Raw genomic sequence first — 576716 nt, forward strand, 5'->3', positions numbered from 1 at the left:
TTTACATTAATTTAAAAAATAAAAGTACAATATTTAGTAGTCACAATGAGTCAGCACATTGTTTTAAACCACTGTCTGTAAGGTCTTTGTCTAGTGATGCCTCCGAAGCTTCCTGACAGCAGAGCCATGGCAGTTTGCTCGCTTCATTCAGCAACAACAATGCAGAGTTTTGCCTCCGATTCTGAATTTGTGCAAAGCCACAGAACCTTCCCCTGTACAGACGGTGAGCAACACTTTTGCCTCCTCAGAACTAAACGCAGTCTCAGCATCACTCTGAGTGAGTAGACACCTTAATAATTACCTTTTCAGTTTACTGAATTCCTTTCTGCTTCCTGCATCTTTTCAGAAATAGGGCAGCTCAAGGGTTATTATTGAGAGAACATTCATTAGAATGTCTACCATGCCCACGTTCCAAATGCCAGCCTCGGGATTCATTACATCCTGTCAATTCACCTATGTTCTTCAACATGTTAACAAAACAGACCTCCTGCTGGAGATAGGAATGTCCTTTGCCTGTCTTTACCCAAGCAGGCCAGCAAGACTTAGGTACCGGCTTCCTTCCTGACTACTGAGAAAGGAGCATTGGTCAACTCAGATCAAGGGTATCACATCCTGACTCCACCAGTGCCTGACAAATACAGAGGTGGATGCTTGCAGCCTACCATTGGACTGAGCACCGGGTCCCCAGTAAAGGAGCTAGAGGAAGGACCCAAGGAGCTGAAGGGGTTTGTGTGCCCATAGGAGGAACAATATGAACTAACCAGTAACTCCAGAGCTCCTAGGGACTAAACCACCAACCAAAGAGTACACATGGTGGGACTCGTGGCACCAGCTGCATATGTAGCAGAGGATGGCCTGGTCGGTCATTAATGGGATGAGAGGCACTTGGTCCTATGAAGGTTCTGTACCCCAGTGTAGGAGAATGCCAGGGCCAGGAACTGGGAGTGGGTGGGTTGGTGAGGGGTGGGGGGAGACATAAGGGATTTTTGGAAGGAAAACCAGGAAAGGTGATAGCATTTGAAATGCTAAATAAAGAAAATATCTAATAAAAAGGAAAAAAAAAGGGTATCCCATCCTGAATTCTATCTTTACATTGCCACATTACCTTACCATCCCATTAAAAAACAAACAAACAAAAGGCAAAGCAAAACCTCTTTCACTCTTAGAATGTCTTTTCTGTTACCATACTCGAGTTCAGCTTCATCTGTGTGTACTGATGAATATGTACAACATCCCCAATGTTTCTCAAGTGTATTCTTGTACCTGGTACATTTTCTCCTCTCCCCTCCCCTCCCCTCCCCTCCCCTCCCCTCCCCTCCCCTCCCCTCCCCTCCCCTCCCCACCACTACCTTCCCTTACTCCTTCCTCTCGACATCTCTCTTCTCCATCTTACTCTTTATTGTATATGAGACACACAAAACTCAAAACTGCCAAGTAGCACATTTACAGGAGAGAATTTCTTGGGAAATTCTGGGATTTGATTTTAGGTTCAATTTCCAAACCCCTGCTCTCTTCTACAGAATCCTGGAGTCTGGTGAGCTGTAGATTTCCCCCATGAGCCGAGGAAATTGAATTTGGCATTGAATAGCGTCATCCAACTCTTACCTCTGAAAATAGTTTTGGCAGCTCCTCAAGTAACTGATTTGTATTTTGTTGCCTAACATTTATTTCTGTTTGATAACATTTCCAATATTTAAGCACACTGAAGATTGCACTGATCTGCTGACATTTAAATTCGTTTTTGCATGCCTTTTCCTGTGACAATTTTAGGTCATTGAATCTCAGAACAGAGTCATTGACAAGAGCTTTCTCCATGTGCAAAGTGAGTGTCAGATCACACACAGCAAAAGGCCAAGGATGAAAGCTCCGAAGCTATATATGTCTCAGAGAGGAGTACAGCTGACTCCTGAATTGGCTTCACTTAGGGAGTTTGTTAAAATGCAGAATTTTGAACCCCATCCCAGAAATACTAATCTTGGATATGGGACTATATCTTCTACTTTGATTTCATCTTTTTTTCCCTGTGTGGATGTATGCTGTGTGGCATATGTGAGGGTACATGTTCTCATAAGTACATATGTGTGTGTGCATGTGTGAGGGTACATGTTCTCATAAGTACATGTGTAGAAGCCAGAGGTCATTGTCAAGTGTCTTCCCCTAACATTCCTCACCATGATGTTTGGCAGAGTCTCTCACTGAGCCTGGAGCTTGCCTTTTAAGCTAGACTGGCTCTTTTTTTTTACCTAGTGTGACAGGTAAGACCATGCAGAGGTTCCTCCATCTTGTACTTTTGCTGAGACCATTTCAGGTTTATGTAGAATTTGCTCTCCTTGATGCAGAATCCTATGGGAAATGACCAAACTCTATTCTAGAAACCCAAGGTCAAGATGGTCCAGCTAACTTGGCTTACGTTAAACTTCTTACTTCTTAAGCTCCACTGAAACCACAGAGTAAGATGCCAGGACATGGTTTCTGCCTTGAAAGATCTCATGCTCTGGACACTCAGGGCTACACCGAGGACACAAATACTTGAGTGTAGTAGTCCCAGCTTGCTAGAATAAAATCTCCAACTGGCTATAACTTAGCCAATTGTGTCTAAGTAGTCCTCTCTGGTGGGTTCTTGAGACACTAGTGGTGGGACTATAGATTCCCACCACCACACCTGACCTTGATGTGAGTTCTGGAGATCTGAATTCAAATCTTCATGCTTGCACTTTTATCCACTGAGGCATCTCCCCAGCCCATCCTCTATATTCTTTAAAGCCCTTTGGAAGAAGTTGTATTGTAAGGACCCAAACTATGGGCGTGTCCTTGCTCTAAGAATTCCAAAGTTACTGAAGTTGTAAATTTGTAAGTAGATATGGTGAAATTCACTAGACTTTCTCTGGGCCAATACACTAAATTCTCTGTGGAAGAAAGTAGCTCCGAGTGGCACGCTGTTGATGTAATGGCTGGCTGGCTGATATGCTACCAGTATCTTTGTACCAGAGCAGCAGTAAGCAACATACATAACCTGGCACGTTCTCTGGCCTAAGGCAGCTGGCCCTCTATCCTAATTTGCCCCTTGCTGTGGTTTTTATCCCTCTTCTCTCAGATGAGTTGTCTGTGCTATCTTTATGTGTTCTATACACAAAGCTTTATATCCCTGTATAAGAGAATTTGGGTTTTATGTAAAAGGCCTGAAATGCTTCAGACCCAGAGAGGATCTAGCCAGACTTGCCTGAAACCACCAAAACCATGAGTCAAATAATTCTTTCCTTTGCACCTGACAAATGTCTGAGTAACACGTTTGCTTTCATAATAATGACTTTCATTTAGTCCCATCCTCACACAATTGACATAATCTCTTAGGATTATCACTCACGCCCACCATTCCCATGTGGATAAAGTGAGATGTTGTTAATTTTAATAAGAACATCACTTAATAAGTACATTAGAATTACTTGAGTAATTTTCTATATATGTACGTACATACACACAGAGCACCTCTAGTTTTCTTGTGGCTATAGCTTACATGTTACTTTTTTTTCCCTATGTTACTTTTAATTTTTCAGTATCTTAGATTCTAATGAGTTTTTTAAAGATAGCATAGAGTTGAGTCTTATTAGCTATTTATTAGCTAGTCATATTTATTTTTGATTTTTACTCCATTCATATTTAATAGAAATTATTGTGGCTAGATGTGTTTTTTCCTCCATTTACTGTGTTGGTTATAGTTGCTCTTTGATTTCATATTTACAATTTTTGATATAGCCATGACTATAGTTGAATTTTCATGTTTTCAACATCCCTCATCATTTCTTATACTTAATTTTCTTCCCTTAATTTTTCTGTATTTTTTTTCTAAATACTATTATTATATAATTTCAACTCCTTGGTTAGATTTTTCTGATATATTTTTATGTAGTTTATCTGTGGTTGTTCTGGAATTTATAATATATAACTCTGATTTACTAGAATCTTGTTTGGGTTAATACTGACTTAATTTAAATTATACGTCGGCTTAGCTTTAAAATAATTCTCTTTTCTCTGTCTTACTTTACTACTGTCAGATAGATAGGTAAGTAAGTAGATATAGATAGATAGATAGATAGATAGATAGATAGATAGATAGATAGATAGATAGAGGTGATAGCAGAACACAGATGGATAGATAGATAGATAGATAGATAGATAGATAGATAGATAGATGATAGGCCAAACATAGGTGGATAAATAGATAAATAAAAATAATAGAGGATGGTAGATTACAAATATGCGCCATGTTCTTTTAACTTTAATGGAAATAAAACTAAGTCATGAGATCTCAGAGCTTTGAATACAATAGACAAAATGTAGAGGTTAGAGACTGTCTTCTAATCCTTTAATGTAAATAATATCCACTACATGGATGAAGATGGAAGCTGAGAGTAAGATATTATATACCTTCCCAATGAAAAGTAGAGTGAGGTCATAAAGGTTTTAGAATTTAACAGGAACCTAGAACTAAGACCAAAATAAATAAATAAATAAATAAATAAATAAATAAATAAATAAATAAATAAATAAAATATTATGATAAATAAATGTGGTATCTTGGGAGAATAACACAGCAAAAGCATAAATCTCAACTTTTTGAAAAATCAGATAAGGGATGGGGAACAGGAGCTGCTGGGATGAACTCAGTTCCCCACAATCGTGAACATTCAAAAATCTAAGTCAGAATGGCTAAGATCAAAAATTCAGGTGACAGCAGATGCTGGCGTGGATGTGGAGAAAGAGGAACACTCCTCCATTGTTGGTGGAATTGCAAGCTTGTACAACCACTCTGGAAATCACTCTGGCAGTTCCTCAGAAAATTGGACATAGTACTACCAGAGGATTCCACAATACCTCTCCTGGGCATATATCCAGAAGATGTCCCAACAGGTAAGAAGGACACATGCTCCACTATGTTCATAGCAGCCTTATTTATAATAGCCAGAAGCTGGAAAGAACCCAGATGCCCCTCAACAGAGGAATGGATACAGAAAATGTGGTACATTTACACAATGGAGTACTACTCAGCTATTAAAAAGAATGAATTTATGAAATTCCTAGGCAAATGGATGGACCTGGAGGGCATCATCCTGAGTGAGGTTACCCAATCACAAAGGAACTCACACAATATGTACTCACTGATAAGTGGATATTACCCCAGAAACTTAGGATACCCAAGATATAAGATACAATTTGCTAAACGCATGAAACTCAAGAAGAACGAAGACCAAAGTGTGGACACTTTGCCCCTTCTTAGAACTGGGAACAAAACACCCATGGAAGGAGTTACAGAGACAAATTTGGAGCTGTGACGAAAGGATGGACCATCTAGAGACTGCCATATCTGGGGATCCATCCCATAATCAGCTTCCAAACGCTGACACCATTGCATACAGTAGAAAGATTTTGCTGAAAGGATCCAGATATAGCTGTCTCTTGTGAGACTATGCCGGGGCCTAGCAAACACAGAAGTGGATGCTCACAGTCAGCTATTGGATAGATCACAGGGCCCCCAATGGAGGAGCTAGAGAAAGTACCCAAGTAGCTAAAGGGATCTGCAACCCTATAGGTGGAACAACAATATGAACTAACCAGTACCCCGGAGCTCTTGACTCTAGCTGCATATGTATCAAAAGATGGCCTAGTCGGCCATCACTGGAAAGAGAGGCCCATTGGACTTGCAAACTTTATATGCCCCAGTACAGGGGAATGCCAGGGCCAAAAAGTGGGAGTGGGTGGGTAGGGGAGTAGATGGGAGGGTATGGGGGAGTTTTGGGATAGCATCGGAAATGTAAATGAGGAAAATACCTAATAAAAATATTTAAAAAAAGAATCTAAGGCAATGGAGGCTTGCTTCACTGTCATCTCTGTGTGACTTCCAAGGCCACTCTGGGAATCAGTATCTGATCAGCAAATGAGAGGAGACACCTCAACTTGGATTCCACTAGAAACAGGACCACATGGTCCCTCTTAGAGTGTGGAATGGAGGAAGAGACCTTATTCAGTCCAGTCTGTAGAGAAGTTGCTGCTTTTCAACCAGAGGTAAGATGAGCTCAGACCACATGGACAGCACTCTGTTCCTGCCACCATCTTAAACAATCAGTAGACTTCCAATGATCAGGGATTAGAGGAAACAATGCAGATCTATATGCTAGTTATTGATTTTTGTCTGTGTTTAAGTCTTACTGCCCTTGGAGAAATGATCTCATCCTTCCCAGTGTATGTAATTTTGTAAGAATGAAATCAAGGACAGACATGGCAACTAGGTTTGCTTAATCCACACATTCCACCCCTCAGCACGTTGCTTGATACCGAGGTGGGCAAGGACCTGATGACCAGCTGTGCACGATGCCAGAGACAAAAACGTTCACTTTTTCTTAAATAAAATTGGGTTGGATTTTCTTTAACTTACAGCGGATACCTTTTATTAATGTGGGTGAAAAATATGAGCTATTTTCAGAGAGCAGCCAAATATTGTGGAATTACAGAACACAGGGGAGACTAGTAAGTGATAAAGCTGAAACCTGGATCAGATTTAGAACTTCGAATTTCATGAGAGCCTATAAGACTAAGGCACAGTGAGGGGAGGTAGCTCGCCTAAGGTCACAAGGCAGTTGATAATGAAATCAGGATTCAACACGATACTTCTGACCCCATAACTACACTGTCTAATGTGGCAACTAGTGGCCATTTATGCTTGATTTAAATTAAATTAAATAAAATAAACTCAGTTCCTCAATAAAATAGACAAAATCAATTTTTCAGTGGCTATATATAGCTACTAGCCACAGTACTGAATACTGAAGATAGTAACAATTTCTGTTATCAAAGCATACTTCATTGGACAGTCTTTCTCAAGACTTCTTATCTTCCTTCCTTCCTTCCTTCCTTTCTTCCTTTCTTCCTTTCTTTCTTTCTTTCTTTCTTTCTTTCTTTCTTTCTTTCTTCTTTCCTTCCTTCCTTCCTTTCTTTCTTTCTTTCTTTCTTTCTTTCTTTCTTCCTTTCTTCCTTTCTCCCTTTCTCCCTTTCTCTCTCTCTCTCTCTCTCTCTCTCTCTCTCTCTCTTTCTTGTAACAAAAGGAGCCTATATGCTATCTAGGTGAGTTACTAAACTAGAGTTAGGCTGGAATCTCTACTTTTAAACCTAACCTCAAATCTGCATATTTGCAGAACAAAGTAACTAACCCCCCAATCTCCCACTTGTATACTTGTAGAAACTGTGTGTATGAGTCTTCAAAGAACTTCTAGTGAGTGTGTGTGTGTGTGTGTGACAGAGACAGAGACAGAGAGAAACAGAGAGACAGAGAGACAGAAAGACAGAGAGACAGAGAGAGACAGAGAGAGACAGAGAGACAGAGAGACAGAGACAGAGACAGAGAGAGAGAGAGACTATATGGACATTGTAGAAGAAAACATAGCAAAAAAAGTAAGAGATTTAGAAATACTTCATTGTCTGTCAATTACAGAATGACTTCATAGCTTCAAAGCATGAAAGATTCAATGATAGCAAAGTGTTTCTTTTCTTCTTACACGTTCTTTGGTAAGTATAACCTATACTTTGCTCTGTGCCTGCTGTCTTCAACTCTGCCTGAAGGTGGATCATTTTTCCCAAAAAATTTTCTCCTAGGGAATTTTCAAACTGTCCTCACACTCATTTAGTCTCATGAGGTAATGAGAGTGCACTTGTCTGATTTCTGTTATTGTAATAGACACCGTGACCAAAAGCAATTTGCAGGGGAAAGGGTTTGTATTAACTCCTATCACTGAGGAAAGTCAGGGCAGGAACTCAAGCCAGGAGCCCAGAAGAAGGAATTGAAGCAGAAATACAGAGGAATGCCACTTACTGGCTCACTCCCTCACTCACATTCCAGCCACCTTTCTCATAAATATCTAAGACCCAGTTGCCTAAGGATGGCACCACCCACAGTGGACTAGGTCCTCCTGTACCAATTAGCAATCAAGGCAATGCCCACAGACATTCTCACAGATCAATCTGATGGAGGCAATTCTTCCCAGAATGTATGTCTTCCAAGGTTTATTAAGTTGAAAATAAATATTAGTCATCACAGAGTTCACTTATGCAAATGGAATAGTGCATAAAATAAAGACAGACAGACAGACATACAGATAAACACACACACACACACACACACACACACACACACACACACACACACACACTCCATCACTCAGAATCCCATACCAAGTGAGATAACACAACATGAAGTGTAGCTCACTGGTTGAAAACTTGCTTAGATTTTCCAGTGCCCGGAGTTCAATCCCCAGCACCATGAAATACCAATATAGAAAATACAAACATGCTCAAAGAAAACTGGCTAATTCTTCCATGCAATCTCACCACTTTGACTTAGATTTCTAGAACCATTGTGTACTCTGACCTCTGAACTTCACTTAGCTCACCAACAATGCCTCCATTTTTTCCCCCTGTGGCCCACATGGCATACTCTGACAGAAAACCTGTAGCCCTATAGGTAAAATCCACATTCAAATTGACACCCAAGACTCCAGACATCCTAATTTTGCCTTTTCTGCCTCCACTGCTAGAAGAATGAGCAAGATTTTCATGATGTTTGCCTATATTACCAAGGATTTTTTTTTAAAAATAATTCAAAGTTTTTATTCAGCTCCAAGTCTTAGCAAGGTCAGATTCTGAGATAATTGGCTGTAAGGTTATGGAGACTATAACATGTTCAGTTTTTATACCCTGAACCCTGCCCCATAACCTTGGTAATCAAGGCAGATAATCATACGTGTTATCCTGCCCCATGTATACACTTGCCCCTGGTAGGCTCAAAAACTTTCTTTTATGCTCTCTTCTCCAATGCAGCTTTTAAGAGATTGGAAATCAAGGTTGCCTCATTTCTGTTAATTATTGCATAGTTGGTTTAATTACTCTCGTAGTCACAAACTGTGGTGGAAGGGGCATTTCTGGCAAAGGAAGGAACTCTGTAAGAATGATATTGTGCTTTGAACTGTCTCCCCCTTCGTCCTCTCTGTAAACAGCTCTGGGGCCCAGCAAGGCCTTCTGACCCATCAACCAGCTACTCCAGAAACCCTGTTCTGCACCAGCTAATGATTCTCATCTCCAGAGCCCAAACCCAGCAGGCAGTTCCACACAACTAAGATGCTCTTGTCATAAAGCAAATGACAAGTGCCTGACCCTAAGAAAAGGGTCCTTCAGCTAAACAGAATCATGTGGCGACCAGCAACTCTAGCCAGTGGACAGAGAATCCCACCTGCTGGTGGTGCCTGCTGCCCCTTGAAAAGCCAGGGATCCCATTGTCTGAAGAATGTAGAATATTTAACCTCTTCTTTGCCATGTGCAGATCCTCTGCTAGGTCCCCATTCTCCTGCATGACAGCCACCTACCCTCTCTAGCAGCCATTCCGGTCCTCACATGGTATAGTTTCTCTCTCTTTGATTTCAAAACTTAATCTGTCCTCCTTCTATCCAGGTCCTGACTGACAGGTTCACTCACTGAGCCAGGATCCTGATGGCTGTTCATCACTCCCCGCAGTCTCCATTTCTAAATGTCTGTCTATTTTTTTTAAGAGGGCTCTGATATCGTTACCAAAAAAAGAAGTAATGTGGAAATTCCAGATGCCCTAGAATGATATGTTTGACAGGGGAGGAAGAAGAATGTCAGTCTGCTCATGTCTCAGATAATAGCCAGGATGCTTCTCAAATGGGTAAGGGATGTCCAGACAATGGGACACTGACTTTTTTTTTTCATATACATCAAGGCCAAATCCATCTGCTTCCAGGGTTGAGATTCTATGAGGCACAGGATAAAGTATGAACTAATCAAGCCATGGGTGGTACCTACGGACATGTTATATATGCCCTGTGAACCTGTGAAGTTCAATTAAATGCTCGCTAGACTTCCTTAGAGACTGTCACACAGCGTCACACACACACACACACACACACACACACACACACACAAAGACAGCCCACAAATATGTGTTGATTAACTAAGTGAATCCTTTAGGACAGTATGGAGCATGATAAACAAACCACAGAAAAGGAAACTCAAAGGATCAGAGAGGGCGTTCAATAAGTAAAGCACTTGCTCCCCAAACAGGAGGAGCACAGCCCAATCCCTAGCAACCACTTAAGAAGCCAGATGCAGTGGTCTGTGCCTGTATTCCCAGTGCTGGAAGTAAGAAGGTAGGGATAAAAGAATCACTAAGGCTTGTTGGCCTCGAAGTCTAACCAAATCAACAAGCTCCAAGTTCACTGAGAAAGACTATCTCAAAAACCAAGCAATGGAGGAAGATTTATGAAGTTCATGTCTGGCCTCTACTTGCCAGAAAGTATATACAAGCATATGCACATACATCCAGACCTTTCACAACAAGTTGAGCAGAACTCCATCCACATGCTCAGAGGCTAGAATAAATAGACTCATAAGTAGAAATCAAGAAGGTTGAATTTCCCGACATGCAAGATCTTTTCCAAGAATGATGATGATGGATGATGATGATGATGATGATACTGAAAACAGGAAGGCTATAAGGTAAAGGTTAGACTTGCCACCACGGGAAGCAGTGAATACCTTGAGCAAAGAAAGAAAAAAATTGAAAGCATGGACTATTAGAAAGGCTGGTCTATCAAAGTGAAGTAGTTGCATGTAGAAAAAGCCAAGTGTGAAGTTAGATGAGAGTGAATGTGAGTGTGCCAAATGGCTGAGCTAGAAGCAAGAATCACAGGAACAAAGCACCAAGAGAGAAAACCTACTGTTGCCTGTGCTAGTGCCAAGGGCTAAGATAGAATCCTGGGTAAGCATCAAGGAGATGAAGAGAGAGCCAAGCACTCTGCCGGGGGTGGCACACAGACATTAGACTCAGACTACAGTCACCCCAGCCCCAAGATCTGTAGGGGTTTCAATTAATGTAGATGTTTAAATAAACAGGGACATTGTGTTGGGATGAAGTGACAGAGGTCCAGGCCAAGATGTGTGCTTAAGAGGTCATACCACACATCAGATCTAGTGCAATAAGTTTATTTGGGGTGGCTGGAGCCAAAGGCTGTCTTGACATGAGTGGGGACACGAGAGAGAGATGGAGACAGAAAGGGCGAGAGAGAGGATGAGGATGCCATGATGTTGAGAGGAAACTTTTAAAGGGTGCATGTGTATCATAATAAATATGAAGCTCATTGTGAATGCAGTGCACCTGGCCACAATGGGCAATGGCTTAAATGGCTGGCCCTGAGTTGCTGAAAGGCAGGCTGGCAGAGTACCTGATTTATATAACACACTGACCACATTTTTTTCCTAGTCTCTCCATAGGAATTTATCTGTTTGGCGATACTTTGATCTCTACTGATGGACCCATCATAACCATTTTTCAAGAGAACTAGGAATGTCAGAACTAAATCCTTGGCTGACTCTCTATAATAAGGTAATGAAATATCATTATATCCAAAAGAAACGTCAACAGACGATGTTATTGGGATGCACACAGCCTCTTTTGATTCCTTCATTATCAATTCACTGCTCCTCCCTCCTTTTCTCGATTCCTTCACAATTACCTCTACTCCTGACAGAGATGTGCTGCCTGCTGCTCTGACCATCTGGCTCACTGTTTTTGAGAGTCAGAGACTATCAATTCTGAAATGCTGGGGAGGGGGCAGGGGTGTTATACTTTCGAAAATTAGCATAAAGAACTGTGCAACAAAGCTGAGAAGAAGTTGGGAAAACACCGTGTGGTAGGTGTTAGGGAAGAATACTATTTTGGTATTGAAGCTTGGAAAAATCTAAAGATACTGATTTTTCTGCCATACGAGCATACATATTCGACTATTTTTTGCTTTTCTTTTTGGCACAACTAAATAGTTGACAAGAAGACACTTAAGGGGGGAAGTGTTTACTTGGTTTATAGTTTGAACGTACAGCCTGTTGCTGTATGGAAAGAACAGCTGTAAGGATCTGAGCTAGCTGGTCACATCATGCCCGAGGTCCTGGCCACAGACAGACATGAATATAGGGACTGAGTCACCGTCTTCCTTTCAGGGATGGAATTCCAGGTCACAGGATGATGCTGCCCACATTCAAGGTGGGTGTTTTAGTTACTATTCTATTGCTGTGATAAAACAGCATGACCCAAGGTAACCAAGTGGGACAAACTCTCAAGAAGAAGTATCCCTGAACCTCAAGAATAGCTTTGAATTCTGCTTCCAGCTCCAGAGGATTAGAGGCCAGGATGGCAGAGCAAAGGCATGGTGATAGGAACAACTGAGGGCTTGTATCTCCAGCCACAAGCAGGATGCAGAGAGCACACTGGAAATGACACAAATCTCTTGACACCTCAAAGTCTGCTCGCCACCCCAATGACATACTTCTTCTGGCAAGGCCACATCTCCTAATCCTCCCTAAACAGTCACCAAATGGGGACCAGGCATTCAAATGCCAGAGGCTTATGACAAGCATCTCATTCAAACCACCACCACAGTGGATCTTTTCTCCTCAGGCAAACTTCTATAGAGGTGTCCTCACAGGAGTGTGTCTCCTAAAGAATTTCAGTTTCAATTAATTAACTATCGCATGTTGTACCTAAGTTATTCCATCTATTGGTGGTCAATACCCGAGTGGGAAAAACTCTCAAAAAGAAGAATTCCTGAGCCTCAACATGGTGTTGGACTAATGAAAACAAAACAAAACAATAAAATAGTGCCTGGGAAGTAACTCTCTAACACACCATTTCATAAGTGGTTATAAGTTCAACACAAGAAAGACTGTTGCTATTAAAAGCAATAAGGTCTAATCAATAATAGTAAATATATACACAATGAAGGATAAGATACAAGTACATTTTAAAAAGCTAATTGGTACATTGTTTCTTACCTTGCCGGCTTCAGAAACAAAAGAAACTGGGTTCAAACAACTCTAGAGGAATGAAAACTGGGTTTCAATTCTGGTGCAAATTCTGACTGATCAAAGCTAACTACCTAGATCCCATTGTTGGGTTCATGGATTTACTGGGAACCCAGGGATGTAAGTTATGGGAGATAGTAGCATAGGGAAGAAGACCATGGTGGTGGGGTCCGTGCAGTTAGCTTGACACTCGCCTTCAAAACCAGCACTAGTGGATTCTTTGCTTTGTTTTACATTATTTAAGTTGAATTTAAGTGTACCCAGTTGGTTATAATTGTCACCATATTTTAATTACTTTTAATTATTTTCAAGGATTTATTTTTATTTCTTGTGTGTGAGTGTTTTACTTGCATATATGTAAGTGCCCTGTGTATATGTATGCCTGGTGGTGTAAACGTCAGAAGAGGGCACTGGATCCTCTGGAACTGAAATTACAGAGGGTTGTCCACTGTTTATGTGGATGCTGGGAACCAAACCCGGGTCCTCTGCAAGAGCAGCAAGTGCTCTTAGCTGCTGAGTCATATCTCCAGCCCCTGAAATTGCTTTTCAATCATACATGTCTTTTTCTCTTCTTAGTTCCACACGTGTGTTTATGCTGAATTTTTTTCTTTTTTCTTTTTTTTTTCTTTTTTTCTATTTTTGGTTTTTTCGAGACAGGGTTTCTCTGTGTAGCCCTGGCTGTCCTGAAACTCACTCTGTAGACCAGGCTGGCTTGGAACTCAGAAATTTGCCTGCCTCTGCCTCCCAAGTGCTGGGACTAAAGACGTGTGCCACCACACCCAGCTATGCTGAATTTTTAATCTTCTCCCCACCCTCTTTTCTCCTGCATACCCCTTTTTTACATCAAGCCCTTCCTTTGATATATTTATTTACTTACTCACCATGTTTATGATGATGCACCATGTTGGATGCATGACTAGTCAGTCATCTACATGAGAAACTTATCAATGGGTACACCCTCCTCCCTCAGCGCCCATTCACTGCTACAGAACCTCATCGTAGAATAGAACCTCCTGAGGTCCTCACTGGCACGAATGGTGTCTAAGGAACGATTTCCGGATGCCATAGAATCTGACTTAAATGTATTTCCTAGATGTCACATGGTATAAAAGGAACCCATGTACTGGATGAGAAAAAGAGTGAAAAACTTTAAAGTCTCTAAGTCACTAACCCTGGGCAAGACAACTGTCATCACTAGACAACCTAGGTTGTTGTTTTCTGACCTCCACCCATGCACTGTGATATGTGTACACCTACAGTCACCCATAATACACATACATTATATATGCACACGATAAACATACACACACAAAAAGAGATTCAAGAGACATGGTATGTTGATGATAATTGATATAATGAGATTGCAGATCTCATTAGAGCAGCCAGGCAAGAAAGGTCAAAATGAGAAAGATGGGTTGCTTCAGATGGAAGGGATTCCTGAGTTTAATGGATAAGCATTAGAGGGTCTCCTGGAGAAAACCAAGAAGGGGTGGTTTGAGAGGTGTCATGGCCACCACAAGAGGAAGTACCAAGGATGTCAAGATGGAGCTCCTGAAGAGATGGTGGTAAGCAGCAGAAATCCTCAGAGGAGTAAACTAAGAAAGGACCATGCTGGGCTGTGCACTGATTAAAAGGCCTGCAGACATGCTAGTAGCGAGATTTAGTGCCCGCGAGTAGAGTGGATAAGTATTAAAGTGAAGAAAATAACTATTTGACTCTAACTAGAGAAGCTCAAGGATTGTGTGGCTAGAGACCAGACAAAGACAAGCTACTAGGAAGCATGACAGATTGTAAGATCGTGGTCTTTTCCATCTCCTGCAACTGGATAAACGTGGTCTAATTTTTATTTGCTGGCACGAGTCTATCAAAGGTTGATTTCTGTAGGCTCACTGCTCTGAGAACTGACAGATGACTCTAAGAAGAAAATAACTCCATCCCAGGAGGTGGAGAGGAGACTGCTAAGCCCAGCTCCCCTGTCTGGGGGGTTACATCAGCCAGGTTTTACAACAGACATTTGGCCTCTTTGTTGATCCATTTCCTTAGCTGTGGAATGGGGAAATAATTCCCTTTTAATTGGATCCTGAAGTGATAAGGGCTTTTCAGACTGCTCAGGACTCTACAGTGCTTCCAGACAATAACCAAGCTCAGAAATTTCCCAGCTACATCCTCCTACTCCCTAGAAAGCTACTTTTCTCTTCTCATAAAAACTGCAACCCAAGTTCTCAAGATGTAAATTTGTGTGTGTGTGTGTGTGTGTGTGTGTGTGTGTGTGTGTGTGTGTGTGTGGTTGGTTGTATTGGACTTTGGATCATGAACTATCTCCTGTCTTTAATATACCAAAACCAAGTAGAAAACAACCGAGAATGAATGGCCCAAGGAATTCCACTGTCCATACCATGGTAGCTCCTACTCACTCATTTGTTCAACTGAAGAACTTTCTAAAGCTAAATTCCTACCTGCCTAGGTCACAGACTCCAGTTTTATTGGATGTGTGCAAGCTCATTTGCATTCTGTTTCTTTCCTTTTAAATTTCAGCTTCTACCAACTCAGTATCCCCCAGGAGCTGCCAGTAGCAGCCATACATCGTCGTTTGGAAATAAACCCCAAATGTCTGATGGAAATTTCCACTCGCATATCCAGCCATCTCTCCCATGCATCACATCTATAGTCAGATTCATCAAGCACTGGCTGCTGCCCAGGGGCTCCTGTTTCTACCAGTTGATGTCATTCTCCCCGACACCCTGGCTCAGGTCCTCAGCATCACCCCTGTGCCCTCTCTCTCCTTGATCTTTTGTCTCTGTTACTCAAGTCTAAAATTTTTCCACTGAAATGCCTGGCTCAGTGTCTCATAGCTTCCAGGTTTTACACACTTCAAATGTGTCTGCCACCACGATTTGTGAACCTCCCCTCCCTTGATTCCCCCATAGCCCTTCCAGGTCAGTGATGGTCCTCTACTTTTTCAGATGAAAAGTCCATAGTTGAATATGTAGACTGCAATGGACTGAGGCTCAATAGCCTCCAAATTCACAGTCTGAAACCCTCCCCCTCCACATTGTGAGTATATGGGGAACTGGGCCTGTGATGCAGTGACAACAGTTGAATCCCGATTTAACTGTTATCAGGACAGGGTCCTTACCTAATAGAGCTGGTCTACTCATACACGGAACAAAAGCAAAGTCATTGTGGTGGCACATGCCTATCACCTCAGTACTTGGGAGACTGAAGTGGAAGGATTACAAGGTCAAAGTTCAGCCTGGGTTACATAGCAAGACCTTGACTCAAAAAATTTTCATAAGAGGAGCAAAAAGACACCAAGTGTGACAGAAGGTCTTCAGGGAGTCAGCTTCAGTGAGATAGCTCTCCTTAATTGTTCCAGGGGTACATAAGGGCTCTTAGGTGTATGGGTCAAAAGGGCTGATTGGTCATACCACAACACCTCATTATCACATGGGTAGAAGGAAAGAACACACTTAAAAGCTGAGTCATACAGTCTTCAGGAAGCTCTGCACAGGTCATCCTCCAAATAAGATCAGGCATCTATGCTCAGACAGTCTCCAAACAAGGTCAGGCAGAAAGCAGGCAGCCCCACTGAGAAAGGGAGTCCTCATCTTGCGCCAAGCTCAGGGAGCTATCTGGACATAGTGCACTACAAGCTTAACTGTCCAGGATTCATCCTTTTCCAACCATGTAAAGGAGAAGGAAGAGGAAGTGCAAGACAGCATAAGTTCCTCACCAAGAAACAAGTCAGCAGGAACCCTGATTTTGAATCTCTCAGCCTCTAGATCTGAGGCTGTTAGTAAGCAACCCAGATTTATGGCGTCTTGTGATGACAATTGAAGCGTTTGAGCATAAAGAATATGCCTAACACACCACTAAGGGTTGGAGCTAGGATTTCAATTTAAACTGAGTCAACACTTCAGTTCAAGTCTTCTTAGCTCCCTCAAACACCACTCAGGTCAGGTGAGCCCTTTGACCAAATCTTTCTGTGACTCTTCATTGTCTACAAGACCAGGTTTCATTTCCACAGTCATCCAAGGTTTCATTTAGTAATCCAGACCCACTTCCACTAATGGACCATCCTAAAGTCCTGCCATGCTGCTCATCAGAGTTTGTCTGTGAGTTCCAGTTGGGTAAGGTGGAGTGCAGAGAGACTTTCTCTGCAAGGCCAGAATCTGGAAACTGACAATCAGTAGCTCTTGAATGAATGCCTAAAGGAACTGGTGTGACATTTCACCTATGGAACTGTACTACCAAACCATCCTCCCACCTATGGTGCTCAGGGATCTGAACTAAGATAAAAACTACAGGGGTCTTTCCAAACAACTCACCCTCTATGATCTTAACCTTACTCCAGGCTTCTCCTCCAGGTTTTTTTTTTTTAATCCATCTAATGACTTGACACATATCACTTATCTTCAGGAATCAGCATAGTTACCATGTTCAGGAATGGCCTATGCTGTTCTACCACATCTAAGACAGAGAATGCTAGCTGCCTCTCCAAATCTCCTACCATGCCCCCACCCTATCTTTCAGTGTTATCAACTGAACTCAAGGCTTAGGCAAGGGTTCAACTTATACCATCAGATTCCTTGCTTATTATAAAAAACATAACCCTTTAGCTAGAAATACTACTGCCAAGCTAAAACCAGCAAACTTTTGTCCCAACCTCCTTGGCAGCTAGTTATGACCAAAGGTCTAAATTTTGACTGATGAAGGTAGAAGTGTGTGTCTGATATCTGGCAAGCATCCTTATGGCCATATCTTTTCTCTCTACTCCCTCAGTTAAGGACTCTAGAAAGCACACTGGGCTATGAAGATTTGGATATGATAAGGCAGAGAGCTATAAAAAGTCTAATTATCTGGAGTATCATAGCATGCCCATCACTGCCTTATGCTGTCTCTGACTTCACGGCAGAAGAACAAACTGCTATCTTGTTTGAACCATGGCTATTTAGGTGTCTCTAATACAGTCAAACTCACATATACTTGAAATTCTATCAACAGAGATTGTGCAAGACAGATGTATTGATATAACTGTGTTTATGTACTTATTTGCAAGTGTGTGTGTGGGGGGGGGGAGGTTATGAGTGTGTACACCATTCTCCCAACATATAATAGGTCCTAGTATCTGACTTGCTACAATCTATAGAAATTTGTTGAACAATTTGTACAATATTATCTGGCATAAAGAATGGAGAGGGCGTACCCTAAGAAATAAGATCCTTTATTCTCAATGACATCACAATATATTGTAGTTCCCATGATTTTTCATGTTCCTTATTCTCAATTAAATACCAGCATGTTTGGCTTCTCTTGCAGCCCACTGCTCCCTACCATCCACCACCCTTAAATTATTTTGTCTTAAAAAAATAACTATCTTATAATTTAAAAGATGTTGCTGGTAAAGCTCAACACAGGAAGACAGAGGGGGGGGGAAGACATCAAAAGGAATAAAATGGCGCTTTTCTTCAATACCTGTTTAAAAGAAATCAATACTCAGCCATAGGTTTATTGGGTTCAAACTTACTCCTTCCCTATGTATTTAGTAGCTATGTTTGAGAAGACAAGAATATTCTTCTAGTAACCTGGGAGAAAAATCCATGCAAAGCCCGTGGTCTCTGCTGAGACACAGTGCTGAGGGCCATGGAGAAGTGTCACACATGTCACTGAGCTTCTCAGGAAAGGCCAGCTCTGGTTTACTTAATAATCGTGCCCTTGACATTTGGAAGCTCATGTTTGTTACTAACTGCTTAATTGGGCACCCCAAAGTTCATAAAAAATCCTGGGTTTTGCTTCAACTTAAGAGATTCATGTAATGACTCTTGCTCTGAAATCTGATCCCCTCTCAGCCACCCTACAGGCAACTACAGCCCTGCCCGCTGCTGGAGCTAACAGACCTCGTGTAAACGAGACATCTGAACATGGAATGACCTGGTTTTTATCTTATTTTATTAATGTGTGTATCCACAGAAAGAATCATGGAACGGATAAATCAATAAGGAGAAAAGGCTAATCACTCAGTAAATCATTAAAAGGGGTGTGCATGAGTGGAGGGTGACATAGGGTGAGTGCAGATGTCCTTCAGGAGAATGGCTCCCCAAAGGCCTTTGCATATTTCTCCCAAGATGCTCGAGGAGGGGGACGCCCAGCCCTATGTCTTTATCGTTACCAGCTTCATGGAAATCAGCCAGCATTTTTCTGAACCATACACAACTCTTAGCTAAAGCCAACAGTAAATTTGATGAATTTTGGCAGTTTGCAAACATGCATACACAAAACACCCAAAACAATTATGTCTAGGAGTGAAAACTGGAAAAGCATTATTTTTTCTTTTACTGAGCAGTCTGCAATATTCGAACAAATAACCAAATGGTTTGAACAGAAGGTAACAGAACGCGCCATGTAAAGACAGAATATGACTCTAAATTCAGGAGGTTGACCCTTCAACAACTGTACTTGTTAAAGTGCTCTCATTAAAATAATTCTTTGGTCAAAAGCATTATGAAATATGACACTGAGCACATCTTTTCTGAGACATTCTCCTTAGTATACCATGCAGTTAGCATATTAAAGGTTCTATGTAAATGTAACCAGATTGTTTTTCGCCCACAATAACTGTGCCTTTGCTCCCTTTTGGACACTTTAAGTAGTATGAAGTTGGTCTTTCTCTGTAGATTGTAATCTTCAACCTAATGTTATTTTTGTCTTGTTTTTTGATTGTTTGCTTGTTTGCTTGCTTGCATGTTTGCTAGAGAGTCATGTAGTCTAGACTGGCCTGAAATTCATGATGAAAATTGGGACCTTAACATCCTTTTCCTCCTGTCTCTACTTCCCAAGTGCTTAATTACATGTGTGTGCCACCACACTTGGACTGAATGCTATTTACTATGAAAGTGTTGTCTAGCCATAATCTCTGAAAGCAGAAGTTTCTTAAAACCCATGAGGTTCTAAAGGAGGTCTACAAAGGCTCAGGAACTAAACAACTCAGGGGTCTCAGGGTGTACCTGAAACTAGCCAGATTCACAGATCTCATCAACCCCAAGGTTATATAAGCAGTAAGGATTTCTGCTGTGACAAAGACCAACCAAACTGCCGAAAAACAGACCAATTGAGTTGCATAAAAGATAATCTCTAACTTTTTAAGTCCCCTGGAAGTTATACAATGATATGGAGCTTGTACCAATATGGAGATGTGGTTTGGTGACAAAACTGTATTTCAGATATTTCCTGATCTTGTAAGTAAGCCTGCAGAGACCTGCACAACTTTGAAATTGACCTGATAGGGAAGGAAGAAACAACAGGCATACATGTAGAAAAGGTGGGTTCCGGTGAGCTGTGAGCTCTGATAGGAGCATATCAGCAGCCCAGAGTATAGATTATACTCAACTGAATGAAGAAGGGGCAGGTTAGTTCATCTCCATAGGAGATCTCTGTAGGAGACCAGTCTCAAGCTGCTGGCATCAGGAAGGAGGAAGCTGTGGTTGATATTTTATGTACCCATTGTCAACATCCATGTGTAGATGGGGAAAGACCTTGCCATTCCCTTAAACCTGACCCAGGGAAGGCCTTGTGATTCCCATGGGTCTGAGGCACTAGCATCTTTGGTGTGGCCATGTTCTTGTCCATAGAGTACATTCACACAGGACTTTATCCACCTCCCATATAAATTCTCATCCACACACCTATAAATAACACTCAAAAAGTCATTCATTCACCTAAGGAGTTTGGTAGTTGTCTTAGTCACCGTTCTATTGCTGTGAAGAGACAACATGACCCGGGCAACTCCTGTAAAAGAAAGCATTTAATTAAAGGCTTGTTTACAGTTTCAGAGGTTTAGCATTATCATCATTGCAGGGAGCATAGTTGTGTACAGGCTGGTGCTGAAGCACAGGATGAGAAGTGCACCCTGTTCTGTAGGCAGAGAGAGAGAGAGAGAGAGAGAGAGAAAGAAAGAAAGAAAGACTAGGCCTAGAATGGGTTTTGAAGCCTCAAAGCCTACTCCCCAGTGATGCACTACAAGACCACTCCTAATCCTTCTCAGATAGTGCTACTTCTTGGTAACTAAGCATTGACATAAATGATTCTATGGGGGTCCATTTCTATTCAAACCACCACATGTCACTCAGTCCCCGGCCCCTATAGACTTGTAGCCACATCATAATACAAAATGTAAAATGGTTGTAAATCCAACTTCAAATGTATCCATAGTCTTTTCACAGTCTCAACACAGTTTAAAAGTACAAAGTTCAAAGTCGCTTCTGAGACTCATGACACTCTCTTAACTATATCCCCCTTAAAATCAAAATCAAAAAGCAGATTACATACTTCCAACATACAATGGCACAGAATATACATTTCCACTCCAGAAGGGAGGATCGGGAGCACAGTGAGGAAATGCCGGACTAAGTCAAGTACAAAACCCAGCAGGGTAAACACTAAATTCTCCATCTCCATGGCTGCTGTCAAAAGGCTGTTTAGATCTTCAACTCCTTTCAGCTTTGTTCACTAGAACTCACTTCTTTCTCTTCGGTTGGTTATTCTACAGTGGATAGCCCATGGCTCTGACATCTCCAGCATCTTGGGGCTTCACCTTCACAGTTGACCAAAGTAGCTTCTCTGGGCCTCCATGCAGGGACACTCTGCCACATGTCTGGCCTTGAGAGGATCTGATTCACCTCGTTTTAGAAAAGGCAGCCATGTTAGGCTGTAAACTTCAGTTTCCCAGAAGGACAGCCTAGGCTTCTCTGAAAAAACACAGAAAAAGGACAGCCAATCAGCTACTCCTCTCAACATCCGACCAGGGACTTACAACATACAAAAATGTCTCTATAAGGTAACCCTCTCTCCCTTGAGGTATGAACCAATCAGAAGTGTACAAATATCCCATACCATAAGCTCAACCAATCCTGATGAAGGTGATCCAACCACAACTGGTAAGCTCCTAACTGGCTCTCCAAGGGGTCTGTGAGCTTCTCTTGGGTCATCATCTTGCTTGGATGAAGGGAGATTTCACAAGCCTTTTCTTGTATCCTTGACTCTAAATCAAGAACCACAGAGCTGAACCTGCCAAGTTCTGCTGTTTGATGGAGCTGAAACTCGACTGACCATCTTGTTAAACTGCATCTGCCTCAGCTTTCTGATGTTGATGGTGTCCTTCAGTGCTTAAGCTTTTCTTTAATTCCTTTTCACAAGTGAAGCTCAGCTGGGTGGGTCTTATCCTGAGGTTACCACTCCCTTTATTTCCATTTAGCATCAGATTCCCTTTAAACCTTTTAGCTCCTTGAGCACTGGACTCAGTGCCATGACACTTCCTGGTGCTTTTTTTCTCCTCAGGCTATACATTTTATATTTCTCTTTGTCCACCTTGCACCTTCTCCTTATAGACCTGCATAAGAGTGAGCATTAATAACCACACAATGCAGCCAATACTAGGTGCTCTTGAAATCCTTTCTGCTATTGGCCATTAGTCCAAAAACGCTTGAATTTATTAGCCTCAGATAGAATTTTTTTGGACAGGGGAAGGAAGCAACCACATTTTTCACCAAAACATCACAGGAAATGTTTTTAGGCCATTTACTGATATCCTTCCCTGCCAAAGACCATCATCTGTCTTGGGGAGGGGTTCAGAGAGAAGGTGTGTCTAGGAGCAGCAAAACAAACAACTTGAAAACAAATCATGGGTCCAAGGTGGCAGCAATACAGAGGCTGAAAGCCTCTAGACAGCTCTCTCTTTCTCTCTCTCTCTCTCTCTCTCTCTCTCTCTCTCTCTCTCTCTCTGTGCGTGTGTGTGTGTGTGTGTGTGTGTGTATGTGTGTGTATGTATGTGTGTGTGTGTGTTCTGCTTGAGACAACTTTTCAGTTTGCTCTCTGTGTTCTGCTCTGCTTGAGAGACAGCTTTCTCTTGATACTCTAAAATCTCTCTGGATAGCTCATCTCTTGCAGATCAAAAGCCCAGTTTTGTATTGACATATCAATTCAGTCATTACCCCAGGTTCCCTTTTGATTATCTCATGAATCAGAATCCTGTAACCTGAACCCCTTGAATCTTAGAAAGAGACACCAAGCACAAACACAAACAATAAGATAGCTGGGTGGGATCCTGGCTGGAAATTACCATTCTGACCTGAATCTAAATTAGCTCTGTCCCAGTCTGACCTTGAACTTGAGAATTCATCTGCCTGTGGAAGCTGAAACAAAAAAAACTGAGCTGGCTGGGATGTTGCCTTGGGATCACCACTTCCTAAATCTCTTTATCACCTTTCTTTGTATCTTTCTGACAAACTGGCTCATAGTACAGATGCCTCTGTTTCTTTAGATCTGTGATACTCCTTATACAATTTATATTGCATCCTTATAGTTTGCATAGTTGAGAAATTATATATTTTGGACTCATGCTTTCAGCATTCTTTCCCACAGCCTTAAGGGCTGTCCTGAAGGTCTTAGCATTTGCCATTTGACTAGACATAGACATGCCCTCCCCTCCCAGATTCATGCTGTCTCTGATTATTGTCAAGTTATTAACCTTAGCACAAAGGGCATTCCTCAAAGGCGGAATGTGAAAATATATACCCTATTATACAAATAAGCCTTATGGACACATCAACACTCGGGAAGGCCCACATCCTGCTGGCTATGTTTCAGGGACAGGAAACAATGTCATACTGTGCCTTACATTTCCAAGCCAGACTTAGCACTTCCCCTCTGAAAACTCTTAAGCCAGTCCATAAAAATCTATATCACTTTAAGCACTACTACCTTCCATTCTTCTACTAATATGGCCCATTGAACCCCACTTAAAGAGGTCAACTCCCTCACTAATCCAAAGTCCACATTTTTCCAATAACAAGTCTGTCACAGCAATATTCACTCCCTGATACCAACTTCAACTTCTGTATTAGTCAGGGTTCTCAAGAGGAATAGAACTGATAAAATATCTATACCTATACCTATACCTATACCTAATCTATATCTATCTATCTATCTACACACACACACACACACACACACACACACACACATATATACATATATATATATATATATATATAATTGTTTAATAGTATGACTTGCAGGCTGTGGTCCAGCTAGCCCAACAATGGCTGTCCAAAAATCCAATAGTTCTTTGGTCCCTTCCTAAAGAAATAGGCCTTAATGCCAGTAAAGAAATGGACTTGCTAGTGAAAGGAAATGGGCAGGGTCAGCAAGCTTTCTTCTTTCATGTCATTTCTGTAGGTTGTCAGCAAAAAGCATGGGCCAGATTAAAGATAGATCTTCCTACCTCAAAAGATCTGTATTAAGGGTATATATCCTCACCTCAAAAAATCCAGATAAAAAGTTACTCTTCCTGATTCAAATGATTTAATTAAGAGAATAGCTCTGACAAGTCAACCCTGATGCTTTGGGTTTAGTTAATTCCTTATGTAGTCAAGGTGACACCCAAGAATAGCTATCACAGTGATGTTTTTACTTGGTCTTTTACTGGTTCTCTATCTGGAGTGAAGAGATAATTGTGTTGCACCTCCCCAGGAATGGTGCCACACATCAAATGGTCATTTACTGAAATGTTGCTGTGGTTGAAACATTATAACAAATGAAATCCGAGGAGACAAGATGTGAATGAAGTAGGATCTTCGATCTTTAGAAGCTTACACTGAAATAGAAAATCTACCATGCATATATCTCAAACTAGAATGCATTCAGCAAGTGGGAATTTCAGCAATTGCCCGGGCTAAATGAAAGACACAAGGTTTCAGTGTCGGTAATAATCGATGCTGAAGCTTAAAGGATGGATTGGAGATCATTTGGGAAGAGATGGGGTTCAGAATACAAAGCACAGAACACTCAAGATTTCCCAAAGAAATGATGAATTGTCTAAGAGGGTAGGGTATAGAATTAGAGAGAGAGGAGCCCAGGATGGACGCTAGAAAGATCACCAGTAGTTTCAAAGAAGAGGTGACCTTGTCAGAGTGCTTGACTGCATGATTGAGGAAGGCAGAGACTCAGGGCACAGGAGGATCTTGAAGGTGATGTGGTTAAAGCTCTATGTGGGATGATTTGCAATGCTGCCCTTACTTCAGTCAGAACTGCAGCCACCGGAGGCTTCTCATCCTCCTCTTGGATCATGGCAATATATAATTTAAGATCTTAAACAAATCCCTGATATGAAGGTTCAGAGAGCTGCACATTTTATCAGAAATGTTTGCAGGCAGCCAAGAGACTAGAAAATTATGGTTCTGGAGTAACAGCGATGGGCAATAAATCCCGGCAGCCTTTCATAAATTCAGTGTGATGGCAACACAAACGAGCAGACCTGAAAATCACCTCTGCACATCTACTCTCGCTGGGGCTGGCAACCAGGATGGTCCTGAAAACAGATGAGACCAATTTTAACACTGCAACTTTTATTGGTCACCAGGCATGACCTTTATCCCTCACAAAGCCACACACTATTAAACGTCTACATGGGGCTTATGTCATGAAGGGGCAGTGAAATGAAAACAAGCAAGCAAAATGGAAATGCCATAAAGCTAAAGACCAAATACAAGCAGAAACTGTTTTTACTCTTACAACTGCGCCCATACTTTATACTGCCAGCAATCTATAATTGTGCTTGACAGAGGAGGCAAAAACGTTGTACTGAAGCTTCAGAGAATTTTAAAATAATTATTAAAAAATATAAGTAGTCAGTGTTCACTGTACTAGGAAGGCTCTCCTATTGTACCACTGAAAGGGAGAGTTGTTCAGCTGAGGAACCCTAAAGGTTTACAAAACAATAGAAGACAGATTATAGGCAAAGCCTTGATTAATTAAAATGAATGTTGTACACAGAGGTTTGGGTTCCTTTGATAAGTAACTAAAGATCAACTGCCCTCCCCTCTTTTTTTTTCTTCTGGTTCCTTTTGCTAAAAAATATTCATGAAATCAGTAAACCCATATCCATATCTCATCAGATCGACTGTCTCCATTGGTTATTTCTAGGCATCAACACAGCCCTGGACTAGCTGTTTATGAGTCACATAGACAGCTTCTGAGGAACGCAGATTCCTGGCCTGCCACCACCCCATTCTGTCATTCCCATTTTGATTCTATATGGGTCTATAGAAAATTTCAGAGGTCTTAACTGTCTAGGTTTTTTTTTAATTAGGTATTTTCCTCATTTACATTTCCGATGCTATCCCAAAAGTCCCCCATACCCTCCCCCCCCCACTCCCCTACCCACCCACTCCCACTTTTTGGCCCTGGCATTCCCCTATACTGGGGCATATAAAGTTTGCATGTCCAATGGGCCTCTCTTTCCAGTGATGGCCGACTAGGCCATCTTTTGATACATATGCAGCTAGAGTCAAGAGCTCCGGGGTACTGGTTAGTTCATAATGTTGTTGTACCTACAGGGTTGCAGATCTCTTTAGCTCCTTGGGTACTTTCTCTAGCTCCTCCATTGGAGGCCCAGTGATCCATCCAATAGCTGACTGTGAGCATCCACTTCTGTGTTTGCTAGGTCCCGGCATAGTCTCACAAGAGACAGCTGTATCAGGGTCCTTTCAGCAAAATCTTGCTAGTGTATGCAATGGTGTCAGTGTTTGGAGGCTGATTATGGGATGGATCCCTGGATATGGCAGTCTCTAGATGGTCCATCCTTTTGTCTCAGCTCCAAACTTTGTCTCTGTAACTCCTTCCATGGGTGTTTTGTTCCCAATTCTAAGAAGGAACTGCCTAGGTTTTAAGCACCATAAATTTCCACGATAACTGGATGTTTCCTAATGCTAAAACCTCATGAAGAACTATAGCAATATGCTGTGGCAGAGTCAGGACTACTCTATTGGCTTCCTGGGTAGACCCAGACTACATTTCCCAGCCTCCCTTGCAGCTAGGTGGAGAGCACATGACTGGGTCTTGGCCTTATTTACTGTCATCTCTGCTTTCCTTTGTGTCCTTACATTGATGGGAGAACTGTGAGATTCTAGTACACCAGGGCCATTGGGATTGAGAGTCTAAGTACATGAAGGGTTATATAGATTAGAGAGGGAACTCCCACTGCCCCCTACTGGGCTGTAGGGAATGAGAGAAACAGGTTTTGATTGTCTTGAGGTACTGACTGAGATGCAGATATTTTTTTGCAAGCTGTGAACTTATAACTAACTTACACTGAAACAATTTTAAGGTATTTTGCAGTTAAATGTTTTAGAAATCATAGAGGGGTATACTCACATTTTAGCATGTAATTAAAATGCATAAGACCATAGGCCATACTTAACCTTTAAAACAATTTCTGATATGAGCTTGTTGATTTTTTACTGTGATTTTTCTCCTTCTAAAAGTAGAACACAGGATGGAGAGAGAAAATCTGGCAAACTGAGAGTTCCAGGTAATAAGGCTTCCATTTAGTACACTTTTGTAACAGTTGGAGGAATAAAAATGAATGATAGCTGCTAATGAACGCGAATTTTCCAAGTCCAAATGGATACGAACATTTAAAAAAGCATGAAAATTTAAGACTTAACAGAACCACACACCCCAAAGACTATGCAAAAGGTCACAATGTTTCCTTACTTTTGAACAGATCTGTGGGAAGGGATTCTACCACTGAGCTCATTGCTGTTGTGATTCACAGCAGTGTAACAAAGAGGCCAGGGTTAGGAGTCAGATGGAGTTTGAGCTAAACTGCAAACAAACTCAAACTCTCACATTCCCCCTGCATGATAGTAATGGTTTGCTGGAACCCACTGGACTTTTTAGGTTTCCATGGCTTTTAGGCGGTACACAGGAAATTATAAACATTTAATGCTTTGTTAGATCAATTTGATATAAAAGTTAGTTGAACCAAATCTGTTTAGGTTTTTTTTGTTTGGTTGGTTGGTTTGGTTTGGTTTTTTTGTTTGTTGGTTGGTTTTGGGGTTTTTTGTTGTTGTGTTTTTAGAATAGCTAGTCACTGTCTACATTTATAAGGAAGATATAAGATCTATAGAATTTAGAAGACATAAATAGCTCTGATTTTTGTTTCAGAATGATGATTGGAGGAGAGATGGCTCAGTCAGTGTTTGCTGCCAAGTGTGGGGACCTGATTTCAGATTCTTAACACGTATTTAAAAATCTGGGTGAGGCAGGCTGGGGTAACATTTTTGCACACTGTTTAAAGGTTGACTTTGTATTATTCAAATATTGATTTCTATACAGGCAGGGGCTTTGGTATTGTCATTGTTACAGATCATCCCCTGCCTCAGTATTTTGTAAACATACACCTCCCTCACTTTCTGATTGGTTTAATAAAGAGTTGACTGCCAATAGCTAAGAAGGAGAAGGAAGGTGGGACTTCTGGAAAGAGATAGGAATTATGGGAAGAATCAGGCTCGGGAAGATTCACCAGCAGGCTGTGAAGGTTGAAGGAAGTAGTACCAGGACTTAGTGAGGAATAAATGGGTTAATTAAGTTAGAATAAATGTAGCCTTGCTATAGTGTCTAAGCTTGAGTCTCGGTGCCATTATTCTGGAGCTGGTGGTCCAAGACAATCCGGTGATAGTGGCAAGATTTACCTATAATCCCAGCGCTGGGAGAGCAGAGACAGGGGGATCCCTGGAGCTTGCTATGAACATACAATTTGGTAGAACCAAAGGCTTCTCAAAACAGAAGGGGACAGTCAGTCATTGAGGAAGAGACGTGACTTCAGGCTAGAGGTTTTATAGTCAGTCACATTGTAACATAAGAGTACACACCCAGAGGAGTATAGTACACACACACACACACACACACACACACACACACACACACACACACAGGTGCTGGTTAAGTCTGGGTTTTGTACATGTCAGCATTGCACCTATAAAGCAAGTGTGTGCTAATGTCTATGCACTTTGATCCGTTCTCTGCCAACCATGAAGAACCTTGATTCTGGGCAAGGATCACCAGTGTTCAGCATCATTTGTGTTCTCAGGAAGAAGAGCTAGGCTACCTGTCATGGTCATTACATCTCAGCTAGTTCAAGCTGCTAGAGCTCTTCGTATCATCCATCCTGTCTCCCAAATACAGCACAAGCCAGAGCAAGTTAGGAGGAACGAACAGCATCTGCCCCCCACCCCTCACCGCCCACCCCACCCTACCCGACCTGGTCTGGCCTGTCGCCTCTTCTTTTGAAAAGAACCAAGGAGACTGTGCTGTCTTCCCCAGTTTTCTAAGTTTTAGTTTGAAAATTGAATTCGGGAGCTTGTCAAGTCTGACAGCTGAGCTTTAAAATTCAGTTCAAAGACAATCTGCTTGTACTTTATAAAATCCGTCCTCTGACTTCAGAGCAGTGGGATTTTTTTCAAAATCTTCACTGTGGGGAAAGGAAAACTTAAGTTTTCCTTCTTTCCAATTAAGCTTGATTCTGTATAAAGACCATCACATTTTTTCCGGACTTAGTACACCAACTCTTTTCCCCTGAACTACTGTTTTCAGCAAACAGGACTGGGCCCTTCATTTCAGAAACCGAGGGCTGAGGCTTTTGTGTAATGAACCCCCATTTCATCAGCCAATGCCGAGAATGAAAATAGAGACACACAAGATTAATCACAAAGCGACACTGTTCAGGTGACAGGATTTGTGACACTTCATGTCTTAAAAATAATAATAAGCAAAACCTATGAAAGAAGAAGTCACGCCTGGCAACAGAGCCCTCCACTTCCGGTGTATTGAGAGGTAGGATCATCAATGCTCAAAGGGATAGGTCAAAACCCTAAACATGGCAGGAGACCAAGGGTAAAACCCCTGATTCGATGACAGACGCCAAAGGCCCGCTGCTGCCCGGGAAATTACACGGTGAAATTCATTTCTGACATTTCATTCACACAAGAATAACAGGACCCTCAAGTTAAACAGTGACATTCAGAAAGGAAACACCTCCGCGGGTGACACTTCTTGCATAGTTCAGCCTCCAGGGCATACACTCCAACTTGAATTTCATACCACAGCTCAGGTGTGTGTGGGAGAAGGGCTGCGCAGGGGAGGGGGGAGCGCAGGGAGAGGGCAGAGGGACTTTGAGCCAGAGAGAGGGAGAGAGCTGAGAGCTAAGCAGAGGGAGGAGGGGGTAAGGGTGACAGTTCCTTCATCCCAAAGGACTTGAGTCTTCACTTCAGAGAATTTTTTTTTAGTGACATTTGAACGATGCTGCAGTCTCCCATTCATTTGGTTTCTGGTTGCCCTTTAAATGTAATATTCCAACTGAGAGGTCAAGCTGGTGTGTGGGGTGGGGTTTCATGAAAAGGATCCAAGCCAGACAGTTCTGAGCGTCAAGAAGCTCCTGTCTAAAGCTGGAAGCCTGCAAAAATTAACCATTTACCACCCAGGCCCCGGAACCTGAGCACCACTGTGACTTTCTAACTGTTCCATTCTGAGGGTTTGCTGAAGAAAACCTCAAAAGGAAACAGTGCTATGTTTTCAGAAATTCCCTCCCCCTCCCCCTCTCCCTCCCCCTTCCCTCTCTGTGTGTGTCCTACAAACCCATTTCTACACCAATAGGGAGATGTTGTTTTCCGTGGTGGCCAGAATTGAGAATCAGACCCCCTGGAATTGGAGTTACCCCTGGTTGAGGGCCACCCTGTGGGAACTAGGAATTGAACCCTTATCCTCTGAAAGAGCAGCCAGTGCTCTTAACTGCTTAGCCATTGCTCCGGCCCCTAGAAATAATCTTGTGGCCAGGTGTGGTGGAGCACACCTTTAATCCCAGAGGCAGATGGATTTCTGAGTTCGAGGCCAGCCTGGTCTACAGAGTGAGTTCCAGGACAGGCCAGGAAGAAAGAAAGAAAGAAAGAAAGAAAGAAAGAAAGAAAGAAAGAAAGAAAGAAAGAAAGAAAGAAAGAAAGAAAGGGGAGGGGAGGGGAGGGGAGGGGAGGGGAGGGGAGGGGAGGGGAGGGAAGGGAAGGGAAGGGAAGAAAGAAAGAAAGAAAGAAAGAAAGAAAGAAAGAAAGAAAGAAAGAAAGAAAGAAAGAAAGAAAGAAAGAATCTTGTTTGATGATTGGGAATCAAAGAACAATAGGGTCCCCGTTCATTCTCCTAGACAGCTCTTACGAGTCACCTGCTAATTTCCATTACTTTGCCTTCATTTCATCATGACCTTTAATTATTACTTTTTATTAAGACAAACTTCTAAATTTGTTTCAAAATGCTCTCAATGTGTTTTTTTAATTAAGGATCACTAATATACTATATAGGAAATCATGTCCTAAGAGCTAGGGATATTGCTATACTTCCCAGCATAGGCCCTAAGTTCTGCCTTAACACTGAAGACAGTAAGACATAAAGGAAGAGAGGAAGGAAAGGACAGAGGAGGAAGGGGGCAATGAAAGAAGGAAATTAGTTCCTAAATGTCAAAAGCAACAGGACAGAATTTTTACACACACTCACACACACTCACACACACACACATACACACACACACACACACACACACACTCTCTCACACACACACTCACACACATACACACTCACACACACACACATACTCACACACACATACACTCACACACACACACACTCACACACACACACATACTCTCACACACACACACACACACACTCACACACACACACATACTCTCACACACACACACACACACACCTCCAAAAACCTTCCTACTATTTTGTTCTTCCTTAGACAGCACAGCTGCCTGCCATTCCAGGTGATTCTGAACACCCCAGCCTTCCCTTAACTGAACACATCCGTAACGATTTCACAAAAGTGATTAAAAACTGTATCTTATGAGCTGCTGTTCTTCTCCCAAGCCATCAGACTACAGAGATTGAATTTCCTCCAGTGAGTCTCAGCAACACAAGAACAGGATATTTAATTTGTTTAAGTTTCTAGAGCAATTTACCAGAGACAAAAATAAAATACCACGGCTTTTTGCTGGCATCTTAAATGAAAAAAAAAAGGAAAGGAAAGGAAAGACAAGCAAACCAGTCTTGGAAAGACAGTGAGCCCCATGAGATCCCAGACATGAATCCTTGTCTGTGTGCTCACATATTTTTATGACTTTGTTCACTAAAGAAGAGCTTAACATATTCCAAGCCATGCACTTCGTGAAGAAGCTTCCAACAAAACAGGTCTTTTTATGAGGCAGACCCCCTGGTCTCCCAACAGCTAAACTCACTCAAGCAACAGTCTGGAGTCTGACCTCAGTAATGAAATGACTCTGCTGACCGGTTCATGTTAATTTGAGCAACATTTCTCCTGCTTAAATGAATGAAGTTCCAAGCTCAGAACCAGTCCTGAGATTAAGAATTCATAAAGAAGACTTATGGAGACTTCGTGTAAATCTTGAAATGCAAAGAGTTTTGTTGGGGGGAAAGAAGCTATCTCTAGTTGTTGGCTTAGACATTGTACACGTTCAAAACACTGAGGTAGTCAAGAGACAGGTTTCAAATATGGGAAGTCACTGTCTGTTGTTGTTTTGTTTTTCTCTTTTAAATTACATTTGGAAACCCTATCATTTTAAGAAACTTTCAATTTCTCTACTTTACAGAGAGAACATAGGTGATCCATTGGCCTATTGATTGACTTTGGCAGTAGAGCCCAGCAAATGTCCACACAGTTGGGAAAAGAGTTTCGAACAGAAAGCTCTCTTGTCTAGGGATTCTGCCTCCTTAGTTTGACCTCCAGCACAACTGACTGCTTAATAGTTAATAAGCACAAAAATCTTCCAGAAGACACTATCCATTTATAAAGTACCATCTGACAAAGACTGGAAAACAAGCCACCATCTATACCAAACCAATTTAGAATCCTTGGCAACAGAAAACTACCCTGGCTAACTTAAGTGGTGAAAGGCTTTGTCCAAGAGGCAAAGGAGAAGGTAAATAAAAGGCTGGAGATCTGACACAGAGAGGGTGGGGGACCAAGGAAACCTTAAGAAGATGAAGTTGACAGGAACAACTTGACCATTCATAGAGGCATTACTGCTGAAGGGAACAAGGCCGTTGTTTACATCTCAGCACAGAAATCTCAGAGGAGATAATGGAGTAGATTTAGATTAGGGTTTCCCAACCTAGAAAGAACTGAGCAACAGTAAGTACCACGTAATAGTCTGGAGGGCTATCTTTTGCAAAATAGAGGCTAGAGGCCAGAAGCACCCTCTCTAGTCAAGACAGTTCAGCACCGGGAAGCACTGGCTTATATTAAATAATAAAACCACCATGTCTTTGCTCAGTAGGGGCCAGGGAAGGTGATATAGAATCCGTGAGACAAAAGGAAATGGGCAAGTCTCCAAAGCAATGAAACTAAGTTATCATTGGCAAAAGGCAGGGAGAGCGATCTTCACTGTTCACCTCTACAAGGATAAGTGGAAACCAAAGAAGGCTGATTTCCAGTTCACAGGCTCAAGAGACAATAGGGGAAGGAAATTGTAAAGTGTTTGAAAACAGAATACAGAAAAAGTAGCCCAGGAAGATATCAGCCCTTCACCAAGCTGTGCTGATTGTCACCAGTGGGCTGGAAAAGCACAAGTCTAGTCAACTGGGTGTTTTCCTCCATATAGATTTATTTTTTAAATTCCAGCTCTCCATATTTCCCTATCTGGTTCTAAAACCTGCCAGAGCTTTTTGCAACTCTTAGTATCTATGGACTTGTGGTAATTGACATGGCTAATTTAAGGGAAACTGATTCCAAATCCCAGAGAACACCCAGTACAACTCTGTATTAATTAGCTGGCTAACTCTGTTGATTCCAACATGGTGCTAATGAGTCTAAAGGCATGAATTCCATTCACATGCCATATGGGCTGGTTCAACAGCCAACCTAGAGCCCCACTCCAACCGAACAACTGTATATGGCTTCTGATGAGAGAGATGGGACAGGGAGAATCGAGTGTAGACATGCAGATAGGTCCACCCTTATACCCACATCTCTCTGACACACCCTGCTTGATGCCCGAGGTCTGCAGAGCCCAACTCACACCCATCCAAGCACTTTCCAAACACTTAAAAATACAGTCCTATGTCTTCCCCCCTCCTTCCTATAGCTCATGCCTACTCCTAGGACCCTCCTGTACTGCAATTCCTTTTCCTCCTTCTCATTAATATTTCTTTAAAAATTGGAGTGCAGAAATTCATCTTCAATCTGCCTGACTCTAAATTCCCTGATCCTGTCATCAGCGGCAAGACTGGGCCTGACTCTTCTCCCATGATTATTTCTGACAGCTCCAGAGAAATCACTTAATATTCATTTCAGCCTCCCTTTACAGACAGTCTTAAAAATCAATTTCAAAATTTTTCTTCTTGATCCTGTCATTTAGCACAGAAATCATCCAAACTGATTACTTGGGACATCCTCGCCTCTCTCCCTTCTCCCTCTGGGATATCAGCTTCACTTTGGGTCTCTGGTCTGGTAGGCTTTTCGCTGGTTTTCATTTTTCAGGGTGGTTGTTTGTTTGTTTGTTTGTTTTGACTAAGAAACACAATGTAAAATGAAAGATGAATTTGTCGAACAACTTTCAGTTATTCCTTTGAAAAAGCGATTTAAAAAAAAATAAGCAAAACGCTTGGGCTAAGAGAAAAGTCAGATTCAAAGGAGGAGGAAAAAGATGTAAAACAGCAACTGCACTGTGTCTTCAAGGAGTGACTGTGAAGCCACCAGTTTCAGCCCTAAAATGTAGCCACAGCATTGCTGTTGTGTTTGGTAATAGGAAGGAGAAGTTAGAATAGCCATTCGCCATAAGATGCTGTAAGCTGTTTGGGAGGGGGAGGCAGGGAAGAAATGTCTGAAGGATGTAGAGGGAAGAGCAGCCAGTACATGGGAAACTCTTTGTCTGTAAAGCCAGTGGTGAACTGTCTGCAGAGCCCGGCTCACTGGGATGGTCCCCGACTCTCTCCCTCACTATTGTTTTTCTTTTTGCAGTTGTCTGTTTTAAATTCTCCTAAGTATCATTATTGTAATTAAGGTACCAGGGAGATCAAAATCCACCTGGGGCAACCAAGAGGGGCGGGCAGAGAACATAACCCCATGGGATGCATCCAAAGCGCTTCATCCTCCTGTCCCTGTTTTTTTCTCGATAGTGAGCAGAGGATGTCTTTGAAAGGTTACTACAAACATGACCCCGGAGGGCTCTGGACCATGCAAGACAGCCTTCCAGCTTGATGACTGGAACCGTTGTTTGCTGTAAGAATCACGTTGTCAGACACGCAGCTTGTCATTTATGTGACCACAGCATCCTGATGGGCCTCCTTCCATCGTGACCAGTTTACTTAAGAAAGAAAACACTACTAAGAGGACAAGAGACAAGGCCATTGGCATAAACTACAAAGTAGAAACAACTGGGTCTTTCCTTAGAGAATCGGAATGTAAAATCTCATTCTTTCCAGGACCATGGAACCTCAAACTTCAGCGCTTCACAGTACGACCTCAGGAATTAAACATCAAAATGTGAGCCTGGACCTTAAATCACTCTGAGGAGAATACAAACTATAGAGACCTATCCAGACCACAGCAAATGTCACCAAGAGGACTTTGAAATGGTACAATACAACTTGGGATAACATGACCTGTTTCTTTTCTGCCTGCCATACGTGTGGCCTTCCTGTGCAGAGCAATTGTCCTCCTAGTGTCACCAGGAGACTACTTACACTAACCACAGTGGTATGATGCCACGTTTCAGAGCCCACTTGCAGAAAATGAACCCATAACTACATTGGACTAAAATGACATCATTGGTAAACAAGAGATGAGATACTGTTGATTATTTTGATGACTCTGGTATGGCTCTTTGTTGGGTATCAATAATGCATTGTGCTCCATCTGCAACACAGAGTTAGATACTGCTCCTAGCAGGGTATTTAGTCTACATGGACATGCAGGCAACCAAGAGATGCTGTGAGAGCAAAAAGCAAAACCAGGAGCTGTTCAGTTGTTTAGCCTATCAGCCTTTGCACTCTCCTCCTTGGAAACGGTGCTGGCAGCTAGAAGAATCTACATCACAGTTCTCCAGAAAGTTCTGCAAGACTTTCAGCAAGGGTGATAGAAGAACACCCAGACTTCAAAATCAGGTTGTGTCTCACTATACCAAAGCTCCATCTATTACAGGAAGGAATTTACTTGTAAATTCTTACAAATAGCATTAGCATTCTTAATGCATTCCTAATTGGATTAGAATTATAAACACAGTAAACAGCCAGGGACAGAAATCTGAGCTACCTATATAATTAACACTTGTCCCTAGGCTAATAGACTGCACTGACCAAGAAACAGGACCCCCAAATTAGATGCTGTACCCTTAATCTAATGAGGACACACTCCCAGCTTGGAGGTCTTCAGCTCAGATTTCTTTAGGACACTTGAGTATTTGTACAAAACCATCTTTGATTCTAGGAAATTAGTGTCGTTAGAGCTCAAAATGGATTTAGGCAGCATTTTCATTGGCAGGCAACTTCAGAGATCACCACCTAATAAAATCTCCTTCCATAGTCTGGAGGCACCACACAGACACACCCCATTAGCTCATGTAGCAGATCCTCTATGGGAGGTGGTTGCTTCTGGTGGCTGACTGTGTTGCTCAGTTTGCATGGTGTTGGATCCCTTGCAATGCTTAACATCTACTGGTGAATGCTGGAAGTTCTGTTGTGTAGATGAAATGGGGTAAGAAAAGAGAAGAGAGCAGAACTTTAGTCTAGTCATTCCTGCTCTTTCAAAGGTCTTGGTTCCCAATCCTTCCCATTTTAGATACTTGATCTAACTCTGTCCTTCTCTACCGTACCTCCTCCAGCTTATACTCTGAATTCAGAAGAATGATCATGCAAAAAAACAATCCAAAATGCTTGTAATCAATTCCTTGCAAACTACCTCTTCCTTGCCGGAAAGGTGCCCACACATTGGCCTACACAAAAGCACTCCAGAATGCGTTTGGACTGCACAGTGGCCTCTCCGATTCCCCTCTACCTTATCAACAACTCCAAAGGTAACTCTCTTGAGCTATTTGTGGAAAGCTCTTTTGTTTTAACAGGAGTGATTGTGATGGAACGAAGAGAAGATATTTCATACATCCTCTTTGCCATCCACGGTCTTCTATTGTCTCTACAGGCAGGCAAGACCAAAGGATACAAGGCCAAAGAATATATCAGTAGACTAACATTTAATTTACTGAAGCCCAATAGAAGAGAGAGAAATGCACTGATTTTCTAACTGTTCCATACATATCAGTGCCAAGCGGCTTAGCGGCTTGCCCTGATGTCAGGGATATTTCCTCCTCTTGTACCAAGTGTTCAGCCAACACCAGATCCTGAGCAGGACCCCCTACAGAGAACCCTGTTCTGACAACTGCTCCCTTTGCCCTTTTACAAAACACAAACCTGAAAGTTGACCATCACCTACCCTGTTAGCAACCACAAACATTTTTCATTCCAACAAAGAAATAGCATTCTAAAACCTTAAAGACTTTTACATATGTAGCTAGATGTTGCGTTTTAAATACTCCCATCTCTTTTTCATCTTCTGGTGACTTTCTGTGTGCGTAATGTTACCTGCAGGTGGGGGGTGGGAGGAGACCAAGAAAAGAAAAAAGACTTTCCCCACACTTCCAGTGAACAGCCAGTAAAAGCTTAAAGAAAACACAGGGGAAATTCTATGTAAATTGCCTGCCTGTTCTTAGAATTTAGCCCAACATGATTCAATTTCACACTAAACACACTAAACACAGCAGAGATATAGGAGACAAAAGGGGAGAGATGAATTGTTCGATGTATGTTCTAAAACAAAATAACGTCATTCTTTTCAGAGCAGATTCTTGTCAACTTCTCCTCCTCTGCAGATAAATAAGAAGCATTTTAAAATAACTAGTCACCATAAATTTTGATGTTGCAAAGTAAAGCCCCCCAAATGGTCTGTGCTGCTTCAAGAATGAAAAGCTTCCAGTGCCTTTATTCTGGACACAGCGTTGCACCCTAGAAAACACATAAAGCTTTAAAGCCACACCAGGATCTGGACGCGATTCTATATTTTACTTTAGGAGACCCACTTTAAATGCTCTCTTGGAAATACAATGTCAAACAAGTAACCTTATAAATACATTTTAATAGTAAAAACTTGTTAGTGGACTATGTTTAGAGTCACTTGTGAAAATTATTGGAGTTTTAAGCTAGGGGCAAATTTAAAACACCAGTTTCATGGTGGGGTTTTTTTTTTCCGCTAAAACATAAATACAGTACGCATATTAAATACCTATAAAAAAAAGACAATGGGCTACCATAAAATGTAAATGAATGTTAAAATGTATTGTATTAAATGCTTCATTTTCGGATCCCAGGAATCATAATCAGAGATTGCAGAGCCCCTTTATTCAAGCCTAAAGAAAACTGAAGGAAGTTAAAAAAGAAAAAAAAAATTTTTTTTTTGAGACAGCTGTGCCCTCTGGAGGTGGCATTTGGGAATTAAATAAATCTGTCTTCAACCAGTAACAATGACTTTTCCAAAGAACTGGACATGTATTGGAAACGTACAGAAGGCTTAGAAGGTTTCATTTGTGGTCCTTTCTTTGTATTAAACCAACTTTCAGTGAGTACTCATTTAGAATTTCAATTTAGACCTGTTCACATGGGTGCCCAACATTCTGGGGAGGAATGTTCAGATCTGAAAGACAGTCATCAGGGACTTGGCTGGATGTTATAAAGAGAAAGAGCCGTGCTCCCAAATCCAGTGCCTCCCAGCCTGCCCTGCTGGACTACAGGGAGAAGCTGCCCAGTAGCTTCCTGCTCTCTACCCCACTTCCTGCTTCTCACCCAGCTTCCCACTTCCCATCCCACCTCCTGGCATTTCTAGAGAGAGCTTGACCAGCCAGGCCAGCAAATGAATCTGCATTGTCTTTTCAGAAGAATCCCTACCTCTTATCTTCAGTTTGTCTATACATATTTGCTTTTCAAGTAACAGCAGGTACATGTCTCCACCAGTAGACTACGTTATTCCAGTGGGAAGCATATGAGAAAATAAGTACACCTTTGTTGGAGTTTTTGAGATAGAAATTAATAAAGTTAGCTTTATGTATTTAGAATTTCAATAAGACAGGAGAGGGAAAACTGAAGGAGATAATTGTGGGAGGAGGATCGAAAGAAACAATCCCCCAGAATTGTCCTCACTTGATGCTAGAAAAGAACAAAGCACAGAGAGAGGGATGACATCTTAATTGTGCTTGCTGGGATGTGAGTGAATGCTGTTTGTGGCATCTTGAAATGAAGCAGAGAAAGGAAAAGAATTGAGTAATGCCAGTGTGCGGAGAGGGAGTGTAATTACTATCAGTCGGAGCGGAGGGGAGCAAGCCCAAATACCAGTGGGATGTGGCTCTTGCAGCTGTGTCTGCAGGTGGGACTGAGTAGGAGGAGGTTGTGAGGGAAGGAGGCAGTGTTCTTCTGGCTGCACCTGCATCTTGATTCTGATTCCCAAGGTTGGCCCAAAGGCATCTCCTCCTCCTCCTCCTCCTCCTCCTCCTCCTCCTCCTCCTCCTCCTCCTCCTCCTCCTCCTCTTCCTCCTCTTCCTCCTCCAGGAAACAAACTCCACTGAATAAATAGCAGAGTTACCAGCGTCCTACTACCAGGCTCTAGTTCCAGCTTAGGGAGGTAGCCTGAAGTATGGATTCTTAATTCAAGGTCACTAGCCCTTTGCACCTTTCTCTCAAAGTGCCTCTATCCTGGGCTCCTTAAAGAGGCCCAGAAGCAAAGACATTTCAAAGAAGACTACTTTGAGCCCATGGACATTACAGGTGACCTCCTGTTCCCACCAAGAGGACATGCTCAACTTCCCCAAATATGAAACCAAGCATTTAAGGAACATCGGTGGTCAGGACAGGGACGTAACAAGCTATGTCAGGCTGCCCTTCCTTGCCCAGATCACTTCATCTGTCTTCATCAGAAGCCTACTCATGAGTCTTCTGAGACTGCTGCACCTGTGTTCCAGCACCTCAGAGGGCACTGGCAGAGAGCCTCACTGCCCACCATCACACACTGCCTGGATCTTGGACCCAACCATTTCAGAATGACCAGTCCCCTAGGTAGGACAGAACCAAGGACACAGCTGTGTGATCTTGGATGGGTAATAAGATCTAGGATGCAGCCATGGGATACTAGTTACCTGCTGTGAGCCTTGGGCTTCTCGTTATGGAAACTGATGACACTAATATCAAAGCCAGAGCTACCAGTCATGATCATAGGCTCATCAGCTCGTTCATTCATTCATTCATTCATTCATTCTTCATTCAGCAAACAAGCCTATATATTCCAGGCTCTATGGAGGCACTGGAAGAACTCTACTCAAAGCTGCCCTCTAGGACCTCAGCTCCAGAAGACTTAACTGAAAGGATGACCTAGGCCTTTCATCTGTAAGACTTCCTAGCCCAGCTTCTAGCACATACAGTGCCTTTGGGAAACATTGCTGCTGCTTAAAATTAAAGGTTAGCATCCCCATCTGTTCTGTCTTCTTCTTGCAGATGAGAGATTGCCAAGTCCCAGAGCCAGGCAAAAACCTTGTTTGATGAACAAAGGATGCGACTGAAGCTCCTTAGAGGATGGAAGAGAGGAGGAGGGGGAAGGCTCTGTGCCCCAGTGAGACAAACAACCCTGGGACCGATCACCAGCCTGTGGCTACCTTCACAGAAACTCCTGGTTATCTGGAAGGTAGCCTTCCTTCAGGAAAGGACATCATATATTTGAGAGACTGACCAATCCCAAGAAAAAGGGAGCTTCTTTTAGCCAGAAGGTGTGGATCTGCTCAGGGGTCACCTTTCCCCCATGACTAACCTTCCCACTAACACCTTCTGTAGGCATCCTGGAGTTAGCCACTGTCACCCCATTTGAGGCAGTGTTTTCAGAGGCAATTAAAAAAAAAAACCTTTTCGTCAGAGTTCTCCATCAAAAATCTGATCTGAGATGGTCATTTACACTACTGCTTTGCAAACGGCAGCTCTTGGGCAAATGGAAATGTTCCTCTTGACTAGCTAAATTTTTGCAGTGTTCAGCTCCTCAAAATAAAGATGGGGTCTCTATCATTTTTCTACCTACTACAAACAAGACTTTTTTTAAAATGCATTTTAGAAAGATTCATTGGACTTCCATTGTTACAGAATAAATCATCACCAATTTTGTAGCTAAATCTGTTCATATTTATTATCTCATGGTGTGCATGCTGTAGGCACAGAACCCTGAACTCCTCTTGAGATGCACGACAGGCATCCTTCTCTGGAGGCTCTACTGTGAAGAGATGCTCTTCCAAGCTCCCTCTGGCCATGAGCAGAATTCCCTTCCTGTGGGCACAAGACAGAAGTCCTGCTGTTTTGCTATCTGTTGGTCAAGGATCACACACAGCTCCTGGAGGCCACTCTCTGGTTTACTATACTTCACAATAAGGCCCCTTTCTATTGGTCCTCTCATTCTTCCAAACTTGTCTAAAACTCTTCTGATTACATAATAGTCTTGCTGGTCAGTTCTCAGTCTCTAATGAGGAACAAAGCCATGGGCACAATAGCTTATCATATTCACAGGGAAAGGGATTATAGTCTGAGTTGCTGTAACAAAATGCTGTACACTGGGTGATTTCACAAATATTTCTTCCAGTTCCAGAGGCTGGAAAGCCAACGATTAAGGTGACAAGTGACGCAGGTCCCGCTGATGACCTCTCCTAGGTTGGCAGAGTCACACCCTCATTCCCATCCCTCATTCTCACAAGGCAGCAGGAAAGACCACCATCCACCCTTAACACAGTACCACTGAGGATTAGAGCTTGATCATTTACACTTTGGGAAATTAAGATGTCCATCCCATAGCAACAGAACATACAAGGGAGAGGGAGTCTTGCAAGTCACCTTAGATTTCTGTAGAATTTACTTGTAAAGAAAATAACAAGAACATTTAAAGCTCACATAATATACTCGCTGCGGACATGAGGTTTCTAGCTTACAAACTCATGTTGAAAGGCCACATGGATCCATGACTGGGAGAACCTCTCTCTCCCTATCAGCTCTTTAGACTTTAAAATGGCCCTGTTGCCCCTATTCACCTCTGTGCAAATGGGAATTTAAGTCATCATAGGGATTCAGAGAATTAAAGCCATTACCGAGTGCCCGGGGTACAGAAGGCCACTGTCATCACCCCGTGGAGCCTTTGATGTGGCACTGAGACAGCAATTAAAACGGAGAGGTCAGGAGAACATACCTGTGGCCAGAAAACAGCTCTGACCCCTTACCTTGGACTGCTCATCAGGACCTAGTTTCTGAATATCCATTTTCCATCCTTTCTGCAATTAAAATAACAAGATTTTCTCCAAGATCTTTATAATACTGGGAGATAAAATGGAGCACCCCAGTTAGGCTAGAGAGATGGCCCAACATGTAAAGTGCTGGCCATCCAAGAGCTAAGTTTGATCATGTTAAAAATCTGGGCGCAGTGGTACACGCCTGTAATCCCAATGCTACCCAGCTAGAAACAGAAGAGACTTCCTAGGACTTACTGGCAAGCCAGCCTACCAGAATTGACAATCTCGGAGTTCTATTAAGAAACTGTGTTTCAAAAAGTAAAGTGGAGTGTCACTGAGGGAGACTTCTGATGACAATTTCTAGCTTACACACACACATACACACACACACACACACAGAGATACATACACACACATGCACACACACACTCATGCCCACATGCATACACAGGTGCACACACATGTGTTCACACCACAATCAATGCACTATGCAAATGACAAGAGGAAAGGGATCAGGAAACCTACAGTCAGCTTAGACAAGCTGTTTCTCGTGGTATAGACAACATACCTAGCACAATGTGGGGATCCATGGGGCTTACAGATGCCCATGAAGCACAGCATCTGGACTTAAGCATATACTGTCAAATTAGTAAGACAGTGCTTTCACCCAGTGGACAGTTTAAACCTCTGACAGGACTGTGTCACAAGAGTCCTGTGTTCAAGAGTCCTACTCATAAACTCCTACCCAGAGCCTGGGAGCTTGCGGCCTCATGAGGTGGTCCAGTCAGGCAATTGGAGCCGCTGATTCTGCTAAGGTACCACGCTTCGGGTGCTCGGCCTAAGGTGTTTGCCAAAACAGACCAACATGCAATGGTATGAAGAGGGCCAGAGATAGACAGTCAGAAGCACCAATGGCTCCATTCTCTTCTGCTGGTCAAAGGAAAAATCAGGTCAGATGGTCCTAAGAGGGCCTGTTGGCATAGAAAGGAATAAGATCTGTTGCTGTCACAGACTGCTGAGTTGCTCAAGGCTGAAAGCAACAGACAGGCTGTTCTACAGTTCTAGGGGGCAGAGTTTTACATCAGTTCGCCTGGGCACCAACAAGGTTTCAATGGGGCCATGCAATTTCCATGAACTTGAAAGCAGATCCATTTTTTTTTCTTGCCCTTTCAAACAGCTAAAGAAAACCTGCATCCCTTGGCTCATGGATTCGTGGAGCTCAACCTCTACAGGCACTATCAGGGCTGTTTCTCTGACTTTACACCTCTCTCTTTAAAAATGCTATTTGTGATTGTACTGGGCCCCATCTTGACATCCTAGGGCACTTTTTTTCCCCCACTAAGTTCTACCAATGGCCCTTTTGCCAGTAAGATAAATTCCTAGTGTAAGGGATTAGAATATGAGCATTTCAAGGATCCATTTTTCTTCCTAACAGGAGTGTCTATCTGAGTTAGATACCAGTGAGCAACCCACCCTCCACTGAAAGCCCACTTACTCTACCAACATGTTAAAGATTAGAACTATCTGCATCAACATAGCTTTGTTTATGTTTTCATAAGAAAAAAGATGCTGGGCTGTAGAAATGGTCATCATCAGAAGGAGCTCCTAAATGCCAGTGGTCAGGTACCATTTAATAACATGAGAACAGAACCTATATTTCAATGGTATTCGTACTTCTTTTTTAACCATAGTGTTTGCAAACAGCTGTGATTATTGCTAACACCTATATTCCCCTGACCCACTTTCTAACTAGTCTCTAAATTGACTTGATTCCTCCTATTTTTATTGACAGTTCAGTGACAGGTACAAATTATTCCACTGTTTCCTATGGCAACCAAAGCACCTCGAAAGAAAAAAAAATAAAGATTAAAATGAGAGGAGGAAGGGTTAGGAGGAGAGAAGAAAGAGGAAGAAGAAGAGGAGAAAGAGGAGGAAGGGGAAGGAGGACGTTGGCATCAATAAGTCATTGTACAAGTGAAGTTGAGTGCTAACTGGGTAGGTTTTTAGGAAAGACCCATTTTCAATAAGGACCCTTCAGTCAGCCAGTCAGGAAGGAAGCCTCCTGTGAGAAGTGAGAAGCCCCGTCTCTTGCAGGAAGCAAGGGTTCAAAGTTTTCAGAACCTTCTCCTCGCCCTTCTTCACGCATCTCTCCGATTTGGATCATCTCCTTTGTTTTTCGTCTCCTCCTGCTCTTCCCCGTTCTGAACACATTAGTTACTATGGAAACATTGGTGTGAATGTCAGAAGGCTCAGCTCAGAAATGCTTCATAAAGTCAATTTATAGAATGGTCTGACATTTATATCATGTTTGGGAAATTGAAAGAATTTGTGAGTTTCGTGACTATGGACGGGGGTGAGTGGTAAACATTGTAATATATCTGGTTTTTAAATTTTTGTTTTCTATGCTCTGGGAAAACATCCAGTTTTGTGTTTTAGAGGAAGAATAGAAACAAAAACAGGACTCTCATTTGGGATTTGAGATTAGATTCATTTCCCTCAGTTCAGAAAGAAATTCTACTTATAAGTTTATGAAACACATTAGAATCCCTTGTATCAAAATAAATGCTTTTTGAAAAACTTCTGGCTGGCTTAATTTTTCTATCTTTAGCTAGACATTAAGATAGATGGTATTACCCGTAATAATATTCACAGAGCATCAGAGTCCAAATGCCAATGGCCATGTTATAAAAATCCTTACTTACCAAGATGATTTTGAGTCAGTGTTACTCTCCAGAATAAAGATAGTCACTGAGAATTTTAGCCCCCCACTTACTGTGTACCAGGGCCCTTTCTAAGGACTTTGTATGTATGGATTCATGTGACCCATTCCAAACATGAATCATAGAAGTTATTCTGCCACATTCATTTTATACACATGAGAAGCAGAGGGGACCACAGTAACACATCCACATAAAGTGGAGAAAATAAGATTCACACCAAAGCAGTCTACAGCAGAGCCCATACACTTAACCACAGTATACAGTGAGACAGCCGTATTCTAGACAAAAATAAAATAGCGTTAGTATGAGATCCACATAAAGAGCTTTGAGTTGTCCATGCTGGACTGCAGATACCATAGTCCCAGTATTGTCTCTCTGAAGACAGTCCCAGAAGACTGACCACTCTGCATCTGTGGATGCCGTGGGCTCCCTGGGACTACTGTGGAATTGTGAGAACAGTTTAGAGCAGTGGTTCTCAACTTGTGGGTTGGGAGCCCTTTGGGGGAAGGATCAAATGACCTTTTCATGGAAGTCTCATATCAGATATCTTGCATATCAGATATTTACATTACAATTCATAACAGTAGCAGAATTACAGTTATGAAATAGCAACAAAATAATTTTATGGTTGACGGTCACCATAGCGTGAGGAACTGGATTAAAGGGCCACAGCATTAGGAAGGCTGAGAACCGCTAGTTTGGGGGTTAAATGTGCCTTTAGGTTGAGAGGTTCTTCTTAACTTTTCACCTACAATATAGAAATATGTGTTAGACAATGAACAGGAAACTAGAAGAGCTAAAAGATATTGAATTTTACTGTCATCCACTAGAATTTATGTACAAAGAGAATCTGCAAGGCAGTATTTACCTTTACCATACAGTGTCTCCCATTTCCTCCCAGATTCATCCTTGTTTTGTTCTGTTGCATCGTCACATCCTGCATGTGACCCACTGGGACCCCAAGATCAACCAGACACTCCAGAACCAAAACCAATCAGTGTCTTATCCCGCTGACCTCTGGCTTAAAAATGGGCACGTGACTCCATCAGAGCCAATGAGCCCACCAGATCTTCTGGTGGGAAGGTTCAATCAGGAAGAAGATAGAAAACTTCAAAGTGGTATAAGCACCTATAGCTATCTCAGCCACCACAAAAGAGTACCTGGAGATTGCAGAGGCTGCTGGTCAAGGATGGAGAGCTTAGAGCCAAAAAGCACAGGAAAGATTAAGGGAAAGCCAGGCAAATGTCATCCCAGAAGCATGAACACATGTGCTTAACCCTTCTGCTAAGTTTATAAATTCTTAAGCCAATAAGTCACTCTCCTCCCTCCTCTTTCTTCCCTCCTCCACACTGGCTTACAGTAAAGTAAAAAGGCCAAGTAGACAGGGCATGAAACAAATGGTGCATTTTTTTTTAAGCAGACACTACACTTTGTTCATCTTATTACTAAACAAAAAAGCCCCTATCTGTGGCTGCAAAATCCACACATCTCACAACTGTAACTCATTCAGTAACAAAATGTGACTTAATACTTACCCAAGACTAGCCAAAGTATTGACTTAGCCCATATAATGCCCATGTTACTGTTTTGCTGCAGAACTATCATTATATGTGATTATAAGGTGCTACGCAGACTCGATCATGAACTGATATGCTTTATAATGTAAATAAACTCTTACTAAATAAGAAAATCTAAACTCCAAAGACACATCCAAAAGTTTTAGATAAAACTTTAGACTTCTCTTAACATTTGTGGTGGTTTGAATAAGCTTGGCCCATAGGGAATGGTACAATTAGGAGGTGTAGCCTTATTAGAGGAAGTATGTCAAGTATGTCACCATGGCTGTGCTTTGGAGGTGTCCTCCTATGCTCAGGCTCTACCCATTGTGGAAGAGAGCTTCCTCCAAGCTGCCTGAGGATTCCAGACTCTTCTGGTTGCCTTTGGATCCAGATGTAGAACTCTCGGCTGCTCTGCCAGCATCTTGTGTGCCTGGATGCTGCCATGCTTTCCACCATGATGATAATGGACTGAACCTCTGAAACTGTAAGCCAGCTCCAATTAAATGTTTTCATTTATAAGAGTTGTTCTAGTCATGGTGTCTTTTCATAGTGATGCAAACCCTAACTAAGACAACATAAGCTGAATAATTGAGTTGGTGAATAAAATCGTAGTCTCTCAACTGAATGGATTCTAAGTTAGCTAATGACACTGCTGTAAAGCACGAGATGAAAGCATCTGTCATTCCAAAGGGATACTGAAGGTAACATTCCGCTCTGGTATCAGACAACAGGCATACACTGAATCCAGTATCAGTTTGATAAACATGAAGAGTGAAGATCTGCAAGTCTGGAACAGAAGCAACAGGGACAAAGGGCACTAAAGGAAACATCACAGAAGAGCTTCAGGAACAAAGAATGTAGAAGAAAATTTTCTGCTGCCTTACTCTACAGCCAGACAGTTCACATCCACTGACAAGAGATGTAAAGGATGAAAAATAAGTTCGGGAATTACGACGCTATCTGTCTTGAAACCTGCTTTTTATGTCCACTGTGAATGTATTCTTAAACCTTCCTTCCTGGGTTAGTTCTCATACTTTATACACATGCACACACACACACACACACACACACACACACACACACACACACACACACACACATCTATTTCTATCCTATCTTTATCTCTGTCTCTGTCTCCAAATTTTTAAAACAGCCTATCTCTACCTCTACCTCTACCTCTACCTCTACCTCTACCTCTACCTCTACCTACCTCTATCCAGATACAGATATAGTTATATCTTAGTGATATGAGAACGATTACAGGAAAGAAGTTGAATATTACCCCAAAGTAGCAAATCTTAGGGTCATGAGATCTCTTTTCTTCTTTCTGTCACTGAAACAGTAGTTAGTCCATGACACATACATTTATATGTACTTTATTGATGATTGTATGGACCACCTCATTCTTATATTTATACCACCAGACAATGCTGGCCCACTGCCAGATGAAGGAGAAAAACTAGAGGAATTTAGCTGACCGAGGAGATGGCCCCATTGATACAGAAAGATTCTCTGAAGGTTTCCCAGCAGTCACGGGAAAAATACTTTTAATTCAGTTATCTCTGAAATGCCTTCCAGATCTGTTCTTATATGATTTTTCTTCCTACAAAGGCATGGTGCTGCACGCACTTGATTACAGCACTCAGAAGGCAAAAGCATTTGGGTCTGTACGCATTTTGAAAACAGCCTGTTCTACACGGTGAGTTTTAGGCCTGTTAGGGCTATGTGATGAGATTTTATTTCAAAATAATACTAAGGTGCAAAGGTGCAAGAGAACTGTATGGAAATTAGTCAAGGCACTGGCAGTCAGAGGATGTGCTAACGTCTAAACTAGAAGAGGACTCTAGAAATTTGAAGATTGGGTGTATATGAATGTAATATATATGATCATCATCTCTTTCATATATATGAAAATCACACATCAACTATCCTACTTCAGCTAAGAAATGGGAAAGACTGGAAAAATCACCCAGATCAAAATGGTCCACATTCTAGAGTGAGAAATGTTGTCTCCACACCTCCAGCATCCAAAGTGTTGGCTGTAAGACCCAGCATGCTGCTCAACTGTTCTCTCTCCACATTGCTCAAAGCCAACCCATCTCCCCACAAGAACAGTCAACTCCCTTTCCTGCTTCTTCCATACACTTCTTTGTATGTCGTTGCTAAATTAATTTTCCTTAAGGAAAAGCTTTCAAACCCTCTGTGCCAAAAGCATCAGCATGTCCGAGCAGCCTTCTGCAGCATGTCACTAACTTCAGTGGGGTCACAGGGCACCTTCCTGTTTAGACTCCCCTCTCAAACCTGTCCTGCTCAATGTCTAGAGTACTGAACCTCCATCTCCCCTTTAAAATGCCACAATATCCAAACACTGGTCATAGCCCACTTCCTTCTGTATATGATACCCAGAGGTGACCACAATATATTTTTCACTACTGTATAGAGGCAAAAAACATCTCATTGTGTTTTTTTTAAAGTTTTTAACTTAATTACAATATTTCTTCTTTCCCTTTCATCCCACCAACACCTCCTATACACCCTGCCTGCTCTCTTTCAAATTCATGGTCTCTTTTTTTTTCCACTAATTGCTATAAGAGGTATATATGTATTGTACACACATGAACACACACACACACACACACACACATACACACACGCTTCTAAATTCTCTTTGAAACAGAGACCACTAGAAAAAAAATGCAGAATTGTGGAACCCAGTTCCAATGCATCAAACTATACAACACTCCCATGTCTAAGGTCTGGGAACACTACTGAAGAAGGGGCAGAAAGGTTGTAAGAGCCAGAGAATCACTGAGTTTGCTGTGAGATTGTGTCTCCTAGTGACATTAGAAACTACACCACTAACGTCTCATTATCTTTTTAAGTACAATGTAACATGGAGAAGATAAACATGGCCATTTTAAAGTATAATTCAACATAGTTAAGCATATCCAAGTATGATTCAACCATCACCATTATTGAATCCCAGAACTGTATCATCATCAAAATATAGAAACCCAAACCTGCTATAAACAAGCCATCATTTCTCCAGCCCCCTGTTGCCTGGAGACTGCCAGTATGCTCGGTGTCTGTGAACTCTGCCTGGATAGTTTGTGTAAATGGAAGCGTATGGTTCCAACTCATCTGTGTGTCTTTCTCTTAGCCTGGCACACATCCACGTGGAAACTTCTTTCCTCTGTGTGGTTGGATAAGAGCGCTTTATCTGAAGATGCTCTTTTGCTGATGAGCTTGTCTGCTGAGAGACATTGGGGGGTCAACTCTCAGTCACTGAGAACAGTGCTGCTTGGAGTATGATTTTGCACCGTTTCTCTCGATCCCTGCTTTTAGTTCTTGTGGGTATATGCTAGAAAGTGAATGGCTGGACTCTAAGGGCATTTATGCTTAACATACTGACACACTGACGAACTATTCTCTAAAGTTCTGTACCAGTTTACATCCCCGCTGGCAATGTGTGAGAGGCCATACCTCTTTATATCTTTGTCAATACCTGTTATTTCATTTTTCTGCACCTTCGATTATGGCTGTTTTGAAGTGTCCCCCAAATGGCTCGTTTGTTGAAGTTTGGCTCCCCAACTGGTGATCCTGAGAAGGGGCTGATGTGAGGGTACTGATTTCATCCATGGACTAGTCCACTGATGAAGCTGTGGATAACTGGACCATTAGGAGGTAGGACTAGTTGGAGGAAGTCGGTAAGTGGGGGGTGTATCTCTCAGGAATGGGAAGGATGTCTGATCCTTAGAGCTCCTCCTGCTTGCTGACTGTCCTATGGGGAACAGCTTTCCTGCTCTATGCCTTTTTGCCACGCTCTTCCTATCTTACCACAGTGCAACAATGGAGCCAAACTATTTTTTTTCCTCCTCTAAGGCTGTCTCAATCATGTACTCGATCACAGTTATAAAATGTGACTAGCTCAGTGGCTTCCTAGTGTGACTAGGAAGTGATATTTTATTTACCCAGGCTCTGATTTGCATTTGCCAACTGACTAACCATATGAATATGTTTGTGTGTGCATGTTAGACATTTGTGTATCATCTGGGGCAAAATGTTCTTTTCAGCCCTTTGCCCATTTTAACTGGACTGTTTGTCTCTTGTTGAGTTCTAAGGCTCCTTCATACATTCTGGGTATGAACTCCTCAATTACAAATACCTACCTCTATCTTTAGGTTATCTTTTCTCTCTCTTTGTAACATCTTTTCACATACATTTTTACCTTCGGCAGAGTCCAGATTATCACTTTCCGTTTGTGTCTTCAGTGTTGCATATTAAAAGAGGCGACATTGACAAAACCAAAATCAAGAAAACGTGTTCCTGTGTTTCCTGCTGCTAGAGGGTTGCAATTCAGCTTTAAAATTTTGATCTTTTGAGCTCTCGTTTTGAGCTCATTTTAGTATGACATAAAGCAAAGGTCTTTATTCCTTTGATGAGCATTTCTGCCTGTTTCATCTCTAGACAAAGACCATTCAGTGCTCCAGGAAAACTTGCCACAGATCCCTTGTCAAATGCATAGAAAGCCCCACTCTTTCCTAACATAGATTTCTGTGAACTCCAGACCCCGAGTGTGTCTAGCAGGTTACTCAGTGCCTACATGGCAACCAAAGAAAACATCCTAGTCATATTGCCGTAATTCTGCGAGAATCTGCTCCTCTAGGATTGGAAGCAAGGTGCTCCTTCTGCCTTTGCCCATCCACTTCTTGTCAACCAGATCTCTATATGACGAATCTGTCCTATTGTCTCAAGTTCCCTTTTCAGTCCTGCCCACACGACTGTGGTTTACCACCAACCTGTGCTTCGAAGATGGTTTCCTGAGCAGATTTATCTGCTTGGGACCATCCTTGCATTCTTCCACCATACTTCAGGGACCTCTTTTTAAAAAGACAAATCAAGTCACCTGTCTCTTTCTGCCTCTCTGCCCCCTACCATGCAGTGGTCATGGGGACACACATGGCTTTGCAGAACCTGATTTGGATCTCTCTAGCCTAGGTAAGTTAGAACAACTCAACCTTCAGGTCTTGCCCCAAATGACACATATCCAACTGACCCCAGACCAGCCCACAAATGAGCAAGCCCTGGCAAGCGAGCGAGCACACACACACACACACACACACACACACACACACACACACACACACACACACACACACACGAATGTGCATGTGGACAGAATGATTGCAGTCCAGTATCGCCTCCCATTGTTCTCCACTTTAATTACTGAGGCAGTATCTCTCACTGAGCCCAGAGCCTGCCAATTCAGCTACTCTAGCCAGCTAGCATTTCTCTACCTCCAATGTTGTAGAATTACAAGGGGCGGCCATGCCTGCCTAGCTTTTACATGGGTCCTAGGAGCATCAGTCTTCACACTTGTGTGCAAAGCACTTGATCCAGAAATCCACCTCCTCAGCCCCATGGTGTTTTGTTTTGTTTTATTTGCTTGCTGCTTTGATTTTTTTTAATAATTTCGTTCAAATAGTTAGGTGACAGCATACCCTAGTAAGAACAACTGTACTTCTAGCTGAATCTCCACTGGTGTAAAGTGACATTAACATGCTTCAAGGTGATGGACTCTACTTCCGAGTAGGATATGTAATTTTTTTATTGTTGTTGTTGCCCAGACTCTATTCTCAGCAGGTTGGTGTTGTTGTTTGGGGGGCATGGGGTGGTTGTTTTGGTTTGATTTGTTTGTTTATTTTTGTATTTTTGTTTTTTGTTCTGTTTTTCTTTTAATGAACCATTTGCTCTCAGACGAAGGATGTAAACAGTTGTAGAAATAGATCAGCTTCAAGGATCTAAACACATCCATAAAGAGACAATTGGAAGAGCCTGTTTCTTCACGTGACACAATCACTCATGAACTAGTTAACGGTCTGTTTTCCTTGCTTCAGCTGTTTGACTTGGTACATTCTTAGAAATTACATGGCATTGATAACTCCCTGGCACTGATAACCTGGTACCAAGTAAGCCATTGTTGTAACTGATATGAGCTGTGACATGAAATCCAGAGCCACTGCAATCATTTCTGATGGAAGGATTATGTTTCCAGTAAGACTCTTTATCTTGATTAGACACTAAATTACATGTAGCATGATAAACACATCTGGTACAACTGTAACCTTATAGCTTTGAAAGCAAGATACTCCTTCCACCCTTGCCCATTTATCTCTGGTCAACCAGATCTCTATATAATATCCTGAGTCTGTCTTCTTCTCTCAAGCTCCTTTTCCGTTCCTACTCACGTGGCCATGATCTTCTGTATTTTGTCTAAGTAGACCTGATGAGTATGTATCACTGAAGAAAATTCTACTAGGAAGCTAATATATATCCTTAAAAGAAAAAAAAATAATAGTGGCAAATAAGGATGATGAGAGACTGATATTGTGCTCGAAAACACAATAGAGGACCAAAGAAATGGCTCGGTAATTAAGAGCACTTGCTGGTGTGTTTATAAATAGATAAAGAGATATAAGATATGTTCTATGGGGTGTGGTGAGGTATGGGGGAAGGCAATGTCTCAGCAGGGCCATGCCAAGCCATTCCTTCCCCCTGAGGGAGCAGCCACATAACTGCATAGTATAGAATAGAGTTTATTCAGGGAATGGGGAGGGGAGTTAGGAGGGTAGCAGGGGCAGAGAAAGACAGAGAGAGGGAGAGAGTAGAGAAGTAGAGGCCAGCCATGGCAAGAGAGAAGCAAGCAGGAAGCAAGAATAAGAGAGGGAGGAGGGAACAAGCAGCCCATTTTATAGTGGGTCAGGCCTACCTGGCTGTTGCCAGGTAACTGTGGGGAGGAGCATACCTGGCTGTTGCTAGGTAACTGTGGGGTGTGGTTTAAGCAGAATGCTAACACTTGCTGCTCTTGCAGAGGCCCTGGGTTCAGTTCTCAGCACCCACATGGAAGCTCACAATTGTCTGTGACTACAGTTCCAGGGGATCAGATGCCTTCTGCGGATCCCCGGGAGCACCAGCACGCACAGGGCACACATACATACATGTAGGCACACACAGAATTTAACACTCATCTGAAGAGGGAATTCAATTGAGAAAGTGTCTCTATCCGATTAGTCTATGGTCAAGTCTCTGACACATTTTCTCGACTGGTAATTAATATAGGAGAATCCAGTCCACTGTGGCTTGTATCATCTCTGTGCTGGTGGACCTGAGTTATGTAAGAAAGATAGCTAGGGAAGCCAGAGAGAGCAAGCCCAGAAGCTTGTCTGACTTAGCATCCTTGTGACTATCCCATCAAATCTTTGGGGGATGTAGTAACATACTGTAGTTTGTACCACGCTCAAAGAATGTCATCAGAGCATTGCTATGAGGACATTGTTATGTAATGTTAGAACACGGTATTTAGGGTGATCTAAAGCTGGGCCAGGATGGGGGTCCCCCATATTTAGCCACAGTGCAAACTGTATTTTATTCCCTTTAAGAGGAGAGCTGCTGGTTTGTGCCAATATATCTGTATTTTAGACTTGATGAGCTTATGTTATTCTAGTGCTTATCACAAAGGAATGATTTACTGCTCATCAAATTAATTCATAATTAAAAATTAAGACAAAAGATTAGAAGTGAGCCTTCCAGATGGAGCGCCTCCCCTGAAGTAAGGCTAGGATAGTCTTATGTGCATACCACTAAGCCAGGGACAAGGTCTTAAAATATCTACCACTAATCCTAGGGAAAACCTGTACAAAGCAACTTCCCAGTTCTGGGATATCTTATAGGCATATTAATCATCTTCCCTAGCCAAGGAAACAGTGTTCTCCTTCCCTGGAAAGCCAGACCTGATGGGAAAAAGGAATGCCGGCCATATTTATAGATGGTAGCTTTACATGAAGAGTCTTGATAGCCTCTAACCAGGGGGGTGGACACAGTTCTCCTCATTCTGTAGTATACAGACAAGCACACATCAGCTAAGAGGGTGAAGTGGAACCCCTATTTGGAGCAACTCCTCCATGTGGCCCTCATGCCAGTCCCCAGTATTTCACTCCTGTGACACTTAAGATAAACTTCTTTTATTTTCTTTTTGCATCAATGTCAATAATTATGCTATTGAAAGAGGGCTCAATACCTGTGGCAATATTTAGATATCCAGATATTCTTTGGTATCATCTGGCAGATAAAAATTTGCTGTGCTCTTCATCTTTTTAAAATAAGAAATAAATGTTTTCTCACTTGCCTGCTTTTCAAAGACTAGAGTAGGTGTCTTTTGACATAAGACGTACTTCAAACAAATTTTGAGAATTTCAATTTGTCTGAATACAGAATGAGGCATAATTGATTTTTTGACAGTTTTTTAATATTTAGTGAGCTCATCCTTAGATTCATGTGAATAGGATCCACAATGTCTGTATCAGGGATATGTCAATTATCTTCAATCATATTGTCATTTTACTGTATACATGAACCTACCTCACTATTATGAAAAGCTGTTAGTTGACATGAAGAATGAAGGTTTACAATTAATCAGATTTCAGGCTTATTGTGAGTATGGTGTACACCACACAGGGATTAATATATAATAACCCCTATATGTATCCAGCATTGTTCAATGGCTGTTATATAAAGAGATAGTATTGAGCCTCTAAGGAGAGGTTCACATCACACTGGACATTGTCTAGACCAAGATAATTGAATGGTTGCCTCTGGCTAGTGAGGAGTCAGACTTGGAGTCAAATCATCATCACAACTCTACAAAAATTACTATACAGCTAGAGGACACCTATTTGGATGCCCAGAAGAGAATAGGGTTGCCTTTGGGTCAAGGAAAGTTATCACCAGGAAGGTGAAAGGTAAGTACAGTAAGTAGCGTCCTAGAACTTGATAGTGTTTGAAAGGCAAAAGCAGAGAGCCATGAGAAGGCATAATCCACCCACACATGCACCTCCCCACATGTGCATTGATCTGAAGATTGACCCATTGGATATGGGATATGTGGACAAATAGGAGAAAAGTCTGAAAGGACAAGGACATCATACCAAGGACAATATCTCTTTCTTTTGGACAATCATAATTGCATAGAAGACAACGCGAATGGCTGCATAGGCAGTGGCCATGTAGATAAGTGGGAATCCTAGTTAGAAGGCTATTGAAAACCCAGGTGAGATGCATGGACCATCTGAAGAACAGCAGCTGGGAGAGAGGTGGGGCAAGAAACGTACCTAGCATAGCACGAGACACAACCAAAAGAATCCCAGAGGCACATATTAGTACTTATGGTGCTCATTTCCAGTTCCTCTACACACTAAGCTGTATTTGTGTCAGCAGCTTGGCTAAAGGTCTCTGTCATAATTTGCTTTCTATTACCATGATATACACCATGAACAAAAGCAACTTGGAGAGAAAAGGGTTTATTGGGCTTCCTGACCAAATTATAGTCCATTCTTAGAACTCAAGCAGGGTAGGAACCTAGAGGCAGGACTGAAGCAGAGACCATGGAGTACCTCTCTGCTCACTGCCTTGCTCCCCATGTCTCACTCAGCTTGCTTGTTTTTAAACAATTTAGGACTGCCTACCCAGGGTTGGCAACACCCACAGTTGGTTGTGCCCTCTTATATCAAGAAAATGCCCCCACAAACTTGCCTACAGGTCAATCTGATGGAGATATTTTCCCAGTTGGGATCCCATCTTCCCAGATAAGTCTAGCTTGCATAGAGCTGGCAAACACCAACAATCTCTGTCCCATATTTATTTTTTTCTTGTTTCTTTCAGGATCAACTACTATCTCATGGATATGTGTGGTATGCATATGATGTACAAATGTGTGCTTGTGCATGTGTTTAATGCATGTGTCAAAAGGCAATTGAAATTTACAAGATTTTTTTCTCTTTCTTTTTTCCTTCTTTTTCTTGGCGGTAGGGGTGGCTGGGCTTTTCAAGATGAGAATCTTACTATGTAGCTTCAAATGGCCTCAAACTCAGGATTCTCATGCTATAGTCCTCTGAAGGCTGAAAGCTCAGATGTATGCCATAATACCTTACCTCTTGAAGCCTGGTTTTTGAACCAGAATATCATTTTTAGTCTACAACAACCAATGCTAATAATAAAGTCAGTAAAGCAAATGCCCTCTACTTTTTAGTAGTAGAAACTGTCTTCAAACACCAAAGGGCAGATATACAGTAGGGATGGAAGGCTGGAGACTAGACCATCATATACCACATAGTCTGTAGAGCCACTACTACATCCAAGGTCTACCATATGCTGAGAAACAATATGTGCTGTAAGTGGGCCTGCTTAAAGCATTGTTGGCTCAGTGGTGAAACATGTTGCCAGGAAGCAAGGAAAACAATCCCAGGTAGCCCCAAGACAGAGAGCCTGTGGAGATGGACATGGATGTGCTCCCCAAAACCACTGAGTTCTAGCTCAACAGCCAGTAATGAAAAAAAAAAAAAAAACAGAAGCACATGTCCCCAAGAAAACCACCTATTTCTGAGATGCCCTGTAGATCTCTTCTTCCTCACTATCTTTGTGGAAAGCTTTGGCTCCTTTTCAATCTATGCTAATCTCTGGAAAAAGCAGTTTTGAAGATGTATCTTCCACACTCTGGTCTCACAGTGAAGGTTTCAAATGTTCCCACTCTGCTTCCCTGGTCATTACATATCCTGCCTTTAGATAGGATGCATGGCGCTTCTGAGTCCTACTCTACAGCAGTTCAAATAGTCCAGCCTTGGTGTTTCTTACATGTACTCTGTCAGAAAAATGAAGCTGCCCTTCCAACTGCAGCTTCCTCCAAAACCCAGGGCTTGGACAGGGGTACACGTCTCATGTAATCATGTACCAAAGGTGGTGTGTAGTACAATTTTTAATAGTCATTTCCATTTCTTCTTGAGGCCAGTTTCCCAGTCTCTTTGTCCTCTGAAACATCACCATTAGGAATTACTCCTAATGTTCTGCTTACAGAACTCTAGGCTCTTTCCTGTTTGCTCTTTCCAATTCTCCCAATCTATGACCATAGCTCGTTTCCAACGCCACCCCGAATGTTTTAGTTATAGTAATAACTCCATTGTGGTACCAGTTTTATCTTAGTCCGTTTTCTGTTGCTAGAAACATAATACCAAACTGTCTAAATTATAAGGAAATGGGGTTTAATTAGCTTACCATTCCAGGGATACAAAGGCCCACTTCTTATAGACAAGAGTCCCAAGGTAGCATGAGGCAGGTCATGGCAAGAGATAGGAAACACATGTCCACATGCCTTCTGATCTCTTTCACTCTTCTCATGAAGCCACCAGTGTCCAATCTAGGGTAAAGCTCTGTCTTGATAGCTTTATGTAATCCTAAAGCCTCCTGAAGATTCTATTTCTGAGCCACATAACTAGATTAAATGTCTCTCTCTTCATACCTCACCATGGGGATTACACTCAACATGAGTTCTGGAGATAAACAAACCGCAAACCGTAGCTTCTTCTCTTGAAGAGGTTAATAGCATTCAAAGATAAAGAATTTCTACATCTGCAAAAGGAGCTCAGTTGAAAAAGTGCCAGCCATGCCAGTATAGGGACCTGAGCTCAATTCTCAGAATCCAGTGTGTGCACGCATGTGCGAGTGTGTGTGTGTGTGTGTGTGTGTGTGTGTGCATATATTCCTTCCCCAGGTGCAGCATTAGTGCATGCTTTTAATCCCAGCACTGGGGAACCAGAAACAAGTGCATTCCTGAAGCTCATAGACCACCCAGCTCAGTCTAATTGGAAAGCTCCCAGGGCCTAGTGAGAGACCTTGTGTCAAAAACTAAGGTGTTTGGCAACTGAGCATTTACAAGGGAGGTTGGTCTCTTGCATTTACACACATGCACACACCCTCACATGCATGCATGCACATGTGCCCACATACAAAAACCTGAATGATAAATAAAAATAATTGCTAGTTTCATGTGCATGAGTAGTGAGTACATAGTGATAAACAATCTGAGAAAGCTAAAAAGAGCTATGAAAGAAGAAGAATGTTTTCGGAAAGAAGAAAACAAAAGTGAGAACAGACAGCGTAAGGATCTCTGGTGGATTCTCATGGCTTTGTGCTTTGTCCAAGGTTAAAAGAAATAAAGCATGGTTTGGATGAGAGCAGGGGACTGATCCAGAGCCAGGAAGATATATTCTTCTATATGGAGGAGCATGAAGGATCAACTGAGCACCACGCTACTAGCCTCTGGGAAATGTTCTAAGTCTAACTATGGACAGGAAACAAGAGAAACCAAAAGAGCTTTTGGTTCTCCTCACAGACAGAGACAAAGTCATCCACACTCGGACAGATCTGGGATATTGAAGCTAAAACCTGGAGGGAAAGTTTCTGAAATCTGAAATATTCTACAGTCAACAGAGCCTGAGCAGATACCAGTGTGTGGGTGGCATCCCAGATTGAAGTCCCAGGACTGCGTGGAGTTCTCTGCTGACCTCCCTGGAGGTCTATGTGAACACACGGGAAACCAGAAGCAGAATCCTCTGCACAGCTAGAGCCCATGCATGACCCACAGCACGTCCTGTTAAAGTGATCAAGCTCACACTGTCCCTGTGTGGAACCCAAGGCAAGGTCGGCCACCCCGGAGATAGATGTCCCTAGGAGCATCTAAGTCTGTTGGGCATGTATTTCAACTTTGTTTCCTGTAGTTGCCTAACCTTTCACGCTCAGATACTGAAAGAAGATTCTAACGAAAGGAAAATTAATAACTAACCTTTCTAATAAACTTAGATGAAGTAATCCCAAACACTAGCAAAGTAAATCCAAGATAATGAGCTTTCTTCAGAGTGCCGGGATGATTTAACATTTAAAAATCAATACGAACCTCTATATTCATAGATTTAAAGGGGGAAACCGATCTCAGTGGATTCAGCAAAAGCAATTAGCAGAGCTCAGCACCCATTCACTCCTGATTGAAACAAAGCAAAACTTCTTAGCCAACTAGACAGACAACGGAAGACTCTGTGCCTTTCTCCTGCCAATTATTGAGAGAGGTGCATTCAGGACTTCCACAAAATTATCAGTGCTGACCTTTTCTTTGGCTGTTTATAACATAACATTTGCTTTTTATGGTTCAGATCTCTCTTATGAGGAGCATGAAACACTAGAATAGCTAAATCTTTTTTCTTTGAACAGGGCAGCATTACCAGATGGCTTCTTTCACTCCAGAGGGCCTGCAACCAATCTACTTTTCTAGTTTCATTGTCAACTGGACACGACTTAGAATCATCCAAGGAAGAATTTCAGTGACTCTAGGGTAGGTTGGCCTATGCGAATGTCTGTAGAGATGGTCTTGATCACCTTCACTGATGTAGGAAGACCCAGGCTGAAAGTGGGCCACACCGTTTCCTGGTTTGGCCTCTGGACTATGTAAGAGTAGAGAATGTTAGCTGAATACTAAGCCATGCCTTCGCATGCATTCCTTTCTGCTCCTGGTGGCAATGTGCCATAGCTGCTTCAGGTCCCTCTCTTGCTTTCCAACCTAACTTCAAATCCTGATCCAAATAAACCCTTTCCTGCTTAGTTGCTTCTTGACAAGATGCCCTTACCACATCTTACCACAAGGGCATCTTACAACAGCGTTAGGGATGAGACTAACACGACCATTGAATGTATGTTAGTCTTTCATACCGTCTCCCGTTCCTTTGTTTCCATCCTTTCTGTCACCCAGTACTTCAAAATGTGAATCTTGTAATGAACCCTTAACTCGTGTTTTGTCTGCTGTTTTAATTGGCCCATGAATTCTTTGTATATTAAGCATTGTTATTAATGCATTTTAATTGAAATATACTCTTACTCTTGTTTCCCAGCTGGGCTGCATATTCTTTTGTGTTATCTATTTTTTGTTATTTATCAAAATTAACACTCTCTCACCCCCAGAAAAAGAAGTGAATCAGTCAAAGGTTTGTGGTTTTAGAATAGGTTTTCACAAACAGCATACCTGTATGCCAACACTCAGGTTTGAAAGTAAAGCCCTGGCCTCAGGAATTTCCCTGGAGCTCTTTGGGCCTTGGGGCCCAGAATTTAGATGAGATCTCTATTGCCTCAGATGAAATATTCCAATAGAACCCCTGTGGTGGTTTGAATATGCTTGACCCAGGGAGCAGCATTATTAGGAGGTGTGGCAATGTTGGAGGAAGTGCGTCACTGTGGGGATGGGCTTTGAGAGAGCTTCCTTTTAACTGCCTGGAAGCCAGTCTTCTGTTCCCCTTTGGAATAAGATGTAGAACTCTCAGCTCCTCCTGCACCATGTCTGCCTGAACACTGCCAAGTTCCTACCTTGATGATAACAGACTGAACCTCGGAACCTGTAAACCAGCCTCAATTAAATATTGTCCCTTACAAAAGCTGCCTTGGTCATGGTGTCTCTTCATAGCAATGAAACCCTAACTAAGACATCCCCCAAGGCATGTGTACCTATCAGTGGTATAGTGTATATCAGAGACCCTTTAGTGGCAACTTGCCTGAGGCCACCATGCCTACAGGAAATTGTTAAGTTTCGTGCTAACTTGGAGTATGGGTTATTTCACTCTGCTCTGCAGCCATCAGGTCTATAAGCCTTTGAATCCAGCCAGACTGTTCATTACTGAAACCTGGCTGCTGGCCTTCTAGCGCAGCATGCATATTGTCTGCCAAGTTTGGAGTGCTGCTGTTCCTTAAGAGGAAGGCGATGCAGAGGACAGATGTAGGCTCAACTAACCTGACTTCAATAGGATCCAAGGGCTGAATGGTTTTGTCACAAGAGGACTTTTGGACAAATTCAAAGTGTCTCAGCGGTATTGGCCCATATAGTCAAAGTTAAATATGTCTCACCCTTTCAAAGCTTATGGGGATTTCCCTACATCTTATAAAGTCTAAGACTTGGTAATCTTAGGTCCATTACCTTAATAGTCCATTCTAGAGCTGAAGTTGAACGTGTGTATGCATGCATGCATGCACATGAGCTCATGCATGTACATGTGCATACTCAGGTGCGTACATATATACACGTATACATGCATACACACATATACATACATACACACATAAATATAAAACACATGTAAAATCTGGGTAATTTATTTAGTATTAATGGTTATTATTTCCTATTGCTTACTGAGAGCCTTCCTCAAGTCTATTGTGTATGTGTGTGCTCACTGATTCTCTTCAGAGACTCGCTTGCATGTAATATCAAGTCATCCTCTCATTTTCAGCCTGGGCATCCTGAGATCTAACAGGAGTCTCTTGTACACACATGCATGTGTTGTTCTTAAACCAACCTTTGGGATTGAATTGGCCCATTTAGCACATTTATAATAAAGGTAACTATCTCTAGGTTAGACGTTGCTGCTGACCTTTGGCTCCTCCTTTCTGTATTCCCTGGAGCTTTCTTGCTTTCTCTTCCTTCCCTAGGCTTCTTCCATTGTGTTGTTGAACTTTTCTACAGTTACACTTTTTTCCTTCCTCACTTTGCTATCTATATCCTTGGTTGTTACGAGTGTAATTATATAAATCACCTTAATTACTTAATTATAATAATAATCAACTTTAATACATGGCTTCATTTATAAAAATTCTACACCTTACACCTATCACTTTTTAGATTACTAATGATGCAAATTTCTGTATGTGCATGCACATGTGTATGTGTGTGTGTCTATGTGTGTGTCTGTGTGTGTGTGCATATCTGTGTGTAGATCAGAGGACAAACTCAGTTGTGGAGCCTCACCTTCCACTTCCTTTGAGACAGGGTCTGTTTGTTGTTTTCCTACTGTATACATCAGACTAGCTGATGGCCCCTAAGCTTCTAGGGATTCTCCTATCTCTATCTCCCCTCTAGGAGCCCTGGGGTTACAGATGTTTGTGCTAAATGTCTTTTACCTGGGTTCTAGGGACTGAAACTAAGGACAGCATTCTTGTGTCCAAGCATTTCTACCCACTGAGTCATCTCCTCAGCTGACGAATCTCCCTTCTGGCATTCAAATTCAATCCTACAGATTAGTTGTAGGTGTGTGTGTGTGTGTGTGTGTGTGTGTGTGTGTGTGTGTGTGTGTGTGAGTGAGTGAAGTCCAGGGTCTCACATATGCCAGGTAAATACTCTGACCTATAGCCCCAGCCCAATGTCACAGATTTGTAACTCTTTAATTTAATTTTACCGTGGTAAGAACATTCAGTATGAGACCTACCCTATTAACAAGCTGTGAGTGTATAATATATCACTGTTGACAAGAGATGCAATGTGCAGGTCCCTCAAGCTTATTCATCTTGCTTAACTGGGACACTATAATTACTTCTTATGCTCTTAAAGATCCGACGCCCGATTCAAAAATGAATTACCTTTCAATACTACGTGCCTCTTCTATGCGTCTATGCATTGACTTATATTGGGGATTATTTATGAATAGTTTTGTCTTGCTGTTCACCATGTTTTTACTTGAATTTTGGAAAAGTAACTGCTTTATTCAGGTATGAGAACACCAGAAACCAGTCGGCCACAGAGCCTCTACTAAAAGGCTAAACATTTGATGTGTTTATTATATGTTATAACATTCCCTCTATTCCCAAGGAAAAAAATAGGAGTTAGCCTGTCGCCCCAAACACACAGTTCTGTGTTCAAGGCAGTGGGGGATGGGGGATGGAGGATGGGGGGGAAGACGACATACTCTGGAAAGTATCATCTTATTTCCTCTACTTCATTTTAATGAGATTGGTTCATTTTCTCCTGGAGAATAAGAACCAGTTAGTGGATTTCGCAGAAGGTATTTGATCTCTGTGTTGCTAATGCTTGGTCAATGTGCACTGAGGATGGTTTGTGGCTTTTTCCATCTACTTTGCTGCACTCACTCAACACTTGCTTTCTTAAATCCTCTAACACACTGGTTCTCAACCTGCCTAAGACTGTGAGACCCTTTAATACAGTCCCTCATGTTGTGGTTACTTCCCCCCCACCACCACCACCACCATAAAATTATTTTCATTTCTACTTCATAACTGTAATCTTATGTAACCCAGAACTGCTACAGCTATGAATCAAAAAGTAAATATCTGAGACACAGGGTATCTAACGTGGGAACCCCCATAGGGGTTCCGACCCACATAGAGCCACTGCTATATGTTTCACCAGCATAAGAACAAACCTTATTTGAAAAAACAAACAAACAAGCAAACACCAACATCAAACCAAAACAAAAATTTCTCAGGCCTGAGGAATATCTCATGGATCCAGTGCTTGCCCAGCATGTGTGAGGTCCCAGGTTTGATCCCCAGCCTCCCACTCCCCTACTGAGACATGCCTGTGTGTCCTCACTGTTGTGTGTCTGCTGAAAGTGTTGACTTGCAGGCTTACTCCTGGTGCTCTTTGAAAGGTTTATACAGTCAGGAGGAGATGAACAGAAATATTTTAGGCGGCTGGTTTGGAGCATGAGTCAGTGATTGGATTTATAACAAGCAATGGTTTCTAATTTTTAAAAAGTAATAAAGGGAACACGTTACAAGATCAATAAAATAAGAGGCGCTAAAGGCACTGCTGGTGACAGCTGAAACTGAAGCCATGGAGTAGAGAATGAGACTAGACATGTCTAGCATTTGGGCTAACAAATTATTCTGGCAACATTTAAAAGGAGAAAACAAAGAGTAGGCAGGTGTGAAACTCAACTGAAAAACAGATCTGGTTTAAACCAAGGCAGCAGCTTGTGGAAATAAAGGGCCTTCTTCCCAAATATAGGTGCTCTCAGTTCCTTTTCCTAGCCTGGAGCACAGAATCTGGGCACCTCAATATTACGGTAGTCAGGCCAGAGAGATGGCCCAGTGGTTAAAGTGCTTGCCACCGGAGCATGAACACCTGTGTCACAGCCAGACATGATGTATCTGTAAGCCCCGTGCTAGAGGGTGACAGGTAAAGTCCCTCGAGCTTGGGGGCAAGTTAGGCAAACTGGTGAGTTCCAGGCTCAGTGAGGAAGTTTGTCTCAAGATGAAATAAAACGATGGGGGAGCAAGTGAGGAAGACCCCAGTGTCAGCACCTGGCCTCCACATGCACATGCGCATGGCCACACTCACAGAAGCATATATGTGCAACACACACATATGCATACACACATTAACATGGGACATTTACAAATACTAAATTACCTTTTACAACTAATGCAGTAGCATCCTTAGAGAAAAAGAGAAAGGCGAATTATTCTGTCCATTTTGCCTATGTATTTACACATCTCTATAAATCCTAAGGCACGAGTTTCAATTCTACATCAGCTCTTGATATACAAGTATTTATATACTTGTATAAAAATGACACAAAAAAACCAACATAGCTTATCAACACATTTATACATAAAAAACACTTGTGGTTTTTTTCATTATATCATAATTTGCTTCAAATATAGAAGCATATTATGACTTATGGTTTCATGGTCAAAAACTATGTTGGAATAATGTATCAACTAATACTTTCAATAGAAAATTAAATGTGAGCATTAAATGTAAGTCTAGCAACTTATTTCATAAGGAAGAATAAATATAAAGTTATAGAACAGGAGTAATTTTGAGGTGTTGTAGCTACAGACACAAAGGCATCATTCAAAGGATGTAAGAATGGGAACAACAGTGATCTTTATGTTTTGCATAGTTCTGCAAAGCGTTGTGTTTCGTGCACCAAGGAAGCCTATAAGGCAGGAGTGGACTATAGCTATCCTTTTGTTTATTCCAGCTGATGCAAACACCAGCCCTATTTCACCCCAGGTGATAGATGCTTAGTGGTTTGGGCATCATAAAATATAAACTGAGTTGGGTGACCTTAAAGGACAGGGAGGCACCCACGCACACTCCAGAAAGAGCCAGCCTTTGAAACAAGGACAACAAAACTATCCCTCTACCAAGAGGCTTTGTAATTTCTGAAATTGATCCTATAAACTGCTAGAAAAGATGTTGTATTTTCTGTCTAAAAGCCATAAGTCTAGACAATTTCACATAGTTTCCCCAGCATATTTCTGCTAGAAAATGGGAAAAAAATACTACAATATGAGTAACCCATTTCAATAGTTGGTCAAAATATCATAATTACTCTTTATAGCTGCCATTTTCTCATAGTGTGAAATCATGGTTCAAGATCGGGTCGAGCATATAATGATATATTTCCATTTAAACATTTCTTGAGTGGTAAAAATCACAATTTACCTAGTAACTGAACTAGTATTATTTCCGTGAAATATATAGACTCTTACCACCCTTTAACAAATATCATTATCCATAATGCCAGGCATTCAATAAATGAGGAAGAGAACAAATTTGAAAGCTCAGTGGGTAAAGTGTTGGCTAAGCAAGCATGAGGGCCTGAGTTTGCAATCCTGGCACCCACATAAAAAGCTGAGCATAGCTGTACATGGCTGTAACCTCAGCACTGAGAGGCAGAGACAGGAGGATCGCAGGGGCTCACTGGCCAACCAGTCTAGCCAATCAGAGAGCTCCAAGTTCAGTGAGCAAGTCTATCTGCAAAATAATGTGGCAGAGAGTGATGAAGGAGGATAGCCCAAGTCAACCCTGGCTTCCATGTGCATGTGTGGGTGTACGCAGACACACACACAAATTGAATACAACCTTTATTGTGATTCCTTGCCTGCCTTGTCTGTACTCTCATGACAAGTTCTGCAAACCACACTTAGACTTTGCCTTTGAGCAAATGCTGCACCCTAGCCAGGAAGGTTGCAAATTCAGATTTCAGGAGGCTGAAGTACGAGGGTCCCATGTTCAAGGCCAACGTATCTCAAAAATAAACAGACTAGAATGTACAGATAAAAGAAGGAAATGGAAAACTAGACTTGACAGTTTCATTTTTCTCAGTAATGATTTGTCATTTATCAAAAACCTGTGTGTGTAAATGATAACCATCTGAATCTCCCAGAAAAATAAATCAACCGCAAACAAAATCTCTAATGCTCATTAACAAATAATCATGTATGGATAGATGTTATTAGGTGAGATGAAAAAAGAAAGGTGGTTACAGTTGATCAACTAGGAACTGTCAAACAGCTACGTTAAAATTTTAAATGTGTCGAGGCTGCCACCAAAATGCTACTCAAGTTTTCTTAGAAACCAGAAAAATACATTCTATGCTGAGTAAAGTTCATTATTCCATTGGCTTTATTTACTATAAAGCCAAAAAGGGGTTTTATTTCCTAAAAACCAATCTATGGGTTTACCTAACACTGCACATTCTAACAGTCCCTAATAGTCCCTGTAGCCGTGGTCTGCACATGATACAGATTCGGTACCAACTCTCTCCTCATATGCTGGGATGGTTAGTTCTGCCAGCTTGACCCAATTTATAATCAGCCAAGCAAGGAGTCTCCATGAGGAGCTGTCCAGATGATGCTAGCCTATGGGCGTGTTTACAAAGGATGTTCTAACTTAGGCCAATTGAGGTGCAAAGACTTACACCTGGATGTGGTCAACATCACCTCATGGGCTGGGCCCTAGACTGGATACAAAGGCAGGCAGTTATGCATGCATGGCACTCTTTCTGCACTTGACTGTGGATGTGACTATCTGCTTCTAGTTCCAATCACCTTGCTTCTCCACAATGACAGACTGTGACTGGAATCATGAGCCAAGTAAGCTCTTCCTCCCTTATCACATCTGTCAGTGTATTACTAGCAACAGCCAGAGCAAACTAAGACCTGAGTGCTAAGCTGATGTCAAATGATTCTTTCAGTTTATAGATCCTTCACAGTTTTGAACAATATTAATGGTGTGAGTGGTAGGCAGAAGTCATTTCAACCTACTTATGCCAAACATTAGAAGCGATCACTTTGGGGGGGGGCACATGGGAGGGTAAAGATGATCCAAAGGTCAAGGTCAATCTTGCCTACATAAGGAGTTCGAGGCTGGCTGGGCTGTGAGGACCATCTCAGGTTGAAACAGCTGATATTAAAATAATTATCCATATCAGAAGCATCATCAAAACCCAGACTAGGCAGTCATCAGTGACAAAAACCTTCCCATGACCCTTTGGCATCCTTCTCTGACGCCACTCCCTACTGTCTACAACCACTGACTGGTGCCAGGTTAAGTTTGCATGTTCTAGAACTACACATGGCCACATAGCACTGGTTTCTACCCATATATTTTGTGTCTACTCCACATTAATCTATGTTAATAGTTCTTCCTTTCATATAGCTGGTGGGGTTCCATTCCCCATACTGTGATTTGTTTAGTCATTTACTCATTTTCAAGTGTTTTGGATGGCTTCTAGACTTTGGATAATGCAATAGCTGTTATAACCATTCCTGTGCAACATTTGTTTAAGTGTCTGGAGTAGAACAGCTGAGGCACATGACTGGTGGGTGATGGGAGAAACAGTTAAAAAGTGTTTCCTAGAATGACTGTACCATTCTTTATTCTGAGTATAAAACTCACAGTTGTTCCACTTCCTCGACAAATTTGATTTGAATAGTTATGGCCCCTATAGAATTCTGTGTTTGAATGCTGGCCCATAGAAAGTGGCACTATTAGGAGGTGTAGCCTTCTTGGAGGAAGTATGTCACTGTTGGGGCAAGTTTTGAGGTTTCAATCCTCAAGCTACACCTATTGTGGCACAGTCTCCCTCTGCTGCCTGCGGATCCAGATGTAGAGCTCTCGGCTCCTCCAGAACCATGTCTGCCTACACACTGTGATGTTTCCTGCCATGACGAAAGATAATGAACTAAACCTCTGAAACTGTAAGTCAGCCCCAATTAAATGTTGTCCTTTATAAGAGTTACCATGATCACTGTTGTCTCTTCACAGCAATAGGAGCTTAACTAGGACATAAACCCAGGGTAAAGTCGTATTTCTAGCTCTCAGTAGTTAAATGAACATGCAATGGCATCTCCTGGCTTGGTCTGAACTTCTCTGTGGACTGAGATTACAGTTTTTCCAACTCGCAGTTTTCCCACCATCACTGTCAAAATGCCTATCTGAATCATTTGCCCATTTTAAAACATGTTACTTTTCTACTGAGATACCTTCATATGTCTGGAGTGCAAAATACTAAATGGCATTTTTCCATTATGCCTGTCTTCTGGATCTCTTTTGCACTATTTTTTGAAGATCATTATCAACTGTTTGCCCAAGTCCAAGTTAACAATTTTCCTTTCAAAGTATTATCTGTTGACATTTACAAAACTGCTAAGCTCAATATTTCCACCTGATACTTTTAGAACCTTAAAGTTTGCACATAGTTTGCTCTATTTTCCTTAACTTTTATATAATAAAAAGTATGTCTCACAATCTTTATTCCAGCTATCTACTTATTCCAACAAAAAATATAAACTTTATTGGTTGGTTTATGTCAAAAATCAGTTGATAAATATGTATGATAGGACTAGACAGTGCTGAGGTTCCCGCATCTTGTATACTTGCTGAGATCCATTTTAGGTTTAACTACAGTTTGGTCTCCTTGATGGGAAGCCCACAGAAAATTACCCAACTTTTTTCTAAAAATCCAAGATTCCCCAGCTAACTTATCTTAGCTTCTGATTGTCCGCTTGGGCAAAACCTCCTTCTTCAGCTATCTGCTTACCTTAGCTTCTGTTAAACTGCTTGCTTGTGCAAAACCTCCTCCTATAGCTGCCAAGTGGGATGTTAGGGTGTGGTTTTGGCCTAAAAAAAAACCTTACTCTAAATGCCCAGTACTATACTTGGGTTCGAAATATCTAAGTGTGTTCCCAGCCAATTGGAGCAAAGACTCTCAATTGGCTATAAACTTAGGTCATTTCTGGTGGGCTGCCCATAACATATGTATGAGTGTGTGTGCCAGAATAAGAATCTACTTTTGGGCTTTATTATACCTTATTGATGTGATTATATTTACATTTACCTGTTATCTTGGCTAGTTGTAGCTTTTAATGAGGAATTATGAAATATAAAACCAAAGTGCTATTTTCCCTAGACTCTTTGGTTATTCAAATATTTTCACATATTTGACACATATTTTTATATATCTGGACATTTCACAGTACTGAGGGTTTTAACTCCTGATGTGCATGCCACACTTATAAAGTTTACCTTCTCATTGGAGAGTACAGTGCATGGGTCTTTCTATCAAATCTATTCCTCAATAACTCATGTTTGTATGCTATTCTAAGTGGCATTTAACTTCCTCATTAAATGTTGCTTACACAGAAATGAGGCTTTTGTATACTCACTTGCACCTGGGCTTTAAATCAAGAATGAATGCTGGCTCTGTCAAATACTTCTGCAACTACAAAAAGAACGTTTGCTTTGTGATAGTCTTTTCTTAGATTTCTTCATTATCCCAAGTTTGCACCTTTAAGAAATTGCCTTTAGCAATATCATTTAATGGACTGCTGGATTTGAACTATTAAAATGTGATGTGGGATTGTCCGGATGCTGTCTCCTTTCAGTAGCAGGGTGTTGCTGGCTTTTTTGAGTTGGGTATCACACCCCGGTTTCATAATACTGTAAGCACTTGTTTAGTACTTGCTGTTTTCTTTAAATATTTGAAAGAATTCATTAGTTTTCATACTTGTCTTTGTGTGTGTATGTGCGCATGCGCCTTTGTACAAGATGGAGAAATACTTGTATAATAGATAATTCCTTTCACTTCCAATATTGATCATTTATGTCTGATTTTCTCAGTTGTGTGGCTGGTGGCTTATCAGTTTTATTGCTAAGAACTACTGTACGCTTCACTATTTTCACCAATTGATTTTGTTTTCCACTGCATGCATTCCTTTTTTTTTTTTTTTTTTTTTTAACATTGGGGAATATTCTTCTACTTGCAGGTAAAAACTGAGGTCACTAATTTTAGGGGTCTTTCCTTTTCTAAGATAAGCTTTGATGCTATACATTCATCTACAAATAATACACTGTGTGGTTTCCTCAATTTTAAAGGATTTAATTATTTAAGAGGACGAGAACATGGAGATGACAGAGGAGGAGGAGAAGGGAGAGGGAGGGGAGGAAAGATGGGGGGGGGGAACGGTAGAGGGAATGGTGCTATTTTGTTGCTGTGTATTAGTAACAATCTTGTCTTTTGCTTTCAAATTTCCAGAGGGAAGGTTAAATTGTTACTCCATTTCAGCTAGAGGTGAAAGGTTCAAGCTCAGACTGTCTACATTTTGAATGTGAAAATTTATTGTACTCAGTGCTTAAATCCATGACAAGTGTTTTACCTATATACATGCTCTATCAGACCCTTTTTAATACACAATATATACACCTATAGAAAAAAGGAAATAGGAAAATATTAATAGGTTAAAATGTAGTATATAGACAAAAGACGTCTGCATTTTAACGTTGTTTGAGTGACATGTAAGGGGACTTGTTACAAGTCATAATGCGGCCATAGCTGCCAAGAAAAGGCCACAGAAACTTGACACACAAACAGACTTTCTGAGTCACTTGGAAAAGTCTTACTCCTGTTCCACTTTTGGAGATAATTATTCATAGGTTTATATTTATTAAATACACCCTTACAGATTCTATCTCTTTAGAAACACTTAAAGTTATCAATCTAAGCTACATTTTAGTAAACATCTTGATCCTGGAAAGCAAAAGTGGGGAACAGATGTACATATAAAGTACACAGTTGAGATCTTTGGGCAAGAGGCGACAAGAATATAAACGGTGAGTAGCCCCTAGTCCAGCCCTATCAAAGTGTAGGTTCCAGCAGGCAGATGAACACGGCCAGCTCCGCCAACATGTACATTCTCTGCATGATGAACCTTTATAAATATTATGGTAAGGCTAAGGATAGAAAGTGCTGTTCACAGCACACTGTAATTAGAGAAAGTTAATGATACACAACACAGAAGAAATAATCTATGCCTGTTACTTGTGAGGGAAAAAATGGCAACAATATTCTAATATTTAGTTAGTATAAGAAAATTTCACTGATCCTAAGTTGAGTGATGAAAATCTTATAGTAATGATTTTGCACATAGTAAATTCATTAGACAATCAGCAGATATATAGCCCTTGAATCTTCCAAACCCTTAAAAAAATTATATATATATAAAATTAGGTAACCAGAACAAAGGTACCATGTATCTGTACAATGCAAAGTTTCAAAAATGTATTACATATACACTAAATAAATAAGGCATACCTGATGTCATCATGTTAACAAAATAATTACTAAACTGTGAAAAAATCCAATTGCCACTTTACAATTATTTCTTTATAAAATAGAAGGTATACCGAGGTTTTAAAAGTTGGCTACCTAAAAAAATTTGGAATACAATTTGTCCATCAAAAATATATCTATTTTTAAAAGTCATTTACAAAACATAAACCTATTCTTATGAACATTTTCTTCTTTTAGGAAAAGGGCACTTAGTGTATAGCTAAGGCATTCAGAAAATAAAGATCCTGTTGACTTCCCCACTAGGAAGATTGGTATTCTGTGCAGTTTTAATATAAAAATATAAATGTCTGACAGAGATGGAATAGTGCGTGCTGCAAAATCCACTTTCAAGGCCATGCAAACAATACTGATTCCGTGTATTATAGTTGCCAGAAACATCCTAACTCATAACAAATCAAGGTGCCCAGAGTCTTCAGAAATGGGCCCGCAGCCTTTTGTTTTCTTCTCGCAGCCTTTCGATCTCAGCCACTAAGCCTTCATTCACGGAGTATCTTTCCAGCAAAGAGTGCATTTCATTCTGAAAAAGGCAGACATACATCTTAAATTACGGACTCTTCCCACTACACAGTGAACTGTGTTACACGAGTCGAGCTGCCACTCCACTGCTCAATTAGCTAGCTAAATGGTATTCCTTGGACCTAACCAGGAAGATTGCATGAGAAATTAAATATCGGGGAGATCTACAGTCATACTTTTGGGAATCTTTTTGTTTACTCATCAAAGATCAAACCTGTTCTTTGATAAAAGCCTCAATTTTCACAAGTTAAAAAGCACATGTGTAGATGAGATCTGCTTCACTTGTTAAAACATCCCAAACTCTACTTACTTATATTAGCAACTAGCTATAACAACTAAATAAAAATGGATCATTTTTTTCATGGATTCTTTTTCTCAGATCCTCACCCTGCTACACTCTTTAGGACACTATTTGCTATACATACCAGCTGTATATGAAACTGTTTAATCATTTCCACTTGCAGATTCACAATGTCTCTATGGCAAGCTTCCCTAGAAAGAAAATAATTCCTGTTAGAACTGGAACAATGTTACAGCTTTAGATCATTCACTCATAAAGCATGCTTACTGCTTAAATGATTAGGTAGCAATCACAGGTTTACCAATGCACCAGCGATGTTTGCTGTGTGACTGGCAGTACAGTGATTCCTTTACTTGAAAATTTAGGAACTCATTAATCTCCACAATGTAACAGGCATTTTTCCAATGAAGAAACGGAGACAGAGCAGTTGTAATTCATCTGCTGTTACACAGAGGGCTGAACAGGCTGCCAGCTCTGGCTGTCTTCCTCTGCATTTCTCACTGTGTTACACCCTTTTTAAAGACAGGCTCACTGGGGAGAGGGGCTTCTAGGCAAATCAGGATGCTCACAAATTTCAAGGCCCTCTCACTGCCAATATCTTGGCTACTGAGAGAGGACTGCCAGCAGAAAGGGGCTATTTGATCAGCTCTAAATAGCTAATGCTGAATAAAACTTAGTAACTATAATAATAAAATGACAGTACATATAACACACATGATCAACTTATGGAGGTTTACCATGTGTTCCCATATGATGTTACTGCTTAATGCTTGCAGAAAAGTCTTCTGAATATTATTGTACAAAGCAATGCTTTTCTTTAAAAGTGTATCTGTGTAATGTGCTTGGGATATAGCTCAGTGGTAGAACATGTGCCTAACATACCTAAGTCCCAGTGTTATGTCTGTTTTCCAGTACAAAAATAAATAGAAAAATTTTAAACTGAAAAGAATTAAAATTTATATATTTAAAATAAAAATGAAGGTATTAGAAAGGTTGGAGGCAAACTAGTAGAGTGCTTGCCCACCACACACTGGGCCCTTAGTACAGTTCCCAGGAATACAACAAAAGGCAATAAAAAGAAAAAAAGACATCAGACCAAACTAACACAGCCAGAGTCTCAAAAGTTACTGTCTTACACAAAAGGAAAGTTCTACTTCTAGATCAAGTCCATACTTAGTTCTGCTGTCCCACCCTGCAGGTATATTTATTTCAGTATGGAGAACGAGGCTGAGGACAACAGGGGCCTGGCAGTTGAGATACCCTTCCCTGGTAGGGGATTGCTGAGAGCACGTGACTACCAAGAAAGTCAAGATTAATAGGCTAAATAGACTCAAGATCCTAAAGGGACAGGCCTAAAGAAAAGCAAGCCTAACGTATCGCTGTCTCAAGGAGCCACATGTGTGTTCCTACACTGGGCTCGATGGCAAGCGAGCAAACATAAAGAAGCAGCTGAGAAGAGAGCATTTGGACATCCGTGGGGGGCTGGTAAAATAAAACCCCAAAGATAAAAAGATGGAGTGAATACTCCAGACACTGGGCTGCTGTCCCACTAGGGCAAAGGTTAAGTCAGGGGAATAAGGGGAATCTAGGGAGAAACTAACTCTAAGAAACCCTAAACCCAGAGACTACAGAAACAAAGAGAGATGCCTGACAGATGAAAACTCTGAAAGATCACTATTCATGCCATCTCTCAATGGCAAGAACAAGTCTGTAAACTTTAACTGTTAAAATTATCCTCAGTTGCAAATACAAAGAAATTTAAACTAGAGTAAAAGAAAGAAGGAATTCTTGGGAGAAGAGGCCCAAGATTCTGGACTGAGCATGTGCAGGGGAAATTCCCCGTGATAAGCTAAACTTTCTATAGATTTTGTTTTGTTTTGTTTTGTTTTGTTTTGTTTTGTTTTGTTTTGTTTGAGACAGGGTTTCTCTGTGTAGCCCTGGCTGTCCTGGAGCTCAACTCTGTAGACCAGGCTGGCCTTGAACTCAGAAATCCACCTGCGTCTGCCTCCCATGTACTGGGATTAAAGGCATGTGCCACCACTGCCTGGCTATGGTCAACTGAGACTGGCTACAGAGTTTACAATTCTAAGACCATCTGCTGTCAAGTCTGCCATGACCAACTTTTCCCCCTGAGCCTTCACTAAATGCTTATATTAAAAATAAACAATAAAGACTCATGGTTGAAAGAGACCCGCTAGGGCACAGAGAATGTGATGTCTAGGGGGCAGGGGTGACACACTATGAAAAGCCTTTGCTATGGTTTTCACAAAGAGAATCAGCCATGAGAGCTAAAAGACATGACCAAGTGCCTCCCAACATCTTAATATTCTCTGAGTGAAAAAAATCTATTTTAATTTATGATGACCTAAAATCCTAGCGCCATACCTAAAGGCGACAGGAGGAACAGTCATCAAACACAACTTTATCCTGAAAATTCAAATGGTAGAAAGAACACAGTTAAGTTATAGAAAGATTTATATCTACATATATACATATTTGTAATATCCTGAAGTCATCTATCTAAAAACATTCAGAAGTACATTTAAGAGGTGTCTTTCAGGCTTGGTGAGGTGCAGTCAAGCCTGGAGACTAAACTTTAATCTCCAGAACCCAGACAGCAGAAAAAGAGAACCGATCCCGCAGTCTGACCTATGACCTCCACATAGGTGCAGAGACAAATGTTCCCTACCCTAGCTCCCACAGGAAATATAAAACAAACATAAAATGTCTGTTTCCCACACCACTTGCTATAGAGCACTTAAAGGTGACCTGTAAGTATTGGATGTAAGAACAACATTTGAGTATATAAAAATCTGCCCACATTCTGAAGACAAAGTCTGTGCTGCACACTAGATTCTCCATCAGGTTGGCAAAGTGACTCTCCACACGTAGTACGAAAAGGTCAAAATTCATATTTTCTGTTTTTGTGGTCCTCACAACCTAGACACATATACAAACTATCAAGATGAATTCTGGTTCTGGTTTCACACAGGTAAAGACAAACTCAGGGACTAGGGGCTAGCAGTCTCTCAGTGCTACCTGAAGTCATCCAGTGTTTCTTGTATCATGTTCTGAATGAAGCGGATCTGGACTGAGGTAAGCGGCGCCCCTGGCCGACTGTTCCCAAGGGTATCGACTATTTTCTCTGAGAGTGAACTGGCCACTCCAGCAGTGACGGAGGATGCTGCCTTTGGTACTAAAACAAATGAAGAAAACAATGATAATTAACTTGGACTAAACGACATCAAGCATTTCTAAATAAGATTTGGTAAAGAAAGACTTCGGAAACTGCAGAAGAACAGGGTTCCTATGACATTTAGAAAAACTCGCTGTCTGGAGTACAAATTTTAGAAACTTTCTATGACATTATTTCTAGTAGTCATTTATCTGTATATATAAACTGCCAACTGTCTAATGTAATAACACATGACAGAGGGATTAATCTTGAAGAATCCCTGAACCATTTCCTCTTATAAAAGATGTATGTGACAAGCCATACCACAAACCAGATAAACCAGGACTGTTGAAAACAAACAGGCGGAACACAGGCTTGAAGCAGTTGCCACTGGCAAAGCCTTCGACTTTAACAAATGGAGAAACGCCTCTCTGTGAAGAGATCTTCTGAACAGGCGACTTCTCTTAGAGACCAGCTCAGCTCCCTTAAATGAAACTGGGTCTTATGTGTCTATGGCATAAACTCTAACAATATAACCTAATTCAAAATTTCCACAGATTTCAGGTATTACCCAAGCCTTTCCAAAAAGCTTCTCTTCATTATGCACACTGAGTTAAATCAAGCCCTTATGTATTGGACTGAGAATGAGGCTCATATCAAATGATCAAATCAGGGTTGATGGATTTAACTGCTCATGCCTTCTAATAAGAAGGAGAAGTCATGCTGGTGAGTGTCTACAAATGCATTCCTTTACCATTATCTGGTCTATGGTCAATTCTATTTATCCCTTAAAAGCGAAACAATCAGGAACCTTCCCAACTGCAGATTTCAAACCTAAGGACGCTCGATGCGCTTACCTGTAGTTGAGGAGCCGTTGACTGAGGGTTCATGTATCAACTGGGCTTCAATATCTTTTTCTGGCTTTTCAAATTTTTCAAGATTTCTTGCTTGGTTAGACGATGGACAGGTATTTAGAATTCCAGGTTCAGCACCAGAGGAGATCAACTTTGTAAACTTGTATTTAAAACAAACAGTCACTTTAATATGCATTTCTTATATTATTCTATTACCCACAAACTTTGTATGTAATTTTCACTGCTTTCTTCCAACGGGCAGGGTCAGAAAAATGAAGAACAGAGAGAGACTGAGAAGGAGCTGGTGCTAGCAGCACAGCAAGCACCTTAAACATAACGTGAATTTTCGAAAAGCTAATTTACTAAGCACTTGTTGACAACAGGCGAAAATGCAAATGCCTGGGAAGAGGAAGGAGGGGAGAGAAGAGAACTCTGGACTTTCATGTAGTATCTAGATGGAAATATTGAAAACTAAGACATTTTCGTACGTCTCACTTGATTCTCTTTTACCTTGTAGTTTTAAATGTAAATAAGAAAAATGAACCCTGTGATTTGAATACCTGCAGACGTAACCTCCCTTAACTTGAGACCCCCAGGCGCTAATCCTTTACTCGTTCTTAGCAACCTCAGATTTGCTCTAACACTAAGAACCACTTCATCACCTGCTTGCTTTAGGCTGCAGTAGAAATATATTTTAAAAGAATTTCCCCCCTTTTCTACATATCTCTTTTCTTTTATGTCTCCTTAAGAAATCAGAATTTCACTCAAGCAGACCCTGTGAACTGAAAATATGCATAAACACATCCCCAGTGTTTTAGCTTTGTTTCTCAGAAGTTAGGATTAGCTGGAAATTTCTTTTCTTCAATAAGAATGAAGAATGCACAGATATAGAGTTATAATATACACTATTTTAATTTAACTTTTCTGTTTAAACATGAAGTTGAGTCTTTCCCTTGCCTTCATGAGAATAAAAATTATTTCTCCTCAAAAAAATTCAGTTATGAAGTATTCTTTTGCAGATGTGTGGTTATCTGTAATACAGACAAGATTTGACAGGCTCCAGAAGTGTTCTTCAGTGATTAAAAACTGGCATCAAGATTTAAAACTATTTTCCTGCCTAGTAAGTACAAGGCATTAATAAGACACATATACCAGCGGTCACCCCTTGACTGATAAACTTTAAACTGGGTATTCCTTTCTGGGGGATACCTGCTTCATGGCGTCCTTAGGTTCCTGCTTCCCTAGGTATGCTCTTTTAGACTCAGCTGACGGCTCATGGCTTTCATTCTCTTCTTTCCCTGAAGATCCCATGAGGACATTAAGAGGGCTGGAGTGCAGCACCAGACTGCTGGAGGCACCTGCATTCTTCCTCAGAGGGAACACTGAGTTTAGCTGTGGTAGAAAGTCAAGGCCTGGGAAAGAAAGGAAACGCCATATGCTTAAGATGTCTCCCAACCCTAAACACTGGGTATAAGCACTTTCTTAGAATAATGCCAAAAAAATTGACAAAAAATAGGGGATCAGGACTCAGAAGGCTGGCTTACTTCTCAGCTGAAATGATGTGGACTTGAGGGGATACATCCTTTCAATGGTGTCACTACTTCCTCTCTGGAGTGTGGTAAGCCTTTGAAAAACCATGTACCCAGGAGCATCGATGTGCTCAGGAGCTTTACCCAGGACAGCCTGGGCTACATGACAAGGATGTCTTAAAAAGGCTCTTTCCTGGTAGAAATACTTTGAAAACTGCAAACCACAATCAATGACTGAGGCAGCACTAGTTCTTGAAAACTGAGAGCTGTAACTTGTACGCGTCTGTGGCAGCCTGCAAGATGACCTGAGGATCTCTGCCTTTGTGTGCCTGAGTTAGACGGCTAAAGGGTGTGTTGTCACTTCCAAGTTCAGCTAGTCTGGCTTCTCTCAGTTACCCTTGATCTCACTGTCCACTAGGAGGGAAGCAGCTGCTCTGTTTTCAACTCAGCTGAGAGGATGCCCAAGGGGGCAAGAAACTGGTCTCTACAGTCAAAAGCCACACGAATGAACCTGGAAGCAGAGCTGAATGCAGCTCTAGCCAATTCCTTAACTGAAGCATCAAGAAAGGAGAGATCAGGAGCCAATGAATGGCATCTGGCCAGTGATACTTAACTCCATGAGAGTGAGAAGCCAAGTGTTGGCTATCTAAAGCTAAAGGAGCTGGGTAAGTACTACAGAGCAGCAACAGCAGCTCTACGGTTTGTCTTCATGAAGATACCTCAAGGTTTCTTACCATCTCCTTTGCCTATAGATTCATCACCTCCTTTGCTGACTACAGCATCTATAATAAAAGAAGAAAATCAAAGTAACTTTTTATTGTAACATTTTTTATAATACAGTTTAATATTTTTAAAAATTGAAAAAAAAAAAAGAAGCTGAGGCAACTTGGGCTTGCTGTTCCCTCTCCCAAGAGGGCAGAGACTGACACTCCTGAGCATGAGTGAGGCCAGACATCAACACCAGACTCCGTCGGGAGTCTCGTTCATTCTTTTACTTCCCTCAGAAGCCCATGATCATGTAAGGAGACAGCATTGCATGAACAAGCACAAAAGTAGGTGCTGGCGTCCAACAGCCCAGTTTCCCTGACTCTATTTGGTACCTTTCTGATTTGGGGCAAGCTTCCAATACAGTTAAACTTCAGTTTTGTCTGTTTACACTAGAGATGCCTTCATTGTCTCATAAAGTTGTTTCGGTAATTAAATAAAGTAAGAATATTTTACCAGTATTACAATGTTATAAAAACTTCAATCACAGACTATTGCAATATTATAATTACTCATTTGCCAATACCTAACAAAAACTGTGAACTGAATGTTAACATATTAACAGAAGAGTGGGCAAAGGCCAGTAAAAAATACATCAGAAATACAAATGGCCAATAAGCACATGATTACCTACTCTGTCTCTGTCTCTGTCTCTGTCCCTCCCTCCCTCCCTCCCTCTTCTCCTCCCCCTTTCTCTCTTGAGTGTACCAGATTTCTGTGTTAGGCAACTGCTCAAATGAGCTTAGATGTCAATAACCCTAACACACAAAATTCTTGTGTTCATTATAATTTAAAATTTATTTTTATTTAATAGATGAAGAAACTGAGGCACAAAATTAAGCCTTTTCCTTAGAGAATTTCACCCTTGGAATTAAAACCAATTCCTAGTCAACAAAGTAAGCATTATATTTGTCCACATTTTCCTTAAATTAAGAAGCCTCCTAGCTAGGTGGTGGGCGGCACACAAATTTAATCCCAGCACTCAGGAGGCAGAGGCAGGTGGACCTTTGAGTTCAAGGCCAGCCTAGTCTACAAAAAGAGATATCCTGTCTCAAAAACAAAAACAAAACAAAAACAAAAACAAAAACAAAAACAAAAGAAAGAGTGACGCCTCAATGGATGGAGACATATACCTCAAATTTTACATTTGAAAAATGGTGCAGCAACTAAAGGAAAAGCTAGGTTGCTCATTAATTTATTCTTGCAAAAAAGCCCCTCCTTTAGTCTTAAATATACAAAAGTTGCAAAAGTTATGTGTGAGTTTGTGTGTGTTTAAATCTTCTCCTATGGACATGTTAGAGTCTCTCTGGTTCTTCAATATTACAAAAAAAAAAAACCTGTAAACACACAAATCTTACAGATGTCTGTGAATATTTTCTGAGGTAAATTGGTAGAAATGGAATTAATAGGCCAGAAAACATGAATAATTTATCTGTCAAATTGCTCTCCAGATATTTTCCTGGATCACTGATACTGCTATTAGCACTGAAACCATCCCATTAAGGAATGTGAGCCTCAGTAGAACTAAAAGAGCACAGCGGGACAATGATATACATTGTGTCCATGCATCAAGGTGACAATGGTCTCTTCTCAGTGGTGCCTTTACAGGGTAGTGGCAGAGATTATATAACACACACATGAAACTATCATATACAAGTGCCCAAGAGGAGGTAGTCTATTACCTAGAAAACTAAATAAATACCAAAGAAATACTAATAATCCTTATTTTTGCATACCAAACAACCAAGATTTTAAGGAGATTTATTTGAAGCAGATACAAGTCAAAGATTGTTTATCATGGTAGACTGCCATAAGAGATTCCGTTGGCACCTAAGCTCAGAGGCAGAGCACTTGCTTAACACACAAAAGACCCTAAGTGGCTCCCCTTTTGACAGGGGCGGGGATTGGAACCATGTACAGTGACTAGCATTTGCTTGAACATGGCAACTTCTCACATAGCAAATACAGGAAAGTTCCAGTTCAGGAACTGAGAAAATGAACACACCACTGTATGATTTAGACCCACATCTAAGAGACTAGGCCCTGATCTGAAACACTTACCATCTCTGATTGGTGAGAACATGTCACCTAAACTATTTTTCCCAGTATCATCAAAGCTGGAGAAATCCTGACTTTTTCCAGCATCTGTTTCCTTAGAGAAAATATCTGTACTTTTGCTTCGAGCCAAACCTTGGAAGAATTAGATATAAGAGTCAGTGTTATTACATCAATGTAAATAGCTGCTAACAACAGAAGCCAGACTGTAAAATGGACATTACCCACCCTGGTGCAAGTTTATAATTAAGCATCAAGAAAAGCAGCAGAATATGTCAGTAAAGGGCTTTTCTAAACAGTCATTTGTTCACAGACATCACTTCATTGGAAGGTTTCTAAAATTATTAATATGCTTCTGCTGCCCTCTTAAAGTGTACTAAATACAATCTATGTTTGTTATGCCTGATTGCCTACAAATGACTAAGACAAATCCACAAGGCATACCCATGATGTCTAACATACTACAAGAGACAACAAACATTTGCTCTCCAACTTGTAGACAGCGGGCCTTTATCCCCATCTGAAGTCTTCTTCCGTTAATAGTGGGAGCTTAACTTTCCTTACTCTCATCGTTACCCAACTAAAGGACTCGTAACTCAGTGCATTACTAGCAATAAGGACAGGAGGGTATCAGACTCATAAAGAAGAGTGCAGTAGGCAAGAGAAAAGGGCTAGCTAGCACATAGCTTCAGAGCTAAGGCTCTGTGGGAGAAAGCATGGAATAAGGGCCATCTTGCTGTGTTAACAGCAAGCTCTAGCTTCTGACTGGCAGCATGCTGCTGTACATTATAAAAGGAGTTTGACTTGACATCTCAGTCTCAAACGGAAACTGAGAAGCCAGAGATGACAGTCAACTGAATTTCTAAAGCTGACAAAGCTGGGCTAAGAAAATGAACTTAAAAACAAACTGCTAAAAACCCACGGTCTGAGTATCATAACCCTGAACATTGTCCCAGCAGGGGTTCCAGCCTGGCAGTGACACAGCTGGAAGGGAGGCTGTGAGGCTAAGGACTTCAGGGTTAGCTCTGGCTACACAGGGACTGGGCTGGACGCACATCACGTGGGGAACGAGAGGCTTGCCTCATTTTCCTAGGTTTTTAGTGTATTGGAATGAATAACCAGAGGGTTAGTATCATAAAAACACAGTACTGAAGCCTTTCTTTTCACTTCTAAAACTGCTGTTTCCTACTTAAACCAAGGATCAGCAACAAATTATAGTGGTTCTTTTCAATTACTCAATCAGTTAACTAGAGTAGAAACTAGAATCTTTAAAACTTTAGATTAACTGCAGATTAATCTCAAAATAAGTCAGCATCATGGTTATGACTATGACTACAATATCACTGTTCTGTCACTTACTGTCTCATGTGCCAGACACTTGAGATACATTTTCTCTGATTGCCGTAATTATCTTAAATGTTAAATGCTATCCTAGTATATAAGCAGAAAGCAATGAGACAGCAGTGGCCTGGAGACGGCTCAGTGAGAAAAGTGCTTGTCCTAAAAGCAGTAGAACTGAAAGGTGGCCCGGCAGACCCCACAAGAAAAAAAGCAAGTGCTTGAAGTCCCGGCAATGGTGAGGCAGAGGTGGTAAAGGGATCTCTGTGGCTTGCTAGCCAGCTAGCTTGGCAAGTTCCAACCCCGTGAGAAACCTTGACTCCAAAAATAAGGCAGACAGTCCGCAAGGAATGTGATACCCAAAGCTGTCATCGGGTACCCGTGTACCTGCACACACACACACACACACACACACACACACACACACACACACACACACACACACGTACACACACGTACACACACGTACACAGACACATACAGCACACATGCACCTGCAGACACACACACAGAGATACATATTTACACACAGAGACACACAGCAAGTAGGGCTAAGCAAAGATGTAGCTGTGTATTTAAAACAACAGAGAGTAAGGAAACAACTGGGAATAAGTTTATGAAGTTCTGAGTTTGCCAAAAGGCAGAGTTCAAGAGCTCAGCACTATGAGTAAAACTTCTCTATAAGCTGACAGCTGCTTCAAAACAAACAGAAATCTGTTTGTGGGGATAAAGCAAATACTTCTTTTGGCCAGAAATTTTGAGACTGCTGAGAGCTGTCACTGTAAGTGACCCTGCAAATCCAGGTCTTCATTTGCTATGAATGAATGAGAGTGGTCATCCTTAAAGAAGAGCTGTTTATTAAAAACTGATGCTCTTCTCCCCAGTTTATAAACCATTATTTTAATTTTTTAAAGTCATGAAAAAGGATTACAGAATTAGTTATGAAAATAATGGTGAATTTTCATAATACAGTTAATTAAGCATTTTAGGAGACATTATTCAGTCACATTTCAAAAATAGTTTCTTCTAGGTAAACAACCACAGTGTCTCTAAGATCTTAAAACTGGACCTCGTTATTTTTCTATATGTTGTGACTATTCTATAACAGTGACATAGAACATCACAAGAAACTGATAGTGAGAACGGTTATCCCACACTATCAGAGTCAACACATAGAAGTTCTGCTGTTATTTGGAAGTAGTAAATTCATGCTAAGGATCAAGGCCTTGACTGGCAAAGTCAAGTCAGTATAACTGAGTCACTACTGAGTGCAGTGTTTCTGAGAATTCATAGACTGCGGCTCTTGTTACAGGCGAAGACCAGAGAAGCCACTATTACACTGCACCTTCCTATGACCCAGCAGTCAGTGAGCTCATCATTAGAGATCGCCTAGACACTTCCAGCTACAAAACCATACTTTAGTGAGTGCCAGGCAACTATTCGGCATTTCAAAATACTTATCCTACCTCCTGACTTACTTTTCATTTTGAGATATGAAACATTAAGAACCAAGAGTAGCTCTTCACCTTGTTTTTTGCATTTTACACTCTTGACTAAGGTCAAAGCAAACAGATGGCACTGATGTTCCCACTCTGCTCAGAACATAAGGGAAGATCAGCCAGTCGGAGGGAGTGTTAAAGACAAATGGCTGAAATAATCCACTCTTCTCACAACAGAAATTTAGGTGAAGAGAGTAAGTGCTCTTAAGAGTTCCGTAACAAGGCAGAGTTAATAAGTTTTTCAATGGTATCTACTAATCAGTTTGCCTAAGTACTCAAATGAGTCCTAGGTTCTCAAAAAAAGGCTAATGGTGGGGAAAGACAAAGGCCTCAGATCTCTCTGACATAAGCAACATTACCTGCTTCGTCCTGAGCAGCCCCTGATCCTTTGCCCAGAGCTGTTGTCACGGGCTGTGGGAGAACTGTGGCAATGGAAGGGCTGGGTGCTTCTCTGACAATTCCAGAATTCTGGGCAGCCCCACTGCTGCTGCTCACAGGAACACTCCGTTTGTTCACTGCTGTGGCCTTATTTGAGCTGCCTTTGCTTAAACTTGCCTAAATGGAATAGAATATTTAAAAGCTCAGGTTACTAATGTGTCATTATAAACATTAATATTTTATAAGTGCCGCACAAAATTAAAAACTTAATTTTTCTTCTTATAAATCTGAAGATTGCTGCTATATCTGAACTTTGCTCTAAACAACACATTTTAAAATTCTTACATAGAAGAATTAAATACTAAATAATTTTAAAATCAAATCTCAAAAGGCTCTATATTCAAACGATATATAATGTCACCATATAAAATAACTACAAAGAAATACAATGCTGTGTTTAGTTGACAAGAGATAATTTTCATTTTCTGATTAGCAATCTCTAGGAAAATAGAAAATGTTGAAAAGAGAATATCTCACCTTCGTCAGAGATGTGGAGTACTGAAATGCTATACACTGCACAGATGTCTTGTGGGCACTGATGGTTTTCACGGGAGATTTCAGCATCCTTAAGTCATACTGATATATTTTCCCACGGGAAGATCCAATAGCCAAAGTGGCTCCATCCGGCATAAAATCTACTGCAGTCAGGGGGGTGTCGGCCACTAAAGTTTTCACTAGCCTTTGGAGGAGGAGGAGAATATGCAAATACATTAGTATATGCAGGAGTATAAGCTTAGACGACACATCTACTTATCAAGAATACTTAGAACTGGGCAAACAATGCATATCCCAAATACTTGTTTAAAGCAGTTTGGATACGTCTCACAGACACATCTAACAGCAGGACCTGTAAAGAATGAACATCCCACCGTCTATCTGCTCACATCACACCAGTGCAGCCCACATTTTCCTCGTGGACCTCCTGTCTCCTGGATTAAGTGCTCTCTGGCAGCGTGTGTGACAACAGGCATAGCCTCAGGGCTGAGCGGGCTCGACATATCCAGTTTCCACTGAGTGGCCTGCCCATCTCTGGAGGGACTGTGACCTTTCACAGGAGCAGATGCTACTCTGCTCTGAGTTGTGCATCTCTTGACCAAAAGGCAAAAACAACATAGTTCATGTGGTTGGACCACAGGCAGGCAACTGATATTAACTTGCTCTTTGCTGATTTATCTGGTACTAGAGGAAAACAAATGGCTTACTGACCACATAGGCTGTCAGTGAACTATTTTAAAAAGAGCAGAGAGTGAAACAGGTCACAGTAACTAACTACTGGAGTGTTGCAGCAAGGCCCGATTCTGGTATCTCCCCTCAGTAAGGAACCTTAGCATTCTACAGGATCTATACATTCCTTTTTCTTTTTCTTTTTAAAGTTCTAAATTGAGCAGTTATCACACAAGAAGGGTTGTCCCCTGACAGTAAATGACCTTAGCATAGGATCTATAAATTATTTTTTTTTAATTCTAAATTGAGCATAGTTATCACACAAGAAGGGTTTGAATGGTTCAAAGACCATGTACCCAAGCAGAGGTAACATTTTTAGGGATATCTGGTAATGTTTGCAGACTATCATGACTCAGCAAACTCATTGAACTTACTGGGAGAGATGAAGGCCAGTGCTGAAATACATTACAGTGCTCAGGACAGCACTCCGTGACAGAAGCATCAGGCTAGAATATAACTAGTTTAGAAACTCTGATACAGAAAATAAATCAATTTAAAACAAAACTGATTTTTGTTGGTTTGGTTTGGTTTGGTTTGGTTTGGTTTGGTTTGGTTTGGTTTGGTTTTTTGAGACAGGGTTTCTCTGTATAGCCCTGGCTGCCCTGGAACTCACTCTGTAGACCAGGGTGGCCTCAAACTCAGAAATCTGCCTGCCTCTGCCTCCCAAGTGCTGGGATTAAAGGCATGCACCACCACTGCCCGGCTAACAAAACTGTTTCTAAAAAGTATATTTAGTTTCATTTTACAAAAGAATCTTTAGACTGCTGAAATAAAGATGTATGATGAAGCCTGCCCCCTTCTCTACTTCATTCATGGTCTAAAAGTACCCTAATGTCTATGTTGTATCCATTCTTTTCTGTGTAAGAAAACAAAGAAAATTATCAGATACATCATTAGATGTATGCATGTATGTATGTAAAATATTAGATACATCAAGTGTACAAATATCTGATCCCCTTATAGTGATCAGATGCTTGTGTAAGTCACAAACGTCAGTTAATGAGCCATCTGTCACTAAATTAAAGCATGAACACACTAAGCCTGGAGATGGAGTTCAGGGAATAGTGTTTGCCTTGCACACATAAAACCCTAAGCAGCACATAATGTAGGTGTGGTGACATCCACTGTAATTCCATCATTCAGCAAGACAAGAGCATCAGAAGTTCAAGGTCATCTTTAGCTAACTGGCAAGTTTGAGGCCCGCCTTTGCTAGGTACGGTCCTGTCTCATGACAATGTCACACTTACTTCTTACTTGAAGTATCATAGAGGATGATTCTTTTATCCAGGCCTATGGTTACAAACAGCAGTTCATTGACAGGAGAGAAGCAGATGCCTGAAGCTGGGGCTTTGTGTGTACTGTCAAAGGTGTGGTATGAACTCTGACTGTTCACATCCCAGAGAGTCACTACTCCATTATCCGAAACGCTGCCCAAGAGAGACTTCCTAAACAATGAGTACTTGATGTGCCGGATAGGCTGTGAGATAATAAAGACACATTGACGTGACACAAACATTCATAAACATGACTCAATCCCACCAACTCTGTCTATGCCGGGCTAGGTATTCTCTGATTTAAAGACAGACATGTTAGATCACAACCTCCACCATGTTATTTAGTGTGCTATAAGATGACCCTGCCACATTTCAATATTCTATTAATTGAATATCTGTCACGATTTTATCTTAGATAACACAGCTTCTTCAATCTCCTCCATTTCAGAGGAAAACTTTTAATATAACACATCCACATTGTCTACATTGGTTAGAGCAGTCACCATATATACAGGGCCCAAGCACAGTCGGATCACGAGAGAACCCTGGGAGAGGGTGAAGATATTTTGCACTCACTTCTACTGCCCTACAGCCCTTAGGCTCTGGGATGCATTGTTGTGTGTGGGGCCTGTGGAGCTGACATTCCAACACAGTAAGCAGCACAGTAAGGCATAGGCACAGAAGATGGGTTCCTCCACACTGGAATGGGCTAAACCTCCTGTCAGCCTGAAGGCAGCACAGGACTTGCTCTAAACACTAATCCCCGCCAGAAGATAGGCTTCCTTTCTAGTTTATTTTCTGGACCAGAAAATTCAGGCTGAATAAATACAACTTGATTAAAATTGATTGAATTATACCTACCTTCCCTAAAATACTGTGTCCAGATTTCTATTGGCATCATAATTAACTGTGCTAATAATAAAATAACACGTAAAAATATCAGAACACAACAAAACAAACAGAACGAAGAAAAGGGGTCCAAGAAAAAGACACAAACACTTGATTGTACATTCAAGAACCCCACAAAAAAAACTGTAACTCATAATATACACATGCAAAATCTGTAGGGCAAAAAAAAAAGTCAAACAAAAGTAAAAGTAAAAATTTAAAAATATTTAAAAGCCTCGACATGACATTATGAGACAGGAACCTCAAAAGATGCCACGGAGTTTGCTTTCAGCTGACCATCTACTGTGGAGCATGTAGCCTATGCTTAAGAGTAGTTTGTTTCTCTGGTGAGACTCTCTTGGAGAAAACTCATTTTTCATTCACAAGTGGCTATCAACTGGAGATAATGTCTGGGCTAGAGATGGGGATATGTGGCCATTTCTTTCATCTCTGAGACCTCACTGGTTCAGACTCCTGCAGGCCTCATGCACACCGCCTCTGAGTATATATGTGCATTGGTTCTATGCTTAGAAGGCTATGTTTTTTTGTTGTCCCCACTCCCCACTGGCTCTTAAACTCTTTCCACCTCCTTTTCCACAGGGTTCTCTGAGCCCAGAGGGGGAGGGATTTGATGGAGACCTCCCAATAGGGTGGAGTGTTCCAAGGTCTCTCACTCTTGCTGTGTTTCGTCTGGCCGTGGGTCTCTGTGTTTGTTCCCATCTGCTGCAGGAGGAAGCTTCTCTGATCATGGGTGAGCAAGACAGTGACCTATCAGTCCAGCAGAATGTCATTAGGAGCCATTTTATTGCTACATTCCTTTTGTAGAAAAGTAGTATTTGTTTTTCCCTGTCTCTTGGCTATCTAGTCTTAGCTTCTGCTCACCCAAGCAATGTCAGGTCTGACCCTTTCTCATGGAGTGGGCCTTAACGTCCCCTCAGGTACTGGTTCGTCACTCCCACAGGCTTTGTGTCTCCACTGCACTAGTGTACTGGTACTGGAGCTTCAGCTAGTGACAAAAGACATCCACTTACAGCTGTCACCGTTATTAGAACACTAACACACGCACACACAATTTAGAAAGTTTCTACTGTATTAGGTTTCCATATAACCCCTCAAATTACTCTTAATTTTATTGTCCCTCTCCCCCCATCTTCACTTCCTCATTCCCCTCTTCTCTTTCCCTCCCCATTTATCTTCCTGTTCTAGTCCCTACCCCACCCCTACCCACCCATCTATTCATAACTATCTACTCTATTACCTATTACACAGTCCTAGAGAATGTATTGTTTCCTAGGCACTTACTCTATACCAGTGGTTCTTAATCTCTGGGTCGCCGCAAGCCCTTTGAGAGTCAACAAACCCTTTCACAAGGATTGCCTAAGACCATCCTGGATATCAGATATTTATATTATAATAGATAACACTAGCAAAATTACAGTTATGAAGTAGCAACAAAAATAATTTTATGATTGTGAATCACCTCTGATTCTAAAAGACTGTAGTCTGCTTACCTTTAATTTAACAACTAACATCCACTCACAAGTGAATACATACTGTATTTTTGCTTCTGGTTAACTCACTCAAGATGGTTTTTTTTTTCTAGTTTTACCCATTTACCGGCTAATTTCAAGACTTCATTTTCTTTAATAATGGAGAAAAATTCCATGGTGTAAATGCAGCACGTGTTCTTTATCCATGCATCTAATGACAAGACATCTAGGCTGCTTTTACTTCTGACTTGTGAAAAGACAGCAGTTAGCTGAGCAAGTGTCCCTGTGGGAGGATGAAACGGTTTTTGGGTATGTGCCTGAGAATGGCATAGCTGGATCTTGAGGAAAATCGACTCCCATCTTTCCGAGGAACTACCACACCAATTCTCATAGTGGTTGTGTAAGTTTGCCTTCACACCAGCTATGCAGGAGTGTTTTCTTTGTTCTACATCCACACCAGCATGAGCAGTGGTTTGTTTTATTGATCTTGGTCATTCTGACTAGCATAAGATAATTTGCATTTCCCTGACAACTAAGGATTTTGAACATTTAAGTGTTTTTTAGTCATTTGAGAGTCCCTTTTTCTTTTTGAGAATTCTGTTTATAGCTTTGTACTTCATTTTTTAATTGAGGTATTTGCTTTCTTGATACCCAGTTTTTTCAGTTCTTATATTCTGGACGTTATCCCTCTATTGGATATATAGTTGGTAAAAATCTTTTCCCATTCTCTAGGCTGCCACTTTGTTTGAATAATGGTGTTCTTTGTATCACTAAAACTTTTCAGTTTCATAAGGTTCCATTTATTGTCTATCTTAGTCCTGTGCTAATAATGGTGGTCTGTTTAGAAAGTCTTTTCCTGTGGAATCAGTTCAAGTTATTCCCCATTTCTTTTCTATCAGAATTCAGTGCATCTGGCCTTATGTTGAAGTCTATGATGCACATAGAGTTGAGCTTTGTGCACGGTTATACTTATGGATCGATCTGGATTCTTCTACATGCAGCTATCTAGCTTTACTGCACCATCTGTTGAAGATGCTGTCCGTTTTTCCAGTGTGCATTTCTAGCTTCTTTATAAAAAAATCAGGTGTTCAAAACAGGCATGTAGAACTATGTATGGATCTTCAATTCGATGATTAATGTTTTCCATATATAACATAGTTTAAGACCCATAAATATGTTTATTTAAACATCTACCCTTTAATCTTCTTGATAATATTAATAGAGTATCATTTCTGATCGCTCCACATGAATTAAATCAACATCTCCTTAGAATATCAAGACATCACCATGATACAATATATAAGCAAAGTACTAATCTGCTACACTATGTAAAATAAATATTAATGCACTTTGGTACCAGCAGCACCAAACTTATTAAGCAATTATTTTGTTTAGCACTTTCAGTATCAATGTTCTTTTTTCTTATGACACATTATCACTTTGTAAGAATGTATTTGTTTTTGTTAAGAGGTTGTTTATAAATATGAAACACTATTCATATAAGTAAGGGCCTGGCAAACTTATTCCTAAATAAACTGAAGGTTAACACATATCATTCTGCAAAGGCAGCTGAAGACATCACGTCAATGAATGACAATAACTGTGCAAACTTCATTTGCAAGACTTAGAAAAGTAAGTAAGAAGGCCATGGGCTAAGGAATTCTTACATCCACTACAGGTATTTAGAAAAAAAAATGAAGTAGCAAAGACAGTAAATTCACCTGTCACCTCAGCAACTACAGACAACTGATTTACCATCTTTGGAGGTGCCTCTTAAGTACCTTTCTGTACGTGCATCTGTGCTGAGTGTAATAGAACCCGTACCTGGGATTACATTCCACTGCGACACAGTCACCTCAGCAAAATATCTTCTCTTTCATTTTACAGCTGGATAATATCAATTTATCTCTTCCAGGTTCTAACAAATCTATCATTGCTAATGTTGACTTGAGATAATTTATATTTCTGTTGTCCAGCACTCTTCAGAGATACTAAGATGAGAAGACTAAGTTAGCATTTATCTATCTTTGTTCTTATGAATTGTCTACTAATTTACCTTGCCTATTTTCTATTAAGATACTAAGAATTTGTAAGTGCTAATTTGTAGCTGCTCTAAGTAAGGCCATAGATGCTCATATAGACTGTCAATGCTTTCTCCATTTCTTGCTGTATTGATCTTTTTTCTGACAGAGAGATGGTCCATAGAAACAGTCTCAAGGCTTCTGGACAAGCCCTTCCATTATCAATTCTGTTATTTTAAAAAGAACTGACATCTTAAAGTATTTCATAGTGAAAAATTACAAAACTAAAGAAAGGAATGTTTTAAATCAGTGATTTTTCAACTTTCCTAATGCTGCAACCCTTTAATATAGTTCCTCATGTTATGGTGACCACAAGCCATAAAATTTTGTCATTACTTCATAACTTTAATTTTGCTACTATTATAAATCGTAAATATCTGATATGTGGAGTTGCTACCCACAGGTTAATAACTACTGCTTTAAATGTTAGTCCTTTGCTGATTTTTTTTCCCAGAGTCTATAAAACATCCACTTTTTCTTTGTATTTTACTATTTTTATATCTTTGATGTTTTTTTAATCATTTGCTGGATACATAAGTTTCAAAGATTCCTTTCTTTTTAAAGTGTATTTTCTATTTGCTATTTTCGTGTAACACATTTTTCGGTGTTTAAGTGTTTTCTCTCTGGTGCTCCCTGAGGAATCTAAACAGCTGAACAGGGGCAGCATCCTTAACTTGCTTTCTGGGTGGCCTCTTTAGCTTGTGGGCTTGTGGTTCGGCTGCAGGTTCAACAGCCTCAGAACGGACAGAGCCTAGAGACTCAAGCACTTGCAGCAGCTCTGAGTTACTAATCTCACAGGGATGCGCATGGCTTTGGAGTCACTGACCCAATGGTTGCTTTTTCTTGGATTGGGGGTGGGGGAGGGGGAGTGTCAGGGCAGCACAGAAGCAGTTAAAGGCCCCTGAGCATGTACATGCATGGGCAGGTTGTTTCATGGTGACTTGTGGCTGTCCATTAATATGTTGCTGAGGGCTGTGGGCTCCCACAGCCTGGATATTCACCCCTTACCCTTCAATAGCCAGTGCACTGGCATGCACTGAGCTGGCACTCCTTTCCTCTCGTTAATCTACTGTCAGTTCTTTCTGGCAGAGTCAATTACTAACCTGCACAGAGCACACAGTGAAGCTGTCTGCTGGGTTAATCTGCCCTCTGCAAACTTAACTTCTTTTGTTTTCTTTCCCTTTGCCAGGCATCTTACATCCTAAAGAAAAGATGCACCTAACTGATTAAGATAGGGAGGGATAGGAGAAATATCATTTATTAGACCTCCTACTCCCTAATCTTTATTTAGATTACAGAGCCCAGAACATCTGCTGCCTATGGAACCATTAGAATAAGTAAAAGAAAGACACCTCAGGACTAATGACTGCTCTGGTGCCCACTCAATGTTTATGAATAAAAATATTACCTCAACAGTGAACCTGTTCCTAAATTTTATTGAAAAAAAGCCAAAATCAGAAGTGACTTTCATAACACTATTACAATACAGTGCATGCTGTGATTATAAAACGTTGGGAACTATCTAGAACAGAAGAATCTTTAGGTAAGCAGTGACATTAAATAATAAAATGCATGCAACCACTGAAAATGAGGAGGATTAATGTTGGCATGCCTGGGACACAGCACGATGGCAAAAGGAAGGCAGGAAACAAGTCTAGACAAAGAAAATGATTGCAGAAGAAAGACAAAAATGCATATGGAAACACAGATGGTAATATTCTTCAAATAATTCCATTAATATTAGGAAGAGAAAATCATACAAAAAGTATCTTTGAAAATGGGTATAAAGTATCAATTTATTTTATGCTCACATTAATAAAAATATTTGAGAACATAATACACGGGCTAGGCAAGAACATAACAAATGTTAAAGAAATACTACTACGATTATTAAGGAAATGTTAATCGTGCCAAATATTTTCCCCAATATAAATTATGCTAATGCATAAACTTAAGGATCACTAATCTAAAAATATAGCTCTGTAGTCAAACTTTCTAAATCCATGTAAAACATAAAGCCAATTACATTTTAAACATTTCTGCCATGCCAGAAATAGAACCCAGGCCTTCTTATCAAGTTTCTACAGCTGAGCTATATCCCTGCCCTAAACTCATTGTTTACAAAACAATTATCGTTTTAAAAGGCAATTAAGTTACATACATTTACCAGATTTCTATACTCAAGCAGGCTTATTAATACTTACAAAATCTATATACAAAACAAAATATATTCGCTTAAGGAAAACAAATGTGTTTAAACGTACTGTGGTATGTTTTAAAATCTCACCTGCTTTACCTAAAATTCCCTTCTGAATCTTCTTAATCATCAATGATACAGACCCACATTTTTAGCTGCTTGGGAAAAGGTAACTCTCAGTGAGCCCAGGCTGCTGGACTTGCCCAGTGCTGACACGAGGTTACAGCTCACGAAGCCAGCAGCTCCGCAGGGATAGTACAGTTCCTTTTCTTTGGACAAAGACAAAAACTAATAGCTTCAACTCAGCTCAAAGTAAGACTCAGTATACCCAGGCAACCTCACTTCTGACATGAATCCCAGTTGGATGTAGATTCAGTGAGATGACAAAGGTTTTGTCACTTTGTCTAGGAAGCCAACTTGGTGATTCTAACAACCTCAAATCCTTAATTGTTTAGAAAAACAAAACTAACATTTTCAATTTAATCATGGATAGGTCCTAACTATTACTTTTTATTCAATAACCCCAGGTACAGTAAAATCAACCAACACAAACCTGAGCTCAATCAATGTAAAATTCACACAAATCTGAATTTTACAAGGTCAGTGTCTAACACACTTGAGATCTTATGAACTGCTTACACTTTTCAATGAATATTTAATATATTTGAAATCTTAAATGAATTTTAAGTAAGCTTATAATACAATGTTTTAATGAACACTCAAGTGGCAATTCTGGTAATGACAGGTAAACAGCAGTTAAAATGTAGGAAAGAACTAATGTAAAAATGCCTTCACATATTTCAATTATGTACAGTAAAACGTGAGTGTGCAGAGTCATTACATGGACTTTCTTAAGATCTAGAACGGATCTTTCTAAGAGGCCAACTTCTATTGTCTTGCCTTAATAGTATAGCCTATCAAAGAATATGAAATAATATAGTGTATAAAAATAACCATTTGTTCCAGGCAGAGGGGAAAGTGCACTTAATTTTTTTCTTTATCTTATTATCATATACATGCATGCATTCGCACACACACACACATATACACACACATACACACACACACACATACACGCATAATCACTATGGAGTTCAGTTACTATTGCCTGTGTATGCTTAAGCTTAAGGTTGCGCACTTAAGTACTGAGAAACCTACAAGGAGTCTCCTTCCCGAAGAAAACATTGACAACCTGTAGTTCCGCCTGAGGATTTGGACCCTGTCAGGAAAATAACTGCCGAGGGTAAATTATAACTGGTAAGCTAGCAGGGTGATGGAGGGAGTGCACATACTAAGGATGTTCAAACCAAGTTGAGGAGAAAACCAGGAAAGTAATGTAATGTCTTGATCTAATGAATTGTTAAAAGCTCCCAATAGCAGCTAATACTCATTGATCCCTTAGCCTAATATTCCCAAGTAAATCCAAAGGCTACCAAAGGTCCTACAGAGGTGCGGCTACCCAAGGAGGAGGCAGTATGCCCAGGGAGAGCTCAAGGTCTGGTGGACTGACACTGGAGACAGACTTGCGCATTACTGTTTTCCTAAGCTAGAAGATAAACTTAACTTCATCCGTTTTCTGATGCAAACTAGTCAATTAAAATTCTTTGAATGTCAACATTGCTACAATCCATCACCTAAGATTTTAAGGTTTTTTCTTTTCATTTGAGAAAGAGATATGAATAAACCCCAAGGCATTGATCGAGTGTCTTATCTGCCACTAGTTGTAGCCATACGGAAAGAATGAGGAGCTGGGGGACCCAGAACTTTGGAGAGAGAAAGAGGAAAGGCTAAAGTGGAGAGCTTTAACTGAGGAGGAAGGATAATACAAACGGAGGAGCCCAGGTTAGATAACTGTGAAGATGTTTGAAAAGCAATAGGGAATTGGATTACTTTAAGTTTACCTAAAATTACACACACACACACACACACACACACACACACACACACACACACACACACACACACACACATAAAGTTATACTTGAGGTGATAATGCTTCTGAGAACCACAGACCAGCGGGTCTCAACCTGTGGGTTGCGATCCCTTTAGGGTTCAAATGACCCTTTCATTGGGGTCACCTCAGACTATCGACAACAGCAGATATAACAGTAGCAAAATTACAGTTATGAAGTAGAAATGAAAGAATTCTATGGTTGGGGTCACCACAATATGAGGAACTGTATTAAAGAGTCACGCACTAGGACGGGTGAGAAGCACTGCCACAGACTATCTATCTAAATAAAACCCCAGAACTAAGCATGAGAAACTTCCTTTTGATTATTGGTTGGGGAAGTCCCAAAACTCCCAAACAATACAGCCTATGGCCACTGCCCTTTGGTGCCTTCCAACAACAGGTAAGACTACTGTTGAAGACAGCACCTATTCTGGTCTTGGGACTTGAGATCAAGATAGTGCTGACAGGAACTGAAGGCCCCTCCCTGAGGACCAGCTCACACAGTCCTGCAAGCTGCCAATGGAGAAAAGGTATCCACAGTTCTCCCCTGTGAGCCATAGTAACAGGATACCACACCAGGGCAACAGTGACACGTATCTGGGGAGGAAACCAACAGGGGAGTCATTGGACTTAAGGTCCAGTCAACAGGAGGGAACTCGTGCCAAATTCAGTAAAGCTGGCCAAGACCTCATGGCCGGTGAGATCACAGGCACTAGAGGAGGACCGACTACTGCCATTTCCTTACATTAATACATCTTGCGACTGTATTCAGAAGCTTCAGATAGTCTTACATAGTCACTCACAACTTCCACCAAGGAAAAGCGAGTCAGGAGGAAGCAAGCAAGGCCACCTGAGCAGCTGAGCTTCCAGTCAGTCGGCGCTGGGAACTGAGAACAGCTAACTAGCTATAGCAGAGCCTTAACTAACAACTAACAACTAACTTAACAACTTAACAACTAACTAGCTATAGCAGAGCCTTAACTGAGGAGGATACCACATAAGTCGGGGACCATGGGCTGCAAAACAGACTTTAGCACCACACGGGAGGGCAGACGGGTAAGAAGAGGCTATAACTAATTTGTATGTTACTAATAGGTCACACTAAAGTTTATCAATTTGCTATGGCGTCAACACCAAATACAACATATCCACCTTAAAAGACCTTACTGGAACCACGTCTCTAGACATGTTCAAAGAATGTTAGCCAACGAAGACTCATTAAGGTATTTTTCATTCTTTTAAGAAAAAAAATTTAAACTATTTTTTTAACCAAGGAAAATATCTAATTGACTAATTTTTCTTTTAAAAGGTTTCCATAAAGATTTCCATACTAACCTGAAAATGTATGAGTTGGCTTTGATTATTTTAACTACCACATACTTTAAAAGAAAAAAAAAAAAAAAGCTGTTTGTTTGGTTTTTTTCAAAATTTACTTGCCTCTACCTAAACACAATAATTCCCTGTCCACAAGCACTAAGAATGAATGCACTTATCCATCTTATGGCCAATACAGGTTGAAGGTTGCAATACTTCTGTATCAGAAATGCATTTTAGAATTGTGCTATCTGAAAATATTTTCATTTTGTTAGAAATACAGATATAGTATAGAAAGACTACATAGTTAACTATATAAGTGAATTCATACAAGCACTCTAGTATTACATTACAAATTAGCTAGTTTTCCAGAAAGCTAAATAAAACTTATAAATGTTAAAAAACTTAAACTTACTTTCTTATGTAAAATAATTCAAATTATAAGTTATTAATTTTATTTTTATAAAAACAAAAAACAAACAAAAGACAAAACACCATACCTGCTTACTCCCATGGCCAAAAGGTGTGCTGGATGTATTAGTGGTTACACTGTGTAAGATAATCTCACCACTGAGAGACCCAGAAGCAATGTAACAGTCATTCCAATTGTATGCCACACAAGTTACTTCACATTTATGATCCTGAAAGAAACACAGTGAAGAAGAGCAGCCATTAACCCCCATATTTTGATGAAAAGAGTATGGCTGTTAATCAATACCTGGGCTAAGAGTTTCCTTCAAACACAACAGCACTGAGCTGATTAGGACACCACAGAATCCACAGAGTCTTAAGAGACAATTTTTCAGAACCATCTTACATGTCCACAGAGTCTGAAACATTAACAGTCTAGAACGGTAACTGGCTTAATGCTCACCTTCCAGAACCGCCTGCCTTCCAGTGATGTTGATAACATTTATTTCAAGTTAAACATTTGCTCTTGAGTATTATTGTTCAACTAGAAGACACTAAAATCAGCTCCAAAATGACAGTAAATGAAGAGTGGCATCAAGGGAACACAAGGAGGAAACAGACATCACTGTCAACTGACTTAGAGACATACAACAGAATCCAACCTTAAAGAAAGAAGAAGAGTGGGGACTGGTAGTACACACTTGTAATCCCTACACTAAAGAGGACCGTGAGTTCACTGTACCACATAGAATTCTAGGTTAGCCTGAGCTATATAGTGAGGTCTAGTCGCAAAAGACAAACAAGCAAATAAACAAAAGATCATAGGTGAGTTAGAGATAGGAAAGGAAGAAAAGCAAACATAGCAAAGGAGGAGAAAAAGTAACAGGTCAGCCTGAGACAGCAGATATCAGTGCTCCCACTGGGGCATCACACACTAACTAGCCAATCTTTAAAACTCTTAAGAGGCAATGTCATTTTCCCCATCTACAGATGAGGCACATGAGACATGAAAGCATAAGAGACTGGTGCATCTCACATATGTGCTAAGTGACAGACTAGGATTCAGCTCCAAGACAATCTCCAGGGCCCTTGGCCCTCCCAAAAGAGACTGTCTCCCAAACACGCACAGCATCTACTCTGAGGGATTAAAAAGACTTACAAGACTTTAGTTTACAAGGTTTGCTTCCAAGCATCAAATTGGACATGTAGCAGGACATGTAACCCTGATGTGAGTTACAAGGGTGGCATTTTTGTTTTGTTTTTTTAACAATTTTAGTATTCTGTCATTTACTAAGATAAATATCCTAAACTTGATACAAAACAAGTAATGGACATCACACTGCAGTACAACTTTATCAGGTGATTCCCCACTTCTATCACAGCACAAATGCCTGAGGGGAAAACTGATGGGCAGTGCTGACCTAGGGAATTAAGAGCGTGTCATTCAACAGAATGTCTGTGCCTCTGGAAACAAGCACTGTCTTCCCAATTTCCATTGTGGAAAATACATCGCCAGGAAACACTATGCACTAACCAATGCCAGAGATTGTTTCACATCACCAGGGATAAGAGCGTAGATAAAGAACTCAGGGCGGAAAAAAAAAGTCTCATGGATGGGGAAATACGACTTAAAATAGACAATAAAGCATTCTATGAATTCCAAATGATGTGAAAACAAAAGGTTGTCTGCATTACGAAAATGGAGGAGAGGAAATGAGTAGAAGGTTGCCATATAGGAATCAAGCAAGCGAAAGCCAAAAACTCTGACAATCTGGTCCAAGACTCAGCTCTTTCAGTTTGGTAAGATACTCCCTATACAAAATAGGCATATCCCTCTAAGCAGTGTGAATTCACATAGTGCACAACTGAAAGACTGACCAAAGAGCAAGGTGTGTATTTGCACAGACCGCCACTGTGGAGTGGAGAGAATACATATTCTTTGACATCTAACTCGCATGAGAATGTTTGCTGCTTTGCAGTCACTGAACTAAACAGTAAGCACTCGCAAGCTAGCATAGTAAGGAACGACGAGACAAAAGCTAACTATTTCATTAGTAGCAACTCTTCAGTTTCCTATTTTATTCTAAAAAGAGTTTAAATACACTTCAAAGTTTAGCTAGGCATAAAACTATAAATTTCCAAAGGTGCCACAAAGCTACTACAAGATCCCATCTCAATTTAACTTTAAGAGAGAAGAGGAAGAAAAACAAAAACCAAATGTCTGGTATATCCTACAAACAGTCCAACGACGGGTGAGGACACAGATGAAACATTACTGGCCACAAAATGCCTACTAATATCAGATAATGAGTAACATGGTTAACAAACAGTTAAAGGGAGGTCTTCTCTGTGTATATAGGAGAGTACATAGATACAACTATTTAAATTTTTATATTAACTACTTATAAGTGACAAACTTAGAAATAACTTTGTAATACCTTCTAAATACTTAAAAAAGCTGGATGTCAAGCTACGGAAGTCTTGACCACACTTTCCTGAGATGAATATGTTTATTTTTTGAAACTACAAAGAGCTACCTAAGGGAACACTGATTTTAATTAGTAAATTATTTTAAGAACTATTCCATTTCCAAGTTTAAAAATATGCAAGCAAAAATATCATCAACAGTAGAAGCCAAACCCACTGAAGAACCAAGAAGCTGAACCATCAACTCTGGTTACTGAAGTCCAGAACCACACACATTTTCCCAAAATCCTTAAAAACAAGATCCCTGATGACAAAACCACACTTAAGAAAAAGAAAACCTCGAAGAATACTTCATTCAAAACAATAGAAACACATAAAAAATAAAGAAAAGGCAACATGAATCAACAATTTTTATGAGGAAAACTTTCAGCCAGACAGCACCCGTATCTCCCCAATAAAGCCCACTTTGACGCTAAAGCATCCAATATCGAGGACAAGGTTTGGTAACCATCCAAACAGGGTGTGAGCTACCCATTCCATAAATATTTATGATATATTTGCTTACCTTAAGAGACCGATGAAGTCGTTTGGACTTTAAATCCCAAATATTAACAGTGTTATTTAGGCCTCCACTTGCCAAATACATTGATGTAGAATTTAAATCGACACATGTCTGCTTTTGCTATTTAAACAAACAAACAAACAAAATTAGCCTAACAGAGTGCAGAGATGATCATAAGCAATCTACTTGCACTGCAAATCAAAGTTTCCTAATAGCCATTAAAATAACTTTTAAAATAAGTAGATAAAGATGGTTTCCACCAAAGGTTGATATATTGGATGCCAGCTGTCACAGGTATAATTATTGTTAAGGGTTCAGAATAAAACCCATACTTAAGATTAGCTTACCTTGTTGGTAGAAGACCTTTAATGTATTTTAATGAATCTAATGAACTTAAATAATTAATAGAAATTGTATGGTATTATAGGAATACTGTATCTACAAGATAAAAATATTAAAACGTAGTTTTTAAATCTAAAAACAAGGTGATCAAATTTCAAAGTTATTTTGTAGCCCACAATAGCCATTATAATATCGTTAATACCAATCTGTCCACTTCAAAGAGGAAAACAAGAAATTAAAAACAAAACCAGGAACCTAAATTTTCATTCTAAAAATATTTTAAAATAAGTAGGATGGGAATTTCTTTCCCCAAGTGTAAAGGCACAATAGCTCAAGTAGCATGTGAGTTAACAAAGCTGGGGGCCCACAAAATAATGACTACAGCCCTAACATGGTAAAAGAAGTTCTTAATAAATTCCTTTATTAAAAAAACTGCTTGCAAAAAGCTCTTATAACTGTAGCACATTCAAACTTAGAACTCTAATGAACATTTCTTCACCTGCTTTATAATGTAATGCCTTAAAGTGGGAAGGGCTAAAATTATACAAATGAACAGGAATATTCACCAAGTTCTCAGAATGACTCACATCTGTATCTGTCATCTGCTATAGTATTAAAGCAAAAATAGAATCGGAAGTATCAAAGTACAAAGTATACTACTTTTCTTTAATGGGAGGAATTGGACTTGGTTTAACTCAGGCCTTTGATCCAAACACTAAAGAAGCAGAGGCAGGAGGATCTCGACGACTTCAAGGCCAGCCTGGTCTAAATACCAAGTTCCAGGTACTAAACAGCAGCCAGAACTACACAAGAGACTCTGTCCAAATAAACAAACACATAATCAAATAAGTTAAAAAAAACAAGTGGGCAGAGGCGCTAAACGCTGACTTGAAAACCCAGTGTGACAAAGCCCAGCCAGTTGTGAGAGTTGGAGGAACTGACCTGGCTTTAATATTAAATTCAACAGCAGCTTGCTGGCCACCCTGAAGGGACCCAAAAGTCCCAAGATCGCTATCACTCCCATCTTGAAGAGTTCGGTAGCCCAGTCTGCCTCAAACTCCCCCTGTACCTTTGTCTCTAAGCCTCCACACCTGTGCTGGAAGTGAAATTTAAGTTTACCAAATGAATGAATGAATAAGTAAAAAAGGAAAAAGCAGCAGCAGCAAGGAGCGACAAGGACCTTGTCGTTAGGTGCCACTCTCTTTGAAGAATAGCTTTTTGAATGTGAGACTGGAAATGAGGAAAATGGTGTTATCCTGAATAAACTTTTAAAAACACAGGGATAAAGAAATACCCAGTGAGAGCGAGAGTGTCCCTGTGTGCCGTGGGCCCAGAACTCCCTGAACGCCCTACCCCTCCACTCCAGCCTTAAGGAAGCACATCCTTGAGTGCTGAGTGCTCGTCATCTAAAGCAGAAGGCTACCTGCAGAACCAGACCCTGCTGCTGCTGCTGCACCCACAGGCAACAGGAACACTTACATCATGAGGGTTCACAAGGTCAAGTCAACCTAGTGGCCTAGTCGTGCACTGACAAAAGGGGAAACAGAGAGAGTCCCTTCCTAATGAAATCTAAGGCCTAAACTGCTCTCCTAAATCATTATAATCTCACCTATCAACCTCTCGGTAACCCCACCTGTTACTGTATTATTCAGAGTTTAGATGAAAAATGTTTTTAAACAAAGACGCATAACAAACAAGTCACGGTCACTTAAGCAAAGCGAGATTGTAAGCAGGTTAAAAGCATGTAACTTACCCCTTCCGCAAGCTCCAAAAGTGGAACGGGCTTACATTTGCAACTTGACACCACTATTTTGTCACCACTGGAAGAAGCTGTCACTAGAAAGTTATCTAAATGAAGAGTTAAGCAGCATCAAGCAGTCCATGGGCACCCGGGACACCCAACTACAGTCTCAGGAGCACAGTCATGTAAGCCAGCATAGAGACCAGTACACAAATGCGGCTCATATACCAGCTTTCAAAATGATTCCGGCTACCAACTACTGATTCTCTTTTCCAGGTCTGCAGGGATAACCATCCCTCTGACTACGCTATCATTTGAAAGATACTTAGCCCATGAGAAACACTACTCCCTTCCCAGAGTGGGCCAGGTCTAAGTTTACCCTTTCAGATGTGAGAACATGAGAAATGCAACAAACAGAAATAATAATCAGCTTTTTCATATACAAAATCTGTTGAGGGACTATTCTATCGATCAAGCGCTCAGTATCATCTTCAGCATCCACATCACTTTCCTACTTCTTCCAACTGAAAAATGAAGACTGTTCTTTTCTCAGGATTAGAATCACTGCTGTAGACGCTTCAACTATGAATATATTATTAATGAATATTATAGAGCATATAGTAAACATGATTGGGTATGGTCAAATAAAATCTATGTATGCTATGCAAATTTGAATTATTTTCAGTTAATCTTAAAACTTTTATTTTACTCTATATTAATTATACATGGGTAATAAGTAAGTATAAAACAACATATATTAAACCAAAATGATTAAATAATTTAACCAAGAATAAGAGTCTGGTTTGGAAAGTCACAGCACGTTAAAATATCATAGTGCTTTACATTGATTTGTATGTGTGTGCGCACATCCACACATCACATTCCAAGGGTGAAAGGCAGAGGACAACTCACAGACGTCATTCTCTCCTCCCACCGACTGGGTCAGCTCATCAGGTTCAGCAAAGAGCATAGGAATTTTAGACTTTCTACTTTTAGTAAGCAAAGTCTATGCATGGAAACAACGGAAGCAGCTAGGTAATTCTTATTCCATTATTTTGACATTGTGCAGAGTATCCTGGTATTTTATGACTAGATCACAAGTTTTGGGGGGCTTCTGTAGCCTAGAACAACCTTCAAACTCCGGTCCTCCTGCTTCCACTTTGCAAAGGCTAAGGTTACAGGTGTGTACCACTGTGCCTGACTTAACATCATGCTTCCAATCAGGCTTCACTCCTGCTGGGCAAGCCTCTACCAACTGAGCTACACCCCAGACAGAGCACTACTTTAAAAAGATAAGAAAGTTTATTTAGTTTGAACCAGGTCTGAACTCCACTGGAGTCAAGGCTAAGAGTATCATCTTCTACCCTAAGAATGGAGTCTCCAAGTAGCAGCTAAGCCATCAACAGGTACCAATCTTCATAAGAACCGAGTCCAATTCTCTGGCTTGTGGACTGTCAAATGAATCAGCACAGTGCCGAAATCCAGAGCGAGTCGCCAATGCCCTCTCTCCTAATATAACCACAGGCTTGCTTTTGCAAGTGCTGAGTGGAGCTAGAGGGCAATCCACACACAGCATTTCTAGGGGAAATAAAATAATCTCTACCAACATATCGCCACAGTGGAAAGCCACTGGCTTCTTCTGTTTACCACAGAAAAAGAACCACAGGAAGGAAGGTAAGAGAGGAGAAGGTAGTTTCTACATTTTCTTGTAATTTTAGAAGTCCTAAGAAGTATGGAAACCAAAAGAATAAAGGAAACTAACTTCCCTGGCACCTCATACTAACCTGTTCTTGGAATTTATGCACTGGGGCCCTGACTTGCTGTGTCTGGAACTCTGCTTTTCAGTAGTAACTAAACCATGGCCTCATTAGGAGTACAGATAACATGAAGCTCTCTACACAGACAAGACGAGCTTCTCAAAGTCACACAGCACTGCCTCACTGCCACACTACGGAATGCACTTGTACTGGTCACAATCCCCAAAACAAAGATAAGCAGGAAAAAAAAACAAAAAAACATCCTATTAAGAACTGTTTCTTTTCTTCAAGGGACCCAGAAAAAAAAAAAAAGTGAAGCTGTAAATACAATCAAAACCTAAAAATAGTGAGGCCCAACTTCAGACGCTTGCCACTCTCCTTAAAATAGTTTCCACATGACAGGCTGGAGAGTCCTTCACAATCTGATTAATAGAGTATCCAAGTAATTGGTCTTACTGCTTGCATGCAAAAACTGAGGAATGATCAAGAGGGAAATGTAATTCAATAAGAAAAGTTGTCATTTGTTATGTATGTGTAAGAACAGTCGTTTGAGATTAAAAACACTTAATATGTTTGTTCATAAATCAGTCATATTTCAAAGCCCTGTCAGTTTCCCTTTCATTAGGGAGAGTATTAATACTGTGATACTGGTAAAATCTAGGCAATTCTTAACACTTCATGGTTGTATCAAAACGGTATGTGTTTCACAGAAGACTCATTTCTAGCACACCAATGGCAGAGTATTTCCACATCTAGAGAACTAAAAGCGCTACATCTGCCACTGAGGTCCCCAACTGCAGGAGAGTCTAGCTCAGGAGGCATTTGGATCAGCACAACTAGGAGTTACAGGCTCTCGTGGTTGGGCAGTAGAGGCCAGGGACACTTCCTAGCACCCTACGGTGCCCAGGAGAGACCCCATAACACTGAATCGCCACCCCAAAAAATGTCAATGACATCTGACGAACCCTAACTTTCAGGTTCCCTTCATCCCCCATTCGAACAGCCAACACAGGGAACTTACACCCACGCTGCCTACTGTGAAACGACGCTGTTTTCCTCACAGATGGGAGAGGAGAATCCGAGCACGTCATCAGTAAGATGTGGATGACACACGACGACTTCTGAATCTCCTCTCCACCCCGCTTATACCCCCAAGCTCACGGACTTCCACATCTGACTCACAAATATCCAAATGGAGATGGAAAACAAAACCCTCACTGTAAAGTCTCATAGGTGCTCTGCTAGTCTTACCTAACTCCACACATTCAGTAACTGTAGACAATATAACTAATTCTACCGCCTGCATCTAAAGACTAATTGTATTCAGAAAATTAGAGTGAGGTTGAAGTGGGTTGCAACTACAAATTTAAAAGAAAATCAACAGGGAAAAATAGAATGCACGCATATGGATTATTTTTATCAGTGTTTTTTTGTTTTGTTTTGTTTTGGTTTAGTTTTTTGTTTTGTTTTATTTTAAATCTCAGGTAGCCACACAAATATTTTTTTTATGGGCCAACAGTTTCACAGATCATTGAAAACTAACAAAAAGTGATTACTTTTTTTTTTAAAGGATACTATTGCTGCTCCAACAGATTGAACTGATTCCATGCGGTGACGTGTGAGGGTTGAATTTATCCACCAATGTCAGGAACGAAGCATCCCATATTTTAACGTCATCTCCTGATGAAGCAAATCTGAGGTTTTCCTGCATGACTGGGCCTATAAAAAGTTCAGAACATTATTTAAAACACAACTACGGAAAAGCAAGTTTTCAAAGCTGAAATGCCCCCTGATCTAAGGCAGGGATGTTACTTGTCCATTTCTGTCCACCTTTCTACCAAGCAGCACACACAGAAAGTATGAGTGACTCAAACACCAGCCAATCACATACACTTAGCTCATCCTTCCAAGAATCCCCTCTGCGACTACGAGAAACCCAACCTCCTCCTCCTTACAGGACAGACATGCCAATGTGGCTGCCCTACACATCTTGCCTGAGCCACCAGATCTAAACACCGGCCTTCTTCATGTCTATGAATCAAGCCAAGCCCATCCTCCACTTAGTGTCTCTTCACCTGCTGCCCCCCTCTACCTGGAAAGCTCCCCATGTTCCCCCAAAACCATCTCCTTATCATTTAGGCCTCTGCTCAAAACATCTCTGCTTCTAAAAGGTAAGTTCCCCGCCTACTGTGGCAAAACCCACCCTTTATCAGCAGCTACCCTATATTCTAGCACCCAATTCAATGTTGTTCATGGAACTTCTACTCTCTTCTTTGTTCCCATAACAATGCCCGCCTCCTCACACAGGAATTTTGAAATATTCCTGATCCATACTAAGTACTCCGCAGGGAAATAAACTAAGTAATGTTCTCATATTTTTTTAATGTGCTATAATCTAGCCATCCTGGAAGTCTGAATCCCACTGTGCCAAGTTTTCCAAACTCTAAAATTAACAACAAAGTTAAATAAGTTGCCACTGTATCCTAAAACCAACTCTTGGTCCCAGACCTCTGACTTTTTATTCAGTGTGATGTTCCCAGCACATAAATCTGACAGAATGATGCCACAAGCCAAGGCAGTCTAGACAGAAAGCAGAGAGGCTGCTCCAAGCACTCTGAAGGGCAGCAGTACTGTGAAAGACGGTGTATTTAAACATACAGAGGAGAGAAAAGGCAGAGAAATATGCTCTCACACTCAGTATGGGTGGTACCATGGTACTATTATTACAGGGCCGGCAGTGGTGGTGGTGCACGCCTTTAATCCCAGGCAGAGGCAGGTGGATCTGTGAGTTTGAGGCCAGCCTAGTCTGTGGAGCTAGTTCCAGACAGCCAGGGCTACACAGAAAACCCCTATCTCAGAAACAAAACAAACAAACAAAAACAGCAACAAAAAAGAGTACTATACTACTATCCAATTAACAAACTTGGTAATTCAATTTATCCTATTGCCTGTCTGAAGACATTAGATATATTAACAATGAGTTTGAATGAAGTGGGTTGCAACCGATATTTGTTTAGATAGAAATAAAATCAATGGAGAAAACTAAGGCACAAGCAGATGCTAGTTTTTAATTCCTGTGTGTGTGTGTGTGTGTGTGTGTGTGTGTGTGTGTGTGTGTGTGTTTAATCCATAGTGTTCCTGTGTGTGTGTGTGTGTGTGTGTGTGTGTTTAATCCATGGTAGCCACACAAAATATGTTTCTTTTTATAGGTCAACACAGTTTCATTGATACTTGAAGTCTAATAAAAAGTGGTTACTTTTTTTTTTTTTTTTTTGGTTTTTTGAGACAGGATTTCTCTGTATAGTCCTGCCTGTCCTGGAACTCACTCTGTAGACCAGGCTGGCCTTGAACTCAGAAATCCGCCTGCCTCTGCCTCCCGAGTGCTGGGATTAAAGGTGTGCGCCACCACGCCCTACTTTTTTTTTTTTTTTTTTTTTTTAAGGGATGCTACGGCAGCTACAACACACTGAATTGATTCCATCTGGTGACATAGGGGGCTGAATTTAACCAAGGTTAAAGGCCAACAGTGGTCAAAGACACGCCCCCACATCATCAACAAAAGCATCATACATATCTGGGTTCCAGAGGACAAACTAAAAAGCATAAGGCAGAAATCATTGAGTCTCAAGAGGAAAAATAAATAAATAAATAAAGTTTATGGAAAGGATTAAAACAGTTATTTGTTGTGCATATTTTTGGATACAGTAGTGTGTGGGGTGGTTCTGAGTTAGAAGGGACCCCTAGTAGGTGAGGCTAAAAACTTGCAGAGTCACCTGTTGAATTGTAGACAATGTTTCTATTTGGTGACTAAAACACTTACTCAATGCCCCTTGTTCCCCGGCCCATGGAAAAACACAGGGTAGAAAAGTTGAACTCTGAAGAACAGTAAACAGCTGCAAGCTGCTGCTACCCTAACCCCACACAAGGAGCCTACTGTGCAGTGTGGTGCAATGAGTGGATCAAGGCTCTTCAGAAGAGTTAAGCGACCCACACAGCTTCAGTGAGGCTGACTTCACGGAGACCTCTCACAGTCCCTTCGCTTGGCTTCTGGGCTCTGACATCAGTCCCCGGGAGAGGATCCCGGGAAAGAAGAGCGACAGCGACCAACTGCACTCTCTGCTCAAGAAGAGTTCTCGGGAGTTGCACCCCTAGCCCAGGGCGCCTGCGCTCAGCAGCTACGGGCGAGCCAGACCCGGGAGTCGGGGTGGACGAGCCGCTCGGGGCAGCTTGGCCCTTAAATCCGGGGCCCGCGACCCGGTCCTGTCCTGTCCTGTCCTGCCCGGTCCCCGGCCACTTTCCAGCGCGCGCGCGCGCCCGCTGCCGCCCAACGCAGGACCGAAGAGGCTGACCTCGGGGGTCCCCGGCCCAAGGCCACCGCGCTCACAGAGCCTCCCTGTCAGGCGGAACCTCACCTCTCAAGCGTGGGGCCACAGGGGAGGCCCAGCTCCACCCGTTCCTCGCTGCGCTTCCGGCTCCCGCCTGGACTGTTAAACTTGGGCGGCCGGAAGTCCCGCCTCGCATGACGTCACGGGAAAGGCGGTGCCCCGAGCGCTCAGCCCGCGGGGGTGCTGGGTGGCCTCCCACCCTGGGGCGGTGCAGAGGAAGATATCCTAGCCTGTAGCTACTGCTCCTTTATCACTCATTTGTTTGCTGGCTACTGTGTGCCAGGCGCTGAGTTAGGCTGTGGGTGTGCACTTACTGTGTTTAGCTTGAAGGGACAAGAGGTCAGTCAACACGCAGGTTCCCTAGCCTGCTGGAGATTACAGTCTAGTTAGGAAGTTAATATTAACACTTCTGTAGGGAAAGGGAAGGCAAGAATAAAATGCCAGGCAGTGGCGGTGCACACCTTTAATCCCAGCACTAGGGAGGCAGAAGCAGGCAGACTGCTGAGTTCTAAGCCAGCCTGGTCTACAGAGTGAGTTCCGGGACAGCCAGGGACTACACAGAGAACCTCTGTCTTGAACAAAACAAAACAGAAGAATAAAAGATGGGGAATTCACGGGCAACTCTCAGTTCCCACAAAAAAAGGTGTCACAGTTATCACAAAGAAGAACGCTCATAATAAAGGCAATTAACATGGTTGGTTTAGGAGAGGATTACTTGAGAGGAAGCCAAGAAAAGCTGCAGGTTAAACATCTAACTTCAAAGGGGTGTGGTGGTACAAGCCTTTAATCCTAGCACTCAGGAGGCAAAGGCAATGGGATCTCTGTGAGTTCAAATCCATCCTGGTCTACTGAACGAGTTCCAGGACGGTTATACAAAGAAACTCAGTTTCAAAGAGGGGAGGGAATGGAGAGGAAATTGTGGCAGGAGTGGGAGAAGGAAAGGAGGGGAAGAGAAAGGAAGGGGTGGGAGGGAAAAGGAGGAAAGCAGAGGAGAGGAACATCTAACCCAAAACGAACCCTAACCCTGAGAACAAACCCAGTAGTGACTTCAGCCTCTGAGCTAGCCATCTTCACATCCGCAGCTTCACATGCTGCTGTTCAGGTACATGAACACCAACTCAGTGGTTTTTTGGTTTTTTTGTTTTTGAAGGAAATGTATTTCATGGTAGAAAGGGGCCAATGAACTGAGTTTTCCCAACATTCCTGCTAAAAGATTGCTCTGTTGAGAGTTCTTACTTCCATCACTGATAGCATGTTCCTATGGAAAGTGTTGCTCCTTTGTCCCAGGTGCACACCGGATGTGTTTCTCAACTGGATACATAATGTCCCAGTTATCTGAACCCATATCAAAAACAACTGGAAACCTAAGAAGTGCCAATCCCCACCTCCCCTAGGAGAAAAAGAAGTCTCTCCAGCTTCTGGAAGCTGGTGAGGAACAACCATAAAATGAAGACGGGGAGCAAGCAGTATATGCCTTGTGTAATCTGCAGCTGCTTTTGGTGTTATTAGCTGATTTTTTTTCCTGGAATTTGGCCTAAAATGCTGAGATCTAAGTAGGGAGAACTGGAACACATGAAGAAAAGAATGCTTGAAGCAGAAAACACAACTCTCTAACACTGAAACCAGCAAGAAAGCTTAAGACTGGATTATGTGGTGGGGGGAAAAGGTAGACACTAAGACTATTCCTGCATTAAAAGTGAGATGTTTCATAACAATAAAAGTAAATAAACTGGGCACAATAGCTCACTCTAGTAATCCCAACACCCAGGAAACTGGGGCAGAAGTATTGGTATGAGTTTAATGCAAGACATTAACTGAAAACAAAAGTTGTTTTGTTTTGTTTTGTTTTGTTTTGTTTTTTGTTTTGTTTTGTTTTGTTTTTAGCAAGGGCTCTTACAGGAACAGAACTGACGATATTTATAGAAAATCTTATTTGAGTGGCTTATAGGCTGCACTGGCTAGTTTTGTGTCAACTTGACACAGGCTGGAGTTATCACAGAGAAAGGAGCTTCAGTTGGGGAAGTGCCTCCACGAGATCCAGCTGTAAGGCATTTTCTCAATTAGTGATCAAGGGGGAAAGGCCCCTTTTGGGTGAGACCATCTCTGAGCTGGTAGTTTTGGTTCTATAAGAGAGCAGGTTGAGCAAGCCAGGGGAAGCAAGCCAGTAAGGAACATCCCTCCATGGCCTCTGCATCAGCTCCAGCTTCCTAACCTGCTTGAGTTCCAGTCCTGACTTCCTTGGTGATGAATTAGCAGTATGGAAGTGTAAGCCGAATAAACCCTTTCCTCCCCAACTTGCTTCTTGGTCATGATGTTTATGCAGGAATAGAAACCCTGACTAAGACACAGGCCATAGTCCAGCTAATCTGACAATGGAAAGTCCCAGAATTCAGTAGCTGTTTAGTACATACTGCTTGATGTTTCAGCCAGTCTTGAATATATGTCAGAATCCTGAAGAAGCAGGCTCTACTACTAGTGAAGGAATGAACTTGCCAGTAGAGTGAGGGCAAGCAGGCAAAGAGCAAAAGCATTTGTCTGCTTAAACAACAAGCTTGTTCCTTTCCTGGGCTTCCAGGAGAAGGTGTGGCCCAGATTTAGGGTGTGTCCTCTGAGATCTAGTGATTCTGATTTAAGGTGGTCTTGTGACCTCAAGTGATCTGGATTTAAAGGTGGGTGGGTCTCCCTACTTCAAAAGATCCCTCATAGATGTGCCCCAATGGCTTCAGTTTTTAGTTCATTCCAGATATAGTCAAGTTGACAACCGATAGCCATCACAGGGGCATATCCGCCATTCCTGTTGAAAATTTCAACAGAATTCATTCTTATCTGGGGGAGGGGGAACCACAGGAGTAATGTAGAAAGTTGGGATACTTCCAAATATCTGCATTCACAGAGGACTCTACCCTCCCCCAACTATTGCAAGATTACCATTCTCTTCAGCAACATATCTGTAAACAAAAGGATGAAAAATGAAGCAAGTTGTAATAGGTTTTGAAAAGAATGTGTCTTACAGACCAGGTTTTCTAATCCTAAAAATGCTAAACATAAATAGAATATAATAAAGAAACTAGTGAAAGACCCACAAGTGAGGACTCCCCCATGTTCTGACACAGGAGAGGCAACACCCCAAATCACTCACAAGAAACGGCCTTGATGCAAACCGCAAGAGGACTTTTTATTCCAGGAGCGCTCAGGGGCCCTCAGTCATACACCATGCAGGGGTAGAGGACTGTGGACCCCGAGTAGCTGGGAAAGGGGTTATTTAAAGGAAAAATACACAACCCAAGGGGGTAAGGAGGGCATTATTAGAAAATGCCAAACATACCAGTGAAAAATCACACGGGGGTACTAAAAATCACAAGGAGAAACTCCCTGCTTCTCAAGATTGTTATCAAGATTTTAATCTAACTTTTGTGGTTGTCGAGTTCCTGGAACAGAGTCACTGAACTGGCTAACCTACATTCTCAGTGCAAGGGGGTCTGAATTTTTCCTGGCCTTTCAGCTCCTCACATCTTCTAGTGCCTAGTTCTAATCATAGAACTAGACTAGAGAAGTTCCAAACATCTGAGAATTAAACAACTGTAAGTCCTAGACAATCCTAGATCAAACTAAAAATAAATCACACACACAAAAAAACATTTAACCAAATGACAAATAAAATATAGCCTAAAGATCAATGTAGGTTTGGTGATGTACATCAGCAATTTCAGGCTGAGGCAGGAGGATGGCAAGCAAGAAATCCAAGCTTAAGGCTAGCCTAAGCAGCTCTTGAGTTCTAGCATAAGAAATGATACCAATAAACACAATCATTAGGAAGAAGTCCAGGGAATACCCTAATCTTATTTGTTAAAGACAATATGACTCAGGTTTTAACAATTAGAAAAAAAACATTAAAAGAAACAACTATAAACTCATACCCCTTTATATATAAAACGTGTATGTCTACATGAAAATAAATTCAATATTATATGAAAGGGATTATGCACCATGACCAAATAAGTTTTATTCCTGAAATACAAGATTGATGACAAGGATCAACATAATTGAGGTAAGCTGACCGGTTTTACTCTCTCTGATTCTTCAGACACAATCCACTATATCAACCCTAGCTCTGCAACAAAACAACAAAAGGCTCCTGCCTTTACCTCCTGTCTGTACCTCCTAAGATCCCACAGACCATCCCTAGGCTCACACCACCACCCCCTATCATTGTGTTCCCTGTGAAAACACAGAAAATAAATAATCTTAGACCAGCAAAAACAAAAGGAGAAACACACCCCAACACACACACCACCACTACCAACAACAACAATGACAGTAATTAACAATCCTTGGTCATTAATGGTCATTAATATCTCTCTATATCAATGGTTCTTCAATAAAAAGATACAGATTAATAAATGAATGCAAAAACAGGATCTATCCTTCTGCTGCATCCAAGGAACACACTGCAACATTGGGGCAGACACTACCTTGGGGTAAAGGGTAGGAAAAAGATATTCTAAGCAAATGGACCTAAGAAGTAAGTTGTTGTAGCCATTTTAATACAAAATAGACTTAAGCAAACTTAAGCAAAGTTAATCAAAAGAGATGGAGAAAGACACTTCATACCCATCAAAAGGAAAGTCCACAAAGGTGACATTTCAATTCTTAACATCTATGTCACAGACACAAGGGCACAATTTTTAAAAAGCATGACGATAGCTTTATTCACATATTGACCCTCACACACTGAAAGCAGGAGAATTCAATACTCCTCTCTTGCCAATGGACAGCTCATCCAGACAGAAACTAAACAGAGAAATGTTGGTGCTAACTAACGTGAAAAACCAAATGAACCAAACACAGATCTACAGAATATTTTACCCAAACACCAAAGAATATAACTTCTACTCAGCAGCTCATGGAACATTCTCCAAAACTGACCACATACTCAGACACAAATCAAGTCTCAATAGATACGAGAAGATCAAAATAAATACCTGCATCCTAATCCACGGATTGAAGCTGGATATCAACAACAACAGAAACAACAAAAGGCTCACCAACTCATGGGAACTAATAAACTCTCTACTCAATGAAAAATGGGTCAAGACAGACAGATAGAGACAAACAGAAAGAAAGAAAGAGAGAGAGAGAGAGAGAGAGGAAGGAAGGAAGGAAGGAAGGAAGGAAGGAAGGAAGGAAGGAAGGAAGGAAGGAAGGAAGGAAGATTAAAGACTGTAGAATTCAATGAAAATGACACAACATACCTCAACTGATGAGACACAGTGAATATGGTCCTAAGAGCAAAGATCATATCACTAAGTGCATACATTAAAAAAGAAAGACTGAAAATGGAGAGATCTCATACTACCAAATTAAGAACATACCTGGAAGCTGTAGAGCAAAGAGAAGTAAGGACACCCAAGAGGAGCCAACAGCAAGAAGTAGACAGTAAACTGAGAGATAAGATCAATCAAATAGAAACAAAGAGAGCAATACAGAGAATCAGTGAGACAAAGAGTTGGTTCTTTGAGAGAATCAGCAAGATAGACAACCCCTTATCCAAATGTACTAAAAGACAGACAGACAGACAGACAGACAGACAGACAGACAGAGACAGAGACAGAGACAGAGACAGAGACAGAGAGAATCCAAGTTAAGAAAATCAGAAATGAAAAGAGGGACATAAGAACAGACACAGAAGAAATTCATAGAATCATAAGAGCATATTTTAAAAACCTGTACTCCACCAAGTTGGAAAATCTAAAATAAATGAATAATTTTCTCAATAGTTACCACTTACCAAAATTAAATCAAGATCAGATAAACAATTTAAATAGAACTATAACCCCAAGTGAAATAGAAGCAGTCATTTAAAGATTAAAAGTCTCCCAAACACCCCACCCCACCCCAAAACAATCTTATGACCAGGTGGTTTTAGTACAGAATTCTATCAGACTTTCAAGGACGATTTAACTCCAGTACTACTCAAATTGTTCCACAAAACAGAAACAAAATGAACATTGCCCAATTAATTTTATGAGTTCACAGTTACCCTGATACCTAAACCATATAAAAACTCACCAAAGAATTGCAGAGTAATTTTCCTTGTGGACATAGTTGTAAATTATTCAATAGATTACTTGCAAACTGAACCTAAGAACACATCAAAAAGATCATCCACCATGATCAAGTAGTCTTCATCCCACAGATGCAAAAATTGTTTAACATACAAAAATCAATAAATGTAATCCATAATATAAATAAACTGAAAAAAAAACCTACATGATCATCTCATTAGATGCCAAAAAAAGCCTTTAAGGAAATCCAACACCCCTTCATGATAAAAGTACTGAGAAATTAAAGATATATGAGGCGTGCCTAGACATAATAAAGGCAATTTATAGCAAGCCTATAATCAACATCAAATTAAATAGAGAGAAACTCAAAGCGTTTTCACTAAAATTAGGAACAAGAAAAGGTTATCCACTCTCTCCATATCTATTCAAGATAGTACTTGAACTTTTAGCTCATGCAATAAAACAGCTGTAGGAGATAAAGGGGATACAAATTGGAAAGGAAATGACAAAGTATCGTTATTTTGCAGATGATACGATGGTATACATAAGTGACTCTAAAAATTCCACTAGAGAACTCCTACAGCTGATAAACACTTGCAGCAAAATGGCTGGAAAGAAGATTAACTTAAAAAAAAATAGTAGTACCCATATGACAAACCATGATAAACAAGCCTAGAAATGAATCAGAAAAGCAATACCCTTCACAATGGCCTCAAAATATAAAATATATTGGAGTAACCCTAACCAAGGAGGTGAAAGAGTTGTATGACCAAAACTTTAAACCTTTGAAAAACTAAATTGTGTGATAACTCCAGCTAATACTTGCAGTGCCATGTAAGAACGTTGAGAGACGACATTTCCCATTCTTCCCGGTCTTCAAGAGAGAAAAACTTGTTTCTCATTCTTATGTAAAATATGATCAATATCAAAGTTAGCAAAATATGACTATGTTCTCTATTCAGCTGAGAAAGTATCTCTCTATTCCTGGTTTATTAAAGGTGTGTGGATGATGTAATTAAATTAATTAATTAATTGAAGAATATATCAGAAGATGAAAAAGATCTCCCATACTCATGGACTAGCCTAGTAAAAATGGCCATCCTACCTAAAGCAGATTCAATCCCTATCAAAATTCCAACACAATTCTTTACAGACCTTGAAAGGAGAATTCTTAACTTCATATGGAAAACAAAAACAAAAAAAGAATAACAAAACAAAAACAAACAAACAAGAGTAGCTAAAACAATCCTAAACAATAAAGGACTGTTTTCATTCCCGATTTTACTGAGCAATAAGAAGAACTGCATGGTAATGGCAAAAAAAACCAGACATGCTAATCAATTGATTTAAATTGAGGACTCAGACATAAATTCACACAGGTATGGACACCTGATTTTTGACAAAGAAGCAAGAAATACACACTGATTAAAAAGCATCTTCAACAAATGGTGCCCATCTAACTGTGTGTCTGCATGTAGAAGAATGCAAATAGATACATATTTATTTACTTATCTATTTATTGTTTTTTTTTTGAAACAGGGTTTCTCTGTGTAGCCCTGGCTGTCCTGGAACTCACTCTGTAGACCAGGCTGGCCTTGAACTCAGAAATCCGCCTGCCTCTGCCTCCGGAGTGCTGGGATCAAAGGCGTGCGCCACCACGCCCGATTTAGATATGTATTTATTATCCTGTGTAAATCTCAAGTCCAAGTGGATCTAAGATAGCAACACAAAACCTGATACAGTGAACGTGATAGAAATGAAGGTGGGAGCAGCTTTAAATGCATTTGCACATGAGACAACCTCCTGAACAGAACACCAATAGCACAGGCACTAAAATCAACAATTAACAAGTGGGACCTCATAAAACTGAGAAGCTTCCATAAGGCAAAAGACACTGTCAATCAGACAAAGAGATAGCCTACAGAATGGGAAAGGTTTTTGGTTTTGATTTTGTCTATTTTTCTCAACTCCACATTTAATAGAGCTCTAAAGTCTTGCCTGGTAGTGGTAGTAGACACCTTCAATTCCAGCACTTGGAAGGCAGAAGCAGGCAGATCTCTGAGTTTGAGGCCAGCCTGGTTTACAGAATGAGCTATAGGACAGCCAGGGCTACATAGAGAAACTCTGCCAGCTATCACCTCTTGGACACACCCAACAGATGTTTCCTCCTACCACAAGGACACGTGCTCACCCATATTCAGATTAACTTTATTCATAATATTCAGAAACTGGAAACAACGTAAATGTTATCTCATCTGAATGATGGATAAAGAAAGCATGCTACATTTACAGATTTATTTTTAAAACGCAGCTGTCTAAAAAACTGCATAATGAAATCTGCAAAAAGAATGCAATTTTTAAGAAAAAAAAATCAAGCTGAGCAGTGGTGGCGCACGCCTTTGATCCCAGCACTTGGGAGGCAGAGGCAGGCAGATTTCTGGGTTCGAGGCCAGCCTGGTCTACAGAGTGAGTTCCAGGACAGCCAGGGCTACACAGAGAATCCTTGTCTCGAAAAACCATAAATAAATAAATAAATAAATAAATAAATAAATAAATAAATAAACAAACAAACCATTCTGAGTGAGGTAACCAAACCCTAGAAAGCCACATATGGTAGGTGCTCCCTTAAAAGTGGATGCTAGCTTTTAAGTAGGTGTATGGGGCAAGTGGATCATGCCAGCAGACAGAACTGGTAAGGTTGAGGAGGCTCAAACCCAGGGGAATCTCAGGATTGAGAAAGGCAGGAATGGGGCAGCTCCCTGCCAAGCTCTACTTGTTCAGGAGCATGTGATCATGGCATCCCACAGAGAGGGCCATGACAATCTTGTAGGGACAATGATTGAAGTCCTTCCCCATGCAAACAGAGCATCCCTAACATCTCAGACTGAGCCAATGGGAAGCATTTACCCCTGGATCCCACCCTATTCACAAAATGTTTATAAGGTCCTTATCCACATGGAATAAAGCACAGGAGTTATTTCACCAAGAATCATCTGAAAGTGACTGTTTTATTGAGCTGTAACACTATGTAAAACTTTGGGTACGCATTCATGGCTGGACCTCAGTCTGCCTAGCAGGTCTGGCATGTATGTACCCAGTACCTTCTGCAGTTCACAGTTGTCTGATGTTCGCTGTTGATTCTAGCTACATCGGGATATAGGGAGGGAGAAGGAGAGAGGGAGAGAGAGGAGGAGGAAAGAGGGAGAAGGAAAAGGGGAGGGAGAGAGAAAGGAAAAGGGAAGAGAAAGGGAAGGGAGGGAAGGTGTACTGGCTAGTTTTGTGTCAATTTGACACAGCTGGAGTTATCACAGAGAAAGAAGCTTCAGTTGAGGAAATGCCTCCATGAGTTCCAACTGTAGGGTATTTTCTCAATTAGTGATCAAGGGGGAAAGGCCCCTTGTGGGTGGGACCATCTCTGGGCTGGTAGTCTTGGGTTCTATAAGAGAGCAGGCTGAGCAAGCCAGGGGAAGCAACCCAGTAAAGAACATCCCTCCATGGCCTCTGCATCAGCTCCTGCTCCCTGACCTGCTTGAGTTCCAGTCCTGACTTCTTTCAGTGATGAACAGCAGTATGGAAATGTAAGCTGAATAAACCCTTTCCTCCCCAACTTGCTTCTTGATCATGATGTTTGTGCAGGAATAAAATCCCTGACTAAGACAGAAGGGGAGGGGAAGAGAGAAGAGTGGAGAAGAGGAAGAAAAAGAAAAAGGTAAAAGAAAAAGAAACCATTAAAATTATTCCTAATAGTGTTCTGCTGCATTCATGGATTGGCGCCTCATCAGAAAGGCTTCCACCGGCAGCAGATGAGAGCAGATGCAAAGGCGCACAGAACAGCCAGATGGCATGGGAGGGAAAGTCTAAGCTGGAGGTCTCCATTGGGTCTCTCTCCTCTAAGATTGAAAAACCCCACAGAAGAGGGTGAGGAAAAATTATACAAGTCAGAGTGGATGAAGGAAACCAGAAGAACACGGCCCACAAAATCAACAAAGTAGGTCTCCTATGGGTTCACAGAGGCTGAAGTGGCAAGCACCAGGCCTGCATGGGTCTGTACATACACGTTAGGGCTGTAAGTTTGGTTTTTGTGGGACTCCATATTGCTGACTCTTGTCTGTTCTTGGGACTGTTTGCTCCCTGTTGGGTTGCCTTGTCTAGCCTCAATACCAGGGCAGTTGGCCTTGTCTTAGTGTATCTTGTTTTGTCTTGCTTGGCTGTTGTCTCTTGGAGAACTGCTCTTTTATGAAGTGGAAAAGGAAGGGAGTGGGCTGAGGGAGAGAGGCAGTAGTCGGGGGAGCTAGGAAGACTGGAGGGAAGGGAAACTCTGGTCAAGATGTGTTATGTGAGAGAGGAATCTATTTTCAATTTTAAAAAGAAAAAGAAAAAAACACCAACATAATTAATTGAAAAATTAGAAAATGTTTATAATTTAATAAATACATGTAGCAAAAGCACTTGAAGTGAGCAATATTCCTAAGTGATTAAAAGTACTCAGAAAACTAGCAAAGAAGGGAGAAAAAAATCAGTTGGTTCAAACAGTATGAAAATCCACACAGAGGCTGAAGAGGAAAATCATTCCCTAAAGTGCTCACTGGGTGCCCATGGCCTGGACTTGATCCTCAGAGCTCGTGAAGAAGTCAGGCCTGCTGATGTTAATTCCTGACAGAGCCAAAGCACATTAGACAACTGACCAACTTACTAAGAAACTAAAGGATACTGACTGGAGAGACTGTGCAAGAACATGTGATGGGGGAAATAACTGCAGAAAACCACAGCATACCACATATTCAAGGATTATAGTAACTATAGCATGCATATGAAATTTAACCAAAGTTATAACTCACTGGTATCAGTTTGATACTGGGATGGGAAATAAGTGCGGGTGTACATGCATGTGTGTCACAGTGAGTGCATAAGTATAGGTATGTGTGTGTGTGTGTGTGTGTGTGTGTGTGTATGGGTGTGTGTGTGAACACATGTGTAGTTGGGATTGAAGAGGGAGATGAGAAAATTGATTCCTAATCTTCTGTGGTGGAAAGTTGATGAGTAAAGCCTAAAACTGAAAAGATAAATAGGCAGCTATTCAGAGATCTGGAACTGAGTACTCAAGGAGGGACTTTAAAGGGAAGTGCATATAACCACAGAGCTATACATTATATAATTCAAAGAAAAATGAGTCCCTCCTACCTATGGATCACCATCCACATCCCAGAAGTAAACTGCACCGTTGCTCTGTCATGCTCTCATTGCTTTGTGATCATGCATCTGTGAATATTCTTAAGTTCCTAGCAAACATGGTGGGGACTGCAGCTACCTGGATGCCTAGCCAAGTGCCAGTGTTCTTCCAAGGGTGGGGCTAGAAAGCATCCAGTCCACTGATTCCCCGGGAGGCGGGAAGGGGAAAGGTGATCATTAACATGAATAGCATTCTTAACTTGGAAAAGTTCAGATCATGCACAGGTAACATATAAGTGACACAACCGTCTATGGCGTTCAACAGAACACATGGCAGACAGCAGAGGAAGGGATTAGCATTGCCTCTGGAGTTAAGCAGGGCTTCAAGGGGAAGCAAGGTGACAAGCATTCAAGAGTCACAGTGGCTCCCCCTTATCTGCAGAGAATACAAATGAGACCCCTGTTAGTGTATGACTGTGGTTGCTATCAGGCCTTGTACACTCTGTTTTCTCCTACACACGCAGGCCTATAATTAAAGTTTATAATTAGGCCCCATAAGAGCTCTGTGTTAATGATAACAAAACAGAACAATTACAACAGTAATAAGAGTAATATGAATGTGTTCTCACCTTCTCTCTCCACAAATGACATATTGTACTGTACTTATCCTTCCTCTAATGAGAGGGAGCATGTTGCTTCTCTTCAGCATCTGTGGACTGGTAGCATCACGTCCCTTCTGCATCTGGAACATTTGGAATCACATAAAGGTTACTGAGAGAAAGCCCTCTCATAACCAATATGTCTACCAAGTGGAGTAGCCTATACAATGAGTTTACTCTTGACAAAGGAAAGATCTACCTCCAGGGTGAGATGGGGCAGAACAAAGTAAGGTTCTGTCATGCTACTCCAAAGAATGCACAACTTTAAATGTATGAGTTGTTTGTTTCTGGAATGTTCCATCTAACGTTCCCAGACCAGACTTGACTACAAGCAACAAAACTGTGAAAAATGAAAGCATGCTTCATGAAGGCTACTGCAAGTGTTTTCAGGTACCACTAGAAGCCCTGTTATTTGGGCATCTACATCTCTTTACCCTTTTCCTCTTCCCTACACCTTTTCCTCCCCATTATTTAGGGTGCTGGTTGCCCCACGTGGTACTTCCTTGTGTGCTGTTCCCTGAACTCTCCTCTAGCTCCCTCTGGGACTTGGTCCAGGTATGTGATCATATTTGATTTCTTCAATGATGTTTCTGCCCGGACAATCTTACAGAAAAGTTCCCCACACTCATTCACACTTCTTGCTCTACCTAACTTTGTCTTCAAAGCATATATGTGATTGACCTTCTGCCATTCATTTACTTGTGTGAAATTGCCACAGGGACAGATTCTTTGTCTATTGATTGTCATTGCACCCAAGTACTTACCAGTACTCCCTGCTGTCCAATGGGAACACAATAACTATCTGTTCAATGAGTAAACCCAACCACCCAAATCCCTCAGCTATGAGCCAGCCCAGATACTCAAGTGCTACCACAATCTCTCTGCCAAAACTTCCTCCCTTTTGCCACTGATATCCCATGAGCTCTTCCGATATCTGCATATCAATATCTACATTTCCCTACCCACAAACTTCCAAAGGGACATCAGAACCAATCAAATTCTTTGCTGACTGTCTCCCAACTGTCCACTTTACTCAGTTGCTACCAGGACTATATTGATTTGGATCAACTTCGACTCTTGGTTGGATGGTTGAAATAATCCCCTCCTAGTTTTCTTCCCAGACTCAGGCTTTCGCCCTTCTGCTATCCCCCATAAATCCGAATAATAGTCTTCATAAAAATGCAAGTCTGATCCCATGACTATTCCTCTTAGAACTGAACCTTTGAGTGGATCCTTAGGACCATTTCCACTGCCTCATGGCCATATCTGTGGCCACTGGCCAGCCTCAGGGATGAGATACAACATCACGCTGTGCAGCCACTGCCTTTTCTGCTTGTTCCTATTACAGAAAGAGCATGGTCCCATGACTCTTTCTCTGGCTCTTTCCAACTAGCTCTTGCAGCATGGGATCCTGGAAACTTACCCTCCTTTTGGTTGCTATTAGAACCTCCTGTGTGCATGGCTATGGTACTATGAGTACAAGTCACCCTGTTGGCTGTTTGTTCTAAATCTGAGGCTCTAGGAACATAATTGACAATAAAAAAATAAGTTTTTGTGTCCCCATGTCCTAGCATAATACCCCAAACAAAGGAGATAGGTAATGAATGATTGATGAAGGGATGAACTCATGCACACTTGCATGAATCTGGTTTTAATTCTGTTTTAAGAATTTCAGCAATAAAGAGAAACATGAACTACCAGTGGGGAGTCCAGAAGCATGTGGCTTAGTTAAGAGCTGATCGACATATTGCAGGCAAGATGAAGGGGATCTGGACTCAGACAGAGGCAATGGGAATGGAAATGAATCAGAAACAAGAGACTTTTGTTCAAAAAAAAAAAAAAAGCTATTTTGTGAACAAACACAACTGATTGACACTGGTACGTTTTCTGAAGGACAGCTCTGATATTTTAAATGTAGACAAAGGATTGGAAAGCCAGACAACCAACCCCATAAGAAGCAATCAATCAGCAAACTTCATGAAAGTGAGAGGAAGTGATTGAAGCAGACAAAGAGGTTAGCGAGATGCAGAGACTTCCTGATGGTGAAATGAAGGTGTCTTAACCACTGAAGAGTCAAGAGGCTGACAGGAGAGTGAAGATTTCAGTGCAAAGAAGCTAAGAACTGGAAGAGGTTGCTTCTGCCTTTATTCGTGTAATAAAACCTACAGATAGACCTTCTGTTGGCTAGGAAGTTCGACATTAGACAAGCTTCCATCCATTTGGATAAAGTGGTTTCAATAAAAGTAAACAAGTTTCTGGGATTTATTAAAGGAAAATATCTGACTTCCAGAACATGTCATAGGATCAGTATGTGCTCATCCCGTTTACATTGACATATCTAGGCTCACAGTATGATGATTCATTTTATGATATACCTGAGACATGGAACAATTCCATTATGGCATCTGTGATGTGGCCCAAAGTGGGAGAAAAAGTCAAGGACTTTCCTTAGGAGCCTACTGTATGTTTGGTACCAGAGTCTATGTGTATCTCTACTGTGCCCTCATTTAAACAAAGAAGTGGAAATTACTGTGTTGTCATGACTGACTTTGAAAATTCTCATTTTGAGGAAAAGCTAGCAACAATTTTTTTCCTGTCCAGGACATCACTCCATGATATAAAACTTACATATATTATACCAAAAGGTTAAATTAAAAACAAATCTTTGCATATCCCTGAGAGTGGGCCCCAATTCCTTTGCTTTAAGGAAGTCACTCAGTGTCGTTTCTTGAGCATTCTTCAGGAATATCATATGCACATTCAGTTTTATGTATTACAAAGTCTGTTCCATATCCACAGAACAAAAGCAGGTAGCTTACACCTATTCGGAGCTTCGCTTTTCTCTTGTGTCAAAATATAGTCAGTGGCTAATCGTTTTATAGTTAGGCAGATTGCTCACTGGCTAAAGTGCTTGTCAAGAAAGTGAAAGGATTTCAGACCCTTAGAGTCTAGGTAAAAGCCAGGTGGGCAGGGTGGCCTGACTCAGAAAATGAGATGGTGCCCTCAGAAGGTAGAGACGGTATCCCTAGAATAAAATTACCCATATCAGTAATCTCTGGGTTTGATTGGGATACCCTGCCTCAAGGGATAGAATGGAAGAACAATAAAAAATGTTTTCTGACATCATCTTTGGGCCTCCATGTGCATGTGCATTCATATGCATGCATACACATATGTTCCCATATGCATGCAATGTACACACACATATCTTGTATACACATAAAAAATGGAGAAAAGGAAAGAATGATATTTTAGAACATCCTGGCCTGATTCCTCTTGTCCACATAATGTTCTTCAGATGATTTTTATTTGGCAAGACCTTTATTAATGAATGCTCAACATTGTATCCAGATGCCCTTTGCACATAAGAAATTTCATATATGTAAGATCCATATTGCTTACACTGTCAGTATTACTATGATATAAACAGCATGTGCGGTTTTAAACATTCTAGCAGCTACATGTGAAAAAAAAAAGAAACTGATAAACTGTAATCCAAACATACTTAAACTGTGATGTCTAAATGTTATTATTTCAACATTTATTACTCAATTAAAAATATAATATTGAGCACATCACTATTAGTGTGAAAATCATTCATCTTTTTTTTCACCACATGAAAGCTTATATTGTTTTCAGAATCAAATAGACCCTTAAAAAATGCATAGAAGTTTAGCCTTTCAAGCCTGGAAGCAAATTCAGAAGAAAAAAAGAATCTGTCTTATGTAATAGCATCTCTGCTAGGATAAATGCAAGTCTCTCAAACCTGAGAACCCCAAAACATCCTCCTGTTTGTTCATTAACCTGTTCCCTCCACAGTCCTATCTCCTACCAAAGAATGGTTGCATTGTCATAAAGAAAAGAAAGCTAACCTTATGTGTAACTTAACATACCACCTAAGCCAGAAGCTGGGGAGTTAAGAATGAGCTAGCTGATCAGTATCTGAAGTCCCTGCCTGTAGTTCATCCTATTGAGCAAACTAAAGCTTGGTTTTGTGACTCTCTCTGAGCATCAGAGCTTGGTGTTTAGGTAGCCTAGAATAAATACCCAGAGCACTTGGGTGTGGTAGCACAATTCTGTCCATTGTATTAAAGTTTCCTCAGTTCCTACATATTGCTTGTTCTGTGTTGCTGTCTTCAGTCTTCCTAGTGTCAATGCTAACGGTTGCCCTGTGAGAAAGCCATTAAACCTGGTTTTTGTTTGTTTGTTTGTTTGTTTGTTTGTTTGTTTAATATTCTAAGCCTGACATCCCACAAGCACCTCTGACCCATAAAGGTTTCAATGATGTTTGTTCCTGACATCAAGTCTATTTTTCCTACCGCATCTTTCTGTATTCTGCACCTCAGCCAGCTGGCCCATCAACTACCCATAGGACCAAGCTCTCCTGTTTCCTTTCATATTCTAGCCTTCACTAGATCATACAGGTTTGTTTTCAATATCTAACTTTCCTTCAGTCCATCTGCTACTTATTGCCTTAACACATCTCCCACAGTTGAAGTGATAATGTATGAATCATCTTGCCTTTAGGTCTTTTCTTTTCCACTACATGCTCTGTGCTTCTGCCTGCCTGACCATCCTATGAAACAAGCATATTCACACCCATTCTTGTTTGAACATACTTTGGTGTCCCCCTGTCACTTTTAGTACAAACTTCCACACAGCCATTTATTCAACCGTTAAATATTTACTTCTGGTACTCCACGAGCTTGTAGCAGCTGTCATTGAAGCTGACAACAAAAGAAAAAATGTTTCCAGAGGCAGGCAACAGAGTCAGAGACACCCCTGCGCCCATTCCAATTGTTAGGAGACCCTTGTGGAGACCAAACTGAACATCTGCTACAAATGGGTAAGCCTAGGTCCAGTCCGTGCATGCTCTTTGGTTGGTGGCTTAGTCTCTGTAAGCCTCCATGGTCCAGGTTAGTTGATGTGCCAGGGCAGATTGGTATCCATGGGGAGGGGAGCTTTCCATTCTCTGGAGAGAAGGGGAAGGGGTAAGAGGGAAAAGGGGTGGGACTGGAAGGAGAGGAAGGAAGGGGATCATCAATCAATCATTGGGGGTAAAGTGGATGGATGGAAAGATAGATAGGTAGGTAGATAGATAGATAGATAGATAGATAGATAGATAGATAGATAGATAGATGATAAATTGCTCTTTTCTTTTTTTCCCTAAGGAAGTTCCCAGTTTTTCTTGGGTGAGCATACATTTCAAGTTTCTTGAACAAAATTATGAAACAACTGAATGCACTTTTCAAATCCCATGGCAGAACAGCTCGAATAGATGATCTGAGAGGCTCCAGCCTGGGATTTTGCCTGCTTCAGACTGCTCATTCTTACTTGTGTTTGCTGTGTTTGCACAGAGATGAAACTCTTCAAACGATGAAAGAAAGATTCTACCTGGAAAGTGACATCTTTGCATTTCTTGTAGCTACTGACTGAAGTGAACACTCCAGGAGGTTACTCTTAGTAGCTCTGAACTCCTCCATCTTGATGGAGAAGGCTATGTACTGGGGAGGATCACCTGTGGGTCAGACAGCAGTCCTGTGGCTTCTAAGCACAAAGAAAGGCGTTGTGTGCCACTTACTTCATATAATATCCCGAAGCTTTGAACATGACATTATGAAGTTAGAGTACTTAATTGGTTCCATGCACGCTTCCTCTCCACCCCTGGGTGCATTAGGCATGTTTAATGTGCGCGGCTTGATTTTGTATAGAAACAACTCATTTTAAACTTGAGGAAAAACCCAGGCACTATATCAGAAGACATTATCTTTCGCCTGATGACGGAAAGGCTACTTTCCTTCTAATTTCTATGAATCTAGTCACATCTTCTGTGAAGGACAGAGATGCTTTCTGAGATGTTATTTTGACACCTGGAAGTTTTTTTCTCTAGTTCATCTGGCTTTCATCAAGGATTTCATCTGCAGGGGAAGGGGAGGTGACTGGAACAAAATGTTCTTTAAGCCTGGCTGTACTGGTCCAGGGGTAACTCTCGATGCAGAAAGAGTTATGCTAGCAGATTGTTGAAACAGACAAAAAAGGTTGCTTGATAGTTATTCCCCTGCCCTGCTGAATTACAGGCCATAAAGGGCATCTTGGGCACTATTAAAAATGCTGTTTCGGGCTCGTGAGATGGCTCAGCGGGTAAGAGCACCCGACTGCTCTTCTGAAGGTCTTGAGTTCAAGTCCCAGCAACCACATGGTGGCTCACAACCATCCTTAAGGAGATCTGACTGGTGTGTCTGAAGACAGCTGTGTCTGAAGACAGCTGCAGTGTACTTACATATAATAAATAAATAAATAAATATTTTAAAAAATGTTGTTTCTTGTATGCTAGGAATTTGTTCAGTAGGTGTATTATTTCAATGCATTACAAAATAACAGAATTAGAAACCCTGTCTCCCAGCTTAAATAAATACACAATGCAAGTATGCCTACATTATTCATACAAGTATGACTACACACATGCACAATTTTCCTTCTTGAAAAGGTGTTGGTTTTGTTTTGTTTTTGTTTGTTTGTTTGTTTCTGTTGTTTGTTAGAAATATCTTTCCTATTAAACATTAAAATCTATTTCTTTAATTCAAATTCTTGTTGGCAAGACTGTTAAGTCTTTTTCAGCACTCACTATATCAGAGCTAACACGCAGAAGATACTTCATAGGCATGGACTGAATGAATGAGTGAGCTAGAAGATGAATAAATGATACAACTAAAGAAAACAGGAACAGATGGCTCAAAGTAGGACTATAATAAATCATAACCCTCTATTTTGTACCTAATGGCCAGGTTTTATGGGCAGCTTGTATCTCATAATCATAGTAAGGGCTAAATACAATGTTCGACCAAGCAAACCAGGCTGTTCCTTGGTATTGCCAAGTATGTCCCAGGAAGAGAGAGCAAGGTCTCCTTTACTTGGAGATGGTCTTTGAAGTGTTGGAATTAGAGTACTGTAGAGTAAGACCAGAGCTGTCTTCCCGTTGGGTGTTTGTTTTGTTCTGTGGCGGGTGTTTGTTTTTTGGTTCTTGTTAAAGACTAAATAGTAGATGTTGAATGGCTGTTAGGTTGTAGAAGCATATTTAGCCCTGTGGTTCTGGAGGCTTGAAGGTTATGGTTCATGTGTCTTACAGCATATCTGGGAAGAACCTTCTACACACATCATGATGTGGCAAAAACATCTGTCTCATGGTAAGACAGAACAAATGAGTAAGAGAGCTTAGGACTGAAGTACAAGGTGTAATGAACCATCTGCCCTCCATGATGTAAACCAGTGCTTCTCAACCTATAGTGTAACCCCTAGGGCGGAGGGGTTCCAAAACACTTTCATAGGCCTTGCCTAAGACCATCTGCATATCAGGTATTTACATTATGATTCATAGAGGTAGCAGAATTACAGTTATGAGGTAATAACAAAAATAATTTTATGATTGGAGGTCACCGCAATGTGAGGAACTGTACTAAGGGGTTATAGCATTGTGAAGGTTGAGAACCACTCTTATAAACTTTCACTGTGTTGTGAGAAGAGTCAGAGAAAGCTGAGGCACCCAAGAGAATATGTACAGTTTGGCCTGTTTAAGTTTTCTTCCAGTTTTAATTGTAATAAAACTTTATGCTTAGACTCTTGAAGAATGAATAGAAGAGTATTTCTTATTAGAAAAATGTCTCAAAATAATTCTATCTTAAAACATCACTGTTATTTTTGTTGTTGTTGTCCTATTAGTTTTCAGAAAGTACTAGTAAATTAAAAGAACAATGACTTGGAAAGCAGGGGTATGTGATAAAAATATTAGTTACATTTTTTTGTGTGTGTGTGTGCCAAATGACTCCAAGGTGTAATGGCTTAGTGCACTAACACAATAATAAACACTTATCTTTCATAGCTTCTGTGAGTCAGGAATTTGAAGGCCATTTTTCTGGACACACTGCAGTTCTAAAAGGTTTCATCAGAGTTGCACAGCTAATCAACAGCTGGGTTTGTCTGTGGAGCCAGGTTCTCTGACTTTATGGATGGGCAGTGGTGACTCTGAGGAGCTACCAACTAAGAACCAGCACTGGCTGGAGTGACAAATGAGTTCAAACAATTGCACAGTTTATGAAAGGTTGAAATATTGAGTGATTGTGGAGCCATCCTGGAATCTAGGCACTGCTCAATAATACTTTAAAAGACTACATTCTGGCTATTCCTCGCCACAAAAGAAGGTCTACAGGTCTCAGTAAGCTGCCTTGTCTCACCACACCTTTCTTCCTTGCAGCTCAGATACAAATGAGATTTGGGAGAGAGGTGAAATAGAACCCACTAGAAGACACACTCATCAGGCATAGCAAACATCAAGATTGCTAGAGCACCGTGTATTAGAGAAAATATCACAGAGAAAGAATAGCAAGTATGTTTCTAATAACTAGCATCAAAAAAAAATAATTGCACTCATAAAACAAGAAGCTATGAGGCAAGAACAGAAAGACTTAATAAAAAGCAAACCAAAAAAAAATCTCCAAATGAGAGAAAATGTAGGTTTTGAAATTAAAAGCTTAATGGATAGGTGAAGAGGTTTGATACAGTTAAAAAGAGTATTACCACAATGAAATCACTGTCCAGAAAGTCTTAGGAGAGAGGGACAGATAACAGGGGAAGCATTCAGAAACAGAATGGATACAAGGAGAAATCCAAAGCTTGCTTTATAGGAGTCCTCAAAGAAGAGATGTTATTGTTGAGAATAGTTTTCGATATCCTGGGTTTTTTTAATTCCAAATGAATTTGAGAATTTCTCTTTCTAACTCTATGATGAATTGAGTTGGAATTTTGATGGAGGATTGCATTGAATCTGTGGATTGTTTTCAACGAGATGGCCACTTTTACTATATTAATCCTACCAATCCATGAGCATGGGAGATCTTTCCATCTTCTGAGGTCTTTGATTTCTTTCTTCAGAGATTTGAAGTTCTTGTCATAAAGATCTTTCACTTCTGCGGGAAGCGGGTGCAGTTGCATAGGCCAAGAGGCACTCTGGCCCATTGCCAGGCCCTGTGAACCCCGCATGTTTACTGCCTTGCCTGAACATGGGCAGTGAAACAGCATGCGTATTCCTCGTGATCCGGATCTGTCAGCCTATCTGTGACTGACCTGAGCTAGTGCCTGGAGCGTGAGTTCTGATTGGATGAGGTGGTGTGGCATGAGATAGGAGTATAGTGCTTGCTGCAAGAAGGACAGGGGAAGAAGAAGCTGCTGGGGAGAGAGCGGAAAGAGAAAAAGGGCCAAATAAAGAAGCTGTTGAGTGAACCTGCCTTGGTGACCGTGTTGTTCTTGTCTCTGTGGGTTGGAGATGGCAGCGACAAGTGGTGGCCCGTACGGGGAACTCATTGAGTTGGTCAGCAGCGGTAAGTAAAGAAAGTACAGGCCGTTGAAAATGTTGGTAAGCAGCGGTAAGAAAATTTTAGTAATCAGTGGTAAGGAAATTGTAGTAATCAGCGGTAAGGAAATTTTGATAAGCAGCAGTAAGTAAAGTCAGGTTCCCGGAAAAAAAGGGACGAAGCATTAAGGTTCTCAGGTATAGAGATGAAGGTGAGGTTCCCAGAAAAAAAAAGGGACAAAGCATTAAGGTTCTCAGGTATAAAGATGAAGGGAATTAAAGAAAGCACAGGCCTGTCAGGTGCCCCAGTGTAGGGGAATGCCATGGCAGGAAGATGGGAGCAGGTAGGTGGGGGAGCACCCTCATAGAGACAGGGGGAGGGAGGGTGGGATAGGGGGTTTCCAAAGGGGAGACCTGGAAAGGGGGAAACATTTGAAATGTAAATAAAGAAAATATCCAATCCAAAAAAAAAAGAGAGAGAGATTTGAGTGAGTGGAACTGGAAAGATGTTTGGAGAGCTATTGTGCATATCTTGAACCTAATAGCCATGTCAATCGAGAACAATGAAGAGAGGGAGATGAAAATATCTATTAATTTCCATTTATTGTCTTATAAAAGTAAATATTTCATGTTGAAGAACCCAGTGTGCATGGTATGCATTCGTTCACTGTCAGAGCATACTCTTCAAAACTTGAAAGCATCATACTTACAAAATCCAAAATGAATGTGAGTCAAGAGCTGCTATTCAGCTCATTAAAAAGGATGCTCACTAAGTAAGACAGCAAATGTGCTCCAGATAGGTCGGTTGGTTTCTGATGAAAATATCTATTAATTTCCATTTATTGTCTTATAAAAGTAAATATTTCATGTTGGAGAACCCAGTGTGCATGGTATGCATTCGTTCACTGTCAGAGCATACTCTTCAAAACTTGAAAGCATCATACTTACAAAATCCAAAATGAATGTGAGTCAGGAGCTGCTATTCAGCTCATTAAAAAGGATGCTCACTAAGTAAGACAGCAAATGTGCTCCAGATAGGTCGGTTGGTTTCTGATGGTGAAGGGGCTCAGTGGATGAAGAACTGCTAACAAGCCTGATGACCTGAGTTCAAACCCTGGTGCCCACACACTGCTTGAATCAACTCCTGTAAGTGGTCCTCTGATCTCCACACATGTATCATGGCAGATAGAACCCATGTGCATACACACACATACACACACACACACACACACACACACACACACACACACACACACACACACACACACACGGAGAGAGTCACACAAATGATGATCATGATAAACAAATCCATGTAAAACTTAATAGGATTGTAAGCTGGATACAAAACTGGTTATATCCAACAAGGTGATAAATGACAAAATTTAGGCTATGTCTCAATACTTATAGCCTTTGGAGATAAAATTTATCAACCGAATTACTACCAGTTTTTACATTCTAACCTCTGTATAAAATTTACTAATCAAGAGTAAACACAATGCCGTAGCAGGAGCGGTAGCTGCCTCTATGCCAGGGGCTGGGCGAAGCTACAAAAAGCATCTTCTGCAGGAGGACCTAATTGAGGACTGCATGAGAGACCAAGGATTGCTGGCACAGACAATGCCAGCCAATGGAGAACTGTCATTTAGAAGAGATGCTTTCTTGGGACCAATGGGGTCTGGGTAGAGGATATTAAAGGAGCTTGCAGCAGTGTTCAGATGAGCTTGCTGCGGTGTTTCTCACCTGCTCTCTGAATCCATATCCTTCACTTTGATTACTTTCTGTTGTAGTTCAACCTTGGGCTATCAGTTGTCAGCCTCCAGAGAGGATTTAGAGGGTGAAGAGATGGCTCCGTGCTTCAGGACTCTCTTTCTGCAAGCACGAGGACCAGAATTGGAATCCTGAGAACCCATGTAAATGCCAGGTAGGCATGGCAGCCTGCCTGCAACTCCATCACTCCAGAGGCAGACAAGGATCCAAGAAGCACACTGGCTTTCCAGACTAGCCACGCAGGCGTAAACTGAGAGGCCTGTCTCAATGAATAAGGTGGAGAGTGGTTGGAAAAGACTCATGACATAAACCTCAGGTCACTATATACATGTGCACACACCCCCGCACACATATAAGCAGAGAAGGGGAGGTGTGCAAAGAGAGATGATTAGGGTTCTCAGAGAAAGACAGAACTTTGCCCCAGACTGCCGGTGGCTAAAGCTGCAGCATCAGGTCTTCCTTGCTTCTGCAGAGTTTAAGCTTCACACCCAAGCGAGCTTGTTTATTCACACCCCCATATATCCCATGTGTTCTATTTCTCTGGAGGACTCTGGATAAAACAGCCACGAGGTAGACCAGAGCTTCTGCAAATGGGAGACATAATCAGATTTGGAGTCAGGTAATGGAATGTGGGGCCACTCTGTATTAGATAATAGTAAAAGGTTCTAAGTGTTCAACAAGCAGTATTTAGTTCAGGTGTTTGTGGTGCTGCATTTTACAACCTCCCTGAAACCTTGGTCCTGAACACACAGACGTTGCCCTGGATACGCCATCACACCACATAGCATCAACTGATGCTGCCTGACACATCCCGGCTCATGTTTTGGGCTGCTGCATGTTCTAAAATGCTATGTTTTTATTGTACATACAAAGGTTTCTGCTCTTATGAAACATTATTGTTTAATTATAGAGGACAAAGACAACATTTTCTCCCCATCACTCCTCGGGATGTAAACATGAAATTAGTGTATCTTTGGGTTGTATTGTGTTAGGATGTTTGGTTCTTAAAACGGTTGAGTGTTGGTCTGAACTTCATGGAAAACAATGTTAAATAGATTTTGGCTTGGGATTAGGACAGAATTCCCAGCAATGTCTGAAATGACACTAAACATGTTTCTGCTATCCTATACTACCTCTATAAGGCAAGAGACATTCTCAGGATTCATCATTATAAATTAAAACATCAACCAACTCGGAGAAACGTTAAAAATACACCACATCCTGAGTATCATTCAGCTAGAATTTAATATTTTATGTAGTAATAAAACAAGAACATTTATTTCATTAGTATTCAAATGTTTTTATCTTCAATAAAGGGTACATTTATGTATGTATATGCATATACATATACTGAATAACTATTTAAAAGTAATTATAGAATTTATTATCAGTAAATGTTAGATTTATGCACCTACCACACACACACACACACACACACACACACACACACACACACACACACACAGGGTCTTGTAAAAATGTCTTGGGTAGTAACAAGTTAAAAAGCCTCAGAAGCCTTGAGTTGACACGGCCGATCACTGAACTAAAAACTGGAAGGGCATCTAATAGTTTAATTTGTCTATTTCCAATTTTTCGGTCATTTTTCCCATCACTACCCCATACAGTTAGATACATTTCTAACAAATTCCAGTTAATTATTTATTAACACCTGTCAGAAAACAACAAGTACAAAGTTGTATAGGTGTGAAGCTTTGGTTAGACTCAATCAATACTTCCGTCCATAAAGTAGACGAAGATTTTGGAGAAAACAAGGAGAGCTTGGCTTTAAAGTTAGAAATCAGCTAGAGGGGAAAACAAAAAAACCAAAGCAAAGAACAAAAAGCAGACAGGTCATCTCAGTTATGTCCTCGTAAGGCACAGAGACACAGAGACAAAGAGGAGAGAAGTGACTGGCTGGTTCAGAGACCGCCATTTTTTGCATCAATGTTAAACTCCATAACTCTGCTGAGAGAAACTAGCCCATATGAAGAAGATTCTGGCCTCCTCACTTCATGACATTGACAGATTAAAGAACCAGTGTGATTTGATTTGGTACCATAGAAATTTTAGCATCAGTGAGTCCTCTTGAATTTTGGTCTGTTCTGCTAGGATCCAGTACAAGAGTTGGTCCAAAACAGTGTTCCCCTCTTCTTATCTAACTCTCCAGAGTTACCTCCAATTCTGCTTCCTGGGGCATGCCCAGAGTAACTTCAGAAACAACTAGTATACCTGACTTGGTAGAAGACATTGTGGTTACATTACTTAATTTAAAATGACACACTGAATGTATGAGACTACTTGTATTTTATAATAATAATTAAAAAAACCCACAGGAAAGTCACAGTCTGAGTGAACATTTGCAAAGATTGACTCCATCTTCCCGGTCCACTTGAATCTTAGCCTCCACAAGTGGTAAGTGATCTGAGTGCAAATCTCCCTTCAGCATCCTATTTCAAGTCCTTCTGTAGCCTCCTTACCATAGCCCATTCCCTAACTCGTGAGTAGATGGATCTCTCCATCTGCATCTCTTACAATCCCTGCACTATCATTCCAGTTGACCAGAGCTGTTGGTCTCTGCCTGACACATCTCTTGAAAAGTTCAGGGCAATGAAGGGACTAGATGCTCAGTCAGGCCCTTCCCAAATGCACATGTTGAAATCCTGACCCCAGAGGTTGTGGGACCAGGGAGTGGAGTGGGACTTTGAGGAGTGATTAGATTAGATCAGAATCAGTGTCTTTTAAATATATATAAAACCCAGAAAGGGAAGGAAGTCCCTTCTGGTGTATGCAGACAGAGATAAACATTACCATCCATGAACATGGGTGTGAGCCTTTACCAGGTGCCAATTTTCCTAGCACCTCGATCTTGGGCTTCCCAGCTTCCACAGCTATGAAAGATAAATGCCTGTTATTTCTAAGCCACACAGTCATGGCTTATAACACTCTAGAGTACGATCAAGAAATAAAGGCACACACCAATTTGCCTTGAGACCTCCAAACATGGAATTCCCGAAGCTTAGACTATCATCTTCCATCTCCAGGAGGCCATTTCTTACTTTGGTAAATGGTTTTAGTTTAAAAGTTGTCTTAAGCTAGGTTTCCTTGACAACAGAGCATAAAGAACGAGATCAATGCTGCTTATTTCTGGAGAGGGCAGGCATGTGAAAGCAAGAAACAAAAAAGAAAAAGAAGAAGAAGGAGGAGGAGGAGGAGGAGGGAGGAGGAGGAAGAGGAGAAAGAGGAGGAGGAGGAGGAGGAGGAGGAGGAGGAAAAAAGGAAAACAGGAAAGAACATTAAATGTGTTATAGAGATGACCACACTGCGTCACAATGACCCTCAAAGAGACACGTTTTTCAGAACATTAGATTCCTCAGACTTCCCAGGGAATGACGCTTTAGTGAACCGAGCAGTATCCATTCACGCCCAGTTCTCTCTGACTCTTGTTCCCCACTGGTCGGTATCTGTGAATGTGGTGTGACCCAGGTCTAAGGGTGCCTGAGGACTCCGCATTGGGAAGGGAGAAGCTGCTACTCAGAGGTCACAGGCAAACCACTTGGACAGAGATCACATGTAACATTTTACCCCTTACCTTACCAGCCTTCTGCCAGGGCTCCCCCAACATGAGGTGTCAGAAACATCTAGAAGTGTGGAGATGAAATGATATGAAGAAGTGAGAAAGAAAGATTGACTTCCTCCTCACTGCAGGCCACTGGGCTTCTTACACCGGCATGTAAAGAAAATAAGTTCTTTTAGTTGGATGAAAGGTTGAAAATGTCATGTATCCTGGGCCAGCTCTTATAATAATTAAGAGTAAACCTCGACCTATTCATATGAGATTTGTTCAAATATTCACAATGACAAGGAAACAGTGACCTCCCTAGCCAGAATATATCCATGGAGTGGAAGGAATTGCCAAGGGAGCTTGTCCGAAGGGCGACGTCATAAGACTGGTTATGTCTTTTGGAGGATTTGAGAGACAACAGGATAATGACAAAAATAAAACACATCAATGAAATCACTTTGAGCCTTCCCATCCAAGTTGTCAAAAGATAACGTTGTATTGCACTGAGAAAACACACTTGGAAATTACACATGAGGTGACACCTGCTTCCTATGAGGACTTTTCAGAACAGAGTCTCAAAGCTGTGGTTCGTTTTTTCTGAAGGCAAGACAAGGCATGTGTGCCACAGGATTCAGGTCCCTTTCCAAAATGAGTTGAGAGCAGCATTTTTAAACGACCTAGAGTTGATGCAGCACAGACCGAGCTCAAAACTGAAACATTCGTGCCTCAGAGTAACAGCCAAGCTCAAAATAAAAATCCCATTTCGGGATATTATATTCGATGAGTTACACCATTGATAAGCAGTGAACATGATTGCAGCCATGAAACATGAAACAAGAGTTCCTGCAACTTACTCTCTCCTTCGAATATCTCGGGCCAGCGTCCTAGCTAGCATGTGCTGTAGACTCAGTGCTTGTGTGATGTTGCATGCATCCACCTCCATGCATGCATCTTCACCCCTCATTCAGGATCTGCCCTGCTTCATCCTGATGCCAACCAGACATCTTTTCTTGGCTTGCTCCTGCACGCCTATGTCACGGAGGACATAAATGCCGGCCGGAGGTAGGAGGTGGAGGGGTGGTCTTTATACATCCCTCTTGCTTCTTGCTCTTCCCCTCTCTAGGCTCCTCCTTCTCTCCTTTTCCCTTGCATTGGTTTCTCTTGAGAAATAAGTTTTCCTTTTTCCCTGGTCCTAGAAAACCCATTTGGACCGCCACCTGCTTGCTCAGAGATTCCATTTACCTATGTGTTACACTCTGTCAGAAATGGGCCCTTTTTAAAATTATTATAAAACCTCACCCTTGAGCAGCATTAAGAAATGTCAGAGGCTTTGTAATTTCAATCTGTCTCTCGTTTCTCTGATACCAATATTGAAAATCATTCATCTGAAACAAAAGATTCAGAGATTAAAGAAAATAATCGATAAGCCATCCCCTTTCCCCTCCTCCTTCTCCCACCTTGTACCTTAGAGAGGTTGGTAAAGGGACACAAGACATCACCCTCATCATGGTGAGGATGGGTCCCTAGGCAACCTCTAAGAGGGAAGGAATATGTATTTGCCCTTAGATAACTACCCTGCAACAAACACACACACACAGCCACACGCAAACAGACACACACAGAGGCACATACACAGGCACACACACAGGCACATATACAGGTACACACACATACACTGTATCTTGCACGCTTTCTCACGACCGGCCAGGAAGAACACAACAAACCAGAATCTTCTGCGGCAAAACTTTATTGCTTACATCTTCAGGAGCAAGAGTGCAAAACTCAAACCCAAAAATGAAAACGAAAACCCCATCCCTATTTAGGAGAGTTATCCTTCGCCTAGGACGTATCACTCCCTGATTGGCTGCAGCCCATGGCCGAGTTGTTGCCACGGGGAAGGCAGAGTACATGGGGTGGAGAAATACCCTTGGCACATGCGCAGATTATTTGTTTACCACTTAGAACACAGCTGTCAGCGCCATCTTGTGACGGCGAATGTGAGGGCGGCTCCCAACATCTCCCCCTTTCCTTTTAATAAGAGCAATAGGCCACCCATATTAATGAGAGTGGAGATAGAGGTCAAATCCCCAGTGTGCAGGTAAAGGAGCCATGTACAGGATTAGCTCTTAGGCTCACAGGCTTTTACCCAGAGCAACCCTGACCTGCTCCCGTGTCGTTTTACTTGGGGAGAAGGACACTTGGACACTCAACCTTCTTGAAAGATGACATGTCTCCCTAGAATAGGCTCATATATGCCGCAGAGCCCTTCTACTGCAGTGCTTAGCCGTGCAACTCTCTCGGGCTGCTGAAGCACACTCACTCTATCCCGTGCAATGAGACTAGCCTCGTGGTGTGCAAGAGCTGAGTGGCCAGCGACCTATTGCTTAAGCATAGATATATCAGGGGAAGCACCATGTTCTAGAGCTGCAAGTGCCTGGGCAATAACCACCTTGTCTCTCCTAGTTTGGGCCTTAAGCTTACAGACCAACCAAAGAAGCAACACTAATCCACAGCAAAGTGTATCTCCAAATAATATCAATCCCACCCATTCTTTAAAGAAGGAAAATGCTGAGGAGATCCAATTGGGTAATCCTTTGGTCAGGGACAGGTCCAAGCGCGTGGAGTTGACCTGAAGTCTCAATTCCCGAAGGATCTGTTCAAATTCAGCCGTCCAATTCTGTAACATATACTGAAAAAGACTTTTTGACAAATTAGCTGCCCTAGTAAATTTAACGGACAATCCCAGAAACTTTTGTTCACATCCCAGCTGAGCTATTTGCCATAATACATCTAGTTGTTTCTGGACAAGATCTATGCGTTGATTAACCAGCATGAGACCATCCTGTATCTTGACATTAGCTGAGGCCTGTTTATCTATGACTGTAGTCACTGAGGCTGACAAAGTGTTAATGGTGTCAGTCGTCTGGACCTGTCCAGACAGAGCCAAGGCTGTCTGAATCAAGGCCAAACCCAGTTCCTAGTTAGTGGTAAAAAGCAGGGGAATACTTGAGCATTATACATCACCGGCATTGGGAGTGGAAATGTCGACATTATCTCCCAACGCTGCTCTCTCTTTGTTATTGACGCCCTGGACATCACCAAGACGAGGGACATCAGTATTCCCTTGGTCAGTCTGGATTTTTCGGGTGAGTCTTTCTGGTATCCAAAATGGGTTGTCTTCATTCTGTGGGAAAACACAAATAGCTCCCCTGGATCTTATCAAAATAGGATCTGGGCCATACCATTTATTATCAAGGACATTTTTCCATTTAACCATCTCATTGGGCCTATCTGGCTCTGAACAATGACGTTCAGCCGCAGTATGGCCATGAGCATCAATATTTAAAAAATTGAGTGTAAAGAGTGCCATAGACACAGACACTCTTGGTACTTGGGGTAGAGCCTCCTCGATTCCCCTCTTCTGTTTTAATAGATAGGATTTGAGGGTGTGATGCGCACGCTCAACAATACCCTGTCCTTGAGGGTTGTATGGAAGTCCAGTCAGGTGGGTCACGTCCATCTGACGGCAGAACTGCTGGAATTTTTGAGATGTATAAGCTGGTCCATTATCAGTCTTAAGGAGTTTGGGTTTCCCCCAAGCACTCCATGCCTCAAGACAATGTTGAATCACATGTGAGGCTTTTTCTCCTGTTAAAGGTGTGGCAAACATTACACCAGAGCAGGTGTCAATAGAAACATGTAAATATTGATTTCTCCCAAAGGAGGAAATATGCGTGACATCCATTTGCCAGACCTGTAATGGCCTGACGCCACGAGGGTTTACCCCTACATGAGGAGTAGATAAAATTTGACAACAATCTAAAGGCATTATTAAGTAATCAGAATCATTTTCAGTAGAACCGATCCCTCTGGCGGCTCGAGGAATACCAGAGGAAGGAAAAACAGCCATGTAGGCTTGGCAAAAATTATTAGTTGAGCTATTCTGTCCCCTTGTGATATAGAAAAGACAACTTGAGGACAAGAACAGAGAACCTGAAGTTCCCCTTTATAATCCTGATCTACAACTCCAGGGTGGACAATAAGACCTTGTAGGCTGCAAGAGCCTGCCTCTATCTCTCTGGCCACAAAATCTGAGGACTCCTGAGGTCCCTGGACGATCTTTGTTAGTTGTCCAGTGGCTTCACCTGCTCGGGAGAGCGCCTTCCAGGCCCTAATAGCCTTTTCATCTGATTCAGAACTATTAAGAACTGGCTCCTTGAGCTTACCTAGTGATGAGTATAGGCTCCTTCTCCTAGAAACCTCCGCTAATTGATCTTTTTTCTTTTCTTTTTCCTCCTTCTTTCCAATCTCTCCCCAGGTATTCTTCCCTGACCTAAACTTTTCCTCAGGTTCAAGCCCCGTGGAAAGGCCTGTATACTTATTTTGTGTACCATATTTCCTCTTTGATCCTACTCTCTCTCCCCGCTTTACTTCTGATAGATTGCCCTGAATTTCATCCAGAATTTTCAGCCCTGCCTTAACCGCTTGATAACATGTGAAAAGGAACAAAAAGGCTCCTAACACTAGAAAAAGTTCAAGGCCAAACATACCTTGTAAAGCTATTTCCCACTTTACTTCTGATAGACTGTCTTGAATTTCGTTAGAAAGTTCAAGGCCAGACTTACCTTGTAAAGCTATACTTACGGGTACCCTGTTCCCCAGCTGAAGAGTTCTGAATTCATGCAGTTGAATCCTTCTCAACAGTCTGTGTTGCGGGAACACTTTATTACCACCGTTCCCCAGCTGAAGAGTTCTGAATTCACGCAGTTGAATCCTTCTCAACAGTCTGTTTTACGGGAACCTTCATTACCATAACCCGCAGTTCTGGTTCCGGAATGAGGGATCTTCCTTGCGCCGGTGATGGTTAACTCCCGTCCCGAGTTTTCTTGTCCCGGGTTTTTTCGTCCCGGGTTTTCTCGTCCCGGGTTTTCTCGTCCCGGGTTTCGGCACCAACTCTTGCACGCTTTCTCACGACCGGCCAGGAAGAACACAACAAACCAGAATCTTCTGCGGCAAAACTTTATTGCTTACATCTTCAGGAGCAAGAGTGCAAAACTCAAACCCCCAAAACGAAAGCGAAAACCCCGTCCCTATTTAGGAGAGTTATCCTTCGCCTAGGACGTATCACTCCCTGATTGGCTGCAGCCCATGGCCGAGTTGTTGCCACGGGGAAGGCAGAGTACATGGGGTGGAGAAATACCCTTGGCACATGCGCAGATTATTTGTTTACCACTTAGAACACAGCTGTCAGCGCCATCTTGTGACGGCGAATGTGAGGGCGGCTCCCAACAACTGTACAGACACACATAGGCACACACACTGGCACATGCACATAGGCACATAGGTACATACATAAGCACACAGACAGACATGCACAAAGGCACACATATACACAGGTATACACACATACTACACAGGCACATGCACAAGCACACACACACACACACACACACAAGTACACACACACACACACACACACTATACAAGCACACTCTTAGGCACACAGGTACATATACAGGCACACACACACACACACACACACACACTTTTGTTAGCAGACACTACTAAAGTCCTAAAGTCAGTTTGCATCTTCAGAAACACATTTTCCTCCTCTCCATCCCACATCTGTCAAATGAACTGTGCCAGAATGCATTCAATAAAGAGCCCCGTTTTAATCATTAATTATGATACCAATATACTGGGTGCATTGTGTTATAATGTGACTCGCACTTGCAGACTTCAAAGAGCTTGCCCAGATTTAATTAATCTTTCGCTCTGCTAATGAAAGGCATCTCTTTTGCCCGGCATGGGTTTGGGTTTCTAATCTGTTCCTTAAGGTCACCTCATTTTTCTCAAAAATGTACATTTATAATTTAACACCGCAGATCTTTCACATTCCCTATTAAGCAATTATTTTGATTACTTCATTATCTTTCATTTTTTTCCCCTAGACTATTTAGGTTGGTTTCTGCCTACGACCAGCCAAGTGTAATTTCAACATTCTCCCCCGCTCCCTTTATTAGTGTGATCTGCATTAGCAAGGGATTCATTTTCATTCCGAAGACTGAAAACAATTTCATTATCTGATAAAAATTATCTTCTCATACACGGTAAGAAGCAATTCTCCTCATTTATGGACTCATTAGGCATTTCATCTACCCAATCCATCTTCCCAATATTTCTTTCCGGAAGTAATCATCTTGTGACTCAACTCAGGAGCCTTTGGACCAGGAATTCTTGTTTGTACTTTCTGGCTTCTCCCTGTTTTCTGTTCCCAGTGGAGTCACTCCACCAACTCCTCTGTGGATCTTTACTACGCCCTTCTCCTCTTTTAACATTCTGTTCAGGTTTCATTCTATTGTCTACAAGGTTATGTTGTATATTGTAAATGTATGTATCCGTTGCCCTTCATACATTATGAACATCCTTCGTGCTGGACTGCAGCATACAGATCTTTGTCTCTTCAGGGCCGGGATTGTGTCCGGTGTGGAGTAGTGGGAGGAAAAAAGTGTATGCCTAAAAAAAAGATACGAGAGAAAGAAAGTCTAAACACTCATGCAGACTTATTTTTATAAGAACTAAGCTTTAATTTGCTTGGAAATTTATTCTTTTCAAAACTGGGGAGAGTATTAGGAAGCCAAGCCGTTGCAGGGAGGAAAATAGAGCAGGTGTGTAAACTAAGGCCAAGCAGAAGAGATGTACAGACCTCCAAATACCAGGGAAGGAAGTAGTTAGGCTGCCTCCCTGGAAACTAACACTTGCGAAGATGCACGGGCACAGCTGAATAATAACAGAAACTCGGAGCAGTGCCTGGAGGGTCTAGATGCATGTTTGGATGGGGCAAGATCTAAGTCCGATCTGGAATCTTCTCTGCTACTGAACCATAACTGTGCCTTTCTACCACAGCTCCTAGAACTGGCAGGAGCCTCTGAGAAGCCTCTCAGTCTGATGTCAGATTTTTGGTTGATTTCCATTTTATTCGTCCCACGGATGGATTAAAAAAGGGGCAGAGGAGGCTCAGACTGCATGCTCACTTCACTACAATTGTCAGAAACACAACAATGTAGAAGAAGCACAGCCCTATGGTCTTGATAGTTCCATGGGACAGCTCCAGAGCCTCTTGCCTGATGCATGAGATTAGACCAATGGTTCTCAACTTGGGGGCCATGACCCCCTCTGGGGGGTGTTAAAAGACCCTTTCACAAGGGTTGCATATCAAATATCCATGTTGCAATTCATAACAATCATGTAAGGGTCTGTGATTCACAAAGAATGATACCCCAGACTCAAATAGTATGCAACAGCAAAGAGCATTTATTCAGCAGGCAGCCTGCATGCAGGGGTCCAACATACTTCAGGGTGGAAGACAGAGGTGTGTGGACTTTGCAGGGTTAATTTAATGCCTCTTAGGGTAGGAGTGCGTGGCTTCTAACTTTCTTTCCCTTAATTGGTTAGTTCTATCTCCAGGGGTATAGGTGCTTTTGTGACTGGTTAAGGCACTGGGAGATTTTTGGGGGACTTTTGTTGATTAACTATACTTGGCTGAAGCTAGGTGGTGGGGCAGCTTCCTGATTGGCTACCTATAAAGGGTGGTTTTTCCTGAAATTGACTTGTTTGGTGCTTTTCCAGTTCTGGGGAACAGAAACTTAGGCCCAGTCTCCCAAACTGCCAGTTTGCAGCCTGTCATGAAGTCAGAAATTACAGTTATGAAGTAGCAACAAAAATAATTTTATGGTTGTTGATCACCACAACATGAGGAACTATATTAAAGGGTCAAAGCTTTAGGAAGGTTGAGAACCACTGGATTAGATCCCTCTGAAAGAAATAAAGTTGCTGACAGATGTTGAGCTTAATTTAAGACTCTATTTGTCTTCTACACAGAGACACGGAGCAGGCAGGGGGCCATGGGGGTATGGAGATGTGGGATTTGACTGGATTCAGGATTAAAAGTTTGGAATGTTGTGGTATCTAAGTGGCAATAAACACAATCACCTTGGATGAGAATATGGAACAAAGTACCTATATGCCAGGAAGGAAGGAACGCATGGTCTTTGCTTTAAACTCAGGGACAGCCTATAGGTCAAATCTGGCACACCACCTAGCTTTGTTCCACTTTTAAACTAAGGGAGATTTTATGTTTTTAATTTGAGGACATTTCCAACAGGAAACATTTTATAACACATAGAACTTATGATATTCAAACTAATAAAGTTCTACTGGATTACAGCCGCACTTTGCGTGGATGGATTCTCTGCACCCCCATTGGCTACAAACTGCTGGAGTTGACTAGGTTCAAACCTGATATATTTCCTATCTGGTCTTGTGTGGAAGAAGTTAGCTGATGTGTGGTGTTCTGTGAGCCTGGGAGTCTTGGAGCCACTATGGGCATCATTGTTATCAAGGTACAGTGGGAGAAACCAGCATGCAGGTGAAAGAAAAATTACTACTTTCTCAGAAGTGGGTCAGAGCTCATGTTGGATATTCCAACGTATCAGGAGTATCAGATTGGATACTCCTGCACTGATGAAGCCTGAAGTCCCCTTACCTCTGGACCTCCAAGTCCTGTGAGTAGAAAATACCCTTTAATGTGTGACTTAGGTGGAGGTCTGTTTTCTACCATGCAAACCTCAGAGTCTTTTAATGAATACAGTTACAAAATGCAGATGAAATTTTAGTCTTCTCACTCTTAATAATATTGAGATAGAGCTAATTGTCAACTCGTCAGAATCTTGAATCACCTCAAAGATAGTTTTTTGGGCACATGTGCACAGGATTATATAAATTATATTAATTGATGTGAGATAATCCATCTTTATTATGGAAGGAACCATTTCCTAGATGGTGGATCTTAGGCAATATAAAATAGAGAAAATATACCAAGCATGCATGCACTACCCTCTTTTCATTATTGGGGCCATATACAGTGTAACCAGTTGCTTCAAGCTCATGCCATATTAACATCCCTGCTATGCTGGACTGTGTCCTTGAATGACTGAGATACAACAAGCACTCTCTTCCTAGGGTTGTTTTTGCCAGGGTACTTAATTGAAGCAACCAAAACAAGAAACCATAACCTCGTTCCGGCTTGCTTCTCTTGTCACTGTGACAAAACACTGATCAGAACAACCTTGGGTTTATTTGGCTTACATCAACCAAGGAAGAAAGATTGATTTCTGTGCAAATTGAGATATGTCACCCTCTTCAAGTAGTTTTACCTGCTTCCCTGAAGCATCAAAATTAGCCCTTATCTGTGGCCCAGAGTACACATGGTCTAGTTTGAGTGTCAAAAATGATTTTCTAATCAAGGCAAAGTCCTCCTTTGAGGGAACTACTGAACACATATGTAGGAAACAAACTTGAAATGCTTGAGAAATGGTTCAGCATTTAAGAGTGGTTGCTGTGCAATCATGAGCATCAGATTTTGGGTGCCAGCACTTTTGCAACATGACAGGTTACTCTCCCACCCCACCCCCACCCCACAGAGGATCACTGGAATTTTTGTATTCCAATGGAACTGAGAAAATATGAGTCCCAGATTCAGGGGGAGCCCCTCTCTCAAAGGAATAGCAGAGGGTGACAGAAAACTCTTGATATACTTCTCTGCCCTCTGTGCAGTCATGTGCACTCACACGCACATGCACACACACACACATACACACAGACACACAGACACACACACTTGCACATAAGCACTTATCCATGTACATACCCATACACACACATACATGAACTGACACAGGCGCTGTCTTAGTTAGGGTTTCTATTGCTGTGAAGAGACATCACAGCCATGGAAACTTTTATAAAGGAAAACATTTCATTGGGACTGACAGTTTCGGAGGCTTAGTCCGTTTTTGTCATGGTGGAAAGCATAGCAGCACACAGGCAGACATGATGCTGGAGGAGCCCAACGTTCTGTATCTGGGCCTGTAGGCAGCAGGAAGAGAAAGACATATTGAGTCTGATTTGAGTGGCTGAAATCTATAAGCTCTCTCCCAGTAGCATACATCCTAATAAGACCACACCAACTCCAACCAGGCCATACCTCATAGTAGTGACTCTCTCTGTGGGCCCGTGGGCACTATTTTCATTCAAACCATCACAGATATAAATAAAAATAAGTAAAAAGTACATAAAACCCACCTTATTATTAAGAGAGCCACAGCAGCTTTCTTAGGTTCAGTGACTGCATGGTATCTATCCTTTGTTTTCAACCTGTTAGTGCATACAATTTCTGCTTTTGGGGGGAGTGGAAGGAGAGGTTAAAGAGAGGCTGTATTTCAGGCTACCATGGAATACACTATGTATCTCAGGCTAGCTCTGAATTCACAGTAATACTCTTGCTTCAAATCCCCAACTCTTGGTATATTATTTGGCTATAATAAGGCATCAGAAGCTTTGGTCTATTTACATCTAATATAATTAGTGACATGCTTGAATATTAATCTGGTTTGAGTTATCTAGACTAGTCAGCTGATTTATTGACTTATTGGATATATATCCAATATAAAGTGGGTGCACACATACCATGGTGCATAAGTGAGGTCAGAGGAAAACTTTGTGAAGTCCATTCTCTCTGTTCACCTTGACATAGGCCCATGGGATCCACCTAACTCAGGCTATCAGGCTTGAACAGCAAGTGTTTTTATCCACACTTTTAAGAAAACTCACTATCATTTAGCTTTGAATGTTTCCGATGAGAAGTTGGCTTTCATTCTTATTGTTCTTATTCTTGGAGTTTTGTAATGAGTCCTTTCTTGCTGAGCCCAGCACAGTCATGTAAGGGACAACATGACATAGTTCTTCCCTGTGGAACAGAGCCAGCAGGGAATGTGCCTCTACAAGTATTGATGGTTGCTGTGGGTGCAAGACTTGTGTGTATAATAGTGTACGTATTTTCACATTCACCTTTCAAGGGTTGTTCTCTGTGCCAAGGTTAATCACTCTGTGATAATCAGAGACTGCATGAGTCTGAGAAATGAGGGTGTGTCTATGTCTCAGCCAGATGGCAAATGCTAAGTCCTTCAGGACAGCCCTTAAAGCTGTGGGAAAGAATGCTGAGAACATGAGTTCAAAAATATGTAATTCCTCAACTATGCAAAACATAAGCATACAATATGAATTGAATAAGGAGCTTAACAGATCTAAAGGAACAGAGGCAGCTGCACTATAAGCCAGCTTGTCAGAAAGAGACTATGGAAGGAGATAAAGAAATTTAGGGAGTTGTGATCACAAGGCCAGATCCCACCCTGCTAGTTTTTTTTGTTTATACTTACAAGGCAGGTGGATTCTTGAGTTCAAGGTCAGCCTGGGACAGAGCTAATTTAGAGGTTCAGACATTGTCACAATGGTAATTTCAGTGCAGGATCCCACCCAACTATCTTATTGTCTGTGCTTGTGTTTCCTGTCTCTCTAAGAATCAAGGGGCTTGCTGATTCATGAGATAGTCAAAAGTGAACCTGGGGTAATGACTGAATTGATATATAAATAAAAGACTGGGCTTTTGATCTTCAAGAGATGAGCTATGCAGAGAGATTTTAGAATAGCAACAGAAAGGTGTATTGAGAGAACAGAACACAAAAAGCAATCTAGAAAGCTGTCTTGAGCAGAACATAGACCACCATGATTTGACTTCACATCCTTTGTTTTCACTGCTTCCAGACACCCCTTCTCTCAGAACTCCTCTCCAAGCTGGGGCTGGAACTTGGCACTTTCTTTGGAGTTTAGATATTTTTTCCTTTGTTTTTCAGAAGCTCCGTTGTGACTTAGGTTTTTGGTTTGTTTGCTTGTTTGTTTTGTTTTGTTTTTTGTCTTCTGTGGAATTCATTTAGAATTCCCAAATCCGAGTGTGCTTAATGTTGTAAATCCCACTGAGAAAAGGTTTTATCATTATCATTTATAATTTATGGTTATTGCTGTATATTTTAGGAAATGAGTGTCATTATGGCATTTTTTATATGTCGATAATGTAGCTTGATGATTCACCCTCTGTCACATTCTTGTTTCCTTTGCCTATCCCCAATGATCCCTGCTGCTGTTGAAATAACCTTCCTTCATGTCTTTTTAAAATCTAGATTCCACATGAAGGGAAACACATAATATATGCCTTTCTGAGGTTTTATCATATTTTGAAATAACTTTTTTTTAATCTTCCCTTCTTTCTTTCTAGGGCTTCAATTTCATGTACTTTTGAACATTCTACCATTGTGAAGACATGTGAAGAGTGAAGACAGCCATATCTCTGGGGTTCACTAACCAGCCAGTCTAGTCTTATCAGGACCCAGTGAGAGATTTGTGAAGATGGCTTCTACAGAATGACACTTGAAGCTGACCTTTAGGCTAAGTGTGTGCACATACACAAACACATGTCCACCTGTGAACACACACACATACATACAACCCAAAGCACACTTGATATGGTTATATAAGCTGCCATGGCTTGCAATTTTTTAAAACCTTTGTTTTTGTTTTTGTTTTTTTTGAGACATGGTTTCTCTTGGTAGCCCTGACTATCCTGCCACTTATTCTGTAGATCAGGCTGGCTTTGAACTCAGAGATCCATCTGCCTCTGCCTCTGCCTCTGCCTCTGCCTCTTGAGTGCTGGGCTTAAAGATGTGTACCACCAGACCATGACCTTAATTTAAATATTTTTGTTAGTTTTTTTGTTTTTAAATACTGGGTTTCTCTGTGTAACAGCCTTGGCTATCCTGAAACTTATTTTGTTGACCAGATAAAAACTCACAGATATTCACCTACCCCTGACTGACTCCTGAATGCTGAGATTAAAGGCATGTGTCATGACCGACCTTCCTGCATGGCTTGCAATTATTGAGGATAATTATTTTGTCTCTCTCCTCAAGTAGATAATTGTTTTGGTTACGGTTTCCATTGTGGTGAAGAGACACCATGAGCAAGGCAAGTCTTATAAAGGACAACATTTAATGGCGGCTGGCTTACAGGTTTCGAAGTTTAGCCCATTATCATCAAGGCTAGAGCATGGCAGCATCCAGGAAGACATGGTGTGAAAGGAGCTGAGAGTTCTCCATTTTGTTCCGAAGGGAAACAGGAGAAGATTGGCATCCTCAGGCAGCAAAGAGGCAGCTCTCTTTTCCCACCTGCGCGGTGACACACTTCCTCCAACAAGACCACACCTCCTAATAGTCTCTTTCCCTGGGCCAAGTAATAATTAATTTGTTTTGGTTGGTTTCAAGGACATTGTCCTCTTCCCACAGTGTTTGTTGACTTTTAAAGTTCCATTCAATAAATTTTCACTTTCAGGTGAAGTTTCCAGTCTAGGATTTGCATACTGAGTTCTTTTTCATTTCCAGATCTCCTGTGACAAAACTCTGCTTTTCATCCCTATATCAATCTTTTCCAATAGAGCTTACACATGCATCATTGTGATTTAAAAGACTTACTGTCCTGCTTCTGTTGTCTGGAATTGCTGAGGAACTCTGCCCCGTACCCCCCACTAGCCATGAATAACACTTTCCTTGTTGCTTCTACATACAGTTGTCTTTAATTTGATATCTCACAACAGGAGTACTAAACTGCAGGAGACATATTGCTTTCCTGTGAAGAGCATTGGGTTTGGTTTGAGCACTGAGTTAATTGACTGTCAAATCATGTCCCTCTCGGGGAGGTTTGGTGGTGTTGGCTTAGTTTTGCATTGTCCTTAGTTCTCAGTTGCAGTCCTAGCTCCTAGGTTTCAATGAAGAGCACAAGAAATTCAGTAGAGTTCTTTCACTTGCCTTGCCTTGAAATGGAAACTGATTTTCTAGAACTTTCTTTGCAGCGTCTCCTGAAATCTCTGCTTGTGGGGCAGTGGGCTGTGCACAAACAGCCTGGTCCCCAGTAGATAAAAGGTATGGAACCCTGGTGACTCAGTGGGTGGCGATTCCCAACCTGCATGGGACAGCAGGTGTTTGGCCACACTTCCTGGGTCCCTGGCTCCTGTCGCCAAGCTACAGCCTCCCATACCCCTTCCTCCCCCCACCCCCACAGAGGTATGTGGCCATCAGTCAAGTAAAAGTTTTCCTCTCACATGTAATAAGGTTTCCCCAAAGCTCTCAGACCAAACTAAAGAGAAGTACCTGCTGTCAGACCCTTACCCACCCCAAAACTGTATATAAGAATCCTGTCTGGAAGGATTAGAGGTGTGTGAGAACTACTCAGTCGCTGAGCCTTCTGTCCAAAGAGCTGTAACCCTTGGGAAGAGGTCTGCTTTCCCGAAATGCTGCCTGAAGCTCCTCTGCACTCCTCACCGACTAGTCAGACTTTAGTTGGCCCAGCCCGACCCGACTCAGTGCAAGGCTGCCCAGAGTAGCCAAGTAACCTGGAAGGCACGGCAGAGATGGAAGTGGAGCGAACCACAGAAGCAGAAGCAGCAGAAGTGACCTTCTCTCCCTGCCCACACTCGCTTCCCTTCGCCGGAACTCTCACACCAGGCCAAGCCAGAGATCTCCGCGGAAAGCCTCTGGTACCCAGGCCCACATCTGTCCAGTTCTTACAGCCATCGCCTGTCATTGAGCTCCCTACAGGCTCGTCAGGTGCTGTGCATTGTGGTCATCAAGCAATAATTTGAGTACAATGTGTTCACCAATTTGCATGATTCCAGGTCATCTCTTTCAGCAGGGAGGGTCCTGATTCTGCTCAGCAGGACTGAACCTTCAGTCCAACCACTTTCCCTCTTCCTGATCCTTTGTAGAGCCATATTCCTGATGCCTGTTCAACTATATACCACAACAACCACATAAGACTACGATAACGCTGAGAAATTCCTATTGCTTGGTGATCCAGGAGTCATTGTAAACTGATGACACTATACATGACTCCTATGTGTGTGAGGATCGTTGTCTAGACATACCCATTGCTTGCTGTTATATGAGAATAGAGCAAATTCAATTATATGTCCTGTGTGTGTGGTAGGCTGTAACATCCAGGCTTCTGTAAACTCACCTATAATGACGAGAGCATGATGAAACTGCCTAACAATGCATCGCTCTGCATGCACCTCTGTCATTAAGCAGCACACAACTGCACTTCACGAGACAAGGAGGAAGGTCCTCGGAGAGAGAGTTGATAAATGTGGATCTCACTTAGTTTGTTCCCAGATTTCAAGGATCATGCTTCCTCCAGGCTCTGCCTGTTCAGTCATCCCCTCGGTAGCTCTGAACAATTATTTTAATTCCAATTTTATAATTGCTTGCCCTGTTTTATGGTCAAGAGTTTCGAGGTGTTACTGGCAGATGGGAATTCTATAAAATCGACCCTGGTGTAAGTAGAACTTTATATATATATATGTATATGTATATGTATATATATATATATGCAAAACAAACCCTTTATTGGCATAACTAGGCATCACCGAAAGGTGTACATAAAGAGTGGAGAAAAATGCAGTAAGAGTAAGAGATAACTGTTAGTGAGCATCCAATGTGCCAGACACTGTTTGTCTAGGTGCAATATCCCACACTTAGCAGATGACAAAGCTGGAGTGCAGGAAAGTTGGGGAAAAAGCTTGCCCAACAGCCAGGTGTATGACTCAGCTGATCAAGTGCTTGCTATGGAATCTGACTTCCAATCACTACCACAGAGTCAGGGGGTGTCGTATAGGTCTATATCCCAAGTGAGAGGCAAGCAGAGAAAGGCAGAGCCTTGAAACCCAATGGCCAAGGTTCAGTAAGTGTTTCAAAAAATAAGGTGGAGAGCAACTGAGGAAGACAACCTATTATCTTTCTCTAACCTCTCTATATGCTCACATAAGTATGTGCACGTACACACACACACACACACACACACACACACACACAGCTCATTTGTATGTTAAGTAGGAAATCTGCAAGTCTAATTCCAACCACCTGATGTCAGAGCTGTCTCTCCTACCCACCATGTTCTCCTGTTCAAGTATAGACTGACTATTTCTTCAAAAACTAAACAAGATTTTATTTTTATTTATGTGACTGTGTGAGTGTGGGTGCTTACCAACACAAGAGGGCAGAAGAAGATATGGGATTCTCTGGAACTGGAGTTCAAGGCACTTTTGAGTCCCTGGACATGGATGCTGGGGATCAAACCCCTTCTCTGGACAAGCAACAAGTGATCCTAACTGCTGTGCGGTCTCTCTAGTCCCATGCTAGTTTCCTGAAGACTCAAAGTGGATATAAACATGTAATTTAGAAATGGACTGAATGGCCCACCTGTGTGGTTCTTTTAAACATGTGTTTTTGATATCTTCTTAAAATCAGATCAGCTAAAAATATTTTCTTTTTTTTTTTTAATCTCTTCTGGTCTTTTTTATTTTTTTATTTTATATATTTTTTTATTACGTATTTTTCTCAATTACATTTCCAATGCTATCCCAAAAGTCCCCCATACCTTCTCCCCCACTCCCCTACCCACCCATTCCCACTTTTTGGCCCTGGCGTTCCCCTAAAAATATTTTCATGTCAGAAAAAAAAAAAAACTTTTTCCCAATCAGAAATCCTAACTGAGGAGTTGGCTAGAATCTGCATTCTGCATCTCAGGAGCCGTTTCTTTCTCCACCTCAAATGTTGACATAGTCCCTCTCCCTCAGGCAGAACTCAAGGATTTTTGTATATCTGGGGTTGCTGCCCTGTTACCTGTCTACGCACTTATCCCAATTTCGGGGCTAAGACTAATCCCACGTACACTGAGCTGCTCAAAACATCAGCCTTTGAAGTCTTGCAAAATAGCCATCCCACATGCTTCTCTGGGAGTCAACCCACATACATTTGAAAAGCATTTTAACCAGTGAAACTGCTCTAAATCAAAGACCCCATTGAAGTATTTTCTCTCAAAGGAAACAAAACTTTTTTAAGGATCAATAAGAACATACGCCTTCCCTTGACAGCCCTCCCTTGCTGCATGCTTCCTGTCGTAAACTCTTCAAGAAGCAGCAAATATTATTTTCCAAAATTAAAATACACGCATCCTTTGGAAAGGAGTCTGAAACCCTTGCACTGATCCGGGAAAGATGCTGCATTTTGCTGTAGGCTACGACCGAAGGTGTGTTTCTTTATGGTATGGTGTTGTAAGGACTCATGGGAAATCCTTTGGGGGATTAGTGTTGAGATTCAGAATTCTCATGCATGCTCTAAGGGTGATGTCTGTTTTCCTCTCACAGTGCCATCCATCTTGCTTGTGATGAATTTGCTTGTTAGCATAACCCATATGATCACCTACTACCTAATTAGTGCTAACCGTAGTGAAGGCCAAGTAAATGATGTCATTAAAAAGAAAGAAAACAACAACAAAACCCAACCATCTCACTAACTAAATACACAATAAAGCATGGAGTTCCTAGCTCACTCAGCTTATACTGCTTCCCTACCTGTATTGGTTTTTATGTCTGATTTTTCTTTTCTGAACTAAATTAATCTTATCCTTGTAGTGAATCCAGAAATCTAAGGTCCCTTAGTAGCCCCGTTTAAACAACTCTGACTATAAATAACAAAATGGCCCCCAGATTTCTGTTTAACTGCCATACTGTAAAAAATAAGAAACACTGAACTATATACAAAGGTTGAGAACCTGACAAAAACAAACCCAACCAGCTACTTTTTAGAGGGTTAATAACCTTGGTGTTGAGGGATCTTTGAAGTTAAGAAAAAGATGAACATACAAATTAATCAAAATGAAGAGAGAGGGGCTGGAGAAATGGCTCAGCAGTTAAATGTGTTTACTGCTCTATCAGGTAATCAGAGTTTGGATCCCAGCTCCTATATCAGTGGGCTCAGAAGTACTGACAACTCTTCAACCAAAGAATTTGGCACCCCTTTCTGGTCTCCATGTTTTGTAAGTTTCCTCTAAGATTGATACATTCTATTCTACGGGGTAAATACTTAAGCAGAGAGGTAAACAACTCAAATTAGCTTCAGGAAGTCCCTGAAACCGAACAGACTCATTAGGCCCCTCCCCATCTTAGTAAGTAGAGATAAGCTGTGATGAAGATTCCCCTCTCCAAAGAGCAAAAGCTGCAAGGAAGACTCTGAGACCAGTACAGCTGCCTGGAAGAGGCTTATATCAGAGTCACTTCGAAAGAGATTTAATTAATCAGTTCCTACCTGGTGAGCTGCCTGCAGGCTATGCAATGTGCTCCATATTTCCCAGTTTTTGTGATAAGCTGTCACCCATGCTGGGGTAGACTTTGGTGATGCACTTGTCTGTGAGTCATTTCTGTTCCTGTAAGTAACCCCAATAAAACTCATTGATTCACCAAGCTGGTCCAAGAATCGCTGAAGAAAGACCAAAGACTCAAATAGTATGCAAAGGCAACGTGCATTTATTACCAGTAGGTAGGGGTCAAACATTCATCAAAATGACAATGACTCAAGGAGCTTATAGGACCCCTTTAATTCAGGAGTAGAAGAATTTTCCAGAAGGATTATGTAACCTCTAATATGATTGGTAGGGGCAAAGCAAGGACAGTGGTACAATTTTGATTGACTGCTATGTTAGTTTCATTATATTTAAGAAGACCTTGAAGAATTTTAGAAACCAGCTCTGTTCTGGCCTTGTTATCTCCTCTAGCTAAGTGTTCCAGGTGCTGACTCAGCTCTAGACTTATGCTTCCCGGGCCTCATTGACTAAAGGCCTATTGTCAGTGTCTCCCTCTAAGGAGTCCAGTATGCTTCTCAGGGAATTGAATTTTTTGTTCCTGAGGTTCATCTCACTGTTATCTATATTTTGGTATTGTTGTGGGTTCCCTATCTGGGGTGAACAGATATGCATCTTGTCTTTTCCCAGGAAAAGTTTTGTCACACATCCCATAGCCACCTGATCATACATGTGCACACACATACATAAATAAAATAAGTCTTTTTTTTTTTTTTTAGTGAGCAAACATCCTGAAGAGGTAATGAAGGTAGAAAATAGTGCAATAAAAACAAAAACAAAAACAAAAAAGAAAACTATAAAGCTTTAGTAGTCAAAGAAATGAAAATCTAACACTAAAGAGGGACCTCTTTACAAAGTAGAGATATAACTTACCTTCTTCCCTGAGCTCTGCCTTGCTTGCTCCTTGAGCACAAGTAGATATGATAATCAGCCTAAACAAATCTGAATGTGTCTGACAAGAGCATGTGTGTATGTTTCATGGAAGCATTAGAAAAGAGGCAACAGAGACACTGTGGTATGAGAGATGCCTAGGTCAAGGAATTGGGGCCATTAGATGTAAGCTTTGAAAAAAAAGTAATTAATACATTCAAAAAGATTTCTCTCATATACATGCAGAATCTCTCTCATTTACAAATTTATCTACATTTGTTTGTATCATGCATGAAATATGAATTTCAAATGACTAAGTCAAGCTAATAAACATATATATTCGTGTATATGTTTTGTGGTGAGAAGACTTAAAATCATTCATTTTCAATACTACATATATTGTGGCTAACTGCAGACACTAATTTGTACAATAGATTTCTTAAACTTACTCTTCCTATCTAAATGAAATTTTATATGATTTCAACAACATGTCTCCAACCACCCTTCCCTGGCCCCCAGTTCATGCCACCCAGTGAGTTCATCCAGTGAGCTCAACTCTATAAAAGCCTAGATTGAGGCCCTATGATATTTGTCTTCCTCTGACTGGTTTATTTCATTTAATAGAATATCTTCTAGCTTCAGCCACGAAGTCAGAAGGAACAAGGTTCCTTCTTTTTTTAAGTTTTAGTAGTAGACTATTGTGATTTGGGGGTTCTTTTTACTCATTCAGCAGGTGATGGACGTTTTGTTTTTATATCTGTGAACAACAGTGAAATTAAAATCCGAGTGCAGATGCCTCTTTAATATACTGATTTCTATTTTCTCTGGATATATCTACAGAAGTAGGATTGCTGGATCAGATGTATTACTGAAAGAAGAGATGGCCACTCACTGTGTGCATTGTCCCTGGAATACAGTGAGTGTTTGGGAATATTTTTTCTAATTAAAAAGAGTGAGAAAAATTCACAGAGTGAATTAAATCTATCCAATGATCAATTAGCATTCTTCTACATGATAACTGCCAGTTGTGCCAGCACCATTTGTTGAAGATGCTGTCTTTTTCCCCTGGATGATTTTGGCTCCCTTGTAAAATATCAAGTGATCAGAGGTAGGTGGGTTCATTTCTGGGTCTTCAATTCTATTCCATTGGTCTACTTGTCTGTCGCTATACCAGTACCATACATCTCCTTGTACTAAGGTCAAATCTAAGTGGATTAAGGAACTCCACATAAAACCAGAGACATTGAAACTTATAGAGGAGAAAGTAGGGAAAAGCCTCGAAGATATGGGTACAGGGGAAAAAATTCCTGAATAGAACAGCAATGGCTTGTGCTGTAAGATTGAGAATCGACAAATGGAACCTCATAAAATCGCAAAGCTTCTACAAGGCAAAAGACACCGTCAATAAGACAAAAAGGCCACCAACAGAGTGAGAAAGGATCTTTAGCTATTCTAAATCAGATAGGGGACTAATATCCAATATATATAAAGAACTCAAGAAGGTGGACTCCAGAAAATCAAATAACCCCATTAAAAAATGGTGCTCAGAGCTAAACAAAGAATTCTCACCTGAGGAATACCGAATGGCTGAGAAGCACCTGAAAAAAAAAAGTTCAACATCTTTAATCATCAGGGAAATGCAAATCAAAACAACCCTGAGATTCCACCTCACACCAGTCAGAATGGCTAAGATCAAAAATTCAGGTGACAGCAGATCCTGGTGAGGATGTGGAGAAAGAGGAACACTCCTCCACTGTTGGTGGGATTGCAAGCTTGTACAACCACTCTGGAAATCAGTCTGGTGGTTCCTCAGAAAATTGGACATAGTACTACCAGAGGATCCCGCAATACCTCTCCTGGGCATATATCCAGAAGATGCCCCAACTGGTAAGAAGGACACATGCTCCACTATGTTCATAGCAGCCTTATTTATAATAGCCAGAAGCTGGAAAGAACCCAGATGCCCCTCAACAGAGGAATGGATACAGAAAATGTGGTACATTTTCCCAATGGAGTACTACTCAGCTATTAAAAAGAATGAATTTATGAAATTCCTAGCCAAATGGATGGACCTGGAGGGCATCATCCTGAGTGAGGTAACACATTCATAAAGGAACTCACACAATATGTACTCACTGATAAGTGGATATTAGCCCAAAACCTAGGATACCCAAGATATAAGATACAATTTGCTAAACACATGAAACTCAAGAAGAATGACGACTGAAGTGTGGACACTATGCCCCTCCTTAGAATTGGGAACAAAACACCCATGGAAGGAGTTACAGAGGCACAGTGTGGAGCTGAGACAAAAGGATGGACCATCTAGAGACTGCCATATCCAGGGATCCATCCCATAATCAGCTTCTAAACGCTGACACCATTGCATACACTAGCAAGATTTTGCTGAAAGGACCCAGATAGAGCTGTCTCTTGCTGGGGCTTAGCAAACACAGAAGTGGATGCTCACAGTCAGCTATTGGATGGATCACAGGGCCCCCAATGGAGGAGCTAGAGAAAGTAACCAAGGAGCTAAAGGGATCTGCAACCCTATAGGTGGAACAACAATATGAACTAACCAGTACCCCCCGGAGCTCATGTCTTTAGCTGCATATATATCAGAAGATGGCCTAGTTGGCCATCAGTGGAAAGAGAGGCCCTTTGGTCGTGCAAACTTTATATGGCTCAGTACAGGGGAATGCCAGGGCCAACAAGTGGGAGTGGGAGGGTGGGGGAGTGGGGGGGGGAGCGTGTGGGGGACTTTTGGGATAGCATTGGAAATGTAACTGAAATAAATACCTAATTTTAAAAAATCTATCTCTTACACGCGTTCGCAAACGGCCAGGAAAGACGCAACAAACCGGAATCTTCTGCGGCAAAAGCTTTATTGCTTACATCTTCAGGAGCCAGAGAGCAAGAGCAAGAGAGAGAATGGCGAAACCCCGTCCCTTTTTAAGGAGAATTATCCTCCGCCTAGGACGTGTCACTCCCTGATTGGCTGCAGCCCATCGGCCGAGTTGTCATGGGGAAGGCAGAGCACATGGAGTGGAGAACTACCCTTGGCACATGCGCAGATTATTTGTTTACCACTTAGAACACAGGATGTCAGCGCCATCTTGTAACGGCGAATGTGAGGGCGGCTCCCCACATCTATCCAACGAGTGGAGACAGGGAGCTTTCAAATGAAAAAGTGCATATTTGAATCAATGAGCAAAGTTTGTCAGGGAGACAATAAAGTATGTGAAGAAGAGAGATTGACTGGCCAGCCTCTAAAGGACAAACTTAAGACCTGACTTCTTGTCTTTATGTTGTACCATTCTATTACTAAAGAGAACAATCCTGGACAATTCTTTTGGACCTAATTACATCTTCAATATTTTATGGCATTTCATCCAAACCACCAAATCTAAACAATCCCAACTTGAACATTTTCCTGGCCAATAAGCCCCAGAAAGGCCCATCTATGTTATGCTAAAGGAATACAGATGGTTGTCTCAAATCTTGAGTCTGATCAATGTTTGAACTCTTTATCTTTGTCTATTAGGAGGATAATTAGATAAATTTGGTGGAATATTTTTAAATATTAACATTGGTTATTACAGAATAGTAGACTTTGGCTAACTTTTTTTTCTTTCTACCTTTCTACATTTTACAAATTCTATGAGTTTTGAATTACATTTTATAATGATGAGAAAGAAGTCAGCCCAAAATGTTCCTATGAATCTCGAGGAAGAGAATTGAATTGGGAAAATTAGGAGACTAGAAATCCTGGGATACTCAAGAAATCTCTTGAGTTTACACACTGTGGGTGGTTCAAAAAGGAGGGTTCAAAGCTGTATACGTGTATTGGAGCAGGCTCTGGTTCCAGATCCGCTCACTGAGCTATTGAACACAAAATAGATAAAGGTGAGATCTGAAGCATCCGAGGGCAGCAGAGGGCAGCAAGTGCCATTTGCTCGCAACTGCAATTAATTCTGTCCGTCTCCAAAGTCCCAATGATCTTGGAATGAAGCTCCTGTGCCTCTCAATTGAGTCAGCTTTCCCCTCAAGCATCCCTCTCTAACATGCAGGTGTTTATGACAAGAAACAATGGGTCGTCAGGAGAATTTTTACTGTCAGAATTGCGACTCATGAGCAAGTCATTACTGATGAGAAAGTAACAACTGAAAACAAGGGTTGGAGAGATGGCTAAGTGGTTAAGAGCACTGACTGCCCTTCCTAGAGGTCCTGAGTTCAATTCCCAGCAACCACATTGGGGCTCACAGCCATCTATAATGGAATCTGATGCACTCTTCTAATGTGTGTCTGAAGACAGCTGCAGTGTACTCCTATAAACAAAAAAATAAATAAGTCTTGTTAAAAGAAAACAACTGAAAGCAAGTCTTTGTTAAAGAGAAACTTCTTTATAAGTATTTAAAACATTGAAAGTATGAATGTTAGATTGACTTTACTGATTTTATACAACAGGCAAGTCATGGAAAAGGTTTGACACAATCTAATTCTGGAAAATCACATAATTTAAAATATAACAAGGGGACATAGAACTGATAGGAATTGCACAGGGACTCTGCCTCCACGGAATCAAACGTTTATTAAGGCTCTGCTACTTGATATTAAAAATTAATATTTTCATAGATTGATTTTCTGAAAGTGAGCATATTGATATAGATGAACACGAGTTCTCAAACGATTTTTAGTTGTCGTTAAAATCGAAGATGAATGTAACCAGCTCTGTGAAGCCCTGAGTTGTAGCCGCATGTGAGACCGGAATCACAGCTTGCGTTTAGTTGTTGTTGACAGGTATGGGAGACAGTAACTGCCCAAAGCTTGCCAACCAGAAAGACGAGGGAGGAAAGAGAGGACTGTTTTTATTCATTTGTTTTGTTTTTTTATTTTATGAAACATATGCATGCAAAACCTGAGAGACTTACATAACAAATATTTGGCTCGAAAAAAGAAAATTAAAAACACAAGCAAAACCTCTTAAGAATTCTCCCTAAAGCTTATTTTCTCTCCTTCTCTGTCCAACAAGAGACAACAGCTGGAATTTGCTGCCAACCATTAACTTGTGTTCCAAAAACTTAGTATGTATGCATGCACCAATAAATACTGTGGCACTATACTTAACTTTAAATGCTGTATAATTTGACACCGCTAATATATAGCTATGCCATTTGCAGCCCTTCAATTTCTTTTTGGGGGGGGGTGGCTGTAGGTTGCTGCTCATTTCCATAACTTGGTCACAAATGTTTCACATTCTGTTGCTCAGGCATTTGTGATGTCAACATCACACCCTTGTGTAGGTGCCCTTTGTACATCGAGCCACACAACTGCACTTGAGCATCTGAACGGCTGGCAGACAGACACGTTCAGCATCAGTTCCTTTGAGGAATAAGCCAGGTACAGGAAACTCCTGGCTTCTATTACCAATACCTTAGCTGCAGGCAATGGCTCCCCTTCCTGGGCTCCTTTCCCCTGGTTTTACTTTTTTTCTCCCTCTCTTCCTTTGCTTCCTGCTGTCTCTGTTATCACTAAAACAAGTGGAAACCATTGCAGGTGTGTCTGCAGGCAAGTATTTACCGTAGATGGATTTTAAAAGATAAAAGCAGTTGCAAAAGTTTTAATTTGGTCTTGAAAGAGATCTCGCAAGGCATTTCTGGAAATCAACACATTCTTTATGCTGGTCGAGTTTGAATTTTTGTTTGTTGGTTTGTTTGTGCTTCAACCCAGTTCTTCATTTCCTCCGTGCCTGGCACAGACTGTTCCAACTTTTAACAGGGAGTGCCATTCTTATTTTAGAGGATGTAGAGGGTTTCCAGAATGGTGGCTTAAAATGGAGGAAACTGTACTACAGGGTCTGGCATGCCATAGACAGTGTGTCGCTCAAACAAAACAACACCTGAGAAGAACGGCGTCTGTAAACAACAGAAAGGGAAGGGACAGCTTTTAAAGCACACTGAAATTCAGCATTAGCTGCAGTGATTGGAAGGGACATGTCGTCTTCCTCTCAGGCAGTCACATATCCATGGTTTAACATTCTCTCAGATCATCTCCATATTTCTTAAGAGCCTCCACTCATCTGGGTCTACAGATCACTTAAAAGCTATCTATTCCTAAAGCACATGGTCTGATTTTAACTTGAGGCTCAGCTATGTATCACTTCCTCTTGACTTACAAAGGTCCCAGAGCCTAGGAGCAAGAGTAGGAGCTACCCCCACTTAACCCTAAGAGCTCAGATTCTCCGGGCAGGATTCAAATTCTGGCTGCACGTCTAAATCAGCGACCCTAATCACTGGACAGGTGACCTAACTGCCTCATAATTCTGTTTCATCTTCCGTAATGTGGGGTCAGTAAGACAATGTGCATCATGGTCATTTTGTGATGACAAAGGGATGCAAGTCCTATGCAGTAACAACTAAGCCAGTGTTAGGTATGGCTAATGGTCTAGAAAGGGTAAGCAACGATGGAAGCGTAAATGGTGATGGAGGTTCTGGTGACTTCCTGGACTCCCTCTTTAAGGGAGTCTGTTTCCTTGTGCTTCAGCTGTGTTGGAATATTCAGGTCTTGCTGTCATTGAGTAGTTGGGTTCCAGTGGTGCCATATTGCCCTGGATGTTGTTGACTGTATTCTTACATTGGCATTTAGGGTTTGAGATGATTATAGGTCTAGATAGTGATTGCTGAGTGTCTTTGTAAGGACTCTCTCTTACTTATAGGCCCATGCATCATGTTGCCTGGAACACAAGCATCTTTCCATCTGGCTGCTCACTCAGCAAATGTTAATGGCCTCCACGGAGTGCCAGACATTGTTCTTTGGCTCTTAATTGGTATATGAAGTTATATTTACTAATATTTATAAGAAGAATCAAGTGTCCAACTGGTAAAGGCTTAATAGTAGAGGATGAAAGAAGACCATAGTGCACTGTGGGAAGTTAACAAGAGGTTAACTGAATAGCCCTACTTGCTTGTCATGTTGTATGTTATGTGTGAAAGTGTTGCTAATGTGGTGACTTTTCTTGGCCCTAGGAGGTCCAGCTTTATGTCATGCTAAGCTTCCTGTATTGAGAAGTGGAAACCTGTTCCCTAACACATTCATAAATCACGATTCTCCACCAAAGGACATGGAGTAGCCATTGCCATCCATGTGGCTTCTTTACTGGAGTAAATTTCATATGTGGGTGTTGTCATCTGGTAGGGCCATTCACCCTAAGCCCGATGGTTTTTTTTTTTCTTTCCATTGTGATATGATTTCCTGTTAGTCTTCTCGTCTCTCATGGCCTTCTCTATCCTATGTGTGTATCTTATGATCCAAGTTGTCACTCACCCTGCTGCTTGATTCTTCTCACCCACTGTTGTCTAAGTGTCAGGAATTTGTTTCTCCTCTCCGGATCCACCCTTAACAGTTTTCTATCACTTACCAATGCAGTCTTCACTGTAGTTCATTTTTTAGAGTGAATATCCCTTTGTGTCGAAACTTGACACGTTCTGGATACATAGCAGTCAAGTCCTTCACAAATTCACCAAAGGCGTTCTCGTGCCCCTCTCTGCTCTCCTTGAGTCTTCCTACTGCTAGTAAACTTATGGTAAAGTTTCAGATGCCCAGTGTTTTTCTTCTCTATAACTTCCTTGCTAAAATTTTATCTCTTTTATATAATAGCATAGGAAAACTTGAGTTCAAGTATCCCCAAACATTGGAACTTTGTGGTGGATATGTACTAATTAAAAATTGACTACAGACACAAGGTTGCACATTATTAGTTTTGATTATTTTATTTTTACAAGTATCCATTCATGTGTCAGAGCCTAGGAAGGATTAGCATATGGCATGGTTAGATGCTAGGTGAACAGTCAAAAAGCCTGCTCCCTCTCCAGTTACCAATCAAATGTCACTCCATGCTCTCTTACTTCATCAGGCCTGAGATGCACACCTCATTTTTCTACTTCACTCACTTTAGTACATACCAGCAGTGTTATGAAATAGATACTCATATCCCACTCTATAGATGAAGAAGCAAAAGCATAAGAATTGAAGCTAATTCTTTAAAGATATGGAGCAAGCAGGTGGTGAAGTTCCAACATAGACCCAGATCTACAAGATTCCAAAGCTAGTACAATAATTCTCTGCTGAGAACCCCTCTGAAGCAAGTACCATATAAGGCTAAAATGTTCTTCCCAAGCCAAATAACGAAACTTCTTCAGTTCAACATAACAGGAAATATTAGTATTTCTGAGATTAAAAAATTTAGAAATTTATTTCTAACAAAAAGATGAGTAACAATGAAGTCCCCCTAGACAGTTACCCTGTAAAGGATGTTCACTGAATAATTGACACCATCCAGTTGAAAAGGCTTCCTACTGACACAATGCAACCATTCGCAAGATCAAAAAGTCTCTCGAGGCTGAATATAGCAGGCAGGGAGACATCAAATGGAACCTGAGGAAAAGAACAAAAGTCTATGTGAGATGTGCTGTTTCAGACTACTGACTGAAGTATACTTCATGCAGTAGTGTTATAGCAAAGTCAGTGAACATTCATGTTTATGATGTTGGCTTTCCACATGGTGATATATCACATATGCCACTTTATACTTTACATTCTACTGAAAATTATACATCCACTCATAAAATCTCACATACTCTTAAAGACAAATAAAAACAAGTGACATTATAAACACACACACACACACAAATCCATAGATTAGAGATAGAGAGATAGAGATAGAGATGATAGAGATAATTTCTTGCACATGACTTCTGACTTTGTTCTTCATACTAGATTGATTGGCTCGTTGAAAATCTCTCACTCTTCCTTTGGTCCTAAGTCCTGGCACAGGCACCAAGACAGTGTAAGGACACAAAGGTTGAGATCACTCTGCCTTAAAGAGACTCCAAGTGTCTATGCCCAGAGCTGGTACAGCCAAAGTCACCCTAAACAGACTAAAAGGTAGGAGCACAGACTTCCTCTATGATCACAGCATTGATTATAAGAAAATGAGCAAAAATGATTGACAGGAGAGAAGGTATCCCCGACCCTGTTGCATGTTCATCTATAGTAAATGCTGTCAGGTAGTAACTGCTTGGTAAGATGTTAGAGGACAAGTTTCTTTGACTACTTGTTAAATGAGTCATTCATCAACTTATTCCCAAGCAGGCATAATGAACCTAAAGGTGAGAGATGACTTTTGCTTTTTCTTTACTTCCTGGTTTCTAGAACTTTAAATAATGAAGAGGCATGTATTATATTACTTTGCTTTCTATTATTGTGATACATGCCATAATTAAAATCACCTAGGTAAGGAAGGAGTTTCTTTGGCTTTCACATCCCTGTCACGGTTCATTATGGAAAAAAGCCAAGACAGGAACTCAAGCAAGGCAGGAGCCTGGGGCGAGGAACTGAGACAGAACCATATAGGAACTCTGCTTACTGGTTTGCTGAGCTTTCTTTCTTATATAACCGAGGATCACTGCCCAGGGATGGCACTGCCCACAGTGAGCTCAGCCTTTCCATACTAGCCACTAGTCAAGAAAATGCCCCCACACAGTTGCCTACAGACCAGTATGATGGGGTCATTTTCTCAATTAAGGTTCCCTCTTCTCAGATGACTCTAGTTTGTTTCAAGCTGACAAGAAACTAACACACACACACACAGACACACACACACACTCAGCTTCCTTAATCATTATGTAATCAATATTCTAGCTTGGGAAATGGTTTCTATGTAGATGTGGTAGTTTGAATAGTATTATGTATTTGAATACTCAACCATCAGGGAGTGGCACTACTTGACAGGAATTAGAAGGTGTGGCCTTGTTGGAGAAGTGTGGCCTTGTTGGAGGAAGTGTATCACTTGGGGCAGGCTTTGAGGGCTCAAAATCCCAAGCCAGGCCAAGTGTCTTTCTCTTCTTGCTTCCTTCAGATTAGGATGTAGAACACTCAGCTACTTCTCCAGCATCGTGTCTGCATGAGGACCACCATGCTTCCCTCCATGCTGATAATGGACTAAATCTCTGAAACTATAAGTAAGTCCCACTTAATTGGTTTATTTTTATAAGAGTTGCCATAATCATCATGTCTCTTCATAGCAATAGAACACCGACTAAAGCAATGGATTTTGCTTTTTTTTTAAGTAGGTTAATTGCATTTCTAGTATATGCTTGTTCAATTAGAATGCACATGTGTGTTAATGTATGCACAAGTGCATATGTGAATATATTACATGTGTGAAGACCAGTCTCTAGTGTCATTCCTCTGGAGCCATCCACTTTGGTTTTTGAGACAGATTGTCTTACTGGCTTGGGGCTCATGAATAGGCTAGGCTGGCTGTCAGCAAGTCCAGGGTCTTCCTGTTTCGAGCATCTCGGTTCTGGGATTACAGATGTGTGAATTTCCCCAGTGGGTTCTCAGGACTGAACTCAGATCCTTACGTTTGCTTTTACTGACTGAGCTATCGATCTTCAGTCTTTATGCCCATTTTACTAACCCTTATAGATGACTTTCAAAGTAGAATACAAAGAAATACTAATTAGCATTAAGATAGCTGTTCTGCCTTTTGTAATATCGTTCTTTTACTATCAAATCCTTTCCAGTTTAAATACAGGGATTTTAAAAAACAAAAACAAAAAATAACCTAAGTGGCCACCTAAGTTTATTTCAGTTACAGTTAGCTTGGTGACATAACACATGCTAAGTACAGATACTGCCTTTTGACTTCTGGTCCTTGTCACTGAGACTTCAAGAACAAGGGACCATTTGTCAAAGGATGAAGAATAATTGGTGAACTCCTTTATAGAAGCCACTGGTGACACCTTCACAGCACAAGAGTAGAATAAAGGCAGCTGTCACTCCAGAGTCATGTGTCCTCATTTGTCCTTGAGAGGAACAAATTACTCTAAAATGACACATCCCGTCCCCATCCCCGCTCCCGTGTACCCCCCCCCCTCGTGCTCATGTTGACCATTCTAAACAACAGAGGTATTTAAAGCCTTTTAGAATACAGTCAAGAACTTCAAATTCTGCTTCTTGGTATCATGTTAAAACATTATTCTGTACTTTCCTACTACTGATTAAAATCATTAAGGTAAACTTCTGACTGAGCTATTAATGTACAGTACATAAATTGTGTGTGTGTGTGAATATTTAGATGCAACCATTGCCCAGATCAACAAATAGATATTCACATCAGTCAAATATGCCAATGCACACTTAGAATCACAGAAGTTGGTCCGTGAAAGCAGGAGAATCAGTAGTTCAAGGTCAATCTGAAGTAGTTCAAGGCTACACAGTGAGCTCACGGCCAGCCTGAGTTACAAGATACCCCTCACACAAAAATAATAAGCATTTAAAAGTAGACGTGCCCATGACAGTGAGGTTTGCTGGGCCGTTAGAGATGCACGAGTTTTACTATAAGCTGCTTCTAACAAACTGAGTCCTAATTCTTCCTTCCTACTAGTCCTGTGCGAGCTTTTCAGGCGCTCCATACATTCACACATTTTGAAAATTCCGTTTGAGATTTCAGTCATCGTGAGTTCTGTGGTTGCCCAGCTGCCCCGCTCTGTTCTTTACTGCAACATCCCTGACAGCTATTAACACTCCACCTTGAGCCCCATAGGTCCCCTTGTGAAAGTACAGGGCTTTTCTCTGCTTGTACTGAGTAGCCAGTTTCTCTTTGATTTGTACAGTTCAGTGCTATCTAAAAGCCCATCCTCATCAGGTATGTGTGACTGTTAGCCTCCCCTCCTCGGCTTCTCATCTATCCACTTAATGATTCCCTAAATGCCTGCGGTCCACTTTACATTCTTTGTCTTATGAGCTGTACTTTTTCTTTTTCTTTTTAAAGATTTATTTATTTATTTATTTATTTATTTATTTATTTATTTATTTATTTATTTATTATGTATAAGTACACCATAGCTGTCTTCAGACACACCGGAAGAGGGCATCAGATCTCATTCCAGATGGTTGTGAGCCACCATCTGGTTGCAGGGATTTGAACTCAGGACCTCTGGAAGAGCAGTCAGTGCTCTTAACTACTGAGCCATCTCTCAAGCCCCTGAGCTGTTCGTTTTCAAGTGCGGTCTCTATATAAAATTTTGTACCAAAATCATGTCAACAACTCCCTTTCACCCACATGCCTCACTGAATCCCAGACTAGCCTCAGACTTATTATATAGTTGATGGATGACCTTGAACTTCCGATCCTCCTACCTCTGCCACATCAGAAGTGCTCATACAGGCCTGGAGAAGCACACCTGGTATATATGGTGCTGGCACTACAATCCAGGCCTCACACATGGTAGGCAAGCATTCGACCAATTGAGCTATATCCCCAGCCCAAGATAGCATAGCCAACCCTTGAGAGGCTGAGGTAAGAAGACTGCCCCCAAGTTCAAGGGCAGCATTGGTTACACAATGAGACTGTGTCTTAAAATAAATCAATAATAGCAGGGTATATGATTTTAAAAATATCTACGATTTTTCACAATCTGATTTTTAAATAGCTACTCTGTAACATCTGCTGGTTCCCTCAGGTGCAATGCCAGTCACCCTTTTTGGTTCTTTTTTTTAAATATTTATTTATTTATTATATGTAAGTACACTGTAGCTGTCTTCAGACACTCCAGAAGAGGGCATCAGTTTTCGTTACGGATGGTTGTGAGCCACCATGTGGTTGCTGGGATTTGAACTCAGGACCTTTGGAAGAGCAGTTGGTGCTCTTAACCACTGAGCCATCTCTCCAGCCCCATCTTTGGTTCTAAATGTTAAACAATGAAAGCACGTGGGGGAATTGTCCCCTCATAGGGTTGGCTTGGTTCTTCTGGTACTGTCGTTTTGACTGATTTTAAGTTCAGAGAGATGGGTGAATGTAATTGCTTTCTTTCAAAAATCTTAAAGTACAGTGCAGGATCCACAGGGGGGCGTGATTTAATAGTCCCAAAGTAAGAAAGAAAGCTTACATCTCACATGGAGGTTTTTCTACCATACTTCCTACCTGTTAACACCTCTCTAAAGTTACTGACTGACTGGATTTTTTTCCCAGCTGGGGAAAATAGCCATTTTAGAGGATAGCATGATACTATGCTATTAGCTCACTTAAAAATCAATAATGTTCCTCAGAAAATTGGACATAGTACTACCGGAGGATCCTGCAATACCTCTCCTGGGCATATATCCAGAAGATGTCCCAACCGGTAAGAAGAACACATGCTCCATTATGTTCATAGCAGCCTTATTTATAATAGCCAGAAGCTGGAAAGAACCCAGATGCCCCTCAACAGAGGAATGGATACAGAAAATGTGGTACATTTACACAATGGAATACTACTCAGCTATTTAAAAAAATGAATTTATGAAATTCCTAGGCAAATGGATGGACCTGGAGGGTATCATCCTGAGTGAAGTAACCCAATCACAAAGGAACTCGCACAATATGTACTCACTGATAAGTGGATATTAGCCCAGAAACTTAGGATACCCAAGATATAAGATACAACTTGCCAAACGCATGAAATTCAAGAAGAACGAAGACCAAAGTGTGGACACTTTGCCCCTTCTTAGAAATGGGAACAAAATACCCATGGAAGGAGTTACAGAGACAAAATTTGGAGCTGTGACGAAAGGATGGACCATCTAGTGATTGCCATATGCAGGGATCCATCCCATAATCAGCTTCCAAATGCTGACACCATTGCATACACTAGCAAGATTTTGCTGAAAGGACCCAGATATAGCTCTCTCTTGTGAGACTATGCCAGCACCTAGCAAACACAGAAGTGGATGATCACAGTCAGCAATTGGATGGGTCACAGGGCCCCTAATGGAGGAGCTAGAGAAATTACCCAAGGAGCTAAAGGGAACTGCAACCCTATAGGTGGAGCAACAATATGAACTAACCAGTACCCCGGAGCTCTTGTCTCTAGCTGCATATGCATCAAAAGATGGCCTAGTCGGTCATCACTGCAAAGAGAGGCCCATTGGACTTGCAAACTTTATATGCCCCAGTACAGGGGAACGCCAGGGCCAAAAAGGGGCAGTGGGTTGGTAGGGGATTGGTGGTTGGGTATGGGGGACCTTTGGGATAGCATTGAAAATGTAAACAAGGAAAATACCTAATTAAAAAAAAATCAATAATGTGAATGACAGGTGACCCATCTATTGAGAAAGTTCTAAAGTTCTTTTTAGAACTTAGGTAACAATCTACAGTTCTGGGAGAGAAAGAACTAGATGTGTTTGGTTTTCTTGTACTTGATTCAAGTGCTTCCATCCCCCATGCCAGCAAGAATGGTATCACTCCTCCCGTCCTGACAGAGACAACACACAACTCTTCAGAAGTAGACAGGACCTTTGTATAATTTCTCTCATCTGCGGGAAACCCCACACTTATCAGAGAATGAAATTTATCTTTTTATCACTCTAATTTTTATGTTAATCAAACTTTAACTATGACAGAAAAGTATTTTTTAATATAATAGGGGCTCAAACAGTCATACTGTGAGATGGTAGAAATCTTTTAATAATAAATTTTAATGAAATGATGTTATTGCAAAAGGAAATTTGAATAGAGCAAGAAAACTGGATATTAAAAGTCTAACATGTGGGGGGAAACCATGTGCAGACAGTTGGCATGCTGTCTTAGAAGAGAAGAACAGATTCTCCTTAGCCAGCATCTTCACCCTGATGGTGCCCACACCTTCAGGCCATCAGCAACTAAACAAGCAGGCTTACATAATGGGTCTCCCATAAAACCCTGATTGAGGTTCCTGCCAGTGGACTCATGAGGTAGACTGAAGACAGAACCACCTTTAGAAAGGGCATAGACACACCCCATCCTTTCTCCAAGACCTTGCCTGGGGTGCGCATCTCTCTGCCTCTGTTTCTGGGTCATGGTGTCCTTTCTAACATACCAATAATCATACAAAGTGATTAAATGCGACCGTGGGTGCTCTGAGTACTTTACTAGTTATTGAAGCTGGAAGCCACTTGTAAGTCAGTAGCTTGAAAGACAAGTGAATGGAGTGTACGCTCTGCTTGCAGCTGGCAGGAGTGAATAAATGAATGTTTATGAGCTGAGGCCCTTAGCTTGCTGATTCCCTGCTAACTCTGGGTTACGTTAACTCTTGGATGCTCAGTTGGTGTTGGAGAATTATAGAACCATTTGGTGTTGGGGGACAAAATGTACAAGTTCAGTACTTGGATCACCTCAGATATATACATTACTGGGCCACACTGGATTTCATTAAACTGATTAAAACACAAAAATACAAACAAACCAAACCAAACAAACAAACAAACAAAAAAATCCATGTAACAGTCAAACCTAAGTATTATGCAAACTAAGGCTGTGTGGGGCTGGGTTTTGTCAACTTGAAACAAGCTACAATTACCTGGGAGGAGGGAATCTGCATTGAGGGGCTGCCTCCCTGAGATTGCTGGTAAGCAATCCTGGAGGGGAATTTTCTTGATGTGATTGTTGGTGGAGGGCCCAGCTCACTGTGGGTTGTGTGAGAAATCAATCTGAGAGATCCACAAGGAGAAGGCCAACAGGCAGGACTCCTCCATGGTCTCTACTTCAGTTCCTGTCTCCAGGTTCCTGCCTCAAGTTCCTACTTTGACTTCTCTCAGTAACAAATCATAATCAGGACATTGTAAGCCCTTTACTCTCTCAGACTGCATCATGTTTATCACAGCAATAGGAAAAAAAAACACAAGTGAGTGAGAAAACATACACTCATGAATATCTTTGTGGATATTTCCCTGCATGGCTCCCATTCTGCACACTCTGCCTTTAAACCCACTCTGGACTCAGACAGGACAGTCTGTTTGGTGGAAAGTGGGAGTGTTAACAGTGTCTTATTAGTTACAAGTACATGCTTTTGAGAATTTATTGTTTGTTTGTGTGTTGTGCGTGCATATGTGCATGTATGTGCATGTGCACACAACACAGCATACATACAAGAGATAAGGGGACAACTTTGGGTGTCAGTTCTCTCCTCCCACCATGTGAGTCCCTGGGACTTAACTAGGCTCATCAGACTTACATGGTGAGGGCTTTTACCCACTGAACCATTTCTTTTTATAGAGCATTGTTTAAGAAAACACTCCTTCAAGAGCAAAAGAGATCCTTGAGGAAACAGGGAAAGTTGAAGCTGGGTATCTTAAGGTTCATCCTGATTGCTCAAGATTCCAAGATCTAGAGAAAAATCTCTGAAGTTGCTCTCTTTTGTCAGAAAGGTAGGCTTTTCAATGGGCTCCCAGGACCTCATGCAGGATGCACACGAAAGCACATAGAACATACAGGGCATGCAGGACAGTACAGAGGATACTCAGGACAGCATACAAAACACATAGGATGCTACACAGGACACACAGGACAACATGCAGGGCATACATATTGGATTGAAGGCAAGTTCAAGGGCCTATGGTTCTCATAGTCAGGTGTTGGAAGGGAGACTTAAAGGGAACATATCCTTGGACATAGAATTTAATAAGAAGGCCCCTTTTGTCGTTGTTGTTGAATACTGTGTTACTTTACTACAGGACAAAAGACAATAATAGGGCCAGTAGATCACGGACTAGACTTTCAGAAACATAAAGTCAAAATAATCTTTTACTTTCTATAAATAAACGCTACCCCAGATATTCTTTATACCACTAGAAAGCTGACGGCAACCCTCAGAAAGCATATGCTGAGATGGAATTTAGCTCCTGGAAGCTCACTAACTTTAGCAAATGACAACAAGATTAAGGCACATGGAGAAGATGAAGGAAATGACATTTGGCAGAAGGGGAAGTTGGGTGAAAACATGGGCACCATAGACTGGCCCTTCAGTTTATCTTGAACTGTGGCAGTGGGTGTCAAGGCTCTGTGCTATGATACTGACCAGTACCTGAACTCAGGCTGCCCCAGAAGAAGTCATAAGTGTTGGGGCCTAGGGAGATGACTGGTCAGCAAACTGGCTTGCTGGCTAAGCATGAAGACCTGAGTTCAGATCCCAAGCAACCACATTATTAAAAAAAAAAAAAAAAAAAAAAAAAAAAGAGCAAAACTGTGTACAGAAGTGTAGTCTCCCCTCCCCCAGCCTGAAACCTGCTTGCTCAGGAGTGGAGCTTCCTGCTCATTTGTTCTGCCACGCCCACTGCTGGAACCTTCGGAGCCACACACGTGCTCACCTTTCTACTGGACCAGAGATTATTCGACGGGAATCGGGTCCCCTTCCCCTTCCTTCATAACTAGTGTCGCAACAATAAAATTTGAGCTTTGATCAGAATGAATTTGTCTTAGCTCCATTTCTTCTTTCGCCCCGTCTAGATTCCTCTCTTACAGCTCGAGTAGCCATATCAGTCGAACCGTTCACGTTGCGAGCTGCTGGCGGCCGCAACACAGAAGCACATGTTTGTCACCCCAGTGCAGGGAGCTTGGAACATGTGAACTCCAAGAGCTCACTCACCAGCCAGCCTAGTCAATGAATGAGCTTTGGGTTCAATGAAAGATCCTGTCTCAAATCAGTAAGGTGATGAGAAATCAAGAAAGACACCTAGTGTGACCTCTGGCACCCACACATGTGCACATCTTGCATATGTATATACACACGAGTGCACGCGCACACACACACACACACACACACACACACACACACGCAATGGCAATTTGGTAAAATGCATGCTGGAATGCAACCAATATAAGCTGAGGGGAAATTTAAAATAACTTCACTACTTATGCTAAATTTTTAGAAGCTTCTCTTCAAGATCTTGATAAAATAAGTCTAATGCATCACTTCTATTAATCATTCTATTTGATTACCCTAGGAATATTCCACTCTAGAACATGAGGAGAATTAACAATTAAAGAGTAGGAAGAAGATTTAGAACTAACATCTCCCCTTAAGTAATCTCTTCCTGAAAGCTTAAGTGGGGGAGAAAAAGCAATTTCACTTGAATCCTAACTCTGCCAGCTTTTCCCGGGGAGACATGAACAAACATCTCTTCACTCCAATTAGGGCACTGATGTTAAATCAGAGTAAAAGATTCTACGCAAATACAGTTTGGTGGACTGATGAGGAGTTTGCTAAGCTTATTTATGGAAGCTTGGATAAGGGTTAACGTCCAAGAGTAGGGATGACCCTCAAACACCTGCATCATTACAAAATCCCACCCCAGGATGGCTGGTGATCTCCTGCTAACCTTCCACTTCCTCCACACCCCAGAGTCTCCCAAGATCGTTTTCAGTTGGGAGTGGGGTGAGGTACAGGGAATATTGATTGCCTGGATCTCCAGGTGATGGTCTGGTGACCTCCACTCCTCAATGTATTATGCGATATCAGCAGCTCCATCACCCTTATTGTGACCATATCTATTGATGTTCATTTGGTTGGCTACAGAGCCAAGGTTTCTACTGCTCCGAGATGGTGGTGAGGTGACCATGCTTCACCCAGAGGAAAAAGCCAACCACCACAGTTTAACTGGGAAATTCCCCTTGACTCTTCCACAAATTTTTGAGCCCATGGGAGAGCAGGAGAATGAAATTGTGTGGAACTGGGTGAAGTTGCATAGGCCAAAGGCATTACATAGACATAGGAGAAGGGACACAGGAAAACTGGGTGCTAGGGGAAAAACAAGTTTTGAGCACTGTGCTAAGGAATGTCTTCTGAGAAGCCATCAGCCTGGATATAGAGCCTGACCCTATACCTGTTAACTGAGGGACCTTGGGCAAGTCACACATCTTTGCCCCTCCACTCCTCTCACAGAAGTGATGATGATGATGGTGATGATGGTGGTGGTGGTGATGGTGGTGATGGTGATGATACCTATCTTAAGTACAGACAAAACCTGAAGTCACATGCTTAGAATGTGCTTGTGTATTTGCTCCATGTCACTGAAGCCACACATTCCTGCAAACTTAGTGAGTCATAACAAAATTGGCTGTAAGTCCTGTAGGTCATAGCCTGATATCTATTTAATGGCTGTCAAGTCATGGTATGGTCTGGATTGGTTTCTTCTGGAGGGCCTAAGGGGGAGGTCATTTATACTCCTTGGCTTGTGGCTACTTTTCCCACCACAAAAGCCTTGCTCTTCACCCTGTCTCAGCTTCTGTCTTCACTCTGACCCTGGGTCTCTTCTCTGCTGTCCAATCCCTCTGGGACTCCCTTATACCCAAGCACTGATGACTAACTTTTGAGGTTACCAGCATAAGCTTCTCAGCATGTTGTCCAAAACCCAACCGTGTCCATGCTATTCCTTTGTCATGCAAGGCAACGGGTTCTGGGGATTCCTCTAGAAGACCATGGTTCAACTGGTCACGTGTGTGGTCCAGAGAGATGATTTAAGGACTGTATTCATCAAAGCTGCTGAGGTTGGTACTATCTTATGGTATAGTTTTTACTTCAAAATTCACGATATTTCTACATCAGCCCATTGTGACAAAAGTTATTAGTGTTCACTAAAATACATTGGTGTATCTTCACAGTGTGCCCCTAATAGACCCTTGCAGATTGGGTTGAGGCAGTAGGATATGAGCAAACATTATAACAGCCACCCAGGACACCTTTTGGAATTTATTTTCTAGACTGGGACACATTTCAGAGGAAAAGAAGAGCCTGTGATCAGCCCCTCCCAACGAGTCTGTGCTGTCTGATGACTGCCAGCATATTAGGATCTGTGGTCAACCTTCAAAAAAGGGATGTCTTGTGAAATTCTGAAGTCTTCTCTGGCAGTGCTGACCTTGAAGAACAACCATTGCAGATGCCATAGATCTAAGTCCGAGTACTCCATCTGTACTAGATGTGAGGCAAATAAATCTTATTTGAGATGTGGAGATGGTTCTGTGAAAAGCACTTGCCATTTAAGTGTAACGTCTTGAGTTCCAAACCCCCAAACCCATGTAAAGTTAGATGCAGTAACACAAACCTGTGATCCTGACACTCCTTTTATGTTGAGATAGGAAGCAGAGACAGGAGAGTTCCTGGACGCTGCCTCAGCTAAGACCTGGTGTCTACACGTAGACACAAACGAAGCCATGTGACCCTGTCCCTAAGTTATTTCTGATTGGTAAATAAAGATGCCAACAGCCAATGGCTGGGTGGAAGAGGCATAGGTAGGGTTTAGGTTTCTTGGGGTTGACCAGGAAGAGAAGAAAGTGGAAGAGGAGAAAGGAGAATCCACCAGGGGTTAGAAGTCAAGAAACCGTGGCCCTGGGAACTGGCCAATTGGAGTTAAGAGCAGCCCAGATGAAACCTAGTTAATAACTCGGGGTTATTGGTAGGGCTGAGATTGAATACATTCTACTACAGGAAGCTCACGGAGCACTAGGCCAGCATACCTAATGAACTTAAGAAGGTAGGTGATAAATGGTACCCATGGTGTCCAAGTGAGCCATGCCACGTGTGTGCCTGCACACACATACTCAAACATCTGTGTACACGTATGCAAACATATGCCCACACACATACACAGATGTGCACATGCACAGCCACCGTTACCGCCAGTGAGCATTGGGGTCTGTTAGCACAGCACAGTCTGCCCCATGCTGACTGAAATTTCTCTTCTGGCAAGCTTGCCTTCTTCCCTCTCTACATTTTTACAGCACCACAGCGAGAATTTCACCTCACTTAAAGGTCAGAGCTTTGAATCCCAGCAGCCATGTTAGCTGCTTGGTACCCTCCCAAGGGTCTCAGTGGCGTCTGTCTGTAGGAGACACAGAAGTAAAAACTTCACAGTTATAACGATACTTTTTTTTTTCTTTCTTTCTCCCAAGGGAGCTTCCGAGATTTAACTTCTGGCAACCAGAGAACTAGAAACCAGAGAACTAGAAACCAGAGGTGTTCTCCCCGCCACCCCACCCCTCTCTCTGTCTTTTTTTAAAGCAAAGACTTTGTAAAGAACCAAAGTTCACACTTTCTGTGGGGGACTTTGTTGCCACGAATCAAAGCATGCTGGGTTCCGTTACTTAGCAGCTCCCAGTGCGGAGACAAATGGAAGAGCAGACCTTATGTGGAAGAGCAGACCTTATGTGCACAGTGCAGAAGGAAATCAGCTCACGCTGACTCTGTTCGCATTGGCACACACCATGACCAGCTGCACACCTTTCTCAGACAGCCACCAGCAACGACCGGCAAAAAGTTTAAGAGGCTGCGAATGCTTCAAGCCCATTGTTTATGCTAGTATTTGAATCCCAGCAATCAGCCTTTGTGGATTAACAAGGGGATGTAGAGAAGGAGAGCATGAAAAGAGAACAGGAAGGACAGAAGTAGCAGGGGACAGAGGGAGCAGGTGGTGTGGGGGACCATCTCCAGGCACTGAGCATTTACTATCTGCCTCACATTAGACTCTGAACCCCGAGGGTAAACAAGAGTTCTGTGGCCAAAACACTGAATGTGTACATTTTCAGGGGATCTTGTTTATTGAAAGGATAGGTTTATGACTACCTATGCAATTATGGGAAATAGAGGGAGCCCAGTCCCAAGAGGTCACACTGTGTGTCACTCCTTTTACAGAGCATCCTTGAAATGAAAATGTTACAGAGACTTAAAGAAGACCAGTGGTTGTCAGTGGTTAGGAGCAGACAGACTAGAATGGGAGAGGGGCTACCCAAGGGTGACCGTGATGCTAGTGATGGTAGAAGTGTGTTTTGAGTGTGTCAGTGCCCCCACGCTGGTTGTGATGTCGGACTTTCATTGCAGAATGAAACACATAAAGGTTGTACTGGGACTTTCTGTCCTCTCATCTGTCCCCTTTCCTTTCTTTTAGTTTTTGGGACCTCACAAGGGCTGTGCGAGTGTTCTAACATGGAGGAAGAGACCTGCCTTCTCTGTATGATTTCTTATTTCAAAATCTTACTTGTCCTTGTATGTTTGGAGTGTTTAGCCTGAACTTATGTCCTATCTCTGCACCATGTGTATGCGGTGCCCATGGAGACCAGAAGAGCACCAGATCCCTGGAACTAGAGTTGTAGATGGATATGCGTCACCATGTGGGTGCTGGGAATCGAACCCAGCATCCTCTGGAAGAGAAGCTAGTTCTCTTAATCATTAAGCCATCTCTCCAACCCTTGTGCTGTTTCTTAATATGACTCTATGTAAATCTACAGTTAATTTCAAAGCATGGTTGAAAATAACTAATAATAATGAAAATAATTCAGAACACCCCTATTAATGTTTACTCTTTCACTTACTTTTTGAAATTCAGCAAACAGTCAGATTAGGCTGAAAGCCACTTGTGAAAGGAAGAGGCTAACGGTCCAATACATCAACTTAAGGCTGGGAAAAATAAAGATGACCACAAAGTATTAAATGACACAGGGCTGGCCTGCACAGAGTTAAATACTAGTCCCGGTGTGACTTCAGGTGACAGTAGCTTATTGCCATCAATACTCAAAGGAGAGAGTGAACCCTAGACAAACAATACCTCCTTTTTCACAGTCACACACAAAGCAATCTAGCTAGGAGGCAAACTTTCAGTTTCTTGCATTAGGATGCATTGCTTCTGAGCCCTTCACTAGAACCTAGTCAACCACGGCTCTTTAGTGACTAACTTAATTACAGGGGCAGATCGCAGCATGGGTTAAGGGCTCTTCCCACTGTGCTGTGCCCCCAAAGGAGCTGAGAAGAGATCATGTGGGTACCAGCTGCCTGTAATGTGAGCAGAATAACTTCTAAACCTTGGACTGGCTTTTGGCCAAAAGAAACAAGAAGATGGGTAAATTCACACCTGCTCTTTCTTGGCATATTTACCCTAAATTTACAGAGTATTTGTGAAAAGAATTTTTAAAGTCTTAGCAATGTATTCAGCTGCATGAGGGGAAAAATAAGATATTTACCTATAGTGAAAATACTGTTACACTGTTGGATCTGTGACAAAGAATAAAAGCCTTACTATATATTTCAGGCTGGCCTCACACTCGCTGAACAGCACAGGCTAGCTTCAAACTCCTCACTCCTCTTCTACCTCTCAAACACAAGGATTGTAAGCATGCACCCTTGCACCCTCCTCAAGGGCTACTTATAAAAAGTACTTTAACTTTATGAATTCTTGTGTGTGTGTGTGTGTGTGTGTGTGTGTGTATGTGTGTGTGTGTGTGTGTGTGTGTGTGTGTGTGTGTGTGTGTGTGTGTGTGTTCCAGGAATGGAACTTGAGTCCTCTGAAAGAGCATGCAGCACTCTTAGCCGCTGAGCCATCTCTCCAGCTCCGAGGTCCAGGCAGAATCACTTAGCAAATTTGAATGAAGGAAATGAAACTCAGCGTTTAGCTCTGTATTTTCCAAAACAGAGAGAAATGAGGTTGGCTAATGATTCCCCTGTCTCGTACTTCCCTTGAAGTTGTACAAAGCAACTAACTGTCCCCTGGAGATGGATCCCGAGTTGTTTTGGAAATGAAGCCTGGCTTGATTTGTGGAGGAAAGCACACACACACACACACACACACACACACACACACACACACACACACACACACTTCTGCTACTTTGATGCTACTTTGAACACATAGCATCCGGTTCATGATGATCCTGTGGTTTAAACCACACCCCAGTATCATCTCATCCTCAAACTGCACATTCACAAAGTGGCACTGAACCCTGAACACAGGAGCACAAAGTCTCTCATTTCCTTCAAAAAAAAAAGTGTATTTCACCTTGATGCTATTGCTGGCAAATCTCGGAGAGATGGGCATTTTGAAATGCTCTAAACAGCATAGCCTTTTCTTAGCATTTGAAGAGCACGTTAATAGCCTGGTCTTTTCTTAGGGCCTTTCTTTTTCCCTTATCCAAATTTGACAGTCCGACGCAAATGGAGGGACGATGAAATCAAAGTCAGTGCAGTGTTTTAAAAAGCAGCGTGGAATTGATGCTGTCTGGCATTGTCTCCAAAAGAATGTACGAATATTAAGTGGGTGCCATGTGATCTTACACACAAAGGGCCCTCTTCACTTGAGGATGGAATGATAATGTCTCGGAGAAGGGAGACGTGATTCTAGATGCCCATAAAATCTATTCAGACACTTCGGGGCTGCTCCAACAGAAATCAAGTAAAAGAAAGAAGGAGAGAGAGAGAGAGAGAGAGAGAGAGAGAGAGAGAGAGAGAGAGAGAGAGAGAGAGAGAGAGAGAGAGAGAAAAGGAAAATCCGCAATTGTCAGCCCCGCAGAAATGAGTTAACAGAATTAATCGCTAACACTCAGTAATTACCTGCCGTGGACAGTGCAGAGCTCTGTGCTAGAAGTAGGGTGCACTGTTTATAGTGTGTTTGCTGCTGCACGTCCGGGATTTTGTTAGAGCACCACAGGCAGACATCAAAGAGGGTCCTCTATGCAGAAGACGAAGCACAGAAGCCGGGTGCATTGTTAGTTACAGAGCCCAGTCCGTGTGCTCTCCTTACAAATTGATGGGATATTCTTCCAGCGAAGGGATGAGGGCTGTGTCTGAACTTGAATGCTAGGGATTGCCTAAGTGGCAATAAAGCTTTTCTCTCAGACATCTTTGGAGGCCTAGTCTTGAACACCAGGGCTACCAGGCTGTGAGAAGGCCCAATCAACCCAAGAGAGGCCTGGGGAGTTATGGCCCTCATAAGACGAGGGCAGGACTGGCTTTAGGATAACTGTAGCAGTTAGTAGGATCCTCTATAGTCAGCTCATTTTGAAGGGTGACAGTTGTCAGCCATGTGGCTTTGGGCAGGATCTTTTGTTTTGCCTTGAAACAGGGTCTCGTTCTATAGCCTTGACTGGCTTAGAATTCACTGTGTAGCTCAGGCTAGCCAAGAACTTAACATTCATGGCAATCCTTCTGCCTCAGCCTTCCAAATGCCGACTAGGACTTTGAAACAGTTTCTTTCTTCATTCTCCTGTGTCTTCATGCAAAAATAGTCACCCATTAAAACAAACAAACAACAACAAAAACAACAACAAAAAACCCAACTCAGCCACCATCTTTTCCTTCTGTAAGCATCAGCTCCAGGTATCCTTTCTAGACAGACAGCCTTGTCCTGCCGAGGGCTCCCTGTTTTCCCTAGATGGCCATCCCAGTGTCTTACATGCAGCTGTGTGAAACTTTTAAATGCAGCCCACTTTTACCACCAGAGCTTAATTTCTCTCTGTACCAGGAATTTGAAGAGTTGGTTCATTTTTTTTTCCATCTTCATAGCAAGCCTGCAAATTGTGACCTGACCTGGGCCCACTGCAGAGCTGGCCCTTGTGTTTTGCCTGCTCTTTGCAATCAGAGGAAAGCGTTATGTGAATGACCCATGGCCGTGTTTGTGTTTTGCCAAGGCTAGTCTATTACTGTGCAGTCATTTTTTTGAGCAATAAAAATGGTTAACAATGGAGCACTAAATTTCATGGTGGGAACTAGTAAGCCCTCAGAAAAATAGATGCCCAGAGAAGTTCATCACCTCCAAAGCTGTGGGAGGAGCCGGTTAGAGGAATGGAAACGAGGGTAATGGTGCCCGAGGCCGGTGGCCTCTCCAGCTAAACTGTAGGACTTCCTCAAGGCAGGAACTTGGACTTTTGCTTCTGCATTCTTGTGTCTGGCCCTGCGGCTGCCACAGAAGGATGCCTGCCTAGTAAATCACTAATGTTGATGAACTCAGAGCCCACATTCATGGCAGGAGTAGAGCTGCCCTCTCTGGGCTATCTTTGGAAGATGGATTGTAAACCATCCAATCCTTTAGTATTTGCTAATACCTGCTGGGACCAGACACTGGACAAAGCACTGAGGATTAAAACACAATAGGAAACAATCATATTCTATCAGATCTAGTCAGCATTAAAATACCAGACGAATATAGATGTATGTCCTTCAGACATGTTTTGCTTAAAAACTATCGAATGTCAAGAGATGTAAACCAAGAGATCTGAAGAAGAAGTGAAGAAAGAGCATGTGTCGGGTCTCCTAGCTGGCTCAGTGGGTAAAGGTGCTTGCTACCAAGCCTTGGGACCTGGGTTCAATCCACCAGCATCCACACAGTGGAAAGACAGAACTTTCTCTCAAAAGTTGCCTTCTGTCATTCCATACATGACTTGTGTCATGAACATGTCCCCTCTGTACCAACTCTCTCTCTCTCTCTCTCTCTCTCTCTCTCACACACACACACACACACACACACACACACACACACACACACAATGTAAATAAACATTTTTTTAAGAAAGAAAGAACACAGTCATACTTAAGCTAACATAGGTTGGACGTGTTATTTACCCATTTTACACAATAATCCAGGAAGATACTAGCATGGCACAGCAATCATTTCTGCTGACATGTGAAGGCTCATAAGAGGTTATGAAGGATGATAAGGTACCCATCACCTCATGATGGAATCAATATATTAGAAAAAAAAGAGCAAATGCCAAGATAAACTGAAGGATGCCCGCACAGTGGAGTAAGAACCATTAGTCATCAGCACGTGGTCCATGTCAACGCTCTGTCTAAAACGTGGCATAAGCAGTAACCTTTTTTTGTTGTACTGTGGATTGAGTCTGGGACCTCAGGCGTGCTAGGCAAGACTTCTGCCCCTGAGCCCCTAAACAATTATTTTTAACAATAAGAAACAATCGGCTATATGTGCAGGGAATTCAGCCATGTTAAAAAAATATATCCATCAGTCGAGCACATGGTCACGTTGTATAGTCAGGAGAGTTTTAGTATTGTTAAGGATATATAGTTCAGATGGAAAATATTTTTAAGAAAGCACTTTTTGGGCTTTTTTGTTTGTTTGTTTTGTTTTTTGCTAATTCAGGAGCTTAAGAAATAGAGATGTCAAACAGTAACTATGCTTTCTTGGGGTGCAGGGCAGGCACTTTTTCTGGTTATGGGGTGACATCAGAGCTGCTGTCACTGTCCTCACTGCACTCCCCTTTGGAGTGTCAGCTCCCCTCTCACACCCAATAAATAGCACACTACCAGTGCTGTCCATTCTTCCATCAAGCCAAGATACTCAGAGCCATAGGATCCTAAAACCACAAGAGGTACTCAGTGCTTTCCTTTATGCTGAGCCAACTTCCGCAGCCATTTTTCTTCACTCAGTGACAATGAGTACTGACTGGATCCTCTCTTGTCTTTTAAAGGATGATGTCCCCCGTCTATATGACTCATTGTGGGTGCTTCCATCACCCCACCCGGGGAAATTCAAATCCCTGAGTGAACTGGCCTAAGGTCACCCACTCCCCACATCAGACTTCCTCACATCCCTCCCTGTCTCCATCACTGTAGGGTCCTTGAGCTTTCTGCTCTCTGCTATCTCTCTGTCCTGACCTATAGATGACATCTCCTCCTCCTCCTGTCTCCTTTCCCTTATGCGCATTCCTATCTCAACATCCTCCTTGGTCTCTGTCCCTCCCTTTTAGCATGTTGTCTTCCTTCTCGACCCTTCTTAGTCTATACTAACAACTTCTTGGTACTCACCCCATTCCTCAGCTGCCCATAGCATCCTTTCCCACTGTTTACAAACAACATTTCATGGCTACAAGTAAGTTGCTGGCTTTGGAGTAGAGCAAATTTATACCTGACTCTTACCGCTACCTTGAGCCTGCTGCTTCATTTTCCTGTGCCTGAATTTCCTCACCAATAGAACGGGAGGGCCTGGGGAGAGAGCAAGAACATTGCTGCTCTTGAAGAAGACTGAAGCTTGGTTCCAGCAGCTCCAGGCAATAGCTCCCAAACTACCTGTGATTTCAGCTCCATGGAATCTGATGTCCTTCTCTGTCATCCAAGGAACAACAGCATGCGCACACAACACAAACACACACACACACACACACACACACACAAAATAAAAACAAAACACACAAATTTAAAAAATAAAATGAAATAAATAAAACAAAATAAAATAAAAATGGTGATCAATTTTATAAGATTCTCCTAATATTAAATGAACTTTGCTATGGCTCTACTGATGTGCAGAGATACCACAACCAAAGCAACTTTTTAAAAGGAAGCATTTAATTGGGGCTTGCTTTCAATGTTTTAGTCAAGGCAGAAAACATAGTAGCAGACAGGCAGATGTGGTGCTGGAGAGAGATCTGAGAATTCTGTATCAGCATCAGCAGGCATCAGGAAAAGAGGGAGAGACACTGGGCTTCGCATAAGCATTTGAAATCCCAAAGCCTACACTTAGCAGTACACTTCCTCCAACAAGGCCACACCCACTTCAACAAGACCACACCTCCTAATCCCTGTCAAGTAGTTCCACTCCCTAATGACCAAGCATTCAAATATAGAAGCCCATGGGGGCTATCCTTATTCAAACTGCATGCCAATATATTCAAAACCTTTAATAATATTTGCACACACTATGTTCTCAACAAATATGAGGTAATGTTATTATTACTAGTGGTTTATTGGCATTCCATGAATATCATATACGTAATTGTCTGGAACTTATGCCAAGTCTAGCTGAAGATTCTGAACTGAAAGAAAAGTTCTTTACCTTGAACAATCAATAAAAACTCTTTTTGCAACCTCTCTATGTAGTAAGTCTCATCTTTCCCAACCAGAATCTATGCCTGAGCATCACATCCAGGCAGTGATTCTGTATGATTCCAGCCCACACAAACGTGCTATGTGCTCACAAACTGATCTGTTCAATTCATGTGTGTGCACGCACATATGTGTATAATTTAGAGCAGTTTCTTCCTGTCATGGGGACAAATATGAACACATTAATTTAGCTGGCTGGAGGTGCTCCCACCTATACTGCCTTGCAGCTAGATGTTATATACACGGATGTCCTGCATACAGCTGACAGTCAATTACTAATGATAGACAGGGAGCTGTTTATAAAAGGGCCTCATTCTCCCATGGGCGGTTAGTCATAGCAAGACAGAGAAAATAATTTTAGCATCATCTCTGAATCCTACCTGACAGCTTAGAAACTAATAATTCAAGGCTATGCAGGCAATTAAAAGAGATATTTTTTGTTGTTGTGTGACACGAAATCAAACCTAGTTGTCACTGATATTCTATGATTGTCACCAAGAAGGTCTGCATGGTCTTTGTCCCCTTGCTCTTCTAAGTTTATTTGTGACAGCCTTTGCACAGCAGTATTTATTTTAATTAGGTAGAGGTGAGACAAGCCAAGGTAATTTGTAGTAGGCGTGTTCAGTAAAGACTAAAATTCTTGCATAACAAGATCTCATATCAGTGACAAAAATGTCTCAAAGAGCCAGGCATAGTGGTCTAAACCTTTAATCCTAGCACCAAGGAGGCAGGGTCAGTTGGTTCTCTGTGAGTTCGAGGCCACCCTGGTCTACAAAGGCTAGTCAAGGCTATACAGAGAGATGATGTTTCAAAAAAAAATCTGTTAACACTTATCACTTTGCTTATCCAAGATTTTACTCAGTGGGGATAAGCTTACAAATTTGCATGTCCTATTCTAGCGCTGTTAGTTAAGTCTGCCTCAGTAGAGATCAAGTGTGAGATTCAAGACATGATCTCTTAGGTAGGTAGATCTTATGCCTCCTATACCACTATGATCCCATGGTCCCATCCTGCACACTGGCCTAATTGCTACAGGTTCAACAGTGATTTACATTAACAGGCAGAGAACATGGTTTCCCTCTTCTTCTAGCTTTGAGACCAAAAGACCAAATTTAGATGCTAAAACTTTCATTGAAATTAGTTAACCAGGAGCTGAAGTATCCACACACAGTGAGGACAAGGATAACATCAGTTACACTTAGATACCCCAGTTCTACGATAAGAGTCACCAGATAGCCCAGTGACTGTATTAGTCACTGTAGATATCCCAGTTCTAAGTATTTGCTTGTATCAGGCTCTTCCATACATATTTAATAATCACTGTTTTAATATTCACAAGGACAGGGAAAAGTTGGCATCATTACTTCATTTTATATATGTATCACTGGATCACACCACTATTAACACGTGACACTAGGATTTCAACTTGGGTCCACCAGAAAACAGAACTCATAGACACTGTTCATTATGTATCTCCTGAAACACCTTTTTGTGATCCATTACTGACCACTTGTGGTGGTTAACTTTTAGTGTTACTTCTCATCATCAGCTTCATTCGGCCGCGAGATGGCGAGGAGCTAAGTCAAGCACACTTCTGAGTGACCTGTGAAGGGGTTTCTAGAGATGACTAGCACCTGGGACAGCAAGCTACGGAGAAAGACCGGGTCTCACTGCAGGTCGCACCACTCCATCGGCTGAGCGTGCATGAAGAGAGGTGGAAGGAGGAGGGCAGTCAGCATGGGCAGGAGCCACTTTCCCCACACGGCTGTCTTCAGTGCAGATGCTGGTACCTCTGGACATCTGGCCCCAGATTCTGCAGCCCTTCAGTTTGCTTGCGCTCTGGTGACTGCAGGGAGCTCTCAGCCCTGCAACCTCCGGCTGGGCTGTGTCATTAGTTACCTTGTTTTGAGGCTTCAGGCATCTTCATCTGAGAAGCTGTTGGGGTGTCTGGCTCTCCAGCATACAGCCAGCCACTGTGGGACCATTAAGCTTCCAGTCATGTCAGTCAATAGAATGAAACCCTCCTAAGTCATATGCACATATACATGCATGGGAATACACATGTGCACACCTCAATCATATGTACATAAACATGCATGGGAATACACATGTGCACACCTCAATCATATGTACATAAACATGCATGGGAATACACATGTGCACACCTCAATCATATGTACATAAACATGCATGGGAATACACATGTGCACACCTAAACACCACACATACACAAATACACACATACATATATACATGCACACATGAGCATACCATATACATGCACATATACACACAAACACACATATACACATGTAACATCTATTCATTCTCTTCTTCTAGAGAGCCCAACATACAAATATAATCTACCCAAATTAAATTTAAGCTTGGCTTTTATGCTGTCTACCTCAGTAGAGCTATATATTTACTTAATACAAAATAAGTTCTTTATTTTAAAATGAACAAGGGACACATTGATAGCTGTTTTGTTTTTTAAAGGAAAACACAAACTGTATTCAGGAGTTCAAATCTAAAGGGAATTAAAATTTCGGTTAACAAATTGCTCTGAGAATATAAATAGAGAACCTACAGCGCTGCTGTCTCCAAAGCTAAGGGTCTGATGAGAGGCACGGGAGAGTCTGCCCTCTGGTTCTTCAGACATCACCCACCTCCTCAGGCCTGACCAACCCTAAGAAACCATGACCTTATGACCCTGCCAGAGAAACCAGCAACGATCTCCTGGAAACGTCCAGAGAAGGAAGTGTTTGTGCCTTGGAAGACATACAGCTTTTCATACTCTAGTGGCACAGCCGGGCATCCATAGAGACCACAAGCAAAAAAGGAACATGACTTTTCAATAAATCATTATTTTTAAACTGTCAGCATAGATTTATTCACAGGTTACAGTTGGACATTCCCTATTCTAATGTATGGATTTTTCTTTTTCTTTTTTTTAGTTTTTTAGCAATTAAAAAAATTCAAAATTATCTTTCTGCTTCCACTGCTGGTGGTGATAATGGTGATGAATACTGTCCACTCCCCTACTAAAAGAAAGCTCTGTGAGGGGAGGGTCATATTGCTGGCACAGCTCCCACTCCAGTGCTAATACAAGACTCCCTTACAGGCAGACAGTTCACCTTAAATAGTTGAGGACCGAGTACACAAGTGGCCATGATTTCACAAATGAAAAGCAGAAGTTGCCAACAGAGATCTGAAGTACCTTTGGCCTTATTAGTAATATCTATCAAATAATGGCATATGGTTTTTCACTTGTAAGGCAACTGTCTGGAGTAGTACAATGTGAAGGAGGGACTGCTAATGTTTATGGGAGGGTTGGCAAGCTGATTGCCTCATCTATGACTGACAGGAGAGAAAGCCGGTGTCATTTCCAGATGACCATTGCCATCACCGTTGGAGTGGACATGAACATACCAACTCAAAGGTGGGCAATGGATTGGAGAGCTCTTTTCCAGGGGAAGATACGCAGATGGCTGACAAATACAGGAGAAAATGTTTGAGACTGTGTATCGTTGAAGAAATACACATCGAATAGGCGAATCCCACTTCCCACCCCCAAGCATAGCCCTGAGAAGGGATAAAGGGAAAGTAACGGGTGTCGCTGAGATTGTCGAGAAGTCGGAACCCTGAGTGCTGTCTGCAGGTGCCTAAGGTGGTCCGGCTACTGGGAAAAAGAGAATTGTTTGGGAGATCCTTCAGTAGTTAAACACAGAATTATCATGTGATTCAGTAATCCCACTCACTGAAGCCAGGAGCCGAACACACACACACCCATGTAATACAGTAATCAGAAGGTGAGCACAATCAAATGCCTATTATTGGATGAATGGATAAAAATACTTGGTATACAGACCTGATGCAGATACAAAGGAAAAAAATAAAATACTGACATGCACTACACTGGGAATAACTTTAGAACATCATGCTACTTTAAGTAAGCCACACACAAGGGGACAAGTATGACACAATTCCATTTATATGATGCACCTGGAATAGGCAGACTGGGAAGCTGAAAGTGGAACAGAGGTTACCGGAAGTAGGGGAGGTTGGTCGGGAGGGGCGGGGAGTTAATTGTTCAGGAGTAGCGTTGTTGCCTGAGGTGATGAAGCAGTTTGGGAGGTGGGTGCAGGTAATGTGTGCATGACATTTGGACTTAACAGCTATCCGGCCCATCAAATGACTAAAATTATATAGTATGTTTATTTTACACACACACACACACACACACACACACACACACACACACACCTCAAGACTTGTCATAAGAAGAATTTAGCTATGAGACTATTTTAAGGCATTGAATATGACAAAGAAGACTTTTCACATACAAAAAAAAAAAAAGAAGAAAGAAAAGAAAAGAAAAGAAAATTCCCCCATGGCATTGGTTAATGGCACAGCAAGTCTCACGATGTATGTAAAGTTGATTCCGTTGATGTAAAAATTCTATTGTGTATACATGGAGAAAATTCTAGATATCATCCAAATGCTAACAGAGGATTTTTCACAGAATAGTGGCTATGAAGTGATTCTTTTTAAATTCGCTTTGTAATTTTCCACACCAGTTGAAGTTTTCTAGCAAAAAACCAAAAAACAAACAAACAAAAAACCCCACAAAAAATAAACAAAAAACCCTTTTAACAAAGTAATATGCTATTATAAATTCACATGTAGAACTTTTGCACTCCTCAGATTCAGGGAGTGTATTCTGCTGTACTTGCAGTTGGGTACAAGCTGCGTCTCTGTTTCCATAGCAAAAGGAATGTGGTACAGATAGTCTCAGAGAGGAGGAGCATACCTTGGTCATTGGAGGAGGGGGCTCATTGTCTTTGTCTTTGTTGTTGGAAAACAGAGCTTCTATTTCAGAGCAACATTCGAGGATCATGTTCTAGAAATAAGAAGAAAGCAACAGGGTGATTCTGATGTTTATCGGGAGAGCATTCCATATTAATTAACTATCTTTGTCTTAAGTCACCTGACCCTTATTCCCAGGCTGTGAAAGAGGAAGTTGGAGGACTTTTGAAAGGATACAAAGTAGCCACAAAACATGAGAGCTGAGCTTAATCAGGAATGTCTGCTGCTATAGTAGCATTTTCTCTGGATATTGACTGTTAAGACGCATATTCTGCAGAGGAACGAGTCAATAATTTATACCAAAATAAGGTTTCCATTGAGAAGAAACGGGATGAAATCTCTTTGGGATGAAGAGATTCAGGTCACTGTGGCTGGGGGTAGAAAAGAATGGATGGCCGTGGGGAACCAAAGGGAAAGGGTAATGATGGAAGTGAATGGAAAGAGCCATTAGCATACAGACATCGTCTGCCGAGGGCCTTGCATGGCCTGACTGTAGGGATACAGCTGTCTTCATGTGTGGACATCTGACCTCCCTACAGGCAGAGCTGACACAACCAGACCCTGGCCATGTGAGCTGTGAGGTGAGCTGTTTTGCTGGTGAAGGCAGCGACTGGGTTAGTGATGGGAGCTGAGGAAGAGGAAGACACAGGGGTTGGAGAGTGTCTGTGTCCCTCATGGGTCTGAGTGCGGCTTTGGCTCTTGACTCCCAGCGCTGGTTTCCGAGAGGCTTGCTGTGCTCTATCTGGTTATCAGCTGCACCCAGACTTACTGTGCACGCATCTCTGATGCGTGTCTCTGCCTTTGCCCTCCATGCCCATTTTACTCGAGCAAGTGTTGATTTCCTTTACTTACAACTAAAGGCATTAAGACTGAGAGCTTGAAAGATGAGACTAGGGAGTCTGGGGAGATGGCTCAGTGGTCAAGAGCACTGGCTATTCTTCCAGAGGACCTGGGTTCAATTCCGACAACCTACATGAATGCTCACGGCTGTCTGAAATTCCAGTGTTGGGTGACCCAACATCTTCATATAGACACGTGCTGGGCAAAACACCAATGCACTAAAAACACAATTTTAAAAAGACCTGGATAAAAGAAAAAGGAAATGAAGGACGATGGGCTATGTAGGTGGCTCAGTGGTTGGTGAAGCCCTTGTTCTTCTAGAGGAGCTGGGTTCGGTTCTCAGCATCCTCATGGTGGCTCAGAACCATGTGGACTCCAGTTCCAGAAGATTTGGCACCATTTTCTGATCTCCACAAGCATAGACATGCATGCCAGCAAAGCACACACATTAAAAAAAAAAAATCTTTAAAAATGATGATTAGAACTAAGCTATACCTGCTTCAAAATGTTGTCAGCATAGCCTTGAAGGAAGAATCAATTCATTTTGATAACAGTATCAATATACATATGTACTGGCACACAAAATATTAAAATGAATAAAATACATTAATTTTTAAATCATAGATGAACAGTTGATGGTTAAAACCTTAAGATGAAAAGCAAATGAAGCCGGGCAGTGGTGGCACACGCCTTTAATCCCAGCACTCGGGAGGCAGAGGCAGGTTGATTTCTGAGTTCGAGGCCAGCCTGGTCTACAGAGTGAGTTCCAGGACAGCCAGAGCTACACAAAGAAACCCTGTCTCAGAAAAAAAAAAAAAGAAAAGAAAAGAAAAGAAAAGAAAAGAAAAGAAAAGAAAAGAAAAGAAAAGGAAAGGAAAGGAAAGGAAAGGAAAGGAAAGGAAAGGAAAGGAAATAAGGAAGGAAAGAAAGAAAGAAAGAAAGAAAGAAAGAAAGAAAGAAAGAAAGAAAGAAAGAAAGAAAGAAAGAAAGAAAAGCAAATGGTAACAGACCTTAGAGTTCCCAGCCACGTAATATCTAAATTTTAATACATGCATCTACAAATAAGTGATCCAATCAGAGCTTTAAGAAAGATTATGAAAAAACTACAGCTAATTCTTAAATTTAATATATTCAAGATATTCTGCTGGATGCAGTGGGATACAAAGGTGAAGAAACAGACCCTAGCTAAATTTTTTTTTCTTTCCATTTTTTATTAGGTATTTAGCTCATTTACATTTCCAATGCTATACCAAAAGTCCCCCATACCCACCCACCCCCACTCCCCTACCCGCCCACTCCCCCTTTTTGGCCCTGGCGTTCCCCTGTTCTGGGGCATATAAAGTTTGTGTGTCCAATGGGCCTCTCTTTCCGGTGATGGCCGACTAGGCCATCCTTTGATACATATGCAGCTAGAGTCAAGAGCTCCGGGGTACTGGTTAGTTCATAATGTTGATCCACCTATAGGGTTGCAGATCCCTTTAGCTCCTTGGGTACTTTCTCTAGCTCCTCCATTGGGAGCCCTGTGATCCATCCATTAGCTGACTGTGGGCATCCACTTCTGTGTTTGCTAGGCCCCGGCATAGTCTCACAAGAGACAGCTACATCTGGGTCCTTTCGATAAAATCTTGCTAGTGTATGCAATGGTGTCAGCATTTGGATGCTGATTATGGGGTGGATCCCTGGATAAGGCAGTCTCTACATGGTCCATCCTTTCATCTCAGCTCCAAACTTTGTCTCTGTAACTCCTTCCAAGGGTGTTTTGTTCCCACTTCTAAGGAGGGGTATAGTGTCCACACTTCAGTCTTCATTTTTCTTGAGTTTCATGTGTTTAGGAAATTGTATCTTATATCTTGGGTGTCCTAGGGTTTGGGCTAATATCCACTTATCAGTGAGTACTATTGTGTGAGTTCCTTTGTGAATGTGTTACCTCACTCAGGATGATGCCCTCCAGGTCCATCCATTTGGCTAGGAATTTCATAAATTCATTCTTTTTAATAGCTGAGTAGTACTCCATTGTGTAGATGTACCACATTTTCTGTATCCATTCCTCTGTTGAGGGGCATCTGGGTTCTTTCCAGCTTCTGGCTATTATAAATAAGGCTGCTATGAACATAGTGGAGCATGTGTCCTTCTTACCAGTTGGGGCATCTTCTGGATATATGCCCAGGAGGGGTATTGCTGGATCCTCCGGTAGTACTATGTCCAATTTTCTGAGGAACCGCCAGACGGATTTCCAGAGTGGTTGTACAAGCCTGCAATCCCACCAACAATGGAGGAGTGTTCCTCTTTCTCCACATCCTCGCCAGCATCTGCTGTCACCTGAATTTTTGATCTTAGACATTCTGACTGGTGTGAGGTGGAATCTCAGGGTTGTTTTGATTTGCATTTCCCTGATGATTAAGGATGTTGAACATTTTTTCAGGTGCTTCTCTGCCATTCGGTATTCCTCAGGTGAGAATTCTTTGTTCAGTTCTGAGCCCCATTTTTTAATGGGGTTATTTGATTTTCTGAAGTCCACCTTCTTGAGTTCTTTATATATGTTGGATATTAGTCCCCTATCTGATTTAGGATAGGTAAAGATCCTTTCCCAATCTGTTGGTGGTCTCTTTGTCTTATTGACGGTGTCCTTTGCCTTGCAGAAACTTTGGAGTTTCATTAGGTCCCATTTGCCAATTCTCGATCTTACAGCACAAGCCATTGCTGTTCTGTTCAGGAATTTTTCCCCTGTGCCCATATCTTCAAGGCTTTTCCCCACTTTCTCCTCTATAAGTTTCAGTGTCTCTGGTTTTATGTGAAGTTCTTTGATCCATTTAGATTTGACCTTAGTACAAGGAGATAAGTATGGATCGATTCGCATTCTTCTACATGATAACAGCCAGTTGTGCCAGCACCAATTGTTGAAAATGCTGTCTTTCTTCCACTGGATGGTTTTAGCTCCCTTGTCGAAGATCAAGTGACCATAGGTGTGTGGGTTCATTTCTGGGTCTTCAATTCTATTCCATTGGTCTACTTGTCTGTCTCTATACCAGTACCATGCAGTTTTTACCACAATTGCTCTGTAGTAAAGCTTTAGGTCAGGCATGGTGATTCCACCAGAGGTTCTTTTATCCTTGAGAAGAGTTTTTGCTATCCTAGGTTTTTTGTTATTCCAGATGAATTTGCAAATTGCTCCTTCTAATTCGTTGAAGAATTGAGTTGGAATTTTGATGGGGATTGCATTGAATCTGTAGATTGCTTTTGGCAAGATAGCCATTTTTACAATGTTGATCCTGCCAATCCATGAGCATGGGAGATCTTTCCATCTTCTGAGATCTTCTTTAATTTCTTTCTTCAGAGATTTGAAGTTTTTATCATACAGATCTTTCACTTCCTTAGTTAGAGTCACTCCGAGATATTTTATATTATTTGTGACTATTGAGAAGGGTGTTGTTTCCCTAATTTCTTTCTCAGCCTGTTTATTCTTTGTGTAGAGAAAGGTCATTGACTTGTTTGAGTTAATTTTATATCCAGCTACTTCACCGAAGCTGTTTATCAGTTTAGGAGTTCTCTGGTGGAATTTTTAGGGTCACTTATATATACTATCATATCATCTGCAAAAAGTGATATTTTGACTTCCTCCTTTCCAATTTGTATCCCCTTGATCTCCTTTTGTTGTCGAATTGCTCTGGCTAATACTTCAAGTACTATGTTGAAAAGGTAGGGAGAAAGTGGGCAGCCTTGTCTAGTACCTGATTTTAGTGGGATTGCTTCCAGCTTCTCTCCATTTACTTTGATGTTGGCTCCTGGTTTGCTGTAGATTGCTTTTATCATGTTTAGGTATGGGCCTTGAATTCCTGATCTTTCCAGAACTTTTATCATGAATGGGTGTTGGATCTTGTCAAATGCTTTTTCTGCATCTAACGAGATGATCATGTGGTTTTTGTCTTTGAGTTTGTTTATATAATGGATTACATTGATGGATTTTCGTATATTAAACCATCCCTGCATCCCTGGAATAAAACCTACTTGGTCAGGATGGATGATTGCTTTAATGTGTTCTTGGATTCGGTTAGTGAGAATTTTATTGAGGATTTTTGCATCGATATTCATAAGAGAAATTGGTCTGAAGTTCTCTATCTTTGTTGGATCTTTCTGTGGTTTAGGTATCAGAGTAATAGTGGCTTCATAAAATGAGTTGGGTAGAGTACTTTCTACTTCTATCTTGTGAAAAAGTTTGTGCAGAACTGGAATTAGATCTTCTTTGAAGGTCTGATAGAACTCTGCACTAAACCCGTCTGGTCCTGGGCTTTTTTTGGCTGGGAGACTATTGATAACTGCTTCTATTTCTTTAGGGGATATGGGACTGTTTAGAAGGTCAACTTGATCCTGATTCAACTTTGGTACCTGGTATCTGTCCAGAAATTTGTCCATTTCGTCCAGGTTTTCCAGTTTTGTTGAGTATAGCCTTTTGTAGAAGGATCTGATGGTGTTTTGGATTTTTTCAGGATCTGTTGTTATGTCTCCCTTTTCAGTTCTGATTTTGTTAATTAGGATTTTGTCTCTGTGCCCTCTAGTGAGTCTAGCTAAGGGTTTATCTATCTTGTTGATTTTTTCAAAGAACCAACTCCTCGTTTGGTTAATTCTTTGAATAGTTCTTCTTGTTTCCACTTGGTTGATTTCACCCCTGAGTTTGATTATTTCCTGCCGTCTACTCCTCTTGGGTGAATTTGCTTCCTTTTTTCTAGAGCTTTTAGATGTGTTGTTAAGCTGCTAGTATGTGCTCTCTCCCCTTTCTTCATGGAGGCACTCAGAGCTATGAGTTTCCCTCTTAGAAATGCTTTCATTGTGTCCCAAAGGTTTGGGTACGTTGTGGCTTCATTTTCATTAAACTCTAAAAAGTCTTTAATTTCTTTCTTTATTCCTTCCTTGACCAAGGTATCATTGAGAAGAGTGTTGTTCAGTTTCCACGTGAGTGTTGGCTTTCTGTTATTTTTTTTGTTATTGAAGATCAGCCTTAGTGCATGGTGATCTGATAGGATACATGGGACAATTTCAATATTTTTGAATCTGTTGAGGCCTGTTTTGTGACCTATTATGTGGTCAGTTTTGGAGAAGGTACCATGAGGTGCTGAGAAGAAGGTATATCCTTTTGTTTTAGGATAAAATGTTCTGTAGATATCTGTCAGATCCATTTGTTTCATCACTTCTGTTAGTTTCAGTGTGTCCCTGTTTAGTTTCTGTTTCCATGATCTGTCCATTGGTGAAAGTGGTGTGTTGAAGTCTCCCACTATTATTGTGTGAGGTGCAATGTGTGCTTTGAGCTTTACTAAAGTTTCTTTAATGAATGTGGCTGCCCTTGTATTTGGAGCATAGATATTCAGAATTGAGAGTTCCTCTTGGAGGATTTTACCTTTGATGAGAACGAAGTGCCCCTCCTTGTCTTTTTGATGACTTTGGGTTGGAAGTCAATCTTATCAGATATTAGGATGGCTACTCCAGCTTGTTTCTTCATACCATTTGCTTGGAAAATTGTTTTCCAGCCTTTTATTCTGAGGTAGTGTCTATCTTTTTCTCTGAGATGTGTCTCCTGTAAACAGCAAAATGTTGGGTCTTGTTTGTGTAGCCAGTTTGTTAGTCTATGTCTTTTTATTGGGGAGTTGAGACCATTGATGTTAAGAGATATTAAGGAAAAGTAATTGTTGCTTCCTGTTATTTTTGTTGTTAAAGTTGGCATTCTGTTCTTGTGGCTGTCTTCTTTTAGGTTTGTTGAGGGATTACCTTCTTGTTTTTTCTAGGGCATTGTTCCCGTTCTTGTATTGGTTTTTTTCTGTTACTAACCTTTGAAGGGCTGGATTCGTGGAGAGATAATGTGTGAATTTGGTTTTGTCGTGGAATACTTTGGTTTCTCCATCTATGATAATTGAGAGTTTGGCTGGGTATAGTAGCCTGGGCTGGAATTTGTGTTCTCTTAGTGTCTGTATAACATCTGTCCAGGCTCTTCTGGCTTTCATAGTCTCTGGTGAAAAATCTGGTGTAATTCTGATAGGCTTGCCTTTGTATGTTACTTGACCTTTTTCCCTTACTGCTTTTAGTATTCTATCTTTATTTAGTGCATTTGTTGTTCTGATTATTATGTGTCGGGAGGAATTTCTTTTCTGGTCCAGTCTATTTGGAGTTCTGTAGGCTTCTTGTATGTTCATAGGTATCTCTTTTTTTATATTTGGGAAGTTTTCTTCAATAATTTTGTTGAAGATGTTTGCTGGTCCTTTGAGTTGAAAATCTTCATTCTCATCCACTCCTATTATCCGTAGGTTTGGTCTTCTCATTGTGTCCTGGATTTCCTGGATATTTTGAGTTAGGATCTTTTTGCATTTTCCATTTTCTTTGATTGTTGTGCTGATGTTCTCTATGGAATCTTCTGCACCTGAGATTCTCTCTTCCATCTCTTGTATTCTGTTGCTGATGCTCAAATCTATGGTTCCAGATTTCTTTCCTAGGGTTTCTATCTCCAGTGTTGCCTCACTTTGAGTTTTCTTTATTGTTTCTACTTCCCTTTTTAGGTCTAGTATGGTTTTGTTCATTTCCATCACCTGTTTGTATGTTTTTTCCTCTTTTTCTGTAAGGACTTCTACCTGTTTGATTGTGTTTTCCTGTTTTTCTTTAAGGACTTGTAACTCTTTAGCAGTGTTCTCCTGTATTTCTTTAAGTGATTTATTAAAGTCCTTCTTGATGTCCTCTACCATCATCATGAGATATGCTTTTAAATCTAGGTCTAGGTTTTCGGGTGTGTTGGGGTGCCCTGGACTGGGCGAAGTGGGAGTGCTGGGTTCTGATGATGGTGAGTGGTCTTGGTTCCTGTTAGTAGGATTCCTACGTTTACCTTTCGCCATCTGGTAATCTCTGGAGTTAGTAGTTATAGTTGACTCTGTTTAGAGATTGTTCTTCTGGTGATTCTGTTACCGTCTCTCAGCAGACCTGGGAGACAGATTCTCTCCTCTGAGTTTCAGTGCTCAGAGCACTCTCTGCTGGCAAGCTCTCTTACAGGGAAGGTGCGCAGATATTTTGTTTTTGGACCTCCTCCTGGTCGAAGAAGAAGGCCCAAAACAGGGCCTCTCTCAGAAGCTGTGTTGCTTTGGCAGTTCCCAGAAGCTGTCAGCTTCTGTGGTGCAGACTCTCACCTGTGCAGACTAAATTCCTAAGTTCCAGGGAGTCCTGGAACCAAGATGGCGACCGCTGCTCCTGAGGCTGAGGCTGCCTCCCGAGCCAGGCGGACATCTGTCCTCTGGTCCGGACGGTGGCCGGCTGTCTGCGGCCCACCAAGGGTGGTGCCTCAGCGGCTCTGTGCTTCCGCCCGTCCCGGAAGCTGTCCGGTTCTCTGGAGCACCCTCTAACCTGTTCAGACTAATTTCCTAAGTTCTGCTGAGTCCCGGAACCAAGATGGCGACCGCTGCTGCTCCCCTAGCTAAATTTTACAAAGAAAAATAGATGCACGATAAAATCACAGGCAAATAGCATCGGCTCAGAACACATGCAGTTATGGCATATGCTAGGATCCTAGAGGTGGGAGAGCAATTCTTGCTGTAATGATAAGGAGGGCTTACTAGAAGAGACCTCCTGTGCCCTGTGTCCTGAAAGAGCAGAAGGCCAATTTACCAATATTGTACCATTGAGGTCCTCCCTCCCCCCTGCCCAGCAACCATCAATTGCCTATACCTCTTGGGGGAGGGGTGGGGACTCATAAGCTCCTCTCTGCTCCATGACAGAATGTTGTTGGACCTGTCTTGTGCAGACCTTGTGCAGGTAGCCAATGCTGTCTTGAGTTCATGGGTGTTAGCAGCCCTGTCATGCTTAGAAGACAGCTCTTCACAGTGCTCCCTCTCATCCTCCAACTCTTACCTTCTTCCTGCCCCCCTCTTCCCTGATGCTCTGGTAGCCTTGAAAACAAGAGCCGGTACAGATATCCCACTTAACCCTGCTTCCTCATAATTGCTTACTCTCAGGACCTCCATCACTTACCCCTCCCATGTCCATATAGGAGTCCTTAATGAACTATAACAAGCCACAGACAAACGAAAAACTCCATGAAAGTAGGAGGGGACTTGGTGAGAAGAGGGAATCCAATGGAAGCAGAAATGTGGTGAGGAAATGTGGGGGGAGAGACAATGAAAGGACATAATACACATTCTATAGCACAATTATACGTATATAATTATATACAGTTACATTAAGATACAATGAAGAATAGATTGAAAAAATAAAAACAAACGAGCAAAAAGGAGAAGAAGAATTTGAACTGATTAAGAATGGACCCAAGGGCAGGAGTGAGATGGGACACCTGAGCTACAGGCTGTGGACATTCAAGGAGCACAGGGGGCTGATGTGGTCTTTTCTGCGGGAAGGATGGAAGTGTGAGACATGAAAAACAAGCTGTCCATGACAAACAGCTCTCACAAAAGTCAGGAATCTGAGTCCAAACCAAGGGAAGTTAGTTAGAAGGAGACAGAGGGAATATGGATACAGATTGCCTAAACAATGTAATCCTGACCACTGTTGAAAGGTTTGCTGGCCTGGGAAGCAACAACAGGAAGAAAAACCAGCCAGGAGGCTGCAGGCACCTAGTGAGCTATATTTTATATAGGTCAGCATCACAGACTAAGAGAAATGGAGGGGAGGGCAGGAGGCCCAGCATTGATCACTGCACCTGATGGCCCTCTAGGTTCTGGTCCACACTTCCACCTAAAGGGGACCATGTCTCTCCACTCTCCTGCACTACTCTAGTTTATTATACACCTGTACTTCTCACTGGATTCTCGACTTGTTAAAAGTATGCCTTCTCGCTATAAAAGGTTTCGATAATAGCCAGGATGGGTTACTGCCATGATTTCATCAAGAGCCATCAATGAAAATGGCTTTGTGTGTACCATTCACCATCGCAGTGACAGACGAAGAGTGCAGTGTTTCATGATAGATGCCTTCTACTGCCTGTCTCAACATTTATCAAACAGGAATTCAGCCTCAGCGAGGCCATGTTGCTCAGACTGTAATGGACACCACGTTCACACACTGTGGAACTGGCTGACTTGAAACCGGAGCCCTGAACACCTCATGTGACCTTGTTGCCACAGACTTGGAGAAAGCGCTCAGCTCAGCATTCCTAGCCAGATGTGGTGTGAAGCTTGCTGCATTTGGTAGGTGTCACAGAGAGGTGGGGTGACCCTTAGTCAGGCTTTGCCCTTTTCCTTTCAGAGAAACACACATGAGTTCAGAGACGGACCTCCGAGCAACTCCGACATGCTAAAGCTAATTCTCGTACTTAGTCCGAATCCTCGTCCTCTTTGACCTACAGTGAGATTTGAAATGCTTCCTAACTTGTTTTCTGGCCTTGAAATCCCTGTTTCCACCTCTCTTGTCACTGTCATGGTCATCAAATTGTTGGGTGAATGCCATTCATCTTTCAATTCCTCCCAACCCCAGACTGATTTCCACACAGCGCATTCCTATAGAGCAAAGTCCATTCACCATTTTTTTAGTCACCATCCGTGGACTGCTCCCCACAAGTCGTGGGGTTAAGTGGGAGTCAGAGATGAGCAAGACAACTTACGGAGACCGCTACATATGTATTACTGTGCCCTAAATGTTTATAAATAACAGTTTCTCAGAAATGGAGAATGCTAAAGCCAGAGTATGTGCATTTTCTTCTCCAGGCCTCCACAACCATGGTGCTTCTATATTTGGGACCTTTAATATACTAATTTCCATTCATTTATACTGTTCAGGCCTTCCATAAATACCTGCTGAAGTAACCTTATGCATTTTGGCAAATATATAGTGAGCTTCTTACATCTACCTATTCTTTTTTTTTTAAACATTTTATTTATGTATGTATGTATGTATGTATGTATGTATGTATGTATGTATGTATTTATTTATTTATTTATTTATTTATTTATTTATTTATTTATTTATTTTTGAGACAGGGTTTCTCTGTATAGCCCTGGCTGTCCTGGAACTCACTCTGTAGATCAGGCTGGCCTCGAACTCAGAGATCTGCCTGCCTGTGCCTCTGCCTCCTTGAGTACTGGGATTAAAGGCGTGCACCACCACAGCCCGGCACATCTACCTATTCTTATTCCAAATAATCCTCTTACATCGTAAAGTCAGCATGGTTTGGAGACACTTTGATATATATATATTTGTTTTTGTTGTTCCTTTGTTGGTTTGTTTTGTTGAGACAGAAGCTCATGTAGCCCAGGCTAGCCTTAACTCCCTGTGTAGCAGAGGAGGACCTTTAACTTCTGATCGTCTTACCCTTACTTCCCGAGTGCTGGGAGCATAGGCATGGACCAGTGAGCCCAGTTTTAGGTTGTGCTGGAAAATGAACACAGGGCTTCATTCATGTCAGGCAAGGGCTCTACTGAGCTTCCTGCTTGGCCCCTTCCTATGCTGTAGTAGGCCAATTCTGCTTGCTGTAAATGGTGGAACCAGAGAAATCAGTCATTCTGAGACAGTGCTCCTGTGAAAGGATTCAGAAGTGATCTGAACACCTGCCTTGTAGCGTCTCTAATCTGCCTTAAATTAACATCTGTGTCCCAAATTCCCTGGCTTATTCTAGACCTTAGGGACTTTGAAAGGGGAAATAATTAAAATAGAAATGAAAAAAAAGAAAAAGAAAATAGAGGGAACTGAGAAGAAACAACGGAATAAACAAAACCAATACCACACGTAGCGTCCAAAGGCACATGGTTGTTTACATTCTTATAGGCAATCCCAACCAACAATACATAATATGTAATAGATATATCACATTATAGAAGCCAGGAACTCCTGCTCAATTCCAGACCAGAATCAATTTCTTCAAGTGTCCTAGTCAGCTTCTAATTAGCTGCAAGTGCGAATCGCCATGACAACAAGTTTAGTTAATGAGATTTGATATAGACCAGAATGTAGTTTGTTTTTAAAGTGCTGCTTAGTATCATGTAAGAAAGAAAAATATGTATTATCTCCATCTCTTATTAATAGGAATACTGTGAACAAATTCACTTGCCAATTCAACTCCAGGTAAACATAATTCCTTCTACTTGGTGATGTTCTTTCGCATACAGAGCCAATGGGAACAGGAACGTGCCTAAAACAAGCTTTAAAGCCAAGGATACACTAAGTGAAGAAGACAAATGTAAAAGTACAGAGGATATAAAGGTTGAAGAGGATTGGCTCTGCTGTGGTTGATCCCAATGCACCAAGTCAGAACATGAGAGCAAGTCACCGGCCTTCGCTAGGGAAACACTCTTCCTCTGGATTCCTCCCTCCTCCCCCACAACCCTATTTATTCTTGACTTTTGTGTTCACAGTCAACCTCTTGTCTCAGACATTTGTCTTTCTTATGATGAATTTTTCCAGGGTCAACTCTGGGAAGGCTGGTTCTATCCAAACAACCTATCTTTGTATGAAAGGATTATTTATTTTAGAAATGAACATTGGTCCTAGAAAAGCATTAGCCATCTGACCTAGGAAGTAAAGGAGAGTGGCAAAACACAGTCTAGAGTCCTCATTCACATGGTAGACATTTCCCACCTTGGACAATCAAAGGACAGTATTCTAGACTATGTCTCAGAGATAGCACACAGATAAGCTTGTGACTAAAGAACTGTCATTTTAAGTGCGCCACTACAAAAAAAGGATCTTGTGAGTCGAGAGGGCTGAGTCCTTCTTGAAAGTAGGCATGAGAGGGCAAGGTGCTCTTTGTGAAAGAAATGTATAATCTGTATATCTCTACAAAATCTCCCGAGTTTGAGATACTGGGAGCTCTCTGACCTATGGGAAGATTTATTGTCACACACAGCTTATCGATAAGCATCGTAATTCACATGATCACATCTAAGGCCACTAAAAAGGGTACACGACTAGAGTTCTAAGATGTCTGCTCCTTATAAATCCTAGCAGAGAGTGCAGAGGGCTTAAATGCTGTGGCATTTAACAAAGGCTTTCTGGGCTCACCTGATAGACTCTCTTATATATGGGCTGTTAACTTGCACAATGAGAGAAACGGAAACTGAAAATACAAACAGGTATACTCTGAAAATCTGAAAAGTTGCTAGTTCTTATGCAGTCACGTAGTAAAAGCACATAGATGAGGTAAACGGGAAAACGAAGGGCCATGTAAGTATTATTTTTTAAGAATTAAAGAAGTTTAGTATTGGTAACTGGTTACATATTCACCTGGCCAAAAGACTTAAGAAAACAAAAGCCTGGGCGAAACTAAAGTTTCCTAGACTGAAATTAAAGAAAGGATCCTGAAAGCTTTTCAGAGAAGAATGGCGCGGAAGTGGTTCATAGTGTTACAGCCTCAGTCAGGTAAGCATCCAGGGAAGGGCTGGAAGCACACACACTATCTGGCTCTGAGAGCCACCTGGTTTAAATGACTATGGAAGTCCAGGAAGAAAATGGCACTGAGACAGGATGGGATCAGTTTGAGCTCTTGAGTCAAAAAGCTATGAATGAACACCTGAAAATTGGATCTAATGAGTGGAAAATAGGGAAGCATAAAAAAAAATTAGTCCAGAAAAACCAAATACCCAAGAAAAGAACATAACCAAAGGTCTTTGTGCTCCAGCTTGTTGACACTTTTTACAGGCCCATAAAAATATGAACACTAGGTATGGTTTCTAGTACATGTCATTATGCGACAATATTCAGAAGAGGAAAGGAAGGCAAGGGTTAGGAAGAAGTGGGTCGTAAGTTTGCCAGATCATAAAATAGCCAAACAGAAAATCAATAGTATCTAAGATCAACAAAAGAAAACAATAACAATTCCTGACTGACATCAGCACAATTTGGGGAATATGTCTGAAGTTCCGACTTCCAAGTCGGTAGGGAGATCATTGGTACAGACAGCATGAGTCTTATTTGATGAACACAATGTTAGCTCAAGTGGCATGATGAAAACATGAAGGACAGGGATGTGGTCTGCCCCCCCCCCATTTCTTCTCTCACCGGATGCATGCTGGGGAGATAGCATGGTTGTTAAAGCATTTACCTTACAACCATGGTGTCTCAGTTAGGGTTTCTATTGCTGCGAAGAGACACCATGACCAAGGCAACTCTTACAAAGGCAAACATTTAATTGGGGATGGCTTAGAGTTTCAGAGGTTTAGTCCATTATCATCATAACAGGAAGCATGGTAGCATGCAGATAGACATGGTGCTGGAGAAGGAACTGAGAGTTCTACAACTTGACCTGAAGGTAGTCAGAAGGAGACTTTTTTTCTGCAGGCAGCCAGGAGGAGGCTCTGTTCCACACTGGGCAGAGCTTGAGCACTAGGAGACCTCAAAGCCCACCTACATGGTGATGCACTTCCTTCAACAAGGCCACACCTATTCCAACAAGGTCACACCTCCTAATAGTGCCACTTTTCATTGACCAAGCATATTCAAACTACCACACATGGCTACCTGAGTCTGAGCCCTGGAACTCATGGAAAAAATAAAAAATAAAGAAATAAGAGCCGGGTGTTGTGGAACATGGTTGTAATCCCAGTGCTTGGGAAATAAAGACAGGACAATTCCTAGAACTTACAGGCCAGCCGATCTAGCCTAATTGATGAACTCCAGGTTCAGTGAAATACCTTGCTGTGAAAAACCAGGTAGATGGCATTTTGCAGAATAATACTTGAGGGTGGTCTCTGGTCTCTAGGTGCACACACACACATATATGCACATACTCCCACATACACAAGTGCATGCGAATACACATGTATGCATATGACTTAGACCATATCTGGAAGCCCTAACAAAGGAAACAAGAACTTCTGTGATAACGTACAATGGGATCCTTCTTAAAACTGCAAGTTCATTTCTAGTCATTCAGTAATATACTTACTTCCAAGTCTGTATCAATTGGTTTATCTTCAGGTTCTATTGTTTCATAGATATTTTCCTCTGAAGTAACTTCAGGAACCGATGGTAAGGATATCTCGGCTATTTGTGCAAGATTAGATAGTTTCTGGTGAACTGCAATGACGCTAAAAATAACAAACACATACATATATGTATTCATATTAATTTGAAAATTCAAGAGGGGTACTGGTTTTAGACTCAATAAGATTTATAAATTAAGCTTTTATTTAAGAGTTAGGTGTCTGAATTCCCCAAATATCAGCTACTCAATCATTCCTTCATTCCACAAACATGAGCAAAGAGACAGCAAAGAAACACACTCATAATGTTTATGTCTATTTATGTACTCAAGATAGTAGACGTTAAAACATGGAAAGGGCATAATGTCAGAAGATACTTACTCAAATTATTCCAAATATGGAAATAAATATTTATATAGGCAAAGAAACCCCAGTCAATCAGCCGACAGGAGATTCACTCTTGTATAGATCTTGATGGCATGTTATGGCTGTCCAGCTGACACAAGGCAAAAACTCTAACAAATCAGAACTTGAAAAGGCCAGGCAGTGTTTGCATACTTTAGGGATGTGTGTGTGTGTGTGTGTGTGTGTGTGTTCTATCATGTGTGTCTGTGCATGTGACTGTGTGCATATGTGTGTCTGATTGTGTATCTATGCTGGTATATGTATCTCTGTATGTGTTTGTATATCTATGTGTGTACATTTGAATATGTGTGTCTGTGCCTGTGTGTACATCTATTTCAGTGTGTTTGTAACTTTGTGTGTTTGTGTGTGTGTGATGTGTTTGTGTGTGCATGCTGGGTGTGTTCTGCTATGTGTCATTGTATATCTCTGTGTGTCTCTGTGTGCATGTGTAGGTGTGTGAGTGTGTATCTATGTCTGTATATGTATCTCTGTGTGTTTGTGTATCTACGTGTTTATCTATGTCCATGTGTATCTATGTCTTTATGCACATCTATGTGAGTGTGTCTCTGTATCTGTGTGTGTGTGTGTGTGTGTGTGTGTGTGTGTGTGTGTGTTTGGAGGGGGGCTGGTAGGGGCAGAGAGAGTTGAAGAAAATTGAGAAAGATGAAAAACAAGAGGCAAAGCAGAGGCAGAAAAGGCAGTGGTAACGCTGCTGTAGAGGGACAATGTCAAGGGCTTAGGGTCACTGAAGACCGGATGCTCTGAGGGCAAAAGGACCAGTGCAGTGGAGGTCAAAGGCTTGTTCTCGGAAGAGGCTCGGCAAGAGCACCTGCATGGCCCTAAGTGACTCTACCCTGCAGGAACAGAACGAATATGCATGTGTCTACTCAAGGAAGGACATTATTATGCAAAATGAGATGATGATCCAAGAGCAGAGTAGCCAAAGAGTATGCATAGAAACTTTAATTCTCTAGTCTTCCACAGAGTCTCTACCTGTGACATGGAGTACTATTTGATTCTCTCCTAAATACTACATGCATACATACTATACATGTATACATACACACACGTACACACACACACCATTTCCACACATACACACTCACACACACACAAACTGTCAAGCAGAAATCAAATAGTAGTCCATGTCACATTTTATATACACATATTTTTTTTCATATTCAGTAAGCATCCTGTATTGCGTTTTTCTGTTAAAAGGTAACAACTAAAACATAAAGATTGGTCATTAAGTTTATTTGGGAAACTTGCTCAGTTCAAAACTGGATACTATCCAGTTGTGCTGGGAGAGCTGTCTGCTGAGTTGCAGAGAGAAAATAGTGGCAGGACTTGGTGAGTCCTAGTAGGCTCCTCCACAGGGAGGGAACCTGCCAATATCCTGGTCCTTCCTGTATCCCTGCACCTTCCAGCAAGTCAGCTAGCATCCCCTGTGAGATTCTTCTCTACCAAGGCTGAACTAATTAAACCCACTACTTGTAATTCATAGAACATTTCTAAGGTGAGAACAACATAACTGTATATGTTTAACTATAAAACAGTACATAAAGGGGAGAGAACGTCCTAAAACCCATTCTTCATTCTAGAACCTAGAGAAAACATCCTTGCGTCTTTTCAAAAGCCACATAGGGCTGAGGGGCATCTCTGCAGTAGCATGCTTGCCTGGCATGCTCAAAGCTGTGTACTCTATCCTTAGCACCTCAAATGGATGCTTAGCTTTCTCTTATAATACTTGGGGTTGTACGAATAAATTAATCCTTGACAGTGGGCTTTAGGTTCGTCCTGATTATCCAAGGACCATAATGCCTTCTTCAGAGTAAATGTCCAGAGTAAATGACTCTCTTAAGAGTGATCCAGTAAAGTCTGCTGAGCTTCGCGGTGAGGGCCTGACCTCTCCCTAGGTTTTCTGCTGCCTTGCTTAGAAAGGACAGCATTAGGGAAGCTGGTTGCCTACTTTGGGCTTGGCCCTCCTGACTACTAATGCTTTGACCCTCCTCTCTCTCCTGCCAGCTGATGCTTCCCTCAGCTTACTCGCTTCACCTCTCTGCCCCCAGGGTGTTGCCGGTTGAACCTCTGCTGCTGTGGATTCAAATGCTAAATACTGGCCCCCAAGATCCAGTTGCAGTCTAGAGGAACACACTGTCTGCTTATACTAAACTGCGCCTGCCAAGGTTCTCTGACTGGTTGAATAAAAGTGGCTGGCAGCCATCTACTGGGGAGAACAGAGGTAGGGAGAGCTTGGGTTCCCTGGAGATAGCAGGGACCACTGAGCGTGAGGGTGGGGGTTGGGGGTGGATAGAGAACCAGGAAATGGGCTAATAGAGAGAATCCAGCACAGAAAGAAGTACTATTCATGAGTAACTTGGGCAGCACACCTGGGAAATAGCCAGTCTAATGTAGAAAAATAATTTAGGGGTAATTACCCAGTAATTGCGCTAAAGCTGATTAAATAAATTGATAGGACTCTGTCTCAATTATTGGGGAGGGGGAGGCTGGCAGGGTCATAATAAGAATTAATAGATTATTAAATATACAACAACACCACCAAGGCCAATGTCCATTCCAGCTTTCACACTTTCTGTCTTGACCCCATAGGCAAGTATTCTGTAGGCATAATCCTGCCTGGGTTGTGTAGCTACTCAAGGCTCTACTCTTCCTAATGCTGGGCACTCTCTCCTTCTCTGCCAGGGACTGGAGGACAGGACCCAGTTGGAAGCAGAAACACAGATGAAGATGAAAAAAGATGACGTGGGGTTTAAAGGTGGGGAGGGTGGGCAGATAACTTGATTCCTGTCCCAAAGGCATAATGCCCACTTAGAATAATCAGTATTTTAATTTGTAGATTCCTGAGAACATGTCTTTTGTTTTTCCCCTCTGTGGCTTTAAGTAAAACAATTGAAAGGTGCCTTTCCCAAGGAGAACTTAAGAAGGAAATAAGGAGGTACCAAAGATAGGCTGCGTCCTCTCAGTTTTCCCTACCCCAGAAACTCTGGCTTTGCCTTCAGTGAGTGAACAAGAGCTGACAGCCATCAGAACACTTGATCAAACCATCCTGAGTCAGGAGAGAGAGGCCACTCACTGAGATGAGCTCAGGGACAAGGGCTTGTCCCTGACTGAGTCATTTACTGCGATCATAAGCACAGCAGTTTTAAAAGAATTCTATTTTTAAATTAAATATAATTAAAATTTTAAGAGAAGCCTCTCATTGGTGCCTCTCTACTCTGCAGGTTTTATCTTTATGTTCATCATGTGGTTCTGAAAAATAAAAAAAATTAAGCACCTGCAGTGTTTCAGGATTTACGAGGTATAAGTAAATTCAAATACCCTGATTTTGCTGCTTCTTATGCTGGTATATGGCATATGCTTTGCTTTCCCACTTTTCTTTTGCTTTAAGGGAAAAAGGGAGAAAAAAAAGGAAGACTATTGACTGAATAATTGGAGGTCTGCCGACTCTCGAGACAAGCTCCTGTTTTATTCTCTTTCATGAGAATGCCAAAATGTCCTGAGAACTGAAAAGCATGGAGCGAGAATGGGGCTCTCTGGGAGAAGCAGGGAGGCGGTGGGTCTCCATCCACACAGCTTTCACCAGATGCCCGGTGGGGCAGAGAACAAGTACCAGAGACACCTGTGCTGGCAGCTTCCTTGCTCCTGTTCATCTGCCATTCGGTTTGAGGCTAACAACCACTAGAGAGGTAGGGAAGGGGATGTTACCACTCTCCTCTTATAGGGGGAGAAATGGAGGCAGAAGGAGCCCAGGGCAGTGAGCCATTGAGTTGAAGAACAATTAGCTAAGCTAAAACATTTCTTTTAGACCCCAATAGCATCCTCTCTTTTGTTTCTTCCTCTTGCTATAGTTCAGAGAATAGAGGCTGGATTGAAAAAGAGCAGAATCCATATCCCTGTCTTGTGGATTTTAGGAGAAATACTTTGAGTGGGTATTTATTTTCCCCATTTAGTAGAGTATTAGCTGTAAGTTTGTAGAATATAACCTTTATTGTGTTGACACATTCCCCCCATCCCTAGCTTCTTTGAGGCTTTTATTATGAACGCATATTGGACAGAGAAATGACAGAGATCCAGAGACTTTGCCTGTGAGTCTGTAAACCTTGATTCACTAAAGGATGTTTCCCAAGGAATGTGAGCAGTCAGGAGCTATGGGTACCATGTCTGTGTGATGGGCATACACTAACTGAATGGGTCAACCTTTGCTCCTTCCTTTCTTTCATTTCAATAGATGTAGAAGAGCCAGTTGCATACTATGGACTAATCAACCACATGATGGGGTTTCTCCTGTGTCCCTGAAACCTATCAGAAGGGACCCCACTTAGTCTCATGGGCCTAGATACTCCCCCGAGTCCCCATTGAGCGATCTTTCCTTGGAGTTAATTGCTCCCTAAAGAACCTCTTACTTCAAAGGATAATTTTGTCTCAGTATAGCCCTCTGGAACCCTTCAATCTGAGATCCTACAAAAAGTAAGATACAACTGCTCTGATCCTAAGCCCCTGCAGCTGCACTCACCTGTATGGGCAGCAAAGCTCTGCCCAGCTGAGGCTGAGCCCTCCCCCATGGACTCCAAGCTCTCCTGCTCTGCCTTCTGGGAATTCTTTCCTTCCCTTACTACTATTTAGACTAAAGTTTTCTCCACCTTCATCCCCAGCTGGCTTCCAGGGAATGCTATTTACTTGCCTCCTCAGTGGAATCCAGGAGGTGCCAACGTACAGGCTGTTGCCAGTAGAAACTTTGATATCTAAAATCCTCAGGGGCTTCAGGTTATATGCATACAATAATAAAACCTAAAGAAACATAAAAGCACACAAAAAACAGACATCAAAACCATAACTGAACATTCCACCATTATTCCTTATAGAAAAGGGCACCTTATTTTAACCACTTTTTCTGTAGAAGAGAAATATTGTGGGTTTTTTTTCCCTTTCAATTCACTGTGAAGAGAAATACAAGATGTCTGAAGTTAATTCGGTTATGGCAACACATCCTTGGAATCCTGGAACATGAAATGCAGAAGCAAGATAACTGGGAGTTCCTAGTCAGCCTAGACTACATAGTGAGTTCTAGAGACAACATCCTCACCTAGACAAAAATGTACAAATATAATGCCATGAAAATAAGTGCTATTTGGAGTAATGTTTTGCACTGCAAACATTTAAATTTCAGCATTTGCAGGGCCTCTTTAATAAGCACAGGTACCCAGTGAGCATACACCTCTACTTCCTATTACTTTCAGTAGATATACCTTCCCACTCAGTTGGGTTACCCACTCCCACACAGCCACACTCCTCTCTTCCCCATTTATTTAAACTCCACACAACTTCATAGGCCTGTTTAAGAGGAGGGATTCTCTTGGTGACTCATGCCCTAGGAATTTCCCCGTTGCTTGGATTTGGATAATTCTTAAGCGTCTACTCTATCCAATATTAACAGTTGTGGATTCACAGAATGTGAATCCTTCACTTTAGAGACTAGAAAGGCAGAAGCCTAGAGCAGACCATCAAACCTGACTAGTCAGGCACACACACGCACGTATCTCTGCTTCCACACAAGTCAAAGGAAAGACTAAAGGGATATCTTTTAAGATTTAAAGACAAAAAGACAAAAAAGAAAAGGGAGTGAAAGAGATGGGACTTAGCAGCACTTTGAAGAACAGAGAGCATCTGGGGGACTCAGAAGAGAGGGAAGGTTGCATCCTAAGTGTCTTCAAAGGGATCGCCAACATCAGGCATGACTTGAAAAGGTGAAAAATGCCCAGGATTAGAGAGCCAGACATCGTGAAGGCAAGGGCAGGTGGGACTGCAAATAGAAATGTGAGAGCTCCTCTCACCAGATCCCTTCCTTTGTCCAAGTGGGGAGATTGAACATGTGCCTCGACACTGCTCCTGGGTGAAAACTACACTCTGCAAATGTTAAATCAGACTATCTATATTCATGGCCTTAGCTATGGGAGTTAGGTGCTGGGGGAAATATTGGAGTTAATGTATTATGAATAAGAGATAGCCACATGCTCAACCGCAACACGATGTGGGCACATTCTCTCTGGGATCACTGGCCAGTTAAAGAGAAAAAAGACTCATCGACACTGGCAATTCAGCATCCTCCAATAAACTGCTAGACCTCCCTCCAGTCATCTTACAATAGAGCCTATACATCCATAAGACTGACACTGTGTGTTTTCAGTTTCAGTGTGTCCCCAAACATAATCAGATAGCCAAAGGTCCACTGGAAAGGAAAGTGAAAGATGGAAACCAAAACTAACAGAAGAAAGGAACTCAGAGAATCAGACCTAAGATAGAACAGAAGAAATTATCGGTGACCATAACAAACCTTCAGAGAGAGAGGCAACGAGTCCCTGAAAAAAAGAGAGAGGACATGACATTGGTGTGTCCATGAAGAAGGAACATGGGCTGCTTAAGTGGGAAAAATAATGAGGATAAAATACACTGTCACAGCTAAGTAAGCAACAAGATATGTAAAGCACAAAGATGAATCTGTCTCCCCCTGAAAAGTAAATCCTAAATTCAAGTCATAGCTAACAGTGAGAAAAGGGTAAGAAAGGTAAACTTTGAACCTACTAGGCTCACTCTCTGAATAAAAGAACTTTAAGAGTGTACAGAAATAACCAGAGGGAAGACCCTGATAAGAGATGACAGCTCTACAGACTAAAAACATGATGTTCAAGTTGAGAAGTGTGTCATCGGTGTCCAGCAGAATGTATGGGAGGTTATACCAAGGCACACCATAGAATTTCATCACTCGTAGGACAGAAGAAAGATCTCATAGCTTCCAGAGTCACAGAAAAAGACCCAGTATCCTAGTGGGTATACATTCAAAGGCAAGCAAATCAGTCAATCAGAGCGATAGCCGCACTCTGGTGGGTAACTAAGCACCATTCTCAACAGCTAAGATGTGGGATCAACCTGTGACCATCAACATGTGAATGGGTAGAGAAAGCACACTCAAAATAGAACACTGTGCAGGCTTGAAAATAAAATCCTGACTGTTGGGCTGTAATTGAACCTAGAAGACAGAATGTGAAGTTAAACAAGCCAGATACAGCAACACAAACCCTGCATGGCCTCACTCAGATGCTAATTAAAAAATATATTTTGAGTTCAATATGAGGACACTTTGCATGAGTATTTAGAATAATGTAGCATAGGGGCAGAAAGGAAATAACTGCTTGGGCAGGGAGAGTAGTAATAGGGGGTGGTACAGAGCGATGAGAAGGGACACTGACATTGATTGACATTTTTATATGGGGAACAGTGTCAAAGTGATTACAGTAGTACCTGTGCAACTCTGCAACCCTACTATGAGCATTGGCTTATAGATGGATGATCTGTGAACTGTATCTTACTAAAACTGTTTGTGTCTGTCTCTCTGTGGAGTGGAGATGCATGTGTCAATGTTCACATGAATATTGGGATGTGCACATGCATGTGGAAGCCAGAGGCTGACATTGGACACTTCCCTCAGTTGTTATTCATCTCCTTTTTGGAGACAGGGTCTCCTATTGAGCTTGCAGTTTGCCGGTGTGACTAGACCAACTAGCCAGTGAGCCCAGGCATCCTGCTATAAAGCCGCTTGTCCTCTGTCACACAAGAATTTTGTTTCAATTAAGGTCTTCATGTCTGTACATCAAACACTGTGCCAACCAGGCCAACTCTCTAGCTCTACTTTTTTTTTTTATTTAAAAATACCAGTGTCAATATAAACAAATTCAAAATTATTTGTGAATACATGCATGACAGTATACATTTGCAACCCTGATTAATTAAAAAATTTCATTCTTTAATTCAAAGGGACTAATAATATTGAATAGACAAATGCAAATAAATGTATGTGATATGTATATATATGGAACATTAATAAATCATTTAAATTAAAATTTAAGAAATAAAATCTATGTGCAAGTTGGCAGATATTTTTGTAACCCATTGAAACACAGTGTGATAATAAAAATCTTATAATAACCATTCTATAAAAAGAAAGGAATGGGGGAGGGAAGAGAAGAGAGACCAGAGAAAGATGGGGTCAGGTTTCTCAATAGCAATGTAAGCTTGGTAGAGATAATGAAGGGGTGCTGCCCATGTGTTAAATTATCTAGTTTATGTGAAATATAGAAAAATAGTTTTTAGGAGATGATGAAATCTCCCTGAGAGATTTGGCCAAGACCACACACACACTGCCTTATGCTGTTTGCTCTTGCTTTGTAAGTGTTGCCTATGACTCTCTTATGATTTGGGACATTATTTTTTCAGTATTTGTGCAATTAATATCATTGTGTCTCTGAACCTCTCCGCATTTCTGTTAAGGGCCACTTAAGTGTGGCCTTAAGTGTGTGAATGAGAAGTTTGCATTTAGGTGCAAATTCATATTCATGTCAATGGTTTTCCTATTCAGGCCAACACCTGCCTGCAACTTCATACAGGTTGAAAGCCTTTACTTCCTGAACTTGGCACAAACTGCTGCAGTCAGTGGATATGTGACAGTGTGAGATCAGAACATCATATCATTGAATCCCAAACAAACTTGTAGTTGTAATGAGTATGGACCAGTGTAAGCCTGTGTCTCCCCTACTTAGTACCTGTGGTGGTTTGAATACACTTGGCCCATATTGAGTGGCACTGTTGGGAGGTGAGGCCTTGTTGGAGGAAGTGTGTCACTGTGGGGATGGATGGGATTTGAGACCCTCCTGCTAGCTGATTGCAGGACAGTCTTCCCCCTTTTGCCTTTGGTACAAGATGTAGAACTTTCAGCAACTCCACCACCATACCTGCCTGGATGCTGCCATACCTCCTGCCTTGATGATAATGGACTGAACCTGTAAGCTAGACCCAATTAAATGTTGTCTTTTATAAAAGTTGCCTTGGTTATGGTGTCTCTTCACAGCAATGGAAACCCTAATTAACACAGTACCTTTGTGATCTTGAGCAAGTTCTTTAACCAGCCATGTTTCTGCCTCCTTGTCTGTAAACTGTAGACTCAACCATCTTATTCCTTGGGATTGGCTTATACTATACACCTAGTAGCTTTGGGACCTGTCAGCAGGAGGACCAAAATCTAGTTAACTGTTCAATCAAGACTTCAAATCCAGAGACAATGGAGTGGAAAGTCCTGGGCAATCACATGATGCCTGTAACACCACAGGTACTAACCACAGGAAGCCTAGCTCTAACCTTGCTATTCTGCTAGACGGAGTTGGTCTTGAATACACAGCCTAAGAATACCATAGCCCTTGTTAAAGGCATAAAGACCTCCAGAAAGGAACTTGGCTCCACATCTCTTGTCCCCAAGCATGGCTCAAATCCTGTACTAATTGTGTACCTTGAGGGTCCATTTCTATTCAAGGTTGTGCTTTCACTGGCCAGATGAGGTCTTCCTATTCAGTGTTCAGTGTCTGGCCTGATCAAAATTCTTGAATATGGTCATGCTTATCCATTGTCAGTTTTCTATGGTCTTAAGATATGGCCTTGGACTTTACAGCCACATATAATAACACAACAGCCTTTGAATCAATAGAGGAGACCAAATTAGGTCTTAGTACCTATAGCCACCCACCTAATTGTCCTACTTTACTTGCAATTGCTATAATAAATATCATGACCAAAAGAAACTTGGAGAAGAAAGGGATTATTTGGCTTATACTTCAACATCATACTCTGTCATTGAGAGAAACCAGGATAGGGACTCAAGCAGGAACTTGGAGGCAAGAGCTGAAACAGAGGAGTACTACTTACTGACTTGCTCCCTGAAGCTTGTTCTCCTTGCTTTCTTAGACACCCCAGAATCATCTGGCCAGCAGTAGCACCAGCCATGGTAAACTGGGCCCGCACACATTAATTGTTAATCAAGAAAATGGCCTCCAAGACTTCCTCACAGGTCAATCTGATGGAGGCAATTTCTCAATTGACATTTCTTCTTCCCAAATGACTCTATCTTGTATCAAGTTGACAACAAACGAACCAAAACACCTTTGTCATTTGTCACTTGTCATTCCTAATGAATGTTTACCTTGAAGCTGATTCCCTTATCAACACAATTTGGAGCTCATCTGGAACCACAAAGTACAACTCTGCTTGCTAAAGGAGGATGAGGTAGGTTAAAGATCAAAACTTTCTGGTCCAACATTAGACAAATCTAAGTCATCAAACCTCTGGTTCTGGGGACATGATTTTATAGCTGCACTGTGGTTGCATATCTGCCAGGAAGCAGCAATTTTTCCCTATGTCTATAAAAGCAGTATCTGGGAGGTTCCTTAGATTTGTATCTCTAATGGCCATTTAATTTTTGTCTCTATAAGGTACTAAATTGTTGAAGAATTACTTATTTTGTAACAAAAATATAAGAGGTTACTTTTGCGTGGTTCTCTTATGTTCTATTAAAGATCTTTTTTGGTTCTGTTTGCTTGTTTGTTTGTTTGTTTGTTTGTTTCAGATAAGATAGTCTGATTTCTGCTTCCTTTATTTAGGAAGTTAAGATATTCTAAGCAACAAACTTGAAACTACCTTTGAAGTTCATTACCTAAAGAAAGTTGTGTCTCTGAATTCTTAAAAAACAAACAAACAAACAAACAACAATAAAACCCTTCCTATCGGAATTCCACCTAATCCTGGGATTTCTATTTACTGGCCCCGACATCCTTGCCTGGGATTTCTGTGTCTAAATAGTCAGTAAATGGAAATGGATGGGGTGACATGAATCTATCATGGCATGCAAATGACCTTATAGTCCCCGGAACATCTGAAGGGCTAAATCAGATATGTGATTTCATTTATCCTGTCTGAGACTTAAGAGTACCTACAGACATCATCCAGGACTAAAAGTGGTATCTTGCTTTCTTAGGCAGATATACTCTGGAGTTAGATGGCTCCAGTCTGTGTCATTGCCACCTGACAGTCCTCCATTCTTGGTCTCAGTATTTTCTTCTGTAAAATGGGGTTAATGATCTCACCTACCTCATATACTTGCTGTCAAGTAAAAAGAAACAAAATGGCTGTCATGCATCCAACTCTGCCCAGAGCTAACTGTGACTACCATCTAAAGCACTGGTTCTCAATATTCTTAATGCAGCAACCTTTTAATACATTTTTTCCTGTTGTGCTGACCCCCCAACCATAAAATTATTTTTGTTGCTACTTCATAACTGTAATTCTGCTACTGTTATGAATCACAATGTAAATAGCTGTGTTTCCCAATGGTCTTTGAGAGGCCATGACGCACAGGTTGAAAACCACTGATCTAAGGTTTTCTGAGTCTCAGAACCCAACACCCATCTCTAGATCAACATGCAAACATAATTAATAGATGAATGCACAGAGACACCAGTATCTAAATCAATCAAACAACTGTCAGAAATACCTTCCAAAAAGTTAAGAATTTGGGATCTGAGAAGATCATCTAAGAAAATGTTTCTTAGGCTTTATCTTTTGTCAGCCACTACATCTTTTATCATGAAACACACACATATCTGTACACATGTTCACTGTTAAAGAATAAAAAAATGGACCCAAGGTAAGAGAAAGGAGAAAGCATGTTCTGCCTGTTTTCTTGTGTCTTGAGGAAAATTATCCACCTCAAATCACAATTTTCTGGTTGGGACTCTACATCTAACCTCCTGACACCAGTTCATGAAGCCCTTGCTCACTGTCAGACATGACTGTTTATGGGCAAAGCCTTGTTACCTACCCTAATGATAGCAGCATCTAATTCCCAGAGAATGGTTTCTGCCATCTGCCATCAACACAAGGACATCAAGATCACCTTGCACCCATCTGCCCTCCCAGTAACTGGCATGACATAGAGATTTTACAACCTTGTGACATGAACACACACTTGATTTGAAAAGACTATTATTTAATTTGTTCCCCAACTATAAAACCTTCCAAACTCTCCATCTTTTATCCTTCTTGTTGGCTTTCCTGCAAGTAAATACATTCTGATACCTGATGATCAACCCATCCATTCAATTTTGTCTTTAATAACATATATCATGAAACAAAATTTTCACAGAACCTTTTTTTACTTATAGAAAATGTTTGCTTTCTTTAGCATGTGTCTTGTTTAGGAAGGAAAGTGAGGGTCCTTGTGCAAACACCTAGCATACACATAAAATCCTGGCATGGCTGCTTATTCCTGGAGCCTCAACATTAGAGGCATGGCTACAGGCAGATTAAAGAGTTCACTAGCCAGTATTAGAAGAGGAAGACACTTGGTGCCATGTTTTGGTCTCTGTTCATGTAATTGCAATGTAAACACACACACACACACACACACACAGTGCTAATCATGCCTAACTGTATTGACTGTCCAACCTATTTGAAAACTACTATAGTAAATGTCCTAGAAGGATATAGTAGATGTACTATTTTAAAAGTTCAGTGGGATATCGGGCAAGGATTTGACTAGGAAAGGGGGGAACCAATGGTGTGGACAGACCTCCATAGTCATGGGCTCCACATTCATAGATTCAACCAATTACAGACAGAAAATATTTTTTGTTGTGTCTGCTGAACACACAGAGATTCTGTTTTGCTACTCCCTTCATATCACAGAATAGCCACTATGCACAAGTCTTCATTGTGTTGGATGATATATCTAAAGCAGAAATGACTGAGAGTGCACACTGGGATGTAGGTCATATGTAAATATGTCATTTTGGGGAAGAGACTGGAGCATCCATGGATTTTGGTATCTTTGGAAAATCCTGGACCCAATCACCTGTTCAATAACAAAAGTTGGCTTGCTGTTAAAAGGAAATACACAGCATCAAGTCTATCTGGGAAGTGATCTGGCAAATCTCTCTTTTTGTCTGAATAGGGAAAGCTATATAATTAGCCCGGTACAAGACGAGGGAGGATGGAGGGGGGAAAATGGTGGGCCTAGGGGGTTTCTGATTTGACAGGGATCATGTGAGTCAAGGAGGTGCAGAAGCTACCAGGGGCACTGCTGGAGGGGACAAAGCTCGGGTACTGAAGAATGAGAAAGGAGACCAATGAAGGAGACAAAGAGCAAATGAAAACACCAGACAAGAAAAACCCCTTAGGCTAGCACTGTATGGGAAAGTGCCCGAGGCTCTTAGAGAAAGAAACCATCAGAGGCAGCGTAGGCCGGAAGGTTTCTTCGTAAGAGGTTATATTGACCAACTGTTCCACTTTTCAAAGCCGACTCATATTCAAGACTCCCCTAGAATCTGAGTCACTACTCAATCTTGGTCACTAAGGTCCCCTCTGCTGCTTCAGGGAAAGCCTTCTAAGCCTTATCTCTGGGTGGGGTATTTAACTCTTCTCAGCCAGCACGTACCATAGGTTCTGAATCCTTTAGAGGTTTGTCCAGGGGAGGAATATACCACTGAAAGCAAAGTTCTTTGTTTAAAGCTTGAACCGCCATTTCTGATGAGATTTCTGTATAAGATGGGCAGACGGTGAGCTTGCCAGATAAGTCAGACTGCAGGGAGCTGTCCCGATGAACCTAGGGAACAGTAACAAAGAGAAACCTCGTCAGTGGAGCGCCTGATAATGAGCTCATTCAATATTTAAAGCAAATTAACTGGCTGCATTAAAAAAATTCTGGGAGTTGTCTCAGCTTATTTTATGACAGTAGACCTTGAAGCTGCCCCTCGATTACCATAGAATAAATTCTCATATAATAAACGATGCTTTAAAACTCCATGAACTCAACAGATGTCTTTTACTTTAGGAAAACTTCCAGGCCGGAAATACCCTGAAACTTACTGCTAAGGAATACCTACTACCAAGTTTCTACTTTACACACTGGTGAGGAAAGGTCCAGGGGGCACTGTTGGTTAGCACATGCTACTTGAAGAGTGTGTGTTTGTAACTCTTATGGAATCGATTTAGTGGTGGCACCATCTGCAAAATAAGACACTTTTTTTTTCCTGAAGTCCAATTCTCCCCTTCCTTCCTTCCTTCCTTCCTTCCTTCCTTCCTTCCTTCCTTCCTTCCTTCCTTCCTTCCTTCCTTCCTTCCTTTTTTAAATGAACATGGCTGGTTTGTAAGTCCAACTCCTCAATGGGATCTAGGTCTAGCTTCTCTCTGGGAACTTGGTCACTGGGCCAGGAACACAAATGTGAAAAAAAAAAAGCATCCACTGTTTCAAGAGTTGTTGAGGTACCCGAGGGGACAGAAGATGCCGATGATGGGCTACAAAACAACTGGTCGGCCAGGGAGAGAGCAAATACAGACAAAGTACTCCGACTCTGAAAACAGCCACGAGTGGGTGGGAAATGATTTTCAAAGTTAACCTCCTCTTGCTTCCGAGATCACAGTACAGTCATTGGGAAGCAGTGTCCCTGCTCCTGTCTCCCTCTTGACATCCAAGGCTTCCCAGGGTTTGATGACCAAGGGAAGACATCACCACCTAAAGGAAGCGCTCGATGCCTCTGCCCCTCCCATTAGGCCTGAGCTTATTCAGACCGACTGTGAGTCCAAGCCTTTGAAATGCAAGCAGACACGGGAAAGACTGACCTTTTAAGCTGTCACCTGAGAAAAGGAGAAAAGATGTTCTTGACTGAAAGGTAATACTGAATAGGAAACTTTCTCAACTGATCTAGAAACTATCAAAAAATTAAAACAAAACAGTATTGGTACAAAAACAAACAACTCTGTATAATGAAGAGTAATTTCAAATTCAGCACTTCATGACTGGGTAAATAATTGCTTTAAAAAATTGAGTTTCTCTTTCTTTCTTTCTTTCTTTCTTTCTTTCTTTCTTTCTTTTTTCTTTTCCTTTTCTTTTCTTTACTTTTTTTTTTTTGGAGACAGGGCTTCTCTTCATAACTCTGGCTGTCCTGGAACTCTATCTCTGTGGATCAGGCTGTCCCTGAAACTCACGGAGCTCTGCCTGGCCACCACCACCTGGCCAAAATCGAATGTGACATATGAGGAGCTCTCCTAAGCTCTGACAACTATTAATTATTCTTATAGTAAGTATTCTAATGATTGGTATTCTGACAATAGGTATTATTTCCTAGGTCCTGACACATAATTCATATTCATAACTGGGTCAGTGTAGGAATGTGAAAATCAGTTGCCTTTTGGTTCAACACAACGGTGATCTTTAGAACAATGTTTTAGTAAGTACAACAGACACCAACATCCAACCGGGGTGGTGGTTCAGTCATCAGGGCCTGCCTCTCAAGCATGCAGTTTAATCCTCAAGAGCCCATGCAAAGAAGCTGAGCACAGTTGGATGTGCTCATAGGGTCAGTCCTGGAAGGGGAGACAGACGGGTCCCCGGAAGTAAGTGCTAGGCCAGTGAGAGATCCTGTGTTTAAAATCAAGGTGGGTTAGCTCCCAGAGAATCACATCTGCAGTCGTCCTCTGGCCTATACATGCAGCACACTTACAAGCAACACACACACACACACACACACACACACACACACACACACACACACACCTCTGAACATACATACTTAGTCACTATGAAAATATGCATTTTCCATTATCTTCAAAACATTATAGTACCTAGTTGCTGGTGAGATCAATTCGCTAGATAAATGGTGAACTATGCACCAAGTACTTTTTATGTTTTTTTTAATTCTTTAAAAAGGAATGGGATAACAGACCTACCATCCTACTCAAACCAAATCATTCCAACTCATCAAGTACTTGGGGGCTGCACAGGCTGCATAGGCATTCCGTCCAGAAGCCTGCATAACTCAGCACTGTGCCCGGTTTTAATCATCCCCTATATGGGATCTCTAATGTGATTTGCTTGACACCTTTGTTTTCCATTGCAAAGCTGCAATAGATTTAACATAACACAACATGGAGCAATGATTGTCATGGAAAGGCACCTACTTCTTGGTGTGTATGTGGGGGAGGAGGGAGGAACACAGGCTGAAGTATCAAAGTATGGAAAGAGTTTGATTGAAGTGGACTCTTGAGTGATTAAAGGCTCAAAAATGTTATTATTAAAATCAGCCAAGCTTGGAGATTATAGCCAAAAAAAAAAAAAGTCCCCCAAAGGCTTCATGCTCCTTAGTTATCTACCCCCATGAAGCAAACACATGATTAGGTAGGTACCTTGCACCTGTCAGGCAAGCAACAGTGATCTCAGAGCTGATTATCCTGGGATAGTGTTACACTAATTATATAAAAGCAAGAGTATAACCGGCAAAACACAATCCACCATAACACCACTGCCAGGAGAATCAGAAGACAGGTGGGGATCACATTCAAAGTCCTACCTGTGGAACTCCAACCTCAGAATTAGGTCATGAGAGTCCTGGGTGGCCCTTCAGACCAGAACAATTGGGTCAGAGTTCAAAACAGACTCCAGGCAGTCACATTAGCTGCTAAGGTCTTATTCAAAGTCCTCAAGAGTAGAACTCTGAAGACACTGTTCTCAGCCTTCAAGTTCAGTCCCCTTACCCTCTACTTCCAGAGCCAACGTAACCAAGTAGGATAGCTAAAGCCTACAATACTATCATTTAGCAAACCAAGAGAAGAGGACTCTTGTGAGTTTGAGCTGAGCCTGAGCTACAGAGTAAGTTCCACATCACACTGGCCTAAAACAAGGCACTGATCAAAGTAAACAAACAAACAAACAAACAACAATCAGAAAAAAAAACAAGACAAAAACAAAAACCAAGGTGTCTGGGACATATGTAGTAATCCACAGGAGAGTTTCAGTTCCTGAGAAGTGAATCTGAATCTATAGAGCTTTCTCCCATGCTACACATGGTTGTGGGAGATCTTACTGGTCTACCTGTCCCTCTCATTCCTCTTTTGGGAGAAAGTTATGAGATTGATGGAATTGGGGGAAATATTTGGGACATACATATTTTTGCTTCTCTTGCAAGTGAACTATTTGTTGGTTGAACATTCTTTGTTTCTTCAGGTGAGATTCTAAGGAACCCCATGAAGAGGTCTGATGCCTTGCAATACTAAGTGAAGGACAAGGAAATTCACAACATATACAGCCCTTCGTCAACACATAGGAAGACATGCTCTACAGTATTGATGTTATGATTCATAGAAGTGAGCAATGTTCCTCCTAACCTTTACTCTTACCCTTCTCGATGAGCTAGAGCTCACTCTAGGAAATGGGTGGAAAGTATTAGGAAGGCCACAGTTCTCTAATTTCGGGAAAGATGGGAAATCCTTTGAAACACTTCCCATGTGATTCCAACATTTGGCACTAGGTGTTGCTAGTGTGGAGGTGAGGTTTCATTGTGCAGCCCAAGAGGTTTCACCAGATAGTCAAGGAAGATGGGAGATTCGTGATCCTCCTGCCTCAGCCTCTGAGTACTGGTACTATAGACATGAGCCAACATGCTTGGCTCTTTAACGAGTTCTTCTAAGTTCCTTAATGAGTCTTTCTTTGTTTTATCATTTAAATGGTTTATGTTAATATATAATATGTAATTTATACTGTAATATAACAGTATCTCACCAGATAGTCCAGGCTAGCCTGCAGTTTACATTCCTTCTGTCTCAGCCTCCTGAATTTGGGGATTACAAGAATGCACCACCACATGTGATCTATCACTTCTAAAGTGGCAGTTCATTTTTAAAGCAACAACAACAAAAACAAAAAACAAAACAAAACAAAACAACAACATACATAAATACCTACATACATATACACACACACACACACACACACACACACACACAAAACAACAACAAAAAAAAAAACCTGACCAACTATTTAGAATAAAAAGGCAGAAATTGTTCCCTGAGTATTCCTTAAAGTTTTTACCATTATCTCCCAGCACAGAGGTGTTCCATCCTCATAGGATGAGATGTGTAAGTCCCAGTTCTGGGACAAGCCCTGGTTTCTGATCATTTCCCTGGCAACATTGACCACAGAAGCACAGACAAGGCTAGTGCCCAGAAGCCTATCCTGTAAACATCAATGAGCTAAAAGGTGAGGTTCAAAGGCAGAGTTAATTCAGAATAAGTGACAATCCTTTTTTTTCCTAATTTTGAAAGAATCTGTGCAAGTGAAATGATTTATTCATTTCATAAACATGCCAGAGGCTCATGGATTCCACATTCCCTTGAGTTCTCTAGAATCTCAGCCTTTCCATCCATAAAGCACAAATGTGTCAGCCTCCTCCACGAGATGTTCCTTCTTTTGGTCCCCTTACATTGTCTGATGATGTCTCTGAGCTCTCAGGATCTCAGGCTTCCCACGGCCTCTCTGCCTTCTGCCTTTAAAGGGTCATGGTGTTGCTTTAGTGTGTCCTATTTTTCTTAAGTTGTGTCTTTTACAGCCATATCTTCCTTCCCACTCTTTCAGTCACATGGTCCCTTACTTGACTGTGTCTCTTCCATAATTCCCTTTTCTCCTTTGCCTGTCAATGCTACACAATACCAACAGCAAAGCTAAGATAGACATGTTGTTTCCCTTTTGAATTACTTTTGCTTGTTAGAGCATGGTTTTAATTTTTAATTTTAAAAAACTGCCATGAAGTATCAGACTTCTTACGGTATGCATATACATGTCAATTTGGTTAACTTCTCCCATATTCGCCCTCTTCATTTCCTTGCTCCCCTTTCTCTGCCACACTCTTGCACCCCCAGGATTCCCATTTCCACTTCATGTGTTCTATTTTCCACCCTCCTCTTAAAGCCTCTTTATTCCCCACTGTGCCACGGGCTCCTCTCTAGTCCCCTGGACTTAACCTATGTCTGCATCCATGTACATACCCATATTTACCATTAGAGGCCAAGATCCACATGTAAAAGAGGAAACATAGCATTCTGCTTTCTGAGCCTTGATTACCTTACTTAATACAGTATTTTTCCAGCACCATCTATTTTCCTAATAATCCACACATGCCTTCTTCTTTACAGCTAAATAAAACTCTACTGTGTCTACACCTTAGCCATTCATTGGCTGATACAAATGTGGTCAGACTCTACTTCATTCCTAACATGGAAAGAGAAGCAATGAATTTGGATGTCTTGCTGTAATGGGATATAGAGCCCTTGGGGTATATACGTTGGATAGGCATAGGTAGGTCACGTGGAAGTTCTATTTTAGTTTTGTTAGAATCCTCCATATGATTTACACAGTAGTTTGGCTCTGTTTTACTCTTTCACTGAGAGTAGACAAAAGGTTACTCTTTCCCTATATGGCCCTACATGGCCCAACAGGCATTTGTGCCTATTGGCTTTCTTAAAGGAAGCCTTAGAAGCTCACTCCGTTAGAGTGAGGTGGAATCCCAAAGTACTTTTAATTTGCACTCCCCTGGTGGCTAAGGATGTTAAGCACATCAAGAATGCATTTATTGGCCATTCACATCTCTTCTTTTGAAAAATTTGAAAGGACTTGTTTAGTCTAACCAAACTTCTTCATTTCAGAACCTTGGTTAAATATCCCTATTACTCCAGACCATGGTGTAATAACTCTTAAAACTTCATTGTTATTCATTTTATGCTTTGTCAATGGGAATCTCTAGTTTTCATATTACATATTTTATAAAAATCCATTGACTTTAATAGAACTCTCCCAAATAAAAAGTTCTTTAACTCTTAATTCGTCTAAAGGTTTTCCTTCTTTAATCTATTCATATTAACATTTGTGAAAAGTACAACAAATCCTTTACACGTTTAAAATCAATATAACTATAAAGAACTTGGGTGTAGATTTAGAAAGACTCAGACTAGGTGATGACAAAGCGATGACACTGGAATTTGCATCGGCTCTTAGCAAAATGGCTTCCTGAAAGATACTGATCCTACTGGAAGATAGACAAGTCTGAGACATTTCAAAGGTCGGTGCGGATGACAAGAAAGACTTGAAATAGGAATCATCCTGAAACTCCAGGTGACTTGGTTTGCCTCCCTATGTGGTTCTACGAAAATAAGCCTGCTAGGAACTCTGGATAAACAAGAAATCTCTGAGCCACTTGGAGGCTGGCATGCTCGTTCCTGCAATAGGAGGGTGATCTAAGATAATTCACAGAGATCAATGTTTTAGAAGCTTACCTTGCCTGATGATTCGAACAGAACTTTCTCTAGTGAAATGTTTTCCAAACCTTGAAGAAGTTCCCTTGGAAATCCATCAATGCATGAAGAAGAGTAGAGCTGTAAGAATCGTTTCAGGAAAAGATGCATTTCTTTTTGGCGCAAAATCAATTCAGAGTTGTACAGGGACGTGAGAAGTGTGTCATCAGGCAAAGAAATCCCTGAGACCGGAGTTGCAGATGCTTGAGAAACAGAAAGATCATGATTTAGGCTTATTTGGATGACAGCATGGTCTCAGTCTTGGTATTCATTTACTGCCTGCTGTGACACACTAACCATAGCCACCATAGTCCCGCCACCACCTTGCTCTGTGAGATTGATATACTAATGGGTTACTGATTGCCACAGGCTTCAGGGGAAATCTCAGAGGCACATAAGGATATTGTTTCTAGTTGTAAATGTTAACTGTACCATCTATTCTTTCTACCTGTCTTATTTTGGGTTCCTATAAAACATACCCTGTAGTGGAGATTTGGGTGTATGGCATTCTTCTGACAAGGGATCTCAAAGACCTTTGTGGATGGTTAGGAAAATTATGGCCAGAAGAAAGGGAGAGTTAGGAGGGAGCATAATGAATAGGACAGGTTCAGGCCCACAGTCAACAATGGATCAGTCCTGCTGAGATCTTCTAAAAAACAACATCAACAACAACTGTAATCGTAATGCCATTGTGCACTGTATAAAGATTTTCCTTGTATTATTCAAATGCTGATTTCCATGCCCCTACATCTGGTTGCAGTCCTTCTTCTGAAATCTCCTGTCTCATTGTTATATAAGCATTGCTCCCCAATTATTCTCTGATAGGTCAATAAAGAAGCTGACCAACCAATGACTGAGCAGTGGGAAGAATAGGGCTGGACTTCTTCCCAGCCAGAGGAGGGCGTGGAAAAGAGAGGAAGGGGAGATTTGCTACAAGGAGAGGGTCCAGGAGACACCATGAGAAAGCACCTAGAGCAGAGAGATCAGTACTGAAATCTCTGGGATTTTGGCTAGGAGGTTACCAGATCAGCATAGAATATTCAAATGGTTTAGTACTGTTCAGTTGTTGTACGTTAAAGATGTTAAATAAATCTAATAGTCCTGTCTCAATTATTTGAGAGCTAGTAAGATTAAGAGAAAAATGGCAACACTTATAAATTTCCACTAACATTATAAAACAAAAGAAAACAAAACAAAGAACTAAAACCATGGAGGACAGTCTCAATTAATGCAGGAACTGGAAAGCTCCTCTACTGTCTGTCACCTTATTGGCTAAGGTCACTGCTGGATGTGGGGAGGATTGGCACCCCAAGTTTACAAACTGGACAAAACCCTAAGAAAGCCCAGAGCATAAAAGCAGAAAGATGAATACTTCTGTGGAGAAATGCCAGCCACTACACTCAGAGGCAAGCTGTGATGCCAGGACAACCGCAGGGCTGGCTTTTCAGGCTCAAGTCCATATTGTTCCTCTTTGAATGAGTGCCAATCACTGCACAATAAGCACTGGTTGCCTATCCCCTCACTAACTGGACTCAGCCATTCTGTGACTCAGCGTGGTGGGTCTGCTGGCTTCTCCATCACGGGACAATGGACATGGACCAGTCTTTCTTGACTGCATTCACGAGCGTTACTAGATTGCTGGCTTCAAGGGCACCAATGAGTCATAATAAAATACTAACACTGTCCAAATAATGATGGAAAAGACTAATGTAAGCAGACTTGACCAGTTTTTCTAGATATTCTTTTTATGGTGTGCTGTCTAGCTTTCATGTCAACTTGACACAAGTTATTTGGGTAGAGGGACCCTCAACTGAGAAAATGCCCCTTCTCAACTGGCCACAGCCTGTGTGGCATTTTCTTAATTGATGACAGGTATGGGGGCGGTGGAACAAGCTCCTTGTGGGTGATGCCCTCCTCAGCAGGTGGTCCTCCTGGGTGCTATCAAAAAGCTACAAACCATGAGGAGCAAGCCAGCAAACAGTCATCTTCTATGACCTCTGCATCAGCTCCTGCATTCAGGATCCTGCCCTGGCATACTTCAGTAATGAAGTGTGACCCGACATTTGTAAGCTGAAACAAACCCTTTCCTCACATTGCTTTTGGCCTTGGCGTTTTATCACAGCAATAAAAACTCAAAAAGACAGGTGGTGATGTTTAAAATTAGAATTAAATATCCTATCCCAAGTCATGCATTCCATCTCTTTCACACAATTCCTAGATAATTGAACACAAAGCCTAAAGCCAAATCCTGTCTTTTGTCTTTGTTTTTGTTTTTCAAGACAGGGTTTCTCTGTGTAGCCCTGGCTGTCCTGGAACTCACTTTGTAGACCAGGCTGGCCTCGAACTCAGAAATCTGCCTGCCTCTGCCTCTCAAGTGCTGGGATCAAAGGCGTGTGCCACCACACCCAGCTCCAAATCCTGTCTTAGTTACTTTGTAAAGCTGCTGCTTGGGTGTCCCTTGTTTTTTACCTGTTTTGCTCTATGGACCACTTTGGAAATCTTGGGACTCTACCAGATACCTTTCTGTTGTGATGTTTTTAAATATATGGCATAAGATGTATGGAATTTCTACAGACACCAATTATATGGAAATATTATTCCAGTCCAAGGTTCCTATACTTCAGGTCCCTGAAAATCCCATCTTTTGTTAACCCTTCACTCAGATGTCAAAATGACTCTATACATTAGAAACACACACATATACAGCTATAAGTTATATATATATACACACATATATATAAAACACTCTATAAGTTATATATATGTTATATATATAACTCTATAAATTATATATATATAACTCATAAGTTATATATAATATAAATGGCATATATAAAACTCTATAAGATATATACATAACTTTAGATAATATATATATACAACTATAATTTATAGGTATATAACATATATATGTATATATGTGTATATATACACATATATACATGTATGTATGTATATATACATATATATATACATATATATGTAACTCTGCAAGTTAGAAATATGATCTGAGTAAGAAAAGGAAAATAATATTCTTAACACATCAAGACACACCTAGCAGCTTGCTCATGTTGTTGATTCTTTGTAGGTGAATATAGTAGCGAATGAGAAGGATCCACGTAACATCCACTTTGGATAGGTTCCTCTTTCTCCCATCTATACAGTCATACACATCATCATTTTCGCACATAAGTGAGTTGGAAGTCTGGAAAACAACTTGGTAGTTTTCTGAAAGCAAAACAAACAAACAACAATAATATGACACAATGCCATTCTTTTCCTGAAATAAATCTATGCATAGAGTCTGAGGGAAAGACTGTTAGATGAGCAAATGTTCAATTTAAGAAAAAGATGTGTATCACAAAGGTACCAAACAAAGTGTTAAAAGAAAAAGACAGTGGTGAGATACTTAGCACACATATTTTGCTGCTTTTTAAAATAAAGATTTATTTTTATTTTATGTGTATGAGTGATTTACCTGCATTATGTATATATGTATGTATGTGTACCATGTATGTATATGTACCATGTATATATGTGCACCATGTAAGTATAAGTACCATGTATGTATGTGTACCATGTGTGTATGTGTACCATGTATGTATGGGTGCCATGTATGTATGGGTGCCATGTATTTGTGCGTACCATGTATGTCTGAGTACCATGTATGTCTTGAGTATGTATGGGTACCATGTGTGTATGTGTAGCATGTGTGTATGAGTACTATGTATGTATGAGTACTATGTATATATGGATACCATGTATGTATGTGTACCATGTATTATGGGTACCATGTATGTATGTGTACCATGTATGTATGGGTGCCATGTATGTATGGGTACCATGTATGTATGGGTACCATGTATGTGTGCCATGTATGTATGGGTGCCATGTATGTATGTGTACCATGTATGTATAGGTACCATGTATGTATGGGTGCCATGTATGTATGGGTGCCATGTATTTGTGTATACCATGTATGTCTGAGTACCATGTATGTCTGAGTATGTATGAGTACCATGTATATATGGATACCATGTATGTATGTGTACCATGTATGTATGGGTGCCATGTATGTATGGGTACCATGTATGTATGGGTACTATGTATGTATGAGTACTATGTATGTATGAGTACCATGTATATATGGGTACCATGCACATGCCTGATACACACAAGGACCAAGAGAAGAAGTCAGACCCACTGGACTGGAGTTTTGAATGGTTCTGAGCCACCATGTGGGTGTTAGAAACTGAACCCAGGTTCTCTGCAAGAGCAACAAGTGCTCCTGATGGCTAAGGCATCTCTCCAGCCCCCAAATTGTTTGTTTGTTTGTTTGTTTGTTTGTTTTATGGTTCTGTGAACTGAACGTAAGGCCTTGTGCCTGCTAAGCAAGTGCTCTGCCCGTGAGCTATAGCCACAGCTCTGCTTCCTTTTATGTAGCACATATGAAACCTTTGTACAAAACAATTTTTAAAAAGACAAATAGCCCAATTTCAACAAGCAGTTCATAGGAGAGGTGTGCAAAGTACGTCAACAACCAACCGGTAGGCCTAAACGATGAAAAATTTTAGCACCGCTAACAATCAGGGCAATACAGATTCAAGATGAAATATTCTCTTCCATCCCTTGGGCAATGACACAGTGGTATCTCACTGTAATGAGCATTAGTGACATCTTAAAGAAAACAGAGCATGCACACACTTACTCAGAGGTGCAACAGCCCACAAGAGGATACAGCAGGATCTAACAAAATGGAAAATGAAGATATCCATGTGTGCGCATGGAGTCTTGTGCAACGAACGATGTGCCCGGTAGTTTTGCAATAGAAAAAGGAAACTATGAAACAGGAAACAGTGTGTTTCTTTGACATTGTTGAAGGAAAGCAGAATAAAGTAGATTCCTCCATAAGGGAGGAAGTGTAGTGTGGAGGCACCATCCTTGTCTCAGTAGCGATGCTTGCTAGTGAGAGAGCTTGACAATCTCTGTGCCTCGTGCTTGTCTGCGCACCGTGAGTGCGCTAAGAGATGCTGCAAATGAGCCATGAGCTAAGGTGCAGATTCGACATGAGAGAAGAATCATGTGGTGCCGCTGTGTAAATTCAAGGGCATGCAGTACAATTCCTTCTAGGGCTGTGTACAAACATTTACATTTGATATTTGATCAGGGAACAGCAATTGTCTCTGGGGGATGAAAGACATTGAGATGAGAGGGGTCTTCCGTGGGTAATGGTCTAGGCATGTTTTCTTGACTAATAAATTGAGTTTCCATGTACTTATTGTTACCAGGGAATGACGCTTCTCTGATTGGCTGTCTAGCTGTCTAACATTTACCACCCACCTAAGAAAACAAAATACTGCCCCCATGCTTTCAGAGTACCTTGTAAATAACCCTTCCTTAAAACCATTTCCCTGGCTCTGTCTGAAGCCACCAGCCACCAATAACCATTAATCAAACTTTTGTACCAGGAATCACACAACTGTCACCGCATTCTTTATGATCTTTTGGAAACTCTGTTTGGAGAAAATTTACGTGTGTTTACAATCTTTTTGCACTAAGAATTCTACTTTTAAATTTTATCCAAGATGTGTATAGGTGTAGTTCATTGATTCTTTACCTAGCTTTCTAGTGTGCTATTGACTAAATACAGTGCAATTTGTTTATCTGATCTGTTGTTGATGGGCACGTGAGTTTTTCTGATTATATTTTTAGTTCTTAAAGAATTATTTTAATGTTATGAGTGTCAGCTTGCATGTAGTCCATTACCTTGTGAACGCCTTGCATGCATGGAAGCCAGAAGAGAGTATTAAATTCCCTGTATCTGGGGTTACAGATGGATGTGAGCTGCCATGTGGGTGCTTTTAAGCACAGATCCACCTCCCCAGCCCCTGTATTTTGATTTGTTCTTATTTTGCTGTCTTAAACAAGACTGCCATGAATATCTGAGCATATATTATTTAATACTTCAGTGTACAAATTTACTGGGAATTAGATTTAGTAGTTTATTTTCTTCTATTTTTTAAAAGAATCTTGCTTTGCTCTTTTGTATAAATTTTAACAGTTTATCACCTACCACCAAGATGCAACTTTTTTAAATTGTTACAAAAGCTTCATTAAATTTACATATCATCCTTAAAAGACTTGCAGAAGTGTGCCCCTGACAGTCATACAGATGGCACGCTCTCTCCTGTATTTGTCAATACATTTTGATTTGTTCCTTATTTATAACGTTTGTTAATCACTAATAATTTAATCTTTTAAAGGTACTATCTTTGGAAGTCTATAGAAATAAATTTTTTTAAAATTATATTTTACTTTTAATTTATTTTCTACACTCCATATTCCATTCCCCATGTGCCCCCCATCCACCCTCCGACTGTTTCATATCCCACACCTCCTCCCCACCACACCCCGTTTCCATGTGGATGTCCCCACAACACCCCACCTGACCTCTAAACTCCCTGAGTCCTCCAGTCTCTTAAGGGTTAGGTGCATCATCTCTGAATGAACACAGACCCAGAAGTCCTCTTCTGTATGTGTGTTGGGGGCATCATATCAGCTGGTGTATACTGTCTGTTTGGTGGTCCAATGTTTGAGAGACCTCAGGGATCCAGATTAATTGAAACTGCTGGTCCTCCTACAGGGTTGCCCTTCTCCTCAGCTTCTTTCAGCCTTCCCTAATTCAACAGCAGAGGTCAGCTGCTTCTGTCCATTGTTTGGGTGCAAATATCTGTATCTGACTCTTTCAGCTGCTTGTTGGGTCTTTCAGAAGGCAGTCATGATAAATCCCTTTTTGTGAGAGCTCCATTGCCTCAGTGTCAGGTCTTGGGACCTCTCCTTGAGCTGGATCCCACTTTGGGCCTGTCACTGGACCTTCTTTTCCTCATTTTCATCCCGGCGATTCTTTCAGATGGGAAGAATTATGGGTCAGAGTTGTGACTGTAGAATGGCAACCCCATCCCTCACTTGATGTCCTGTCTTCCCACTGGAGGTGGGCTCTACAAGTTCCCTCTCCCCACTGGTGGGCATTTCATCTAAGGTCCCTCCCTTTGAGTCCTGGGCGTCTCTCACCTCCCAGGTCTCTGGTGCATTGTGGGGGGTCCCCCCAACCTCCTATTACCTGAGGTTCCCTGTTTACATTCTTTCTGTGGGCCCTCAGGACTTCAGTCCTTTTCCCCCACCCAACACCAGATCAGGTTCCCCTTTCCTGCTTCTTCCCCCACCCGATCCACTTTCCCTCCCAGGTCCCTCCCTCCCTCCCCACTTGTGATTGCTTTCTTCTCTCTCCCAAGTGAGACTGACTCACCTGGGCAATTCAGCTTGTTGAGCTTTTTGAGTTCTGTGGACTGTATCTTGGGTTCTGTACTTTGGGGGGGGGTCTAATATCCACTTATTAGTGAGTACATACCATGCATGTCCTTTGTGGTCTGAGTTACTTCACTCTGGATGGTATTTTCTAGTTCCATCCATTTGTCTGCAAAAGTCAAGATGTCCTTGTTCTTAATAGCTGAGTAGTATTCCATTGTGTAAGTGAACCACTTTTCTGTATTCATTCCTCTGTCATGGGACATCTAGGTTATTTCCAGCTTCTGGCTATCGCAAATAAGGCCACTATGAACACAGTGGAGCATGTACCCATGTGGCAGAGTGGGTATATTCCCATAGGGCATCTTTTGGGTATATTTCCAATAGTGTCATAGCTGGATCTTCAGGTAGATCTCTTTCCAATTTTCTGAGGAACCTCCAGATTGATTTCCAGAGTGGTTGTACCAGTTTGCAATCCCACCAGCAATGGAGGAGTGTTCCTCTTTCTTTACATCCTCTCCAACATGTGTTGTCACCTGAGGTTTTGATCTTAGCCATTCTGACTGGTGTAAGTTAGAATCTCAGAGTCGTTTTGATTTGCATTTCTCTGACCACTAAGAACTTTGAACATTTCTTTAGGTGCTTCCCAGCCATTCGAGATTCCTCAGTTGTGAATTCTTGGTTTAGTTCTATATCCCATCTTTTGATGGGTTGTTTGTTTTTTTGTTTGTTTGTTTGTTTTGGTTTTTTGTTTGTTTCTTTTTTGTTTTTTTGGTTTTTTTGATGGTTAGCTTCTTGAGTTCTTTATATATTTTTGGATATTAGCCCTCTATTGGATGTGGGGTTAGTGAAGTTTTATTTCCCCAATCTGTAGGTTGCCGGTTTATCTTATTGACTATGTCCTCTGCCTTACAGAAGCTTTCCAGTTTCATGAGGTCCCATTTATCAATTGCTGATCTTAGAGCATGAGCCATTGGAAATTTCCCCCTGTGCCAATGGCTTAAAGGCTCTTTCCCACTTTCTCTTCTATTAGATTCAGTGTATCTAGTTTTATGTTGAGGTCTTTGATCCACTTGGACTTGAGCTTTATACAAGTTGACAAATATGGGTCTATTTTCATTCTTCTATATACAGATAGCCAGTTAGATCAACATCATTTGTTGAAGATGCTTTCTTTTTTCCATTGCATATTTTTGTATCTTTGTCAAAGATTAGTGACCCTAGTGTGTGGTTTTATTTTTGGGTTTTCAATTCTATTCCATTGATCAACATGTCTGTCTCTGTACCAATACCATGCAGTTTCTATCACTATTGCTCTGTAGTAAAGTTTAAGGTCAGGGATGGTGATTCCACCAGCTGTTCTTTTATTGTTAAGAATTATTTTTGCTATTCTGGTTTTTTTGCCTTTCCAGATGAATTTGAAAATTGCTCTTTCCATGTCTTTGAAGAATTGTGTTTGCATTTTGATGGGGGTTGCATTGAACCTATAGATCGCCTTTGGTAGAATGGACATTTTTACTATGTTAATTCTGCCAAACCACAAGCATGCGAGATGTCTCCATTTTCTGAGATCTTCTTTGATTTCTTTCTTGAGAAACTTGAAGTTACTGGCATACAGGTCTTTCCCTTGTTTGGTTAGAGTTACCCCAAGATATCTTATACTATTTGTGGCTATTGTGAAGGGGACATGGAGGAGTTGGAGGGAGAGGGAGAGGTATATTACCTTGTGAATGCCTTGTATTCAGGGAAGCCAGAAAAGAGTATTGAATTCTCTGTACACACATATACACACAATCTTTTTATTGACTCCAATCAGTGTTAGCCTTTTGTATATATAGGTATTTGGAATTGACAATTTAGGATTGGATAACCTATGGGCTGAGAGGCTTGTCTCTACGGAAAACTAATTCTTCCCCCATTGAGCAACCACTGATTGCTTGGAGCTCTGCATATAGGGAGGGGACCTTTGTGAATGTTTTCTCCATCTACATTGGTGTGTTAACTGGCATGGTCATTTTACAACAGCCCTTAAGAAGAGATTTCATAGATTTAGCTTCCATTAGGTCTAAGAAATCCTATCTTGCAGCCGGCATCAAACCTTTTCTTTCCCTCTTTCACCATGTTACCTGAGCCTTAGGCATATACTATATACTATAGGTATTCCAACCAGGGCCAGTCTCTCACTAACCACCTTTTGGCCAGTTGTAGATTTCTGTATATCTTCTTTCCACTGCAAAAGGAGTCTTTGAGGATGGGTGTGACTTACACTTACTTGTGGGTGTAACATATTTAGAATACAACTGGAAGCTGTATTAAATTAGGAAACTTTAGATTTTCCTCTGGGGTCTATGACCTCCCCTCCAGCCACAGGTTCTTTCTTGGGTTTACAGCTTCCTTCTATAGAACAGGTCTTAAGTCCAATTAAACAACTGTTAGCTACTACAGAGATTTAAGTGCTACTATTACATCACTGGTTGTATTCTGACAGGCAAATTGTTGTGGTCCATGTGCTTTTATAGCTGGGTGGGACTGCTGATAACCTTTTTCCTTTGGCAGTTTGCAGAGAACCTTCCAATACTGTGGGAGCTAATACTTCACAGAGAGCTTTCCAGGTCAACACCAGGCTATTAAGCAATAGGACACTGTCTTCAAGTTCTGAGAGGCAATAGCAATAGCCTATGTTTTGGAGGTGCACGTTGGGCCTGTCCTTGACTAACAATTCAAAGGAAGGCATTTTTTTTGTCTTTTCCTCTTGCCTAGAACTGGGGTCCTCTATAGCTATACTAAAGCTTCTTTATGGTACAAATTTCTTTAAGATACATATGTATGCATGTATGTATGTATATATGTGTATATGTGTACATATTACAAATTTGTGTATTAGATAGATAGATGCGCGCGCACACATACACACCATACTTTTAAATAAGCTTATAAAATAATGTTTTCCTAGAGCCTTTTCAAACATATTTAGTGTTATTTTGCTCCTTTTAACTCTTGTTCTGTTACTCTCCATCCCCAACTCTAGTGAACTCCCCCACCCCATTTTTCCTCTTCCTCATTTTATTGCACCCATGTTCCACTATTCCCCTTTCTGGAACTCATTCTCTGGACCTTCCCCATTGTTCTTTCTGCTTTCCTGGCTTCTGCAGTTACCCTTAATTATATATGTTGTCTTCCTGGCTCTGGCTTACCTCACTCATATAAGTTTCCAGTTCCATCTATTTACCTGCAGGCTTCATTTTTCTATACAGATGATGAAAATCCCTTTGTGTCTATATCCATTTTCCATTCCCTAGCGATTTTGAATAGAGTGGCAGTCAAAGTGTCCAAGCAAATATCCCTGCAGTAAGATATCTGGGGATGTGCCTGGCTCATTTGGAAGACATACTTTCTGCTTTTAAACAATTCTCTACACTGATCTCCTGTGGCTGCAGCATGTTGCCCTTCTCCAGGGGGTTAGAGTGACCCTCTCTCCCATATCCTGGACACCATTTGTTGCCAGTTGCTTTCTTGACCTTACCATTCTTTCTGGGATTAGATGAAACCTCAAAGCACTTTTAATGTATATTTTCCTGATTGCTAAGGACATAAGAACATAGAAGACATTTGTAGGTAAGAAATGACATCTTGTGTACAACAGCTCTGCTAGATGTACCTTCCTGTCCCTAGCTTCGAGTCCTACATGTGAGAATCGTCCATGGCTAATGATAAGTCATTAAGATTATTTCTTTTCTGCATATTATCATGCCACATAGAATATCTAGGACAATTTTGAAGTAATGATTAGCATTTCACTTATGCTTACAAAGGCAAGAGTTTAGCATTCAAACATATAACGTAAGTGCTAAGAGGGGTTTTCCCACTCAAAACTCTATCATTTTATTTTATGTTCAATTGTGTGTGTGTGTGTGTGTACATGGGTGTAGATGCCTGTGGCCAGAATACTGTGTCAGATGCCCTGGAACTAGAGTTACAGCTGGCTGTGAGTGGCCCAATGTGGGCACCAGGTCCCCTACAAGAGCAGTGCACATGCTTAATTCCTGAGCCATGTCTCCAACCCCTTAGAATTGGTTTAAATGAAAGAAATTTCCTTTAACTCAGTTTTGGAGTCATGGTTGATTGTTTAATTCTACTGAAAATTTTTTGTGTGCCTGTTTAAGATGATGATTGGTTTTATCTACTAATGTAGTGATTGGTTGTAATAGATTTCCTAAGTTTGAAGTGCATTTGCATTCATGGAAGTAATCCAATTTGACAACATGTTATCTTTCAACAAGCTGCTTATTTTCACTATTCATGCATGTATATGATCAAAAATAACACTTCCTCTCCCCAGAGGCAAGTATTCTCAACCATTTGTACTTTACTTCTTTTAGTGGTTAGTTCTAGCTCTTAAAATAATTTTCTTATAGTACTTTCCATAAATTGTCAGTATTCAAGAATGGATTGATTAGGGGCTGTCAAGATGGTTCAGCAGGTAAGAGCACTGACTGCTCTTCGAAAGTTCCTGAGTTCAAATCCTAGCAACCACATGGTAGCTCACAGCCACCTGTAATGAGATCTGATGCCCTCTCTTGGTGTGTCTGAAGACAGCTACAGTGTACTTATGTATAATAATAAATAAGTGTTTGGAGCAGAGTGATCAGGGACTAAATGAGCGGAGTTGACTGAAGCGAGAGGGGCTGATCAGAGTGAATGGGGTTAACTGGAACGAGCAGAGGTCCTAAAATTCAATTCCCAAGAACCACATGAAGGCTCACAACCATCTGTACAGCTACAGTTTACTCATATACATAAAATAATTAAATAAATCTTTAAAAAGAATGGATTGAATAGCTTTCTGTGACATTAACTCAGAGGCCACTCTTCTATCCTTCAAAACTGTAACAGGTACATAGCCACATCTGGTCCTCCTAAGTCCAGTCCTCTTATGTCTGACCCTCCTATGTCTGGTCCTCCTATGCCTGGTCCCCTTATGCTACCATATACCCATGATGTTCTAAAAGCCCTCTAATATCAAATATGGATAAAATCTCTGGATATCTTACTTCATAACCTAACAGCACCTGTCCCTTTGCCCCCTTCCAAAATTTCTGTTGTCAAAATCAACAACTATTACACTCTTGTCTGTATTCATAACCTTTGTTCATTTTACCTCTAAGATGAAAATCAATAAAGAATACTTGCTGAATGCTATGGCACACCCATGACTCCTGCACCTGGAGGTGGAGGCAGAAGTGTCAAGAATCCACAGTCATCCTTAGATGTATAATACTCCATCTCAGAAGAAAAAGGAGGAAGAGGAGGAGGAAGGGGGAGAAGAGGAGGAGGAAAAGGAAGAGAAGGAGGAGGAAGGAGGAAGAGGAGAAAGAGGAGGAGGAGGAGAACTTAAATTAGGATTAGGAATGCTCAATTCAATAAGACCAGATTTCTTCCATGAAGGTTTAATGTCACAATCTCACAGCCCCTAAAGAGTAAAGCATTTAGTATAAAAATCAACTGGATTATTTTAGTTTGTAGCAGCCACCGAATCATGTCATCACTTCACTGGACCATGAATCTTCCATCTCTGAATATTTCTTCCTTAATGAGAGAAATAACATTTTCGTTCACCATACCCTTTTGGGAAGGGAGGGCTGAAAGAGGGTTTCCCTGTGTACCCCTGGTCCATCCTAGAACTTACTCTGTAGACCACGCTGTCATCAAACTCAGAAATCCACCTGCCTGTGCTTCCCTAGTTGCTGGGACTAAAGGCGTGTGCCATTATCTTCACCATATTCTTAGTGTCTCCTAATTTCCTGATTATTCTCTCTGCTGCCTTGCATCCACTCATGTTTCCCGGCAGTGTTCTTGAGATTGCCATCCTTACATTCTACTTTAAACAGGTGCATTGTGGGTGGTCACGGAGTGAGCAACGCTGAGGAGCCCTCCTCCCCTGCTTCATTGCAATCTTGCATGGCAGGATGCATTGTCAAGAAACATCCTGAAAATAGTTGACCAATTTGTAAGCCATTTGAGTCCTTACAGGACCCTGAAACTTAACCTAGGATTTAGTGAAGTGCAGGCATATTTCCCCTTAGTCCCTCAAAGGCTCTGGCGTCCTCCCATCTGCTGTTGCTGGAATGGAGTTAATACTCATCAAATCCAAACTCCTCTAACCTGCCTGCACTACCTCACTCTGAAAGGTACCTTTTTCAATCAACTCATTATCTGGGGTAATTTAAAGTTTCATTTTGGGCTCAGCTTTTTATTTGTTTGTTTGTTTGTTTTTTATTTGTGCTGCATTGGCTCCTGGTAAAACTCTTCAACTTAAAGTCTCATTTCTCCCTTCGGCACTGAAAAATAGTTTTCTATTGATTTCTGTGATGACTGCCTCTGATTTTCTTATCCTTCTACATCTCAGATGTATATTGGTTGATATTAAGAATATTTTCACTGATTCGCTCTCCCTCGATTTCTCCTCTTCCTTCTCTCCTCACCTTTCTTATCCCACAGAAACAGGCACTAGGTTTATATACAACATAGTTCATACCTGAACAGCATGTATGGCCCTCTGCTGTTGTGAAGAAATATGGTTATCTAAATAAATGGCTAAGGCTTATTGTCTATCCATATAAAGGAAGTCAATCTTGACTTCAGCTTCCCATCACACACAAGAGTCACACATAAAATTAGACTCTCCGTGAAATGTGGATCTAAAGGTGAATGATAAAAGACAGACAGGGACACAGGAAGGTGTCTTTATGATTTTTTTGTCAGAAAATATTTCTGCAATTGAACATCAAGAGTACAAACAACAACAGAAAACACATGTGTATTAAGACACACACTCACGTCCCCAGCACAGGGTCAGGAGGATTGAAAGTTCAAGACTGACCTGAAATGGACAGCAAAACCCCGTCTTTAGAAGGGGGGGGGTGTATAAACTGTACAATAATAGAAGTACAAGCTTTGAGTAATCGAAAATTAAAATAAAAGTCAAAACAGAATGGGAAAAGATGATTACATATATGTAATCAGCAAAATGTTCATATGAAACATATAAAGGGATGCAGAGATGGTTTAATATACGAAAATCCATCAATGTAATCCATTATATAAACAAACTCAAAGACAAAAACCACATGATCATCTCATTAGATGAGGAAAAAGCATTCGACAAGATCCAACACCCATTCATGATAAAAGTCTTGGAAAGATCAGGAATTCAAGGCCCATACCTAAACATGATAAAAGCAATCTACAGCAAACCAGTAGCCAACATCAAAGTAAATGGTGAGAATCTGGAAGCAATCCCACTAAAATCAGGGACTAGACAAGGCTGCCCACTTTCTCCCTACCTATTCAACATAGTACTTGAAGTCCTAGCCAGAGCAATTCGACAACAAAAGGAGATCAAGGGGATACAAATTGGAAAGGAGGAAGTCAAAATATCACTTTTTGCAGATGATAGGATAGTATATATAAGTGACCCTAAAAATTCCACCAGAGAACTCCTAAACTGATAAACAGCTTCGGTGAAGTAGCTGGATATAAAATTAACTCAAACAAGTCAATGGCCTTTCTCTACACAAAGAATAAACAGGCTGAGAAAGAAATTAGGGAAACAACACCCTTCTCAATAGCCACAAATAATATAAAATATCTTGGCGTGATTCTAACTAAGGAAGTGAAAGATCTGTATGATAAAAACTTCAAGTCCCTGAAGAAAGAAATTAAAGAAGATCTCAGAAGATGGAAAGATCTCCCATGCTCATGGATTGGCAGGATCAACATTGTAAAAATGGCTATCTTGCCAAAAGCAATCTACAGATTCAATGCAATCCCCATCAAAATTCCAACTCAATTCTTCAACGAATTAGAAAGGGCAATCTGCAAATTCATCTGGAATAACAGAAAACCTAGGATAGGAAAAGCTCTTTTCAAGGATAAAAGTAACTGGTGGAATCACCATGCCTGACCTAAAGCTTTACTACAGAGCAATTGTGATAAAAACTGCATGGTACTGGTATAGTGACAGACAAGTAGACCAAAGGAATAGAATTGAAGACCCAGAAATGAACCCACACACCTATGGTCACTTGATCTTCGACAAGGGAGCTAAAACCATCCAGTGGAAAAAAGACAGCATTTTCAACAAATGGTGCTGGTACAACTGGTTGTTATCATGTAGAAGAATACGAATGGACCCATTCCTCTCTCCTTGTACTAAGGTCAAATCAGAGTGGATCAAGGAACTTCACATAAAACCAGAGACACTGAAACTTATAGAGGAGAAAGTGGGGAAAAGTCTTGAAGATATGGGCACAGGGAAAAAATTTCTGAATAGAACAGCAATGGCTTGTGCTTTAAGATCGAGGATTGACAAATGGGACCTCATGAAACTGCAAAGCTTCTGTAAGGCAAAAGACACCGTCAATAAGACAAAAGGGCCACCAACAGATTGGGAAAGGATCTTTACCTATCCTAAATCAGATAGGGGACTAATATCCAATATATATAAAGAACTCAAGAAGGTGGACTCCAGAAAATCAAATAACCCCATTTAAAAATGGTGCTCAGAGCTGAACAAAGAATTCTCACCCGAGGAATACCAAAAGGCTGAGAAACACCTGAAAAAATGTTCAACATCCTTAATCATCAGAGAAATGCAAATCAAAACAACCCTGAGATTCCATCTCACACCAGTCAGAATGGCTAAGATCAAAAATTCAGGTGACAGCAGATGCTGGCGAGGATGTGGAGAAAGAGGAACACTCCTCCATTGTTGATGGGATTGCAAGCTTGTACAACAACTCTGGAAATCAGTCTGGCGGTTCCTCTGAAAATTGGACATAGTACTACCGGAGGATCCCGCAATACCTCTCCTGGGCATATATCCAGAAGATGTCCCAACCAGTAAGAAGGACACATGCTCCACTATGTTCATAGCAGCCTTATTTATAATAGCCAGAAGCTGGAAAGAACCCAGATGTCCCTCAACAGAGGAATGGATACAAAAAAATGTGGTACATTTACACAATGGAGTACTACTCAGCTATTAAAAAGAATGAATTTATGAAATTCCTAGGCAAATGGTTGGACCTGGAGGGCATCATCCTGAGTGAGGTAACCCATTCACAAATGAACTCAAATGAAATGTACTCACTGATAAGTGGATAATAACCCAGAAACTTAGTATAGCGAGATATAAGGTACAATATGTAAAACATATGAAACTGAAGAAGAACGAAGACCAAAGTGTGGACACTTTGCTCATTCTTAGAATTCTTAGAATTGGAAGGAGTTACAGAGACAAAGTTTGGAGCTGAGACAAAAGGATGGTCCATCTAGAGACTGCCATATCCAGGGATCCATCCCATAATTAGCCTCCAAGCGATGACACCATTGCATACACTAGCAAGCCTTTGTTGCAAGGACGGTGATATAGCTGTCCCTTGTGAGACTAGGCCGGGGCCTAGCAAACACAGAAGTAGATGCTCACAGTCAACTATTGGATGGATCACAGGGCCCCCAATGAAGGAGCTAGAGAAAGTATCCAAGGAGCTAAAGAGATCTGCAACCCTATCAGAGGAACAACATTATGAACTAACTAGTACCCCAGAGCTCTTGACTCTAGCTGCATGTGTATCAAAAGATGACCTAGTCGGCCATCACTGGAAAGAGAGGCCCATTGGTCAGGCAAACGTTATATGCCCCAGTAAAGGGGAATGCCAGGGCCAAAAAAAATGGGAATCGGTGGGTAGGGGAGTGGGGGGGGATTTTTGGGATAGCATTGGAAATGTAATTGAAGAAAATACGTAATAAAAAAAAAAGAAAAAAAAGAATATCTGCAGATCTCCCAAGAAAACAGAAAACTCCCAAGGAAAAATATGGATGATTATAAGAGAGTCCCTCCAAAGGATATGCAATAGTCAATATACAATACAGAATACAGCATGATCAGCAAGATAAATGTCAAACTAAACTGCCTTGGAGAAATTGTAAAGATGCACACATGCCCTTTGATGCAGCAATTCTACTCCTTGGCACATATATCTATATATCTATATCTACATCTACATCTACATCTACATCTATATATTCCTCTATATCCACATCAGTATCTATCTATCTATCTATCTATCTATCTATCTATCTTTTATCTATCTATCTCTGTACCCAGAAGATCACATAGTACGTTCAGAGCAGGCTCTTTCACAACAGCCTTCAGTGTTTACATATGGACAATAAACAGTGCTATTACATCCACAAAAGACCAAGTCTCTCAGATAGTGTTGAACAAAAATAATCTAACTGAAATAATGCAATCATTTCACTTATACAAAAGCCAAAAGCTGGCTAAACTTATGTTAGATATTAGAAGGCAGAGCAACCAGAAAACAAGTAACAACAGCACCAGTTCAGTTTGGAATAAATCACGGAAGAGAGGAAATATCAAGCCACAAACTATGCGGTCATTCCCAAAGTAGAGGCTATCATGAATAGAGAGCACAGAAAAGGAGGCAGTGGTGACACTGAGCAGGAGATTCCAGAAAGACACTGATGATGGAGAACAAGGGTGTGGGGTCACTCAAGTAGTCTTGGCGTTCATACCATAGAAGACAAAGGAATTGAAATGTAAATGCAATGTGATAATCCAAAACTGTGGACAGCCAGTGGAGCATCATCTAGATGAATGGTTCTCAGCCTTCCTACTGTGAGACTCATTAATACAGTTCCTCATGTTGTGGTGACACCACCACCACCACCATAAAATTCTCTTTGTTGAATTGGCCAGAGACATGCACCACAAACCTACACACTCACGCAGCTTTCCCCCAGTGACTTTACCCAGTGCTCATCCTGAGGTCTAAGGATGAGGTTGAAGGGTTAAAGATCTGCAAGTCCTGTTGGCAGTTATTGCTCCTGGATGAAAGCTCAGTCAACCCCACCACAACACTGTAAAAACGGTCAAATAAACCTGCTTAAACTGGAATTGAAAACACAAAGAATCTCTTTCTATCCCCTCAGCAGAATTACATACTTAAATGACAAATGGCTTCTATTTGCTGATACAGCTCATTCTGAGGGTTTGCTTGTGTTTGTCTAATGATATCAACACCAAATCCCCCAAACAAGATTTCCCTTTGTGCCAATGTTAGCAGGAAAGCAAAGTGCTCAAAGCACTGAAGAATTCCGTTTTCAACCTAACCATTTACGATGGAGTATGCCACCATTTACAGAGAGGGCACCAGGAAGTGGTGAGCTTTGCCATATTGGGAAGCCAGGAAGGGGGGGGGAGACACATCACACTGCCAAGCTGTTCTTGTGTGTTCTTCATGTGAAACAAATAAATTAATTAAAATGCCATGTTCATTTAAGTCCTTCTAGCTTGACGGAGCTGTAAAAGTCATTAGCGCTATTAACTCTACACAACTTTTTCTTTTTCATATTCGGTATAACAAAACATGAAGAGCACGCAAGGCCTCTCTACTGTGTGTGTGTGTGTGTGTGTGTGTGTGTGTGTGTGTGTGTGTGTGTGTGTGTGTGTGTGTGTGTGAGCACAAGGGCTCTTCCAGAGCTGCAGCATGAATGTGCTTTACCCTCTCGCTCTCATGAAACATCATTTGACTTGAAATAACCACTGGCACGCTACAAGATGATTTGGGGCATAGGTAGGTGGGCGAACATCTGAAAAACGAAAGAACTCCTCTGGACTTCAAGGGAAGCATCTTACAGGACTTGGTGTCATTAGTAAATAAATATTCAAGTCCTTAGGTAGAAATTCTGAATTTTGGAAAGTTTATATCTATCACTAAGAATTTTCTGGCACTTAAGATTTTTTTTTTCTGAAAGGCATGGTGGTGTATTTTAAGTTTACAGTGTTTGCTGTTAGCCAAGGAAATAGACCAGCATCCAGATGTTCTCATCCCTCCAGAAACCAAGGTTTTCCAAATGCTTAAGCTGTCACGGGGACCCCAGCACCTTGGCCCTTATATCTGTTGAAAAAATTCAGAGACACACAGAGTACAACACAGGAGACAGCTGGAGTCTTCTACAAAGTAAAGTTGATCCCTCTCAAAGGGTAGGCAGGCAATAGCCACTAAGCACTGCAAAGGAGAGAGGGTGGTAGTCAGAGGGGCCACTGCTGTGTTGGCTTCCATTCTTAGGTATGCTTTAGAGTATTTCTTAACATCCCTAAACTGGATGGATTTCCTGGGGGCAGTTTTCCTGTTCAGGTGATTAACTGGTAACAGAGCCAAGTAAATGACTCTTGTCAGGGTATGGGCATCAATGAGACTAGTGTTTCACTACAGCTTCCTGCTGTCTGTGAAGTAAATTACACTTTACTAACCCTTTCCTGTGGTATCTGACTCCCCTCACCCTTTATTGGGCAGAGGCCTATTAACAAAGACTGGGACTCAAACCAATGCCAATCCCCTATAAAATACCACAGTGACGGCACATCTTTATGGCCCAGATCACGTACTTGGTAACTGGGTCTCTAGGAATTGGATACCATCTTCAATCTTTGTGGAGACCCCAAGCCTCTGAAGGATAGAACATGCCAATTAGACCCTAAATTTGCCTGTTAAAACGCTTGGTCAGGAGACTCATCTTCCCTAGGAGACAGTTCCCAGAAGCTCTCTCAAGGGTCTACTGAGGTCCTCATTGGCCCTGGCTCAAGCATGGCAGCATCCTTTATGGTACCATTTTCTAAATTCAGATCTGTTCCCGGGCAACAGAGCCCCAGCTTTAAGCCAATTTGCTTTCTCGATTCAGTGGATTCCAACAGTATAATCATTCCACAGGCATGATTCCAGGGGCTGCAGAGATGGCTCAGTGGTTAAGAGCACTGGCTTCTCTTCTAGAGGGCTTTGGTTGGATTCCCAGCACCCACACCAGGGCTCACAACTGCCTTTAACTCTAGTTCCAGGGATCCTAATAACCACAGACAGACAGACTTGTAGGCGAAACACCAATCTTTAAGATAAGAATAAATGAATTATTCAAGACATGGTTCCAAAGACAGCCAAAGTCATCAGAAAAAGAACAGAAGTCTCTTCCTAGTGGGAGAGCAGGTACTAATTGAAACCTACAGGGAGGACCCTCAGGGCCAACAGTTAACTCCTCTGTGAAAGGCTCTTTGCGTATGTTTTTATCTTCTATAGGCATCAAAATCCTGGAACTTGATACTCCCTAGTTAAATGTTACTAAGAAAACCCTCCAAGAAGTCACCTCCTACCATGTGATGAAGACTGAAGTCCATCCAAATGGACCTGTCAATCACCTGAACAGAAAATCTCCTTATGAATGCTATCTGTGCTAGAAGCTTAAGAAATAGATAAATCCTACCTAAAACTGTAGGCTGATCCTATTTGCCCATTGTCCCTGCACCACTTGCTGCCCACTCATCTCTTAGAGGGTTGTTTATCTTGTAAACTCTATCCACCTTCCCCACTCTGGGCTATGTCTTCTCTCAATTCCTTCAACAGAGATCAAAAATACGATCGAGCCCGTGGAAGTCCAAGGACAGATATCTCTGAGATACTATATAGTGTTAGAAATCCTGCGTGAGGCAGAGGTTCAGGTAGATGGCAAGGTGGGCTGACATACCTTAATGCATTATAACGGAGAAAGAAAACATTAGTGATGTGGGTTTCAGAGAATACCCCAGAGTTAACTCCCCACCCCCCAAAACCTCACTTCACTAACAATGCTTAGGACACAAAGAAGAACATTAATTGTTTGAAGAGGCCCTTTAAATATGCGACATTTTCTAACTACATATCTGTATGGGGCTGAATTTTTCTTGACTTACTTCAATGAAAACATTACATTTCTGCAGATTTGCTTTAGAAGAAGGTTAGAGAGTTCAACTCATTTTTAGAAAACCAGATATTAAATATATTTGCAATATGTTATCTCTTCTAACTTATGGTAGGTTTATTAATAATCTTTTTAAATGAATAAACTTTAACTTCCAGTTTTAATTTCTAGCATAGCTTTATTACTTCCATAGCAATAGATCTAATTTTTTTAACCTCTATAAAGATAATTTTGAGGAAATTATATCTTTCCAGGCAGTTATAAATTTTATAGAGCTTTTCAAATTTATTTTCCTGGAGTGGAATAAAAATAAACCTGTAACAATTTAATTTTTCACTGTCAATGGTTACTTTCCTATTAGTATTTATCACTTATGAGGAGTAGTTTTATAGTTACTTTTCCTAAAATTTTAATTTTACTAATAGTAAGGTCTCACTTTCGCCCTAGATTATTTATTTTTACATCCCATCCACGGTTCCCCCTCCCTTCTCTCCTCCTAGTACTCCTCCTCAGTCTCCCATCTTCATTCTCTCCCCATCCACTGCTCTTCTTTTTTTTTCCATTTTTTATTAGGTATTTAGCTCATTTACATTTCCAATGCTATACCAAAAGTCCCCCATACCCACCCACCCCCACTCCCCTGCCCACCCACTCCCCCTTTTTGGCCCTGGTGTTCCCCTGTACTGGAGCATATAAAGTTTGCAAGTCCAATGGGCCTCTCTTTCCAGTGATGGCCGACTAGGCCATCTTTTGATATATATGCAGCTAGAGTCAAGAGCTCCGGGGTACTGGTTAGCTCATAATGTTGTTCCACCTATAGGGATGCAGATCCCTTTAGCTCCTTGGCTACTTTCTCTAGCTCCTCCATTGGGAGCCCTGTGATCCATCCATTAGCTGACTGTGAGCATCCACTTCTGTGTTTGCTAGGCCCCGGCATAGTCTCACAAGAGACAGCTACATCTGGGTCCTTTCAATAAAATCTTGCTAGTGTATGCAATGGTGTCAGCGTTTGGATGCTGATTATGGGGTGGATCCCTGGATATGGCAGTCTCTACATGGTCCATCCTTTCATCTCAGCTCCAAACTTTGTCTCTGTAACTCCTTCCATGGGTGTTTTGTTCCCAATTCTAAGGAGGGGCATAGTGTCCACACTTCAGTCTTCATTCTTCTTGAGTTTCATGTGTTTAGCAAATTGTATCTTATTCTTGGGAATCCTAGGTTTGGGGCTAATATCCACTTATAAGTCCACTGCTCTTCTGTTTTTTTTCAGAGGAGGGCTGCCAGCCTTCCTTGGATATCAACCAGCCATGGCATATCAAGTTGCAGTAAGACTAGGTACCCCCTCTCCTATTAAGGCTAGACAAGGCAACCCAGTAAAAGGGAAAGGGTCCCAAAATCAGGCAACAGAGTCAGAGACACTGTTCCTACTGTTAGGAGTCCCATAGAAGACCCAGTTACACAACTGTGACATGTGTGCAGAGGGCCTAGGTCAGACTCATTCAGGCTCCCTGGTTGCCAGTTCAGTCTCTGTGAGCCCATATGAGAGCCCAGGCTAGTCAGTTCTGTGGGTTTTCTTGTGGCGTCCTTGATCCTTCTGGCTCCTACAGTCCTCCCGCCCCTCTTCCACAGAATTCCCTGAGTTCCACCTAATGTTTGGCTGTGGTCTCTGCATCTGTTCCCATCAGTTGCTAGGTGAAGCCTCTCAGATGACAACTGGGCTAGGTACCAATCTACTACAGCGACATATCATTAGGAATCAGTTCATTGACTTGTTTTTGTTTTTGTTTTTTTGTTTTTGTTTGGAGGGTGTTATTTTTGTTTATTTGCTTGCTTGCTTGCTTGCTTGCTTGCTTTGTTATTTTTGGTTTGGGTTTTGTTGGTTTTGTTTTGTTTTGACAGTTTTTTTGTAGTTCTATCCTAGGTCTTTGGACTATCCAGCTTCTGGGCCTCCAGGCAGTGTCGGGGTGGGCTTCCTTTCTGTTAAATACACACTGAATATGTATTATACTGTTGAATGGTTTTATGAAATCCAACATAATTTGTATACTAAAACACAGTCAGATTATATAAAAAGGAAGTCTCAAATTCATACCCCACCTCATAGGCATATTCAAATTAAAATCATTTAGAAAGGTTACATGCTGTTTAGTTGATTGTCGAGTTGATAAAAGCTCAGGTCATCTGGAAGGAGGAAACCTCCATTGAAACTAAGGTGCCTCCATCAGTCTGTAAGGCATTTTCTTTATTAATTATTGAGGTGGGAGGGCCCAGCCAACTGCCAGTGGTGTCAACCCTGGGCAGGTGATCTAGGGTAATATAAAAAGGTGGGTGGAGCAAGCCATGGGGAATAAGCCAGGAAGCATATTCAGCCACGGTCGGCCTCAGCTCCTGCCTCCAGTGCCCAGCTTGAGCTCGTGTATCGCTTTCTCTCAATGATAGAGTGATCAGTAAGCCAAATACAACATTTGGTCATGGTGGTTATCACATCAATAAAAAGCAAACTAAAATGAGTTTTAAAATATAAGAGATAATCAGATACATAATAGGAAAATGCAAAACAAAAGAAAACAATATTTATGATCTTAGCTTCTAGACATAGTAAAATCTGATGTAAGTCTTAAATGCTAAAGTAATACAGAAGAAGGACCTTTACAGTATGACTGGGGATAATGTATTTGCAAATAGCATCAGGATAAAGTGATGCTCCTGTACCACAGACTTCTGCACATGTTTGAAGCAAATGGAAACATTCCCGTTATAAGAGCACAATGGTTAAGTTCATGACTAGCAACACAGTGTCCACAATATGAAAACAAAGCCTAAAACTGTTAGAGGAGAAAGAGGAGCACCTTAGCTGTAGGAAACATTTACCTCATCAGGAGGGTGCTACTGCTGCCGGGAACAAAGCTGCTCCATGCTTTTGTGTAACTAAAGAGTAAAGACTAGGTTTTATGTGTTTTATCAAGTGGTTAAAGAAACAAAAGGGATGCATGAAAACTAAAGTGTTTTCAGTGGGCCACGACACACATCTGCCACAGTAGCTGCAACCAGAAACAAAAGCCAGCGATGCTTACCGCTCAGCTATATACAGAAGACACAGCGACTGACTCTGACCTTTCTGTAAATGATCATGTGACAGAAATTATGGAATAATAAATACAGTGACACTAACCTACAGAAATAAAATGGGGTTGAAGGTGTGGCTCAGTTGCTGGGATGCTTAGCTGGCATGCGAGTGGCCCTGGTTTCCATCCCTCAAACTACAGAAAACCTAGGCATAGTGGCTCAGAACTGTAATCCTTGCACTTGGGGGCAGGGTTTGAGGGAGGTCAGAAGTTCAAGATCACTGTTGGTTACACAGTGAATGTGAAACCTAGGCTGCATGGAACCCTGCCAGGAGGAAGGAAGGAGGGAAGGAATGAGAAAAACTACAACAGTCAGTAAAATATTTGAACACAGTGTTAAAATGTTCACATCAGAAAGGACTGGAGTCAAGAAGTAGAAAGGATCTATAATGTTCCTTGTAAAATAATTAGGATAAAACTGCATCATTTTTGCTCACAGTCAGCTATTGGATGGATCACAGGGCCCCTAATGGAGGAGCTAAAGAAAGTATCCAAGGAGCTAAAGGGAACTGCAACCCTATAGGTGGAACAACATTATGAACTAACCAGTACCCCGGAGCTCTTGTCTCTAACTGCATATGTATCAAAAGATGGCCTAGTCGGCCATCACTGGAAAGAGAGGCCCATTGGACTTGCAAACTTTATATGCCCCAGTATAGGGGAACGTCAGGTCCAAAAAGGGGGAGTGGGTGGGTAGGGGAGTGGGGGGGGGTGGGTATGGGGGACTTGTGGGATAGCATTGGAAATGTGAACGAGGAAAATACCTAATAAAAAATTTTTTAAAAATGAGTAAGTGAGCTGAGTATATGCATGCATACTTTGTCTTACTGCTTACAGTCTTGGCTGTGGATGTGATGTAACCCATCCTTTGGCGTTCCTGATGATGTAACTTCTCTGTATGTAATGAACAGTAGCCTAGAGCTGTGAACTAAAATAAAGCTATCCTCTAAAAAAAAAAAAACTGCATCATTTTGAAGTTAATATCTAAATGTAATTCAACTCCAATAAAAATATAAGATTTTAAAAAATTTATACAACTTGTTTCTTGAGGTATTTTAAGCCTAAAAGACAATTTAAAAAGAGTAAGAGTAAGAGACGGGGGCTCATCCTAACACCTATTAAACGTTATGACTACAGTGTTACAGAATATACACATCACACTGAAGCCAGAACGTGGGAAGTAAGAGGAGCAGAATGAGAAGTTCACAGGCAGGGTCCACTTCTGGCAAAGCTATGTGAGGTCATGTGGCTCACTTAGCATGAACCAACTAGAATTTCACAAGCCACTGGCAGAATCTGAAGTTGGGAGGACCCTTTTACAAATCTAGATATCATCAAAGAAAGTAGTAATACTTTTCTGCTTTATGGAAGTTATTTTTTTATGTGACAGAAGTCCTATTGGGGAAAAAAAGGTTAAATAACAGATAAATTCTTCCCTATATCCCATAAAATACTTTATTATTACATCTTTTAGGTCTCTGAGGTTTGAACAGCAAACAGCAGATGTTGCCTCTCTCATAAGCACTCTGCTTCTTTCTTTTTAAATTTAAATTAAAAGGGGGTTTGGAGAATTTCATGCATGGGTAGTGATAAATTATTTTTACAAACATTATACGTACTCTTGGAGAAAAACATCAATGAATTTGTGCCGATGCCAGACTGGCTTATAGGACAATGTCTCATCTCCAAGTGTGCTTATCTAGTCTCTGAATATGACTTCTTATGCCGAGGAAATTATGATGATAAATATTATGTTTTCAGAATTCCAGAGCTGTAGAAAGTGATGGCAGAGAAAATATTAAAGGCCTCTCTGGCAGGCATGAACTCCAGCAGAGCTGGTGTGTGTTCCACATGTAAGCCACGGCAGAGATAGCCAATGCTGCAGACAAACTCCCAATTCTACAGCTTTCTCTATAAAATAAACAAAGTGGCTCTCTTGGTGGCCTCTTCATGTGTAGATATTTAGCTTCTTGTTTGTTTCTTCAGCTCCCTGCTCCCATCTGCATCATTATAAACCCCCAAAAAACTTTCTCCTGTTTGAATGAGCCAGGGGTCCTGACTGCTGCACTAAAACCAGTGGTTAATAGGTGTGTAGTACCTCTGGTGGGTAACATAGGAAGCACAGGACAGAAGATAACCCATAACACCCTCTCATCTCAATGCTCAAAACCTGCCAATACACGAAGCTATGTGGCAAAGGAGAACTATGTTTGTCAGACCAAATCTAGGCTCTCTCCAAGTGTTCTAGAGACAGGAAGGCTACCCTGGGTTATCTAGATGGTCCAATGTCACCATAGGCTCCTGGAAAATGGAAATACAAGTCAGAAGAATGAGAACTGACGTCAGGGTGATTTAGAGATGCTGGCTTGAAAGATGGGAAGGACACAAATGTCAAGGAACTTGGATGGCCTCTAGCAGAGACACTCCCTTGGGGCTCCTGAGGGTAGTGGTCCCCCTGACATGAACCAGGGGATGGATGTTAATTTTACATATCTGACTTTCAGCACTCATGATAAAATCTTGTTCTGCAAAGCCTGTGTTAGGGCAGGAACGGAGGCTGGTGCCTGGTCAGCAAGCTTCCACCCACGTTCTTGAGTGTTTCTCTATTGAGAAAAAAAACTATTATCAAAACATTTAGTTAAAAGAAAAGGTTCTCTACATTATATGACTAAAGCTGTGGTCCTCAATGTCACAAAGAGAAGTTAAGACCAGATAAATTTTATTTGTTGTACAAACTCTTTTTTCTAACTAAAAGGTGACATTCCCCCCCCTCTTTATGATTCAATACAAATTATTGAGATGGAGTCTATTCTAAAACTGCCTTCAAGAGACTAGGGAGGAGAGGAGAAGACCCCTCTGGTGGTCAGCACTGGAGAACATCCCTTAGCCATTGACTTGGTGTGAGCTCCAACCTTATAACCAGAGTAAGTTGCTGATTCCTCCCAGGTGGGTCTAGGCCCCAACTCAAGGTCTAGCCTATCATGAACTCCAACTCCCTGCTGTTGGCTGTTTTCCCTCCCCTCTGAGGCTCTTCCACCCACATCCATGAGCTGGCAGCAAACCCTGCTCCAACGAGGGCCTCCGGTATTTAAAAAAAAAAAAATCTCCACTTTTGAAAACACTTTTGTGTTCTGCTGTCAAGCTCAGCCATGGATTAAAACAAACCCTGTTCATTTTGCAGAATTGCTTTGTGCTTGACTTTAGAAATGGACAGAAGGAGCTTTCAAATCCCTCAAGTTCCTTCAAACAGATTCTAAAGCTATGCGCCAGCTCTGCCTTACGTCCTATGGAGTGTCTTCTCATGTCTAACATGGTACTTAACAATACTGCCTACAGAGCTGGTTTGGCGAGGGACTGGACAAATAGAGACAGATGGCTAAGTTTTACTTCTTCAGTGTCTTGCCTCATTTGTAAAGATGTGCATTATTGATGCTCTCCCTGAATTTTTCCTAGAGGTTAAATAACCTGTTGTTATCAGCTGGTAGTCCAGCCTTCGGGCTTCCTGCTGTTGTCAGTCCTTGGTTGTGAGGGCCCTACTAAGAACAGTTGACAGATTTCTTCGAGTCTCTGACAGGCACATCCTCCTGTCTATCTTCAGGAAGATGGTATCTGCTGCAGTCTCCCATATGTCATCTTGCTTCTTATTGCCCATTGTGATTCCATCTTGCATAATATTTATTGCCTTACTGGTAGTGTTGACAGCTGACTAGTACCCATGGTTCTGTCTCTTCTCAGCATGTTTTCACATGTGTATGTTTTTATGGTGAGCATGCACATATGGATGCTCGCAGGGACACATTTGAGTATCCATGTGTGAAAGACAAAGGCTGATGTTGGACATCTTCCTCGGTCACTAGCCACTTTATCTGCTGAGACAGAGTTTCTTGTTGAACTCAGAGTTTGTTGATTTGGCTAGTCAAGCTAGCTAGCCTTACCTGAAGCTCTTATAGTTACTTCTAAAGTGCCGGGGTTACAAGTGGGTCACCATAGGCACCCAGTGTTCATGTGGGTATTGTGGACCCACTCGCTGGGACTCACACTTGTACACCAATCTCTTTAATCACTAAGACATCTCTCCATCAGCCTTCTCAGATTTATATGATCAATGAGATATTTCTTCAGTGAAATCTCTGGACCTTTATAGACACTGGACTAGGACAGCTCTGCTTCACTGCGACGGGCTCTCACCAAGGCTCAATAATTGCTTCTATGATACTCTCAAGTGATAAAGCATATGGATGCATGAATGGATAGATGGATGAATGGATGGATGGATGGATGGATGGATGGATGGACACAAATATGCACACACACACACACACACACACACACACACACACATACACACACCTCCAATATTCTAGCACAGGTAGATTTCTGTCTGTCCCATAGGTAAACGATGTAACTGTTTAGGATTTGAGTACAAAATTCATCACTCCATTTCCCTGCTACTGATTGTGCCTTGGAGGACTAAGAGAACAAGATCATTGTAGAGAAATGGAGTCCATCTCTGAACCTAGACCCAGTGAGGAAGGGAAGGACAAGCCCCGTTTCTTCAGGCTGGAAGATGAGCTGTGTCTCAGGAGGCAAAGCACACCCTACAGCATCCACAGTATTCTCAGCTCTGCTCCTTAGGTCTCTGTGGTCTTGACAGGAAGTTCATCAACATGGCCTGCATTTGCAGCTTCCCATACCTGATGTGTATTTAGCTGTGAGAGTCTGCATCTGGAACCACTAATCCAAAATGGTGCTTTTTATTTAAAGTGTCTTATAGGATTTAATAATTTTTTTTATCCCTGCTGAATTAACATGAAGGCCACAAGACTGTGGAGCTAGAAGACTAGGCTAACTTCAAGGCTAGAAGACTGTGTCTATTTGAACACAGCTGCAATATTGGCAGCTAATACACATCTTCACGATGAATCTAAACATTGTCCCACCAGGGCCATCATTTTGGGATCCACAAGAAAATGTGCAGAATATTTGACAAATGGAACCAAGCATTCTGCCGGAATTTTTTTGTGTCTTATGAATACCTATGATTTCTCTCAGGTTCTGGCAAGGAACTCTGGAGTCCATCTTCCGCAGGCAGCTGTTTCTGTCTTGAATTGCTTTGCCAAGAACATTGGATTCTCCTTCTGTCTGGTATTCATTTGCACCTGTCCTATAACTCACTATTCCCAGGAGAAAATAATATTCCCAGCGATTCTTATGCCATCCTGATTGTCCCCAACTTTCTACAAGAAGACATACATTTAGCTTCTGGTACATTCATCCTGATTCCAGTGATATGGCTTTCTAAAATATGGATTTGTATTTTTTTTCAATGTGTATGCCTTTTCTAACTGCTGTGGCCAGAAGCTCATGGAAGAGAAAACCTACCTCCCTGCTGTGTTCGTTCCATGACTCTCTCTGATGGACACAGGCTTCTTGCACTGGACTTGGGGTATAGCTCCTTGTTGAAATACTTAGCAAGCTTAAGACTCTGGATTCCATCAATAGAACAGCAAAGGAGTGGGAAGGAAGGGAAAGAAGCAAAGAAATATCTGGTACTGCGCTGTGTACACAAAACGATGAATATTGCTCATCAACTCATGTGTGGATGAATACTAAAATTGTTTAAAGCTAGATTAGTGTGGCTTTTTCTGGATGCTAATTTATGCTAATGAGTAGGAAATCAAACAAGTTTTATTTGTTGTTGTTGAGCAATTTTTCCCCTTTAGCAAGTCATTTTAATATGAACTTCATGGCCATCTGTGTATTTGTGGAAATCAGGTGGGAATTCAGAACTTCCTTCTAACCCAAATACTGAAGCAAGCAGTCATCAGCATGCATTAATTATCAGCCTGCCAGGAAAAGACTGGAGGGCAAGATTAATATTCTTTATGCAAGGTAAAATGAAAAACAAATCCGACTTTACAACCGAGCAATTTCATAGTTAAAATAATACAGAAGTGTTAATGGTCTGACGCAGGAACTGAAGAAGCTGGAGCTAAGAAAGCTGTCCACATAGAACAGAAAGCCCAATTCTAGCATTAAGCTAAGATGAAAATGCCTCACCTGGAGGGACTGACATCAATCGGTTTAGAGAGTACCATCCTCCATAGTGTGCCCATGGCTAATGTCATTAGTTGATCATAGCAACAGCTTTTCCCATCTTTCCATATAGATGCACACAGTACTTAGGTAAACCAGTGGTCCTCAACCTTCCTAATGCTGTGACCCTTGAGCACAGTTTCTTATGTCCTGATGATCTCCCAGCCATAAAGTTATTCCATTATTATTTCATTACCATAATCTTGCTACTGTCATGAATTGTAATGTAAATATCTGATATACAGGATATCCAATATGCCTCCCTCCCCTCCCCTGAGTGGTCGAGACTCCATGGGTTGAGAATCACTGCTCTAGACACTGATTGTACTTGGTGAGTGGTAGTGTGGATGACCATTCAACAACCATTCACAGGCCTCTATCCCCTTGTACAGGCAGAGCACATGTCCCTGTCTCCCTCACACTGAACACGCTATGAGCAGTGGGATCAATTGGTGAAACAGGCCTTCAGCAAGCCTGTATAATCTGACCGCTGGCTCTTACTCCAGTATCTACTGTGAGCAGAACATGCTATGGGTAACCATGAGCTCTGCCATCGGGGGCCATAGCTGATGGTCACAGAGCATTTGTCGGTTCCATCTGAGGTCTGAGGCAGAGCAACAGTAGAGGAGGGAAGATGTTGTTAGGTGTAAGTCAGTGAGTGATGCTCAGTAGGTCTCAGACAAATCTTGTTATCCCTGAAAAGCAAAGGACTAGAATAAAGTAGGCATGTTATACAGAACTAATGAGGACCTGATAGAAGAGAAGTAGCCATGCTGGAAGCATGAGAAATGCAACCAGTTCCAGGATTTTACACTCTAGAAATCTGTGCAAGGCCAGAGGCATTGTCTCTAGTAAATTCATCTGGAAGATGCCAAGGACAAGAGAGTGCCAAGACGGAGGTGTGGGTCATGACCCAGAAGCCAGAGGTAGCCAAAGCCTATCAGGCATGAAAGAGATACAGATTTAAGAATAAAGCCTTGGTATAAGAAGGCTCTCTAATTATTTGACCTCCACCAAGGCTCTGTTACACCGGGAATAGTTCTGACTACTGAATCATCGGGAAGGCAGTTGATGAGACTGATGTGAGACAGGAGGCCATCAGTGAGGGGTGACCTTTCAGCAGAGGAAGCTGATCCCTGGGGCTATCAGAGGGCACCACAGTCACCTATCTGGGTTAAAGGGGAGTGGGGATTTTCATCTCCTTTAGCTCAATGTTCAGCTCACACCAAAGCCAAAAACCAAAACCAAAACAAAACAAAAAAAACAGAAAGATCAGTCTTCCTGATCTGCAGCCCCTTGCCCCCTTTCAGTGCTTAGTATATGAGAAGCATTCAATAAATATTTATGACAAGCAGATGAGCAAACACATAAATGAATGTTAAGTACACTACTGCTGATCCGTAAGTCACATTATAGTTCACTAACAAGAGAGTCAACGATTGGGAAGTAAAAGTGATAAAACAAACAAACAAACAAGCCAACAAGCAAACCCAGTACTTAACCTTAAACTCTATCCACCTAGCATTCATCAATTCACTTAATGGGCTGAATCGCTGGCATGCGCAAGTGATGGGGTACTCTACTGTGGATGAATGAAGACAGTGGAGGCCCCGCATCAGGAAACTGATGAATAGACAGTAAACTTAAATACGCACGCTTGAACGTACACACACGTGTAAAAATGCTAATAAAACTAAAGATCCCTGGGAGAGGGTGAGTTGGTGAGTGTTTTAGAGGGGAGGATCAAAGAAACTCTCTCAAACTCAAAAACATTCCCTGGAGGCACTATCTGACCTGTGAATATATTAAAATCAACAGTATGAGGTCATATCAGCCCACAGCAGCCGGTTGAGTCATGTGTACACTCAGGTAGCGAACTGAGCACACTCAGGTATCAAGTTGTGGCAACTGACCCTAGGTAGAGCTCTGGAAATCCCCCCAAAACATTATCTCCTCTAAGCAAAAGGCCAACAAATCACAACAATAAAGTCTTCCAAACTTGGCTTACGTGGTACACAAGTCAGTTCTGTAGTCATTCAAACATACCGAGTAAATAATCTGTATATGAAGACAGAAGATCCACCGTGGCAAACTCTGGGATGTTTGGCAATGTAATGTTATTGACTTTGTCGATCATGGCCCTCTTCTTTCCTATCAGGAGGTTGATCCCCAGTACAGATTCACTGACCTAGAATAAACACAATAGGATTCTTATGTTAGGTGTTAGTAAAGGCTATTGTTTGACCATGTCCCTCCTAGTTCATGTGCTGGGAATCTGGTCCTCACTGTGGCACCAGGATGGGGGTGGAGATAATTTAGAGAGATGATTAGGTCAAGAGAGCTCAACCCTGAAGCATAGACTGAGGGAGGGGTCATCACATAGCTCCTTCAAACAGGAGAAGCTGTCTTCCCATTTTATTTTTGTTCTTGCCTTACCACCTTCTGCCTTGTAATTACAGAGCAAGAAGGCTCTCCCCAGATGCTAGCCCTTGATCTTAGACCTACCAGGCTCAACAACGGTGAGTTAGTAGATCCATGTTTAACATAAATTACCCAGAATAGGCTGTTCTGTTACAGCAGCACAATATAAGCAGAGATGGTAAACATGAAGGCATGAATTCACAAAATAATATTTGACATACATTGTTTGGGGGGTGGCACTGTTAGGAGGTGTAGCCTTGCTAGAGTAGGTGTGGCTTTGTTGAAGGATGTGTGTCACTAGGGGTGGACTTTGAGTTCTCAGAAGTTCAAGCGAGGCCTAGTGGCTCAGTCTTTTCCTGCTGACTGATGATCCAGATGTAGAACTCTCAGCTCCTTCTCCGGCCACATGTCTACCTACACACCACCATGCATCCCACCATAATAGTAATGGACTGAAACTCTGAACTGTAAGCCAGCCCCAATTAAATGTGTCTCTTTATAAGACTTGCAGTGGTCACAGTATCTCTTGACAAACAATAGAATTCTTAACTAAGACACAAGGGAAGAAAAAAATCATAGTATGAAAAAAATAATATATGATCCCTGATATATGGAATATGCATCACAGGCAAGTCAATTGGTTAGCTTTGACAATTTAATCAATGTATAAGTCACTTTAAATAAGCTACATCACATAGCTATTACATGCATTTGTTGAAATGTCAAACAGGTACACATGTACATCCAAATCTTTATTAAGGGAAAATGAAATGGCTTGTGTCTGGTTACCAGTGATTATAAATGCTACAAAGATATAGAAACTATTTCTAAGGTCTTCAAACAGACATAACAGATAGAATCCCGCCCCAAGTATAACTTCTCCTTTCCTTCAAGCAGATTCATTGTACTTCTATGGCAGCTGATAGATGGGGAAAACAGGCCAGACAACAGGGAGGATCAACAGTGGAGAACACAAGACCACAGGGAGGATCAACAATGGAGGACACAGGACAACAGGGAGGATCAACAGTGGAGGACACAAGACCATAGGGAGGATTAACAATGGAGGACACAGGACCACAGGGAGGATCAACAATGGAGGATGCAGGACAACAGAGACAGTCAACAATGGAGGACACAAGACAACAGAAGCCAACAATAGAGGACACAAAACAACAGAGACAGTCAACAATGGAGGACACAAGACAACAGAAGCCAATAATGGAGGACACAAGACAACAGAGACAGCCAATAATGGAGAACACAAGACAACAGAGACAGCCAATAATGGAGAACAGAAGACAATCAACAATGAGGGACACAGGACAACAGAAAGAGTCAACAATGGAGGACACAGGACAACAGAAAGAGTCAACAATGGAGGACACAGGACAACAGAAAGAGTCAACAATGGAGGACACAGGACAACAGAAAGAGTCAACAATGGAGGACACAGGACAACAGGAAGGGTCAACATACACCCTCTAACCTGTGCAGCAGCTCGTATTGCGATCCAGGCCAGTGAGCTATACATCTCAGTTTGAGTTGCTACTGGGTCTTTAACAGAGCTGTGCCTTCTGGGAAGAGGCTAAAATAGTAAATAGGAAGCATTTAGGATTAAGACTATCGCAGTGTTTCTTGACAAATCTCATATCCCCAGATGACATGCTAGTGGAATAATCTGCAGCCATGAAGAAATATAATATATTCTTGCCATGAAAAGATATTTAAAATTATCAGAAAGAAAACTATACTACAAAATTATATGCACATAGGACCTTACATTTTAGAAGTACTCACATATTTGTGTACATACAAGCTGAAATTACACCATCTCAAACGTGATTATATCTTCCCTAATTTTCTATAATTAGTTTATATGACTTAGGTAATAATTTAATAAAAATATTTTAAGTGATGTCAAATTCTATTAAATTAATAGAGGTTATTTAAACTACATGTATTGGGTGCAAAAAGACCAGGAATGAGAATACCCAAATTTGTCCTGCTTTTCTGTTGGTTTGACATGAGTCACATAGCCCTGCTGGCCACAAACTCAAGATTCTCTGGCCTCTGGCTCCTTAGTGACTCAGTGGATTTTGATATTAGATTCATGTTGTAAAAAATGCTAAATATATATTCATAACTCCATAGAATAATAGAAAATAAAACACAAATAGACACAGTTTTGGCCTTGAGTACATATCTCTATCTTTATCTACATATATAAATCATACACATTCACATATATATACACTTATATACATTCGATTTTTAAACACAAGAAGTTTAGTGCTACAAAAATGAACACAGCAAACATAGTAACATATTTTTTATGATAACTGAAGTAAATAAATTTTAACTCAGGTTTTACATTTTAAGTAATTAGACTAGGTATGGCAATACATTCCTCTGATACCAGTGGAGGCAGAAGAAGGTGGATCTTTGCTGGTCTACAGAGCAAGTTCCAGGACAGTCAAGGCTACACAGTGAAACCTTCTCTTGAAAAACAAAGAAAAATAAAGTAATTAGACCCCTACATTTTAATTTTTTGATATTCATGTTTTGATGATGTCTTCGTTTTTCAAGGAAACAGAAGAACTGAACATATAATAACATGAGACAGGCCAATGATTTACTTCTGTCTAGAAGGCACATAGGAAGAAATGAGGTCCTAGGTGCTAGGATTCTGGAGTTACTGGGTAAAATGGTCTGATGTGGCCATTCTACACACTGAGAAATTTGGAAATAAAGGATATCAGGTCAGACTTCTCCTTCGGTTCATGAACTATATGGCTCTGCCCAAAATCAGGCCCTACAGGAAACCGTGTGGGCTCTAGTGTAGTAACAACCACTACCTTACTAAACCTGAGGAATTTACCTACTGCAAGTCTGGAAGCAAGATTGCCAGCCACAAATTAGAGAATCCAGAGTAAGGTGGGTACAATTAGTGATACAGACACTGGGAAATGCAACCACTTCTAAGGAAGAGGAAAACATTATTAAGAAGGCAGGACTTAGGCACAAAAGAGAATTTTAAAAATTCTTGCTTTGAAAAGAACATGATGGGCTTTCTTTTTTAGACGGGGAGGTGTCAACATTTCACAGCCCATGGGGACCAGAAAAGAATAAGAGAAAACCTGGAATGATTGATGGTGAAGCCATAAAAGCATATTTACATATGATCCTATATACAGAAAATTCTAAGATACACATACATGTGCACATGTGCACACACACACATACACATGCTCTATCAAATCAAGGAACATGCTCAGTGAAGGTATGGGATATGAAATTTTGTAATACATGTGAATCAAGTACATTTCTATAGAGATAATTTCTGTCCCTGAAGTCTTAATATTGTTAAGACAAAAGGTTGTACTATAGTGTCAACAGAATTCCTCAGAAAAATATCCAATTCATTTTTTCTTTGCACAAATTGAGACTGGAGAACGTGTGTGAAGATGTGAAGGTCTCCAAGTACCAAGAGAATTTTGAAGATTAACCGTGAAGCTAGGGGGCATGTGCTCTGAGACCTGAAATCTTACCCAAAGCTACAGTAACAAAGAATGAAAGGCGCACAAAGGTAGACTCGGAGATCAATGGATTCTAAGGATCTTCAATATGCTTCTGAAAACACAATCCATAAAAAAAAAAAAAAAAAAAAAAGCTCATCCCTAAATTTCATAAAAAGTAAGAACTCCCTTGTCTCTCAGCACCACTGGCCACAGCTGGGAGTAAATATGCGTGAATCGGACATCCAGTAAGATGTCTAGAATATGTATACATGACAAAAGAAGAAAAAAAAGCTGCCACAACTGATCTTTCTCTTTGAACTCCTTTCCCTGCTTAACTGCTTGGGAAATTCCATTCCTCTTTTGACCTTGCTCATCTGTGAAGTCTTCTACTGTATTCCCAGGAAAGAGAGTCTGTCCCCCGTCTCTACCTTGGCATATTGTGTTCACGATCCTTATCAAGGTATCATTCACTTGTGTCTTTCCCTTGCTAGTTCCCTGGGGAAAGTGAAGGACACAGCTGGTACTTCATCAAGCCCTTCAAAAAATGCTCAGTTAGTGAATAAATAGATGCTCAAAAAAATGTTACTTAGATTTAGCTAATAATTACTGGGTAATCTACTACATATAAAATACTTAACGGAGAATAAAGATGTCGTGTTGAAGTTAGGTAACGTTAACAGTATACTTAATACATCTTGCTCAGTACGTTATGTTCCTGGTCACACTAAAAGGTGTGCATAGCCACCTCCGTGTCAGAGGTGGGAAAGAGTCTTCTGAAGTCGGGCTGAGATGCAAGCCTAAGACTGCTTCTTTACAATATTTAAAGCAAAAAAAAAATACTACTGTCTATTTTGTTTTACATTTTATTGACTTATTTGGGAGCACTTATATGCCACAGTGCACTCGTGGTGGTCACAGGACAACTTGCTCTAGTTGGGTCTTCCTGCCATGCACATCCTGGGAATGAGGCTTAGTGGGAAGAGCCTGTCACCAACTGACCCCATCTCAGTGGTTCCAGTCCTGTTGCCTTTTAAGCTTTTTTTGTGGGTTGTTTCTATTAAGACAAATTTTCAAATATTGTATTTCAACAGCCTGAATATGCCTGAGTGAGTGTTTTTATTTGTTTTGGGGCTATTTTCTTTGCCTCTGGTAATTTTATAGCTTGCTAAAATATTTATGCTATGTCAAGATATACAGATTTTTATGGGATTATACTACTTCTCCCCTTCAAATCCCACTTGAAATTCATAATTGCAAGCATATCTCTTTAACAGGCCCAGAAAGCGATGTTATTCATACGTTTGACTACTTTTCAGGGCTGCTCTCTATGAAAACCAAGCACTTGTTTTTCTCTAACTGGCAATAAACATTTTTCTCATACCACCAGAGCAACCTTTCCAAGTTTATAGTCATTTTGATTTTTTAAATGGTGGTACCCACCTAAGGCAGCTATCATATAAGTAATTCAATTGACTAAATATATTTGCCCAGACGTTGTAAATCATGTTCATGACACCTCAGGCATTAGAGACTTGAGCCAGTTGCACTGCCTCATGCCTTTGCATACGGGAGGCAAAGCAAATAGAAGTCTATGAGTTTAAGGCCAGCCTGGCCTATAGAGAGAGTCTGAGGGCATTCAGGGCTATAGAGAGGCTCTTTCAAAACAAACAAAAAATATAAATATAAGTATTTAGAAATATATATGTATATATTATGTCATACAACCACCTTCATTTACCATTCCAGCAACTGAAATAATTATCTCATCAGAAATTTCCCTACAGAGGGCCCCTTCTCTTCCCCTCCTCCCCCCTCGTTCCCTTCTGACTTTCCATGTCTGCTGCTGTAACATCTGTCTCTCTCCATCAGCTCTGGAAGAAGAGGGACTGCACTTGTCTTGCCGCTGACTTAGCACCTTCTAGAAGAGAGGTTTGATCAGCATAGGTACTTGATACATCTGAGAAGGATAATTGACCCTGTCAGGTCAAATTGGTTTCAGAATACCATTTGTCTCTCTTTCCCGAATTCTCCTGAGCATCCCTAGCCACTTTGGGTATTTACATTTTGAGTATTTACATAGCCAGCATTCTGTGTGCATCATTATAACAAACAGAAACATCTAAATGGAATCAATTTCCAGAGTTCTGCTTAGCGTCTCCAAAGAGACATTTGACAGCAAGTGTGCATAAAACTGCAGAGTGCAAAGAGGCACCGTGAGGTGCGGAGTGAATGTCTTCACGTCACATAGGAAAATGCCTTATTCTTTCAGAGTTACTGGAAACATCCAAAGGCAGGCACCTTCTAATTCCTATAAATATAGCTTTACCTTGAGTGTTGTGGCTGAAGCCTTCCTCTTTGGCTTCTTCAGATAGAAATACACCAGGGCGATTTCGAGGTAGGAATCCCTTATCAACCTAAAAAAAAAAACAATAGGACATTAGCTTCAGCCTCACTGTTCTCTTGTACAACCTCTTCGCCTGCTTTGCCAACAGTGTCTGGGAGAGTGAATGGTAAGTATAGGCCAACAGGTACTTTCCTAACCTATGCATCGTTAGGCCACAGGAGGATCTTCCTCTGCAAGGAGAAGCACTAGGAGAGGGCTCAGCATTCTTCCTGGTCTTGTGCTAGCAACATCCCAGGCTATGACGGACACAAAGCTTAGCAAAGACCTTTCTGGAACATTCTAGCAAAGAATCACTAAAGACATCTCAGTGAATGAAGCCATCCTTGAAAACCAGGCCTCTGTTTACTCTTCTATACTAATCAGAATGGAAAGAGAGAACTTCTCAGAAGGCAATAATAATAGTGAGATCTATATAGGAACTGTTAAAGTATCAGTTGAGGCCTCTTATGTCAGTGCTGACCTTACAGCAGTGGCTTCCCCTCAATATTGACATAATTTCTATACAAAATTAAGTAGACTTATGGATGGCTACACAGACTATGCAAATAAACCCTTCTAAACTCTTTCATATCCAAGGAATGATCTTCTTGTTGTAAGCCAATTGTGCAGAGGAAGTCCCTACAGCCTTGATATTGACAGGTGACCTGGGTCTAGGTGAGAACCAGTTTGCAGCCTAGAATGGCCACTTTGATAAATAGAAGGCAGCCCATCTTTTCCCATAGTGGAGGCCTTTGGTCAGAGCAAAAAGCGACAAACTTGAGAAGCCAGTCAATGAACCTGCTGTCTGGATGAATCCAAGAGTATAAGCCCTGTCACAACAAGGTCTCCCACTCATTCCTTTCTTGAGTCTTCTCAGCACCGACACACAGAACTCAGGCTGCACAGGAACACTTTGACAAAAATGAAATGTCATTACCCTGAGTTCTGATCGTTTTTCAGGCTTATTTGAATAGCTTCGAAAAAACTCTCGATGTGTGCAATTGACGTTTTCTCCTCCATCAGCATTTGACGCTCTATTCTTCCTGAAAGTAGTGGGGGGAAAAAGACAGGTGTAAAGATGATTTCCCATATTTTGTTTATCATCTTTAATGGAAGAGCAGATAGATATTTCATTCACAAACTCTGGAAGCTGAACAGTTGTCCTCTGCAGGTCTGGGTCACTCCCTGATGAAAGATACTCTCAGGATGAGGTAAAGCTTCCTTCCCCCTGAAGGTCTGGAAGGATTTCAATAAAAGCACCGCTGGATTCCCAGCATCACTGGCCTTACAGCCTACTTTTCTTACTTCGTGATTCCTCTCCTCTAACATCTTGCCTTTGTCTATTTCACAAATACCCCAAAATGGCTCACTGTATCCTTACGCTCATTGCAGATGTATTAATAACTAACTACAAAGAGATAGTGTAAGCCTGAGCTATCTTGAAGGTTAAATGGATTTTTTAAAATGTGGTATGTATGTGTATATATGAATAATATTATCCTGCATCAAAAGAAAGAAACACTGCCATTTGCACACATGAACCTGGGACACTGTGCTAAGCAAAAGCAGCCAGGCACAGAAAGGCGAACCCTGAATGATGTTGCTTATGTTAATGCGTGAATCCCAGAAAGCTCCATTCTTGTAGTAGAAAGCAGAGTGCTAGTTGCTGGTATATGGGAAGTAGGGAGGTGCTGGTAACACTTCAGTCAGGATAGATGAGTTCTGTGGTCTACTGTATAGCCTCGTGATTATAATTAGAGTGTATTATACACTTTAAAAGTGCCAGGGAATTAGATTCTTAAAATTCATGAAACAAAATGAAATGTTTTGGATAAGTTTAATTAGTTAGATTTAATCACTTTGTACTATATACAAATATGGAAGCATTATACTGTACCTAAAATTCATAATTTTGTCAATTAAGAGCAAAGGTGTTAAGTTTTATAATGGGGCAGGGAGTGATCATAGCCTTCAATGACTGAGCCATCTTTGCAGCCTAATTTTTAAATTTTAAGAATAAACTTAATGAAAGCTGAGCAGTGGTAGCATGTGCCTTTGTTTCCAGCACTTGGGAAGCAAAGGCAGAGGAAGGTAGATCTTTGAGTCCAAGGTCAGCTTGGCCTACAAAGCAAGTTTCAGGATTGCCAGGGCTACACAGAGATCCCATGTTTCAAAACAACAGACAGACAGACAGACAGACAGACAGACAGACAGACAGACAGACAAAACAACTATTGTAAACAAGTTCTTAAAAAGTCAACAAAGGCTTGCAAATACTTAGAGATCATGTCAGTGCCCACCCTTCTCATGTCTCCCAGCAATCATGGTGGATGCCATCCTTCAAGTACAGGAACTGAGACAGTTCCTCTGTAGCAGAAATGCCAGGAAGGGAAATCTATGTCACCATGAGTAAGAGCCACAGTTTTTGTACAGCAGGAAGGAAAAGGGACAGGGGAGGAGTGGGCACAGGGTTCCCATTTGGACATTCTCACTTAATATGTGCTGGCATAGAAGATGTTAACTCTCACGATGCACGCCTAGTTCAGTAAGTAGCAGCAATCATTACCCAGTGGTTTTCTTATAGCTACAATGGCTTTGGTAAAATTGTATGACTACACTGTCCATAAGTTCTAAAGCCATCTATTCTAAAGTTTTTTAAATTTTAATTTAATGTTATCTCTTACTTATAGAAAGTAACCGAACTGTTTAACTAGGTAGTAAAATAAAGTAAAACACTAAATGTATTATTATCATTTTATAATAAATCATTCTTTATTGTTATAATTAATAACTATAATTAGTTTTATTATTTAACAAGTATACATTTTAAAAGATTTATTTTTAATTTTTTAATGTTTTCTTTTCTATGTACAGATGGCATTGTGTACATGTACGTCTGTATATCATGTGTATGCCTGGTTCCTGAGGAGGCCAAAAGAAGTCACTAGATCCCCTGGAATATAAGTTACAGCCATGTTCATGCTGGGAATCAAACCTGGGTCCTCTGGAGAAGTCAGTGATCTTAACTGCTGAGGGCGTATATGTGAGCATCAGTGAAGGCACCCACTGAGACCAGAAAAGCTTGTTGTAAACCATGGAGCTAGAGTTACAAGTGGTAATTCCTTCTAACACAGATGCTGGGAACTAGACACAGGCCCTCTGTAAGAGCATTCCATTCCTAAAACTGCTGAGTCATCTCTCCAGTCACATACTATGTGGGGAAGTGGCCAATGCTGCTGTTCTTTTTAACCAAACTCTAAACTTTATATGAGGATATCAATTAGCAGTAACTTCTTTTTAGCTTAAACCTAACGAGAGGCCTTGGATCTGAACCTGAAATTTACAGAGTGTTCACGTCTTGTAATTGCAGAGCTCTTTGTAAAGTCTATGGTTTTCACAGCCGAGGAGTTGATCCTAAAGGCTCTGTCCCAGTTCTGATGCCAGGTACAACTCACCTTTCTGAAATAGAATCTCAGCCTCCACTTCATATTCCTCTGCTGCGGTTGCTTTACAGACCTTCAAAGCCATGTCAAACATGTGCAGAACGGGCAGCCACTTACTGATGTCCTTCTTCTTGCTGCTGGAACATACCTGCTTGGCCATGGTGTGTCCTAAAGCAAAGCCATTGGGTGGAGGCAAAACAATGAAGTCTTCAGTGATCAGAGCAAGCCACTAAGTCAGTGGGCTTCTCTTCACAGTTCCTAGTAGACATGAATGTTTTACAGAGTCCCAGCAGCCAGTGTGTCAATGATCTACCACAGTAACTTGATATTTGATAAATCTCCAATCTGCTATATTATTTTTAAAATCAATAATCGCCTTTAAGTCTCTCCAGTCCTCAGTTTTTAAGATGATGCTGTTAGCAGAGAGACATCTGGAAGTTGTATAATGTTCACTATTAATAGATGTGCATATATTAATAGGCAATGCTTTTCTTTCTATGAAATGCACTGGTTGATCATTAGTCAATATTCTGTAATCATCATAAAGCTCTTTATAGACCAGGGCTACATGCCATTCTCCTTAGGAGCTCTCATATTTAATGGCTGTGTGGGAGGATTATTGAATGGAAGAAACTTTTTCTTTTGATTGTACAAGACAGGATTTCTCTGTGTATGCTGCCCTTGAACTCACTCTGTAGTCCAGGCTGACCTTGAACTCAGTTATCAGCCTTTCTTTGCCTCCCAAGTGATGGGTTTAAAGGCATAAGCCACCACTGCTTGACTATGAAACATTGTTCTATATGACATCAAATACTGACATCAAAAAAATATTTTCTACATGTTTGAGTACTAGATTTAAATGAGGAAAAAAAATAAGAGCTAAGGCTTGTTAAATGTTTCCCTACATGCCAAGTACCATCTCATGAAGTCCACATGATTTTCCCCTGTGATTCACAACATGGAGTGGGCAACTTTTGATAGAAGACAAGGTAATAGCTCAAAGCTGTAAGTAACTTGCCCAAGGTCACATGACCATGATTTGAGCCTAAAGCAGCCTGGCCTCAAGGCCCACACTCTAAACTACAACACAGTATCCTAAGAGCAAGATCATGGAACAGTTGATTAACCAAGAATACAAACAGCAAGGCAGGTAGTTGAAACGACACATGACTGGTCACAAGCAAAGAAGCTGTAGGGCATAGTGGGGGCAGAATAGGGATATAGGGATCTGGCCTGTCCAGATCTTGAAAAGGCCCCAAAAGCCTAGCTAGACAGCATGGTTGTCTAGGTCAGTGGATGACAATCTTCTTTACTTCTGTTTCTCACACACATACTTATAGTACATATATATATGTGTGTGTGTATGTATTATATGTATGTGTATGAGAAACAGAAGTAAACAAGTTTATTTATATATATGTGTATATGTATATTTCTTATCAGAGGCTATCACAAAGGATCAAAAAGAGCAAGTAGCCAAATTCCTGTGATGCAACCTATGAGGAGAAACTGTGGGGAAAGCTAGTTGCAGACCCTTTTGTGCTTCATAATATTGAAATGTTCCCTTTCCCAGTAAACACCAACTCTGGGGGAAAAAAAAAACTGTTGTGAAGCTGACATTGTTTTGACAGAAAGGAGCTTGTGGTTTTGTTTTTAAAGGCTGTATTTAATATAATATAGCAGGAAGCAAGCTGTTCAGCTTCAAATGCGTCTCCAAAGAAGCAACAGCATTGTCAGCGACTGGTGACAGATCTTCAAGATTGGGAAGTCAGAAAAGCCAAGAGTAGATTTGATTTTTATACAGTCTGTGCTCTGAGCTCATGCAGAACTCAAATAAGAAGCAAACCGTGGGGCTAAATATGTAGGGGGGACATGGCTGGAGTGTGGTCATCAACTGAGCTACAAGGAGAAGCTAACTAGTTGCTTTAATCCATCCTCGAAGAGGCTTACAAGATACAATGATCTGCAGAGTGAAATTCATGTGCCAGTGGTGAGTACAGAGAATGGATCAAAGGAGAAGAGCGATAAGGGGAGGACTATGGGGAGAGGTACCCTGAACATATGCTTGCTGGCATCCCTTTGCCAGTCCAGTCCTACTACTCTTGGCTGAGCAGCTACTGGTAGAGGAGGAAAGAGGGTCCTAGAAGATGAAAGATGACAACAGAAAGAACCATCACCAGGTTTCTGCTCTCCAAGCAAACAGGACCCTGAGAAACGGAGTCAGGAAGGCTTATGTCAAAGATCAGAAATGGTACCCTAAGGAAATGGCAGCCTAAATGCTCTCTGCAGAACTCTGTAAGTTCCAGAGAAAAGTAACTGTCGCTAGCTGCCTCCTGGACTTCCCAAGAGGGATCAGACAATGGACTGAGTCCTCTGACATCCTGAGCTCAAAAATGCCAGCTGGTCTTTGTTCTTTCCCTTGGAGCCTCACTGGGGAGTTGAGACTCTTAAAAGTTGACATAGAACCAAGCCACACAGGCAGAACCTGCTCTTCTGACCGTCATGGGAAGACTGTCACAGGTAGACCTGAAAAACAAGGAGACAAAAAAGAAGAGCCCAGGAAAGACGACCTAGCAGCCAAAAAGAGGAATATCAAATGCGGCTTCCAGAAGAGATAGCGTGAGTGAAATAACATAGACTGAGGACAGGGTAACAGAATAGCATACATACAATATACGTGTATGCATGAATACACACATATATATATACATAGGAGCCTACATAGAAAAGCAAGTTACCAGCTAATTTTGAGAGGGTGGTCAATGCCAAAAATGTTAATTATTAAGAAGATAAATTCAATTAAGTTCCCATTATAAATTATAGAAATAGAATTATCACCAAAAGATGATAAACTGTGTAGACAAATATCGACACTTACAGTGCGTACTGTGGTCCCAGAAGCGAGAGAGCAAGGCATTTTTCTCATTTAATCTTCATGATTATTCCCTGCATGTTTATGTTCTCTCACATTTGTATGTTAAAATCCCCTCCCCAACAATAATGGTGGATGCATATGGAGAGGCCAAGCTTTGCCTGCTGATTGTGCAAGCTGAGGCCTGGTGAATGGGCTGGGCGTGCTATAGAACAGCTTGCAAGAGCCAGTTTGCCCCATCTATCACATAAGGGCCAACTGAAGGAGCCAGGAGTGATGAAGACTCACCCTTGCAGAATGTTAAATCTTAGCTTTGGACTTCAACTCTGCGGAAATGAGAGCAATGGATTTCTACTATTTACAAACTACCTAGTCTAGGGTAACTTCGGGCAAGTGGGCTCCAATGGCTTTGGATCTGAATGAGAGAACTAAAAGGAAGCTAAATGACACTCTTCAGATTTTTCACATGGGTATCTAGGAAGTGGGTGGGCAATAACTAAGAAGGAATCTTCCCCAGATAGAAAGAAACTTGTCTCCAGATGCCAAGGGCTCAACTGATGTCAACATAAAGAGGGGATATGAACCCAGACATGTGCTAGTGAATTTCCTGAACTTCAAAGCTGAAAGAAGAGACCTAACAAGTTTAAGGGAAGGAAGGACAGATCTTTTTTGCAAGAGAAAATAGCAGTTAGACTAATACTACGGTTCTCACTGGAAACACCGAGTGTGAGTATCATGGAGTAGCACCTACCAAACCCCAGAGAAAAGACCATGCCCACAGGAAAGATGCTCATGCTGGACTGAGAGAGCATCAGTCGCCTGCCATGGTGAAGGAAAGGTATTGGTGGAAAACAAGGTTTCAGAGAGCATTGTCTAGACTGCTGGGGAAGGAATGGGGCGAGGGGGGGGGGAAGATTCAACCAACAACCACAGAGCAGAACCGAGGCTGGGAAATGGGGACCCACGAGAAGACAAGCAAGGAGAAGGTGCAAGTATTGGCCCAGTGGTAGGATGTCTATTCTCAGACATCATAAGTTATAAACACAGTATGTCTAAGAGAAAGAAGAAATAGTTTAAAGAAAAAAAAAAAGAACCCTCATGATATTCCCAGGACTATAGCACAGGAAACCTTTTATGCCACAATAAATGGAGAACATTAATTTAAGAAATGATCCACAGAAATAGAAGACTTTGTGATGATTAGGAAACCAGAGAAAACAAGTTGAGGGATCTGAGTGCCAAGAAGATACAAGTGATGCAGATACTGCCAGATACTGAGTGGCCCATGCAGGCAAGATTGGAAAAGAACACTTTGGTGTTGTACTGAGCCTTGGCCAATCAACAGTGATTTCTGTCATCTGAATGCAGAATAAAGTAAGAGAGTTAAAGAATAAAATTAAGGATGGAATAAAGACAGTTAAAGACAGAATTAAGGAGTTAAAGGGAGTTGAAGAAAAACAAAGGGGGTGGAATCTATCTTTGAAGAGCCCAGAAGTCCATGTATCATGTAGATCATGTGGGACCATACTACCAGATGGGTATAATAACTGAAGAAGTGGGGTGTGCTTACACCCTGGGAATCTCAGAGATCTGAGAGAGTAGAAGTGGAGCTGCCCCCTCCCAGCTCCCAGTGCCTGCTCTGAGACCACCAACGGAGAGGACCAGGGGTACTCAGTCACCTAGCAGAGCACCTGGAGTTCTTCTCCATGCTAATGCAGTATCTAGACAGCCTTAGCCTTCAGCCAATGATCTTCCCTTCTGCACGCCCTTTCCCCCAAAGGTATACAATCCCTGGTTCACCCCAAATAAAGTGTACGCATCCACATCCACCCTCAAAATAAACAAGGATCATCTCAGAGAGATGCTTCCTTTTAAAGCCTGCCACAGGGAAGGCTTTCAGCTAAACAAGCTGTGACATTAAGACTCCAGGCCTGGTCGCTTCTCCCACCCCTCCAGTATTCACGCTGCTCCAGTTAGACTGCATGCTGCTTGTCCTGGACTCTGCCTGATGCTCAGACGCCCTGAGAGGAAACCATGAACCTTGGAGCCCCATTCCTGACTTCCTCACCAGGTGGTACACCAGCGGCACCCAGGTACCCAGAGAGGAGACAGGGAACCACACCATTTGTCCCAGGTGCTGGGCCCTGCTTTCCCCTTCTGGTTTGGGGCAGTGAGCAGCCACATGCTGATGCCCCAAAGGGACACACTGGCTGTAGACTCTGCCATCTTCTCTTTGAGCCTGTGAACTGGCAGCACCCAGACACTGCTGGTGAAGCAGCAGGACCCAGCACCACAGTATCAGAAGGATATAAGGTGCTTCGGGATAGGTGATGGTTTTCCTTTGTCTGTCTGTCTGTCTGTCTGCTTTTTTTTTTACAAGTAAAGATTTAAGCATATTAACATGCTGAACACCAAAAGGAAAAGGTGATCTCAATAGCCAGACAGTGGATAATACATGATGGAAGGAAGGAATCTCTGAAGCCAGGACCCTGGGAAGCAGACACCACCTGAGAGCCAGAGCAAGGCCAAGAGGCTGGGCTTTGAAGAGGAGGACTATTCCCCTGACACAGGAGTAAGGCACAGGAGAGCTAGATTCCTAGCCTACAGAGAGCAGTACATCTAAGCACCTGTGTTACACTGCCTAAAACAACCACGGCACCTGGCATTCAAAGCGTTCTTAGCCCCAAATCCATTACTTAACATGCACCATGGTAAAACATGGAAACTGTGCCTTTAAGACACCTTGTTTCATAAAAATACAAAGAGTCTGAAAGTTCCCCACATTTAGATGACATAGACTTATTGCTTAAAATGTCACAAACAAGATATCAGAGCTTTGGGGAGAGGCATGCTATTATCATCAACACATTAAGACAATGTTTCTTCCATGGGCATTGTCTTTAGAGATGCGGGTACATAACAGCATCTGTGATAACTGGCAGACACAACACTGTTCTATATTCCTCTCTGAAATCTTTCTCAATTTGACATAAACATTAAAAAAAACAGCTGTAATTTAGAGAAAAAAACTGGTGTATTATTTAGTAATGAACTCATACCTTGTGTTTCTGTTTTCTCAATAAAGTAGACTGTGGAAATAATCTTGTTACAGATGATTGAACAACTGGATAAAACGCAGTAGTCCAAAGCAAATGGTTTCACATATTACAACTGCTGTAATTAAGCTCATAAAACGAAGCTCACCCACATACCACAAAGCCTAGCACATGGTAAGTAACCGAAGCCTATTTGAGCGTGTGGAGCTTGGGCTCCTATCATACTGACCCTTTAAGTTGTGATAGCTTACTTGAAAAAATGATTAAAAATTCCCACCAGTTACTCTGGGAAGGTAGATGTTTCAATGTTCTTACCAATCCTCAGTTTTACTTTGGCCAGTAGCATGACATGAGGAAGGTAGATATTCTTCAACGGCTGCAATGGGCTTGCATAGTCACTATCTGAGAGGGGGAACTCAATGGTCTCTCCAAAAGTTAACATCTGGGGAAGAAATACTGTGGTCAGTAGTGAGAGGGAGGAAAAGAGGGAGGAAGGGAGAGAGGAGGGAGGGGAGGGGGGAAAATGGCAGGAAAGTACAAGTCCCAAGTCTATGGCCATCAGAAACATTCCCACCTGTGCAATAAGAATTCTGTGAGCTTGATTCAAGAAAATTAATTTGTTCTCTTTTGAAGATGCTTTTTTGAATTTCTCAGCTTTCGTTAAGTCATCCATCAGAATGAGGCTTTTTGCCAGGGTTAACCAGGATCTGGGAGAAAGGAATTCGCTCCCTTCCAGCAAACTGATAATTTCCTATTGAGAGAAAAGGACTCTGTGTTTCCCAATTCATTGAGGAGCTATGGCTGTGGTGCCAGGCACCCACTCATTGCAGTTGAGAATCCCTCCTATTGATTCAACACAGATTTTCCCTAAACACAGTACCAACGCTACCCCTCACCTTAAGCTTTTGTATGATGTCTGCCTTAAAGTGCTTCTCCTGAAGGCCCAGGACCACAGCTTGCATTAGGAACTCGGCCAGGACCTCTGTGTCGTCGGCACTCTTTGCCTCTGTGCATACTTCATCGATGAGGCTCAGACAGTCTGTTAACTCACTCTCTAATGTGGACAGGCATAATCAAGATGCATGCAGAAGCAAGAAAGGACATGTGTGTAATGTCCCCAATGACCAAAGAGTAAGGGGACATTATAAGGGAAAAGAATATAGATTACATGAAACACAGAGTTGCTGGGGTGGGGGCTGGGGAGTGTTATCATTTGGGTCAAAGTAGTTTAGTCCAAATGGTAGAAAAGTCATGTTATTGCATGAGATGACTTGATTTGGAAAGTGGACAGGCACGTGGAAATGGGTAGGAACACAACTAGCCAGCTATCAGTCACCGTGGGAGCTACTCTTTACAGAGGCAAGGCTGTTATCTAAGACTATAACTTCTGTCCGTTTCTGTCTGATAATGATCCCAATAGCAGTAAGGTTTCTCCATCTTCCAGAGAGGAAGGGACACGCAGAGCCATGGGAAGGTGAGTGGAAGGTCAGAAATGGACCCCTATGTTATTGGCTTGTGAGCTCTATGCAAAGACACCTTCCTGAGACCTGGGCAAAGGTATTTTACTCCCTCTCTCTCTTCTCTCTCCTCTCTCTCTCCTCTCTCTCCTCTCTCTGTCTCTCCCCCCTCTCTCTCTCCCCCCCTCTCTCCCTCTCTATCTCTCTCATCAGTAAGATACATGCCACTTGGTCTGGTACAGAGGGCTGTGAGGAATCACTGTTTTTGCTTAACAACCTATGCTTTAAATTCTGGAAAGAGAGCAAGCTAGAGACTTGGGAGCCCTATCAGTGACACAGCCCTATAAAACGCTGGCTGTCCCTTACGTCAAATGGACCATACAGAAACACATTAATTAAGAAAGTACCTTTCATGATTCCAATACCGCGAATCTGTGCGATGAACGAAGTTACCAGCATCAAGCGGCACCTCAGCCAAAGGTGAATATTGAAGTATTCCCGGGAGTTCAGGGAAATGGGGTCTAAAAACTCACTGTCATCTTTACTTTCTGTGGTCTAAAGAACGTGAAAAGATGAGGTTATCTTCCCAGTGGACAATGTCAGGATTCTAGCCTAAGGCTAAGCGTGAGCCAAGAGAAGCACCCAATGGCATTTCATGGTATCACGTTTTAAATTAAGAAGTTATTGCTGAGCATTCTGTAAACCACAGATGTATGTAAAAGAAATGAGTGAAGCCTTCTGCTATTCCAAAGACCCCTGTTAATACTTTACATCACATTTTGGCCCATCTTTTCTCTATATATTTCTACTCAAAAGCAGCTTTGTGTGGAACTAGAAAGATGGTTCAGAGAATAAGAGCTCCTGCAGTTCTAACTAGGGACCTGAGGTTCATTCCCAGCACCTATATGGCAACTCACAATCACCTCTAACTTCATCTCCATGGAATAGAGTGACATTATCTACCTCCTGCTGGTTACGGCACACACGGTGCTCACAGACGCAAACAAAATACTCTTACAGATGAAGTAAAAATTCTACTAATGAAAGCGGTTTTATAGCAGTGAATATTTGGTGTGCTTTTTTGACTATATCATCAGCAGTTTCCATGTCATCAAAAACCTCTTAGACATCCCTTTTAAGAGATGAAAGATGAGACACACAGTGCTGGGTATCTGCTTTGGATGATTGGTTTGCTGAGTTATGGGATGGGTGATTTCATTAGAAATGTCTAAGATCCCAAGCAAGGCTCTGTGTAACATATGTTTTTATACAGACTTCTGAGCGATTTGATGCTGTTATGTGGCCTTACTAGGTCCAGTGACAGCTTGTGACGAGCTGTCACATTAGAGCCCTGTATGAGGAAGGCTAAGTTTAAGGAATCCCAGCTAGGAAAGACTTGGTGTCCTGCTTGCCCTGTCCAGGTAATAAACTCAAGAGTGGAAGGAGGGTGGATCTTGGGAAATCTTTCTGCTGGGGGGGAGGGGGAGGGGCATATCAAGACTTACCGCAGGGACACATCTGTGCGTGTCTTTTGGAGATGGCTGTATCCACCCTCAACCGCCCACAAATGAGATCACAACTCTTTTGAAAAGATCTTAAGGGGCCTTCCTCCATAAAGAGTGTAAATGAGATGCCAATGCACCCACTTTTGACGCTGATTTTGCTGTTACTTTGACCTTCCCATTTTGTGTCATCCGCGTAGTTGATCAATTGCCTACCGTGCCTTTCACTATGGTAATGTGTATGGTGCGATGTGTCTTGTCAGGATGTTAAACTCGTACGTACAGAAGTTTCTGGAGAGGTGGGGCTGCATGACTCTTCGGGCACTTTCTTTTTGAACACCTTCGAATCCTGGAGAAGCTTCAGTGTAGAGTATAGGATGGCAGTGCTGAAACCGAGGGAGGGGTTTGGCTGTTAGCAGGGTCAGAATCTGCATGGCATTTCACAACCCTCTACTTTCTATGAAAATGACCACACCCTCAAAGGTTATCCAGGCGTCTCCTTTCTCTGTCTCAGGAGCATTGGAGCACTATGGTCCTCTCCTCTCCTCTCCTCACCATGACACTTAATCACAGCATAGAATTCTAAACCCACCAGTATAGACCAAAGGCATGATGATGATTGATGATAAACCACTACAAAGTCCCTTTCAATAAAGATGGATCAAAAATAATAACTAATGTTTCCATCATTTAAAAAACAGATCAAAGGCAAAACTTCCACTTCTGCCTCCTGCAGCCAAACTTATTCCATTCCAAGTCCTCAGGCATGACCATGGCTCTCTGACTCTTCAATGCACACTGTTCAATCCATCAAGACTGTCAGTTTAACCCACAACGTGTGGCCACTGTCCGAGAGCCCCTCATCTCTCCACCCCATTCACCTCTGTCGGGGCCATTGCTACCTTCGGGATGGAGGACCAAGGTAGGTTCCTAGCTCCTCTCCTACTCTTGCCCTCACTCACAGTGTCTACAGCAAACTCCTCAAGATGTCACTGGCGTGGTTTTTACCAGAGGCTTCCCTGGACTCTGGTTAGTACACTTCCTTCCTTGGGTTGGAGTTACCATGATTTCTGGTCTAGCTGGCTTCACCCATGCTAGGGGATGCTCATGTGAAAGCCAGCTTTTGTCCATGGGTTCGCTGAATGTGTGCTACACACGGGCTCAATTTCCAGACTGCATTTTAAGAGTCCTTTTGGTGTTTGGCAAACATGTTGCTTTGTAGATGGGAGATGCTGTGTTAGCACTGACCGTGGAGCCAGAATGTTTCCCCTTCTTCCCATAATTTACATCTTGGGAAGCAGATGACTGGCGTCCACCACCTGTCAGATGCCATACTGTGTCATTCTTGTGAGTTAAGTCGCTTACTGCACCACACACATGTGCTGTGAGATCAACATGGGTGCTATTATTGACTCAGTGTATGGAATAGGAAACGGACCAAAGTCTCTGTCTCTGTCTGTCTGTCTGTCTGTCTTTCTCTGTCTCCATCCCCTCCCTCTCCCTTCCCCCCTCCTTTTTACTGTTTTTCCTTCCACCCCCTTTCCCCCTTCCCCTCCCTCTTTCCCTTTGTCTTTCCTTCCCTCCCCCTCTCCCTCCCCTTTCTCTCCCCCTCCCTTTCCCCATTTCTTTTTCCTTCCCTCCCTCTCTCTCCCTTCTCCTCCCACTCTCCATCCTCCCTCCCTCTCCCTTCTTCTTTCCTTCCTTTCCCCTCTCCCTCCTGCTCTCCCTCACCCTTCCCCTTTTCCTCCCTCTATCCTTCTGTCTTTCCTTCCCTCTCCCTTCTTCCCTCCATCTTCTCCCTTCTCCTCCCTCCTCCTTCCTCTCCTTCCCTCCTTCCCCATCCCCCTTTCCCTTTCTCTTTCCTTCCCTCACTCTCACCAGCTCCTCATTCTAATCAGTTTGGTAGCATTGGGTCCTGCTGTGGTGTTAACGATCATTACTGTCAATGTCACTACTGAATGCACTGGCCATCAACATCAAAGGTCCTCTTGGTCCTGCCCAAGGTTCTTCTCTTGCATCCTACCTAGCATGTCTTCCCGTTCCCTTTGGTCATTCTTATTTATAAAAATGGCAGGCCTCTTTTTGCTCTGTGGGTTATACTCTCGTCTTGTATTTGTTACTTTGAGTGACAAGACTTCAGTTCTCCAAAGAAAGCCATCAGACATTCCCACCCTCGTGGGACACTGTGTTCCTCCCCTGCTGCCTCCCTTCTCGGTCCTGTGTGAGGGCGTCCACGCTGGTCCATAGTCCTGGCTCATCACCTGGGTCCAGGCATGAGCACAGAATGAAGCAAAGTGAGTCAGACAAATCTGCGCATGGACCTGGATTGGGCATTCCTAAGGTGTCCAGCCTGGTCTCTTCCTGTCCCTCCCTGCTCTGCTAAGTCAGTCAGAAAATTGCCTGTCTTATTTAAGTTGCATCAGGTTAGGATACTGTTGCTTGAAAATAAGCAATGCTAAAAGATACATATCATCTCAGTGATTATACATTTGTGTCAGAATATATTCGATGATGATGATGATCTATGGGGGGGCACACATGTGCCATGGCATGCATGTGAGTTTAGAGGCCAGCTTTGGGGAGTCAGTTCCCTCCTTCTGCCTTTATGTGGGTTCTGGGATTACACTTAAATTGCCAAGCCTGTACAGCAAGTATCTTTATTGGCTGGACCATCTCGCCAGCTGGATAATATGTTTCTTCTATAATTTTATAACTGCTGACCCCTCTTTCCCTTTTATATTGTTTTGTGTCTCTGGTACAGTATAATTATTTTTTGATTCTCCATACTAATTTGAAAAATGTGTATTCTGGCTTAGATTTTAATAGCAGTGACTTTAGATGATTTCAAAACATCTTTATTAATCCATTTGTAAAAATATAACTTCTCTATTTGTCACAGGGGAACAACGAAGTGAGGTGTAGAAGGTGAAGGATTTTCTACTTTAATTGTGCCTTTTCTTCCATACCTGCTCAGTAGCTGAATCTTATGTAACGTCCCTAGCTCATTACTAACTGCTGCCTTTATGATCCTTCAGATTTTCCAACACTTGCATTCAGTTATACCCAGTTTATTAGTAGTAATGAGTGTAAACCCATTGCTAAGCCAACTACTCCCCCCCACCCTACCCCCAGGTTTATAACTTTTCTCTCTCATCAGCCGCATTATTCCTTCAGACTCATCCTTGGCACACTCGGCCAATAGTTTGGTCGATGAGCTGTTTCTGAGTTAAGCTATTTGGGGGAGGAGCCTCAGTTCTTCTTCCTCTGCGGGTCCCTGTTGGGAGTTAGGGATGTATTCAGACTGTCCATTTTCATCTACAGGTACCTTTTGAAATAAATTTGCCTAAATCTAGTTATTATTAAGCTTAGTCTTTAGTGCTTTGCTAAGACTATTGTACTTTTCGTGTCTTTACAAATCCTTTCTACAGGAAATCGAGAGGCAAGCCTGTGGATAAGGGGGGAGTACTTGCTGCTCTTGCAAAGGACCTGGTACCAGTACCCAGGACTCCAATGGCTAAATGCAGCTCCAGGGGTCCTGGTGCCCCCTTTGGCCTCCATGGGTACTGCATGCACGTGTTGCTCAAAAATGCACACAGGCAAAACACACACACACACACACACACACACACACACACATACACTCACACATGAGCAACTCTCAGGAACTCTCTGATGGAATCATTTGGTGGACAGCTATACCAAAGCGTTACACTTCACTTTTCCAGGGGGATGAGGATTTTGCCCGTGTTTGTGGACTGGCTACAGCTTCCGGTTTTTGGGAAAAAAAAATAGGCGTGTAGGATTGAGTTGCATCTTTTCATACCAGTAGCTTTCAAGCCATGTTTTCCAGTGACTATAAGGAAACATGGCGTGACCTATTATATTTATAAGTACAGTTTGTGTCTGCAAGCTTTTTTGTTTCTGGTGCTTGGCGGTCACACCTAGGCCTTGCCCACTCCAGCCCAGTGCTCTTCCACTGAACACAGCTGTTTCCCCAGGGCATTGCCCCCTCTAGGCCAGTGCCTTTCAACTAAAGCAACAGCCACTTCCCCAGCTCTGGCTGCAAGCACTTCTTACATACACAAACATTAAAATATTTTACAGATTAAATCAGTTGACATTTTCCTTTGAACTCAATTCTAATTTGATAAGTTTTGGGAGCTTCAGCTATTTAATTATGTTTCCTTCTGTTGTTAATGAAAGCTTTTAAATTCCTCTTGCATAGCCTAATTTTCAGGAATTTGTACACAGGGGGGGAAAGAGTTCAAGGCCCACCTGTGTCATGCTTTAGCTGTGTGATCTTGGGAAATGCAATTATCAATCTCTTTATAAAATGAGAATGATGATAACAGTTCCAACCACATCAAAATGAATGATTTTGATGATTAAATTAGGATTCATTCGTTAGGAAATACATGCTGGGTATCTGCTTTGAGCCAGGAAGAAATCTAGGAGCCATGGATACAGCAGTAAACAATACAAACCAAACCCCCACCCACCAGGGCTGACATTGGACTACAATGGGATGTCCTTAGCAAACACAAACTAGATTATCAGCATCCTTGGTTTATTGTTTTGGCAAGAAAAGTAGTAGAGGCCAAATTGATTTGTTTTCTTTTTTTCTTTTTTTTACTAAATTGTTAAGCAGCTTTCCAATCTTTTAGCAATTGTTGAATATTAAACTCCCAAGAGTCTGCTGGGCCATTAAAACATCCGCAACATTTGTTGACTACTTCCTAATGTTGTCTGTGATTACTGTTACTGCTTTTTGTTTAAAGTGAAGACGAGAGCAAGGAGCCTAACTGGGCCTCAGTTGTGGCCACTCACCCTACAGTCCCTTGATCAAGGCTACACACTTTGGGGCACCCTGTTGCTACTGGAAAGCTCCACGGGCTGGTGCTGCACAACTAGACCACCCTGGAAGAAGATAGTGATGCCCCCTCAACGGGTTCTTCCAATTCCAAGGCCTGTGTTCTGATATAAAGAGAAGTGACATGAGTTTTGGCATAATGGTGACAAAGAAACCATGTAAAACATGGGACATACCAATGTGTCCTAACCCACTTACAACTGTATAGTTGCTTAGGGTTTTTTCTTTCCTGTTGCCATAACAACAAACCTGCTACTGAGAACAGAAGTGTACCTTAGTTCATTGTTCTAGAGCAGCAGTTCTCAACCTGTGGGTCAAACTACCCTTTTGCAGGGGTCACATATCAGATACCCTGCCTATCAGATGCTTATATTACCATTCGTGGCAGTAGCAATATTACAGTTGGGAAGTAGCAATGACATAACACAACATGAAGAATTTTACTAAAGGATCCCAGCATTAGGAAGGGAGAGAGCCACTGGTCTAGAGGCTGACATCATCACCTGGTGAGGGCTTCCTGCTGCATTATAACATAGTCCAGTATAACACGGCAAGGCAGAGTAAGCCTCCACCTGCTTGACTCAGGCTTGTTTCTTACAAAGCCACCAACACCAGCGTTAGGACTCTACCTTGACACCATCTCTCAAAGGAGACTCTATTGGTGACTTTCCTCTTGCTGTGATAAAACACCTTCACAGGGTTTATCTTGGCACAGGGATACAGTCCATCACGGAGGAGAAGGCGGGACAGCAGGTAGGACGAGCTCAGCGGCAGGAAGAGAGGCTGATCCATTTTCATCCGCATGTACAAAGCAAAGAGGTCAAACAGGAAGTGGGGCAAGGATATAAAAACGTCAAAGCCCACCCCCAGTGACACACTTCCTCCAGCAAGGCTCTACCCCCAAAAGGTTCCATAACCTCCCTCAAAGGGCACAACCAACTAGAGACCAAGTGTTCAAGCACAGGTGCCTACAGGGACAGTCATCACTCGGGCCACGACAGAGAGACATTGTTAGCCTATGCCTCTGAGAGTTATGTTACTAAGACATGAACTCCAGGGACAGGCATTTAAGCAACAGCAACTGAACAATGGAACAACTTCAAGTTCCTGCACTTTGGAAGACAGAGAAGTCCAGAATTGTGACTCATTCTAATGTCTTAAATCCCAAGAGGCATTATTTTTGTCGTAAAATCAAAAGGCTTGAATATTTTCACTTTCAGACCGTGAATTAAGTACAAAGAAAAATGGGAACGACTATCTGCTTGAACAACATAAAAAGAATGGAGCTCTGAAAGAAGAATCCAGAAGGAGAATCACACTGTGGAAAGCTTTGATCCCATTTATTTCTTATTAACATTCATGACAAAAAAATGGTCAGTTTATTCTCGTGAAATCCATGCGGCTCACTCTATCCGTCACCCCAGGGAAAGCGCCTTTCAATTTCTTTGACACATAATTTTATTAGAAGTATCAGGAAATGTCAGGCATCATTTGGAAGAGGGATTGTTCAACACTCTCAGCAGTGCCCCAACAGAAGCTCATGGGGCGGGGGTCAAGTTCACGAAAGAGAAACTCACTCATCTTGACAGTAACCTTTCTCAAAACGAAGACTCTGCTCCAAAGAGGCAACAGCACCAACATTTCTGCAGGGGCCACATTCGCGCGTTTGAGACAGGAGTGTTCCGATACACTGGCACAGAGTTGGCATGTGTCTACCACACATCTGCCGAGTCTTCAGGTTAAAGCTCTACTATGACAGCTCTTTCCTGGACATCTTACAATTTTTCATTCTCATTACTTTCTCAATAAAAGGGAGAGTGGGGGCCACTCACCTCTCTCATCTGCTACACCAAAAGAATAAAGAATATGTAAAGATAAATAAAGGAGGAAGGTAATGACCAAAAGAGTATGTGTGTGTGTGTGTGTGTGTGTGTGTGTGTGTGTGTGTGTGTGTGTGTGTATGTATGTTCTAGGGTTGCTGATGCCCTCAGATACAGTTTGAGGAAAAGGGCACTACAGCAAATCATATATTAAAAGTTTCTTTGCCCTTCAAAGTTTGACAGGATAAATAAGTTATGATTAGGAGTAATGTCTGAGCATGAGCCTGTAATTAATAAATTTTCAATAACTCTCAATAAAGTACAGCCTAAAAGTGGCTATAAAAGTATTATCACTATAAACTACCATAGCTCAAGTTTGATCTCAACACCACTGTTCACCCCTACAAACTATTAATATCTATAAAATTATTGGGACCTTTAAAGAGTACCATCGACATCTAATGGAATTGAGTTATTGATTGTTGAACTTATTAAGATAAAAGTATGTCATTACATATTAACAGAAATAGTATGTTTTGTACAAAAAATAAGTCTAAAATGTGAGTGCAGAGACTGCCATGGCTTCCTTTACTGTCTGTCTGTCCTAGTAAAGGAAAACCCACTTCCATTGCTGCATGAACGTCACTTCGCTGTCCTATTTTATTTAATTAAAGTAAAGGAGTATGTAGGCTTATAGGATTGTGGGGTCCTGCATCTGCTCTGCCACAGGGCTCTGCTACTCCAGGAGGCAGGACACGGGAAGTTTTGACCTTACTTATCGGCAAGCTGTTGCCCAGAGGCTGTAGTATAGCCCAGGGACACCACTCTGGAGGTGGGGAAACACAGTCTGACAGGGAGCTGGCTGGGGCAGGGGTGGGGGGGTGGAGGGGGGACGTCAAGAGCTGAGAATGGAGTGACCCCCCCACTCCCCCACCTCCCATAGGCTGGATCTACTGGAGATCAGATGGCAGCTCTGTAGGCGAAGGCCTTCTCCATGGCTCCCCACTGCGGATCCCAAAGGAAAAGAAAAAGGCAGTCCATGGTTTTAAGGCATTTATTGTCATGGAGGAAAGTGGATGAATAAAAGCTTACCCCACTTCTCAAGGTAGGCCTGAAGTTAAATACCTTTTGCAGGGAGGAATGTCTGGGAAGGAAAGCTTATTGGCTAAACCTCCAGGTCTTTAGGTACCTCACTGAAATGGAGATCTGTCTTGAGCCTATGTGACTACAGGTCACATCCTCTACAAGTGGAGGGGCTTGGGGTGTTGCCCTTACATGACTGATGGCCACAAATCTATGGGGAGCTGTGGCTCATGACAGGGGCCTGCTGCCCAGGAACAGGCGAAATGCCTACTGTCCCTTCAAAGTCTCCAGCGTTTCAAGCCTTAGCTCAACCAGGAATCTTTCACAGTCCCACAGGAATAATATTAAGCCTCTTATAAGAATTTTTTCTTCTTCTTCTTTTATTTTGTGTGTGTGTGTGTGTGCGCGCGCACGCGAGTGCATGTGTGTGTATGTTTGTTGAGTATTTATGTGTGCATGCACATGTGCCCACATGCATGTAGAGGCCAAAGGTCAATGTCACGGGTCTTCCACTATTGCTTTTTTAACCTTATTAAAACAAGTGCTCTCACTGAATGTGGGCCTCATTGATTGCCAAGGCTGGCTGAGCAGCAAGTTCTGCGGAATCCTCCTGTCTCTGCTCCCTCCCTCTCGTATCACAGGTGTTACATGTACATCTCACAGGCTTTTCCACTTAGGTCCTGGAGACCTAGCTCAGGTCCTCATGCTGGTGCATCAAGCACTGGACCAGCTGAGCCACTGCCCCAGGCCCCCAACTGGCCTCTTTACATAACTACAACCATTTTTCTTTGATAGTTTCTCAAATGTTTATAACCCTATAGAACCTTGCACCACACGCTGGCAAAGGTTTTCTACGTTAAAACCTATCTATCTGCTCTGTTTACAAAGATTTTGAAACACGTAGCACCTGTCATCTGGAAATGAGTTACACATAAGTACATAAATTATTGAAATACTTAATCATATAATTTAAAAATATCTTGGTGAATATAATCACGCATGTCACCAAATTCTCAGGTTCATGTGACCAATCCAGATTCCCTTAAATTCAGATGTTCCTTTGAAAGCTTGTGTTTTGTCACCAGCAGCAGATCCTGACAGATCTGTTCCTGGAAACAGCATGCTCGCTTTCCCGAGAAAATGTCTGCCACATTTCCAAACTCGCACAGACAGTCTGTCAGTTGTTTCTCAAATAAAGATGGTCTTCTACAAAAAGAGCATCTTGTTCAACTCTCAGTTCCATCACCCATGTGTTCCTCCTCAAGACAGCCATCAGCACTGGGCGCTACAGAAACGTCCAGACAAATGATCCACTGGAGATCCCACCAGCTTGGGAAAGTCTACACTGGAGGGTAATGATTCCAAATGCCACACCTTCTGCTCCTTCATCAAGGGCTTTAGTAAGGGCAGCTGGCTTTAACTAATTCTCTCTCTCCTCTCTCTCTCTCTCTCTCTCTGTCCCTCTCTCTCTCTCTCTCTCTCTCTCTCTGCCGAAAGTGCTCTTACCCTCTTTCCAGATCCCAGCTGGTTTTTGTGTTTGTCTTTAATTGAACATGTACAATATAGAAAACTATAATGTCATAGTTTGTTCCCACTTCCTCGATTCGTGCTGAGGGGTCAGGAGTTTTAGAGTTGCTTTGGCAGCATCGATGCATGCTACAGTGAATCTGGTGATCATGTCTCACATCTAACATAGAAATACCTCTAACATAGAAATTCAGACCTTCGAGCCCCCCCCAAAGGTATCAGACACTGTCAATCATCTTCAGACCACGCCTTAAGAGACTCTGCTCCACAGGGAGCCGATGGGTTTTCATGACTGCTTAGAAGCTGGAAAAGTGCCCATCATTCTGTGTCGAGAATAAAACCCATATACAACACACATATAAGCAATCAAAGTGTGAATCTGCTAAGCAACGTCACTAGGACTTATAGAGAGACTGTGGCAGGCTCCTGGAATCTTAAATATGTCTCGAGAGAACAAGGAAAGGACCTGGATGGTCTTATGTTTCCTGCTGCTTGGTGGCATTGGGCAAGGCTTCTTATGTGTATGCTCTAAGCATCCCACCCGTGGCAGATAACTGTTCTTTCTCACCTGCTCACGCAGGCACTGTGTAGAAGGGAAGTGGTGGGACCCGGAAGCTGTCAGCAGTGAGCATAAAAATCGACCCATATGCTCAGTTACAGCTGCATAACCTTTATTTATTTATTTATTTATTTATTTATTTATTTATCTCTTTAAATGATGGAAATTAAGTTCAGAGCTTCAGGCTTGATACACAGCAGTCTACCACTCAACTGCATTAAACCAGAAGTACACAATCTTTACATATACATGTACATATGCATACACACACACACACACACACACACACACACACACTACAATAACTCTTCCTCTTTACCCCACCCCAACATCTCTACTCCTGACAGTCTCCAAGGCACTAAGTATGCAACCAACTTACTTAGTATGTTTAAGGTATATACATAATCTATCCTCATATAGTGACCTATCCTCAGAGGCTAGAAGGATGCCTAGCATAATGTCAATGCTCAAAACCATTTTCAGCGAATGATACAAGCATATGTGTCATTAACCAAACCACTATGTGTCTGAGGACTTCGTGGTTCTGCTGTGTTCATCATCAGTTGCGTGATGCTGACAGAGTATTTCTGCAATTATGAAGAGTTGCTGTGCTAGTGCTGTTTTATACGTGGCTGCGTGCGTGTGCACACAAGAGCCTTTACACCATCAGTCTCTAGAGCAGAGTGTCACAGTGAGCTAGCTAAGGAAAGACGCGATGGCCAAGATGAATGAAAGCTTTGATACAACTCTGTGCATTAAAGCAATCAGCTTCTTAGACGGTCAGTCCAGCCCTCAACACTGTCTCAGATGATGCTACTTTCAAAGAAGTAAACCTCCTTTGTCTTGCTTTTATTTTATTACTTGTAGTACACACATGTGCATATGTGGTGCATGTGTGTATGTTTAGTAGTGGCTGAAGATGCCTTAAGTGGGCACTGGATCCCCCGCCCCCCAGAGCTGGGTTATGGAGTTGTGAGTCACCCCATCTGAGTGTTCTGAAAGAGTTCTTGTAACTACTGAGCCATCTTTCCAGCTCCCTTTTACATATTTTTATTTAGTGCTTAAGGAAAAAGAAAAAAACTCCAAGGGCTTTATGTATAATAAATAAGTAAACAAACCTCCAAGGGCTTTATGTACAATAAACAAATAAATAAACTATAAAAAGTTGAGTTTCTATCTTATAAGAAAATTAATCAATCAAAAGTTAAGCACAGTTAATTTGTTAAATTTATATATGATTTTAAAATCCTACCTAGAGTGCTTAATAAAGGAATCTCTTTGGAGAAAAGCAATGTGTTCAATTGTAAGGTGAATTTTAAAACCCTGTGAATAATTAAAATCAAGCATTCCAATGTGGACCCAGGACTTTCTGAAACTTCCATGAAATGTTAATCGAATCCTCAACAAATGAGAATGAGTGCCTTCCCACCACTCACAAATGACAGAGCATTGGGGCTCTCAGAGTAGGGGGCCAGAAAAGTGAGGGGTGAGGAGCCAAAAGATGAAGGGGTAAAGGGTTGAGGGCATGAAGGGGGTGAAGGTTGAGAGGGAGGGGTGTAGGAGGATGAGGGAATGGAGAGGAAAGAGGGAGTGAGAGGATGGGGGAATGAGGGGATGACAGGGTGGGTATGGAGAAGGAGAGGGAGAGGAGGGAGAGGGGAGGGATGTGAGAGGATGGGGGAGAAGGAGTGAGGGGATGCAGGGGGAAAGGAGAAAGGAGGGGGAACAGGAGGGAGAGGAAAAGGGGAGGTAGGGAGGGAATGGAGGAGGGGGTCGGGGAGTGCTCCTCCTCTTCCAGGGGACTCACCTGTATGCTGGCCTGTATCTCTGCAGGGCGATTGCTGCCAGGTGTAGCCTAGCCTCCACCATGATCTCCAGCTCCAAAACAGAGGACAGATAGAGGGGCCTGTGGCACTGGTGCTCTGTCTCCGACAGCAGGGAGTTGACCTTCTCCTCTGCCTCCATCAGTAAAATGGACTAAAGAAAGAACACCACCGCAGAGTTGACACAAACCCTGAGATAAAGTCTCACTCTTGGTAAATATTTGTTGTTGTTGTTGTGCGTGCATTCAGAGCAGTAACAGCTGTTGGGAGACTCAGGGGTCAGTCCCTAGGCAGTGGGGAAGGGGCACGGAAGGGAGATTGTGGCATCAGGTGTAGACTTGACAACAGCACTGTTGGATCTGTCTGTCCACCTCGGTGCTACACAGTTCTGTGGAGTCACCATTGACATGGACTGGTCAACACTCAAACATTGCCTCATGGGGACAGTACAGACAGATGTGCCTGGGAGCCTCTTGTCATGTGCTTATCAGAAAATCAGTACTTTACCTTGTTTTAACACGTGTTTATACGCAAAGACACACACCGTGCTTCATTAACTCTGAACTCACAGACAAAAGAACTACATTCATGACTGAATGAAATTTACCCAGTGTAACTATTTTCTCTGTAAGGCACATCCCAAGTACTAGACACCATTTTCATGTTCTGCACGAGGAACATTTTTAAGCAGCAAGAATCATCGACAACAGAAACACACGGAGGGGGGCGGGGAAATACAGCACAGGGTGGGGGTTACTAATGCGAAAATCTGAAGCTGAAACATTTAAGCACTGACACAGAGCTCCAAAGGCTCAGATACTGAAGCCTTTAAATGTTTGGATTAAGGATGTTCACGCAGGGAAGTCTACACAAATATTATAAAATCCCCCCAAGAATCTGAAGATTCTGTTAAGGGCCACTCAACTTGTCCTGACATACCAGAGAAGGGTAGAAGTGCCAAAAGAAGGAGAACAAATGCTAGCGCAGAACCGCATGCAGCATGGTTGGCCCAGTGCATGCTGGGTGTAGTTATTTTAGATTCAAATTTCCTGTGATTAAATTTTCTTGACACACTGAGCATGTCCACAAATGATCATAAAAGCATGGCTGTCAAGAGTATGCTTTTTGAAGTTCCAAGTAAATGTTAACAAATGGGCAAATTAGCAGACAGAATCCATAATGGAGACAGACTGTATTCCAAATTAAATCCTGGTTACCACATTGGCAATCTGGAGTTGATTAAGTTTTTTGATAGAAAATCAAGAGTAAACAGGACTAATATGGAAGAAGACAGTCTTTCAAACAATACATCTCACCACACACTTCCAACATAGGAGTGGATCTGAAGCCTCCTCCCTGAGGACTGGTTCTCACAGTACTGTAAGAAGGTACCACGTGCAAACTTCCAAAGGAGGGATGGAACCAGAAGCCCTGCCCAGCTGTCTATGAACCACAACAACCAGCATGATAGGGTCACCCTAGGGTACAGTCGTGGTATCTATACCTCGGTGGTAACCAACAGCTCTTTAATTGAGCTTAAGATAGGCTCAGCAAGAGGGAAATCAAATGTGGCACTGAAAACTACCTATCTAACAAACTACCCAGGTCTACTGAGTTCGTAGAACTTGGAGGAGAACCTACAACTGCCACGCTACTAATCCAGTTTAATAATCCTTAACTACACTCTAAGTATTTGTCTGCATGCCCAAAGATAAGTATAGCTCTCATCCCTTGTCAAGGAAATGTCCCTCCATGATAGGCAGAGACCGTTGTAGGAAACCACAACCCAGTCAAAATGCAGAGCTGTGGAGCCACGTCCCAAATGGAATGCCTATAACACAACTCCTGTTCTCAGAGTTCGTGAAAAAGGGCAAAAGGAATTTAAGAGCCAGAAGAGCAGAAAAGGTGGAACAACATTATGAACTAACCAGTACCCCCAGAGCTCGTATCTCTAGCTGCATATGTAGCAGAAGATGGCCTAGTCGGCCATCACTGGAAAGAGAGGCCCCTTGGCATTGCAAACTTTATATGCCCCAATAAAGGGGAATGCCAGGGCCAAGAAGCTGGAGTGGGTGGGTAGGGGATCAGGGTGGAGGGAGGGTATAGGGAACTTTCAGGATAGCACTTGAAATGTATATAAAGAAAATATCTAATAAAAAATCAGACAGAAAAAAAAAGATTGTATCTTCTAAAACTATCAGAGATGTCACATACACGAGATCTCATCCTCATGGCGGCCTAAATGAGACCTGAAGAAGGATCACATCATCAGGCATGCTGCTAGGGAGAAAGCTCACGAGGCGTCATCTCTTTACAAAGAATTACAGGCAACCAAGGGATGCTGAGACTGGGACACATGGTCTTCCGCAAGGAAGAGCACCCCAGCAGCTGGCTATCCAGTACCAAAGATTAGCTCAGAAAACTTGGCATACAAGTAACACAGACTGATCAGGTTGTATTTAGGCACTTAGAGTTATATATTTGTACACAGATATATGTAACAACGATTTAGAGAGAGAGAGAGAGAGAGAGAGAGAGAGAGAGAGAGAGAGAGAGAGAGACCGTGAAGTTGAAAGAGAAGAAGGAGGACATTGTATATAAGAGGGTTTGGAAGGAAGAGAAGAAAGGGGAGGAACACTGTGATTATATTATAGTCTCAGATAATAAAAATAGTAAGAAAGAAATATATCTCTAAATTTTTGTGTGTACACAACAAGGCCTATCATAGGGTAATTTACTGTAATGGTTAAAAGTGTGGGCCCTTTAAATAAAAAATAAATAGATTCAATCCCCAAATCTATATTTTGTTATTTGAATGGCATTAGTAAATTTCATATATTACCTAAACCTTTTATGAAGCACAGTGTAGTAAAAAATGATTAATACCTACATCATTGTGGTGTGAGAATTAAACCAGCATGCAAAATGGCTGCTGTGTGGTGAGCATTTTGATAAACTATTTACTATGATTTGAAGAAAAAGAAGAAAGCTTCAGACTTACCTTGATGGTGTTAAGGTTGTAGTCATCTCTCAGTCTCAAAAACTGACCATGAGAGTTTTCATTATCTTTCGTATAAAAATGTAAAGAAGAGAAAAATTTTAGAAATATCAATGATTATGCTTGCAATTATTAAAATGCATCCCTCGCCGGGCGTGGTGTCGCACGCCTTTAATCCCAGCACTTGGGAGGCAGAGGGAGGTGGATTTCTGAGTTCGAGGCCAGCCTGGTCTACAAAGTGAGTTCCAGGACAGCCAAGGCTATACAGAGAAACCCTGTCCAAAAAAAAAAAAATGCATCCCTCATGGGACACATAAATAAATGTAAATACAGAAAGTCAACAATGAACATTATAAATGCATATGTATATCAAACATTCCCTAAATATACCTTAGAAAGCTAATGCTGATTGTTACAACCAATCAGAAAACTGAAAATATCCTTTGCATGCTGAATGATGTTACTTAGATAATTAATTTCCAATATAAAATTGTGGTTCCTTCCCTGATTTTTCATAAATTTCTAATACTTCGAACAAGCAAGCAAATTTAGTTCTACTGCTATGTAGAGGCCCTTGCTGTAATAACAGGAAAGAGGACCATCTGGAACAGCAAGTCTAGTCAACGCAATGTCATTGAATATCTCTCTCCAATTCTTGATCTACAGCCTAAAGTCTGCCCTTCTTCTGAAGCAGGATTTAGAAAAAAGTCTTTGCCTGTGTCAGTCAACCAGCTGGGCAAGGACAAATCGCCTGACTGTACATCGCCACAGAAACATTATCTACCTATAAATTGGGCAAACAGAAAGAATGATTTTAGAATCCTGTGGGACTTGGCACTATCTTCCTCTTTTCTTCCAATCCCAACCTCCTGGCTATTATCCTAAAACATGAGACTCTGGACTTAGGGGTCAGCTGAGCCAAGGGATTCAATTTAGGCTTTTCCCCCCAGGGGTGGGGGTGGGGGGTTGAGATCAAAGAGATACACTTCTGGCATGAGAATGCAAGGAGCCCTGGGATCCTCCTACTCCACTACTCCACGGGGAAATTGTTTTTTAAATGTCTTATGGTCTCTGGGAAAGCTTCCTAAGGCGTGTGTTTGTGTGTGTGTGTGTGTGTGTGTGTGTGTGTGTGTGTGTGTGTGTGTGTGTGTATGTGTGTATATGTATATATGCGCAAATATATATTTGAGCAAATGCTCAAATCAACGTAACAATTTCAACAAATTCAGGTCCCAGGGAGATACCTTATCTCCAAACAGAAGGTTTCACTCAGCGTTGATCTCATACTCAAATGCACACATGTGTACACACACCCATGCAATACAGAGCTAAAGTTATCATACTCCTTGATTTTAAAATATGTTAACATGAATAACATGTATACCACAAGCCCACACATACACACTATCAATTAAAAAAAATACAAATAAAACCTGCAGTTAAACATCAAATGGAATTGTAAATAAAATATATGTTTAAGGTAAAATCTAGTATATTTACAAAACACAAATAATTGATAGCTCACAAGACCCACGCTTCAGTGTCCACCATAGGAATATACACTGTCATATGACTATGTATCACTGTAGTGTGGTTCTTTGGAGACAGTGTATGAATCTCAACAGGGGATGGCTTCTCTCTTCCATAGGATGCTTATAGCACAGACTAGTAAACGGATACAGTGAGTCAAAGCCAAGCAATTTTCCTGGAATGGTTTCAGTCAAACCTTTTAAGAGATTTATTTATTTTTATTACGCTTGTGTGTCTGAATGTGCACTTGGTGTGTTCAAGTACCTGCAGAATCCAGATGGCATCAGAAGCCCCGAGCTTGAATTATAAGTGATTGAGAGCTGCCCAGTGTGGGTGCTGGGAACCAAACCTGGGTCATCTACAAGAGCACCAAGCGCTTCTAACTGCTAGACCATCTCTCCAGCCTTGGAGTTTGTTTTCATATAAAAAATTCAAGAGGCAAAAAAATGCATTTTGTTTCATATAAGAAATGCAAGATGCAAAAAATGTGAGCATTCTATAAAACAATGACATGCTCTATTATGCACATTCACTGTATTTCTATGAATATGCATGATGGATAGATGAATATGCACATGCTTGTACTGTGACTTAAGCATATAGGTGCCACAGGATCGCAGAGGGAGAATATACACCCATGAATATTGATCTGGATTTTTGGGAGTGGAGTGGTTCGTGGTTGAGGAAACCTGGATAAAGCAGAAATAAAAGTAAAAGCTCACCTTTCAGGTTTTGGGGGGTGGGTTTGCTCCTCTCAGTAATAAATTGGTAGTACATTATTTTTGGTGAAGGATCGGGAATACAGTTGATTGTCGCAGCCAAACTTATGAAGAAGTGTGACTTGGCAAAATTAAATTTGTTTAAGAGATGCTGGTAGCCGAGGTTAACCAGAATGTGGGGCAAGCCTCTGTTTATTAGCTCTTCAAGTGCCTACAGTTAAGAGGGGAAAGGGGATCAATTAGTTAAATATCTGCTTGCACATTAGGTTTACTCCTGTTTTGTATTTCTGACCAAGTGTTAGACATGATAGTTCTGTAAGAGTGAGGACCCTCCCAGTTCCTCGATGCTGCACCCTGCCTGAAATAGAAACTTCTACTTTCTTTATAAGGTTAGTTATGACAAATGATATTTTACTGGGGCACACAGGTGAAAGGATGTCTTGCTAAAGCAAACATGTGAAAGACTGTTTTCCTGAAGCAGACCCAGATGAAAGGATGTTCTGATATAGCAAACACATGGAAGGACCTGTGATGAAGGAGTATAAATAGGACCCCACAGACAGTGGGGGATGAGCACTGAGCTTTGGTTTGGTTTGTTCTGCCTCGCTATTCTTCACTTACAACACCCATGTATTGGTTCACCTTACACAGCATTGTTGATCTCAACTTGTTGTAACGCTGCCATTGAGAGAAATTTACCTAAGAACTGCTCGTGAGGTTCCTACAGCAGTTTGCTGTTTTTGTGGCCTCACCTCAGGCCAGTTGGCAAGCCTAAGGGTTCCTTCAGGATTGAATTACAGCTGCTGGTTCGTACCTGGTGTCTGCCTGCTGAAAGGGCTGGCTTGTGGCTACCAGTTCATGTGTGCTGACTGCCTGCCTAGGGGAATGGTCTGCAGCTGCTGAGTCATTTTGGTGTTTGCTACAGGACTGAATTGGTGCCCAAGAAGATGGAGCTCACCCCCAAAGAATGATTGCTGAACAGGCCCACTTCCCCCACATCCTAATAACTTTTCTCTTCCACTACCTCTGCTGGGTGGTGGACTAGAGGAGAGGTTGGACCCTTATTAAAAGTGGGTTACAAAAAACTTATGCCTACACCTGCCCTGCCACATAATGAGGGACCAACCATGGGGTCAGAGTGAAGGAACAGACCCTTATCAGCAAAGGGGAAGACTGCAGAGGCTCTTCAGTCACACCCATAGGTTGCTCTGAGTTACCATGCATGCAAACTGGACAGGAACAGGAAAACAGTCAATCATACCCTTTCCTAGCCACGCCTCCCCCTTTCGTACACTCTTCCCCTGCACCTGGGACTCGAAAGTTCACTTGATGGCCTGCAACAGAAGACGGCAGATCAAAAGGGCTTGGTGCTGCAAGTGGCCCCACATTAAGGTGTCACAGATATCTGGTCACACTGTGAACCCCAAGATCCAAGATCATGTGACTTACTGACAAAACCTGTTTCTGGTTGTGGTGTGACTCAGCCCTAGCACATACCTTTAATCCAAGGGCTTTCTGTTAATATTGTAAACAGGATTAAATAAAGTCAACTGTAGGTCAAGAGGTGAAGCAGGAACTGAACATAGAAAAAGAATACAATAGAGTAAGAGGGAGTCAGGAGGACAGATAGGGAGACACACAGGAAGTAGAAAGGAGGGACATTGAGGGGTTTTTGAGATGGCATGGAGGAGAACTTCCTTTTTAGAATGTCAGCTGAGGCGGAAGGTCAACTGGGTGCTTTCTCTGCCTCTCTGAGTCGGCACTCTTTCAACCCAGCATCTGGCTCCAGAGTCTTTATTGGCAAATTGGCATGTTTGAAATTTTGTTAAAAACATCATTAAGGACTCCAACCAAAGCCTTGGCAGCTATTGTCGGACAGGTTGCCTGCCCATTCATGATCCACCTGGTCATTTCACACATTTTTCTACTCTACATCCTAATCGCTCCTCCCGTCTTCCCAGCTACTGAGAGCTGAAAAATCTCTCACTACTGTTGATTGACTGATGCTTGATTGACAGACATCAAAATAATACCTGGCACACAGCAGACGCAACAGATTAAAGAGATCCCTTTAGAACTTGAGGCCAGTGAGATGTTGGGTCTGTGAGTAAAGGTGCTAGCCAACAACCCTGAAGACCCTCAGGACCTATAGCGTAAAGAAAACCAATTCCTAAAAGTTATCTTCTGACCCCCACAGGCATGCTGTGAAAGGGACCCAACCCATCCAAAGAAATGACAAAATGGAAAACATAAAAACATAAAAGAAAAAAAAAACTTAAGTGGATCAGATCACACTTTTTTCAAGGCTCTCCAAGGGGTCCCCGTGTTGCTCATATAAGTGGCTGAGTACAATGTTCATACAAGATACTCTCTGGCCATATGTACTGCTCTACCCCCACCACCATCACCATCCATACAGCTCTTGCCACATTAGTCAGGGTAACTATCCAAGCAAGTTTGGTAGAAAACCTATGTACTTGTTCTGTTTCTAGATTACTCTTTTTTGAAGATGTGTGAGCTCCATCTATATTTGAGTGAAGATGAGCTTTCTCAGCCCTTCTGAAATTACAACCCTCACTTATGCTTCCAATCTGCTTTACATACCCTTTGCTGAGCCTTTCAGCCTACCATGTGAGCCACTTCCCTGGGGTGATGACATTTCTTATCACTAGTCCTGCCCAGTAAAGTGTGAGTTCCGTGAGGACTTGGTGTTGACCTGTAAGGCTGAGTGGCTGTGGTCACTGGCCACAGAACAGTGCCTTGGATGCAGCAGACTCTTAATAACTTTTGAATTAATATAGGAAGAAGATGCTGGGTGCTGGGGCTATCTATTCTAGAAAAGAGAGAAACCACTTGCTTCACATAAACAAACAAACAAACAAAAATTCATCATTTGGAAGAGTTTGAAGCAACGGGGGCAGGGGTGGGCAGGTTAGCCTGTTTGATCCCAGTTTCTCTTCTCTTACTCTATACTATGGTTGAAAGCTATGGAAGAGCAGATGCGGGCGGAACACCCGGTGGGCCAGAGGTGCAAACCAACAATGACACCAGGAAAATCATTATTCCTCCCTATCCAGAGAAGACGCTATAGACTGGCTGGGGTAGGTGGGGTGTGGGGAGGGTGAGGCAAGAGAGGACATTCCTCCTCTTCCCTCCTCAGCAAACTGATTTAATGAGCCTTGACAATTACACACAAACACTTGAGGATCAAAGGAAGATCAATTAGTAATGCTATTTAACGCTCCTTTCTCTCCCTCTATGCAGCAAATACAAAGTGTAATCTGAAGAGTCTTGGGCAGGCCAACACTACTGTTTTAATTAATTAGCTAATAGAAATCGGGATCCCATTATTCTGTCAGTCTCTTTCCAAGTAAAGAAAAATGATCAGACAGGTGTTCTTTTCAGAGCCAACACTGCTCCACAAAGAACGTATTTTTATGATGGCCTGGCATTTGTGACTGGCAAGAGGGACACAATCCAAATTCCCCAGGGTTCTGAACACCTAAACGCCGATATGAATTCTGAGCTTTCTGACACCAGCCCTCTCATTTCAGGCAGCTTGCTTATGAATTAAGATAAAATTTTAGGGGAAAATATTGAATGATACGGAACGTAATTAAAAATGGACTTTATGAAATAAAATGCAAAATAATTGAAAAGTAGTAAGATTGCATTTAATAAAAAGGGGGGTCTGTGTTTTATCAAAGTGAAGGAAAACAAAAATATAGCAGTTACAAGGGAAATGGCTTTCAAATTACCATATATATGTATATATGCACATATACATAGGTATATAAATGTCTATATATTAGCTACTTTCAATGCTATGACAATTTGCCTGTAAAAGCAACTTCAGAAAGAAAGGATTTGTTTTACCCCACAACAGGGAAACCACACAGCAGGGACATGTGGTGTCCAGTCTCATTGCATCCAGTCAGGAAGCAGCGAGTTGAACACTGCTAGCTTTCCCATTGTTTATTCAAAGCCAGTACTAACATGGGCAATGCTTTCGAGTTCTAATGCTCGTTCAGCATGTTGGCTGCTCCCTTGGCCCCAGCTGCAGAGGCTGGTGTGTGCCTTGTAGGCTCACCCTGAGGACGCACTCTCCTGGGTGGTTGGTGTGAAGCTGGGAGCCCCCCTGGTAGCACTCTTACTTGGGCTCTCTTCCTCTGAGTGGACCTTTGCTTGGTAGGGTCTTGCCCTCGGGCATCCCTTCAGCATGCTGATCTCTTTAACAGTGAAACTGCTTTCTCTACAGTGATGATGTGAGCGACATTAGATGCTCCTGTTCCATTATGTGACAAACTTTACATCCCTCACATCTTTCTGCCCCATTTGCTGCCCCTGTCTTTCTGCAAATTTAAGTAAAAGAAAAGAAAGAAGAGGATTGGGAATCCGGCAACAGAGTAAATTTGGGGGCAGCCTGGGCTACATGAGACCTTGTCAACAACAGGAAGCAGGGAGGAGAGAAAAGAATGAGTCCACAGAGGACAGGCTTTCAAACTCAAATACTGTAGCTGCCAGACAGGCTGAAGGGACTCAGAATATTTTCACACTAAATATTGTTATTACCTGCATGTTGTCTTTATGGGTGAGAGGTTTTCCAGAATCGAATGATTGAGTTATCTGTCAAAAAATACAAAATATTAATAGTAGAACCCATATTTATTTGAGCATTCTTTTAAATGGAATTATTAATGCATCCTAAAATCATTTAAGCACCATTTTGTTGTCAAAGTAATATGCAATCTAGTCGGAAATATTAATATAAAAAAACACTAAAAAATTGTGTATGTCAACTTCTTTTATATAGTAAATGTTAGCATTCTGATGTCTTTCCTGTCCTTTTATTTTTTTTTTTCCATTTTTTATTAGGTATTTAACTCATTTACATTTCCAATGCTATACCAAAAGTCCCCCATATCCACCCACCCCCACTCCCCTGCCCACCCACTCCCCCTTTTTGGCCCTGGTGTTCCCCTGTACTGGGGCATATAAAGTTTGCAAGTCCAATGGGCCTCTCTTTCCAGTGATGACCGACTAGGCCATCTTTTGATATATATGCAGCTAGAGTCAAGAGCTCCGGGGTACTGGTTAGCTCATAATGTTGTTCCACCTATAGGGTTGCAGATCCCTTTAGCTCCTTGGCTACTTTCTCTAGCTCCTCCATTGGGAGCCCTATGATCCATCCATTAGCTGACTGTGAGCATCCACTTCTGTGTTTGCTGGGCCCCGGCATAGTCTCACAAGAGACAGCTACATCTGCGTCCTTTCAATAAAATCTTGCTAGTGTATGCAATGGTGTCAGCGTTTGGATGCTGATTATGGGGTGGATCCCTGGATATGGCAGTCTCTACATGGTCCATCCTTTCATCTCAGCTCCAAACTCCGTCTCTGTCACTCCTTCCATGGGTGTTTTGTTCCCAAATCTAAGGAGGGGCATAGTGTCCACACTTCAGTCTTCATTCTTCTTGAGTTTCATGTGTTTAGCAAATTATATCTTATATCTTGGGTATCCTAGGTTTGGGGCTAATATCCACTTATCAGTGAATACATATTGTGTGAGTTTCTTTGTGAATGTGTTACCTCACTCAGGATGATGCCCTCCAGGTCCATCCATTTGGCTAGGAATTTCATAAATTCATTCTTTTTAATAGCTGAGTAGTACTCCATTGTGTAGATGTACCACATTTTCTGTATCCATTCCTCTGTTGAGGGGCATCTAGGTTCTTTCCAGCTTCTGGCTATTATAAATAAGGCTGCTATGAACATAGTGGAGCATGTGTCCTTCTTACCAGTTGGGGCATCTTCTGGATATATGCCCAGGAGAGGTATTGCTGGATCCTCCGGTAGTACTATGTCCAGTTTTCTGAGGAACCGCCAGACTGATTTCCAGAGTGGTTGTACAAGCCTGCACTCCCACCAACAATGGAGGAGTGTTCCTCTTTCTCCACATCCTCGCCAGCATCTGCTGTCACCTGAATTTTTGATCTTAGCCATTCTGAATGGTGTGAGGTGGAATCTCAGGGTTGTTTTGATTTGCATTTCCCTGATGATTAAGGATGTTGAACATTTTTTCAAGTGCTTCTCTGCCATTCGGTATTCCTCAGGTGAGAATTCTTTGTTCAGTTCTGAGCCCCATTTTTTAATGGGGTTATTTGATTTTCTGAAGTCCACCTTCTTGAGTTCTTTATATATGTTGGATATTAGTCCCCTATCTGATTTAGGATAGGTAAAGATCCTTTCCCAATCTGTTGGTGGTCTTTTTGTCTTATTGACGGTGTCTTTTGCCTTGCAGAAACTTTGGAGTTTCATTAGGTCCCATTTGTCAATTCTCGATCTTACAGCACAAGCCATTGCTGTTCTGTTCAGGAATTTTTCCCCTGTGCCCATATCTTCAAGGCTTTTCCCCACTTTCTCCTCTATAAGTTTCAGTGTCTCTGGTTTTATGTGAAGTTCCTTGATCCACTTAGATTTGCCCTTAGTACAAGGAGATAAGTATGGATCGATTCGCATTCTTCTACACGATAACAACCAGTTGTGCCAGCACCAATTGTTGAAAATGCTGTCTTTCTTCCACTGGATGGTTTTAGCTCCCTTGTCGAAGATCAAGTGACCATAGGTGTGTGGGTTCATTTCTGGGTCTTCAATTTTATTCCATTGGTCTACTTGTCTGTCTCTATACCAGTACCATGCAGTTTTTATCACAATTGCTCTGTAGTAAAGCTTTAGGTCTGGCATGGTGATTCCGCCAGAAGTTCTTTTATCCTTGAGAAGACTTTTTGCTATCCTAGGTTTTTTGTTATTCCAGACAAATTTGCAAATTGCTCCTTCCAATTCGTTGAAGAATTGAGTTGGAATTTTGATGGGGATTGCATTGAATCTGTAGATTGCTTTTGGCAAGATAGCCATTTTTACAATGTTGATCCTGCCAATCCATGAGCATGGGAGATCTTTCCATCTTCTGAGATCTTCCTTAATTTCTTTCTTCAGAGATTTGAAGTTTTTATCATACAGATCTTTCACTTCCTTAGTTAGAGTCACGCCAAGATATTTTATATTATTTGTGACTATTGAGAAGGGTGTTGTTTCCCTAATTTCTTTCTCAGCCTGTTTATTCTTTGTATAGAGAAAGGCCATTGACTTGTTTGAGTTTATTTTATATCCAGCTACTTCACCGAAGCTGTTTATCAGGTTTAGGAGTTCTCTGGTAGAATTTTTAGGGTCACTTATATATACTATCATATCATCTGCAAAAAGTGATATTTTGACTTCCTCTTTTCCAATTTGTATCCCCTTGATCTCCTTTTGTTGTCGAATTGCTCTGGCTAATACTTCAAGTACTATGTTGAAAAGGTAGGGAGAAAGTGGGCAGCCTTGTCTAGTCCCTGATTTTAGTGGGATTGCTTCCAGCTTCTCTCCATTTACTTTGATGTTGGCTCCTGGTTTGCTGTAGATTGCTTTTATCATGTTTAGGTATGGGCCTTGAATTCCTGATCTTTCCAAAACTTTTATCATGAATGGGTGTTGGATCTTGTCAAATGCTTTTTCTGCATCTAACGAGATGATCATGTGGTTTTTGTCTTTGAGTTTGTTTATATAATGGATTACATTGATGGATTTTCGTATATTAAACCATCCCTGCATCCCTGGAATAAAACCTACTTGGTCAGGATGGATGATTGCTTTAATGTGTTCTTGGATTCGGTTAGCGAGAATTTTATTGAGGATTTTTGCATCGATATTCATAAGAGAAATTGGTCTGAAGTTCTCTATCTTTGTTGGGTCTTTCTGTGGTTTAGGTATCAGAGTAATAGTGGCTTCATAAAATGAGTTGGGTAGAGTACCTTCTACTTCTATTTTGTGAAATAGTTTGTGCAGAATTGGAATTAGATCTTCTTTGAAGGTCTGGTAGAACTCTGCACTAAACCCATCTGGTCCTGGGCTTTTTTTGGTTGGGAGACTATTAATAACTGCTTCTATTTCTTTAGGTGATATGGGACTGTTTAGATGGTCAACTTGATCCTGATTCAACTTTGGTACCTGGTATCTGTCCAGAAATTTGTCCATTTCGTCCAGGTTTTCCAGTTTTGTTGAGTATAGCCTTTTGTAGAAGGATCTGATGGTGTTTTGGATTTCTTCAGGATCTGTTGTTATGTCTCCCTTTTCAGTTCTGATTTTGTTAATTAGGATTTTGTCCCTGTGCCCTTTAGTGAGTCTAGCTAAGGGTTTATCTATCTTGTTGATTTTCTCAAAGAACCAACTCCTCGTTTGGTTAATTCTTTGAATAGTTCTTCTTGTTTCCACTTGGTTGATTTCACCCCTGAGTTTGATTATTTCCTGCCGTCTACTCCTCTTGGGTGAATTTGCTTCCTTTTTTTCTAGGGCTTTTAGCTGTGTTGTCAAGCTGCTAGTATGTGCTGTCTCCCGTTTCTTCTTGGAGGCACTCAGCGCTATGAGTTTCCCTCTTAGAAATGCTTTCATTGTGTCCCATAGGTTTGGGTACGTTGTGGCTTCATTTTCATTAAACTCTAAAAAGTCTTTAATTTCTTTCTTTATTCCTTCCTTGACCAAGGTATCATTGAGAAGAGTGTTATTCAGTTTCCACGTGAATGTTGGCTTTCCATTATTTATGTTGTTATTGAAGATCATCAGTCTTAGGCCATGGTGGTCTGATAGGATACATGGGACAATTTCAATATTTTTGTATCTATTGAGGCCTGTTTTGTGACCAATTATATGGTCAATTTTGGAGAAGGTCCCGTGAGGTGCTGAGAAGAAGGTATATCCTTTTGTTTTAGGATAAAATGTTCTGTAGATATCTGTCAGGTCCATTTGTTTCATAACTTCTGTTAGTTTCACTGTGTCCCTGTTTAGTTTCTGTTTCCACGATCTGTCCTTTGAAGAAAGTGGTGTGTTGAAGTCTCCCACTATTATTGTGTGAGGTGCAATGTATGCTTTGAGCTTTACTAAAGTGTCTCTAATGAATGTGGCTGCCCTTGCATTTGGTGCGTAGATATTCAGAATTGAGAGTTCCTCTTGGAGGATTTTACCTTTGATGAGTATGAAGTGTCCCTCCTTGTCTTTTTTGATAACTTTGGGTTGGAAGTCGATTTTATCCGATATTAAAATGGCTACTCCAGCTTGTTTCTTCAGTCCATTTGCTTGGAAAATTGTTTTCCAGCCTTTCACTCTGAGGTAGTGTCTGTCTTTTTCCCTGAGATGGGTTTCCTGTAAGCAGCAGAATGTTGGGTCCTGTTTGTGTAGCCAGTCTGTTAGTCTATGTCTTTTTATTGGGGAATTGAGTCCATTGATATTAAGAGATATTAAGGAAAAGTAATTGTTGCTCCCTTTTATTTTTGTTGTTAGAGTTGGCATTCTGTTCTTGTGGCTGTCTTCTTTTTGGTTTGTTGAATGATTACTTTCTTGGTTGTTCTAGGGCGTGATTTCCGTCCTTGTATTGCTTCTTTTCTGTTATTATCCTTTGAAGGGCTGGATTCGTGGAAAGATATTGTGTGAACTTGGTTTTGTCGTGGAATACTTTGGTTTCTCCATCTATGATAATTGAGAGTTTGGCCGGGTATAGTAGCCTGGGCTGGCATTTGTGTTCTCTTAGTGTCTGTATAACATCTGTCCAGGCTCTTCTGGCTTTCATAGTCTCTGGTGAAAAGTCTGGTGTAATTCTGATAGGCCTTCCTTTATATGTTACTTGACCTTTCTCCCTTACTGCTTTTAATATTCTATCTTTATTTAGTGCATTTGTTGTTCTGATTATTATGTGTCGGGAGGAATTTCTTTTCTGTTCCAGTCTATTTGGAGTTCTGTAGGCTTCTTGTATGATCATGGGCATCTCTTTCTTTATGTTTGGGAAGTTTTCTTCTATTATTTTGTTGAAGATATTAGCTGGCCCTTTAAGTTGAAAATCTTCATTCTCATCAATTCCTATTATCCGTAGGTTTGGTCTTCTCATTGTGTCCTGGATTACCTGGATGTTTTGAGTTAGGATCCTTTTGCATTTTGTATTTTCTTTGACTGTTGTGTCGATGTTCTCTATGGAATCTTCTGCACCTGAGATTCTCTCTTCCATTTCTTGTATTCTGTTGCTGATGCTCGCATCTATGGTTCCAGATCTCTTTCCTAGGGTTTCTATCTCCAGCGTTGCCTCGCTTTGGGTTTTCTTTATTGTGTCTACTTCCCCTTTTAGTTCTAGTATGGTTTTGTTCATTTCCATCACCTGTTTGGCTGTGTTTTCCTGCTTTTCTTTAAGAGCCTGTAACTCTTTAGCAGTGCTCTCCTGTAAATCTTTAAGTGACTTATGAAAGTCCTTCTTGATGTCCTCTATCATCATCATGAGAAATGTTTTTAAATCTGGGTCTAGATTTTCGGTTGTGTTGGGGTGCCCAGGACTAGGTGGGGTGGGAGTGCTGCGTTCTGATGATGGTGAGTGGTCTTGATTTCTGTTAGTAGGATTCTTACGTTTGCCTTTCGCCATCTGGTAATCTCTGAAGCTAGCTGTTTTAGTTGTCACTGTTAAGAGCTTCTTCTTCAGGTGACTCTGTTAGCCTCTATGAGCAGACCTGGAGGGTAGCACTCTCCTTAGTTTCAGTGGGCAGAGTATTCTCTGCAGGCAAGCTCTCTTCTTGCAAGGCAGGGACCCAGATATCTGGTGTTCGAACCAGACTCCTGGCAGAAGTTGTGTTCCACTCACTAGAGGTCTTAGGATCACGTGTGGAATCCTGTGTGGGCCCTTGCGGGTGTCAGGCGACTCAGCTGGCAAGGTAGCCCGGGGCTCGAGTGGAGTGGAAGGGGTTTGTGCCCCAGATCAAGCCCGGGTAGCCTGCTTCCCTATGTACCGCAGTCTCAAGTTCCGCGCGATTGGATTGGGGCAGGCACTGTGATCCACTCACCAGAGGTCTTAGGGTCCCGTGGGGAGTCCCGTGTGGACCCTTGTGGGTGTTGGGCAAGACTCTGCTGGCAAGGTAGCCCGGGGCTCGAGTCTCGAGTCGAGCGGAAGGGACTTGTGCCCCAGATCAGGCCCGGGTAGCCTGCTTCCCTATGTACCGCAGTCTCAAGTTCCGCGCGATTGGATTGGGGCAGGCACTGTGGTCCACTCACTAGAGGTCTTAGGGTCCCGTGGGGAGTCCCGTGTGGGCCCTTGCGGGTGTTGGGCAAGACTCTGCTGGCAAGGTAGCCCGGGGCTCGAGTCTCGAGTCGAGCGGAAGGGCCCCTGTCCTTTTCTTGATGGTTATTATTTTTTAAATTATGTACTCATTTATATTCCATTTTCACTAACAATTACCTAATTTTATTCCTACAAAACTAAGTTACGTACAAACCTCAGCCTAGAAGGTGCCAATGAAGGTAGTATAAGAACTAGGTTTCTTTGCCATTTTGTGTTACCTACTGAGGCCATGCCCCATAGTTACATCATCAACCAACCTTAGGTGAAATAATACTGATGGATAGTTTGTCTGCATTTTGATCACTGCTGGTGGATTGACCCTTAGAAGAAGTTCTGGGTCAGAAGACAAGAATGTCTTGAGCAAACAGAAAGCCTTGACTTCTGCTCCCAGCCATGACGTGTGACTGCACCGCCCAGGGCATCCTGCACCATTCTCACTTTTAACACTCTTGTCGGTCTGAGGTGAAATTGAATTGCTATTTAGAATGACTGTTTGCAGTTCGCTTCCTTTTTGCATGTGAATTGCAGATCCATGCTTGGCTCCAATTGCACTGACTCAAGGGAAACATTTGTTGCCACAGGAAATTGTAGTGTTGTAGATCAGAGTGCGTGTCTTTTCAGCCCGACAATCCTTTTGAAAATATACCTGAGCCAAAATGGATGCTGCTCTCCTATCTCCTCAGTCACCAGGAAGAATCCAACAGCTTCCAGAGACAGACAAGCCACTTATATACAGGCAGTGTCCTTGCTCAAGACCCTGTCTGTATGTCTTTGCCTAAATGTTCATGAGATCCTAGCAACTCGGAGCACCAGGGTCCTGCCCAGTCCCTCTGACGGCGATGTGGACCCAGGGGAGTGTCATCCTCACTAATGTTCTTGGGCTCTTTTCTTCCTGCTGCTGTGGGGAGCATTCCATCTTACTGAGCATCCATTCTGCAATCTCGTCCCCAGTACACTGCTCACTCTCAAATCCTTATCTCTAGATGCCCACACCAAAATATCAAGTATAACTTCCACTGCAAGTCAGCACTGGACAGCAGAATTCCCCCTGTGAAGGAGCTCCTTATTATCTGTGAGACACTGAAAAACTAGTGACTCAGTGAAGAAACTCTTTCCTGATATAAAGAAAGATTTTTCCATTTAGGGATAAGATGAGAATCTTGATTCAGATACAATAGTAAAGGATAGAATTTTTTAAAGTGCTATGAAGAGCCGGACAGTAATCTATAAGTTTTCTTCGTCTCCTTCCTTTGCAAAGTGAAACCAAATTCATTAAACTCTTCTTTAAATAACTGGCCTGCAGCCTAATAACATTGGCACCTATTTTAATTATAAACCCTGAAAGCATTTCCTCTTTTAATTACACTTTTAAATTCCCAGTTGAAGGTAGAAAGCTGCAAATGAAGTCTGAGAATACAGAATTTGAAGTCAGAATCCACCGGGAGATGATTCACCTACACGTTTATCTTATCAGAGTTACTGGATAAAAATGAAGTTTGGGATGTTCATGTAAAAAAAGTGGTTTCTGGACTTTTGTTGTTTTCTTGAAAGTAATGGCCATCAGCCACTTGTTTTTCAGTCCATTCATGTGGTCTCTCTATCTTATCTTCCTGGACTAGATGTGCAGATGACCCTAGATTTATCGTTTCAACTTCTGTTTTCCTTTCTCTGCCTTGGTTTCCAGATTATTTCAAGTCAATGGCAACTAATCCTAAGTCTTAGGTTCAGTCTTAGTTACGACTACTGTGATGAAACACCATGACCACAAGCAACCCGGAGAGGAAGAGATTTATTTGGCTTACCATTCCATATCAGTATTCATCATCAAAGGAAGTCAGGACAGGAATTCAAACAGGGCAGAAACCTCGAGGCAGGAGCTGATGCAGAGGCCATGGAACAGTGCTGTTTACTGGTTTGCTCATTGTGGCTTGACCAACCTGCTTTCTCATAGAGCCCAGGATGGCCAACCCAATTGGTCTGGGCCCTCCCACATCAGTTACCAGGAAAATGTTCTACAGGTTTGTCTGTAGCCCACTCTTACGGATGCATTTTCTCAATTGGGACTTCCTCTTTTCCAACAACTCTAGATTGTATCAGGTTGACATAAAACTAACCAGCACATCCTATTATTTTAACTTTCCTTGTTAAGAATCCCAATTTCAATTATGCAACCCCACTGGTCCTCTGAATTGCAGCTATTACTACTCTACTCTATGGATTCTACACCATCACCTAGCTTTTCTATGGATCTTATGCGTAGCTTGTTCAGTTGCTCCTTCACAGTATATGACAGCTACCTGCCAACTGCTCAGACTGTACACACTCGATAGTCATCCTTGACTTTGCCTTTTAAATTCCACCTCCAAACACAACTGTCTAATGCTTCGGGCTCTTCCTTCACAATCTACTTAGAAACAGACCACTGCTCAACCCCTCCACCACTATCACTTCCAGTCATCACTGTGTCTCAGTATGATTAAGGTTTCCTAGACCTCCCCTCCTCCTTTCCTCCCCTCTCCCCTCCTTCCCTCCTTCCCTCCTCCTTCTCCTTCCAACAGCCTCACAGGTCTTCTCCAATAATAGTTCACAAGCATCTTCCCTATGGTCTTTGTCTTATAGCAATTTGTGCCTGGAAGGTTGTTCCCCCTGGATCTCTGACTGGTTCGTGCCCTTCAGAATTTGCTAATGAGAAAAGCCTTGCAAAACCACCTGAACAACCAAAATGGCAGCCCACTGCCTAGAACAACTGACGCCCTTCTCACCTATGTAGAACTATGTTCACAGCACATTGCCACCTGTCACAGAGATATGTGCCTGGTATTTATGGTCTGCCCCCCTCACTAGAAAGCAAGCTTCAGGACAGCAGTATCTCCAGGCAGGTGTTCACTGCTCCTTCTCCATACATAGGACAGTGTCTATATTCAGTAAGCACTCAAGATATAGTGTGACTCTTTCAAACTATACTTGTAATAACAAAAGACAGACTGTTTATAATAAGAAAATACTGTTGACTGTGAAGCAAGCAAGAAAAGAGGACTAATTTAATCCAGATAAGAAGATAAATTCATTTATACCACAGAAAGGAGAGAATATACTTCTCTCCTGATGGGTGGTGTGCCAATCTGAAGCAAGCTAGAGTCATCACAGAAAAGGGAGCCTCTATTGAGAAAATGCTTCCTTAAGATTGGACTGTGGACAAACCTGTAGGGTATCATATTAGTTACTGATTGATGAAGGAGGGCCCAGTCCCTTGTGGGTGATGCTGTCCCTGGGCTGGTGAACCTGAGTTCTATAAGAAAGCAGGCTGACCAAGCTATGAGGAGCAAGCCAGTAAGCAACACCCCTCCACGGCCTCAGCATCAGCTCCTACCTCCAGGTTCCTGCCCTGCTTGAGTTCCTTCAGTGATAGACTACAATGTGGAAGTGTAAGCCAAATGAACCATTCCCTCTCCAAGTCTTGTTTTGTTTTGTTTTGTTTGTTTGTTTGTTTTTTGTTATAGTCTTTTATTGCAGCAATAGTAACCCTAACTAGGACAAGCAGGCAAGTTATAGACAGCTAGGCAGATAAACATACACTTTACATCACATATACCATATAATGTATAATAATATATAGATATACAGTTTGTGTGTGATGTGTGTGTGTGTCTGTGTGTGTGTTTGTATTTTTAATGAAAATTTCTATTAGGATGTTCTATACACAACTTCACAGTCTCATAAAGCCTAGCTGGACTCAAGCTTGCCTGGAATAACCTTAATCCTGCTTCCATTTTGCTGAGTACCGGGATCATAGGCATGCATGACTACACTCACTTTTCATTTTGTCATTTCATAAAACTCCAGTGTGGGAGATTGGACCCAGGGGTTTATGCATCCTGGCCAATCAATGGAACTACGTTGTCTGTAGCCCGCATGTACCCTTATGTTTGCAGTGTCACGGATATATCCTGGGTCCTCACATGCTAACCAACTGTTCTGCTATAGCACTGCATCCCCAGACTCCCCATTATGCTGAATAACAGCACTGTCTCAGTGATAGGGAGTATGAGAAGATACTTCTAGAGGATTACAATAAAGGAATAAACCATGGGTAAATATGATGCCTGTCTATGCGGTGACTGTCAAAACTCAAGTCCATTTTATTGATTCTTTTAAGGCCTCTAAGATTCAGTTCAACTTCTAACATATGTCTGTAGGTCTCATGCTCACACAAACTACCTCCCCAGAGAGTGACTTGTTTGTTCTCTCTTTCTCTCTTTCTCTCTTTCTCTCTTTCTCTCTTTCTCTCTCTTTCTCTTTCTCTTTCTCTTTCTCTTTCTCTCCCCCTCCCCTCCCCACCCCCCTCCCCCTTCTCCCTCCTCTCCCCTCTTTTCCTCTCTCTCCTCTCTCTCCTCTCTCTCCTCACTCTCTCCTCTCTCTCTCTTCCTCTCTCCTCTCTCCTCTCTCCTCCTCCCCTCTCCCCTCTCCCCTCTCCCCTCTCCCCTCTCCCCTCTCCCCTCTCCCCTCTCCCCTCTCCCCTCTCCCCTCTCTCTCTCTCTCTCTCTCTCTCTCTCTCTCTCTCTCTCTCTCTCTCTCTCTCTCTCTCTGGTACATGCATGTATGTACAAGAGCATGTGTCTCTGTGTACAAGTGGAAGCCAGACCGGGATGTCAGGTGACCTTCCTCTACCTATCACGTATTTTGTTGAGACAGGGGCCTCTTACCAAAACTGGAGGATTTCTGCTAAGTTCGCTAGCTAACAAGCTCTTGAGGTCCAAGGCTGGGGATGAAGACATATGCAGCAATGCCCAGGTTTCTATGTTGGTGTGGGGATTTGAACTCAGGGCCTCATACTGCAGAACAAGCATTCATCCCCCCACTAAACCATCTTCCAAGCTCCTCAGTAGGCTTCTTATTTTTTAATGTTTGAACTGCTTTTTAAGTGCTTTTGTAGATAAATTCTTTTCATATAATATACTCTGAACATGGTTTCCCCTCCCCCAAATACCCTCCAAGATTCTCCCCACCTCCGTTCCCATTTGACCCCATGTGTGTTCCCCTCTTTCTTTAGGAAACAAACTTGCTTTATTGCTAGTTTTCCATTCTAAGTATATATGCTGGGGTGATGAAATTACTACTTATAATGAAATCAAAATTCTAATCAGCATCTGCCTCCAGCAAGGTCACCCAGCAAGTCCCAGATCACCAGGAAAACCAAAGCAGAAGAAAATAATCGCTCATTCCAATTTAATTTATGTTCTCACTGTAAACTCCAGCACTTGTTTTCAAGGATGCTTCAATTACCCAGTTTACAAATACAAATTAAGCAAGTCAGGTATAACTCTCTGCTAAAATCAAATTAGATTAGGCAAAATGAAGACTGTTCTTCCCTTGGAGAAATCATGAGAAATCTAAAAGGGGCAGGAGCTATAACATAGAGGCAGTGCCTGGCTCACACTCACAAAGCCCTGGCTGCACAAGGAAGAGGAGGAGAGAGAGGAGAAAGAGGTTTCTAAACTAAAAACATCTGAATAAGACATGCCAATGGGACACTTCGATGAACAACAGTAAACAAAAGTAGTAAGACTAGACCCACAAATCTGGGACATGTTGGAGGATATACCTAAAGAGACCACCATGGTACCTATAATAAAAAGTGACGTATGGCACACCTGAGCCTGAATTCCATCGGGATAATCTTCTCCAGGACCACCCTCCCTCCTAGACCATTTCCACTCCAGATAAATGAAATTCTATTTCTCTAGAGCCCACCCAGCCTTAACAGCAAGATCTGGAGCACTGGAGACCTGTGAACACTTCTGCGGGGATGTTCCCTAGGTTTTAAGAATGCAACTCCTTTTAAAAAAAGGGGGGGCATTGAACTAAAGCGGGAGGTTACCTTAACTTTCATTGTTGCTTTGTAGCCAGCAGGTATGGCGCACGGCATGTTCTTTCCATGATAAATCTGGAATAGCTCATAGAAGGCTTCGGAAAAGAAGCCTAAATCTATAAGGATTTCGATCTATAAAAGGAGGAAAACAGATTTTATGTTAGTTCCTTTTATTTCTAAAATATCTGGAACCCCAAGATCTCTCAAACACTGGACCACCAAACAGACAGCATACACCAGCTGATATGAGGCCCCCAACACACATATAGCAGAGGACTGCCAGGTCTGTGTTCATTCAGAGAGGATGCACCTAACCCTCAAGAGACTGGAGGCCCCAGGGGATTTAGAAGTCAGGTGAGATGGGGGGTGAGGACATCCACGTGGAGACAGGGGGTGGGGAGGAGGTGTGGGATGTGAAACAGTGGGAGGGTGGATGGGGGGGGATAAAATATGGAGTGTAAAAATAATTAAAAATAATAATAACAAAAGAAAAATACAAATTTTTGAGAAAACTCGTTGGTTTCTAAGCTCCAAACCACCTGCTTAATGATGGCTGTGTGTAACTAATCAATGTTCACTGGTTGGTGAGCGAATAGACTCACGGGCTTGTGAAAACACCTGTTTACGTTTGCAGAGGACCACAGAACTAACAACAGCAGGGTTGTCATTCAGAGTAACAGGCTATCGTCAGCTGTCCCTTAACTTCATCAGAGGCAGACACAAAAATATAGCAGCCATGGGGAAGTTTTAAAAATGAATTGAACTCATCTCTTTGTTCCCATGGTTCCCATGGGAAACCGGGGGAAAAGCCAAGTGAAAAGACGCCTGATGTTCTTGAACCCTCTAAGGAAAGTCAGACAAAAGCACAGTGTGTCAACATGGAGACAGCTATTAATTTTCTTATCTATAATTAACAGTGTCAGTTTTAAAGCCATATGCTTACCGCTTTTAACCAGTTGGTGGCTATACATTCTGCAAGGTCTGTTTTAAATACAATTCAGTTGGACTAAATCGGGAAGTTAAAGGAAGGGAAGCTAGCATTCAGCATGTTTGTTGCACATCCCTTGGAGAGCATGGCCACGTGAAGGTTGATGGTCCCCCTGGGATTCGTTAGCTAGGCAAATGTAAGTGACACATGAAGCTCTCACACAGGACAAGAGGCTTGGAGATGTTGACAAAATTCTGCTTTCAATAGTGGGGTCTCAGAAAACTCCATCGAGGAAAAACCCTTCAAGAGAAGGTCTGGGAATCATATAAAGGAGAGAGGAAACACGCCGAGAGGCCCCTGAGCACAGAGTTCATAGGTCTTGTGTTGCTGGAAACAAGGGATAGAGAGGAAGTGGGCACACATGGTGACCAAATACACAGAGTCTTTGATCACAGTAGAGAGCTCTTTTTGCAGTATGAAAAAGTGCTGTGTATGATTGTCATGATGGGTGTGATGGGTGTGATGAGTGTGATATGTGTGATGAATGTGATGGATATAATGAGTGTGATGGGTGTGATGGGTGTGATGGTATGTGTGTGATGGGTGGTATGCATGTGATGGGTATTAGTAGGCATGATCAGTGTTGATGTGTGCTGATGGGTATGATGTGTGTGATGAGTGTGATGTGTGTGATGGATGTTGATGGGTATGATGTGGGTTGATGTGTGTGATGTGTGTTCTGTGTGATGAGTGTGATGTATGTGATGGGTGTGATGTATGTGATGGGTGTGATGGGGAATGCTTAAAATCCCAGTGGTTTTGAATATCAGTGAGTTTCAAGCCAGTCCTCCATCAAGAATATAAAGTCAGTCTCTGACAGAGTGAGACTGTGTCAAACACGTGGGCTGAGGGTGCATCTCAGAGGTGAAGTTCATGCTACGGTAGACAAGGCTCTAAGTTCAGTGTCGGCAAAGGAAAAAAGTTATGAAGACTTTTAGGGGTACATATGAATGGATACAAAGAATAACGCACAAAATTGGATGAAAACACACACACTCCACATAGATAAAGGCGAATCAATTTATCTTCAGCCAATACACCTTATTCTCCGTTTTCCTTTCTGTACTTGGTTTAGGAATTTCAAGAGTAGAAAAAACAAAAAAAAATCAGTTTAAGAAGTTAAAAATGCAAATTAGGGGAAATAGTTTGGTAAACTAAAATGTAAATAAAACACAAAAGGCCACAAGACTGTTCTTAATTGGAAAGTGAAAGCCATTTGTCTGTTGAGCTGCTCACTGCAACTGTTGCTGAAGAGATGGTGGTCTCTATCCATCCCCTACGTCAACCCCACAGTCATCATACACCAAAGCCAGCAGTTGGGGAGACAGATGGACTCTTCTGGACCCCAGGTCTCCATTACTTTCATTGACCACTATAAGAAAATATTCCTGCAGACCTTTGTGTGGTCAGACCACTGGACCAAAACAACATCAGCCAAGGCTAACTCTGACTTATTTCATCATAGCCATTTAAGCAGTTTGAGTAACGGTGACCTGCTCTATGGAAACTAGCCAGAGGACACTAAGAACTGGACATCAAACTGTGATACACCTTTTGAAGCAATCATACCCTTCCTTGGAACATTTGAAATGTTGAGAATAAATCTTTGATGGGGTTAGCAGGTCTACAGAGAAGCAGAGAGGCAGATCATAGAGAGGCCTTACGACATTCCCTGGAAGACTTTACTACACCCTAGAAATTTAACCGCAAAATCACACCTGGCTAGTCAAGGGGCATCATTATTCAGTGTTCCCCAAGTATGATGTTTCTCTTTCATTTACTGACACCCCAGTTACTTCAGGAAGGTCACACAGGTTCTGATCATACAGACTGCCACTCCTTCTTCTGTGGGATATATCTTTTGCCTTGCATTTGTCAAGAACTTAATCCGAGTTTTCAGTCTTACTGTGCCAATAAGCTCTCATATCTGTTTCACATTGCTCCCAGCAGTGTTAGCAGGCACTACCCCTGGTGGTATCATTCTCCTGACCAGCATTTTATAGTGAATAACCCTCCATGTCAAAGCTCCAAACAGAGGGCATAGTTCTTCACTGGCTTCATAGCCACTGTATGACAAAATCATAACCAAAGTCAGAATTCTGCCTTCATCTAATGTGGTGAACTATGAGTTTTTCGAGGTTACTTATAGACTCATGAAAGACTCAAAGGAGACTCAAAGGTAACACCACAAAGTACTCTGTGCAACCCATGGGCAGTTACACCACTGAAGAATCCACCTGCAGCATGAACAACTCACAAAAAACTACTCTACCCAAAAGTTCCAACCCAGGTAACTGTTTCTATCTCCAGGAGGGGAATGGTCTTATGAGGCTCTGAGCCCCAAGAACCTCTCTGCCTTCCACCAATGAGAGAATGTTAATAGGTCCATTCTTGGTTCTTGGGGGGTCTTCTACTGTGATCCAAGACAGCAATGATCATGTACAATCGGGAGAAGAAACAGCTACTCAGCATAGCTCTCAGACACTTCTCCTGTTATTGTTGACAGTCACCCTGTTCAGAATTTCCAATTGTAGTAGCACAAAAGCACTCTGTCCCCAAAACAACTCAAAATTTTCTCACTTCTGTATCTTTCCAAAATCGCTCTCTTTGCCACTGACTAAGCTGTCTTGTTTTCAAGCCTAAATTCTGCCTATTTAGGGAAAATTTTTGGACCAGAGGCATTTGTTTCTTCTTCAAACTTTGGGAGTAAGTCTCATCACATTCACCTACAAATAGTCAAGTGGCAGGTACATATGTTAGCAGCTTATGGTCTACCCCATCCCTCTGCCCAGTTTTCATGTCCTTATGATCAAAAACTGTGTGAGTTACACGTCTTGGACTCAAGTTTCTAACATGCTGATTTTAAATAAGAGGCATTCAGTAATTCTTTTCAAAATGTTGTTTATTTATTAGGGGGCTACCACTGAACATGTATGAAAGCCAGGACAAGTTGTGGGAGTCAGTTTCTCTACTATGTGGGTTCCAGGGCACACATTCTTGTCAGGCTTGTTGGCGAGTGCCTTTATCCAGAGGAGTCATCTCAACCAGCCCCAAATCTTACTTTGAAATGAATATTTGTCAATTATTTTAATGTGAGTGGCAGTGAACACACACATAGACAGTTGCACTCAACAAATACCTACCAAGTTCAATCTAAAAATCAACTAATGAACACCAAATATGTGGCCCTATTACCCAATACAACTCAGGAAATTTTAAAAACTGAGTAAGATACAGATCCTAGCCTCAAGAATACTGCAGTCTTGGAGAGAGAGGGAGGTTGAGTTTGTTGGTTGGTTGGTTGGTTGGTTTTTTTGTTTGGTTTTAAGTGCTATTAAAGTGCAAAAGCAAGATAATCCATGAGTCAGTAATTCACAGGTGGAAAACCAGATACTTTCAGCGTCCACGTGAATATTTATGAAGTCCTTAAAGATTTCTCTGTTTAGAAATAGAAAGCAATGGACTATTCACCAAGGGCCAAAAGTTCTAGAAGGAGATGCAGGTGACAGGGAAGTCCAATTTCTACTCGCTGAAAAACAGGAGGGATTTGAGGGAGAAAAGTAGAGAGTCTCCAAAGGAGAAGGAAAGTGGTATGCTGGAGCATTGCCCCAGAGCACTGTATGGAGGTGAACCGAGGTCAGGTCCTGCAGTGCTGTTCTAGAACCTGATCTTTACCAACCACAAGAGCTGGTGTGCATCTCTTGTCCCGTCTGCCTCTCTAGTGATGCTTTGTGGGAAGCTTGAGGATAACTGTACTGGGAGTGTTTACATCAAAGGTGAAAATTGCAAAAGTATAGATCTGCTTTCTTAAAGGTTCATTTCATTATTATATGTGAATATGTGTGAGTGTGTGAGTGTGTTTGAGTGTGAATGTGTATAAATATGTACCTGTGTGAATGTGAATATGTGTGAATGTGAATGTGTGTGAGTGTGTGTGAGTGTGTGTGTGTGTGAGTGTGAGTGTGTGTGTGTGTGTGTGTGTGTGTGTGTGTGTGTGTGTGTGTGTGTGTACTACATGCATGCCTGGTGCCTGAGCCAGCTAGAAGAGAAGAACACCAGATCCCCTGGAACTGGAGTTACTGACCCAGGTACTCTAGACGAGCAATCAGAGATCTTAACCACTGAGCCAACTCTCCGGCCCCTAACTCAGCTCTTTTTAAATAATCTCTTTGTGAAATATTAGGTGGGATAAAGCTGATTGTGTCACAGCATGAGTGGAACGTGTAAAATGATGGTCAAGACATAATTTAAGCTCAATAATGCTAAATATTTTATTTTAACTGTTTTTCTTCCTTAAATTTCTCCACTTTCCACAGTGTTTATTAAAGAAAACTATAGCAGGGGAAAGACCTCGGTTAATATGATCTGTGCTTATGTGTAAGTGTGGGGCGGGGCACAGCTAGGGTTTAATTCCACATTAGCACTCAGAAGGTACAGACTAGGACAAAATTGCAGGGCATTGAAATGATTGAAATGGTCCATGTACAGAAATAAACTAAACCAAGGGGCAAACACCCAGCATGGGCAACTAGGGAAGAAGGCAAGCACCCCTGAGATCCTTAGGGTTCCCATTCTATACAGAGGTCAGGCCAAGAGTACATGAATCTCTGAAGCAGACTGGCTTACAGAAGTGGCTGTCTGCTCTCGTTAAATCAATTATCAGAACAAAGAAACATTGCTTATTCCATGACATACACAGATGCTCTTATGAATAGTTTCAGAAGTCAAAACACTGTTCAACAGCAGGAAGCCAGTCTCTCAATAGGAACTTCCAGGTTGTCTTGTGCTAGGTAAATCTTTTTTCTTTTTCTTTTCTTTTTCTTTTTTTTTTTTTTTTTTTTTTTTTTTTTTAGTTTTTCGAGACAGGGTTTCTCTGTGTAGCCCTGGCTGTAATGAAACTCACTCTGTAGACCAGGCTGGCCTCGAACTCAGAAATCATGCTGGGTAAATCTTGTTCCCAAGTGGAAATGTTCCTTATTTTACCATGGCCCAAGCACAGCATTGTCTCAAACAGAGATTCTCAACCTGTGGGTTGTGACACCCCTTGTGGGTGGAACAACACTTTCAAAGGGATTGCTTAAGACCATCAGCAAGTCCAGATGTTTACATCATGATTCATAATGGTAGCAAAGCTACCGTTATGGAGTAGCAACAAAAATATGTGTATATTGTGCCCATGAAAGCCAGGAGAGGACATTGTTGAGCCTCTGAAACTAGAACTACAGGTGGTTGTGAGCTGCCCAAAGTGGGTCCTGGGAACTGAACTTGGGTTCTCTGGAAGAGTGGTAAGTACTTTTAGCTCCTGAGCCATCTTCCCAGTACATTATTTTTACATCAATATGATACCATGTTCTTAACAGCTTATTAATAAGTATTAGAATCAAATGAAGGCAAAACAGTACTCTTAAAAGATAAAGCATGTCAAAAGTATTAAAAATCTGTCATATACATACCTTGAGAATTCTTGCTTCTAGATTTCTGACTATGTCTTGGCAAATGACAGACACAAAATATTGGTACAGTGCAAGAAGAGGCAGAACCTACCAGGAGAAAAACATTCTTTAAGATATAACTTATCAACTTAATGGACCAGCAATCCAATTTTGCCAAACATTAACTATAGAATGTGTTACACAAATATCACAATTTCCAAATGAGCGAAATAAACTGTTTTGCACAAGTGAAATGGTCTGCCTAGCTACATTAGTTAACTTTCTTATTGTGCAGTAAAACACGTGTCATGAGTAACTGAGGGAAGGAAAGGTTTACCACAGCTCTAGTCTGGGGGGTCCAGGCCATCCTGGTGCGGAGGGGCGTGGCTGCAGGAGCATGAGGCAGCTGGTCCACACTGCAGCCTCAGTCAGGAGGCAGAGAGATAAATGGTGACGCTTAGTCTGCTTTCTTGTAGTATGAGTATTTTAATAAATCCCAACATGGGGTTCTTTCCTGCTTTTGACCATTTATGTTCTAGATGAAACACACGCACAGCCTTAATATTTTGATATGCTCAATAGCTGGGTGATTGCCTACTACCCATGCTGTTAGAATCCACTTTCCCATCCATAACTCTGAGTTACTAATTACTAACTCCTATGTTCCATCTTGGCTGTTCTTAACTCTAATGAGTCAGCCCTCTGGGTTCTCTTGGCACAGAGCCCAGGGCGCTCTCCTTGCTTCTCTCCACCATGGTGGCTCCTGACTCCTCCTGCACACTCTTCTAAGGCATGGTGGCCCTTTCCTTTCCTCCTCCTCCTTCCTCGTGGTCCCAAACCCAGGACACCTAAACCCTACCTATGCCTTTTCTCTCCAGCTATTGGCTACAGGTATCTTTCTTTACAAATCAGAATTAACTGGGGCCAGGGTCTCTGTTTTGGGGGACCCAAGTTAACATTAGAATACAAACAGTATTAGGCCAAACCCACTCCACTTTCTCCTTTTCATTTAGTTCAGGACCCCAGTCTGTGGAATGTCACTGCCCAAATTTAAGGAGAGTATCTCTATTTTGGTTAACCTCATCTAGAAAGTCTCTCACATATATGCCTAGAGGCTTGTTTCCATGGTGGGTCCCAACCCCATCAAGATGACAATTATCAGCATATGCTTCCTAATTTTACTAGACCTTGAAGATGCTACCAGAGAGTTCCAAAACCAAGTCATTTGTGACCCCAAACGGGGGGGGGGGGGCAAGATCTCAAGTACAATTAATTCTCTTCTTTTAAAAGTAATAGCAATGTAAATGTGTGAGGGCTAGAAAACATGCTATTAAAAAATGTAGAACTTAAGGCAAAGGATCTACGCGCATGCCCCCTCGGTAGCTCTTACTTATCTACGAAGTGTTATCTACAATGTCTTCAGTCAGTACCTTTCCGTGGCCAAAGTGTAATGTGCCTCGTCTCACTGTTGAGTGAGAACAAAAACTCTGCCTGGTCCCAGCCTCTACAGAGCACAGAGTCAACTGGCTAAAGCCGAACTCTCTCTTCACTTAGTATTTCATTGTCTTAAAGTTAAACCCACAGCCCAGTTATGCTTGCAGCCTTGTGGCTATGTGAATGGCCACAGACTGCAGACCAGTATTTCAGCTGAGCCATCGGAGCAGGGGATGGTTTGGCCTGGATATTGGAACAGCTCCTGATCTCAACTCAGACCAGGAGCTTCCTTCCTGCAGCTGCACCTGGCAAGCAAAAGGTGGGATTCCATACTTATTTTACCTTCTCTAGACAGAGGGGTGAGCCAAGGGCCTTGCTCATTTAGAAAGAACTCTACCATTGTACTATGTCTCCTGACATCTTTGACTTTTATTTTTTATTTTGAGATGTTTCTTAATAAGCTGGCCAAGCTAGTGTTTTAGTTGCCTAGAATCTGAGACAGGCCTTGAACTTGTGGCCCTATAATCTCAGGCTCGTGAGAATCTGGGATTATAGACCTAAACCAGCAGACCTGAATGAGTCAAATTACTGTCTCAGAGCAGAGTCTGAATTTTACAGAAGTCTCATTTGCCAAGAGGCTTTTTCTCACGGACAATGTAACACAGAACAGAAATTGCTTACTGCTTCTGTCTGGTTGGGGGACATCTAATGGTGGGTCAGTTGGAAGCTACAACCAGTAATCACTTTTGTAAAAGATTAGAATTAGTTTTAAATGACTTTGAACATAATACACTTTTCGACAATTATGCACTGCAAATGTGAAACAAAACCTTTTTCTACAATTAATGCAGCACAAAACACCAAGAGCAATTACCTCTGAGATTTAGTTTCTTTTCTTTAATGAGAAATAAAAACACACTATTTTATTGCTGCCTATTGCTCAATTATTCAGAAAAAAAATTCTCAATTTCTGAAGCTGTAGAGGGAAAAAGTCTCATTTCTTTTCTAGCACCGTGATATCTGTTGTATATGAACATGGGGAGGCAGCTGGGGGCTCCCCAGGGGATGGAAGCATATCCCAATCCAGATGTGAACTGCACTACAGGAAACAGAGTATCATTGTTTGGGTTTTTTTTTTCTTAAATAAACAAGTTCTTGCCAAATCTTCCCAGTGTTGAAAGCACTTAGAACCCTCTCCACTTCTTCACAGGGTTTTATAATTCAACAATTTATATCCATGACAATAAGTATTTGTAATATAAGAAGAGAGTTGAATTCTATATCAATCTATATCTACATATAGAAATAGACAGATAGATAGATAGATAGATAGATAGATAGATAGATAGATAGATAGATAGATAGATAGATAGACAGACATATAAACATAGGTATGAAAGTAGATATGAAAGCTGTATGAACAACCAGAAAAAAAGAAAAAGAAGCAATGTGAGAGGGGAGTAGATATTTTTTTTAAAATGGACAGAAATGCATACAATAAAGAAGAGATGGAAGAGAGAAAATAAAACCTGGCCAGTGTCTAAAGCATATTAATTTATTCTTAAGTTGACTAACTTCAAGTTTGTGATATATACTTTGATTTCTTCCACCCAAAGGGGGGGAAATGAGCTATTTTTGGACATTGGGGGTTCTAGAGACATTGAGACATGCTTGCCTTTTATCTCACAGTTATCATTTGTTGTTCTTGGATGAATCTATGACAGAGAATACATAGGCCATGGTACAGTGAAAGAAGAATGAAGTCGGAGAGCACAAAAGAACACAAAAATCAAACAGACACACGACACAAAGAGGACCGGCAGAGACTGTGGAAATACAGTCTTAGAAATATAGGTAAGAATCCGAAGTATGATTTTACAAGTTGTAGCCACATGCACATTAGCAAAGTGTGCAAAGTAGAAGCTAAGTTAGGAAATGTCTCGCAGGAAGCGAAGAGGCTGTGTAAGTGGGGGGAGTAGCAGAACACGCGTGTATGAAAGCCTCAGTGGGGAGGTGCAGGGTGCAGAGGGTTAAAGCAGGAAGGAGAACGGGGACACTGGGGATGTGAGGAGGAAGCCCAAATAAAACCGATTGTGTGAAAAATCCATAAAAAAAACAGGACACTTGGTAAACTAATTGCAAAGAATAATAATAATCGTGGGCAAATAAAGACTTCTGTCCCAGAAGTCATAGGTTCTCAATGGAAAGCCTGATGCTGAGGGAAGGCTAGCTCCCTGCAAGTCTACAGACTGCACCCTAAGGGTCTCCCAAAACAAAACAAGCAGTTGCCACTGCAGTGGGGTGCTCACCAACTAGATGGTGAGGCCCTCTTGATTAAGATACCTTATGTTACGGTCATAGCGCATAGACAAACCAAGCTGGAAGGAAACTGGAAGGCTCCTCCTTGCTGGTTAGCCCTTAAAGTACCAGAGGCTGCTAGGCCAGTGGCTGGGGCTCAGACTGCATGCTAAACTACTGATCTGCCATAAACTGGGTCTCTGGTGATATGATCATGGCAACTCTGTTACAGGGGTCACCAACCATTTTCTCATCAGAACTGAGACTTGTTATACCAGAAGGAATTCACATCCAGTACCCAAAACCCAGTAAAAAGCCTGTGGTGACAGAGTCATAGGCCTGAGAGGGGAAGCTACTGTTGTTTTGCTAAATGAACACACTGCACCTACCTAGTTGCGTTCTAAATAACTACATTTATCCTCTACATGAGTGCTGCTGTCAACTTTGCTCAGAGAATCTTCGTTTTGCAGGGGGCAGAGACATAACTGGTCAAACTCTTGAGAATAAATGACAGTTTAATGCTTAGGTATAGATGGGACATCTATATTGGCTGTAGAGTTCAGAGAGCACTACGAAGGAGAGGTAGTGAAAAAAATGTAAGCCTTAGAGGACAGGGGAGAGTGTTATAGAATGCTGTCTGGGCATGGGGTGGCCATGGCACCCCTGATACACAGCAGCTGTGATTACTTGTACAAAACCTGCAAGTGACTGAACCCAGGAACATTTCATCATGGTGAGGGAAGAGAGCCATGAGACCCCACTTCTCCCTGAAGATACACAGGCAGTTAGGGGTAGGTAGGACAGGAGAGTTTCACAAGCTCTAAGGATCAAATGATGGTTGGAGTTGGGTAGGGACATTTTCTTCAGTGGTGTAGACACTGCTAAGGTTCTACAGGGTGCTGTAAATAACCTCTCCCCACTGCTCCTGTTGCTAAGCAACCCTAATGAAATGCACCGAGTCATTTTTTAAAAAAAATCCATGAAAACAGAAAAATATGATCAGAAGACATCATGAAAAATTTATAATAAAAAACATTATCCCATCACTACCCATAGGTAATTAGGAGCTGTTGGTCTTACACATAACTTACTATGAGGTTGTACTTAGCATAGTGCAGCTCTCGGATGACGTAATACAGGCTTGCGATAACACTGCAGATGTCGGCCCTGAATTTGTCCGAGAAGAGCTCGATGCCAGGGAGGAGCTGGGTGATTTCGTACTGAGCATAGTTACGTTCGGCTTTGGGATGTGGGAGTGTAGTACGGAGCAGACTCTGAGAAATGAAACAAAGAGCCACATACAGTATCTCACCTGTGCCAACGAGCAAGCAAAGACAGGCACGGCTACCACTTCCTGAAGGGCACTGTGTCAGCTCTGGGTGGGGCACACCACAGTAAACGGTGCTTATTCATATTATCATCATCATAGGTTCCTGATGCTGTTGTCACTCCAGGTGGGCTTTATAAGTTTCACTATAACAGTAACTCACTGTTTTCAAACCAGATATCATTGTATTATCATTTGGTGAGGCCTGTGCTGTATGCTGCTGGTAAATTCTGTGTGAATAACATCTCATTTAATCCTCTCCTAACATACTCTTAGAACAAAGGTTTGTTATTTCACAAATGAAGGATTAAACAATTAATCTATATGAGTTTACACGTTAATGATGGAATAAAAAGATTCCAAGCCATGTCTATTTAACTCAAAACACTCTGGTGACCAGAGGAAAGATGGTAATTGAAGTCTAAACGAGTCAGAGGAGATTCTAAACCAGTGTCTCTTATGTAACTCATTGCAACATGTTAGGTAAGAAGATATATTGATAAAACCAAATTTTATATTTGGAAGTATTTCTTTGATTATTTTAATGCTTAACCATTAGTTGAAGACAAAACATTATGAAGTCATTTAATACATATTATCAAGAAAATTTTCCAATTTGATTATTACTAACAGTATAAGGTATCCAATTTTCAAGGATGAATAAGGTTGTTGGGAATTTGAATGTCTCTAATTTGCTTTGTAAAACCACTTTTAAAATGAACAGACTTCTCTTTCTCCCTGAGAACTAGCTGCAATCGTGCTGGAAGGTGATATCAAGCTTGCAAGGGAGTAAAACAACTAAGATTCCTGCCTAGTTATGACATTCACAAGCTACAACAATGATCAACGTGGCACAATATACTCAAGGGTGGAATGGTGGCATTCGTAGCTCAGCAGTAACCAACAGCTCCGTTGGACTTAAGGCCTGCTCAACAAGAGGGAAATCTAAATCATGCCTGAGACAGGAAACCCGGTCAAATCCCCAATGCTGGTGAGTCGTGGACCTTAGGGCAGCACCTGCCACTGTCACTTTACTGAGTCAGCATAATTCCCAACTGTGTTCTACTCATACCCAGGAGAAATCCCACAGGCTCCCACCCATAGACAAAGAATGACAGGTAAGTGAGGAATCCTGAGAGTGGGAGAAACAGTCTTCCCAAGGAAGAGTTCCTTAATTTGTTATCCAATACTAAGAGGTCAGTCTTGAAACGACATACATACAAATAAGAGTAGAGGGATTTAGTAGGATATATATAGTATGTGTGTGTGGGGGTGTAATTTAGGAGAGGATGGAATTAAGAAAGGGATGAAGGAAAATAATATCATTTTATTTTCATTTTAAAATTTTAATTAAAAAAATTAACCAGCTTCTAAGATGATTCTCATAGGCTCATGTTCATTTTAGGTACAGCGTTACTAATACAGTGATATTTAATATTACATTAAACAAGAAGCTAACCCTTTTTAATCGTACACTTTGTAGAACATCAACAGTATAAATGAGGGGCTGAACAGCAAGCTAAGGTGTGGCACGGGGAACAGAGCCAGGCTACAGCTCCCTTTACACTTCGCACCTCACGCTCCCCTTGCAAACACACATACTGGAACGTTAAAAAAACAAAAAACAAAAAAAACAAAAAACCTGTAAAGTCTGCTCTTAAATTTGAAGAAGGCCTTTCTCAGAGAATTTATCTATCCAGATTTTAGAAGCCATCAGCCAACTACAACACACACAGCAAGGGCATCTGTCGGTGCATCAAAGCAAACAGGACCCTTGGCAAAGGCCCCCCTGGTTACATCCTGACTCTCTGATGTTGTGATTCAGATAAAAACTCCTTTCTTCTTCGTCGAGAAAGCTTGAGAAACACCAACACTCCTATGGCCTTAAACCAGTTTATCTCTGGCCTTCACTTTATGACGCTCTCTCAGGAGGCCCAGCACAACTTTATTTATAGAGATGAGGTAACCCTGGCAACGGAGTGGAGTCAAACAGACTGGCTCTATGCTGGTAACTAATAGAGCTCCTACTGAGCATAGGAAACTCAGTTTCCCTATGTGAAAAAGTCTACCCCTCAGAGGAGGAAAGGGACTGAGAAGGGACTGTTCTATGCTAATGAGGAGGGCGGCAACCCACACAGGAAAGAGTCCAGCAGAGCTCATGCTAACTCCTCCTCTCTACCTGCAAGTTTTAGGCACTGGATGAACCACATTTGTTTACTAACATCACTCCAAAACAACAACAACAACAAAATACAAAAACAAAAAAAACACAAAAAACCAAAACCATTACCTGAAAAAGCAATGCAGACAATATACAACAGTTGATTCTTTTCTTAACATTCGCAGTCTTAATAAACCTAAACAATAGTAAGAAAAAACAATTAGTAGACAACATTCCAAAGTCTCTATATTTGGAGCTATGTCTGGGACACAGAAAACATTAGTGGGTGGGGGTGGAGAAATGTATGCAATAAAACTTAAGAAAAAGTCTAGAAGAAAATGAAAACTTACCCCAAATCCTACCACTGGCAATGCTTTGATTTTCTTCTAGACTTTTTCTCTTATAGTTGCACACAAAGAGACAAAGGCTTGTTCATATTAAGATTAAAATTATAACACAGATACTCTATATATGAATATATTACATAAGCCACTTTTCTATTTGTGGATTTAATAAACTCTATGATTATTTAAACAACTATAGTGATTAATTGTGCAGACATAGCATACATTAAAAAAAAGAAAAAACTCGGTCTCAGAAGATTTTTTTCTTCAAAGGCTAAGGTAAATGTTGTAAGTTAAACTTTGTAAGTGTATCTTGTTAATTCTACTAGGCAAATACCTACAAGTACAGATTTGGGGGGGGGAACCAAGAATAAAACAGAGGAATGAGAAGGTTTCCCATGGATGTCGTTGAATAGTTGTCCCCAAAGGCTGTGGCCATATGGCATGTGGCTGCTGATAACATTAAGCCTTTCCAACCAAAATGAAAGTCACATCTTTTCACTACGATTGTCTCCTGTTAGGTCCCTTGGACCAGTTTGCATTTCCTTTATGTGACTCTTGCAACCTGCCTTTGCAGCTATAAACCAAATTATCTTCTCTTAAATCTTACTTAGATAAATAAAACCAGGCAGCTCTCTCGGCTCTCGTGAGTTCTTCTGTGTGGGTGTGAGAGGTGGGACTCTGCACTCACGAGTGTCCTCTGCCCTGAGAGTATGAGAACAGTAAAGTCCCTGTGGACTCATGTCTTCCCTGGAAGTCCCGCTTGCAGCTGGGAACAGCTTTCTTGCTTGGAATCACTGGGAGATAATTTTCGAGAATCCAAGCTGAGGGTGTCCTCAGCAATGACTGTTCCTTCCTGGGTGCCAATCCTCCATTCTTGATTTGTAGGTCTCACACTGAACTCTACCAAGTCACAGGTCAGCTCTCTGTGTTCACGTGCATGTGTGTTTGAACGTGTGTATGTATCTGTTTGGCTTTCAGTCTAAGGACCCGCTCCTTCCCAGTGATATAAAGTCAAAATTGATAGATGGTAATATTTAATACTGTTAGGGAAATTTATTACTTTCTCTACTTCCAAAAGTAGCAACTTTGTGAAAGCCAGAAGATGTTTTGCCATTCAATATGCTACATAGCTCAGAATACAGTGTAGAGTTTTCTTCATCACACCCTGTAGGTAGACGAAAGAAGTGACTGCAGAAACGATACCTCTCCTACCCCGGACTTTTGGAATTTCCTACAGTTGTGTGAGTTGTTAACGGTGCACAAAGCATTGTGATAAACATGTAGAAGGCTGTACCATGGCCAGAGAGACATGTGTACCATAACCCTGACCGACAACTTGGGAAAATATTACTATTTATGGCAAAAGAGGGTATGTAGATGCAGTTGTATTAAAGACCTTGAGGTGGGGTAAATATCTGCAATTGTCTTAACAGGTCCAGTGTAAACAGGATGGTACTTGTAATAGAAGGACCAGAAGGACTGAGGAGCAGAAGGACATATGAGGATGGACCTTAAGGTCAGAGAGGGCTGGAGCAAAGGGTGGAAAAGAGCAAGACATTAGTAGTATACTGTTGATTGTAAAGCTTAAGATAGGTCTGTAAACCACAGGATGTAAAAGGATCCTAAAGTGGGAAAGACCCAGAGAACGGACTCTGCCCCGGAGTTTTCAGAGGAGTGGCTACCCCTCAATGCCTTGACTTTAGGATTTCAGAACTTCCTAAGTGTAAGACAATAAATGTGAGCTTAGGATGGGTTTGTAGCTCAGTGATCAGTGCTCACCTGGCATGTTAATCCTTAGCACCAGGGAGCTACAGAAATGTGTTTTGTTACAACAGCAGCAGGGAACAAATGCTACTGTGTCATAGGTGGGGAAACTCGCTGTGTTATGACTCCCGGTGACCTTAGAACACAGCACACTTGGGAGGCACTCAAATGGAAATGATTTAACAGGTCAGGGATGAGCCCTTGTCCCACATGATTTGTGGGTTTTGTAAGAAGAAGAGATTTAAAATATGGACAGATCTAGAGATAAAGACATGTGAGGAGCAGACGAAAGTGACCGCCACACTACAAGCCATGGGGGAGGGCTCGGGAAGGCATCAGCCCTGTGTCACTCTTCGGCATCAGGTCTCTAACACTGTGATTGTGACAGATGTCCCCCATAGCAATAATGCCAGGGACCATTGCTCCGTTACTCAAGTACTAGTGAAAGTTAACACCATACTTGCACCTGGGAAGCTTCAATAAATCAAGGTCTGTGCCTAGGAAGGACTCATCTCCTGGGTCCAGAGAAGTGTCACAGGAGGAGAGTTATAAATAAAAATATCACAAGATGAGATTGCATCGGCCTAAAGGTGGATATAACCTGGGAGGAAGCAAAGGTGGCCAGGGGCTGGGGTGAGGCTCGCCCCTCGCTCACACTCACTGCGCTATCTTCGCTGTGATCATCGCCGCTTGCAAACACCCCCAGATGCCAAATTTCGATAGAAATTCTTCACTGTAGTCTTTGAAACCAGGAGGTGAGGAGCTGCTGGGGGCACCAGGGAGGGAGGTGCCAAATTCTTTCCAGTTGTGTAGCACATCTGGTTTTCTGAAGATATCATCAAGAGCTTGGCTCCAGCATTTAAAAGCAGCCCTAAGACAGAGAGAACAGTGAGCGGGACATCCCCTGGGGCCACGAGTCAAACCAGCCTTCTGGGAGGAAAATTGAGAAGCAAATGTCAGAGGATAAAACTACGGGTGATTGCTCCTTGGGACGGCCTGTTTCAGGTCACGTGATAGATGAAGTAGAGCAACGCCCGTGCTATGGTAGGACTCACATTATGAGAGAAAAGGTTTTTCCTGATTTTTTTTTTAATTGAACAAACAAAAGTGTGTGCCTTTACAAACTTCTGGGGTAATACCTTTTCTTATCTGCAAAGAGGAGGAGGCTTCCAAGAGAATGCAGGGACTGAACTTTAAGGCTCCTTTGATTGCTGGTTTGGAGAACATCTGTATTTTTAATCAAGTAAAAGAACAAATGTCAGTTGGAAGGAAAATATTCCCTTTATGTTTGCAAGAATATTCTTTAACTGCATTATTTCTTAACTGTGGAGATTGCAGTGGGGAAAAATAAAACCCGCAAGCTAATAGTGTTTTCAAATGCCACATGCTATATATACCCAGAGAGAGAGAGCAAACGGGACTCTGTTTGAACACTGAGGGATTTGAGATGGAGTCTAATGCCCCTGGAATTACAGAGTGAAGCCAGGCAGGCAAAGGTGGTTAATGAGACTTATGGGGGTTGGGGAAAAGGCCAGAGATGTAAGAATGAAGCTGGAATTTGGTTTCCTAAAGAGGGTAGACTGGGAGCCTCAAGAGAAAGTAGAGCCTAAATTCTAGAGGCCCCCGAGCGCCACTTGGAGAGATGGAGATTACACTGTAATGAACAGAAAGGTCCAAGGAGGTCTGAGAAGATCCTAATAGATCAGATTTTTCCTTTTACCTAAATGGGGTTAGGGGCGGGGTAGTAGAGAGAGTATTGTATCAGCTTTCTAATAAATGCATAAATAATTAGGGTTGTCTAGCCAGAAGAAAGCAACAGATGTGCCAGTACTTTCCAATGGTTGCAGCAATAGATCCTAGAGGGCATTTCTGAGACCTCAGACAGGGGTTCCCTGCTCTGTCACAAAGAGGCATCCACAGGAACATGGCCAATAACAACCGGGGATGCAGGGTGTCTTGCCGAAACTTGTCCCACAGTGACCAGAGAGTGAGGTCCCTGTTCATGAAGTCCACTATCTAACTTTGTTTTATAAGGGTTTCTTTTTAAAGTATTCTTGTTTGATTTCTAACTGCCCTGAATTTTCCAAAAAAAATATAGCCATTGTGGTGCTTGGCTTTGTTGAGAGCCAAACTCACAGTGCTGATAGAACTTAATTTGCTGATATAGCACACCTGTGTCAATCTACTCCAGTCGTCATGGAGACTCCTCGAACAGGATGGGAGCACATGTACTCTCACATTTATATATTAGACCATGGGCTCTAGCTACAGAGTTGCTCTGTGTTCACCCTTATTTTATCTTTACAGCTCAGTAATGAACTTTCAGAAATCACATACTACATATGAATTGCCGGTTTTACTTTAACAAGTACTTGGAGAATTATGCAGTGGGGAGAGGTGTCACTAGAGAAAGTGTCATACAATATGGGGAACGATGCACTACTGGATTTGTAGAAAAGCTACATCTGAGAGAAAGATGTGAAGAGTGAGATTGTCTGGAACAAAGCGGGAGTACTTGGCCCCGCCATCATCCTCAGAGGAACCTCTCAGTTCCAGCAAAACAAGAACAGGGCCTGAGGGGTGGCCTAGGACCTTGCAGTGGCCAAGAATAATATAGCCAGGTGGGTCATAGCAGGAGGCTGGGGGGCAGCTTCTGTCTCTAGAATGTTCCAGCATAGCCTAAATGGCTGGGGTGCATTTGAGTTCTTTCATCATTATTAATTTTTTTAATTCATTTATTATTAGTGTTTGTGTATTTGTACATGTGAGAGACGGGGGGAGAGAGGGAGGGAGATGGAGAGGGAGAGGCAGAGAAAGAGAGGGAGGTGCTTGCAGGTAAGCACATCCCATGACACAGAATCCATGTTAAGGGCAGAAGATAACTGTGGAGTTGGTCCCACCTTTAGATGGGGAATTGAACAAAGGTCTCTGCCCTTGCGCAACAAGCACTCTTACTGACTGGACCATCTCGTCTCTACAGCCCTCATCCTACTCTTAAAGGTAACATTTCAGGACCAGATGCAATCTCACATTAATATTGACAATCATACTGACAACTTGTAAAGGGATTAGCCTCACCAATAGTTTGGTAGTAGGAAGAAATGACCAGCCCCAGCTGTGAGGAGGGAAGTTTGCTTTTCTCCACGGAGCTAAAAACTCGGAAGTTTTCTTGAGAAAGGTCGGGGGGTGTTGGCATGTGCATCTCTTCCGTTCCCAGGCAAAACTCCACCTTCCCTGGAGTAAATTTTGAGTTGTCCATCCCTCCTCTTTCATCTAAAGGTATGGGGGGAAAAAAGGAAAAGGTTAAAGGGGGAAGAAAGGGAAGATAGGAAGGTAGAGGAAATGTCAGGGAAGGATGGGTGTTCCAGATGGACATTTCTAAGGGCAGCCAGATGCAGTTTTCTTAGCCCTGGGGGTCCAGCATGAAGTCTGAAATTTGCAGCTGTTCCAGTGGACGGGCTCTGTACCTTTATGTTTCAAGAAAAGCACTACAGAGGGGCTGCCAGGCAGGCTAAGGCACTACAGGGCAGACAGAGAGACTACAGCACTATAGAGGGGTGGCTGGCAAGGCTAAGGCTGAGCTATTATTCTGCTTTCTTCTGCAAGCTGGGGAAAGTTTGAGTCTGCCTTTGTAAAAACATAGTTTCCCATAGTTAAGTTTCCAGTTCATCTCTGGGACAGAAACCTCTTGGAGAGAAGCAACATATATGGAGCTCTGACGTGAAACAGGAAGAAAAGAATGGAGAAATTCCATCTTGTTAGAAGATCAGAGAACACAGGAGAAAACGGGCCAGGAAAGCAGCGAAAAGGAGCCTAGGGAGATGCTATGATGGACACTGATGTCAACAGCCTGAGCACTAGGCATGAGCTACTAAGAATGTCATTCCTTCTTAGAATAGGGAGCAAAACACCCATGGAAAGAGTTACAGAGACAAAGTTCGAAGCTGAGACTAAAGGAAGGATCCCATAAACAATCACCAAACCCAGACACTATTGCTGACAGGACCCTGATATAGCTCTTTCTTGTGAGGCTATGCCAGTGCCTGGCAAATACAGAAGTGGATGCTCACAGTCATCTATTGGATGGAACATAGGGCCCCCAATGAAGGAGCTAGAGAAAGTACCCAAGGAGCTAAAGGGGTCTACAACCCTATAGGAGAAACAACAATATTAACTAACCAGTACACACACACACACACACACACACACACACACACACACATACACAGAGCTTGTGTCTCTAGTTGCATATGTAGCAGAGGATGGCCTAGTCGGCCATCAATGGGAAGAGAGGCCCTTGCTCTTGTGAAGATTATATGCCCCAGTACATGGGAATGCCAGGGCCATGAAGCAGGAGTGGGTTGGTTGGAGAGCAGGGTGGGGGAGGGTATAGGGGACTTTCTGAGAGGAAACTAGGAAAGGGGATAGCATTTGAAATGTAAATGAAGAAAATATCTAATAAAAAATGTTTTTAAATAAATAAAAGAATGTCTCGGCATCCAGTGAGCTGCCGGATGAGCTGGAAGAACAGTTGTAATGAGTTGTCCTTGATTTTGTAACTCATGTTTATGCATCCATAAAATACTTAGCAATTGGAGGTTGTGAATGTGGAGAACTAATTTAGCAAACCAGTTGAGCTAGGCTGGCTGGCCACTGAGCACCAGGAGCCACTTGCTCAACTTTGGTGTTAGCAGCATGCTCAGTTTGACATGGGTTCACTCCTCGAGCTTGTATGACAAACATTTTACCTGCTGGGCTATCTCCCCAACACCCACTTGTCCTTAGTCACCTGACCTCCCTTGTTCCATTTGCTGACCCCCTTTCTCCCCTCCAAAGCCTCCCTCCTGCCTTCATGCTGTATACATTCCAACATTCTTTTTTACTTCCTCCTCAGTCCCTGTATGAGACATTTTGTGGATGCTTATTCTAAAGGGTATCTATTTCTTTGAGACTGACAACTGGCATCTGGTAAAAGGCTCTGTGTAATCATCTTTTACTACTTTGCAGGTTCTTCTCTCTTCCACCTTTCTCCACTTGCAACCTCTTAACATTGGTTAGGAGAGGAAGGTAGACAGAGGGAAAGGGGGGCAATTATTGTCAGACTACTTCCTGCTGGTTAGGTGCATCAAGTTCCTTGGGGCAAGTTTGATCTTCACTGTCAAGATATCTAATTTCCTCCTCTTTGTGAACAACTACTTAACAAACCACAACCAACCTACAAACCAACAACAACCCCACCCTGCCTCTTGGGACCTTAGGATTTATAAACCCTCTGAAGAGCCCCAGAACTCCAAATGTCGTACAATCACAGAAACTATTTGCAACTGGCAAGATCATGCCTCTGCTAGAGCATGAGGCAAATCATAGTCAGTTGATGCGAAGTAGCACCATATCCCACACTTGGGATTAAAATGAAAACATACTCCCATTTCTGTGTCTTTTAAAAGAAGCCAAAATTCTCAATCTAGCTCTTCTTAACTTGGTATGATTCAATCATCTCCTGAATGAAAATAATCATAGCTCCACACCTGCAAAGAAAGCTCCAAGAACTCCGAGGCATGGAATCAAAGCTTTAATGGACACTCTTTTCCTTTATGTGCACTCTACTCCAGGAAGTTGACTAAGTGAGCAGAAAGTTTAAAAGCAGTCAGGAATCTGGGGGGGGGGGGGAGCGGCGAGGGAGGGGGGATGAAAATGGCTGCCAAGGGAAAGCATGCTGGGAAAAGAGGATTATGAGTGTGGAACACTCAGCGGGATGATACCCAACGTAAGTACAGATCAAGGGACAGAAAACGAACCTTTACCTTGTGTCTGTGCAAGAAATAAAGAAAGCAGCTTTCTGCTGTGTCGGACTGATCTGTTATGATATTTGGACTTTTCCAGGGTCTCTCTGAAGCATCTCAAAGTGTCATTCACATCCAGGGGCACAGAGACAAGCTGTTTGGCTAGTCTCTGCTCTGAAATAGAGGAGAACATTGCCAAGGGATGAGAGCAATACCAAGCCAATGAGTCACCAGACAGTTCTAACTCAGAGACCTTAGCCCAGACTCTCAGTTGCTGAATTCAAAAGCTTCAATCTGTAGCAGGCATTTGACACGTAGATGAATTTTTTTCTTAGCATATTTCAAAGTTTTAAATTTTTTTATTCTTATGAAATGCAAATAACGTTATATCTTGCCAATTTTCCTTATGAAGCCTCCCACTTTTTCATAAAAAATGAAATAATCTACTCTTTTTCAACAGCCTCTTCAAAGCCCAGGTGCCTTGGGAAACAGACGAAAGGAGTTAAAAAAAAATCCTGGAGACTGGCAGCTGATCTCAGAAGGGAAGAAAAAGGCAGCTGAGGCCATGTGTGGGTCTGGAGTTAATCAGGTGCTCTGGCATGAGACAGGAAGGGGAGCCCGTGGGAGAGATGCTCCTTGGTCTCTGGGCAGTGAGAGTGGTTCAGGAATTGGACTGGGCTTCAGATGGGCTGCACACAGATGAGAGCTATTGGAGAGTGGACTTACATACAGGATTCCAAATTGAATACCTAAGGACTTCCTTCTTCAGTAAGTCGAACAAGTAAAACACCCATTAAAAGTGTTAAGATTTTGGTAATGTAGACACTTCCTAGTTAACAGAACACTAAGAGGTTAAAGGATGGGGGCTCATCCTTAAAAACCACATCTCCTAGCTGACTGGATAAGGCTTTCCAACACAGGAGAGTTAACGTCACATTTGCAAAGAGAATCTGATTAAATGATAAACTGAAAGTAAAGAAGACAGAAATAAACAGAGGCAGGAGAAAGGTACACTGATTCTTCTCCAGCCCTAAGGCTAATAAATTACTATGATTGGTTGAATCCTTAAAACAACCACAAGAAATATTGGCCATTATTACCCTTATTTTACAATAAGGAATGGAGGGGTCTGGCAGATCAGCATCATACTCTGGAATTCAAGGAGGTGGTCCTGAGGACAGAAATATTATGAGCCAGTATAAGGACAAACAGACAGTGCGATGGTGGGGAGTTAAAGACACAGTGAGTAGACTCTGCTATCCCGTTGAACAAAAGGGTCCACCCCAGTGCTGAAGCCTTCATTAAAGGTGTCGCCTTTATTTTCTGCATTGCAGAATCAGGGACTTGCTTCTCAGACGGACTCACACATACGATGGGTATCTTAGAAATGTTAGATACCAGCTGCATTCGTGTAGGGCATAGCACAAAGAGGCACAGTGGCTGAGAGACTTTCTCCTACAACATGAGCACTGTGTTATTTCCCTTGACTGAGATTTGTGACATGGCTACCAGGGAGATCAGCTGGGAAGAAGGGCAGATGACCCTTGCTCATTCCATGGAAAATAAGGAATAAAAGGAAGCCTGGGAGATTTGGAAAATATTCATCCAGTCCCTGAAACCAGGCCTATCTGCCACGGAGGCCCTCGCTCTAGAGAGTCGCAATTCCCTCCAACTTCAAGGCATCCATTCTCCCCCTCTGTGAAATCATTCCCAACAGCATTCTTGCCGTTGTTTCTCCCATCTTTAAAAATGAAAATGTTCTCTCTGTAGGCTCATTTTCCATCAGGCTGTCTTCTATTTCTCTGTTCCAGTTTATACCAAAATCCCACCTCCAAAAAACAGCTGCCAACACTCATTGCTTCCCATCTCCTCAAGAACTCACCTCAATCACATGTCTCCCCTTTAGAACCCACTCCACCCCCAGTCTACAGTTTGGCTTTATCAACCCAACCTCTCGGCCTTGGGACCCCAGATATCATGCTTAGATGCCTTTCTTCCCTTCTTAATTTATACTCGACCCCAAAAAGATCATCCTTGGTCTTGTGTTTAAACAGCAATGTTCTGGTGGATCCCAAATTTTTATCTCTGGCTCCAACCCCTCCTGAAACCCTCACTCATCTATCTAAAGGCCCACACTGCTGTGAGTGCAAGAGACAAACTCAACCCCAGCTGACATGATCCCAGCCTGAATTTTGTACACACACGCATGCACACACACACACACACACACACACACACACACACACACACACACACACAAAGCATCAACTCTTTCCAGTCTTTCCCATCTCAGTAGAGAATGACTTCATCTTTATAGATGTTCATCCAAAAGCTAGAACCATCTTTAACTCTTCTCCTTCCAGGTCTCAAATCAACTCCACAACAAATGGTAGACTTGCCACCCTTCAGTAAACCCCTCAAGTCTCACCATCTCTCAAGAACTCCTTTCCACATCCACTGCGATGAGAGCCTGCTACTTCCTTTGGAATTAAAACAATTGCCTCATAAATTGCCTCCTCCCCTGTAACCCAGCTATGCCTACTCTACACCTCCAACACAGTTTCTAGATGATTCCTTTTAAAATGTAAACTCTCCTGTGTCACTTGTTGATCCAAACAGTTCTGCTCTCTCTATCACCTTCAGAAAACACTATAATTCTCAAAACAATCATATGGAAGCCGACTCCCCAGACTGTGCTGCCTGCCTCCTACCATTTCTGCCCTTCATTGTCTCATCCATCACTCATGCTTCCAGTCCACAGGCTTAACACAACTGCCTCACTTCAGTCTAGAATAGTGGTTCTCAACCTATGGGTTGGGACCCCTTTCACTTGGGGATACATATCAAATATACTACATATCAGGCATTTACATTAAGTTGCATAACACTAGCAAACATTACAGTTATAAACTAGCAATAAAAATAATAAAAATAATTTTATGCTTGGGGGGTCATGATAACATGAGGAACTAGGGAGGTTAAGAACCACTGCTCTAGAATATTCTTCTCTCTGGTATCATATGTCTTGAGTTCTAAACTCCTTGAGGTTATTTCTTAGCTATTAACTTCTCAGTGAGGCCTTCCTCCATCCCCCTTCTAACAAAGCATTTCTCATCCCAGACTATCTCCAAATCACTGTTGCATTCTGACATACTGTGTCTTACTTGCTCGTTGAATGTCTGCACTTGGGTGAGGTTCATTGAAGACAAAGACTTTGACCATTTTGTCACTACTATACCCCTAGTAACTGCTATCTGTTACATGATATGTGCTCAAAGAATTCTGTTAACAAGTTAATGACTGCAGGTCTTCAAAGCTATATGGCTTGGATGTGTTTTATTAGGAATTTCTTCTGTGAGCTAATCTCAATGATCCTGCCTCAGTCTCCCACTTCTGTATTCTCAGCAAAACACATTCTGTATTCCTCATATGCAATCTCTCACACCCCTATCTTTATCTACAACAACACGGTCAAGTCTGTAGATTTGTTCTTTGTCTTGCAAGAACTCATTAGCTTCTAGTTTTATCTTCTGCTTAGAGACTGAGATCAGAGATAGAAGATAAGCAAATACCCCAGTCAGTTCTGCCTACTATAACAAATTACCATAGGCCACATGACTTATAAGCAAAAGAAACTCAGCTTCACAGATGTGAATGTTGGAAGTCTTAGACTAGGCCGCCAACATGCTCAGGTCCTGGGGAGGGCACTCTCTCCTGATTGCTGATAGCTACCTGCAAAGGGTGTCCCTATCACGTCACAAAAGAGACCTTGTGTGCTTCCTTCAAAGGACACAATTCCACCTGTGAGGGCTCTACCCTCATGACCTTATGACCTCATGACCTACTCACCTCCTAAAAGCCCTGCCTCTAATATCACACTAGGACAAGAATTTCAGCACATGAATGTTGAAGAGTCAGAAACATTTGGCCTATAACAACAAGCCAAGAAAAATCTGAAAGCTTTTACATATTGGTCAGAAACACAAACGCATCCCAAATACATGGATCCCATACTTAGATGAAGAGTTTCAGAAAATTAACAACTATTGAGAGAGGGCATCTGAGTCTTTTCCAGGGCTAACCACTCCCCAGTTGGTTATTCAATACCAGTCGGCATCCCTAAGAATGTATAATACATACAAGAAACACTAAATGATTCAATAGGTTGTATTTATATATTTATTCATTTGTGTGTGTGTGTGTGTGTGTGTGTGTGTAACAATAATTATAAAAGAGGTCATAAGCTTAAGAGTGGGGGGACAGAGAAGGGGTTGGAGGGAGGAGAAATAGTGTAATGTTTTAATTTTTAAAATAAATAATATAATTTGGGAGAGTTACTCTCTCCAAGCTTAGCTTTTAAATATAAATTACATTTTGTTTATAACATTTACCTTGGAGGGTTACTGCTTTAAGTTTTGTGTCAAGAATCTGAGAAAGTGTCTGTTTTGAAATAAACATTTGATATAGGGAGACTTACATCACTACAGCTATATACACATTTTAAAACCCACGTTTGTCTGACATCACAACTCTGTTTAGCAAGATGGAAGTCCGACCGGCTTACGTCACCTAATGACATTACGGGCCTTTGTTTATCATTGGCACACCAATGAAACTGCCCACTGATGCCCTTCTCATAGTTTGTCCCTGTCGTGAAGTGTCACATGACTACATATATGGAACACTTATGAATACTGGGCATCATGTCAGGCGCTGAAGGAATACAACTGACAGGCTAAACCTTGAAACTGTAATTAAAATAGAGGTCTGAATGAGCTTGCCCTGCTGATAATTTGTCCTTATCCAACCTCTACTGATAACTGACTACTCTTCATGTTTTTCCAAAACTATTTCACTTTCTTTTTTTTTCCATTTCCTTTTCCTTTAAAAGAAAAAAAAGAGCTTTAGCACACCTTCTCCCTTGTAACCTAATTAGGGTTCTGGTGGTGGTAGGAGTGGGGCTGGGGTGGTTGTCTCTGTTTCCATGAGATACAACAGATCAAAGCAGGAAGAAAACATCATGAGCTCAGGCTCGCCCCCATGGGTCTCTCTCAAGGGAACTGCCCTCTGAAATTTTCCACAGATCATCCCAGAAACTATTTGAAAGTCCTTAACAGTATTTCAATAGCTTGACATGGAAAGGGAGGAAGAGGGAATGTAGGCGGTGGGCTATTATGCATTTCACTGAACCCATGTAGAAAGGAAACGCTAATCACACCTGAGTGTTGGGTCTACCAAGGAAGGAACCTCTAGAGGAAGATGAAGTTGGCCTTCTACACACTTGATCATATCCATCCCAGTGCCCAGAGACATTAATAAAACATAGCTGCCAAAGGCTGAAGATTACAACGAACCTAAGGACTCACCAGCCCTATCAGAGAACTTAAAATGTCAAATCAGATCAAGACTCAAGATAGAGGTCATGGACAGAATGTTCTAAAAAAGCCACATCTAAGGTTATCTCCCAGATGGAACTTAATGAGCGAGCGAGCTACTCATCCACCCAAGAATAACCTATAAAACAAGCTAGTCTCACTTTTTCAAAACCTGCTGAGATTATACCAAATTACACATGCATTATTAAACAGTTGAAGGGAGAATAGGATGCTGTTAAATAATGAGAACACCAAATGTTTCTAGGCTCTGGGGCATCACAATATTTGTTGTGAAGAATTAAAAGCATTGCCATCAAATGTTTTTATGCCACAAGAAATTCTGAGGTCCTAAAAGCAGTGATCTGGTGTGCAACCTATCATGAGTGGACTTTGCCTTATAAAAGAAAATTATAGACATTTCATAGAGATATACCCAAGGCCCAGCATAGTTATAAGCATGTTAATGAGCTGAGTTCAAGATACTAAGAAATTTTTAGCGTCTTAAACCGAAAAGCACGGGCCAAAGATGCTTCTAGCTACATGGGTCTCAGACTCTTTTCAAGAGATTTAAGACAGAAGCCAAGATTGTAATAGCTCAATATAAAACCTGTGAGTATGTTGGTTGTGGTGGAATTACCATACCACCTCAATAATTTAACATAGAGTGCTTACCTCATATGATCACTTAAAAATACCAACTTATTTCTTGAGTGCTGTGCATTTAGAGATGACCATTGCCTAAAGCACACAGTGCCAAACAAGCTTGATAGCCCAGCAGATGGAACACTTAGCCAGACTAGGGCTTGAATAAAATGGTCCCTCTGCTTACTGGTAATGTTTTATCTTCTTGTCTATAATGTGAACACAACAGTATCTACCTCCTAAGGCCATAAAAATAAAAGAATCTATATAGAGTTCCAGCTCGGGGTTACCATTGCCATATAATACTTTCAGATTTTTACTTCCTCTAATCACAGCTCACATAGTACATACATACTTTCAACAGAGTTGCAAATCAAAGGGACACTGTATGCGGACTTCACGTGCCTTCCCTTTGCTCCCCACTTACCCACCCCATCCCAACTGCCTACATAAGTACAGTTTAATAACAGGCAACAAGCATGCTTTCAGACAGACCACATCCATCACCAATTAGTATCTGCTGGTGCACGGAGCTATGATTTTCCCAGCATGCTATTCTTCCCCACTTTGATGGGAGTCATTGTTTTGATTACAAGCATGGCTGGCACATTTTCTCATGACTTTAGACATTCCATTCTTTATAGAATGGAGAGCATGGTAGTAGTTGTATTATATAAGGATCCTACAACAGAAGACATACTCCATCCCACAAGGTTTGTAGACAAATCTAAGAAAGGAAGACCCACTGTCCTTCATGGGAGCAAGATGATGCTCCAAGTGAGCCTGGACGCTGAGGAAATGATCATCTCAGAAATCAGATAGAGGCACAGTCACCAGCAGCATCCCCTAGCCTCTACAATGCTTTGCCAACATTTTTCTTCCCTCCCACTTTCCTCTTTCCTGTGTCTACTCTTGTATTTCTCCTGAAATCTCCGATCTTAGCAACCTTGGCTGTGCTCTGAACCAGAAATCCCTGAGAGAGTCCCTCCTACCCAGCAAGAATGCCTTCACCTTCCAGCCTAACAAACCTTCCTGCAGAGAGCCTAAGTTTTCACCCTTCCTTCCTTCCCACCTTAGCATAAGGAATGCCCCACCATCCAGTCTGCACCCCAGTCTCTGCCTCAAGGTCCTAGCTTCACCAAAAGCCATTCTCTTCTGTTGCAAGGCTCTTCCCCTTTGATGGCTCTTTCCATTTAATATGTGAACACGCTCCTTCCAATACAAAGACACATATAAAATGAGATGGAGGCCCAGAATGTGGTAAAACATTTTCAAGGTGAGCACAAGCCCCACCCCTAGCCCCATGCTTTCTGAAGGGCAATTACTCCAGACTGAATCCTTGCAGATGCAAAATGCAACTTAGCACCCCTACCCCCCACAACACAAAGACTCCCACTGTCCTACTCATCATTTTCACAGACACAAGGTCATCCATTCAACAGGTACTGCATCCCCACTATACATTAGGCACTGCTGATGGCATTCTGATTATGTCAGTGACCACAACAAACCTTCTTAAAGCTTACAGGAAGCCTAGCAACCAATAAATGCAACTCAAAACCTAAAGTATGAGCTCTGACTGCTGGTGAGATATGCTCCTTGAGACATTTGCTGGGTAAAGGAATTTAGAAGAGCAGTTTCAGATGGCATGGTTGTGGCAAGCATCCTTTAAGAAATGAGATGTGAAACTTGAAGAAAGGGGGGTTTCCAGGAAGATGCCTGGTATGGGATGCTGGAAATAACCAGGACAAAACAAGAGGAAAAAAAAAAAAGCCAGCAACAATGGCCACCAGATTGCCAAATGAAAGACACAGGCCATGCTAATCCTCTTTGACTATTTGACTATTAATGTGTCCTCTTCCTTAAAGCGCTCTCCTCTCTCTCTCTCTCTCTCTCTCTCTCTCTCTCTCTCTCTCTCTCTCTCTCTCTCTCTCTCTCTCTCTCTCTCTCACACACACACACACACACACACACACACCTTGACCTTGTGTGCCCTCTTCTCAAATATTCTGCTTCCACTTTCAAGACTTTGTTCATGCCTCATCCACAGCATGTTCTTCCTTGGCTTGCATCCACAATAGTCACTAAGCCCAAGTATTCTGGCCCTAACCTCACAGAGAATCAGAAATGCTTCCTTTGCAATTAGCTATGGCCATGCCACTTTAGGCAATGGGATGTCAGCAAACTTATGGGTCACTTTCTAATTGTAGCTTTAAGAGCTACTGTATCATTTACCATATCTCCTTTCTTCTAGTCTGAAAAAAGGAAAAAATAAGCCTACTGTACTTGCTACCTGAATAAGATATTCAAAAAGCATCTATGCAAAAACCAATTGGCAACTGTATATCTCTTTGGCAGGGGGTAGGGGGGAGTAGTGTAATTAAATAAATAAATGAACCTAGGGACCAAAGAGATGGCTTACTGGTTAAGGGCATGTGTTCTTGCAGAGGATCTGGGTTCAATTCCCAGTACCTACACGGTGGCTTACAACCATCTTCAACTCCAGTTCCAGAATATCTGAAACCTTCTTGGCTCCATGGGCATCAGGAATACACAGGGTGTACATATATCCATACAGGCAAAATACTCATACACATAAAACAAACAAATCTTTAAAAAATTAAAAATAAATTAATTAATGAACCTAAGCAGTGACCTTAGCCCAAAGCATATGGTACATGCATATGTAGTCTGTCAAGGCTGTGCTTACTCCATGCCTATCAGACAAACTCCCCAGACTGCAGCTTAAGAGTCCTGTTTCCTAGATGTCCTAGATAGGGTTTTATTGCTGTGAACAGACACCATGACCAAAGCAACTCTTGTAAAGGACAACATTTTATTGGGGCTGTCTTATACTTTCAGAAGTTCAGTCCATTATCATCAAGGCAGAAAGCATGGCAGCATCCAGGCAGGCATGGTGCTGGAGGAGCTGAGAGTTCCTCAACTTGTTCCAAAGGCAAATAGAAGAAAAACTGACTCCCGTGTGCCTAGGAGAAGCGTTTTAAAGCTCATCCCCACAGTGACACACCTCCTCCAACAAGGCAACACCTCCTAATAGTGCCACTCCCTAGGCCAAGCATATTCAAACCACCCCACTGGCACAGAAGCCTTGTCAAGGTACTTCTTCCACCATGATGTCAGTAGCTCAATATTCAACTACACAGACTCAAGAGGCAATAAACAGACCTTTCTTACTGTAAGCTCATGAGGCAGGAGTCATTTGTCACTGTTAAGAGAGCCACTCAATGCTTTGACTGACATTGCTTCCTAGATGGGATATCCTCAGGTCTATACTCCCCAGAACTCTACCTGACTTCAACCATAACCAATATACAGATGACTCAACAGTTCCCCAAACCAGCTCACGCAGAATGCCACATTTGTACATCCAACCACCTACTCAATGCGTCTCGTTGGGTATCCACCAGTCATCAATGCAATAGCTCTCTTCTGGTATTCATCAGCCATCTGCCTCTCCTTAGGTATCCACCAGTCATCTACCCTCTGCCTCTCCTCAAGTATTCAGGCAAAACTGGAGCTGCAATAGCACCCCTTGCCTCTGACCTGTGCTTCCTCGGGTTGGTTTCCTGTCTGGGTAAAGACATCATTATCCTCCCAGGTACCTGCTGCAGGCTCCATGACAATGTGAACTCCCACAACCCTCATCCTCCTTTCATGCCTAGTCAGGACAGAATGAAGTCCTGTGGCCTTCTTCTCCCTTTCTTTCCTGTCTGTTCCCTCTCCTCCAACTGCTCAGCTACAGGCCTCCATTCATATCCAAGCCAGGAGCAGCAGCTCTCTGGCTCTCAAGTGGGTTCCTTTGAACCTATTTCTACATTGCTGCAGAAGATTCTTTGAGGAGACCTTTGACCCTTTTCTCCTCACATCCTCTTGCAAGGCTCCCTCTGTTCTCCAGATAAGGCTAAGCCTCCTTCATCCTGCCCCTGGAATACATCACTGCCTACTTCCTGCTGACCTCATTGGCCTTTTGTCTTTCTTCGGTCGTGGTGAATGCCAGATATTTGCAGTTTATAACAGCAGAGATAGTAATGATATTACCAATTACAATCTCACCATTTTGTTCTCCCTCAACAGACCATGAATTCCTCTCCGAGGAATCTGCAATCTCATTCATCTTAGAATTCTTGGTACCTTATAACAGCACTTATAACTTAACAGATGCTCAGTAAGAGTTTGCTGAGTGACTAGAGGACCAACTCAACAAATGGCTTGAATGACCAATGATGCATCTGCACATACAGAAAATTAGTAGATAACATCCCAAAGGAAAGATTATGATCCTTTCCTGTCCCAGAAACATAGACAATTTGTTGACGTTTGGTCTTTTGATGTTTGTTGTAATGCTAAGTGCAGGTCCCCAAGACCTAGTTGCCCTAGAAATGAAAGAGTCAGCACGAGAGACTCCCCATGAGACAGTGGGCAAGTAGACCCAAGTGACCCTATGTGACTTTGTCCCGAAGCTATTTCTGATTGGTAAACAAAGATGCTGACAGCCAATAGCTGGGCTGGGTTTAGGGTTTCCGGGACTGGGAGGTGGGGGGAGAACCAAGAGGGAAGGAAGAGGTGGAGAGGAAGAGAAAATTGCTATGGGTTAAGTGAGTCATGAAAATATGGCTCTGAGGGCTGGCCAGTGGGAGTAAAGAACAGCCCAGATGAAACATACTAAGTAATAAATAACTCGGGGTATCTATAGGAAAGTAGATTCTAATAGCATAGAGGGTAGATATCTGCCCAGCTCTTGTGCTGTTTAAGCTTTATTGTATGTAAATAATAAAGGTTGTGAGTTTTTTATCCAGAAACTGAATGATCAAAAGCTGGGTAGAAACCCCAGATTAGGATTTAAAATTTCTACAACAGACTTGAGAAGCACAATATAGTGCAGGTTTTATTCGTATTCTCCAGTTTTTCTTCAAAGAACTATTTGTGTAATCATGAGAGTACAATTAGGTTTGTTTATGTTTAGATTTATCTTATTTTTCTCTGCATACATGCATAAATATCTATGTAAGTAATTGTCAGATGTGTGCAGGTACCCCCAGAGGCCAGACAGAAGAGAATGTTGAACTGTCTGGAGCTGGAGTCACAGGCAGTTACGAGTGACATGTGGGTACTGGAAAACCAAATGTGGGTACTGGAAACCAAACTCATAGCCTTTGGAACTACAGAAAGCTCTCTTAATTGATGAGCCATCTCTTCAGCCCCTCTGTTTTCAACTTATTCTGTTGCCTCAATTCTACAAATCACACTGGTAAAGACATTCTGGAAATCTCATCATTTAAAAGCAAGGGTTTTAGTTAAAATTTTATTGCTATGAAGAGACACCATGACCACAGCAAGTACCTCTTATAAGGGAAAACATTTCACTGAGTCTGGCTTACAGTTCAGACATTAAGTCCATTGTCGTCATGGCAGGAAATATGGTGGCACGCAAGTAAGACACGGTGTTGTTCTCAAGAAGGAGCTAAAAATTCTACATCTGGATCAGCAGGCAGCAGGAAGAGAGAGTGACACTGGGCCTGGCTTAAGCTTCTAAAACTTAAAACCCACCCCAGAGACACACTTCTCCCAACAAGACCACAACTACTCCAGCATGGCCACATCTCCCAACAGTGCCACTCCCTATTGGCCAAGCATTCAAACACTTGGGAGTATGTGGGCCATTTTCATTCAACCCATCAGAGCAAGTAAATCAAACTATTGCAAAGACTTTTCCAGCTTGCTGATTATAAGACGGTAATGCCAACAACTTACCATGGCACAGTCAGTGGGAGCCTTGTACACTGAAGGAGGAAATGGAAGCTGCATGCATACATGTGCACACACACATGCATGCGTGCACACACACACACACACACACACACACACACACACACACACATTCCCAAGAAGACAAAAGCAGGAAAATGCACAAAGTTGACTCTTCTCACCATTTCTCCTTTTCCTTTTCTTTCCCTTCAGCTTATAAAAAAAGAATTTTAAACACGTGTAAGTATTCAATCATCCTTGTAGGACATTTACAGCAACATAAAATGATAAATATCAAATGGGTTATTTTCAAGTAAACATGAGAAATAGATTTTACTAGCCATTGTGGAAGAGCTGACATGTAGAACACAATAGCGAACCTTAAAGAAGATGGGGTTCACATTAGAACTGGGTCTGACCTGAAGTGATGAGTGTCTTCAGGGGTTCAGAACTGCCTTGTAGCTCAGCCAGGTTCTTGGGTGTGGAAGAATCAATCTTGAGGCGCTTCCCAATGAAGTTTCGACAGGTGATCTGAAAAAGACAAGCAGCACAAACAGTGCTTAGGCAGTGTAGTTCAAAGTCTGGCTCCCCTGAAATTTCTGCCTCAGTTTCTGTCCAGATGTGAAACAGTACTACAAATAAAAGTTGGTGGAGTACTACTCAGTCCTGAGGACTTTGGGGAAAACACGGCTACATAATTTTCCATAATTCTCTTGTCCACAGCACAGCTGGGAGAACATTGGAGAGATTATGTGCAGCAATCAGAATATGATTTCCTGATAGTCTATAAGTTCACGGATCTAAATATATATTCCATTATGTGAGTTGAAGCACATCCCAAATACAGGCTTCTCTTCTAAAGGCAGATTTGGCTGCAGCCCACTCGTAATTAATGTAATTTTAACTTCCTTGATGAAGTTTTTCTAAACTAATTGCTTCTATAGTATTGTGACAATTTCTTGAACAGATGTTTGAGTCCCCAAATTGTAAAATATGTGAAAACAGAAAAAAAAAGTGTTTAGATGAAGAGAAATTCCTTTAAAGAGCCCAAGACCCTGTTACCTCCAGGTCTCAATTCCCATCCCTTGGTTAGACCAAAACCAATCACTCAAGATACAGCTGCCTCTCGGTCCAGTCTTTATCAGCTTTTGTGGGCATTTCCATAATGAGAGGGAAACAGTCTGATAAGATGCAAAAGCCTCTCTACAGTTTAATAAGTGCACATGGATGGCCCATCCTCTCTCTGGGTTCTTTAAGCAAATCTTTATTAAATGCCAGTGGGTCATGCACTGGTACACACTGAGAGGATGATGTAGCGTCAGAGAGCAAAACAAACAGACATTTCTGTTCTTAGGGAACATATTCCAGTGGGTTACAAGAACAAACAAAATATTGAGTGTGATGGTTTGTATATCCTTGGACCAGGGAGTGGCACCAACTGAAGGTGTGACCTTGTTGGAATAGTGGGTGTGGGTATAAGATCCTCACCCTAGTTGCCTGGAAGTCAGTCTTCCACTAGCAGCCTTTGGATGAAGACATAGAACTCTCAGCTCCTCCTGCACCATGCCTGCCTGGATACTGCCATGCTCCCACCTTGATGATAATGGACTGAACCTCTGAACCTGTAAGCCAGCCCCAATTAAATGTTGTTTTTTATAAGACTTGCCTTGGTCATGGTGTTTGTTCACAGCAGTAAAACCGTAACTAAGACACTGAGTTTAAATTTTTTTCTTTGTCCTAAAAATTACTTTTTCATTATTTTAAAATTAACTCAAACATAAAACGTGTCTCCCGAAAATTATTGATGGATACAGAAACCATTCCTGTTGTTTCTAAGGAGTGTGTCAGCCCTGACTTGGACAAACGTTTCTTGTGGGGAAGGCCTACACTTCTGGATTTGCTATACCTGGAAAGCGCTGACTGAGGGCAAGCTGTCAGTAACATCTGTGGATCTGAGTGGAGGATGCCCCAGTGAAAATACTGCTTATCTGGTTCCTAAACCCTTCCCTTTCGTGTGTGGCTGAGTGAGAATCGGCCCAGCTTACCTTCTCTCCATTTTCAGCCTCGTATCTGGCGCAAGCCTGACGGGAGAGCTCAGGGCCATTCAGCTCTTTTATCCTCTGGACCAGTTGGCGCTGAGCATACACCAACAGCGGGGTCACTTGCTCTGTGTACCTCTCACTGGGCCGGGGTAGAGAATACATTGAAAAGTTAACTTGAGCTAAAAGACCATCCCCTAAAGAAGTCTGTTACTTTTTGAGGCCATTGTGGGCCGGACATACTGTGAAATAATATTGAACTGAATGGCAAGAGACACCAGAGTTTCCCACTTCTCCACTTGGTATAGAACCTCCAGAGACTTCAACACAAAGTCATGGATCCATCTCAAATCTACCACGTTGACGTCATCCAAAGGATGTTCAAAGATCAGGCTGGAACCTCCATTATCAGATTTGATGTTCCCGTAACAGCTGGGAATGCTGAACTCGCCTCTCTCCTCGAAGGGCTGCAAGAAGCACGTGGAGATGAGGAACCCAGCTTTAGGGTCTCACTACATATTCTTCTGGTAAGTCAGCGTGATAATGGAACACGAGAAGGGGCCGAACCAAAGGGAAAATTAATGTTTAGGTGACTTACAGCTTTGTAATGGGAGATGGTGTGGTGTGATATAATCGTCTGTGGTGAGGGAAATGTGCTAGATTTCTGTTCGCTCTAATTTACCACAGCCAGCAGATGCATGCGGCTGCTTATTGTGTGGGACGTGATGGTGCCACTAAGTTTTATGGGTTTTTTTGTTTGTTTGTTTGCTTGTTTGTTCTTTTGCTTGGTTCTAACTATTTCACATTTTAACTTAGATAAATGACAGTTGATATTAATCAGGTAGCAGAGACTGAGGTCTAGCCTGGGTATTTATTCATTGCTGACTTAAGTATGGACATTAAATCAACATCATAAGGCCTTTAGAAAAAGCATGTAGTTTGTACAACAGATAATTTTTCTAGGTATGTTTGGCACATTTCCCAATTCCTTAATATAAAAGTCAATGTTATGGAGGTGTCTTAGTTAGGGTTACTATTGCTATGATGAGACACCAAAACCAACCACAAGCAACTTGGGGTTGAAAGGGTTTATTCGCCTTACATTTCCACATCACTGCTCATCACTAAAGGATTTCAGGATAGGAGCTGAAGCATGGCAGGAACCTGGAGGCAGGAGTCAATGCAGAGGCCATGGATGGGTGCTGCCTACTGGCTTTCTCTCCATGGCTTGCTCAGCCTGCTTTCTTATAGAATCCAGAACCACCTGCCCAGGGACAGCACCACCCACCATGGACTTGGCTCTCTTCCATCAATCACTAAGAAAATGTCCTATGACTTGCCTACAGACTGGTCTTACGAAAACATTTTCTCATTTGAGCTTCCTTCTTCTCAGACGACTTCAGCTTGTGTCAGTTGACATAAAACTAGCCAGTACAACTGACTCCTTGTCAACTTGACACATAAATACATTACTAATAAGCCACAACCTTTTCTTTCTTATTCAACCCCAAGATAACACATTAACTTCAACATCCAAATATAAAATACTTTTCAATTTTAAAAAGCCCCACAAGTCTTACAAATACAAACATTTTAAACATCCAGTCTCTTAAAATCCAAACTTTTTTTTAAAAAAAATAGAAAATGTAAGAACATGGGCCCCTATAAAATAAAAAATAAATTAATTAAATGCTTTTTTTTTCTTCAGAGAGAAGAACCAGGACACACCCACAATCTGAAGAGCTCCAAGCCAAACTCCAACTCTGTAAATAACTTGATGTCCAACATCTGGGATTTACTCACAACCTTCTGAGCTCCTCCAAAGGGCTTGGTTAGCCCTTAAAAGCACACAAACCTTATCTTCTAGGCTTAGGTTACCTCCAGTTAGTGGTCATCCCATGATACTGGTGTCTCCAAACTGCTGGGGACTCTTGTCAAAAGAGGACTGCACTTTCACCAACAGACTCTTCTATACTCTCTTTAAGAGCGTCTCAACTTCTCTGCATGACTCCTTTCATCCCTGAGCCTTCAACTGCTAATGAACCTTCAACCTTCACCGGTAGCCTCTCCTTGTCTTTCACAGTCCCAGGTCTCCATTGTTCTCCATGCCTTCAAACTCAGTACTACCTAGAAGATGCTCATCTATTTCCAAATTTAGCTTCCAGCATGAAGTACAACCTTGGCCCCTGGAACACAGCTCCTGCGTGCTGACTCTGAGAAAACATTCCTCAGATTTCACTCTGCTGATGCTGCTCTCTTCTTAATCACTACTAATTTCTCAGCTCCAGCTAACCAGCATCAATTGTCCCAGTAAAGGAAGGGTTTCATTTAAGTTGTTCTGGTGTTTTGTCAACCACAGCCAAGTCTTCAGCCCCAGCTAACCAGAACCACAGACTCCTAACTCAAAGCATGCAATGGCCCCAGCTGAAAACTTTGACTCTCGAACTTCCCTCTGGAATTTCACAAGCCAGGCCTCCATCTTTTGCATTTCTCTCGATATTCTTATCTTCTAACCTTCCACGGAACAGCTCACCAGGGTTTGAACACTATAACACTGGTCCTTCTATACCAAAATTCCAAAGTCTCCCAAAACAACATGGGTAGGTCTGTCACAGCAATATCCCCACTATCCTGGTGCTAATTTCTGTCTAATTAAGGTTACCGTTCATGTGATCAGAGACCTACAGCACTGTTCACCATTAGAGAAAGTAGGGACAGGAACTCAAACAGAGCAGGAACCTGGAGGCAGGAGCTGACACAGAGGCCATGGAGGAGTGCTGCTTACTGCCTTGCACCATTCAACTTGATCAGTCTGCTTTATAGAACCCAGGACTATCAGCCCATGTATGGCACTACCCACAACAGGATGAGCCCTCTCCCATTAATCACTAATTAAGAAGATGCTGAATAGCTTACAGGCTGGCTGGCAACCTGATCTTATAGAGGCATTTTCTCAATTGAGGGTCCCTCCTGTTAAACGACTACAGTTTGTGTCAAGTTGATATTAAAAACTAGGCAGCTCAGGAAATTTTTATCTAGAGGTCTGATTTTTGTCCAGATTAAAAAGTTACTATTTTAACTACAACTGTGCTTATTTCCCGTGAGACCTGATGCATATGCGGATTCCTCTGAAAATTTCTGCAGCAAAGCAAAGTGCATAAAGTCTATCTAAGGGCCAGGCTGTAGGTCCAAACAGGGAACTGGGGTCAGTTCCTTCTGTCCTGGTGCCTCATTAAGAGTCTTAAGGCATTAATGGGGGGTGGGGGGCTGAGCAAGATTCACCACTTCAAACTAAGATGATGCTTGTCACGTGGCTCTGGGGGGTCAGAGATGAAGAGGTGCCGGAGCTGGGGCTGTCTGCTCCACTGGAAATTTACTTCCTACCTAGTGCCAGCACATGGACACACAGAGCATGCTCAGAGGAAACCATGTCATGAGTTATGAGCCCAGTTCCCAATCCACTGGGTCTGCAGGGTCACATGCATGTATAAGGAGCTAGCTTCAGTTCCTTTCTCTCAGATTTCCAAGGGAGAGCACTTGCCTGCCTCTTGTCCACCCGTCCCACTCAGTCCTTTCTGGCTTGCCATGCTTGCTTACTACGTCAGCTGACAGAGTCATTTCTAGGATGAGGGTAAGGAAGTTCTTGGCAGTGACATCACTTTCCAATACAGAGTTCACTCCCGACAACGCTGGGATTCTATCTCAAAGTATCTTATTTGGCATCGCCCCTCTCTCTATTGACACCAACCTGACGGGCCAGGGCAGGGGTGGGGGAATGCATGTGATCAGATATCACCAAGAAGGAAGCAGGGATGACACATCAGGACTGAAATGGCATTGGAAGAGGGGTTTGGGTGTGGTCATGGTCCATGCCATGTGAAGTTCTTTAAGACGTTTTATTGAAGATGACTTAAAGCACTCAAAACAGTAGAGAAAATAATAAGACCCCCTGAACCTTCTCCAGGCTTCTATAGTTTTCAAGCTTTAGGGTATACTCAGTCATTTTATCATTTTTAATTATATCTCTAAAATTACACTAATCAATCTATAAATATCACAATACAATCTCACGTGAAAGTCTTATTTTGAGAGATGTCTATTTAGATCTAGCCCTATTTTCAATCAGTATACTGAGATTTCTTCTTTTGCTGTTTAGCTGAGTTTTAAATGCACTTTAACACTGACTATCATGTCTATAGTTGGGGAATGCTTTCTCTAAAGAGTTCTCTCTCTCCCTCTCAAGAATAATATAACATGTATGTGCATGTTCACATGTATGAGAGAGCATGTGTGTGTGGTATATGTGTGCATGTATATGAAACTGAGTATACGCCTCAGTCTCTCTACCTTATATATTGAGTCAGGGTTGTCATTTCAGCTGATCCAGCCATCTGGATTGCACTACAGATTCCTTTTTCCACTTTTTATGCAATAGAATTATAGGAAGCCTGCTTGGCTTTTAAATGGGTCCTTGAGACCCAAACTCCAGTCTTCATGCTTGTGTGACAAGTGCTTTATACCCTGAGCCATCTTTCTGGCCCTAAGTTATCTCTTCATTCTGCTGATTGTGTTATTTGCTGTTTAGATCCTTTTGGGTTTGATGTGATCCTAAGGACTAAAGCTTTACTAAGCCTCAAACTGTTGTAAACTCACACTGCCAGCATGGTGGAAAGCGTGGCTGCACACAGGCAGACATGGTGCTGGAGAAGGAACTCCAAGCATCTACATCTGGATCCTCGGGCAGCAAGGAAAGTGAAACTCTGAGCTTTTTGAACCCTCAAAGCCCACGCAGTGGCATACCTCTTCCAAGAAGACCCCACCCACTCCAACACAACCATACCTCTGCATCCTTTAAATGATGCATCTCTCTGTGAGCCTATGAGGTCTGTCTTCATTCAAACCACAGGACTTGATATGTGTTTTCAATTTGTTCTCTGTATGCTTGAGTATCTACTAGTTCTTTCCTTCTCTTAAGTTAATTGAGTATTACTTAGTCTCACATTGTTGGGCCTTTAGCTATCACTTTTTGGTGCTGTCATTACTCCAGGATTATGGCAAATACATCCTTAAATCATCACATCCCACTTAAAGTTATATTGTAACAATCCATATAAGTAGCTTAATTTACATGCTTTGTCTTTCATGATATTGTTATTAGATACTTTCCTTCAGAAATGTTATATTATATCTTAATGTGTTTGCTAATTTTCAATAGGTTTGTTATTGCATATTATATCATTTCTATTTTATTTCCATAACCTAGGTCATGGTGTGACAGATTCTTAATAGCTACAAGTCTTAGCACCTGGAGCAACTGAACAGGGATAGACAGACTACTGGGAGAGAGGTCACATGAGCAGCTCTGCTTGCTCATGGAATTCATATAGGAGACAGTAAGGGTTTCTATCTCTTTCTTTCAAACAAACTGGATTTTCAGGCTAAGATTTTTTTAATTAACATTAATGCAAGTTATCCACTGTGAACAAATTTATAATGAGAAGCAAACCAAGTGGGAACACAAGAAAAATATCAATGTCTACTTATCCCAAGTTTCACGATAAAAGGCATTTTTTAAATTGGATACAATAAAAATAATTACCCAAAAGCCCTTACCTTGATAGAGTTTGTGCTCTGCAGCTTTATCAACATGTCAATAAGTAGTTCTGCGCCCAGGTAAAAGGGTAGCACACAGATGCAGAGAAAGTTATCCTGGCTAACAGGAAAGGTTTTGCAACTAGCCACAGTCTGCTTCAGTAGTATCTGCAGCTCCCGGGAAAAGTTCCAGAAGACCCTGCAACAATTCTGCAGTAGAGTCCAGTAGCCACCACGGTATGCAAGAACCTAAGACAAGCATCACATTCAGTACCACAAAGGTCCAGAAGTTATAGAGGTATAGAAAACTTTACTCTTTTTTTATCTGCAAACACATATGTCAATGATAAAAACAACAACAAAAACCACCTAACTAAAACCACTTGTTATGTACTATTCACAGGTGTAACACTGCGACATGATATTTACATACATTAGCTGGTTTGAGTTCCCCAATCCTGAGACGTTTACATATTCTAGCACTCTAGCAATAAGGACTTGATGCCTAGGATAATTTGTCCATGGCCCTCAACCCACTGAGTGAAGAAGATTTACATATTCATAGCCAGAATCCCAAATCCCATTTTTATAGGTACTGGGGATAAGGCAGTGAGCAAGGGCAGCTCTTCTACCTTCCTGTTGCTTAACTTTCCAAGAGAACACCAAGAGTAGAAAGGTACACAAAAATGGGTTTTCAGCAGAAAATATATTTTATTTTAAATGAAGCAAGAGCTGGACAAATGATTCAACAGGTTAGGGCACACAGTGCTCTTCCCGAGTACCTGAATCTGATTTTTAGCATCCACAGCAGATGGCTCAAAACCACCTGTGACTCCAGCTGTAGGGAATCCCGTGCCTCTGACTTTCTTGCACTCATATACACATATACACAGAGAGATGCACGCACGCACACACACACACACACACAGAGAGAGACAGAGACAGACAGACAGAGAAATAATTTAAAAATTAATTAATTTAAAAAGTAAAGCAGAACTAAGTCCAAACTGGTATGGAATGGGAGGACATGTTAGCTGAGGGTCAAGAAAGAAAGAGTCCTTCCTGAGGAGTAATGATATAACAGGGACCTTGACAAGCTGAGCTCCACACAGAGAGGAGAGCTTGGCTCCTTCACTGCTCTGAAGCTAGTAGGAATGGGTATAAAATTGGATGCTTGTGATCAAGGAGATGATTGGGGTTTAGTTGTCTTTTTGTGAATTTACCCTGTTCATTCCATGGAGAAAACCCAAGTGCTCATTCTTTTATCTTTAAAGTATAGTGGTCCTCTCTACTTTTAAGATGTTTTAAGTATATGGCTTTTCTGCTGTGACTAAAACCAAATTTCTTTCTAATGATTCCAATCCTGAGGTTAGCTGTCTGTTAGTATTTTAGATGTATAAAAGATGGCTGCAGAGATGGGTCCTTGGATAGGAATGCCTTCTGCATAAGCATGAGGACCTGTGTTTAAATCTCTAGCATCCACATAAAAAGCCAGGCATGGCCACTGTAACACATACATTGTACCTGTGACTACTGTACTGGGGTCAGGGGTGGGGTTGGCAGTGACAAAAGGATCACTGTGGCTTACAGGTTGCCAGCCTAGTTCAAGGTTCAGTGAGAGACTCTGGGACAGAAAAAGAGCTGTGAATGATAGTGTGTGGTACTCAATGTCCTGACATTGCCTCCATACACAAACACACACACACACATACAAGAGAGGGGGGAATTAGCATAAATGGACACAAGTGGACTGATAGAATCAGGAAGTTGAAACAAATGTAGGGTTTTCAAAGCAGATATCCTAAGCCTTCTCTTGTGCTAGAGAAAGAGGGAGGGTTGTGATACCATAGGAGTCTTAGTAACACTGGAGACACATCTAGTGCTATCACAAAGGACTCCCATTTCTGACTCATTGTAAAAAGACAGTCAAGGCACATATACCATCACAGGATCTTCATGACAACCAGGTCACCAAGAAGGCTCTGGGTACAAAGATGACAGCTAAGTAAATGAGCTTATGTCCTCTACCCCACAACCAGAGAACACAGACATCTTTAGTATCATATCAGGCAAACCTGAAAAGTGGCTGAGGCAAAGCCTAGCAAGAAATCTGTATGTAGTAAGTGTTCATATCCTACATCCCGAGTTTATGGGTGAGTCTAGTCTAGTACATGAGCAAAGGGAAAGGAATGCATTACCATCGCTCTCCTGCAACATAAGAAGATTTTCATAAAATGATCCAGTCCCCAAACCAGCGTTCGATCCTTCTCTCTGACATTAACACCAATGCCTAATTGAGAGTCTGATTCATAAATTGTTTGTGTTTTCATCTTGGGAATGTTATCATCGCTTTTGGAATTGAAAAGTACAGATAAATCTTCTGTATCTATATTCCAAAAAGAAAGCAAAACACTATCAAAAATGTAACTCGAAAATAAAACATAAAGCATAAAACCATCAAAAACATACATTTACATTCCCATAAAGGTGACATATGTCGCACAATAATAGCATGTTACATAAACTTGGAGAAGGAATGAGTCAACCAAAGACACAGTGAACCAGGAGAAGTTTCTTTTAAAAATAGTAACAATAAATAAAAGGCTCTTAGACATTGCAGGACAGAAGGCATGGCTAACCCTATGGGGGAGATATGGAGAAGAGCATCCCAGGCTAAGGGAGGGGCAAAATGTGCAATGGAATCAGAGAAACGAGCAGTGTTGAGGAAACAGTGACAAAATACACTTGTAGAGGTTTGGTCTGTTGCTATGTACTGTAATACTACATTCTATACCTGATGGTCTAGGCCAGCGAGTAATGTCTTGTGTGCATAAGCTTTTACTGTGCAAACCTTGTTCCTTGATTTAAAATTATTGGTTGAATAAAATTGACTACTACCAATTACTGGAGGAATTAGAGGTAGGTAGGCTTGGAGTGACCTGGTTTGAGGACAGAGGAGAGACCAAGTGAAGAAAGAGGAAGAACGGAAGGAGAGGAGGAAGCTGCCATGAGAGAAGACCCATGAGCACGTGGCCAGGAAAAACAGTAAGTATCTGGGGTACACAGCTGGGGAGGTAGCCAGGCCAGCAGTTTGAAGAGTAGATTAGGGATAACTCCACCCCAGTAATTGTCAAGGGCAAATAAAAAACTATAGACTGAGCCTCATTTATTTGTAAGCTAGTTGAGGATAAGCTTAAGTTGGTTGTACTACATGCAATGTTCTCTAATCTTCTCAAACACCCGTTCCCAGGACCTGCACACTCTCATAAGTAGCACCCTGGCCACTCATTGCTCAGCTACGGTGACATCAGTCCAGAACTGTTTCACCCGCCACATATCTCCTTTCCCATAGGTGTCTTGAGTCTAATGCCCTGTCTCCAATATCATAGTGGGATGAAGCTAGGGACAAGCTACATGTCAATAAATTTACAAAAAAAAAAAGACAAAAAAAGAAAGGAAGGAAGCAAGCAAATAAACAGATTTTGTATCTATGGAATTTCTCTCCAGTTATATGGGTAGCCATATGACATATGAGTACCAATCTACATCTAGAAGAATCAAAGGCATGTCAAATACCTTACTATGCACCAGTGCTATCAAGGCAGTTAACTAGCTGCTGAGAATTCTGATCAGCAAGAAAGCCCATAGCACTTAAATGTCAGCAATAAGGATTTAAGAGAAGGCTCAATCGGCAAGATAACTGACTGTACTTCCATATGGCCTGGGCCCGCTTCTCAGCATCCACATGGAAATTTATAATCACCTATAATTCCAGTCCCAGGGGACTCAACTCCCTCTTTGGACCTCTACTACCACTAGATATACACATGTTACACATACATACAAGCTATCAAAATACACATAAAATGAATCTTTTAATGACAGTATAAAATCTAAATTGATGGATTTTTAAGAGCATAAAGACACTAGAAACAAATTTTTATTTGTGAAATGGATAGTAGTCAAGGTAGAAAAAAACCTGTTGCTTAAAAATAGTATTTCACATTCTTTCATCTTTATAGGAATGGGTTAAAAATCAACCAAATTTGACAGGCAAAAATGCAGCACAGCATCCAGATGTGAGGACCTCCATGCCTATATGTCTCCACTACCCAGAGACTGTAGAAACCAGACCATATGACAGCACTTCTTTTCCTGTAAGCAAAATATTATTGCACTGCCCTTAATGTATGCTTTCATAGAGGATGCAAATTCAAGACTGTAGGGCAACGGTTGACTATCCCGAAGTTTAAAATCAGCTATCCTGATGGTATCTGTGCCTGGCCATAACAGTACATTGGTGGAACCTACTTGAAAAAGGTCATCCACTCAGATATCACACAGCAAAGCCTCCCCAGCTTGATTTTGAAGGGGTTCTAGCAGGCCATGCTCAAATATGGCAGCCATACTCAAACATGGCTCCGACAGGCCTTGCCCTTTCCCTACTCCTTCTTCCTTGCTTAAAAGCCATTAGATTGCATTCCTAAAGTTAGCCACCAAGGTCTATTTCCATATTTGGTCACTTCCTTCTCCTAAGGCTGACTACCAAAGGCCATCTATCACAGTCTTGAAGTCCAGCTATCAAAAGCCCCCTTTGGCTCACCTAATTAACAAGCCTAATCACAACAAACAAACTCATCCTAACCCAGGGTTTTCCTTTCTGCCTTTATAAACCCACATTTTCCTATGAGCCACATCTGTCAAGTCTGTCTCCTCTATACCCAGAAGAAATCTTTTGTCCCTCCAGGGCAAATGTCCCTTCCCTACTCCCACCTCCTGTTCTCTTCCCTTTCTCACTCATCCTCCATCTCCTGTCTTTGTCTCTTATTTCCTGCCCTTTGCCCGTCTGGGGCAAATAAAATTCCTTAGTGCTGAGAACTTAGTCTTGGGGTGTCTTGTGCTGACTTTACAGTGCTTACAGAACGGTCAGAAGCTTCTAATCCTTACATTTGCCGAGCAGTCAAGATATTTTTGGTGGAACGCTGAATACGTAATTAAAGTTAAGGAGAGCAATTACCAAAATATACTAACACAACTAAATGGCTGGGCTTTTTAAAATGGCACATATATCTATCAGTTCGTGTGTGTGTGTGTGTGTGTGTGTGTGTGTGTGTGTGTGTGTGTACACGTGAATACACACATGTGTCATATGCTGTTTGAGTTAGTGAGTAAAAATTTAGAGGCATTTGATAGAGTTGCCAGTGAGCACGTTTCTTTTACCTGTGGTTTGGTTGTGCTTCTTTTTCTTAGAGACAGTGAGGGCATCCATCATTGCATTGTAGCTGTCTACAGTCAGCTTTGCTGTTGGTAACACTGTTCCAGAGTGGAACAATGAGAAGAGGTTAGGGTCACATGACCGGAAGCTGAAAAGAGAACCAATATATTCATGCATATATATATATACATATATATAATACATATATGCGTGTATATACACACATATATATTTCAGATGAAACAACAAACGAAACTGAACTGTCTTTTAAATTCAGCTAATTTTTGTTTTTAAAACATTTTTAGTTGTGATCTTAGACCATAGGTTCTCTTGGCAGGTAATCAGCCCCCCCCCCCAGCACTTTAGCATGGACTTTTGAGATTATATAATATAACCTTACTGTTAGGAGTTTAAACACTGTATCCTTCCCTAAAAGGACCCTTGAATATGGGGAAAAAAAGCCTCTCTACTCTGAGTTCTAAAGCAATAATTTATGTTGGGCTAGGGATACAACTCTGAGGTAGAGCAGTTGCCTAACCTGTGTAAGGCTCTAGGTTTAATCCCTACTATTACAATAAATAAATACTATTAGAACAATAAAAATAACATGACTTAGGTATAACTCAGTGAAGATAATGGCTGTTTCTTTTTAAAAATAAGATCTGAGCACTAAATATGTTATAAAGATAAATGCCAAGCATATACTACTAATCATAATAAAATCAAAGTTATCAGCAAATTACCACTGGCATAACCTTGACCACTGATTGTTTTATTGTGCCATCATCAGGCAGAGTTGATGACATATGACAAGAAGACTTCTGGGTTCCCAGAGGATACTAAAAAAGCCTGTCTCTTCTCTGCCATGGGCCACATTATTAAGCTAACTATTGCTTCCTAAGGAACTAGACTCACTCTGTGGCCTACCTAAGCTATCACCATCCTCTTAGGCCAGCTTCAGCATCAGATTCGTAGCCATTGTGACCAGCTTGGCTAGCTACTAGAATGCAGATCTCTGAGGAGCAGTTTTGTGCGATTTGTCTTCCAAGGTTCTAACCAAACTTGTGGCGAAATGGAAAGAAGGGCCAAGTTCATTTTGGATTTTAACCTGCATTTCTTTGCCTCATTGGTTTACTGAAATAAACGCCCACTTACTTCATATCCTTTTCTCCAGTCTTTTCCTGAGCCATCCCATTTTGTGTGCTCCTGCCAAGGAAACTCCTTATCATGGTCCTGCTCAAACCCCCTTAATCATCCCCTTTCACATACAACAAAGTGCACTCAGACTTAGCATAAACGGATGGATGACACTTCATGACTCGGTACTGACTGATTATTCTATTTCTCACTACCTCTTTCATTTGCCCGAGATTTTGGTCAGACTCTTTGGGGTTCTCTCCAGTTTCCTACCTGTACTATGACTTTTGTGACTTCAACGATCAAGAATATCTGCTTCTCTGGCTGGTCATTGCTAAACATTACCTATCTATCGACAAGACACCCAGGGGTAACATCTCCATGAACCCCTCCCTAAAAGGTCAAGCCGGAAGAAAGCCACCAGGTTGTTACAAAGAATTTATATGCACTCTACCATCTACCATCAAATAGAGTTATGCACGGGTGCTTATAATACACTATCAGACTCCAATACATATATCTTGTCCATCTCTGCATACCTGAGGCATCTAGCTCACTGCCCTATGTTCCTCACCAAGTATTGTTTTGGATGGAAGACTTGATATCACTTTTGCCACAAATACCTAGCATTCAATAATATAGTCTTCTCTTTGTATCTACCTCAGCACTTAGCCAGGGGTACAGAATAAGATCTCAAGTTGCATGTTGAAGTCGTGGCATAAATCTCATATTAGAAAGTATGATCTCTTGTTTTTACAAGCCTCCAAAAATATCTCTGAAGGAAAGGGACAGTGGCATGATGTCTGCTAACATCAACAGGTATTACAGGGCCAACCTCACACTGGACACTACACTGATAATCGTATTCAAGGCACATGCAAATTAGCACCACACTGGACATTATTGAGCATGTATTTGGGAAAGAAACCAACATAACAAACTATAGAAAACACAGCGATGACCAGTGTAATGTAGACATTCTGACAACCTTGCTGAACTGAGGCCTCGAGCATACAAATGCCCAGTCTAAGCCCAGGAGATGAAGGTGGGGGGGGGATGGCACCAGCATCATTCTATACCTGACACTTGAATACGATGAGCCGAGTCTCTCCTTTGTGCGCTCGGTCAGCTTTTGTAAAAACAAGTGGAAGTGAGCATTCGCCAGATAGAGGTTCATCTGAGCTCTCCAGGGCAACTCCTCAAGAAGTATTTGATGGAATCTCTTTCGTCTAACGTACGTTAAGATTAAGGGGTTCAGGTTATCACTCAGGCTCCGGTATGCCATTTTCCTGACGTCCGTTCTCTTGTTTCTGCCAAGGGAGAAAGATGTTTTGACATTATACAATAAACAGACCGACCGACAGACATTAAATAAAGAAGAATGATTCTGCTTTGTACAGAATGTATCGTGAAGTTGCTTGACTACACATATGCACATGGGTTTGGCTCATTTAAGATTCCCTTGGTGCTTAAGACGTGAAAAAGTGTGGGAAGGACGCTGCAAGGAGAAGCTTCAGAGGGGCAGAGATGCCACTTGATGGCCTTTCAGAATCTTGCATGTTCCAGTTCAAAAAATGCTTTGCTTCTCCATCACTATGGTGGTGAGTGCCCTGTATGTCCTGTGGATTGCCTAGAACTAAGTAGATACACAGAGAGGCGCAGGTATGGATTCACACATAGTTGCTATACTCTAAATAAAGTCATCAGGTTGCATTTCTGCTTGCATCGTGGTTTGTGATATTGTAAAGAGTCACAGAGGTCCTTAGAAACTAAAGAGCTTATGGGGTCTGTTTCCCTTAAGTACATATAAATCTTTAATTATCTGAAGAAAATCTATTTAAAACCCATGTCATGACAACTATGTCCATATCACAGGATCTGGAGGATTATCTTGAGGTCTTATCCTATAAGCAACAAGAAGAAAAAAAAATGTAGGAAGGAACCGTGGGAAGGAATAAACCAGGGCTTCATTCTCTGTACATTCTATAACCATCCACACAGACGGACTTGAACCCAGGAGTAAATTACCAAGTCATGTAGACAGCCTTTATACCAAGATTCTATTATATCTCTATTCAAAGAATAGAAGAATCCAGAAATGTAGTTTTAAAAATCCATACAAAACTAATAATTTATGTAGCTAACAAAAGGGAAGTAACACATTTAGGGAGAAACCACACAATGTATTAAAAAACATTACAAGCTCTTAAAATGCAGCCTGTCTTCTAAAAGAAAGATACAGAGTTGCAAAGAAACAAAACAAAACTTCCCGAGTGGGTGTATATATTCGATTCTCTTTTCAAAGTCACAATAGAATACTTCCTATTATTCAGAAAGCAAGTCGGAACTATTTTCTGAAAGATTAGTCAGGACCTGAGAGAGGGAAAACAAGGCGCTGGAGGGACGTTTTCTATCGGACAAACAAGTTTTACTTTAAAGCCAAAGTCATCGCAATAGTAGGTTGTTAGTTCAGAAAATAGACAAATAGACAAACGGGACAGAGAAGAGATCCCAAAACTAAATCCATGAATAGCCTGTAAATAACAAAGGTGGCAGGGACAACAGAATCCACTATTTGAGAACAGACTATCCAACAGATGGCACCATCTAAACGATTATAATTGAGAGGAGAGATGGCTCATCTAAGAGCCCTGGCTGCTCTTCCAGAGGACCTGGGTTCAGTTCCCAGTACCCATGATGGCAGCTCATGGCTATCTGTAATTTTAGTCCAAGTGTACTCTCTTCTGACCTTCATGGGCACTGTACACATGTGTTACACATACATGCCTGAGGGGCAAACTACTCCTATACATGAAATAAAAATAAGTCTTCTAAAAGAATCCTAGGTCCTCAGAAAACAAAAAGCTCCCAACCTGGTCTCAACTACTGGCTACCATCAATGGCTCTGTGGCCAATGCTCTGTAGCAGACCCCATTCACGGCACTCGATAATTGGAGTTGGTTACTGCTCTTCCAATCGTTACTACACAAGTGCCTTGAGAACCAGGATGCTCTCGAACTTCTACTGTTTGACCGTTTCATACACTTACATAATGAATTTTACTAGTTCCATCCTCCCTTCTCCTCTCTCCTTTCCTCCTCTGTCCCACCAGAGTCCTTTTTCTCAACAACTAACCCACGCGCCACCCCAACCCCCACTGCCTAGTTTCATGTCTTCTTTGTGTGTGTGACCCACTGAGTTTGATTGTTTTGTATATCAGGTTTTCCGGGATACCCTACTACCCAAAGTAGTGCCTAACACGTATTCATTAATACCTGTCCAGCTCTGCCATATCAAAAATGGATGGATTCTTGTAGAAAAAGTCTTTTAGAGTTTTCTTTTTCTTCCTTCGTCTTCTTGTTAAGTCTGAACTCTTCATGGAAGAGAGAAACGATCTTACAGAGGTAAACTTGGAACATAAACATCTCCCCCACCCTGCATCCCACACATACTGCAATGCTTACCTTCTGCCCTGGAAGCACACTGCTTTTCCTACATCCTTTAATTATAATTACTATCAAGGGGATGGAGAGGTGGCTCAGCAGTTAAGATCACTTGCTGCTCTTTCAGGGGGCCTGGGTTCCATTCCCAGCACTTACAGGTTGACTCACAACTATCTGTAACTCTAGTTCCAGAGGATCTTGGGCCCTTATCTAGCCTCTGTGAGACCAGTTGCTCATTTGGTACACAAACATATATACAGGGAAAATACCCAAATAAGTAAACATATATAAATAAGTAATTATAAAAAGTAAAAACCGACCTCTGTAGACAAAAACATCTGACTGTGAGAATATCTATGTGATTCTTTTAGAATGTATAACTTATTATGAAATTATAAAATTAGATGTCTGTACTTATTTCTGTTTCATATTTTAACAAATCAAAATATAATCAGCCATCTCTAGATATACAATCTTTTCATCCATTTTATGAATTTAAAGTTCCAAACACAGTTTTAAAAGCTACTTACCTTGCCAATCTCGATCACTATGGCTTTAAACTTACTGGGAGACTTGAGTGCCCTCCTAGAAATGACAGTCTCCTTATATTTTATCCTTTTCACTCCAATAAGGGACTCATTTCTCCTAATCCACACACGAAAAGAAAACATTGATCAGAAAAATATGCAAAAAATAATAATGGCAACAACATGAAAGTAATGAATCTCTAGTGAACACTGTGGTGGTTGAAACTGCAAAAAGGAAGGGTGCGGGGGGCAGCCCGCTCCGTGCAGCACTCAGTGGGGATCCCTGGACATCCAGAATAGCTGACATCCTGATAATACAATGCCATTGACACTGAAACTTGTGAAAAGGGCACACATGTGTACGGGGGGGAGGGGGGAGGAGAAAGGGCTGAAAGTACAGTGTAGGCTGGACAGGATTGGACTGAAGAGAATCTACGGTTACCTACTCAAATTCTGACCAAAAATTTTAACCGACTTCGGTCTTTTCTCAGTCCATCCTGTGTAAGCTCCCAAAGGCCACTGCCATTTGCTGAGCGTTCTCCCTCCTCCCCTCCTCTTGGGAGCACTCAGCCTTATTTTTCCAGCATGGCGTCCCACTTTCCAGACACCATAAGGTCCCTCTCCATATCTTGCTATTGAGATTAGTCAGCCAATTTTCCTGAAATGCATACATTTTTCTGGAACATTCTGCTTCAAAATGTTGAACAGGGATCAAAATCTTGAGTGAAATACCAAACTGCAAGGTTAACACAATGACTGACTGAGTCTAGATAGTTGAGTCCTGCGCTAGAATACACTCTATGATCAAAATTAATCTTGTTCCTAGTAGAGGTTGTGCTCTCTTTCTGTCCCTGTCCCTCTCTCTGTCCCTCTGTCCCTCTGTCTCTGTCTCTGTGTATGTGTCTATCTCTGCCTCTCCCTCTCCCCCCTCTCCCCCCCCCCGTGTGTGTGTGTATGTGAGTGTATGTGTGTTGTATCTACGTGTGTGTTTGAAAGAACAGCTATACAGGCATGGTCGGCAGAGGATAACATAAGATACTTTGATCTGGTCTTTTATACTTCCTCTCCCTCCCCCATGACAGGATTTCTCTCTGAAATTTGGGGATGGCTATTTTGGCTATTCTGGTAGCCAGCAAGCCTCAGAAATTCTCTGTCTACCACCCACAGTACTAGTGTTTTGTGTGTTCTTGGTCATACAGGGTACTTACGTAGATGCTAGAGATGGGACTCGGGCTCACCTGCTTATCCAGCAAGTGTTCTTACCTACTGAGCAATCCCCCAACCCCTCCCTTTGGTTTTGATTCATTATTGGACAATGTGAATCCTTCCTTCATTGTTTCTCATTTTTAAATACCATTCATGATTCTAGCCCATTCTCCAATTTCTCTGTCAGAAACTGCACCAAAATTATAATAATAAACCAACAAAGTAAATTTAAGGTAATAGAAACCTTTACAAACTGTGGCTGACTATAAAGTAATGTACTGACTTTTCATTTTATATAAAATATGTGTCTTATATAAAAATATGTTGAGTCTAAAAATATGTTGGGTCTTTTTTATATTAGTCAACCCTCACACACAGTCTCTGGGAAATTTAATCATACACTCTGTAAAAATGGGATTTTTTTTCATTATACTTTCAAGTTTATATAGGAAAGCTATTGATTTTGCATCTAACTTTCCTATGAATTCAACGGGTTCTGCTAATTGTCTTTTGATTAAGTTAAAAGAAACAATTACTTGCGAATGTCTCCACTTTCAGAGGGCTTCACTGTGGAATCCATTTACCATTTTTAATTCTCCATGCTGCGGTAATCATAAAATCTCCTGATCTAATTTCTTTCCTTAATATACTGGCAAGAACTTACGAAGCAGTGCTAATTGTCAGAAGGTAAAATGAGTTTCCTTGTTTGGGGCTTAATTTAATAGAAAATCGTATGATCTTAATTTTACAGGAATAATCATTGAATTTACCAGATAATTTTTTAGAAAACTCCTAATGGTTCCTGTGGTTCACAGTGACAATTATGTTTTCATATTGCCTACTCTCTCTGCACTAAGAATCAAATCTTTATTTGACAACTGGACTTCTGAGCTGGTATTTATTGGTATTTCTGTCTCTGTCTACTGCTCAGGACATGTGACTCATGCTTCTTCCTACTTGTTTGCTCTCTGCACCGAGTTGATTAAACAGTCTTATTGATATACGATAAACAGCTGCATACAAAAGGAAAGTATTCATTTCTTTAAAATATGAGAGAATTGCCCTGAACAAAATTGAGCTATCCAAATGTTTCTGCTGCTTTTCTCAGCTGTTATAATCTTCCCCAGGTACTTAGCACTTTCAACTATGGTTTTAAATTTATTTTCTGTTCCAGTTACCCATGCTTCTCCTTTTATGATTACGCTACTTGGAAATTTTCTTCTTTTACTCTTACTCCTAAAGAATGATCCTTGGTGGCAACTGAGCTGACTTCAAACCAGCTTATAATTGATGCTTTTTTACCTTTAGTTTAATTTTCCTATGGCTTTCTTAAATTTGTTTTTTTATTATTATTATTTCTTGACTTTCATAAAAACACATTTAATCTCTTTTTCTCTGCTCTGTAATAGAAGTTTCTAAAGCTAAGGATCTGTCTATAGCTGCTGCTCTGGCTGCCTCTAACAGGTCAGATTTCTTTTATCGGTGGTCTCCTAAAAGCTTTAAGAGACATTTATTCTCTACAGGATGGAGACATAAATTTATCCTTCCAGTTATGTATATGTGTATCTTTTCTCGTTAGGTCTGTTTTCAAGTGAGTTTTCTTTCAATTGTGTGTGTTCATATGTGTGTGTGTGTGTGTATGTGTGTGAACACAGAGGCCAGAAGAGGGCATCAGTCACCTGAAGCTAGAGCTACAGGAAAGCTAGAGTGTACAGTTGTACACTGCCCAACATACATGCTGCCAACAAAACCAGTGACCTATAGAAGAGCAGGAAGTGCTCTTAACAGCCAGGCCGACTCCCCATATCTGTACGTGGCATTTTAAGCCATGAGATCATCATTGTTTCTCTTTGCAAACCTTCATGGAATACCATCACTGGGGTTTATAAATACAACCTGTAAAGTCAACTATATTGGGCATGAAAAGGTGACATAAATCACCTAACAGGGACTGTGCTTTCTGTAGTGCCGGAACATCTCACAGACTACCAAGGCTAAGGTTTAACTCGCATCCTGTTAAGCATAACGTGGGATGCTGCGATCAGGAGGCATGCAGGTGGAAATCGACCTGGTACAGAATGAAGAACTACACAGGCTGAAGCATGCCACGCATGTCAGCAAACAGACCTGACTCTGCTCCACTCCCAATCTACCCCTTAGTGAAGACGTCTGAAAATGTCTCCTTGGCCTCAAAGCTTACGTGTCTGCCACTGCCTCAGCCAGCTGCACCACTCAGTATCCAGCCTCAGGTATTTATGATGGCGGTACTCATGTTCATGGCACATTTCATCCTTTAGCTTTCAGACGAACTATCGTTACTATTTTTATTATTGTTGTTATTATTATTATTATTGACTTTGATGGTCCTTGCAACTTGCCCGAACACTACAAACAACTTCTGACTTCCCAAGTCTTGACCGCTTTATAGTTGAGTACGACTTTCTAACCCTGACCAGTTCTCTGGCTGCCATGGCCTATTATACCTAATAGACAGTCTCCTCCTTTTGAAACTATTATGCCGATATATCCCAAGCTTTGGCTTTCAGAAACAAGGTATCTATTTTAGAAGGAATGTTTCTGTGTTGGTTGCCTTCGTTTGGGTGGCATTTTAAAAATAAATGTCATGTTATTTGCTGTTAATTTTATTCAGATGGGACATGGTACCCATGATGACAGACACTTGTCAGTGGTCTGAAGACAAGGTGAATGTATCTGGTGTGAGACATTATAATTTTCTTGGAGAGTAAAAACAATCATTCCAGCTTAGGAAATAGAGGAACTGTGAAAGCTTATTACTCCTGAGAACATCTTATCCACATACACAAATGGGACCCCCAAGAAATGGCTCTGCTCATTATGACAGAACCAGGAACACATGGTATACATGCAAACTAGACTCTAAACCTCCAGCGAGAATGAGCTGACAACCTAGGGAGACAATAACTCATACTGACCCAGTGGAAGTGGCCTGCTGTATTTGCTGTTAGTGATGGGAACACGCACTGGTCTAGCTGCTTAGTTCAGGTGGAGATAGACTTTTATGGTTAGTCAGTTGCCCACACAGACACAAACCTTCTCTGTCTATTGACTCCCAATTACGTTTATCACCCACTTTTTCTGTCTACCTTTGTAAAAGTCCAAGACATTTGCAGAACTAAACTGACTCGTACCTTTTCAAGAAGTCATAAACAGGGGCAGATATCTCCACCATGAGATGAAACTTCTCATCGTTCATGCATTTGAGCATAATTTGTGTAAAGAATTCCAGGAATCTTGGTCTTTGCTTAAATTTCATGACTATAGAAACAAGAAGTTCATTGTTGGAGAGTTAGTTACTAGTGTCCCTTGTGCTGCAAGGTTCCTAGTGCTAGCTGTCCTTAGTCACAACAAGCTTGTCTATTAATCTTTTAGATTCCCTGTCTATTTCTTTTATTTCACTTTTAATTAAAATATAATTACACCATTCTTCCCCTCCCTTTCCAATCTCCACCATGCCCCCTCCATCCCCTCTTAAAATCATGGCGTCGGTTTTTAAATTATTGCTACACACACATATACACACAAATGATTTTATATAAATACAACCTGGTAAGTCCATGTAGTAATATATGTATATGGAGAGAGAGAGAGAGAGAGAGAGAGAGAGAGAGAGAGAGAGAGAGAGAGAGAGAGAGAGAGAGAGAGAGTTTGTATTAAAAAATCATGCCCCTTCTTAGAATTAGGAACAAAACACCCATGGAAGGAGTTACAGAGACAAAGTTTGGAGCTGAGACGAAAGGATGGACCATGTAGAGATTGCCATACCCGGGGATCCATCCCACAATCAGCCTCCAAACGCTGACACCATTGCATACACCAGCATTTTGCTGAAAGGACCCTGATATAGCTGTCTCTTGTGAGGCTATGCCGGGGCCTAGCAAACACAGAAGTGGATGCTCACAGTCAGCTATTGGATGGATCACAGAGCCCCCAATAGAGAAGCTAGAGAAAGTACCCAAGGAGCTGAAGCGGTCGACAACCCTATAGGTGGAACAACAATATGAACTAACCAGTACCCCCAGAGCTCATGCCTCTAGCTGCATACATATCAGTAGAGGGCCTAGTTGGCCATCATTGGGAAGAGAGGCCTATTGGTCTTGCAAACTTTATATGCCTCAGTACAGGGGAACGCCAGGGCCAAGAAGTGGAAGTGGGTGGGTAGGGGAGTGGGGGGAGGGTATTGGGGACTTTTGGGATAGCATTGGAAATGTAAATGAAGAAAATAGCTAATAAAAAAATGAAATAAAAAAATCATATCCACAGATAAATGTAGTTCTCACCACTTGTCAAAGACGATTCCTTTGGCAGCAGAGAGAGACCATTACAGAAAGCCACAACTGGTCAAAATACAGAGAACTAACCATGGGCCCCTAACCCAAACTGATAACATCTATCTCTGTTAAAAATCCCTAGGCCTAATGTTATTGCAACACTGTATCATGCTGAACACTGGCAACAACAGCGAACTAAGGTGAAACCTTGTGGGGGGACCCCATCCCTAGGCAAGGACTACAGGGTTAAGAGAGAGAGATGGATGAACCCCCTTATTGGTTACATTTCTTACTTATGAATATTAAAGGAGTCTGTGTTGGGTGAGCTACTGTTTTATTCCAAGGGCCACTGATAATTTTATACTGCATATTTGGTTTATCCTACAAAAACCTCAACAATAAGAGATACAATTTTATGCATTAAGACCAATACTATAGAATGTAGTCAGTATCAATAGTAACAGAAAAGCAATAAATCAATGTAAACCAAAAAAAAAAAAAAAAGAGAGAGAGAGATACAGCTGAAGCTGCTTGCCACATATAGCTACCAGGAGAAAGCGCTAGTCACCTCTTATACTGTTTTTCTCCACACATCCCTCCAAGCTAAATAAAAATGCTGCCATTCCTCCCTGGCTTCATTTTAAAACCACCGCTCTTTCCAGTGCCCTTCTTTTTGTCAGTTTCATCAATGACACCCGTTTGCTTCCAAGCCTCCAGGAAGGCTCTTTCTTCCCAGGCTTTCAGGCACCTGTTGAGCTTTCTCAATTACCCAGCAGTCAAGAGCTTGCCTTCTTCTCAGTGGATGGCAATGGCGAGCACCGGAGGGACCTCTGAGCAAACAACAGAAGCCAGCCTGCAGCAGAAGCCACTTCCTGCCAGCCACTCACCTTCCTTCATGGCGCCCTTCACCGTCCAGTTCAAAACTATAGGGTAAAGGAAGATAGGGTCCTCCGATCCGGATAGTTCAGCTGAGTTGACTATGGTAAAAAAATAAATAAATAATAATAATAATAATAAATAAAAACAAATACAAATGGTTTAGAAAGTTTTTGGTTTTGGTTTTGTTTAAATAGGGGAAATACTCAACTAAAAACTAAAGCATGGACCTTAAAATATCAAATATGTCATATTTTGGAGGGGGAATTTAAAAGTTCAATTACTTTCCTTCCCCATAAAATTTAAGGGGCAACTAACAAGCTCTAGCTGTGACACTAACCCGCCCTCAGGGAGTCACCCTATAAGCCTGCAGCACAGCCACCGGAGCCAGTATGGGTCAAGTTCCACTTTCTTGGTGTTAAGACATGGACTCATTATGTAGCAGCCTCACCTGAAACCTGTGGTCCTCCTGCCTCAGCCTGTGGAGTGCTGTGACTACTTGTAAGCACCACGCATCCCACCTCCATTCAAGCTCTGACCATGACACTTTTGAACTGTGAAATTTGATGGTTGGGGGTAGGATGGAGTGAGGTGGGGTGGGGTGGGTTGGGGTGGGCCAGGGTGGGTTGGGATGGGCCAGGGTGGGCCATTTTTAAAGTCTCTACCTCCTGCCTCTGGAGTTCTTGCCTTTGAGGTGAAGATAAGAGCAATTTCCTTATCTGGTTGTTATACAGATTTTGCACAATTATTTAATGTATTTAAAATGGTGTCTCACACATAGGCGACCCCTACACAAAATCATTGTTATTGTTACTAAATTTACTGTGTAGCTAGTAATAGGTTTTATTGCTTAATAAAATTTTGTTGATATTGGGATAAATAATTCATTTTACATTTTAAGAAATCATACTTTTATGCATATAATTAGATAATTAAAGTTTGCCCTAAAGTAGGTTTACCGATTATGAGAACAATATAACATCAGGCTCAAAAAATCAGCCTGAAACAGACAAGAAGTATGTTGAGAGTGAGAGAAAGCCAACAGAGGTGAGGTGGAACCGAGTGTTCACTCAGTTCCCCAAAGCCCACCCTCGTGGGGAAATGATGAGTAAGTGTTTTTTCTTCTGCAATACTTAGTGTGCTTAAAAACAAACAAACAATTATCAAAAAGTAAATCAAGTTCCCAGGTGACCTTGCAAACTGCAAAGTCCAAAAAGCTGATCATTACATTAACACATCAGTCCACCCTAAAGTTACTCTAGGATGATGACCTGAAATTAGGCTGACCCTTCACCACTACATGTAGGTCAAAGTTCAGGCTATACAACCCTGGGCTTCTCCCTTGCATAGTTGCCTTTAGGGCAGCAACTCCCAAGTCGAGGCCACCCACCCCTCTCAAACACTACTACCAATACGTTTGCTTCCCAGTCAGTTCCCACAACATAAACACATGGTCTGCACTCACTGATAAGTGGATATTAGCCCAAAAGCTCAGAATACCCAAGATCAATTCACAGACCATATGGAACTCAAGAAGAAGGAAGACCAAAGTGTGGATACTTTGACCGTTCTTAGAAGGGGTAACAAAATATTCACAGGAAGAAATACGGAGACAAAGTGTGGAGCAGAGACTGAAGGAAAGGCCATCTAGACACTGCCCTACCTGGGGATCCATCCCATAAACAGTCACCAAACCCAGACACTATTGTGGATGCCAACAAGTACTTGCTGACAGGAGCCCAATATAGCTGTCTCCTGAGAGGCTCTGCCAGAGCCTAACAAATACAGAGGCGGATGCGCACAGCCAACCATTGGACTGAGCATGGGGTCCCCAATGGAGGAGTTAGAGAAAGGACTGAAGGGCTAAAGGGTTTTGCAACCCCATAGGAAGAACAATAATATCAACCAACCAGACCCCCCTCCAGAGCTCCCAGGGACTAAACCACCAACCAAAGGGTACACATGGAGGGACCCATGGCTCCAGCCGCATATGTAGCAGAGGATGGCCTTGTCAGGCATGCATGGGAGGAGAGGCCCATGGTCCTGTGAAGGCTTGATGCCCCAGTATAGGGGAATGCCAGGGCAGAGAGGCAGGAGTAGGTGGGTGGGTGGGGTAATACCCTCATAGAAGCAGGGAGAGGGGGATGGGATAGGGGGCTTAGAGGAGAGGGGGACCAGAAAAGGGAATTTTTGAAATGTAAATAAAGAAGATACCCAATTTAAATTAAAAAAAAAGAAAAGATGTGTTCTGCTACCATGGGCAGGGTCCAGGGATGTCCAGTGTGGGTGGTGTCATCCCTGGGCTGGAGGTCCTGGGTTCTATAAGGAAGCAGGCTGAGCAAGCTATGGGAAACAAGCCAGAGAGCAGCACTGCTCCATGGCCTCTGCCTCAGCTCCTGCCTCCAGGTTCCTGCCCTGTTTGAGTGCCTGTCCTGACTTCCTCCTATGATGAACAACATCATAAATAATGACATTTATTATTATAGAATAATAATAAACAAAATGGAAGTGTAAGCCAAATAAACCCTTTGTTCCCCAAGTTGCTGTTTGACCATGGGGTTTCATCACGGGGATAGTAACCCTGGCTAAGACAATCTGCAAAGAACTATTTGGACCAAAATAACAACAGTGCCAAGGTTAAAAAACAAAAACAAAAACAAAAACAAAAACAAAAACAAAAACAAAAACAAAAACAAAAACAAAAACTCCTCCTCTAAAGCCGGAAGACACAGGCCCAAGTCCAAGTCCAAGTCACCCAGGCAAGCCTGAGCAAATCCCTTATCATTATGAGGCACACCTGTAACATGCAATGAGCAAAGTCCTATTAATAAGGTGTTGATAGGATTAATGGCTTGATGTAGACACAGTGTATAATCCTTAAAGGGTCTAGCAAATACTAATCTCATCTTAATTCCTTCCACAAAATATTTTTTTTTCCTTTTAAGAAACATCATGCTAAACATATACAGGAGGGGGGGGATTACTTTGCTTTGTCGTCTTGAGTAGATGTGTCTCCAACAAGGCCAGCTGTTCATTTATCTTTTCAGGCAGCAGCACCTGCTGTGGCTTCTTGGTTCTTGAAGTTTTCTTAGAACAAACACCCTAGAAACATTGGTAAACATCAAAATGTATTTTAACACGTTAGGGAAATTGTCATTGTCAAATAACTTGCTTTATGTTCTGTTTCTTTTGTTTGGTAGGCAGGACTGTGATCTGTGCGGTTAGCCAACAATAATTAGCAAATTTATAGTCACTGATAGCGCATTCTAGCGAAAAGTGCTAAGAGTTACTTAGAGAGAACCAAAATGGTCCCGTTTCCTGTCCCTCTTTTTTCAGGAATTCCCACGCTAAGCCAGCCCCTTCCAGAACTTGTGATAGAGGTGCTAGTGGGGGGGGGATACATTGTGTGTGTGTGTGTGTGTGTGTGTGTGTGTGTGTGTGTGTGTGTGTGTGTGTGTGTGTGTTTTGGAAAAGTACCCTTTGTAGCCCAGGATGTCCTCAAACCACTAAGTAGCCAAGGATGACTTTGAATTTCTGATCTTCCTCCTCCCACCCGGATTATGAGCATGCCCCCCACCCCTGCCACAGGCGATTTATGCAGAGCTTAAGGGGCTTCAAGCTTGCCAGCAAAGCACTCTACCTACTGTGCTACGTCTCCAGCTGCTGCTCTCCTCCTAATGTAGCTGTCACCTCCAAATATCCTCCAAATAAAATCCCAGCCAGCCAGCCCTCAGGAAGGCATTCCTGTATTCCTTTTTCTCTTCTCTTTCCAGAGGGAGCCCCTTTACAGCCCAGCTCTTTTCTCCACTGCTCCACCTTTCACTAAAACCTAACTGGATCCATAATTAGCAGATTAAGGACTGGCCTGTGTGTGCCCAGGCTCCCCAGCATGGTTTCTCTGTCTGAGATGGAGAATTGACCTGCACTGTCTCCTGTTATCACAAACAAACCCGGCTAAGCCTCTTTATCCTTAGAAGAGGTCTCTAGCGACTCTGGTAATTTCTGCCTCTGACAAATTAGCAGATCCTACAACCTTAGACAGTGGGAAGTGTTCCAAGCTCCTGCTGGACCAGAGGCTCTGAAGAGAACAGTGTGAGACCCACCCATGAAACTGCTAGGGCACAGTGCCTTGAGTCAAGGTCCAGATGACCCAAGGGGCTAGCAGACAGACTGAGCAATTGGTTTTAAAACAACAAACTCAGATGGTCTCCAGCTTAGTCAAAACTTCTCTAGGCAAAGCAAACCCCACATCCTAGTCACCCAAAAGATGCTACAGCTTAAAGTGTCCTCTAGCCAGGACGATTTGGAAACCTTACCAAGCCAACAAATCGTCTTGCTTCTCTATCTCAGCATGGGGCATGGGGGTAATCTAACTCAGGGTGAGAGGTAAGAGGCCAAAAGCCCTTCCTGGTGTGCCCCAGTAACATCTCAAAACCTCACCTACAAACACGTTTAGCCCACAGCATTCCAACAAAAAGCAATAAAACCTAAGTCCCTCTAAGGCCCCTGCATAGGAAGCACATATCAAAAATTACTCTCAAAATTAGCAGCAATTTGGTGTCACTAACTTAGCTACACGTTCAGCAAGTCACTCAGAATAAAACAACTTTGACTCAATGCTTCCTAAAATCCCCCTCTTCCAGGGTCCAAGTAAATGTAGAAAGGTCTAGCCCCATCTACCTTGCATTTAGCGCTTGAAGCGTGAACTATTCAACCTGCTAGCTCCTGACCATATCTTCTCAAATGTTAAAGAAGTTCTTAAAGAAAGCACTTTCCTTAATGTAAAGGTGACAAATTGATGGACTTCTAATGTGTCCATTTAATGATAGTAAATGAAATAACTAAATACATAAAAGAGAGAAACAAAGGAGCTAGAGAAATTACCCAAGGAGCTAAAGAGATCTGCAACCCTATAGGTGGAACAACATTATGAACTAACCAGTACCCCAGAGCTCTTGTCTCTAGCTGCATATGTATCAAAAGATGGCCTAGTCGGCCATCACTGCAAAGAGAGGCCCATTGGACTTGCAAACTTTATATGCCCCAGTACAGGGGAACGCCAGGGCCAAAAAGGGGGAGTGGGTGGGTAGGGGATTGGGGGGGTGGGTATGGGGGACCTTTGGGATAGCATTGAAAATGTAAACGAGGAAAATACCTAAGAAAAAAAAGAAAAAAAAAAGAGAGAAACAAAACAAATTACCTCCTCTGCAGTTTCCTCTTGCTCAATACCAAAAAGAGACCTGCACCCTGATGTGATATCCAGCATCTTTTTCCCATAATTTATAAGCATTATTGCCAGGTCATACTCCTTCCAGGAACGTAGAATCTGATTAAAAATAAGTATTAATTACCTCTGTTGGATGCCTCCCTGCTTCCAAAGGCAATGCATAAGTTTTCATGAATTCAAGTCCCCCTAAGTCTTGTGAGCCTAACAATCCCTCACCATTGTTAAGAAAGCCGGAAGCCTACCTCCAGATTATATAGCTCTAGAATTGAAAGTGTGACTCTGTTATTCTTTAAATAAACACCTGATAACAGCTCCTTATCAATAATGCATTTCCTATATCTCTGGGCTACATAGCTTTATGCTTTATGGTATAGCACTCCACTATTAAGAAACTTTCTACTTTTAAAAGCCATATTAAAATGACTGTTTCTTAAGGTCATAGACCTACACCTTTTATTTTGAGTGTTTGGTCGCTTGCTTGTGTTTTGTTTTGTTTTATTTTGTTTGTTTTGTTTTTAGACAAGGTCTCACGTAGCCCAGGCTGGCATCAAGTTTGCTGTGTGGTTCAGGATAGCCCATCACGCCTGATATCTCTGTCTTTACCTACAAAGGGCTGAGATAATAGATTATCGGCATGTACTACCATGCCCACCTTATCTCAGGTTGCTTTCTGTGGGAAATGGCACAATTCCTGACCATATGATGACTTGAATGCCGAGGGTTGGGCAGAGTCTCTGAAAAGCTGAGAGGAAGTATCTTAGTTAGGGTTTTACTGCTGTGAACAGACACCATGACCAAGGCAACTCTTAGAAGGATGACATTTAATTGGGTCTGGCTTACAGGTTCAGAGGTTCAGTCCATTATCATTACAGTGGGAAGCATGAAAGCATCAAGGCAGGCATGGTGCAGGAGAAAATGAAAGTTCTACATCTTCATCTGAAGACCACTAGGAGAAGACTGGCTTCCAGGAAGCTTGGATGAGGGTCTTAAAGCCGACACCCACAATGACACACTTCCTCCAACAAGGCCACACCTACTCCAACAAGGCCACACCTCCTAACGGTGCCACTCCCTGGGCCAAGCACATTCAAACCACCACAGGAAGCACCCATTGACTCTTCAATCTCCATCCTTCTCATTCATACTGCCCAGCAGTTACTCTTTGACCTTCACAGTCTGGCCTTTGTTCACTTTTCACCTGTAATCTTCCAACACCACGTTGTTTCTTTTTTTTTTTTTCAATTTTTTATTAGATATTTTCTTCATTTACATTTCAAATGCTATCCCGTTAGTCCCCTATACCCTCTTCCCGCCCTGCTCCCCTACCCACCCATTCCCACTTCTTGGCCCTGGCGTTCCCCTGTACTGGGGCATATAAAGTTTTCAAGACCAAGGGGCCTCTCTTCCCAATGATGGCCGACTAGGCCATCTTCTGCTACATATGCAGCTAGAGACACGAGCTCTGGGGGTGCTGATTAGTTCATATTGTTGTTCCACCTATAGGGTTGCAAACCCCTTTAGCTCCTTGGGTACTTTCTCTGCTCCTCCATTGGGGGCCCTGTGTTACATCCAATAGATGACTGTGAGCATCCACTTCTGTATTTGCCAGGCACTAGCTAGCCTCACAGGAAACAGCTATATCAGGGTCCTTTCAGCAAAATCTTGCTGGCATATGCAATAGTGTCTGCCTTTGGTGGCTGATTATGGGATGGATACCCAGGTGGGGTAGTCTCTGGATGGCCCATCCTTTTATCTTAGCCCCAAACTTTGTCTCTGCAACTCCTTCCATGGGTGTTTTGTTCCATATTCTAAGAAGGAATGAAGTATCCACACTTAGGTCTTCCTTCTTCTTGATTTTCTTGTGTTTTGCAATTGTATCTTGGGTATTCTAAGTTTCTGGGCTAATATCCACTTATCAGTGAGTTCATATCTAGTGATTTCTTTTGTGATTGGGTTACCTCACTAAGGATGATATCCTCCAGATACATCCATTTGCCCAAGAATTTCACAAATTCATTATTTTTAATAGCTGAGTAGTACTCCATTGTGTAAATGTACCACATTTTCTGTATTCATTCCTCTGTTGAGGGACATCTGGGTTCTTTCCAGCTTCTGGCTATTATAAATAAGGCTGCTATGAACATAGTGGAGCATGTGTCCTTATTACCAGTTGGAACATCTTCTGGGTATATGCCCAGGAGAGGTATTGCTGGATCTTCTGGTAGTACTATGTCCAGTTTTCTGAGGAACCACCAGACTGACTTCCAGAGTGGTTGTACAGGCTTGCAATCCCACCAGCAATAGAGGAGTGTTCCTCTTTCTCCACATCCTCGACAGCATCTGCTGTCACCTGAATGTTTGATCTTAGCCATTCTGACTGGTGTGAGGTGGAATCTCAGGTCAACACCACGTTCTTACTGAGCAGAGCATAATCCTGACACCTCCACGTTCCGGAACCAGCACCTATCTTGTGTTTCTCAGTGGCTGGATATATTTCCTAGTATAGCTGCCTTCCCTTATTTCCACAGCTTTGTTCTACCTTATCATTACAATCCTGGTTCTCCCATCAACCGTGAGAAAAGATTTCATGGCCAGTAATCTGATTTGCGTACTGCCCACCATAGTGACTCAGTGAAGGAACACATTCATAGCAAACCCCTAGGGGCCGCTAAGTCTAAATATGTTTGCATGAATCTGGCATGTGTGGACACACTTTGTGAAGATGGTTCTTATTTTGGATACATAATCACTGCTACTTCACACATGGAGAAGGACTTAGAAATAATAAGTGACTAGCGAGACCTGCTGAGACCTAGTCAGTACTAAGAAGCAGACATGATCCTGCAGGCATAAGACAATGTATTCTAAAGAAACAATGCATTGTGAGAAGGGTGTAGCAAGTACATGGTGGCAGTGCGAGGCCCTAAAGGTATTGAATGCCTCGCATAACAGTTATATCTCATGACAAGATGTACGTGAGATGCTTGGTCATGAACTGTCTTTACTGGACACGTGTAGCTGCCAACTCTGACCAAAGAATCTTCACTCTACCATAAATGAACACCATCACTGAAAAGCCACAGCCAGACACAATGCAGGGAGCAACAGATTGGGAGGAATCCAGCCGTGATAGAGGCATCTATACCACAGCTCCTGCATCTGTGTCTCAGGAAACATTGAGGAGGAGGGAGCAGAAAGATTAAGAGCCAGGGTGCCGGGAAGTCCACTGTGAAACCATCTCTGCTAGAAATGGCTGCATAAACAAGAACAGAACAATGGTGAAATCAATAGACATGCTAACATGGAAGGGATCCCACCCCCAGGCAAAGAACTACAGACAGCTAAGCTAATAAGTGCTGAGGGAGGGTTTGCCTCTCCTAGGGGATGAGCCCCCTTCTTGGTTGTCCAATACAAAGCGGTCAGCCCTAAAACCAAACACATATGACATACATACAGTAAAAATTGGCTCAGCCAGATGGTTGCATTTGTACGTTTGGGCAAGCACATACAGACACATAGCTATGGCAATAATCAAAGAGGAGGCTACCAGTTGGAGAGTTGGAGGGACATAGAAGTTGGAGGACTTTGGAGAGGTGGAAGGAGGAGGGACAGGAGGAGAGTGAGGTAATTGTGTCGTAATTTAGAATGTATGGGTGTGTATATGAACAGGACCAAGCACTGCCATCTGAAAACAGATCCAGGCTGACGTGTGCTCTGCACTCTACCAAAGCTGCCCGCCCTGTGCTTTCATTTGGCTTAGACAGAGATGTGCAACCTCTTGTCTAAATATATTAGGAGGAAACAATAAATAAGAATTGTTTTTTTCTGACGACAAGAAAAACAGAGGGCTGATTCTATTCAACATGCCAAATAATGGACAGAAACGCTCCTGTACGACAAATGTTTACCACTGACAACTTTAAAATGATGAAAAAAGAAAAAAAAATGTGAGATGACAAATCTCAGGGGTGGCACCTCATTTGGAACGGCAGTAACTTGGGGGAAGGGAGGAATTCTGTTGCTTAAATTAAAAAGGCTGAGCTCTCTGAAGAGAATTGGGTTTTGTTTTTGTTTTTGTTTTTCAGAAGAGAAACAGTGTTCCTTGACTGAATTTCACATGTGCTAAGGGAAAATCTACAACTGCTTGTATCGCATGATACAAGCACATGAACACCTAAATTCTGGGATTCAGAGATAGCCCATGACTTGGGAACTCTAGGCCAGAGAAAAGGAAATTTCTAGAATGGCAATTGCCCAATATACCAGCTGGGGAAAAACACAGCTCAAGTGTCAAGTCCTGATGCATAGTCTTTTTCAGGTTCAGAATGTCTTCAGGGGCACTTCTGGTATGACATAACTTCATCATGGAACCAGCATCCTCCACCATCTTCCACAGCTGTTGTCTCTGGAACCCACTCCTATTTACCCTTCCTCACTGTGAGCAGGCGATCTGCAGGGACCTCCTTCCACATCTTCATCCTCCCCCACCCCCCCCAGACTCCCTCCACATTAAATTAAAATGTTTTAGATAACCGGATAATCAGGGTTTATTATGTTTGTCCTTAACAGAAGCCTTGCTATTGGAAAGTCACCTGATACCTTGAAATAGTTTCTTCATTGGGGTGGAACCTGGCAGTGGTCTCTTTAAGGAAGGTGTCTGGCTGTGCTCAGTGTTATGAAGAAGCGCACAAACTGCCCCTCCCCGAAAGGCCAAGCAGGTGAACATTCTCTAAAGACAGTAGTGAGGGTTTGGAGAGAGAGTTCAATGGTTAAAAGCAATGGTTCTTGCAGAGGACCAGCTTCAGTTCCAGCATCCAAATGGCAACTCACAACCATTGTAACTCCAGCTCTGGGTAATTCAACATCTTCTGACTTCCAAGGACATCCGGTGTGCACACGTGCACGCACACGCACACAATGCCATACATGCAGGCAAAACACCCATACACATAAAATAGGATTTAAACATCTAAAATAATAATAGTAGTAATAATAATAATAAATAGAAAGGCAGCAGGGCACTCTAGGCCCAGCACAACACTAATGAATCAGGCAGCATAAATAGCAACTCGGATCTTTGACCACGCTATATGAGGGCAGGTGTTGCCAGTGTTTACAGCAGGTGACGGTGACAGAAGAATACTGCAGGAAGTCTGAGGAGGTGTGAGGGGTCGGGGGGCGGGGGGGAGAATGACAGACAGGTGGAGGGCTTCATCAGGTTCCTGCCCTGGCTAGTGTTTGGAAGCAAGAGCTGCTCCTTGCAGTAAGTGCACCTTTGTGACTTTCGGGTAGCTCTTTCCTTCTCTCTCAGCAGCCTGACAGAGGCAGCACCCTAACTTGCTTCACCTTTGGTCCACAAAGACCACCCCCCTCTGTTGTCAAACATATTTCTCCTCTTGTGAGCTCTGGGACCACAGGACCTTTGGGGGAGCACTTCTTTGAATGTTCTTCAAGCCTTAGAATTGAATCTATCCAGAGTACATCAGTTTCTTCTTCACTACACAGAAAAAATATGCCCCGTCTGGGGTCAACGGAAGTTATTGTGCTTACCCAGCTGACCAGAAAATATAGCTGGATACTAACGCAGGCTCTGCCTTTGTGTCCCTTATCCCTAACCAGCTTCCTGATTCTGCTCATAAAGAACTCTCAAACCTATCTGTCCCCTCTGCCTCTCACATACTCTGCTTCGGTAGATGTCACTGCCTCGGGTCTTAACACCTTCAAATTACAAGCTGTCCTGAAACCTGAATCATTTCTTTCTCTAAAATCCAGGTCCCATTTTACCATCCCTGGGTTTGGAAGCTCTCAAAGGATGCTCTTGGATCCCAGAGGATGGCTGTTCTTCACCTACAACCCGGCTCACTGCTGTACCTTTAAAGCAGCTCGGATCTTTGACCACGCCCTACAAGAGTAAAGATTCTCCTTTTCATGAACTGCTATAAAACAGAGCAAAACAAAAACTGCATACTTTCTGGAGTAATCAGTGGTTGAAATCACATGCCCATACTCGACAGGCAGTTTCCCATTTTGATCTTTGCCTTTAACTTGGCTTATAACTTCTTGCCGTCAAAGTGTTGCAGCTACAGCTAGCAATACTTTTCCTTATCTGTCCCCATTGCTGAAGAAGGTGACCCCTGTCTCCTAGGCCATGCAGCCTTCCTGGGATCCAGCTGCAGGTTATTGAGGTGGGAGGGAGGGATCTGGCTTGACTTCAGATGTACAGTCACCTACACCAGGGTCCCCCACTCTGAAAGCCATGAAAGAACAGAGTCTCCGTGGTCAATCAAATTACTACCCTTGTAATACACTCCTCTGTCAGCTGAACCCTCTAATCTATTCCACCGATCAATTTGCCCACAAGGTCGTTAATACCATTTTTACTAAGATGGCTTTGTGGTGAATTTTCATAGCTATTGAAAATGTTTAAATGATTCTAGAGAAAACCCATGGTAATTGCAATTAAAATTGCATTAAATTTGAGTGTTATTTTAGGAAAGACTTATATTTCTGTCACAGCCTATCTTCCTTTGTGTACAGGAACTTGGTGTGGTGTGCCATATGCTCAGATTTTAATGTGTATCCTTGGCAAGATTTCAGTGCTTTTATGCAGGTTCACTGACACTTCGCAGAGTTTTAAATAGTACAGTCTGCTCCCTTTATTCCTAATGCTTCCTTACATAAACTAAAGCTATCACTCATATCTGCTTAATATATATACCCACTTGATATAGTCGCCTTCCTATAATTCTAATTGTTCCTTACAAGATCTTTGAGTCCCCGACAATTACAAATAAGCTACATTTTTTTCCTCTCTATTATTCTAAAGGCATTTCAAATCCATGTCTAGCGCACAAGAGGGAACCCCTGAAAATAATGACTCCCTGTTAAAAGTCCTTCCTGGCCTGGTTTTTAAGGAAATGGCTTCAGAAGTTTGCCATTTAGTATGATATTTGCTTTAAAATTTAGGTAAATGCCCTTATCATTATTCAGTAGCTCCCTCTCATTCCGAACTCACCAGCAATTTTCTTAGGAAAGGTTGCTTAAGTGTTATCAAATGTCTTTGTGGCATTTTTCACACAATCTTATTTTTCTTCAATTTGCTGTTATAAAAAAAAAGTTCAGACTTTACTTTCATTTCAGACTCTTTCCCTTTTTGTGGTGCTGAGAATCACCAAGAGGGAAGCCATGGTCTCTCACGACTGGCATGGAGCCTGTCCCGAGACTGGAATGTAACAGTTCTGAAGCCTTCCGACTGCAGGGGGACGTCAACCCAGGACGGCCACAGGACAGTGCATAGTGCCCGTCTTGTCTCTGGCTAATGTTTGTGGACTGCTTTCCCTCGGGTGAGGATCACCATCTCGCTCCGTCACTTTTGTCAGTAGGTATTTGCCCATCACCACTGTCCTCTTGAAGATGTATCTCTTGGAGTGCTGTCTGTGTTAGAACCTGCATTTCAAGCCCTCCTGGAAGCCTGTCTTCTAAGGCCATCCACTTGGTAACATGGTTAAGACTTATTTCAATGCTTCACCTTTAAAAAGGAACGCTCTCACTCTTCCTTGCTTCTTACTTTGGTTTAATTAGTCCCCTCCCAGCCTGGCACAACCTGGCACAACCTCGGTTTCTTCTTCTTGAATTCATTCTTTCTCTCCCCCTCCCTCCCTCCTACTTCATTCTTTTTCCTCTCTGTACACTTAGAAGCCCCATTATGCTATAAAGTTCTGCTCACAGTGACACATTCTCAAGTTATCTTTGTGTGTGTGTGTGTGTGTGTGTGTGTGTGTGTGTGTGTCCTGTCAGAGAAAACAGCAGCGTTAAGCTACACGCACTTCCTGCCACAATCATAATTTTGCACAACCATGGTGTGAGAAGTACCTGTTAACACTCCCTCAGCCCCTCCTCAGCTACAATGGAAGCTTTAGTTCTGGGTTACTACTAAGTTTGTCTTTCAAGGACAACTCTTGTCTTTCAAGACACCCTGCTTAGCATCTGTATTACAAAGTCCAATTCATTCCCTCACCCTCTGTTTACTTTTAATACTGCATATATTGAGAGACTCCTATTATTCCTCTCTTTTGTCTCCCTCTATCTCAGGACTTCGGCTTGGAATCAATTGTCATTTGATAAAGTGTTTCCTCGAGTGTCTTCCCCAGATAAGTGCACGGGCACAATGCTCTGCAAACACTTGTACTTTGAAAGTGTCTATTTTTGCTCGAACCAATGAATGGTATCTTTCTCGGTTATTAGTTCTGGGACCTCGAGCCTTATCCTTCAAACAGCATTTTAGTATTCTACCTTCTAGTGTTGCTATGTTGGGAGCCGGTTGAGTCCCCTTGTATTGCAAGGAGCCTGTTCTTCAGTACTGGAGACTTTACAGCTTGTCCTCAACCATCAACTTCAAACAGGTCACCATCACCTCTTCACATGAGTGTCCCTACCTTAATCCTGCCTGGGACTCAGGGAGCCTTTTACTGCTCCATCTGTTTCTTTCTCAAACCCAGACTTCTGGTGTTTTCATGTGATGACTGCTGGGTTTGCCTTCTGAATGTATTTACCATTTCTGAGCAGTTCTACACTGAGGTATTTTTAGATTTGACTCACAATCTGTTGCAATGATCTTTATCACATCTGTTTGTTACAGAGGCTTGGTATCTTGTATCATTAATTTGGTTGGTTGGTTGGTTGGTTGGTTGGTTGGTTGGTTGCATACCAGCTGACTGTCTGTTCTTTCTTTCAAGTTTTCTTTGCCTCCTTGGTCCCAACTCATCTCTGGTCTTTCCCAACATAGTAAAGAGTCAATGATATAAATATTCATAGGTTCAGCTTAATCTTCCTCCCTTTCTACTTTAAAAAAATGAATATACATTCTACTTTCCCATCCTGCCTACTCTGCTGTAAGATGAAACTGATCGTGGGCTTCCATGACTGCCGATTGTTCCAGGCTTTCCCATCTAAGGCAAGCCTACCCACAAAATCTCTCCTGTAACACATTGTTTTGTTTTGTTTTGTTTTGCTTATGCCATTTAAAGCTTCACAGAATTACTTGTGTGTGTGTGTGTCTGTGTCTGTGTGTCTGTGTGTGTGTGTGTCTGTGTGTGTCTGTGTGTGTGTGTGTATGTGTGTTGTCTTCCCCCACTAAAGCATAAGCTCACCAGACAGAACTGGGCTGTTACCTTGATTACTTATTTCTTTGACGAATTGTAATTGCTATAGATTAAGTTTGTCTTAAAACCCAACAACCTAACCCCATACCAACCAAAATTACACATAATTTTACCTGTGTGGACTCAGCGGGCACTTGAGTCTGGACCTCTCGCTTAATGACTATCAAGTGGGGCCTTCCCCAGGCTTCCCACAGTCCTGTGTGTGTGTCACCATTTACTATTCATTACTGGAGCTGGAGAGCTGTGCTCCTCCATGTGGCTCTATCTTTGGGTATATACCAAACACCCCTAACAGAACCTAACTAAGTAATCAGTGATTATAATTACTAATTACACCAGTCTTGTACCCTGAGAGTATACCTAGCCTCTCCTTCCTTTCATGGTTGCCCTTATTTTTTACATTCTGATATCATAAAAGCATACCCCTCATTCACTGGTTCAACTGGCTGGTTTTGTGTGTCAACTTCACACAAGCTAGAGCCATCAAAGAGAAAGGAGTCTCCGTTGATGAAATGCCTCCATGAGATCCAGCTGTAAGGCATTTTCTCAATTAGTGATCAAGGTGGGAGGACCTAGCCCATCCATAGTGGATGGTGCCATCCATGGACTGGTGTCCTGGGTTCTATAAGAAAGCAAGTTGAGCAAACTGTGGTGAGCAAGCCAGTGAGCAGCATCCCTCCATGGCCTCTGCATCAGCTCCTGCCTCCTGCTTCCTGCCTTGCTTGAGCTCCTGCTCTGACTTCCTTTGATGATGAACAGCGATGTTGAAGTATAAGCTGAATGAACCCTTTTCTCCCCAACTTGCTTCTTGGTCATGATGTTTGTGCAGGAATAGAAACCCTGACTAAGACACTGATTAACCCTTTAACTGTAATGCCACTACTATGCCTGGGTTTTGGTTTGGGCGTGGGGCGGGGGTTGTTTTTGTTTTGTTTTGTTTTGTTTTGTTTTGTTTTGACAAGGTCTCATTATGTCGCTCTGGTTGCCTTGGAACTCACTCTGTAATACTGGGCTGACCTTGAACTCACAGAGATCTACCCTCCTCTGCCACCCAATTACCATCACTCAAGGTGTGGTCACCCACACCCACACCCCTCTCTGGGGGTGCTGGTGTTTCATAAGAATTACTTTTAATTACAAGTTAGTGCAGATGACCTCTGAGACCAGAAGAGGGCGCTGGATCCTGGCGGGTGACTTTCTCACTCAGGACCAATCCTAAATTATAATGATACTAAGACAAACGATGAGATAAATAAATACCTTTGTCATGTAGAAGATGCAGCAAGCTATCATGTGCTGTATACTTTCAAAGCTGGAGATATTTTTCTTTGAGTGAATAATACTTGGTATTCCTTGCAAAACCACAATACATTTTATCAAGATCTAAAAGTAAAAACCAGAAGCACAATGATTTTTATGGCAAAATATCATCTTATTTAGTATATGATGTAGTATGTGAATCATATCAGCCTTAAGCTATGAAGGCAATATGGCTTCAGCTACAAAGCTGCAGTCAGTAATTATTGATAACATATTCATCAGGTATGAAGGAATATACAGAGATAAAATGGACATATCCAACTTTGAGATGATCATCGTCTTTATAAACTTGGAAACTGGTGAAGAATACAAAATAAATATGCAAATAACTGTAAAGCAATGCTTATTTTTCTCAAGCACTGTAAAAGACAGAGAAGCCAAATGCCTCATGGACCCAAAATACTACAGGTTTCATCTATGCTTATGGGGACCTTGGCAAAGGACAAAGATCAGGCTGCTGTGACTTAGTATGGATGGGTAAAGGCACTTGAGATGATAGTCCCTCTAAGATTAAAGCTGAGTAGTCACACCACTGAATAGCAATTAAGACTGGGGTTTGCCTCATTGCCTGGCTTCACAGAGTGAGTTCCTGGGTTTGATCTGGAACCAGACTGTTGGACTGGGTCTCAGTCCTGCTGCACAGGCCGGAGCAATGCTGTTGTCAAAGCAGCAGAGCTGAGATCAGGGTGAGCCCTTCACCACCCCGATGATCCCCAAGAACAAGTTAAGACGTGTATGTTTGTTCTTCCGAGCTGCTTCAAGCCACCGTTCTGGCGATATTTTATTATCCTGATACATTGGTGAGGATGCTCAATGCTTGCTTAGTTCCTCCCTTCTGTGTTAACTTGTCCTCTGTCTCCATTGCATGCCACATCCCCAAATCGTGCTAACTACCCTAGTCATTTCTCAAAGCTCATACGTGTGTGTGTGTGTGTGTGTGTGTGTGTGTGTGTGTGTGTGTGTGTGTGCACGAACACATAGATGTACCCAGGGAGGAAGTTGCTACCATTTCACAAAATAGCATTTACATATACTTGTCTGAACTTGTATCTTTTTCCTTCAACAGTCCCTCACAGAAAGTACTTCCAAATTCACAGGGACAGCCCTAATTTGTGTTGTTAATGGCTACATATTACCATCTGGCCTGGACCAAGAATAACCACTGCTCTTATATTGAATAGCTCATGGCTAATGTTTTAGGTCTAGCATGGCTATTGTTTCTCTTCACTGACCTTGCCTCCTCCAAACAGTACAGGAAACACCCCGTATATGCTAAGGTGCCTAACACCAGCAGCAGCTAAAGCCCTGCTTTGAGAAGGTCCATGAAGCAACTGCCTTGAGACCACAGTGCACATCCCAAGGCAATGACCATTACGGCTATCTGTGATACCAAATGCCCTAGAGGGAAAACACAGGGACCTAGGATACAAAGGGTAGTGGGAACCCCATCATTCATCCAAGTCGTTCTTTTATTCTGTGTCACACTTACAGTATGGCACCTCTGTCAAATAAATGTATCTTTTTTTATTTTTATTAAACTTGCATTCTATTAAATAAAGTACCAGTAGAAGAATTACTGTATCTGATATATTTGGTTTTAATTTTGCTTGGAGCTAGATTTAATTTAATTAAAATTAAAGTGGCTTTATCAAAACCCAGGAGCTTCTAACATTTCACATTTCACTGCCTCTGTGTCAGAATGCCATTGCTCTTGTGTGTTCTCACCAGCAATGGGACTTAAAGATCTTACACTATGAATCCAATGTATGTTCCCAGAAATACTTGATACTCAAGCATCTTAGCATAGAGTGGATTCGGTTTTCTGTGAACTAGCTATTTAGACCCTGTGTCCATTTACCTGACAGCATGCAAGGCTTCTTTGACTTTGAGTATAGTCTTCCCAGGATTTCCTATGGGCTTGATCCTGCTCCTTTGTCTCACGAGGTTTGTTGTTTTTACAAGTTCTATCATAATTGGGAAGATTTTCCCCAAACCCTGGCTACATATGTCATCGCCTGCATTTATTGGTTTCTTTTTCCCCTAAGTTTTGCTATATTTGACTTGCAATCCTTAAGCAGGGTTGGAGAGTCTTACATAGTACACAGAGAGATCAGATTCTGCTGTCTTTCAGCTGAATAACAAGGTGTCTCACTATTATTTATCCAAAATGTCTGCTCTTCTGCCTTTGAATGGGAACGAAAACTGTGCTGCCGAGATGGTGACTTCCTCGGGCTGCTCAGTAAGCGCATCCTTGGGACAGATTTAGTGATGTGTGTTGAAAATATGCTTCTGGATCTATAGCAACAAGAATATGGAAGCTGGAAGAACTCTTAAAACTGAGACATGACCATTGCCAGTGTTTAAGGCCACTGATGGGCCTGCGTGTTTTCAAAGAAACACTCTTTGTTAGGACAGTTTCCACTGAACTCCTGAAGTTTCACACTTCTCCTTGGCCCATCTGTCCTTTACAGAGGCTATGCTGCTCCTCCCCATGTGGAATCACCGAGTTGTCTTCCACACATACCTTCCATGGAGGCTGGGGGACACCCTTACCTGGATGACAGGTACCAAGACGATGTTGTGGTAGATAATGGGTGCGAGGAGCCCGTAGCACTGGGTCACTGCTTGGAGGGCGAAGTTGGCGTCATTGAGGAAGTTGCTGAGCTCCAGAGCTACTAGCACATTCTCACACTCCACCAGTCTAGCGACCTGCGCAGACACAGACGGGGGACACGAGAAGCGCTTGTTACTCAGGCTGAGTGTCAGGCGCTCAACCCCATATGTCGTCAAGGAGCAGAGAGGGGAAGGGATGTTAACCCTCTGGCTCAACAACATGAGGGATGATATAAAGACAGTCTGAATCTAGAAAGGACTCTCTACCTCTCTCTTAATGCTACTTGTGCATAGCATATTCCTGGAACAAACTCCAGCTTGTTTTATAAGACAATACGAAAGCCACTAAAGACAGAAAATGTACCCAGTGTCTTTATTGGCAAGACAAAAAAAAAATGGGGGAGGGCTGTATTTTAATTTCAGAAAAAAAACTCATTTAAAAAAAAACAAATTGTGGTGAACAATAATTAAAATGTAATATACCAATAATATTGCACCCCCCCTTGATTAACAGAGTCTAATTTCGCTTCTTAATTTGTTGGAAAATGGAATGTTTTCCGCGAGCCAGATTAATAGTTCTATTTACATTCTCACTAACTAAATAGAGATGATGAAGAATGCAGACTTAGGAGTTGTGATATCAATGTCTTGTAAAAGGATAGCAACCCTCTCTTCCCCTTCCACCTTGCTCCTGGGGAAAAAGTTTGTTCTTTTCTATGTGTATCCACGTCACTCACAGGAGAGGCTGTGCAAACATCAACTGGAAATTTCTATACAGCAGCTTTTACAGGAATGGTGGTTTCTGGTGCTGACACTCACAGAAGCACTTATCAAATGGCTTTGCTTTCAGACTGGGTTTGGCAGAGGAAAAAACCGAACACAACGCAGAGAGGGTGTTCAACACAGGTGGGTGGCTTTGAGAACCTGAGCTCTGAGGACAGTGAACTGGACTGGAGAAGAGTCATTTTCCTGGCATAGGCCTTGAGTAACAAACTATCAGTTCATTAATCAATGGGCAAATTGAAAAGGTTAAAAAAGAAAAAAAAAAGGAGTAAGAAAGTACATGCCTGAAGCTTCCGTATCTAGTGACAGAGTCAGAACAAAGATGCACACGCTGGAGTAAGACCTTTGTTAAACTCGGAACACTGTGGGCTATGGGCTGAACAGAGCCAGGTAGAGAAGCCCTGGAAGCCCACCGCTAGAAGAACAGTTAACTCCCTGCCTCTGTGTAAGCATGCAATTTCTTACTGTAAAAGGACATCCAAGTTAAGGCACACCAGCGCGAGAACCCCTCTAGGAAAAGGGACGTTTTAAAGAAGGCAGGTGGCTGAACAGTATAATAACATGCTAATCTCTGCTTATTTTTCAAAAGCACAGAAAGCATGCAAAAATGAGGCCACCGTGTTCTTAGAGGTGGTGGGACCACACGAGTGTTTCACTGTCCACGCTGTACAGGTTTGAATTTTGAAGAATACACTGATCTTGTACACAGAGGGGAGATACAAATTGAGAACTATGAGACCTGCCTGGAATATAAAATAATACGGAATCCTCAGCCACACCCTCTTGGTCCCTTCACTGGGAAGGATACAAGATCCCAAGGGAATCTGTTCTTGAAGCGTGGAGAAGCAGAGAGGGCGGAGCCACTTGGTCTTCGTGCAGGGCATTCACTTACTTGCTGGGCGGGGAAAATCTCGTTGCCTTTAATATTATCACAGAAGAGATTCTCTTCTTTAATTTTAATGTCACTCATCACAAAGATATTTCTGAGGAAAAGGTACAAGAGGATCGAAGAAGTGTCTGCCAAGATGTTGGAATGAAGCCTGCAGCAGAAGGAGCCAGTATTAAGTGAGGCGCTGTGAACTGACTGGCTGAGTGCGTCTACTCAACCTGTTTGTTCCTCCAATCCTCATCGCCTGCACAATGACCCTGGCAGTGATGGCAGTACCAGAAACAGCCCTTCTTGGGTGTCCACTTAAGTGGAAAACCAAAGGCAAGTTCACAGCCAAGACAGTGAAGCACCTGGGGTGTCTGGCTGCCAGTTTGTAAGCATGACCAGAGGCAAACCGCTCCTATATGAGTACAAGGTTCAGTTCTATCACCATGATGCGGTTACGGTGAGTCGGGTTGGAGAACAGGCTTGGGGGCCCAGCACAGGAACTCTGTAAAGATGGGGAGCATCCTAAGCACACTGTGCTCGAGAGAACGAGTCTTAATGGCTCTGGTTATTTTCCATTGCCTTTTCTAAATCGCAGTCTGAGGAAACCAAAGCTCAACAGAGCTGTGAAATCTGTAGGTCCTCTTTCATTTCCAATACACGACTGCTCTGAGGCCCAGCAGATGATAAAACCTCACACTCAAGCATTATGTCCTTCTGCTCTCTGAACCTCATTACCCCATACAGCAGGAGAGAGCCTGGCATCACTAATTCACACTTGAAGTTGAGCCCACCACCGTGAACTTTGGGCTCCCTTAGCAGAAGGATTTCGGTCCTCCGCCCCTTCCTGCCCTGAGCACTGCACTTCCCTGTCAGCCTCACAATGGCCCTCAGCACCTTAACATGTGCCTTCATCCCACCTATCACTTCCTGGCTCCATTGCACTCCCTGAACACCCCAAAGGTCCAGTAAGTCTCTTCACTATTGAGGTTCCCAGAACCTTAGTCTCTGCCACCTCTTATATCATTCTGTGACCCCTTAAGGGACATCACCGTCCAATTTTTCTAGCTTATCACAACACCAATTACTTATTCATTTATTTTATTTTCTTTCACGTCTTCAAAACAGCATTTGCTTGAAGCTATGTGCACGACACTTTCCTGGGCCCTGGGATACCAATGTGAATCAAGTAGATTCGGAGCCATCAGAAACTGGGCTACACCACAAAGTTCTACATCAGCTATGAGATGTCAGTGCTGCTCAGTGGCACTTCAGCTCTTCCTGAGCACATGTGCACCTCTGTACACACACCCCATAGGCTGTTCTACCAGCTCAGTGTTCTACACCCACTTGACTCTCCCAGAACAGCACCGCTGTCACCTGAGTCCTTGTCTATCTTCAAACTCTTCCTCGCCACTGGCTCCCTTCCCTCTAGACTCTAAAATCCTTACTGGAAGCCTGACCTTCAAGTCTCGGCCTGCTTCACTCTTCTCTCCCACCCACGAGTGGTCTTCACTTGTTATTGGTTTCCATTTTCACTATTCCTCAACCCATCACAAAATCATTTCTGGTTTGTAGTCTCATGTAAGTTGCTCTCTTGAATACACTGATGGCCTTCAAATCACCAACTCTAAATGTCTCCTGATTCCTATCCTGCTCAACCTTTCTATAGGATTTCATGGAGCCTGACCAAGCACTTGCATATGCTAGAGCAGGCTGGTCCTCCAGATGACCCCACTTCCCTTGGCAACACATCTCCCTGGTTCCTTATCCCTTGGACAGCTCCCCTTTGATAGCCTCCCTTGGCTCCATCTCTTAAATCCTCCCTTTAAATCAAGGCAAAGTCAGTGCTCAGTATCAAGATTGGCTCTTTTCTGCTAAAGTTCAACCATCATTCTCTGGAAGACAAGACTCCTTTCAAGATTTCAGTGGTGGTCTCCATGGACAATTTCCAAATTGCCACCTCTAGGGTTGACCTACAAAAGCATCCTGCTAGGAAAGCAAAAGCAAACTGTCCCCAAGCCCAGTCATTATAGGCCTCCACACACCCCATTTCCTTTAGTAAATGCCAGACTCTCCAGACGATTAACACCAGAAAGCCCAGTCGCATCTCACTCTCTCTTCTATAGTGCAACACACATAAAACCTCACTCCCATCCCTTTCTCCTCTTAAATGCCCCTCAAATCTTTCTCCCAATACATTCGAGATCCTTGCACAGGGCAAATGTTAAGTCTACATTGTTTAATTGAAATGGAATTAAGCTTTTTAATGTAAATAAGTATTACCAACACCTTACTCTGCCTAACATTTATGATTTTTTAAGTCTCTGAGGGGCTAAGAGTTGTAAGCATTATAAGCAGGTGAGGGATTTTTTAAAAGCCTGGGATACCAGCTGGACATACTCTGTTCTGAGACTCTCCTGAAGTCCTGGTTCTTTAAGGGAAAAAAATGGCAGAAAAGTCACAAGATACTCGTTTTCTATGGGTTCTACCCACATGATGGCAACTGCTGAGAGTCCAAACCTGGGAGCCTATTCAAAGAAAAGGCAGAAACCTTCATCACCACAGTCCACACATCAGGCCCTCTCCTTACCTCCTCCTCTCCCCACTTGGTCCCAACATCTCCACTGAGTACCCATGTTTCTGCTCTAGCTTCTACCACTTGAATTTGTATCCCGAAGCCTTTATCTCTCTGCCTCCCTGTTCGTCCTGACTCTAGAAAAGATACATCTGACAAGGACGGAGGACCTTAGAGCATAAGCACCTTATAATCCTGGTTAGATACACTTTTACAATGGGCAATCCCGATATGAAAAGGAAAACAAACCATTTCGGGGCTTTAAAGTGATGTTTCTAATTACCTTTTCTGCGTTATTGTCATGATGTTGCTTAGACAGATAACCGACTGCTCGTCCGGTAGCGGAGAGGCAACAAAATAATCCCAGACTGGTGAGAAGACTTTCTTGGCCATCTCATAGTTACCGATCTGATAAGCGACCTGTGACAAAAACCACATTGTCTCAGGGACCTTTTCACTCAGAACATGTCTATTTCAAATGGAATTCTGGTACACCCTCCCCACACACACTAATTCTACATTTACCTTCCCACCCCATGGTGTCACAGTGAGGGGACAGGGTGGCCATGGGTGACCACTGGCAGCGGGGGCAGGTGCATTTTGAAATCTCTTTTATTTCTAAATTGTGTAGAAATGTGAAACTCTGTAAGAATGTTTCAAATCCTCATAAGCAAAACAAAGATCACATCTGAGCCAAATTAATTTCATTTCCGTCCGTCTCAGCAGTGTGCCCCATTTATTATAGATACCGTTATAATGAACAATCTGCTCCAAGAGAAACAATCAGATTTCCCCAACCTGATATATATGAAATATATTTCATTCTTTCCCGGGTGACTGACACTTTCAGAGCTTCTGGGTAACAAAGAGTTGGCAGATGAAAAGGGTAAGAAATAAAGCAGAAACGCGTTCCAAGAATCCGTATCTTTCAAGTTTAACAGATCCAGTGCTGGAAAAAATAATTTCACTTGTGAAGCTTTAGAAGCTCAGTAGAAAAAAAAATTATCACCAACTGACCTTCTATTGATAGAATATATTTAAGGGAATTTCTGAAAATCCTTCTATTTAAATACATACATAACATGAACCTTCACCAAATGACTTCCAGGCTGCTTCAAATGATAGGGCATAAATAAATTCACTGAATTAGGCACAGAAAGGACATTTGATTAGAACGGTATCCACTCATGGGAAAAGCTTACAAGGCTAGAACTTCCCTAGTCTGTCAAATGATTCCAACTCACCAAGCAGTGAGCTTTCCTGAGAGACTCTGTGCTGAACTCTGGAGGAGCAAAGAGCTGTCAGCCTGGGAATGCCCTCCCCATCCATGTGACAGGCAAGGATACAGTCCTGGGTGGTACAGTTGAGAGAGACTTTGAGAAGAACGAGATATGGGAGATGGTCAGAGAACACTGAAGTAAGGCCAGGGTGATGAGTCAGAATTGGGGGAGAGGGGGAATAAAAACCAAAAAAAACAGGCAATGAACGTAAGGAAAAGTTAATACACGGCTGGAGTCCTGTGAGGTCCGAGGGATTCTGAGATGGTCTGAGGAAAGTAAGATGGTGTGTGTGGGGTTGGGGGGGGGGGAGGGTAAACCTACAACTGAGGCTTCCTTCCTCTTAAAATCATGTTATTAGAAGCCCAGGTTGCTCAGCTAGTGGATGGATCACAGGGCTCCCAATGGAGGAGCTAGAGAAAGTACCCAAGGAGCTAAAGGGATCTGCAACCCTATAGGTGGAACAACAATATGAACTAACCAGTACCCCGGAGCTCTTGACTCTAGCTGCATATGTATCAAAAGATGGCCTAGTCGGCCATCACTGGAAAGAGAGGCCCATTGGACACGCAAACTTTATATACCCCAGTACAGGGGAACGCCAGGGCCAAAAAAAAATGGGAATGGGCAGGTAGGGGAGTTGGGGGGGCAGGGTATGGGGGACTTTTGGGATAGCATTGGAAATGTAATTGAGGAAAATATGTAATAAAAAAGAAAAAAGAAAAGAAAAAAAAAAACAATTACAAAAAAAAAAAAAAAAGATGCCCAGGTTGCCTAAGAGATGAGGTGTTAGCCTTATAGAATAATGGGTGACCTAGTGAATACTGCAAAACAAGATGTGCCAATTACAACAACAACAGCAATAATAATAAGGTTTATGAACTCATGAAGCACCACAGACTTTTTAACAGGAAGCACCATGTCTGCATGTGTACCAATAACTAACGGCACTGGACAGAACAGATTTCTCAAGGGCAGCTGGTTAAAATGAGGAGACGCATACTAAAAGAATAATGGACTGTGTCAGATACTTCCTTTTTGATAACGACCCTCTTACAGCTCCCAGAATTCCACACTCCAGGCTTGACTCCAGACCCAGGGGCCACCTTCCCTTTGCTGGCCCCTCCTCTTCCCCACCCCACCCCCCACTCTTTCTATGGACACACAAGTTTAGCTGACGCCTTGGGCTGCTCTTTTCCGTCTACAGAATTAGTGATAGCATGTGGTCTGAGCTATCACATACTATCTCAAATCTTTCTCACGTCCATCTCTCTCTCCCAAACCCCAAATGCATGAATCGAACCTCCACATGGCCCCAACTTTTAATTCTCCCCTCTGCAACCAAGGATACACCACATAGCCTCATGTTTAATTAAAATTATGTTAACTCTGTCCTTCCAATTGGATGGTTGACCTTCAAGTCAATGCTTATTTCTCTCGCCCCATCATTTCTGTTAGGAATTCCCATCAGCTCCTTCAGAATATTGGTTCCTATCACCACAGGTGAGCCTCTTCTACCTCTCACTGGAATTCAGCAGAGGAGAGTGTTTCCTCCCTCCTCTCCACATCTGTTCCCAACTTAGCCAGATGAATGTCTGAAAATAGAAGTCAGTCAGGACCCAGGATGAATCAAGGCCATCCAGTAGCTGCCCATTTTAGGCAAAGCAAAAAGAAAAAAGCCTGCCACTGTCCAGCAACTGGCATGTCTGACTGCTCCCTCTGCTCTCTGTGGGTCCCTGTGCTTCAGTCATAAACACTGACCCGCTCTTTATCAGAGTGGGAGGACACCTGAAAATCTTAGGGTTCCTGCTCCAGCTGTTCCATCTTCCAGATGTTCTTCCCGGGAGAACCGCTGACTATCCTGCTTTAGGTCTCTTCAGATCTCACCTTCCCCCCAACCCCCATCATCCTACTGAATACTGTCATTAACTTTCATTCCTCTTGCCGCAGTCCAGATATTTGTCCCTCAGCATTCACCATGTCCCGGCATCTAGTCTACCTATATGTCACTAACCCAGTTCCCACCACCATGATTTGTTACATTGTTAAAAACAAGAGGTCTCACCATATGAACCCCAGACCACCAGAATCACCCAGAACTATGGAGCAGAGACTGAGGGAATGGCCAACCAATGACTGTCCCATCTTGAGACCCACCCCAAGGGCAAGAAGCAGTCTCTGACACTAGTAATGATAGCCTGCAATGCTTGCAGACAAGAGCCTATCACAACTGTCCTCTAAGAGGCTCCAGTCACCAGCTGACTGAAACAGATGCAGAAACCCATAGCCAAACAGTAGACAGATCTTGGGGAGTCTTGTGGAAGAGTTGTGGGAAGGACTGGGAGACCTAGAGGGGTTAGAGACTCCACAAGATGACAAACAGAGTCAACTAAGCTGGACCCTTGGGCCCTCCTAGAGACTGAACCACCAACCAAAGAGCATACATGGGCTGGACCTAAGACCCCCACACATATATAAGAGCAGATGTGCAGCTTGGTCTTTATTTGGGTCCCCCAACAACTGGAGCAGATTCTACTGCCTGCATGAGGATCCTGTTCCCCTAACTGGGCTGTCTTGTCTGGCCTCAGTGGGAGAGGATATTGTCTAGTCCTGCAGTGACTTGAGGTGCCAGGGTGGGTTGGTACCCAGGGGGTCCTCCCCCTTCTCAGAAGAGAATAGGAGAAGGTATGGGGGAGGGGCTTTGTGAGGGGAGATGAGGGGTGGCAATTGAGATGTAGAGTAAAAATAAATGAAGAGAGAGAGAGAGATAAAGGCAAAATCCTTGGATCCTGGTGAATCATGCATTCTGATGGTGGGACCCATCGTACCAACTTACATTTCTACATACTAGGATTTTAGGATCCCTCACTTGGAGTACATGGGGCAGACTAATTATTTAAAGTTTTGTTTACTCAATCTAAAAATCCTTTTCTAGTAATGTCCACGCCCTGCTGTAGGAGGATGCTGACCAATTTAGCTATGTGATACAGCATTGTGTATTGCCAGGGTGAGTACCTGACTCAAGTTGGATATTTCTAAAGCAAGATGGACTTCACGCATAGTTTAGTTCTGATGTCAAGGCTGATGGCCCACTATTTAGAAGAAGAATCTGGTTAAAATTTGTATCACTTAGGCAAGAAACTCCTAGGGAAGGGAGGGGGGATATTATCAGGTATGGACTAGCTTAGTGGAAACAGAAGCAGACTAGATGGTTCCAGAGTCAGACAATCAGTCTAGAAAAGGTCCATGCTGGCTGAGACATTGAAATTTTCTGCTGTTACCAAAAGAAAAAGAAAAAGAAAAAGAAAAAGAAAGAGAAAGAGAAAGAGAAAGAAAAAGAAAAAGAAAAAGAAAAAGAAAAAGAAAAAGAAAAAGAAAAAGAAAAAGAAAAAGAAAAAGAAAAAGAGGTGAGCTCACAGAACTTCTACTTAGGCTGCCCAGATGTGGTACCACAGGAAAGAATGAGAGTGGATTTATAACAATCTATACTGAGAGACAAAAATCAGACTCTCCTAAATTGAATAAACCAATCAGATCCTTTCTTGGGAATTTGGATTCAAATGTAAGTGCCTGCTGGCCGCCTGGGTGGTTAGAATTAAGGAGTTGCCATTCTTCTCTCAAAAACAGAGAAAGTCAATCTTCAGAGAGTCGAGCAAAATGTATGTGCAGGGAGAATCAAAGACACAAAGTGTAGCCTTGCCTGGAGCGCAGCCTTCCACAGCTCATGCCTGCCTTACCTGAGCCAGGCTGGCTCCCTGGTATACAATCAGGATCTTAGCTGAAACCAAAAGTAAAATTATCTACGCTCAGTCACCACCGTGGTGACGATCTAGACGAGTGAAAAAGGATGTTTCACAGGAAGGAGCGATGATCTTACATTTAGCACAAGAGAGGCCCGTTGGACATGCAAACTTTATATGCCCCAGTACAGGGGAACGCCAGGGCCAAAAAGTGGGAGTGAGTGGGTAGGGGAGTGGGGGGGGAGGGTATGGGGGACTTTTGGGATAGCATTGGAAATGTAAATGAGGAAAATACCTAATAAAAAATATTTTAAAAAAAGAAAAAGAAAACATATGGGGAAAAAATAGACATTAGCTCATCAATAGATAGGCAAAGAGAATAGAAAGGATCTGAAACTCCTAAGAGAATATACTTATTTTTTTTTACCTATTGCTTGAGCATCCTTTCTTATTGCTGTGATAAAAACACTCTGATAAAAAGCAACTTTGGGGAGGAAAGGGTTTATTTTAGTTTACATCTCCAGGTCCCACCGTCCCTCTTGAGGGAAGTCAGAGCAGGAAATGTAGACAGAACCCAAACCAGAAACCATGGAGGAGCACTGCTTGTTGGCACCTCCTTAACTAACTTCCTGTTATACAGCCCAGGATCACCTGCCCAGGAAACGGCACCAATCGCCTGCAGCCTGGCCCCTCCTGCATCAGTTAAGACAACCAAAACAAACTCCTGCAAACACATCTACAGACCAACCTGATAAAGACAGTTGCTGGAGAAGAGTCTCCTTTTTTTTTAGGTAATTCTAGGCTCTGTCAAGTGGACAGTTAATGCTGACTGAATCGCCCATAATTTTGTCCTTCAAATTGAAAACTCGTGGGCAAAAGGAGACATTCATACAGCAATGGGTTCCGATGAACTCATGTGTGAGATGGGAAACTGTGTGAGCAACAGCTCTCTCCCTACTGTCATGATGAAGACTGTGACAACGCATGCATCTTCCATCCTCAGACTCTGCTGCATCCCACCAGGAAGACCTGCTGACACAACAGCTGCGTAGAGCCCAAGAGAATGAAGTATGTCCAGTAGAGGGGAAGAGATGGAACCTGGAGGAGACAGGGAGCAGACAGGGGACAGGGGCAGGGGGGGGCTCCATAGTGATGCTGCTCTTAAAGAGTGGGCTCAGAGCTCCTGGAATGAGGACAGAGTTACAAGAAACAGAGATGCACTGGTCCAAGAGCCAGACTTACGGTCTGCTACCTAAGGAAGCTTAGGGATGTTGCTGATGCTGCCTAAAATGTCCTGCCTGGAATACAGTGGGATTCTATGCATCTGTTTCCTCAACTATCAAAAGAAATTCCTCATTTCATCACAAAGAGTTACTGTCTGAGGGGAACAATGAAATTTTAGAGTTATTTTAAGCTGACAAATAGTAATTGAATATATGTATGTATGTATGTAGTGTGTATGAATGTATGTATGTATGTATGTATGTATAACAGAGAATGTGATGTTTTGGTGAGTATATACATCATGGAATGACCTAATTGCACTAATTAGCATATTTATCATCTCTAATGTACACTTCTTTGTACTGGTGGCATTAAAGTCATTTCTTCCACTTGTTGAGGTACCCAAGTACTAAGTATTAAAACTCTCTCCTGCCTACCTCTAACTTAAATGCCTGTTGAACGACGTCTCTCCTTTCCCTACCCATCCCCAGCCCTGACATCTGTATCCACCCTCCTAGTCTCTACCTCTTCGAACTTGACTTTCTTAGAATCCATCCATCCATCCGTGAGCTCATACATTCATCTCTCTGTGACTGGCTTGTGGCTTAGTCCCTTCATGTCCCCCAGGCCTGTCCATAGGTTTCCCCATTGTTTAAGGCTGAATACGTCACCAAAGTGATGCTTGGGAAAACCATGTGATGTATCACCTCCCACCTCCTAGGTGGTTCATTATCAAAAAGATGTTTGGCAGCAAGTGTTAGTGAGGACTTGGGCAAGGGAGCCAGCCCTCTACGTTGCTGTTGACGCTGCTAGTTTGCAGAGCACCATAGAAATTCTAAACAGACTTAACAGCAGCCCCATTACTGAACAGACACTTAAAGGTGAAGAAGCCAACATGCCAAAGAGGTGTCTGTATGTTCCCTGACGCGTGTGCACAAGAGCAAAGATACCGAGGCAAGCTGTGCCCATTAGCAATGGCGGGATAGGTGTAAAGGTGTATTGATGTTTATAGAATAATGTAGAATAAAACTACAACCTGAACGCCCCCCAAGGCCATGCTAACCAGAAACATTTGGGGAAATAGCTCATCTTTTACTACTAATAGTTATGGTAATATATTTTAATGAACAGGGTTGTCCCTAAAACTAAAAACCTAACCACTGTCATGAAAACTGGATTGTACTTTGTTTTGTTTTTTTTTTAAAAAAAAAAAAGGTTTATATTAACCTAGAACATATAAAAACCCAATCTTTGAATGTAAGAATTAAGGGGGTTTAATAAGTGAGAGATTCCCGCTTTGGCCACTTGGCATTGTGGGAGAGCACCCATCAGCCTTCTTGGGTGACCTAAAGAACTGCAAATAGAGTGTCAATAAGGAGACGCAGGTCACTGCCCCCACGGAGCTTCTCATCATCCCAGGGATGTAGCCTGGACCTCACTTTATTAGCTTTCTATGAAAGTTCTGCCAAATGGAACCCAAGAGTCAAACCACTCCCTGGAGAAAAATTAGGTCCTGATGAAATATTCAACGCCTCACAATAACTCCACGGCTGTAAATTGGGGAATATATTAAGTTCTGAAGAAATCAAGATACCAGAAAACCATGAGGCAGTGTGACACACTACACCAGTGCTAGATGAATCCTAGCAATTCTCTCTATTTAATTTTCCTTGAAAAATGTGATCATATAAAAGGCCTGTGAGATCTCAGCTTATGATACTAATCAACTATTAAAAGAAAAAATAGCAGCACACAATAGAAATACAATACAATTTAAAAAGCCATCCACTCTAGGACCAGCAACAGGCTTTAAATTAAATACTTCAGACCTGGGTCAATGAGTCGGGTCTCTGTCCTGCTCATGGGTGACATGCTACCTCAGCAAGAAGGTTAACTGTGAGTAGCTTTATAACTGATAATGGTACTCAGTGTGTTCACTGAGAGACAGACGCTATGGTTAAACAGTTGACAAACGTAGCTCCATTGACGTTCCTAAGACCTGTGGACATCTTCTGACTGCTCTCACTTCACAGATGGAGTCACTTGCTCGGTACCACGTGGCTACAACAAAGAGCTTGACTCTGAACTTGGGTCCATCTCTATCTATTGACCTGATACGTTCCTTCCTATAAATTTATCCTCAAAAGAAGCAGCCATGGGTGCAGTTAAAGATTTACATGCTGTAATGTGTATTTTAGCTTTATATATATATATATATATATATATATATATATATATACTAACAAAATACTTTCAGTCCAGCAGTAAGGAATTACTAAGGATACTACAACATGTCCACAAGACTCAATATAGTGGTACATAAAAGAAGCCATAAATTCTTCAAAGGAACCTCATGCAGGCATGGGAAGGGTTGGGAGAAGGAGAGGGAAGTGGGGGATTATATAATTAACAATTTCAATAAGATAAAAATCATTAAAAGTACTTCATAGAAAATTTTCTAATCTAATAAGAAAAAATTATTCATTAAATGAAAATATATAAAACAGTATATATGGTTAAGAATAATATATAGAAATTGATATGTATGTGCAGGTATATATATATATATATATGCATGTGTAGATAGACTGGTGATAGACAGATAGATTATAGATAAGATGGCCAATAGGTAAATAGATGGATGTACATAAAATGAAAAGCAGTCTCTAGATGTGGGTTTCTCACTCTGCTGCTACTGACATGCTGTATCGGATTTTCCCCCCACAGTGTTTGTGATTGAACCTGGAGCCCTGTGCACACCGGGCAAGGATTCTCTTACTCCTGAGTTACATCCCCAGCATGTGTTGGGTACTTCTTTGTTGCAGAAGGCCGTCCCTGTCACACTGTATTCTGCTCTATCAGCATCCCCCTTGCCTCTACTCGCCAGACACCAGTGGCATCCCACTAGGTTGTGACAACCAAAAATGTCACGAGACATTGACAACATCGCCCCAGGGTGAGATCTGCTACTCTGGGTAGTAACAGATAGCATTTATTTATATGCATTGCCATAGTTCCCAAAACGTCTAAAATTACATTTGTGCTCCTGGGGGGAAATGTTCTATAGAAGGCAAATTCACTAACGGGGGAAGTAACGATTCATGTTTCATGAATTAAGCGGCAATCAGGGAAAATATGCATCGCAGGCGTTGTGGAGTTTCTACTCTGATCTTTCTTCCATTGGAAATTACTTAGCAAACACTTCACAGAAAAAAAAGAGGATAATAGCACCCGTCTCTTCTACCTGTGTCAGGTACATCCGAGCGGTGACAGCAGAGAGAGGCGGGTAAATGAGAATTGGTTTCGTTGTCTCCCCAATAGCATCACCAATGAGTTTCCCGCTGGACGAGTAAGCAGCGATCGCAAAGCAGTACTGTGCATTCGTTTCCAAACCTTTAATTTCAAAGAAGCTTCTGCCATCGGCTGGTATCTGTGAACGGAAACATTTCAGCTTTTACTCAGAAAATTAAGGCAGTGTGACTATTAAAACATAATTGGATAAACCTTTCTCCTTCGCTGTGGGAGCTTAGTTGTGACTCGAGTTGGAATTAGTGTCAATCCACGGCTGTAATGACTTCATAGGGGGAACGCACTCTCCGTTGTGGTTAATAAGACTTTGATAAGGCCTGCTGACAGAGGGGGTGACATACGTACCGCTTCTCCTGAGTTTGGGAGGTGGTTGTTGTTCAGCCTTACTTTCCCATAGCTTCCATCTGCTTTGCAACCCAAGATGCAGTACCAGGACGCCTGGAGGGGAGAGAGGCAGCTGTCACCTGTGCTCTGCGCTCTGTTTCACAGCATTCGGCCTCCTCTATCTGGATGGAGCAAAATCAACGATCTTCCAAAGAGAATGGTACACTATACTCGTGTGTTAAACTGCAAAGGTCTAAGCTTATACGCACCTCCGACATCTTGACAAAGTAACGACAAACATGGGGCTTGCTTCCCTGAGACAATCAAGACACACACACCCAGTGTGTGTGTGATGTATGTAGGTCAGAAGGAAGACTTGGTTGTCGGTCCTTGCCTTCTACCTTGTTTGAGATAGGACCATTGTTTTCCCCACATAAAAACAACAGACTAGCTGGCCCACGAGCCTTCAGCGCTCCTCCCAGCTCACCCTCCCTGCTCCACATAGGAACTCTGGCATTACAAACTCTCATGCCTGGCCTTTCCATACGTTCTGGGGATTGGAACCCAGATCGTATGCTTAGCAAGCGCTTTTACCTACCGAGCCCTTCCCCACGCCCACCCCCAGGCCCACATCATTGCCTACTTTAATCACTATTGCTGATTGACATTAGTAAGCTGGAATGTGCTTCCCTCGATATCCGCTATACACAGTGATGGGTCCCACAGAGACATTTCAGACAAGTACCCCATGCACTGTGACCACGCTCACACTTTCTCCTCCCCTCTTACTGCTCTCACTCCTTCGCCCAGTCTCCCCTCTGCTCCCGTAGCCTGCATGCATGCATACGTCAATGTGTCTACAGAAAAGCTGGAATTTAAGAATGGGAGACGCGTGCACTGGTTGTCTATCTGAGTCTGATTCATTTTCTTATGATCTTTGCCATTTTCCTAAAGAACAACATGAGTCATTCTTTTTATGGCTGAGTGAAACTTCATCATGGATGTATTCTGTTTTCTTCACCCATTGTCTGTTGATGGACACCTAGGCAGGTTCAAAACTTAACTATTGTGAATATGGCTAAAAACATAGGCATGTAAGCATCCCTTAATGTCTGCCTGCTACAAGCCCAGAACTTGGTGATACAGTAACAATGTGTTTTTGTTTCTGGGGACTTTTGACCCTAATTTTCACCATGCAAAGAAACGGGAACTAATTCTATTTCCACCAGCAGTGTGTAAGCGCTCCTGTTGCCTGCATCCTCACCAGCACTTGTTGTTATTTGTTTTCTTGTGACTGGAATGAGGCGGGATCTCAGCACTGCTTTAGGTGGCTTGCCTAAGTGGCTAAGAATAGTGAACATTTTTCATATGATTATTGGCTACTTTCAATTTCTCATTTGAGAATTGTCTGTCCATTTCTAGAGGCATGGGCATTTGTGAGCCACCTGGTGTGGGTGCTGGGAACCAAGCCAGAGTCCTCTGCAAGAGGCAGTAAGTGTTCTTAGCCACTGCACTCTTTCTCCAGCCCCAAACTTAAGCCCTTTATATAATCTAAACATTAAGCCTCTGTCAGTGCCATGACTAGCCAGGACTTCTCTCCTTCTATAAACCGCCTCTTCACCAGATTGCATCTTTGACTGTACACAGTTCTGTAATGTCATGCAATCACATTTGTCAAATCTTTCTTTGGCCTGAGCTATCCCAGTCCTTTCCACAAAGTTTTCTTCAAATACAGCCTGTGCCTAGATATTGAGGCGCCCTCCCCCAAAGAAAATTCAAAGTTTCAGGTGCCATATTAAGATCTTTGACTTATTTTGAATTGATTTTTTACAGCAAGGTTTAAGACTCTGGTCTCATTTTTCTTCATATGGACCCCTGGTCCTGCCCACACAATTTGCTTGCAAAGGCTGTATTCTCTCCAGCGTATGTGTTAGGCATCTTTGTCAAAGATCCTGCGGCTAATATTCACTCCATTCCTTTGAGATGGAACTGCTACTGTCTTGAGGAACTGAGATGCAGAAAGACCAGAGCATTTTAACTCAGAGCAAACAGACCCAGACATTAATGCCAAAGACAGCTTCATCTTGAGGGGACAAGATGAGAAAAGGGATCGCGTCTAAAAGACGTTCATGTGACATAAACACATGAGGAAATCAACAGGGGCTGGGAGAGAGGTGAGGCACTGAGACTCGTACAACCTTTGTGTGCAAGAAAACCTGAAGAAAACTCACTGACTCAAGCAAGAACTGGCATCTTATCTCCATGAGTGGCTCTCAACCCGATTCCACTCCAGGCTGTTTGTTTGTTAATTAGTTTGTTTGTTTGTTTGTTTGTTTGTTTGTTTGTTTGTTTGTTTGAGACAGTGTGTCTCTATGTAGCCCTTGCTGTCCTAGAACTCACTCTGTAGACCAGGTTGGTCCCAAACTCATTAGAGATCCGCCTGCCTCTGCTTCTAGAGTGCTGGGATTAAAGTTGTTGGCAGTCGCTGCCCAGCTTCTAGGTTGCTTTTTAAAAGAGTAGTTTGTACAGAATAGAATGCTCTCTAAAATGACCACTAGCCAAGCTACCCAAGGCTGCCTAGCTTCAACAAGTGAGGTTTTTCTGGTATACCTGTCTAATCCTTTGTGCTTCCAGAGAAGGGCTCTCAGGTGATTATGATACATGTGACTAATTAAGAGTGCCAGCCATCATGAGCAGGAAGGAGGAGAGAGAAAGAAGAGAGCTGAGGGGCTGGAGGCTGGAGGACAAAGGTAAAGGTCAGATGAAAGAAAAGGAAACACAAACTCAGAAATAACGGACTTAGCATCCCTTGCTTACCCACACAGAAAGAGTACACTTTCCGTGGGGGGGGGGGGGAAGTGGAGCCGGCGGGGTGCAGAAAGACTGTGTTGCATGACAGATTGTTATTGCTCTAAATTATACCACACAAAACCAAGAGCAAATTCTCTCTAAAAGCATTATTACAAGCAGATTTTATATTTTTATTTTGCTCCCAGTCTGTGTAACACAAAGAAGCAATGTGTAATTAGAATCTACATAAGAATAGAGACGGTGTGAACAAATCACTAACTTTGGAAATAAGATTTTATAGACAATGTAAGTAACATTAGCATTTGCAACTATAGAAACAGATTTTAATGAAGTAATGGCTTAGGAGGAGGCTTCACAGAGACAAAAGATGGCCAAACCAGCAAGCCAGAAAATTTACATGAGCCCACAGCACCACCTAGTGGTCATAGAGAGGAAGCAGCGGGCAAACTTTCCTGAACCAATTCTCCAAATAACTAATTTACATAAATGTTATTATATATGTGCCTTTAAAAAGCACGAGAGCTACAAGTCAAATATAAGGAGCTAATGTCTTCCTATGTTCATGCAACATACGATAAAACTGTCACTAAATAGTAATACTGAAAACAAATAATGGTTTGGGCTAAACCAAAATATTTGAAAACAAACACTAAATAGCATAACCCTCGTTCTGTACTAATTTTCTAAAACCAGCGAAGCCTTACTCTTAGCACAGGTTTCCAAAATCTCCAAAATTGAACTCCTAGTCCTAAAACATCCTCACAGCAGCAGTCGTATGTGAGATAAATGCTATTTCTCCTCCAATTTCAAAAGACAGAATAACAAAGAAGTGACAAAAACTGTTCTCAAGGGAGTCCACAACCATCCATCGAAGGTGCACGCCCATCCGCCTAAAGTCCACCACGTCCATCTACAAGATCACGCCCATTGAGCTAAAGTCCATTCCATCCATCTAAAAATCACTCTCAAGAATGAGTCACATCGCACCCGTGTTTAACTTGGTGCCTGTTAACTCACACAGAACTTGACAGCAGACAGACATTCAAAAGAAAAGAAAAGCTCATTGTATTGAATTAACAAAAAAAAATCACAAAATAATGCAATCCAGACTATATAACTCCAGTAATTGTTTTGATAAATTCTACTTCATGTGCTTAATAAAAGTAAATGAAAGTCGTTGGCTAATGTTAATAATGTTATATATTAGTTCAGTCTCTCTCTTCTTAAATGTCTCGAGCTGGCTGCGAGCTTGCTGTGGGGCCTGCGATGACCAGGAACTGATCTTTCGGCCTCCACCTCCAAAGCGCTGAGATTAAAGGCCTGTGGTACCACACCTAGTCTGTGCGGCTGAAGGGACAAAGCAGGGACTTCATCGGTGCTGGACAAACTCTCGACTAACTGCACACATCTCCAGCACTCCCTCACTTGGCTTCTTTTCACAAAAAAAAAAAAACATGCTTCACAAACGAGAAGCTTGAAACTGTATTTGGCCTTTGTAAAGTTGTTCTGTGGGTTAGCAGCAGAGCTAGAATTGTAAACTTATATAGGCTTGACTTCAAAGTCTCTGTGTGCAAAATGCCCTAAAGATAATCAAAGATAGGAATGAATTGTGGCCCAACATCAAAGGGGGCCTAAAAGAGCGATATTTAAAATATAAACTAGCTGGAGCTGATTTCTTGTTAGGAAATGAAATCCCAAGAGGTATTCCCATTTAGGCCGAGTCCGGGACTTGGGGATGGGAGATGAGGCTCGTTCTAATAAATGCTGAAAGATTTGCAGTTGAAGAGACATCTCCATTGTCTCTTGTTTCCACAATGACCTGGGGAGAATATACACAGAATCTCTAGACCTGCAACCTTCAAATTCTGTGTCCTGCTGCTTTGTCCCCAACGCTGGCTCTCGGAGGAGACAGCCTCCTCCAGTGTCTGATTCTGCTTCAGCTCTCTACCTTGAGCACAGTTTCACTGTGACAAAGGCACACAGAGGGAACTGTTTTTTCTCTTCCCGTGTGTTTGACATAGCTTTAGAAGACAATTCATAAAGGGAGAATATCATGAATAAATTAAGTATAGATAAGACATGAAAATACTAAATATCTGGTGTTTGGTGCTTATAAGTAAGATTATTTGGGTCCTGAGAGCGACAGTGGTAAGGGTTACTATAGTCACGGGAGCGCTTAGGTCGTGTGGCGTGGGGGCAGCACCTGGGAGGGCACGGTACCTTAACCTCTGAGATGAACGGCGCGGGCTTCAGGGTCACAGAGCAGTGAGTCCGGGCCAGCAGGATGGGTGGGGGAGGAATTCTGCTCTTCTTTATTTTTGAGCTCCCCAAGAACTTCTGATAGGAATATAGGGCATTTTGTTCTGCTTCGACCTTCTCAATTAAGGCATTCGCTTCCTGTAACGAAGTGTGAAAATAGAAAAATACATTTCAGGAGCTTGAGCCTTTTCTATATTTGCAGAATTCTCTTGTGGTAAACGCTCTCTTTCTATATACCGTTTCTTGAATCCCAGAGGCATACATACACATGTCACTATGGATCATGGGCTGGTGTTTGTAGGACTATTAAAAAAAAGACTACTAAATGAACGTCTTCGATGGAAACAGACGCGTATGTCTAAATGCAATGGCCATATATTATTAATGGGGGGCATTTTGTCTTTAAATCCACAAAATATCTACCATCAGACTTTATTGTGCTTTGAAAATTCATAACACAGATACCTGCATTTGCACTGATAAGCCACAATCCTATTCTTAGTACAACTTGCAATGTGACTCTCAAGAAATAAAGACTATTGATACATGTGGTTCATCAAAGGAGTGTCCTTGGGAGTTTATATCATCAAGATGTCAATTCTGTGATTCTGATACAGAGACAATACCAAACTATCAGTGCTAAACCATATTTAAAGTCAGATGAGCTGCATCAGCAGAGATGTGTAACTTCCTCGCAATACTAATAACACTAGTTAAAATAATAATAGTAATATTTTAGTCTCGATAATCATAGGCAGAACAGACATATGTCTTTATTTTTATAAGATATTTAAACAGGGTAGAGAGAGGGGTTTGGCAGTTCATTCTTCCAGAGGACCCACATTTCTTCCCAACCCCCATGTATTGGTTCACAACCTCTTGTAATCCCAGCTCCAGGGGATCCAATGGCCTCTCTGGCCACTGTGTGTACCAAGCATACACTGGGTGCTCATATTTACATCCAGGAAAACACTCATACACTTAAAATAAAAGTCATAACTATTTTTAAAGGTATTTGAGCATCTTAAATATCCACGACTAATTTTCAGAAACCCAATAAACTAGGAAAAAATCGTTAGCATCCTTAAAATAGTAAGTTCAGTTAATAGACCGAGTATTAGCATAGCACTCTTGGTGCTCACAATGAACCACTAAGGAAGTTTCCAGGGGAGCCCAAAAGGAGATGGAGGGCTACCATTCCCTTGCTTTTAGAAGCTCTGCCCTGTTGACAAATGCGAAAGAGAATCTCCTGCGACCAATGCCTGTTTACCAAATCCCAGGCATTCCCATTCTGCTCCAGTAAGCTTGTGTTGTTTCTCTCACAGGGGGCATGTAGGGTTTGAAAGAATCACATCTGGAGCTCACTGGATTTCAAGCCCGCTAAATAAATGCCTGGACATGGAGTGATGTTTTTATCAACTTCTGTTCCTGACTCTGAAAACATCCTCTAAGACCTATTGAAGGGCAAACTTCTCTGCAGGAATTTTTGTAATGGCTGTGAACATGTCTTCTGTCTGAATCTTCTGTAGATACTATACCTACCCCTCTATTTACCCTAAACCTCTAAGACCATTCACTTCTGTGCATTCCTCCCTTCCCAGAAGCATCACATCTTGTCAGCTGGTTCCAGACCTCCTGGAGCATCATCTCCACTGACATCTCTGACAGCCCTGGGTTCTGAGCACCCCTTCCTACTCGTCTTCGCTAATCTCATTTCAGTGGGTATCGTGTCGTATGTTATCTGCAGACCCAGATGGCCATCCCTTGTTCTGAATGCCCTGGTGATGGGAACAATACTTGGTTTATGTCTTTGGATTCAGTCGTTGTATTCTAAATGAAAGTCACACAGGGCTGTGATGGCGAAGAAGCGCGTTTACTACAATGCACTTTAAACGGATGCGTTCAAAGCACTCTGACTGGGTCTTGGCCAACTTTAAGAGGAGATTTCTGGCTCAGATTATGTGGCCCAATTTAAACCATGTTAACAGGAATGTCAACGTTTGTATCAAAAAGTAGTGAAAGAAACGTGCAAAAACCTAAGGCCTAGATTTGGGTTAAATAAATTCCATAACAGAACTCAAGGCAAACTCTAATGCCTGTTAGAAATAAAGCCTCAACTCGGGAAGGCTCCTCTTGCAGCTGCTGGGAGAGTTCATTCAGGAGAAAGTGCCTAGGGATGGTTTAAGGTCTTCAACCACACAGGAGGAGAAAGTATCTGAGGGGGAAGGAAGGTGGAGAACTCAAGAGGGAAAAAGTCACAGAACCCGCTGGGCTCAGTTTTAAAGGGGTGTTTCTAGAACAATGTTTTAGCAAACCAAGGTCTCACAACTGCAAAATCTGGACAACCATTCCAAGTCTTAGTTCAATACTTGCGTTCCCAGACAAGTCACGTGATGAAAAGAGCTAACCAACCTCCCTTTCCCGACAGCCCTTGGAAATTAGAAGGGCTTACCGAACCTAAAGGGAGGAATGACCCTTTTACTGACTGAAGACAGAGGTTAGCCAGGACCCTCAATGCGAGGGGACTTCCTCAGCGGTGCAGCAAGGCAGCAACCGTGCTTCCCATGGCCATCTGAGTGGTAGTGCGCGGCGTGAACTGAGGCCCTAAGACATTCTGTATAAATATAAATGTCTCTGCCTGTACTTTTCATCAGAGAAAATGAGACCTGCCTCTCTTCAAGAGTTTGCCAGTGCTTATGAAGACAGGCTGACATTAAATCCATTTGTCACACGCCTCACACCCACAGTGCATCAGAACACTAATGGCGAGATGTAATGCCATCTTGAGGGCATGATTAAGATGCACATAAGCAACGATCACAGAGCTGCGCTGATGGAGTGTCACGATCGCTATCCATCTCCGAGCCCTCCCTCGGGTGTGTCTGGGTCCCATCGTGAGGGCGTGCACCTCAGAAGGAGATGAGAAGTAGGTTACGTCTTCCCTTGAGAAACCTGGCCAGGACCATTGCTGAGAATGAACAGCGTGGTTTCAAAGACGAATCGAGAGAAGGCGTGGGGCATGATGTGTGGTCTTGCAAAGACGAATACAGACGAAGCTCAGATAATAATCCTAGCCAAATGCAAGTAGAGAGCAGGCTAATAGTGATAGCGATTATAATGGCAATGGCTAATAGGTACGGGATGTTCACCCTGTACCAAAAGCTAAGAATATTTTTTATGATCTCTTTATTTTTATCTTGTGTGCATTGGCATTTTGCCTGCATGTTTATGTCTGGATGAAGATGCTGCATTTCCCCTCCCCCACACCCCCGCCGCCTCCTGGAGCTGGGAGCCGGAGTAACACACAGTAGTGAGCTGCCATATGGGTCCTGGGAATTCAACCTAAGTTCTCTGCAAGAACAGCCAGTGCTCTTAACAGGTAAGCCTTCTCTCCAGCCCTTTTTTTTTTGAGCTAAGAATTTTATGTGCACCATTTCATCAAGTCTTCCTAAGAGCCTCCCTTTAATAGATGAATATTTTCAAGATGTAAGAGGACATCAATAACACAGGACATCGAATTAATCAGTAGCAGAACCAGAACCCTACCCCAGCTCCTGTATCCCATGCTACTACATCCAAATGCAAAGCTAAGCCAAAACACAAACAAACAAGAAACCCAAACACCTTTAGGAAGACAAACCAAATAAAGCTCTCCACACTTTACCTTTAGAAAAATCTCTACTATGTAACTATGCCAAAATCTGCTGTCGGTGTTTGAAACCTGAGGCTCAAACCATGATCTCATTAGAGGGGGGTCAGGATCAGAAAGATCTCTGTTCTTCCGCAAGGAAAACCAGTACAGAACAGACAGAAAGAACTGAGGGGGTCTCAGGAAAACAAAACAAAAACAAAAAACAAAAAAAAAACAGGTCTCAGGAAAAAAAACAAAAAACAAAAACAAACAAACAAAAAAAAACAGGTCTCAGGAAAAAAGAAACACTTCAAGAAAAACAAATAGGATCGAGCCAACTGAAATTCCAAATATAAGAAAAAGAAATAAACTCAGTTACTGCCAGTTAAGTTCACAGGATAGAGTTCTAGGCATAAATTCTGGAGATGTTAAAGCCAGGACGTATTAGAACTTCCAGTGGTTCTGGTTTCCTTCTTAGCTCTGTTCCCAAAATGGGATCACACAGTTGCACCCTGCCCCAATAGTAAACATGAATCTGCTCGGCCATAACGCTCCTTTGCTTAGAGACAGGATGCTACAGCCAGGGTTTGGCACTGTTGACTTTGTCTGTCTGCAGGGTTACTGAGGCTCCGGCAGACAGCATTAGGAGAAAACCCGACGCAACCGTTGGGTTTCTTTGCAAGAGAAGCTTCTGGGAAGATGAAATGTGGATCAGGGGGCAGAGGATTCCTGGAACGGGGTCAGAGTCTTCTCATCAGCACACAGACACATAGGTGGCCAGGCTCTGAGAGACCCCTTTCCTCAGCAAGGGGTCGCTTCTGGGAGATTACACTAAAACTGCACTCTTCTCACATCACTACAGAAGGCTCGGCTTCCAAATAGGGAGCAATTAATAGGCCCCTTCCACATCTGTAGAATCCCTATTCTATCTGATTATATCTAACAAGAAAGAGGTTAACTCCTCCTTCTGTGATATTTGGATGCAAGAAACAGCATCATAGCACATAACCCTGAAAACACTTAGGAGCGTCCATGTTCTCTTCCAGTGAGAAATGTCACCAGCTAAGGTCCTGAAAGGTCGTCTGGTAACCGCCTCAGTGAACAAACTGTCTGAGCCACAGAGTGGCTGCTCCACTCAAAGGGAGTAAGGAATCTGGGGGGGGGGGTGCTGCGTGCCACCCCTTACAATGGAGGGGCAGTGTGATATGCAGAATCAAGACAGATCAATACAGTCGAGCAGCCAAGGCTGGAGGACAGGATGAACACACTCCTCTAGACAAGAAGGGGAAAAAAAAAGCCTTCATCCCATTTGGGAAGCTAACATTATCAAAAGTCTGCCCTTTGTCTCTGACAACAAATTCGTCCATTTTTAATTGGTTTGGAATCACAGGCGCTTGATACAATTATATAGATCCACAAGGGCAGAAAACTTTTGAAAAACCAAAGCAGAGTATGAATTATTTACACGTTCCTAAGAGACTCAAGCTTTTTCATACCTTTTTTTTATGGTATCTGGTGACACATCAATTACTGATTTGGGGACAATTTTGTTACAAGACCATGATAAGGTAAAACATTTTGTGAGGTTCCTCAGTAGAGAATGATTGCCAAGGGAAAGAAGTTTATTTATCTTCTTTAAGGAAAGAAAGTTTGACAATTATTTGAGTCGTAACATCTCTGTTAAGGAGAGTGCCCCGAGGAGCCATTGTGACACCACAATCCTTGGATGCAAACTGCCACTGAGGAGCAGTGGTGCCTCCGGAAGACGCAGCCTGGGGTAAATATTCAACTCCCAGCTGGTAAACGTCTCTTGTTGGGGATCCTGCAGAGCCTCGCGATGCCTCTCGTGGGGCTACCGTGTGAGGACATTACACTCATAATTTTTCTGGAGTTCGAAACCGTCTTAGGAAATAGAAAGACCTGGAAACTTAGACTCCTTGCATCTCCACCATCTTCCTCCCCAACCTGGGTGGGAAGGAGAGAAACAAGAAGGAAATGGCATATTATGGAAGTAGGAAGAAAACTCCAGAGGTTTCCTTCTCCTCGAGCTCCAAAAGCATGTGGGATTGGTGCAGACAGCAAGTGTGTGTGTGTGTGTGTATGTGTGTGTGTGTGTGTGTGTGTGTGTGTGTGTGTGTGTGTGTGTGTTATTCTCCATAGAAATGGGACCAGAGTGCCAATGTCTAAGCAGGCAGCCACGAAGCATCCGCTGAGAAAACAGATCTAAACTCATCCAGAAATCTAACAAAGATCAGAAGCTACGTGACCTTATCGATTCAAACCACTCAATACTGCCACCAAACCCATCCCCAACTCAAAGGCTGGAAATGCAAAGGTTCTTCCCTAATCCTGAATGAACAGATGCCTCCACCTTGAACAGTGACGGCATCTATCCCTCCGAAGCCCTTAGCCTGCCGTGCAGGAGCTCTCCTGCCTTGCCATCCTTCCCCAGAGCCCCTCCTTCCCCTGCCACATGCATGCCCCTCCGAGTGAATGGCAAGCAGAAGGACCAGTGGGCAGCAGCAGCTCCTGGGACCTGGGGCTCTGCACTCATTGCTCTCTGATGGAACGGAGTCCCCCTTTGCAGTCGCCCTCATCGGTGGCTACTCAGCGTTCTTCAAGTCTATGTCCAAGTTTCCAAAGTCCTACTTGTTGACCTCAAATGCATCCCTCCAGCTTTCTCAGACTCTCAGTTTCTGGACTCTGGCTGGCTTTTACAGGGAGGTCCAGGTTTATGATGTTTCTGTCATAATAAAGTCTTCACCTTGATGTCTTGTTTCCTTCCCTATTCAATCTGAACTTCTTGTTTCATACCAGAAAAAAAGTTTAAGTTCTTACCTGTAATAACAAAGAGACAGCTGCGGGTTCAGGAAAAGAGCTGACTTCATGACCAGTCTCCATGATAAGCTGTGTTAGGTGAGAAATCCCCGTGACCACAGGGGAAATGGGGAGCTAAGAATGGGCCCCGAGGTAGGAAGGGATTAAGAGGGAGAGACAGTATATCATTCCAGAGATGACACAGAGGATCCTTAAAGGGGGGAGGGAGCCTTTGCTTTAAAAACCTGGGAAGGAACACACACCATTACAAGAGATAGCTTAAAGTGGAGGAACGGAAAAGAAAGAGCTGTTATGTACAACATGATAGGGGAGCTTAAAGAAAAGAGGAAGCCTTCCTTAAAGAAAAGAGAGAAGTCCCCACAGCAAAGGAGAGATGTGATTTCCATGTATTTTTAGAGGGCAGCATAAAATGCCACACCACCTGATTACAATTTAATCCATCAGAGCCTACACACCAAGAAGCCCCGACACCCCAGTCTGGGTTTTAACTTTCATGGCAAGGGCCTGTTGGCAGCAAAGAGCCTAGCCTGGTGTCTGAGATAGTGGAGCAGCTAGGAAGTCTGTGACCTAACCATATCAACCATTCAAAAGATTAATAGTCCTGCACTAATCTTCAGTGTGACAAATATTCTGCTGTCACTGGTACTGAACATATCACATGAGGATGCACCCGACCACGATGAAGAAGGGGCTTCTAACGACACGCAACCTCAGAGAGAATAGCGCCGATCGTGAGCTTCCCAGTCCCTCTTCTCTTTCCCCTCACCGCCCGACGATTCCCCTCTCGACTGCTAGCAGAAACCCTCGCTTCCTGTTTTATCAAATTACTGAGGCCAGACAGCATCAATTTACCCCTTCCCTCCACACGAACAAGCTTCTTACATCTGCATCTATCCACCGTTCCTTCCTTTCTGCATCAGAGGACAATATGCCTGCCTTGCAGCCTACCCCTGGTCTGAGCTTTCTTTCTCCTCCCCTCCCCTATCCTGGATCACTCTGTTCACATTTTGACCTCTCTTCTATCTTCCATTTCTCTCTTGGTTCTGTCTGTTTATCCTTAACACACTCACACGCCACATATATGTGTTCCGTCCTCTACTCCTCTTGACTGACCTGGGTTTGGGTCTCTTTTACCCTTGTCTTATTAGATATGTTACTTATAGCATTATTATTTTCTGTTTGAATATAATATTCACTCTATTAGGATATGAAATATCTCCCAAAGTTCCATGTGTTAGGTCAACAGCCCTGGCTGAAAGACAGTGGGACTTTAAAATATGCTGGACCTAGTGGGATGTTATAGGTTAGGGGAGCATGCTTTTAAAGGGGATACTGGGATCCCACCTCTCCACTTCTTAGTCCCATGAAGTGAATGGGTTCCCTGATAGCAAATTCTTTCACTGTGTCTCCTGTATTGCCACAGAACCAAAAGCAAAGAGAATAAGCAGCCGTGGGCTGGAATCCCTAACCTGTGAACCAAGTAAACATTGGCTCCTTTTAGGATACCTGTCTGTACACCCTTTCCCAAAGCACTGGGAAGCTGACAAACGCAGACAACGCACTTCAACTTTTATGGGTCAGACACAGGGCAAGAATCAGGATCTCCTAACACGCAACCCAACTGCCATCAGAAAGTTCTGCTCAAAACCTCATTCTAGGAATCAGCGAAAAGACAGAGTCACTGCCAGCGCGAGACCAGGTTAAAGGTGGCCGCAAGAGCTAGGGAGGCAGCTCGGTGGTAGACTGGGCGCTTAGCACATTGGAGGCCTTGTGTTCCATCCCCAACACTAATATTTTTAAGACAGGGAGATTATCCCATACACTCACAGCAGCCGATGGGAAGAGAGTGCCAATCAGCGTTCTGCATTCTAAGTTTGATGCAAACACTGTACCAGGCTGGCCGGGGGCAATCCAATTTTAACTTCCCTTATTTTGACTCCTCCCTGTTTTAAGTTGGCTTCCCAAGTCAGCTGTCTCTGGAGACTAAAGCACTCATTTCAAAGCAGTTCAGGACTTGAGGTCTAGAAGTCGGATGCCAGGGAAACAAACCAAGAAGGAACGATATGTTACCATCAGCAAGTTCCGTGAAGTCTCACACACTGCGTCTTTCTCAAACAGTAAAAGAGCCTTCTGCATCAGGTAGATGGCTTTGGACAGCTTGTTCTTCTTTATCTTCTTCATTACAGTTAACTCTGTAATGGCAGACAAACGTTTGCTAACTGGTCGGGATGCAGCTTACCATTTAACCATATGGGATCCCAGTGCTAAACACCCACCTGTGAAACACTCAGTGCTAAACACCCACCTGTGAAACACTCAGTGCTAAACACCCACATGTGAAACACTCAGTGCTAAACACCCACCTGTGAAACACTCAGTGCTAAACACCCACCTGTGAAACACTCAGTGCTAAACACCCACCTGTGAAACACTCAGTGCTAAACACCCACCTGTGAAACACTCAGTGCTAAACACCCACCTGTGAAACACTCAGTGCTAAACACCCACCTGTGAAACACTCAGTGCTTCTGGGCTTCTTTACTTTTTCCCAACCTTTGGCAGGAGTGTTTGTGCTAACAGTTGGAGCCTGCAAAACTGAACAACAACACCTATTATGAACCAAGCAGGAAACTTTATTTTTGTCATGCTGGGGAACAAACCGATGACCTAGGGCACACCAGGTGTGTGCTCTACCACGGCCCTGTACGCCCAGACCTTGGTTTATTTTTGGTCGAGTCAGGCTCTCCCTGTTTGGATTAGACTGGTCTTGAACTTGATATGTAGCCCAGGCAGGACTCAAACCCTAATCTACTTCCTCTAATTTCCTTCATGCTGGGACTTCCAGGCATGAACCACCCCACCCCACCCCCAAGCAGGTTATAGATTTATTACCACTGCCTTTTTTCTTTTCCAGTGATGTGCTTCAGGACATAGAATTTCCAAATTATAAAAATACTTGATTTTCAATTTCATCTTAAGTAAAATCACCTTGTGTGCAAACTCTTGCGTACTTTGCCTTCTTCTTACATAAAATGGCAAGTCCTGATACCAAACTGTCCCTGGTCCTTTCTATAGAGGAACTGTGTCACCATGCTCCCTGGGAAATATGAGTGCCATAGGACAGTAAACATCTAACAGTTTGTGTCCAGATAAGATTGACTATCATGGTGGCCCAATAAAATGAATGTGCTGGCCCAAGAGATGGCAAGGGTGATACTAGTCCTTGACTCTTAAGTCTGGCCCACAAGAGACCTGGCACTATTTTGTTTCCATCATGCAAGGTTTACAGGGTGTGGTGGTTTGAATGGAAATGACCCCCAAAGACTCATATATTTGAATATTTGGTCCATAATTGATGGAACTATTTTGGCACAGATCAGTAAGTGTAGTCTTATAGGAGGAGTTGTATCACTAGGACTGGACTTTGAGGTTTCAAGATCCCATGCCAGGCCCAGTCTCTCTCTTTCTTTACATCCAACCTTTGGATCAGGACGTAGCCTTCAGCTTCTACTCATGGCCATGCCTGCCTGTCTGTTGCCATGCTCTGTGCCACAATGGTCATGGAATTAACCTCCAAAAAGTATAAGGAAGCCCCCGATTAAATGCTTTTTTGTGTGTTCCCTTGGTCATAGTGTCTCTTCACAGCAATAGAACGGTAATTAAGACACGGGGTTTCCTAAAAGAATCCAACAACACATCCCTTGTGATGAGTTTCGTCATTTGTGCTGATGGGTGTTAAATGATAGAGACTGATGTAAAGACAGAAGCAGATGCTTCTGAGGGGTCAGAGTTACAGGAAACTCTCAATGCAAGTATATGTAACTGCACCGTCAAGCCAGGGACATCAGTGGGCAGCCACTGTGAAGTTCCTGAATGAGAATGGCGCTTCTGGATGGACCATCTAGAGACTGCCATACCCAGGGATCCATCCCATAAGCAACCTCCAAATGCTGACACCATTGCATACACCAGCAAGGTTTTGCTGAAAGGACCCTGATATAGCTGTCTCTTGTGAGACTATGCCGGGGCCTGGCAAACACAGAAGTGGATGCTCACAGTCAGCTATTGGATGGAACACAGGGTCCCCAATGGAGGAGCTAGAGAAAGTACCCAAGGAGCTAAAGGGGTCTGCAACCCTATAGGTGGAACAACATTATGAACTAACCAGTACCTCCGGAGCTCGTGTCTCTAGCTGCATATGTATCAGAAGATGGCCTAGTCGGCCATCATTGGGAAGAGAGGCCCTTTGGTCTTGCAAACTTTATATGCCTCAGTATGAGGGAATGCCAGGGCCAAGAAGTGGGAGTGGGTAGGTAGGGGAGTGGAGCGGAAGGTCTGGGGGGACTTTTGGGATAGCATTTGAAATGTAAATGAAGAAAATACCTAATTTAAAAAATAAATTAAAAAAAAAAAGAATAGTGCTTCTGAAACATGAAGCTGGCAGCTGTATACTTGAGCAAAGAAAGACCAAAGGGACCAAATGGTCATCTGAGTTAGGGTGGAAGATCAATAAAGCAGCGGCAGAAACGCCAGGGAAGCTCAGAGCTCCTGTACGGACCCTTAACGAACTCCATTGAAAATTGAGCTCAGGCCTCGCATCAATACCTGTGCGTGGTCCTCCCATCAATACCTGTGCGTGGTCCCCCATGAGAGCTCATTTGGCCTTCAAAGACCTAACGAACAACCGTTCCAGACTAAACCATTAGCTGGTAACCCCAGAACACACAAAGCCCTGTTCTTCCATGAAGGATGATACAGGAAATCATGAGTATTCTTGAAGGAAATCAGATGTGATCCTTCTATTGAACTGTAAGATGCAGTTCTAAGCTCCATTTTTTCAGCTCCAAGTAATGATTGTGGCTAGTCTTGGTGAGCTTGTTTATGCAACAGGCAGGCTACCACCAGACTTTTAGCTCACTTACGATGAAACAGAGGTGTTCTCATTACTATCTGTTCCCCTCTAGTTCTCACATTGAAAACAACGGGTTTGTTAGGTTGTCATTGTTGTTGTTTGTTTGTTTGTTTGTTTTGGTTGGGTTGAGTTGTTTTGTTTGTTTTGGGGGGTTTTGGTTGGTTGGTTGGTTGGTTGGTTGGTTGGTTGGTTGGTTGATTTGGTTTGGGCTGGGTTTTGGTTTTGGTTTTTGGTTATTTGGTTGGTATTTGGTCTTTCAAGGCAGATTTTTTTCTGTGTCACCCTGGTTGTCCTGTAACTCACTCTGTAGACCGGGCTGGATTTGAAACTCAAAGATGCGCCTGCCTCTGCCTCCCGAGTGCTGGGATTAAAGGCGTGCATTGCTACCGCCCAGATGAAAACAACTTCTAAAGCCATATAAATGTTTAAAATAAAATATAAAAGGATGAAAACATAAAAGGGCAAAAATAAAGGATATTTGTAGGTACTAAATAAACACTTACTCTATTGAATTAACAAAGCACCAATAACTTACTATTTGCAAACAAATAAAATCATACTTTCTTCGAAATCTACTGATCAGTATAAACTGATAAACAAAAGTATCTATTGATATTAATCTGAGGAGAACAAAATAAAATAATAAAACTCATTTGGAACGTGGGCTACAAATACACAATTACAAAATTTAATCAAATCTACCCTAGGATTTTGGCTTAGTTGTGGATGGCCACTACCTTCCAGTTGGTCAAGGAGCACAACGGCTATACGGTGCTGAGCTTGAATCAATTCAAGATGTAGGTCCATTGTGTAGCTGTTTGATGCAATCGGTTTGTAAGTGTCTCCATCTACGTCTTGAGAGTCCTTTGGTCCAATAAAGTTGAAGAAGAAATTAAAAATGGAAATGGCTATCAAAACAGCCTAAAAACATAGCTATGCCTTGTTATCTTTCAAATTCTGTCTTATGCATACCCATTCAATTCCAGCCATGAGCAGCTGCCTCACGTGATATGTGCCCTCTACACTCAAAGACTCTCATTCTCCTCGATTTCCAGGAAGAGCTATCTCTGGCCTATGAGAAGAAAGTTTCCATAGACCACAATTTTTTTCTAGGCTCCCTGAAAAGCCACCTCTTTTCCTACCTAAGGAAAACATCAGCCTGATAGGACATTAGTCTACTCTTACCTTGACATAGCAATGGTCAATCACGGATGATCCATCTGACAAAGTAGTTAACATGCATTTCCAGCTCATGCCAATGATTGCTTTATCAAGGAGTTCATACGCATAAAACAGCTGTTCCACGGGTGCTCGCTAAAATGATTTTACAAACAAAACGGACAAACTGAAACACTTTTTACCTGCCCAACGTCAGCTGTGCTCTGTATCTTACTAACTATGCTTAGCTTCAAGTAAAGACTGACTGCCGTCAATGAAGATGAAAATAATATAGCTTGCCATTTTCCAAAAGCAAACTTTCACCAACATATATTTCAGTTTTATTTATTGTCTTAAAATTCTAGTTGTACCAAACCTACGGTGAAAATTTAAGTATAAAGCGCACATAACTTTGGCTATTCTCTCTCACACACTTAATTTGAAAACCTGCTGCTTTTTTTAAATTATTATTTTATCTCAGACCCTCGGGCTGGAAATTTAGACTTGGATTCCCCAAAAACTGACATGGAATGGTTTTCAAAATCTACATATCTTTTAAACATCATTATCCTCATGGGGGGACTAATATAGAGTGCTCAGCCCCTATTCAAAGGCTCTTCTTGGAATCTTTTACACATGTGGGTGGTAAAGCAAAAGCCCCTGGGCTCCCATCCATGAGTCACTCTGCCTCACTGCCCCAACAAGAAGCCACTTCCTAGAGCCGTTTTTTCCCTTTCATTTGTGTTACCTAAATTGGTGTTTGTTCAATTGCTGCTCTCACCATACATGTGCCTTGACCAATATATAACAACCCTTTTAAATTTTGAAATGCTTTTTAATTTCTCCATCATAAAATTCTTCTGGCTACCTCTATTTTCTTCCCTCCAAACATAGGCTCGGGCTGATGTTTGGGCCTTAGTGGCTCAGTATGGTCATCACAGGAGCTCTTTACGTATCCCAAGCAGAGAGGGGCTGAAAGCACAGGATCACAGGTATCAGCAGCTCTTGGAAACCCTGGGGAAGCTGGGGCTAAGAAAGCTGCAAGTCCTTTGGGGACTGGCTTGCAGACAGGAGCATGTTTTCCTCTGAGAGGCTCCACCGAGCAGCTGACTCAGACCAATACAGACATACACAGCCAAACAGTGGACGGAGCTTGGGGGCTCTTATGGAAGAATATGAGGATGGATTGCAAGCTCAAAGGGGATAGGAACCTCATAGGAAGACCAACAGAGTCAACCAACCTGGACCTTCAGGGCTCTCAGAGTCTGAACCAAAGAGCATACACAGGTTGGACCTAGGCCTCCCCACGCATATGCAGCAGACTGTGCACGACAGTGTGACTGCCTGTCATTTACACCTTCATCATCACAGACTTCATACTTGGGCAGTTTCTCAGGACATGGTAATAAAGCACACAGAGCAAAGGACACATTTTGCTAACTCCGATAACAGCAACAATAGCTCATCAATCGCCTTTAGATTCTTTATTTTCAGAGACCTGTCACCTAAGAAACCCATTTGATTTATTGACTTTAGTTGATGGAAAATTTCAAGCCAGAAGACCTAACCCTTTATAACTTGCACTGGGGTTCCTGTGCCTTCCCCATCGCACTACGGAAAATAAGAGCGAGCCCACTAAGCCTGCGATTCTCACACTCTAGTGTCCTTAAGAGTTGGAATGATGGTTGACTGTGCTTGGGGTGAGAAACGAGAAACTGCATATTGTGTAAGCACTGAAAGGCAGCCCTAGACAAACCTCTGTTGGGCAATTATGCTGCCTCTGCCTCTTAGGCAGACCAGTTTCTGTCCCCAGTGTCAGATCTCTCAAATCTCGATCTCTCCGCAGGACACTACTAAATATGAAGAACTCAGTGCACAACCCTGGGCCTTATAATTAGAAAATGAATGTTCGCTAGAGAAGGGAAACTCACAACAACCATTTATTTGGTACCAATAAATAGAATATACCTATGATACCTAGTTTGGCAGAAAGAGGACATTTTTCTTTTAAACAAGTACCCATAGGGCCAGTGAGATGGCTCAGTGGGTAGAGATACTTGCAGCCAAGCCTGACACCCTGAGTTCAATCCCCAGAAACCATAGTGTAGAGCAAGAGAACCAACCCCTGTAAGACATCCTCAAGCCTCTACATGTGCTCCGTGGTGCAGGTGTTCATGTACACACACACACACACACACACACACACACACACACACACTAATAAACATTTTTTAAAGTGGGTTTCACCTACAGAACAGCATCGACGAAGATTGATCTCTAGCCTCAACACACACGGGAGCATATATATAAGCATACATGCACACACACACAATTTCAGAAAGTACTGAGCAAGCACCAACATTTTCTGGTCGTTGTTTCCTAAACAATATAGTATGCTATAGACATAATACAATGTGTTCAGTATTAGAAAGTAATCTGGAGACTGTAAGGTATACAGCAGGGTATGCCCAGGCTCTATATAAACACAGTACAACCTTACACAAGAGGAGACATACCCATTGATGTTATTACCTGTGAGGGTCCCAGAGCTAAGCCACCAGGGATGCAGAGGGAAACTACCCAGAAATACTCGGTCTTGTAAGTTTCATTATAAGATTCTTCAGAGATTCCAAAAGAGATGGCAGTGAGGAGAGTTAATAGCAACTGAGAGGGTAAGTGCTGCCAAAAATAATATCACAAAAAGAGCAGAATGCTGCATATTAAACATATGAGAAAATGAAAAGAGGCCCAGGGATATCAATTTGCTAAAGCTGCATGTTTTTCTGTTTTGTATATTGTTAACCCCTCCCAATGTCAATGCAATTTTCACAACTTAGTCTACAGTTTATCAATTAAATCAGAACAAATAGTCATTTGCTTCCTCTCTAGGAAAGCATTTTAAAGTCGTCCATGAAACATGGGAGCCCAGAGAAAATGCTCCACGGTTGAATAAGGAGTTTAGCTCTCAAATAATAAGACTTGTGGTATTCTACACCTCGTTAGGAAAAAAAAACCATCACACAACTTATAGGCTAAGTGTCCCCCTAGGAGGTCACACAGCAAAGGAACCTATTGTGCTTAATCTAAAGGCATCCGTGGTGTTTGCCACGTCGTCTGCTCGTGAAGCATGGGGCGAGAATCACAGAGGACGCCCTATCCTCGCTGCTCTGGGGGCTACCAAGAAACAGATGAACGTCCGCTGCATGTGTGAGGCTGCTCTATTTAGATCAGGACAGTAATGTTCACGTACAGAAGTCATTCAAATACTGTAAGAAAAGCAAATCACACGAGCCATGTAGCTGCTCACCTTCAGGATAAAGCCTACTGAGCAATCTCCCTGAGAGCCATCGGCCTTGATGCCTTGCAGTCAGGTAAGAACTCCTTCACCCTGCCAGAGGCACATACTGAGGGGAGCACCCCCACTCTTAAAATCAGCGACTCAGGACCCATTGAAACCAGCAGAGAGGCTGGAGAGAGAGCTCAATGGTTAAGCATGCCCACTGAGCTCAATTCCCGGCACCTCCCTCCTCCAGCGATTCAGAACTGCAAAGGTCTAGCTCTGGGAGATATAACATGGTCTTCTGGTTTCTGCAGGCATTGTATTCATGTGTGCAAACCCACACGGACACACACATCACATCAAGGCTGCCAAGTATATATATCACACTTTCATTTAGAGTTGGTATTGCCTGCTCTGGAGGAAAAGCAAAGAGGGTAGACGGCTCTGTAGTGACCAACACACCCAGGAACAGAAATTCTTAAAGCGACACTCAAGAGACATCTCTATAATGAACCACTACTACATTTACAAATTTGATATTGAGAATAAGAATTCACATTTTTAACCATGCTTTCTAGAATAGATTGCAGTACCTTTAATATTGGAAGGATTTCTGGGACCCCTTTTGAAGTCCCAGGCAACTCGTCGGGCCCTTTCTTTGCAGATAAATCTGAAAAAGAGAGGAAGTGAGGAAAAGGAAAAAGATGAGGAAGAAGAGAGAGAAAGACAGAAGAAGGAAAAACACAAAGGGAAATACAAAAGGACAAGGGGGAAGACAAAATGGAAATTCAGGAGTGAATCCAGACCATTAAGAGAGTGCACTAAATTATCTTTTTAATTATTTATTAATCTTAGATATTACTTACCACCAGAATTTGACAAAATATCAAAATGTTTCTTTTGTGTACTTAAAATTTTATTTATATAAAATAATCTTTTTAAAAATATATAAGAATTTTGTTCCTCAACAAGATGGTATTAGATTGGTAATTGCTCAACCCTCTGTGTTCTTTTTTTAAGACAATATTTTTTAAAGAATTATTTATATTTATGTATTTATTTTATGCATGTGAATGCACCGTAGCTGTCTTCAGACACACCAGAAGAGAGCAGCAGATCTTATTACAGATGGCTGTGAGTCACCATGTGGTTTCTGGGAATTGAACTCAGGACCTCTGGAAGAGCAGCCAGTGCTCTTAACCACTGAGCCATCTCTCCAGCCCCTATGTTTTTCCACAAAGCCCATTTGAAAGAATGGCAGAGCCTGTGGACTAAGACGGATGCCAAAGGATCCCAGTCTGAACTGGAGGAATGCAAACAAGTATCTGTGAGGCAGAGCTACATGTCCTACTTTAAAATACTTGATAATTTCAACTGAACCACTTAGTTCATAAATAATTTCCAATATCGATGGCAACATCATAATAAAAGGCAAAATGTTATGTCCTGTTAAGCCTGGGAATGAGCCAATAGTGTAAGACCATCTTCCAAAAGTACCTAGTGCATGACACAATACAATTGAATAAGAAATAGACTTTTAAAGGCTCTGTCATTTGGGGTTTTTGCTTCTGGTAACAAGTGCTCTAGAAACAAGTACCCTAGTCTCTCAGCTGCAGAAAACGTAGAAACTATTTTTTGACCCACAAGCTAAGACAATAATAAAATAGTAACGATCATGCAAGGAGCTTGGGAAAGGAAGTCACGGGACGTTGGAAGACAGGAATGTGAGCCAGGCATGGTGGTACAGGTTTGCAATCCCAACCCTTGGAAGGCCAGAGGCGAGAAGATCAACAGTTCAAGTCCAGCCTTTGCTACACAGTGAGTTCAAGGCTGACCTGGGATAATAGAGACATCATCTTGCTAAAAACCAAAAACTGCAAAAACAGGCACACAGCCTACTTCTCCAGCTGGATACGATTCTGAAGAGAGAAACGGGCAGCCATTTTACAGCCTTGAGGAACAGTACAGATAGCAAACCAGGAATTCAAGAGTAAGTATGGCAGCCTATCCCTTCCTCTCATGTCTCTATGTCAGGCAGGGTGGGGAAGGACCCAAGGACTTTTTCTTCACTCACTGAGTGTTTACTGAGAACGAATGAGGAAAACCAGGAAGGGGAAGGGAGAAAGGAGCAGAGAGGAATTCGGGTGGGCACAGAGGGGCGTATGGTAATTAGGCATGGGGAGGGGCATGCACAGATGAGGGAAAGGTGGAGCCTTGTCCACTCTCAAACTGTAGAGCATCTAACCTTTCCTTCGACCTACCTGATCTCTCTCACTGGCCCGCCCGCTAACTGCAGCTGTCCCATGTTCTAACTCTCGCTTGCACCGTTGCATCTGTCTCTGCTCACAGGCTCCTGCTGCATTTCATCCATCACTTACCTGCAGATTTTTTGAATTTTCTTTTCGGGCTTCCCAAAGACTCTAGTATTTCACTTAATCGTAACGTGATCTCCGCCACCATCACAATGTCCAGGTCTTCCAGTTTATAGCAATGTATCACCTCACTTATCTGCCACAGGAGATAAACCCACTACAAGGAGGAAATGTAAATCACAATAAATTAAAAGTGTATCACAAAAAGAGGCAACGTTTTCTAGTGTTAGTCTTCCACTGATCCTCCCATGATCACAGCAAACCATTCCACGGGCTTCTTTACTAATATAAACAACATAAAGTGACCTTCACAAAATAGTTATCAATAAATGCTTACAAAACCCCACAAATATTCACCTGCTTATGGTGGGCATGCCTGAAGCTACAATGGAAATTTTATGGTGTTATTTTTCTGGATCATCAAATACTTGAAAAATTCTCCAAGTACAAAGTCAGCCAAGTAGGCAGGTGTTTCCGGCTCCATTTCAGGTGCCTAGAAAGTGACTTTCATGCCTACGTCCCCAAAGCCTAGCAAGTAACCCAGCTAGGGCACAGCAGCACGCATTCTGAGAAAGGCTCACTAAGCTCGACAAAAAATAACTTCTTACCACACACATCCGCAAAGGACAGGAATTATGGGGTGGGTAACATGGAAGCCCTAGATTGGAAATGGGTACTCAACTTGAATTAAAAAAAAAATTTAATTAAAATTAAAAAAAAAAAAAAACTCATGTGAACGAAAAATAAAAAGTACTTTGTTAGTGCTGATCTTGTGAGAATATTTTGCGAAGTCGTTTTTGGGTATGTTGAGCCTTTGAATTCCTAGCTTGCATCTCTGCCATAAAAGCCCTATTATGTCCACGACGATATCTTTATCCGGAAGAACACCCTAAAAGCACAAAGGAGCAGTGTGTGAGTTACAAGCACAGACATGTGACCTGACTGTAGCATTCAGCACATGTCCCTGGCAACGCTCCTCTAAGTGCTTCTCATGTCCCGGATCATTTGCCCCACACCTAATGAGTGCGCTCAGGGGAGGTCTTCCCTTGCCATGGCCACTAACAGCTGAGCAAGACATAGAGAACCCACGTGGTTTCCCCCACAGACCAGTGGCCTGGAAGTCCTAAGCTCCATCGTCCGGGGCTTGTCCCAGGCTCCCTGAGTCTCACCTAGCACTCTTGAACACTAGTTCGGCTCTCTCAAGTAAGTCTGAAACATTTTTTTCAACCAAGTCTGTAAACCAAGAACGTCTCTCCAACTGGCCAAAGTATGCTTTTCGCTTTCTAAAATATCTTGTATTAAAATAATAAGGAACCAGAGAAATAAAGGGTAGTGACAGGCACAGGAAGACGGTGCAGAGAAAGTGGGGAGAGAACGGGGGGGGGGGGGAGCAGGGACAGCATGCAGAGGAGGGTGGAGAGAAAATGAGCATCAACACACAGCCCATCCTGGGCCAACCTCTTCTCTAGTTAGCTGGCTCTTTTCAGATAAAAGGAGGACTTGTTATATCTGAACTGCGAGGTAAATGAAGTTTATGATTCAAATGAAGCAAGTGTGGAGCTCTCAGGAAGCTCTGAGACTTCATTTGGTATGTGTTGCAGCTCCCTGAAGCACCGCCCACCTCCTGTCCCCTGGAACAGATACCAAACACTGGTAAGTGTGTATGGACTTGGGTCAAGCTGAGCTGAACTAAGACATACAGTGTATTCTTTTTAAATGTGTAAGCAAAAGGTTTTTACCCTTTTAAACCTTGGGGTTTTTTCTTTCTTTCTTCCTTTCTTTCTTTCTTCCTTTCTTTCTTTCCTTCCTTCTTTCTTTTCTTTTTTTTTTTCTTTTTTTTTTTTTTTTTGTGAAGCTCGCTCACAAGTTTTCTACCTGTCTTTCAAAGTTAAATACGTATCAGAGCCCACTGGTGCAGGCCTGTAATCCTGGCTATTTGCTGCTCAGGAGGTTGAGACAATGGTCCTCATCCCTAAAGCCAGCCTGTGCAACTTAATGATATCCTGTCTTAAAAAGTCCAAAGCGGGCTGCGGAGGTAGCTCTGCAATAGGATATTTGCTTTGCTCTATGCAGCCATATGTTCTACCCTAGACACTGAGAGAGAGAAAAAAAAACTATCACAGATTCCAAAATATTCTAATTAATTCAGAAGAGACAGAGATACTTTAAGAGCAGAGCATTTTGAATCCCTCTTGTGTTCCATCTACCCAGGAAAATAGTAATGCAAAAACCTTATAATTACACTTTCCACTTTCCATATTCACAAACCCAAATTTCAAATGAAATTCCATGAGAATTCCAGTATCATATATGAAAGCGATGAAAACAGATTAGGAGACCAACACTCAAAGCTGGCTTCCAGGGAAGCTCTGGGGAGTCTCGTACCCTCCGTGAGCAGGGAGAGATGAGGAAGGAAGGAGAGGGAAGAGAGAAAATCGAGGAGGAAAGAAGGAAAGGGGAGGGGAGGAAGAAAGAGGAGGAGGGAAGGAAAGGAAGGAGAGACAGAGGAGAGAGAAAGAGAAAGGGAGAAATGAGAAAAAAGAAAGAGGAGAGAGAGGAGAGAGTTGGAGAGGGAGAGGGAGAGAGATAAGAGGGAGAGGTGGGGGAAGAGAGAGCTGTCCCATGTCTCACTCCAGGCATGCCAATGAATGCCTGAGAGAAGGAAGCAGCAAGCCCCTGAATTCCCAGGAGCCGGAGATACACAGGAAGTGCCTCTTTCCAAATCCACAGATGGAAGGTGGGGGCAGACCTGGGCCACTACACATGGGCCACTCCTAAATTCTGGCCATTGTGTGACAAGTGACAGTAAGCAAGCACTGTCTCCAGGGGCTGAAGAGCGCCACGGCCATATTTCACTAGACATATCCACTTTTCTTCAGAACCACTGCCTGGGTTCCCTCATTCTTAGATGGAAGACAGCTAGCCTGGGACTGCCTCCTGGAGGAGCGAGTGGCCCCCACAGTGATGCCCATAAGAGGAAACTGAACATTTCAAGACGTCAGACAACACAGCGATGCATTCTAATGAGCGAATGATTAATAACCTTAGGAGCGGATCCTGGTCCTGCAGTGTTTTGAACCTGGCCTTGAGGGAGGCCAGTCTATATTTCCTTGGACATTGTTACAACTTATCTTAAAGAGCTACTTTACCTGGGTAGGGACACAGACACAGAAATGAAGAATTGCTGCCAAGCTAAAAGTGTCTTCCGTGAATGTGGTCCTCATACAAGACTCTGCACATGAAAAGCAAAGAAAATGAGGGTGGGGCTATCAACCGAGAAGCACCAGGGACAGAGGACAGAAACCTCACAAAAATACCACAAATGATGTTGGCTCTGTTTACCGTGGCCACATTTATCCTGTCTGTACACTATTTAAAAATGTGTTCATGTCAAAATGTATCCCGGTAAGTCAGTTAAAATGGACTGGCGTTTTTATGATCAGTTCACAATGCATACATCAGCTGTGTCCAAGGAGAAATGGGAGGCACTGACAATATTCAAATGATCAGAAATGTGATGAGTGGAAAAATGAATAGAGGCATTTGTTTATTTGGGTCCCAGTGGAAGAAGAAAGTCTGTCACTATGGGTACAAATGATTTGCTGCAATAAGGAGGCCAGGTGCTGCCTAAAGGACCGGGGAAAATATAGAAACCCAGAATGAAATACTTCTCACTGATCTAAAAGCAGACTAGACGTTCGAGTGTGCATACACTGATGCTGACACCCTTGAAGTCCTAGAATGGAAAGTGCCGCCTGCTAGTGAGAAGGGGCAGAGCCAAACTTGCTCTTAGTTCATTCCGCCTTTGTCCCATCCTCCTTTGCCTTTTGCCCTTTGCCCTGCTGACCTCACACTGAACTGTAATGCTTACGCGGGACCTCTCTCTTATGTCGAAAGCATTTCCAGAAACGCATGGTTGTTCTCACAAGGTCTAGAGACCACATCACCTGACACCCAGCTATTTCTGACCTGCCATGTTCTAGACTCCACCACTCCCCCTACTGCCCCAGTCAGTTGGTCAGCCTTGCCAGTCAGTCATCAGATGCACTCACTAGCCCTTCTGCATTGGACATGTCTTGTGTCACCTCACCAGAAAAGACTATGTTTTCTCACATAAGGCCATTTTTTTTAAGACTCCAGCTACTCACCATGACAAGCTATGTGTTTTAGATAATTTTCAATGGACTGTGTCTCCTTATCGGTTTCCAAAGGAAAGATCAAACCTCTGTTTCTCTTCACATTGATCAATGGTTCGACTGCAAGCAGAAGAATTAAATCCTTCTCTGCTTTCTTTGACTGGGGGTTGTCCTGCTTCTGCGAAAAGCATATCCCACCGGTTAAATAGCCAGTTAACGTTGTTTTAACAAAACGGAGACACTAGCAAAGAGCTTTGCATGTGTTACCTGGAGAAAGTGAATAAGCTGTCCAGCTAGGGATTCAAATAATCCCCATTCTTCGTAAGTAAAAGCCAGCTTGGCAAACCTCACAGAAGCACCCACGGAAAGAGCATTCCGCTTCTCTACTACATGCTCCAGGAGACTCGTTTGGGGGAAATCAAGCTTTCCATTTGAACGAACATTTGAAACTAGAAAAGGAGAGAGGAATGTTTGGATGCCGCTCATTTGAGGAGACATGCATTAGATATTCGATGTCAGACACTGTCAGATGCTAGGAAGAGGAGACAGAAAAGGGTGCTGTCCCCAGCCTCACTGTCACTGAGGTTGTAGGCTGGTGGGACACATAAGAAACCTAAGTGAGGGCTGGAGAGGTGGCTCAGCGGTTAAGTGCACTGACTGCTCTTCCAAAGGTCCTGAGTTCAAATCCCAGCAACCACATGGTGGCTCACAACCATATGTAATGAGATCTGATGCCCTCTTCTGGTATGTCTGAAGACAGCTACAGTGTACTTATATATAATAAATAAATACAGTGCTGTGGAGACAAATAAGAAGGGTTATCAAAGGGTAGGTCTGAGGGAGGACTTTCCCTGAGGTCACTCAGAAGAACAACCATGGCATGCTACAGAGATGGTCAGAAGTTAAGAACATTTGCTGTTCCTGCAGAGAACCCAGGTTTGGTTGCCAGCACCCGCGTGGCAGCTTACAACTGTCTGCAATTCAAGTTCCAGGGAATCCGATGGCTTCTTCTGGCCTCCGTAGACACCAGGGCACAAGACACCAGGCACATATATGGTGCACATACATGCATTCAGGCAAAACACCCATACACATAAAACAAAAATAAATCTTTTTTTTTTCTTTTTAGATAAAGGAGTAAGGACTGTAAGAAACTGGCCAAGAGTGAATTAGCTGCATCGGAAGCTCGATGTTAGGAACAAGGAACGTGTCCAGCTAGTGATTCACATAATCCCAGTAGCTATATTCACAGCAGACAGCAGGATCAGCTATGAGCTAAGAAGCATCATCTAACACGGGAAGGCAGAAGGAGAAAAGGCTGCCAAGGAGAGCTTTCAGTGTAAAGAGGAGTCATCAGTAGCAGGTACTACAGACCCTACGGAAGAGTGTGGGGGGAAGCACTGAGTGAGATTCTCTGAGCAGAAAGGAGATGGGGTTTTTCAGTAGGGTAGTAAGAACAGAGGCTGCCTTGTGTATATGATAGTAGAAGGAAAGACTTGGGAGCAGTACACATAGGCAACTCCCATGGCATGTCTGACCATCTCGGTGACATCCAGAAAGAAAATGAGAGAGGATCCAGGATAAAGGGACTGCTTAGAAGAACTTGACGGAAAGGCATGAAGACGTGGGGACGTTCTCCTCCCATTTAAATGAAAACAGGGTACTTGCCAATGAGGTTAAGTTTTAGAATCTGAGTGAATGAGATCAAAAGAATTCTCACTTGACAGGTTTGTTCGTTTTTTTTTTTTTAAATTGGAAATAAAATATTCTGATCCCCTCCCCCCAATTTCTCTCAGAACCTTTCTTTATGAAGACATGGGGCCAAAGTATGGGATCAGAGACTCACTGCCTTCAGGAGGACAGACACACACACACACACACACACATACACACACACACACACACACACACACACACACACACACGTGTGATATAAACTTATATAAACTCCACTCTTTGGGTTAATGTTTTTGAGAAGGGTGGGTGGCCCCATACCTCAACTGGGGGGCTGTGCCTAATCTCTGAATATAGTCTCTACAGGTTCTCTCTCCCCTTTGTTGGGTATTTCAGCTAATGTCATCATCCCCGTTGGGTCCTGGGAGCCTCTTGCTTTCCTGGCATCTGAGACTTTCTGGTGGCTACCCCCAGTTCCCCATCCCCCACAGCTACACAACTGTTCAATTTCCTGATCCTCTGTACATCTCCCCTGTCTCCTCCCACAGAGACTGAAGGAAAGTCCATCCAGAGACTGCCCCACCTGGGGATCCATCCCATATGCAAACACCAAACCCAGACACTATTGCTGATGCCAAGAAGTGCTTGCTGGCAGGAACCTGATTTAGCTGTCCCCTGAGAGGCTCTGCTAGAGCCTGACAAATACAGGTGTGGATGTTCGAAGCCAACCATCAAACTGAGCGTGGGAACCCCAGTGGAGGAGTAAAGGGAATGAAGGAGCTTGCAGCCCCATAAGAACAACAACAATATTAACCAACCAGCCACACACACACACACACACACACACACACACACACACACACACACACACACACCGAGCTCCCAGAGACTAAACCACCAACCAAAGAGTACACATGAAGGGACCTATGGCTCTGTGTGTAAGTTCAATGTTCGTTACATCTCATTGTCTTTATAGATCATAGCCTTCATACTCTTATCTGTGTTGTTATTTTTATGTCTCATCACACTGGGTCCAGTGAAGCAGGAGGCATTTTGAGCTCAAAACCACACCAAACCAACCAACCAACCAACCAACCCAACAAACCAACCAACCCAACCAACCAACTAAACAACCAACCAAAATACCATTTCCTGTTATGTTTCCCTTTCCTCTCTGTGTCTACCTCTTTCACTAAGATACATAACTAAATGAATGTCAACGTTTTAACATTCAACACCAAGTCCCTCGTTTTTGTTCCTTTCTTAGGACTTCTGAGAGGGCTCTTCAACGTGAGTGAGTTTCCAGACCACTCATTTGCATTTTGTTTTTTTCTGTCTGCATTTTGTCACCCACCAAGTGAGCGCATAGTCTCGCCACATGGTAGCTTACAACCATCTGAAATGGGATCTGACACCCTCTTCTGGGGTGTGCTTACATATAATAAATAAATCTTTTAAAAAAAAACTTACACAAGCAAACACCTGGCTTCCCATGTCTCCTAGGCAGACCTTAGAGCCCGATCTGCTGGCTGCTGCAAGGCCATAGAAGGTAAGTTCAAGTTCATGTGGAAAGAAAATTCAATACGCAAGTATTTTCAAAGAAAACCCACAATGCAAGCATCCTTTACCACAGGAAGCAGAAAAGTAGATCAGAGTGAATGAGGACTCAAGTAGGAGTGTTCTCTCAGAAGCAAGAGGACCTCAGAAGCATGAAGCAAGAATCCAGTGCCTAGAGAACGGAAATAGTGGGATGTATTGGCAACCTGGATGACATTAAAATTTAAGAATGTCTGGAAGCTGCTCAGAAGTTACAAGTACTGGCTGCTCTTCCTGAGAACCCAAGCTTGATTTTCAGACCCCACAAAGAACCAAAAGTTAAGGTCATCCGTCATTCTAGTTCCAGGGGATCAGATACCCTCTTCTGGCCTCCACCGGCACCAAGCACACAAGGCGATACACATACATAAAGGAAGGCAAAAGACTCAGATGCACAAAATGAAAGTAAAATTAAGAACTTCTGTCAGAAAAGATACAAATGTTTATCCATGTGAAAGGCCAGGCATGGCAGCATACACCTGTTATCAAGGAAACAGACAGGAACAGCCCTGGGTTGCCTGGCCAGTTAGAGTTAGTCAGTCTAACAAAACCAGTGACCCTGATTCAAAGAAAAAAAAGTGATTGCAGGAGAGAGGGGGTGAAGGGAGGAAGAAAGAGATAACTCACAAACACACACACATACACACACACACATACACACACACACACATACACACACACACACATTCACACACACACAGAGAGACTATCCCAATTGACAAAAACTAAAATGCTTAACAAATCAAGAAGTAAAGAAACTGTCTTCATCTGAAAAAAAAAAAGCCATAAAAATCCCTTTAGTCAGTGTCTGAACTAATGGTAAAGCATTGAAGGTTTTCCATCTACTGTCAAATTGGGACAAGGAGGTCAGAAGTCAGCCATTGGCACGCATTTCTCATCATTCTAGTCTGTGCAATAAATCAAGAAATGGAAAAAAAAAGAATTTAAGAGACTAAAACCTGAAAAGGAAAAAAATTGTAACTGTCATTATCAAAGATTATTATTATTTTTTAGAAAATCAAAAACAAATCCACAAATAAATTATTTATAATCATGGTCACTGGATTCAAGGTCAATCTGTAGATTGAATACCAATTTCTATCATTCAGAAGGTGTTCAATACCAGTGTCTACAATAAAATATCAACATTGTATTTACGTATCAAAAGTTCTTTTCCAGCCATAAACAGCTCCGACACCACATCACGCAGCTCCATTTCGTCAGTAACCAGCGGTCCAGTCTGCAGGATCCGCCTGTTTGAGTCAGAGAGGGCTTCCAAGACAGCCAGAAACCGCGATGAGGTGCTGTCAAGTAGCTCATCCAGCAGCCGTTCAGTGACTGTCCGTGGCCAGGGCAACTAGAGCAGGCAGGAGAGAAAACCAGAGCAGCTACAGGCAATGACTATGGATGGATGGGTGGGTGGGTGGGTGGGTGGGTGGATGGATGGATGGATGGATAGATGGATAGATAGATAGGTGGATAGATGGATAGATAGATAGATAGATAGATAGATAGATAGATAGATAGATAGATAGATAGATTGATTAGATAGATGATTAGATAGCTGGATAGATTAGATAGATAGATAGATAGATAGATAGATAGATAGATAGATAGATAGATAGATAGATAGATAGATAGATTGATTAGATAGATGATTAGATAGCTGGATAGATTAGATAGATAGATAGATAGATAGATAGATAGATAGATAGATAGATAGATAGATAGATAGATAGATTAGATAGATGATTAGATAGCTGGATAGATTAGATAGATAGATAGATAGATAGATAGATAGATAGATAGATAGATAGATAGATAGATAGATAGATAGATAGATAGATGTGGGTGCTGGGAATTGAATCCCTGGTTCTCTGGAAGAACAGCCAGTGCTCTTAGTCACTATGCAGTGGACATTTGGTGCTGTGAGAAGCCTTTCAATGCTGCCAGCTGGGGCGTGTGACTCTGAGCCCTGAATCCCTCCTGTACAGTGAAAAAGCACCACAGCAGGTAGTTTCCAAGTTCGCCTCCAGGTTCTGAGATTCTGTTGCTTTTCTGTCAGAACCAGCTCACCACCAACAACAACAACTGCCCTTGCCTTCATTTCCAGACCCTGCATAGCCACTCACAGAGAAGAGCTAGCTGACACCATTGAGAACGGTCAGGGATGGCTTCAGGGAAGGAGGAGAACTGAACCCAGAGGACACTGAGCTCAGAGAGGCTACAGGGAAGTGTAAAGATGGAAGGGGAGACGGAAGGACAGGACGACCAGAGGATGGGAGGCAAAGATTGAACCCCACAAAGAGTATCTGACTCACTCCCCCAAGACAGTGCTCAGTGCTGAGGTTGAGAGGGGCCATGTGACCAGTGAAGACACTGGAGAAATGTGACACTGGAGCACTTCCATGCCAGGCATTGTGGCTTCTCCAAGCTCTCTGTCATCCCCGCCAGCAGAGAAGCCATGCATTGTCTAAATAAATTAGAGCTTCTACCAGGCCTGGCCCTGAACAGCTATTTAGCAGGCCTCCTGATGACTCTGCTAGCCCTAAAGTGCAATGGGAAATTATTTTTTAAGTCTTCTGAGATGTGAGGGTCGTTTGTCACTATAGTAAAGTCTACTCCCGATGGTGAACCTAAAGCTAATGAGAAAACCTCAAAGCTGCTGTCAGGTGCCCAGAGGCAAGGATCTGCGCAGGCCAACTCCGAGGACTGTCCATTTGCAAGGGGCTTTTATGCAAACCTTTTCCAAGCTCATCCTCAGCAACTCACCCATTAATGTTGCAAAACTGGGATAGTGGGAGGCCCCAAAAAGAGAAGGGGGTGCTGGGAGGCTGTAGCTCAGTTAGGAAGACATTCCATGGCTCTAAAATCAGGGACAGGCTTGAACGGATCCAAAGGAAGAAGCCATACACATTGCAAGAGGGTGGCAAGAAGGGGAGCCTTGGAGACTCACACTTTGAGCTTCCTTTAGGTTGAGTCTTAGCTTCGGTCTTAACACATTTTTGTTTTTTCTTCGAGACTCGAATACTCCTCTTTTGAAGATCATCACAGCCATCTGTCCCCACAAGAAGAATCATATATAAGAAGTGACAACGGGATGCACGACTCGGTCACTAAGATTGAGCGCTCAGTCAATAGCGCTGCGTGGTAGATGTCTTCCATTTCATGAAATGTTCATACCTTTATCGTGGCCTCTCTGTAATATTTTCGGGAGGTTTCCAGAGACGACGAGGAGCTCATTAATTCCAGCTGCCTTAACTCATCAATTTTAGCTAGCGCACGCCGAGCAAATGCCTGTGTTGCAATTAAAACAAATTTAATCCACAATAAGTTGGAGAAGAGTGATTAAAAATGTATAAGAATGGTATGTTTTGATGTCTGAGGCATTTGATTTAATCGGAACTAAACTGCAGGCTGCTGTTGACTTTTTATAACACGGTAGCTTTCCAATCCATCATTTCCTATGAGCACCATTAAGCTCTATAAATCTAAAGTTAATAAACATCCTGACACATTAACTTTATGAATTATAGAATGTTTAGAGGAAAGCCAAAATATAGATTAAGCAGACCTTTGTACTGAGTACGGCTCCTGGAACAATGCACACAAACCTGCTCACACTCGAATGCACATGCACACAATGTATACCATACTGAGATGGTCTTCACGAATTTCAACCTTTCTAGTATAACACGTGATATATTCTCTACAGATGCTCAAACGATGACCACTACAGGGTGAGGTCTCTGAAAGGCCTTGTTCATTTTCAAGTCTCCAGTGTCCACATGCTGGAAATCCTGAAGAACCTGATGGAGAGGCTTGGAGAAGATGGGCTTAGCTCCTGGAACCACCTTACCACCATGATGATTCTCTAGAAATAACAACAAGGGTCTGGATGACCCCTTGAGAGGAGGAGAGTAGCAAAAGATTACATCATTGGTGCCTCCAGGGTGCAACAAATTGCACATTGCACTTCCAAATTTTCATGTCGTTGATTTTGCCAATTTTTTTTAAATACTCCTAGATTTTCACAAAGAAAATTCCAGGCCAGCTACAATATTAGAATTAATAAATGTATAAGTTCTCTGGGAAGCAAGAACCCAACAGGAATCAAAAGGTCAAAACCACCCTGTTCTGCGTCTTCTATCACTTCAGGAACTGTGTAGCAAACTAAGCCTTCCCTAGCACACGCAAGTGAAACAGGCATATGTGGTAAGCAATTTCTAGCATTCTCCTGAGCTGTAGAAATAGCCCAGCAGGGTATGCATTCGCCTGCTCCCTTAGCTAGGGACTGCTAACACCTAACAGATCAGAATTAATCCAGGCAGGATAAAAACAAACGGAAGAAACTATCAGTGACCAAATTATGTACATCAGCTTGGTGACAGAACAGAAGCAGATCCGAGCATGGCTGTAAACGCTGTGTTCTGCACGGTTTTCCCAGCCAATGGGCTAAGGGGACGCTGACACCCAAGCTATAGTCCTCGTACCAAGCTGTGCATCCTGGGGAAGGGTTTTGTCGGCCTAAAGAAAGAGGTATGCTTTTCTAATTTTCACCAAGGCTACATTTGCTGACAAGTGGGAACCATGTTCCATAGGGAGAATATTCGTTTAAAATTATACTGAGATTCCATGCCAGCCAATGGGAGCCCCTGCTGCCTTGTCAAGTATTTGGTCTAAAAGATGTACCCCCAAAATGGGGAAAACAAATATATCAAATCAGTCTGAAGGCAGAGAAGGGTCAAGATAAACATATAATAGGTGCAGTGGAGTCTAAAACTGAGCAGGGAAGAAAGGAGCTTCCATGTGAAAGCAAACGGAGGGAAGGAAGATGCTGGAAGCTGAGTAGAAGAGGGCAGCAAGGGCTAGGGAGATGGGTCCATGGGTATAGTGCTGGCTACACAAGCATGGGTGTTAGCATTCTGTCTAAACTCCACCCCACAGTTTCCTGGCAATAGCCAGGTAGGCCTGACCCACTATGAAGGAGGCTCCTTGCCCCCCCCTTGCCTCTTGCTCTCTTGCTCTCCCCCTCCCCATCCCCTTCCCTCTCTCCACGTGGTCATGGCAGGCCTCTCCCCCCCTCTCTCTCTGCCATTCTTTGCCTCTACTTCCCTCCTAACTCCTCTCCCCATGCCCTGAATAGACTCAATTCTATACTATATCATCTTGTGGCTGGTCCCTCAGGGGGAAGGGATGCCTCGGCATGGGCCAGCTGAGACATCCCCCCACCCCCATACCTCACCACACCCCATAGAACATATCCCTATATCTCTTTATCTTTTTATAAATACATTAGTGGGTACCTGAGTTTGGGTCCCCAAACCCCAGGTAAAGCCAGGCACAGTGGCTCACATCTGTAATCTTAGTGTTGCTATGGCAATATGGGAGGCTGAGACAGACAAGTCTCTGGAACCTTGTCAACCAACTAGCCTGGAGTAAGCAACAGCGGACAAGAGATGCTCTCTGAAACAAAGTGAAAAGCGAGAGCCAAGACCTTGCCAAAGGTTGTCCTCTGACCTCCACATGTAGTCACACACACACACACACACACACACACACACACACACACACACACACACACACCACAAAAGAATAAGGAATAAAAAGAGCAAAGAAAGCCCAAGCTGGCAGTGCAAGAGTCAAGGAGAGAACTCACAGGCAACATAGAGAAAAAAACGCCACAAAACCGACAAAATGGAATAGCCAAGAAGAAAATGTCTTCAGATAAAGCCAGGAGTTTCTTGGCTTTGCTTCTTTCCAGTTCTTTGGCTGGTCTGTTGCCTTGAGACATCTAACAGAGAGAGGGTTTGATAAGCTGTACTTCAAATGCTGAAGCCATCCACCTTAGAGAGCCACATACCTCCCCGTGGATGCCATCCTGACAGTCATAGTGGCACTGGCAGACGGCAGTGTAGAGAGTGGCTCTCCATGTCAGGTACCTGATGGACAGGAGCGGGACAGAGGACTCCATGCACATGCTGGCCCACAGCAGGAACTCCAAGGCCTGGGAAGTAGAAAGCACAACTGAATGGTTTCTCATCTCTTACACCAGCCATAGTGATATTTCTCAGAACCATCAACGTCTACACTTTGAGCTCAGGTTATTGGTTATTCCCATCAATGACCATAAACAAACAAACAAACAAAAGGCCAGCTAGTCCTTAGAATATGCTTGTCTCCAGCTTCTCTGTGCAGGGATTATAGGAATAATTCTATATAGAACCAGTGCCTGGCTTCTTTATAAATGTGGGTTCAGGAAACCAAACTCCGGAGTTCATGATTGTAAAGCAAGCACTTACCAAGAGCCTATCTCCCTGCCCCCTGAATTTTTGTTTTTAATTTAAGTTGAGAGAGCCCCAAATCTCAGAGTAGCTGTTATAGAGCCTTTATTGTTCTAGAATAGTTCCTTAAGAGGCCTATGAGCTGAGCTCATTTTCAGCAATATTCTTCAAGTGTAAGCTCTGGTCTAGGAACAACTCAAAGTTGCTAGCTGGTCTGTGGAAGCGAGCGCTGTGTTGTTTTTGGTTTAGGAGGACCAGGAAAATGGAAAAGGCTGGAACAGTCAGACTGAAATAAATTTAGGCTGCATTCACATCTCAGTGTCTCTCCAGACCTCAATCGTCTCATCTGTACAATGGGTACTTTAATACAGCCCAGCCATGCTGCTCTGGAGCAAGAACCAGTGTGAATGATGGGCTGGGGTAGTGTTCAATACTCTGTTAAGTACTTGTCATAGTCAGGGCTCCTATTGCTAGGATCAGACACCATGACCTAAAGTGAGTTGGGGAAGAAAGGGTTTCTTTGGCTTACCCTTCCACACTGTAGTCCATCACTGAAAGAAGTCAACTCAAGCAGGCCAGGAACCCGGAGGCAGGAGCTGATGCAGAGGTCACGGAGAGGTGCTGCTTACTAGCTTGCTCTCCACAACTTGATCAGCCTGCTTTCTTATAGAACCCTGGACCACTAGCCCAGGGTGGCCCTATCCACAATGTCTGCACCACCCCCGCCCCCGTATCAATCGCTAATTAAGAAAATGCCTTAGAGGCTTGCCTACAGCCCAGTCCTATGGAGACTTTTTCTCAATTGAGATTTCCTCCTCGCCTTCGACTCTAGCCTGTGTCAAGGTGACATAAAACTACTCGGCAGAATGCTCCGGAAATGGCAACAGCAGAGCCCAGCATAGGAAAGCTGACCAGAGTCCTGGATCCTCAAGTCACGACAACTTTGGACAGCAGAGCAAAACGTCTCTGCCCGTGAGAAAATGTGGCTTCAATAACTAAAGAATAATTTCTTCAGTGGATCAATGACCAGCCTTGAAAGGGGACTGCATCCAAAAGGCCCCATGGCTTTGTGGATGGAGCAAACCCATCAGGTTCATGTGGTGTTTAATAGTGAAAACTGAGAAAGACAGAAGTAACAGTCAGGCCCGGCTGCTGGCTGTGGAGGCTCAGAAGAGGAAAGAGCAGAATTTTCCCCTGTCTAGTTAGTTTCTATTCCAGAGGAAAAGAAACTACTGGATGTAGATGAGGATTTAACAGCAGTGTGCAAATCTGCTCTACCATCCACGGGCAGGAACTTAAGCTCCTTCCACTAGACTGGGGAGCCTGTGAGTCATCCTCATATCGTAACCATATTGTAATCATATGGTAACCTCATATCACCTGGCAAGTAGTGGGCACACGGAAAATGCTTGTTGACTAGCAAACAGACCTTCACTAAAGGGGTAGCTCACCAAGCTGGCTATGGAAATACTTCAGGCGATCATTGAAGTGGTAGGGCTCGAGGCTCCCCTAACTTTCTTCCCACGGACACCACCAGCACCAGACATCCCTACCAAGAGTTCCTATCCCGGTAACAAGAAACCATGGCAGCATAGGGCGATTTTTAACACGAGAAAATGACAACTTCATAATCTAAACTAAAATCCACCTAAATAGGCTTCCGGCGCGCAGTCCTAGCTAGGTCTTCTGGGAAAGTGCCAAGCAATGCACAACTCACTTCCAAACACAGGCGTCCAAGGACCTGAAAATACCCAAGCAGCCTGTGCTCCCCGCTAGATCTGTCTCCGAGATAAATTTTCCGGGTCCCTGTAGAACTCTTCCAACTTCATCTCCCTCATCCAGCACGGCTAGTGTTCAGAGGCTTTTCTCTAGGGTGTCTGGGTGGCCACAGTGAGGAGATTCAGGCCCAGTTCTGAAGACAGGCCACTGCCAAGTCAGTGGGGCCGTGGTGGTACCTTCTGCCACTGCGGCCCAGGTTGTTGGTTTACCTTGCCAGCATCAGCAGAACCTCCTATTCCCTCGCACCCACTGCCCCACAACAACCCTGTTTCGGGATCATCGTGGTTCAGAGGCTATGGTGTAAAAGTCTGTGTAAATACCCTCTTCAAATCAACAGGCCTTTGCAAAAATCCCTCAAAGCTTCCGCAGCAAGAAAGAAAAATCGCGTTTCAAACTAAAGTCAGCTTCTCTTCATCGTTACACTGGGGTTTGAGAGAGAGAGAGAGAGAGAGAGAGAGAGAGAGAGAGAGAGAGAGAGAGAGAGAGAGAGAGAGAGAGAGCCCTGAGAGTATATTGCCATTGCCAGAAGGGACCTTAAGTTAAATCTAACCTAATCTGACTCAGAGTCTGAACTGTTTCTGAAAGAGGTGAACTGGGGCTGGAATTCAAGTCTTTGAACTGCTAAGTGCAGCATTCTTTCCACCACTCAGCGAAGCTTTGACAAAGGAGAGGAGTGTGCCAAAACCCACCGGAAAACCTGCTTTCAAGTCTGGAGATGAAAAGCCACTGGGGGGAGAAGCGGGGGGCAAGTAACATTTTTTTCTCTAACCCTAAAGGCAAGAAATAATTATTTTTATTAATAAAGTAGATGTACTAAAACAGGACAATTTTCTTCACAGGAAAATCAAACTTCAAAGAGCTAAAAATCTAGATGGATCTAAAATCATGGACCTCACAAAAGCTTGCTTCAGGTGTCAGCAGGGGGGAAAAAAAACAATAAACTAACTCGGCCACAGGGTGGCAGTGTAGCCTCGTGTATCACAGGTTCATGTCAGGAGCCATTTCAAGGTTGACTTGAGATTTAAGTAATAATACGGGAGTGGCTTAACGGCTGTGTGAGCCAAATACTTCACCAGAAAGCAAAGCATAAGTCCATACTGTTGCTAGTGTCTTCTTTAACGTTTGTTGAGTCCCAGACTGCCCCTTACGATGCCTCAGAAGATCCAAAGCAAAGGTGTCTCTTGATTGTTAGCGGGAGTACTGCTTAGGCATGTACTGGTGAGTGCTTTAGTGGCTTCTGTCTGAAGAAAAGCCCTTCATCAGTCTTGGTCTTTGGGATTTTAGAGAAAAAAAAAAAAAGATCTGTCCCTCCACACGGTTCCTCCATTGGAGTAGGTAAACCAGAATAAGACAGGCAAGCCAGGAGCCGATTTAGTGACTGGATAGGCATTGCTCTTTAGTTGTGTGGTGGTTCTTGTGACTGTGGCCTCAGAACGCTGCAATCTACACCGGTAATTGTGAGCAAGCTCGGTTTTCTTAGCCTCTGCATCCTCAGCTGAAAGTTTAGTGAAAACGGTGTCCTTGTTAAAGTGTTGGTATGAGGATCAAGTGAGAAGATTCATGAAAGTACTTAGCAGAATACATGGGATGTGGGTGAACTATGGTCCATATGGTGGTGGTGGTAGTGATGGTTGTGAGAAGAAGGGGGAGGAGGAGGAGGAAAGAGGAGAAGTGAGGAGGAGGAGGAGTGAGGAGGAGGAGTGAGGAGGAGGAGGAATGAGGAGGAGGAGGAGGAGTGAGGAGGAGGAGTGAGGAGGAGGAGAAGTGAGGAGGAGGAGGAGTGAGGAGGAGGAGGAATGAGGAGGAGGAGGAGTGAGGAGGAGGAGTGAGGAGGAGGAGAAGTGAGGAGGAGGAGGAGTGAGGAGGAGGAGTGAGGAGGAGGAGGAGTGAGGAGGAGGAGGAGTGAGGAGGAGGAGTGAGGAGGAGGAATGAGGAGGAGGAGGAGTGAGGAGGAGTAGGGGGTAGGAGGAGGAGTGAGGAGGAGGAGGAGTGAGGAGGAGGAGTGAGGAGGAGGAGGAGGAGGAGGATATCACTGCCTGGTAGTAGTAGTACTGATGATCTCTACCTCAAAAGACTATAGTGAGGATTGCTATGCATGCCAAACCCTTCCACAATACTCAGAATGTTGCAGGGTTTGCAGCAATAATGAGGGGCAGCCATAATGCCTGGTTTCTACATTACTAGAAGATTAAGTCAGCCAAGAATGACACCGAGAGTACTGGGTAACTAGTACTATTTCTGTCTCATGCAGTTACAGACTTGAACTCAGGGACTGGAAAAATGGTAAAGTGTCATGCAAGCACAATGACCTGAGCTCACTCCTCAGCACCCATCAAAGAGCCAGGCACGGTGGTATGTGTCTTTAAGTCCTGTACTGGGAGGAGAGAGAAACAGACTGGAGGTTCTGATGATACGGGCAAGGTAAACCAACAACCTTGGCCTCGGTGGCAGAAAGCACCACCAAGGTGACACAGGGCTGACTTGGCAGTGATATGTCTTCACAACTGGACCTGAATCACCCCCACGCCCAGAACCAAATGGTGCAAGTTCTGTGAGAGAGAGAGTTCCTGTCTCAAAAACCAAAATGAAGATCAACTGTGGATGGTACCTGACATCAACTTCTGGCCTATAAACATTCATACATGTGTACACGCCCACAGAGATGCACACACATTCATATATGTATAGACACACACATTCATCTGTGGTAATCACACACACAGACACATTCACACATGTGTATACATACCCGTACTAAATGAATAAAAATATTTTTTTAAAAAACAGGCAAGCTTTATCAAGTCAAAGTTCCCTAGAGCTGGTAGGTAGGCTTCCTGTGTGGTGGGGTCTCCAGGGCTTATGTCCATTAAGTGGAGTTACCCATGTGTAGCCTCAGATAAGCTATGTGAAGATACTGTGTGGAGACTTGGGAATTTCTGGGTGGAAAAAAGTCTTAATTCCCTTGAAGCTTGCCACAGGGAACAAATGAGTAGCGCCTAATAAATGAGTAGATCCTTAGGTGACAGCTGTAGAACCCCTAAATCCTTGCAGGCGGCATTGCCCCAAACCCCTTCCCACAGGCTGGGGGCTACTCAACTATCCTCTTCTACCATGTACTTTGTCAGAGACAAACTCAAGTCCCATGAGGCTGGGAGAAGAGATGTTTGGTATGGATTATAAATGAATTATTTTAAGAGGACTATCACATTGATTTAAAATCCTCTTGATATTAACAACGGCCAACACTAACAACCAATTGCTAATACAGACAGATGTGCCCTTCAAAGCTCTTGACATGCAAACTCTAGAGCAGACCAAGCCATGGCAGCTCTGTGGAGCGGTATTTGTTAACACAGCAACTGTGAAATCTTTTTTAGGATCTCAACAGCAACTAAAGGCAGCATGGGCGGCAGAATCTACAGAGCAGCTTATTATTATATGTGGGACAGCCTCACTTCTGTTTAATTTGTACTCAAAACGCTGGCCCAGAATTTGTTCAAGTTATTATTAGTAATAGTCTTTGTTTTTATTTTTTTTTTCATTTGAGGAACCAAACAGAAAGCAAACATACAATAAATGTTATCCACAAAGCATGCAAATATCATGCCTTCTATTTTTATTTTTAAGTGTCGTTAGCACTAAGATACATGCCTAATTCTGATGAAATATAAAAAGCATTGTTTCTCCAAAGCATTTGACCACTCAGGGAAAGACTCATAAGGACACAATGTCTCCCATGCCAACAGCAATTCCAGCAGGTCTCCGTGAGAGTATAGTTGCCCTTCCTGGCCTATGTTCCAATGCCTGGAAAATGAATGCAGGGAATAAACATGTCTTCTGACAACAAACATGCCATGACAGTGGCTTCCTCGTGCTAAAGCGGCTCAGTGAGTCCCAGGAAGGGAGGATCGTGTAAGTTGGAGTCTCTGGGCCTAGCAGATGGCTGAGCCAACAGAGTGCCTGCCTTGGAAGCATGACAACCTGAGTCTGGGCCCCAGAACCCACGGGAAGGGCCAGCCCTGGTGGTGCGTGCTTCATATCTTTTTTTTTCAGGTTCTTTTTTTTTTTTTCCATTTTTTATTAGGTATTTAACTCATTTACATTTCCAATGCTATACCAAAAGTCCCCCATATCCACCCACCCCCACTCCCCTGCCCACCCACTCCCACTCCCCCTTTTTGGCCCTGGTGTTCCCCTGTACTGGGGCATATAAAGTTTGCAAGTCCAATGGGCCTCTCTTTCCAGTGATGGCCGACTAGGCCATCTTTTGATATATATGCAGCTAGAGTCAAGAGCTCCGGGGTACTGGTTAGCTCATAATGTTGTTCCACCTATAGGGTTGCAGATCCCTTTAGCTCCTTGGCTATTTTCTCTGGCTCCTCCATTGGGAGCCCTATGATCCATCCATTAGCTGACTGTGAGCATCCACTTCTGTGTTTGCTGGGCCCCGGCATAGTCTCACAAGAGACAGCTACATCTGCGTCCTTTCAATAAAATCTTGCTAGTGTATGCAATGGTGTCAGCGTTTGGATGCTGATTATGGGGTGGATCCCTGGATATGGCAGTCTCTACATGGTCCATCCTTTCATCTCAGCTCCAAACTCCGTCTCTGTAACTCCTTCCATGGGTGTTTTGTTCCCAAATCTAAGGAGGGGCATAGTGTCCACACTTCAGTCTTCATTCTTCTTGAGTTTCATGTGTTTAGCAAATTATATCTTATATCTTGGGTATCCTAGGTTTGGGGCTAATATCCACTTATCAGTGAGTACATATTGTGTGAGTTTCTTTGTGAATGTGTTACCTCACTCAGGATGATGCCCTCCAGGTCCATCCATTTGGCTAGGAATTTCATAAATTCATTCTTTTTAATAGCTGAGTAGTACTCCATTGTGTAGATGTACCACATTTTCTGTATCCATTCCTCTGTTGAGGGGCATCTAGGTTCTTTCCAGCTTCTGGCTATTATAAATAAGGCTGCTATGAACATAGTGGAGCATGTGTCCTTCTTACCTGTTGGGGCATCTTCTGGATATATGCCCAGGAGAGGTATTGCTGGATCCTCCGGTAGTACTATGTCCAGTTTTCTGAGGAACCGCCAGACTGATTTCCAGAGTGGTTGTACAAGCCTGCACTCCCACCAACAATGGAGGAGTGTTCCTCTTTCTCCACATCCTCGCCAGCATCTGCTGTCACCTGAATTTTTGATCTTAGCCATTCTGACTGGTGTGAGGTGGAATCTCAGGGTTGTTTTGATTTGCATTTCCCTGATGATTAAGGATGTTGAACATTTTTTCAAGTGCTTCTCTGCCATTCGGTATTCCTCAGGTGAGAATTCTTTGTTCAGTTCTGAGCCCCATTTTTTAATGGGGTTATTTGATTTTCTGAAGTCCACCTTCTTGAGTTCTTTATATATGTTGGATATTAGTCCCCTATCTGATTTAGGATAGGTAAAGATCCTTTCCCAATCTGTTGGTGGTCTTTTTGTCTTATTGACGGTGTCTTTTGCCTTGCAGAAACTTTGGAGTTTCATTAGGTCCCATTTGTCAATTCTCGATCTTACAGCACAAGCCATTGCTGTTCTGTTCAGGAATTTTTCCCCTGTGCCCATATCTTCAAGGCTTTTCCCCACTTTCTCCTCTATAAGTTTCAGTGTCTCTGGTTTTATGTGAAGTTCCTTGATCCACTTAGATTTGACCTTAGTACAAGGAGATAAGTATGGATCGATTCGCATTCTTCTACACGATAACAACCAGTTGTGCCAGCACCAATTGTTGAAAATGCTGTCTTTCTTCCACTGGATGGTTTTAGCTCCCTTGTCGAAGATCAAGTGACCATAGGTGTGTGGGTTCATTTCTGGATCTTCAATTCTATTCCATTGGTCTACTTGTCTGTCTCTATACCAGTACCATGCAGTTTTTATCACAATTGCTCTGTAGTAAAGCTTTAGGTCTGGCATGGTGATTCCGCCAGAAGTTCTTTTATCCTTGAGAAGACTTTTTGCTATCCTAGGTTTTTTGTTATTCCAGACAAATTTGCAAATTGCTCCTTCCAATTCGTTGAAGAATTGAGTTGGAATTTTGATGGGGATTGCATTGAATCTGTAGATTGCTTTTGGCAAGATAGCCATTTTTACAATGTTGATCCTGCCAATCCATGAGCATGGGAGATCTTTCCATCTTCTGAGATCTTCCTTAATTTCTTTCTTCAGAGATTTGAAGTTTTTATCATACAGATCTTTCACTTCCTTAGTTAGAGTCACGCCAAGATATTTTATATTATTTGTGACTATTGAGAAGGGTGTTGTTTCCCTAATTTCTTTCTCAGCCTGTTTATTCTTTGTATAGAGAAAGGCCATTGACTTGTTTGAGTTTATTTTATATCCAGCTACTTCACCGAAGCTGTTTATCAGGTTTAGGAGTTCTCTGGTAGAATTTTTAGGGTCACTTATATATACTATCATATCATCTGCAAAAAGTGATATTTTGACTTCCTCTTTTCCAATTTGTATCCCCTTGATCTCCTTTTGTTGTCGAATTGCTCTGGCTAATACTTCAAGTACTATGTTGAAAAGGTAGGGAGAAAGTGGGCAGCCTTGTCTAGTCCCTGATTTTAGTGGGATTGCTTCCAGCTTCTCTCCATTTACTTTGATGTTGGCTACTGGTTTGCTGTAGATTGCTTTTATCATGTTTAGGTATGGGCCTTGAATTCCTGATCTTTCCAAGACTTTTATCATGAATGGGTGTTGGATCTTGTCAAATGCTTTTTCTGCATCTAACGAGATGATCATGTGGTTTTTGTCTTTGAGTTTGTTTATATAATGGATTACATTGATGGATTTTCGTATATTAAACCATCCCTGCATCCCTGGAATAAAACCTACTTGGTCAGGATGGATGATTGCTTTAATGTGTTCTTGGATTCGGTTAGCGAGAATTTTATTGAGGATTTTTGCATCGATATTCATAAGAGAAATTGGTCTGAAGTTCTCTATCTTTGTTGGATCTTTCTGTGGTTTAGGTATCAGAGTAATAGTGGCTTCATAAAATGAGTTGGGTAGAGTACCTTCTACTTCTATTTTGTGAAATAGTTTGTGCAGAATTGGAATTAGATCTTCTTTGAAGGTCTGATAGAACTCTGCACTAAACCCATCTGGTCCTGGGCTTTTTTTGGTTGGGAGACTATTAATAACTGCTTCTATTTCTTTAGGTGATATGGGACTGTTTAGATGGTCAACTTGATCCTGATTCAACTTTGGTACCTGGTATCTGTCCAGAAATTTGTCCATTTCGTCCAGGTTTTCCAGTTTTGTTGAGTATAGCCTTTTGTAGAAGGATCTGATGGTGTTTTGGATTTCTTCAGGATCTGTTGTTATGTCTCCCTTTTCATTTCTGATTTTGTTAATTAGGATTTTGTCCCTGTGCCCTTTAGTGAGTCTAGCTAAGGGTTTATCTATCTTGTTGATTTTCTCAAAGAACCAACTCCTCGTTTGGTTAATTCTTTGAATAGTTCTTCTTGTTTCCACTTGGTTGATTTCACCCCTGAGTTTGATTATTTCCTGCCGTCTACTCCTCTTGGGTGAATTTGCTTCCTTTTTTTCTAGGGCTTTTAGATGTGTTGTCAAGCTGCTAGTATGTGCTGTCTCCCGTTTCTTCTTGGAGGCACTCAGCGCTATGAGTTTCCCTCTTAGAAATGCTTTCATTGTGTCCCATAGGTTTGGGTACGTTGTGGCTTCATTTTCATTAAACTCTAAAAAGTCTTTAATTTCTTTCTTTATTCCTTCCTTGACCAAGGTATCATTGAGAAGAGTGTTATTCAGTTTCCACGTGAATGTTAGCTTTCCATTATTTATGTTGTTATTGAAGATCAGTCTTAGGCCATGGTGGTCTGATAGGATACATGGGACAATTTCAATATTTTTGTATCTATTGAGGCCTGTTTTGTGACCAATTATATGGTCAATTTTGGAGAGGGTCCCGTGAGGTGCTGAGAAGAAGGTATATCCTTTTGTTTTAGGATAAAATGTTCTGTAGATATCTGTCAGGTCCATTTGTTTCATAACTTCTGTTAGTTTCACTGTGTCCCTGTTTAGTTTCTGTTTCCACGATCTGTCCTTTGAAGAAAGTGGTGTGTTGAAGTCTCCCACTATTATTGTGTGAGGTGCAATGTATGCTTTGAGCTTTACTAAAGTGTCTCTAATGAATGTGGCTGCCCTTGCATTTGGTGCGTAGATATTCAGAATTGAGAGTTCCTCTTGGAGGATTTTACCTTTGATGAGTATGAAGTGTCCCTCCTTGTCTTTTTTGATAACTTTGGGTTGGAAGTCGATTTTATCCGATATTAAAATGGCTACTCCAGCTTGTTTCTTCAGTCCATTTGCTTGGAAAATTGTTTTCCAGCCTTTCACTCTGAGGTAGTGTCTGTCTTTTTCCCTGAGATGGGTTTCCTGTAAGCAGCAGAATGTTGGGTCCTGTTTGTGTAGCCAGTCTGTTAGTCTATGTCTTTTTATTGGGGAATTGAGTCCATTGATATTAAGAGATATTAAGGAAAAGTAATTGTTGCTCCCTTTTATTTTTGTTGTTAGAGTTGGCATTCTGTTCTTGTGGCTGTCTTCTTTTTGGTTTGTTGAATGATTACTTTCTTGGTTGTTCTAGGGCGTGATTTCCGTCCTTGTATTGCTTCTTTTCTGTTATTATCCTTTGAAGGGCTGGATTCGTGGAAAGATATTGTGTGAACTTGGTTTTGTCGTGGAATACTTTGGTTTCTCCATCTATGGTAATTGAGAGTTTGGCCGGGTATAGTAGCCTGGGCTGGCATTTGTGTTCTCTTAGTGTCTGTATAACATCTGTCCAGGCTCTTCTGGCTTTCATAGTCTCTGGTGAAAAGTCTGGTGTAATTCTGATAGGCCTTCCTTTATATGTTACTTGACCTTTCTCCCTTACTGCTTTTAATATTCTATCTTTATTTAGTGCATTTGTTGTTCTGATTATTATGTGTCGGGAGGAATTTCTTTTCTGGTCCAGTCTATTTGGAGTTCTGTATGCTTCTTGTATGATCATGGGCATCTCTTTTTTTATGTTTGGGAAGTTTTCTTCTATTATTTTGTTGAAGATATTAGCTGGCCCTTTAAGTTGAAAATCTTCATTCTCATCAATTCCTATTATCCGTAGGTTTGGTCTTCTCATTGTGTCCTGGATTACCTGGATGTTTTGAGTTAGGATCCTTTTGCATTTTGTATTTTCTTTGACTGTTGTGTCGATGTTCTCTATGGAATCTTCTGCACCTGAGATTCTCTCTTCCATTTCTTGTATTCTGTTGCTGATGCTCGCATCTATGGTTCCAGATCTCTTTCCTAGGGTTTCTATCTCCAGCGTTGCCTCGCTTTGGGTTTTCTTTATTGTGTCTACTTCCCCTTTTAGTTCTAGTATGGTTTTGTTCATTTCCATCACCTGTTTGGCTGTGTTTTCCTGCTTTTCTTTAAGAGCCTGTAACTCTTTAGCAGTGCTCTCCTGTAAATCTTTAAGTGACTTATGAAAGTCCTTCTTGATGTCCTCTATCATCATCATGAGAAATGTTTTTAAATCTGGGTCTAGATTTTCAGTTGTGTTGGGGTGCCCAGGACTAGGTGGGGTGGGAGTGCTGCGTTCTGATGATGGTGAGTGGTCTTGATTTCTGTTAGTAGGATTCTTACGTTTGCCTTTCGCCATCTGGTAATCTCTGAAGCTAGCTGTTTTAGTTGTCACTGTTAAGAGCTTGTTCTTCAGGTGACTCTGTTAGCCTCTATGAGCAGACCTGGAGGGTAGCACTCTCCTTAGTTTCAGTGGGCAGAGTATTCTCTGCAGGCAAGCTCTCTTCTTGCAAGGCAGGTACCCAGATATCTGGTGTTCGAACCAGACTCCTGGCAGAAGTTGTGTTCCACTCACTAGAGGTCTTAGGATCACGTGTGGAATCCTGTGTGGGCCCTTGCGGGTGTCAGGCGACTCAGCTGGCAAGGTAGCCCGGGGCTCGAGTCTCGAGTCGAGCGGAAGGGGTTTGTGCCCCAGATCAGGCCCGGGTAGCCTGCTTCCCTATGTACCGCAGTCTCGAGTTCCGCGCGATTGGATTGGGGCAGGCACTGTGATCCACTCACCAGAGGTCTTAGGGTCCCGTGGGGAGTCCCGTGTGGACCCTTGCGGGTGTTGGGCAAGACTCTGCTGGCAAGGTAGCCCGGGGCTCGAGTCTCGAGTCGAGCGGAAGGGACTTGTGCCCCAGATCAGGCCCGGGTAGCCTGCTTCCCTATGTACCGCAGTCTCAAGTTCCGCGCGATTGGATTGGGGCAGGCACTGTGGTCCACTCACCAGTTCTTAGGGTCCCGTGGGGAGTCCCGTGTGGGCCCTTGCGGGTGTTGGGCAAGACTCTGCTGGCAAGGTAGCCCGGGGCTCGAGTCTCGAGTCGAGCGGCGCGTGCTTCATATCTTAACACTGGCAATCTGTAGGCAGCGGATCCCTGAGGCAGGCTGGCTAGCTAGGCTATTCTAGTGGAGCGCCTTCGACCAATGTCTCAAAGAAGGTAGACAGAATTCCCAAGAGTGGTACCCAAATAGTCCAATGGCCTGCAAAAACACATTGTATCTGCACATGCATGAGTGCACACACACTATGTACATGCAAAAAAAAATGATCATTTAAAAGTCCCCTCACCCACAGCTACAGGAGTTAGAGAGTCAGGGTGTTTCTTCCAAGTAGCATGTGAGTTGTAAGTAAAAAGTCCAAGAACTCCACAATACTATTCATCCTGCACACCACGACACTTTGCAGAGTGACAGCGAGAGGGGACTTTTAATGATTCCTATGGGGCAAACAGCATAAAGAGGAATGTCCTGGGCCAGCCAGGAAGCAGAATCCCCTTTAGTAACCAGATACATGGTCCGTTCGTTATCAAGTGTGACAGGTGTGATGTCTGACACACAGAGACACTAGAATATGCCTGTCAGTGTTAATAATCCCCCACTCTTTCTTTAATATGATTACACTGTCACACTCTTCAGACACACCAGAAGAGGGCATCAGATCCCATTACAGATGGTTGTGAGCCACCATGTGGTTGCTGGGAATTGAACTTAGGACCTTTGGAAGAGCAGTCAGTGCTCTTACCCGCTGAGCCACCTCTCTGGTTTGATAACCCTCATTCTTTACATATGGCCCTCACTTTGTATGATTACTATTAAAATCAAGACAGACACATTGGATCACATGTATTCACTGTTAAGTGATCCCCTACATACTCTTTGCGCAGCTCAGCACTCAGTGTGTGGTATAGAAAGCCGGGAGGGAAAAGCGTTACATCCCATACCTTGGAAGACTGTCCTATGACCATCAGCTTCCGGCAAATGGTGTAGATGTAAAGGGTACCTGAGGAAGAGAAAGATCGTCAGGATGCTTTGCGGTCGAAAGGCTGAGACTGTATATTGCAGTTTCTATGGCTTAGGTCTGCCATGCCCCAAGCTAACGCTCTCCTGGGGTTTGATGATGGGAGGAATGATCATCCTTATCATTTTTCTTGTCACTTCAGCACAAGATCACGGAAATAACCAACGTGATCATATTTTAAATATGTTGACGCCACAATCTTCCGGTCTCATTTTATGGCATTGCGAGTTTTAAAATATACTGGAGAGAATATTTTAGCAGGTAATTTATATATACCTTGTGGTTTTATTATCTTCTTTGTTCCTGTGGCTTCCTTATGGTTGAAAATGAGAGATTTATCTCTGGATAATATTAGGATACATTTAATCAAGAAGGAAGTCCTGTGTGGTTTAAAACTTGAGACAGGTGAGAAGCTGTGTTTTACCCCTTGCCTGCCTCAGATAATATTCACCCCGTTATTAACTCATTCCCTAGAGTCAGTCTAACAGAAACTACCATCACAGTATGATTTTTGTGGGGGGCAATTAATTACAACAGGAAAGCAGGCTGGAGGCAGGATGAGAAGGAGAGAGGGCATTGCCAGACCTCCGTCTGTGGGTAAAGGACACGATCGTGCTATAAGCCTGCTTGAAAATGCTCTCACTTTTCAAAGGCTTGGCTTGTAATGACAGGTAGTCCAACTGTTTTCTACAAAGTAGCTGATCTAAAATTCACAATCATCAAAATTCAATCTAAAAGCATCTGCTCCAAGAGCCAGTCCTTGATTTAAAAAAAAAATCTGTGAGAGCAGCAAACATCAATTAGATGCATTAGCAGCAAAAACACTGAATGCCACCTGAAGCCCTTACAGCACCTAAAGTCTTACGGAGGACACAATTAACTGGTTCTCAGCAGCCAAGGACTTGGCAGACTTCTTTACCTTCATTTAAGATCTGCCATGGTGGAGGCCACACTGCTAGAACCTGCTCAAAGCCACTCTATGCACCTTGGCTTGGCTGTGCTAAAAATACTGCTCTTGGTTGGGCTCAGTGGGTAAAGTGCCAATTTTGCAAGCAAGAGGCCTTAAGCTTGCTGGGTGTATGGCGTACACGTGACCCCAGTCCTGGGAGGGGAGAGAAAGGTGAGTTTCAGGGACTCACTAAGGAGCCAGTCTCGCTGAAACAGTGAGCTGTAGGTTCAGGAACAAAACCTTGTTTCAAAAGACAGTAGAGGAAGACATCCTAACACTAATCACTACATTCACAGGAGTGTGTGCACGCATACACACACAGGTGTATACATACATATACACTAGACACACATATATCCTACACTATACACATATGTACACATATATATGCTATACACACATGCACATACACACACACACACATACACAATTACATTACACATACAAGCATATATACACTATATAGACAGGGTGGGGAGATGCAATATGACTGATTCCTTGTAGAAAGGAAACACAGTCACCAACTAGGACAGAGCCCACAGGAAACACAGTCTGTCCAGCAGAGCATGTGACACAGGTTCAAGCCAGGCGCCTGGAAAAACATGTCAGCAGCAGGGGGCTGTCCTCAGGAACTACAAAGGCTCTTCTAGGTTTCAAACCAGCCTTACCAGCCTTACCAGCCTTACCAGCCTTACCAGCCTTACCAGCCTTACCAGCCTTACCAGCCTTACCAGCCTTACCAGCCTTAGCTCATCCTGACCACAGTTAAATGTTTCTTTAATGGTTCAGGATTTGGGCCTGGGCTCACTAAGTTGCACAGCAGAAGCCACGGGCAAGAGTAGATGGTACAAGATGGGACATAGACTGAATCTTTATGAACTCAGAGAAATTTTGGAAGCCTTTTTTTTTTTAGCCAAATCCATCCATACCTTGAATTTACTGAGCCCAATCAAGGGTCTCCTTTTCATCAAAGACAGCCACTGTCAAAAATCATCTGAAAATCTAGGTTAGTTGAGTTCAGTTACTTGAGAATATTTGAAATCTTTCAGAAAGAATCACAACTAGATATCTTAAGTAACCAATGATATATGCTGTAAATGTAATAAGAGGTTAAATGTACTTTGATGAGTTATCAAATGCATAGTTTTGACTGCTTAAAATGCAAACTGTAAAAGCCTTGGGGCCTGATCACTGGCTAACCCCAGAGTTGGACCAGCTTTGCCCAGAACAATCCACATGCTTTATGGCCCTGACTCCTCCAGCTCCTTGTTCAGCATTTTATGCACATTGCCAGCCCCGCCCCCTCCATTAGCCTGGCCTCTGCTTTCTTTATCTGCCTTCTTGCCTATTGGCGCCACAGCAGCACCTGATGCACGGCCTCCCTGCTCCCCAGACACCTAGGGCCATTCTGGGCTCATGTGGGGGGGGGGGCACTCAGTAAGTCTTAGATGACTACACTAGGCAGGGGTTACTAATTGGTGAGACCACGTTTAGAACATGTATGGCCCACCACCCAGCAGCTCCACTCCTGGACACAGATCCCAGAAAACCACACCTCCAATTATTTGAAATGAGACAAACAAAGATGGTCATGGCAGAACTGTTTGACTAGGTGCCCCTCCATAGGGATATATATGGGGAGTTAGAATCACATCCTGGGTGGAACCTGGTGGATTCTACAAGAATAGCATTGACTTGGGGATCCGGGAAACAGAAGAGTGTCGAGTTCAAAGTCATATTTATAAACACCGAGATCAGAACCAGAAAAGAGACAAAGGAGATGGAGATACAGAACTCTAATCTCTCTGTCTCTTTTTTTCCTTTAAGAGGATTGTTTATTCATTTATTTATTTATTTATTCATTTATTTATGAGACAGGGAGTATCATATAGCCCTGCTGCTCTTGAACTCTCCATCTTCCTGCCTAAGCCTCCAAATGCTAGAATTACAGGTTTATGTCACTACGTTACATTTTCACCTTGAAGAGGACAGTGTATACCATTTCTACTCCTCCAGAGACCCCAGCCTTGCACATGCTGTTCACTGTCTCTCGGGCCCAGAAACACTGGCCCCTGCCCTGCCCCACTTTGCCAGCAATGCCTCAGAACTGACTGAAGAACCAGACAGACAGATAGATCCTTACTCAAAAGCAAGCTGGGTCATGGGGGATGTCCCGATGTAGAAAGCCAGAACCACTGGTCAGGGTCTTTGAGGAGAGGACAGAGAAAGCAGATGATTCTTAGACTCAGTCTACAACTGGTCTGCCCCCATTTGTCTCCTCCACGTATCAACTACAGTCCCTACTTTTCATAAACATGAAACCAACCACCCCATAGCCACTGATCCTTCCTTTGGTGAAAACCCCCAAAGTCTCTACTTGTGAAGGCAAGCTAAAATGTAATCCAAATATAAATTAATAATAATAATACAAGTATTCTATCACACGTATATGTATTTGCATTCAATTATAAGACATATAAAAACATACATATAAAAGCGTGTACATTTTAAATCACAAAACCGTGTTACCATCAAACTTGGCATTTAAATAGCCATCTGAAAGACATGGGAAGTAAGGCATCTCGGTTCGCACCGTTGAAGATAATCCAGCAGAGGTGCTCCTGAGGGAGAGCCACCTGCATGATGAGCCGAAAGGAGGACAAGATGTGCAGGCACTGTCTCACGGATTCCTCATTCTGCAGGTTGGCATCGCTTTCGCAGACCAGCTGGTAGTTGCAAATATTTTTTCCACTCAAAGCATGAAACTGAAAGACAAGAAAAAAATATATGAATATAAACCAGGCTTATATAATTCAAAAAAGGCATTTCTCAAAGATGTTGAAAAAAAAAAAAAAACCTAAAATTCGAACCTTTCTGTTTAATTGGTTTAAAGGATTGGCAGGCAAAGAAATACAATACAGGCTTCATTAGAAAATTCGTTAAGATTAGCTTTCCAGAGGCGAAAGAAAATCCCACACAAAACTACTGAAATCCCATTACCCTATTATCTCATTACCATTCAGCAAAATTTGTAATCTCATCCAAGAGCATTTTAACCTATTTATTAACTCAAATGTGATTGTCTCGATTTATAGAATGCTTTCAGCAAATGTTGATTGACCACTACTCTTCCAAGGGAGCCTTGAAAAAAAGAGAGAGGGAGCCTTAGCTCATGGCAGAAGCGAAATGTTCCAGGCACAGGCAATGTTAGGACTGTTTCAGGTGTCTGTCATGGTCGCTGAGTGCAGAAGAGGGCATCAGACACCCGGGGATTACAGGCCGTTATGACTGAGTGCCGGGAACCAAACTCAGATCCTCTCCAAGAGCAGTGAGCACTCTCTCTCAGCTGCAGAGCCGTCTCTCCCGCCCCTGGGCTTGTTTCTTAAACTCTAATACTCTTGTTTCTTTTATCAGTAAAAAGGCAAATCGTTCCACCTCTTAGGGTCATAAGGGAGCTGTGAGATGATAAATTCATACAGTGCAGACATTCAGCCATTACCTAGCACAGAGCTCACTTCGGTATGATTTTGTTTTTCTGTTGGCTTGCATTTTTATCCCCATAAAGACACCTGGGGTATTTGGAAGGAAACAGAACAAGGCCAGACTATTGAGAGAATCTTAGGGAGGGTAAATGTGACAGGGCCCTCAGCCCCATCCTCCTATCAGGGACTCCTGTAGCTCCGAGGTCCCCAAGCAAAGCTGTGAAGCAAGACGGGGCTGGGGAGGGTGCTCAACTAGTAAATTAATGCTAGCAATTAATAGAAAGTAACACTGGTATGATAAAATATGGCTTAAAATGTCTTATCAAAAATCTATGTTCATGCTTAAAGAGCACACACCCTTTTTTTTAACAATACCTATATAAGAAGCCTTGTTTTTCTCTTCTATAAGATGAAGCAATAATGAGATCTATCACCTGTTTTAAGGATCCAATATGATTCCCAAAACCCTTTGTAAATGAATGTACCTCCAAGTATTGGTTATTATAACAACAGTGCTGGCTACAGGATGAGCTAGCACTTATACTGACATAACCGCTGGCGCTTGGTGAATCCCCCATCCTGTCTAGCCTTCAAAACTTGTATCAGACACCTTCCAGGGCACTGCCAGACGCCTTATTAGGCAGAGGAAGCACTCTAGTCCCTGTTGGCCAAAGGCTACACTAATCCCACAACTGGTCACAAGCCGAGGAGCCCTTAGCTGCTTTTTCCCATCTTACTGTGAGTCTGGCCGTTTCATCTCCAAAACCTTTTGGGAAGAAGACAGTTTTGAAATGATTTACATCTTCTTTATGCTCGTCGAAATCAGCAATGAATTCCTGGAGATACCGCCCATAGCACTGCAGAAGAGCCAGCTTGTATTCCTGAAATCAATGAGGGCCTGGTTACAGTTTCGAAATGTTGCCTTAAGACTGGGTGGTAGTCAGAGTATCCTTAATGGTATTAGTGTGGGTTGCTACTACTTCCAGAGACAAATGCAGCCAGTGATTCAAGGTAACTTCTGAAAAATAAATGTTACCCTTTTGTACCCAGGGTCCATTTCTTTACACTGAAAGCTCTACACTACCTTGTGACTAGCATCGTTTCCCAAGCGTATGTAAAGTGGCAGACACTCTCTATGCAATGCATTTCTGGTCTTGTGTTGAATTCTCAGAAGAAGGCCTCTGGGACTATGGGACTCTCGTGACCATCGTGAAGAGAAGATGCACATTTGTTCTGTAGGTGGTAAAGCCCTCAACATCTCATAGACTCGGAATCTAAGTGTCCAAGTCCAGCCTCCCCTGCTCATGGCGGCCCACATGCTCAATTCATGAGTGGGGACCGTAAACCCTGCGACAGAGTCGGGGGTTTGGTGTCCATCACCCACAGGAGATGGTTGACCTGGAAAGTGTCAGCAGGAAACAGGAGTAGCATTTGGAAAGCTGAGTCCTTTGCAACTCCTCCACAGCTTCATCCTCTGCAGCCCTGTCTCAGGGGAAAGCCACTGGCCTGGCTCTGAGCCGCCCACCTGCCTAGCCTCCTGAGGGGTCTCTACCGTCAGACATGGCTCCATTCTTATCATCAAGCATTGCTTGTTCTTATTTCTATGGACTTGTCTTCACACTGGTTGGTTTTGAATCTGACTGGATTTGTATAATATACCCAAAATAGGCTCAAAACCACAGAATCCCACGAGATTACCTGTGCTATAACTGAAATATAAATATAGTCTAGAAGTTGATGACAATACCAACTCAAGTTCTTTTTCATGGTTATAAACACCTTCAGTGACCCATTTTCCATCACTGAAAAGTAGATAACTCATCCCCTTATCTTTCATCCAAATGTAAACACTCTGCCTCGGCCGGCCTACCTATCAGACACATGGGCTCCTTAGCAGTAGCCCATTGTCAGCTGGCTCCCTCGGGGGTCTAACGCGCTTCCTCCACACTCACGCACTGCTCCTAAGACTATCCATCTCTACCACGTGATGTTGACCTCTCCATCCCAGAGCTAACAAGATAAAAAAAAAAAAAAGGCTATATTATCAGCTATCAGCTATCACTCCACTCCACAGAAATAGAGCTTGGAAGTCACTTATTTCCCCCCAAACCCTGCGTTTTCAATTGTGTGAGAACCATGGCACATGCATGTGGAGCTAAGACTTCCTTTAATTTAGGAAGAGGAAGTGGGATCCAACTAGCTCTGTGGGTGAAAAGGTCCCAGAAAGAAAGGCACCTTAGACAGAAACTTCTGGATGGCTGATGGCGATTAGAATTGCCAGGACCGAGGAGAGGTTGATATTGCAGGTCCAGAGTCTAATTACAATTTATCTTGGGCTACCGTTTAGCCCCTTTAAAGCATCTCTTGCCTGCCTCTGTGTTTGATCCTCGTGACTTGACTGCCAGGTAAAATCACTTGGAATATGTTAACTTTGGAGACCTCCCAGAACTGCCACCAACCAAAAGGTTAAATATGTCATCAGAGAGTTATCTGAGGCTTGCACAGATTTCCCACTTTGCTGTGACCTGCCGGCCTCATGTTTCTACCAATTTATTTGAAAGGTGTCCTCGTGTAAGACTAAAAAGTCATAAATGACTATACAGGCTTCGTGAAACTGTTAACCATATTGGACAAGTGATTTGGGGAAACCTGAATCTGTACCCCTAGGCCATGGCCACTCACATTTGGCTTCAGAAAAAAAATGATCTCTTTATCTTACCTGGGGTAAGTGTTGTATTTTTGCATTGATGGTCTTTTAAAATGGAAGCATTTCTGTGCCTTCTCTATTTCAGTGGTTCTCGGCCTTCCTAATGCCACTGCAACCCTCTATAACACAGTTCCTCATGCTGTAGTTACTCCCAACCATAAAATTATTTCATTGCTACCTCATAACTTTAAGTTAGCTACTGTTTTGAATTGTGACAATTATCTCTGATATGCAAGATGCAAGACAGCTGATATGTGACAAGCCCAGGGGTCGGGACCCATAGGTTGAGAAACCATGCTCTATTGGGTAATTTTTGCCTCCCAATACATAGATTAAAGTCTAAGAAATAGACACAGAGGAAGAAAATCAAGCTGGGAAACTGAAAAAATTTGAGAAGGCACTCACTCACACCGCCCATGCCTGGCCTAAAATTCCCGTGCATAAATTAACTCCTTGTCCAACACTGTATAGAACTTGCTATATTTGGGCTTAGGCCAGTGATATGGGGTTAAACTCACAAGTTCACAAACTGAAAGCCCAGCCTTGGCAGGGTCTTATCAAGCCAAGCCCAGGTCCATGACCTTCAAAGACGTAGACCCTGACACAGAACTCACACCATGGTACATGCTCAGTTTCTGGTATAATACTGAGCGGGGGGAAACGGCATATATGCCACAGTTGCTAGACTCACAGTAAAGCAAAAATATTCAGAAAACTAGAAGTCATTAAAACAGGACACTGAACAGCCAGGCCGTTGGCCTGAGGGGCTGACAGGGCAAGGCCACAGGCCTAGGGAAAAACAACAGGAAATAGTGTCTGGGCTCCTTTGTGTAAGTTAGGAACATGGTGACTCAGCACTTCCTGCTGTAGGTCCACCACACCCTCTGCTGAGCTGAGCTGCCCTCCCATCCCAGGCTCCCTTTGGTCCCTGAAGGAACCACCTGGAGACTTTCAAATACAAAATAAAAGGGCAGGCTTTGTAGTTGTTATGGCTGTTACTATACCTCAGTACAGTTTTACTTATTTGCATATTGTTTCCAATATTAAAAAAAAAATTAAACCCTTTAGACTAGGAAGGCTATCAACCCAAATACTAAGTAGCCAAAGGAGTTTGTTTCTAGCTGGCTCTCTGTCTGTTTTGTAACCACTTACTTTTATTTGACAGAGGCTGTCTCCAACCTTCAGGAGCTTCTCGTTGTAATAGTTGGACGGCAGCCTGGGAGCATATTTGGTCCAGATATTAAACAGCGTGGTGGCACTGTAAGAGTCATGAAGTGAAAAGACATCTTCAGAATGAGCAGGCAGTGTCAATTAATTCGTGGGCAACCCCTTTCTCACCTGCCTTGTGCTGAGTCTTTCTCATATTCCTTATTGTTAACGTCTAAGGATCAACAAACATTAGTATATCTAGTGTGTGCCCACCGTTGACTGGAGCCCCTTTTTATATGTGTTTAAAAAAAACCTCCTTTTGAGAACAGCTTTTAACTTCACAGTGAAGAAAATCCAGAGATGTTCCTCCATCTCCATCCCCAGGCATAAGCAAGCTGTGTGTCCTCTATGGGTATCCACCCTTCTGGGGTTCTTCGTCTCAAGAGAGATCTTCGAGGTGGACTCGGAAGGAAGTCCAAGGACCATTTTACTAAAGGAAGGAACGTAGTGCAGGCTAGATAAAGAGCCCGGAAGCAGCCAGGAGATGGAGCAAAAGTCATGCCTTTTAAGTTAGGCATGGGATAGAAAGAGACAGATGATTACTAAAGGAGAAAACACTCCCGAGAAAGAAGTGAGCCAGTAAGCCAAGGAGAGAGCCATATGGTATATGTTCTGTTATAGCTCTCTCCTCTCTCTGCTTTGCATTTCATTTGTTCCACGCATGCTCAGTTCCTCAGGTTGTGTCAGGATCTCCAGTGTTCCTCGGCAGACTGACTTCTTTCTTATGTTACCCTTTTTTTTTTTTTTTAATGTATGAGTGTTTTTGCCTTGCATGCATGTATTTGCAGTACCCTGGAAGACCAGAAGAGGGCATCAGATGACCTGTAGCCATCTACAGGTGGTTGTGAGGCACCAGTGGGGGCAGGGAACTGAACCCAAGAGCAGGAAGTTCTCTTCACCACTGAGCCATTTCTCCAGCCCCCTCCCTGGTTTATCTTGATGTAGCTTTTGTTTCGGTTCCTACTTTTTTTTTTTTTTTACTGTATCTTGTAACAACTGATGAGGCAACCCTAGCACATCACGTATTGACAAAGTCCAGGGTTTCTGGCAGGGTTCACTCTTGGTGATGTACTTTTGATGAGCTTCAGACACATGTATAATGATACATATCAGCACTGCTTCAAGATACAATGTTTCACTGTCCTGAAATTCCTCTGGGCTCCACCTACACATTTCTCCCTTGTTCCCTAATCACTGATCTTTTTACTGTCGCCATAACTTTCCTCTTACAGAATGCCACATAGTATGTAATCTTTTCAGACTGCCTTCTTTCTTTTGGGAGTATGTATCACATTCCTCTATGTCTCCCCTGGTTCGCCAGTTTGTTTCTTCTATTGATTAATATTACATGATTGGATAAGACTGTCACTTATTTTTCACTAACCTTATAAAGAATGTGGTTGCTGCTTACAAATTTTAACAATTATAGGTAAAACTGCTAAGCGTATCTGGGGTTTGAGAGGCAGCTCAGTTAAGAAAGCGCTTACTGCATAACATGAGGGCCTGAGTTGGAGTCCCAGAACCCACGTAAACAGCCTCGTCCCGTGGCACTTGCTTGTGGTCTCAGGGAAGCAGAGCCAGGAGGATCTCTATGATTCACTGGCCAGTACCTATCCTAATTTGTACGCCCCAGATTTCAGCAAGAGACACTGTCTAGAAAACAAAAGATAGCTCTTGATGAAGGGCAGTCAAGGTTGAACACTGGCCTCTCTCTCTCTCTCTCTCTACACACACACACACACACACACACACACACACACACACACTAGTGGAGGGAAGTAAAGGGGAGAAAGGAAGAGGGAGAGGGAGAGAGGGGGGAGGAGGAGGGGGAAGGGGAGAGGGAGAGGGAGAGAGAGAGAGGGAGAGAGAGAGGAGGAGGAGAGAGAGAGAGAGAGAGAGAGAGAGAGAGACTGGTATCCACATGCAGGATTTTATATGGATATAATCTTCCTTTGGGTAAGTGCCAAGAGCCACAATTACTAGATGGCATTAATAGCTTTGTGAGACATCATCACCTGTCTTCCACAAAGCCACATCTGCCGTTCTGCAACCCTTCCAGCATGAAGCTTCTGGTCTCATCAGCATTCAGAGCTGTCAGAGTCCTGGATTTCAGCCTTGCAGTCCTGTGTAGGCGGTCTCACAGTTGTTTGAATCTGAAGTTCCCCCGATGTTGTTGTATGTGGAGCATCTTCTTATGTTTATTTTCCATCTGTGTATACCTCTTTGGTGAGATGTCTGTTGGCTCTTAGGCCAATTTTTAAAAACAGGTTGGTTTGAGGTTTTTGGGGTTTGTTTGTTTTTTAAGTCCATTGCATGTTGTGGACAACAGTTTTGGGTTTTGGTGTTTTTTTTTTTTTCTATCATATATGGAATTTGAGAGTGTTTAGTTTACAGCATAGCCGGTCAGTGATAGTCCACCCCTTTAATCCCAGCACTCAGGAGACAAGAGGCAGGCAGATCTCTGAGTTTGAGGCCAACCTGATCTACAGAATGAGTTCCAGGGCAGCCAGTACGACACCGAGAAACCCTGTCTCAAAACAACAACAACAAAGCTTACAGACTATTCTGCCTATGTTTTTTTCATATTCTTTACAAAGAGCAGAAATCTTTAATTTTAATCAAATTAAGTTGTTCATGCCATTGGAATTATGTCTAAAAAGTAATTGCCAAATCCAAGGTCACCCCGGTTTTCTCTTAGGAATTTTGCTGTTTGGAGCCTTACATTTAAGACAGGTGATCCTCTGAGTTGATTTCCAGGATGGAGGAAGTCTGTACCTAATTTCATTTTCTTGCATGTAGTTGTTGAGCATTTCCAGCATCAATCGGTCTCAGCTCTATTCCTTTGTCAAACTACAGACTGTACGTCTGGGCTGTGTATTCTTCCCCATTGATTTACCCAAGATCCTTTCATCAATATCACGCTAGCTGTTTATAAATCCTGAGAGGGTGCTGTATTTGATCTGCCAGCTTTGTTTCTTTGGGTTTTGTATGTTTGTAACTCATTACAAACAAGGTAGGAAATAAATAGAGACAGGGTCATGGCCCTCCCTTCTCCCAGAGGTCATTGGCCACTGGCCCATGAGGACAAAAGGGAGCAGAGTCAACAAACAGGGTTTCAGATGACCTTTGTGTATGAACAGAAATGACAACGCTTGGTGATCAGCTTTGGGGACAAAGATCAACTTTATTTGGGGTGAATCAAGATTTATATAGTTTGGGGGAAGGTGGTTGGAATATCCAGTGTGGCTGAAGGCTAAATAAGGTACTGAGAGACCTCCTTAGCATGGAGATGCATTCCAGGAATCTCAGGTGCTTGCTGAATGGGTTTGATATCAGGAGAAAGGACGCTGGATCTGTAACTTCGCCAAGGCTACATGACATTCCGCAGGTAGAGGACATGGAGGTTTGGAGCTCCCCAGACAAGGTCAGAGAAGAAACCATGCCAGTAAACGGAGTCCACCATTTTGCACCGAGCTGTGGGCTTTCCAGCAGCATCAGACTTTGACCTGCTAACTAGCAGGGCTTCCCAACACGGAGTCTCACTATGAAGCCCTAGCCACCCTCAGACCTAATATCTTCTTGGCACACACACTCCAATGTGGCAAAATTACAGGCATGTGCCACCACTTCAACTATAGTATTCACTTCTTGTCTTAAGAGGTATGAGTACCTAATACAGGTAGAGTGTCTTAGTTTCTTTTCCTGTTGCTGTGATAAAATACTCTGACATTTAAGACAACTTAAGAGGGAAATGGTTTCTTCTGTCTCACAAGTGAAGGTACAGTCTATCATGGCGGGGGCGTCAAGGTGGCAAGATCAAGAAACGGCTGGTTGTGACACATCCACAATCAAGACCTCATGTTTACCTGGCCTTCTCAAGTCTGTGCAGTCCAGGATGCTAACTCGGGAAGATGCAGACCCTGTGATGCAGAGACTGCATCTTCCCACCTAAGATGGTGTCCCACCGACATGCCAAGAAGGTAAGCTAACTTAGAGAAGCCCTCACAGGTCTTACGAGGGCTTATCTCCTAGGTTTTAAGGAGGCAATCTGAGATTCTGTCAAGTTGGCAGCTAACACTAACTTCACAGTAGTCAGGGAAGGTATAAAGCAGCGGTTCTCAGCCTTCCTAACACTGCGACCCTTTAATACGGTTCCTCGTTGTTGTGGTGACGCCCAACCATAGCATCATTTTCATTGCTACTTAATAACTGTAATTTTGCTACTGTTATAAATGTAGCACATGAGTTGTAATGTAAATATCTGTTTTCTGATGGTCTTAGGGGACCCCTGAGAAAGGGTCCTTCAATCCCCAATAGGGTCATAACCCACAGGTTGAGAACCACATGTATAAAGGAAGCAAAGAGGGAGGGAGGGAAAATGAAGGGGAGGGAAGGATGGGGGGGGTGAATGGAGCAGCAGTAGGTAGGTTGGGGAAAATTCTTGCTTTTATTTTATTCTTTTTCATGGAGAGTTCAAATATCCAGTCAATCCATTTAGCATTACGCTTCCTTCCGCCATATAGAATAAAAATAAGCCATCGGTATTATAAAAGTGGTGTTTAATTCAAATGAGCAAGGTAATAAATCATTGCCTAATTTATCCATTCATTGAGTTAACCCCGATTTCTTCTCTCTCTCCAGAATGTTATGAGTGCCTCTGGGAGAGAAGAGAAGAGAAGAGAAGAGAAAAGAAGAGAAGAGAAGAGAAGAGAAGAGAAGAGAAGAGAAGAGAAGAGAAGAGAAGAGAAGAGAAGAGAAGAGAAGAGAGGGGAGGGGAGGGGAGGGGAGGGGAGGGGAGGGGAGGGGAGGGGAGGGGAGGGGAGGGGAGGGGAGGGGAGGGGAGGGGAGAAGAAGAGAAGAGAAGAGAAGAGAAGAGAAGAGAAGAGAAGAGAAGAGAAGAGAAGAGAAGAGAAGAGAAGAGAAGAGAAGAGAAGAGAAGAGAAGAGAGGAAGAAGGAAAAAAGCTAAACTCCCCTTAAAGTTGCCCAATGCTGCCTTCTAGATACAGGCCAGGCTGGGAAGAGAATGCATCCTTCCAGACCCAAGCACACTGTTGGAGCCTTAACCCCCAGGGCAGCTGCACTGGAAACTTCACCTCTGAGGAAGCAATTAAGGTTAAATGAGGTCATGTGGTAGGATCTTGGTCTGAGGGGATTTATCTCCTTCCCAGAAGAGAGTCCCAGAGTTTGTGCTCACTCTTGCTCTCTTTCTTTCAGACTTCTTCAGAGGAAGGACCCTGGGAAGGCAGAACAGTTTCCCAAACCAGAAAAAGAGCCCTGACAAGATCCTGACTAACCTGGAACATGAAGTCTTCAGAACTATGAAAAAAAAAAAACTGCTTTCTTTAAGCCACTCAGTCTGTGATAATCGTGGTAAGGCAACAAGAACTGACGAAATACAGGCAACAGTCTAAACTTAAGGACTGGAGATTCCTAAGAATTGGTGATGGCATGTGCCTTTAATCCCAGCACTTGGGAGGCATAGGCTAGCAGATCTCTGACTTCAAGGCCAGCCTGGTCTACAGGGCAGGCTCCAGGCCAGCCAGGACTACACAGAGAAACCTGGCCTCAAAAACAAACAAACAAACAAACAAACACCCTGAAGATTGGTATTGATTTCTCACATGTACACGTTAGAACATTCATGAAACAGTATCTGCAGATAAGGACCGATTGATTCGTTAAGGCAACCAAATGATATTGATTGGGTCCCCAGTTGAGTAAAGGAAACGTAGCATACTTGCCTTTATGGACTGAAAAATAATGTTTGGGGTAGAGCAATACCTACATGTGCCCACAGTAAAGACAATGGTGAATAAAATGTGGTAAATACAAGCCACACGGGAGCTAAGACAAGAAAGACAGTTTCTTTGTTCATTTCATATTCCACTTGCTGTCTCGTGAAATTCCACAGTATTGAGATGCAATAAATTCAAGAAATCTACCCAGTTGGGCTCAAATCCTTCAGTTCTGCGCCTAAAACAGTTAAACTCACCCAAGGCTTACAGATGAGGTGAGCGCTGGGTTTGTTATTCATAGAAGCGAAATACCAGCTTAATTAAGTCAACCGGGGTTATGTAATAAGAAAAGAGCTCTCTTTCTTCTTTTTTATTTATTTATTTTTTTTTCTTTTTTACAGAATCTGAAGCTCGGGAATGCTGCTCATTAGGAATGACTTACATAACGCAGGGGCAAAAAATATCCTCTGTAGCCCAGGGTGGCCTGAAACACTGCTGTAGTCCAGGCTGACCTCAGGCTCATACCATTCCCCCTGTCAGCTGCCAGGGGTTGGAATCGCAGGCATGGGCCACCATGGCCAGATTTAAGAATAAAAAGCTAACATGTTTGATTCTGCTGGTTGGCTATAACGGCTAGGAGATGTCCTGAATGCCCTAAAGAAAATTCTCACAGTCTAATCAGAATATCTACTGCTTCTGACAAAGGCGTATTTTAAAATATACCACACTTTTATATAATGGCACTGTTCATATAGTCAAGATCATATTTTTTGGTACTATAAATTTTTATGCTTGTGGAAAGTCCTATAGTTAGAAAAAAGGGGGAAAAAAAGCTTTGATTTTAAGAAAACCCATCTGTCAAGCGAGCTATAAAAGTAATTTCTACCTCCTGGGTTTCCAAGCGGCTCCCCATTGACACTCTTGCCCAGTGGGGACATGATCACCCGAGCACTATTTTCAAATAAAAATTACATAAGGGCAGTCCCTTCCCAGAAAGGTGTTCCTGCTGCAGCTGACCTCAACTGCCCTCCAAGCCCCATCGCTCCCGCTAACGGCATGGTACACTGTTGTACCCGCGCTTCCCAGGCTGAGGCCGAATGGGCTTCTCTCTGCTCATTCAAAGAACATGCTCAGCTCTTTCCAGCACAGGATTTCCCTCTGTGCTTGCTCTCCTCTGTTTCTCTGTTTTCCTGGTGGACTTCTGCACATTCTTCTTGTCCCAGCTTCACATCTGGCATGGTTTGAATATGCTCAGCTCAGAGAGTGGCACTATTAGGAGGTGTGGCCTTATTGGAGTAAGGTAGGTGTGACCTTATTGGAGTAGGTGTGCCACTTGTGGGCGTGGGCTTTAAGACCCTCATCCTGGCTGCCTGGAAGTCAGTCTTCCACCAGCAGCCTTCAGATGAAGATGTAGAACTCTCAGCTCCTCTTGCACCATGCCTGCCTGGATGCTGCCATGCTCCTGCCTTGATGATTACAGACTGAATGGACCTTTGAACCTGTAAGCCAACCCCAATTAAATGTTGTCCTTATGAGTTGCCTTGGTTGTGGTGTCTGGTCACAGCAGTAAAACCCTAACTAAGATAGCATCACCTCTCTGGCCCCTTCTTGGAAAGCAAGCCGCTGTTGTACTCCCCCTGGGCCTCTGCTGGAGCGCCACTTACTTTAACACAGGTGCAGGCAAAAACGCCCTTCCACGTGACATAGAAAGAAATAGATCTGTTTTGGATGCTGGAGAGAATACAGGATAATAGAGTCCTCGGATTCCTGCACTATCAAATGTCTGTGGGGTGTTTACTATGTTCCAATCCCCAGGCTATCACCTGGAGACTGAGCAATGCAGCAGGGAAAACAAGTGTCCCAGGCTCACCGGGAAGCTTATGTTTTAATACAGAAAACAAACAATATACAAGAAAATGAAAAGTTAAACAAAATACCAATTGATAGATAAACCTGATTTAGGAAGGAAAAAAAACAAAAAACAAAAACCTGTCTTGGACGGTGATGACTGAGCAGAGAACTAAAGGAACAGAGAGAGAGAGAACTAGAAATCTGGAAGAAAAACCTCCCAGACAAAGGAAACCACAAATATTGCCTCTGGAGCAAGAAAACAGAGTGTTTCTCTGGCAAGTTCCAAGTGTTGAGCTCGGACAAGGGAGAGGCAGGGTCAGATCCTCAGACCCTGGAGAACACTGAGGGTCTTAATTGCATGCTAGGAGCCAGGGCAATCAATAGACTTTAGCTAAGAGCAGCTGACCTGCTTGTAAAGATCACCCTGACCGCTACGTGGAGGATATTTGAGTCGGAGGGCAGGACAAAGAAAAGCAGAGCTCTGGACTGGAATGCTGAGAATGGGGATTCTTAGAGGTTGTACAAATGGAAACCACTCCGATAGAACCTGTGTGGGAGAGAGGGTGGGTGTGCAGGGTGCTTCTCCTCGGGTCTCACTCAGCTGGCCTTGAAAGCAGGATCCTGCGACTCAGCCTCCCAGATGCTGGGCTGATACGTGTGCAACACTAGGCTCAGCTAAAGCCGTTATTTTAGTTTACTATTGTATCTTATTTGTCCTCACTCCTCGGTCCGTTCTTGCTCCTCTATCAGCAGGATGTGCCGAAGTGGATTCTTCCCTCCCCGTGAATCGCTTTCTCTCCCTGCTCTGGGAGCACCAGCTACTTCCTGGTTCTACTCCCACCTTGCTGGCCTCTCAGTCTCTGCTGGTTACTATTGGATGGAACATCCCTGTCCTTTACTGCCCTCTGCACCTACACCCACTCCCTTGCCTAAGTCTATTGCTCATCATATTAAACGTCATTAATGGGTTGATGAAGCCCAAATGTGCTTCTCTTCTGACCTCCAGCCCTGCCTGGATGCTGAGTCACAACTGCAGTACCTCCAAAATCAAACTCTCCATTTTATTTTCTCCCATCTAAAGCTGACCTTCCCACTGTCACAATGCTGCCCAGCTTCTTCACACCTGCCACTGTCCGTGTAGCCTACTCAACAAACAAACCCTTATACATTGTCCCCACTTCTCCTCAACAATTTCCCTCTTCCTCTTTCCTCCTCCCCTTCCTCCTCCCTCTGTCCTCCCTCTCCCCTCTCCTCTTCTTCCTCTTCCTCTTCCTCTTTCCCCACTCCTTCTCTTTCTTCTTTTTTTTCAAGACAGGGTTTCTCTGCATAGCCCTGGCTGTCCTGGAACTCATTGTATAGATCAGGCAGGCCTTGAATTCATAGAGATCCTCCTGCCTCTGCCTCCCAAGTACTGGGATTAAAGACATATGCCACCACCACCTGGCTTTGTCCCCAACTTTTTAAAAAAGATATATTTATTTATTTTATGTATATGAGTACACTGTAGTTGTCTTCAGACACACCAGAAGAGGGCACCAGATCCCATTGCAGATGGTTGTGAGCCACCATGTGGTTGCCAGGAATTGAACTCAGGACCTTTAGAAGAGTAGTCAGTGCTCTTAACCACTCAGCCATCTCACCAGCCCCATCCTCAACTTTCTAAAACAAGAAAAAATAAGACACTTTTTTTTTCCTGGTTTTTCTCTATCTATGCTCCCTGCCATCCCATTTCCAATGGCAACACTCATCAGATACCCCTTGGTCCTCTCCCCTACCTTACTCTTCAGGGAAGAGTAAGCACTCTCTTTGTAAAATGCATCTGCCTGGCTTCTCCCTTACTTCTAGTGGATGCAATATGAGGCCCCTAAAAGATGTATGAAAAAACAAGTAGAACTGAACATTACATACACTGTATTTTCTTCTATTCGCTCACACACACACACACACACACACACACACACACACACACACACACACACACACATCTATATGCTCTAGTTTGATTTCTGTTGCTATGATAATCACCATAACCACAAGTAATTTGGGCAGGGAAAGGTTTATTGCATCTTGTGGGTTACAGTCCATGACCAAGGGGAAACAAACAGGGCAGGATCTCAAAGTAGGAACCTGGAAGCAGGAACTGAAGCAGAAGCCACGGAGGAACACTGGTTACTGGCTTGTTTACCCTGGCTTGCTTGGCTATTTCCCTTGGGCAACCCAGGGCCACCTGACCAAAAGCAGCACTCACTGCTCAGGATAGACTGCACCCTCTGATATTATCAGCAGTCAATAAAATGCCCTACAGTCATGCCACACGGCCAATCCGATGGAGGCAATTCCTCAAGAAGAGGTCCCTTCTTCCCAGGAGAGTCAAGTTGACAAGCAAGATTAGCCATCACATGACAAAGAATCCCTTATGAATTAGGCACAAGAAGAGATGAGCTATACTAGGGTGGAAAATGTATAACAAACTGTATAAAAGCTACATGAATATGGTGACTCTCAAAACATCTAACTATATGTGGGTCTTGGCCACCCAAATATGTATTTTTCTCCTTCCTTATTGAAACATTTTTCCCATGTATAGAAGGAATTTACACTTTCTCCTTGGTCCATCTGCATCCCTAGCATCATTATTCTTGTGCTTCATAATTATTATTAAGCAAAATACGGGTCATGTTAGCACAAATCCTGAGTTTCTATGACAGTCGATCTGATAATCAAGATGGCTAACTAACAAATGGACCGACGAAGCCTACAGTGTCAGTGTGCTGGACAAAGGGGTGAATTCAAACCCTGGGTGGGTCAGAACAGTGCAGAGCAAGATTTTGTCAGACTGCTCAGAAGGGACTATAAACAACGCCAATTGTTTGTTTCTGGAATTTTCCATTTAAGATTTGCATAGCCTTTGACCACAGGTAAGTGAAACTTGGGGTGGGGGGAGTAGATAAAGGGATGGTGGGAATGCTGTGCCCCATGTTTGTTTAGTACAAGACTATACTCACAGAAATATATGATTTGGGGGAGAGGGGTTTATTGTTAACTTGATGCCTTCCTAGTTTTGAGAAAAGTACCTGTCAAAAATATGTCTACTCAACAAATCATTAAGATGTTTGGTTGAATTATAAATGTAAGTTAAAAATGTGTAATCAGATTAAATGCATGACCAAAACATGTAAGTTTAAAATACTCACCAGAAAAAAAAAAGTTATTTGCCTGTCTGGTATTCTTCGCTGCTTCCCTATGTCTTGAAACTACTCATTTTGGAAAGCATTAGACCAGAAAAAAGATGGCAACATGAACAAAACCAAATCTTAGAAACTGGTAGTTTTCAGTTCACAGAAATAAGTTGGAAAAACAAACAAAAAACCCAATCAGACGCTCACAAAGAGCCACCAAGTCAAGGGGAAAAGAAGTTTCTGTAATCCCAACGGAATATAAAGAGAATAAAATGTACATGTTCACAATATGACAGACTTGGTTGAGACCTAAATTCAAGGACCTGAGCAACTGCCTCAGAGTTGGTCTTAAGTCTACTTTTGTCCTGTTTTGCGACCCATGAGTGAGCCAAGAGAGGCCATGAGAACGCTGAGACCAAACCCAGTGTTAGGAAATACTTCTGTGCAGATTTTTATTTTGACCTGAGAAGGAAGACATGAAACGTGTAGGGGGAGCTAAGGGCTGTAAGAGCTGGGAGTGGCTACAGCTCAGCTTGTCTCCAGGGCCCCACCCCTGTCGTGGTCCTCCAATGGCATCTCCAGGCGCCCTCCCCAGCACCCTGCCTCAGCTTACCACCTCCGATGGAATTCGTACTTCTGTTCCATTGAGGTGGCTAGAGCCTTCTTCTTCTTCATAAAGCCCAACAGCTCCCGGATCTCCTTCTCGCAAGAGGCCAGGAGTGGGTTTTTACTGTCCAGGGGCCCGTAGAAGGCGGCAGAGGGCAGCGAGTCCTCGGAGTGGGTACATTGCGGCGGGTCGGTCGAACTCGACTTGGACTCGCTGGGCGACTTGAGAACCGCGGTAGAGGTCGGCGGCGGCGTTGGGGGCAGATGCACCGGCGACACCGATGTCTCAGAGTCTGGGGACTCCTCAGAAGAACTGGAGGAGCTTCTGGAGGACGCCATGTCTATCAGAGTTCAGCAGGCTAGAGGCTGGTGGACAAGCGGTTGCCAAGCAACGATCTCCCGGCAACCAAGCCACCTGCACGCTCTCCGGAAGCACAGCGGCCCCTAGAGGGTGAGGAAAGTACAAACAGCCTGGAAAGGCAGGATGCTCTGAATGGCTGGCTATGTGTGTAACCCACTCTGGCCTCAAACTCACTATCCTCCAGCCTCAGTGTCTTGAGTGCTGGGATTACGGACATTCACATCCAACGCCGCTTGAGAGAGGGCTTTAAAGCAAAGAACCAATAAAGAAAATTACCATCAAAAATTCATACAATGTTTTCCCTATTTGGACCACCTACTAATATCCATGGTTACAATCATTAAGATGTATTGGGCATTATTCCAAGCATTTTGAGACATTACCTGTCTCATTAATCGTCATGACTTCATACCTCAGCTTCTATCCTATCTCCTCGGTTTCACAGCTTAGGGGAACATAGCTTGACTTTGACCAAACTCAGAGGATAACTGAGAATCAGGGGACAAGTCCTAATTATGTGCTGCAAAGCCAGTGATCATAAGAAATCTGCCGTCCTGGTGATGCCCCCAAGAGAAAGCACTGAAGCTGAATTCCCAAACCGAAATTAGGGAACTCCCTGACAATCTGGTTAAGACAAGCACCTTGTGTGGCTATGTTCTCTTCCCGCTGCAGTTTGAGTTTGTGAGTAATGATCATGAGTTACTGCCACTTCAGCCTTATCCTAAATGTCACGGTGTTCTAAATCAATATGCCTTTTGCTCAACTTTAACTCCTTGACATTAATATATGCTAAATGGTTTGAAGTGTTAACTCTCCAAATACTTTTTGTTTTTAAACGGGGAGATGGGAGATTTTTTTTTTCTCTCTGATGGACAAACTGTAGGTCTCAGAGGAAATGCTTAACACTAAAAAATGTTCTTTTCTTGCATCTCATGGGCCACAATGAGTCAAATTTATTAATTTGGGATTTGAATTTCAGCTAGCGGACATACTTTTCCTTACAAATTATGCAAGCCCAAAGAAATATTGAAGAACCAGAGATAGAGAGGTTGGCTTCAAAAACAAGGTCTTTAAACACTGAAAACGACTACCAATTCTTTCACATGCAAAATATAGACGGTGACCTTGGTATCCACTGAATAGTAAAGAAGCTCACTGGGCCACAGCCTTATCTCTTCCAGCTCCAAGCCCATTTCTTTCAAGCATCTGTACTAATTTGTAAGGTTGGTCTTCTCTGTCCTATGCACTGTACCTTAATATTCTTGGAAGGAAGATCACAGGGGAAATCACTTATTGGAGCAGGTAATTATGGCTAAAGAATCTTCCAGTGACACACAAGAGCAGGGACCTCTCTGTCAGGGCCCAGTTCTCCATCCAAGAGGCAGCACCTATTCTTGATGCACAATATTTTGTATTGGAGATGAGCAACAAACTTTAACATATTTAAAGAATGCAGGTTGGGAGGGGGAGGCGTCCATTGAGCTTTTGCCAAAAAAAAAAGAAAAAAAAATAATAGACACCTTTTAGTAATAGGCTTGGTAAATTCTCCCAGATCCCATTTTCCCTTGTTTGCAGATAGCAGCTCTGTCCACTTCAGATCAAAAGCCAGTGCAAATTGCCACTGAGAATGATCTGTTGTAGCAACGAATAGAATCGGCAGGAGGCAGGATCCAATTAAATTAAAGTGGTCAGAGGAGAGGAGAGAGCAGAGAACAAAGTGGGCTCGCTCCTTCCCAGCTTCTTGCGAATGACCTTTTCTCGTAGTGTACAGATTTCAAAGTCGCTGGTGGAAAAAGAAATGTGACGAAACTCAAGTGCTTGAATTATGAAACGGTCTATCTTAGTCATCGCGTGCGTCCCCCTCCCCCACCCGCCCTGCACTCTCTTCTGCTAACAATGCCTCACTCACTCGCAGTGGGTTCTGGAAGCCTGTCTGAATATTTAAATGGGTGTTAGATTCTGAATCATCATCGTGGAAGATGGAAGTTTCCATTATATTTCTTTTAAATTATATTTAAGGTTTTTTTTTTTTTTGAACACTTTCGGAGATCTTTCCTTCGTGTGGTGATAAAATGTGGCCTTCAGAATACCCTTCCTTTTCCTGTGTGACTTTTACTTACTCTCCCCTGTAATGAAAGACTGGTCTGAGGCAACCACTGGCCAGGCAGGCTGATGTAAATAGCTTCCTCATAAATAATGCAAATTGCTGTTTCTTATAATTAGTGCCTTTGCCAGCCGCAGAGATTCTTTCTGCTCATTCCAAATTCTTTTATATCTTAAGCTATGGTTAGAGAAGTAATAAATAAGATTAGTGGCTTGGTTTTCTTGTTGTTGTTTTCTGTTAGATATTTAGCTGTTAAATCACTTAGACTGGTTCTAAATAGAAATGTATGATCCTTTAAAAAAGCAAGTTACAAAATCCTCCCTTTCCCACTTTCACTACTATGTAAGTTCGCGTTGTGGTTTCTCGTTTGTTCATCCCTTCAGTCTGTGAAATAACCCCTTTCCTTTGTAGCCTTACAATCTGCACATGCGCTCACGCTCTCCCTGCCAGGGGTAGGGGGGTGGGGAGGGGGGGGAGAAATGCAGGTGTCGAAGGCTGTCTTGAGTGGAAAGCACACTGCGGAATGTACTCCAAGAAGGTCAAAGGATGTTACAGAACTCCCGAGATGAAGCTGAAGGTTGGAGAGAATGGAAGATTGACATGGAGATGATGGCTTAGATATGGACTAAAACTGCCTCTTCTTAGCTGGAAGACCCTGCAACATTTGCTTGCCAGAAAGCACAAGATGAGCTGGAAAGGGGAGCATGGCCAAACACAGTGAGCAGCGGGAGGGTGTGTTTAGAAATCTCCATTTGGTTTTGTATTGAGTGAGCCCTTCCTACAGACAGGTGCTTTCTTCCCCAACCTATGACAGTTTGACAGGATTTTTTTTTTCTTCAGCTTTAAGTTGATGGAAAAGAATACTGTGTTGGTTTGAATGGGAATGTCCCCCATAGACTCGAGTGTTTAAATGCTTGGCACTATCAGGAGGCATGGCCTTGCAGGACTGGGTTTGACCTTGTTGGAGGAAGTGTATCACTATGAGTGGGCTTTGAGGTCTCTTATATGCTCAGGCTATGCCCAATGTGGAACAGTCTCCTTCTACTGCCTGTGGAGCAAGATGTGGGACAGTCAGCACCTTCCCCAGCCTGCGTGCTGCCATGCTTGCCGACCTGACAATAATGAACTCAGCCTTTGAAACTGTAAGCCAGCCCCATTGTTTCCCTTTGTAAGAGTTGTCTTGGTCATGATGTCTCTTCACAGCAACAAAACCGTAACTGAGACCATATGACCATTTTGATTTTCACTTCTAATACAATATTCAGTAATGCTGGAGTCATGTTTTTGTGCACTCTGTAAAGATTATCCTTGTATTATTCAAATGATGATTTTTGAACCAGCAGAGATCTCATTCCAGACCAGATTTTGGGATTGTTAAATATCTCTTGCCTTAGTATTTTGTAGACTGAGCTCTCATCCTCTTCTGAATAGTTAAAAGTCCTATGGCCTAGAGCAAAAAAGCAGAATAGTAAGGTGGGACTTCCAGAGAGAGAGGAACTCTGGGAAGGGAGGAGGGGCAGCCAACCAGACATGGAGGAAGAAGCAGGCTGGGAGGAAAGGAGAGGTAACTAACCAGCCATGTGGCAGAACTTGGATCAGTATAAATGGGAAAATTGAGTTATAAGCTAGTGGAGAATAATGCCTAGCTATAAGGCCAAAAGCTTATAAATAAGTATAGTCTCCATGTCATTTTTCAGGGACTGGGGTGGGCTTAGGGAAGTCCACAGTTACACACTAAATTACATGAGCTAGTCATTGCATGGTAAAATAGGCTTTGTCCAGTTTACTAAGGTAAGAGTTCTAGTGTTCATTAAGCAAAGCTATGGAATTTGGTAGGTTAGGAGTGTTAAGTTCCTTTTGACTTTATGAGACCTTCAATTTACTTTATGAGACCTTCAATTTACAGCGGGCTTACTAAGACCCCTAAGTCAAGGCACGGGGGTATAATGTAGACATTAAAAGCCCAGTGGGTTGGGAGCTGGTCAGTCAGTAAACTGCCTGTTGTGAAAACATGAGGACTTGAATCTAGATCCCCAACAACACACAAATCAAAGTGGGGTTGTGATCACACACAACTCTGCATTCTAGTGCTCAGTGGCTCACTCTCTCACTTGCCAGTTAAGCCGATATGAGGTGAGAGAAACTGTCTCAAAACGTAAGGTGGAGAGCAAGAGTGGAGTAGTAACCTCTGACCTTTACACACCTGTGTGAACACTCGTGTACACACACACACACACACACACACACACACAAAGCTCAGATTGTGGGACCAGAAAGTGTGATTTGAATGTTACCTTCTTCCACTGTATTTACCCTTGCTATGCCTTGTGTAGTCCATAGCCAAGACCCTCAGAATCTGGTGTGTTTGTTTGTTTGTTTGTTTCTTTGTTTTTGTTGTTGCTGCTGCTGGGTTGTTTTTTAAGAATAAATTACTTAAAACATGTAAACTCCACAAAACAGTGCTATGTAAATATTTGCTAACTAGAATTATTTTTGTCAGCACTCATGGAAAGTTCCTAAGCAGAAAAGTACAAGACCCAGTTTGCATTTTATGTTTTAGACAGGATATTTTTGGTTTTTTGTTATGATTTTGTGTTAGTTTGTTGTTGTTGTTTTTGTTGTTTTGTTGTATTATGCTGTGGTTTTATTTTTACGTCATGGTTTCACAGTGTAACCCTGGTAGTCCTGAAACTCACTCTGTAGACCAGGCTGACCTTGAACTCAGATCTGCCTGCCTCTGTCTCCCGAGTGCTGGGATTAAAGGCACATGCCACCACTGCCCGACTATTAGTAAAGATATTTTTACGGCAGAACAAAAGACAAGACAGACTGGAGTGAAAATTGCATCTTAGGCAACACAGAACACCGTAATAATTATATCCAGTCCAGAGAGAAAGAGGCCAAACTGGAAATGTGGGCAGACACTGAAGTAGAGTCAGGGGAAAACACAAACCTAACCACCAAAGCCAAGTGAGAGTCAGGGCGTAAGACATGATTATATAAGAACTGTATCATACTGTATGTGATTATAAAAGCAGTAAAAATATCAGCACTGAATTTATGGCCTTAAATAGGAGCTTATCCTAAGACCCACAAAAATGAAAGCGGAATACTGCTCAAGTTCATATACTATAAACCTTAGATACCCAAATGAAAGAGAAAAACTAAGCTGCCCACTGAGAAATAATGCATGCAGTGCATGACCTATTGTGTGTGGGATGCCTTGATAAATAGCAGCTACAGTCCAGATGATGGAAAGCCCAAATCAAGATGCTTCTTGTGTAAAATGAACAGGTTCGCTTAATATTGGATATCTGGATATACAGTGACGAGATCAGCAACGTTACCCAGAGCATTCAGTTCCTACGTTTACCAAGCCGAAAATCCTCACCAGCAGACACGTAGCTGTGGGTGGCCATACCTGTGCATCCTTCAAATCCTTGATGCTTTCACCAATACCTGCAGTTCTCAAGCACAGTGTTGCTTCAAATTCAGTCCTGGGGCAGACGGTTTCAGTCTTTCATACTCTCTCTTTCATCTATACGATGGTTCTAACTCCAGGGCTTAAAGATCCAATGTTGGGCTGGAGAGATGGCTCAGCAGTTTTAGCACTGACTGCTCTTCCAAAGGTCCTGAGTTCATTTCCCAGCAACCACATGGTGGCTCACAAACATCCGTAATGAGATCTGATGCCCTCTTCTGCTGTGTCTGAAGACAGCTACAGTGTACTTACATATAACAAATAAATACATCTTTAAAGAAAAAAAAAGATCCAATGTTTAGGTTCTTCTGGATACGGTCTCCCTTTCCACCAAGCTAAACTAAGAAGATTAGCCAACTGTTAGTTTATTCAAGATATGCCCCAACGCCCACCCCGCCCGGTTTCAGCTAAAAGGGTATCAAACGGGGATCCGGCCCATTCCTTTGGCATGTGGTATATTTCTGCTCATAGCAGAACTTGTAATTTCCTGCTCAGGTTTTGCTGAAACCCAACCTTGCTTTTCCAGCCAGGAGGCAACCAAATATGTCGGGGGTATCTTTTCAGGAAGACAAGCCTGGTCCTGGGAGGCACCTGCTTCAGATTATGTCACCACATAGCCCCCCAAGCACAAACTATTTTTGTCTTAGCAAGTGGTTCAGGGATATTCTGGCCAGCCTGGAAGGCTCAGAGGGATTTAGAAGTTCAGACTTCTCAGGCTGCATCCGTGGGCCCCACTCTTAGAATCCCTGCTATAGAATCAGTGCCCAGGCACAGCTTCCCGGCAAAGTGGAAGAACCAGCAATTTACCTCAAGCTGGAATAGACACATTTTTCTCTTTTGAACCCTGCTCTAAATTGTCACTTGCTCTAGGAAAATCAGGTCCCGGTGGCTTTCAGATAGACAAACAATTCAATTCTGGAATCCAATCCTGATGATTCCTTTCATTAATCCCATATTCTGATTGTGTTAACCTAAGTTTTTCTAGAAGGATGAATCTGAAGAAAAGGCTCAAGGATGACTTTATTTCCGGGGTGTGGTTCTACCGAAACTGGACTGAGGGAAATGGAAGCAAGACAGGAACGGATGTAAAGAAAACCCAGTCCTGACCAGTGAATCACAAAGACACACATAACATGGGATATCGCCCACAAATATGCTATGCCTTAGAATAAGCGAGGATCGGCAAAAATGTGTACCTATTGTCTTCCTCCGGAACAAGGGTCACCCTTATACTTCCAGCTTGGATCGCCTGACCCCTTAGACAGCTCTTTGGGACACGGTGTGTTTGATCTTACTTGAAAAGCAAGGAAGAAACCAGAAACTCCGGACAGTGGCGTCAGGTAGTAGAGCCAAGCAGGCCTTCTTGGAGCAGCTGTTAGACTGTGGAGATGGGAATGGGGATTAAGCTTGAAGACAGAGACTCAAAAAAAAAAAAAGCTGGCTTCCCTGAGGGAAAGCTGCCAGTGAAAGACTCCATGAAGGTGGGAAGTGAGATAGGAAATCCAAGGCAAAGGCTAAGGTATATCTAACATCCACTGTCCGGCAGTGCTAATTAATGCCTGAAGCAATCTAGGGCAGGGGGGCTAGGAGAAAGGAAAAGCCTGGCTTCTTAGAATGGTGACGTCACACGAAAATAACCACGTGACAAAAACAAACAGAAACTGACCTGTTCTTAAGTGTTAGAAATATCCCTCTCTCTCTCTCTCTCTCTCTCTCTCTCTCTCTCTCTCTCTCTCTCTCTCTCTCTCAGCTTCTGGTAATGAGAGAGGCACACACGTGTAAAGACAGACTTATTGAAGGATACATACAACGTGTTTATTGCTAGCATTAAACATTAATAGTAGTGAAGAGTTTGAAACCTTCTGGCAAAGCAAATAACCTGTATGTGAACTAGAGTTTTTCACAGGATTAAATATGAGCCAACAGCCTAAAGGAGTGTAGTGGATCTTTATGTTTTGACATGAAAAGATTTTTAGGGCTTTCTTAAAAAAAAAAAAAGGATGTTGTGGAAAATGTGCTAATATGGATTTATAAGAAATGCCCACGAGGCTGGAGCCCTGTTCAGAACGCAGTTCCGAGCACTGGTTGCTCTTGCAGAGGACCTGAGTTCGATTTCCAACACCCACATGGTGACTTCGATCACACCTAACTCCAGTTCCAGGGAATCTGACACTTTCTTTTTTCGCTTCCACAGACACCTGATATCAATGTGGTACGTAGACAAATGTGCCGGCAGAACCCCTGTACTCATTAAAACAAAAAATATTTTTTAAATAGTCCCACAAAGTAAAACTATAATACTTATGTGTATATGTTTATATATGTTATGAGCAAGAAGAGAGGCACAGAATGAGAATAAAAGTCTTGGGTTCTAAGAAAAAAAGAAAAAAACACTCAGTGAATTATGTTAAGTAGCCATACGAGGGAAGTACGAGATCAAATACACTTTAAACATGTCTCTATTCTCTTTAGTCATTTAACAGTGCTGTCCTGTATTAGTTATTCAAATAAATGTTTATTGAAAATATCAAAAACTAGGAGGATGGCGAGATGGTTCAGCCGCTAAGAACACTTGCTGCTCCTGTGGAGGACCAGGATAATGTTTCTCAGCATCTTACATGGCAGCTCAGAACCCTTGATCACTCCAGTGTCGGAGGATGTGACACCCTCTTCTGACCTGGACCAGCACCAGGCATGCACGTTGATGCACACACATATATTTATAAAGGCAAAATAATCACACATGTGAAATGAAAATAAAATTTCAAAAACAAAAACTTTAGACGTTAACTCAGAAGGCATTGTAAGTCAGTTTATTCACAATTTGCTCTCCCAGGACAATGAGACAATAAAGAACCTTTATTCTGCATTCTTTCTTGTACAGTGCAGGTTTATATATATTGCTTTCATTGTGTTGTGGGGAGCAGTACATTTTTACCTAGAGCACACTGAGATGGGTACAGAACACCGATAATACAAACTTAAAGCAAAATTTCTAAGGAGATAAAATGCACACTGTGTCGATTTGGGGTGTTTTTGGAGTTTATTACAGACCTGTTGTTCTATTTACTGAGCCTCAAAAGACAGGAAATATTTTGAGTCACTCATGGACTTTTAGCCTGAGCACCAAGCCTTAAGGTCTAATAGTGCCATTTCTGATGACCGAGCACACCTAGCCATCCTTCCTCTCCTCGGGTTTCATCCTTAAATGTGAATGTAGACACCGAAACTCAGGGACGAGCAGGAAGTGAAAGTAGATGCTCGAAGATACACACAAGGAAGGGCTCTGACTTCTCTTAAGGAAAAGCTTAAGATAGCTGGGGACTGGAAGAACACAGACAAACAGGGGGTGGGTCTCAGAATCCAGACTGTCATATAACGCTGCATCCAAAGAAATGAACTCTTTGTTTGCCTTCTTGGGTCATCCAGTGTGATGACCATGATGTACAAGTCTCTCTGTACTAGAATGTAAAGCTTTTGGGGTATCTTCCCAGTGGTATCTCTGGGTCCTATGGTAGACCTGTTTTCAGTGTTTGAGTTGCCTTCACACAGATCTCCATGGTGGCTGGACCCATGAACACCCCCCCCAACAGTGAATAAATAAGCTCCCCACTTTCGCACACCTTGACAATATCTGTTATCATTTTTTTTGTAAATAGTAGTCATTCTGAGTGAGTAAGAGTTGTAAATTGTATTTCTCTGATGGCTAAGGATGATGAATCATCTTTAAACTATTTATTAGGCATTTGTACTCCTTTTAATAATTGCATATTCAGGTCATTTGTCCATTTGTTGATATTCAGTCTTGGGTTTTGGGTGTAAGTTTTGAAGTTCTTTATGTATTGTAGATATTTGAAGTTCTTTATGTATTGTCAAAGTGTAAGGAGGAACATATTTTAAGATAATTTTTTGCAGCAACATCCAATTCTAGGGTAAAACACTATGAATCTCTTTACCTATATCATGGCAGGATAGCAAATGACTCTGTCTCATGGCTTAGAAAAACAAAGTGGTTTCTTGTTCATATCTATGCACCGAGGCTCTGCTCCACACGGGATCTTCTCTGTGGGTCCCAAGCTGTAGGAACAAGTCACCTATGGTACATTTTGAGTCTCACAACAGAGGAGAAAACCTGCTTGAGGAAGTACTTAGTAGATGTTCATTTTGTTTCGAAACAGGGTTTCCTTGTATAGCCCTGGCTGGCCTTGAACTCACAAAGAACATCCTGCCTTGGCCTCTAAAACCGCTGGAATTAAGGACGTGCACCATCACACTGGGCCCATTCACTAGATCTCAATGCTATACCTCAAATTTATTTTAATCCAATTATAACACTCATCTTTCTCCAACCTATTCCATTTTTTTTCTGCCATAGAAAAAAATCGATGCAATTAGTAGGGGCACCAAAATTCTCATTGCAGAAGGTTAGTGCGGCCACAGGTGGGAAGAATGAGCTCAGAGGAGAGTTTGGGCAGTTTCGTGGGTTTTAGATACATTGTGTATTTTATTGGTTGCCTTGATGGGTTTGATTGACACAATCAAGTAACTAAAGTCCCCTCAACTCACCCCTTGGTCTTGTCAAAATTAATTCCATTTGCTTATTTGTAACCTGTGATGTAACGTTTTGATGTAGCCACCAGATCACATAATCTAGAAGATCCTGTGTGGAACAGAGACTCAGAGCTCAAATGTGAACAAGAAATCCACTTTGTTCTTCTAAGCCATGAGGATCATTTGCCATAATACAGGTAAGGAGATGCATAGTGTTTTATCCTGGAATTGGATGATGCTACAAAAAAAAATCTTAGAATAAGTTCTGCAGAGATAATGTGTTGGGGGTGGTTTTGTGCACTGTGTATTCCAGATGCTGAGCTCTGTGCCCAGAGATCTGGTTGCAGTCCAGATGTTGGCAGTGCCATGATTACTGGAGCATCTCCTGTCTTATGTGATCCAGTGGCTCAACGCTACTCTAAGCTGCTTTCTTCTCTCTTATCTGTATAGGACCAGTCTTACTTAGCCCAGGCCTTTAATGACGGAGTTCTACAAACAGATTCATCCCTGTTGTGTAGACCTGAGACTTTACCAAAGCTCTAAAGATATGAACAAACTTAATTTTAAGAGAGTTTTCACATCCTCCACTTGCATATTCTCCGTGTTTCTCAGCTTTCAATTAACCCACATCAAATCTCTCTCCTCTGCTCCCCATTCACCACTGTTCTTATCCTCTGGACAAGACAAGGGCATCTAAGATCTTACTGTGAGCCACCGATGAAACAAATAATTTCTGTAAACAAGCAACATAATAGGCTTCCTGCCCATGGGGACATGTTGCCAGCAGGTTATTCATAACATGCTACATGTTTGCTTTTATAAGACATATAAGATCAGTTTTCAGTATCGCTGTGCAGGGGCTTCATCGAATTTTCTATTATGTAAGCTTCGTCCTCCACTGAATTTAATAAAGTTTTATTGAAGGGAGAGAGGCAGGTAATTTTATCTGTTCAATTTTCATTATCATTGTGCTGTTCTTTGACAAGACTTTCCTCCTTTGAGCTGTCAAAAAAATGTTTTTTTCCCATCCCCAAACCATTTACATGCTTATTTTTAAGTATTGCTAAAAGAGTAGTTTTAAGTAGTGTTTTGGTAAGGGGGTGGGGAGAAGAAAAGAAAATGGGTTTTGAAGGAAGAACTACTAAGATTTAATTCTTAAACTCAGCTACATAAAGATGTGCACAAAGGATACACATGCATCATTTGCGTGAATTAGCAATTGCTGCCTATTGGATCTTTGATTACGATTGTCTCATAGGTTGTCACCAAATTTATTCTCTAGACCACACCCAGATGATCACCAGAACTATAGCAGGAGAATAAAAGATACGGGCTCATGGAACCAAAGACAGAGTGACCAACTCCGCACCTGAGTGGCATGAAGACCCTAAAACCTTCAGTTAGTCCTCTGTGACTCGACTTTCTTGTCTGTAAGCTGTGGGTAACAAGAAATCCACCAGAGAGGTGGATCTCAATTACTTCTCTACTGCTGTGATGAAACACCATGACCAAAGCAACCTGACGGGAAAGGGTTCACTTGGCTTACACGTCCATCCCATAGTCAGTCACTGGAAGGAGTCAGGGCAGGAACCTGGAGGCAGGAGCTGATGCAGAGGCCACGGAAGGATGCTGCTTACTGTCTTGCTCACATGGCTCACTTAGCCTGCTTTCTTCTATAACTCAGGACCACCACCCCAGGGATGGCTCCACCCACCATGGGATGTGAAACTCCCAAACCCTTTAGTTAATTAATAAAATACTTAACAGCTGAATTTTTTAAATTTTATTTATGTATTATTTATATGAGTATACTGTTGCTGTCCTCGGACACACCAGAAGAGGGCATCAGACCCCATTACAGATGGTTGTGAACCACCATGTGGTTGCTAGGAATTGAACTCAGGACCTTTGAACGAGCAGCTGCAGCTGTTAACCACTAGCCCAGAGTTCCAAAGTCCTTCTGAAATCCTCCAAAACACATGGTCAAGTTTGTCACAGCAATGCCTCAGAATCTTGCAACCGATTTATCTTATTTACTTTTCTACTCCTGAGATGAAGCACCAGGACCAAAAGCAACTTGGGAAGGAAAGGGTGGGGAAGTCTTACAGCTCCGAGAGGAAAGGTATCCATCCAGGCAGTTGGGAGCCAAGGAATGCCATAAAGTCACACTACTAAAGAGGAGAAGCAGCAAAGAACAGAGCAGGAGGCAAACTTTATATAGGATTTCTTGAGGGGCAGATCTTTCCATGGTGGCCTGGGATTGGTGTGATTCTGTGGCCTTATTTTTTTCCCCTCTATAGTGTGGAGCTTGGGCAATTGCATCTCAGGGGGTTGGAAACAGGCTTTAGAGCAGTTAGAGTCGTCTTGGGGATGGGGTCTGGCCACTTGCATGCCTCTACGGGCTTACGAAGGGTTTATTTGGCTTCTACTTCTAATCATAGTCCAACACTGAAAGATATAATTGGCAGGAATTCAAAACAGGCTGGAATCTGGAGGTAGGAGCTGATGCAACGTTCATGGAAGAAGACTGCTTACTGGTTTGCTCATTATGGTTCGCTCAGCCTGCTTTCTTACTAGGACCACCAACCAGCCCAGAGATGGCACCACCCACAATGGGCTGAGCACGCCTCAATAAATCACCAATCGTTAATTAAGAAAACACCCTACAGCCAAATCTAATGGAGTCATTTTCTCAATTGAGATTTCCAGGTTTTTGTTTTGGGTTTTGGTTTTTGTTTTTGTTTTTCTTTTTGTTTTTTTTTTGTTTTGTTTTGTTGTTTTTTCCTTTTTCTTTTTCAGATGACTCTAGCTTGTGTCAACTTGACCTAAGACATAGCCAGCACAAGTTGGATGCAAGAATTAAGTTAACTGAAACAACTGGACTACATAAAGGGGTGTTTGGCACAAAGCAAGCACTAAATAAGAAAGAGAACAGGAAAATGAAAACAAACTGGGTGTGGTTGTGCACACCTGTAATCTCGGCACGAGGAAAGCTGAGATGTGATGACTCCCAGGCTAGCCTGGGCTACACATAAAACCCTATAGAAGGAGGGAAGGGGATGAAAGAGTGAAAAGGCAGAGAGTTGGGGGCAGCAGGGAGATGGGGAAGAAAAGCAGTTTCAAAATAAATAACAAGCTTAGGTTAACCCTTTCATGACTTTGAAACTTTCCCCATGATCCAGACAATCTCCAAGCTTTATATCTCAGACTTCTGGTTGTCACAAATCTACATCTCCTGTGTGTTTAAAGGACAAATAAAGACTGACACTACACTATCCAAACCCAGTCACACCTTTACCTCCTGGGGCCTCCCAGTGGCTGGAAGTACAAGGCCACAGACATTGCACTCTCCAGAATTGTTTGGCATCTGTGGAACCCCAGCCAAGTTACACACCGCTCTGTGCCTGAGCTTACTCATCAGAGAAAGGGACGGCGGCGATTAGACACAAGCCTGCTTGCCTCCAGGTCCTCCGCCCATCTCCCTGAGTTTCCTGTTGTCACTAATGAGAACTGCAGAGAAATTTAAGTGGTTGTTTGTTTGTTTGTTTGTTTTAAATAGAGAAGTGGTGTTCTCTTCCTGTTCACAAGAACCTTGGGCAGTACTTCCTTAGCCCAGCCTCCCCTGTGACACCGGACACTGCCATATTGGGCAAACCCTTTGCATTTCAGCTTTGAGAGTGTGACTCACGGTTCCTTTTGTTTCTCTGGCATGTTAACATCCTGGATGAATAGGCCACCTCACTGTCTTCTAGTTAGCTTTATAACCCTCAATTATGCATCAAATTCCTTTTCTGATACTTAAGATACCTTATTGATATCTTAGTGCTCTCTCTCTCTCTCTCTCTCTGCCTCTGTGTGTGTGTGTGTGTGTGTGTGTGTGTGTGTGTGTGTGTGTGTGTGTGTGTGTGTGTGTGATCTCAAATGTGAAATGGCTGGGATTGGTGGTCACACCTGTGACCTTGGTTCTTGGGAGGTAGAGACAGAAAGCCAGGGAGTTAAAGAGCATCCCCAACTGCATAGCAAGTTCAAGGCTAGCCTGGGCTACATGAAACAAACAAACAAACAAATACTGGGAAAATGTATAGATGGCAAGTTAGGACCCAAAGCACAGCCTCATATAGACTAGACGGAATTCTAAAGGCCCACCAATGAGAACAAACAGAAAGAAAGAAAAACCACTCCTGTCTAAAAAAGGAACTATTTAAGGGCATATTAGCAAGATTATAAATACACAGAAGGAAGCCAGTCTACTCCATGTGACACCAGAGAAGCAGCTATAACTCTCATGTTCAACCCCACCAGTAAAGGCCAAATGAGAACCTGGGCTCCCTGCCCCCAAACCAGGACATGTCCGGTACTGTGGCAGTAGTTAGTTAACCCACTCTGTGCTCCAGACGGGTTGCAAATGTACCCGTCCAAGAGCTGTCTGGATTCATGAATGAAAGACACACACACACAACCACACACACACACCACTTAATTTTAAATATATGCTGCCTTGACTAGTTCAAAGGTTGGGCAATTCTACTCTCCACCCCCACCCCCAACCCCAACCCCCTCACCCCCACCCCTCTGGCTAACTAGCACACATTTCCCTCTGGCACTCCTGGCTTAACGCCCTCTAATTCTATATTTTATCTTTGTTGCCCTGGCTCCTTCTGGGTGGCTTCCTAGTCTTTGCTGCCCAAGACGTTTCTGGGCAGCCCTTCGTGGGACCACATTCCTTCTCACCTACGTTTGGGGTAATTTTCCTTCTGCAGCTCTAAATCTGGTTTCCCTCCGAATCTTGGTGATCCTCCTTCCTCTCTTCAAAGCATTAGAACAAATTCCTACCACAGTTCCTAACCGGCCTCCACATAGGACTTAGTGAGGAATCGCCCCGACCATCCTCACTGGAGGGTAATAAGACCATCTCCCGTTGGGGGATGGTTTTGTGCACTCTGTGTTTAAGTGTTGGTCTCTGGGCCCAGAGATCGGGTTGCAATCTACATCTTGGCATTTTCATGAAGCATCTCCTGTCTCAATGTTGTATACAAATTGTTCTCTGACACCTCAGACTGGTTAATAAAACAGATCAGCCTATAGCTGGGCAGGAGAGATAAGGAGGGATTTTGGATCCCGTTGAGGGAGTCCTGGGAAGAGAGAGGAAAGAGAGAGGGGTCGCCATGAGGACACAGATAGAGCAGAAGCAGCCAGGGCAGGTAGCATGGCACGTGTCTGGGAAAGGGCCAGCATAGTTGGGTTAGAATATCTGTCTAGCTATAGAAGCTTATTCATAAATATACTAGATCTCTGTGTCATTATTCATGAACAAGGGCAATGTATAAAAGCCCCAGACGATGCTTTTACAGTCTCCTCCTCCTGGTTGCTGAGGGATCATTAGAGGCCTGGTGGATGATCACGATTCTCATTGTCCTGTGGTGTTAGCATGTGAGAGCTGTGTGACGAGTTACTCCTACTTCTCTAGGTCCTGTAGTATCAACACAGATCTGGTGAGACCCACGATCAATGGAAGGACCTGCTCCCTCCACTGTGTGACGCCTGGCACGAAGTTGGGGATGGTCTTTTCCTCAAACTCAGTAGAAATGGGGTAACTGGCACCCCTTTTCTCTGCCAGAGCAGTAACAGAGAGAGCTACTAAAACGGAAGATCTGAAGGCTATCCAGAGACTCATAACACTAGTCTAATGTCCACGTTACATTTTTAAATATAATACTCATTCCCAGATTCAGAAGTAAACAATAGTCAGCAAGCACACACAGCCACATTAGCTGTGACCTCAGTGCCTGATAATAGCAACGTAACAGGAAAAGGGTTTATTTCAGCCCTTGGTTTCAGAGGCGTCACACGTCAAAGCGGAAAGGCTATGGCAGAGCTTAACGTGGTGGATCTGTGTGCTGAAGACTCCTCCCATCAAGACAGACAGGCAGCAGAAAACTGGCTAAAACCTGGGCCCAGGTGATACCCTTCAAAGCCCTGCCCTCCAGTTTCTAGGACCTAATTACCAAGGTTTCCATACCCCCTCAAAATAATACGGATAGCCAAAAAAACTCAAAATGTGAGTCTGTAGAGCCCTTTCAGATCCAGACTATAATAGATGTTAAACTTCTCAGACAATGGCTCAGTGGTTAAGAGCACTGAGTGCTCTTCCAGAGGTCCTGAGTTCAATTCCTAGCAACTACACGGTGGCTCACAATCATCTGTAATGGGATCTGATGCCCTCTTCTGATGTGTGTCTGAAGACAGCTACAGTGAATAAATAAATACATAAATAAATAAATAAATCTTTTTTTTAAAATGGTTTGAACTGCATTTTTTTTTTAAATCTCAGACAAGAATTTTAAGGTGTGGGCTGAGGAGATGGCTGAGTAGATTAAAATAAAATGTTGGTTGTATAAATTGGAGGACCTGAGTTCAGATCTCCAGACTCATGTAAGAAGTCAGGAAGTCTCCCACAGCTGTAACCACAGTGCAATGGTGGGACAAGATACTTCCTGGCCAGGCAACCTGGCTGAATCAGTGAGTTCCAGGGTTACCCTAAGAAGACCCTAAGCTCGAGTTTGCTCCTCTCCTGCTGTGGTAAAACCCTGACAGCCAGCTGGCGGAGGAAAGGGTTTATTTGGCTTTCAGTTTACACTTCACCATGAAGAGAAACTGGGGCAGAAACGTGGAAGTGGGAGCTGCAGCAGAGATCACAGAGAACCATTGCTTACCGCTAGCTTACAGACTCACAGCCACCTTTTGATATACTTTTTATACAGCCCAAACCCACCTGCTTGCAAACGGCATTGCCCACAGGGAACTGGGCCCTCCTAGTCAATTAGCTATTAAGAACATTCCTAGCATGCCTAGAGGCCAATGTAATGGAGGCAATTCCTCACCTGAGGGTTCCTTTTCCCAGGTGTGTTAGAGCAACAGCTGAAGCTAACTATGACAGCAAGAGGAGGACACCTTACATGTTCCTCTAACCTTAGCACACACACGGGTTACCACAGGCACCCGACATAGATGTGCACACATAAGTGCACACACATTTCACACAGACACAAATCTTAAGTCAGCTATCATAAAAATAGTTCAGTGAGCAGTTCCGTGCATACTTGAAACAAATGAACTAGAAAGGCTTATTAAAGAGACAGAGTCCTTGGGTGGTGTATGGCACATGCCTATAATCCCAGCAGCAGAGACAGGTGGATCTCTGTGAGTTCGAGGCCAGCCTGGTCTACAGAGTGAGTTCCGGGACAGCTGGGGCTACACAGAGGAACTCTGTCTTAAAGAACAAACAAACCAAAAATGAAAGAAGGGAGGGGGGGAGGGAAGGGAAGGGAAGGGAAGGGAAGGGAAGGGAAGGGAAGGGAAGGGAAGGGAAGGGAAGGGAAGGGAAGGGAAGGGAAGGGAAGGGAAGGGAAGGGAAGGGAAGGGAAGGGAAGGGAGGGGGAGAGAGAGAGGACAGAAGAAGGAAAGAAGAAAGAAGGAAGGAAGGAAGGAAGGAAGGAAGGAAGGAAGGAAGGGTATATTAAAAAGTGCTATGTGAAATTTTTAGTTAAAAGTCACCTCATTTTGGTATACACCTATAATCATAGCACTTGGAGGCATAACACAAGAGAATAGTGACTTTGAGCTTAGCACCTGCCAGGCCATCCTGGAAGACACAGTGATACCCTGTCTTAACTACCCTCACATATCCAAACCCAAACAAACATCAACAACAACAAAACAAAACAAAGCAAAGCAAAACAAAACAAAACAAAAAAATCAAACAAAAACCTCAGTGGATGGTAACCTGGCTTGCTTTTCTGGTGCTGTGATAAAACACTGACCAAAAGCAGACTTGGGGCTGAAAGGGCTTCTTTGGCCTACACTTCCATTAGTAGTGTAGTAGTGTAGTAGTGTAGTAGTGTAGTAGTAGTAGTGTAGTAGTCATAGTCTGCCATTGGGAAAAGCTGAGGCAGGAACTGGAGCAGAGGCCATGAAGGAACAGTCCTTATTGGTTTGCTTGCTCTCAGGTTCACCCAGGTTGCTTTGTTTTGATACAACCCAGGACCACCTGCCTAGAGGTGGCACTGCCCACAGTGGCCTGGGTCTTCCCATTATATACAGGTCTATCAGATGGAGGTATATTTTTCAGTTTAGATTCCCTCTTCCCAGATGACCTCAGCATGCATCAAGTTGACCAAAGCTGTTGGTATCAACAGCAGGATATGAGGCTATACAACGTCACTTATGCATATTAGAAAAATGATTGGCAATGATACCAGTTTTCTCATCACAACCTGGCAGGAATCAGTACTATGGGTTCCAAAAGCTGAATTTAAAAACAACAAAAACCAAAAACCTGTTAGCTTTCCCAGAAGTCTCATACATCATAAAAACATCCTTCAGGAATGCAAAGGGACTTAAGATGTTCACCAATGAAGAAAGACTAAGGGGATCTGTCACCAGCAAACATGTGCTAAAGTAATGGTTCAAGTACGTCCTCTAAACAAAAAGATAATGATTAAAGAAAAAGATCTAGGCTGGGGAGATGGAGCAGTGGTTAAGAGCACTCATTGTTCTTCCAGAGGACCCAGGTTCAGTTCCCAGCACCCACACTTTGGCTTACAACCATCTCAACGGCAGTTCCAGGACATCTGACACTCCTTTCTGATCTCTATGGACATCATAAATGCAGGAAAAACTTTTATACACATAAAATAAGTAAATCTAAAAAAAATCTTTTAAAGAAAAAAATTTTAAATGTAAAAAGAGAAAAAAATGACAAACAATGAAAAATACATATTCTTTTCTTTAAGTTTTTAAAATTTATCTCTGACAATTGAAACAAAGTTGTAAGGCTATGCTAGGGTATAAAAGCCATCAAGAGCTTGACTCGTCAGTCAAGTCTTTGTGCTATACTACCAACTAGCAGAGACTCTGCCCATTGTGAAACCGTGGCATGACTATGATAGAGGTAACCAAACACTTTCAGGTTGGATGTCAGGCCTGGTACACAGGAGGGAATTCATTCCAAGTACTGAAAACTGACTTTAAAGAAAAACACAAATAGAGAAACCATGGGCCTTAGAAAAGAAGGTACTGTTGCTATTTTGCTAAATGGACATATTTTTGTTTGTTTGACAGGGTCGTACTATGTAGCTCATGCTTAGAACTCACTATGTAGACAAAGCTGGACTCAAACTCACAGCAATCCACCTGCCTTTTTCCCAAAGGGCTGGCATTAAAAGCATGTGCTACCACTCCCAGTATCTAAATGGAGAAGATTTGCTTATCAAACTGTGATCTAAATATGTATGTTTAATGGCTATAGATTAGTGGTGAAGTCAGATTTTGTCAGCTTCTTGTACCGGGTCCAATGACACGCATAACGATTCAAAATACCAAGAATAGGGGCTGGAGAGATGGCTCAGCGGTTAAGAGCACTGACTGCTCTTCCGAAGGTCCTGAGTTCAAGTCCCAGCAACCACATGGTGGCTCACAACCATCTGCAACAAGATCTGACAGCCTCTTCTGGAGTGGCTGAAAACAGTTACAGTGTATTTATAATAAATAAATAAATCTTTTAAAAAATACTGTGAATAAGTATCTGTCGAATAACAAGCCTTAAATCCATACCATCCCTTTCAGGGCTAAGGGAAGGTGGTGGAAGAAGAGATGGAAAGAAGGTAAGAGTCACAGGAAGGATGGGAGTGTTATGGAATAACACAACACTTCCGGATATACTGTGCTCATTACAGTCACGAGCCCACCAGCACCTGTGATTACCTGTGCAACACCTGCCCAAGACTGAGCCTATTAACATTCCACCATGGAGCGGGAAGGCCTCTCAAGGCCCCATCCTTTCTGAGAATTTCTATGCAGTTAATTAATGGTTGCTAGGGAAACAAAACAAATTCTTTTCAGTGGTACAGACACCAGTAAGTTGCCCTTGCTCCTGTAAGCAACCTATTAAATACAGAGAGGTGGGGGGGAGAAGGAGAGGAAGGGTGGGGGGGAGGAGAGGGAGGGAGGGAGAGATAACAGTGATAGTAAACCAAATAAAATTTAAAGCAATTGATAGTGACTCTCAGGCCAGAGATTGTGTGTGTTATTATAATCTTAGTGCTTCAAACCATTTCTGGCACTTGGCTGTCAATTACTCCATGTTGAGTGGCATGAGTAAACAAACAAAAAAAAAAAAAGTATACAGTCGTGGAAGCTAAGGAGAAATACTAGTTTGCAAATGAATCCAAGCTTTTGAGCCTTGGCACCTGCAGAGACCACCGGTGGTTTTCACAGTCCAGGTAAGGACCAAAGGAAATCACTTTAGGAAACCTAGAGATGGATAACCAAGGCACATAAGTCTCTTCTAACAACTGTTCCCTGCCAACACATGACTCTTGTTGGGATCGTAACCTCCCCTTATTCCTGTAAATAATGCCTCATTCACACTCCTGTGAGCAACTCTATTAAACACACATGTAGTAATAATGAAAATAACAAATTTATATTATATTACTTATTCATATCATTTTATTATATTAGTGTGTGTGTGTGTGTGTGTGTGTGTGTGTGTGTAATTTTTATTTGCCAGGTTCAATTGTGGTCTCAGAGGCTTACTGCTGAATACACTCACCCTTTCCAGCTCTTTTTTAACTTGGGCTGGCTGGTTCAACTCAGCCGTTCTGGCTCAAACTCTCCAAGCTGACTGATTTTACCTGGCTTCTTTGACGGTCTCACTGAATTACTCTATTTGGCCTCAGACGACCTCTGGCAATTTGCCCTAATCTTCTGGCTCCCTCTTACTCTCTGGCTTCAGCTGCCTCTGCTCCCTTGCACTGAACTGCACGGACTCACTAAGGAACTCCACTCCTCTCCACTGCACTCACTGCCCTGACTCCCAACTCACCAACTCTCTCTCCCTGCCTGCTCTTCAATGGCTTCTTTTCCCTGGGCTGTTCTCCTGTGAGTTGGTCGTATCCTATCTCTGACTCATTCTGTCAAGTCTTTTTCTCATTCATCACTTTATCTCTCCCTCAATTAGACATCACTAGCCAACATGGCTGCTTCCTTCTACAAACTAACTTTACCTTCCTTGTTAAGGGTTAAAAGTGTGTGCTAAGGGGGGTGGTCTTGTATTCCAGCCAGAGCAGCTATATTGCTGGATTAAAATTCATATATATATATGAATTATATATATATATATACATATATATATATATATATGATAATTTTTTAAGGTGCTCACTTTCTGCCAAGAAGTGTTGTACTGGCTAGTTTTGTGTCAACTTGACACAGCTGGAGTTATCACAGAGAAAGGAACTTCAGTTGAGGAAATGCCTCCATGCCTCCAACTGTAAGGCATTTTCTCAATTAATGATGAAGGGGAAAAGGCCCCTTGTAGGTGGGGCCATCTCTGAGCTGCTAGTCTTGGTTCTATAAGAGAGCAGGCTGAGCAAGCTAGAGGAAGCAAGCCAGTAAAGAGCATCCCTCCATGGCCTTTGCATCAGCTCCTGCTTTCTGACCTGCTTGAGTTCCAGTCCTGATTTCCTTTGGTGATGAACAGCAGTGTGGAACTGTAAGCCGAATAAACCCTTTCCTCCCAATTTGCTTCTTGGTCATGATGTTTGTGCAGGAACAGAAACCCTGACTAAGACAAGTGTCAAGCACAAACAGGTAGTTTGCAAGACAACAGGATGCCTCAGAGAAACTAAGGCAAAAGCTAAAAGGAAGATTGTCTGTGTCAATATGAGGTCATGATTTTCATCCCTTCTATGGGTGCAAACTGCTTTTCCTACCTTGGTTTTTGGATATACTCATAAGAAATTCTCCCTTCAAGCAAGGCATGGTGGGAGGCACTCGGGAGGCAGGGGCAGGCAGATCTCTGAATCCAAGGCCACCCTGGTCAACAAAGCAAGTTTCAGGACAGCCAGGGCTACACAGAGAAACAAACCCTCTCTCAAAAAGAAAAGACTAAAAGAAAAGAAATTAAAAAACAAAAACCAAAAACCTCTCCCGTGCAAGGAGAGAGAGACAGTAATCAGCCAGATTTGTTTTCTGGTGCTGCGAGCCAACACATTTTTTTTGGACCTGCTAAATCGTATTTGCTTTCCTGCTTCAGGACTATTGGCACCGTGCTGAGCTCTGTGGCACACACGAATATGTTCTGCCATCCCAGAACTAGGGAGGGGCAAAAAGGATCACAAACTTGAGATCCGCGTGGGCCCGCACAATGAGACCCTGCTGAAAAGGAGAGACAGAGGGAAAGACGGGCGCCTCCTTTGAGGATCATTTCCTCGTATTCTATCACATCTTGAATTCTCCCAGACTTTTTCCTTCCTGTCCGTCCAGGCACCTAATGTTACAGCTTGGGCAGGTTTGTTTTTGTTGTTGTTGTTTTCTTTTCTTTTCTTTTCTTTTTTGACCTTAAAAATACAAACAAAAGAGGATCTTGGCTTCGCAAATCTCTGAGCACCTCAACATGTCCATCCCTTATAGTCCCGAAAGAACAAAAAGCTGTCCAGAGAGATGAGCACTGTAGGCTAAGGGTTTTCTCTCTTGTACATAGATCTACAGCCACGATCTATTCTCCTGAGATGTTAGAAAAATGGGAGCAAAAACCTGTAAGGAAACTTGAGCTGCAGAATCTTACACAAACAGTGAAGTGCATGTCACGTCCTAATTGCTTTGTGGCTTCAACACCTCTTCATAGCACCTTTAAAAAAAAAAAGTGCAGATCTGAGAGCACCTCTCTACAGATTGATTTCTTCATGTCACTGGGCTCCACACACTCTCGGCCCACGCTCGCTCAGTTGCTAAGTGCACTGGATTGTCACAGTATGTTCCAGAGGCCCCAGATTTCTCTCAAATGTAAAATATGTGCTTCTGATTAGAGGCAAAGCCCTTGTCTTGAAATACAATATTCTCCGAAAACAAAGAATCAGCACCCACTAAGTTTCCACTTCAAATTAAAAGCCATTTTCCAAAGCAAGAGGAGGCTTAGATACTCGAAGGTTCAAGATATTATCTTACAACTTGGAACCCAAAGATAACTTACTTAGAGATTATTTTCACATTGCTAGCTTTGCATCGTTAGGGAGGAAAGGCAGAATATGACACTTAACATTATTTACAGGCTCCGATATCTTCTGCTGATGAGACATGTTATGAAGGTTCTCTAACCCTGTAACATAAATGAAATTTTTGGTAAGAGTTTAAGACTATGACTTAAAAAAAAAAAAAAAAGAAGATGACTTCAAGAAACATATAAAAACAGATATATTTTAGTGGCTACATGTGCATAAATTTCACAACTTCTTCTTCTTCTTCTTCTTCTTCTTCTTCTTCTTCTTCTTCTTCTTCTTCTTCTTCTTCTTCTTCTTCTTCTTCTCCCCCTCCTGCTCCTTCCCTTTCCCCTTCTCCTTCCTCCTCCTCCTCCTCCTCCTCCTCCTCCTCCTCCTCCTGTTTTTCGAAACAGGGTTTCTCTGTGTATCCCTGGCTGTCCTGAAACTCACTCTGAAGACCAGGCTGGCCTTGCACTCAGAAATCTGCCTGCCTCTGCCTCCCAAATGCTGAGATTAAAGGCATGCGCCACCACTGCCCGGCCACAAATTCTTCATATAAAAACGTTTTAAAATGTGTATTGTGTGTGTGTGTGTGTGCTGTGAAGATAGCTGCCCGTGGAGGCCAGAAGTAGGGTTAGATTGCCTGAACCTGAACATACAGGAGATTTTAAACTACCTAATGTGGGTACTGAAATGAACTTTGAATCTCACCAAGAGCAGAAAATGCTCTTAGCCGCTAAGCACAGCAATTAATTCTTGAATGGGACCAGTTAGTTACGCACAGCAACCCACTGAGCTCAAGAGTTTCAGGTTTTGTCGAAGAGTTTGCTCTTTCATTCAGCACGTTTTTATTATTTGCTTGACAATAAAACAAATGCTATTGCTCAGTAGTAAGATGCTTACGTTTTGAGTTCTATCATTAGGTAACTTTTCTGTGCCATCAACGTTAAAAGAGTTTAAGATTCTATTCTTGTGAAGGCTATATGTTTAATTAAAATGTACAGACACGAGCATGCATGCGCGTGCACACACACACACATATACACACACATCTCAAGACAACAATATGCTGTTTGCTTTTTGTTAGCATCTTCTGGGAAGAAGGGATTTCAGTCTCAATTGATGAGGAATTACCTCCATGAGATTGGCCTGTGGAGACTTTCTCTTGATTCCCAGTTGATGTAGGAGGACCTAGCCTCTTGCTGTTTGGTGCTACCTCTGGGAAGGTGGTCCTGGGTAGTATAGAGAGCATACTGAGCTAGGCATGAGGAAACAAGGCAGTTAGCATGATTTCTTCATGGTTCCTGCTTGAGTTCCTAGCCTGACTTCTCTCAATGGTTAATTGGGATTAGGATGTATAAGCCAAATAAATCCCTTTTCTCCCCTAGTTGTGTTTATCACAGAAGGAGAAAGCAAACTAGGACATAGGAAGGTAAAAGAAAGAAGAAAGGAAGGAAGGAAGGGAGGGAGGGAGAGAAAGAGAGAAAGAGAGAGAGAGAGAGAGAGAGAGAGAGAGAGAGAGAGAGAGAGAGAGAGAGAGCAGTTACCACCAACTGGGGCAAACAGTTTTATCAGAAGGCATCTTTTTACACTTAAAATAGGTGCAATGTTTGCCAAGAATTCTTACCAGAATATTCCCCTGTGTAAAACAGAATTAGAGATTCCAACTTTTTCTTTAATTTATGAACTTAAATATGACACTCCTTCCTTAAAAGTTTGGAAAGCTCTCTGAAAAATCACCCAATGTGAGTGTCTTTTGGCACAGAAATATTTTTTTCTGATTTTTAAAAAAATCAGTTACTGAATTATTCAAATTAACTACTTAGTGAAATTTTTCATTCATTTCTACTCTCTTCTCTAAAAAAGTATCCATTTTATTTTCCAAAGATTTTTGAAAAGTTGTGCATAGTATCCTCTTTTAACTTTGTCACTTGCCTATCTATCTACCTACCTATCTATCTATCTATCTATCTATCTATCTATCTATCTATCTATCTATCTATCTATCTTAGAGAGGGTCTCCCAAGTTGGCCTGGAAGTCACTATGTAGCTGAGGATAACTTTGAACCCCCGATTCTCTTCCCTCTACATTCAGAGTGCTGGATTAAAGGCATATACCACCATAGTTGGCTTTTTATCAGTTTTGCTTTGTTGATTTGGTTTGCACATCAGGCAAACACTCTACCACTGAGCTCCATCCACTGTCCTGTTTCATTTTTGAAAGTTTTCTTCAAACCTGTAAATGGATGTCCTAGCACAGGTTGAGCACTGCCTATATAAAATCACTTCTTCCCCATGACTAATGGGCCAAAGGTGACTCATTTGAATTAGTTACACAGACACACACACACACATACACACATACACACAACACCACACACACACACACACACACACACACCGCCTTTATCTCAAAAGAACAAAACATTTAGAAATATAGATGACATCATGCATTTATATTTTTTCCTCCAGATTAAAATTTTGACTCGCATTAAAATTTGGGTTATTTTTATTTATTTATTTAAGTTTTAGTTTTTAAGACAGGATTTCTCTGAGTAGCCCTGGTTGTACTAGAATAGCCAGGAATCTTTAGACCAGGCTGGCCTCAAACTCACAGAAATCCACCTGCCTCTACCTCCCAAGCGTTGGAATTAAAGATGTGCACCACCACCACCCTTATAGGTTGCTTCATTTAAAAGGCACAGAGGTCAAAGAAAACTTTGGCTACTTTGATGTTTATCCTGTTGGACTACATTTATCCCTCATACCTAGCCAGATGTCTTGCATAGTCAAGTCTGTGGCTTGTTCAATTAGATAAGATCACCCAAGGGCTTGCTTACTTTTGGTGTGCCAGTCTGAAGTTTTCTACAGTAATCATAGGATTTTCCCTCCCCATCCAGTTCTCTCTGTTTCTAAGAATTTTTGTTGCTTGTACAGGCTTGTTTTGTATGTCAGCTTGACACAAGCTAGAGTCATCAGAGAGGAAGGACCTTCAGTTGAGGACATGCCTCCATGACATCCATCTGTAAGGCATTTTCTCAATTAGTGATCAATGCAGGGCGGATCCAGCCCATTGTGAGTGGTGCCATCCCTGGGTTGATACTTTTGGGTTCTGTACTGGCTGGTTTTGTGTGTCAACTTGACACAAGCTGGAGTTATCACAGAGAAAGGAGCTTCAGTTGGGGAAATGCCTCCATGAGATCCAGCTGTAAGGCATTTTCTCAATTAGTGATCAAGTGGGAAAGGCCCCTTGTGGGTGGGACCATCCCTGGGCTGGTAGTCTTGGGTTCTATGAGCAAGTCAGGGGAAGCAAGCCAGTAAGTAACATCCTTCCATGGCCTCTGCATCAGCTCCTGCTTCCTGACCTGCTTGAGTCCCATTCCTGACTTCCTTTGGTGGTGAACAGCAACATGGAAGTGTAAGCTGAATAAACCCTTTCCTCCCCCAACTTGCTTCTTGGTCATGATGTTTGTGCAGGAATAGAAACCCTGACTAAGACAGGTTCTATAACAAAACAGGCAGAGCAAGCCATATGGGCAATCCAGTAAACAACACCCCTCCATGGCCTCTGCATCAGCTCCTGCCTCCAGGTTCCTGCCCTGTTTGAGTTCCTGCCCTGACTTCTTTAAGTTATGAAGAACTTTATAGAAGTGTAAGCCTTTTCCTCAGCCGGTTGCTTTTTGGTCATGGTGTTTTATAGAGGCAATAGAAAGCCTAAGACACGTATATTTTAACATTTTGATGCTATGTTATTGAGATGATAGCATTAGATGGATTTCTATTCTATTCCTTGTAACTTGGGCTGTTTTGTGGATACTTTGGCCTGGGCAGCAGCACTACCACTTGCTGATCATGTGTTCAGGATAACTGTGAGAACAGCTCATCCATATGTAAATACTAAGCTTCCTAAAACCTCTTAACAACATCAGATTTGTCTGCGCATAGTGGCCCAAGACTTTCAGTTCAGCACTAAGAAAGCTGAGGCAGAAAAACTGGAAGTTCATGGCCAGCCTGGGCTATGTAACAAGATATGGGTCTGAGATATCAGAGAGACCGAGTCTCTGAGAGCAAAATACAACAAAAATAAGCTTTGATTATTTGGGGACACTGTGCCTGTGGATTTTGTCTGTAGTTAAGTTTCTTGCTAGCTCGTAAGTGGGTCAGGCCATTAAACAGTTCAACCCTCAGGAGCTAAACTTGGTGACAGACATGATGACACTACTGTGAGAATATTAAATGTGATCTTCTCCCTTCTTGCAATGCTTGCCTGTTTCTGCCTTCTATTTGAACGTTTTTGAACCTAAAATGTCAAAACCTAAGTACAAATTTTACGATGACTTTTGTGGGGAAGTGGGCTTCTTCAGAAGAGAGAAGAGGTCACTTTCAATTCATCATAGGCCATTATCCACCCCACAGGAAGCATGGTGCTAAGTCGAATGTGAATTGATGCCTATAAACAGCTGACTGTAAAATGTGTTATTTTCTTAACTAATACCTATAGGTGATGAACTAATTTTTGGCTAAGGAGAATTCAGATGAATACAATAACTTAGCTGAAGCAAATGCATGTCCTTCCGTGCTGTATATTGCCAATCAGTCTTTCGATGTACACAATCTAGCCTGATAGACCTATTACATAAACAACCTGTTGAATCTGTTATAAATAAAGCAAATAACAAAATCTATGAAGTACCCACATAATGGCAAGGCTGTTCCATTACTGACAGGTAAAGATAAATAAGTATTTCTGAGATCTAGTTGGGGCCTTCAGATCACTATGGAGCTGAGGCTAGTTGGCCTTGATCTCTTTCCAGAGCTTTCTCTGTCTCTCCCCAGGTGCTGGGATTACAGTCCTGTACCATCACACCTAACTGAGATTCCATGTGAAAATGGAAAATCGTGGTGGTCCTTACCATGCGTACCTTCTGCAGTGGATATTTTTATCCTAAGAAGACTTCTATTCTTTTACATGGATCATCTGCTTAAAGACTCCTAACATGGCAAAAAAGTAGAATCATAAGAGGCAATGCAGAAGTAGGAGTCAAGTGGATGACAATACCTTCCTGGTGGCAGACAGACAACTTTGTAAAAATTGCTCATTTGTTATGCATACAGGTATTTCTGTGCATGTATATCTGTGCGCTTCATGGATGCCTCGTTGTCTATGGAGGTCAGAAAAGGATAACAGGTGCCCTGGAGATGGTTGTGAGCCTCCACGTGGGTGCTGAGAATTGAACCCAGGTCCAGTTGCTCCTCAAGAAGAGCAGTCAGTGTTCTTAATCCTAAGACATCTCTCCAGCCCCAATTGTCAATGGGCAGATTTATAATCAGTTATTGATCTCGTAATGTAATCCTGAAAACTAGAAAAGCAATGTAGGCCATGAAGTGCGAGCCTGAGCTATTTAACAGCCCAGACTTGAAGAGAAATCTTCCAAGTATTCAACAGGTTGCCAGTTATGTTCAGTGTACTGGGTCATGAGATGGACATTGGATACATTTTCTCATAAGCCAAGATTCAATGGACAAAAGAATAAAACAAGTTGGACACCCTTCATGAGCTAGATGGAAGTATGTAATTTATATATAAATTAGATATTTAATAAACAATAAGATATATAACAATCTATCTTAGTTAGGGTTTTACTGCTGTGAACAGACACCATGACCAAGCCAAGTCTTATAAGGACAACATTTATTTGGGGCTGGCTTGCAAGTTTGGAGGTTCAGTCCATTATCATCAAGACAGGAACATGGCAGTATCCAGGCAGCTAGGATGAGAGTCTTATAACCTACACTTCAGCTGGGCCACACCTTCTAATCATGTCACTCTCTGGGCCAAGCATCTACAAAACATCACAGTATCATATTTCAGATTTAAAAGTAAAAGCAAGAGGAGCAATATCTCAGGGGTTAGGAGCAGAGGACCCAGGTTTGGTTCACAGGATCTACCGTCAGTACCTCACAACTCCAGTTTTAGCGAAGTATAATATCCTCCTCTGGCTTCCCTGGGCTCCTGTATACACACACGGTGCACATAAACCCACAAATACGTACAAAGATAATAAGAAATGCTTATAGTGTAACTGTGTTCCCTTCAACATTTTTCTTTTCTTGGATGTGCACATACATAGAAAATTAGTTGAAACTTAACTGATGTCCTTTATTTTGATTTCTTCAAGGGAGATCCGATTCTTTCTTCGCTTTCCTCAGGCTTAGTTTACTTCTTTAAAAAAAATGGCGGCCTCTTTTTGTTTTATGGGAAGAGTAAGTTTGTATGGATCTTCCTGCTTCTTGTGTTGATTTTGTTGCTTTATGGGAAATCTCTTGTTTCAACAGTGTGGCGTCAGGCTCCGCCATACCCCCCCACTCCCCCCCCCTTTACTGTTTTTCCGTGTTGTTGGCTTTACTCAACAGTTTGGGACTTCTTAGTTACCTTATTGAGTTCATAAGTCAGAATTAGGTTGGACTAGTTAGTGGCTGCTGTGCTTCAGCTAATGAAGTTCCTCGTTGTCTTGGCAACTGGTACAGTTCCTGACTAGGAAGGGAGACTGTGTGACCATCAGCCTTTTCTTTGGCGCTTTCCAGCCATGTGACCCGGGGAAACTGCATCTCAGTTCACCTTTGGCGGTCACAGTTTACCCCTCTTAGCCTGGCATAATTATGAATAACGCTTCCTTTCACTTGACTCTGTCCCAACGGAGACAATACATTGCCTTTTCATGTGGCTTACAACCCGAGGAAATGACTGGGATATTGTGTCATCTCTCTCCAGGGTCTCAACACTCACTTTAGCAATCAATGTCTGGCAACAAATGTCTTGGTTAATTTAGACAGCAGAACGCATAGCCTTGACCTGGGGCACATGCAACGTGCCAGGAACCTAGAGAATAAAGACCGATTCAGTTTCTCTGTGGCCATGTAATTAATTATCCTACTGGCTGCCTGCCTTCGTCCCTATTTCCTAACACTTTAGGTTTCCTCATCAGGGGTCATCAAAGCTTATCTTTCTCCTGCACTGGAGAAAAGTGTTCCGTTTTGTTTTGTTATTTAAATTCTTGCTGGATGGTATTATCCACATCTGACCCAACTTATTTTAATATTTATATTAACTTTTAAAATGTGCATTGGTGTTTTGCCTGCATGCATGTCTGTGTGTCAGATCCTCTGGTATGGAGTTACAGACAGTTGTGAGCTGCCATGTGGGGGCTGGGAATTGAACCCAGACCTTCTGGAAGAGCAGCTTCCAGTGCCCTTAACCACTGAGCCATCTCAATATTAACTTTATAATTGTACCTATAATACCATCCAAAAAGACAATAATTATAGGTAAGGCGTGAAGAGTTCATTATGTGTTAGGCCCTGTTTGAAGCGCTTGGCTCCAGCTGTCCTGTGAGGTCATTCCTAGTCTTTCCATCTTCTGACTATAAAAACCAAAGTACGAAAGGGCAAAGCCCAAAGATCCAGAAAGAACAAACACCTCGGTAGGAACAGCAGTTGGTTTCAGAACTCGTATTAGCCCAACTCTTACATTCAACCAACTCCTCAGCCAGCTCTACAGAGCTGCCCTGGGTTCAACAGAAGGAGCTCCGAGGACCTTCAGGAACTTTTTGGCTTTGGTGTAAATGATTGGGCCACCTACCAGCCAATCCTTGCTTATGTGTACACACCACTTCTTGCTGCTCCATCCATCTAGAAAATTCTATGTAGATCTGGCACAAAAAAGCAGAAAGCAGCCATGGAAAGGAGATTGTTCAGGGCCCCTGGGCATTGTCAGTGGAGAGTCCCATTATAGTGTATAACCCCAAATCACAGCATTTTAAGTCTGAAAGAGGCAGAAACAACCAAAGCTGATCCCACCACTTTGCAAATAAGGAAGGAAATTATAGGGAGGTCGGTTACTTACCCACAATCTCCCAGCTAATTCCCACGTCTCCCAGCTAATTAGTGTAATTAGTGATGAGGCCACCATCACCACCCAGTGTCCTAACAAAGCCACTGCTCCTTCATTCTGTCCCTCTGCCTCTTTCCTTCCTTGTTTTGGGAATGGAAAGAGAAAATGATCAAAAAAACCATGCCGTTTCATGTATGGAAATGATTATGATTTTTATTTAAAGGCTCTGGACCCACAGTTTTGGAAGAGCGATTACTACTTCAATTTTCAAAGAAATTTAAGTCAGTTACTCTCTTGTGCTCTCTGCCATTTTTAAGGTTTTTCTCTTTGTGTGATATATATGTTGACTCAGTAAACCATGTGACTTATCATCCCCAGTGTAACACACTCTTTTTTAAAGAAAGATTTATTTATTTATTTTATGTATCTCTCTTCAGATACACCAGAAGAGAGCATCAGATCGCATTGCAGATGGTTGAGAGCCACCATGTGGTTGCTGGGAACCACATGAACTCAGGACCTCTGGAAGAGCAGTCAGTGCTCTTAACCACTGAGCCATCTTCTCCAGCCTGGAACACTAACTCTTATCTATTCAAATTGCCATTTTTCTTCTGGATTGATGCTCCTGCCAAGAGCAAAAGCTTGAGGTCTGGGCTTAAAGTGAACATATCACCCCTCTACTGGGAAAGATAAAGATATTTTCTACATTAAGACTAATGAGCCAGGCAGTGGTGGCGTATGCCTTTAATCCCAGCACTTAGGAGGCAGAGGCAGGTGGATTTCTGAGTTCGAGGCCAGCCTGGTCTACAGAGTGAGTTCCAGGACAGCCAGGGCTACACAGAGAAACTCTGTCTCAAACAAACAAACAAACAAACAAACAAACAAACAAAAGACTAATGAGTTTCAAAAAAGTAAAATCTTTTCATCTTTTCTTTCTTTGTTTCTTTCTTTGTTTCTTTCTTTGTCTCTTTGTCTCTTTCTTCTTTCTTTCTTTCTTTCTTTCTTTCTTTCTTTCTTTCTTTCTTTCTTTCTTTCTTTCTTTCTTTCTTTTTGGTTTTGTTTTGCTTCCTGATACCAGTTAGCTTTCTGAAGGTACCAGTTAGCTTTCTGAAGGTGTAGTAGTTAGGGTTCTCTAGAGTCATAGAATTTATGGAATGTCTCTCTATATTAAGGGAATTGATTAGAATAACTTACAGTCTGCAGTCCAACTAAACCAACAATAGGCAGCTGTGAATGGGATGTCTAAAAATCTAGTAGTTGCTCAGGTCCAAGAAGCTGGGTGTTTCAGTTGATCTCCTGCATAAGCTGGAATCCTGAAGAAGTAGGTTCTAACAGATGTGCTGGCAAGAGAGTGCAGGCAGGCGGAGAGAGCCTTTCTTCTTCCAATGTCCTTATGTAGGCCTCTGGCAGAAGGCGTGGCCTAGATTAAAGGTGTGTACCACCACGCCTGGATTTGGAATGCGCTCAACCCTGTCCTGGCCTTGAACGCAGAGATCTGCTTGCCTCAATCTCGTGGGATTAAAGACGTGTACTACCTTGCCTGGGCCTAAGCTTTTTATGGCCACTGTCCTCAAGATCTGGATCAAAAGCCTGTGACATCCCTTGTCAAGATCCGGGTCAGAAGCCTGTCCCTTCCAGCCTCATGACCTGGATCACAGGTGAGCCCTCCATTTCTGGATTGCAGCTCATTCCAGGTGTAGTCATGGTGACGACCAGGAATAGTCATCATAGGAGATGAAGGTGCTTTAGAAATTATAACATTTACAAGGTTAAAAGAAAAAATGAGGCATGAAGTCAAGACAGGGGGAGAAAGGAGAGGTGTTTCATAACTTGTCAAGAGACAACTATTTCACATTTGAAGCAAACAAAAATACATTCTTGTCTGGGAACAGAAGGAGATGTGTATAAAGAAAAGATTGGGGCTAGGGGTAGGATAATAAATTTTTGTCATTTGTTATGAGGAAAATATATTGATTCTCAAGCTCTTGTTAATATTAAGCTCTAAAAAAACATCTCCTGTTCATTAATACCCCTGGTTTCTCTCCTGAGTAGTGGCTACTATTGTTTCTAGCCTAAACAGGTCACCCAGGACACCTGGGTCACTCCTAGTTCCTTCCAGGTATACTGTTATATGTGTGTGTGTGACTGCATGCTCATATACACGTGGGTAGAGTTCAGAAGAAAACATGATGTAGTGGCTTGAATGAAAATGGCCCTCATAAACCCACATAAGGAGGTGTGGCCTTGTTGAAATGGGTGTAGCCTCATTGGAGCAGGCATGGCCTTGTTGGAGTGGGTGTGGCCTTACTGCAGTAGGTGTGGTTTTGTTGGAGGAAGTGTATCACTGGAGGTTGGCTTTGAGGATTCAGAAGCTCAAGCCAGGCTCAGTGTCTCCCTCTCTCTTCCTGTTATCCACTGATTCAGATGTAGAACTCTCAGCTTCCTCTCCAGCACCATGTCTACCTGTATACCACCATGCTTCCTACCTTGATGATAATGGACTATAAACCTCTGAACTGTAAGCCAGCCCTAATTAACTCTTCTCCTTTATAAAAGTTGTCACGCTCATGTTATCTCTTCACAGCAATAGAAACCCTAACTAAGACTCCTGGCAAGGTCAATTTTCTCCTTCCACCGTGTGGGTCCCAGCATCCCACTCAGGTTGTCAGGCTTGGCAGGAAGAACCCTTGCCTGCTCAGCCAATCTCAGGAGCCTCTGTTTTATTTTCTTAGTCATTCTTTTGCTGTGTGTAGATTAAAATCTTAGTTTGTTTATGTGTCTGCTATGAGGTTTTATTTCAGACATAAGACATGAACAAGTCGTCATGTTAGTGGAAGCCTGGAATCCCAGCACTCGTGAGGCTGATGTAGGAAGATGAGGAGTTTGAAGTCATCCTGGGATGCAGAGCAAGCACCTGTCTTGCAAAACCAGAGGCTGGAGATATAGCTCTGTGGTATGGTAGAGTGCTTGCTTAGCAGCCACAAATCCACAAGCCATCCCCGAAACCACAAGAAAGAAAGACAGAAGGACAAAAAGAAAGGCAGACAGACAGACAAAGGGAAGAAGGGAGAAAGAAGGAGGAAGGAAGGGGAAGAACAGAAAGAAAAGGAAAGGAAGAAAGTGAGGAAGAAGTGGAGGCAGGGGAGGAAGGAAAGAAGGGAGAGATGCAGGAGAGAGGGAGGGAAGACAAGGCAAGACTAGATATTTAGGACTTTAAAATCCAAGCCAAAGAGAAGACTGCCTAACTTCAGTAAGGAGGAGAAAGCAGAAGTAGCTGGTTCACCGCAGCTTACAACCATTCACCAAAAACTTCCCTGAATATATTCCCAGTTGAGTTAAATTTAAGAAGATGAACCCTGTAATTAATAAAAATGAAACATGCATTGTTTTTTTTTAAATATAGAGGGCATTTGAGCTCATAAAAGGAGAAGACCACCCTGTAGGCAATTTTCTAATTCTTAATAATGATGAGAATAATAACCACCAATTACTGAGCTCATAGCATGTGCCAGGTATGCTCTATATATTCAATTATTTAAGGTAATTTCACAACAATGATCATGTAGCAAAAATTTTAAAGTTGAGACTTAGCTCGCGCTCTCATAGGTAGAAAGGGGTTTTAGTCTGGATTCTAAAGCGTCGTCTGAATTTAAAAATTTCTACTCTTAAATGTTACAGCGCATCATTTGCCACTACTAATAGTTTTACTCTGGTGGTCTTGTCTCTTGAGGAGACACACTAAGTGATTGTGCAATTCAGGACCATTCAAGGATTTACTTGCCCCCACTAATCTTCATATCCTGCAATGTTAACTGTTCTAGTCTCCTCCCTGTTGCTGGGATAAAACACTCCAAACATCAGGTAAAAGAGTATATTTCACTCTGCAGATTATAGTCTATCATTAAAGGAAACCAGGACAAGACTCCAAGCAAGCACTGGAAGCAGAAACCATAGAGAAACATTGCTTTCTGGCTCATGCTTAGCTAGCTTTCTTATATAACCCAATACCACCTGCTCGGGATTGGTGCTGCCCACAATGGGCTGGACTCTCCTCCATCAGTTAACAATTGAGAACAATGCCCCATGGGCATGCTCACAAGCCAGTATAAACTGGACAGTCTCTCAACTGAGACTCCTCTCTCAGATGACTCTAGGCTGTGCCAAGCTGACATCGAAAGCCAAGTAGAACACTGAGACTTATGTTAAGTCACTACTTCATAATATCAGTAGTCTTTATCAGAAAGAAAACATTAGCCTGTAATAAACTACAGCTTAGTAACAATCTATTTAAAAAATGTGACACTGGTCACATGTACTTCAATGGACAATGTCAGACTCTTGAGAGTCGAGGACTCTCAGAAGAAAGCCTGGAACAGGAAGCCCTGAAAAGCGAAGTGGAGCCAGAAAGCTGTTGTAGAAATTATTTACCCTCTGTGCTATTAGAATCTACTTCCTATTGATAACTCCTGAGTTATTACTATGTTTCATCTGGGCTGCTCTTAAATCCAATTGGCCAGCCCTTCAAGGGTCATGTTCTCCTGAACTCACTTAAGCCATGGTGGCTTCTCCTCCTCCTCACCTTCTTCTTCCTCTCGTGGTCCTCCTTCGACCCCAAGCCCAGGAACCCTAAAACCCACCTATGTCTCTTATGCCCAACTATTAGCTGCTGGCATCTTTATTTACCAATCAGAAATAACATGGGGGCATGGTTGCTTGGGTCACTTGCTTCTACGTGCCAATTCTCTTGTTTCTGGGACAATCAAGTCTTGGGGGCCCAACAACAGCATTAGAATATAAGCAGCATAAGGCTAGCCCACTACAAAAACATCCTGCTGGATACACTGTGGATTTGGTAATCTCCATTCAAATTGAAAAATTGAAAAATATTGAAAAATTGAATCTCCCCGCATCCCCTTCATTACAACATCTGATAAGACCAACTCTAGCAATGAGAAGCTCACCCCCAGAAAGGTCTCCTCTCTCCCCATCATCTGAAATAGAGTCATTAGCCTGTTAAATGAAGGTTACCTACCCCTGCTCAGTGTTCGGTAGATCATATCCAAAACTTCATTCATTGCCTGTCCCAATGTCTTGAAGAGTTTTCCTGATGTTTCCTTTTTTTTTTTTGTTTTGATATTTTTGTTGTTGTTTTTAAAGACAGGGTCTCAGGTAACCAAGGCTGGCCTCAAACTCAAGAGATAGTCAAGGCTCGGCTTTCACTCTTGACCCTTCTGCCTCAACTTCTCCAGTACTAAGATTATATGCCTGAGCCACTCCTCCTGGCTCCCTTATGTTTTTCTTCTAGTTGATCTATAATTTTAGTTCTTACACTCAGGTCTTTGATCCATTCTTAGTTGAGTTTTATATAGAATGAGAGATATGGGTCAGGTTTCAATTTCTTGATCGTGGACATCCAGCTGTCCCAATGTTGTTTGTATGTTAAAGAAGCTTCACTTTGTCCACTGTATGTCTTTCGAGCCTTTTTTGAGACTTGGTTAAATGTAGGTGTGTAGGTTTGTTTCTGGAGTTTTATTCTGCTCTATTGGTTCATGTGTCTGGTTTTTTTTTTTTTTGTTTGGTTTGGTTTGTTTCATTTTGTTTTGTTTTGTTTTAATGCCAGTTCCACGCTGTTATAGTTACAGTCACTTCATAATATCTTTAAATCAGGTATTGTAAAGTCTCTACATGTGATCTTTGGGTATCTGCATGTTTGGTAGGAGGTGTGTGTATGTGTGTATGTGTGTGTATGTGTGGTGGTGGGGTATGTGTGTCAGTGCATGTATGTGCAGTATATATGCTGTGTGTGTATATGGTGTATGTGTGCTGTGTGTGTGTGTGTGTGTGTGTGTGTGTGTGTGTGTGTAGGCCAAAGGATCATTGTTGAGTGTCTTTCTTGTTGAGTTCTCTACCTTACTTTTTGAAACGGGGTCTCTCACTGAACCTGGACCATTGCAATTCAGCTAGACTGGCTCACCCCATAACTCCTGAGGGCCCTCCTGTCCCTCTTTCCCTAGTGCTGGCATTGTAGACAAGTATGACACACTTTTTATGTGGATCCCTCCCATCCAAACTCAGGTCTTAAGACTTGTGCATCAAGTCCTTCACCCATGAGTCATACAAATCTCCTGTCCCTTTAGATTTGATTTTTTTTTTCAAGATTACTGGAGGCCTTTCATACTTCCATATAAATTTTAGGGTTCGGTGTATTTTTTTTTTGTTATAGTGACAAAAGAATATTATATTGTAGCATTTTAATGAAGATTGTCCTAAGTGTGTAAGTAACTTTATGTATGACCCTTTTAACAATTTGGGTTGAGTATGCTTAGCCCATGGGAAGCTGTGGCCTTATTGGAGGAAGTGTGGCCTTCTGGGAGGAGGTGTGGCCTTGTTAGAGGAAGTGCGTCACTGTGGAGGCGGGGTTTTGAGGTCTCATCCATATGCTCAAGTCTGGCCAGTGTGGTCCAGACCTTCTTCCCGACTGCCTATGGATCAAGAAGTAGAATTCTCAGCTCCTTCCCCAGCATCATGTCTGCCTGCAGATTGCCATGTTTCCCACCATGAGGCTAATGGACTGAGCCTCTGAAACTGTAAGCCAGTCCCAATTAAATGCTTTCTTTTATAAGAGTTGCCTTGGTCATGGTGTCCGTTTACAGCAATAAAACCCGAACTAAGACAAACAATGTTAATAATATTTAGATTGTCCCAGTGGGAAACAGCACAGCCATTTAAATACAAACCTAAAGAGAGCTCTGCTATATGATCCATTAGCCCTACTTCTGGGTTTATATCCAAAGGACATGAAATAACCAAACCAAAGAGATCCTTGCATGCTGTATTTATTGATGCATTATGCACAATACTTAAGCTATTTCACCAGTCTAGATGTCCATCGATGAATAAATGTATAAATGCAAAACTATGCCCTGAAAAACAAAATCCTGTTACATTTTCAGCAAAATGGATATAACTTAAGGATGTTATTTTGAATGAAATAAGCCAGACACAGAAAGACGAGTACCATGTGTTCTCTCTCCTGTGTGGAAGTAATGACAAAAGACTCCAAGCTGAATGGAGAATGGTGTTTGCTGCAATTTAGAGAAAGGGTAGTTAGAGCTAATGAGCCATGCTATATATACATTTGGTAATAACTGACTGCACCCTATTAACATGTACAACAAATACACGTTCATCAAAAGTGAAATGTGGAGAGGAAAATAACGAGAGAGAGAGAGAGAGAGGTTTTTGATTCACTTCATAATTTTAACCAACACGCACACACAGGCACCAACTGTCTTTATCTGGTTTTGAGTGGGAGGCAGGGGAAAGATGGAAGAGAAGAGATGCTGAATCGGTGCCAGGAGCTTTCTTCTTCTGTTTGGGAAGAAGCCTGCTCAAGTTAATGAGAAAATGTCAACTCTGGCTTCAGCCCCTCTGGGTCTTCAAGCCCTCTTCTGAAGTCAAGAGGAAAGGAAGCAAATTTGGTCCTAGGACGAAGGGTGGCTGAAGAGAGGCAGGACTTGGTCTCGTTCAGCATCCATTCCAGTTCAGCTCCACACCCTAGCCTCTTCATATTGAAGAACCTGGACTACCAGACACTTGCATCCACAAACCCACTACCTGAATCCCTCCATATTTGAAAAGAATTTAGGAGACAGATATTGGTAAAGGAAAAATGGATTTATTTTATTTTTTGAGAGAGGTTTTCACGAAGCCCAGGCTAGCCTGGAAGTTACTAGTCTTGACCTTCTGACCTTCCTGCCTTCACCTCCCAAATGTTGGATTAAAGACCTGTACCATTCTGTTTGGTTTTATGTGGCACTAAAGATCAAACCCAGGGCTTTATGGTCCTAGGTAAGCACTTTACCCACGGAGCCACATACCCAGCCAGAAAACAGATTTATTTATAGCTTGTCTAAACCGAGAAGAGAAAGATGCCTAGTTTCTCACAACCTTGCCTGTATCTGTGTTATATTTTCAAGGAACAGCTGAGAGAAAAGGCAGGAGATATACAGATGTCAGCATCTGGAATGGCCCTCAGAGCCCTGTGAACTCTCTTCCTGGGAGGCAATTTCCTACTCTCTACCAGGGTTTCAGCATTTCCCTTTCTGGGCATGAGGTTCCTGGGAAATTCTAATTCTTTGGGACCCCTGTTTCATAATGACCTAGTATCCACCATTGACCTTATTGGTCCCACCTTTGAGTCAAAATAGAATATGCCGTTGATCTTCCCATGGGTCAAACCCTTCCTCTTACACAATAACCTTCCACATATGTGATGATTCAAGTATAAGAATAACTAATAATAATAGAAGGTCAGTACCATATCGATCGTATGCCAGGTACTTACTGTTGTGGTTTAAATGTGAGTTGTCCCCTGTTGGCATGTGTGTTTGGACACTCAGTCCAAGCTGATGGAGCTGTTTGGGAAGGTCTATGGACGCTTTAGGAGTTTTGCTGAACAGGTTACATCACTTCGTAGGCCTTGAGGTTTTATAGTGCCACCCCCATTCCCGGTTCACTCTCTGAGCTCTAACTGCAGACACCATGAGGCCAGCCACTGTGCTTGCCCAACCGCGATGGACCCTATCCCCTTTAACTGTGACCCCCCTCCCAAAGAACTCCCTGCTTCCTAAAGTTGTTTCTGGCCATGTACTCAATCACAGCGATGAGAAAAGTAGCTAACACACGTGTATCCGTTCCTTCCCGAACTGTTACTGTTACTGTTACTGTGTTACTGTTGCCAGTCTCATTTTGCAGATGAGAAACTTATCCTGGTCTTTCACAAGTGCATATTCCAGATAAGCTTCTTATCCATCCATTCATTCATTCGATGTATTTCACAACCATTTTTTTTAATATTTCTGTCTTGCCCTTCAACCATTTTTGGGCATGTTTGTCCTTGTGTGACCCTCTTAGTCCACTTGGCCAGAGCTGCTTTAGAGCAGTCATTGTGAAAGAGTGTGAGATCCCTGGGGGCGGGGGGCAGGCATGGAGACAGAGTTCCCTACATCCAGGAGGTTTGTGAAGGAGCACTTTGGTGTCAACACCAGGGGAAGTGTTGCAGGGCAGGGGCTGTAGCAGAGCAGAGCTAAGACATCTTTATAGTACTCATGGGTCTATTGAAGTCCCATCTTTATAGTGCTCATGGGTCTATTGAAGTCTAAACACAAAATTAGCTCAATTAATTGAATATACAGGATTAGATAAAATCTTGCCCATATTTCATAAATCACATACTCAATTTTTGTCTCGAATTTTATGGAGACAAAGATCTCTCAAAGTCCATTATTAAAACACATAATGTGTCTGGTGGTGGTAGTGGTGGTGGTGGCGCACACCTTTAATACCAGCACTTGGGAGGCAGAAGCAGGTCGATCTCTGTAAGTTCAAGGCTAACCTGATCCACAGAGTGAGTTCCAGGATAGCCAGAACTACACAGAGAATCCCTGTCTCAAAACAACAACAACAACAACAATAATATTAATAAAAAATAAAAAAACAATAAGGTAATGGTATCTATGAATGATGATTATATAAACCATCTGACTGAGTTTGTAAAATGATATGTAAATTAAGATTTTTCTAGATGGAGTAGCATATTCACCTCCTTAGAGATGTGGCATATTGATTTCGGGTATAGTACAATGTTACAACAGTTGCCTAGCAGACTCGAGGCTCCAGGATCAATCCCAGTACCACATACATGTCACCAAAATAGTGGGCTGTCTCTGCAAACAAAAGGTCCATTTCTCTTGTGAGTGTTAAGAAAAAGTCTACAGATTATTAAGCCCCTTCTTCATGCACAAAGCCTTTCTGTTTGTTTGTTCATTTGGTAAAGCATCTGCTGGTTGATCCATCAAGTTGCTTGGAGAACTCCACAGTATATTAGCAAGTCTGCTAAATAACAGATAATTAGTCTCTGGGGGGGGGGGGAACAGGAGAATGCCACAGCGTCCGCAAATCTGTCGCCTGTCTGATGGCTTTTACATTCGAAGCTGCTCCAACTGCTTGGGAACGGCAGCAGTTCTGACTGTGTTTCTTTTCAGGGCCTGCTCGTCTATTCTTCCTACTGCAAAGCTCCAACATCCCGGCTCTTCTCTGCCTCACCTTCTCCACTTCACCAATCACAACTATGACTAAGCTAAAGGAGTCCTCATATAATTATACAAATACATAAAAGGGAACTATGTGGAAGTCTCGTTTTAAGAATAACTATGCACTACTGACATGGAGGACTTTCTCAAAAACTAAAGGCACCACAGGAAATGCCACGTGATGAGGAAACGGTTCATCTGATAAATAAATTTACCTCACCCTGTCCAAATCTCCACAGCAATATCATGATTCCACATTGTTAAGTTCATGGAGGAAATATTATTTCATGGTGTCTTTTTATTATTACTTTTAAATTCTACTTTATGTTGTTTATATGTGGTCATGTACATGCGAGAACATGCACCCATGGAAGAGCCCAGAGGTTCAGGATCCGGGGAGTTGGACTTACAGATGGTTGTGTGCCACCCTACATGTGCAGGGAACTAAATTAAGGAACTCTGCAAGAGCAGCGATCACTCTCAACCACCAAGCCTCTCTCTAGTGCCAGGTTTGTTGGGTTTTTTTGTTTGTTTGTTTGAGACAGAGTCTTGTTATATACTGGAAGATGACCTCAACTCCATCCTCCCTGTCTCTGTCACTTGAGTGCGGAGGTTACAGGTCTGTACCAGCACATCCAACACAGACAATATTTATGTGATAACTCACATTCTCAAAGTGAAGGACTTAGAAAGTCAACCATCCAGGGCTGTCTCTTACAGCAGTCACAGCGCTTGTCTCAGAGCCTGCAACTAGGAGGCCAATCTGCTAGAACACCAGACAGAACTTCCTGCTGTGAAGAAATCCAACCCTCTCCCTTTCTTAGACTAATTTGATTCCCCCGTCAACGCTGAATAAATGTTCCCTGTGGAAACAGTTCTGTGCTAGTCATATTGAGACAGGAGAAAAATAACTTGGCTGTTGGGTATACAAATTAGAGTTAGCAGTAAGGTGTCTCCCCTCCTCCCCTGCCCCCAAATAATGAGTCTTATTGAAATCAAAGGAAAGTTAAAAACTTATCAAAACCTGTTATGGTGATACATACTCACAATCCCAGCATTTTGGAGGCTACGGCTACATTTCGAGACCCTGAATCAGAAAAATTGAGTGCTTTTAGTGGTAGAGCATTTGGCTAAAATGTGCATTCGCTGGGGGGTGGAGCTCAGTGGCAGAGTCCTTGCCTAACACAAACAAGGTCTTGGGATCCTCTCTAGCCCAGCCAAAGGTGGGATGGTGGGTGAACTTAAAGCTTACCAAGTGAACACTTCTGTCTGGGTAGTCTTCCCATGTGTCAACTCAAGATGCAAGCATATTAAGTAGGTTATTCTGTCTGAGCAGGCTTCCCATGAGTCAACAGAAGATTCCCCATAGACTTACATAATACCTGTCTCGCGCAATTTTAGGGAAGTCCTCCTCGGACCTCTCTTTGTTTAAAAGCTGAGCTATAAGAGAGAGACATTGTAAAGAGCAGGGCTACCAGAAAACCTACACCAATGCCAGCTGCAAAGGGAAACTGACTAATCCAAGAAATTTGTCTTTCCTTCCTTACGCTGGTCCTGATCCAGCTGGAGGAAGCTGACTGGCGTTTGCTGGTTTTCCTTTGCAAACGGCTGGCTGCAAGCTGCAGAGGAAGCCAGGCAGGTCTCAGCAGAAGGAAACTGCCCAGTGCCTTCGTCAGTTTCCTGTTGCATCTGACTGATAGCAAAGAGAAGAGGATGTGACGTCATGTTGCCGCAGTTTGACTCTGAGATGCAGCTGATAAACGCCTCCACCTTCCATTCAGAGGCCGGTGACTTACAGTTTTCTTCTGGCCAAATAGAGGTTTAGACTTTCGAACCTGCCTGTCACACATCCCCTAACTACTAAGTCCTTTAAAATGCTTACATTGTAGAAGAGATTAAGAGCCCAATGTTAAGATACATTTTTTTTTCATAAACAGCTCCCTGATGATCTATAAAACTCCAGAAATACACCAAATCTGTTTCTAGGGAAATTAGCTCCTTCAGACTTTGGTCAGCTCATCACAGACATTTCCGTAGGGAGAAATATCTTCTGATTTGGCGACAGGTTAGGAGTGTGTTGGAGACATTTTATTAGATTCTCTTTCCCAAATATTCCTAACAGGGCAGTAAGAAACTTTACTCAAATACTTTAGTGACTTCCATTTGATTAAAGAAGAAAACTTAAGTATTTTACCAAAGATTTGAAAGCCTGCATCATGCATGCAGTCTTTGCCTCTTTCCAGACTCGTCTCAAGCCGTCCCTGTGTCATTATTTTTAAGAGTCTACACATTGTGTCCCAAGCTTTAAGAGCTGAGACTAAAGCCAGGCTATCATCCTAAATGGATTTACCAATTCTATTCTCCTTTTAAAGTTGTGTGCACAGGTCAAATCTAGTTCAAGGACCTTGTAATGTGCATCATCTCTCTGTCTCTTGAAAACTAATCATTCCACCAATGGCGCACATCTTAGGCTGTTTGTCATACGATGGTACTCCCTGGTCCCTAATTTCTTATTTAGGCTTGCATGATTGTATAATAAATTAAGGAAAGAATTCTTTGTTGCATGCTTTGAATAATGCGTGCATATCATCCCAAATTACTACTTCTTTTTTCTTTGAAGCATGGTCTTACGTACCCTACGCTGGGCTGAGATGCTCTGTAGCACAGGGATGATATCTGACTTCTGATACCCTTGCCTCTACCTCACAAGGGCTGGGATTTCAGGCCTTCACCTCCTTGCTTTGTTTTGTGCTGTACTGGGGATAAAGCTAGGGCTTTGTGCATGCCAGGCGAGCACCTCACTGATGGAGCTGCACCACCAGCTACCCCAGTCTTTCCATATCAGCTAAATGAGTCTTTGGAGGCTCCTTCTTTGCCAAAAGCTTCTTGGGGCATGTAGAACTGAAGGGGGGGAGGGGGAGGGGGAGGGGGAGGGGAGGAGGGAGAGAGGAAAAGGCAAGGAAGGAAAGAAAAGCAGTAGAATTTACCCAGTGAGAAAGATGAACTTGGAGAATCCTAAACAAACTACTTTTTCCAAACTGGGCTACATAAGATAGTGCTGAAAAACAACAACAGCAACAACAACAACAACAACAGAGAGAGAGAGAGAGAGAGAGAGAGAGAGAGAGAGAGAGAGAGAGAGAGAGAGAGAGAGAGAGAGAGAAATAGGAATTGAATTGAAGCCACTGTTCAGGATGATGTGTAGGCATTATTCAGAATATGCAATAAAGAGTTCTCCTTAATTTATTATAAAATCATGCAGGCTTAAATAAGAACGTAGAGATTAGGGAATATCACTCTACCACAAGCAGCTTAAGGGTCCTAGAGAAACTAACCTTCCACTATTTGCAGATTCTCCGCTTTCCAAACAGACTGCTCTGTTTGCTAAGGCCAGCAAAGGAAAGGAGCACCTGCTATTTGCTTCCTGTGATGGTTTGTATATTCTTGGGCTAAGGAGTGGCACCATTTGGAGGTGTGGCCTTGTTGGAATAGGTGTGACCTGGTAAGAGTAGGTGTGTCACTTTAGGTGTGGGCTTAATACTCTCACCCTAGGTGCCTGGAAGTCAGTCTTCCACTAGCAGCCTTTGGGTGAAGATGTTGAACTCTCAGCTCTGCCTGTGCCATGCCTGCCTGGATACTGCCGTGATGATAATGGACTGAACCTCTGAACCTGTAAGCTATCCCCATTTAAACGCTGTTTTTATAAGACTTGCCTTGGTCATAATGTCTGCTCACAGCAGTAAAACCCTAACCAAGACACTTCCCTTTCTTCCTCCCTGGTTCTCTTGCCTGGGATTGCCCTGAAATTATGACTGTATAATCCCAAACTTATTTTCCAGGAAATCTAAATAGGAAAAAAAAAAAAGCTAAACCCTATGCTTAATGTTAGGGAAAAAACATTCTTTTCCCCACCCCTCCTTTTTGGCTTGATTTATCCCAGCTACTTGCAAGGCAGAAGTAGGACAATCAGAAATTCAAGGGCTGCCTGAGCTATAGAGTGAGTTCAAATCCCACCTAGACTGCTAAGTGAGACCATATGTCAAAAGTGGGAAGAGAATTGGGGATCACTTGACTGTCTGAGCATTTGCCTGAGCAAACCTGAAGCCATAGGTTTAGTTCCCATCACCACCACCAATATAATAATAAATACATGACAAATATATTAAAACCTTCTTGCCTTATGTCCTAGCTGGGGTTTCTATTACTATGATAAAATGTCATGATGACCAGGGATTAAGAGCACTGGCTGCTCTCCCAGAAGACCCAGGTTCAATTCCCAGCACCCACAGGGCAGCTCACAACTGTGTGTAACTCCAGTCCCATAGGCTCCAACACCCTCGCACAGACACACATGCAGGCAAAACACTACTGCACACAAAATAAAAGTAAATAAAAATTAAAAACAAAGCAAAACACTCTGAGCAAAAGCAACTTGGAAAGACAAGGGTTTACTTTAGCTTCCATAGTCTAGCGTTGAGGAAAGTCAGAGCAGGGACTCAAAGAAGGGATCTGAGGTTAGGACTTGACGCCGCTGAGGGATGCTGGCCACGGAGGGATGCTGCTCACTGTCGTGCTCCCCTCGTGGCTTGCTCAGCCTGCTTTCTTATACCATCCAGGACCACAGCCTATAAACAGGGGCCCTCCTCCATCAATCACTAATTAAGAAAACTGCACTAGCTGGGTGGTGGCGGCGCACGCCTTTAATCCCAGCACTTGGGAGGCAGAGGCAGGCAGATTTCTGAGTTTGAGGCCAGCCTAGTTTACAAAAGTGTGTTCCAAGACAGCCAGCAGGGCTATACAGAGAAACCCTGTCTCGAAAAACAAAAAACAAACAAACAAACAAAAAAACAAAACAAAACAAAAAAGAAAAAGAAAGAGAAGAAAACTGCACTATGGACTTTACCTATAGGCCAATCTCATGGAGGCATTTTCTCAATTGAGAGTCCCCCTTCCCAAGTGACTCTAGCATGTGTCAAGTTGACATAAGACTAACCAACACACCATGTGTCACTAGCATCCCATGAGATCTTCTATTAACAAATATTGGAAATTGTTTTATATTAACATATATTATTCCACAGATTTCTGGCTGCATAGTATTCTAATGTATACATTTAGTATTTCATACATTTCTGACCTAGATTGCCTTTTTTTTCCCCAAGCAACTTGAGGGAAAAAGGATCTATTTGACTTACAGGTTACAGAGTCTATCACTGAGCAAAGTCCAGGCAGGAACCTGGAGGCAGGAACTGAAGCAGAGACTACGAAGAGATGTTTTTTACTGACTTGCTCAGCTATCCAGCCGAGGCCAACCTACCTGAGGATTGGTACCACCCATGACAGGAAGAAAATGCCCTCATAGACACGTCCACACGTCCCTGCGAAGAGGGAATCTCAGTTGAGGATTTACCTTCATCCGATTGGCTCAGTTTACCCTGGACTCTCCCAGGTGTCTCTGTCTCCGGCTATGCTCTTCCTCATATCTATAATAAAAATCTCTGTACTTTAGGAGGAGTCCTGTCCTCCTTCCTCTTTATTTCTGTTTTTCATTCAGTGTGTTGACAAAAATTTTGCTTTCTGCCTTATGCTTGATGGGACACAATATCCCATCAAAAGCATAGGCCACTCTTGCTCTGTTATAAGCGACATCAAATGTTACTTCAGATTCTCAAGAGTCATTTCGGTTTTTTTTTGTTTTTTTTGTTTTTTTTTTTTTTGAGAACCATTTGTTCTTGAAGAAATCTTCACCCAGGGAACAATCACTAGAGCCTCTATTTTTAAAGTCTTGAGCACCAGTCTCAAAGGAAATTGAAGTGGGGACTTTAACATAACTTTTGCCACCACTGTGATGGTGCCCTTTCCAAGCTGAGAAGTCAAACTCCCTGCTCAAGTTCACAGTCTGGCAAGAAAGGGTACAAAGTGCAGGGACAGGAGTAAATTAGGCTCATACACAGCTGTTTGTTCCAACTGTGATGCCCCTAGCACATGACACACCCATGCTGAGGGCTGGTGTTGAAGTCACTGCAGCTGACACTTCTCTGCACTAGCATAATGCTATTGACATGAAGGCAGTGTCTCGGTTCTTAGAGCCCGTAATAGCTAGGGTTTCTATTGCTCTGGTTTCTATTGCATGGAAAAAACACCATGACCCAAAAGTAAGGTAGGTAGGAAAGGGTTGATTCAGCTTCCACTTCCAGATCACAGTCCATCCTTGGAAGAAGTTAGGAGAGGAAGGAACTTAAGCAGGCCTGGAACCTGGAGGCAGGAGCTGATGCAGAAGCCATGGAGGGGTGCTGCTTACTGGCTTGTTTGCCATGGCTTGCTCAGCCTGGAACCCAGGACCACCAGGCCAGGGATGGCTGAACCCACCATGCACTGGGCCCTCCCCCATTGATCACTAATTGAGAAAATGCCTTACAGCTGGATCTCATGGAAGCATTTCCTGATGAAGCGCCTTCCCCTCCGATGACTCTAGCTTGTGTCAAGTTGACACACAAAAGCAGCCAGTGCAGAACCCAAAGGTTGAAGCCTGACTAGAAGGGTTGGGACAGCCTGACAATCCTTAACATACACAAGTTGCAAGTTATTACAAAGAATATAGAGAGGAAGAGGGACTGAAACATCCACAGGGGCAGAAAGGCAGGTCAGCTGAGGTGAAGGAAAAAAAAATCCAAATTTACAGGATTAAGTGGAACAGGAGAGTAAGCAAGCCAGAGAGAGCTACATGCAAAAGATTATAATTAGCAAAAGGATGGAGGCCTGAGGTATTTTTACTGTAAAGGATGACTAATCCAGGGTAGCCAAAAAACAGTGCTGTGTGTGTGTGTGTGTGTGTGTGTGTGTGTGTGTGTGTGTGTGTGTGTGTGTGTTACAGGCAAGGGGTATGAAAGACAGATAGAAGAAGAGATGAAGTCACACTTTAATTAAAGACTTTCTTCCTCACATTTTCAACGAAGCTTGTATTTTCTTATAAATTTTAACTGACACACATACAAGGAAGGCCCCAGTATAAACACAAACTGGAATGATATAAAAATGACCTAGTATAGGGAAGACAGAAGCCCCAGATCAGACAGAGTTGGTCTGGATTAGTCACAATCTCTCCAGAAAAAAATTGAAAACAAATCCTAGAGTCTGAAATCGAATATATTTGCAAAGACAAAACGGCTCAGCCTTAGGTTCGAACAGAGCAAAGACTTTTTTTTCAAACCTACAAAATAATACATTTTTTAAGGAGACCATCTATTGACCCTCGCCTCACCCACCCTTTGCCTCCTCCCCTCATTGGCTGGTTCCTTTCCTCTCCAAGTAGTAAGACTTCTGTTTCTGTGCCTTGTATATATTTAAATCTAGGTTCTGCATAGGAGAGGGACCCCACAATAAAAAACGTCTTTAAAATAAGGAGATGCATTGCTTTTATATTTATGATAATTAGAACTATTGGAATAAAGAACAATCAAAGTGTAGCTGAAAAAGAGAGGCCGGGAGTGAAACCGGTTGCATTATGAGGCTCTAATGATCTTCACTTTGTAAACGCCCAAGAGATTTTCCTAATGAATACTCCAGAGTGTAGCCATCTTTAAAAAATCTGCTTGGCTTTAACAAGAGGAAGAAAAAAAAAAAACATGATAATTATTTTTTCAAAACGACATTGCCAAGGTTTATCCATGCCAAATGCTGAGAGAAATTTTAATGTGAAATGAACCACAGAAAATCAGCGGTAATGAGAGCGGCTTACAAAGACTGTCATCTGCAGAGATGTTGGCATTTTCTATTCTTCTCTCGGCTCCTCCTCAAACTGTTCTCGCCTAATCCTCCCCTGTTTATATTATCCACCCCCTTAAAACTCAACACTTGACAGACTCCAGGGATTAAAAACAAGCACTCCGTTCCCAAATCTTCACATATAAGGCAAAAGTAGCAACAGAGATTCAAATGACCTCACTAGGATCTTGCAGCATAGGTCAAGCCTTGTCCGGCAGATCCAGGCAAGGGCTGCGTCTAGTTAGTTGTCTTTGGTTGGCTTTTTGTGTTGGTGTTGATAGAAACCAAGGCCTCCTGCGTGCTAAGAGGGCGAGCACTCCAGGGCTGAGTTACATCCCCAGTCTAATTATTCTTTCGCAATGACTGTCTGAATCTTGCTTGCTTCAGAACTCAGGATAGGCCCAGGCATACTCTGACAAGAGACAGCTATATCAGGGTCCTTTCAGCATAATCTTGCTAGTGTATGCAATGGTGTCAGCATTTGGAAGCTGATTATGGGATGGATCCCCGGATATGGTAGTGTCTACATGGTCCATCCTTTTATCTCAGCTCCAAACTTTGTCTCTGTAACTCCTTCCAAGGGTGTTTTGTTCCCACTTCTAAGGAGGGGCATAGTGTTCACACTTCAGTCTTCATTTTTCTTGAGTTTCATGTGTTTAGGAAATTGTATCTTATATCTTGGGTATCTTAGGTTTTGGGCTAATATCCACTTATCAGTGAGTACATATTGTGTGAGTTCCTTTGTGAATGTGTTACCTCACTCAGGATGATGCCCTCCAGGTCCATCCATTTGGCTAGGAATTTCATAAATTCATTCTTTTTAATAGCTGAGTAGTACTCCATTGTGTAGATGTACCACATTTTCTGTATCCATTCCTCTGTTGAGGGGCATCTGGGTTCCTTCCAGCTTCTGGCTATTATAAATAAGGCTGCTATGAACATAGTGGAGCATGTGTCCTTCTTACCAGTTGGGGCATCTTCTGGATATATGCCCAGGAGAGGTATTGCTGGATCCTCCGGTAGTACTATATCCAGTTTTCTGAGGAACCGCCAGACTGATTTCCAGAGTGGTTGTACAAGCCTGCAATCCCACCAACAATGGAGGAGTGTTCCTCTTTCTCCAGTACAGGGGAACGCCAGGGCCATAAAAGGGGAGTGGGTGGGTAGGGGAGAGGGGGTGGGTGGCTATGGGGGACTTTTGGTATAGCATTGCAAATGTAAATGAGCGAAATACCTAATAAAAAATGGGAAAAAAAAAAAAAAAAAAGAACTCAGGATAAATCAAGCCTGGAACTTCCTGGGAGAGTAGGGTGGAGGGTAGGGAACGGAAGCAGTGATGTTGGGTGTCGAGAACTGGCTTAGAAGTGATCATTTGGGGTAGGATGGATTGCTGCGTTCAGACTCCGAGCTGAACACTCTTGAGCCCATTGTCTCACAACCTTTTCCACTTCTTGTTCAAAAGCAACCCCCTCACCCCCAACTGAGTTCAGGAACATGTGACCAGTGCATCATGTGAGCAGTATATCACATGACCTGTGTATCACGTGAGCAGCACTTGGGATGAGTGCTGTTATGTCTCAGCCAATCCTGATTTTCCGTTCCTAGGGATTGGGATGGGAGTAGACGTGTGGGGCCAGCGTGGATCAGTACAATTTGAGAAGTTGTCTGAGGACTCCCTGTAAAGGTTTTATTCTCCAAGGAAAAAGAAAGACCTTTTTATGTCTCTGCCTTTAATTTCACCTTGCATACCTTTGTCCTATAGTGGTGACAGCAAGCTGCCAATCACTAGGGAAAACCTTCTGTCTCATTGAGGAAGCAGGATGGAATTTGCTTTGCAGATAACAGTAATGAGTTACTAAATCAGACTTGAGGGAGCCTTCTGAATGGGTAAGGAAAAAAACCACTCGGGGCTGGAGAGATGGCTCAGTAGTTAAGAGCACTGACTGCTCTTCCAAAGGTCCTGAGTTCAAATCCCAGCAACCACATGGTGGCTCACAACCATCTGTAATGAGATCTGATGCCCACTTCTGGTGTGTCTAAAGACAGCTACAGTATACTTACATATAGCAATAAATAAATCTTTTTTAAAAAAACTACTCCTATGGTCTTAAGCCATTATCTGTGTTTGACTCTTCCCCCACACTCTTCTTTCCATAGTACTGGGAATTGAGGCTAGGGTGTCTCCTATATTAGCCAACTCAGATTAACTACTGAGCTATGTGCCCACCTCAGGTTTCTGTTTCTCTTAGCAGACAGAAAGCATTTTCAACGCAGTAGAAGCTAAGAGTACATACCAAGAATGAGATGAAACGCTAAGTAGGAGAGCTGTGGGAAATTCACATATGGGAGTCCGTCCACTGAGTTTTGGAGACCTTCCAGCTGGGTGAGGCAGAATTGGCCCAAACAGAGAAAGAAGACAAACTTGGAATGGGGTCAGCTTTTGAAACCTCAAAGCCCACACTCCTGAGGACTCACCTGTATTTCATGATGACAACTAGTCTCAAAAACAAAACAAAATCATTTAAAAAATATCTGTGCCATATATTTCATCAAATTAACAAATTTGGATAACTACAATGCTTTGAATTTGAGTCTCTGCTATAACTTTTTTTAAGTGTGTATGTGTATATGTGTGTACATGTGTGGTATATACTTGTATATGTGATATATGTGTGTAGTATGTGCATGTGTGTGGTGTATTCTGTGTGTGGATGGTATATACATGTGCATGTGCTGTGTGTATGTATGTGATATATACACATGTGTGTTATACACATGTGTATGCATGGTATATGCATGTGTGTGGGTGTCAATCTCTCTAGTCCCTAACTAATTTTTAACTAGCAATACCGTTATGATGTGATTTTTTTTAAATGCAAAATAAAACTAGCTTTCTGACCATGCACTATTTAACACTTCAACCATTGTAATAACCATAGTTGTAATTTGCTCTTTTTTTTTTTTTTTTTTTTTGAGACAGGGTTTCTCTGTATAGCCCTGGCTGTCCTGGAACTCTGTAGACCAGGTTGGCCTCAAACTCAGAAATCTGCCTGCCTCTGCCTCCCAAGTGCTAGGATTAAAGGCGTGGGCCACCATTGCTCGGGCCCAATTTTGCTCTTATCACCTTATCTAGAATGTTCTCTTTGTCCTCCCCTACCTAATTCTTTTTTTTTTTCCATTTTTTATTAGGTATTTAACTCATTTACATTTCCAATGCTATACCAAAAGTCCCCCATATCCACCCACCCCCACTCCCCTGCCCACCCACTCCCCCTTTTTGGCCCTGGTGTTCCCCTGTACTGGGGCATATAAAGTTTGCAAGTCCAATGGGCCTCTCTTTCCAGTGATGGCCGACTAGGCCATCTTTTGATATATATGCAGCTAGAGTCAAGAGCTCCGGGGTACTGGTTAGTTCATAATGTTGTTCCACCTATAGGGTTGCAGATCCCTTTAGCTCCTTGGCTACTTTCTCTAGCTCCTCCATTGGGAGCCCTATGATCCATCCATTAGCTGACTGTGAGCATCCACTTCTGTGTTTGCTAGGCCCCGGCATAGTCTCACAAGAGACAGCTACATCTGAGTCCTTTCAATAAAATCTTGCTAGTGTATGCAATGGTGTCAGCGTTTGGATGCTGATTATGGGGTAGATCCCTGGATATGGCAGTCTCTACATGGTCCATCCTTTCATCTCAGCTCCAAACTTTGTCTCTGTGACTCCTTCCATGGGTGTTTTGTTCCCAAATCTAAGGAGAGGCATAGTGTCCACACTTCAGTCTTCATTCATCTTGAGTTTCATGTGTTTAGCAAATTATATCTTATATCTTGGGTATCCTAGGTTTGGGGCTAATATCCACTTATCAGTGAATACATATTGTGTGAGTTTCTTTGTGAATGTGTTACCTCACTCAGTATGATGCCCTCCAGGTCCATCCATTTGGCTAGGAATTTCATAAATTCATTCTTTTTAATAGCTGAGTAGTACTCCATTGTGTAGATGTACCACATTTTCTGTATCCATTCCTCTGTTGAGGGGCATCTAGGTTCTTTCCAGCTTCTGGCTATTATAAATAAGGCTGCTATGAACATAGTGGAGCATGTGTCCTTCTTACCTGTTGGGGCATCTTCTGGATATATGCCCAGGAGAGGTATTGCTGGATCCTCCGGTAGTACTATGTCCAGTTTTCTGAGGAACCGCCAGACGGATTTCCAGAGTGGTTGTACAAGCCTGCAATCCCACCCTACCTAATTCTTAAACATTCAAGGCTAACAGACCTTTCTGGGCCACTATAATTTCCAGTGGATTTTCATTCTTTTGAGTTTTCCTGTTGTCTTGGCATTCATATCACTCATTGTGTCTTTGGCTGTGACCTTTAGACTGTGCATATATCCCAAATATCAAGAATTCCTCCTTTCTACAGTGTTTAATAGAATAAACAAAACTCTGAGTATATACCAGGTTACTCTCCTGACAAGAGCACAGGGATTCTCTGACTGTGGCTCTTCAGACCTCTGCTCCTTGCATCTTTCACCACTGAGCTGACTGCATTTTCTATCCTTTTTCAGCGCCACATTCCCCCAAGAGATGCATAATTTGTGTGTGTTTTTCTTTCTGCATTCCTTAAAGCACCATCAACACAAGGCTGGTCCGAGGAACTACCTTCTCCTAACCATTTTGGATTAATAGAATTAAGTGAACAGAATAGAAAATTACCTAATTTCCTATATCTACCCTACATTATCTATTACTGTATTATAATAAAGTCATTTATAACCATTGAATATTTGATGTCTTGTCAGGCACTGAGCCAAGCATTTTACTTGCATTGTTTAGCTAGATATTTACCAACTAGCACATAAATGGTGAGCTAGGGGCAGAATTCAAAGTTCCAGACTTTCTGACCTTGGAGGCCCTAACCCGGACCTGCATTTCTAATGTTCATTGCCATCAAAGAACCTCTTACTAGACACAGAGATTTTGTTTGCCTATTCACCGTCTAACAAGTTTCCCTTTCTATCTTGTAAAATTTGACTTTCACAGGAAGGTACTGTACCACCCTAAGACCTGTACTGTGATTGATCTCAGCAATTTTGTCCAACATGGGTTCACTTAAGTGCGGACATACAATGCGTTCTGCCTAAAAAGCTGTGAAAGGAAATCTTTTAAACGTTTTCTAGAAAAATATCCCTCTTCCCCAAGATAACTGTTTCCTCCCAGAACTCTGTGTGTGTGTTTTCAAGGCAATGCATGCAAATTTGTCCCCAAGGACAAAGATGACAGAGAGAGAGAGAGAGAGAGAGAGAGAGAGAGAGAGAGAGAGAGAGAGAAGAAGAAGAAGAAGAAGAAGAAGAAGAAGAAGAAGAAGAAGAAGAAGAAGAAGAAGAAGAAGAAGAAGAAGAAGAAGAATGAATGAATGAATGATTTTGGAGAAAGTTGGTCTTTACTGTTGGCCCACCGGAAGACTTCACCCTGAAATTTCTGGACAGTACTCTGAGCACCTATACCTATACCTGTGTTGAGCACATTTTCTCTTCTTTACACTGGAAAATATTCTAATGGATGTTTTGATGTCTCTTTCCTAAGAGCTCTCTCTGCTGCCATTGCAAAGAGTCAATCTCTTTCTACTACCAACAGCCTTCATTGACTTCCAGCCTCTCCAAGTTCACCTTTTTCTAAATGTGGATACATGTTTCCCAAAGTTCTACTACTTCAAACTCAATAGAATGACTCCCCATATTCTCAATTTCTCCCATCTGTCTTCTCCTCAAAGACTCCTCCCCTTCACTTCCTGATCCAAAGGCCCACTTAATGAGCTCTCCTAAAGAATTACTCCCAGAGATTAGATGCTGAAGGCCAGCAGTGTTATCATGTGAATCTGAGTCTCACTCTGTTCCAGGGCTGCCTAGCTCTGTACCCTTTGACACATTGTTTCCAAAGCTCATCTTCATCTGTCAAATGGGAACAATAACTGAAGGGTTGTTAAAATGATTGAATGATGTAATCACCCTCACAAAAAACTTTACAATGGTGCTTGGCACTTGTAAGTATTCAAGAGGAAAATACTAATTGGCAATAAAGGAAGGAAACCAGCTCAAGTAGGCTGAGTGGAAAATTTCCACTCAGTACGCTAGTAGATCATGGATTGAAAAGCCCAGTTCAGTTACCAAAGAAAAATTAAGGATCAAGATAGACACATGGATTCAGGTGACCAGAAAAGGAGGGTAGGGGGAGATCAGTCTTTTGTCCTTTGTGTTCTCTACACAAGATACAAATTTCTCAGAGAATCATTGGTTGGTCTAGTTTGAGTCATATTGTTACCTGTTTGCCTGATTGACCAAGTATCTCTTGAGCAGTGAGGGGACTAAATTATCTCCAGTAGTATCCGCAAGCAAATAGAACACTTTCACTACAAGGAGTAACTTATAAACAAACACACTAACTACGTGTGTTGCTCTATATTTGCTACACACATAAAGCAAGCATTGTGCCTCATCAGCTACACTAATGGATGTTTCAATCCAACCATTATTGATATTCTGAGATTGTTACTTTATTTTTTTTCTTATACAGTTTCACTTATCACACACAGCTTGCATTTTCAAGGCTGAGTCCAATGGAAGACACATGTTTCTTCTTTACATATTTCAAGCTTTAGAAATCTGTCACTGATAATGGTGAAGGGACTGTTCCTAAAGGGTGGAGGATGCTGAGTGTGAAGTTTTTAACCCCAAACTATCAGTTTTAAAGAGAAAAGGGAGGAAGTACAGATCTAGTTGTCAGTCTGTCCTCTTTGTTTCTCTTCAAATTTTGCCGATTCCAGCCCTAGAATGGGATGAAACAAAGGCGAAAAGAAGGAGCTGGTAGAAAAGCATCTCAACTGGCTGTCAAGAAAGCATCTCAGTGGGCTAGCCGTTTTGTTTGCTCCATCTTCAGAGTGTAGGCTCTTCTGGCATCAGGCATCTACAAAAGGTGACTGTGTGCTGCATCTATACGCAAAAAGTATCAATTTTCTCAAATATATCTCTGTTATTAAAGGCAGTCTGTGGCAACCTGTCTCCCAATAGCTGAGTCTTGTGTCATTCTTTTCTGTGAAGTCACAGAATGAAGCAGCTTCTTGAGCATTATTTTGGCCTCATGCCTTTCAAATGGTACTCCAGCTCCTGATTCAGACGTGAGAGCAAGCTGGCTGAGACATCTATCACTACTTGGTTCATCAGCACTGATCTACCTGCCTATGGGGAGGGATATACATCTCCCACCATTCCATGCGGTCTGCTTCCCTCAAAACTGCACACATAGGAAAGCTGACAAGAAAACTTGGAAGGAGCCCATGGTTCCTGGCACACTTGTCTATGGAAAGAGGAGACTAAGAGGGGATGTGGGCCTGATATAAGAATTAGGGAACTCTATCAACAAATGGTCAAGTGCTGTAGGGGTGGCAACAGAAGTAGATGTCAAGAGGGTACAAAGAAAAACAGGGCTAATGTGGTGCTGTGGAAGCCAAGGGATGGGAAAGTTTCAAAAACAAACAAACAAACAAATAAACAAAACCCAGAGAGACAATAACAAAATATAGCATAAGAAATAATGCCAGAGCCAGGTGGTAGTGAGGCAGAATCAGGTAGATCTCTGAGTCCAAGGCCAGCCTGGTCTACAGAGTGAGTTCCAAGACACGCAGGGCTACACAGAGAAACCCTGTCTCAGAAAAGAAGGAGAAAGAGGATGAGGAGGAGAGAAGGAGAAGAGAATAACAATGGCAGGTTATTCAAACTTAAAAGGGTAACTAACACATTTAACACATGCTACACAATGGATGAGCCCACAATGGATGACATCACACTGAGCCACAGAAGTCAGCCTTAAGAGAATGAGTGCCATATGATTTCTTTACATAAAGTATCTAGAATACCAACCCTATGGTGACAATAGAGTCGTGGTTCCCAGGGTTGGGTGAGGAAAAGCTCATTAGGAAGTCAGTGCTTAAAGGGTGTAGGGTTTCAGTTTTGTTGTGAATAGGTAGTGGTGATGGAGGCATAGCAACATTGTGAATGGTCTTACTGCCACCTAACTGGACACTTACAGTGATTGTGGTGGCAAACTCTGTGTTACACATATTTTTACCACAGTTATTGTAAAGACAGGTCCATAGAGTCCGATGCTGCTAAAAGCTCAGGTTCAGGGAGGGGTGGAAATAGCCCTTGTGGTTAGTGTCATGGAAACCTCTGGTGATGAGAGTGAGGATTTGCCTACATTCCTGATGACCCCATTATTCCCGTGTAAGAAGTCAAGCATACTTTCTGGCTTACAATTTACTTACAGTGAATGTTGAGTCATGGCTGATTCAGGCCATGGTCAGCTCCCATGATGAACCTCTTCCTCCTGTCCCTGCCCTCACTGATTCATCTCATTCTCCTGGTTCTGTCTTTGGCACACACACACACACACACACACACACACACACACACACACACACATACACACACACATTTCATCATTTTTCTGACTAAAGCTGAAGAGGACGGCGAGGTCCTGCATCTTCAAGTACTGTGTGAGTAAGCCTCCAGTTAGCTGGCCAATATCTTTCCCTTGCTTCCAGTTAGTGAACACTCTTCCTCCCAGGGTCTTTCCCCAGATTAACTTCATTTGACTCCCAAAAATTCTACCACTTCTTTCACCCCCATTATCCACTAAATTTCATTTAAGGAAGAGTAAAATGCCATTTTAAATTTATTTGATGGTTACTAGGAGGTTAACACTCTGTAAGCATTTATTTTCCCATGTCATACACTTGGTAGAACCCGTGTTAGCACAGTGGCTGCTGTGATCATTACCGAAGATAGAGTCCCTACCCCGTAACCCAACGAGGCAGAGTTTAGCCAGCCTTAGACATGGAAGTGTATGACTTGGGGCGAAAAAACAAAACAAAACAACAACAAAACAAAAACAACTCAACATGGATGGGGCTGGAGAGATGGCTTAGCAGTTAAGAGCACTCATACTCTTCCAGAAGTCTTGAGTTCAATTCCCAGCAACCACTAGGTGATTTACAACCATCTGTAATGGAATCTGATGCTGAAGAGGTCAGCTCAAGACCTTTGGAAAATTCCACCAGGCAACCCTCCTTGAAGAGAAAGATGGTGGAGCTTGTAGGCACCCTCTCCCCTCCAGAAAGAAAAGGCTGATTACATTCCTCAGAAAGACCACAGAGGAGATAGACTGTATGTCTGAAGACAGCTATAGTGTTCTCATATATATAAAGTAATAATTCTTTAAAAAAATGGCTAAGAAAAAAAATATCTCTTTCCACAGGATCATTTACAGCTATTTTGGGAATGAGTATGTCAGTCCATTTCAGTCAAAACTCAACCCCCTGCTGATTAATTAAGTATAGTGCGTACGCATACATTCACCACCCTAACAATGTCATAGAAGTTGTATATCCTCAAAGCCTAACTGTTACAACAGAACCCTGAAGCACTTGCTGGCTCCGCTCCCACGTGGATTCTATGATCCACTATGAGTGGGTTACCATGTCTGGAAAGATGGCAAAGTGGTTAAGAGAGGTGTCCTCTTACTTTTGACTGAGTTTCATTCCCAGCCACCAACACTCTCCCTCCATGGTGGCTTACAACCATCTATAACTCTAACACCAGGGAATCTGATGTCGGTCTCTGCCCTCCAGGGCTGCTGAGCACACATGTGACGCACAACATAAACACAGTCAAAACATTCACACATGTAAGATCAAAATAATTAAGTCCTCTTTAAGAAGCAATTGATCTTATTTTACTGTTTATTCATTTCAACTGATGATTAGAAAACCCATGATCAATTAAAGGACATTTCATGGGAGAAAAAGGGAACAATGATTGTGCACTGTTTACACAGTTATAGATAGACACCAGTTATACCAATGTCAAAATGAAAAGGTAGAATTCGGGCTGAAGAGATGGTTTATATTAAAATGTATTCAGTGCTTCTAGCCTTTCCTTCTGAGCAACATCTGACTGCACCTCTCTGCATTCTGTTGATTTCTTAAGGATTTTTGCATCTTGTGGCCCCTAGCTTGATCCTATTAACCAAATGTGACCTTGTAGTTGCTCACTGGCTCATCCCACAGATAACCTATTGAAAGCCTACTAAGTGCCAAGCAGGCTTGGCCGTAGGCGTTAAGGATAAATGGCATTGGACAGACACACATAGTATAGTCCTGCCTCCATATAGCTTAGGTTTTACATGGTGAGGCAGACAAAGCAAGTCTACAGCAAGGAAATAAACTAATTGGACCATGATAAAGGAAACAAACAAGATCCTGAGAGGCAACAAATGACAAGGAGCCATCTGCTCCACGATGCAAGTTAGGAAAGAACTCCACAAGGAGGCAAAACAGAAGCTGAGACAAGTAAAAGGGGAGGGGCTTACACGGTCCCTGAACAGGAAGCAGCCTGTGTAGACGTCCTGAGGGGGTGTGCATGCGTGGTGTGTGAGAGCAGACCCTTTCTTTCTCTGTCATCCAGAGTGTTTTATATATCTTTCCTGAGGGTAGTATAATTGGCCTAACTAAGGTACCTGTGACTACTCTTTCCTGCACACAGATATAGGGTACTGTCAGATAGATAGATAGATAGATAGATAGATAGATAGATAGATAGATAGAATTGGTATATATATATTAATATATATACAATACCCTGAAATTATACTTAATGTGTATATGTGTATATATTTATATGGTTATATGTATATATATATACATAAATGTATTTGATTATATACATACACATATATACATATATATATATATACATATATACGTATATACATTCAGGGTACTGTCATATACATACATATATACACTTTTAAATTTTAGAAGACCATATATTGGGTCCATACTTTTTAGTCTACCATATAATTTTGAATGAACTACATCTAAATTGTATAGCCTGATCTTCTAACCAAAGCTTACTGTATCAGCCATACTTAGTCCGGAATATGCTATAAAACGTTATTAAGAGTGTTAGTTCATTATCTAATATGTTGTCTACAGTTTCCTTTTGGGATCTGGTACACATGAAGCAATTGCTCCTGAACCGACTACCCTGCTGCTTGAGTGTTAGAGAACTCAAAGTCAGTTCAAGAATTCAACATGAGCCTCTGCACCCACAGGTTTAACCATGCGTTGGTAGTTTGTGTCTGATCCTATACATAGGGTCTTGCCTCTTTTCTAAGATTTTTGGCTATACATATGGGTAGGGGTGGACATACATGTGTTTTCATGTGTGCATACATGAGTGTGTGTGTAGGTCATAGGTTGACATCGGTGCCTTCCTTGATTGCTTTCTACCTTTGTATTGGTGTTGAGGATCTCTCTTCTCTCTCTCTCTCTCTCTCTCTCTCTCTCTCTCTCTTTCTCTCTTTGTCTCTGAACTGAGAGTCCCCCCATTTATGTAGCTAGCCAGCTTGCCCTGGGCATCTCGTGCCTCTGTTTCCCAAGTGCAGGACCATAGGCAGGTCCCATGCCTGTCCCAGCACCAGTGTTAACACTCACTACTCACTCATCCACCTCCCTAGTCTCCTTTGTCTTTAAAACAACTTCAGCTGAACATGGTGACGCACACCTTCGATTCCAGCACTCAGGAGGCAGAAGCAGGCAGATCTCTGTGAGTTTGAGGCCAACCTGGTCTACATTGTGAGTTCCAGGGCTAGACCCTGTCTCGAATAATAAAATAAAAAACAGAAAATAGCAAAAGTATGTATTTATACTTCGTGTACATATGCATATTTATATGAAAGTGCAGTTATTGTTACTCATTCTAGATTATACTAGATTCTGCCTGGCAATCATTATGAAACATGGTCCTTTAAGTCTTTGATTCCTCAAAATAGATGAGTAGAACTAAGTGATAAAGTAGTTTAGTGCATAATTAAAGCTAAGATGTAAGCTTTTGAATTTTATTTAAAATTTTGTCCAAACACAGGATTGGATTAAAACAACAACAACAACAACAAAAACTCAAAATACTCAAGTTGAAATTGTGGCTCAGACCATTGCAGCAGATTTGAGAGAGAGAGAGAGAGAGAGAGAGAGAGAGAGAGAGAGAGAGAGAGAGAGAGAGAGAGAGAGATCCCAGCTGTATTGAAGTCAAATTCACTTGATAATATATGTCATGTTTTAATATAAGATCAGCTCCCAAGTGGGAAATAGATCATGAATTCCTGGCTCGCTCTTGCCATCCAGAGCCGTGCTCATCGGGAGAATTTCATATGGTTTAACACTTAAATAGCTCTGCACTGCCTGTCAGCCAAGATTGGCTTCACATTTTTATAGAGACAATTTGTACAGAGAGGGAAATTATTAGAGTTTATTCCCAAAGCGAATGCTATCTTTGAGGGCGGTATTTAAAGCTATCTTTTTTCCTCAGGAATTTTGTCCAGGCACCGGTTAGAAAACATAGCTATTAATATATTGAGAACCTGGGGCTGGAGTGTGGGGAGACTCAGCAGTTGGTATTTTCCCTTCACCAAAGCCAGAGGCAAGAAAGCTCAGTAGGAGAACCTGTTTCACAACACACAAAGTCGCCGCAGGAAATCCTCCCAGAATGTTCACACACACACACACACACACACACACACACACACACACACACACACACACACACACACACACACAGAGAGAGAGAGAGAGAGAGAGAGAGAGAGAGAGAGAGAGAGAGAGAGAGAGAGAGAGAGAGCAATAGCTTTTCATTTGCTGCAAGAACAGGTGTCACCCTCCCTGCCTCCTTTAAGAAAACCGACAGAGTTGCCTTACCAAACCAACTTCACAATTGTTTAAAAAAAAAAAATGACAAAAACCAGATTACCAAAGAGTAATTCAGGCGCGGCTCGAGTGCAGCGAGGTGGTGTGTATTTTTTTATTGTCTGTCACGGAGATTATCTGGTGGTGTAACGGAGGGGGGTGGGTGCGCGGGGGTTGGGAAGGAGTTGTTTGCAACTGATAAGAAAATTTCACTCTCCTCTCTTTCCTTCAAGGATGAATAGAAAACTGTAGAGACGGGCTGCAGTGTATTATCGGAGCAGTCAAGAGGCCCATGTGTAAGTAACATTTAGTAAGATGGAGAGCAGCAGGAAAAATATGCTTTCTGAAGATAAGGAAATGTTGGTGTAAAACGGTTGCAAGAAAACTGAAGCGGCATAGGAAACAGAAAGGTGGGTCAGTTAGCACCAATCACAGGCCACACGCTTCATCCGTGTGCCCTTCCAAACAAGGGTTTATAAGAAACCCTTGGAAGCGCGGACTACCCCTGCTCTCAGTCCCACTGTGCTATTGATGGAAAGGACGGAGAGCAATCCTTGGTGGGACTGGACTGATCTAAACATTTCTCTTGCCACTAACAGCTGCATGGTTCAAGTCTACTGGATGCTTGCACTCTGTCTGGTGAGTGCCGCACAATCGCATTCCTTATTTTACCATACAACAGACTCCTCACTGGATACTCACGAACTGCCATACTTTGTGCTGAGCTGGGAGGATTCCGAGATGAACAAAACAAGCGATTCAGAAAAGGAAGTGTGATTGAGTGTTAGGGGGAAAAAAAAAACTGACATACACCCCTCAAGTCCCTAAGGGCCCGTTGACCATTTTTTTTTAAAGTGCATCTATTTATAATGCAAACATTTTAAAGCTATCATATGCATTGATCTTTTGCCTCCATTCACATCTGTGTGAAGGTGCCAGATCTTGGAGTTACAGACAATTGCGAGCTGCCATGTGGGTGCTGGGATTTGAACCAGGATCCTCTAAAAGAGCAGTCCGTATCCTCAACCACTGAGCCATCTCTCCAGCCCCTGCAATGCAAAAATTTAAAGCTTTGGACTATAAATGGGGACAACCATTCCTGATAAACACTGCCAAGGTGGAGCCCAAGTCACCCTCAGAAAATTTGGGGGACTATGGATTTAGAGTAAAGGGCACAGGATTCTTTTGAAACATGCCCCCCACATATTCCTATTCATTCATATAAATATTCATTACTCCTCCAATTAATTCCACCCCTCCCAATATTCTATATTTACCCTTTGGCTGAGAATCATGCTTTCTCTTCCTATTCTTAGCTTTTCACCCACTTCTCTGATTCTACCACATGTTGTGGTATTACAGAGCCTATGCATGCACCACAGCACAGTTATGTGGGCTTATACACTTCAGAACAGCAGCTGTTTGTGTAGTTCTAGGCCAGAGGTGGAATCTTTTTGAACCTTAAGCTTATCACTTTTAGAAAGGAGAAAGTAATGGCATCTGTTGTGTTTTATTAAAAAAAAGATAAGAAAGGAAGGGGTTGGGTGGAGGTGTGGTTCGGTGTAGGAGGGAAAGGGGTGCCTTTGTGGACCCTTGCCAGGCAGTGGTGGTGCATGCCTTTAATCCCAGCACTTGGGAGGCAGAGGCAGAGTGAGTTCCAGGACAGCCAGGGCTACAACAGAGAAACCCTGCCTCGAAAAAAACCAAAATAAATTTTAAAAAATTAAAAAAAAATAAAAGTGGTGTGTGTGTGTGTGTGTGTGTGTGTGTGTGTGTGTGTGTGTGTGTGTGTGTGAAGTCCCCAGTTATCTGAAATGGGAAAGAGTTACTTCTTCCCAATGAAAACCACAGTTGCAAACGCAACTTTGAGACTACGGCGCTTGTGCAGCATTTGGCAACACACCCGGTTTTTCTGCTTTGATGAAGAAAGCAGCTGATTGCCTCACTCTGAGTCACGGCTTACACCTCACCTTACACAGCTCACCAGTCCCTGCCAACAGTCCCTGCCCACAGTCCCGGCATGAGTTCGCCGATAGCCGCAGAAGTCACCGATTGCTCCAGATCCTAGACTTGGACTCACTGGCAGTGAAAGAGATTTGCCTCAAAATGTAAAATTCATACCTCAAAAAAATGTTCAGAGAAAAAGGTGGCTTGTTGGTTTATTGAGTTGCGTTATTTTAAGGTTCCTGCTTTTGTTCCATAGAGAAGTTCCTGAGTTGCTGTTTGGGAAACTAATCCTGAAAAAAAGGAGTTTTGGGAGTGGAGAAAGACACACACACACACACACACACACACACACACACACACACACACACAGAGAGAGACAGACAGACAGACAGAAACAGAGAGAGACAGAAACAGAGAGAGACAGAGACAGAGAGTGAGAGAGGCAGACAGACAGACAGACAAAGGAAGGTAATAAGCTAGGAGTGTTTTTGGTAGTGTTATCACCAAGAGATCAATAAGGCAATTGCTCAAAACTATTCCCATACTGGAGTTACTGGTTCCATTGAAGGCTGATGAAATATGTCCACCTTTAAGGAGACTAAAGTCAACAGACATTAGAAACAGGTAGCATGCCTCTGAAGGTTTAGAGAGGTTTGACCCCAAAGTTCAACTCTGTCTGCATCTTAGCCTAGCCCTCATACAGACAAGGATACTACAGACTTTGCAAAGGTGGCCGAGTTTGTAGATGTGAAGATAAGAGGAAAAGATGCAACCACATTATCGTAAAGAACTTCTTTTGAAAAAATGAAATGAAGAGTTTTAGAGAATTCCATTGAGTCTGGACCCAGCCTTTCCATTTTGCTGTTATTAAAATTGGAAGATTTCAGGCTTGGTGGCATTTATCTTTGATCCCAGAACTCAGGATATAGAAGCAAGCACAGCTCTATAAATTCAAGGCCAGTTTGGTCTACATAGGGAGTTCCAAGCCAAAGACAGTAATGCAATATCTTTTAAAAAGTCATATTCTAAAGTAGAGGATCAACATATTGCCATCTAAGAACAGACCGTGATTTCTTCTCATGCCATACAAGAACAGTCTGGATATTGAAAGTCACTTTAGGGAATTTTTTTCTTTTGTATTTATACATCCAGATTCTTCACTGGTTATTTCATTTGTGTGAATAAGCCAGGACAAGGAGCGTACTGTTCTTCTATGCGGAGCAAATCTATTGTCAGTGAGATCAAACTAAATGGGTGCCAAAATTGAAGAGATGTCTAGGACTATTCCTGTGAGAATTCATTATATTGTAGTCCTTGTATTTCATTGGTGGCCCATCCCATAAGCACATAAGAGAGTTATTTGGTGTCAAACTAAAGCAAAACAAAACAATTTAAGAAAACAACACTCAACCATTAACTTTCTGTGAAGAACGATGACAGTGTCTTCTGTTCCAAATGCCTGGCTGTCAAATTCTCCTCACTTTGAAGTTCCCACCTGCCGGCACCTGTGCCAACTGCCAGCTGCTTAGAGTACCCACCTGCCACCCATGACCTGACATCTTGGTCCTGCTTGTTTTTCTTCTTTGATGACAGATGTCCCGGTTTCAAATCTGTAACTGGGTTTAAGCATCTTAAATAATGAAGAGTTGCCTTTAACTGGGGGTACCACTAGTCTCTGAAACCAAAGCCCGGGCTTTCCCTCCTGGGTCACTTTGCCATTGTCTGAACTCTGTGCATAATTCCTTATACTAGAGTTTGATAAATGCTCAAAGGTGTCATGCTGAGATATACTTTGTCTTAAAGAGGGGGGTGGGAACAACCTAAAGCCTTTTCATTTTGAGAATATTAGAAGTTTTTAGATATTGATTTTTCTTGAACCGTTAGAACGACAGAGATGAGTTGAGTTTGATTGTTAACAAGTGGTTCCTGTCTGCCATCTTGGACACAGAGTGAATTGTTTGAACTAAGTATGCTGTTGGCATAAGAACATCGGTCTCCCCCTGGGCAATGTTAGTTTAGGGCAACAGTGGGTTGGGAGAAGAGAGGAAAACAGAAGTCCCACCCGAAGTCAGTGGTTTCTAGGGAAAATGGCAGTCACAATGCTATAGTTTAGACCTCCAATGTCTTTCAAAGGACCATGTCACGTGGTAAAGCACCCCCCTCACCCCACCCTCCACCCCAATACCTACCCTCCACCCTTTCACTCCCCCCCTACACACCCCATGCTATTGGTAGCTGAGGTATAGTGGTCCCTGGAGCCAGGCCCTCAAAGGTATTGGTGAGATTCCTCTCTTTCCCTTCTTTCTTTCCATCATGGCTATGAGGTAAATGGTTTCCTTTCCCACAGACTCAGAGCATGATGTACTGTCACCAACATAGCTCCAAAGCAACAGAAACAATCTTTTGTGGACTGAACCTTCGGCACTGTAAGCCATCGTAAACCTTCCCTTTCATAAGTTCATCTCTTCAAGTATTACTTGCCTATAAACATGGTGGCATCTAGCAACAGAGACAAGGAATTACGTGAACTCTGTGGTAGTTGACTGGGCAGGAACTCAAGCATGTGACAACCTTTCCCCAGCAACCACCCAGCATACTTCGGGAGCAACTTGAGAGAGGTGTGGAAGAGGCCCTTGAAAAAGGTTGCAGAGTTGTAGAGAGTCAATGAGTTGAATCATCAAGACTCTCGGAAAGTGAATAAATGTTTATGATCAGTGAAGATGGTAATATAAATCTACTCGTGTGCTCTTAAAACATGTAAACATGAGAGTGTTTGGCATGGTGACACAAACCTGTAATCCTAGCAGGCTGGAGGTAGAAGCCAGAGGGTCAGAAGCTCAAGGCAATACTTGTTAACATCCCTAGTTCGAGGCCACCCTGGACTACACAAGACTCTATCCATAAAATAAAATAAAATAAAATAAAATAAAATAAAATAAAATAAAATAAAATAAAATAAAATAAAATAAAATAAAAAGTAAATACAGTATAATAGCTAAAAGAAATAATCACAAGGAGGAGTTGGAGTTGAAGAGTTATGGGTGATTTTACTTAGTCTCTTTTTAAAGAAATTTTTGTTATCATCGCATAAATTTTAAAAACCTTTACCAAAAAGGAGGCAAAGGGAAAAGAAGAGATTTAATCAATAATACCTCGTAGTCTCTAAGAAAAGTAAATATGAGCTGGGCGTGGTGGTGCACGCCTTTAATCCCAGCACTTAGGAGGCAGAGGCAGGAGGATTTCTGAGTTGGAGGCCAGCCTGGTCTACAAAGTGAGTTCCAGGACAGCCAGGGCTATACAGAGAAACCCTGTCTCGAAAGAAAAAGAAAAAAGAAAAGTAAGTACATTTATTAGAACCTCTCCCTCTCCCTTACCCTCTCCCTCTCCCTTACCCTCTCCCTCTCCCTCCTCTCTCCCTCCCTCCCTCCTCCTCATCTGTTGTTCCTTCTTTACTATTCTTCCAAACCTTCTTCTAATTCCTCTGATTCACTGCCATTTTTGGAGCAAAACAGATCACTCCCCCTCAGGCTAAGTGATGGTACAGTTTGAGACTTTTGTATTTTGCTGACTCTGTGTCTCTTGCGTGAGCCTTTCAGACTTACCTCTATTAAAGGAGTTAGAAGTATCTGACCTGCAGAAAGAGATGCCCAGTTTTAAAACAGCTGAAGACAAGAGTCAGATGCACAAGGAAAGCCTGAGTTACCTGGGTGAACAAGGAAAGCTAGTATTACCCGGGGTTAACAGTCCAGAAAATCCTGGATGTCAAGCCGTGAGAGCGAGGCTGCTTAGGATGAAGCCTGGAAACTTTGGTGGAAGTTGGAATAGAGTATTTCCCCTTAACAGACTTATAAACAAAACTGAGCTTATTTATTCCTGAAGATGGTTTTAAGGTAAGTTGTTAAGGATTTATGGAGATTTCGCTATTGTGAAATAAAATGTTTGGCCTTAATAATAAAAAATTTAATACCCAACTTAATCTTATTAAATATAGAACACTTGACCCAAATTCTATATGACTCTGTAGTCATTAATGTGCTTATTTACAAAAGGGTGTAGGCAATAAACCAAATAGCTCTTTTAAATTTTTAGTTTTCAAGATGCTGCTAAGTAGCCAAGACTCGTAAAGAACAGCACACCCCACACATGATTTGGCAAAGGATTTAGAGGTGCTGCGGGAAGGCCCTGGTCTACCTCACCTCCCTTTTCATTTTCTGTTTAACAAACCACTTAAATAAAGAGAGGGGGCTGCCTCTCGCTTCACATGTGTCTCATTTGCTGTTTTGGTAAATGTGAATAATATTTAATATCTGAGTTACTATTGAAGAAAATTAGCATCTGAAACAAACACAAGCCTCACAAGGTCTGCTTGGTGTTAGGATACTTGCTCAGAGTTCACATAGCTCATGCTGTGAAGCCAGAGGTGACCACTTACCATACTTCTGCATCCTCCATCAAGGGATGCTACCACATTCTCAGAGTTACTAAGTGACTTGTCAAAGTAGTCGGCTTTGATCTTTCTACTTCCTCCATCTCTGCCAGCTTTAAGTTGCCCTCCCCTGGTTCCAATGACCAATCAAACTTTCACCTTAAGATCTTGGCTTTCTCTAAACCATGGCAGGGCCTTCTCTCTCTCTCTCTCTCTCTCTCTCTCTCTCTCTCTCTCTCTCTCTCTCTCTCTCTCTCTCTCTCCCTCCCTCCCTCGCCCTCTCTCCTCTCTCCCCTCCCCTCTCTCCCCTCCCCCTCTCCTCTCTCCCTCTCCCTCTTCTCTCCTCTCTCCCCTCTCTCCTCTCTCTCCTCTCCCTCTTCTCTCCTCTCTCCCCTCCCCTCTCTCCTCTCTCTCCTCTCTCTCCTCTCTCTCCTCTCTCTCCCCTCTCTCGCCTCTCTCCCCTCCCCTCTCTCTCCTCTCTTTACTCTCTCTCCTCTCTCCTCTCTCTCCTCTCTCCTCTTTCTCCTCTCTCTTCTCTCCTCTCTCCCCTCCCCTCTCTCCCCTCCCCCTCTCCTCTCTCCCTCTCCCTCTTCTCTCCTCTCTCCCCTCTCTCCTCTTTCTCCTCTCTCCTCTCTCTCCTCTCTCTCCTCTCTCTCCTCTCTCCCCTCTCTCCTCTCTCCCCTCTCTCCTCTCTCCCCTCTCTCCTCCCTCCTCTCCTCTCCTCTCTCCCCCCTCTCCCCTCTCTCCTCCCTTCTCTCTCTCCTTCTCTCCTCTCCCCTCTCTCCCCTCTCTCCTCTCTCTCCACTCTCTCCTCTCTCTCCACTCTCTCCACTTTCCTCTCTCTCTCCTCTCTCTCCCATCTCTCCTCTCTCCCATCTCTCCTCTCTCCTCTCTCTTCTCTCCCCTCTCTCTCCTCTCTCCCCTCTCCCTCTCTCTCCTCTCTCTCCTCTCTTTCCTCTCTCTCCTCTCTCTTCTCTCCCCTCTCTCTCCTCTCTCCTCTCTCTCCACTCTCTCCTCTCTCTCTACTCTCTCCTCTCTTTCTCCTCTCTCTCCCATCTCTCTCCCATCTCTCCCCTCTCCTCTCTCCCCTCCACCTCTCCTCTCCCCTCTCTCCTCCCCCCTTCTCCTATCTCCCCTCTCCTCTTCCCTCTCTCATCTCTCCTCTCCCCCCTCCCCTTCTATCTCCCCTCTCCTCTCCCCTCTCTCATCTCTCTCCTCTCCCCCTCTCCTATCTCCCCTCTCCTCTCCCCTCTCTCTTCTCTCTCCTCTCTCTCCTCTCCCCTTCCTCTCTCTCTCTCTCCTCTCTCTCCTCTCTCCTCTCTCCTCTCTCCTCTCTCCTCTCCCCCTCTCCCTCTCCCTCTCCCTCTCCCTCTCCCCCCCCCCCTCTCTCTCTCTCTCTCTCTCTCTCTCTCTCTCTCTCTCTCTCTCTCCTCCACAGCCCTGCTCACTCCAGGGCCTTCTTCCTTGATATACTCTAGATCATTGAGGACAGACACTCTCTATGACTCTTCCCAGTTTTTTGTTTACCATGCCTACTCCATGGAACACAAGTTAGTTCAAGTTCAAAAAAGACTTGGATGTAGCTAGGCAATTGTGGTGCATGCCTCTAATCCTAGCATTTGGAAGCAGAGACAGGCACATCTCTGTGAGTATGAGGACAGCCTGGTCTACAAAGTGACCAGGGGTTTTACATAGGGGGGCGGGGGGGAAGGCAGTTGAAAACTAAATATAAACATTGGGGAACTAGAAAGTTCCCGAACCAAAAATTGCTTGAGCAAATTTCTGGTAAGAATAAAGATGTGTTGTTTTTCTTGAAAATGTAATGTATCTAGAAAGCAGGTAAGAGGTGCTAATATGATTTATTCTTTGACAACAAAATCTGTACAGATTACATGTTTTCTCCTTGAGTCATACTAGCTATCTCAGATCCTTCACATTCTGAAATTTAATGCTAACATTATAATGCTAACATTATAATGAAAATATAAACATCTGTATATTTTGTCTGAATGGAACTGCTAATCATCCAAGAAAATGTTTATTTTCCTCTGTTTCTTTCTTGCTAAATATTATAGCATTTCTCCACAGAGGACAGATTATTCCTCTGAGGTATTGTAAACTTAGATCTCTGCCTTCCTCGATGCATTTTCCTCAAAGTATTTTTCCACGACTTTTATAGTCATGATGTGTTGGGGTGGAAGGAAGAACACTAACATTTATTCATTGCTCGCTAAGTGCCAAGTACTGTGTTAGGCACTTTTATATTTAGCATCTTGTCGAGAAGCCTTCTAGAACCCATGCCTGGGTTGTGTTGTAAGAGGCTGAAGCTGAAGATAATGACCTTCCTCCGAGTCTCACAACAGATAGTGGAGCCTCGCTCTAACAAGAAAGGCATGTTTCAAATCCTTTAGAATTTCTATTGCATCATACTAAAACCTTTGAGAACACTTGTGCAAATGGGAAAGAAAAAAAAAAAAAGCCCTGGAGTATTTTCTACATCCTGCCTGGAAGTAAATAGAACATTAAGAAGAAACAAAGCAGGAAGCATAGAGAGACACCCAAGGACCGAAACAATATAACAATAGCTCTACTTACAACAATGTGAATTATTCAAACACGGACAAAATAGTTTTTGATAGACTAAATTATTTTACTTTTTAATCACCATAAAGACGTTATCTTTCAAATAACAACAGAAAAAGAGACGTTTATAAAATGTCTTCATAAGTCCAGGTGTATGAGAGATAATGGCGAAATATTCAGCATATCTGATGCCTTCCGGTCAAACTAGAATTGGAAGATAGGCAATTTTATGAGCTCTAGAAAATAATTCTAACTGTAATTGGCCTAATAGCCTTGGGTATCATCAGGCTGCCCCTAGACCAGGGTATCCTACCCCATGACAATTCCCTCTTAGATCCCAGGGGATACCCCGTGAATTGCACAGATCATATACACTTCAGGTCAGAATTATAAGCAGTGGAACTATTTATATTGCATAAGTACATGAAGTGAATGTTATTTCAAACTTTGGATGGTTGCCACTCTGAGGAGATTTGAGAAGAAGAAGCTAACACTTACTAACACGAACCTGCTTTAACTAACCTGCTGGACATCTGAGGTCAGTATTTTATATAAGGTTAGGTAGTTAAGTAGATGTGCCAATCTCAGGACTGATCATTGCGACACTCTTTTGCACTGTGGGGAAGAATCCATCAGAAAAAATGTAATCCAGTATGTAGCTTTTATTAACCTCTTCTTTGACCCCCCCCCAAGCCTAGAAACCATCTACGTATTAAAGCTTCCCTTTTCAGTGGTGCCAGAACACTCAGGTTTGCACAGACAGGCCAGACAATAGTATTTGTGATCATCGTTTTCTCGTTTTTAACAATTCTCTTCAGGCATGATTACATACCATAAACTGTACACATTTCAAGTGTCGTATTTGATACATTTTCATATTAGGTGCACACTCATCATGAAAGTATCAGGAGGATCCTTTTTTAAAAGAAGGATAAAGAACAACACATTTTATAATGACTGTGAGTGTCTTCATGCCCTTTTGTAGTCTTTCCTTCCTCTAGACCCAAGAACTACTGATTATCTTGTGTCTCCTATAATTGTGTAGAAAACCATAATCATATGGGAGCTTGAAAGATAGCACAGTCAGCAAAGTGCTTGACTTGAAAGTGTGAGAACCTGAGTTCAGTTCCTAGAATACAAGCAAGCAAGCAAGCAAGCAAGCAAGCAAGCAAGCAAGCAAGCAAGCAAGCAAGCAAACAACTGAGTGTGGTGGTGACCAGCTATGAGACCAGCGCTGAGGACACAGAGACAGTGGTGAATCTATAGAGTTTGCTGGCCAGCCAGCCTAGCCGCCTTAGTGACTTCTGCCCCAGTGAGAGTCCATGTCTCAAAGAACAAACCAAAACCAAAACCAAAACCAAAACCAAAACCCAAACCAAACAACCCCCCCAAACACACACACACACACACACACACACACACACACACACACACACACACACACACACACACACACACAAACAACCCCAGGTAGACAGAACCTAAGAAATGTCACCCAAGGTTGTGTTTTGGCTTCCACATGTGCACATGCACTTCTCACATATGTACCTGCACACACATGAACATACATGCACAGACAAAATGTAGTCATATGATAGTCTTTTCTGTATCTATTGATTATCTATCTATCTATCTATCTATCTATCTATCTATCTATCTATCTATCATCTATCTATCTATCAATCATTAATCATCTATTTATCATCTATCAGCTATCTATCATCTATCTCTCTACTATCTATCCTTTATCATCTATCTATTCACTATCATCTATCTGTCCATATATCTATCATCTGTCATCTATCTATCCATCATTTACTTATCATCTGTCTCTCTATCATCTATTCATCATCTACCTCTCTATTGACTATCTAATCTATTATCTAGCTATTATTTATCAGCTATGCATCATCTATCATTTATCAACTTTCTACTTATCATTTATCTATCTAATATATCTATCAATCGTCTATCTATCTATCTATCTATCTATCTATCTATCTATCTATCTATCTATCTATCTATCTATCTATTATCTGTCTATTACCTACCTTGTACTTTGCCTTTTTTTTTTAACCTGGCATAATGGATTTGGGATCCATCTACGTTGCTTCACTTACTGATAAGTCAGTTCTTCTTATTGTTGTTTTCTCATATCTTTCGTTTGTCTACTTTTGCAACTCACTCTGCTTTCTTTATCAAAATCACTTTCTCCAGTTTTCTCCAGTACTCTGCTAATACTCGTGGTATAAACTCAGGGATGGTAGAGACTTGTGGTCTCCAACCCTGCACTTGTTTTCCTCTCTGGGTTTTTTTTTTCCTATCTGTTGACTATTTGCATCTTCTACATTACACATAGTTCGATGGGACTCTTCTGATTAAATGATGAGCACATGACTCAAGCTGGGTATCAGAGCTACTCTTAGAATTTTCTGAATGGGACTTCTTCCCTTTAGGTTGGAAATTGCACTAGTCACTTTTATACTATTGTGATAAAATACCTGTGGTTATCAGCTTAAAAGGCTTTTTAAAAATTTTATCTATCTATCTATCTATCTATCTATCTATCTATCTATCTATCTATCTATCTATCTATCTATCTATCTATCTATTTTTGCCTTATGGCATTGAATATTTTAATCCATGGGCATTCTGTTCTGTTGCATTGGGTCATGGGCAGTATAGTATATTATGGAGGGAGCACAAAGCAAAAGGGGCCCGTGCACTTCATGGTTGTTAGGAAGGAGAGAGAGAGAGAGAGAGAGAGAGAGAGAGAGAGAGAGAGAGAGAGAGAGAGAGAGAGAGAGAGAGAGAGAGAGAGAAGAAAAGCCTGGGATCTCCATATCTTTTTCAACACTTCCTTCCAGAAGGTTCCACCTCTTAAAGCTTCCACCATGTTAAAGCACTAAAGGCTGACAACCAGGCCTTTGACCTGTGAGCATTTTCAGACACTTACTCAGACCACTGTAGAAACTATGAGTTTGTGACTCCAGAGTGCCTGTCAAGAAGGGGTTCGTTTGGTGGCACAGGCCTGTGGTCTCAACTGCTTTGGAGGCTGATGTAGGGAGGATGGCAAGTTCAAAGACAGCCTGGGCAACTTAGGAAGACCCTGTCTCAAAATAAAAGTTAAGAAGTGAGGCTGGAAATATAGTTCAGTGGTAAAGGACTTGCCTAGCGGACATGATGCCTGATGTTTATTTAGTGCCTAGTACTATCATAAGTAAATCAACAACAGAAGGAGAGGCACGTGAGAACCACAGCAAACGTGTTCCAAGGCTGACTTCGTGGAACTGGCTGACAATAGGCTGCTCATCCCAGGCTGTTGGAACTTTAATTGGGTGAGAGTGATACATCCCCTTGCCTACTTACCAAAAAGGCCAATCTTTTCTTTCTTGGGGAGGGACTCTCTTCCTGTTAGCTACATGCTTGTCCTTCAGGTAACATGGATTTCTTTCCCCCCTTGATTTTAGGGGTTGCAATGACAGCTATTGATTGAAGCTGGCTAATTTGTTTACCTTCCTAGATATACTGGATATTTCTCTGAGGTATGATCCCAGATGTAAAGAGCTACACATAACTATAGCCATTGGTTGGCTTACCTAGTGGGGAATGAGCCAAGGGTCCTGATGACATTATTCAAGCTGTTGGTGAAGCTATCGCTGAAGCTCAGACTACCCTTGGCCCAAATCTCCTTCGAGAAACAGTGTTCATGTGGCATGCAACGGAACAATTCACATGGTGTTATGACATTGTCTTACTTAGCCCTTATAACCTGGCAGGTACATTATTAGTCCAAGTTTACATGTGGGAAAGCTCTTAAGTAATCTATGGACTTGTCCTACTGGCAGGGCTGGAAGAAGTGGGATCTGCTGCAATCAGCAGCAAAGCATAATTGCTACAATAGTGCTTCAGGCTAGACCTCTGACCTGCTTAGCTTTGTGTTCTCGTCTTTTCTTTTACAAGAAATGTAATGCTCCTGTTTGCAGCTTTATTGATGAAAAAAGTATATTTGTAAGGTTTAACTCTTTTTCTCTTTTTCACCTACTCCTTAAAATTCTTTTCCTATGATGGCTCAAAATACCAAATATTTTCTCTAGCCTCCTCTTCACAGCTCTCAATTTTAAATGTTCCTGGATCATTGTTAGAGTGGACATGGGAGTTAGTTTACTGAAAACATGACTTGTTGATGAATGGTCAAAGATTAGAAGATTCCAAACACACTGAGACGGATTTCAATATGACAGACCACAGGCCACTGCTGCTCCGTGCTCTGTCTCATTCTTAAAAAAAAAAAAAAATTAATGTTCATTGATTATTTTCTCCTGGGAAGATTGCCAATCGCCACATCATCCTTCATGTACCGAACAAGGAAGACCAGTGTTTCTCCGGCTCGTACTTCTCAACCATATTTAGTAAAAGAGAGGATTTAGGCATGGAGAGATGGCTCAGTGGGCAAAGAACTTGCACCAAAAAACTTAAGGACCTTAGTGCAGATCCTCAGACCCTGAGGCAGGGGCCTCTAATTCCTGCACTTCCGGATTTGAGACCTGAGGATCCCAAGTCTATCCAATCACTGAGCCTCTGTCTCAAAAAAACCCCAAAAAACTAAGGTTGCCAAGCTGGGCTGTAGTGCTGTAAACCTTTAACCACGAGTCGGAGGCAGACAGATCTCTAGGTTCAAGGCCAGTGCCAGGATAGCCAGGGCTACATAGAGAAACATCTGCCTGGGGGAGGGGGGAGGGGTAGGGAAGGGGAGGGGAGGGCGAGACTGGGAAAGGGTGGAGAATGATAGAGGAAGAGTCTTGTTTTAGTCTCTGGCCTCCACAGTGACAAGCACTCCTATACAAGAGTATAAACACTCAATAAACTAAAAAGGAAAGAATTTGTTAAAACTGGCATCGCTTTTTAGGACTCTTAGGTATGCTCTTTTGTTTGTATTGTTTACTTGAGGTGGGAATCTCCTGTAGCCTTCCCTGATGTCATCTCAAATTTGAGGATGAACTTGAATTTTCTTTCTTTCTTCCTTCCTTCCTTCCTTCCTTCCTTCCTTCCTTCCTTCCTTCCTTCCTTCCTTCCTTCCTTCCTTTCTTTCTTTCTTTCTTTCTTTCTTTCTTTCTTTCTTTCTTTCTTTCTTTCTTTTCTGCCTCCATTTCCCTGGCATGTTCCACCATGCCCTAAACTTTAAATCTGTTTTATTTCATTAAGAGCCCACTTCTGATTTTTTCTAAATTGAGTATCAGTTTAGGTAAGGGGAGGAAATAGAATGCAGGGAGGACAAACTATCTGATCTCTCCTTAGTCTCAGTACAGGCCTGCCGGGAGCCCTCCGTAAAGCCAGGAGCCAAACATCTCTAAAGTATGTTGTTGGTAACTAAAGAACAATTTCATTTCTGCCTCATTTTATCCCATGTTCAATGACTTTTGACTGTCTCCCCAGTATTTTCATGTATGCCCCATGGACACTGCTTCTCTGTGGTCAAAGCAGCTTGGCTTACATTAGCCTTACTGGAAAGAAAATTATTTTTGATCTCAGAACCTCTCCCTGCTTTCCGTATATAAATGTGCACTGTGGCATTCCAGAAGAGGCAAATGTGGCATTTTCCAAGTGGATCTGAACTTGGAATTCTTCCCACATCTCTCTCTCCTTCACCAAGTTGCAGGGAGATTAAAAAAAACAAAAAACAAAAAACCAGCAAAACATATTTAACTACAGTTTGGAAAACATTCAGAGTTAAAAAAAATATTCCAGGTTTTAAATTATTTTACAAAGCTGGGTATAGTAGCACAGGCCTTTAATCCCAGCACTTGGGAGGCAGAGGCAAAGGCAGCTGGCTCTCTGTGAATTTGAGGTCAGCCTAGTCTACATAGTGAGTTCTAGGACAGCCAGAGCTACAGAATAGAGAGGTCTCAAATAAATGAGAGAGAGAGAGAGAAGAAGGAAGAGGAGGAGGAGGAGGAGGAGGAGGAGGAGGAGGAGGAGAAGGAAGAAGAAGAAGAAGGAGGAGGAGGAGAAGGAGGAGGAGGAGGAGGAGGAGGAGGAGGAGGAGGAGGAGAAGAAGAAGAAGAAGAAGAAGAAGAAGAAGAAGAAGAAGAAGAAGAAGAAGAAGAAGAAGAAGAAGAAGAAGAAGAATGAAAACAAAACAAGCTGGGCGTGGTGGTGCACGCCTTTAATCCCTGCACTCCCAGCACTCAGGAGGCAGAGGCAGGCGGATTTCTGAGTTCGAGGCCAGCCTGATCTACAGAGTGAGTTCCAGGACAGCCAGGGCTACACAGAGAAACCCTGTCTTGAAACAAACAAACAAACAAACAAAAACACACAACAAACAAACAAACAAACAAGAAAAACAACAACAAAAAAGAAAAACAAAACAAAATCAAACAAACAAAAAAACCCCAAATATAAATAATCCCTAACAACTTCATACTAAGTGAAAAGGTCTGTCAGCATTTTCTGGCCTCTGCTCATCTTCCTGTTTCCCTCATCGTAGACACCTGAAGCATCCTGCCACCTCCTTCCTCAATCTCATTACCATGGCTGTTTGATTTTGTTTGTCTCTCCTGTCTCTGCATTAACCCATTGGTTCCTTAAGTGATCTGTGCGTATATTGCTCATTTCCACTGACAGAGTTCAAGGGCAAATCTATCTTCACCTCTGAGTCTTTAAGGTCTAACATGGTACCTGGTCCAAACGATGCAGTTAGCAATTTTTTGTTTTTAAGTGAAAGAACAAATAGATCAAGCAATAACCACCTCGATTCTAAGGATCAAATTACGACTACGGTGCTATACCAGAGGAAATATTTCTTGGGAATTTTGGCCAAGGCAGAATTATCTTTGGTTTCTAATGGGCTAATTCCAGTCCAGTGATGTGAAGGAAGAATTTCAGATGCAGAAACTCAGGGTGCAATTATGTAGATTCCCTTTTTTACTATTTTGAATATTTACTAAGAGAACAACAACAACAACACCCCCACACAATTGCTTTTGAATATAAGGCAAGCATGTGAAAATGTTTGGTATAAAAGTAGGTCATGTGTAACATATATTTTTCTTTAACTTACAAAGAACTCTGAAATGATGCTAGCTCCTAACATATTATAAAATTGCCTGAATTAGACATATATTAAAAAAATCATTAACTGCTGTTCAAAAGTACACACTCATTCTTGAAGGGAAGTATAAATATGGACATTTTTATAGGGTAAACAAGTGTTGAAGTCTTTGTAGAGGATAATTATTGTTAACCTATAGTTCTGGTAATTTTGGAGACACAGGAGAACTCCGGTTGATATATATGAACCTTATGAGCTGTAGAAAACACATCCAGCTGTGTCCGACAAAGTTCTAGACAGAAGGGCAGGAAGTATCTTCAAGGAAAGGCGCATCAATCAGAAAAGATACGATTCAGAAGTCCTTAGTAGATAATGAGATTTAAAATATATCGTGCACTTCCTGGTGATAAGAACAGAAAAACAAAACATAACAACAACAACAACAAAAAACCCCAACCTTCACCCTACTGGCCTTTTATACCGTTAACCTTTTCTTGGTTAGGGTGTCCACATCCGGACCCTACTGTCTTCTTTCAGTTCTCTCAGTATTTTCCTCTGCCACTTAAGTCTGCTTTTACTTTAAGCTTCTATCCCTACTTGTGGAAAGAAATGGGCCAGGATCACTTTAGTTTGTCTACACATTCAGTTGTTCCTAACTGGGGAAGAAGAAAGTAAAAAGATTTACAGAAACTGGGCCAACCTCTTTGGCCTGCCTCCTTCAAGCAACAGAATCTAACTCACTGCAACAGTATCTCTTTCTGGGTCCTATAACTTAGCATTGACTCTTTCACAACACAGTTTTATTGTAACCATTTTAGTTCCCCCCTCCACCCTCCCCCCCCAGCCTAGAGCCAACAGTGTAATAACATTTAAAAACACTGTGGTTGAAATCAAAGCTTTGTGCGTGGGTGATTACTGCACTGGCCACGCATATCCAGTCACAGAACAGAAGAAAATTGCAGCAATCGACCGAGGTATTTCTTTGTGGGTCATCTGAAGCACTGTACTGAGGCAGGCATCCTGTGTACAGTAGCGCCTGGAATACTTCAAGCAGAGTTTTATTGTTGCGAGGGGACAGTGAGGGGCTGATTTGTGGCGATCGGTTCCTCACCAATCGCGATGGTCAGACACTGTTCAGCGTTCTGTCCACGGACAGGGTCTCCCTTGCTCTCCAGCCGCGTTTGAAGCCACGCTTGAAGTTTCCTGGGAATACCCCCCAGCCCCGCCCAGACCACGCCCCAGTCATAAGCCCCACCCCCAGGCAAGGCTCCGCCCCGCATGCCGCCGTCGCCGCCACCGCCGGCAGGGGTCGCGCTGCCCCAGGCGAGCCGTGCAGGCGGGGGTGGGGAAGCTCCCGCAGCCGGTCGCTTTTCTCCGCCGCCGCTGGTTGGATCGTTTCAATAAAAGTCTTTTTTTTTTTTTTTTCCTTTTTTCTTTTCTTTTTTTTTTTCTAACCCCCGCTCTCGCTCGCTCCGGGGAACAGGCGGAGGCGTCAAGCCGCAGCCTCCGAGCGAGAGAAAGCAACGCGCACTCAGACGAACGAGAGCGGCGGCTGCGGTCTACCCAGCGCCCGGCAGTCCGGCAGCCCGCGCCCCGCCGCCTCGCTCCGCCCCGGCTCGGTGGCCGGGAGTACTGGGCCGTCCGCGAGGCTCCGCGGCCCGGGAGCCATGTTGAGCGGGGGGCTCTGCCACGCGTGAGGCGGCCGGCGGCCCTCGCGGAGCGGAAGGCGCGAGGTTGGGGGGTGGGGGGAGGCCTGAGCCTGAGGCGCCTCGGCGCGTCCGCCACCACCGGACCTGCATCCGCTCGCTCGCTCTGCGCGCCCGCCGGTCCGGAGCCCGCGGTCCCCGCACTTGCTGGTGAGTTGGCAGCGGGGCTGGGCAGGGATCGTGACGCCTGTCAGCGGGCGGCTCGAGTGGGGATCTTGTCGGTCGCATGTCCACGCGCGGCGTGGGCTGCGGGAGTGCGGAGCTGGTTGGGGGACCTGGGGGGAGGGGCTCCATGCGCCGCCGCTGAGAGTTCGCAGCCGATCGAGGCTTCCTGGGGAGGCTGCTGGCCCCGTGGGGCGCCGGGAGGGGAAGAGGCGGAAAGTCCCCCCGAGACACAAAGGTCCCCGGGGCCGGGGTGGAGGCGCGGGCGCGGGGCGGCGGGAGTGGGCGAGGACGCGGCGCTGCGGGCTCCTTGGAGACGCGGGAGGCTGCGCGCGGGTGGGTGGGCAGCTCCGCGGGGGAGGAGCCCTCTCGTGGGGGAGCGGGTCGACACAAAGCTCCGGGCAGCCCTCTTGCTGGCGGGTCACACCCCTGAGTGTCGCTCCAACCGGAGGCGGAGGGACTGTGGGAAACCCAGAGAACCCGGGAAGAGGGGGTTGTGTGTGTGTGTGTTCCACCGTTGTCTTAGCCGCAGTTGCTTTTCTCGGTGTTTTTGTCCGGTTGCTTCTGCTCCCCATCTCAGCTGGGTGGCCCCAGTTTTCTTCCCCACATCACCCCCACGCTGCCACCTCGCCGTCCCCTGTGGTTCCCCACTCATTCTCTCCCCTACTTTTCACCCACTCCTTCTGGGGTAAGCGGTATTTTGCCTTCAGCTAGGGGAACGTTTGCTAATGACAGGATGCCTGACTTGGTCTGACCCTGAACTGCCTTGAACTCTTCTCTTTTTTTTTTTTTTCCTCCCACCCTTTCCTTTCTGGGATCTTCTGTGTCACATGGCCATTAACAATTAGCTTTTCTTCTTCAAAAATGGCAAAAGCCTTTAGCTGAAATCCGTGGCGCCTTTCCCTTATGTTAATGTGGCCATCGAAGACGACGCATCAGTGGCCCTGTTTTATCGCCTCCTGAGCCAAATTGATTCTCTAGACACAAGTCACAAATTTTGTTTTGCGTCTTGGCCATTCCTTGGGCCAGCAAAGTGTATTTCTGGTAGCAGAGCTTCTGTCACGTCACAGGCAATGCTTGACTAAGGGAGACAGCTCTTGCCTCCCAACTTTGCTGTTTGTTTTTTCCTAATCCTTTGTTGGGTTTCTTTTTAACTGCATTTGTGCAAGACTATCAAAGTAATGGATTTGAGTGACTTGGAAATTGACGTTGTTAACCACGGAACAGAAGACGACCTCTGATCAGTTGAATTGACCTAAACCTTTGAATCAAGAAACATGTGTAAACTAAATTTAAGGAGGAAAAAAAAATTGCTAGTGGGAATGTTAATTGGTTTTATTTTGTTCTCTTGTGAACACCAGGAATTGGCTTATGTATTAAATGTGGTGTCACCTGGTTAATGAAGTCATTTCAGTTTTTTTTTTTTGTTCTTTTAACATCTGCATAATTCCATAAACAGCGGGTTTAAACAAAAGAAAACAATATGACTAAGGACGTCTTTCATTTTAATTTTTATTTCTAATGTTGTGAGTGAACACAGGAATGTGAAGAGCGCTGTTCTTTTATCTGGCGAGCCATCTCCTAGGCCAGAAGCATTAACTCTTTGAATGCTGCTCGTCAAAGATCTGTTGCAGAGCCTTTGAATTGAAGCTGCTTTAAAATTCCAATGCAAGGGCTGGTGCGATGGCTCAGTGGGTAGGAGCGCCCGACTGCTCTTCCAAAGGTCCAGAGTTCAAATCCCAGCAACCACATGGTGGCTCACAACCATCCGTAACAAGATCTGACTCCCTCTTCCGGTGTGTCTGAAGACAGCTACAGTGTACTTGCATATAATAAATAAATAAATCTTTACAAAAAAAAAAAAAATTCCAATGCAAGTGCCAGCAAGATGGCTCAGTTGGTACGGGTGCCCGTCTCAGGGCCTGAGTTCAATCCTGGGAACACATGCAAAGACGGAGGCAAGAACAGCACAACGTTGTCCTCTGATTTCCACATGCATACACCACACACATCACGAACATCATCACCACCACCACCAACAACAATTGATTCATAATAAATAATAACAACAATAATATGTATTTTAAAGTTCTTATGCAAACATAGGAGTTTCAACTATTTTTACAGTGGAAATAAGAATGCTAATGAAAATATGAATAAGAAGAAAGTCAAAGTAAGATCCATTTATTGTAGGTGCAGTAATGTTAGTGCTGCTGTAAAGATATTCATATCCTACAATGTGCTGTCCTTATTGACACTAAAATTTTAGATATTTCAGCTAGGGATTAGTCTGCATTTTCAACTTCCTCTTTCCCAGTCAATGTTTTAGAGACTTTTGTGAAATTACAGGTCACTTTATAGTAATTGATGCTTAATAAATGTATCAAAACTGTGAATATTTTTTCTCCACACTTATTAGTACCTACTTAGATAATAAAAATTTGTGTCACTTCAAGAAAGTGTATGCCCAATAAGTGTTTCTGGATTGTGGGTCGTTTATTTTTTACCTCTATTTTTCTAAATTTTCATATTACTTTTGCAGTCAGAAAAAAAATGTAGAATTAGAGTCTTGTTAATATCGTAGTTTTTGCATTCCTAAAATAGGGTTTTGTCAAATATGTAGTTTATTCCCTTTTTTGGGTTCAGGCCCAAGGAAGTAACTTTTAGTGTTAACTGTATGACACAGTGTAATCTGTCCTGTACGAGTTGGTTATCAAAAGAGCAGAAGAGATATGTGCACAGTAAGGAAAGATGAAATTGGAGGCCTTAATTCAGAGTGTGGTAGCATTAATGATGCTAATGGCTTCAATTGGTTCTACAAAAACTAGAAGACAGAAAATCGTGTCCTGTTCTGTAGCTTACACCTGTGGTGACTACAAGCCCTGTTGACTACAGGGATTTTAAGGTATGTTTTGATACATTTAGTTTTCAGATATTGTGTGGTCCTGCAATTGTGATGGGAAGGCGTGGGGTATAAGATTATTTGCTTGGCTCTGGCAAGGCTTGTTCTCAACCCTCAACTCCCAGCAAAACTGTTTCCTTTTCCTTCCTTGGTGAAATGGAGCTACAGACTGAAGAGCAGTGGGGTACCTTATTGTGACCAGCACAGAGAAGGATTGTGGCAACCCAGGAGGCTGTTCCAAAGGGGAGACCGGGATGCCTTCTGATACTACTAAAAAGCTGTCTGAACACAGCATTTCTTTGCCTGTTTCCTTTGTTATTGTCTCATAGTAGGCATTTTATTGTTGTTCTTTGTATAATTACAACTTCACGTTCTGACATTCTTCTACATGGGTTTTCTACTTCCAGAGTGGATAATTACTGAATAAGTGTATTTCTCTGATGGTGGAGAAAGGCCATTATATGTTAAACTCTACTTACAGAAATAGTCTCTAGGCTATTTTAGAAACAATCTCTCCTTTTGTGCATGCAAAGGAAGAGTAATTTTGGATTATTTCGAATTTAAAGAGTATTTTTGCTCAAGCTTTTTAATATTGTATTTGAATTATTTTTATAAAACGATTATGACATTTTTAATTTTTAGTGCTGATGTAATGGTATTTAAAATGTGTTTTCCATAGTACTTGTAAATGCTAGAAGACTCATTCCATAGCTCACTAGCAAATTCAACCTGTAATGTTGCCAGTTTCTTTGAACTATTTGGAGAGAGGACTGATTTGACGGGCTTTTAAGGATTCTTCTTGTCTTTATGGCTTTGTTACCCTTTTGCTCACAGTATAATCACTTGGTGTTTAGTTTCGTGTGTGTGTGTGTGTGTGTGTGTGTGTGTGTGTGTGTGTGTGTGTGTGCGTGCACGAGTGCGTGTGTTTACTTTTAACATCTGTAAAATATTGACCTGGAAAAAGGAATTGTGAAGAGCCTGAAAAAAACTGTTTTGGGCATAACTTTCTCACTCTGCCATGTTTTGCTCTCTCTGCTGGCCAACTTGGAAAATCAATAAACATTAAGAGTAAATCTAATGTTTTATGGTCCACAGTAACGTGCCATCCTAAACACTTGTTTTTAGGAGGTTGATTTACAGATCAGATCCACAGTGTGTCAGGATAGCTTGCCTAGCAGAGGGCACAATTAATATTTAATTACTTTTTTTCCTTGTAGTTCATACTGTATACTGAATGATTGCATGGCCCCACAAATTCATGTGTTGAGACCCATAACCTACTGGTTAAATGGTTTGGAGCTAGGCTTGAGGGAGCTAATTTGGATTTAGTGAAAATGATTTTATTTTCCAAAGAATCTTCAAAAACACTCTTTGATAAACCTTATCTTAGTCCACTTCATCTTCCGTAACAAAACATCACTCATTGAGTGGCTTTTTAAAACAGCTTTTTCCTCCCTGTTCTGGATTCCTGAAGTCTGAGGTCACAGTGCCAAACCGGTTAAATTTTGGTGAGGGCTCTCTTCTTTGTTTGTAGATGCCTGTCTCAACTGTGGTTTTCTGGCCTTTTGTTTGGTGCCTGCAGGTGGAGAGGGAGGATGAGAGAAAAAATGGGAGGGGGTGCTGGGGGGGGGTAGAGGAAGAAAACATGGGCTAGAGGGTTTTCTTCTTATAACTACTATTATAAAGGCCTGCCCTCTGGACCTTGCTTAAATCTAGTCAGATCGCCCAGATCACCTCCAAAAACCATTGTACCCGTAGGTGAGAGTCTCAACACGCGAATCTGAAGCCACTCAAATGTTCAGTGTTTAACGGAAGCTGTGAGAAAGATCCTCAGTTGTGCCTGGTGCTGTGCTAGACTCTATTGTTTTGTTAAATCCTCACAGGAAACCTATTGTATTGGGTAAACCTTTTTTTCCTAATAAGGAAGCAGAGGTCTTAGGTTAGGTAATTTCCCCCAGGGTCCCACCACTATAGTGACCCAAGATCCAGTTAACATTCAAAAATGCCGTGCTCATAGTGTCTCTACCAGGATGCAATGCTGAACAGCTTGCTGGCTAACATAGAAGCCGCGCTAAGTCAGAGGAAAGCACAGGCAGTGTGTGTGCAAGATTGTCCCACAGTCCTCCCCACCCTGGCTTCTTTCACGGAGGTTTTAAGTACATTTGCTTTCTTTCCAAAATGTCTGTGTTCGTTCACGTTGATTTTACATGTCTTAGAAGTTTTGACTTTCTATCATTTAAATGATAATGCTTTCATTATGTGAGCGTATGCCATCTGTGTTGGCCAGCTTTATACTCCTGGGACAGAGGAGTGTTTCCTAAGGGGAAAAGTCACCCTTCAGGAGGAGGCCGTTGTTTTGACACTTGTTTCAGAGGTTTCGGTGGTTATTTGGCTCCCTGGTTTCTGGGCCTGTGGTCAGACAGAACATCATGGTGAGGAACGTGCATGTGGTAGAGCAAAGCAGATCCGCTTGCTCCTGTTGTCAGGGGAGCAAAGGGAGGCGGGAGGTGGAGCCTGGGATGGATTGTATCCCTCATGCTCATGTCTTCCAGGACCTGCTTGCCTTACCTAGACCTTCCTCCTGAAGTTTCCACTGCCTCCCAACCTCTCTCTAGGTTATTAATTTATAAATACCTTAATCTATCTGTGAGATCAATGCCTTCATGATCCAGTCACCTTCCAGACAGTCCACTGTCTGAAACCCTGTGGCATTGAGACTGCTTTTAACCCTTGAACTCCTGGGAATATTTGGGAGCCAATCCATGATACCATCAAAGTGAAAACTTCAACAAATACACACACCACCTATTGTTTTGTTTCGTTTTATCTTGATATAACTTACTGTAAGCAAGGTAGAAACTTTGCATATGTTTAATCAGATACCCACTGAGAATAGAATGATAATATTTTTCATGTTGAAAATTGATCTTTAGGATAGAAAAAAAATCTATAAATTAGTATTGTTAGCATACATTTCGTACTCAATTTAAAGAACAGAAAATATTATTTCCTGAAAGGTGTTTAATTAAGGTGAAAAGGAATCCCCCCCCCCATAAAGGCTAATACTGAGAATCATTTAGCTGGTCATACTGGCACATACTTGCAGTCCCAGTGCTGAGGAGGGTGAGGCAGGAGGATTACAAACAACTTTAAAGCCATTCTGAGCTATACAGTGAGATTCTGTCTCAAAATTTTTTTCCCTCCCTCCCTCCCTCCCTCCCTCCCTCCCTCCCTCCCTCCCCCTCTCTCTCTCTTTCTTTCCTTTCTCTTTCTGTTTCAGAGATTCTCTCAATTGAACCTGAGTTAATGTTTTCACCTAGACTGTCCGGGCAGTAGACTGAGCACCCTGCCCTGTCTGCACAGTCTCCAGCACTGGCCTGTAGACATGGGCACGATGCACAGCTCTTCTTGTGGGTTCTAGAAACCTGAACTCAGAGCCTCGTGCTTAGGGAAGCCGTTGGTGACAGATCTGTCTCTCCAGCCCCCTGTCTTTTCATAGCGTGTTTTGTTTTGTCTTTCATTTTATGTACTTGTTACTATATGTTCAAGAATTTTCAGTTTTCTATGTGTGTAAATAATGAAGAAAATATTCGAAGGTATCTTTTCACTGTCCCCTAGATTATGTGGTCATTTTGTTTTTCTCAAAGCATATTTTTAATGCTGCAGTATTTTTCATTGATGGCTGACAGTTGTTTTTAGCACATATTATTGTTCACTAATACAAATAAAGGTTGATAAGAGCTATATATTTGTGAGAAATTTCCAACTCACAAACGAAACTGAGACAATTCTTTTTTAAATAATGTGGGGTTTTTCATGTTTGTTGTTGTTGTTTTTTTTTTGTTTTGTTTTGTTGTTTTGTTTTTTTTTTTGTTTGTTTTTTTTGTTTTTTTTTTAGGGGCCAGAAAAGTGGCAGCGTTGATTAGAGCTAGCCGGCTTTCAGCGATGAAGAACTATGGGTGTTGATATTATAATCCTGGGAGACGTGGAGAGAACTTCTCACTTTTGAGGCCAAAATGCCATTTCCTCTGACATCTTCCTTATTCTGGTCTGACAGGGTTGTGGCCATTATGTTATTTGGAACGTTTATGTCTACTGTAGTGCTGACTTCATTCTGCTGTAGGGGATGTTTAAGTCTCTCTCCTTCCTGCTCTGTTTTCCTTTTCTGTGATCTCATCTACACACTCAGTTCAGCTCAGTGGAGTAGGGGACTAGGGAGCACCGCCTTGATACATTGTTCAGTTCAATGGACTGGGGGTTGGGAAGAGACTAGGGAATACCACAGTGATACATTGTTCAGTTCAGTGGACTGGGAAGACTTGCCGGGGTGGGGGTGGGATTACTAGGTACTATCACAGTGATAAGTTGTTTAGTTCAGTGGACTGGGGGACTAGGTAACGCCACACTGGGATAGTAAAATACCATCAGAGTTGTTGGCCTAGAAACAAAGAATAATTTCAGGTTTTGAATATTGGAGAATACCATGTTGGCAGTGTTTGTGTGAGAGTAATCTAGAAACCGGTTCTAGGCCAACTTAGAGGGATAGTAATTTGGCATTTTGAGACTTTAATTGCATGTAAGCTGTACTGACTTGTTAGAGAAAATGAAGAGAAAAGGCTTGTGGCTCTCAAAAAATGGTTGTCTTTTAGACAAACTAGAAATACAAAACTGACATATTTCTACATAAAATATTTCTAAAGGTCTAAAAACAGTGGTCAGTACTAGTAATTTTGTTTAACTGAAAACCTTTGATTTCTGATGAGAACTAGTTTGTTAGCTGTGTATACAGTGCCAGGCTTGAATGCACTTACGATGTACAGAGTTGTGTCGCAGGATTGAACAAGGCTTTAATATTGTTCCTGCAACAGATATATTTGTTTTCCAATATAATTAAATTAAAAAGCATTCTACTTTTAAAATTAAGGACTATTAAAGCTGAATCTTAAATTATACCTTTGTTGGTGTAGGTCTGTTATAATTAATACATTTATTTTATAAAGCAATGGTTATAGTCTGGTAACATCTTGATAAAAATGTAACATTTAAAAGTAAACTTACACAGTTTATGAGATTTAGAGCTTTTTAAATATCTGAACTTATTATATAGCCTTGATTCATTAATATTTCTGTCATTTTTTTTAGGTCAAAATTATTACATGTATTACTTCAAAAATAATGGAGTGAGCACTGTATTTGGTAATATAATAGAGATCTGACCTGTTCAGGTTAATCAGTGATTTATAAGGACAAAAGAATCAAAATAGTATGGGATTTCTAAACTATTCATACCTCTTGGGTTTTTCTAAAATGCCTCCCTGCTCTTGCCCAGTGTGAAAATCACGCTGGATGTATGTATGTGTGTGTGTGTGTGTGTGTGTGTGTGTGTGTGTGTGTGTGTGTGTGTGTAATATAGGACTAAGTCATCTAGTATACTCATTGTTGTTTCTCCTCCTTCCACCCTTCCCCCTCCCTCTCTATGTATCCCTCCCTCCCTCTCTATGTATCCCTCCCTCCCTCCCTCCCTCCCTCCCTCCCTCCCTCCCTTCCTTCCTTCCTTCCTTCCTTCTTTCCTTCCTTCAAGACAAGGTTTCTCTGTGTAGCCCTGGCTCTCCTAGAACTCTGCAGACCAGCTGTCTCAGATTAACAGAGATCCACCTGCCTCTGCCTCCCAAGTGTCTGGATTAAGGCCGTGCACTACCACACCAGGCTCATTGCAGCTTCATATCCAGCAGTCTAGGAATAAAGAGGGCATTTACCTCAGGCAAGCACACTTTGGAAGAAGTGTTTCTTTAGGGCCAGGCAAATTTCCTTGCAGTCGATTCCCCTTCCTTAGCCTTGTCGGTTTCCCCTTGTTTGGCATCTAAACATTTGAGACAGTATTTATTCTTGCTAACGACCCTTGTGTGCTACTCTCAAGGCTTTCAAAAAGCAAAATAGAAGAATTACTCATGAAACTAATTTAAAGACAAATTGACCTTTCCTTTTATTCTTTGTCATGAAATCTGCTTGGATGCATGCTGTTACTGTATTCCTGTCAATTATCTTTTGTTCTAGGCCAGTGGATTTAACTTGACCCGCAAAAATAGTCTTGTTGAGTAGAAACAGAAAGTCCACAGTGTTTGTGTGTGTGTCTGTCTTCTGTCTGTCTGTCTGTCTATCTGCCAGCCTGCCTGCTTGGCTATATCTACCTCTATCTTGAGGGTAGTCTCCAGCTCTTCCGGGACAACTAAATCAAAATTCCTGGCTCAGATTTCTAGTGTTCTGTGAAATTCCTGGTGAGTCTTGAATTTTAGCATCATGCTAAGGGACAGAGCTACTACTAATATACAAATTAAATTTAGAGTAAAGACAAAATGATATTAAACTTTATCTTTCAGTCTTTTATTTACCCAAACCCTTCCAGTTGTGCCAGTTTGGAGAGAAAGAGTTAAGATGCTTGTTCCTGTACAAAGCTGTTTGTTCTGTTTATCTTATTCTGACTTCACGGAGTGGACACTCCTGCTCTTTTAAGTTTGTTTCTCACTGGGTCTTTCTGTGGCTGTCTGTCTGGTCTTAATTACTATGCTTCTGAAAATTAATTTTAAAACGTACAGTAGTGTAGATAGTCTGAACCCCCCCCCCCGCCCCCAGTGCTCATCAACTTCAGATATCCCCAGCTGTCTTCTTTTCACAAATAGTTTTGCATTTTTAAGATAATTTTTATAATGTAACATTTTTAAGGTAGCAGATAATTCTTAAGGCTATGATTTTTTTTTTAGTTTATACATTGATTTATCAAAAGAGCTTTAACCATTTCATAGTGTTTGACAAATGCTCACATTTCATATTTCATTTGTTCTCCCCCACAACCCTATTTCTTAGGGCATCTAGATATCTAGGAGTCGCATTCTCAAATGAAAGCTTATTAGTCTTTTTCTGGTATTACCTACTGTACCAGTATCATCACTGATAAGCCATATTAGTGACACTGACTGTTACAATCCATCTTGATTAGATTGAGACATATTAGAACATTGGTAAAGACACACCAGGGTGTCTGTCTGAGTGTCTCCAGAGATGGTTAGATAATGAAGGCTGTGACCCAATGAATAGGTTTAATCCATTGATAGATTTAGGCTATTGGGCTGCAGTGGAACTACGGTAAGTCGTACCATATGGAAGAAGCAGGCCACTGGGGGCATAATTTTGGGTGCTATGATTTGCCCTGACCACTTCCTGTTAGTGTGTACTCAGCTTCTGGTCTGCCTTGGTGTGAGCTGCTCCATTACCCCCTTCCTGTTGTGATCTAAATATGCTGCTGAAACCACAGATTTAACTGGTTACTCTCCTAAGCTGTCTATGTCAAGTATTCTGTCAAAGGCACACAGAAATCTAACCTGTTAATATATAAAGTGACTTTTGTTTTGGCTTATTGAGTAGAGCACATGGCATGTAAGTGTGGGGACCTGAATATGAATCCTCAGAGTCCGTGTGAAGCCTGGCACTGTAGCTTGCTTCTTGGATCTCATTATTACTGTGGTGACGTAGGAGCTACAAGCAGGGGTGCCAGGAGGTGTGCAGAGCAGCTAGTCTGATGTCTGCTTCTCCCTGTGTCACACAGGTCAAAGGTGACTCCTGAGGTCCTCCGACCTCCACATGAGCATCATGGCACCACACCACGTATATAAATACACCACACACACTTGTTCTTCATAAATTGGCATGTAGTAAGATAGCCTCTGTATTTGGTATAGGGATGGTGAAGTTTTTTCTTCTTTAATCCTGGAATTCTTTTTTTTAGAAACTACTTTTATTTTCTTCCAAAGTGTGGCTTTTTTGTTTTGTTTTGTTTTTAAACTGGAGACAATTATTTTTGCTAATCCATCTACTTTTTATTTCACCTTTTAAAATTATTGGTGCCTTATATCTTCCAATCTGGTATGTTAAGACACTCATTCCACATAATCTTTTGATGTTCTTACATAGGTTTTTTTTTATTGTCCATTTATAAATGGAAGGCAAAAAAAAAAAAGTGTAGACTGAAGGGTGGTATGAATGTTTATGGAAAAAAGACTGCAGTTTCTCCTCAGCTCCGAGGATGTTGATCTGTAATTTTATTTTCAAAACTGTCTTTTTATTATCAAATTTGTACTCTAAGTATGTCTGCTATCAGTAAGAGTTGCTTCAGGATTGGAGCATTCTTTCTTTTACTTATTTTCTAGGTATAACTATTTCAAGAATACCTCAGTAAAACATTAGTGGTTTCCTTAGGGAAAAGAAGCCCTTGCTGGGGGCAAAGGAACATTCGCATGGGACCGGCTAGGGAGCTGGTTCAGTCAGTACATTGCCTTGCATGCATGTAAAAAAAGAAAGGTAGCAATGAGAGAAAGGATTTTATGTCCTTTTTAAAATATGAGCTGACATCTCTTCTGGGCCTTTTCAGAAAGATAAATTTCAAAAATATGGGCTGAGGACATTGGTTTGGTTGCTAAAGCACTTAATGCAAGTTCAACCCCCGGAGTTCACATAAGAAAGTTGGCATGATGGCATGCACTTAGAGTGACAGGGGGATTCCTGGGGCTCTGTAATAAGCCAGGCTAGGCTGCTGGGAAACTCCAGACCTGAGAGAGTCTCCTTCTCCATAGATAGATAGATAGATAGATAGATAGATAGATAGATAGATAGATAGATAGATAGATAGATAGATAGATAGATAGGCAGGGCAGGCAGGCATACACACACACAAATACATATACATATACATATACATATACATATATATGTAAAAATGTCTGTCTAGGCCTGTTGGTAAGCTGCAGGACAGCAAGACACTTGGCCTCAACAATAAACAAACAAATGGCAAATGTGTGGATAGCACCCAAGGTTGTCCCTACCCAAGGTTGTCCCTGGCCTCCACAGGAACATCACTCAAGTATGAGTTCACTCACTCACATAAAATAGTGTCTCTCTTCTACATGACTCCTGACTTTGGTGAGTAGGAAGGAGTGGTAGCTTGTGAGGGTATTATAGATGAAGTCACAGAGAGACAAGAGAGACACACCCCAGAGTATTTGTTAGGTTTTTGTTGCTGTGATAAAATACAAAGACCAAGGCAATGTATGAAAGGAAGACTTTATTTGGGCTTATGGTTCCAGAAGAAGAGTCCGTAATGGTGGGAGGACGCGCATGGTGGAGAAGGCCAGATGAAGAAGCTGAGAGAATATACCTTCAGCCACAGGCAGAAAGCAGAGAAGTGGGGGCAAAACGATAAACTGTGAAAGCCCATCTCCAGCGATACACCTCCTCTAGCAAGGCTGCACTTCATAAAGGCCCCATAACCTTCCTGAGCAGAGCCACCAGCACAAGACCAAATGTTCAGGTATCCAAGCCTGTGGGAGACAGAGCCAGTTTACCGCCACACCCAGGAAGGAGCGTAGATTTTATTCAATTATTGAAGTAAACTACATGTTAAACCTTGTGTTTTTGTTTGACACAGGTTTCTTTGTGTAGTCCTTGCTTATCCTGGAACTAAGCTCTGTAGACCAGGCTGGCCTTGAACTCACTGAGATCCTCCTGCTTCTGCCTCTGCCTCCCAAGTGCTGGGATGAAAGGCGTGGACCACCCCTCTACCTGAACAGTAAAATTCTTGGGAAGCTTTTATGAACAGCGGCCTACAGTCCCCTTGGTGGCTGAATGGTTACAGCGTTGTACCGTGTTGCTATGCAGAGGCAGCGGCAGTGGCTGCAGTGCATATTGAGAATGCTACTTTTGCTCTAGTGTCCTCCACCTCAGAGACGGGACGATTATTTTACTGTCTCAGGAACACTTGGAAAAGAGTATTAACACTGCCACTTCTTATCTGTTACAAGTTGCTGTTACCATTTTTTTGGAGGGAGGTGGAGGGATAAGATATGAACAGTAGATTTACAAAAATATAGATGTGATGGGTTCTTTTATTAAGCTATAAATGGCCTACTTTATGATAAAGAAGACAAACACTGCAGCTCTGTGCATGATTACCTCCTTGCTAATGCAGATGCCCGAGCAATACTGTTCATGTAATAGTGACTCAGTTAAATTGTATACGGGGGTAAGCTAATATGCCATCTGTATGTATGTATGTATGTGTATATATATATATATATATATATATATATACTGCATGTCAGTATTTTAAATTCAACTTGAGTTTGACTTGAAATACCTCTGCTACAATCAAGTTTATGAGGAATGTTTTTAGCACGTGATCTATACTAATAAATAATTTATGCTGGAGATCTTTGCATATTTAGGTAATTTTTTTATTACTAGCCATTCCATTCTGTAGCTGTGCTGTGATTTCATCCTTTGTACATACAGTGTGATTCTTAGCTGTTCCCTAAGATAAGCAACTGTGAATGTGTTGATGTTCAAATGCCGCTTCAGAGCATTGTGGTCCATATAGAAAATGCTGTTCTCTATCTCTGTCTCTGTCTCTGTCTCTCTCTCTCTCTCTCTCTCACACACACACACAGGCACGCACACAAATCAGTGCATGTGTCTGACAAGGAATCCCATGTCTCTCTTGCCCTGTCAGTTGAATGGCGTAAGAAGCGATGGTACCTCGGTAGGGATGAGCATGCTCCGCTCACAGTAGCTCTCAGTTGTTAACACCTGTCTAATCAAAGGAACCAGGCTTTCTTGAAGAAATGCCTGACTCCTTGGACTGGGGAAAGAAGTGAACATTTCAGGTGACCCCATGGCATCTTACAGTACCAGTGTGTGAGAAATATTTAAACACCCTGAGTTATTTGTCAGCTTCCTGCTGGAAGAGTGCACACTGGCCAGAATAATAGGAGACCAAAATAAATTAGTATTCAGTTAACCAGAATATAAAGTTATATTGTGATTTATACTGATGTAAATCTCTTGTGCAGAATTCCAACTTATAAATGAAGCCATGCATGTGTAACAGCTTCTTACTTCTAATTTTGTTTTGTTTTTCAAGAGAGGGTTTCTCCCTGTAACCCTGGGTGTCCTAGAATTCACTCTGTAGATCAGGCTGGCCTCTAACTTAGAGGTTCACCTGCCTCTGCCTCACAAGGGCTGGGACCAGAGGCGTGCACAGCCACCACAGCCCGCCTGATTCCTTACTTCTTAAGTGTAAATCACACACAGCAGCGTCTTTCTAAAGAGTGCATTGTAAGGATTTGGGGGAAGAATAAGTTGCATAGGGCAAACCTGAGAAACACGACCTTAGTCAGCTTCAACAATTATAAATGTGTTGATAATATTTTGTGGCGAGAATGTACTTCATTTTTGTGATTTTTTTTTTCCATCCTGCAAATGGTAACCCTAGTTTAATTGTAAGAAAACATGAGTCAGATTCCAGTTGAGGAACATTCTATGCAATGCTTGATGGTGCTGATCAAGTTCTTTGTGTCATCATAAACAGGGAAGTCAGACACTGTCATACCCAGGAGTAACCTGAGAATGTGTGTTTGTTGCAGTGCAGTATAAACTGTATAGGATCCTAGAACAGAAAGAGTGCATTCGATTACAACCAAGGAAATGGAATTAAATAGTGGACTTCAGTTAATGATAATGTATTAGCGTTGGTTCACTAGCTATGACAGAGGTGCCACTCCAGTGTAAGATGTGGATAGCAGCCAGTTGTGTATGGGGTGCAGAACTCTTGTGTTCTACGTTTGTGTTTTCCTGTGAGTCCACAGTGATTCTAAAAAGCTTATTTAGAAATGATAAATACTTGCATTTTTCCAATAAAGATTGCCTGGTTGCCGTTTTGTGAGTTCTGGAGTCCTGATCTGTCTTGTAGCTGGGTTTCTGGAATTTACTAGTTTGGTAGATGAGGACTGTTGGAATTCAGATTACCATGTTTTTCATCTTATTAGAGATGTGGAATAGTTTATTTCATAGGCTTATGGGGCATCGTCTCCTCCCCCATCCATGAACCTTTAAGATCTTTAGTTTTCTTCTGGGTCTTTGGCCTTTCCCTTTTGGTTCTGTTCTCTAGAAGATGAGCACTTTATGTGTGATCGGAGCTTCGGTTGGTTTGTTCGTTTTTTAAAGATTGTTTATGGACTTTTGAAAAATTGAGGCTTTTGTTTTCATGCTAACTTTTTATGTTTAGTAATATAATTAGGAAATCTTACATCACAACCAGTTTTTAAGTGAATTCTTTGTTTTTGCCCTCTGCGGTGAAGTTTCTGTTTTCTTTAAGTACATTACTTTTTATTATTTGGAAGTTTGAAAAGCACACAGAATATAGTTTGATCATACTCAACCCATCTACCTCTTCCCCTGTCAATTTCCTGTTTCTCTATGTGTGTGTCTCTATGTCTCTGTCTCTTAAATAGGCCACTGAGTCCAATTCCCGCTGCCCATTTAAACACGGGTGTGGTCCATCTAATGGAGCAAGGTGGACCTACCAGGGCCACACCCTTAAAGTAAATGACTAGCATTGCGAAGCTTCTGTTTACACATTTAGATTTTAAGTTCTAAATACTTCAGTTAGTCCTTTAGTGTCCTTGGCATTTACATCTTTTATTATTACTATTACATCTGTGGATCTGTGGTGGTGGGGAAAAAAGAGGGGCATGTAGGGATGTCAGGGGGCGCTTGGGGGACTGTTATCCCCGTCCATCATGAGAGTCCCCGGGAACTAGCTCAGGTTATCAGATTTTTACTGAAGAGTCATCTTTCTAGCCCCTTGAAGCATTTTAAACGTTCATGCATTTACTCTTTTTTTTTTTTAGATTCATTTTTAAATTATGTGAGTGGGGGGTGGGTAGGGAGGGTATATGCAGGTGAATGCAGGTACCCCAGGAGGCCAGAGGCATTGGTACCCCTGAAGCTGTAGTTACAGGTGGTTGTAAGCCACTTGACATGGGTGCTGGGGACTGAACTTGGATCATCTGCAAAAGCAAAATGGCCATTGAGTCAGTCTCTCTACCCTGTGTTTTTTGCATTCGAGATAAGGTCTAATCATGACAGTCCTCCTGCCTCAGCATCCTAAGTGCTATTACAGGCATAGCATTTACTCTTGTTGGATAGGAATTGCTAACATTCTGTAGAAGACTTAAGGGGAAAGCTCTCTCAGTTGTGAATCACGTTTTATAAATGGTTTTACAGCTTCTTTCACTGTTAAATTGTACCATATTTTTCTTTTGTTGTTTACTGCTATTGGTGATTATTTATACATTCAATTTTTCCGTATTGTGTCTCTCAGATTCTTTTTCCTTAAATGAGTAAATTTGTCTCTGATGTATTTCCTATCTTTCTTATAAGGCCTCACTCATTGTATCCATTGTGATATTGTTAGTATATTTGATAATTAGGGACGTAATCAGTGGACCAATTAACTCTCTTATTAAGACATTGAAGCTAGTTGTGTGGTTGGATGCCGTCTAATATAGGGTGATAATCTAGCATAACCTTCTACAAAGGTATTCAAAATTTCCAACAGGGCTTATAATGAATCCAGTATTGCTGAACTGAATTCTTAATAGACATTTGGGAAGTTGTCCAGTAGTGCTTTAGGAATGTTTTCGCCTGGAGAATGGTACCAAAAATAGGCTGTTGATTTTATTACTTATGCCAGTAAAGGAGTGCCCTTGTTACAGAGCTGGTAGTGTCTGTGGGGGGTGATGGGGGCAACATGATGAAATGATTAGCAGGGGCAGCGAAACTGGATTGTTGAGTGTCGGGGAGGCTGGTTTACAATTCGTATTCAATGCTAGGCTTGATAGGAGTTAGCATAAGGATCATGATAGAGTTTAAGTTTTGATTGACACAGGCAGCAAGGCAAGTACTTTGGGGTGAGGTAATCAAACAGCTGGAACTCGAACAATCAATTACTGCTATTTACTGAAACTGAATAGTCTGATGTTGGTTTATATGAGGCTTTTTTTGGGGAGTTCCTGAAATGAACAATGAAGTTATTTGAAACTCTTATCTTCCCACTAGAAGTTTCCTGGAAAAGTGAAGTCATTTTACTGCAGACAGATGACTGCCGGTGGTTCGGTGGTTCCTGTAGCCTGTGACTTTAGTGTAGACAGTTTGGGTTGTTAGCACCCATTCTGAACCAGCACAAGCTTGAAAATGTGTTTATAAAAAATCCGATTTTTGGTCCCATCTGTAGACCACTCAGCCTTTTGATGGCTGCTTTGATGCTGACCTTTTCCATCTCAGCAACGAGGTCCAACCTTAACTTGGTATTTTTGACACTCAAGTAGGCAGTTGAATATGAGTTTGTAGTCAAAAAAGAGTTCAGAATCAGAGGAAAAAATAGTGAGTTATTACATAGATGCTTTTGAAACATGTGCCTGAATGTGTTTTTCTTAGAAGGAAACAGTAAGAAAAATTTGTGAGCTTTAAGAGTTCTGGTGTTGTTGGTCAGTGGTGGCGCACACCTTTAATTCCAGCACTCGGGAGGCAGAGGCAGGTGGATTTCTGAGTTTGAGGCCAGCCTGGTCTACAGAGTGAGTTTCAGGACAGTCAGGGCTACACAGAGAAACCCTGTCTCGAAAAAACAAAAACAAAAACAAAAAAAGAGTTCTGGTATTTAATGGTTATACTGGTGTGTGCATGTGCGTGTGCGTGTGTGGCTAGCTAGTAGTTCAGAGAGAATGAGAGAGCACGGAACTGATAGGGTGGTGTTTGGATGTTAGGAAAAGTGCTTTTAAAATCTCTTACTTTATGTGTTTTGCTGATGTTTGACCTGCACGCATGTCTGGGTACTACATGCATGCAGTGCTCAAAGCAGACAGAAGAGGGCAGGGTCTCCTGGAACTAATGTTAGGGATGGTTGTGAGCTACCATGTGGGTGCTGGGGTTAAACCATGGTCCCCTGGGAGAACTGCTAGTGTTCATGACTGCTGAAGCATCTCTCCGAGAGTCTCCCCCAAAAATGTTGCTAAGAATGATGAAGAAGGGTGGGGGTATAGCTCAGTAGTGCCTGCTTGTCTTGCAAACACGAGTACCTGAGTTCGATACCCAGAACCTATGTTAAATTAAAAAACAAAACCAAAAACACCAGCCAGGCATGGCGTGATGGTGCGCCTTTGCAATCCTAACCTAGGAAGGTGGAGACAAGCTGACCTCTGGGATCCACTGGGCACCCAGTCTAGTCTCCTTGTTAAGAACCAGAGTCGGTGAGAGACCGTGTCCACAAACAAGGTGGACAGCACCTGAAGTTGTCCTATGGCCTTCATATCCACCCCACATGTGTGTCCGTGTATACATATACACGCAACATGGTGAAAGAGGTCAGACACTCAAACAGGGAAGGAGAGGTGAAAGTGCTGTCTAGGTTTGCTGAGGGCATTCCTTCTCTTAGGCTTTTTTTTTTTTAAAGATTTATTTATCTATTTTATGTATATGAGTACAATGTTGCTGTACAGATGGTTGTGAGCCATCATGTGGTTGCTGGGAATTGAATTCAGGACCTCTGCTTGCTCCGGTCGGCCCTGCTCGCTCCAGCCCTGCTCACTCCGGAGAAAATCTGAAGATTTATTTATTATTATACGTAAATACACTGTAGCTGTCTTCAGACACACCAGAAGAGGGTGTCAGATCTCATTACGGATGGTTGTGAGCCACCATGTGGTTGCTGGGATTTGAACTCAGGACTTTGGGAAGAGCAGTCAGTGCTCTTAACCGCTGAGCCATCTCTACGGCCCAGGCTTCATTTTTAAGGCTAAGCATGTGAGGGTGTGTTGGTGTGCCCGTGAGTGTGGTTGCGCACATGTACTCAGTTGTGGTTTGGGTGAAAGGTCAGTAGTTGGAGGCAGGGGGTTCTGGTTTGCCGTTGACTTGGGGTTGATCAAGCAGAGTTGAGAGCTAACGTACAGTGTGAAGGCACATTTCAGTTTGCTGACTAAAACTGCTGCTTTGACTGTCCAGAAAGCTGATGTGAAATGTGCAGATGGAGAGAAAGCTTAAGTAGAGCAGAAGTCATGTAAGTCTCTGTTCCGGCTGGTTTTGTGGATCAGCTTGACACAAGCTAGAGTCAACAGAGAGGAAGGAGTCTCACTTGAGGAAATGCTTCCAGGAGATCCAGCCGTAAGGCATATACTAAATTAGTGATCAATGGGGGAGGGCCCAGCTCATTGTGGGTGGTGCCATCCCGGCACTGGAGGTCCTCAGTTCTATAAAGAAAGCAGGCTGAGTGAGCCAGGGGAAGCAAGCCAGAGTAAACAGCACCCTCCGTGGCCTCTGCATCAGCTCCTGCCTCCAGGTTCCTGCCCTGTGTGAGTTCCTATCCTGACTTTCACTGGTGATGGACTGTGATCTGGAAGTGTGAGCAAAATAAACCCTTTGCTTCCCAACTTGCTTCCTGATCATGGTGTTTTTGTGGCAGCAATAGAAGTCCTGAGACATGCTAACATAGCCATGCCTTGGTTAGCATGATGGGGTCATATTCTGAGAAATACATTGCTAGTAGGTAGGAAGTTTGGTTATTGTCCAGGCAGCCTGTTGTACATAGACAAACTAGATAGTGTAGGGCAGTTATTCAGCATGGCTTCCCTTTTATGTGCTTGTGTGTTCACGTCTGCAGTGCACACATGTTTCATGGCTGAGGTATATATAAAACTATAACATTCAACACCTTCTTCTACTATATATTCCCAATGTTGGAGCATCATATGTATATATTGCCATAAACCAATCCTTACTCGATCTCACGTTCTTCTGAGGTGGTTGTTAGTTCTTGTTTTTAAAGGGGCAGAGAGCACAGTTCTCTCAGCATCCATCCTTCTTTGCTCTCCTTAGTATCCCAGTGAAGGAGTCAAGAGTCAGTTGTCAGGTTAGGCTTACTCTAAAACCTGCTCTCACTTCTGCTGCCTAAAATTTCTTGTATGCTCTAAAACCTTCACCATTAATGCCAGAGTTGTTTACAGCTACCCTTTCATCATGGGAGGGATATGTTGACGTCTCAGATTTCGAGGGTCAACACTGAACAGGCAGTGAGAAACAATTCTAGGCTCATGGAGACAGTTACTAAGCTGAATTCATTTAATTCTACTTAATAGAAAGTTCAGTCAGTCAGAAGTATCTTGATCAGAGTTCTGATTAATTTAAGCATTACTCCATCCATCCATCCATCCATCCTTCCAGGACAGGGTGTTCCTATGTTGTCCAGGTTACCCTCATTATCTTGTTTCCAGGCTAGCCTAGAGACTTCGATATTCTGCTGTGCTTCCTGAATTCTGGAATTACAGGTGTTATCACTATCCTTAGCCTCAAGTGTTGACTGTCCTAAATATTTGCTAGTGTCCTCATAGGAAACTTTCCTTTGTATATTGAAAAAGTCTTTATTTGGGCATCTTTTTGCTTTGTTTTGTACTAATCTGACCCACTACATCACTTCCCTGTTTAACCTTCAGAAGTTTCCTAAGAAAGTAGAATTGGTACCACAAGGTACAAATACATTAAAACTGGAAACAGAGGAGCAGAATGGTGGCTGTTGAATTTAGCCCAACACACACTTTCTTCATCCTGTCTTCTCTGCTCTAGGCCTTGTGAGGAGTGCGCCCGCTAACTGCTGTCTTGTTATGCTCTCTTCCTCTCCAATTTAAGGTTGGTATGTGAACTATTTCTAATTCTCTGCTCAGCAAGTAATGTGGACAATTTTAGCTCACCCCGCTCCAAATCATACACAAATTTCCTGGAGTGAATGTCGTTGTGTAGTGTTGAGGGCAACTGGCATAGTCTTTGGAAGAACAGTCCAGTTTCTTTAGAATATTTCGAGTGATCTTTTCCTACTGAAAAGCATTACCAGCAGACTGGAGAGAGCCGGCAGTTGCAGTGCATTGCCAAGGCTCCCTGTTGCTGAGGAAGGTTGACCACTCCTCAGCAGTTTATCCTACGTAGGCTTTAATAAAGGGTTAGTCTAGCAAAAGTAACAAATCACTATTGTGTCATAAATTACAGAGTGACCAAACACCATGCACAGTTGTTCAGTCCACTTGTGTCTTAGAGACAACAGCAGAAAGTTGCCTACACAGCTTTCTTTGTTCCCTTCAACTGAAACCAACATAAGTATCTTGAAAATAGTTTTTCTGAGATGTACCTTTAAAACTTGTAAAAGAAAACATATAGTATTGTTCATTGAAAAATGTGGATTTGCATTTTATTAATTTTTTCAATTAAGAGTTTGATAGAGCATGCTTTGAGCAACGTATCCCCGCCCCTAACTCCTTCCAGAGTCCTCCTCCTTCCCTATCCACCTGACCTTTGGTTCTCTTCTTTTTCTCTTTTCTTGACCGATCAAGTCCAGTTTGTGCTGCCCATATATAGGATGTGAGTGCGGTGGTATCAGGGTGACTCTTTGAGAAATTTGAGTGTCCTCTCCCAGCCACCTTCAGTTGTCAAAAGGTGCCTTGGCTAGGGCCAGGCCTTCATATCCATTTCCCCTCTCAGGCTGGGATTTGGTCTAGCTTGGAATTAACACCTTACTCTCATGGTAGCTGTAATATGTCCTTTAAAATATGTAATTATATAATATTGCGTAATTTTTCTTATTAAAATTAGGCCCTCTTTAATTTCTTACTGTTAGAGTTTAGGGGTGATTAAATCTATTCTTAAAAGATGCTTTTTTTTTTTTTTTTGAGACAGTGTCTCACTTTGTAGCTTTGGCTGGCTTAGATCTCACTGTGCATTTTAAATTATGCTTACCTGTGTGTGTTGGCTTGTAGGTATGTGAACAGGAGTATAGGAGCCTGCAGAGGCTGGAGATGTCAGATCTCTTAGAGCCACCAGACAGAGGCGCTAGGAATTGAACTCAGGCCACTGAGTGATTTCTCCAGTCCCTTACGAGGTAATTAAAAGGATAGGTGATTGGCTAGATTTCATAGGATGTGCTTACAACATTATAATCATAAGCAGTCTCATCAGCTTTGTAGACTGACATACTTTCGCTTGCTTTAATGTGATATATACTCTAAGAACATTTATGCTGATTAGGAAATAGACTATAGCGAATTTAGACATTGCTCAGTGAACGGGGCCTGGTATCATAGGCTGGTATTACCAGCTATTAAGGAGGCTGAAGCAGGAGGATCACAAGTTCAAAGCCTACCTAGGTTTATAGAAGGACGGCAAGGCCAGCCTGGACAATTTATTAAGACTCTGTCTTAAAATAACAAGAGAGCTGGAGATGGATAGCCTAGTGCCTACCTAAAGTATACAAGTGCCGCCGCTACCTACCGGGATCTGGGAGAATGAAGCCAGTCAGTGAGGCGGACTAAAGTCTCATGCGCTGGCCAACTTTATTCAGAGCCTCAGACAAATCTATAGTCGTAGGGTTAAGAAGGGTCACCTGGGGGCTGGAGAGATGGCTCAGCAGTTGAGAACACTGACTGCTCTTCCAAAGGACCTGAGTTCAAATCCCAGCAACCACATGGTGGCTCACAATCATTATAACGAGATCTGACACCCTCTTCTGGTGTGTCTGAAGACAGCTACAATGTACTTACATATAATAAATAAATATATATATTAATATAAAAAGAAAGAGAGAGAGTATATAAAAAGAAAGAGAGAGAGAGAAAGAGAAAGAAAGAAAAGGGAAGGGCCATCTGAGTAAAGTTCTCTCGTTGTCAAGCTGTAAACAATCACAAGGACAAGCCGCATGTGGCAAAGTAAGGGATAATATAAACACTTAATTGACTAACAACAGCAAGCAATAATGAGGGATCTGAAATAAACTCAGTCCTATCAGACCTGGAGGAGCATGAAAACGCATTCTAAGCACTCAGAACTCTTCTCAGACAACTCAATTCCTAGACTGTGTTCCAACATAGAAGGCCCCAGATTTGACAAAAAGGTACCAGTACTACCAAAAAAATGTATAGACAGACATGTACATATCATGAGAAACGGTCTGGTTGACAACCTGATACTTTTTTTGGTTGAGTAGCTAGAGGATTTATTTTTAAATGTTTCCATCCTTAAGTAGTTTATGATATTGCAAAAGCTTTCATTTATAAAGCCCATTTAAATCTTGATGAATAAATCAGTCCAGAAGACCAATCTTTGGATTTGAAGATTGGTTAGAAACAGCTTTAGAGAAGTGGGTTTTCAATGTTTTATTTATTGATTGATTGATTGTTTTGTTGTTAGTTGGGGACTTTATACTCTTAAACCATTTTTAAAATTTTTACTAATTAAAAAATTCGTTTAAAAATTTCATGAACTATATTTTCCCTCCCCCAACTCTTTTCCAGATCCTACCTACCTCCTCCCACTTCATAACCTTTCTGTTTCTAAAAATAAAAAACAAAAAAGTCCCCCCAACGCACAAAAGCAAAGCAAAGCAAAAAAAAAAAAAAAAAAAAAAAAAAGGCAGAGTTCCTTTGTATTGGCTGGCTATTGCTGAACTCGCCCCTTGCCCTGGGATGCGGTTGGTATGCCCAACATCAACTTCTATTGAAGGAAGCTGATTTCCCCTCTCCCTGAAAGTATCAAGTGTAAGTAGCCATCAAATTCTTACATTATCATGAAAATTGCTTGACACCCCCCCCCCCCACACACACACACACAAAGATTTCCTAGTCTGTTCTTTGGAAGTTTTGGTTTAGAGCAGTGGTTCTCAGCCTGTGGGTCCTGACCCCTCTCCAGGTTGTTTGATCCTTTCAACAAGGGTTACCTAAGACCATAGAAAACACAGACATTTCCGTTATGATTCATAATAGTAGCAAATTATAGTTATGAAGTAGCCTGGCTTTTATGGTTGGGGTGACCACAACGTGAGGAACTGTATTAAAGAGTTGAAGCCTTAGGAACGTTGAGAACCACTGACTTAGAGCAAAATGACTCCGGCTGGACCTTGGGTTGTACATGCATACGGCCTTCTCTTCCTTTACTAGACATTCACTAGATTCTACTTTTGGAATTGACTGTCACTGAGTAAATACATTTCGTTCTGTATAAACTGTTTGGGTGTGGTAAAGTCTCCTAGCTGTCACTATAATTAGTCTCAGTCACAGTCTTTGACTTGGGATGTATTTCCTTGTGTAAAATGGGAAGGGCAATAGCAACCTGTGGCAGTAATTAAAGTAATGCACATTTGTACCATATCTCTCTGGCAATAATACTACCTGAAATATGTTACATTTTGTCACATGTATTTTGGGCTATGTGATGGCTGTCCTTGGTTGTCAACTTGACTACACATACAACCAAAACCCCCAAATGGAGGGAATACCTGTGAGGGATTTTTGCTTAATTTGAAGTAGGAAGATCCGCTTTGAGGCAGGAAGACACCCTTCAATCTGGGCCACGCCTTCTGCTGGAAGCTTATACGAAGCCAGGGAAGAAGAAAGCTCTGGCTGCTCCCTCTCACATGGACAGCAAGTCCATCCCTTCACTGGCATTAGCGCCCACTTATTTGGGATTCCAGCTGAGACATCCAGCTTCATGAACAGAGCAAGTAGTGGATTTTTGGACTTTTTGTTCATAATCAGTCATTGTTGGTCTTCCTAAACAGCAGCCTGTAAGGCATCCTAATAAATCCCTTTTCTATATGTAGAGAGAGAGATTATGTCTGTAAGTTCAGTTTTTCTAGAGACCCCTGACTAATACATGATAATTTGGTTACATTTACAAAATATACTAAGCAGTGACTACTCTGTGTGTCTTGCTTACAAGTTACTTCAGGAGAGTGATTTTTGTTCTGTTTTATTTAACGTTATATCCCTCTTTTGCATTTTTGTCTAGTACTTATATAATCCTTCCAGCAAATATCTCTCATCTCCAAGGTGCTCAGAGTATATGGCTAATGATTAGAACAGTTAGGAAGTTGTACTGTGTAGATGCATTTGAGGCTGACTTCAGAGTATAAGGAATACTCGTTCTAAGTAAAAATAAACTTGGAAAAAAAGCAAAGAAACCAGCTGGTGCATTCTTTTCTGCTAATTTTTATATTTATTGACTTTTAAATTTAGTTCATTATTTATTTATTTTTTAAATTTATTTATTTTATTTATATGAGTACACTGTAGCTATCTTCAGAGGGCATCAGATCCTATTACAGATGGTTGTGAGCCACCATGTGATTGCTGGGAATTGACCTCAGACCCTCTGGAAGAGCAGCCATGCCCTTAACCACTGAGCCATCTCTCCAGTCTGACTTTTTCATCTTTTTGAGACAGTCTCTTGCTATATTATATACCCGTCTTACCTGGAAGTCACTATGAGACCAGGCTGTCCTTGAACTTACAGAGAGCTACCTGCTTCTGTCTCTCATGTGCCACCACCATGCATGAACTGTGCTGAGTTTTAGAACTCCTAACAGAAAGAGGTTAGGAAGGGCCCAGCCAGTGCATGCTTGTTCATTGAGCAAAGGTATGTGTTTATTCTATTCTGTGCTGGATCATACTGTGTATGGACAAGCATTTTTAAAATCTCTTGGCCTTCAAACGGCTTCTCAGCTAACTTGTTGTAACTTGCTCTAGGCTTTTAACTCTTTACTTGGTAAGTGTCTTATGTATAAAATGAGGATAATTTTAAAAATGTTAACCATTAATGGTCGAATGAATTAATATATATAAATGTCTCAAACATTCTGGGATGTAATACCACGTGGCTGCTTTCCTGTTACAGAATACACTGAAAAGGGAATAGCCGTTATTTCATTGATAGTACTAACATCTAGCACTCCTATAGAGATCTTTTTTTTAAGTGACTACAGAAAAACTGTAAGAGGAGAAGCTCACTCCTTCACCTCTTTGCTGTTTAAATCATATTTTATCACTTTGACTTACACCAGGAAAACTGATAAAAGGCCAGACCTGACAGTCTTTAGGATGTATTCTACCTAAAATTATATTTGAATTTTTTTTAATTGTAGGTACTTGTAAGAAAAATGGATGACTTTGAAAGCTTCTAAATTTAAGCTAAAAATTATTAACGTGTATTGTATAAAATAATAAATTTCTTTAGAAAAAATTTTGTTTATTTTGTGAGTTTGGGAGAGTTTGCTGGAGTGGTGAGTGTATGCGGACAGTTTGGGGCTGGTTGCTCTGGTCGGAGTCTCTAATTCAGGATGTCAGGCTTGAGAGCAAGTTTGTTTGTTTGTTTGCTTGTTTTTGAACACGCTGAGCCATTTCTATACACCTATAATGGGTTTCATGATGACATTTTCATACACAAATACAGTGTTCCTTGATCATCCTGTCCCTCTTCCCAGTCCTTACTCATGAACATATTTTGGTTTTTTTAGACAAAGTTTCTCTGCATAGGCCTGGCTGTCCTGGAACTCACTATGTAAAACAGGCTGGCCTTGAACTCACTGAGATCTGCCCGCCTCCGCCTCCGCCTCCGCCTCCGCCTCCTAAGGGCTGGGATTAAAGGTGTGCACCACCATGCCTGGCCTAGATTGTTGGGGCATTTTAATTTCCCTCTTGATTTTGTCATTACCCTCCAGATCACTCAGACACTCTTACTGTTCTTTTCTCAAGATCTTGTAGAGTTTCTACTTTCTTACTGATCTCTGTTCTCCTTCCCTTACGGTCTGATGGCAAGAAAGCACTACAGTTCCTTTATAGTAAGACTTGTGTTATAGCCTAAGATACGATCTATTTTGGAGAAAGTTCCATGGGCTCCTGGGAAGAATGTGTACGCTTCAGCTTTTGAGTGGTGTATTCCACAGGTGCTCTGTGTGTGGTATAGTTTAACTGAGATTTATTTATTTATTTATTTATTTATTTATTTATTTATTTATTTATTTTTTCTTTTGCCATTTTTTTTCACTCCGGCTTGATCTGTCTTTTGAGGAGAGTGAACTATTGAGGTCACCTACATGACCGTACCTGGACCTGTGTCCCTCTGTCTGTCCAGTAATTTCACTTTATGGAGTTGGGTACGCTAATACTCAGTGCATCTGTATTTGCAGTCATTGTGTCTTTTTAGTGGAGTATTCCTTTCATTGATATAGAGTGACCTTTGTATCTTCTGACTTAGTTGGCTTTGAACTTGGCCTAGTTGGATGGTAGTATAGTTACTTGGGCTTACTTCTAAGTTTTCATTTACTGCAAACATTTCCTCTCTGATCACTTTCAGTCTTAGTATCTTTGCCATAGGCTGAGGTTTTTTTTCCCCCAGACATCAAAGGCTCTTGTTTGTAATTCAGTTAGCTGCTGCTGTTGTTGTTTGTTTTTGTTTTTTTAATCTTTTAATTGGAGAGTTAGACTTTTAAAGACCATTTATAGTTAGAATTGTTAGACAAAGTGTACTAATTTCTTTGTTCTTCACCTTAACACTGGGCTGGCTTACTTTACTAACAGTTCTTGATCCCCCCCCCCCCCCCCCCCCCGAATTCATCAATTCTCCCAGTACAGTTTGTTACGTCCTGAGCTCTCCCCAGGGCTGGCGTGGTGACTGGGAATTGCTTTACTCTCAGAGAAGGTCTGTTTGATTTTAAAGGTTGGCTCTGTTTGCTACGGTAACCTTGGGTGATGGTTTTGTTTCATGGCATGGCCCACGCTCTCCTGGCCTTAGGGATGTCTGCTGAGTCAGTTCTCCTGATTGTTTGCCTTTACAAGTCATCTGACACGCCTTCCTTGTGGCTTTCAGCATTCTTATTCTTCCTTTGTTCTATACTCTTGGCGGTTTAACTATAGTCAGACATGGGGGATGCTTTTGTATTCGGATATCTGTTTCATTCCTGGAATTTCTGACATTTTCTGTATCTGTTTCAATGTAATTTCATTGACTAGATTTACTGCATCGCTAGTCTGCGTCCTAGCTCGCTGACCCTCTCTACTGATTCATAGGTTGGGCCTCTTAGTACTGTCCTGAGAGTCTTGGTCTTTAGTGGCCATTTCTGACCACTTGCTTTCTTGTTCTCTCTTAATGCTTACTGTCTCCCTCTCTTTCCCCATCTCCTTCTGCTTCTGTTTCCCTGTCCCACCCTCTCCCTCTTCCTGTTTATACTTCAGTGTTAAAATTCCTTGGCCTTTTGTCCATCCTTGGAACTCTTTCTTCTAAGAGGTCTAGTGTCTTGGTGGTTGATTAGAGTTTTGGGTTGACTTATTGAACTTTAGTTTTAAGGATTTCATAATTGTCCCTCCAGAATCTTCCTCATTGTTGAATTTCTCATCCACATGTTTAGATTTCTCACTTAAAACTTATATTCACGTTTACTTCATGGATTCATTTATGAGTCGTCTTTAAACTGAACTTTAGAATCCTTAGCATTTTATCTGTTTCACTACTCATGGATTCAGTTATTAAAGAGTCAAGATTCTTTGTAGAAGTAAACTTGCCTTGCTTTTTTTTTTTAATATTTATCCTTCTGTGTTGTGATTTACCCATATGTTGAAATTGATATCTTTCCCATTTTTATACTGCAGCCTTGTCGTGGTTTTTGAATGAGAATGGCCCTCCTAGGCACAGAGTTGGATGCTTGGTCCCTAGTTAGTTGTACTGTTTGGGAAAGATTAGGAAGTGTGGAGTTACTGGAGGAGGTGTGTCACTGAGAGTGGGCTTTGAAGTTTCAAAAGCTTCTGCTAAGCCCAGGCATAGTCACAGTTTGTCTTCTCCCTCTCCTTCTTCCTCTCCCTCTCTGTGTCTCTCTGTCTCTCTGTCTCTTGTCTCTCTGTGTCTCCTGCTTGTGGATCAGATATATGCTCTCAGCTACTGCTCTAGTGCCACCATGTTTTCTGCCATGATAGTCCTGGACTCACCCTCTGAAACTATAAGCAAGCCCCTAATTAAATGCTTTCCTTTATAAGTTGCCTTGGTCATGGTGTCTCCTCACAGCAATAGAACAGTTACTTAGACAGGTCTTAGATAGCATCCTTCAGAAGAGCCCACACCTCAGGACTCTTCAGAAAGGAGAAAGCAAACCACTGTTACAGTAACAACCAAGAGAAACCGAGTACAGAACCACGATAAAAATCCACTAAAGAGAGCTATCAGTCTACCCAGAACTGTCAGAAAAAATGGCAAAAATAACTGAAAGTAAGCTCTGATGTTAAAATTTTATTATAAAACTGATGTGAGGAGGAGCAGGGAAGGACGCAGCCATACAGTTAAGTAAAGGCAGACAAATAACAAGGAACGCCCCTGAGGAAGACAGTGGTAATGGAGCGCAGATACATCAAAGCTAAGTAGGATGTAGCTGGGAAAGAGAAATCTGTTTTCTTCAGAGGACTTAGCCCTGAGTTTATCACTTACACACACCCCAGGGCAGGCCTCATGCTCAGCCAGCTGTACTTGACCGTCACCGACCCTTCTCCAGGTTTTGTTGTTTTAAAGAGAGTAAGAACATGAAGCTGGGTGGTGGGGAAATGGGGACGGAAAAGTATGATAAAAGTATATCATGAAATTCTCAAAAATAAATAAAAACACGATATACACAACATTTAAATACTGAGACTGTAGGGAAAAGAAGACAAGTAATTAGTGACTTTTTCTTTAAAATCCTCTAATATTGGAATAAGTCAGGGCTGGGGGCTGAGGAAAGGGGGACAGATTGGGTTGTCGCTGGAGTGTGTTGTTTTCCCTTGTTCTCACTGGAGATAGAAGTTGGTGCTGTGTGGTCTGAGGGCCAGGCCATTGAGGGGCTACACCCACTGTAGATAATCTTCTTTGTGTACAGTGCCCCACTGCAGGCCCAAAGGAGCTGTTTGGCCTGTTGGCAGGCAGATTCTCGCTCACACCAGAGACCCTCCATTTTGTATAATGGGAGTCCACACATCCAGCCTGTGTGGTGGCAAGCATGCTGCAGAGTTGGTGACATGAGAAGCACAAGGTCTGTCCTGGATGGGGAGAACTGAGGGTCTGGGCTCTGCCCGCCCGGATCACTGCTTTCAGACACTGTCCAGCAGCAAACTACTGTGCAGGAGGAAGGAAGCTGTGGAAACTGAAGAATCTGTCAGATGTGGCCTCTACACTGCCTGTCCCACCCAGCAGCAAACTGTCAGTAAGGCAGT

General features: G+C 42.2%; 3 protein-coding genes, 5 long non-coding RNA genes and 2 other non-coding genes across 23 annotated transcripts in view; 7 read left to right on the top strand and 3 right to left on the bottom strand.

Annotated features, from left to right (window-relative positions):
* Positions 1-29774: 29774 nt before the first annotated feature.
* Gm31822 lies at positions 29775-40538 on the top strand. The gene is made up of 3 exons (XR_380678.2): positions 29775-29863; positions 34936-36830; positions 40345-40538. It is a non-coding gene; the product is annotated as a predicted gene, 31822 (long non-coding RNA).
* Positions 40539-70428: 29890 nt separating this feature from the next.
* On the bottom strand, positions 70429-108102 carry Nedd1 (neural precursor cell expressed, developmentally down-regulated gene 1). The gene is made up of 15 exons (NM_008682.2): positions 108007-108102; positions 105170-105313; positions 101850-101944; positions 99758-99874; positions 96855-96995; positions 86404-86633; positions 84410-84611; positions 83854-84049; positions 80664-80792; positions 78572-78619; positions 77518-77720; positions 76312-76468; positions 75319-75475; positions 72404-72470; positions 70429-71979 (listed from the first exon to the last, which is right to left on the bottom strand). The coding sequence occupies exons 2-15, from the start codon at positions 105303-105305 to the stop codon at positions 71875-71877; spliced, it is 1983 nt and encodes a 660-aa protein (NP_032708.2). The 5' UTR covers positions 105306-105313; positions 108007-108102; the 3' UTR covers positions 70429-71874.
* On the bottom strand, positions 74548-74692 carry Gm24241. The gene has a single exon (XR_003949128.1). It is a non-coding gene; the product is annotated as a small nucleolar RNA SNORA79 (small nucleolar RNA).
* A 53190-nt stretch (positions 108103-161292) lies between the features above and the next one.
* Positions 161293-469171, bottom strand: Cfap54 (cilia and flagella associated protein 54). Of its 9 annotated transcripts, none has more exons than XM_011243636.3 (70): positions 468823-469171; positions 466949-467546; positions 455513-455618; positions 452391-452534; positions 450765-450936; positions 447146-447204; positions 433618-433761; positions 430938-431051; positions 430711-430812; positions 428913-429111; positions 424752-424933; positions 424497-424662; positions 423498-423580; positions 421103-421237; positions 420355-420505; positions 418570-418646; positions 417229-417375; positions 414724-414852; positions 414276-414402; positions 411135-411221; positions 410697-410818; positions 402119-402295; positions 397109-397201; positions 396699-396884; positions 387497-387633; positions 384654-384801; positions 382919-383074; positions 380306-380428; positions 369858-369983; positions 367642-367759; positions 364669-364758; positions 362642-362768; positions 358269-358383; positions 357571-357668; positions 355375-355605; positions 353164-353306; positions 350142-350329; positions 347965-348192; positions 342595-342818; positions 342358-342493; positions 340732-340843; positions 328551-328703; positions 325825-326019; positions 323886-323973; positions 323408-323617; positions 320765-320831; positions 318239-318421; positions 313437-313523; positions 307005-307127; positions 294517-294570; positions 289948-290155; positions 287699-287763; positions 284682-284851; positions 273299-273401; positions 271921-272068; positions 270953-271110; positions 270631-270807; positions 270372-270498; positions 264141-264296; positions 261623-261728; positions 260629-260716; positions 256271-256369; positions 254407-254548; positions 225074-225247; positions 222002-222222; positions 215337-215504; positions 206709-206815; positions 201565-201706; positions 186814-186903; positions 161296-161982 (listed from the first exon to the last, which is right to left on the bottom strand). In XM_011243636.3, exons 2-70 carry the CDS (start codon positions 467278-467280, stop codon positions 161863-161865), a joined length of 9663 nt encoding a protein of 3220 aa, XP_011241938.1. In that variant the 5' UTR covers positions 467281-467546; positions 468823-469171; the 3' UTR covers positions 161296-161862. The 9 variants fall into 9 exon arrangements, with proteins under 9 accessions (NP_001333989.1, XP_011241938.1, XP_011241940.1 ...); XM_011243638.2 differs by lacking the exon at positions 468823-469171 and adding an exon at positions 468555-468786 and having other exon boundaries at positions 466949-467385; XM_011243634.2 differs by lacking the exon at positions 468823-469171 and adding an exon at positions 468555-468786.
* Gm40739 lies at positions 460492-463137 on the top strand. Its single transcript, XR_871950.2, has 3 exons — positions 460492-460682; positions 460785-460940; positions 461707-463137. It is a non-coding gene; the product is annotated as a predicted gene, 40739 (long non-coding RNA).
* A 748-nt stretch (positions 469172-469919) lies between the features above and the next one.
* On the top strand, positions 469920-479210 carry Gm32468 (predicted gene, 32468). 2 transcript variants are annotated; one of them, NR_168584.1, is made up of 3 exons: positions 469920-470123; positions 477521-477635; positions 478721-479210. It is a non-coding gene; the product is annotated as a predicted gene, 32468 (long non-coding RNA). The 2 variants fall into 2 exon arrangements; NR_168585.1 differs by lacking the exon at positions 469920-470123 and adding an exon at positions 470921-470970.
* A 32889-nt stretch (positions 479211-512099) lies between these two features.
* Positions 512100-513999, top strand: Gm40740. The gene is made up of 2 exons (XR_871951.1): positions 512100-512135; positions 513626-513999. It is a non-coding gene; the product is annotated as a predicted gene, 40740 (long non-coding RNA).
* Positions 514000-528960: 14961 nt separating this feature from the next.
* Positions 528961-531156, top strand: Gm40741. The gene is made up of 3 exons (XR_871952.2): positions 528961-529124; positions 529255-529660; positions 531001-531156. It is a non-coding gene; the product is annotated as a predicted gene, 40741 (long non-coding RNA).
* Positions 531157-546559: 15403 nt separating this feature from the next.
* Positions 546560-576716, top strand: part of Cdk17 (cyclin-dependent kinase 17) — a 90219-nt gene continuing 60062 nt past the window's right edge. Inside the window, exons 1-2 of one of the 5 annotated variants that reach the window (XM_011243447.3) lie at positions 546800-546884; positions 567295-567357. The gene's annotated coding sequence lies outside the window, so the exon portion shown is untranslated. Of the gene's footprint in view, positions 546885-547062; positions 547135-567294; positions 567358-576716 lie in introns of those variants that run through there. The other 4 variants (NM_146239.2, XM_030245085.1, XM_030245086.1 and 1 more) reach the window with 4 other exon arrangements.
* Positions 548469-548587, top strand: Mir1931 (microRNA 1931). The gene has a single exon (NR_035452.1). It is a non-coding gene; the product is annotated as a microRNA 1931 (primary transcript).

This window comes from Mus musculus, chromosome 10 (genome assembly GCF_000001635.26).
Source record: "Mus musculus strain C57BL/6J chromosome 10, GRCm38.p6 C57BL/6J".
NCBI classification, from domain to species: Eukaryota; Metazoa; Chordata; class Mammalia; order Rodentia; family Muridae; genus Mus; species Mus musculus.

Excerpts from the sequence above, each read along its gene's own strand:
- Nedd1 (NM_008682.2), bottom strand. The coding sequence starts at position 105,305 with ATGCAGGAAAACCTCAGATTTGCTTCATCAGGAGATGACGTTAAAATA. Across the intron at positions 78,620-80,663 it reads GTTCTCACCAATCAGAGATG|ATGCTGTAGTCAGCAAAGGA; the intron begins GTAAGTGTTTCA and ends CTTTTATTATAG. Across the intron at positions 76,469-77,517 it reads CTAAGGACGCCATGAAGCAG|TTTACAAAGTTGATCTCCTC; the intron begins GTATCCCCCAGA and ends TTTAAATACAAG.
- Cfap54 (XM_011243636.3), bottom strand. The coding sequence starts at position 467,280 with ATGGCGTCCTCCAGAAGCTCCTCCAGTTCTTCTGAGGAGTCCCCAGAC. Across the intron at positions 452,535-455,512 it reads ACAGCCTCTGTCAAATAAAA|GAATACAAGCTGGCTCTTCT; the intron begins GTAAGTGGTTAC and ends CATTGATTTCAG. Across the intron at positions 397,202-402,118 it reads CGTTCATCTCAGAGGTTAAG|GCGTCCTGGTACTGCATCTT; the intron begins GTACCGTGCCCT and ends TCTCCCCTCCAG.